Raw genomic sequence first — 576,716 nt, 5'->3', positions numbered from 1 at the left:
TAGACTGACGTGGCAAACCCACTGAAAGATGTATCTGGTGAATTGCTAGAACTTTAATTCAGTTGATGTGGACAATAATCCCTCAATAAATGTTTCTTCCATGAACAATTTTCATTTTCAAGTTACTTTATGTTTTGCAAGTTCCTTGTTTCTTTTCTTTACATCTAATCTCATTGACTTATATCTTTGCAACAATAGTGGTACATAGGTGTAACTACCTTAATTTAGAGTCATTGAATCTATGGTTCAGAACGATTTAAAAATACTTGGCGCCCTTCCCTCCCACCCCGCACCAGTGGCTCACACCTGTTATCCTAGCTACTCAGGCTGAGATCCAAGGATCAGGGTTTGGAGCTAGCCAGTGCAGGAAAGTCCGTGAGACTTTCAAATTAATCACAGAAAAAGCTGGAAGTGGAACTGTGGCTCAAGAGACAAGTACCCAAGTTCAGAGTTCAAGCCCAGGACCACAAAAAAGCACTTGCCCATAGTTTTCTCCTTCTTCTTCTTCTTCTTCTTCTTATCGTTAAGTAGTTGTACAAAGAAGTTGCCATTCCACAAAGCAGTTTATGAATACAATGCATCCTGCTCAGTGTCACCCCTTTCATACTTACCCATCCTTCAGAACCCATCCTTCCTTTGCTTTTCTTAATTTTGTAGACTATGTGTTTTATTATTGGCTGCATTCCACATCCCCCTACCCCCTTTCTCTTCATTCATCAGATATATTTATTATTGAAGCGGGATTTTTAAATCCTGGTCCTGGGACCATAATTCTAAATCCTTCTACTACTTTACAATGAATTGTTCTTTTAAGAGAGGTATTCTATTGGGACTTATACTCAAATTGTGATTTATGCCTAGAGCCACAAGCCTCTACCAGGGTATACACATACTCACAGCCAATTTCAGGAAAACTACTTCAGATACAACTCTTAGTTTATATATTGTCTATTGGATAAGTCACAGTACATTAAATAGTCTTTTTTGTAATTTATTTATTAATTAAAGAAAAGGGTTTTTTTTGACAAGGTGTTGCCACAAAAGGGTACAGTTACATAGTAGGGCAGTGTGTACATTACTTGTGATATCTTACATCCTGTTTTTCTTTCCCTTCCCTAGGTCAGGTAGACATATATACAATATACAATGTACCAAGAACATATACAATAGCCACATGGCCTACGCCGAAGAAAATTTGCCTAGGGCTTTAAGTATAATGTCAACAATAGACAATATGTTGACAATAGTCTTATATGAACGTACATACATAGCTTTTGAGCTATTGTGTTTCACTGAGAGGTCAATTTTTGACCTTTATATGTTGAGTAGTTGTTTGGTTTTAGTTACATAGTGTACGGTCGCTGGCCCAAACCTGTGGGAAATACCATTTGACAAGAAGTTTTGGGTTTCACAGACCTGGTTGCTACTCTCTCCCCCTCCCCCCACCTTAACAGTCATATATCAGGGAGATCATGCACCTTTGTTTTCTGTATTCTAGGCTTGTCTCGCTCAACATTATTTGTTCAAGTTCTGACCATTTCCCTGCGAATGCCAATATTTCATCATTTCTAATCGCTATGTAGTATTACATTGTGTAAAGGTACCATATTTTTTGGATCCATTCATCTGTGGAGTGGCATCTGGGTTGTTTCCATATTTTGGCTATTGTGAATTGTGCAGCGATAAACATGGAAGTGCAGATGTCTTTTTGATATCTTGGGACCTGTTGTTCAGGATAGATGCCTAGGAGTGGTATGGCTGGGTCGTAGGGAAGGTCTATGTTGAGCTTTTTGAGAAACCTCCATACTGTTCTCAAAAGTGGTTGTACTAATTTACACTCCCACCAACAATGGAGAAGGGTTCCTCTTTCCCCCCACCCCCTCCAGCATTTGTTGTTGCCTGAGTTCAGAGTATAGGCCTTTCTAACTGGAGTGAGGTGGTATCTCAGGGTTGTTTTTATTTGCATTTCCTTTACTGCCAGGGATGTTGAAAATTTCCTCATATGTTTCTTTGCCGTTTTATCTCTTCTCTTGTGAAGCCTCTCTTTAGCTCCTTTGCCCATTTCCTAATTGGTTTTCTGGGCTTGGAGGGACTTAGTTTTTTGAGTTCTCTGTAGATGACAGATATTAGGCCTTTGTCTGTTGCTGTGCTGGTAAAGATCCTTTCCCATATGGTTGGCTGTCTTTCTAGTTTGATGGCTATGTCCTTAGCTGTGCAGAAACTTTTTAATTTGTAGTAGTCCCATTTGTCGAGTCTCTCCCCTATTTGTTGTGTCCCTGGGACTCTATTCAGGAAGTTCCTTCCTGTGCCTACAAGTTCTAGCGTCTTTCCTACTCTATCCTTCAGTAGTTTCAAGGATTCAGGCCTTATATTGAGGTCCTTGATACATTTTGAGTTGATCTTGGTGCATGGTGATAGGCTTGGGTCTACTTCGAGTTTTCTGCATATGGCTGCCCAGTTCTCCCAGGACCAGTAGTTGAAGAGGCTATGTTTATTCCATTGTATGTCTTTAGCTCCTTTGTTGAATATCAGCTGACTGTAAGAGTGCGGTTTTATTTCTGGATCTTCAATTCTATTCAACTGGTCTTCAGGTCTGTTTTTATACCAATACTAGGCTGTTTTTGTTATGATGGCTCTATAGTAGAGCTTGAAGTCTGGTATTGTGATACCTCCTGCACTGCTTTTTTTGCCTAGAATTGCTTTGGCTATTCTAGGTCTTTTGCTGTTCCATATGAATTTATGGATTGCTTTCTCTATTTCAGTGAAGAATGTGGCTGGGATTTTGATGGGGATTGCATTGAATTTGTATAACAATTAGGGCAATATGGCCATTTTCACTATATTGATTCTGCCTACCCATGAGCATGGGAGGTCTTTCCATCTCCTTGTGTCTTCTTTGATTTCCCTTATTAGATTTTTATAGTTTTCATTAAATAGGTCCGTCATGTCCTTGGTTAGGTTGATCCCTAGGTACTTTATTCTTTTTTGGCTACGGTAAAAGGAATTATTTCCATAATTTCCTTTTCTGTTTGTATATTGCTGGTGTACAGAAAAGCTGCTGACTTTTGTGGATTGATTTTGTAGCCTGCTACTTTGCCAAAACGGTTTATTAGGTGTAGGAGTTTGGGGACTGAGTTTTTTGGGTCCTTCAGATATAAGATCAAGTCATCTGCGAATAGGGATAACTTGATTTCTTCCTTGCCGAAGTGGATCCCTTTGATGTCCTCCTCCTGTCTTATTGCTATGGCTAGGGATTCCATCACTATATTGAAAAGAAGTGGGGAGAATGGGCATCCTTGTCTTGTTCCTGAGTTTAGGGGGAATGATTTTAGTTTCTCTCCATTTAATACGATGTTAGCAGTTGGTCTGTTGTATATGGCTTTTATTGTTTTGAGGAATGTTCCATCTATTCCTGTTTTCTCCAGAGCTTTTAATAAGTATGTATGTTGTATTTTGTCAAAGGCTATTTGGGCATCGACTGAGATAACAATGTGATTCTTGATTTTAGTTCTGTTGATGTGGTGAATTACATTGATTGATTTATGGATGTTGAACCATCCTTGTGACTGTGGGATGAAGCCTTCTTGGTCATGATGTATAATTTTCTTGATCAGTTTCTGGATCCTGTTAGCTAATATTTTATTGAGGAGCTTTGCGTCTATGTTCATTAGTGATATTGGTCTGTAGTTCTCGTTTTTTTGTTGGGTCTTTGCCTTGTTTGGGAATGAGTATAATATTAGCTTCATAGAATGAGTTTGGGATTTCTCCCTCTGTTTCTATTTCACGGAAGAGTTTGAGGAGTATTGGTATTAGCGCCTCACTAAAGGTTTTATAGAATTCCTTGGTGAATCCATCTGTGCCTGGGCTTTCTTTGTTTGAGGCTCTTGATTACCCCCTGTATTTCACTGTAAGTTATTGGTTTATTTAGTTGATTTATTTCTTCTTGGTTCAGTTTGGGGAATTTATACTTCTCTAAGAATTGACCCATTTCTGTAAAATTATTGTTTTTTACTGAGTAGAGGTTCTGGAAATAGTTCCTTATGATTGTTTGAATATTGTGTGTATTTGTTGTAATTTTTCCGGTGGAGTTCCTGATTTTATGTATATGAGTCTCTTCTCTTTTTTTTTTTTTGTAAGTCTTGCGAGGGGTCTGTCAATTTTATTTATTTTCTCAGAGAACCAGCTTTTAGTCTTATTTATTTGTTGAATGGTCTTTCTATTTTCAATCGGACTTATCTCTTCTTTAATCTTTGTGAGCTCTCTCCTCCTAGTCATTTTAGATTCGATCATTTCTTGTTTCTCCAGTTGTTTTAGTTTCATCGTGAGGTTATTTACCTGCTCTGCTTCCATTCTTTTAATGTGAGTGCTGAGGGCATTGATCTTGACCCTCAGTACTGCTTTAGCTGTATCCCGTAGGTTCCTTTGTGATGTATTTTTATCGTCATTGTGGCTTATGAATTCGTTAATTTCATCTTTAATTTGGTCTGTGACCCAAGTGTTAGATAACAGTGAGGGGTTTAGTCTCCAAGTATTTGTATAGCCTCTGTGGTATCCTTTGTTATTGAGGGTTACCTTGATTCCACTGTGGTCAGATATAATACATGGGATGACGTCGATACTTTTGTATTTGTTGAGGTTCTTTGTGTGGGCTATGACATGGTCTATTTTGGAGTATGATCCATGGGCTGCTGAGAAGAAGGTGTATTGGGTCTCTGTAGGGTGGAAGATTCTGTATAGATCTGTCAGATCCATTTGGGATATGGTGTTACTTAGGTCCTCAGCTCCCTTGCTAATCCTCTGGGTGTTGGATCTGTCTCTTGGAGAGAGTGGGGTATTAAAGTCACCCACTATGATTGTGTTTGGGTGTATCTGTTCTGTAGTTCTGTGAGAATTTGCTTGACATATGTCGGGCCTCTTTTGTTCGGTGAGTATACATTTATCACTGTGATGTCTTGGTTCTGGATTTTTCCTTGTATTAAAATGTAGTGTCCTTCTTTGTCTTTTTTAGTTGATTTTAATGAGAAGTCCAGCTTGTCTGATATCAGGATGGCTACTTCTGCCGTTTTGGTACGTTACATAGTCTTACACCACTTCAATCCTTCTCAAATTCTGTTAGTATTAAGTTCTTTTAGGGAAGAGAGGTGTTGTGGCCTTTAGGAATCCAATTAAGATGCAAACATGGGGTTTTTGTTCCTCCTCTGCATACTTCCTAGCTTTCACTTCCAATCTGTTGAGAGTAAGGTGGTATGAAGACTATGCCAGCCACAGCCACCCATCCATTGCCTCTCCCACATGCAGGCCACACTGTGGATAAAATCACCTGCTGTTCCCTTACAAATCAGAGCATTCCCTGGAGAATGTCTCCCAACTATATTTGACAATAATTCTGCAAGTGCTATAGTAGATAGGAAACTATTGAATTTAGGCTCATGAGATAGAGCTCAATAAGATTATGATGAGGCGATTATAATAACTCTCTAGGCAGCCTTGGAGTACTAAGCATATAAACCTTTTTCACTGCTATTGATTGACAGTACTCAAAAGGAGAGCTGATTGGAATTGAAGTGTTTGAAAGTCCTTACATTTTCATAAAAGGAAGCTTTTAGTGTGTTTGAATTTGTGAGACTATGTATGTTCAGTTAAATTTCAAGAGTCATAACTAACAGAATAAAATTAGAGTGTGTACAAATATTGGTGGAAAGAGGATAAAATTTAAATGTATTACTGAAAGTCAAGAAACATAAGAAAACTATAAGGAGTAGAATAAGAATAGAAAGCATAAGTTAGGAAAGATCTTAGCCCTTAAATGATTCTACTAATTTATATATGTATGTCAATTAAAATATTTATATTATATTAAAGGTGGTAGGGAAATACAAGAAAAAATAATAGAGAAGTTAAATTTGATCAAGGTACAACATATGTATATATGGAAGAATCACAATGAAATTCCTTTTGGAAATTACTAGGAACTAATAATTATTTAGAGTCATTGTTATTACCACTTCAGAAATATCTCATATAGGTATTTTTAGAAGAAATAAATAAAATAGAACTACATGACAAAGTTAAAATAGAAGGGTAGGAAAAAATACAGGCAAAATTCAGAAGAAAACACATAGAGTAGGTAACAAACTGAGGACATAACTCAAGTGGCAGAGCACTTGTCATTAATCCACTGAAGAAAAAAAGATCCAAGGGGTGGGAATGTGGCTTAGTGGTAGAGTGCTAACCTAGCATGCATGAAACCCTGGGTTTGATTCCTCAGAATCATATAAACAGAAAAAGCCCAAAGTGGCATTGTGGCACAAGTGGTAGGGTGCTAGCTTTGAACAAAACAAGTACAGGGACAGTGCCTAGGACCTGAGTTCAAGCCTCAGGACTGGCAAGAAAGAAAGGAAGAAAGGATGGAGGGAAGAAAGGAGGGAGGGAAGGAGGAAGGGGGTGGGTGGAAAGAAGAAAGGAACAAAAGAAGGAAGGAAGGAAGGAAGGAAGGAAGGAAGGAAGGAAGGAAGGAAGGAAGGAAGGAAAGAAAGAAGGAAGGGAGAGAGAGAGAAAGAAATCAAGGGTGACATGGGATGTGACAAATACAGAATAAATGGGAATGTCCTGATAAAAAGCCTAATTTTCAAGAAAATACAAATTGTCAAAACTTCCTGGGGGAAAGGTAGAAAATCTAAATAAACAAGTAGAAAGAAGCTATTGAGAAAAATTGATTGTCAACAAATTGTCTCCAAGAAGAAGATCAGTCTGTAAAGTGTTCCCATAAGATATGCATACATAGCACGAATGGAGAGGTTCATACAAAATACCCCAGGAATTCCCTGGGACTGGATAAAGCGTCTCTCTCTCCTAAGTTACAAATTGTATACTCCCCCAAAGTTCAAAAGCTTTGTAAATCATTCTACAAAGCTAGCAGAATCCTTACATGAAAACTCAAAATAATTACCTAAAAAGGACCAATGACACATTTACTTACTGAATCAAGAAGATGCTGGCTCTTTTCCTTAGCCCCCTCCTCAGGCTTAACTTCTCTGCTAGAAAGTGCCCTTCATTCTTGGCACCTCTGTAGGAGTGTGAATGAGTGGTTTATCCCCAGGTGGTAAGTTCAAGAGATGCTTAACTTCATCATACTTCTTAGCAAACAAAACAATCATATGTTTATAGCTCAAAAAATTAAATAAAGGAAACTGACTGAGACTTCAGAGAATTCAGTCCAGATAAACTCAGGCTAAAAAGGATACTTGCCAAGAATCAATGTTTAATTCATTATTGGGAGAATGTATAATTACCCCTGGAACACAACACAGAATGAGAGAAAAGGAAGCTCTCTCCCATGTTAAACACTTCTGAGTGCTTTGGGTACTGTCCCTATTTTGGGACTAGGAAATGTATCTCTCCTAAGGAACAAGAATTATGCTTTCAATGCAGTGGAGGATCAAACAAAAACTAAGTGTATTCCCTCTGTTTTCAATTGGGAAAGTGAGAAGCTACTTTTCAGGTCATAAAACAGCCTTCTAAGGCCATGTTTTGAGCTGCTGGTGCTGCTCCTGTTTGTTTGTTGTTTGTTTCCATTAAGCATCATGAGAACATCAATATTCCCAGTACATGTGATGGGAGAAGTACATCTTCAGTCAGTGGTGCACAAATACATGTGAGTTTTCTTTTCAATCTTCCATGGCTTGCCAATCTTAAAAGAACAACTTACTATCTCTTACTAAAAAGACCTGCATTCTCCCACTAAAGGCTGCCTTACCAGTCTCATCAGCCCTATTTCTTGGTACACTCAGCCCCAAGTGTACACATTGCACACCAAGTGTATACACACTTGTTACACACTGTAGGCCCCAAGCTCACAGACTTTTATACTACTTGCTGTGGTTCATGCATTGGAAGCTTCATCCCCAAATTAACAACCATCAGAAGTGAGACATGAGGGAATGATTAGGTCATGAAGGCTCGGACTTCATGAATGGATTAATTTGGTTATCTTAAGAGTGGGCTACCTATCTATGAGAATGGGTTTAGTATACAAGTGAGTTCAGTCCTCTTTCTCTCATCATGCGGTGACTGTGGTCTGTCACATTGATCTGATGGTCCACTGGGATAGAAATTCTAAGAAAGCTTCCTGGATCTGTCTGGAATCTAATGCTTCTTAGTAATCTCGTTTTTTTTTCAGTCTTTCCCCTTCCTTTTCCTTCTACTTTTTTTTCATTATTTTATTTTTCCTCCACCTCCTCTTCCTCTCTCTCTCTCTCTGTCTCTCTGTCCCTCTCTGTCTCTGTCTCTCTCTGTTTGTCTCTGTCTCTCTCTGTGTGTGTCTCTCTCTTATAGCTCATGCTCTTGTCAGATTGCTCACACTTCTTATGGAAGTTTCCCAGTTGTTGCAAGTGGGAAGAGATCAGGAAGGTCCTGCTCTCTTGAGGTCCCAGCCTCAGATAGTTCATAAGTTCTATAACATTCCATTGGCCAAAGCAGCTTATAAGGCTTTTTAGGCAGAGAATTAGGCTCCATCAATAAGATGAAAAGCAAGGTATTTGTAGTTGGCTTTAATTCACTACACTAACTTTTTCTCAGTTCTGATACTCTTTGGAAAAACTGAACATCAAAGGTCTTGGCCTACTGAGATGAGAGAATAAATGAGGCCATTCTTCAGCAGGAATACATTTTTCATCTCTATGACATCTTATAGGGTGTGCTTTATTGGACATTTAGTGTCTCTTGCAGAAACATACTAAAAAAAATCATATTAGAATTTTGGAAAAATCAATCACATTTTAAATGAATCAAAGGAGTTGAAAAAGTAAGAGAAACATATTCTTTTGCAAGAATACTTAGCTTATTTATTTCCAAAATGGTTCCAATTCTGCTTATCTTTATTCATGTCATTGAATACCACTTGATAAATGTGATACCAAATACATTCACTCATAAATACTTGATTAAATCAGAACTAATTTTATAAATTGTAAGTATCTGACATGAATAAATACATGAAAGACAATGTTATTAGAATTTTCAGAAAGAAACTAGTATTTTTGCTGAGACCCTACCACACGCAGGCAGTCAAAACATTTTTAACAAAGTCTTAAGCATTTTTCAGCAGAATGTTAGGTGACAATTTTGACAGTGACTATTTTAAGAATTAGTAACAATAATTAGCATTTAATCTGTACTCTCTACCTATATAAGAGCTAAATGCTCAGTCTGAGCAGTCAAATGTTTGGGAATGTTTAACAGCCCATTCATTTACCTAGATCATATGAGAAAAAGCTAGAGTTTCCAGGTCAAGTTTCATCTTCTCAAAAGGATCAAGTCAGTTTTTCTTGGTAGCAGTGAAACCCACTTGTCTCCATAAATTTTTGTAGAATTAATTGGTGAGTGAATTCCCATTCCCTCAATATGCTCTCAAGAAATCCAAAGACACTAGAGATGCAATTTGAATACACAGGAGGTAGCCACAAGAATGAAAAAGAGGCAGAAACAAATTTTAAAAATGAGATTTGGGTGACCCGGTCAAGACAGAGTGATCCAGTTTGATGTGGTATATAAAGAAGTGGGAATGAAGTCGGGTTCCATCTTGGCTCTCTGGGAAGATGGTGCTGACATCAGATGAGTTCAGAGCAAAAGTTATAACTCCATCTCAGAGTACAAGAGAGTTCGCCAGCCAGGGATGGGTAGCACTTACGGGCCTCCAGGGGCCATGTCCAGCAAGAAATTGGTGCATCTATCTGATGCTTGGGATTGATGGGGTCAAAGTTAGATTAGGATCTATGACTCTTACTGGGATGCCTTGAAAATCAACATGATTGCCCAGAGAGACTGGTCAAGAACATTCCCCAACAAAACACCAGTACTCACCTGTCAGATAAAGGAGACAGAAAGGAAAAATTCAGAGTGGAGTATTTCAGGATCCAAAAGGCAAGAGTCCCCTAAAGAAAGGAATGACCAACTCACTATACTAACTACATGTGTGAAATGAGACTTAGATACCTCTCAGCTATGTAATATAGACCACTCACAACCCAAGCAGTTACAATGACCTAGGTTTATGCATTTTAGATAAGATGGATGTGTTTAGGGTAGTTTGGCCCTAGGCATAGAGTCTTATGCCAGAGAATTAGGTGTGTGAAAACCAGGGTAATGGCAATTAAGCCCCCTCTATGCACCTCTCACAGAGCTATTAGATTCTGATGATAAAACGCTTGTGAAAGCATTGGGAACTAAAATGCACAAACTGATGAATATATTATTTTAATTTTTATAGACTCATTAATAGTTATTAATACATGCCTGAAACTAGCAGTGTTTGATACAAGCATAAATCACAACTTCATTGCTGAAACTTTGAATTGTACAGATGAAAAACATTGAAATGTTGGTTTTCTCCAGAGTTCATGAGGTCCCTCTAAGCAGAGGTGCATAGGGGAGAGGAAGGAGAGAAAGAAAGAGATTACTGGGCATGAGCTCAGGGCCTCATTCTCACCCTGTTTTTTCCCTACCATTTGAGGCACACTTCCCCTTTTGACTGCTTGCTGATTAACTGAAGATAAGAATCTCTCAGATTAGTCTGCCCAGTCTGGCTTTGAACTGCTATCCTTAGTTCTCAGCCTCCTGAGTAGGTAGGATTATGGGTGTAACCCACTGGTGCCAGCCAGCTGTGGTTATTTGATCATAGGACAACCTCCGGACGGTGCACTATACAATGACACACCACACCTTCTCATTCTCCTTCTGCTTGAGTCTGTAACTCTCCATATGATAACTTGGAACATAGACACGGCTCCGTAAATATTCATCAAAAGAGAAAATCAATTACAGTGACCTCATGCAGTCATTTAATCACATCTTTATTATAAGAGAACAAACTTTGAATTTAAGTTTGCTCTTAAATCCTTGCACATTGATATTCTGAGACACATTAAGCAACACCAAGAAATACTTGAAATGTTATTTAGAATAAATAATTATAATCCCACAAAGAGCTACAAGATTGTAAGTATTTGTAACAAACTATCTTAATAGGAACAAACTCTTAAAAGAATGGTATTGGAATTATGTGGTTCTGGTGGCACAGCTGAATTTGTAAACAGCCTATGATGATAACAGCTTGGGAGGCAGATAAGAATCTAGTCTAATCCACTAGTTCTATGGTATTTGCCAGGAAATGGTGGGCAAGAATTAAATGGGATTTTTTATTAGAAAGTTAAGTGCTCATAAATTAAGGTCAATTAAACTAATTAAAGACAGGATTATGTTGAACATCTAGAAAGTTTCGAACACTTTAAAAGCTAGCGGTGATGGAGAATTATGAACAAAACAACGAAAGACTGGTCAGTCCTATGCACTCATGTGCCAGAAAGGAGGTGAATGTGCTCACATGAGAGCCAGCGTTTACTATTCAACAATGTCCACCAGGAAGTAGCAAATTTTTACTGTTGAGTTGTGATTGCCTGGTTGTAAATCAAAGCCTTGTGGCTTAAGGGAGTCCAGAGAAGCTTTGCAATCTTGATGACATCTTCTTATGCAGAGATTTCGTAGAAAGGGGGAATTAGGATGGGAGAGCTAGGAAAAATACCACAAAGTTGATTCCTTTTACAGACATCACAAATCCTGTTTTAGAATGTGTTAGTGTGAACTACAGAGAAACAAAGTACCTAATTAAATAGATTCATGAATATAAAACACTTAAAGGATCTTTTCAAGAAATTCAAGAAGACAATATATCTTATAGCAAATATTGCAATGTTAGTATTCTAGAGCATACTGTAGTTATAATTTTTTGGAAAAATTAAATTACTCATAAAGTAAATTACACTTGATCACTACACAGTAAATACAAACTTTGAGAATTCTTTTTTTTTTCAAATTTTTATTATCAAACTGATGTACAGAGAGGTTACAGTTTCATACGTTAGGCATTGGATACATTTCTTGTACTGTTTGTAAAGTAAATTACACTTGATCACTACACAGTAAATACAAACTTTGAGAATTCTTAAAAAATAAAAATAAAAAATAAATATAAAAGAATCCAGTCTAGCAAGGACTCTTACCTCCATGCCTTCCTCAGTTTCTCTGGCTGTTCCTAAGCCTCCTCCCTACCTTCCTTCATCAACCCTTTCATCCTCTACCATTAGATGAAAGTTATCCATTGGTTCTTACCCAAGATCACACGTGCCAGGTACCTTAAGAACAGGAGTGATTAGAGGGGTGGCGACACTGGCAGCTCAGGCTGGCACCTCTTTGACCTGAAACAGCTGAGCTGCAGCCAGCAAGTGACAGCAGAGCTACGGGAGGTGTGGCTGAAAGTCACTGTAGGACAAGCATATCCATCACTTTGTTCATTTGGTCGAGCAGCAAAAACTACACATAGCAGTCATAGGAATTTACTAGAAAATATGATACATTCATTGACTCCTATGACCTTAGGCTCAGTGATTATTTTAAAACTTATATTTGTACTGTTTTACCCCCAATGCTATTTACCACCCTTAGAAATTTGAAAATAAATTATGATAATTCAGTAATCCAATGTCACTTAAGTAATGAGTAAGGTCAGTGAGTAACAGGCATGACTTCCAAATAGAGTTATGTGACTTATGGCTGGCCTGCTGGCCAGATTCCGATATGCCTCACTTATTTGGTCATTTTTTTTGTTGTTGTTGCTGTTATTAATGTCTTTCTCATAAATTAGACACCATGGATGCCACTAAATAGTCAACTGAAAAATGTCCCTTAAAAATATGTGAGGAGCAGCTGGAGTTGTAGAAAGTTCCCATTTCAGTTCACCCAGTGGAGATGGGTAATCCTGGCCTCAACACTCAGACTCCTGGTAGAGGGAGGAGGCCTCCAATGTAACACTGCAATGTGCTTTTTACTCAAGATATTCTCATTGTAACCCTGACTCAACGGTCTGCCTCAATGCAGCAAAAGGGAAAGGGGGACAATAATTCTTCAGTACTATTGCCACTAAATCCTCAGTGGGGCTTCTAAATGTCATCTTCTTAAGAACTTAATCAATGACACCTCTTAATTCAGAGCACATGTCGAAGTAAAAGCTTCACCTACTAGATCCTTAGGTTTGCTGTGCTCCTGGAATGCATTTCATTATCTCACAGGTTTCAGATTGCATTTCATCAGAACACAGCTTCACGCTATGTCTCTTCTAAGGCATATTTTCATGTCATTTTTGGACCAACAGGGAGCATGTTTCTTGAATTATTGCCTTGATTTCTTTTCCACCAGTTACTGGATATGAACTGTGGAGCAGGAATACCAATTCATACCAATTCAAGACATGCCAATTCAACTGGATGGTTACAGCCCTGTGACTACAACAGTGCTCAAGTTCAAGGTCTTGCAGTATCTTCAAAGTCACACAGTATATTGCAACCTCATCTGTCTCTAAAAGTTAGTTTCTCTGTAGACCTCCCTAAAGTTAAATGTCATCTTCTCCATATGAAATGTCTTTTCTAGCCCACTTCCTCCAAATGCAGAAAGGAAGGAAAACAAATTCTACCACATACACTAGGGCCATGTTTCAAAGTTACTACTTTAGGAGCCCTTGCAGATTTCCTCCTGGATTTTCACAGAACAATTCATAAGGCTGGTCCAAGTTTCAGGTGGACAAGGGTCAATGAAGAGGTTAAGTTTACCTGCAAACATTTCTTGAAAGCAGAGAGTAAAGGATGATATGACTAAGGAAAAAAAGAAAGAAGTCCACTGGCAGCTCCTTTGGGGGAGCAAATAGCTCACCATGTGGTAGAAAAACTCAAAGGCAAGTCCCTCTGGGTTCTAGATCAGGTCCAGGCCAATCCCCTTACAGCCAGCTCAGGCTGCCTTCTCTCCTCCACACACAGTTGGAATGCTGGCCACAGGTTGAGTATTGACCATTATGTCCTGATTTCCCAAACACAATCTCCATACCCACTCATCTTGCAAAACAACATGATACTTGAAGTTAATATAGCTTAAAAAAATCTGAGAATAAAGTCCCCTATATTTACAGTTGTTTCCTGTGAGTTATTACTTGTGACCAACATATCTATAACTAAATATGTATCTGGCTAACCTTTTCTGAATTTTATTTTAGCACAATAGTAAACTCTATTTCTATAAATACAGGCTACATTATTTGTTCTCCCTTAACAAGGCACCAGCATTAAATGGTACCAGTATTAAAGTAAATTAAATAAGATATTGCCAGATAAGTGTATGACAAATGGTATATTCCTGTTGCTTGGCTTAAGATAATATTTACATGAATTTCCTAGTGGTACTAGCGTTCAAACTCAGACCCGTGTATTTGCTAAGCAAGTGTTCTACCACTTGAGTCATGCTTCCAGCCCTTTTTGCTTAGATTATTATTAAAATAGGATCTTGTTTTTGCTTAGGCCATCCTAACATTGTTATTCTCCAACCTATGCCTCTGGTGTAGCTAAGATTATAAATACACTCTATCATACCTGCTTGTTTTGATGAGATGCCCAACATTTTGCCCATGATGGCCTCAGAGAAACTCCCAGTCTTACTCTTCCTGAGTAGCTGAGATTACAGAGTTGAACCACAGCATCTGAGTTGGTAAATGAATATTTTTAAATAGAAGATGATAGCTCAAAGTCACTAATAAGAAATAACTTACCACTCCTCTCATCCATTTCAATTACTTAAGCAGGAGAGATACCAATCTATTTCATTTTCTCCTTTGTAAAGTGAGAAAAATAAGTCTAAATTTCTCGTGTATGAATTGTAAATATAAAAAAACACCTTTCTTTACTCTGCCCAGTCTACTCAACAATTTAACCCCAAATTGTTCCTAGACTTTAATGTTGTTGCTGTTCTAACTTCTTCCATGACAAAAAGATCCAGAGGTTGGAACATGGCCTATCAGAACTTGTTGGAATCCCAGTAACTCATTTGATCCCATTTCTTTGTCAGAGCCTGTTTCCTGATTGTGCTGATTGCTCAAACACAACATTCTTGTTATGCATGCACTGTTCCAAATAGTGGGGGTGTCCATTCTAGTGCTTCCAGCTGAAAGTAACAAAAAATACTATTAGACCATGAGAAAGATGTGTTGCCAGCTGTTTCAGGTATGAAACCATCAGTTTCTGAGAGCTGGTTCTTTTGCTTCTTTCCACTCTGCCAAGCTCAGTAGGTTGATAAAGCTCCCCTTGTGTTTACTAGCTTACTGTAGATTACTGTAGTGCATAGGATGTAACACCCAGCAAAGACATCCTTCTATGCTTCTCTTTATATATGTCCAAGGAAACATTTCCTTGAACACTTCCAACAAGTATATCACAATAAGCACTATTTGTATTTAGGGCCAGTAAGGCTTTTTTGACCCCTAGCAATCAATCCAATATCTAAACAAATTCAATGCTCTACTGGGAAGGTAGAAGTGGATAGATATCAGGGATTGGTGATCAATAGTTTCTGCCACAGAGGGTCTGCCAAAAAATCCATCCTGCTCACCTTACTTAGAATAATACTGTGTGCTCTCACTTCTAGATTCCAAGAAAATCTTCCTGAACTGTCAACATACTTCCCTTTTCCACCCTGAGCCATTTTTCTCCTAGCTATTCTGGAGAAAAATGACCAACTCTTGTGATATTTGTAGGCCTCTTTGGGAATCCCAGCTCACAATCATACCATTCTAAAAGAACAATTGACTCAGTTTTCACCCTTCAACAAGAAAACACATCAAGACACCCTCTCACAGCACCTGTTCAAGAACAAGGAAGCAGATGACCAACCTCCAACATTTTTCAGAATATGCAAACCCACCCTTATGAAGATGAATTTATTGCTCTGCCCATCATTTCCATGCTCACAAATTCCTGTGAAGGAGAACTTACCTCAAGCCTGCCTCCTGTCTACCTAAACTGACACCAGCCAGATCCAAGTGTGCACCAATCAACCACCTCTATCCAATTCATTTTAGTCCTAGCACTCTTGGGTCAACAGTTATTCTCATGGCCAACCCATGAGCCTTCTGTAGGATTTTCACCTTTTAGTTTTCCTTATTCTTGACTCTAGGTTAAAATGTAGAATTTGACTGGGGAGGCCATTACTGATTGCCAGGTGCTCACCAAAGGAGGAGGGGAAAAACTCATAGGAGAGAGCATAGTCATAATATATAATTTATAAACCCTGTCACTGTGTTAATTGCCCTTAGAAATTCATTATTGTCACCACCAGCCACATTCACTGATGAGACACAGGTCAGAGCTCTCTCCAGCTGCTAGAAGAGGGAAATGTGTGGGGAGAGGGGAGAGAGAAGGTGTCAGGAGACGATCCCAAGTGCAAGGCCTTGAACTTCATTAGCCCTTTCCCTGCGGTTGTTTATACATAACGTGAGGGCCAAGACTGCATTAGCCTCAGGAAATTTCCACCTGAATCTCAACTGAGAGGTCCACAAAGAAAGGGTAGAGATCCACATACTGTTAAAGAGTCCATGGAGAGCCTCTTCCTAGAGGCAACTCCTGCACCCCCATTCTAACAAGTAGATCCCATCACTGGTAGCCTCATAAGCACATGAAAATGTACAGCTGGCTCTGTTTGCTAGCATCTTCCTTTTCAAAGCATTTCTATTTTCATATTAACCTCATCCACAGATACACTAGAGGGCACTTGAACATTACATTCATTGCATAGCAAGTCTTCAATACAGACAACTGGTAGTGCTTTGGGGTGGAGTGGTGGGCAAGGGTTGGGGAAATTAATGGGGGATGATGGGAGGGGCACTTTTATTTTCACATGTCTTCAATAAACCCATCAGTATTTGTAGAGGCTTCTGAGTTGCACTTTAGGGATCAAAACCTTAATTATACAATATAATTGTTGTTAATAGAACGTGTACATTTCGACCCAGCAAGATCCGTGGTGTTTAATGCCAGCAGGACATATTTCCCAACTCGTTGTCTTTATTTGTATAAATAGCAAAGAAGCAAAAACCACATCCACTCTCTGCATAATGAAGAGGGGGGAGTGTGCTGCTTGTCCTATGGTGGCAGATGCTCTTTTATCTCTCTTCAAATCAACATGCAGAGCTGGTGGTCCTCAAATAGAAGGCGTCTTTCCTCAGGGATGGCAGCACCGAATGTTTGGAATGATAACATTCTATAAATAAATAAAAGAGATTATTAAGAACACTGTGTAAATCTCCTAGTCAAACACCCCTTCAAGCAACCATCAGCAGTGATTCAGTTTGGTCTCCTAATCCCACTGTGTACAAATACACAGCCTAAATACCATATTAAACAAGTGCTGGACAAGAAGCAGCACTCTTAGCAATAAAGACTTATTCTGGAAGAGTGAACATCCATTTTTGTTGGTCATCTCCAGATTTCAGTTCTTAGTTTGGCTCTCCTGCCTGAGTGAGACTTCCACCTCATGACGGAACGAATCTCAGGCATAGCCTCCTGCTTAAATAAAACATGAAATATTAACTTGCTTCTCAAATCCTTTCTCTTTCAGTTCAGTGAATTCACAGGGAATCCATTAGAAACCACATCACATTTGCAAACGTGCCTGGGCTTCCTTAAGCTCTGACATTCCAACAGGGTTTAAGCAGGATCAGAGGGGGAGATGAAGGCAGATCTGATGTGGGATCAGTGAAGACCTCTTGGGATCTGAGCTTTAGGGAGTCGCTGGCTTTCCTAGAGACTGTCTAGTTCATGCAGCTTCTGTCTCTGTCTCTGTCTCTGTCTTTGTCTTTCTCTCTCTCTCTCTCTCTATCTATCTATCTATCTATCTATCTCTCTATCTATCTCTACCTCTCTCTCTCTCTCTCTCGTCTTTCTCTGTGTGTATGTGTGTGTTTGTGTGTTCTGTATTTCTTCTTGAGTCTCCATCTCCCCTCCTGCCTCTCTGTCCTTGTAATTCTCCCTTGGCTTTATTCTTCATTATTCACCATTTGGATGAAGAACTTTGGTCTGCAGGCATGCTGAACTAACAGAGAAAGTGGTCACCACTTAAACATAATATCCTGGCTTCCTGTGCTGCCTTCTGTGCACTGTGGTAATATGCAACCTCCAGGTCTGGGGCTGCTAACCACTGGTCCCCAAAAGTTTTCTCAGCCTCATTGTTTCCTCATATGCAAGTACTTTTAGTATTTGGTAAAATGAATAAAGGACTTTGTCCTTTCTCCCTTGGACTGGATTCTAGAAATCAGTCATTCAGTGTCTGCCAGGAAGCCCACCAACTTAAGGATCTTCTCAGTGGGAGGCCATTTCTCAAGCTGCCCATCCAGCTCCACCACTTCCAGTTTGCTTCTGTCTAAGCTGATGGGTGTGTAAGAGGGGAGAACAGATTTCTCAGTTCATTTCCCTTCTGGGACACTCCCCACCAGAAAGACCCCAATGCACTCTTCTCTTCCCCACTAACATTTTCATGTTGGTCAAGCCCACTTCACAGGAGGGCTTCCTGGCACTCATATATGTACCCTTCCAGGATCAGGTAACACGACAGACTAAGAACAAGCCTCCAGAAACTTGGGGCATCTTAGGTCTTCAGCTCACAGGTGATGGTGCTGAACTGTCTCCATACATGGTAAGTTTCTCACTAAGGATCTAATGTCTAGTTTTTTATTGCAGAAGTTGGTGTTTGTCCATGTCTAGTTAATATTGATTATATGCTCTTTCTTATATTTAAATGTGTGTGTGTGTGTGTGTGTGTGTGTGTGTGTGTGTGCGTGTGCTCGCATGTATGCCAGTACTTGGACTTGAACTTGGGGCATCAACTCTCCCTCAGCTTTTTTAATCATGGCTGGTGCTCTCCCAGTTGAAACCTATTTCCAGTTCCAACTTCTTTATGGTTCATAGGAGTTAAAAGTTGCAGATTTCTCTGTGTGTAGTGGCTTTAAGTTGCAATTCTCAAACACCAGCCTTCTGAGTACCTAGAATTATACTTGTAAGCTATGGCACCCAGTTTATATATAAAAATATATAGCATATGAGCTATATTCGTTGGCTAGAGTCACGGTAACAAGAAACTACACAGGATAGTTTAAAAAGCAGAAACTGGCCAGGTGCCAGTGGCTTATGCCTGTAATCCTAACCACTCAGGAGGCTGAGATCTGAGGCTTGCAGTTTGAAGTCAGCCCAGGCAGAGAAGTCCCCATGAGACTCTTATCTCCAATTAATTACTCAAAAAACTGGAAATAGAACTGTGGCTCAACATGATAGAGTGCTAGCCTTGAGCAAAAGAGCTCAAAGACAGTGTCCAGCCCCAATTTCAAACCTCACAACTCACCGGAAGGAAGGAAGGAAGGAAGGAAGGAAGGAAGGAAGGAAGGAAGGAAGGAAGGAAGGAAGGAAGAAGGAAGGAAGGAAGAAGGAAGGAAGGAAGGAAGGAAGGAAGGAAGGAAGGAAGGAAGGAAGGAAGGAAGGAAGGAAAGGCAGAAACGGGTCTTTTTCACACACCTGACTGTAGATCAACATGTCAGTATATTTTGTTTCTCCTAAGATCCTTATTTCTCTCTCTGCTTTGCAGATGATCACCTTCTTGCCATTCCCTTTGGTGATTTGTCCTCTACAAGTGTGTCCTGGCATTTCCATGTGTGTCCATATTTCCTCTTACCAGTTAGATTGGATGAGAACACTTCATTGGATGAAGGCCCATCCCTATGACCTCATTAACCTTAAGGGCCTCTTTAAAGATCACATCATTAATTAGTGCATTATATTCTGAGACTCAGGATTTGAGGATATGAATATAGGGAATCTGGAACTGTAGCTTCGTATTTCCAATCCCACCAAAATTGCTGCCAGACTTTGCCTAACTTAAATGGAAACTTTTCTCTTAATTCTTTGCTAAGGCCATTTGTGTTTTTCTAGTGTGACAATGACATTGAGTGAATAGTACCATGTTTACAAAATAAAAAGAGTAAATTGTAGTCACAAACCAATTCCTAAAAATGCCTTACAAATCTTCAAAATTCATCTGCTAACACACAAAGATTTTTCACTCACTTTAAAAAAAGAAAAGAAAGTTTTATCTGTGGTGTTCTGTGGGTTTTTATTTTGAGGGATTGGCGTGCCTATTTGCTATAATATTTTTATATGGTATTTTTGTTTTTAAAAATATTGTAATTGAGCCATGTGCCTATGGCTCACACCTGTCTGTAATCCTAGCTACTCAGGAGGCAGAGATCCTGCCCAGGTAGGACAGTCCGTGAAACTCCTTATTTCCAATTAACCACCAAAGAGCTGAAAAGTGGAGCTGTGGCTTAAGTGCTGAACTGCTATCCTTGAATGAAAAAGCTAAGGGATAGTGCCTAGGCCCTGAGTTTAAGCCCCAGCACTAGCCCAAAAAGTAATAACAATAATAATTTGATTAATGGCTGGGCATGGTGTCTCATGCCTATAATGCCAGCTATTTGGCTATTGGGCTCTTGTGATCCTCTGCTGTGACTTGCCTAAACCTGTGCTAATTATTCCCTATGAGGAAGACCATAGAGTCCATGTTTCTTTGGGTCTGGCTCACTTCACTTAGTATAATTTTTTCCAAGTCCTTCCATTTCCTTACAAATGGGGCAATGTCATTCTTTCTGATAGAGGCATAAAATTCCATTGTGTATATGTACCACATTTTCCTGATCCATTCATCTATGGAGGGGCATCTGGGTTGGTTCCAGATTCTAGCTATGACAGATTGTGCTGCGATGAACATTGTTGTGCTGGTGGCTTTAGTGTGTTCTTGCTTGTGGTCTTTTGGGTAGATGCCCAAAAGTGGGGCTGCTAGGTCATAGGGGAGCTCTATGTTTAGCCTTCTGAGGAATCTCCATACCACTTTCCAGAGTGGCTGAACCAGTTTACATTCCCACCAACAATGAAGTAAGGGTTCCCTTTTGGCCACATCCCTCCAACATTTGTTATTGTTAGTTTTCTTGATATAGGACATTCTTACTGAGGTGAGATGGAATCTGAATGTTGTTTTGATTTGCATTTCTTTTATGGCCAGTGACGTAGAGCACTTTTTCATATGTGTCTTAGCCATTCTCATTTCCTAAGCCAGCTGGACAATTTGTCATAGCTAAAGTATGGAACCAACCCAGATGCCCCTCAGTAGACAAATGGATCGGGAAAATGTGGTACATATACACAATGGAATTTTCTGCCTCTATCAGAAAGAATGGCATTGCCCCCTTTGTAAAGAAATAGAAGAACTTGGAAAAAATTATACTAAGTGAAGTGAGCCAGGCCCAAAGAAACATGGAGTCTATTGTTTCCCTCATAGGGAATAATTAGCACAGGTTTAGGCTAGTCACAGCAGAGGATCACAAAAGCTCAATAGCTATACCCTTATGAACACATAAGATGATGCTAAGTGAAATGAACTCCATGTTATAGAAACGAGTGTTATATCACTGTTGTAATTACTTTCAACATGCCATGTGAAACCATAGCTTCTTTTGCTGATGATCCTCTTGTATCCCCTTCCTGTGGTGGTTCCAGCGCTATCACTGTATCTCATCTGAATACCTTGGATACTGTATATACTGGTATTAAAACTAGGGAAGGGAAAGGGAATACCAAAATCAAGAGACAAAGGATAAAAAAGACACAAGCGATTCCAAAAGCAATACTTGCAAAACCAGTTGGTGTAAGCCAACTGAATAACTCATAGGAGGAGAGGAAAAGGGGAAGGTGGAGTGGGGCGTGAGGGAGGAGGTAACAAATAGTACAAGAAATGTACCCATGGCCTTACATATGAAACTGTAACTCCTCTGTACATCACTTTGACAGTAAATAAGTATTATTTTTTTAAAAGCCATCTGGTCCTCTCACAATACCAACTGATGGACACACCAATGCCACAGTCCCTCATGAGCCTTTTAATCAGAAACTTTTGAGTAAAGAACACATTAAGACCATGAAACAAGAATAAGATTCAACTACAAAATATAATTAGAGGGGCAAATAACATATATATATATATATATACACACATATACATATATACACCCACATACATACACTGTGGCTATATAAATACTGTTAATATAAACATATATATAAAACCTAATGGGATACTTGGAAGATAAGAGTGAATAATTTTCATTTAATAACACAAAAGGGAGGAAATAGAAACTAGAGGATTAAACTAATGTGTTCAACACCTAAAATTCCAGAAAGAAAAAATACAATGAGTAGAAATAACTTGATTGTAGGTTAAATTTTCTAGAATGGAAAGATGTGGATTTCCAGGGAATATTTTTAAATAGCCAAACCAAATATTGTCAATTTCAAAGTACCAAACAGGGATGATCTTAGATTAACAGAGAAGAGTCCCTATCACAAAGAACAAGGGTCAGGGTTGGAGTGTGGCTCGAGTGGTACAGTACTTGCTAGTATATACAAGTCTATGAGCTCAATCTCCATGAATGGAGGGGTGAGAAGGAATAAAGATGATGTTGTATCTCTTAACAATGCTGAGACCAAATGACAATATAGCTCTGATATTCTGCAGGAAAAGAAAAACTGCAAATCTGGGTGCTAATGGCTCATGCCTATAATGTCAGGTACTTAAGAGACTGAGATTTGAGAATTGAGGTTCAATGCCAACCTGGGATAAGTCCATAAGATTCTATCTCCAATTAACTATCAGAAACAAGTGGACTAGAAGTGTTGCTCAAATGATCGAGAGTCGGCCATAAGGGCCAAAGATGAGTAAGAGTGTGAGGCCCTAAATTCAAGCTGTAGTTCCAGCACCAATAATAACAAATAACAACAACCACAATAATAAGTTGCAGTCTATCTCTACATCAATCCCAGCTATTACTCTAGTATAACAGTAGAATAAAGAATTTTTCAGATAAACAAAGACTAAGTGATCACATTTCCTCTTTTCCCTTTTCTTAAGAAGCTAACTAGAGGCAGTGCATCATCAAAATTCCTTCATAAAAAAATTCCTTCTTAGTTAAAAAGGTTTAAAAAAAAGCAGTATCAAAGAAATGAGAGAAGGGAAAATAAACCCCAAGATACAGCTAGACAAGGAATCCCCAAACAACTGATTCAGTGCTCATAAAGAGCAACCAATGCTAATAGGAGAAGTTTGGAGAGTTCCAGGAGCAAAATCTCCAAGCTGGCAGTAGGGACCACACAGCAGAGTCTAAATTATTTGAATATCTACCTTGTAGAAAACATTTTTTTGGTAGAAAACATTTGTAAGAGATTTTTTATAGAATTATCCTAGGGCGGCTGGAGAATTAGTGATAGGGTCACAGCATATGGGGCTGGGGGTGTCCACAATTACTTCTGGGGCAAAGTACAACCATAAATACAAGGATTCTTTGCCTCTTTACATAGGTTCAAAATGTAAACAATCCATACATAATAAGCTAGTATGCTATAAATATGTTGAAAGGATAGTGAAGGGGAAGAGAATGACAGAGAAAAGCTTCATTGTGAAGATACGCAGTAAATAGACATCTAAAATAGATAAATTGAGCAGTAGCATATTATCAAAATATTTATAACTTTTAGGTAATGTAAGAAGAGCTAGAATTCGTTTCTAATAGCTAAGGAATAGGTGTTTCTCTGAGTAAGCAAGGGATTCTACTGAGTTAGATTTAAGCATTTGTACAGTATTCTTTTTAGATTTAGAATTGCCTCTCCATGTTCATGGGGGGATGGGCTCCAGGACCTTCCAATAGATTATGCAATCTAGGATGCCCACATCCCTTCAATAAACCAGTGTTGTATTTGTATGTTACCTAGGTACATCTTCCATTTAAATCATTTCCACATTACTAATAATACAGAATGCACTGTAAAGGCTCTAAAAATAGTTATTATTCTGTCTCTTAGAGAATGGCAAGAAAAGTCTGTACATGTTCAGTACAGAAGGAATTTTTAAAAATATTTTCAGTCCACTTTTTGTAAATGGTAACCTAGGAAATATGAAGGGCTGACTGTACTTTAACACCTATAACACAATACTAGATAGATTAAATCTCGTAACACCATAGAAATAGATAAGAGCAGGAAAGACAGATTGGCAGGAGAATAGATAAGGGAAGGGGCTTGAATAGACAGGAACATTGTTTTGATGCTAGAAACTATGAGGGGAGGCCCAAGCTGAGCCAGGCACAGGTGCTATTTTGCTGGAAATGGAAGATGACATTGGGGAATGAGGCAGAAAGAAATTGCTTTTTAGATTATATAGGAACACTGGAACTAAGGAATATGCACTGACTTCTGGGAGAGTCTGGCAAAACATGAGTCTGAGATGGTTATGAGCCAATTCTCTATTGCCCAACTTCGGGGTGGGGGCGGGGGGACACAACTCACATGAGATCCAGGTGACCAAGGCTCCTCAGAGAGATGCAAGTGTATATACCAGCCCTGTGGGTAAGGTCCGTGATCTAACTTTCACTCCTGAAACTTACTCGACTCATTTAAATTATATTTGGTCATTGGAGGGACTACCTGCCAGTACATCACTGTATTTGATAACTCCAGCAGGGGAAATACACTTCCCAGTTCTCTGAATGTCGTGAGAAATCTGTTTCTCAGCCCCCAAGAGGAAGTTCTTAAGTCCCCAAGTAGTAGCACAAGGATCAACTCAGCACACAACTGGCCTTCTTGTGGATTCTCTCAGCCATTCTCTGGTAAAAGAAAAACAACAGATGACTTGCATGACTGGCTGTCAGGATGTTTCTTGGGAGAGGGAGTTCAGCTAAATAAAGTATGTGGTTCATTGTAGCTCTGAACTCTCAGTGATGTCTAAATCATACTCGATGCCTCCTGCAGAGAAATCCTGCGACACTCCACTCAGGCGGGTTCCCCAGAGGGTTGGGTGTCCATCTGTAACATTTCTGTTTCTGCTTACAGGACTCCATCTTCATGGCACAGAGACCATGCTACTGAACTTTCAACCTGTACCTTGTGTTGCTCCCAACACAGTTTCTTCTTGTATAATTTTATCCGATTTTTAGAAAAGTCCTTTGGGAAGGATTAGTCATATTCTTCTACTAGTTACTTCCTAGACACATGTCTCTGTGGCAAAGGTCATCACATGGCATTTGGGCTGTCCTTGATCATTTCCGAGGAAGAAGATGGCTATAGATTTGATCAAGCCATGATCAGCAAGTAAGAGAATCTTCCAAATAGCTGCTAAAAATGTTCTAGGTGGTTTAAAAACAAAAGAAAAGTGTTCATGAGTTGCCCTTAAATTTGAGCTGTCATACACTTGATCAACATCCCCTCTGCTGGTTCTGCTTGTTAAAACAAGTGTCCGGATGATCAGCTGGGATTAGGATAACCAAGATTTCTGCAATCTAGTTCCAGTTTTTCTTTTCAGACTTAGCTTCTGTGCTATGGAAATAGCATCATCTTTTTTCTCAAAATTCCAAATCCCTGGCCTGTTCTTCTTTTACTCGCTATCTAGAGTCCCGTATATCTTTTCAAATACATCCACATTCCTAACGCCTGTCTCAACACACTTTTCTGAAGCCTCACTAGCCAAAGGGTTGACTGTGCCATTAAGTTTCTGTCTTTCACATAGTATGCAAACCTTCATCTACAAATACTCTTTATTTTAATATTGTTGAATAAGAAGTGATTTAGCAGGGGACACACACCATGTATCATGATGCACAGGAACTAAACCCTACTTTTCTCCAACCCTAGGACCCTTTTTGTCTGACATAATTTTAAGCATTTAAGTTTGATGATGTTCACTACCCGAAACCTACAACTAGATTCATTCTGATGGAACCTGGCACAGTACTGGCAGTGAGAGGTAATATACCAAGAAACCAAGTGAAGTTTTGGTGGGTAACTGTGCAGAAGACCCGCATTTCCTACATCCACACACACACAAGAAGTAGAATAATAATAGTACCTATCTCATAATATTGTTATAAATAGTAATTAAGAGCTATAAACATTGCAAATTGTGAACATTGTCCAGCTTATAACTGGGCATTTAATTAGTATCAGTGATTATTATTATTATTATTATAAAGCCTTAGTCCAACTCTGTATTTGTTGGATTATTCTCTTAGGCATTTAAGTCTCTCAAAGAATAAATAAAAATGAATTAAAAAAAAAACCTTTTGGTCTTGGCCTCTTTTATGATTTTGTTACATTTCACACTTCTTGCTTCCTTAATGGTAGGGTACTTCAGGCATAGGACTCTGAAGGACAGCCAAAGATGTGACTTCAACCCTCATTTGGGTAAATAGACCACACTCTCATGTGTAGGAACATATGAAAGGTGTTGTCTCTTTGTCAAGATAAAATCACTTCAGTAATAAATGTGAGGTTTCTGCAACACCTAACTGTAGGAAAGTGATGGGTAAATAAGAGGAAACATTTTTACCTGTGAATGACCTCAAAAATTCAGTTTTTGTAGTGTTTTTCTTAGAAATTCCAAGTTTTATACATTACTTGTTTGTCAGGGTACTTGTGATTCTTGAATCTCAACATAAAAAGACACCCTTTCTTTCACCAAATGGTTCTTGTCAGCTTTTGCCAACATCATGGTACACTGATCACCACTGAGAGAAACTCCATCCTTGACCTTGGTAAGGGGTGCGACTTCCCCTGGGGTTGAGATGTCTCTATTGAAGCATCTCCTCATGAGGTTGCCCATCTGGCAACCAGGGAGTGAGAAGGGGACACTATTGAGGGCTGTGGTCTGTTTGTAAACTATAGCCCTCACCCAGGAACTGCTTTTACTGACTTACTAACTTCCACAGTCATGTAAGATAAGAAAAACACCACAGGAAAATAGGCACACACTCCAAAACTACAGTATTCATCCAAAAAGCTGAAGAACTTTTCACTACTATCAGCCCTTAAGAAGAAGGATGCAGTCTTCTTTCTCTTGAAGTTGGGGGAAGTCTGTGTGATTATTTTAACAAATAGAATATGGCAGACATAGCAAAACATGACTTTTTGTTTGTTTGTTTATTTTTGGACGTTGTAGGGTTTAAACTCAGGCCATCAAGTTTGCTAAATGGGCATTCTACCACTTGAGTAACTCTCTAGCCCTTTCACCTGGAATGGAAAGAAGTTTATATAGGAGAGACTGAGAAGGAGGAAAAGAGAGAGAAGTTCTGAGGTGTTCTCTCTCTATCTATCTCTCTCTATCTCTCTTTCTCAGACACAGACACATACACATCAAATCATCATATATAAGGTGAAGGAGAAAAAAGGAAGAAAGAAAAGATAGGAAGTAAGAGGATTTTAAGAGCTAGAAGGGGGTATGAAGCAGAATCCACCCTAGAAAGGACACACACACACACTATGCAGAGCCACATGGCTGCCATTGTGTGGAAAGGCTTTGATGACTTCATTCTCCAGCCAGACAGCCGCCTGGAGCTGAGGGTCTGGGTGTAGAGCAGCTGCACTCTGCCTCTACTTGCTGCAACCCGCTTTGGCCTTAAGGTGCCCATGAGGCTGCTTTTGCATGAACTGCCGGGGCAATTGATAAATCGTTGGAAGGGAAGTGGGGACGTTCACAGGTTCAGACCTGAAGCTTGGTCCTTAAAATGAATTGGAAGCATCTGGCTGTTTTGCTGTCGGTAGGTAATGATGCAGCCGCGTCACACACCCAGATGTGATTCTACATTGCCGCAGCTGTTCTGCTGGGACTTCCAACACCCAAAACATCTGCTGCTGGGACTCTGTGGTACCATTCTCACTCCATCTCTCTGGATTCTTATTCTTTTCCCAGAAAATGAGCCTTCTTTCCACTAGGTACTTTTTTTCTTTTTCCAAAGGAGTGTTTCCCAGCAAGGAAATACCTACCGAAATCCATGGAACATCAAAGAGAAATTCATATCAACTTCAAAATTCACAGCCCAACTGGGGGTGAGGGTGGCACTAATTAGTTTTATGAGGTTTGATGGGATAGAACATTATAACCAGGCAAGGAATTCATCGTTTATTGCACACTTAGAAAAAAGGGCTTTAATGAAGTCACTTTTGTATGTTAGACACATGGACAGGGGAACATCTTTAAATTCGAAAAATATTTATCTCTGGGATATTTGTCTACCTCATCAAACAGCATTATAAAACTCTCTCATACTGCATACTTAGTAGATTTTAAAAAAAACTTTTAAAGCAAGGCCCTTAAAAACATTTTAGGTGGTATATAATTCACACAATAGTTTTAAAGACCAATGGGAAATATGGAGTCATAAAATTTTCACATACTTTGACCCAGTAATTTCTGGGAATTAATTTTTTAATTAGTTGATATATGGAAATGATTTATGCAGAAAGATGCTTATCGTGGGATTAATTGCAGTGAAAAATGGTTTGATCTATTACCCCCAAATACGGAAATACTTTTGGTAATGGGGTGTCTCTACCTCCAAAGGAAACATGGAAAATCAATACAAGAGACTGAATTATTCCAGCTGCTCAGACAGCAATTAGAAAGATATTTACTGAAACTAAGAATAACATGGGAAAATATTTCTTACATATATATTAAATGAAAAATCAAAATGCAAACTTGTTTATGCATGAGGCTTTGAATCATACCAAAACTCAGCACTTGAAAATGAACCCAAAGTGATTACTCCAAAAACAATAAGAGCTAGTGAGTTCCAGTGATCCGTGGCAGGTAATCTTCCTCTTTTCTCTGTTTTTCTAATTATTTGTGAAGTGATTCTATTATTTGGATCAATCTTTTTAAAGACAAAGAAAAATGGGCCTTTATACCATCACCAACACATTGATCTGCCCAGGCAATGGAGTGTGAATATAAAACAAGACCAATTCAAATCAAATCTAGTGTCATCAAGCAGAAACTGGAGCACAGAGACTTCAGATAGAGGTCTGTCTCCCCATCAGAACCTCTGCTCTCTGTGTATTTTATGCAACGGTTTAAGGAATACATAATGAAATTAACCTAAGTTTCCCTCACCTGATAGAGAGGGAAATTCAGTGACAGATTATAAAAAGAAAAACCCAGCTCAGCTTCTCATGATTAAACAAGGAAACATTGTTTTACTTCATTTCAATGAGTGAAAAAATTTGAACCAAGGCTTATCTCTTTGGTTTTACCAGGTTAGTTCCAAGCCCTTGAAATTTAGGAAGGGTGAACATGGCCCTATGTCCCACTGTACCCAAATGTCTTTTGCCAACTTCATAGTAAAGCTGAAGGACAAAACAGACTCTGTCAATATTTTGTTGGACTGAGTTTTTTTCAAATAGGCCTCTCACATTTTTAAATAGTACAATTGATTTTTTAATACCCCCAAAAGATGTTACTATTTCTTATCATTTGGGAGGACAGCTTTAAATTAGGAGTGAAAAGGGTGATTGAGTGATCATAAACTGATTAATTTCAGGTTGTTGTGGGTTTTTTTCAAGGAATGCTGACCCAGCATCAGGGCCCTCAAGCTCACCATTATAATTCTTTGATTTCCTGTCACTACAGACGGTTAAAAAAAAAAAAAAAGAAAGTAAATAGGAGACATGGAAAATCAATGTGAGGTGCTGAATTGTTCCAGCTGCTGAGGTTCTGTTAATTACATCATATTTTCATGGAGACATGCTGCTCAGACTTGCCAAGTGCCCACATCTGGAGGCCTCGCCTGCCATTCCTGTTGGGGAAGCTCTTCTCCCCAGGCATGTCAGTTAACTGCAAAAGGACAAGCTACCCAGGAAAGCAGCTTGTTCAGACCAACTCTCTGAGGCACCATCCCGATGATCATTGTGTCTTTCGTTACCATAGAGATAAGAGGTAGAGGGAGCTGGAGAAGGGCCACTGGAGTGGCAGGAATTGAGTAGTCTGTATGCACAGCATGAACCTAAGGAAAATCAAAGTCTGTTCCATTTGAATGGCTAGGCCTTGGTGGGCTAAGAGGAAGCGAGTAAGAAGGGATGGGGGCCACAGGGAGCAGACAGAGAAACACAGTAGATGGACAGAGCCTAAGACTTTGTGAAGTGCCAGGCCAGCATTACCACACTGGATTTCCAAACAAAGTCTTCTGAGCAACTACTCTCTCACCAGAGCAATAAAAGGAAACTTCCAGGCCAACCTATACTTCTTGAACTGTTTCATTAAAAGCTTTACCCCCATTCCTTGTAATTCAGACTCTTACTAAGCCCTGTGGTTTCCCTTCCTCCTCTCCATTCCAGTTCCTTTTTCTGTTTCCTATCTCACATCCTTCCAGAAGTTTCTGAGGCCCTATTTTCTTTCTTTGTTTATGGGCACAAAGATGGGCCTTTCCAGCTAGACATCTCCATCTCATAGGGACTCATTCTCTTCCTCTTTGTTTTTCTCTTTACAATGTCTCCTTCTTTTTATTTACTTGTTACTATTTTTTCCCTCTTTGTAGCTTCTTGAACAAACAGCTGGGGGAAAAGGAAGATGGGTGATATGTGAGATGCTTTGAGACATTCCCAGTGAGCAATTCATGCCTCCCACCTCCTGCCTCTATGACAGGCTGTGTCTTAAGCTGAGTCTCAGCCCTTGCCTATCATTTTCCAATCTTACATTTCCCAGAGAGTCCCTAAGGCCTCTGCATACATTTTATTTTAATCTCCTTTAAGAATGTATTTTCAAATGTGTGAAACCTACCTCATATTCTTTTCTCCACCCATTACACATTTTAGTGAATACTAGATGTATATGACATTTAAACATACACACGAGTAATATGTAATAGTACATGGAAGTGAACTGTATACATATAAATGTACTGAAGTACATTAACATATACTATATTTATATACATATTTACATATACTATATTTATGTACATGCATAAATGCACATACAAATGTACTAATGCACAATATTTTAATATAAATTTAAGATCTTAGAGATTTTTATCACACTGTAAGTTATTTGTGACAACCAAGTATATGATTGTGTACATATTTTGTAATACTCGCAGATTCTGGGAAAGATGTCACTGGGTAGGAATGTTGTAGGAGTTCATGGATATTTTCATAAATTCAGGTCTGCAACTTTTATACAATTTTAAGATTATACTAAACACACTACTAATAGCATGTGATGGTTCAAACCTGTAATCCTAGTTAATTGGGAGGGGAAGAGAAGAGGATCAAGCCTTGAGGCAAGCCCAGGGAAAAAAGAAGTTCAGGAGACTCCATCTCACTCAATGACTGGGCACTGTGCTATGAATCAGTTAACTCTAGCTTCAGGGGAAGCAAAATGGCTGGGCCCCCTGGCCTGAACTTCTCATCCCCAAGTGACAAAGGAAAGCAAAAGTAGGAGAGGCATAGCCCACACCTCAATGGAGAACCTACCTCAAGAATAGCCAATGTAAAAGGGGCTAGAGGAATATAGCTCAAGTGGTAGAGCACCTAGGCAGTGTGAAACCCTAAGTTCCCACCTCCCCAAATTAATTCCTCAGTATTTCAAGGAAAACTTAAAAGCACACCATTAAAGCTCATGAGCAAAGGTCTCAAATCAATGCCAAGCAGAGGGTCCTTCCTGGGTGGGAAATGTCCTTTGGCTTCAGGGTAGCTGCATTAGTCGCATCATGAGTCAGGATGCCCCATCTCCAAGCAATCCAAGCTCTTGTTTCAATGACTTGGTAGCTTTCTGAGTAAAATTTTTAGCACTTATTGAATATCTTCAGTGATCCAGCCTTAACAATTCCTTATTCTTCCTAATGCAAAATTCCAAATCAGCTTGATTAAGGGGTTACCTACCATTGCAAAGCCAGCTATCAGCAAACTATCACCATTTACAGCTATTTATTTGAGCCCAAACTGCTGTTTCTAGAAGCTGATCTCCAACTCAAACCTTGTCTGTAATCCCTGAATCTGAGTTTTTGTATTTACTAAAGTTCCTTCCTTTTTTTGTAATTTACTGGCTCTGTGAAGATAATTTGTTATAAATTTGAAACTGAATGTATATCAGTAAATTATCTGAGGGAGAATGTTGAGAGGGGTAACATTGATCAAGATGCGTTGTATTTATAAACTACTTGATTGACTGGCAACTCCTTTGTACAAACTATTTAAAGATAATTTTTAAATAAGTTATCATTTAGTTGGCTTTATATAATGGGATGTCTCGTGAACTTTCAAGGGAAAAGAACTGCTTTGAAACACCAAGATAGTTGAGAACCCCTGGCCTTGCCACTGCCCCCTGGCTCCCTCCTACTTTCTGTCCCGATTTCAATTTTCAGCTCCAGAGGGACCAGAGTCTGTACCCTACTTCCTCACTGATGCCCTGATGATCCTTACTTTTCTAGGCAGTTCTTTTTTTAATAATTACTTATTTATTGTCAAAGTGATGTATAGAAGGGTTATAGTTTCATACGTAAGGCAGTGGGTATATATCTTGTACAATTTGTTACCTCCTCCCTCATTCCCCACTCCCTCTTCCCCTTTCCCTCTCCCCCCATGAGTTGTTCAGTTGGTTTATACCAAATGGTTTTGTAAGTATTGCTTTTGGAGTCCCTTGTCTTTTTATCCTTTGACTCTCAATTTTGACATTCCCTTTCCTTTCCCTAGTTCTAATACCAGTATATACAGTATCCAGGGTACTCAGATGAGATACAGTGGTAGCACGGTGACAACCACAGGAAGGGGATACAAGATACGAACACATAAGATGATGCTAAGTGAAATGAACTCCATGTTATGGAAACAAGTGATATATCACTATTGTAATTACTTTCAACGTGCTATGTGAAACCGTAGCTTTTTTTTGCTGATGATCCTCTAGGCAGTTCTTGTATCCTTGTCTTCTCTTTTCAAACTGATTGAAGGCCTCTTTGTCTAAAACCCCTCACTCTGCTCCACCCTGATAAACAGGCTCTGCTGTAGTGGTCCTATCTGAGAATGCCTTTAAGGATTATCTTGGTGTTGTGGGGGGAGGAAAAGCAAATTCACATCTTGTGCCGAACTTCTCAGGTCTTAGTAAAACAGTGAAAAGAAGAAAATCATCTACAGTGGAATTTCAGGCACTTGGACATGTGCAGAAGAGACCAGGCAAGTGGCAGTCAACATAGCCTTACAAAGTATTCTGAAGTCGCATGCCTAGCATCCAAACCACTTGTGAAGTGCTTTTTTTTTCTTCTTATGGCAAATTCTTACCTAATTCTAACCTAATCCAAAACCTCTGGAGGTGAAGTCCTGGCTCTGCCTTTTGAGCTTGCCTCTCAAATAATGCTGCGCTTTGAAGTCCATTGCTCACTGAGGCAGAACTCTGGCAGGTTAAGCAGGGACAGTACTTGTGTTCCTTTTGTCTGTATGGGCAGACACGGACTAAGAGGATTCCAGGAAATAGAACACAAGCAAACACAAACACCCAGAGAAAGGATAGAAATTTTGAAAGTAAGAAATTTTGAAAAGCTTAAGAAAAATAATTCAAATGTCCTTTTCTTCCACTTCAAATTAATTGGTCAACAGTAGCAACACACAGGCAGGTTAAGGACAGTCAGACCCAGGAGACTGGGCAGCTCGGGGCATGCCCTGGAGGAAAGGGAACAGCAAGGAGTGGATAGTGCAGGGCAATACATGGAGATGAAGTGACAGGCCATGGGGACCTCCTCTGCCTACACAGAAAGGACGACTACTGGAATGGCTTCCTTTTCTATCCTTTTTCCCAGGCAGGCCCAGAATTCTTGAATAGCCAGGAGAGAGCACTTGACAGAGCCAGCAGGTCCCCAGGCCTGGCATCTCCTCAGGCAGCCGTTGTTCCTTAATGAAAATCCACCATGCACTCCACGAGAGGAACGAGGACACTTCGTTTTTATTCCACATGCATCTCATTTGTCTTCAGTAGGTTCTTCCATAATCTCATCATTATTGCTATGGCCCTCGGAGGACAGCTGACTTGCATTAATCAGCCAAGCCCCTCATCGCTCACCAGATTCTTTACACTTTTACCATGCCCTGGGGCATCCTAACTTACTTGAAAAATTAATAAACCTCCCCCCTCTTATCTTACCTTATTAATGTCTGTCTTTGTAACCCATTATGCCTGCATATTATCAGAGATCACTGGAGGGTGCAGTGGTCACCAGCTTGCTCCCCTAATTCTATCCTAAAACTGGAACGCCCCCTCCTTGAGTGGCCAGAAAGAAAATGGCTTTCATGGGCCAGTAGGGGGTTTGTTTACCAGCTCAGATGGCATGGTGGACTGAAGGCGAGAGAATTCTTAGTCTTCAACGAAAGGCCATTAAGACCCATTAAGTTGTTCTCTCCTCCTCCACATCCCTCTCCCCCTCTCCTGTGCACCCTAGTAAATCTGACTCATTAGCTTTGGATGTTTTGAAATACTGGTACATTAATCACTTGTGTTTGCACACTGTTTATGTGGGTTGTTGGTCATGGTTTGTAGTTATACTGGCTGTCTCCCTTGCTTACTTAAAGGTACAATCCAATTGAAAATAAAGATTTTTGCAGGTTTGCTCATTACACACAGTGTCGGCAGCTGGTGAGTGTCTTTTGCAATTCATCAGAGGCCTCCCAGACCACCTGCTCTCGGCATCCTGCAAACAGCTGGCTCTGGGTAAGTACCATAAGCTATTACCTTATACAACAAATAAATAAATAAATGGGTGGACGGGTAGACAAATAAGTAAATAAACGGAATTGTCAGCCCTGAGTCATTGCTTCTTAAAAAAAAGAAAAGTCCATTTTTAAATGGTAAAACAGTACCCTAGCTCAATTTTTGTGGTTACTCTTAAATGAAAGGATAAAAGGAAGATAAACCTCCCAAAACTTTGGAAACATTTTGTCATCTGAGTAAGGACGTAGTTTAAAAAAAAAAAAAAAAAAAAAAAAAAAGCTCAGGCTGGCAATGTGGTTTGGTACAGAATGTGAGAGGCTTGGATTTAATTGCCTGCTGGGTTTTTTTTTTTTTTTTGCCTTTTTTTTTTTCTGAAAAAGCCATAGGGAGGGTTTGTGGAGCTTGAGCTAAGGCCACCAGATGTCCCAGGATTAAGAAGCCAATCTTTGTTTCCAGGGCTGTTAAAACTTTAGAGATGTTTTATTTGACCTTGAGAATGACCTTCCGGTGGCCATGCCCCACTCTAATGTCTTGTCTGAAACAAGGCTTAGGACAGTGGAACACAAGCTGACTGCTGACCAGCTGGCCCAAGCACTGTGGGGAAGGAGAGCTGGATGAGAAAGGAAACCTCTTTTTGACTGGGTTGTGGCAGAAGTTGATAATACAGAAACCAAAAACTGTAGAGGCTATTCAGGACAGATGTTATGCAGGGTATCCTGTCAAAAGACTTCTGTAATTTATCACAGCAAGCCTGAGTCTTCCTTGAGGTCTCCTTGTACATATCTTATAAGCTGGAACTGGATCTGGTAAACATCACCCAATAGAGATCTGATTCCCATTAAAGAGAAACTTGTTCTTAAAATGTGTTAAAGGAAAGATTCTATTCGAAGGAGGCTACCTTAATGGGATTTTGTAGTGAAGAAGAGAGAATACACTAAGGAAAGGAAAGGTGGGAAATGATAGACAAGAAGCAAGGTAGGAGTCAGAGAATAGAAATTTACAGAGGAAATATCAGGAATGTGAGAGAGTTCTGCCTAAACCAACCTAACAGAAGTCTTTCCTAAGAAAAGCCAGAGTGATCAGGCATCACCTGGTGGTGGGGATAGAGAGAGGATCAGGAACCAGTTGGGTTTCAAGGTTGTCAGAGGGTGGAAGATTCTATCAGAACTGACTTAACAAGTCAGCCTTACATCACTATAACAAAGAACCCACAGCAGGCTACTTATGAAAAAGTGAAATCTATTTAGCTCATGGTTTGGGGGGGGGGGGTCTGGCAAAGGCCCCCTTGGCTATATGAGGGGAAAACCATACCTAACCATAGCAACTAAGTTCTTGCTAAAACCGGATGCAGCATAGAATTGAATAAACACAGAAATTCATTCAGGGCCCTAGACTCAAAATAACAATAGAATTTGGTCAGTCAGAGAATCTTTGTTTTCTCCTAGAATGACCAGTATACGAAGATCTCCAAAGGTAGGTTGAAGTTTAGCTCTGTCTTTTGACTGTGCCCTTGTAAAACTGGCAAAAAAATTCTGGCATATGACAGGTATATACTCTACTCACTTAGTTGTAAGCTTCATTAACCAAATATTTGAATGAAGCTCTTCAAAATTATTTGTATCATATAGCTGATTAAATCTTGATATTTCTTGTGGCTTTTTCTTGTTATTATTTCAGCACTGGGGCTTGAATTAAGGGACTTGCACTCTCATTTGGCATTTTCTTCTCAAAGCTGGAGCTCTACTGCTTGAGCCATACCTCCACTTCTGGTTTTTGGCTGGTTAATTAGAGATGAGTCTCATGAACTTTCCTGCCCAGGCTAGCTGCAAACTTTGATCCTCAGATCTCAGCCTCCAGAGATAATCGTAATTATAGACATAAGCCAGTTCTCAGCTTGTACCTTTACTTTCGATTTTTTTTTTTTTTTTGCCAGTCCTGGGGCTTGAACTCAGGAGCTGGGCACTATCCCCGAGCTTCTTTTGCTCAAGGCTAGCATTCTACCACTTGAGCCACAGTGCCACTTCTGACCTTTTTGTTTATGTGGTACTGAGGAATTAAACCCAGGGCTTCATGACTGGTAGTCAAGCATTCCATCACTAAGCCACATTCCCAGCCCTTGATGATTTTTAAAAATGGTATTCATGGGTAAAATTCACATGGAAGTATGTTTTGCATTTTACCAAATTGAAAGGTTGGAAAATGTAGATACACCTGTATTCTTACATTTTTCTTGCTTTAATTCTTCAAGAATTTTGCTACCAAAAACCTTGCTGCAAGGTAGGTGCTGCTGGCTCATGCCTATAATCCTAGTTAATCAGGAGGCTATGATTTATGGATCAAGGTTTGAAGCCAGCCCAGGCAGGATACTCTATGAGACTCTTATTCACAGTTATCCATCAAAGAGCCAAAGTGAAGTTCTGACTCAAGTGTAAAGCACTAGCCTTGATGGGAAGAGAAGAAAAAAAAAAACCTCAAGGAAAATGCTCAGACTTGAGTTTGAGCTCTAGCACCTGCACAAAAATAAAAGAAAAAAGAAAAACAGCTTCCTGCTCTGAGTGAAAGGGATAGTGGGGGCAAAATCAGAATTCACATTTTCTGTATTTTAACATTTAAGATCCATGGGGACTTGCTTGTGCATTAAAAGCTGATAATGGGGCTAGGGATATGGCCTAGTGGCAAGAGTGCTTGCCTTGTATACATGAAACCCTGGGTTCTATTCCCCAGCACCACATATATAGAAAACGGCCAGAAGGGGAGCTGTGGCTCAAGTGGCTAGCCTTGAGCAAAAAGAAGCCAGGGACAGTACTCAGGCCCTGAGTCCAAGGCCCAGGACTGGCCAAAAAAAAAAAGCTGATAATGCCCTGCTGTTCTGTGCCCTTGAATCTTTTAGATCCAAAGGTTCTGATGAAAAAAAAACAAAAAAAAACTGCCACCAGCCCATCAATAGTGAAGTGATCGTATGAGTTTGAATAAGAAAATGCAGACCAGGCAGTTTCCTCACCCACTCTTTGGAGAGGAAACACTATGAGGTACAGAAGAAAGAATTCTCTTTTTAATTTTATTTTGAAAGTGATATACAGAGGGGTTACAATTACATAAGTAAGGTAATGAGTACATTTCTTGTCGAACAATGTTACCTCCTCCCTCATTCTTCTCCCACTTTCTCTCTTCCCCAACTCCCTGCCCCAGTTGTAAAGTTCATTTCCAACATAGTGTTTTGTGAGTATCACTGTTGCATTGGTTTACCCTTTGTCTTATGCCTCACCATTTTGTTATTCCTCTTCCTTTCCCCAAATCAGATACATGTATACACAAGACACAGGGTACCAAAATCAAAAATGGTGACAACGGGGATAAGCCAAAGGGGAGTGGGAGATCAAAGAAAAAAGAAATAAGAGCACATAGTACATTTTAAAAAAGCAAATCCCATTTCCATATCTTAGAGTTCATTTTGATTAGCATCATTTTATATGATCTTATATACATAGCTATTGAGCTATTATTATCCTCTACTAGGAGTTGAGGAAATCTGGGTTCAATGTTCGGCTCTGCTGCTGCTTAGAAGAAGCCTGACTTTGGGCTACCCACTGCTCTGAAGCTTGATTTCCTGATTTAAGGATGAAGATAACAGCAACTCCATAGGCCAACCTTCAGAGCAATTTTGAAAACAAAGATCTTGCATGCGATCATACAGAGACTGTTAAAAAGTAATACACATGTGTATACTGGTATTAGAACTAGAAAAGTGAGAGGGAATATCAAAATCAAGAGATATAGGATAAAAAGACAAATGACTACAAAAGCAATGCTTGCAAAACTGTTTGGTGTAAGCCAACTGAACAACTAACTCATGGCGGGAGAGGGAAAGGGGGAGGGGGAGCGGGGATGAGGGAGGAGGTAACAAACAGTATAAGAAATATATCCAATGCCTAACATATGAAATTGTAACCTCTCTGTACATCACTTTGACAATAAAAAAAATTTTTTAAAGTAATACACATGTAAGCTCATGTGGCTCATGCACTGTAATCCTAGCTACTCAGGAGGCTGAGATCTGAGAATCATGGTTCCAAAGCCAGCCCAGGCAGAAAAGTTCTAGAGATGGTTATTGCCAATAAACTACTAGAAGGAAAAAAAGCCAGCCAAAAGTGGAGACAGCACCTAGGCCCTGAATTCAAGCACCAGACCAGCAAAAATGTGTGTGTGTGTGTGTGTGTGTGTGTGTGTGTGTGTGTGAGCAGTAATTAATAATAGGCATGCTGAAGCTAGATCATTCCCCAGTTGGATCAGGAGAACCCAGTCCCCAGGGGAAGTGAAAAAGAGGTACACTCTGATATATTAGGGTACAATGCTTAGTATTTCCAGGGATGCCAGTGGAGGTATCAGCTGATAACCTTGGGAAGCATGAAAGAGGTGTTAAATTAAGGGACTGAGTAGCTGTTGCTGAGGGCCACTGGCTCAGTAAAACAAGATTATAATGTGTTTGGATGATTATTCAACAATTGAATCTGAGGAATTAGAGCCAGAAACCCAGAAAGCCTTCTAGGAAATGCTGATTTCTGGAAGCCAGTGGACAGGAAGAGAGACAGATCAGGCATAGAACATATCTGCTAAAATAGCAGAAATTCTGAGGTAGTTAAATTCTCATCCTAGAAGGGTTCAGGAGTTTTGGTTTGGGGGTTTTGGGTTTTTTTTGTTGTTGGTTGGTTGTTTTCTTTTCTTTTTATGCTGAGAGCAAAGACATATTTGGAATGTATAGGACTTGAGATTTGGAGTAGGGATTTCTGGGCAATGTATTTGGGTGTTTTGTTTTCCTCCTGAGCCTTTGGGTCTACAAAAAAGCCCACTCTCCTTCATTAGAAATAGTGAATTTCCCCCTCTCCTCAGCCCCAACTTGCCTGAAGATCACTTGGAAGCCTAAAATGAAGCAGGTGCCTGAATTTTTGTGTCAGGCATCCCCCAAGGCCACCCTCAAGTTTGATGATTCACTAGGAACACTCCCAGGACCCAGCATATGGTCGTACTCATGGCTGTGATTTATTGTAGCAAAAGGACACAAAGCAAAATCAGCACAGGGGAGAGGTGCATGGAGGGAAATCCAGAGAAAATCCAGCACAAGCTTCCAAGGGCCCTCTTCCCAGCGAAGTCACCAAGGACAACCTAATTCCCCAGCAGTGAACAGCAACAACACATGTGACATGTTCTTATCGAAGAAACTCAATAGAGATTCTGCGCCCATAGTTTTTACTGGGGACTGACCATATTAACATGCTATGTCCCCAAATCAAGAATCCCAGAAGGAAACAGGGTCTTCAGTCTAATCTGCACTGTTTATGCAAACAATTTAGGCACAATATGCATCATTTATTGCAGAAATAGTAGGAGCACTCTCAAAATAGAAGTTGCCTGGTTTCAAAGGAGAGCAGTCAACTCTGCTCTGCAGAATCACTCATCATTTGGGGCAGTGAATCACGTCCAAGACAGCAGCTTCAAATAAGTCATATTTCTTTGTTCCCACTTCTGTAAGTTAACATTAGGGGCTGGGATAAGCTAGTGAAGTTTATCTGGGCCCCTGCAATGTTAACTGTTTCTCTCCTGAACTTGGAGTCGGTTGGTAGTCTAGCTTGGGTTGGTAAAGATAATGTCTGATCTGAAAAGAGGAAATCAGTCAGTTGGTATTCACGTGGTACTCTAGCTGGGGTTGGCTATCCACACAAGCCTTCTCCACACATCTGACATCTGGCTGGGCCTATTTCCCAAGATGCCTCAGTGTTCCTCTGAGGGACCTCTCCATACTGCCAAACTCAGAACATGACCCCTGGATTCCAAAAGGAAGGCAAACAGAAGTTGCATGAATATTTGAGGCCTCAGTTCAGAAGTTGTAAGATGTCACTTCTAGCTCTCCACTATTAGTCAGTTACATAATCAGCCCAAGTTCAAAAGCAAATACTATCTCTTCATTGAGGGAAATGTCCACAAAGATAAGAAGCAGTTTGATGCATTTTTTTGCAAATTACCACAGTGTTCATGCCTGCCATCAATATGTTGCCTCTCATCTCCAATCTATCCTTTTTTTTCTCTGCTTTATGATCCTGAAGCACAACCTCATAATTCCTCTCTTATAGATAATATCTTACCAATTAAAAGGCACTGCAGCCAGGTTCTGTTGGCTCACACTTGTAATCCTAGCTACTCAAGAGGCTGAGATATGTGGATCACAGTTTGAAGCCAGCACAGACAGGAAAATCCATGAAGCTCTTATCTTCAGTTAACCACCAAAAAAAACAGAAGTGGAGCTGTGGCTCACCATCAAAATTTTTAAAGAATGTGCAATGTTGCTGGTTGTGCTATCTCATTTAAGTCACCACTCAACTCCTATACAAATATTGTTCATGATGGATGACAGTGGTGTGATGGTAAACATTTAACAACAAGCTCTCAAGAGGTCAGGGGACACTTGCTTCGTAGGCGCTGGCTAATTTCCTCAGTATCATATTCCCACTCCATGTTTAACAATAAGCTCACTGGGCTCCTGAAAATTTTACAGTCAATTCTTGTGGGCCAGTATGGGCTCCTTTTACATATCAACTGCCACAGATTTGAACAGAAGTCTCAATTACAAGTATTATGCCAGATGTGCAATTATTAAAAAGAATGATTGAAATCTGCCTCCTCCAAAATTGAACTGTTACCAATGTGATACAATTAAGACATAAAGCCTTTACCAGGTAATAAGGCCATGAGAGCCCCTCCTCTGTAAATGAGATTCAAGCCTTTTAAAAAAAAAAAAAAAAGGTAAGCTGTGAAAAAATTCAGGAGCCCTATATCAAAGAAGAGCTTTTACAGATCCACAACCTGGACCATGTTAGGATATGCCTTCCAAAGTAAAAGGCTAACTATTGTATCAAACACCTTTTTCAAAACATTACTATACAGGTACACTCATCACTGCACCATGGACCAAGAGATCCAGAGGAGGGGGAAAAACCTAAGGGGAAAAATAACTCACCATGCAAAGTTTGCAACAAATATGTCACTGAGAAGTGCCTCATCCAAGGTTATTCTCCCATTGGGCCAGGACAACCCAAAGCCAATGAGTGGTTAGCTGATAAAGGCTTAGTTAGCCTGAGCTTCAACTTGGAATGATTCTGAAGGGAACTTCACTCACATACACATACACATACACATACACATACACATACACATACACATACACATACACATACACATACACATACACATACACATACACATACACACAGAAATTCCCTGTAGAATTCTATGGAGAATCAAATGAGGCCTTGATGCAAATGCATAGTTTAGTCAACCTCCTCCTCTACCCATTCACTTCTTTGTAGATGTATATCAGGAGTACACTTCAATAAACAAATCTTCTGCACCCAACTTTCTATCTCCAAGCTAATTTCTAAGGAACCACACCTGAGACAATACCCAGTGGAAACCTGGCTCTCACTCTCTCTGCATTTTTCCTTTTTATTGTTTAATATTGGTGTTTTCATTACTGTTTTAATGCTTCCTTGTAAGATTTCCTCTGAAGAAAAACATGCAAAATAGAATCAACCGCCACCTCTAACTTGAAGGGACTCCTTGACTTCATGACCTTATGACAAACTATTATCTGATAACACGTAATCTGGCTTAGATGTTGCTATAAAGCTCAGGGAGGCAAACACCGTGTCTTTTTTCATGTTGCTGGCAGTGTCTTCTCTTAAGAGGAGCTCAGTGGTCATATTCATCCAAAGATGACCATAATCAAATAAATCACCTAAATCAATTTAATCAGCCCCCTATATCCATGAGCTTACATCCTTGAGAGTCAACCAAGCATATATCTAAAGTATATTTTTAGAATTGCATTTGTACAGAATTATTTCCTGTTATTAATCCCTAGGCAATACATAATGACAACTATTAACATAACATCTGCATTGTGTTAGGAATTACAAGTAATCTAGAGATGATGTAAAGCATAGCTATGTGCCACATAATGTTTGAGTCGATGAAAAACAGCAAATAAAATAGTGATCTCATGAGATTATATCACCTAGTGATATTGTAGCTGCCTTAGTTTTTGTTAAGTACACTTCATAGTGTTGACACAACAATGAAATGACCAAATGCCACATTTCAAAGGATATATACCAATGTTTAAACAATATGTGATAATGTGTAACAATATGGGAAGATGTGTGTCAATTAAATGCAAATGTTATGCCATTTTATACAAAGAATTTGAACCTTCATAGATGTTTTTGTATCCTTGGCAAGAAGGGTCTTAGAACCCTTCTCAGATATCAAGGTATCACTGTAATCAACTAAATAAATTTAATAAAATAAAAAGGTAAGGTTTCTGGGATCCAATGGCTCACACCTATAGTCCTAGCTACTCAAGAGACAAAGAAACAACAAACTCATTAATGAGTAGACTAAAGACTTAAAGAGAGACTTCTCTGAAGAAGAGCTAAGAAGGATCAATAGACACATGAAGCAATGCTCAACATCTCTGGCCATAAACGAAATGCAAATCAAAACAACATTGAAATTACACCTCACCCCAGTTAGAATGGCCATTATCAGAAAAATAATAATAATAACAGATGTTGGTGGGGATGTGGCCAAAAGGGAACACTACTACACTGTTGGCAGGAATGTAAACTTATTCAGCTGCTCAGGAAAACAGTATGGAGTTTGATCAAAAGACTAAACATAGAGCTTCCTTATGACCCAGCAATCCCACTCATGAGCATTTATCCAAATGACCACAAACAAGGACACACTAAAGTTATCAGGACAACCATGTTCACTGCAGCATTATTTACCATAGCTAAGATATGGAATCAACCTTGACACCCCTCAGTAGATGAATGGATCAAGAAAATGTGGTATATATACTCAATGGAATTCTATGCTTCCTTCAGAAAGAATAACATTGCCCCATTTGTAAGAAAGAGAAAGACTTGGAAAAAAATTATATTAAGCACAGCAAACCAGACCCAAAGAAACACAGGCTGCATGGTTTCCCTCATTCATAATAACTAGAATTCTTCTATGATATTCTTAGCAGAGGATCATAATAGCTCAATAGCTATTTGCTCAAAATTGGCCATTGTCCTTTTCATCCATACTTCACTCCTCAAAACAGTCCTAGAGCAAAGCCTAAAGTCAAGAGGGCACAAAAAAGAGTATCCTATATTCACTATAATCCATGACTGAGTAATGATAGGGTGGATAACTGAAGACAGGCCATGTGATCAACCACCAATGGAAACTGAGTCACAACAAATACAACCAAAATCTCAACTTCACATAAATGACAAAATCATCAGTGGGGAGGGGGGACCCCTCTCTTATTGAATTCAAAATTTAAACTGTACTCTGCATGTAAGAGATATACCCAAAACAAATAACTCAGGATGCTTAAAAGGAAACAAATAATTATAAAGAACAAAGGCTATGATTAACCTGAAAATTTGTCTCCACACCTATGTACAAAACTCAGTAAATTAAGCATTCGTTTTATCTAATAATCAGAGGTGTTCTCTAAGAAACCAAGTTCCAAACTTAAAACTAATCTTTTTAAAAAGTCCAAACTCATAACCTACCAGCAAAAGAAGCTAGACAAGAGAGAAGTCAGAGGGAGGTGAATACATTATGTAGAGAGTTTTCTCTTCTTGTTAACATTTACCAAAAAAAAGTATTTGCAAAAACTAAACCAGGTTATACTACAAGGAGAAATCTCAATATGGTCCACATAGTAAGTACTGTTCAGAACCTATCCACTGAATAGAGCAGTAAAAACCAGATATGAATACATTCATAAAGAAACATGGAAGAAGTCCCCCTCCTGAGAGGTTGTACCACTTCAAATTTCACTAGGAAGGGGAAAAATGAAATTTCAATTGCAGGATATTTTAGAGAACAACAATAATGAGAACACTACATATATATATATATAATATATATATATATGCTAAAGCTAGCATTTCTAATTAAAGGGAAAAAGATGTTGGAACAATTAGCAAGCCTTCTGGGAAGGAAGTAAATTTAGGTCCTCACTTCATAATTCCTTATGCCCGATGAATTCCAGATGGATTAAAAATTAAAAATATAAAGAAGGGAATCCGTAGTTAGCCATAGATTTTATGCACATGCACTCTCTCTCTCTCGCTCGCTCGCTTGCTCGCTCTCTCTCTCTCTCTCTCTCTCTCTCTCTCTCTCTCTCTCTCTCTCTCTCTCTCTCTGTCTCTCTTAAGGGGTGGCCAAGCCCTTTCTTTCATTGAGCCAAAGGCAAAAACTAAAAAGTTAATATTGGTATATTAGACTCCATTAAAATTTAACATTCAGAAAAGAAAATAATGACTAAATAAAATTAAATTCTCAGGGAGATATTGCTAAAGTTTAAAATGTTTACCAGATTTAATATGCTAAAGTGATCAAATAAGTTCATATGAAGAGTCGGAACCCAAGGAAAGAAAAATATTTTTACATTTCAGAAATGAAAATCACAACTGACCAGAAAGAGATTCGGGCCTGGCTAGCCATGTGCAGATGGGCATATGTGTCAGTCACACAGAAACATCCACAAGACCCTGTATGTACATGTTCCTGGTTTCCCCCTCACTCCTTAGAGTGAGATCTCAGGATGCTTTTTCTTTCCTTTTCTTTTTTTTCTTTTTTCTTTTCTTTTCTAATCTCCCTTTTGAAGTGACCTTAGTCTATCTTACCAATTATACATCCATTTCACAATTATAGGATACGATTAGCCATTGTACTAACACGATGCAACTCAAAACTGATTTTTTTGTCTCATGAAAATTCTTAAAATCTATTTGTAATTATGTAGTAGAAGAATACTACAGAAAAGAAAAACTGGTCTCTTTGTGCTTGGGAATAAGGAAAACAGACTGCAAATGGGTGGTTTAACTTTTCTATGAGGAGATATGCTAATAACAGTGATTTTTTTTCAGTGATGGAATTGTGGGTGGTTATATATTCTTCCAGGTTTTCCAACTGTCTATACTGATACTTAATGGAACAGATACTTGGTGTTTAAATCATGAACATTATACTGCTCCATGTTAAAATCCTAGATTAACTGCAGCTCCATACCCCTTGCAAAGGTTAGATTTTCCTTTCTTTCTTCAGGGACAAAAAAGGGTCTTGACAGAGATGTTAGGGACAGAGGGGTCTACGTATACCATGCACAGGAGGATAAATCCCATGCCATCTAATTGTTTTTAGTTTCAACAACAACAACAACAACAACAAAACCACCAAAAGTGAGCTCTAATAAACCAGAGTAGAATGGAGGTGCCAGCCTGAAGAGGGCTTGGGGATGGGTTGGGGATGAGGAGATGCTGGCCAAAAGTAGAAAGTTACTTATTGCACAGCTTGATACCCACCGTTAATAATGTCAATAATACATTGCGTATTTCAAAAACAATAAAGTTTGGGCCTTTGGGGTTTTTTGTTGTTGTTTGGGTTTTGTGTTGTTTTGTTTTGGGGGAGGTGATACAAGAATTCAAATTCGCCCACCATTGCAAGGCAAGGACACTACAATTTGCATCATCTACCCAGACCTTTCTGCTTTTAGTTTGTTTTGTAAGTTAGTCTTGTACTTTTGCTTGGGCTAGCCTCACACCATAACCTCTTATCTCTACCTCCTGAATAGCTGTGATTACAAGCATTTACCACCGTTTGGCTGGAATAGTAGATGTTAAGTGATCTCACTACAAAAGACAAGATCTGTGAGGTGCTGAATATGTTAATTAGTTTGATGTACTCATGTACTACATATACATATATCAAAACATCATATGATACCCCATAATATATAGTTATTGGCCAAATAATGTTTGCACAAAACAAAATGATGGATGAGACTACAATTGCTTATCGAGTATAATAAGCCTTGAGAAGCACTTCATGAAAAACAAGCTAGTCCCAGGGGATAATATTAAGAAGATGGAGGCCTTCTCTTCTTGGTACCCACAGTCTAGAAAGACCCAGAAGAATATAAAGCAAAGTACAGAAAAGGGGGAAGAAGGTATAAGGGAGAGCATCAATCATCCCGGTTAATCTGGGACCAACAGATTTCTGAAACCTTGTGACAAACCTTCCCAAACCAAGACAAGTTCATCACCCTAGAAAGGGTTTAGGGCAAGGTTCAAGTGGAGAATGTGACTAAGTAGTGCTCTAAAAAGATACCCAGACATTCTTGCAGGAGACAGAGTCTTTGTTCCTGGGCTTCTTCTTTCCAGGCCTCAGTGACAAAAGACTGTGCTAGAGGTCAGAAGTGGCTTGTAAGAAGGTCATTTTCTGCCTCAAAGACCTTCAAGAGCTAAAGTGAAAGAGATTATCCCACAGAGGTCCAAATCCCATGGTCCACTTCACAGGGATGAGGATACACTGACTCCTCCAGACAATGGAGGCTGCTCTCCAGGAGAACATGAGTTGGGGGACCACCATGATGCATCAATGCAGGGAGTGCCACTCATGTGGAAAGTGCCCATCCAGTTAGCATCAGATGCCCATCTGCTCCTGGAGGAGACAAAGGACTCCTTGTTGGTCACCATTTGGGTGTTTTGGAGGAGACCCCTAAGACACTAAATTGATGACCAGTTGTTTAATCATACTTGCCTGAAAAGGACTCTTCTATTTGTAGGAAGAGTAAAGACAAAGCAAGCTGATCCCCCATGCTATGCTGTAGGAGACAAGAACAGAATGATGGTGCACTGGCAGTGGTCTAAGCCTGAGCAAAACAAGGGAGGGATTAAGGCTCAACAGAGGGTGACCAGCTCAGCCCATGATCTGGCAGCAGAGTATGCATGGACACCAAGTCATAGGGAGGGCTTGACAGGAACTGAGCCACCAGACTACTGTACAGCAATAGAGAGAGAGAGTACCTGCCCCAGGTCATGGGAGCTCCAGCTGAATTCACAGGGCCTCCTTGTTCAGAGGGCCACCACTGATCTGTACTGGATCACCTCCCAATGCCTTAGGAAGGCTGCCGGCCACTGCCCATTACACTCTGAAAGAAAAGAACAAGTACCAATCTTTTCTATTTCTGCAAGTCAAATTCAGTGTTAAACCTGTAACCTCAATTACTAGGGAGGCAGAGACAGGAGGAAGGTGGGCCGACGAGCCCTGGCAAAATTAGTGAGACTTTATCTGGAAAACAAAATAAATTTAAAATGACAGGGGCCTCATATAAAAGGGACAGCACTTACCTAGCAAATGTAAGGCCCTGAGTACCATCTCCAGTACCACCACAACAACCAACCGAAACAAGAAGCAAACAAACAAATAACTTCTTTACCAAATGAATTACCAAGTCTACTCTCCCGACCTTTTCCCAAGGTTGTGGAGTCTGGCTATTTCTTGAAAGCCCATGTCACTATTTCCATACATTCCTCTGTGACTTGAACTTCGAGCAGAGAGAAGAGGTGAGCTGTGGGAAAGCAAACAGGCCTAAAACAAGGCTCCCCCAGGGAGATGTTGAAAAGGCATCCCCTCAAATCAAACACACATTTGCTAAGACAACACTGAGGAGAAATGAGGAGCAGTTTTACCGAGGTACATCATGAGCTTCTCCAAAATATACTGCTGCTACCTGCCAAGCCAGGTGGCTCCAGCTCTGCCCCAATCAGCCTCCTAAATACCTGCAGTCAGCAAACCATTGAAGCAGTACACATACACACACACACACACACACACACACACACACACACACAAAAAAAAACACACCACAGATCTGCCAAACAGGTTCTGTGGATACGAGTCCCCTAAAAGTAAGAAGGGATTCTGGAGCCAGCTAAAGTTGGACAGACCTCATCTGTCTGAATGGTGACAATAATAAACAATAACTGCTCTTGGATATTTTTTATGTCAGTAATATTGGATATTTTTATGTCAGTGGTACATACCTGTAATTCTAGCCTTTTGGGAAGTAGAGGCAAAATTATCACAATCAAAGAGTTCCAACCCTGGGTAAAAAAGCAGGAGATCCTACCTGAAAAAAATTACTGAAAAGGGCCAGGTATGTGGCTCAAGTGGTAGAGTGCTTATCTAGCAAACACAAGGCCTTGAGTTCAAACCCCAATAGTCAAAACAACTGTTACTTTCCTGAACACCTACTGTATTAGTCAGAGTCTAGTAAGAAACACAGTCTATCTTGGAAGAAACTGAGATCTAAATAGGAAGGTACTAGAGCCTTTAACAATTTAAAAGGAGTATTTGCCAAGCTGTGGGTAGATGGAGGGGTAAGCATAAAGGCAGCAGGAGCTTGGCCGCAGTGAGATGCTCTAAGCCTGCTAGACCAAGGCGCAGGGAGCACAAAGACAGGGGCAAGGGAGCAGAAAGTAGCCTTGAAAGTAGTCAGGGCCTCCACCATAGGCCCAAGCTGCAAGTGAGGGCCCAGACTGTTTCCACACACCGTCAAGAGACATGAAGACCAAGTAGGAGAGACCATCCAAATTTCTCTCCTCTACTTGGAAGGTAGAAAACCCTGTATATAGGAGTGAGGAGGGACCTGCAGCTCAGGGCTGTGAGCTGTTGACCACAACAGAGAGAAAACTCAGTTCAGATCTGGGTTTCAGTCACCAAGAAAGGAGTGCAGGAAATGGCTAGTGCTATTTCTGTACCAAGCCCCTCGGTCTTCAGAAGATATATTTGCTTTTTGTTGTTGTTGTTGCACATTTCACAAAGCAAGGGCTCGGAAAACAAGAGGAGATGAAGACAGAGAACAAAGTTTTGCTCTCACCAGTGGCTTGCAGTTTATTTCCTGGGGATGGCAGGGCAATCAGGTCGGTCAGGACGTCCAGACGGACAGTCAGGGCAGTGGCATTTGGAGCTGGCTGAGATCCACAGCAGGCAGAAGCCCTCCCTCTGCCCGGGACACTCATGAGAGCAAGAGCGAAGGCATTCACCTTCAGACAGAGGGCGAGGAATGCCCAGGTGGTATTTCACACCGTATTGTGTAGGAAATAAAAAGACAATCAAACCTCTTTTGGTCAGTTTCTACCTCTTGATGTTCTGAAATTTACATTTTATTGCAATAAAAAAGAAATCAAAGGAGGGCCTGACCCAGCCAGGAGAGCTATCCCTAATTCTGATGGGTCGTAAAACTCTCCTTCCTGGAGATCTATAACCTACATTAGGAAAAGCTCTAAGCGGCTCCAGGAAGAAGCCCAGTAACTGTTTAATCCGGGGTTGCCTATGCTTATGCAGAAATAGAACATTTTTCTTTCTTTGTCTTTTTTTTAAATTCAAGTGCCCTTGGGAAAGTACAGTCATCTATAAACCTTAATTTGGAGGTTGATCGGGAGACTTAGCTGTGTTGGGCAGTAATGCCTCCATACAATCAGAGAAACCAGAGCTGGAAGCATGGCTATAGCAGTAGAACACTTGCTCAACATGAGTAAGACTCTGAGTCCAATCATCAATGTCAGAGAGGGAGGGAGAAACAACAGTAGGAGAGGAAGATAAAGAAAAGATGGGAGGAGAACAAAGGAGAGGAGAGGAGACACTGATAGGACCTGGCTCCATTCATTAGGAGTGTATGAGAGGTATGCTTCTCTTAGGCAAACCACAAATGTTAAAAGTCTATCAAAAGTAAAGTGCCATATTCTAAGAACTTGCCTGCCTTATCCTAACAAGAGAGACAACTAAGAGAAAACCCCTGAGGTACATGTGGAAGAGAGAAAGATAAATGGTATGTTGGCAGGCCAGAGGTACCTGCATCTCTGTGGCCCCAGGGAGCTGCGTGGAATGCAGCAAGGTTGCTTTCCAACAAGAGCTAAAGGTGAGTAGACCACAACAGGTGATGAGAACACCTGGGAATATTAATGACCAAGAAGACATCTAAGGTCCAGGATGGGCATTTTTTAAAAAAAATTTCTTTAAGTAGTTGTACAAAGGGGTTTCAATTCAACATATCAATTTATAAGTATGGTACATCTTGATCAATGTCACTCCTTCCATCTTTCCTCTCAAAAATGGGAAATTTTTAATTTTGATCCCAGGAGCAACTAGATGCCATAGAGTCTTTGCTGAGTCCTGAAAATAAAAATACTGAACACTGCAGGCCAAGCAGAGTCCAGAGAGTGAGCTACAAGGTTCTACCAGTCATTAATTCAAAACTAGCCCTGGCCAACTGTAGCCCTGGACCAGGAGATCCAGGGAAGGGATGAATCTGAACAATAATGAAGCCAGAAACTTTATGCCCTGCTAGTAAAATGGTTACAAGGGACTCAGGAAACAAGGGAGTTAGAAATGAACTAAGTTTATGAGCCTAGGAAGGAATTCGAGGCCTCAGGCTATAACCTTCCCCAACTCAGATTTCATGGCAAGTCTTCATTTCCATGTTACTGCTTTGTCATGCTCTGAGTTAGCTTGCTTAAACACTTCAGGGCCGTCTGTGCCCATCAGTTCTGTTGCCAAAAGAAAAAGCAGTTGGGTACCAAAAAAAGTATAGCCAAAAATAATAGAAACCTCCACCCCACTCCCCAAAAAAGGAAAGCTAGAGCCAGGCATTGTGGCTCATGTCTGTAAGCTATTTGGAAGGTAGAAATAGGATTGCCATTAAAAGCCAGACAAAGCAAAATCAGTTAATGAAAGCCTAACCAAAATTACAAGTTGGGTGTGGTCTCACTTGCTTGTAATTCCAAGTATTCAGGAGACTGAGGTAGACAGACTGAGATCTGAGGCTGGGCTATGTAAAAGCATGCAGTCTTACCTGAAAAATAAGCTAAAGCCAAAAGTATTGGGGGTATGGTTCAAATGACAAAGAACTTGGTTAGCAGGCAAGAGCCAAGAGTTCAAGCCACAGTACTACCACAAGATAGGACAGAATCTTTTGGTACTAAAGAAAAACAAAGAAGAATCCTGAAGATAACCTTATTTTTTTTTTTAATTTAAGAACCATGGGAAAGAAAATTATCACCTAGTACATTAAAAATAACAACATCAATGAAAAAAATCTCGTTTCCATATCTTGTCACTATATTTGATTTCTGTACCCTGGGTATTGTATATACAATTATCTGAAATAGGAAAGGAAAGTGGAACATCGAAATGGTGGGACAAAGGATAAAGGGAGAAACAATGCAACAGTGATACTCATAAGACAACATGTTGGAAATTAACTGTACAACTGGGGGGTTGGGAAGGGAGGGAAGGTGGGAGAAAATGAGGGAGGAGGTAACAAGTATGACAAGAAATGTACTCACTACCTTATGTATCTAACTGTAACCCTCCGCACATCACCTTGACAATAAAATTAAATTTAAAATAAAATAAATAAAATAAAAACTTTAAGAGTCACAGAATCCTTCTGGCACTCAAGTTTGAGCTTAACTCAACACCACCTCCACTTAGGAGATAAAAAAAAATTGTCACAGTCAGCGCTGAAAGAAATAGGAAAGAAATAGTGTTTAAATAACCTGCACATGGCTGAGTACCTGGCTTATCTCACAAACACATCATGATAGCTCCCAAACTTTAGCATAGGCTCCAAGCCAGATTAAGTGGAGTTCAGTTTCATTCTGGAAGAGATGGAGGCTGATATTAGCTGGACACTGGAAATGGCCCTGTCCACATCATCTCTATTCAAGACATCTGCATTATTTCTCCGAAGTTCTCTTGTTCACCAAATTGTTAGCCTTCATCCATTCTCACTGCAACACAAACACAGAAGTCTGTGGTTACCATTGACTGTCTCCCTTCTTCATTCATGTTTTATTAGTTATATCTTCATGTCAATCAACTATTCTCTCTGTTTTATTTCCACAATCACCTGCTATAAGGTTAGGTGCTTGTATTCAGCCCATTTTTCTACTACCATAACAAAATACTGGAATGTAGGTAGCATAAAAAAGAGGGGTTAAACATTGAGATTCCATCTCACTCCAGTCAGTATGACCATTGTCAAGAACACAAACAATAGCAAACGCTAGAAGGGATGCAGGAAAAGTTGCCCGAATACGCTGTTGGTGGGAATGTAAACAAAGACTATGGAAGGAAGTACAGAGATTCTTCACAAAACTAGAAAATAGAACTACCATATGCTCCAGCACTACCAAACTTGCATACTTATCCAAAATCCTACACATCAGGACACAACAAGGACACCTGGACATCCATGTTCACTGTGTCACTATTCACAATGGCAAAGTTATGGGAATATTCCAGTTGTGTGTGTGTGTATATATGTGTGTGTGTGTGTGTGTGTGTGTGTGTGTATTTTATCCATCCATCAGAAAGAATATGATGTAATTTGCAGGGAAACATGTAGACCCAGAAATTTTATGTTGAATGAAATAAGTCAGGCTCAGAAAGACAAATGGCATATTTTCTCTCATATGAGAAAATAAGACATAAAATATAAACATATATGAAAACACATAGAGTCTTATGCATATATACACAACCAGACTGACTCAAGTATTGTATATGCAGAGGTAGATTCCCATGGTGTAACCACTTTGAACTATTCACAGTTTAACAACGTAAGAATCAGGAAACTAAAACATGAAAAGGGGATGTGGAAGTTAAGAGGAAGGAGGGCAGATGAATGAAGAGAGAAATAATGGGAGAATACAGTAATAATCTTCAGTGTGCATACATGAGTATAGAACTAGGAAATTCAAGGAGACAGGTGAGGATGGCATGGAGGGAAGGGGAGCGGATGGTGGAAAGAGTGGCAGGTGACAGTGATCAGGATATGTTGCACCCATAAATGGACATGTTGAACTGAAAACTTTTTACACAACTATTTGAAAATGATAAAAGTTTAAATTTTCATTTTATTTTTTCTCCTTTGTGAATATTTGTATTAACTTTAAGTAGCTATACCTAGGAGTTGCTGTTCAACAAAAGAGTTGAAGAATACAGTGCATCTTGATCAATGTCAACCCTTTAGACATCCTCATCCAACCCACTCCTTCCCTCACTTTTCTTAATTTTTAGGATAAATATTGAATGTTTTGTCATTTAATACAGTAATTAAAGGATGAGAGAAGATGAGAGGAGAAGGGAGGGGAAGGTAGGGGAGGGGATGTTTTTCAGCTCACAGTTCTAGAAGTTCTAGGGGATGGCATTGAGATCATAGTGATGGATTCAGGGTGATGGGAACAAAAACAGGAAGGGGAGATCATTTTAGTAGACAGGAGACAAGATTCCCACAAGGAGAACTGCAATGACCCCTCCAAGCAGTGCCACAATGCCGGATGCCTCCCTCTGAGCCCCACCTCTTAAGCTCCTACCACTACTTAGCATCTCACACAGAGGCCAGACTTCCAATGTTAAACCATGGGGGAATAATTATGCCTTATCCACCCCTAGCAGCCCCCCTTATTTCCACCAATTCCTAATGATGCAGCACCCCAGAGTTATTTTATGACCAACAGGCTTCTGTCCTCCAAATCCATGAGAGAGCCAGAATAACTTTCTAAAGTATAGTTAAGAGCCAGCATATCTGGCTAAATGTCTAGTTCAAAATTGTTCATACCCCTTTGTACAATATATATGATGACATTAAATACCTACATTCCTGTTTTAACTTTTAAGTCAGAGTAGCTATGTAACCTAGACTCTCGATCCTTCTGCCTCAGCCTCTTGAATGCTGGGATTACAAGCATGCACTGCCATATCCAGAAAATACTTTCTTTCAGTGTGACATCATAAATCTCCTACCATTGATCTGTGCTGTCCTTTATTTGCTTTGACAACACTTAGTTCCACAAATAGGCTCCCATTGTTTCCTACCATCTTTGGTGAACTCACAGTAGAACTCACAGTAGAAAATCTCTATGATTTCCACCTATGAAAATTTTACCATCATCCAAATCATCCAAATGTTATTTGTTCTCCAGTGTCTCTGCTTAATCCTTCTCACCAAAAGTAACTTCTCCCTCTTTCGATCTCTATGGAAGTTTGAACATAATCTGCATTGTACCAGAGTCAATTACATTGGTATCTTACCATCCCTGTGGGAACAGAAGTCTCTGGAGGGTTAAAAAAAATCAGTGTCTGGCTAGTGTCATCTGCTCCTAGCTCTTAGATTAGTGGCCTCCTCCGCCAATGCTTATGGATTATTGACAAACTGAACCCACAGTCCTATCTGGAACCTGCAACCGTTAGCAAACCAGAAACAAGTGGAGATTGCACTGTATCAACGAAAGAGATTGCTCCAGCTGCTGCTGCAACACTGTTAATTACACAATACTTTTATTGAGCAATTCGGCGGTAATTCTTGCTGCTATTCCCCCTTAATAAGATCCATTGTGCACCATAAAATAGTAACTGGGACACAGTTTGTATTCCACATGCGTCACATTTCTTTTTAGCAGGTTCTTACATATCCATAATCTCATCATTATTACTATTACCCTCAAAAGACAGTTGACTTGCATTAATCAGGCCTGCTGCCATTCCCTTGCCAGATTTTCTGCAGTTTTATTGTGCTTTTGGACATTTTAATTAACTTGAAAAATTAATTTTAAAATCTTACCTTATTAATGCTCTGCCCCCTTGGAAATCCTGTCTTCTTGTTTATTATCACTGACCATTTGAAAATGGGGTCATTAGCAATTAAGTCTCCAGAGATATTGCACGCCATCTTGCGTCAGACACTGTGCTGTCTTTAAATGAGATGAGAATAATAATCCAACAACTGAAGGGTGGTAGAGGAGAGGTGTCTGTTGTTCAGGGACTTACAAGACTTCTGATTTCAATTATGCCATAACATTTATTTCTCAACTACCTGCTCCCTACAGAAGCTCAGCAATGTTAGTTTATTAATGTCATATACAGAGGTGAGATTTATTTCACCTACTTGTCAAGCCAAAATGACTAGGGCAACAGATTTGATGACACCAGATTACTGACAGAGATAAAGAAATAGAACACTCTGATAAAACTAAATTTTGATCCTCATTGCTCTGACCCTTGGAAATATCACTATGATAGCTATTGACCTTAAGTTCTTTGTTTTCCAAACAGAATTGTGTGCATCAGTGTTCAATCACTTTAACAAAATGTCTGAGGTAGTTAACTTCTACAGAGAAAATGTTTATTTTTGGCTCACAGCTTAGAAGGTTGCAGTCTATAACCAATTGGCTCTGTTGTCTTGGGTGCATGGTGAGGTAGTACAGCACCAAGGGAGTGCATGGTGGAACAAAACCACTCATAGCACAGCTGGGAAGAAAAATAAGAGAACAGAGAGGGACCCAGAGTCCCTCAATGACTAAAATGACCTCTAATAGGCCTTATCTCTTAAAGACTCTACCACCTCTCAATCACAACACCTGGGCTCCAAGCCTTTAGCACATGGGTCTGGATGGACCATGTAGGCTACAAACCATAGCAAAGGTATAGCAGAGCACACCACAGGCTAAGTCCATTTGTTGGGTCCAGCTTTCTGTTTATGATAATGAGAGTATGAGCCTCCCTCCTCACGGTATCCTTCTCAGTAAGAGCTCCTTGCTGTGGGCATAGGATAAGGGAACGAGCAGCCTGTCTTCCTTGCCCATTATAAATACTCAATAGTCTTGATAGAGCTTATAACCATGATTCCCAACTTTTAATGATGGGAATCTACTTTCAAGTTCACAAAAAGGGCAAACCTTCCTGTCATTCCATAGTGTCAGATGACAAAGAAAATATATGATGGCAGGCTAGTGTAGATTTCCTATGTAAGGGGACTCCTTATTGTGTGAGTATTGAGTACCTCTACAACATCCCTGCATGTGCAGGAGATATTACTCAGGTTGTGACAATGCTTGCCATGCACAGGCACTCGTGCACTCTTTGTGTTCACTCTGTCATAAGCTCCATCCCCACCCTGATCCTCAAAGCTCAAATGCTCAAAAATGGAAACCATTCAGTCACACACCATTTGAATCAGACAGCAACCCAAGACATGCACATTCAAACCAAAACACACCCATGGATATCACTTTCCAGAAGGGGCTTGTTTTTGCTATGATTATGTTTCAAAAGCCTGTGTTTTGTAGACAAATAAAACAATGTATTGCTACTCTATCTAGCTGTCTCCAGTCTGAGCTACATTAACAAGCCCTCAAACGTCTCTGTGGAGTGTGAGGAACAGACACTCAGCAAGCTAACTCATTGCAAGGATATCTAAAAAATACAGTAATGCAATGGGGAAAAGGCCCAGCCTAACTCAAGAGCTGGGCTCTTAAGTAACTCACCTAACATTTCATAGCTTAGATTTCTTATAAATGGGAGATAATACTCATATATGTATCATAAGATTATTGATACTAATAAAGGCACATCAAGATATTAGTCTAAGCTGAGCAATGGAGGCTCACAGCCTGTAATCCTAGCTACTCAGGAGGCTGAAATCTGAGAATGGGGGTTGAAAGCCAGCCCAGGCAGGAAAGTCTGTAGGACTCTTACCGCCAATTAACCACTAGAAAACCAGAAGTAGAGCTGTTCCTCAAAGTGGTACAGCACTAGTCTTGAGCAAAAAAAGAGCTCAGGGACAGAGCTGAGGCCTGAGTTCAAGCCCCAGGACTGCCAGAGAGAGAGCTCTGAGCTCTAAATTTGTGAGGTTATGAAAGTCATGACAAATACCTGAACAAAACCACTTAAAGAGATGAAAGATTTTTCTTTTTGGCATCCAGTTACAGAGGCTTCAGCTCATGATTCCTTGGCTCCATTGCATCTAGATTGGAAGAGAGGCAGAAGATCAGGGTAGAGAGCATATTATGGGTAAAGAAGCTCACCTCGTAGTACATGGGAAGAAGAGGCATGATGGAAAGGAAGAGGCAGGGACAAGGTATCTCCTACAAGCCACACTCTCAGTGCTCTACTTCCTCCAATGAGGTCCCACCTCCTAGCTTTCACCTCTGTATATCATCATAGTATGAATCCACCAGGATGATTAAGGTAAAGCCCTCCAGATCCATCAACCTGTGGGGAGCATTTCATATTCAAACCATGGAGCCGGTTACCAAGTCCGCTTCTTTGAAGCCAATCAGCTCAATACTCTCTGCTGAGGATTGTTTTACTTTACTTCATCATTTCTATTTCCTATAATTCTGCTGAATATAGCTGAAAAGAAGCTGTGTCACTACAAGATGCCTGAAGACAGACATTTTGGTTGATGCTGTTATCTATTGTCTTTTACAAAGAGGGTCACAGGTTAGCCCTCTATCAATCTATTTTGAGTATGTTTGGGCTGCCATGGTTCCAATTCAAGACACAAGTCTGTATGATCTTATTATCATAGGTAATCTTGCATTCTATGAATAAGTCAATCTCTATATTTCATTACCTCTTCCAGGAGAAAGAATATGATTGACCCGAATGTGGGTCAAGTATCTACGCTAGTCCACTCAGCAGAAGGCAAAGAAGCAATCACATATGGCTTCTCATTCTACAATAAATTTTCTAAGAAGGACATGGAAATGAATAAAGCATTAGAGTATTTTAATGGAGTGTCAAAGTTCAGAGGAGAGACCATCCATTTAGGAATTAAAGACTCAGTGATGTTTCCAGTGGGTTTGGAAGGACAAGCAAGAAATTGCTTTTCCATTTTGTAATGTGTATTACATTTTGTTTAACATTCAATGGTAAGCATACTCCACCGCCATAACAGAGTTTGGGTTAATTTCTCTCTACTGAACACCAGACTCTATAGTAAACATTGCTACAGATGCAAACATACATAAGCATATCTGGCCTTCAGAATCTTTTTACTGAGGAGAGAAGACAGATGTGGGGAACTAGGGCTACCTAAGTTCAGAGAGTGAAGAGAGCCATTTGGGTACAGCAAAGGAAAATCTGGCATCCTGGAGGGAGGGAATCAGCACAGAATTAAGGACAGCTTGGGATGTTTTCTTCATGACTTACAGAAACAATCCATTGTCCCTTCTCCTGCTCCATAACCTACATTATGGAGACTGGAAAATCTATATTTCTGTTCACTTTTCCAGCTCTTTGGAGCTGAGAAGGACATAGTATTTCTGACTAATAAGAGCAAAATCAAAAATGAGATGGAGTTTGCCCTACTAGCAAGGAGGCAGGACTTGGCTCCTGGACCGAATGAGGATGGCATGCCTTGGACAGTGAAGGTGTCATTCGGCTGTAAAGGGCTCTGTGCTCTGCATAAGAGAAGGGGGCTCAGTGGCAGAGTGCTACCCTTAAGCAAAAAGAAGCCAGGGACAGTGCTCAGGCCCTGAGTCCAAGCCCCAGGACTGGCAAAAAAACAAAAACAAAACAAGAGAAGGGGGCTCTTGCAAACAAATTCATGACATCTCAAGACATACCCCTCTTTATAGTTTTCTTTTGAAAATTTCTTTTTAAAAAAAATATTCCTTATGATCTGAATGTTAAATTTCTTCATTTCTGAATTCAGATTATTAGAAATAACCTTTGGGATCAGAGATACAATGCAATAGTAAGACCAGAGATTCCAAAATGACTTGGCAAGGCAGTTTCACTTCTGCAGAAGGATGCACAACCAACAAGAGTCAAATTAGCAAGCACACTGAGTGGGCAGTCCTCCCAGGTTTTATCTCTGCCATATCTCCACCCCTCATTCTGATTGATCAGAACTTCAGTTGACAGTCTTACACAATTGGCTAGTTTGAAATGCAGTCAGGAGTTTATACAGTCAATCACCCAAGAGCAGACCACCTAACCAAAGCAGGAACCAGTTAGAAAAAAAGATATCCTTTGTTCATCATAGGAGATAACTCAATGAAAATAACTTTTTATTTCAGCAAAATTTCACATGGTTAGCAAAAAGAACATGCAGACAGTTTAAACCTCTGTGGTTTGTCTTGGGTCATATAACATTTTAGGAGATGGTGGCTGCCTAAGAAATGACAGTGTATATGTCAAGCAACCATTTTGATAGAAAAGATCTTAATTATTAAGATATGGGTCTTTCTATGCTTTCCTAAATAAATTAATATTATCCTGTAACTGTCACTTGGTATTCCTTTCATGATTTACTAGAAATAGGTTTAGTCCTCCCTACGTAGTTTCCTCACCAAGCTGACACCATCTAACCTAACTAAGCTTAGTCTCAAGTGCTCTTTGGGGATGAACACTTGGCTCAAGACATATTACCTTTTGTTCTGAGTATGAAAGATTTTTTTTAAAGAGAAATGAGTAGGTGGAAATGCTTTATTAACTTTGAAGCAGAGAGACAAGATCTGACTCATTGTATGGAAAATCATCCATGAGTTCAGTATTTGATGGAGAACTCATCATCTTGATAAGCTAACTTCAACTGTCTTTGGATTAATGGACTGAGAAGAGTGAGCCTTTTAATAGGAATAGGAAATGATCTCCTGAACTAGTAGCTCGATGCTTTTTAAGGTCCTGTAGTCTCTGTCTTCAGAGGCCAAGTATGCAAGATCCAACATAATTTCATAGGAAAAGATGGAGGGCCTAGGAAATAAAATAATCTCATCCGAAAACATTCACAAAGTCACTGCTGCTTTCCAAATCTATTACAACAGACAAACTATTTGGACCTCAAAATGCATGTGTTAAAATTTAGTCCCCAGTGTAATGGTATTCAAAGTTGGGGTCTTTGGGAGGCCATTAGGTCATGAAAGTAGAGCCCTCATAAATGGGATTAATGCCTTTGTAAAAGAGACTCTAAAGTACCCTCTCATCCATCCCTTGTGTGAGCCCACAAGGTCCAGTCTCATTGATACAAGGTGGCTCTGATTTGGTCTTATCACTGTGTGTTACATTGGTAGAAAGTAAGCATTCAGGAGCCAGGTACCAGTTCCAGCATATCCTAACTGTGTGAACTTGAATCATTTTATGCAACCTCTATGCAAGAATAAGGCTTCCCTTTCTATAATACGAAATTCGAAGTATAAATTCCTGTAATGTACCTAAAATGATTGGTGATGTGTCTGATACTAAGAAGTCAATAAATGTTGTCTTTTATATTACAATTTTTTCGATGATGATGATGATGATGATGATAATGATCTACAGTGGGTCCAGAAATTGTTTCTAAAGCTCAGAAGGTATTTGGCAGGTCCTGAACAAACTAATGGATAGATGGACAAATGGACAAACAAACAAAAATTAAAGTACACACAATAGGAGACATTCAAAGGCAGCATGTCATTAACTGGATTTAGCAGGCTCTGGAGTAAATTATTTCCTTGCAATCCCATTTATCTTTGAAAAATACATGTTGATTTTCACATCAGCCTCAATATTACAAGTCACAGATTTTTCTAATGTGTTGCTAGTACACAATTCCATTTAGTGGCTGAAATCCTACAACTGCTACTGTTTAACAAGTAAATAGCTCCTTAGCAATGGGAAATGGCACTTAGAAATCCTCATGGCAGGGAGATCTGTTTAAAATTCTAATTTGTTTTGTGGAAAGCTGAGAACTTGAGTTGTCACTTTCACCCAGAGAGGATGCATCTTAAGGAGTAAATTAGAAATTGAATGCACAGCTTTGAAAGGATGCTATGTGTCTCTTTTAGTATCTGCTGAAATCCACTCCAATAAAAGAAGAAAGAGGAGATCTGCAGGGCTTGGCCATGACAACAGGTCAAGGGTAGAAGAATCTACTGGGGAAAAAAAGAAGGTGCATAACTAAACAGATGTGAAGAAAAGGTAATTAACACCAGCATTCTAAATAGATATGAAAGTCAAGCTGTGGAAAGGACCAGACAGTGACAAAATTGACCAGGGACAACCTAGGAACAGAAGAATTACAGTTATCTCAGGTGCGTGTGTGTGTGTGTGTGTGTGTGTGTGTGTGTGTGTGTGTGTGTGTGTGTATACAGAGCTGTATCTGCTTTGTCTAAGGTTTAATGGGGATACACCTGTGTTTTCAGCCTGGCATCATTTCCTGAGACCTGAATCTCCTTATTCAGTTAACCACTGTGCCTGTCCTCTCAGCCAGTGCCCCCTCGTTCTCACCTAAACAGTTTTAGGATTTCATTTCTGCCTAGATCATTGTCTTAATCTTTTTTTCTATCAGTGTAACTGAACACCAGGATAATTCAACTCTGGTGTGTTTAGTTTTCCAAGGCTCTTAGGAAAATTAAGAGCCTGCAAATATCTATTCAGCTTTCAGGTGGGGGCCTTGTTTTGCTTAAACTCACATGAAAAGTAGAAGACACATAACATGTGCAGAAGAAGTAAGCCAGCACGGGCAGCTCACTTTCTAACAATATCCTGTGGAAACTACTAACCCAGAATAAACTCATTCTCACCAAAAGGCTTTAGTCATTCTTCTTAACCTAATCACCCCATAAAGGTCCCAGCACCCTTCAACACTATTACACCAGAAAGTAAACTTCACCAGGAGTTGTGTCCTGGATAAATCATACTCAACCTATAGCACTCATCTTCTAGAACACAAGGCATTTCATGTTCCAGAAAGGGAGATGAGTTGAGCATAAAGGGCTGAGAAAGGGAGAGCACATGGTAAGCCTGGAAAGGTTTGTATTGATAAAAAGCTCAGGATGCCATTTATCCACAGGTCACAGAAAAGGTGAAGCTGAATTTCTGCACACCTGAGTGATCTCTATGTGAGGAGGTACTTTCTAGAATATTGTAAACTTATAGCTTGCGTTCAAAGTATGGCATATGAAGGGTGCCAATGACTCACTCCTGTTATCCTTGCTACTTAGGATACTGAGATCTGGAAGACTACTTGTAGTTCAAGACCAGCCTGAGCAGAAAATTCTGCAAAACATCATCTCCAAAAATAACCAGCAAAAAGTAGGGCTGGAGATCTGATTCAAGTGGTACAATGCTAACTGAGAAAGCAAATGGAGCGGCAAGCCCTAAGTTCAAATCCTAGTCTCACAAAAATAAAATGAAATAATAATAATCAAAAGTTATTTTACCTAGTTTTATTAAATATTTTATTATAATTCCATATCTATCCATATGTTTACCCCTTAATAAAGACTTCCTTTTCACAGATTTGTTGTGAAGTTTGAATTTTTATGGTTTGAGTAGAATGTTTTTTTAATTCCACTCTGTTCCTCTCATGCACACAGATTCTTCTCTACTATGTGGCTGGAGAAGATCCTTTGATTTCTAGCACATGTCTTCATTGCGGCTTTTCTCTCTTAGCATATCTATCCCTGGGACTCTAAACCCTTCCATTCCCACCATAATCCCTGCCTGAAGCAGCTCTGAGTTTAATATTCAGTTAATGGAAAGAAAAAATATGATTGGTTCAGAGGAAACCAAAGATTTGCCTGCTGTCCAATCAGGTGAGAGGAACTAGGCCATAGGCCTTAACTTAGACCACAGAGGCCCCACTTCAAGTTAGCACCCAGGGACACGTCCAAAGTACCCAGTCCAAGCTGGTCACAAAGCACATCCCTGCTGCAGATCTTTATTTCAAACATGAGTGCTTCAAGGCAGCATTTACATGTGGGGACAGTTTTGTGAAGCTAAAGAACTAATAAAGCAAAAGAAACCCATTAACACAATTTGATTCTAACTACACTGTCACTGATTGCAGTTTAATTCTGGACGGGTTGTTATTCTTTAGTTAACTGGGAAGAACAGAAATTATCATTTTGAGGGTAAATGACTATATGGGCCATAATTCAGATTATTGTCTGATTAAAGTCTCTAGGCCTGAATTAAAGTAATGATACCAGAAAAACAGCATACTTTGAATAGAAATTCAGTTTATCACATGTGTATTCAAGATATTATTGGGGTTTTCATACTTTTTAAGATCCAGATGTGATGGCCTCAAACCTCATTTCACACTTATAAGAAGTCCAGTATTGCTGAGTGTCTGTGGTTCACAGTGACTCAGGAGGCTGAAATCTAAGGATCACAGTTCGAAGCCAGTCAGTTCAGGCAGGAAAGTCTGGGAGACTTTTATCTCCAATTAGCCACCAAAGAGCTGGAAGTAGAGGTGTGGCTAACATGGTAGAGCACTAGCCTTGAGTGAAAAAATCTAAGGGATAGCACCCAGGCCCTGAATTCAAGCATCAGTACCACAGGAAAAAGAAGAAAGGAGGAAGAAGAGGAAGAGGTGGAGGAAAACAAGAAGGGTGAAAAGAAGGGGATGAAGAGAGGGGAAGGAGGGGGAGGGGAAGGGGGAGGGGAGGGGAGGGGGAGGAGGAGGAGGAGGAGGAAGCACCCAGCATCCATTCTAGGACTCCAGGACCCCTGTGCTCTCAGTCACCTTTGTGTCTCAGTTTTGGCCTCCATCAATGAATTCTAATTAATGAATCAATCAACTACTTGTCTCTGTGGTCCACATCTCTCCTTTCCCGATTGCCCTGAAATCAGATATGGGCTCTGCTCCTTTCTGTCTTTCTTCCAAACAAAATCACTGCATTCAAGGAATCATGGACATCAAGAATCTATGAAGAGATAGAGACCATTGTCCCCAGTCTGGCCACTCTAACACTGGACCCCTTTAAGAGTGAGCTCAGGCCTAAGATCATCAGTCCCAGAAAAGCAGAAGCTGTAAAAGGAAAAGTAAAGACTGGAAAATCCAGACCTACAGATGACACTCAGCAGAAGCAGATCACAGATAAAAGTTTCAGAGAAAAGTATTAAAATCCAAAATGATTCAGAATGCACACTTCCTCTGGAGTTTTCAGTTGCCGTGCTAAGGTTTTAAGTTAGGACCTCCCCTGTCTAGGCAGATGCTCTACCACTTGATCCTGTGGACACCATCAGCACTTTTTTCCTTTGGTTATTTTCCCAGTAGGGATTCATAGTTTTGCCCTGCCCAGCCTGGGTCATGATTCTCCTCTTACGCTTTCTAAGTAGCTGGTACCACAAGCATGTGCTACCACACCCAGCCGTCACCTTCTTTAAAACCCTTAAACTGGAGGGTAGCTCATATCTATAATCCTAGCTACTCAGGAGGCTGAGATGTGAGGATCAAAGTTTGAAGCCAGCCAGGGCAGGAAACTTAGTGAGACTCTTTTCTCCAATAAACTACCCAAAAAAGAAAACCAGAAGTGGCACTGTGGCTCAAATGGTAGAGCACTCACCTTAAGCAAAAGAAGCTCAGGGACAGAGCCCAGGCCTAGAGTCCAAGCCCTAGAACAGAGAAACAAACAAAAGTAAAACCCTTAAATTCTCATCCCTAACAACTGCAAAACAGTTAAAAAAAAAAAAAAAAAGAAAGAAAGAAAGAAAGAAAGAAAGAAAGAAAACATGCACTGTATATATGCTGTATTAATGGTGTGATAGAGATAAAATAGATGCCCTGGGTTGGTTTCCCCAGCACCACATAAACAGAAAAAGCTGGAAGTTGCGCTGTGGCTCAAGAGGTAGAGTGCTAGCCTTGAGCAAAAAAGAAACCAGGGGCAGTGCTCAGGCCCTGAGTTCAAGCCCCAGGACTGGCAAAAAAAAAAAAAAGAAAGATGTCATTTCCCTTCATGATAAGAGTATACATTCTCTAAGTTTGCTTTAATTTTTTTATTTTCATTATTTTAATAGTTTTTGGCTTTTTTTAACAGAACTGGCATTTGAACTCAGGTCCTCATACTTTCCAGCTTGTTTGCTCAGTTAGTGCTCTGCCATTTAAACAATGCCTGTAGCACTGCTTTTTTGCTGGCTATTTTGGAGTCTTGAAGATTTTTCTTCATGATCTGTCTTCAAGCTGTGATTCCCTAGATCTCAGTCTCCTAAGTAGTTAGGATTACAGGTATGAGTCACTAGCACCAGACTTAGATACACAGACAGATAGATGGGTAGGTAGGTAGGTACATAGGTACATACGTAGGTACATAGGTATGTAGGTACATACATACATACATACATACATACATACATACATACACAGAAAACCAGACTCTGGCACAATGGCTTATGTCTGTAATCCCAACTACTTGGGAGATTGACTCAAGGCTGCAGAGCACAGAAGTTGCCACCTGTCTTGGATTCTCCCTTCTCTTGCTTCTGGTTTCAGAGGCTCCCTTGGTGCCCAGGAAGACTGCAGAATTCAAGCAGAACAGGAATTCAGAGTAACTTGGAATTCGCGTTCTGGACTTACATTCAAAGAAATTCTGTTGTTCTTGATTTGGCTCAACATGGGTGTGTCACATGCAGAATCACTATGCACAAAATAATCCAGTTTGAGAAAACTGAGAGCAGATTGTTGTGTGGTTGTCTTGTTAGGGCCAATGAGGCCAGTGATATCCCTGTGGTTGGGTCTGTGACTCTCCCTGAATGGAAGGAAGATTTGTGGGTATAATCATTTCTGAAAGAGGTCAAAGTGAAGCCAAGAAAATATCAAGGATCCAGGAGGAAACCCTTAAATAAGAGAGAAGTAAGCACTGATTTCTCTGAACCCAAGGTCCATTTGGATTATCAGTGATGGGTGGAGAGGTTGCACATGCAGAGAGATGAAGTCAAGCTGTCGCTAACATGTGGGAGGGAGTCACAGACACACCCCGCCCAGGACCCTGTACCGGGCTCAGCTCTGTATGGACATGTTGTATTAGTCAGAACAATAGGTGGTTCCTAATAGAATTCAAATCAGACTAGCTTAAAGCAAAAGACAGCATCCACTGAATCAAGATTCCAGAAACACATGAATATTCAAACCAAACTTCTAAGGATGCGGGTAGAGATCAGGAACATCTGAATTCTGAGACCCAAATGCCTTAATGTTTGTTTGTTATAACTTTCTTCTCTCTCTCCACTTAGGTCTTCAAGTAGAGATTAACACGGCCTAAAATTCCATATTTTTTTTCAGTCTGTCCTAACAGACAGCACAGGATGCACAAATTTATCAGTCGCCATCTTTAATGGACAACTGAAATTGCTAAGTATTCTTTTGATTCTATGAGATGTTTGCCTAATGATCTACCTCCAAAAAGATGGTGTGGGGATGGGGGAGAGTGATGGAGGGGTGACACTGATCAAGATGCACTGTATTCATACATTGGCATGTTGATTTGAAACTCCTTTGTACAGGTAGTTTGTTTTTTTTTCTTAACTCCAGTCAGGCATCAGAGACTCTGTCATCCTAGCTACTCAGAACAATCGCAGTTCAGAGCCAGCTTGGGCAGACAAATCCAAAAAGCCAGAAATGAAGATGTAGAGCATTAGACCATGAGTGAAAAAGTGGAACAAGAGTCCAAGTCCCTAAGTTCAAGCCCCAGTACTGGCATGAGTACACACACACACACACACACACACACACACACACACACACACACACACAGCCATACCTCCAAATTAAGGCTAGTTTTAAATTTTAAAAAGAAAAGATCTAAGGAAGAAAGTTCAGGTGGCCAGTCAGAAAAAGATGAGTACATTTCACCCAAGTAGAAGCAAGAAGGGACAGCATTCTAGGAAATTTGGATAGCAGCACAAGGGAAAAAAATATTTTAGACAGACAAAAATTCACCACAAAGAGCTGGAAAGCACTGTGCCCAAGAACACAGAAGGTGAGAAGACATTAAAGTGGGTAGTCTCTACAGGGTAAAAAAAAAAAAAAAAAAAGACAAACAACTACAAAAGCAATACTTGCAAAACTGTTTGGTGTAAGTGAACTGAACACCTCCGGGGGTGGGGGGAGGGAAAGAGGGAGGAGGGAGGGGGGTATGAGGGACAAGGTAACAAACAGTACAAGAAATGTATCCAATGCCTAACATATGAAACTGTAACCTCTCTGTACATCAGTTTGATAATAAAAATTTGAAAAAAAAATAAAGTGGGTAGTCTCCTCCACCACACCTGGGTGACCCCTGGATACTGCAGGCTCTCAAGTTCCCAGATGGGCTGATGCTACTGGCTGCAGGCCTCAGATTCCAACACTCCCTAGAAGGAGAGAGATAAACTGAAAAGATGTTTGGAGGGAGGAAGGAAGATAAAAGTCAGGGGCCTCTGCTGAATTCATGCAGAATAGAGCCTTGGAACCAAAACTCGAGCACTGGACTTGTGATAGATAAGTCATGACTTTCGAGGTGGCTGGGCAAGAAAACAACACAGGTGCTAGCAGGAAAGTGTTAGAAATATTGTCTGGCCAAGTTGATCAGGGTCTAGCTAGGGAGAGAACATTTGGAGTTTATAAATACAGAAGGCTAGAAAAATTTGAGTCTTGAGGAAAAGAATTGTTAGAGGGCAACATTTAAGGAGGTAGGAACAATAAAAGTAGCCCAGTTAAGATTTCTTTATAACTTAATGTTTAATCCCCTAAAACAGGTATTAGTATTTTCTCCTTGTGGTGATACTAGAGTTTGATCTCAAGGTCTTGTGGTTTGCTAAGCAGCTGATCTATCACTTGAGCCACATCTCCAGATCTTATGTCTTAATAAATATCTCTGAATGAACAATTATCACCTCTCCTATGTTTGAAAAACACATTCTATTTATATATTAGAAATATGACTTGGCATTTCAGAAAGCACTTCACAGAAACATCAGAATGGGTGCATATTTGTATATCAATATAATAAAACCAAAGCTCTCTCCCAAGAAAAAAGATAGTAGGTATAAAATTAAACACAATAGCAAAAGAAAAAAAAAACTCATGCCAAAGATAATTTTTATGCTATGGGCAGGAAGGTGGCATGCAAGACTGAGAGGCAGATGTTCATCATGATGTTGCTGCCATTGCTTGGCAGATCTGCTTTTGAAAAAGCTGATCGGTATTCTTTCAAGGTGCATCATTTGGGCCTGGCTCTAGATAGTGATAAACATTCAAGCTTCCAGGGACTAAAATCACAGGAGTGACTAGCAAAGTTCATAGGAGCTGAAAGACCCTGGTGCCAATTAAAACCCATACATCCCATCCCAGCGAGGAGGGAAGCTGCTGAATAATTGAATAATCTCAAGCCATTCCAAAGGAGAATAAGCAGATGATGGCTTGGTCCCGCAGAGACTGGATGGAGCGGTGTGCATTAGTGCGCCCTATATTCTCTTCCTACTTTGATTAATTACCCAGCTGTACAACTGTCATTAACAAGAATATCTCTGCATCATGTGGCTCGACAGTAACCAAATCTGGCTGCTCCTTTCATGTTCTTTTTTTTTCTTTTACTTTTTCCACAAGAGAAAGTACCTAGCTGTTTGGAAGAGAGTTGCCTGTTATGTCATTTGAAACAAAGCAATACTCCATTCACTGCAGATGACAACCGGTCACTCTCTAGATTATTTTCCTTGGTCCTTTTTACTAGGGTACACCTGAGGGGGGAAGAAAGAGTGGCACAAATATGTCTGCCTGCCTGGAACTTGATCTTCTACTGGAAAATGTCTGGAGACACCAAGCTTAGAATGATAATAGCTACGCTTTTTTTAGCTTATTTGTTTCTTTGCACTAGGAATCATCACCCATCCTATCACATCCAAAGGGCCTTGAACCTGTGGCTTAGGCTCAACATGGCATTTGTCTAAAGGATTATTTTAATTTTTAAGGCATCTGCAAGAAAATCATTTGAAATTGTAGAATTCCCCTCCCTTTGACCAATCATAGAGAGCAATAAAGACATGGGAGGGAAGGCTCCTGAAAAATTTCCTGTCCATAGCTGCCTAAGTCACCCCATCTGTGCCTGCTAGCTGTGACTAAGTCACCCCATCTGTTCTTGGTAGCTGTGATTAAGGGGAGTGTGGATTTTTGAGTGAGTCACATCTATTTCACCACTGGTTAAAAATCATCATTGGGCTAGGTACCAATGGCTCACACTCATAATCCCAGCTACTCAGGAAGCTGAGCTCTAAGAATATGAGAATTTGAGAACTGAGGGTCTCAGTTCAAAGCTAGCCTGGACATAAAATTCTGTGAGACTCTTATCTCCAATTAAGCAGCAAAAAATCCAAAAGTGGAGCTATGGATCATGTGGTAGAAAGCACTATCTTGGGCAAATAAAGCTCAGAGACAGTGCCCAAGTCTGAAGTTCAAGCCCAGGACTGGCAGAGAGGGGGGAGGGAGGGAGAGAGAGACAGAGACAGAGAGAGAGAGAGAGAGAGAGAGAGAAAAGAAGAAGAAGAAGAAGAAGAAGAAGAAGAAGAAGAAGAAGAAGAAGAAGAAGAAGAAGAAGAAGAAACAACATTGAGAAGAGCCCTAATGTGTCCACTAATCCTCCAACTCTTCCCCATATTTACCAGGACCATGTGACCATTTCTCACCAATGTAACCACAGCAGAGGGATGAGGCACTTTCTGACAGAGGCAGTGAAACCTCACCCATCTTTCTTCTGCTCATGTTCCAGAGTGCACAACGAAAAGCCCTTCAGCCCAGGCCCCGGAGTCAGTGCCTGGAACCAACACCCCTTGCTAGCCATCTTGTGAACATATCAGAAGCAAAACCTGCATCTCTGATGAGCCTACTTTCTCATCTCTACCAGGGGAAATTTTCCTCAACCATGAGAGCTAACCTCAAATGCCATCTCCCCGCTCAAACTAATGGATATGAGTTTCAATAAATTCAACTCCAAATCTCTGGAATTTTTCTCTTTTGGTGCTAGGGTTTTCAGGGTCTTTCTTGTGTGATACAGGTGCTGGACTACTTGAGCCACACCCCAGCCCTTTTTTGCTCTAGTTATTTTTCAGAGAAATCTCAAATTTTGCCAGAGTCCATCTTTGGAGCTTGATCCTCCTGTGCCAAGGCTCTGGAGCCTGTAGCTGGGGTTAGAAGTGGGCACCACCCTAGTCAGCATTGAACCTCTGTAACATTTACAACACTAGAATTAAAATTATTGAAAGTTTGTAAAGCAAAGCTCAGATTCTGTGACCAAATGTTCCAGGATTCAAATATCAGCTTGGACTTTTACAAGCCTCTAACAAATTATTAAACCTCAGTTTCCCCATCTGTAAAGTATGGTTGCCAATAGGGGCCATGACATTTAAGTGCAGTAACATATTATAAAAAAAAAAATTGTCAAAGCCAGGTGCTAGTGTCTCATGCTTGTAATTCTAGTTACTTAGGAAGCTGAGGTCTGAAAATCACAATTCAAAGAAGTCCATTCAGGAATGTCCTTGAGACTCTTATCTCCAATTAGCCACACAACAGCTGGAAATGAAGCTATACTCAAATGGTAGAGTGCTAACTTTGAGCAATCAAAGCTAAGGGGCAGTGCCCAGGCTCTGAGTTCCAGCCCTAGGGGTTAAAAAATTTTGTCATAGCATCTAGTATTCAGTGAAGGGACAGTTTATTATTTCGGTGCATTGGTCCTACTATCTTACAAAACTTAAAGAGCTTCATACACAGTAATGATGTGCTCAATTTTCTGTCTTTACTGTCTTATCTATCTCCTTATTTATCTATCTACCTATCTATATCTACCTGAAACCACCTGAAGGGGAGAAATCCAAGGTGATTCTAATCCTCTTATTAGCTATGTTGTCTTCTTCTGTTGGATTTTATGTTGTTTCAATGAAATATTTACATTTAATTTTTTTAAGGATATATAAGATTTGATGTAAGGATGCTTGGAATCCTTCAGACAAAATCACTGGGTTCCCAGTGATTGGATATTGCTGATAAAGTAACAATAGTCATAAATAAAGGTAAAGACAAAGGCTTTAGGGTGCAAGCCAGTTGTCATTGTGGTTAGACGTATATGAAAGTGTTGCTCTTGTTTCAACACTTTTCCAACCTTCTGACTTATTCCATAAGCCTCACAAAAGCTGGCTTTTGGGACCTCTGCATGTTTAAGCAACAGCGACATCATGTGGTAACTGTGGTAACTGGCTGGTTCTCCTGAGCAGTGTTTCCACAGAGAGATTTGGGCATCTTAGACACCGTTTTCCTTCCAAGTAGGAAAAGAGACATTCACTGTATGGAGTGTGGACTCCTTGCTTAAGATTGGTACAGTGAGCTTCATTTCTACTCCAACTTATCTAATGATCTTTTCCTACCCACTACACTCTTACAGAACCTCTTCAGAGACCACATTAGTCACCCCACAGCCAACGCCTTCACACATCACTGGATGAACATGCTCCTAGACACCTGATTCCCAAGTGACAACATGTGAGTGAGCATGGTAGCCATCTAGGACTCTCTGTTTTCCCAGAATTACCACAAACTCATGATGGTTGGTGGACCCCCTCCTCCACCAAGCAGAAGGCGCCCTGGAGAGCAAGAGTAGGAGTTTTGGACTTACCTAGTAAATGCTCAGCTACTCATTCAGCAAGCATTTATTGAGCATCTACTGTGTAACAGGCACTGTTGTAGATGTGCAGATTTTGCAATGAGCAAAACAAAAGCCTTTTCTTTCATGAAGCTTAGGTTCTACTTGAGATTGGGCAGTGCTTTGAAGGAGGGGTCCTAAGGGTGGGCTGCTATGTTCAGCTGTGTGCTCAAGGAGAGCTGAAACCAGAGGAAAATGAGAGATGCCATCACGTGGTTAGCAGAAGAATATATGCGCATAAGATACCATTCTGAAACCCCTTTGTCCAAGTAATATATATTTTTTTAAAAAAACAAGAAAGTAAAGGCTCTTTGAGGGATGGGTACCAGGTTAAAGGAAGAAGGCTCACAGACAAGATGAATGAGGGTGAATGTGGTCAAGGTACTTTATATACATATATGAAATTAGAACAATGAAATCTGTCGATGTTGTTTCAAAAGGTGGGAAGTGAAATGAAAGTGAGTGCTGCAAGGAGTGAGGTGAAGATGATATATTGTATGCATGTATGGAAATAAAACTCCCTTGTACAACAAATCTATGCTAATATAAACAGCTGGGCTCCAGTGGCCCACTTCTGAAATCCCAGTTACTCAAGAGGCTGAGATCCAAAGACTCATGGTTTGAAACCAGCCAAAGCAGAAAAAGTCTGGACTCTGTCTCCAAAACAGCTAGCAAAAAGGCATGCTGGAAATGTAGTTCAAGTAGTAGGGCACCAGTAAAGCAAGCAAGCCAAATACATCAAAGACACTGAGTTAAGCCCTAATAGTGGTAAAGTAAAATAATAATCTATTTAGAAGTTAATATGAAGAGTCAAGAGTTTTATAGATCTAGAGTCTGTGGAATTAGAGACTGCTCTAATGCTAAGATATATACCTATGGAGATTGTCACTCTGTACCCCACCACAATCATGGCTAAAGTATCAGCAAGGCTAAATATGATCAAGTATTGAATACAGGACACTTGCCAGCATCAGAATTCCCTAGTTTTCTGGGCTCACTTGCATTAAAGAAGCTTAAGTCTAAGCATCTCTGCTAACTAAGTGACAGAATCATACACAGCATAAACACAGTAACAGAAAGTGCCAAAACAGATTAAATGGACTCCGGTTTACAACAATAAGTTTCCCCAATTTTCGTCCACATTTTCACATGTAGACGCAACTGCACAACAGAATAATAGATCATATGTGTTGGAGCCATCACAGGATTTCAGAAATCAGTAAACATGTATTTGCTTCTTCACTGGATTATCATTTTGCCTGAAATGTCACTGATAGAGATCTATGCTAGCAGCTAAGTTGTTGTTTGTTTTTTTTTTCTGGGAAATATCCTTGCTAAGATAGAAAGATGTTCCCCGAAGGAGCTAACCATTCCACTTTTGGTTTAAAAAAAAAAAAGTCTTAAGAAGAATAATCAAGGTCAGAGGAGATGAGTGAGGCCCAAGCCGTGGACAGAAAAGCCAGCACAGAGAAGGATGGTCAAGGTTATGAAAAAATGAAAGCAGATTAAGGGAAGTAAAAGGAGGTCTCATTTGATGTGTTCTGCTATGTGCCAGGCTCTGCAGCTAAACTCCCCAGATGCCATTTTTGCCAACGAAGAAATGGGAGTCCCCTAAAATTTCCCAGTTTGGGTTCCACCCCATCAGGTCTGGTTGCTTCTTCATGCCAGGGCACTGGAAACCTCAAAGAGGAAGGAGTGTTGCAAAGGAAAAGGAGGGCAATGAAAAGGATGACGAGAAAATAAGTCTATCCATTGCCATCTTATCCTGGATTCACCCTGTTTTCTGCCCTGAGCCTGGGAAGTAGGGAATTGTGGGTACTGGAGAGCAGCAAGCACTCTGTGAGAGTGGTAAGCTGTGTTGAACAAGATGACTTGGGTGGCACATTAGGGTAGAGTTCTGTCACTAGTAGTCTTCCCCTACACAAGAAGCTGGACAGTGCTACAAGCAAGTGATGAGCTCTTAAGAGCCTGTCCCATCTGGACAGCCAAACCTTGAGCAAGTCAATGACATCCCAGAAATTCAGGGGAGCCTATAAAATGAGTATTAAAACAACTACCCATGATGGTTTGTTGAAGATGACATTCTATCAAGCCTACCTTCATCCATGGCCTCTGGTACCTGTGTATCTGTCCATGTGATTCAGTCCTTGTTTCTCTGACAGGTGCTGGTAAACTAAGGCAATCTGAGCCTATTACACCCAAGTCACCTCTGCTTTGCTTGTCCATAGGGAGTTGCACCTGCTTTCACCCTGAGGGTCCACAGTGGCAGAAGCCATCATGGCTAACACTTGTGCATTAAATGTCCCAAACAGAACTGGAGTCCACTGACCCTCCCATTGCAACTATTGATTTATACTCCCTCCAGGCAGAACTCAAGACTATATCTTGGGCCAGGAGCTGGTGACCTATGCCTGTAATCTGTAATCTTAGCTGCTCAAGAAGCTGAAACCTGAGGACTGTGATTTGTGAGACTAAATAAAACCAGAAAGTTGAAATGTGGCTCAAATGGTAGAGCAATAGCCTTGGGGAGGGGGGGAAGGGAAGAAGCACAAGGATAGCACCTAGGCCCTGAGTTCAAGCCTCAGGACCAGCACACACTCAAAAATCTTGTCACAGTGAAAGTTACCATCCCAAAGTCCTTATTGTGTCTATTCTAGATTGAGGGTGGAGTCAGGAGGGAGAATTGAAGAGCTGAGAATCTAGAAGACAAATCATTCCTAGCTAAGAAGTAGAATCTGGTCGGTTATGGGACATTTCTCATATCACTGAAGCAAGAAGCAAGAATATTTAAGTGGCATTCTTTGCTCCCCGCCCTCTCCCCCTCCCCCTCATCTTTTTCCTTTCACATCTGTTTGAGTGTTCAGGATATAGTAAGTCTTTGGTTGATGTATTAATGAATTATAACATCAAATATTAAATGAGTAGGAGGCTCTTGATCTCTATAAATGCTCTTCTGCCAACTTTGAAATCATTTTTAATTGCATTGCCAATAAGATTTGCAATGGTGCTGGGACATTGCTTACTAATATTTGCTTCACCAGGGGAAAAATGTATCCCATTCATTATTCACATACTGTAATACCTCCGAACCTGTCAACTAGCCCAGATAACATAGCTGTAGTAAAAGATAGTGTCCCAAAGAAAAAATAAGATTCCCCCTGGGGTTAACACGTTATCACTAGACAAGAGTGGGGTGGGGAGTATTTATTTCCTAAAGTTAGAGATTGGTCCACAGGTTGCTTGGTTGTTCTTTAAGTAGCCCATATTTAATGCATATACTCTCATGTACCTATGTATAAAAACATGTTGTTTTTTTGAAAGTCTCAAATGAAAGAAAGGCAAAGAGAGGGTTAATAGCTGCCGGAGCCTGTGTAGAAAAGAATAGATCTTGAAGCTCAGGCCTCATGCCTTCACTGTGGTCGGTAGCTCCTTGGATGGAGAAAGCACAGTGTGGTGTCCAGACGAACAAGTAGACAATGAAAGAAAGCCATCCTGTGATCTTTACATCCTTGGCTAGTCTTGAATCCCACGCAGCTGTTCCTGGACAAAGGCACATTCTGGAACTGGAGTCTTCTCTCTCGGGATTGATCTCCGTGTCCCTTATTACCAGTGAGTGGCGGGTCTTTGGTGCCAATGATGAAAGGCCAGTCCACAGGCCGCGGTGGACACAAAGGCTTTTGTGATCTCCAAGTGTGTGAGGAGGCACACAGGAGCAGGCACCTGGCACTCTTCCTGCAGCCCCACTCAGATCTCGGGGGGCACATGGAACCTACTCCTCCCCTCTGACCTGAGAAGGCCCCTGACAAGCCACTTCAAGGAGATTACCTCTTTTCTCTTTTGCAGCTTTGCCTGGCTTTCCACCAGGTGCTTGTCTGGACATAACACACACTGACGGCTCATCTTAATAAAGAGCAGAATGAAAACAGCTCCATCAAATCTTCACCTGAAGGAATTCACAGGGGCTGCTTACAGAGGGCCCAGGGCTCCTTGGCCAGATGTCCCCTTGAAAGTCCTGAGGCTGGGGCACCCCACGGAGTGAGAACCAAAGACCAAATAAATGCAAATTGCAGCCATAGAGACACCCTTTTCTCTTGGCTACCTCCAGCCATGCTTTAAGGACAAGGATATTCTAACTGGATTTATTTAAGAGTGAAAGTGACCTCATTTTAAATATGGACTAATTGCTATTTTTATATATTTGAAATAAATTGAACAGTCACTGCAATGACCCCAGATAGAATATGGTCATCAATTATCCTAACTCTCCTCCTAGCTGAGCCTCTATGGTATCCACTGACGTTGGGAGATTGAAATTTTGTGTCTCCCCGTCTCCATCCTCCACCTGCATTTTCTGACACTGTCTAGGTCTTTTTGAATAAGGTGTGATTCTTTACTAGGTATCACAGATTGTCATTTAAACAACAAAAATGTATAGGCTGAGAGGCTTCAGGTTCACCATGAAGGTGTCCACAAGGGTCATTTCTTTTGCAGGCTATCAGGGAAAACCCAGGCCTGTGTCCATGACTTGTAGCTAGCTGCCATAACACTCTGTCTCCTCATATCAGGTTCTCTGTATGTGGCTGCATTTCTTCTTCTTAGGATACCCCTGTCATATCGGATTAAGACTCAACCTAAGTACCTCATTTTAACTGTATGCTTCTCTAAAGACTCTCCCTACATATGGCTTTCTAAAGTACTGAGAGTGAGGATTTGCACATAGGAACTTCAGGGGAGTCACACAATTCAACTTGGAATATGAGCAGGATTTTACCAAAGTACCTTTTCTAGTGGCAACTGATGAATCTGGGATAGAAGCAACTTGCCCAAGCTTAGACAATGGAAGGCATAAGACAGCCACATGCTGAAGTGGACATCTCTACAAAGCCTCAGGGAAAGACATGAGTAACATAGAAACATGAAGCAAAATGGAAAAAATGCTTCCTCCAAGCAGGATACAAATTGCTTCACACTGGTGATCAACCCACAGAGGCTTTGTGAAATGTGTATGATCTTGAGATCATCTCCTTTGTGAGTTTCATTGAAGCACACTATTTTTCCTCTTTCTGTTATTTTTATGTTTGTTATGTTTGTAGTTATCTGCTCCTAGTGCAATCTCCACTTAATCCACACAGGGATTAGTCACATGCAAATGGCATGTTCTATATGCTGGAGAGGTTCAAAGACAGCTCCTTACAACCTCCCATCAGGGAGGGTGGGAATGCAGTATGGAGGATCTCTACAGGGCCTCTGTTTATCCTAGCTTTCCCTTGTCTCTTCTATAATTGGTGTAGTAAATATCTGGCTAATACATAACGGTCACCAATGAATAGCTGAGCCAACTCTATTGTGCAACTAAATCAGAGGTGGAAACCCACAGTTCGTGGCCCCATGGTTTTTGCACACACAGATGAGAGGCTGCCCACTGCTCCAAGCCAGAAAGTGGTCTTCTCTAAAAGCACTAAGAAGAAGCTGGGGGATTCTTCTGGCTCTGGACTCCTTGCCACCTAAGAAAAGCTAGAACTCATCTGAATGAAGAGGAGGAAAGTGACTAGAACTGAATACTCTGCCAAAGAAGTTGCTGAGTTATTTGCTTGAAGAAGGTGAAGAAGAAAATTGTTAAATACTGGCAGACACCAAGGTTGCTGAACAGTACTGGTAAAACTTATAGAGAGCCCAAAGTTCAGTACAAGGTCACTGTTAGAAACTTGAGGTCTTTGTGAAACCTGCCCTAGATAAGCAGTGAGCTTCCACTCACAGAAGTGTGGAAAGAAGCACCATTAAACCCCAGTACACTGTGATTTATTTCTAAGCCCACAGACCTTTGGAATTTGAGTCCTGGCTCATTTCTTCCTAACCATGAGACCTTAAAAAATAACGTTAAGTTTTCTGACCCAAGGTTCCCTTGAATACAAAATAACAGCCACAATTCCCAATGAACGACTGGTCCTAAATAAATATGAACACACTTTTACCTGCTCCCTTGCTTCTCTGGATCTTTTCCTTAGAGCAATGGTTTCCAGAACCATTGTTGTAATCCCAACTCTCAAGGGGCAGAATAGGTTGAGTACTAGCTGGAGGGCAGCCAGGGGTACCTAGTGAGAAAAAAGGAAAGAAGGAAGGAAGGGAGGGAGGGAGGGAGGGAGGGGAGGGAGAGAGGGGAGGGAGGGAGGGGAGGGAGGGAGGGAGGGAAAGGAGGGAAGGAGGGAGGGAGGGAGGGAGGGGAAGGAAGAAAGGAGGGAGGGAGGGGAAGGAGGGAAGGAGGGAGAGGAGAGAGAGAGAGAGAGAGAGAGAGAGAATGACTAACTTCCATTCCTTTTCTTGAACAAAGTAAGAGAAGCCAGCTGTCTGCGTGGCATCTGGCTTTGGGTATGATGGCAAATCCACCTTAAAAGGGTTTGGTATTCGAGATACCACTATGGCCCTTTCCTTCTCCCAAAAGGTATAAGGATTTGAGCACCAGTTATCACATAAAACATTCACCTCTATCTTCTGGTAGTTTTAAACATGTTTAAATATTTCATAGAGAACATTTTTCTTCGAAACACTCACTTGTCTTGCTTTTTAACAGAAGAGTGACTTGAATTAATGTGGAGATGCCAGAACTGGGAGCAGAAGAAACATTGCGATGGAGTGGTGCTTCAATAGTGGAACACTACTCAGAGCCCTATCTTCATGCTGACCCATATAGGTTAGATGTCAAAGCACCAGCTGGGTGCTAGTGGCAATGAGTGATCCAGCTACTCAGGAGGCTAAGAATAGGAAGATCATGGTTCAAAGACCAATCCAGGCAGAAAAGTTTGTGAGACCACCTTTCCAACCCATAAATGAGAGTGGTGACATATCCTTGTTTTCAGTATTCTGCCACTGACCCCATTAAGTTCCCACCTCTGGGTAACAATGTTCTTAGGCACTTTACCTGGGCCACCAACTTTTGTGAGTTCAGATGCCTTGATCGTGTAAGGATACCAATATACAGACACGCCAAGAAGGTAAGAGAGACAGACATGCTTAGAGTGAGTCTGTGAGGATCACTCAACACATGGATCATGCTTGCAACAAAGAAATCTTAAAGAACCAGAGAGAAGGACAGGTGCTATGAGCTGACTCCATAGAACTCAGACTTCTGGAAGTACCAGTATGATCTTTAGGGTCATCCCAAAAGGAACTAACTAGGACATGTGAGGCACAGTGACCTTGCAAGTCAAGAAAGCCACTGCTCAGGCATTGTGCATTTTCTAGTAGGATGGGGAAATGGAGAATGGCAGCCACTGTGATGAACAGCCAGCAAGGAGAGACCCTAGACTTTCTGCAGGCAGAGAGCAAGGAGGAAGGGAGAATTAGTCAACACACACCCCAAAAGCTATCACCTCTAATTATCCACTTCCCCCACTCTCTGGGGTTTGTCACAGACACACCATAAAGTTAATCTAACCAATTCTTGAATACAGAATAAAAATTTCTCCCAGCACCTACAGAAAAGTCCTGGGTGACATAGGGGAAAAGAATATCATCTCTCTGATACCCCAGGAAAAGCACATTCCCCAGCCCCTAGAGAAGCCCCCAGTCATGCTGGTGAGAGGCAGGGAGAGGTCAGTGCAAGCGGTTCTGCCTCCTCTGAACAACTTGATTTTCACTTCCCTATTTGTGACTGAGTGGGGAAAACAAACAAACAAACCAAGAAAATCCCAAAGTAGTCTTTGCTCTGTTCTTCAAGGCAATGAGAGAGCTGTGCTTATCAGGATGAAAAACGTTCCTTGTCTTTTTATTTTTCCCTCTATCTCAAGTCTTTCAAGATGGATTGCCTGAGCTATTTGTATACAAGGAGTTTTCTCTTGGAAAACTTGAATAAATCACCATAAGCAGACATCTATCATGCCTAAAAGAGCATGGCTGTTCTCATAAAAAGCATGGTAGCATCTTCGGGCATCTATTAAAATTTTATACAAATATTAATTTCTTTACCCTGCTGATTTTTGCATTCTCTTTCAAAGAAAAACATTAAGAAAGAAGTCTGCTCAGAAAACAGTTTTTCTAACTCAGCCATACTTAGAAATTGATGATGATACCAGAGACATATATTATAGAGTTAGAAATATGTTCTAAGAAATGATTCACAGTCTCATGACAACATAATTTACACAAGAAGAGATGTTAATTTCCATGCATCCTGATTTATTTTATTATTAATTCTTACAGGCAGTATATTCTGCTATTACTGAACTTATTTTAGATCAGTAAGTTTTCAAATTGGCTTATGATCAATTCATAAAAATACTGGAAGTAATCAGATACATAATAAATTGTTCCATAGAGCCAGATTGAACTACTATGTAACAGTATATTGAGATGATATTGGTTTTAATCAGCTATCCCCCAAAATGGAAAATTTATACCATTCTCTGTTTAATTTAGATTATAAAATTCACTAGGGAAATCAAGGAATCAGATCGTTGATAGGAGTTCTTAATAGCAATTGCAGTAAAACACATTTCACTGCTTGAAATTCGTGAGCCTCAATTAATCATGGACTCAAATAGTTTTCAAAAGTGTTTTATAATCCAAATATTACTATCTCAGTAAGGCACTCCAGCATGTTTATGAACCCATGTCTACTTGTACACTCTCCTTGACCTTCAGTCACACCTGACAGCTCAGCAGGCTTCCAGCAAGATGCCAAAACTCCTGCCCCATCCGATTGCCCTGTTTTCAGGTACTCCACAATTTCTTCCAGAAGAAACTTTTAAAATTCCCTTGGTAGAGTCATGGAAACAGCCCAGATGCCCTGCAATAGATGAGTGGATCAAAATACATGTGGCATCTATACACAGTGAAATTTTACACAGCCATTAGAAACAATAATATTATGTCATTTGCAGGAAGATAGATGGACCTAGAAGAAATCATGTTAAGTGAAGTAAGCCAAGCTCAGAGAGACAGACAGTACATATTTTCTCTCATGTGTGAAAGCTAAACCTAAAATACATTAGGACATAATAAATTATACCAAACTTTAGGCATTCACATACAGTGAGACCAAACGAGGATATTTTTAAGGGAGGAACACAAAGGTGCAATGTGCCTCTGATCATATGAAATAATATTTATCAAAATGAGCTCCAGGAAATGAAAACAAGAGGTTTTTAAAAAATGTTTTTGTTTGTTTATCTTGGGTAGGCCAAGATGGCACAGAAATGGAGAGACGAAGGGGGAACAAATGCAGCAGTAGTACTCACTAGACACTGTGTTGAAAAGGAACTATACAGGGCTGGGAATATGGCCTAGTGGCAAGAGTGCTTGCCTCATATACATGAATCCCTGGGCTCGATTCCTCAGCATCACATATATAGAAAATGGCCAGAAGTGGCGCTGTGGCTCAAGTGGCAGAGTGCTAGCCTTGAGCAAAAAAGAAGCCAGGGACAGTGCTCAGGCCCTGAGACCAAGGCCCAGGACTGGCCAAAAGAAGAAAAGGAACTGTACAACTTATGGGTGGGAACAGGAAGGAAAAACTGGGAGAGAGCAAAGAAAGGGGAGACATTGTCCAAAAAGAAATGGACTCATTAGCTGACTTATGAAACAGTACATCATCTTTATAATAACAATTTTAAATGTTTTGAAATTATATTTGAAAAAATACCATGCTAGTTTAATCTCCTCCTAGTGGCAATTGACAATGGTTCTGAGAATCATGGTTCTGAGAATTTGAGAGCTTTTTCCTAACTTTCACTTTTAAATTTTACCTTTCTAGTTTCTATTCCTTTTTTTTGTTTTTATTTCCCAATATGAGGCAATCTCACTATTAAACTCTTTTAAGATATCTGACAGTATGTGAAAATGAAATCAAGTAGCTTAGGGGGAGGACTGGGGTTGGGAGAAGGAAGAGAAAGATGGAAAGGATGATACTGATCAAGATGCATTATGCTCACAAATTGATATGTTGAATTGAAGCTCCTTTTTTTTCTTTTTTTAATTAAATTTTATTGACAAGGTGATGTGCAGCGGGGGTACAGTTACATAATAAGGTAGTGAGTACATTTCTTGTCATATTTGTTACACCCTTCCTCATTTTTCTTTCCCTTCCCTAGTTCAGGTAAGCATATATACAATATCCAGTGTACCAAAATCATATACAGTAACCACATAGGGTACACCAAAGGAAATTCACCTAGAACGTTAAATGTAATGACAACAATAGAATCCTCCTGTGTCCTTCTCTTGGAGTTCGTTTTGCTTATCCTCATATAATCATGGGTTCATAGCTGTTGAGCTATTGTGATCCTCTGATAGGTCTATCCTAGACCTTTTTATGTTTGTTTAGTAGTTGTTTGGTTTTAGATACATAATGTAAAGTTGCTGACCCAAACATGTAGAAATACCATTTGAAAAGAAGTTTGTTATTTTGCAGACCTGGTCTCTACTGTTCCCCACCACAACAGTCATTTATCAAGGCTTTTCTAGGCTTGTCTCATGAAGCTCCTTGTACAATAATTTAAAAAAAAATAGAGTGATAGAAAGATACACAACAATTTGGTCTCCAGAGAGAGAGAAGCTGTCCTCTCCTCATTTCCTGAACTATTCACTGACAAATTACCCTGTTCCTATAGAACCTTCACTGTGAAAGGACAGACATTTTCCCATAGCACAGTTACCCCCACATTTAGAATGATACATCAATCTTAGATGAGCAACTACTTTACCCAAACCTGTCCATCTGCCATTTTAGACTAGTTTATCTTATTCATCTTTTACAGAAACAGGAGAAAAATTCCCCAGAGTTATTCAGAAAAGCTCTTGAAAGTGATGTGACCATTTGTTAAAATGGTAATCAGTGGAACCAGAAAATCCAAGTGGCTCATCCTGGCATTCAAGGCCCTCTACCCCCAGCCTCCTCTCCCCCTTCTTCTGGCACTCAGCCCAGCCTTTCTGCAGTCAGGGTTGTCTATCTGGTTCTCAAACCACTTGGCAGTTGTCCTGTGCCCACCTCTCTCAACCTGGAAAGATAGCTCCCAAAACGCTACCTGTCACAAACCGTAAGAAGCCTATCTCTAAACCATCGTAGGAAAGGTCTCAAGAGACTTAAGGCTAAGACTATATCCTGTGTTTCTTTGTATTTCTCTAGAATAATGTCTAGAATCATATGCTTTCTTTGCATCTGTCTTTTCCCTCTCAACCTTGGCCTCCCAAGTAGCTAGATTATAGGTGTGCAATACCACACACAACGCACTATATCTTTCTTGAATTTAACCTTCGTTTTCCATGTGTTCTTTTAATGCTCTACCAAAATCCCAATGTTGCACTACTACTACTAAACCTCTGTTTGAAAAAAGAATCCCAGGCTGGGTAGGGGGGTTGATACCTATAGTCCCAGCTACATGGGAAGATCTGGGTCTGAAGCCAGGAAGAGGAAACACTCTCACTGTACCTGGAAAATAAAATAGCTAATGAATAAAGGACTAAACGTGTGGCTCTAGTGACAAAGGCCAGGTGCACAAGTGTGAAGTCCTGCATTTAAACCCCAGTACCTCAAGAATATAAAAAGGAAAAAGTGTGAGGTCCTGAGTTGAAACCCAATCTTGCTGAGAGAGAGAGGGGGATCCTCAACAACAAGAAAGGGTAAAGAGCTTGAAATCAGTGAAAGCCTAGAGTAAGGGGAACTTAACCACTAAATGGAGGGGATTCTCTTTCTCTGTGGAGGGTAGCCAGCAAGTGGAAAGTGGCAATATTTCCCTGAGAGTAGGAGAATGTGAACAGAGCCCACTAAGAGTTCTCAGTAAGCAACCCTGAGGCCTAGAACCTGGCACCCTGTCCAAAACTTCAGGAATGCTTTAGATTGGGTACCCTCTTCGTATCATTATATCACTGTTGTAATTACTTTCAACATGCCATGTGAAACCGTAGCTTCTATTGTTGATGATCCTCTTGTATCCCCTTCCTGTGGTTGTACCTGCACTATCACTGTATCTTATCTGAGTACACTGGAAACTGTATATACTGGTGTTAGAACTAGGGAAGTGAAAGGGAATATTAAAATGGAGAGACAAAGGATTAAAAGGCAAACAACTCATGGGGGGAAAGGGAGAGGGGGCAAGGGGAGAGGGGAATGAGGGAGGAGGAAACAAACAGTACAAGAAATGTACCCAAGGCCTAACATATGAAACTGTAACCTCTCTGTACATCACTTCGACAATAAATAATAAAAAGAAGAAAGAAAGAAAAAGAAAGAAAGAAAGAAAGAAAGAAAGAAAGAAAGAAAGAAAGAAAGAAAGAAAGAAAGAATGAAAAGCTGGGTATGTGCTTTCATGGATACAAATGCAAGGCCCACCTACCTGTCATGTGTATGCCAGGATGCAGGACCAGACAAAATGCAGCCCAACTAGGTGACAGACTTCTGGGGTGTGTCCTCTAAGTTGTCAAAGGTTAAAAAGTCACAGAAACTTTAACAACAAGAGAGACACTCTAAAACCATCCAATACCTCCTTTCCAAAGATGAGGTGACCCAAAGAAATAATCATTAACCCGAAGTTACAATTATGTTAGGAGCAGGCTCAGGCTACACAGCCCAGGGAAAAAAGGAAGGCTAGAACTCATGTGAGGCCACTTGGTCCAAGCCCAGTCACCTGCCTGGCACCCATCAGTTGGCTTCTGTTTTGTCAACAGAAGGCAGAGCTCAAGCTTTATCCACCATTCCTATGCAGTGTTGCCTAAGCCTTGGGCTTTCTCTACCTTCTTTGTAATATTTCTCTGCCACATCTGTGTATAGTAATATATGATTTGGTACTGATTAGATCTCTCTGGATTCACACTAACCTCTACAATCTGTATTACAGATTGTCAGCTCTCCCTAGTTTCTATTCTGCTCTTTCCAGGGCAGAGTAGATCATCTCCCATTAGTGAGTTCTGACTGTGGACAATGGCAGAGCAGGCAACCACAGAATGTGAGCAAAGGAAATATGCAACTCATACCTAAAGAATGCCTTGTGCCTAGAAATTCTTGACTCTCCCTTCTGACAGGGTGGAAACCAGCAATGCCCTAGGGCAGCCTCTATCCCTCCAGAGAAAGACAACACCTCACAATATGATAAGATGACACAATGGAAAGAAGCCTGGTCCCAAAATGAGTCTTTGGACCGGAGCTCCAGACAGCTACATCAAAGACAAATCAATTTCTCTTTTATTTGACATACTATAGCCAAGGGGCTCTTTTGTTATAGCAGCTTTTACACTCACCCTACCTAACACAACATCTTGTGCAACACTATCCACTAAAACTCAGGATTTTAATGGCTTTTCCTTTTGGTGGATAACTTTTATAACCCTTCAAATATATAACATCTGTTCCAATGCCAGCTACAAATCATCCATCTACTACAGAAGTATGAATGCTCAACTTAGGGAGAAAGTGCTATCAGGGAAACAAAAGCAGGCTTTGAGAAAAATAAATGGAGAGAGACCTTGAGAAAAGAGGAAGGAGCACATGAAAGCCAAGGCTGTGTACCCCAAAGGTAACCTTCATCTTGTTCATAATCTGACTGGGCGATCCTATAACTTGGCCTTACATGCCAAGAGAGAGGCCAAGGACTTACAGGACTGCCCATCCCGCTCTTTGTGTATAACAAGGACCCTGGCATTGGCAGAGATGCAACCCTCATTCACCACCTTCCACTGACTAGGCCAGGTAGGTGGGCTTGATGGCCAATTTCACCAATGTAGGAGGCAAGAGTAACACTGAACAATCTGTCTGGCTCTGGTCACCTGATCTTGTCTGGATGTCCTTTCTTGTGTACTGTGTTTAAGAAACCAAGCCACACCAGCAATCTGGTCAGCACTTAACAATAAATGCAATTGTGTGTGTGTGTGTGTGTGTGTGTGTGTGTGTGTTCTAACAGGAAGGGGGGGAAAGGGGTCCCTACTGCTCCTTCTCCCAGGTGATGGCCCAAGAGAATGCAAATTGGAAACACCTGTGCTAGAACCCCCCAAGACACACACACACACACACACACACACACACACACACACACACACACACACACACAACAGCCCACCTTGCCCAAGGTCTGGCTCCCATCTTCAATGATTTTCTAGCAACTAAAAATGCTATTTTGCCTGTGGCCAACTTGGAAGAACAGGAAAATGTGTTTTTAAATCAGTTTTCAGAAAGTGATACTCATTGTTTTAGCTTTCCATCTGGAATTATTTAAAACACACAAATTCTGGTATGTTTTGCCTTCATCTCTTGTCTCTACACTTGACTCCTGTTCTGAGAGGAAAAACTCTTGTCTTTTTCCTCAGAAGGTGGACAGCGCCAGCCAACAAAGGGCTTGCTGAAGTTTCCTTCAAGATAGTATAACTACAGAGAACCCAAACTGTCCTCCTTAGACCATAGCAGAGGCACCCATCAGAGTAAGTGCATTTTTATTTTTTCAGAGTAGTGAAGATTGAATTTAGGACCTTAGGCTTGTTAGGCAGACCAGTTATAGTTTAATTTAAATAATAGTTTAAACCATGCCTCCACCCCATTTTGCTTTTCAAATAGGACTCCTTTTTGTACCCAAATCAGACTGGACCTCGAGCTTCCTATTTATGTTTCCCACATAGCTAAGATGGCAGACACAGAAAGTACAAGTAGGAAGATTATAGCCCAGACATCAATGAAAGGATGTCAACAGTGACTCACACTTATAATCTAGCTACTCAGAAGGCTGAGATTGAGGTTTGTGGTTCAAAGCCAGACCAGACAGGAAACTCCATGTGATGGTTATTTCTAATTAATCACTGAAATGCAGCAAGTCACAATCTTCCATGGCTTTTTATGTTCTGTATTCTGATGCTACAACATTCTAAGGCCTTGCCACCCCTGTAGGGACTTCCCCCTCTGAGTAAGCCAGTACCTACAAGAGGAGAGAAGTTTCCTGAGAACCTGCCTTGCAAACTCAAAGCCAACCCAGAATTCATTCCCCTCCCCAACCAGTCACTCTGGGGGTCTCATCAGTCTGACTACCCTAATGGCCTAGGGCCAGGGATGTTCCTCTTAGGAACATGCTTGTCTTCCCATTAGCTCATGTCTCCTACCTTGGGGCCTAACTATACCTTAAATTTCCCATTGATCCACAGAGGCCAAAAGGGGACAGAAAGAGAAGCAAACAGGCTGAGAGCAGCAGAGCCCAACAGCAGAGTCCTCATATCAGCCTTATATGAACTCCCCTGGCTTCATTTCAAGAGCATGAGTTTTTTGGGGGGGGTTGGGGGGGACCCTGAAAGAACAAGAGTGGCTCTCCCTACCCTAGCCCTGCCAGGTGTGTTTGCTTTCCTCCTTCCTATGTAGCCTATGCTGGCCTCAGACTTGTACTCCTCCTGCCTCAACCTCCAGAGTGCCAGAATGACAGGCATGCACCACCACATCCAGCTCAGCCCTAACATTTTCACTGAGTTTCTTTCTTAGGCTAGGAAACAGAGCTGCCTCTGGCTCCAGGATCTTGGAGGAAGGAAAGCCTTTGTGCTGTGCTCCAGGCTGGGAAGAAGGCTCTGAATGACATACTCAGAACACTGCACTCCCCCTAAGCTACACCAGTGCTATTGATATCACAGATATTATTTGAACAATAGCTTTTGAGATAACTAAACCACTGAACATCTGTGTCTGGGGAACAATAGGGAGAGGATGGGACAAGGGTGACTGAATATGTCCACACTATTAAAAGAGGTGAGAATTAGCAGAGGCACTTAAAGGGAATGCCAAGAGTTGTTAAAGGTGATCAAAGCCTTTTCTTCCTCAATAAGACCTTAATTGTGCTGAGGGTTGCCACCGTTAAGCAGTGGGTTGCAAATAAAATGCCCTGGCTCTCTATGCAAAGTGAAGCAGGGAAACTGTGAAACTGGGTTTCAACAAGCGACACTTTCAAACTCCTGCCAGAAAACTACCCAGACTCAAAGGCACTGTGAGCATAGAGATTGGAACACCGCGACATGTGCAGGAAAGCATGAGGGCTGAGATACACAAGGCACGTTGTTTGACCTGGCTGAGGTCACACCTGAGAGACCCTGCCACAATCAACACTCAGTGGAAGAATGAGTCCAGATCCAGAGGCCTTTCTGAGTAAGGGGTGCATTTGATCGTGGACCCTGTTACAGTTTGGAGTTTGAATATCCTCCAAATGGCTTCTGTCTTAAAGGCTTAGAACTAGCCCATAACTGTATTATGAGACAGTGGAAACTTTAAGCAGTGGGGTTGTGTGGAAGAAAATTAGTTCACTGGGAACATCCTGTTGATGAGTATATTGAGACCTAGTGCCTTCCTTGTCCCTCTTCCCAGCTACAAACTATTCTCCTCTGCTTCATGTTCCCACCATGACATATGGTGCTACCACAGGCCCAAAATGACACGGCAAAAAAAACAAGGACTCAAATCTCTGAAATTATGAGTCCGAATTAAGCTTTTTTTTCCTTATTAAGCTCTCTGACAGAGATCCCCCTTTAAAAATGATTTGCTTAATAACAGTCTAATTTAAAAGAGTACTCAATCCAAAAGGACCTAGACAGTATCTGTATTGTTCCTATACTCTTCCTATTACCTAGTACAAATTTTGACACAAAGTGACCAATCACTTGCTTGAGGTAGGTCTACCCATCTCTGGACTACCTCCTCCTCATTTGAAGCCACAGAACAAACTTCTTGGGTTGTAATCAAGAATTTGAATATAGTTCTCTGGATGCTCATAGGAGGGTCCTTCCTAGGCTACCCTCCCCTCTTCCATGGTACCCAACTCCCATTTGTCATAAGCTATGCAGTTAAACAAGATCTATTCCTGACATAGGTGATGATTTACTTTCGCTCACCTGACCTCCACCATCTCCATTCTATATGCAGATGAACCAAGGAATCTGTGATTCCTCAGGCCCCGCTGGATGTGCTGGGGTTCTTATTTGGGAATCACACAGCTAAGCACACAGCTTGTAGGAGCACAAACCACCCCCACTGCTCAGTTCCATGCCTCAGACAAGTAACGGCCACGTGACAACATCCCTTTGGTGTAACTGCTGAAATGGCCCTCTTCCCCAGTGAGGAAACACATCCCAAATGAGTGCCAGGTTCCCTCCAGTGGTGTCATTTTCAATGAAGCTTGTCTGTGTCATTTGCAGTTAGGGGTTCATTGGTCAGAAGTGTTTTCTAGGGATGTACACAATGAAAACCATTAGAGAGATACTGAGAGCCGCCAGCTAGCCCAAAAGTTTAATCCACTGTATTAGCTGTAATGATAGTAGGCAGCTGCTAAGAAAGACACAAGGAAGGGAAGCAAGACAATCAACTTTATATTGACACAATCACAGAAGGTTTCAACAAGACAAACATATACACGCACCCAGTGTTGGATTTATCACAATCACAATCAATATTCATAATCTCCTCCAGATTAATAAAAATACTCTGATATAGATGATAAAAAATCTGAAAAGACTAGAGAGTGCTATGCCTCCAATGAAAGTTTCTACAGTGGAATTCTATCATCTCTTATATTGTTGGGGTGCTCGTTAGCTTTCAAATAACTTTCAGGGTCACTTCTCAGCTGGAGAGTTTCATAGAGGAATCCCAGAAAACGATGACATCCTTCGTTAGAAGGCATTGAGTAGTGTAGAAATTCTCATCTTTGCAACCAGAGTCATCAAAAATAAAGTAGGACTTGAAAAAAAAAAAGTGTTGTGAGCTTACTTCTTGGGGTCATGTTAAAGGCCCCCAGATTCATGCTCATCTATCTGATGAGTGATGAGAGCATGTCATTCTTGCCCACGAAGTCTGCAGTCGGAAGCAGCCAATACAACACTACAGTGCAAATTACACACTGTGATCCCAACTTGCCCGTTAGAACAGAGAACTAAGTTTGCTCTTTCCATTTTATACCTCCAAATGTTTCAGAGTAAAAAGATGAGAAAGCGTAGTGAATCCTTAGGTTCCCTCTTTAGCCATCTCTAAATGGGATCTTAGGAAATTCTGTGCTTACCTCGCCTTTTATCCAGCCTGCAGTGTGACTCATCTACAAGCACAAATTACCTCGCTAAAGTATTCTTAGGAGAAATAATTAGCCATGTGCCCCTCCTCCACACACCGTCCTGCAATCCTAGGGGGGCCCGGATGCCTGACATAAATCATTTAGTCCTGAGCCCTTGCACATACCTTTCCCACTGGATTCCATAATTGGCAAAGTAGTTGCCAACTGGGTTTAAAGTGATTTGAAATTGTTTCCCATCCAGTCTTGCTGATAGCAAAAGGTTTCCCCTTTACCTCAAGCATGAGTTACAGTAACATGATTGAATGTAACCAGTTATTCAGTTCAAGCTGTGATTCTGATACAGTATAGACAATAGGAATTCCCCCGAGCTCAGTCAGGCCATCTCAATGGTCCGTTTAAGTCCAATTCAATTAGACTCACTATGGTTCTTAGACTTTCTTAGGTATGTTTGTGGCAGCCCTCAGGGTTGAATGTGAGGCTGGTATTCATCTAGGACTTTTAAATTAGGTCTCAGGTGTCATCATTCTAAATGAATTATTACAGTGGTGTGTTCACACGGCTGTAGTTGAAGTTATGTTTCCGTCTCCTCTCAACCATTTTAATCCACTGTGGAACGCAACTTGTCATGTAAGGTCTCTGCCAGAGAGTGACTTTTTTCTTGAAATCCAGTTTGTAAAATAATTGGTCTACCAAGTAAACACCGTGATATACATTTTTTTATAGAGGGAAGGAAAAGACCAACTTAATTGATTTTTGGCCTTTTCTTGGTATGTATGTCTGCTTTACTTTGCAAATGCACACCATCTGAAAGGGTAATGGTTGTCCACTTAACAGTGTATATATTGAGTGCATCTTTCTTGGGGAAGGCAAGGGTTTAGACCAGAAGGGAAAATGTATAGATGGGCAAGCTTTCTTTTTTTTCAAAAATTTCTATTGTATGTCTCTACAATCTCTATCTTGAGGTCTCAACTAACATTTTTCTCCATTCTTTTAATTCTGCGGGCTTCCTATGAGCCACAGACATGACATCAGCAAGCATGTGAGAACATCTGTCAGTGTGTCGCTCTTTCAGACATAGTAAGACATCCATGTTTGTTTCCCAGTGCTGGAGTTGCCTAACAAACTACAGCTCCGAGCCTAGCGACAGTGACATTAATGCCATCTGTAGAGGCTCTGCTGGCCTAATGGAGAAAGCACCCTATGCATGTATCATCAGTAACAAACCACATGCTGGGGAGAAAATAAAATAATCACAGGACCTACTTTTCTTTATTTAGGCACTGTTCCAATTTTCCCCCAAACCAAGGGGTTAGTGCAATCAGACTCCCTCTGGAAATGCATGCAAGCAAGGGTTTAAAACAACAGAACCATGAAATTCAGAACAAAGCAACAACAGGTGAGAAGATTAAGTGGGGCACTAATTGGGTAGTATAGAAATCAGAAACACAGAATGTGGACAGATCCAAGGTTTGTTATTGTTCCTAATGAAAGAAAAGCTGAACAGGAAAATTGATTAATACTTCTCTATGCTATCTCTATGATTATACCTGTGATTTTTGTCTTTTAAGCATACAATGGAGGGAATATTTTGTACTTATATGGAAATTTTGATGGATATGTCCTCACTGGGAAGTTCAAGCCCTCTAACAACTCAAGAAATCTGAATTATGCACAGACCATAATCACACCATTTTAATTGTCACTATTACATCCTGAGCAAAACTATTACAGCCTTTATAGCTTATTTATTTACTATAGACACAGTAGATCAAGAAATAGAAGATGTATTATCCAATTTCTGGAAGTGGCCAAAAAGTAGGAAAGTTGGAAAAATGCCTTCTGATTTCCACATGGGAAGTAGTTGCTAGATCTAAATAGATGGCCAAGCTATTTTTATGTTATTTTTATGTATTCATTTTTTAAGAAGTGTTATGTAGGGGCTGGGAATATGGCCTAGTGGTAAGAGTGCTTGCCTCGAATACATGAAGCCCTGGGTTCGATTCCTCAGCACCACATATATAAAAAACAAACTCCATGTTATGGAAATGATTGTTATATCACAGTTGTAACTACTTTCAATGTGCCATATATAACTGTAGCCTCTATTATTGATGATCTTCTTGGATCACCTTCCTGTGGTTGTACCTACACTTTTTCTGTATCTTATCTGAGTATATTGGAAACCGGGTATACTGGTAGTAGAACTAGGAAATTGGAAGAGAATACAAAAATCGAGAGACAAAGGGTAAAAAAAAGACAAACAACTACAAAAGCAATACCTGCAAAACTGTTTGGTGTAAATGAACTGAACAACTCATGGTGGGGGGGGGGGAGGGAAAGGGGGAGGGGGGAGGGGGAAATGAGGGACGAGGTAACAAACAGTACAAGAAATGTATCCAATGCCTAATGTATGAAACTGTAACCTCTCTGTAATTCAGTTTGATAATAAAATATATATATATATACATATATATATATGGCCAGAAGTGGCCCTGTGGCTCAAGTGGCAGAATGCTAATAACCTTGAGCAAAAAGAAGCCAGACTGCCTCGGATACACGAGGCCCTAGGTTCGATTCCCCAGCACCACATATACAGAAAACAGCCAGAAGCGGCGCTGTGGCTCAAGTGGCAGAGTGCTAGCCTTGAGCGGGAAGAAGCCAGGGACAGTGCTTAGGCCCTGAGTTCAAGGCCCAGGACTGGCCAAAAAAAAAAAAAAGAAGCCAGAGACAGTGCTCAGGCTCTGATGAGTTCAAGCCCCAAGATTGGCAAAAAAGTAAAAGAAAAAGAAGAAAAGAAAGAAAGAGAGAAGGAAAGAGAGAAAGAAAGAAAGGAAGTGTTATGGATTTGGGGATCATATTTATCTAGTCACTCTTCACCTGCTTGGATTTAATTTTCTCTAATAGGATTTAGATAATAAAATTTATCTTAGATTCTTTGCCCCTGTCATTCTCCCTTCATGATGAGCTCTTTCCTAGGATATTTGCAGTTTCTCCATCATTAGCATCACTTGTCAGCCAAAGACCATCCCAAGAGACTTCTTTGCTAACCACCCTCACCAGCACAGCCCCCTACCAATTACATGTCTGTGTTTCATGTTCTTTGTAAACATGTTGCCTGAAGCCTCCTTATTTGTTTGCTGATATGGTACTGTTTCTTCTACATTAGAATTTGGGAAGGTAATTTGTCTCATCCATTCTGTACCTGCAATGTCACACAGGACCTAATACAAAATAGTATTTGAGTATTTGTACAATGAATGAGTGAAATATCTATATAGATACATGATGTTAAGAATCCAAGTCAAATTGTTATGCTACATAGTTTATTCTTATTTTTATATATAATGTAGATCTGTTCCTCAAAAGAAGAATTTGAGCATTGATACTATCAAAGATCACAACAAAACACTTAAATAATGCAACTGAGTTTAGGTTAATCCAAGAAGAGAAGAAACCACAGAGCCCCTCAGTGATTCAGGATGCTGAATTCTTAGATTGTCACATTAGTTGACCCACCATTGGGGTCTGCTGCTAAAGCTAAGTTCCCAATGGACACCACTGAGCAAGAAGTCAGTCCTATCAAGATTTTTAATGTACATGGAAGACCAGATGTCTCATAACAGGTACTGGAAAACATTGACTAAAAAATATCAATTAATATTTCTTGTAAAAATTGTAGAATACATATAAAATACAAGTTACCATTTTAGTCTTTGTTTAGTGTACCATTCTGTACCATGTACTGAATCCATACTGTACCATGGGCTTAAGTATATTCACAGTATTGTGTAACAATCACATCATCCATCTCTGGAGCATTTTCCATCTTTTAAAACTGTACCCATTCACTAATAACTTCTCATCACCCCATCTCCTCATATCCACCATCCTACTTTCACAGCCTATCAATTTAGCTATTCTGGGTACCTCACACACATGAACCATTCAATATTATTCCTTCTGGGAAGGTTTACTTCACTTATTGTGTTTTCAAGATTCATCCATCTCTCTCTCTATGTTTGTGTGTGTGTGTGTGTGTGTGTGTGTGTGTGTGTGTGTTTTGGAACTAGGGAAGAGAAAGGGAATAGCACAATCAAGAGACAATGGATAAAAAGACAAATCAATGCAAGAGAAATACTTAGAAAACTATATGCTTTAAACCAACTGTACAACTCTTGGGGGGAGATAGAAATAGGGAGGGGGAGGGGGGATAAAAATGAGGGAGGAGGTAACAAGTTGGATAAGAAATGTAAACTGCCTTACATATGAAACTGTACATTATTTTTACTACAAAGAAATGGAAAAAAAAATTCATGCATCTTGCCACTAGGCCATATCCCCAGCCCCAAGAATCCAGCAAACCCCAAAACCAGAAGCAACAGAGGAACTCAGGAAACAAAACAAAAAAAAAAAAAGAAGAGCCTGTAGCCTGCACAGAGCCAGAAAATCTCTGGGGTACCCCTCCCTCACCCGCTGACCCTGGCCTGAACAGAGCCAGGCTGGGAAAGGGGACCCAGCACCACAAACCAACTGCCGAAAAGTCACACCAGGAGCACAGAGTCCAGACAGCAGGAGCTCCACGGACCCCAGAACTGAGTACAGAGCTACAGGACCAAACGGTCGGGATCGGACATAGGCAGCAGGGGAACCGGGCGGTGCAGACGGGAGAGCCAGGGATGCCACCACCAAATGACCGATCGCCAAACCCCAGCACCACAGCCCGCGGCGGCGCAGGACACTCACACACTCCAGGACCAGTAAGTTCCCCATTACCACCCCCCATGGGAGACCAGCTCTAGCAGAGATCCAAAGCCAGCAAGGAGGCTAGAGCTCCCTCCCTCTCCCTCCCTCCCCCGAGGGAACAATGGAGCCAGCCACAAGTCAGGCGGCAAGGGACCCCTACAGACACTAGGAGGACACAGGAACTAGCAAGGGTGTAGCAGCACCAAGGCAGCAGAGGAACCTGAGCCGGGCCGCACAGGCCCCACCCCCTCCCCAACAGGGACCTGGGGACCGGTGGGCATTGGAAGCCTCACCTGAGGCTCCTGGTTCCCGCGGACTTTTTGAACAGCAGTCACAGACTCACTAGGCCTGAACACACGCCCCCCTCGAAGCTGAGGCACAGTGTCTGTGGGCACCAACCCACGCCCAGACACTTGGCCCAGCTGGGGCTCACGCATACCGCCCCCCCACAGCAGACTTGCAAGAGGGCACAAGCGCCCTCCGGCAGCTCGGGGCAGCACACCCCTGAAGGAAACACTGGAGTGCACACACGCGCCCACCCCCCCCCCCCGAGGGCAAGCATGGGCCAGCATGCTAGCACTCCAGCAAGAGGACCTCCTGCCCAAACCTCTGCAGGAGCTTCGCACAGGTGGGCGGGGCCCCGAGCGGAAGCACCAGCTCTGGTGGGTGCACTTCACACAGGTAGGCAGGGCCCCCAGCGGCAGCACCCACTCTGCTAGGCACATCTCTGCACACGTGGGTGGGCCACCCCTCAACAACACTGGCCCCGGAGCAACCCACACAAGTGGGCGAACCGCCTGAGAGGTGGGCTCTTCTGACCAAGATACCGAGTGGAAAAAAGAACCAAAGAAGAGAAAAGCATCCACGCCATGCTGAATCAGCGACCAGCAAACCCCCACCAGGGGCACGCTAAGGTCAGCACAACACAGCGGCAGGACACTGTTCTGCAGAGAAAGACACAGAACCTACCCACCCAGTGAGGGCGGGTGCAGTGAGGGTGACCACCTCAGCAACAACCGAGATGGTTATGCTCACCCATTGGGCAGTAAGGTTCAACAGCCAAACTCAAACCCAGAGCCAGGACACAAACAAGTCTCCCACTGATGGACCAGCAGGAACCAGCACAAAGCCAAACCAGGGAAGCCACCCACAGATCTCCAGATGCGAAAATCACAAAGAAATATAACAAATTTCATCAAAGGGCAAGCCAACTCGACAGCTCCAAAAAGCAGTACGCCTGAAGAGGAGATGGAGAATAAAAAATCAACTGAGACTATGATAGCAGAAATGATGGAAAACCTCAGAAATGAAATCAGAAAACAATTCCATTCCAGGAGTTTAGAGTGGAAGTCTTGAAGGACATCCAGGACGCCAAGGAAGAAATGGAAGCAAAAATGGATACAGTGCAAACCTTCGTTAAAGAAGACCTTAACATCCTGAGAAGTGAAATGCATGAAAAAATAGATTTAAAATACAACTCTTTAAAGGAAGAAATTTCCATGATAAGAGCTGATCTGACAACCATAAATAGCTCCCTGAGATCCATAAACTCCACATTTGAAACCTCAGCACAAAAATTGACCATATTGAAGCCAGAATCTCTCTCATGATGATGATGCAGCCGATAAGCACCAGAAAATCACCACAATCCAAGAAACGGTAAAGATCCAGGGCAGAGTAATCCAGGAGCTAGTGGACAAAGACAAGAGATATAATCTGCGCATAATTGGAATAGAAGAAGGAGCTGAATACCAGAGCAGAGGGCTTCAACATATTTTTAATAAAGTGATTGCAGAAAAGTTCCCGAATCTCACAAAGGACCTCATCCAGGTAACCGAAGCCTATAGGACACCTGGCAGACAAGAATCTAGAAAAGCCACATCCAGGCACATAATAATCATGACTTCAGATCTCAAGAATAAAGAGCAAATTCTGAATGCAGCCAAAGGGAAGAAAGAAATTTATTACAATGGGAAGAGGATCCGTATAACAGCAGACCTCTCCACACAAACCTACAAGGCACAAAGAGCTTGGAAAAACACAATCCAAGTCCTCCAGGCCAACAATTGCCAACCCAGAATTAGATATCCAGCAAAACTAGAATTCACCTTTGAGAGAAAAGCCAGATCTTTCCATAGCAAAGAGGATCTAAAGGAGTATGTGAATAAAAATCCATCCCTACAGCAAATTCTAAGAGGGGAACCCCACACAACAGAAATCGTACAGGACACACAGACAGAAACAGAAAGAAACTACAACAGCCAGAGCCCAACAGAAAGAGCAGCTTACTAAAGACAAGAAAAAAAAAAAAGAGGAAAAACAGCCTAAGAAGAAAATGGAAGGAGAAAAAACACTCTTATCCATGATCTCTTTGAATATAAATGGTATAAACTCTCCAATAAAGAGGAGCAGACTGGCAGAATGGATCCGCAAACAAAAAGTTGGCATCTGTTCTCTACAAGAGACCCACCTTACAGCAAGGGATAAAAACAGGCTCCGAATGAAAGGATGGAGCAAAATCTTCCAAGCAAATGCAACTACCAAAACGGCAGGAGTAGCCATCCTGATCTCAGACAAGCTGGACTTCTCATTAAAATCAACTCAAAAAGACAAAGAAGGACACTACAGTTTAATACAAGGAAAAATCCAGAATCAAGACATCATGGTGATAAATGTATACTCACCGAATAAAAGAGGCCCTACATATGTCAAGCAAATTCTCACAGAACTACAGAACAAGATAGACCCAAACACAATCATAGTGGGTGACTTTAATACCCCACTCTCTCCAAGAGACAGATCCAACACCCAGAGGATTAGCAAGGGAGCTGAGGACCTAAGTAACACCATATCCCAAATGGATCTGACAGATCTATACAGAATCTTCCACCCTACAGAGACCCAATACACCTTCTTCTCAGCAGCCCATGGATCATACTCCAAAATAGACCATGTCATAGCCCACACAAAGAACCTCAGCAAATACAAAAGTATTGACATCATCCCATGTATTATATCTGACCACAGTGGATTAAAGGTAACCCTCAATAACAACGGTTACCACAGAGGCTATACACATTCTTGGAGGCTAAACCCCACACTGTTATCCAACACGTGGGCCACAGACCAAATTAAAGATGAAATCAACGAATTCATAAGCCACAATGACAATGAAAATACATCACAAAGAAACCTATGGGACACAGCTAAGGCAATACTGAGGGGCAAGATCATTGCCCTCAGCACTCACATTAAAAGAATGGAAGCAAATCAGGTGAATAACCTCACGATGAAACTAAAACAACTGGAGAAATAAGAAATGATCAAATCTAAAATAACTAGGAGGAGAGAGATCACAAAGATTAAAGAAGAGATAAATCTGATTGAAAATAGAAAGACCATTCAAGAAATAAGCAAGACTAAAAGCTTGTTTTTTGAGAAAATAAATAAAATTGACAGACCCCTCGCAGACTTACAAAAAAAAAAAGAAGAGAAGAGACTCATATACGTAAAATCAGGGACTCCACCGGAAAAATTACAACAAGTACACACGATATTCAAACAATCATAAGGAACTATTTCCAGAACCTCTACTCAGTAAAAGCAATAATTTTACAGAAATACATCAATTTTTAGAGAAGTATAAACTGCCCAAACTGAACCAAGAGGAAATAAATCAACTAAATAAACCAATAACTTACAGCGAGATTCAGGAGGTAATCAAGAACCTCCCATAAAGAAAAGCCCAGGCCCAGATGGATTCACCAAGGAATTCAATACAACCTTTAGTGAGGAGCTAATACCAATACTCCTCAAACTCTTCTGCAAAATAGAAACAGAGGGAGAAATCCCAAACTCATTCTATGAAGCTAATATTATACTCATTCCCAAACAAGGCAAAGACCCAACAAAAAAAGAGAACTACAGACCAATATCACTAATGAACACAGATGCAAAGCTCCTCAATAAAATATTAGCTAACAGGATCCAGAAACTGATCAAGAAAATTATACATCATGACCAAATAGGCTTCATCCCACAGTGACAAGGATGGTTCAACATCCATAAATCAATCAATGTAATTCACCACATCAACAGAACTAAAATCAAGAATCACATTGTTATCTCAGTCGATGCCCAAAAAGCCTTTGACAAAATACAACATACATACTTATTAAAAGCTCTGGAGAAAACAAGAATAGATGGAACATTCCTCAAAACAATAAAAGCCATATACAACAGACCAACTGCTAATATCGTATTAAATGGAGAGAAACTAAAATCATTCTTCCTAAACTCAGGAACAAGACAAGGATGCCCACTCTCCCCACTTCTTTTCAATATAGTGATGGAATCCCTACCCATAGCAATAAGACAAGAGGAGGACATCAAAGGGATCCACATCGGCAAGGAAGAAATCAAGCTATCCCTATTCGCAGATGACTTGATCTTATATCTGAAGGACCCAAAAAACTCAGTCCCCACACTCCTACACCTAATAAACCATTTTGGCAAAGTAGCAGCCTACAAAATCAATCCACAAAAGTCAGCAGCTTTTCTGTACACCAGCAATGTACAAGCAGAAAAGGAAATTATAAAAACAATTCCATTTACAGAAGCCAAAAAAAAAAAAAAAAAGTACCTAGGGATCAACCTAACCAAGGACATGACGGACCTATTTAGTTAAAACTATAAAAATCTAATAAGGGAAATCAAAGAAGACACAAGGAGATGGAAAGACCTCCCATGCTCATGGGTAGGCAGAATCAATATAGTGAAAATGGCCATATTGCCCTAATTGTTATACAAATTCAATGCAATCCCTATCAAAATCCCAGTTACATTCTTCACTGAAATAGAGAAAGCAATCCATAAATTCATATGGAACAGCAAAAGACCTAGACTAGCCAAAGCAATTCTAGGCAAAAAAAGCAGTGCAGGAGGTATCACAATACCAGACTTCAAGCTCTACTATAGAGCCATCATAACAAAAACAGCCTGGTATTGGTATAAAAACAGACTGGAAGACCAATGGATTAGAACTGAAGATCAAGAAATAAAGCCGCACTCTTACAGTCAGCTGATATTCGACAAAGGAGCTAAAGACATACAATGGAATAAACATAGCCTCTTCAACTACTGGTCCTGGGAGAACTGGGCAGCCATATGCAGAAAATTCAAAGTAGACCCAAGCCTATCACCATGCACCAAGATCAACTCAAAATGGATCAAGGACCTCAATATCAGACCTGAATCCTTGAAACTACTGAAGGACAGAGTAGGAAAGATGCTAGAACTTATAGGCACAGGAAGGAACTTCCTGAATAGAGTCCCAGGGGCACAACAAATAGGGGAAAGACTCGACAAATGGGACTCCTACAAATTAAAAAGTTTCTGCACAGCTAAGGACATAGCCACCAAAACAGAAAGACAGCAAACCATGTGGGAAAGGATCTTTACCGGCACAGCAACAGACAAAGGCCTAATATCTGTCATCTACAGAGAACTCAAAAAACTAAGCCCCTCCAAGCCCAGAAAACCAACTAGGAAATGGGCAAAGGAGCTAAAGAGAGACTTCACAAGAGAGGAGATAAAAATGGCAAAGAAATATATGAGGAAATTTTCAACATTCCTGGTAGTAAAGGAAATGCAAATAAAAACAACCCTGAGATACCACCTCACTCCAGTTAGAATGGCCTATACTGTGAACTCAGGCAAATGCTGGAGGGGGTACGGAGAAAGAGGAACCCTTCTCCATTGTTGGTGGGAGTGCAAATTAGTACAACCACTTTGGAGAACAGTATGGAGGTTTCTCAAAAAGCTCAATATAGACCTACCCTATGATCCAGCCATATCACTTCTAGGCATCTATCCTGAACAGCAGGTCCCAAGATATCAAAAAGACATTTGTACTTCCATGTTTATCACTGCACAATTCACAATAACCAAAATATGGAATCAACCCAGATACCCCTCCGCAGATGAATGGATCCAAAAAATATGGTACTTATACACAATGGAATACTACATAGCGATTAGAAATGGTGAAATATTGGCATTCTCAGGGAAATGGTCAGAACTTGAACAAATAGTGTTGAGCGAGACAAGCCTAGAACACAGAAAACAAAAGTGCATGATCTCCCTGATATATGACTGTTAAGATGGGGTGACAGGGAGACAGTAGAGACCAGGTCTGTGAAACCATAAACTTCTTGTCAAATGGTATTTCCCACAGGATTGGGTCAGCGACCCAACATTATGTAACTAAAACCAAACAAACTACTCAACATATAAAGGTCAAAAATTGACCTCTCAGTGGAATACAATAGCTCAAAAGCTATGTATGTATGTTCATATAAGACTATTGTTGACATATTTTCTAATGTCGACATTACATTTAAAGCCCTAAGCGAATTTTCTTCGGTGTAGTCCACGTGGCTACTGTATATGTACTTGGTTCATTGTGTATTGTATATATGTCTACCTGACCTAGGGAAGGGAAAGAAAAACAGAGTGTAAGATATCACAAGAAATGTACACACTGCCCTACTATGTAACGGTACCCTTTTTGCACAACACCTTGTCAAAAAAAATTTGTTTAATTAATAAATAAATTACAAAAAAAGAACATGGTATTAAGGACATTTAAGAACATGGTATTTAAGAAGCTTTTACTTATATATACATCTGTTGATAGATACCTGTGTTGCTCCCAACTGTTGCATATTGTGAAGAATGCTACTATGATTGCAGGTGCACATGTGTCTGCTTGCAGCCTTGATAGCAAGTTTTTTGGTTACATATCCAGAAGTACAGCTGCTGGATAATAAAAAACATTCTACTTTAATTTTTTTGAAAACTTTCCATTTGATTTTTCACGGCTTCATCATTTTATGTTCCCAATAAAATAATTGTATAAAAAATAAAAATAAAATATCTAATCAGTGGACCTGAAAGCAATCAGGATAGAACTAAAAATATCAAACAGCCATACCATCTAACTTAGAAGAGGACATCACAGGACAGAAAATCTTTTTCCTTTCCTTTTTGTTTTATCTTGTCTGTACTGGGGTTTGAACTCCATGCCTTGTGCTTGCTAGGCAAGCACAGTACCACATGAGCCACATCTCCAGTGTTAAGGTATGTATAACTTACATTGTGAGGACGTAATCTTGCCCTCTCTTACTGCAAAGTTTATGGTTGAGATCCCATTATTGAGAAACAGATTGAAAGAGGAAGCATTACAGACACTAAGCAACAGCGTAAGATCTTCAAGGCACAGGAGCCTTCACAAATCAAGATCCAAAGAAACAGAGAAATGCATATTTTCCATAGGTTAAATGAGAAACAGGATGACTAAGCACAATGCAGTATGAGTTAATAAGAACAAATGGAAGGAAGCTGTCTTGAGACTGACTGTTCAATGGTCCCCAGAGGTGTCTCTGTGACTGGTTATAAGGAGAACATCTGTGGAATGAGGTCATGTTGAGGGAAGGTCAGAATCCTTTCCTGATCCGCTACAGTAGAAAATGGCTGAAGGTCAGAGAGACCTTGCAGCTTCCATTGTTTGCTCAGATGCTACAGTAGCATTCTAAAGCCCATATCACTTCAAAACCCAATGGGGGTGGAGCAAATGGAATAAGAAAATAAGAACAAAGTTGGCCACAAGAAAGACTTAAAGAGGAAAAAAAACTATTCTTTGAATGAAAGTAGGAGTAAAATAGTTACAATGGCAAGAGCAGAAAGAAACATGGTTTCCAAAATAGTTCACACACACACACACAAAATGAACCACTATGACATATGAGTTATATCATTCTAAACAGAATCAGATTGTATAAGTCACAGCACTTGCATGCCCCTGAATGAGTATACAGCTTATTCTTCTAAGGGGTTAAAAAGATCATGTTGGAATTTAAAAATATAAAAATGGGATGGTGGGGGGTGGGGTAGGAGAAAAAAATTGGGTGGGGTTGAGGGAGAACAACAGAAGGAATGACACTGATAAAGATATATTGTACTCATAAATTGACATGTTGAATTGAAATCTCTTTATATAACTATTTAAAGATAATAATTCAAAAAAGTAAAAGGAAAGGAAGTATATTAAAAAATAAAAGATAAAATGAGAGAGGGAGTAACAAGTTTGACAAAAAGTATACTCATTACCTCAGGAATGTAACTGTGACCTCTCTGAACATCACCTTGACAATAAAATTAAAGCTAAAAAGCTAAAATATAAACATGAACATACAGATCTGGTACAAAAATATATCAAGATCTATTAGTAAATTAAAAGGTCAAATGAAGAGAGAAAGAATGGGAGAATATAGTTATAATATTCAATGTACATATGTGGAAATGGAGCCAGGTGACTTCAGGAGATGGTGGGGTGGGAGCGATGAGGGAGGACAATTAAAGGGCTGAAGGGAATCAAGATGCATTGCAGGCATAAACTGAAATGTTAAACTGCAACTCCTTTGTGCAACTACTTAAACATAATAAAAATATTACAATAAAAAAGTTTACTTGTGGAATTGTTTAATTTTTTTCATTGTTAAAAATGTTTTAAATAGAAAGATGGCGCCGAGACAATAGGGAGGCACCCCGACTCGCACCAACTGAATAGCGAGCTGGGAACTCCAACACCCAACACTCCACCAAGAACCCAGCAAAACCAGCATCCAGAAGCAGTGGAGAAACGCAGGAAAACAAAAAGGAGCAAAAAAGAAGAACCGAAAACCTACACGGAGCCGGAGATTAATCGGGGCACCCTCCCCCCACCAGCCGGCCCTGGCCCAAACAGGGTCAGGCTGGGAAAGGGAAACCCGGCGATCGGCAGACAGGTTGCCAGGAGCGCAGAATCCATATAGCGGGAGACCCCACAGACACAAAGCAGGGTGCGGACCAAGACACACCCAGCAGCGACGAGAAGTTCGGGTCCACACCGGATTCGGACAAGGGAACCCAGCGCGGCAGAAAGAGGGAACGGGGGAGCCACCACGACACTTCGCCAACCCCTGAAGGGCCAACGGCGGTGCGGGACACGCACACAAAGCAGCAAAAGTGAGTCCCCCATAATCCCTTCCCCCAACGGGAGACCCAAGCCCGACAAAGACGATATATCTCCCTCCCTCCCCCTCCCCACTCCCGTGGGAACAAAGATTCCCCAAATCAGGCGGGAAGCTCCCAGCAGGCACTGGGAAGCCAGTCTAGCAGGGGAAGGGCGGAACAGCCCCAAGCCCCCAAAGGTTCCTGAACTGGCAGAACCGGCCCCGTCCCCTTCCCAACAGGGGCCAGGGACGGCCGGCAGGGCAAGCCCCACCCGAGGCGCCTAGACCTTGCGGACTCTTACAACTAAAATCACAGGCGCTGGTGGGCAATACCAGCCCAGCAGGGTCACCTGAGCCTGATCTCGTTCCCCCTCCTCGAAGCGGAGGCGAGGTCTGAGGGTGCCAAGCCACACCCGGACAGTCGATCCCACTGGGCCCCACACATACTGCTTCCCCCCCCAACGGACTCGCGGGAGGGCGCAAGCACAACCCAACAACCCAGGGCTCGCTCTGGGAGGCAGACCCCACTTAAGTGCCTGTTGTAGGGGACTCACAGTGCACAGGAGGGCGGGGCCCCGGCGAAAGCGCCCGCTCTGATAGGCGTGCCCTGCACTGGTGGGCGGGGCCACAGCGACAGCACCTGCTGACGCAGACACGCCTACACAGAAGGGAGGGAAGAACTACACAGACTTCCAGATGCGCAAATCACAAAGAAACATAACTCAGTTCATCAAAGGACAAGCCAACTCGCCAGCTCCAAAAAGCAGCACGACTGGAGAGGAGATGGAGAATAAAAAAGCAAATGAGGACATGTTAACAGGAATGATCGAAACCGTCAGAAATGAAATCAGAAAACAATTCCAGGAGTTTAGAGCGGAAATCTGGAAGGACACCCAGGAAGCCAAGAAAGAAATGGAAGCAAAACTGGATACAATGCAAGCCTCGTTTAAAGAAATGGAAGCAAAAATGGATACAATGCAAGCCGCCTTTAAAGAAAATCTCCACACCCTGAGAATTGAAATGCATGAAAAAATAGATTTAAAATACAACTCTTTAAAGGAAGAAATTTCCACGATCAGAGCTGATATGACAACCATGAATAGCTCTCTGACATCCATAAACTCCGCAATTGAAACCATAACACAAAGAGTGGACCATATGGAATCCAGAATCTCTCGCCTGGACGATGAAGCAGCTGACAACAACCAGAAAATGACCACACTCCAAGAAAAGGTGAAGCTTCAGGGAAGATTACTCCAGGAACTAATGGACAAAGACAAGAGATATAATCTGCGTATAATTGGAATAGAAGAAGGAGCCGAATATCAGAGCAGAGGGCTTAATCATGTTCTCAATAAAGTTATTGCAGAAAACTTCCCCAATCTCACAGGGGACCCCATCCAGGTAACCGAAGCCTATAGGACACCTGGCAGGCCAGACCCCAGGAAAACCACCCCAAGGCACATAATATTCAAGACTACAGACCTCAAGATTAAAGAGCAAATTCTGAATTCAGCCAAAGCGAAGAAGGAAACTTTTTTCAATGGGAAGAGGATTCGAATAACATCCGACTTATCCACACAAACTTACCAAGCTCGAAGTGAGTGGAAGAACACCATCCAAGTACTTCAGAATAACAATTTACAACCTCGGATCAAATATCCAGCGAAACTGGAGTTCACATTCGAAGGGAGAACCAGATCTTTCCACACCAAAGAGGAGCTAAAGGAGTATGTGAATAAAAAACCAGCCCTACAGCGAATATTAAGAGGGGAAGCCCACCCAACAGAGATCGTAAAAGACACACAGACAGATTCAGAAAGAAACTTCAATAGCCAAAGTCCAGCAGAAACACAAGCTCACTAAAGACAAGAAGAAAAAAAAAAAACAACAGGAAAAAACAGCCCAACAAGAAAATGGAAGGAGAAAAAACACCCTTATCCTTGATCTCTTTAAATATAAATGGCTTAAACTCCCCGATCAAGAGGAGCAGACTGGCAGAATGGATCCGCAAGCAAAAAGTTGACATCTGTTGTCTACAAGAGACCCACCTTACAGCAAGGGACAAAAACAGGCTTCGAATGAAAGGATGGAGCAAGATCTACCAAGCAAATGCACCCACCAAAACGGCAGGTGTAGCCATCCTGATCTCAGACAAGCTGGATTTCTCTTTAAAGTCCACTCAAAAAGACAAAGAAGGACACTACATATTGATACAAGGAAAAATCCAGAATCAAGACATCACGGTGATAAATGTATACTCACCGAACAAAAGAGGCCCGACATATGTCAAGCAAATTATCACAGAATTACAGAGCAAGATAGATGCAAACACAATCATAGTGGGTGACTTTAATACTCCTCTCTCTCCAAGAGACAGATCCAACACCCAGAGGATTAGTAAGGGAGCTGAGGACCTAAATAACACCATTGCCCAAATGGATCTAACAGACCTATATAGAACCTTCCACCCTACAGAGACCCAATACACCTTCTTTTCAGCAGCCCATGGATCATATTCCAAAATAGACCACGTCATAGCCCACACAAAGAACCTCAGCAAATACAAAAGAATTGACATCATCCCATGTATTATATCTGATCACAGTGGATTAAAGGTAACCCTCAACAACAAAGGATACCACAGAGCCTATACACACTCTTGGAGGCTAAACCCCACGCTGCTATCCAACACTTGGGCCACAGATCAAATTAAAGATGAAATCAACGAATTCATAAGCCACAATGACAAAGAAAACACATCACAAAGAAACCTATGGGACACAGCTAAGGCAGTACTGAGGGGCAAGATCATTGCACTCAGTACCCACATTAAAAGAATGGAAGCAGAGCAGGTGAATACCCTCACGATGAAACTAAAACAACTGGAGAAACAAGAAATGACAGAATCTAAAACGACTAGGAGGGGAGAGATTACAAAGATTAAAGAAGAGATAAATCTGATTGAAAATAGAAAGACCATTCAACAAATAAATAAGACTAAAAGCTGGTTCTTTGAGAAAATAAACAAAATTGACAGACCCCTTGCAAGACTCACAAAAAAAAGAAGAGAAGAGACTCATATACGTAAAATCAGGGACTCCACAGGAAAAATTACAACAAATACACACGATATTCAAACAATCATAAGGAGCTATTTCCAAAACCTCTACTCAACAAAAAACAATAATTTTACAGAAATGGATCAATTCTTAGAGAAGTACAAACTGCCCAAACTGAACCAAGAAGAAATAAATCAACTAAATAAACCAATAACTTACGGTGAGATACAGGAGGTAATCAAGAACCTCCCTACTAAGAAAAGCCCAGGCCCAGATGGATTCACCAATGAATTCTACAAAACCTTTAGTGAGGAGCTAATTCCAATACTCCTCAAACTCTTCCGCGAAATAGAAACGGAGGGAAAAATCCCGAACTCATTCTACGAAGCTAATATCATACTCATCCCCAAACCAGGCAAAGATCCAACAAAAAAAGAGAACTACAGACCAATATCACTAATGAACACAGATGCAAAGCTCCTCAATAAAATATTAGCTAACAGGATCCAGAAAGTGATCAAGAATATCATACATCATGACCAAGTAGGCTTCATCCCTCAGTCACAAGGATGGTTCAACATCCGTAAATCAATCAATGTAATTCACCACATAAACAGAACTAAAATCAAGAATCACATTGTTATCTCAGTCGATGCCCAAAAAGCCTTTGACAAAATACAACATCCATACCTATTAAAAGCTTTGGAGAGAACAGGAATAGATGGAACATTCCTCAAAACAATAAAAGCCATATACAACAGACCAACTGCTAATATCATATTAAATGGAGAGAAACTTAAATCATTCCCCCTAAACACAGGAACAAGACAAGGATGCCCACTCTCCCCACTTCTGTTCAACATAGTACTGGAATCCCTAGCCATAGCAATAAGGCAAGAGGAGGACATCAAAGGGATCCACATCGGCAAGGAAGAAATCAAGTTATCCCTATTCGCAGACGACATGATCTTATATCTCAAGGACCCAAAAAACTCAGTACCCAAACTCCTACATCTAATAAACCAATTTGGCAAAGTAGCAGGATACAAAATCAATCCACAAAAGTCAGCAGCTTTTCTGTACACCAGCAATAGACAAACAGAAAAGGAAATTATGGAAACGATTCCATTTACAGTAGCCAAAAAAAGAATAAAGTACCTAGGGATCAACTTAACCAAGGACGTGACGGACCTATTCAATGAAAACTACAAAAATCTAATAAGGGAAATCAAAGAAGACACAAGGAGATGGAAAGACCTCCCATGCTCATGGGTAGGCAGAATCAATATAGTGAAAATGGCCATACTGCCCAAATTGTTATACAAATTCAATGCAATACCTATCAAAATCCCAGCCACATTCTTCACTGAAATAGAGAAACCAATCCATAAGTTCATATGGAACAGCAAAAAACCTAGAATAGCCAAAGCAATTCTAGGCAAAAAACATAGTGCAGGAGGTATCACCATACCAGACTTCAAGCTCTACTACAAGGCCATCATAACAAAAACAGCATGGTATTGGTATAAAAACAGATCGGAAGACCAGTGGATTAGAATTGAAGACCCAGAAATAAAACCGCACTCTTACAGCCAACTGATATTCGACAAAGGAGCTAAAGACATACAATGGAATAAACATAGCCTCTTCAACTACTGGTGCTGGGAGAACTGGGCAGCCATATGCAGAAAACTCAAAGTAGACCCAAGCCTATCACCATGCACCAAGATCAACTCAAAATGGATCAAGGACCTCAACATCAGACCTGAATCCTTGAAACTACTGAAGGACAGAGTAGGAAAGACACTAGAACTTATAGGCACAGGAAGGAACTTCCTGAATAGAGTCCCAGGCGCACAACAAATAGGGGAAAGACTCAACAAATGGGACTACTACAAATTAAAAAGTTTCTGCACAGCTAAGGTCATAGCCACCAAAATAGAAAGACAGCCAACGATATGGGAAAGGATATTTACCAGCACAGCAACAGACAAAGGCCTGATATCTGTCATCTACAGAGAACTCAAAAAACTAAGCCCCTCCAAGCCCAATAAACCTATTAGGAAATGGGCAAAAGAGCTAAAGAGAGACTTCACAAGAGAAGATATAAAAATGGCAAAGAAACACATGAGGAAATGCTCAACATCCCTGCTAGTAAAGGAAATGCAAATAAAAACAACCCTGAGATACCACCTCACCCCAGTTAGAATGGCCTATACTCTGAACTCAGGAAACAACAAATGCTGGAGGGGCTGTGGGGAAAGAGGAACCCTTCTCCATTGTTGGTGGGAGTGCAAACTAGTACAGCCACTTTGGAGAACAGTATGGAGGTTTCTCAAAAAGCTCAATATAGACCTACCCTATGACCCAGCCATACCACTCCTAGGCATCTATCCTAAACAGCAAAACCCAAGATATCAAAAGGACATTTGTACTTCCATGTTTATCGCAGCACAATTCACAATAGCCAAAATTTGGAAACAACCCAGATGCCCCTCCACAGATGAATGGATCCAAAAAATATGGTACTTATACACAATGGAATACTACATAGCGATTAGGAATGGTGAAATATTGTTATTTGCAGGGAAATGGTCAGAACTCGAACAAATAATGTTGAGTGAGACAAGCCTAGAACACAGAAAACAAAGGGGCATGATCTCCCTGATATATGACTGTTAACAAAGGGAGATGGAGAGACAGTAGAGACCAAGTCTGTGAACACTGTATATGTGCTTGATACATTGTATACTGCATATGGGTCTACCTGACCTAGACAAGGGATGGGAAAACAGGTTGTAAGATATCACAAGAAATGTACACAATGCCCTACTATGTAACTGCACCCTCTTTGCACAGCACCTTGTAAAAAAAAAAAAAAATTTATGTTCAATTGATAATAAAAAAAAAAAAAAAAGAAAAAAAAAAAAAAAAAAAAAATGTTTTAAATACATCTACATGTTATTAGACACACATGTACACACATACATACACGCATAGAATGCATAGAAAAGAATCTGGATACTTAAGAGGCCTTTATAAGTTCATGCACTTTGCACTGTTTGAATTTATTTGTTTATTTATTTATAAGCAGCATACATTTTTCTTACAATAAAAATATGTAAAATGTCCCAACATGTATCTGAAGACTTTAAAGGACTATAAACAGATAAGAAAAACAAGAGAGAATAAATGAAGGTTGCAGAAGAGAATCACATATAAGATAATGTAGAAAGACCAAAAAATAAATAAATAAAGCAATCTATATAAGGAAGGAAATTGGCAGAAATGGAAATGTGAGATTAAAATAAAACAATTAACTAAAAAGTGAGCAATTAGAAAACAGAAACAACAAAAGGTTATATAAATTCGGTTCCTATTTAATTTTGGGGACAAAATATGGCTCTTTTACTTACTGGTATTTTTGTTTCTCTAATGTCTGCTGGTTTGTTGCCAAAGCTCTAGATTTCTCTGCAGCTAATTAAGACCCTTGTCTGGCTTTGGACCCTGGAGATAGAGGTCACAACTGCTGGGGGGAGGGAAGGAGGAGTGGAACTCTCTCAATGTTTTTAACTGTTTTGTTTTGTTTTTTTTTTTTTTTTGAGCTCCTAAAAGCTTAACTCCTCAATTACCAACCTGAAAAATGGTGTTGCTCTTTTCTGAGGAGACAAAAGCCCTATGTTTAAATCTTTGCCCATTTAACCCCTCATTAACTCATTGAACCCCTTTGACTGCATTTACATGTTTATTTCTTGCAGCTTGCTATTTTCCAGGGATAATGCAGCCTGGGAACATCCTTCTATCTCTCCAATGGCTATTTAACATCAGGACCCTGATCTCCCAAATTGCCACCACTTTTTCAGCATGAAAAGCCCTGGGAGGAAGGTGTTAATCAGAGCAACACCTAAAACAATTGGGCTCTGGGTACAATTGGGCTCAGTTCCTGAGGTACTGAGCAGACTGAAAATAGCCAATGGCTGCTAGGCATACTACAGAAAAAAAGGTTATGAAAACTGAACAAGGAAAACTGGCAGGAAAGGTGTGGGCAGGAAATGAGTTAATAAGTCATATAAATCCTCATGTCTACCAATGTGTGCTAAAAAGGAAATGGAAGAACATAAAGGTGCCCCTTCAGTATGACTTAATTTATGGTAGAATACAAAAACATTCTGCTAATGCAATTTTCAGGAGAGTCTGTTGTGCAGGTAGTTATTAAGTACTCAAAGGAACATGTGAACTTGTTGTATGGCTAATTAAAATATAGGCCTAAAAATATTATCAAAATCATTTTCTTAGCTACTATTTTTTAAAAATATGATCCCTTACTGAGATCCTCCTCAAAGGCTTCTCAGCTGTATAATTTTCTGTATTGTCTTAGTTTCTGAGCTATTTGACCCTTTTGTTCCAATACAATGGCATCCATGTAGCAGATGATCTCTATTGGCTTTAAGCTCTAGGACTACTGACTTCTCCTCCATGAGAATGTTTGTCTTTATGAAAGGCTTCACACCTAGGCAGACTAGAAAGCTGCCCAATATTGTGGCTATGGGCCATCCTTGATATCTCTTAATGTCCACCCACTCAGGTTCCCAATGTTGGAAAGAACACCATTGAAAACAGATTTTTAAAAAGATTTTTAAAATTAGGAGACTTCCTTTTGTTTGTGACTCTTTCAAAAAGAAAATACTAGAAGAGAAACAACATATAAGTCACTGACATTACACCAAGAATGAATGAATGCTCCAGGGAGACAGGGGACCTGAGGCCAAGAGAAAATCATTCATCACTTTGAATATCAACCGAGCCATAGGAGATGGTTGGGCTAGATCCAAAAGTCTTCATCAGGGGTAGGGATCTTGTGAGAGGAAGTTTAAAGAATACCCCAAGAGTTTGTTATAGCATCTCCATACATGTGTTTATGGTACCTCTTCCCCACGTCTTCACTCCCCTACCTCATCCATCAAATCTAGCATGCTACACACTCTGGCTACCTAGGCATATTAGCACTTACAATGCCAGCCACTCTGAAAGCCAAAGTAGGAGTATGAAAAGGACTGAGGCCAGTCTGGGAAATTTAGGAAGACCCTATCTCACAATTTTAAAGAGATGATGTGTCTATCACTCAGTGATTCAGTGTTTGCCTACAATGCACAACAGCCTAGATTCAATCTTCAATATTAAAGGGGGAAGAGGAAAGAAAGAAAATAAATAAATCTTAAGGCTGCTTCCTACAATAACATTCTACAATTTCTTTTTTTTTTTTTTTTTTTTTTTTTTGGCCACTCCTGGGGCTTGGACTCAGGGCCTGAGCACTGTCCTTGCCTTCTTTTTGCTCAAGGCTAGCACTCTGCTTCTTGAGCCACAACACCACTTCTGGCCTTTTTTTTTTTTTTGTATATATGTGGTGCTGAGGAGGCGAACCCAGGGCTTCATGTATACGAGGCAAGCACTCTTGCCACTAGGCCATATTCCCAGTCCCACATTCTCCAATTTCTATGCTTCTGGAATACTGATCAAGCCTTCCTAACATTTTCTAGTTATGAGCTCTTTGGTTGTCTTATAGATGCTACAAATCCTATCCTTAAGGAAACTTTACTTATTAGAAGAAAACCAGCCAAAATATATAGTAGCTCAGACACGAAATGGGTGATCCTGGATTAACAGGTGGTTCCCTTAAATGGTGATTCAGGAGGCCAGGCTCTTTCTGTTTGTGACTCTGCCAAGTAAACATCTCCAGGACCACCCTAACCTCAGGCAGAGAGCAAACAGAGGGAATATGGGGTGCAGATGGGATAAATCCAGGTCTGGGAGTTGCATACAGGCCACTCCACTGAAGTTCAAATCCATGTCAGGGTTACTCTTTCTCACCTGAGCCCTTAGCATGTTCTGTAAACAAAGTACTGCTATAGAACAAGTGGTTCAGACAAGGGAGGTGAGGAGGAACAGAAGCACATTCCAGCCTCCAGGACTGCAGCTAAGAGCCAGCTTTCCGTACTTCTATAGTCAATCATAGAACAAACACTCAGTCTTCAACTTCTCCACAAGAGCCCACAGGCCCTGTGTGTGTGTGTGTGTGTCTGTGTGTGTGTGTCTGTGTGTGTGTATGTATGTATGTGTGTGTAGGTACATAGTACTGGACATTCTGAGATTCATGTACAGATAATATATATTAGTCATATATTTATCAGATATGTAAATATATAACATTCATAAATTTCTGTGCATATATTATATTTATTATATAGTTACAATATATACATACTTAATATTTATGTACCTTGGAAGTAATTCATATAAATTGTCAGTATCTGGCAATGTATGTGCCTTAAGAAGGAAATGAAAGAATATAAAGTTGCCCTCTACACTGCATAATTTATAGCAGAATACACAACCAAATATATGTATATAGATATGATTTATATCTTCTGTTTAAACAGTCCTGGTTGGTACCAGCAATGATAACTCTTTCCATGACCTTGCTTGCTGTCTGTTTTAGGAAGTTCAACCACATCCACTCACTGTATTCAGTTCGTGCAGTAGATAATGTATCAGAAAACATTTGGCCAATAAAGAAATGTCATACAAAAGTTGTTCAAATGGCAATTTGAAAACTTCCTGTTTGTGTGCAATTGTGTGTGTGTGTGCATGTGTGTTTGTGTGTGTACATAATGTGGCTTAAACTCAGGGCCTTTTACTCAGCTTTTTCATTCACAGCTAGTGCTCTGCCACTTGAGCCATGGCTCCGGTCTAGTTTTTCCTCGTTAACTAAAGAAAGAATTTTGCAGACTTTTCTGCCCAAGCTGGCTTCAAACTGCCATCCTCCAGCTATATCTTCTGAATTACAAAGATCACAGGCATGAGCCGTTTGCACCTGGTAATGTGTGTGATTTTTTTAAAAGAATAGTTTGGCTAAGTTTATGCCCAAATACATGGTATGTCTGTGTACTTTAGTGTTACAGTGGAATCCAAGTCTTAGGAGAGATTTCTCAGATCTGCTGAAATGATTGCCCATGTTAGATGTGAATCAAGAATGAAATAATCCTAAGCAGAATACAAAAATAGCATCTGTAATATTCCTTTAACTAGGATTTTTTTAAAGAAGAAAGAAAATAAAACAAGGAGCAAAAAATTCACCTCTCTATCCCTGTGCTTTCTTGGATTCTCTTTTTTTTCCTCTGCCATTTTTTCCCCAAAGACAAAGAGACAAAGAGAAAGGAAGAAAATTCAAAATTCCTTCTTCTGAAGCTTTGGGGTCTCTCAAAGTTGGGTAGTGTGCAGCAGCCCTGAAGGAAAACAGGCTGAAAAGAGGCACGTCTTCTCTGTCCCCTGCTCTGCTCCACCAGAGACAATATGCCTTAGTGACTACCACAGGCCACTAGGTGCCAGAAGACTAGAACCTGCCCCCCCCCCCACCAACCCCGTTCCTCATCACACACAGTGGGAAAATAAGATTACATGCTTTGGAAAGTATGGGGGATGGGGGAGTGTAATAGGTCAAACTAAAAGATACTTCTTCTAGGAAGGAGTAATCATTAAATGTAGATAGACCTCTCTATTTTGTTTTGGTTTAGATTTCGGGGGCAGGGGCGGGGGGAGGGACATGAGACAAGGATGACCTCCATCTAGAAAGCCCACTGACTCTTCCTCAGGAGTGCTAGGATTGCAGGCATTCAACACTATGCCCAGTAAGATACATCAATTCTTAAAGACATATGATTTGGATATGTATGTTTTTATAAGACTTAGAAAATGAACTCCATCTTCCTATTTTCTCTCTCCTTTCTTCCACCCATCCTGCTTACATGTCATCCACTCCTAACAAGGTTTTTAAAAACTTTAAAAAAAAACCATCATTTTAAATTTATTTTTCAAGCAAAGAAATTTAGCTCCATGGCTCCAGACACTTTGCCCAAATATTTCCAGTGGCCTGTGTTTGTATATGAGATAATCTAATGGCTCATTAAAAAAAAAAAAACAGTAATCTATCCTCCCAAAAAGTCAAGTGGTTTCTTCATATCAATCCTTTTTCACTAAATAGGCTTATTAGGAGTTCAGAAATTGTTCCCACTTTTTAAAAAATACTACAGTTTGAATGTAGGGCTTCACACAAGGCAGATAGTCTACCATTGATCCTTGTAGCCAATGCTTTCTTTTGTACTGGTATTTTCTAAGTCACATCTTGTTTTCCATCTAGGCAAGTACCTGGGCCTCGATCTGCCTAGGTAAAGCTTCCCAGCACAGCTTAGATGACAGGCTGCTATCTCCATACCCACTTTCATCCATTGAGATAATCTCACACACTTTCCTGCCCATCTGGCCTTGAACCACAATCCTCCAGATCTCAAGCCTCCCTAATAGCTAGGATTACAGGCATGAGCCAACAGCACCTGGCCCACTTCTCTTTTTTGATGGGATTTTTTTTGGTATACATAATGTGAACATGAGTCCTTGCCATAGATAGCTGTTGTTCTTGTTTGCTTTATTGTTATTGAAAAACTAGGTTCTCACAAGTGTTCTTCTAAGAAACTTCCCTAAAGGCTGGTCTCCATAGCCGGCATTTCACACATCTGCAAACAGGTGCCATCCAACCAGCTGACATATCGAGTATGATGTTGATCTTTGCCAACTGATAAAAGTATCACATTCATGATTTCATATTTGACATGCCATGTACCTTGTAGTGACTTAGTAAAGCTGGTTAAGTTAATCATTGTAAAAAATGGTGCTAGTACATAAATCCTGAAGTCTTATCTGCAATTAACAGTTTAGATAAGGTAGACAGAAATGATAGCACGGCATTCAAAATTTGTCAAAAAGGATAGAGCCTGAGGGGCAGTGTCACCAGTGTGCAATCCAAGTAACACCACTACAATAATTAGCTGAACAAAAGGAAATTGAGTCTGCATAGTTTTTAAGCTACACAGTATGTCCTCCCATAAAACTGAGACTGGTTTAAACACTGGGGTGATTTATGTGAAAGCTGGGCAAGAATGACAGGAAGTACATTAGGACGGGAAAGGTAATGTCAACTGGAAATAAGAATGTGTTTGTGGCATCTTTCTGACACTCTTAATTTTATTGCTCTGAACATAAACATTTATATGATGATGGATCATAAAAGTCCCATTTGTGCAAAACGCTTTCACAGGTATATTGTAACAGAATAACTTTACATCCCACAATGGACTGGTAGACTAGAGATGTTACCTGGTATTATATATCATTAGCCCATAGGCCCAGATTTCGAGATAACAGAATCTAGCACCATTATTATAAAACAATTACATGTATCTTTACACTGAGTTTTGATCCATGCAAACTTGAGTCTCTATTCTTGCTACTAATTCTGTCTTCCCAATATAGAATGTCCTCTAAGGGCTCATGTGTTAAAGACTTGCTCCTCATCTTGGCAATCTTCAAAAGTAGTGGGACGCTTCCAGAGCTGAGACCCTCAAGGAGGTTTTCCAGTCTGCTTTCTTTTTCATTCCCCAGCTCCATGAAGCAAGTAGCACATTCACATTTCTATGTGTATAGTAACATTTGTGCATCTCTGTCTCAATTACCAGAGTTTAGATCTTCCTTCATATGTCATGTCTAGTGAAATAAAAGGCTTTCAAGAGTGCTTATTGCATGAATAAATACTGGGACCTAATTAGTCACCCTTTCTGGGCCTCTCTGAAATGTATACAGTATTGAGTTTCTTCTGCCTTCTCTTGAGTCAACTTAACCAACTCCAAGATAGCAGCTAGCATTTTGGAAGCATGTATAATATACAGGCATTGGGCTCCACACCCTAAATGCATCTATTGGATCCTCTGCACAACCCTAGAGGGTTGGCATTATGGTTCTAATTCTCTTCACTCTACAAAAGAGAAAAACCGAACTTGAAAGAAGCTAAGTGATTTGCCTCGGGTTACACGGTGAGAAAGGGGTCCAGCCAAGAGTTAAGTCTATATCTGTCAGATTCCAGAGCTAACATCTGATCTTAGACAGTTCACAAAAATTCTGAACCAGAAATAAACCAAAGGGAGAGGAGAAAAAAAAAAAAGCTAACTGCCTATTTGTAATGGACAAAAAAAGCATTTTGCTTCGAGGGCCGTGGGGCTTGTAAAAATGCAGGGATTCTCTACCTCTTCTGGCTCCAGTGACTCCAGATGGGGCCCCTCAGCTCTGCTGCTTGGATTCCTAAATGAGAGAGTGAGTCAGGAGAGTGAAGCCCAGAGAAGGGCACAGAGGTGTGCAAGGAAGGATGCAAGTAGGTAAGGAGCAGATCCAAGTGATGCTTCCTCCCGGCTTTGAACTGCAAAGCTATCTATACCAGTGGCCCTGCCATTATCCACCAGAAGACAATGCGAAAGTCATTCCTGATGATGATCCTTGTCACACACATAGAAAAGAACTCCATTAATGGAAAGCCACTGCCACTGAATTTTGTGACCTCCCTCTGATGCTTCCCAAGAGCATGATGTAAAGAGTTCAATGTCATCATGCACCCCAGCAAGGGTCTCATATTTTAGAAAATCTGAGGTGACCAAAAGACCTCACTCGGCAGTCTGCTTCAGGAACCTTCATGGTGGACCCTTCCCACACTCCCTGCGCTTAGCCATGCTCCAAACCCCCACATCATCCTTCACAGATGACTGTATTACATCACATGGTACCTTGGAAAGAGCAGCAAGCCTATGAGCCAAAGAAAGACTCTTCCCAGCTTTCTACCCTCTAGTTCCCTTCCAGTGGCCCTGGTTACCGTTTTCTGGGAATCAAACAGAGGTGAGCAGTCATTCATCTAGGTCCTTCAGTGGGGTGGGTCAGGAATGTGGTCCTGCATTGGTCATGATGTTAGAAATATAATGTGACTTCTCAGAGCTAGTAGCATGGTGCTAAGTCTTTGTGTGACATACTTGACAATCCAGGTCTCCAGACAAAGAGAAAAATGTGGCTTTCACTCAGGTTATCCTGAGGGTGATTTGCAAGTGCTCACACACCCCTTTCTCACCTAAATCAGATCATCAGCCAGGCTACTTATTCCTAGGTAAGACAAATTTTATTTCTTCAGTAAGGTTGCTTATTTATCATCCAACCTTGTTGCTTGGGGAGCTCTGGGGTTACCTACAATGCAAATCAGACAAAGCAGGAGTGTTTAAACACACACACACACACACACACACCCCTACACATGCTCCCAAACCCAGTGACCAATGGCTGTGTCCATTGTATTTCTATGGAGCAACAGTGACATCTAGTGGCCAATTGATCTAACTGGTCAAGAGGCTTGTCATTTCCCTCCAACCTAGAAATAATTATCCCAGAAAAAAATATTTTTTGAGTAACTCAATTTGAAGCTCTGGTGAATTTGGAGAGGCCTAAATGCAGGGTCCTCAATTTCAGGAAGATATTGTACAGTATCTCTCAGCTTTAGTATATGAAGACAGGCTTTGCTCAGCATAGGAAAAAAAAAGACTTTCATACCTCTTCATCTATAAAAATGCAGCAGGTAATAAACTACCTGCCAAATCAGAACCGGCAATGAGTTGCCACGGAATGCACAGTGGGTGAGAACAGCCATAAACTTGGACCACAGGGAACCAGGAAGGAAGGAACTACATAAGTCAAACTGAAAACAAAGAAAGGAACGCTGGAAGAGGCACTCAGAGTTGTGCTGTCAGGCAGAGAACCACACGAAGGCAGAGGGGTCCTGTTTTTGTGACCAAGTACAATGTCTGGCCCAGAGAGGTTCAGATGCTTTTGACTCCATAAATAAATGTACAGTTGGATGCTTTGAGGATTTCCTAGGCATTGTATCCCAAAGGATCTACCAGTTAAGATATGGCAGGTCTGGGCAGCCCATTTTTATTGTTGTTGATGATGATGATGATGATGATGATGATGATGATGACGACGACGACAACCATGATGATGATGATGATGATGATGACGACAATGATTTCCATTGTTATTGCAGTATTAGGGATTGAACCCAGGGCATCAAGTCTGTTAGACATTCGCCACCATGGAACCCCACCTCAAGCACCCAGCCCAGTTTGATGTAGAGGATATACCTTGAAATGACAGCTGGAGACCAGTAAGAAGGACAAAGCTTCCAAACATGCTACTGCTGAACTGAGAGACGTGGTCACAGGGGTTTAGCAGTATTAGGGATGTAATTGGCATAGCTTCCTCCCCTATCTTCCTCCACTTCAGACCTGAACGTATACATGATGTGCTATCTATTTTTCCAGGAGCTTTTGGCATTCATAGCTAACCTATACCCAGCAGTGACCAGCAGAGTAGAGCAAAGGAGGAGCTGTGGTACCAGCAGTCCCTAAGCTTGAGGGAACATTCTCTTGGGTGTGACAGCCACATGTAAGTTTATCTGATTTGGAGAGGGGAAGAGGAATCACAGAAATGGTAAGACAATTCAGCAGTGATGCCTACTAGACACTATGCTAGAAATGAACTATACAACTTGGGGGAGAGGGGAAATCTGGGAGAGAATGAGGGACAAGGTGACACTGTTAAAAAATAAATGTACCCAATACCTGAGTTAAGTAACTGTAACCCCTCAGTACATCACCTTTACAATAAACTTTTTTAAAAGAAAAGAAATTGAAAATAAAATGAAAAATAAATAAATTACAAAAAGTCTTTTAAAGGAAGCTGAGGTGTGGCTCAAGTGGTAGAGCACCAGCTTTGAGCAAAAATGTCTAGCAAGAGCATAAGGTCCTGAGTTCAAGCCCCAATACCAACACAAACACACAGCATGATCTGTAGATTACATCATTTTACTCCTTTTGAATAAAATTTGTAGCAATAAAATTGTATTCTACATAGGTATTTTTCTTTTATATCATCCTAGGGGTTGGTTACCACAAAAATATCTGTTGGGTTCCAAATTGCCGGGCTTTGCTCTACCCCTCCCAATCCACGTGGGGAGGGGTCCTGGGCTTATCTACCTCTTCCGTGTGGGATCCATACTCACTCTCTCACGTCCCCCCAGCCGGTAGGGTTTAGACGCGGGAGCAGGGTCCCGGTCGTGAGAACATGGGTGCTTGGGGTCTCAGAGACCGTCTCTGGGACGATTCCCCAGGACGATTCTGATTTATTCAAATGAGAAGCCACAAAGATATACCCCAAAGGCGGGCACAGGGAAGGGACAACAGATTGGCCACGAGAGCTGTCTGTCAAGTGATGTCAAGGAACTTCCCTTGTGGGCAGAGGCCCAGCCCCCCAAGGATTGGGTTTCTGGGGCACTCCCGCCATTGCACATGTGCTTGCCCCAGGAGCAGGGGCTTCTTTTCCTGTTAAAGGTGGAGGGAAGAGGGGAGGAGACAGGCCAAGGCCAGCTGTGGCCTCTTAAAGGCACAGCTGACCCCAACAAATATCTACTGGATTCTACTATACTTTTGATTATATTAATACAGTGTTGGCCATCAAGGCAAAATGCTTAAAGGTATGATGAATAATCTGTGCACATATCCTCTGGGTCCACCTCCAGAGGAGAAAAAAAGTGGAGAGTCCTTATCAGATGACACTCCTAAATAACACATTCAAATGTTGAGGAATGATCATTTTAATTTGTCCCTTACAACATTGTTTAAAATTAAAATTTAAAACATGATACTCTTGGCAAAAGTAATATGTCTGAGATCCTTGCCACAAGAAAATACAAAGCCTTGTTTCTCAAAACTACAATTAATACGAAAGAGCAGAAAATCTGAGGCAATGATAACATATCTTTATTAAGAAGATCATTCGTGGCTATTACTAGGACACTGTTTGTTCTTGAAAAGGCACAAATATACATAAATGGTTAGCATCATTAGTGTACTGTTCTCCCTATATGAGATATGATCATGTCAACATTCTAGCCAATAATAGTGGAAAGTGTGTGAGTGTGAATTCATTTAATGATTTTTGTACATCTGTGAAAATAGGCTGCCATCTATATTACAATAAAGACTAGTAAAACACAACACTATCTGAAATGATTGATCAGGGGTACAGAACCATCCCCCTACCCAGCGGAAACTCCTGGTAACTAAGTGTCTTTGCCTCTCCTGTGTTCCTAGTCCTCACAACCCCCAAGAGCCAGCAAGGCATCCTGGGAACCTGCCAGCCCTATGTTCTCACAAGTAATTCCTTTAAGGTCCAGAAGTTCAAATATCCAAGAACAAAGAGCAGCACAATGGAAGACAAAAGAATGGTGATTTTTGCATCCATTATAACAAATGCCAGCCAAACCCTGTTATTTAGTTCATTTTGTTCATTGCATGACATAAAAGGCACTAGAGAGAAATATACCTATTTTAAATGAAAACCGATTTAAATGCATTCCTATTTCTCAAGGACATCAGATTCCGGAAAACACTAGAAAGAAAACCATGGTGAGGGAAGTTTTATCTCAGGCAGTGCCCCAGTGTGATCAGACCAAGCAGAAGCAAAACTGAAGATGGACAAGGTGAACAGCAGCTTAGTTGATTTGAGCTCACCCAGAGGACATCAGGTTATGGGGTAACTGAGGGGTAAGAAACACCAGCACTTTGGTCCCTGGAGGGATCTAGGATTTCTGCCCTTTGGAAGAGAGCAGTTGGAAGAATTTACATCCACACAGACTTCTGGAGCAAGAGAAGTCTGACCAGGTCCTCTGCAGATAGAGGAAAGGGAAGACAAGGCTATGAAAGACTTGGTACCTGACTCTGGCTGTCAATCAAAATTTGTCATCAATGTAAGGAAGGGAGGTGGTGGCAATGTCTACAGTGAACAATGAATGGCACTGATCATTTTTCTCTAAGCTACCATTTCATGAGCTCTTACTTAGTCTCCATGACCACCTGAAACACATGACAGTATCCTTTTTGTAAATGAAGAGACCCAGGCTCAGATAAACTGAATAACTTGCTCAGTAACTGCATAGTCAGCCAGTATCAGAGCCTCAGTGTTAGAGGCAGTACTCTGGGTGTGTGTTTGTGTGTGTGTGTGTGTGTGTGTGTGTGTGTGTGTGTGCACCTGAGTGCTGTCCCTGAGCTTTTGTGCTCAAGACTAGCACTTTACCACTTTAGCCTCAGCTCCACTTCTAACTTTTTTGGTGCTCAGTTGGAGATAAAAGCCTCACAAACTTTTCTGCCAAGGCTGGCTTTGAAGCACAATCCTAGCTACTCAGGAGGCTGAGATCTGAGAATCATGGTTCCAAGCCAGAAACACAGAAAATCTATGAGACTTTTATATCCAATTAACCAGCAAAATAAGTCAGAAGTGAAGCTATGGCTCAAATTGTAGAGTGCCAGCCTTAAGCATAAAAAACTGAGAGCTTGAGGCCCTGAGTTCAAACCCCAATATTGGCACAAACACACACAAAAAATTGGAAATGGGGCTGAAGCTCAAAGTGGTAGAGCGCTAGCCTTGAGCAAAAGAGTTCAGGGACAGAGCCCAGGCCCTCAGTTCAAGCCCCATGACCAACAAATATATATATGAGTGGTACTACTGAGACTTGAACTCAAGGTTTCATACTTAGTAGTCAAACACTGTCCCATTTGAGCCACTCCAGAAGCCCTAACCCCAGAGGGGAAAGGGGGATTGCTAAAATTAATTGTATTGATATAAAGAACAAATCCAACCATTATATAAATGCTTACCTACTTGATACTACACAAGAAACAGAAATTATTCCTCCTAAAGCCAAAATTACAAGACAGGGAGGAGTGCAAAAAGGAAAAACTATTCTTCTTTGGAAGTCAGCTATTCAAGCTGACTGCCTATGGAGGGGGCTAATTTCTTTGTAACTATGACTAGAAGGCATTTGTGTTATTTTAACTCTTTGCTGTGCTGTGTAGGGGTTGTCCATGTCCAGCTGTGTCCACAGTAGAAGAGATTTGCAATGATACGCGCGTGGGTCTGCTGAGATGAGGGATAGTGGGAACCTGTCAACTGAAACATGGTGCACTGAATAAAAATATCTACCGCATCACTCTACAAAATGATCCATTTCTGAAACATCTCTTGCTTTATGTGATACGCCATCACGCTAAAAATGCTCCCTTCTGGGTCTCCATCGTTCTCATGAATATTGATATGCTTGGATCAAATATGTGTAGCTACACCTTAAAAACCTATTTCAAAGGGGCCCATCATTAGGGATGCTACAGATGAAAATTTTGGACATGTGAGTCTCGTATTGGGAACAGGACCTTCATTTGTTTTTTGCTTCCCCCCCCCCCCCGCCTCATTTCTTTCATGCCATTAAGAAGATGTGTGCGTTCCGCAATTTCAGGATCATGTTTTTGCTCTGTTGCTCAGTACTGTAATGGAAAGAGTGCACAGCTGAAAATTCTCTCTGCAGTGCATCTAGAATGTTAATATGCCAGTTACTATATCACTTGCATTTATTTATTTATTAAAAAAAAAACAAGACTTGTCACTCTTTTTTCATTCATTTAACACAATACATGATATAGGTTAAGGAAGGAAAAGCAGTCGAAGTGTTACTGTCTTCCATGGCTTGTCAAACATGACTTGATGGACTTGGTAGACCAGGTCGTTCTTGGTTGTGGAGACCAGACCAGTACTGTGCATTTGAGGATGAGTAGCAGCACCACTGGCCTCTGATTACCCCTCCCAAAATATCTCCAGATATGGTTGCCGCAGGTCAGAATAATGCTCTAGCCTCTTCCAGGTGTGCTCTCCAAAGCCAGAAGCCATTCTTAATTGAACCCTGACTTTCCTGAGGTGTGGCTAGCTGCAATTTTCTATGACAGAGTTCAGTGTGGCTCTGAATGAGCTCCTCCTTCATCTAAGTATCTCACATGCCCCAGTCTGGCGGTCTAGCTCTCCCACAGCTAAAAATAAGACCAAGGTCAGAGGTATGCAAAGAGCATTTTCCATCCTCCATTCAACACTTATGTTCTGTTTTCTGGTTTTTGGATTTGGAGTTTTGCTTTGGCATATGAGTGTGTGTATGTGTGTGTGTGTGTGTGCACATATGTGTGTATATGTAAGTACGTATGCGGGTGTGTGTAATTTCATTGTGGTTTTACTGGCATTTACATGATTACTAAGGAGGGCCAAACTACTTTGCTGTCTACTTGCCATCATTGTTGAGGAAATGACTTTACATTGGACTTTGCTTTCTTATTGTTGAAGCTTATGAGCTCTTTATAGCCTCTCAGTTTTAGTCATTACTGGTTTAAACAATTTTCTGTTCAGTTGTGGGTTGCATTTTTAATGTATTTATTTATTGTCAAAGTAATGTACAGAGGGGTAACAGTTTCATATGCAAGTCAGTGAGTACATTTCTTATCAAACTTATTACCTCCTCCTTTGCTTTTTGCCCACCTTCCCCCATCCCCAGTTCCCTCTCCACCCTCTCCACCCTCCACCCCTGAGTTGTATAGTTGCTTTACAGTCTACTGTCTTGTAAGTATCGCTGTTGCATTAGTTTACCCTTTACCCTTTGTCTCTCCATTTTGATGTTCCCCTTCCCTAGCTCCAATAAACATAGATACAATGCCCAGAATACCAAAGTCAGTTACAGTGACATTAGGGGTAAAACCATGAGGAAGAAAACCAAAAGAAAAAGGCATAATTTCATATGGTACGTTGAAAATAACAACAAAGATGAACCACTTATTTCCCAATCTTGTAGTTAATTTCACTTAGCATCATCGTCTATGATCATATGTACATTGCTATTGAGCTATTGTATTCCTCTGCTAGGACTATCCTAGGCAAATACTAATTGTTTCCAATGAGTGAAACCATAGACTTTATGTTTCTTTGGATCTGGCTCACTTCACTTAGTATGATTTTTTCCAAGCCTTTCCATTTCCTCACGAATGAGGCCAAGTTATTCTAATAGAAGCATAGAATTCCATTGTGTGTATGTACATTTTCTTGATCCATTCATCTGCTGAGGGGCACCTGGGTTGGTTCCATATTTTATCGATAGTAAATAGTGCTGCATTTTTATTCTCTTAGAAATATCAGCTTGTTAATTTGTTTTATTATCTCCAAGTAGTTGCACAAACAGGTTTTAATTCAACATGTGAGTTTATGAGTACCATGCCTCTTGATCAATGTCATTCCTTTCATCATTCTCTCCCATCTCACTCAACTTCACCCAACCCCTCAATTCTCCTAGTTTCATTTGTTTTTTAATTAACATCTGGCCCACAATCATTATTACATCTGGTAATGTCTAGGAGATAGCCATTCACCAACTTATAGATTATGGCCAGGCCAAGATAATGGTCCTTTATTCCTTTCTGTTATTTCTATATCCTGTCCTCCTTAAATCAGAATCCACAGGAAAAACTAGAAGATTCTAGTCTCCTCCTGTCACCTGGTTTAGAACCAACGAGACACATTTAATTTATTTCACCACATGGAATGGAGTGGGAGTTTGGCCATAGCAATAAAGCCCAGAGTTCTTCTAAGTGTTCAACTTGACATTTATATCAGCCTACACCTCCCAATCCCCAGAGAAGATTAGATGAACTGTATTTCAGATTGTATGTCATGTCCCAAAGGACTCATGGAAAAGGGTGGATTGTGACTAATACCATCAGTACTTTTAGCCCACTGTCTGGGTTGCCAATATGCTGCCTGAAGTGTTTCTGGGGCTGGAGGACTGTATTACAACAGAGTGCACACAGAGCTTTTCCAAAAGTTTCATGTTCTGAGGGTGTGGGCTCCAGCTTATGATTCTAGTAATAGGTGACTAGAAATGAGGATGCAAATAAACTAATCCATCAGGAAGAAGTGGCTGCTGAAGACATATGTCTAAGCTTCTCTCTGTCCCTCTCTCTGTCTCTATCTCTGTCTCTGTTCTCTCTCTCTCTCTCTCTGACTCTGTCACTCTCTCTCTTTCTCCTTCCCCCCTTTGCTTTCCCTCCTCCATCCTTTCTAGCTGCCATGAAGTGGGCAGCCTCTACCACACACTGCAACCACCATGATTTTCTGCCTCACCGAAGTCCTTAACAATGAAGCCAGTAGAACATGGACTGAAATATCTGAAACTATGGACTAAAATAAATCTTGCTTTTTTCACATTGTTTGTGTCAGATATTTTGTCACAGTTACAAAAACTGATTAGCACATGGTCTGTCTGTAGTCTCCAAGTGTTTGGCAAGGTATTGAAAATGCTTCCTCAACTCTATCCTGCTCTGTGATAAATAACCACTAAAAAAATGCAAATCAGAAATAGAATGGAAATGTGAGGCTGCCAACTGCAAGTCAAGACCTCTCATGAGTTTAAATTTTACTGACAGCAGCCAGAGGTATTGCCTTTGTCAATCAATGAAGCAATTCTTGAAGGGAGAATCATCAGATTTCAGAACTGCTAGTTAGGGGAATTGGTACAGAACAAATCTCAAGGGCACTGCTCATTAACATGGAAAAGAGGAATTAAGGTCACTATAATTTTCCAATAAACTATTAAAATCATCTAAATCTAAAGAATATGTCTTATTCTTAATTCTCAAGAGGCTGGAATCTGAAGGATTAAAGTTAGACGCCAGCTCAGGCAGAAAACCCCACAAAATTTCATCTCCAAAAGAACCAGCAAGAAAAGAAAAAACTGGGCTGAAGATGGGGTTCAAGTGGTTGAACACCAGCCAAGCAAGTATGAGGCCCTGAATTCAAATATGAGTACTAGAAAATATATTCTAGGTAGTGGTTTAAAGGTCAAGCAAAACTTAAGCCAGACAAATTTTTTGGCTTGTTTTCTTTTATGTTTTCTCAATATTGGGGATTGAACCTACAGCCTCATGAAAGCAAGGCAAACAATCTATCACTAAGCTATACCCTTAGCCCACATTGTGTGTGTGTGTGTGTGTGTGTGTGTGTGTGTGTGTGTGTGTGTGCCAATCCTGGGGCTTGAACCCAGGGCCTGGGCTCTGCCCCTGAGCTTCTTTTTTGCATAAGACCCATAGTACCACAAGCAGCTTTTTCTGAGTAGTTTACCGGAGATACAAGTCTCATGAACTTTCTTGCCTCAGCTGGCAGCATGTAACAATCCTCAGATCTCAGCCTCCTGAGTAGCTAGGATTACAGGTGTGAACCACAGGTGCTGGCTCAGCCCAAATTCTTTTAATTGCAGAAATCTATGTAGTTTCTCTTGGTTCGTACCCTCTCCTTTCTCTTTGTGCAGTACTTAACCTATAGATATGATGAGCATCTATTCTCTTTTAAGTGGAACCATTCCAATTTTAAGGTCCAATAATACCTACCAGTTCCTAATAAGCATAAGACACAAAATACCTTAGAAAGGCAACTTCCCATGTCCAAACCTGTACTATTCTGTGACACGGAACTGTCAGGCACAGTGGAAACTATCATTCATTTCCCTCTTTGCCTATATTTATCCTCACCTCAATCCACAACAGATTTCAGGCAACTTAGAAAAGTAAATACATCGCTGGAGAATAAAGCAGATGAGGGAATCGGGACAAAAACAAATGAGACTAGGGCATTAACAAAAGAAAGCCAGAAGTAAGAACAGAATGTAGACATGCATAGCATGAAGTCCCGTCCACTTGCAAGGAAGGAATCCAAAGGGTGACTTAAGCCACCTGTGGCCAAATGGATGACAGAACAGCAATCCATTAAGAGAGAGGAAGCAAACTGTTCAAGAGAAGTCCAGTTGGATGTCAAATCCAGAAAGGAATCCTTCTGGCAAGACCTCTGAAGGAAGCTATATCAGACAGGGACTCCAATGGCATCTGCACTCATTCATTGTTTTTCCATCTTCTTGACCATTATCAAGGCAACGCCTAAGCCCTCCCAAGTAGGACATGGGTGATTCTCATTAAAAAGAATCACTAGGGAGAGAAACTTGGAAACATCATCTGGTGATTCACATAGGCTTGCAAACATTTTTCCATCTTGCTCCCTGAATCTTACCACTTTATGATGTGCTTTCTTGTCCCCTTTAACTTCAGTGTGCTCCCTAATCTTCCCATCAGAGTAGATAAAACTTAGCCATACCACAAACACTGACTCTGTGGAAACTTGAAGTCCCCATATTCCACAAGTCTTCATACTAATCAGGACTCACAAAGCTGTGCAAAATTATTTATCTATAAAATATACTCCACCAATATCCATGGAACATAGTAGGCACAGATCAAGATGCAAAGTATTCATAGATAGATAGGTTGAATTGGAAACACTTTATACAACTACTTAAAGATTGTTTTCAAAAAGGAATAAAAAAAAGAAAACAGTGGGATAATCTAGAGTATTTTTGCTTACCACATTCTTTGATATGTATATCCTACCTAAAATAATTTGTCCTGTGCAAGTCTTTTTTTTGAAGGGGGAGTACATAAAGACAGGCAACAGAAAATTTTAATGAATATTGCATGGTCTCATAAAGAAATGTCTTCAAAGGAGAGGAGGCTTGCCAGCATTCCTGAGTAATGATCTTTGAACACAGCATTAAAGTCATGGCATGAAGGAAAGGAGATAAAATATTTAATGACATCTTAATATTCCCAGATCTTGCAAAGAGCCAAGATCTGGTCACAGTTTATCAGTAGCTGTACATTTTAATACCATTCGACAATTTTTTCCAACAGCAGTAATATAGTTACCAAAATCATAGGGAGGTTTAAAAAATGCTTGGAAATCCTGCCATTTCCAATGGACTTTTAATATGAATGTGGAAACTGGGCTCAACAATCACTTGGCTCACTTGGTTAACAGCTTAGCCAAAGCCACAATAAATATTATTGAAGATGTCTCTGCGAAATAATCTTTAGCCATATTCAGAAGTCCTCTAAAATCCCAGTTACCTCTTGGGACACAAGAAGGATCAGAGGCCTATAGTCACACTCGAGCCATTGTGTTTATATTCTGTTTGGGACATATGGTCTCTCTAACTTGGCCCCATCTGGTTTCAATCTCTTAATCCTCCATCTCTGCTTTCCAAGCAGCTGAGACTACAGGTGAGAACCAGCACACACAGGTGTGTGCATGGTATGTGTGTGAAAGAGAGAGTGTGTGCGCATATGCACACATACTACCCCCAGGGCTTGAACTCAGGGCATAGGCACTGTCTCTGAGTTTCTTTGGCTCAAGGCTAGAATTCTCCCACTTGAGCCACAGCTCCACTTCCAGATTTTTGGTGGTCAATTGAAGATAAGAGTCTCACTGACTTTTCTTTCCTTGCTGGCTTTGAATTGGAATCCCTACATCTCAGGATTTGGAGTAGCTAGGATTAGAGTCATGAGCCACCAGCAGCCAGGCCATAATTCTATTTTTTTTTGTCTTTTCTTTTCTGGTACTGGGGATAGAACCCAGAACATTGCACTTGCTAGACAAGCCCTTAGCCACTGAGCTACATCCCAGCCCCTATTTTTTAATCTGATTATGTTATTGTTTTCAAAACTTCCAATTCTTCCAATATGAATAATTTTGAGGAGCATTATACACAGTTGTCATTTGATAGCTCACAAGTGGTTTGTTCCAGAATCCAGGGGCATCATGGACCCCAAATCCACATATGTTCAACTATGTGATGTAAAATGGTATAGTATTTTCATATAAACTACCCAAATACTTTCATGTAGTTTAAACCATCTCCAGAGTACCTGTCTGTACCTAGTACAGATGATCTAACACAATATAGCACTATCTGAAGAGTTGCTATATTTTGAGAGGGATGACAAGCTAGAAGCCTGTTCTTGTCCACACAGATGCAGCTATCACAGCACTACCTACATTCCCAGTCCATCACTGTGGAACCCACAATGCTGCAGGGTCAACTATATGGAGAACTGAGCCCCTAGGGAGAGGAAGATCAATGATGAGAGGATAGAGTATTCGCTATGACAAGGAACCAGCTGTCAAAAGCAGGGGAGAAAGACAGAGGAAAATGTGAAAACAGAAGCCAATTTACAAAGACACCATGTAGCCTGGGTTCCACTCCCTTCCAAGGAACACCATGCTTGCTGTCTTCTTGCCTCAAGAAATGTGAGAGAGTAGAAGCTGCTGAAAGCCCATGCGTCTCCCTCCTTTTGTCAAATCCCAAGCTTATCCACCCAACCAAAGGATACCTCATATATTCATTTGCTATGAGTTTCCAAAACAGATTGCCACACAGTGAGAGGCTTAGACAACAGAGGCTGATATTTCACAGTTTTAGAGCCTAGAAGTGTGAGATCAAGGCATTGATAGGGTTGGTTTCTTCTAGAACACTCTTCTTGACTTGCAGATAATGGTTATCTCATTGAATGTTCATGTAGTCATCTCCCCGTGCATGAATGTCTGGTCTGTTTTCTAACCTTCCCTTCACTTAAAAACACCAGTCACACTGAATGAAGGCCCACCCTAATGAGCTTAATTATCTCTCTTCTATCTTTTTAAATGTTTATTTTTTGTTATTATAAAGGGGATGCATAAAGGGGTTACAGTTATATAAGTAGGTAATGAGTACACCTCATTTTAGACAATGTCATCCCTTCCTTCACTCTCTCCCAGTCTCTTTTATTTGTTATTGGCAGATATTAACAATATAAGAAGTTCTCACTGTAACAATTCCACAGATATATAGTGTGTGTGCTTTGAGCAGCTTCACTTCCTCTTTTGTTCTTTCAGGTTTTTGTTTTTTTTATTTTTTGGTTTTTTGGGGGTTTTTGGCTAGTCCTGGGCCTTGAACTCAGGGCCTGAGCACTGTCCCTGCCTTCTTTTTGCTCAAGGCTAGCACTCTGCCACTTGAACCACAGCACCACTTCTGGCCATTTTCTGTATATGTGGTGCTGGGAAATTGAACCCAGGGCCTCATGTATACGAGGCAAGCACTCTTGCCACTAGGCCATATCCCCAGCCCTTCACTCCCTCTTTTGTATTCCTTTATCCCCTTCCCTCCATTCCCTCTTTTTTCAAATGGTATATGTGTATGTGTATACACATATGTATATACATGTATACACATATGTATATATACATATATTCCAGAATATATACATATATTCCAGAAAGTGCCCAGGGAAGTGATAAGACATAAGAGGCGTTGCTGTGAAGGACACCTCCAGAGAATAGACTTTTAAGCTCAGTGATCCTTCAGCCCTCTCCAAGATTCCTGGACCCCAAATTCAGCACACAAGAAATAGTCTCTGAGTATACAGGCCAGCTCACTAAGAGTCTCTGTCGCTAGAGAGAGGACAGGGCTGGTAGCCAATAACAGATGGTTTTCCTGATACTTAGGCTCCAAAGACTCAAAACCCTTGCACAATTCAGGAGTGGGCACTCTCAGAGAGCTGTAGTGAGGAGCAATATTGAATTTCTAGACAGCTCTGTGGAATAAGGGCTCAGCAACAGTTTTACATTAATTTAAAGAAAATATCAAATGCAATGTTTGTTGTTGTCTATGAACTGAGTGTATACCTGCTGACATTGTGTCATAACAGATGTAAAGTATGGGAAAGAAAAAAAGAAAACCCAAACAAGGTACATATTTGTGGGACACTGGCTTGCAGCTTTAGGAGGGGGTCCTAATAGGCCCGCCTCTTCCCTAGCCCTGGGGCCACGTGGCTGCTAGCCCCTCCTGCCTTCTCCGGCCTGGAACCGGAAAGGCGGCTCTAACCAGTCCCGCCTCCTGCCTCCAACCACGTGTGGGCCAAGATGGCATCGGATGATGAACCCAGAGGCGGTCCTGGGGGCCGTGATTTGGGCCCTTAGGGGAAGTCCCATGATGTCACCTGTGAAGGATAGCCTGATCAGCCTATCGCCATGGCTAGCTAACCACTCCAAATCCCTCCCCTTCCTGCTGGTCATCACTGCTATATAAACCTCACCCCGGAATTAAAGCTTTGGATGTTTACACGACTGCTCCCCAAATTGCCCGTGTCCTGTGAACTGCTTTGAAGGTAAGGAGGGTGGGCGATTTCGGGGCTCACACATTTTCTCAGTTTCTACCCCGCAGGGCACGCCCTCACGCCTTCCCCCGCCAGTCAGAGGAAGCACGCAGGCCGAGAGCCCCAACACATGTTTATACAGAAAGTCAATCAAATTATAAGACTGGGCAAAAGGGCAAAGCTCAAGCTAAGTAATCTTAGGACACAAAGAAATTTATTTGGTTCCAAGAGGCAGGTGATATGCCAGGTCTCCTGACCTATTTCATCCCTGGCCAATATTTGTCTTTTCCAGGCATGGAGTTCTAAACCACATAAGAAATGAATAAAACAGTAAAGCAAATATGAGATCAAGATGCCCCTGATATGTCAAACAAGACTGCTATGACAGATACTAATGTAAACCTTTAGATAAGTAGACTTGCTCACATGAATTTGTCTGAGAAGCTAGTAGTGAGGAGCTATATTGTAGTAGACGGAAAGGAGTTAGGAACAACCGATTCCCTTCCTACAGGGGAGAGAGGGTCCCAGAGCAGAAGTATAAGCTGTGTGGTCGTTATCTCAGGGCCATAAAGGTTCTCCCCACAAGTCCCAAGTCATCATGAACCAAACTCTGTGGACCTTATATCTGTGTGTGTAGATGTTTTGGGAAAGAGATTTCTAGCTTTTATACAATCCAGTTGCCCAGTATAAAGAGATGATAAGAAAACAAGTACTAATTGCAGACAGGGAATGATTCTCAACCCTTACAAAGGTCAAGGTTACTGTGATTGTCTTAGCCCAGGGGACTAAGGTAGGTAGGAAGAGAAAAACCCAGTAAGCCAATTCTCCTAAAGGTATTTTATCTGTTCCTATCTAGGAGACACTTGAGGACCAAGAAGTCTTGATAGAATAAGAGAAACAAAAGCAAGCATAAGAGAGCCAGAAAAGTCAACCTGGCTGTAGATGTTAGTAGGAGTTGAGAAGGATGAGGGAGGGTAAGTGTAGAAAGGAAGGTTGGTTTTAGTCATTGTAAGCTACATGCATTTGTTTAAAAAAATTACACTAACCTCCATTAATATGTATAATTAATTTATGTTAACCAAGTATAATAAAAAATTTTAAGCATGAGAGAGCCAGAAGGCCAGAAATAGCACCCACTAATTTCCCACTTATTTTGATAAGGGCCTGCTGTATTTAGAAACAGGACAAAGTCTTCTAAGACTCCCATCATGGATCTCACCTTCTAAGCAGATTTGTGTTCAGCAGGTGAGAGACTGAAACTCAAAAACAGATCTTTCTCTAGTTCAAGCTCAGGTTCACTCATCTATTCCACTCCAAGTCACAATGGTCACAACTGGGGAAGGAAGAAAGAAAGAAAGAAAACCATGTGTGGTAATTTAACCCACCAGGCTGTCAACATTGATTTTCTATTCAGTGGTCTGAATCATGGGTAAAAAAAAGAATCCAGAAAAAAATGGGAGCAAATGAATATGTTAAAACTTTGCATTTCAACTTTGAGCTGACATTGTGGCCAGGCTCCTTCCAGCTGCTTTGTCTGGCCATGTCAAGAAGTGACCATGATTTATTGTGCCACCTCTGTAATTTCAATGCTCTTGATCTCCCACCGGAAGCAGTGACAAGTAAGGTTAACTGCTGTGTAAAGAGACAGTTTGAGTAATGCTCTGTGCACAGAGCTGGCGCTGATCTCCGGTGTGAGGCAGAACGGCAGGGATGTAACCAGTGGTTAAATTTCTTCCCAACAGCAACTTCCCAAATGTTCTCACACCTCTCGGAACACATGGAGCTTATGTGGAAAAATACCTCGAATTATACTAGAAACTCTTCCCTTGTCCTTGGTCTCTCGAAAACATGCCAATAGTCATCTTCACTCACATTTGCAATTTATGTTGTTAGCAGCAGCTAATGCTGCCTCCTGCAAGCTCTGTCTCCATGCTTCACCATCAATGCTTCACTTAATCCCCCCTATGACCACTCCCATTTACAGATGAGACGAATGAGACACAGAAGGTTAAATAACTAGTCCAGGAGTATAGGGCAAAATCTAGGCTCATCTGACTTCTGGGCCTGCTATCTTATCCCTCTATTAGCTCACTATTCTTCATTTAGTACAGCCACTCCTGATTTTTTCTTTAGCCAGCTTATCTATATTTTTAAAGGCTTATATAAGGTGTCATGTGTAAATAAGTTGAGATGAGATTCACCATGAAAAGTAATTCCTATACACCAGGCATGGTATCTCCTACCTGTAATCTTAGTGAGAGGCAGCGATCAGGAGGATCATGGCTCTGGGTTATTGCAGGCAAAAAAGTTAGCAAGATCTTATCTCAACAAATTGGGCTTGATGATGTGTGTCTGTAATCTCAGCTATGTGACAAAAGTAAGTAGTAGGATTGTAGTTCAAAGCCAGCCTTGACAAAAGTCTAAAACCCAATCTGAAAAGTACTAAAGCAAAGAAAGGCTGAAGGCATAACTCAAGCAGTGGAGCCCTTGCCAGGCAAGTATGAGATCCTGAGTTCAAACCCTAGTACCATCAGAAAAAAAAAAAAATTCTTTGGTCTTCTAAAGCCCCAGTTAAAGGGGTTGAGATCAGAACTGTTTGTAGGTATGCAAGTTTCCTATTTTTACTGATTTTTTTTATTGTGCATATGTCTAACTTTGCCCAAGTCAAGGAAAAAAGAGACAGGCAGAACAAACATTTTGCCAAGGGGCAGAAAGCTTCACAGTGACCCCATGAGGTAGACATCGGTCTTCCTTAAGCGGAGATCGTAGCAAGCTCAGCACTTTATCCAGTTCCAACTGCATAAGAAGTAGAACTGCATAAGCCATAGAAAGACCCTGACAGCTCCACTTCTCTGGAACTGGACACATACTACGTGTACTTCGACCTTTGGTAGCTCCTTGCACATTCCTCCATGTCTGTGGATTCTGCATTGGCAGAACCATCCAAGCACAGATTGGAAATAATTTTTCAGAAAAAAAATCTGAAGGCATGGCCTGCCTAGCAAACACAAGGCCCTGAGTTCAAATCCTAGTACCACCAAAAATAAAGAAATAATTGAGTCTGAATTGAATGTGGACAAATGTTTTCTTATCACTAGTCCCTAAACAATGCAGCATAACAGCTATTCACCTAACATTTACATTGTTTGGTATTAGAAGTCATCCAGAGATGGTTGTGTAATATACGCAAATGCTATGTATGCCCTTGATTGTATTCATTATGCGAGAGACTTAAAACACACATAGATTTTTTTTTCAAATATTTATTATCAAACTGATGTACAGAGAGGTTACAGTTTCATACGTTAGGCATTGGATACATTTCTTGTACTGTTTGTTACCTCGTCCCTCATTCCCCCCTCCCTCCTCCCCCTTTCCCTTTCCCTCCATGAGGTGTTCAGTTCACTTACACCAAACAGTTTTGCAAGTATTGCTTTTGTAGTTGTTTGTCTTTTTTACCCTGTGTCTCTCGATTTTGGTATTCCCTTTCAATTTCCTACTTCCAATACCAGTATACACGGTTTCCAATATACTCAGATAAGATTACAGAGATAGTGTAAATACAACCACAGGAAGGTGATACAAGACCATCATCAATAGTAGAAGCTACAGATACACATGGGATGTTGAAAGTAGTTACAACTGTGATATAACAATCGTTTCCATAACATGGAGTTCATTTCACTTAGCATCATCTTATGTGATCATAAGGGTATAGATAGCTATTGGGCTCTTGTGATCCTCTGCTGTGACTTGCCTAAACCTGTACTAATTATTTCCAGTAAGGGAGACCATAGAGTCCATGTTTCTTTGGGTCTGGCTCACTTCACTTAGTATAATTTTTTCCAAAAATATGGAATGCTTCACGAATTTGCGTGTCATCCTTGCGCAGGGGCCATGCTAATCTTCTCTGTATCGTTCCAATTTTAGTATATGTGCTGCCGAAGCAAGCACCACACATAGATTTTTGAGTGCTGGGGAGGTCCTGGAACTTAACACTGTGGATACTGAAAGACTACTAATAATACTTTATTTTGTTTACAGATGAAAAGAAGAGGGAAAAAAGGAGAAAGACAAGAAGAGGGTAAGAACTAGATTCAGCTTCCGAATCTCGGAAGGAGCACAGCAATGGCTTCTCCATTGTCCAGTTTCCTCTAGGGCTGTCCTAAAAATATTCTCCAGGACATTTGCTTATAATTGTCTGAACAACAACCTTGAGATGCTCCAACTTCATACTCTGGCAAGAAGCCAAATTCCCTCCTATTTCTGGCACATTCACAGTACCTATACATAGTCCTCTGCTTTCCAAAGGGCCAGAGAGTAAGTTCAAGATGTGCTGTGCCTCAGGTTTTTCTCTCCATAGTGACTCAGCTGACAGAGATTGGACTTCTGGAGGAGGAGGAGCGGGCCAGCTTCCTCCCTGCACACAAATATGGGCTTAATCATATCTTCCCAGCTCCTTGACTGTAAAGTTCCCAAAGTCAATTCAAATCTCACTGCGAACTCTTACGCTCGGCGAGAACAGGAAACTGTTGTTTTTGTCTAATGGAAGTACTGTGCTGTGACTGCCTTTGTAACAACAGTGTGTCAAAATGCCAAAAAAGTGTGTCAAAAATAACATTTAAGAGAACTCAGGGGAAGCATGTTATCGTCCTAAATGAGCACTTTTTTTATTTCTCTCTGTTGAAATTTGTTAAGGCTCTTCTCAAGGGTCTTAATAAACCTCAAAGAAACATACAACACTTAATGAACACAATTTAAGGGCCACTTCCGCCCCTGATGTGCCCATTACTGTCAAAACATCTCTCTCTTGCATTTGTGAGCTCTCCTCTTCCAAGTCTTTCTATTCCATTTCTTCTTCAACGGATGCTAATTTTCCCAACATCCTTAACCTCCAAAGTATATGCATATTGCCATGAAGTTAATCAACTAAAAAGAATTAATTTCAATTTTTTGTCTTCGTCAGCCTTGAGGAAAAATATCACAAATCATTTCCTGACACCTCATTGCTAACCGACAAGTTCGTGGCAATCCTGTGTTGAAAAGCTTTGTATGCTTAAACCAGTAGGCTTTCTAGTAATATTTAAGACAATCCATAGGCAGTTTGCTTACCTCTCATGGTGTGATCGAAAAAAGGTATTCATAGCTACATTTCAGAGACTGGATAAATTCAAAGTGTGGTGGCATCCTTTTGCAAAATTTAAGAAGGAAATATCGACTTGCTTCAAGCCCCAGAGGCTTCATGGCTGATACCAGGGGTGGCATGGTTCAAGTGGCAGAATGCCTGGCTAGCAAACCTAAGGTCCTGCGTTCAAATCCTAGTACCACCAAAAATAAATTAATAATTGGGTCTGCATTGAATGTGGACAAATGTTTTCTTATCACTAGTTCCTAAACAATACAGCATAGCAGCCATTCACCTAACATTTACACAGTTAGCTATGTTAAGTCAAGACCTAGCACTCTCACTCATATTTCTTGTTTATGGAAAGAGATCTCCCACTTGAACCATGGCTCCAGTCAGTCCTTTTGTTGGTTACTTGAAGATGCAGTCTGACTTGTCTTCTTGAGCTGGTTCTGAACCAAAATCCTCCAGGTCTCACCCTTCTGAGTAGTTTCTTTTATAAGCATGAGCCAATGGTGTCCAAATTGAAATAAACATTTTTTAAGACAGCATCTCACTATGTAGCACAGACTGGCCCTGAACTCACAACTCTCCAAATTCTAGGACTGCAGAAATGTGCCACCACACCAAGCTGAAATAACATCTTAACATCCCCTTGTGTCAGAGATCCAGTATTTGATAACATGTTTAATTATCAATATTTGGTAACATATTGCTTAGAAAGGAGTATAGGAAAAATCTTTCCCTTCTCAAATTACTGAGGAAATATAAATTGATATGTGAACCCTGTGGAAATAAATTGTTTACTATCTATCACAATACTGAAGACACACAACTTTAATTCCACTGTCAGGGTCTCATAGTGTGAAAATAAGATCCACAGTACTACTCATTACAGCATTGTTCATAGCTGGAAAGACCCAGGAACAATGAGTTATCCATTAATAGGAAACACACGCTGAAATATTACTCAGCCATTTCTGTGTTGACATAGCTTGATCTGCAGGTTGTATGAGTTCAAAATGTAAAGAGATTCTCTAAAAGGAAAAGCAACAGGTTAGACTCTTGGCAGGAATTAGAAAGGAGAGGAGACATAACCCCTGAGTAACCTTACATAGCTTCTGAATTTAAATCCTATACATATATGTTCCTTATTTAAAGTAACTTGAATTATTAAAAACTATTCAATTATTTTTAAAATATTAAAAACAATATATCCAAGTATATCCATACTTTAAAATGCAGAAACACTGTGTCTAGACTTTAATATTAAGAAAAATTCCAGGTGCCAGTTGGCTCACACCTGTAATCCTAGCTACTCAGGAGGCTGAAAGACAAGGATCAAGGTTTGAAGCTAGCCCAGGCAGGAAAGTCCATGAAAAACTTAACCACCAAAAAGTTGAAAATGGAGCTGTGGCTCAAGTGATAGAGTGCTAGACTTGAGCAAAAAAGCCTTTAGGACAGAGCCTGAGCTCAAGCCCTAGAAAAAAGAAAAGAATATAAAATGCAGAAAGTACATAAACAATGATATCTACCACCAGAATATTTGTCATTTGCTTTGTAGTATTTTAATAATTATGAGATGGCAATAACCTAAATATAGTAGTAAAGGAACAGTTAAGGAAATATTATTGTATTCATAAAATAAAATATTATACAATCATTAAAAATGGTGCTTATGAGCTAAGTGTGGTGGTTCACATCTGAAATCCTAGCTCCTCAGTCAGCTGAGACAGAAAGGATTTTGGCTGTAGGCCAGCCTAGACTGTAGATAAAAATTTGTTTAAAAATTCACAAGACCCCCACCATACTCAAAGAAAGTTGGGCATGATGATACATGCCTCTCATCCCTGCTACACAGGAAGTATAAGTAGAAAGACTATGGTCCCAGCCAGCAGAGAAAAACACAAGATACTATTTGAAAAATAACAAAACAAAAAGAGCTGGAGACGTGGTTCAAGTAGTAGAGAGCCTACCTAGCAAGCACAATGAATGCCCTGAGTTCTAACACCAGTACTACAAAAAAAAAAAAACAGTAGTAGTTATAAATGCCATTTAGCCACATGAGAATGTGCTTATATCAAAGTTTAGTGGAAAAAAATCAAACCAGAGAATTTTCATCCTCTGATCTCAACAGTACAAAAAGCATAGGAAACATATTAAAACATTAACAATTGTTGGTAATCAAATTACAGAATTATTTTTCCTTTATATTTTTCATAGTTTCTTATTTCTCCTAGTTGTTAATATGCCTTACTTAGTAATCAGAAAATGTGTCATAAAAAATAAAATCTATGTGCCTTTGATCACAAACCCCAGTCTCCTTACCTAACTAATGACAGACTCAGAAACATCCTTGTGGGATTCCATCCTACATTGTACAACCAATTACTTTCTTTTTCTCTAGTAGGATCATAACAGACGTGATTTGGTTTCCATCTCTGCTCTGCAGAAACAGAACCCATCCCCGCCTTATTACGCCCTCCACACAACTGGGAATCCAACAGTCAGACATTTCAAGAGTCAGTCTGCTGTGACACACACCCCACTCCATCATTTTCTGCTTCGTTTCTCTCCTTCCAAAGGGTTGCAGGGGACACTCCACAACAAGTCACCGTGGGCATTAAATGAGATATTTAACATGGTTTGCACAGCTCCTGGGCACACCTGCCACATGGACAATCTAATAAATATTAGTGATTTGGCACAAAAGAAATTTGCTTTCTGATCTAAGTCTGTGCTTCCAAAGCACGAAGATAGGGCTGGGGATACGGCCTAGTGGCAAGAGTGCTTGCCTTGTATACATGAAGCCCTGGGTTCGATTCCCCAGCACCACATATATAGAAAACAGCCAGAAGTGGCGCTGTGGCTCAAGTGGCAGAGTGCTAGCCTTGAGCAAAAAGAAGCCAGGGACAGTGCTCAGGCCCTGAGTCCAAGGCCCAGGACTGGCAAAAAAAAAAAAAAAACAAAGCACGAAGATAAACTCTCCTCATAACACACATTGCTCCATCAGTGCAACTTCCATGTTTTCCTAGCTGTTCCAGGTTCTGTCACATAGCTCTAGGTTTTCTTTCTCACCCTCCTTGTGCCAATTCCAACATTACCTGCCATTAGGATACCCTGCTGCCTTTGAAACAAACCCATAGCAGCAGGTGGACTTTGCAAAGATTTAATGGTAGTGCTTGGGAGTGGAAAACTTGCCTGTCCTAGACAAGAAGGGATGGCCTGAAGCATTAGCATGATGACTAGAATCCTTCAAGCAAAGAACAAATGGAAGATTTCTCATTGACTAGAAGTAGATGGATTTCCTGCCTTAACTGAAGATCTAGAGTCCCAGTCTTTACTCTGAGCATCAACCTCCATGAAGAGGAACCTGAAAAAGAAAAGGCTATCTCCCAGAGGAAATAAAAGATAATGCGAAAATATTTTGCAATGCCAGAAAATAAGACAATAATAGACAATGTCAAAGGAACCCAAAGACTGACTTTGTCTCCTAGTATGTGGAGTGATTTGAATATTAAGATAAGTAATAAGGATAGAAAGTCTTTAAAAACAAGATTTCAGAAATTTTGTATGAGAGAAAGAGAAAGAGAAGGGGAAAAAAGAAGAAGTAGAAAGAGGAGAGAAGAGCTAGACAGCTTCGATAATAAAGAGAAGGCCAACAATCAATAAAAATGTAGAAGGAATTATGAATTTAAAAGCCATTAATAATACAAAATACAGCAGATTATAACTTGAAGAGGAATCACACACTTATATGATCTCAAAATATCTACAAAAATATATTTGACTATAAAGGGACAATCATAGCATTAAAAATATCTTACTATTAAAGAAAACTACATCATCAAAGCCATCACTACTAATGGAAGTCTTTACTAAATTGCCAAACTCTTTACTAATAATGAGGCTTTCAGACTTAATTCATGGATAAGAATGCTCACTTCACTGGTATTTCTACAAAATATGTATAACCTGAATATAAACATGAAACTTCAGACAACCCAAAACTAAAGAACATTCCACAAAAGAGAATTCCTATCTTCACAAACATGAAAGCAAATGAGTAATCTTTCCTAATGATAGATCACTGAAGAGACACAACAATTAAATGTAACACCAAATGTCATATTAGATTCTGGTGGTGAAGAAGGGGCAGAGAAGGGGGATGAACATGACAGTATTAGCCATGGATAGAGTAAAATCCTGCACCAAAGATTTCAAGAAAGGCCATCAGGTCATAGTGTGACATTAGTAGGGAAAAGGTTCTTGTCCTGACGTATGTGTACACTTGTTGGAGCTTGACCCTCCCACTGGAGCTACAGCTCCACTTCCAGTTTTTTGCTAGTTAATTGTGGTTTAGGGGGATGCGGGGGGGGCGGGGGGTCCTCAGTCGTGGTACTTAAACTCAGGGCCTCAGCTCTCTCCCTGAGCTTTTGAGCTCAAGGCCAACACTCTCTACCAGTTGGGCAGTAGCTCTACTTCCTTGCTGGTTAATTGGAGATAAGAGTCTCATGGACTTTTATAGCTAGGCAGGCTTCAAACCTTGATCCTCAGATCTTAGCCTCCTGAGTAGGGTTATAGGCATAAGCCAGCAGTGTGCCCAATTTGTCCTGACATTTATTATTTAATTCTAGGCAATGAAGGAAACCCAACACACACTCCAGTCAGGCTCTCCACAACAGGATGAAAAAGTGGGAAAGAGGATAAATTTCTTCTCACCAGCTTAGCAGTTTTTTACATGAAAATTTGTCAGGGAGAGTGAGAGCTACATTTTTTAAATTCATGATTCACATCCTCATGACTTCCTGTCATCAACCAGTGACCAGAGGAAATTAAACCTAGATTAGAGGCTTGCATAGTTATCCTACTCCAATCTGTTCCAGGGACAGAAACCCTAGTACGCTAACCTGGGATTATAGAACAGAAAAACATTTTGAAGTCTGTTTCTTAGATAACATAAAGTTCAGGAACATATTGTCCAAATGAATTGAAAATCAAGCCCTCAAAAAGATTTATATACACATACTCAAAGCAACATTCTTTATAATAGCTCAAGGTGGAAACAAATTCAAGCACCATACAGAGGATGTATAAACAAATGTGGTCCACTCAGCCTTCGAAAGAGGAAATTCTGCCATTTATGATAACATTCATGAGCTTACCAAATGAAATAAACCAGTACTATATCAATATCCTATAATTTCAGTTATATGCACCAAGTGCAGAAAGAGACAGAAAGTGAAATGGAATCACCAGTGTCTGAAGGAAGTAGAGTATTGGAAGTCATTTAATGAGCGCATGTAGAGTCTCCATTTTGCAATGAAAAAAGTTCTAGACATTGGTCACACAACAAGGTAAATGTATATAGTACTACTGACCTGTACATGTTTAAATGGTGGCGTTCATGTAATGTGTATTTTCAACAATTAAAAATACTTTAAGCCATTGGGCACCAGTGACTCACTCCTATAATCCTAGTGACTCTGGAGGCTGAGCTCTGAGGATCACAGTTCAAAGCCAGATCAGGCAGGAAAGTCTATGAGACTCATATCTTCAGTTAACCACCCAAAAACTGGTAGTGAAGTTGTGGTTCAAAGTGGTAGAGCACTAGCCTTGAGTGAAACAGCTCCAGGACAGCACCAAAGCCCTGAGTTCAAGCACCATAACTGACAAAAAAAAAAAAAACAACAAACAAACTTTATTCCCGTGATTTGATTGATCAAAGATGAAAAGAAACTAAACAAAGTGATGAATTTGCTGTTTTCAGGGGCTGGCATCAATTCATCGTAGTGAGACTGGTCCATATATTGTTACTTACTGTAATCTGGTCAATACTGCCAAGCCATGGAACATTCTTGAACACAGACAGATTTACATAGTTTATGCTTGAATGTCCAACCTCCCTTTCAAACGATCTGGATCTCATTCTGCCCCAAGGAATAAGTTTCTGTTGTGAAATTTTCAAGTATGTAGAGAAATCCAAAAGAGAAAAAAGCTCCAGTCAAGGAAACCTTCCTAGACCTTCTCTGGCTCTGCCTGAGGGGTCCTGCCATCCCAAAGCCCCTTCCCAGTTAGTGTATGTGTGTGTGTGTGTGTGTGTGTGTGTGTGTGTGTGTGTGTGTGTATCTCTTCTCAGTTGTGCATGTGCCTCTCTATGCCTTAACTTCCTTATCTGAAACATAGGGCTAACTAAAGTAACTACCTCAACATTAGAATTAAATTATATAGTATCATGACTGGCATAATAGTATTTCTTGATATTGTCATTATCATCCCTACCAAAATATTCACTCTTGTCACACTTCACTTTTTTTGCCAGTCCTGGGGCTTGGATTCAAGACCTGAGCACTGTCCCTGACTTCTTTTTGCTCAAGGCCGGCACTCTACTACATCTTGAGCCACAGCGCCACTTCCGGCTTTTCTGTTTATGTGGTACTGAGGAACCGAACCCAGGGCTTCATATATGTGAGGCAAGCACTCTACATTCCCACCCCATACTTAACATTTTATAATCATGTTATGTCATCATGCCAAGCAGCTTCTCCCTCCTGTAACTCTTCTGCACACTTCATGGTATGATAGAACACCTAAGTTGTAGAAAATTGTAGGTTGACCGTCCTCCTAAAAGACGTGTTAAAGTATTAATCCCCATTGTCATGAACATAATGGAAATAATACTCTGGATGTAATCATATTGAAGTAGAGTAAAGACTAATTCAATGTTAACTAATGTCCTTATATACCAGGAGAACATGGCGGCTGGAAAAGTAGCTCTGTGGCAGAGCACATGTCAGCATTCATGAGGCCCTGGGTTCAACCTTTAAAAACATCAAACAAGCAAAGGAAAAGTATACACATACACACACACACACACACACACACACACACACACACAATAACACATGACAACAATGATGTTTCCAGAATATAAACAATGCCAAATATTACCAGCTACCACCAGAAGCTAGGAATAGGCAAGGGAGGATCTTCCTCAGAGCCTGCAGACACTGTGGCCCTACTGATACCATTATTTGAGAATTGCAGTTCTCAGGACTGTGAGAGAATACAATACAGTTCTGGTGTTTGGAAACACTCAGTTTACAGTACCTTATTATAGCATCCCTAGGATACATATACACTGATTTTCGCTTTTCTGTCATTTCCCTATCTGTCAGAGGATTCCCATTTATGAGTTTGTGCATGAACTTCCCTCATCTTAAAGGAATATCTGAAGGAATGTCCAATTACAAGAGTCTGTGTTAGAAATAGCTCCATTATCTAGAATTGGCTCCTTTTTTAAAATTTAGTGTATATTACTTTCTCCCTACTACAAAATACAACAAAAAGAAATGATACAAGGCCCTGAATTTTTTTAATGTAACTCTTTTAGTATTAGGGAACAATTAGAAGCCAACCTTGTCCTGCTGGGGTTATCTGAGTCCTTGCTCGGCCCTGACCATTCATCACCCTGATGCTCTAATCTTCTTCCAATTGGGAGATTGACAAAGAAACCACTGTCATTTCACCAATTGGTTACTCCACTCTATATTCCTAAATCTCATTTTTTCCAGCTTCTCCAAGTTAAGCATTACATTTTATTTCAGCTAAATCACCCCTGTAATAAGCTGAATCTTATTCCGTTAGAAATTTTGATGGCTTCTCCATTGAACATAAAACAGTGTCTAGCATAGATACATTTTTACAGTTTAATTCTGAGCTCCCAAAAGATAAATTGAGAACCAAATGGAGAAAGAGACATGAATAAATAATACCAGCCAAGCAGACTAAAATATGTAGGAAAAGTTAAGCCTTTCTCAGTAAATGTCAAGTATGAAATTGTTTTATATAATTTTATTCATTGGGCCAATCTGACTCCCACAAGATTTCATTTGATTTTCAGAGATTGATACCATTGCGTTCTGCAACCCAAGTGTGAGATCACAACATTTCCCATGTCAGACTAGACTGTCTGGCACTGTGCTACAGAACTCATTCAAGCACAGTGCCTTGCGTCAGACAGAGTGGAATCTAAGGCTCAGCACCCCACAGTGCTCCCTGGAGACTGGCATGTGTGGGCAATCAAAGGGGCCAGAGGATGGAGCAAGAAGTCTTCATGGCCATACGCAATTAGAGCAAGGAAGTTTAGTGGAAGAGCAGGGGAAATATTCCTAATTTTCAACAACTATCTTCCCAACCAGGGCCAATTAGAGGGACCACCATAGCTGAACCATACAAGGCAAATACAACAGAGATTGTTCAACAAAGCCTCCACCTCTCCCTTCCCCTAGCCCTAGAAAAGAGATTCAAAGGAGCCTGTGTGTCCCTTTTGGCTTTTCACCAAACAAGGACACAGCGTTTGTCCCCTTCTCCATGTGAAAAGATAATGTCAGGTGGCATTATCTTGGAAAATAAAAGCAAGCCCTCACCCAACATTGACTCTGCTGATGCCCTGATCTTGGAATACCCAGTTAGCAGAACTGACAGCAATGTATTTCTGTTCTTTATATTTCTGTTCTGTTATAATAGCAAGAAAAACCTAAAACACAGTCTCCAATATCCAACCTGATCTATCCTCTTCTGGCGTGCTATAAACCTCTGACTCTTTTTCTCTTGTGGATCTATGGACTGCAGAGCTATGTTGCATCTTCATGATGGTCTTCCAGACTGCAAACTTTGTGAGGCAAGCCTCTGCTTGGCTCAGTGTATATATGCTCCAGTACTAACTCACCACCAGTGTTTCACATTCGTGAAATCCCATGCAATCCAGCATCCAGATGTGTGTCAATTCTCACAAGCATTTCAACCATCATTCATACAACTCAAGATGGCCATTGCCTAACCTAGGTGTTGGGCTCAAGAGCTTTATTTTAGGAATAGGGATATGGCTCAAGTAATACAACACTTGCCTAGCAAGTGAGGCCCTGTTTCAATACCACCAGAAGCTTCACTTTCTTTTTTTTTTTTTTTTGGCCAGTCCTGTGGCTTGGACTCAGGGCCTGAGCACTGTCCCTGGCTTCTTTTTTTGCTCAAGGCTAGCACTCTGCCACTTGAACCACAGCGCCACTTCTGGCCTTTTTCTGTATATGTGGTGCTGGGGAATCGAACCCAGGGCCTCATGTATATGAGGCAGGCACTCTTGCCACTAGGCCATATCCCCAGCCCCTTCACTTTCTTATTACTCACTCTTTAATAGATTTTATACAATACTTTCGTTGAGAAAAAGCATGTACGCATGATTTATACACCTGAAGAACTATTAAAATGCAGAAAGTAGGCCTTTCCCTGACAGTAATTCTACTCTGGATCCCTTCAGGCTAGGTCACTGCTACCTTAAGAAATCACTAGTTGAAACTTGTTGCCAATAACTCTTAATTACAATTGCATTGCTGGCTTTCTGTGCATCTCTGCTCATTTAAACACAATGCTGACTGACAAATGGTGCTCGTCTGCCTGTTCGACAGTAATTTAGTCAAGCAACCTGCAGCTTTCACCAGACTGATGAGCAGCTGTTTGATCTGTTTGCGGGGATGTATTGTTGTTTGGTTGGTATAGGCTGCTTTGTGCTGCCGCTCAATGGATGAATAGTCTTGTCCTCTCCAATGATATTGTGGACAGTCTGGATGGCCACTCCTGGAACTGCAAATGCACATTAAAAAAAAAAAAATCAATCATCAATCACCATCCCAGACACAGCGTTGTGCAGAAGAATACAATAGAATGACACTTCAGACTCAACTCCCATTCACATAGTTGTTTTTCAGAGCAGCGAAACTTCACACTGAAATCCAAAATATGGCTATCCTTAATCCTCAAAGCAAAATGTATTTAATTTGTTACACGTGGTGACTTGCCTCTGAAGCACTTCAGGCTAGTAAATGTGGCCTCTGAATAGAATAACCCTTCCCACAACTCCAGAGGCTCACAATTCAAATCCAATCCATCTCCCTCTGCCATGTCCATGGCCTTCAGCATCTGAAGCCTGGTAAGTTTCTGAGTTAATTATCTGAATCCTGTCAGCTGTGCTTATCTTCCTTCCCTCTCTCCCAACAACTTGCATTTTATTATTTTTCCAGTTCGTGTTTTTCATGGTCCCTGTGGTCTGAATACAGTTAAGGAAAAGTATTCCCTAAGGTATATGGAATTACTTTATTGAGGCAGAATTCACATACCATGCAACTTACCCATTTTAAAATCTACAACCAAATAGCTGTTGTTATACTGCATTTTCAGTTGTGATTAAAAAATACATAACAAAATTTTCAATTTTAAGCATATAATTCAATGGCATTGTGTATATTCACAATGTTCATTGTTTATTTTTATTGTAAAGGTACAACCACCATTCTTATTCCCCAAACCACTTTATCATACAAACAGAAGCTATAACAATTAAGCAAGAACACTCCCTTTTCCTGCATCTCAGTCTTAGACAATCTCTAATTTCCTTTCTGTCTTTCTGAAGAGGCCTTCTCCAGGTGCCTCATGTAAGTGGAATCATACACATTTGATCATCTGTGACTGGCTTAACTCACTTAGCATAAAGTTTTCAAGATTCATCCTTCTGTAGCATGTTTCAGACTTTCAGCTCTTTTTAAGGCTGAATAATATCTCATGTGCATGGATCCTGTTTTGTGTATTCTTCATCTGTTGATGAACTCTTGGATTGTTGCCACCTTTTCTGGGAGGGGGTGTCGTGGGGCTTGAACTCGGCCTGGGTGCTGTCCTTGAGCTCTATTTGTTCAAGGCTAGTGTTCTACTACTTAGAGCCACAGTGCTACTTCCAGACTCTCAGACTTTTCTGCCCCAGAACTGTGAGCCTCAGACTTCAACCTCCAGATAGTTAGGATGACAGGCATGAGCCACTAGCCCACCCAGGGTGCCATCTTTTGGCTATTGTAAATACTCTTACCATGGTACACTGGCATTCAAGTGTCTCCATTTCTGTGGGTGTGTGTCTAAAAATGAAACTTCTGGTCATATAGTCATTCTAGGTTTGATTTTGGAGGAATTTCTGAAGAGTTTTCTATAACATCTGCACATTTTGTATATCTGCCAGTGAATTTCTCTATAGCCTCTCCAAAAAGTATTATTAGTCCAATTTTTCTTGTTTTTTGTAGCCATTCTGGTGATGGCTACCAGAAGTGTCTTGTGCTTTTTAGTCCTTGGAGTCTGGGAGTCTAGAACAGCAATATTCACAATGCAGTAGTGGTAAGAAAGCTAGATACTGACTTTAAGGAATTTAACCTAGGTCAGTTTTAAGTATTGGTAGTTTCCCGTGGTCTCATTGTATGTCCTTCAACATTCTGAGGGCTAAGTGAAATACTAAGGTCACAGAGATCTTCCTTTCTTGCAAATATAATTGGTTTCTGTTTAAGAACAATCAAGTGAATTGACAAGACTCCTGTAGGTCATAATGGTATACTGACAACTAACATTGTATCTTACATGTAAGGGAGTTTCCCAAAGTTGAAGACAAATATGGGGGGGGGGGGACAGAATTCAACCTCTGAGCTAGAGAATCAAATACCCTTTTCAAATTCTCAGTCTTCCTCTGAACCCGGTATCAAAGTCCCCCTTTCATTGAGAAAGCAAAAGCAATGACATTGAGCTCTTCAGATCGCTCGTGTCCATCAAAATGTGTCTTTATCTTTATTATCATTCTACATCTCTCCTACTGTCTGAAAGAGACCCAACTCTTCTTAAGAGCCCCTGCCCTACATTGCTTACCCCCACCCCTCCCAGTGGTGCCAGCCCCCTCAGCTTTGTCACCTTTTCTCTCCAACCTTCCTCAGTTCCTCTGAGGCCACAAACATCTTTGTTTCCTCAAACTCCTGCAACTCAGTGTCTCCACAAGGCAACCACTGGAAGTAGTAAACTACCTGGCACTCTGGGGACACAGAGAGGTCTGGGAAACAATATGACAGACCAATGAATGAAGGGGTAGATTCAGAAAGGCAGTGATGGAGTTAGAGGAAAAGATGCATCAGAATGGAGAAAGAAATTTAGACAGGCATATAGGCAACTGACAGGAGCCTTATCAATCATAGAGTCAGACCCTTTTCACAAGTCTTCTATCTTGTGTTCATGTGACAATGCAGTTGAAAGCATTGAGCTCACTGTGACACTAGTGAACTCACCAGTGGCATCCTTCAATTCGTCATACTGAGGTTGTTGGATTTCACAAACAAAAAATGCAAGACACGCAGGTAAATTTAAAATAACCCATTTCTGTTTGCTATGTCTTATTTTATTGATAAAGTATTTTTAACTTCATTTTTAAGTATGTCCCAAATATTGAACAGATTATACTTATACTAAAAGATTTTTTATTGTTTATCTGTGATAAACAAGCTCCCTGTAACTTAACCTGCCACCCCAAGTCACATTCTACCTCCTTAAGGGATTCTGACCAAACTCTTCTGGACTTGTCCCCCTCACTTCACCTCCAGTGCACTGTCCTTCCCCTGTCCTCAGCTTCTCTTCTTTATTTGGTCCTTGATTGTAAGCTTTCTACAAGGTTGGGACTATAGGCAGGTCCTGCCTTTCTCTGTGCCTTCTCATTGTTCAACTGTTCCTATATCTTTCTCACACTGAACTTATGGGTGATAGGTCCTTGCTCTCTATTTTCACACCTGATTGCTATGATTTTCAGAGTTAAATCATTTCCATCTTTCTTTAGATAGTTTCACTTCAACTTTCTGTCCCTGAGCTCAGACTAAACAACATATCCTAAAACTGAGTTCATGATTCCCCCATCAAAATTACCCCTCAGTTTCTCCATCTAAACTTGCCATTCTAACATCCTCTTGATCATCCATACAAGAAAATTCATACCTAAATTCAGGGCCTCCTACCTTATTGCTTACATCCAGTCTCCAATTCCTTTCTAATTCACCTTCAAATAGTTGTCACCTCTGTCATCATGGCCTTCTCTTACTCAAACAACTGTAACTGGTCTCCCAGACTCCTTAGCTCCCAAGTCTTTTCTTAGCTCCATGTCCTTCCTTCAAATGAGTATTATAAAATACCCAGAAATATTTTCCAATTAGAAACATAATTATCATCCTAGAGGGTCTACCTGGTTTCCATTGACTAAAATGAAACTTATCTCAATCATGAAGGAACCTTTTCTTCCTTGTTCTGAATGAAGGCCTGTGAACATAATGAGAATCGGATATTTAGTGTTTCCCAAATTACAATAGACAAAACATACTTGTTACTTTTCTTGCTACTTTCAAAGAATTTGAAAACACAGAAGAGTTTTTAAAAAATTCAAATCATGGTCATGATTAGTTTTGATTGTCCATTGATCAGATTGAGAAGTGCTTAGGAGATGAGTAAGGAGCACTCACTGTTAGGGTGTTTCCAGAGAGGATTAACTACGTACGAGGGGAAAGACCCTAAATTCCTAAATGTTGGAAGCACTACCCTAGTTGAAATAAAAGGAGAAAGATGAAGGAGGTCAACCCCATATTCAACCTGCATATTCTCAACCCCGCCACCCCCCACATCCTTTCTGCCATAAGTGCTGTTTCACCATGTCTTACCCCACCCCACACCGTGGTGACTAACATCTCTGAAAGCCTGAGTCAAAATGTATTGTCTGGGATGATAAAAGTAACTAATATGATCATACAACCATATGTTTTAAGAAAGAACTCTTCACCCATTAATATGTTGACTTTCCTTGAGCACAGTTCCATCTCCAAAGAAATCCTTCAGAAAGCTAAAGCCTCACTGTCTCCCACCCAGGCCCCATTCTGTTCCACCTATGTGCCTAGGCTGGGCCTTTTTTTTTCCTCCTCCAACTCAGCTTTCAAAAACAATTGTTCTGGAGGTATCCATGATTCCTCTCCTTTCTCCCACCTCTGATCAGAATTAATTTTTCTTTGAACTCCAATGCCATTTTTTCTCTTTATTTCACATTTATTTATTTTATACCTGCACTAAGTGGTGGACCAGTCACAGACTGATTGGGTCAGTTACTGGGACTGGCACTGGAAGAAGATCTGTTCAAGACAGCAAGACAGTGACAGGTTAGGCTGGAGGAATAAGACATAAAATGAGAACCCCTGGGCCTGTACTGGCCACAATGGATATATTTGATGTACTAACCAGATCCCCTAGCAGAGGCTCTTCCCTGTGGCCCTCCCAAGCTCCCCTCACTCTCACCTGTGTCCTTCTCTGAAACCCTGCTCTGGATGACAACAGCCTGGAGCCCAGAGTAGACACAATCCTCCGGTTGACATGCCCCTCTCCCTTAGCTAATGGCTGGAGCACAAAGGCATGGCTCCCTTACCTCTAGGAGATACGTTTTTTAGCTGGATTTAGGTTCCAGAGAAACTCTGCCTCCCAAGCCCTTCAAACTCAGCAGGCCACAATTAGACTTGACCTGAGACCACATACTGCTCAGCCATTTCTCTAACTCTCCGCTATCCTTGCTTTGTGTAGTTTTCCAGAAGGGCTTCCTTACTATGGTGTGGCTGTGTACCAAATCTGAACTCACTCTGAGACCTATCCTCCTCTCCAAACGAAGGGAAATTTAATTCCTAGAATTTTATTACTAGACTAAAGACCCAGGGAAACACTTAGTTGGGTCCCAGAATGAAAAGGGACTCATTAAAGTATTCCTAGACCCTTGAGGCCCTTGAGGAATGCAGGACTCTGATGGGAAACAATGACCAGGATGAATATCATGGTGGACATGAAGGTGAGGCCCTCTGTCTGAGAGGGGCGGAACAAATGCCAGTCACCTTCAGACAATGGGTGATTCACTCTGCCTCACCCCAGGAACTCTAATAATAATTAATTTTTCTGTCCTCATTGTTGACTGTGAGCATATCTTTCTTGATTCACTCATCAATTATTTCTACTTCTTCCTGCGTGACCTCTCAAGAAACTAGGACTTATAGGCATCCCACGGTTGGTTAATAAGTGCTGACTTAATACACACTGAAGTCCCCTGGTATGTGTCTGGTGTGTGCGATGGTGTGCATCTGATTAGACGGATGAGCTCTGGGGGTTCTGGGCCCAGAAAGAAAGAGATGGGGATGACTCAAATACGTCCACAGGATCCACTTTCCCATTTGTTTCATGCGATACTAATTACTGTGCAGCTGTGATTTATGGATGTAGCCAGGCTTGGCTATTTTGAATGTTTTCACTCTCAATCACCAAGGATTCTGCCACCATAATCCTGCCCACAGACTGTTTTTAAGTTTCAAGATAATAGCAGATTTCTAGATCAACCCAGGGTATCTCATCTTCTCTTCCCATGATTCCTGGTCCCAACACACACAATAGACCAGATGAAACAGACATCATAGTTGTGAAGTAGAACATAACCAGCTGGTTTTCCAGTTCTGGTGATCTAAATACCCTGTCATCTGCATTACATAATTCTTATAGAAAGCACACTACTTTAATTGTGCAGCCCGGATCATGACAGATTGCTCTGATTTTTGACATCAGTTTCTCCACTGTTTGCTCTGCTCTGAGCTCAGAGAAACTAATTATGTCCAGGTGGGAGCCAGGTGCAGCTATGTGTGCTAACTCCAGAGGGTCTGCTTACATAGGAAATGGTTTTGCTGGAGTATTCTACCTTTGAAAACTTGCTCTCTTGGCCCTTTTTAGTAATTGCTCATTTCTCCCTAAATATTCCCCCATCTTCATGCTGACTAATGAGTAATTGAGGTTCTAGGGGGATGGGACCAGCTCTGATAAGGAAGACAGCATTCCCAGGCTCCTTGGCAAACTGTGGACTGTCATTCTTAACAGTCTCTTAGGAAACCTATCTTTACAGCACATGGACTCATTCTTTAAATTATCATCATCATGTACAATGCTGAGATGATTTAGCTTTCCCTTCAGGTTTAGAATTGAAAAATTGTACTTGTTAAGAAGATATATTTCCTGTTAACAAAAGTAACTGAAGTCTGGGGATGGAGGGTGGTGATTGTTGTACAACAATATAAATGTGCTTAATGCCACTGAATTGTTCGCTTACACATGGGTAAGATGGTAAATTCCATGCGGTGGGTATTTGACCACATTTTATAAGAAAAGGAATTAGTACTGTTTCTAATTTCAGAAAGTGGAGTTTATTGAAATGAGTGGTGATTGTTGCCACTTTTTATCCAAACTATCAAATTCTGTATCCATATCACTGACAGTGCAGCAACATGACATGAAATATGCCACAGTCTCCAGCGAGGCAGAAGGAAGGACCCAGGACACACCAATGGAAACACTATTCTTGTCCAAACTGGTGATGCTTGTTGAGCCTTAGGCTCTATCTTTTTATTTATTTATTTATTTATTTATTTATTTATTTATTTTCAAAGGGATGTACAGAGAGGTTACAGTTTCATATGTAAGACAGTGAGTACATTTCTCATCAAACTTGTTACTTCCTCCCTCATTTTTCTCCTTCCTTCCCTCCTCCCCACTCCCTCCTCCATGAGTTATACAGTTGGTTTACAGCAAATAGTTTTATAAGTATTGCTGTCACATTGTTCATCTTTTATCCTTTGTCTCTCCATTTTGATCTATCTTTCAGTCAGCCTTTCTTACTGAACCCCAGAACCCCAGAAAATGTACTACATGATGGTTCACTCGATCGTCCCAAGAACAGAACATGACTGGTGCTATTCTAAATGTGGGAAAAGAAGTTTGTTCATGACATACAGCAGATGCCTTAGAACAAAAACACATCCATATTCTCATAGATTCCAAACTGGGAATGATCAAGTTAAACAAAACAATCAGATAAGTCCATAATGGGAAAGGTTCAAAACAATTCACCTAGTTGAATCTTCTTCAAAAAGAGTCATAGAGAAAAAAAGTGGCAAGTATTATTAAAAGGCAAAAACAACTTCTGTGCCCATTTTTGTTTTGTTTCTTGACCATCATTACAATGGCTTATATAACATACGCTTTCATCCTAAGCTTTCTTACTTCCACATGTCTGAGATTCCCTCCTGATACTGCATGATCCCCTACCTCTTTCCTTTTTATGTCTGGGCAGCATTTCTTGATATATATAAGGCACAGTTATTTATCTGACTTATTGTTGATAAACATTTCCTGTTTGGGGATCTTATGACTGAAACTGCTGTAAGTATTCTTGCACTGGTCTTCTAGTCACAAATGCAATTCTGGGATCTGTGTATTTGAAAGTAACTGTTGGGAATCATGGACTCAGTGCATGTTGAAATACAGTAGATGCTACCAATTTTTCCTAAGTGATTTAACCAATTTATATTCCCATTTGAAAGATCTGAGAATTCCAGACACTTCATTTTGTTGCCTCTTGTGGAGATGGGGAGAAGGCTCTAAGGACCAGGAAAGGTATGAGGAAAACCTCTGGGTGGTGGAAGTGTCCATATGTCAATCTGTTAAAGTCACATTGCAATATACTTCTGTAGAAATCCACTAAGTTCCACAGCTAAGGCTGTTCACTTTGTACGCAGGTTCTATCTCAGCCACAGAAGAGAGAACAAGACAGTAACCAGATATAATGAGTAAACCTTGGTTGGCTCTTAATTAAAAGACAAAAAAGGGCTAGGAATGTGGCATAGTGGTATGTTGGGATCCAGCTGATCAAAGAAAAAAAATAAAAAAATAAATGTAAAAGGGGCAGATGTTGGGATCCAGCCTTTGTACTTGACGGGGGACTTGACGCCCTTCCTCCAGCCCTAGGGGAATGCGGAAGCAGGCTACGGTTCTTCTGGTTCCGGACCCAGAGAACCGTAGCCTGCTTCCGCATTCCCCTAGGGCTGGGGGAAGGGCGTCAAGTCCAAAGGCTGGATCCCAACAGTGGTGGACTGCTTGCCTAGCATGCATGAAGCCCTGGGTTCCATTCCTCAGTATCACATAAGCAGAAAAAGGCAAAAGTGGTGCTGTGGTTCAAGTGGTAGAGTGCTAGCCTTGAGCAAAAGAAAAGCTCAGGGACAGTTCCCAGGCCCTGAGTTCAAGTGCCAGGTCTGACAAAAGGAAAAAAAAGACATTGGGGGGGATCAGTTGGAAAAGCTTAAGTATGTTAATAGAGTTTAGTATATTAATAGAGTTTTAACTATGTTAATAGATAATTCTTTTTTTATTATAACATCTCTCCTAAATTTATTCATGGGAAAGACTTCCCTTATCGTATTTTTTATTTATTGTGGCATGTAAGGGAGTGCCCTTAGTAGAAAGCATTTTGGAATATTTAGGTAGGAGTGAAGGACTGTGATGCCTGTAACAAACTTTCAAGGGTTTTGGTGTGTGTGTGTGTACACTTGCATGTACGTGTGTGTGTGTGTGTGTGTGTACACAGAGAAATAGAAGACATAGTCATTATGTATGTATTATATTATTTTCCAACTTTTCTGAATATTTCAACTTTAGTAATTACAAATATATGGTTAGGGAAAGAAATAGAGACCTGAAGTGACCAGTTTTTAAAATAACATATGAAAACCAAGTAAAGGACTAACATTACCATTCTGTACTTTGCTACTTCCTGATGTTAAAGTTTGATTGTTTGAATATGATTGTTAAATGTTTTTTTCTTCCGTAATGTGTCTCTATAGTTTAACTAAACAGTCCAAAGGCACCCTGAGAATTATCTTATAAATAAATTAGACTTCCATTCGATCTGGAAACTCACATATCCCTCTGTAAATTCTTTCTCCTTCCTTCTCTCTCACTTTCTCTCTGTTCTCTCTCTCTCTCTCTCTCTCTCTCTCTCTCTCTCTCTCTCTCTCTCCTTCTCTCTGCATCGCCTTTCAAAATCACTCCACAACCTCTTTACCCAAATCCATATACTCTTTTTCTAATGCAAAAGCTAAATTGAAAGCTAAGTGGCCCTGGCAGCCCACAAAGCCAGGCGCTTTCTGCCCAGAGCAGGAGGGGACCAGCCTCAATTCTGTTTGAGGTTCCTTTGCCCAGCTGCAGTACTCAGCAGAGCTTCTCAGGTGACTAGACCACTTTGAAGATTTACTTTCAATTAAAAAAAAAATAAAAAAGAAGCCAAATCAGCAGCTGTCAGAGATGCAGGGAAGATTTATTCAGAGTGGTCAAAGGGGAGCATGGCCAGCAGTGAAGGCCTGAAGGTAGACAGGAAGAAAATTCAAGCTGCAGAGAGAAATTCCTCCTGGCAAGGTCAGCCAGCACTGGGCTGAACCTTCTGGGTAAGGCTGCTGATACCTTTGCCCAGTGTGCTCAAAAGGGAGCGGAGGATGCTGTGGGCAGACACTTGAAGGGTGGGGGTGGGAGGGAGCCTTCCCAGGGGAGGCAAACGGGCAGGGCCTGGGAAGCATAGCTTATTAATCAGATGAAACCAGGCCTGAGGGATCAAACATGACGGATTTTTAAATTGCTTCCTGATTCAAAAGCTAGTGTCGCCCACCTCAAAATGTGATGAGGGGTGAGAGGGCAGGCCCCTGGGCGGCTCTGCATGTACAGAACTTCCCTTGAAGTCAGCCTGTATGGAAAAGCCCGCAGATGTGCCTAGCATAGCAGGAGAAGGGGGGTGTAGCTTTGTCACCTTTCATTTTCCTATCTTAGTTGTTGTGTGAATCAGACATGTTCTATGCCAACATGTAAACCAGTACACACCTTGCAGGAAGAGTAAGACAAGATAGGCCTATGAACCCTGCTCCAAGAAATATCCCAAAGCCAGAAAGAGAATGAGCTTCAGAAAATTCCTTCACCCTTCTCCCAGTGTCTTCACTCTTTCGTACCCAATCTACATGCAATTGGAATAGAGAGGCTGTTGTAGGATCCACACACACCCCAGCTGTGGCTCCTCTCCATACCCCACCTGTTCCCTCTGTTCCCTTCAGCTCCAGAGAAGCTGCTGCTCACACCAGTAGTTGATGCCCAAAGTAAATCCCAGATCTTTTTAGTCTGGATTACTTTAAACATATATAATACAGATACGTATGTATATGCATGTACATATAACCAAGGAATTTCACCAAGCGCAAAAAGTTAAGCTATATAGGTACACATTTATTATATATATACATATATATATCATAGATGAATTACACATGTGTGTTTATGTGTAGTCAAAATTATATACAAATCTAAGCCAGGCATTTGAGGTTTATATATTACATGTTTATATGTATGTATGTATAGATATATGGGGTTGTATATATACATGCACAGTCATGATAAACATGATGATATTTTGATTAATGACATATTGCATATACAACTATGGTCCAATAAGATTAAATTGCCTAATGACATCATTGCCATCTTAGTATAAGTACACTCAACAATGTTCCCACAATAATGAAAGCACCTAATAAGACATCTTTCAAAATGTATCTTACCATTACTTGACTCATGTCTATATATACACACATGTATGTATGGAGAGAGAAAGACACATGCACACACACACACACACACACACACACACAGAGCAAGAGAGAGAGAGATAGAGAGAGGAAAAGAAGGAAAGAGCATTGAGCCAACTTTCCATCACTGTGACAAATACCTAATATAATCAGCTTATAAAGAGGAAAGGTTTAAATATTTATTGGCTTTCAGTTCCAGCCTGTGATTCCTTGGCATGATTGCTTTGGTCCTGCAGTAGCACCATACATTATGGTGGTATCCATGCTAAAGGAAGAATATTTCATGGTGGCCGGGAGGCAGTGAGAGAGAGGAAGAGGCCACCATCCTCATATCCTCTTCAGGAGCACACCCCCACTAACCTAACTTCCTCCCGCTAGGCCTCACCTCCTAAGGGTTCCACCCCCTCCCAGTAGCACCACAAGATGAGAAAACATGAGCCTTTGAGGGATACTTGAAACCCGCATTTTAGCAGAGAGATATTGTAATTTTTTAACTAACAAAAACATTATAGATTAGGCTTTTTATATTTCCAGACACTGACGTTTTTGCTTCTTTTCTGTCATTTCTAACACTTTTGAAGAGATACCTTTGCACACACTCACATATCAATGTGTCTGCTCCAGTCTGCCTGAAGCAGTAACCCCTTATTTAGCCTCTCCTCTCCTTTGTCTTTCTCCACCACACATGCAGCTGCCTGAGCCAAGGAGCTCCCACACCACTGATGTCCATCAGGAATGGCCAGCCTACCACACTTGAGCCATGCTTCCACTTCTTGCTTTTTGGTGGTTAATTTTAGATTAGAGTCTTTGGGATTTGTCTTCCTGGGCGGGGCTTCACATCATGGTCTTTAGATCTCAGTCTCCGGAGTACCTAGGATTCTAAATGTAAGCCACCAGATCCTGGCTCAAATGAATGTTTTGATATGACGATGGGGAGGGGTGCCTCCGTACACAGGGATGCCAGCCGTTCCTTCATGGCTAAAGTTAATGACTTAATATGGCTAGACTCATGGCACATGTCTAATATGAACTTAGAAACTGCTTTAATAAAAAAAAAAATAGCTTCTCCTTTTAAACCCTGATTTTGTCATTACAAAAGAAGTCCTATTGTTTCTTTGGGAGGTATTAACTAGACCTGAGTTGCAATACTAAGTTTGCCCAGAAGAGGGTGATTCATTAATGAGAAAATATTTCAAGTTGAAGATGTTTTTTACATAGAGCTTCCCCTAAGACCCAGCAATCCCATTCCTGGGCATTTATCCAATTGACCACAAACCAGACCACAGTAAAGCCACCAGCACAACCACACTGAAGCAAGCCTTGTTTACCATAGCTAAGAAATGGAATCAACTCAGAAGCCCCTCAGTAAAATGAATCAAGAAAATGTGGTATATATACAATGCGATCCTATGCTTACATCAGTAAGAATAACACTGCCCCATTTGAAAGGAAATAGAAAGGCTTGGGAAATTTTATATTGAGAGAAGTAAACCAGACCCAAAGAAACACAGGCTGCATGGTTTCCCTCATTTGTAATAATTAGAATGTACCTATAAATCTACAAGTAAACCCAATGGATAGTAAAAGACAAAAAAGATTACACTTGGACATAATAAATTAAACAGGACTCTAAGAATTCCCAGTGAGACCAAAAGAGGATATTCTTGGGAAAGGATCACAAGGACTCAATAGCTATATGCATATTATCATATAAAATGATGCTTATCAATATGAACTCCAAGAAATGGAAATAAGAGGTTTTTATTTTACTTTTTGTACAGATTTTTTTCTTATTTTCCCTTTTTCCACTGTTTTTTATTTCTGTGCCTTTTGTAAGCTTATCTGATTTGAGGAGGGTAAGAGAGCACAGAAATGATGGGACACAAAGAGAACTAATTCAGTAGTGATAGTCACTAGATACTATGTTGGATGTGAACTATACAACTTGGGAGGGGTCAGTCGGGTGGGAAAAAAAACTGACAGAAAATGAGGAAGGGTAAGGGGGGCTGGGAATATGGCCTAGTAATAGAGTGTTTGCCTCGTATGCATGAAGCCCTGGGTTCAATTCCTCAGCACCATATACATAGAAAAAGCCAGAAGTGGCATTGTGGGGTTTAGGAGCTAGATTGCTAGCCTTGAGAAAAAAGAAGCCAGGGACAGGGCTCAGGCCCTGAGTTTAAACCCCAGGACTAGCAAAAAAAAAAAAAAAAAAAAGAAAAAAAAAAAAAAAAAGAAAGAAAGAAACAAAGAAAATGAGGAAGGGGTGACACTTCCAAAAGTAATGGTCTCAATACCTGACTTATATAACTGTAACTTCTCTGTACTTTGCCTTCACAATAAAAATTTAAAAATAAATAATTAAATAATTAATAATTAAATAATTAATATAATAATTATTAAATAATTAAAAGAAAATGGTTTTTATTGAAGACCCCTGAAGTTAGAAGATGATGAGTTTGCTGCTGCCAAAGTTTTTATGTTTGGGCATATGAATTTTACAATAAGAAATGGACAACTATTTTGAGGGGTTACTGGAAAAATATGGGTGGAAGTTTAGATATAAAAGAAATGTCAACAGAATAAGAAAGATAGCATAGATTTTTGTAATGTGTAAGAACATAACTACTCTTTAATTTTTCAGAGAATTTGGGGGAAGAAATATTGTTCAAAAGCTTTATAAGTCCTGGAATACAGTGATTTTTTTAAAATTTTATTGTCAAAGTAATGCACAGAGGGGTTACAGTTACATATGTAAGGCAGTGAGTACATTTCTTATCCAACTTGTTTCCCTTTTCTCCCACCATCCCCTCCCTGTTTTCTTAAACTAATAATTTGTTGTTGATTTAAAGGAATGTGTAGCAAATGACAGTAATGAAATCAATACAGAATAATGTATACTTCCCTAATAGTCTCACAAGACTTTAGGAAAACTTTAAAGAAGTAATTCTTCCCTTTGGAATATGTGTATATGTGGGTGTGGATGTGGGTGTGCATGTAGGAGATAGTTGGTATAAACATGTGTGTCTAATGCAGTGGGGAGGGGGTGAATTTGTGGTGCATGATATATGATGGGGGATATGTAGGGGAGAGTTAGGGTGTACACACATATGTGTGGAGAGTGTGCCTGTGTAGATGGGGATGCATGAGTGCCAGTGTAAAGGGAGGGCAGGAGTATATGTGGCTGTAGGCCAGAAAGTGTGTGCTCACATCAGATGTCCTATTGCAAGCACCTTGGGACAGCCTTGCATAATTGTAATTGACAGAAAAGGGGTGTGATCATTGTTCTTGTTTTAAAACAGTTCACATCACCTTAACCAATCATCTGTTTAATTCAATATAATATATTGAGATGTGAAGGGCTATTATCAAATTTCTTTAAATTGTAACAAAACAATCTTTCCTTTCTTCAACAGTTAATAAAAGGGAGATGACATGTGGAACTACTGCCATCTAGTGGAAAACAGACTGAATATATAGAAGGATTACAATGAGGTTTGGTATTTGTTGATTTGGATTGGGTGTTTTTTGTTGTTGTTTATTTTTGTTTGAATTTAATTGGGGGAGAGTGTTGTTGTTTTGTTTTGTGTCTGTCATGGGGCTTGAACTCTGGGCCTGGGCGCTGTCCCTGAACTCTTCAGCTCAAGGCTAGCGCTCTACCACTTGAGCCATAGTGCCACTTCCTGTTTTGGTGGTTAACTAGATATAAGAAGCTCACAGACTTTACTGTCCCTGCTAGCTTTGAACCACGATCCTCATATCTCAGCTTCCTGAGTAGCTAGGATTACAGGCATGAGCCACGGGCCGTCTGAATTGGTGGGTTTTTTAATCCATATATGGTGGTTGTCTAGTTCACTTAGCATCCACTTCCTTCTGAAAGCCATCACTTGGAAACTTCTATAAGTGGAAGATAGATGGCACCAAGCTCCCTCAGAATCGAGAGAGGTGTGGGATGAAGCTTAGCATCTGGACCCTAGTTTTACTCTGAGGTCAAGTGATAGCATTACTTACCTGCAGATCCTATCCTTCATGGCAAGTCATCTACTCTCTTCATTTCTTAGTTTGTAAGGACTGAGTTCATTGAGTATATGCTGGCTCAGTAAGCACCATACATAAATATCTGCATCTTTACCTATGAATTTTTTTCTAGGTTTCTCTGCATAGTTTTTCCATAGGAGAAGGCCTGGGCTATTTGAAAATACACAAGGCCACACAAGACAGCTTTTTAGCAGGACAGGTGCCAGCACCTTGCCCTCTCTTCTGGTCCTACAAATGACACTATCAATGGAAAAATTAATCAAGCTATAATCACTCCACTTCAGTAGAGCATTCCATGCCAAATGATATAAGGACTCCTTATAGTGCCCACTGCCTGGCAGGAACTTTAGGCTATTGCCTCAAAGGAGCAGGCCTCTGAGCCTCAATGAAGAGAATAGCATGATGTTCAGATTTAACCATCCAAATTAAGCCAAAGGGGGCTGGGAATATGGCCTAGTGGTAAAGTGCTCGCCTCATATACATGAAGCCCTGGGTTCGATTCCTCAGCACCACATATATAGAAAAAAAGCCGGAAGTGGCACTGTGGCTCAAGAGGTAGAGTGCTAGCCTTGAGCAAAATGAAGCCAGGGACAGTGCTCAGGCCCTGCGTCCACACCCCGGGACTGGCAACAAAAACAAAACAAACCAAATTAAGCCAAGGGAACAAAATCCTAAAAAAAAAAAAAAAAGAAAGAAAGAAATCATGGGCTGGGAATGTGGCTTAGCTGTAGAGTGTTTGCCTAGCATGCATGAAGCCCTGGGTTCCATTCCTCTGTACCACATAAACAGAAAAAGGCAGAAGTAGCCCTATGGCTCAAGTGGTAGAGTGCTAGCCTTTAACAAAAGAAGTTCAGGGACATTGGTTAGGCCCTAAATTCAAGTCCCAGGACTGGCAAAAAAAAAAAAATCAAGCTCAAACTGATTAGATTCTGGAAATGAGAGTCCAGAAAAGCAGAACTCCCAAGAAATCACCTGTTTTCTGAGCCATGACCCAGATGACCTTGACTAGAGTGAGGCAATAGGAAGGATGGGGTCGTAAGCTTAAAAGTACTTGTCTACCAGTTTCTAAAAAGCAGCTGGCTAGTACCTTTCTATGGAAAAGAAAGTATGCTTTTCCATCTTTATCTTCACTACCAGAAAGTTTAAGCAAGGCCATGCATCAGAAAAATGACTCAATAGTTACTCTAATTTTTTTGCAGGATATTTTCTTTTGCTATCAACCCTTTTCAACTTCTCCTCAGAAAGCAGTGAAGGCAATACTGAAATCTGAAATGGGAGATTAATTGAGCTACTTCCACAAATCATTTCACAGAGCTACAAACCATGAACCAGGCCTGCTCTTCAGCTCTTATTCTCTACTGAATGTATAACCACAAAAGGAAATGACAGCAGGAAAACAAAAGATATTCCAAAGAGAGAGACTATCTGATGATGTCATGTGCTGTTGTGCCAAGTCGCGAAACCACCACCAAGAAGACCACCAAGACTCAGACGTTCCGAAATGCAAAAGCAAGGCAAGGCTTTATTTAAGCAAGCTGCAACTCGGGCCTCGTCCTACCCACCGACACAGCGGAGGTTAGGAGGGAGCCCCGAGCTGTGATTACACAGGGCTTATAAAGGCAAAGAACAAAGTTACAACAATCAGGTGTTCAAGCAAGCAAGATTAGGATACAGGTACAAATCTGATTGGCTCAGGGTTCGATTCTAGGGGTGGTCAGAGTTAAGCATTCCCAGCGGTTAGAGTTCTAGACCGGCTGGGTCCTAATGGGCTTGTCCTGGGTTTGCTCACAGGGCCTGCTTATCTCAGGTTCGCATGTGTAAAGTGGGGTTCACGTGGTAAAGTGGGGCCTGACTTCAAAGTCTGGCACTTCATTTCCCCCTTTTCCTTTTTGGTACCTTGCGAGCCAATCATGGCTCCATTCTGTCCATTTCAATGGCTTGCATGTCTAGGGGATGGTACAGAAGGCGTGGGCCAATAGGGCCCAAAGTAGTATCCAAAAATAACTGTGGTCCCTCAGTTTTAAAGGGGGGCTGATGGGTGAAGATCATCCATCTTCTGTAACTTCTTCAGGCTGACTCAGAGGCGTTGACCTTACCTAGCCAGGAACCTATAACCTTACCAAGGTACTGCAGGATTACTGCAAACTGAAAATTAACTTTCAGCTATACAGACTTACCATTAGCTGTATAGTGTTTAATATCCAAATGTAAGCAACAAAGTAATATATAAACTTCTCGGCTGTGCTTTAAGGGTCAGGTGGCTATACCCGTATTCCTGAGCAAGCCCAAAACTACCTAAAATAAGGGGTCACCTCCCTTTGGAGTGAGCTGCCAAAATAACATCAACACTAGCCAGGGTAGTAAGGAAAGAAGGCAAAAAGAGAATTATAACAATGTTCAGTTTAACTTTCTTTTCTTGAGGCGAAGGCAAAGCGGCTGAGTCGGGTGCTTGGAGACCTCCCATGTTCCACCACGGTAGTTGTCGTCCAGGGCAAAGGGGTCAGCTGGCCTGGCATGGAAGCAATGAACCCAAGTGGCGATGCCATCTAGGGTTCCTTCTACCGTGGTTCTAAGGGTTTCAGTCCCCTGGTCTGAATAAATGGGGGGTAGGGACAGAAGCAGAATCATATAATGCCTTAAGTTGGGGTCACATATTCTTGTGCACGAGCTGCAAATAATCGAGTTTACACAAAAATTCAGCATCATCCAAATCAGCAAGCAATTCAGTCTGAAGGCTATGGATAATGGGCGGGGGGTACCCGTACATTATTTCAAAAGGAGTAAAGCCAAGCTGATAGGGAGAATTTCTTACTCTAAGCAGAGCAAAAGAAAGGAGTGACACCCAATCTGCCCCAGTCTCTAAGGCCAGTTTAGTTAAGGTTTCTTTTAGAGTCCGATTCATTTTCTCTACCTGTCCTGAACTCTGGGGTCTATAAGCACAATGCAATTTCCAATCCGTCCCCAGTGCAGCGGCTATTCCCTGACTTACTTTTGAGACGACCCAATGGTGGATGGGAAGCCATACCTGGGTAGGATTTCTTTCAGGATCTTCTTAGCCACTACATTCGCAGTCTCATGCTTTGTTGGATAGGCTTCAACCCATCCTGAAAAGGTGTCTACAAAAACTAGCAAATATTTGTAATTTCTGTGAAATCTGCTTCCCAATACACGCCTGGCCTATTCCCACAGAGGCGAGCTCCTTTAGTAATCTGTTGATTGGGGGCATTGGCAAGCTGACAGGCCTTGCAATTTTTAACAATATCTTCAATAAGTTGATCTCCTTGTCTAATTTTCACGTTGGAGTGTCAGAGCAAGTCCTGCATTTTTCAGGTTCCCATGTGAGAAGCTCAGTGGATTCTCTTAAGGATCTCCTTACCCAGCCCTTGTGGCAGGATAAGTTTCCCTTCACAAGTTTTCCACCAGTCATTGTTTTCTTCTCTGTCCAGGGGTTTTGTGGGCCATGGGAATTTTCTTTATCCACTCCAAGCCTTCTTGGAAATACTGGGGCACAGGAGGCAAAGCTCATGGCCCTGGATCTACTGAAGTCTGTTCCCAGGAACTCTCACTTGTCTGGCTGATTTAGGCACAGGGATTTTCAGCACAATCTACGTGCATCTGACAGCCAATGCTTTCTCTCTTTTAATGTGAAACCCAGATGGGTGACTTCAGGTTTACAAATTTGTGCCTTTTAACATTCTAGTTTGTAAAAGCATTTTCCTGACTGGCTGGGGAACTGATCTCTGATGACCTAAAAAGTTACCTTTTCAGGCCTTTAACAGATCTCAATAAGGACACAATCTCAGGTCTACGAGCTTTAAACAGATGTATCAGCTTAAAATTCTCACTGCCAGTCAGAGCTCTGAGTAAATGCAGGGGGTTGAGATTTTAATCTATCCTCTCATTTGACAAACTTACCCTTACTAACCACTACCACAGATGACTGGCAAGTTCCTGCCCAGTAGACAGACATGGGCATTGGAAAGGCATGCTTATGAACTATTCTTCTAGGACTTCCCGGCTTTGATTAACTTTTGAAAGGCCAAACAGGAGTGACTCTAGGATCTGACACCATCTCTGCAATCCAAGCAGTGGCTTACTGCCTCTGGATGCTCCATCACTTTTGTCCCAGGAGTGACTTTCCACTGGACTTGGACTCAGGGCCTGAGTGCTGTCCCCCAGCTCTCCAGCTCCACTTTGAGCTCCACACAACTCCGTTCCCAGCACTCTGCTGGCTGCTTAGAGACAAGTTTCTCACAGGGACCTTTCTCTGCCCAGGCTGGCTTCGAACCACAGATTCAGATCAGTGAGTCTTACAAGAGGCCACTTTACTCCAATTAGAAGCAACAAGGTGGTCCACACAGAAGTAGTTTTTAAGCATGCTCTCTTACCTGGAACTTATTAAGGGCCAGTATTAGATCTTGACAAACTTGTAGGAATCACCTGTGCTTCTCTGTGGGCCTGCTGGAAACTGTTACAAAAAACCTACAAAGAAGCTGGAATGGCAATTAAACATTTTGGTAGCCATAATTCTCCTTTTCTCACTTTGCAATAATTATTTAGGACAATTTTACTTCCAAATTTCTTATCTAGAAATGTATTCTTTATTTCCAAAGCCTTTTTAACACTAACACAACACTTTAGCTTTTATCTGCATCAGAAAAACTGAAGCTCACAGGCATTCTGAAACCAGGTGCCGCCCTTTGCCTATGGCTGCTTGTTTCAAAAGAGCCTCTTTTTTTTTTCCTTCAGTCCCAGTTACTGCATGGCATGAAGACCTTTGAATTTTTCCTTAATGCAAGAATTACAATTAGAAATACTTATTCATTCAGCTTTCCAATATATTAGTGAGAAACATTGGCCCATTTTGCCATTTCTTCCTACATACATAGAGTTAATGAGAGTTTACTTCTATCCCCATTAGTTTAGTATATATATATATATATATATATATATATCCTTTTAAATCCAAATTTCTGACACATAGCTCTGATTTTTTTAAACAATTTTTTTAACTACAGTTCCTCTTTAAAACAATGCACTAATCCTTTAAAGCATTTGGTAATGCCCAAACTTGATGACCATTTGAATTTAAACTTAAACTTAGTTTTGCATCATACTGCAGTCTTGAACATGTTCACACACACACATGCACACACACATACATTTTCAAAAGATCTTAAAGCACACAGAATAAGCATCAGCCGTACATCTTAAGACAAAAACCTTTAACAAATGATTTTAGCATTCTCCAGCCTCATTTTCCAGGGCTTGATAGTTTTAGTAAAACATTTTTAGTCTTAATAAAACATTTTAGCACACCAAATAATTTTCTGCTTAAGAAGGCTGGGTGAGGGCTGGGGATATAGCCTAGCGGCAAGAGTGCCTGCCTCGGATACACGAGGCCCTAGGTTCGATTCCCCAGCACCACATATACAGAAAACGGCCAGAAGCGGTGCTGTGGCTCAAGTGGCAGAGTGCTAGCCTTGAGCGGGAAGAAGCCAGGGACAGTGCTCAGGCCCTGAGCCCAAGGCCCAGGACTGGCAAAAAAAAAAAAAAAAAAAAAGAAGGCTGGGTGGGGCTTCCCCTAGAGTTCTTTTTTGCGGACACTCTCACTGATTGACTGATTGTGGGCTGTCACCTGTACATCTTTCCAGTGAGCTAAAGGCAAGTGCAGGGGAGTGGAAGAAACGTTCCCCATCATCCGTTTGTCAGTCAGGCACAGCGCAAGAAAGAAACACACAAAAATAATCAAGGCACAAAGACCAGACAACACTTACAGACAGACTTAGGGAGCCGCAGCTTACAGGTTTGACTGTGTCTCTCCTGCCCCTGTGAGGGGGCAGACCACACAGTCTCACTGTGTCTCTCCTGCCCCTGTGAGGGGGCAGACCACACAGTCTTGAGGCTCTCTCTCTCCCGTTCCTGTGTATGAGCGGATATAGAGTGGACTGGACGGGCGCCCATTAGAAGGGCCTCCCAGTCCAGTCCTTCAGGTTCAGGGTGGTAGTGGGAAGCCTGAGCCCCCTGTGGAGGGCTTGAGTCCTCCAGGACTGCCCATATGAGCGTGTCCACTCTGGCTGGTCCTTCACTACCTACAGGTTCAGATTCAGGCGGCTGGTCAAAACAGAAAACAAAACTACAAATCACACAGACAGAGACACACAGAATGAACAGCGCTATTTTCTTACCTTCGGAGTCTGGGGCCTCGGGGGTATCTGGGGCCATCCCGGACGAGCCCCCAAATGTTGTGCCAAGTCACGAAACCACCACCAAGAAGACCACCGAGACTCAGACATTCCGAAATGCAAAAGCAAGGCAAGGCTTTATTTAAGCAAGCTGCAACTCGGGCCTCGTCCTACCCACCGACACAGTGGAGGTTAGGAGGGAGCCCCGAGCTATGATTACACAGGGTTTATAAAGGCAAAGAACAAAGTTACAACAATCAGGTGTTCAAGCAAGCAAGATTAGGATACAGGTACAAATCTGATTGGTTCGATTCTAGGGGTGGTCAGAGTTAAGCATTCCCAGCGGTTAGAGTTCTAGACCGGCTGGGTCCTAATGGGCTTGTCCTGGGTTTGCTCACAGGGCCTGCTTATCTCAGTTTCGCGTGTGTAAAGTGGGGTTCATGTGGTAAAGTGGGGCCTGACTTCAAAGTCTGGCACTTCAGTGCAAAACTAGTCATTAGGCTGCAGTTTCTGACTTTAAGTGGCATCTTGTAGAGATTGAGATAAGACAGGTAGAGAGGCATGGAACTGAGCATAGCTTGTCTCCTCACTCTTCCATCTATAGGATACAACTTTTCCCCCATACATGTGCCTATCCCATTGCTAGGTTGTATAATTTATGCTATTGAAAAATCAATTATCTGGATGGCTAAATCATTTTGCAATGAATGTGTTTCTGTATAGTAGCCATGACCTTAAAGAAACCCCGTTTTCTAGCATACTAATGTCTATGCCTTCTGTCCTAGCTCTCTTACAAGAAGTCATGACAATGTCTCCTTCTCTATGACTTTATGTTGTCTGAGGTTATGTTTAATTCACATTGGGGTGCCTGCTCTACAGGTCACTTAGCTATTGCTGAATAACAAACACTCCCAAATGGAGTCATTACTCTCGAGGCTCTGAGTTAGCTGAGTAGTTCTTCTGGGGTAGCCATAGCTAAGATTGCTTGTACCTCCCTACAATGCTGCTGAGCCAGGCTAGCTAGTCTAAGACAGTCTTGGCCAAGACTGCCTCACTTTGCTCCCCATGGTCTCTCTCGTCTTCCAGTAGGATACCCTGGGGGCTTCACCTGAAAGCTGAGTAGCTCCCTAAAGAAGACTTTCACAGCTTCTTAAGGCCTAGGCTCAAAACTGATTAGCGGTCAGCTGACAGTAGTTTGTGGAACACAGCAAGTCACTCCTTCTGAAAGGAGCAACAAAGTAAGTTGCAATGTAAAGATGGGGATGCAGGAAGAAGTGGAGCTAATTGTGGCCATCTGAAGGAAAGTGCCCAGTGCATGCATTTTCTTTTTTTTTTTTTTTTTTTTTTTTGGCCAGTCCTGGGCCTTGGACTCAGGGCCTGAGCACTGTCCCTGGCTTCTTCCCGCTCAAGGCTAGCACTCTGCCACTTGAGCCACAGCGCCGCTTCTGGCCGTTTTCTGTATATGTGGTGCTGGGGAATCGAACCTAGGGCCTCGTGTATCCGAGGCAGGCACTCTTGCCACTAGGCTATATCCCCAGCCCCCAGTGCATGCATTTTCAAGAAGCTTCTACTAAGCATCTCTGACATATCTGCAATGCTGTTAAGAAAACCCCAAAGTAAAACTCCTATTCTTTAAATATCTAAGTCTTACTGACAAGGATCATAGGCACTTCTATTATAAATAACTAGTACATTAGTCACACTCAAAATTATTTTCTTGATTTACGGATTCATGGACCATTGAAGTATTTATATTCAAGTATCCATTTCATAGAGTAGCAGTCTTTATTTTATTTATCATGTGCGTGTCATATTTCATCACTCCTAAGACATACATTACTGTTTCCCACCAATTTGGAAATTAGAATAAAATTTAACATCAGTGTAAATTTTATTTTTGCTAGTACCAGGGCTTGAATTTAGGGACTTGTGCTCTCACTAAGCTTGCTTGCTAATGGCTGGTATTCTATCAGTGGAACCATGCCTCCAGGCTTGCGTTTTCACTAATTAACTGGAGATGGACTCATGCAGATTTTTCTGCCCAGACTGGCTTTGAACCTCAGTCCTCTAGATCTTAGTCTCTGGGTAGATAGGATTGTAGGCATGAGCTACCAGCATCTAGTACAAAGCAATTTTTCAAAGTATTCTATAATAGACAAATTGCTGCAATCTCTGTTTTATGGTGGCAAAAAATTATAAAATTATTGTAAGAATATATCTTATATTGATATTACCCTAGATTGAATGAAATACAGTATGTTTACTATATTTTATATAAATATTATAAAGTATGTATGAATATTTAGACATGGTTTCCCCAGGTTCAGTTTTAAAGTTTTCATGGAACCACCTGTTCAATAAACATTCGAGTTATCACATGTTTCCACAACTTCTGATGTATAAACATTAAAACTCACAGTAGACACACAAACACTAAATTCTATGTAATATCAATTACAATAAAATGTTAAACATGAGTCTCTTATGGAATACATTAGTGCATGGAAAAATTGTGTACATTTCTAAAAGATTTTCATATTTTAGTGTTGTAAATCAACCAGAATTTTAAAAAGTCTTAAAAATGTGAAAATTACTAAGCTGTATAAGAACTCTGGAAAACTACAGAAGAAATACTAATAAAACCTTAAGGAGAGATTAAATTAGCTATTAGAAAAATAAAATTATTATATGCAAACAAAATTATTTTAATTATTGGCATAGTACACTGAAAATAGCTAACAATGAAAAGAAGAAGAAGGCATAGCTTAAATAAAAGCATGCCTACCTAAAAATCTCAAAGCCTGAGTTCAAAATTCAGTACCATTGGGCTGGGAATATAGCCTAGTGGTAAAGTGCTCGCCTCATATACATGAAGCCCTGGGTTCCATTCCTCAACACCACATCTATAGAAAAAGCTAGAAGTGGCGCTGTGGCTCAAGTGTCAGAGTGCTAGCCTTGAGCAAAAAGAAGCCAGGGACAGTGCTCAGGCCCTTAGTTCAAGCCCCAGGACTGGCAAAAACAAAACAAACAAAAACAAAAACAACAAAATTCAGTACCACAAAAAAAAGACATAAACGAATGCACTTTGCTGAGGGTGTGGTTCAATTGATAAAGCTATCTGCATAGCAAGCACAATAACCTGAGTCAAACTCTAGTACTTCCAGAAGAAAAAAAAATAAAAGGCTAGATAAGACCTAGGAATGTGGCTTAGTAGTAGAGTGCTGCTTGCCTAGCATGCATGAAGCGCTGAGTTCCATTACTCAGTACCACATAAACAGAAAAGGCCAGAAGTGGTTCTGTGGCTCAAGTGGTAGAGTACCAGCCTTGAGCAAAAAGAAGCTCAGGGACAGGAAGGGAGGGGAGGGGAGGGGAGGGCAGGGGAGGGCAGGGGAGGGGAGGGGAGAGGGAAGGGGGAGGGGGAAGGAAGGGACAGGAAGGGAAGGGAAGGGAAGAAGGGAAGGGAGAGGGAGAGGGAGAGAGAGAGAGGAAAAAGAGAGGGAGAAAGGGAGAGAGAGAAAGAGAAAGAAAAAAGGATAGAATATAAACAACTAACTCTTGTCAGTAAGGCATAACCTATGCAAATTATATAATACAGGAATAGCTCAGTTTTATGATACAAAATATTGGGCATATAAGTCAAACACATTAAAGAAATACAACAATATTTTACTACTAATTCTCAACATGTTCAGTTGAGTGAACTTAATTGTAGAGTCCTTTCACCAGCTCTTAGCCTCCCACTTTACTCTCATCTTTTTTCACAAAGAGAAGTTTTAGCTAATATGGAAGAGGGGAGCTAAGGTCAGGAAGGAACAGGACAGGCTGTTCTTCCAACCACTGGTGACTATTGAGAGTCCCTCCCATCTCCTTGTATGACTGCCAGCCTTTCTCATACGACACCACTGCCCCTTCCTTCTGGGGCACATAAAAGGAATGGCTAGAAATACACCTGAGTTCATCTAGGTTCTCTCCTCTTGTCAAGTCTACCCCAAATCCAACTTCCAGCTGATCATAACTAATCTATCAATTGCCAGCAATGAGCCTCTTTCCTTTATTGCGTACTTTAGGGAATAGTGCAAAAAGCATTGAGCATAGTAAGAAAACAGAAACTTTGAACTTCCATAATCAATGATATTCAAGATCCACAAACAGAAAAGAGATGAAAATGTCTTAGATAAATATTAGCATTTTTGTGGCCATGAGAGTTACAAAAATACCACTTTGTTAAACTGTTATCCACTGGAGGCATTTCCCTTGACTTCCATATTCCTTTTTGTAACTTTACAAATGTTACTATTTTGTAGATTGTTTGGCAAAGTGCAAGGCCAAGATAAAAAAACAAGATCAAATTCATTTAAGAATGATTAAAGCTGGGTGCTGGTGGCTCATGCCTGTAATCCTAGCAACTCAGGAGGCTGAGGTCTGAAGATCACAGTTCAAAACCAGCCCAGTCCATGAAACTCTTATCTCCAGTTAACTAGCAGAAAACCAGAAATGGTACTGTGGGGCTCAAAATGGTAGAGCACTAACCTTGAGAAAAAGAACTCAGAGGCAGCACCGAGGCCCTGGGTACAAACAAGTCCATAGTCAACAGCAACAAAAAAAAAAAAGTGATTAAGACCAAAATTTCCAGAGGTGAAAAAATTATCTTCAAGAGGATGTTGACCGATTATGTGGTAGTACAGGTTGCTTCTTACCACAAAAAATTTTCAAGAATGCCTTCTGAAATCGCTTGTGACACAAGGGGTACAAAAAAGGATTGATGAAGGAATTGAACCACTGCAGCCAAAATGCAAATTTGAACCATTCAGATTTGGGTTGGTCCCCTTGGAGGGAAAAGGAACGTACAACTGTGGACAGAGAATATGGAGCCCAGCAAATAGCAAAAACACTTAAAAGAATGGCTAGTGACTTGGCTAATTTCCTGGCTCTGAGCAGTTCAAAATGGCCCCTTTGGTGAAGAGCTATGGAATCAAACTGGGAGAGGGAGCCCATTTTGGAAGCAATGAAACTGATATTTGTATGCCTTCTGAAGGAAACCAGGAGACTGTTCTTTTTTCCCCGTCTTTCTGAATGAAGGGATGCAGCTTCTTCCTTCCGGTCAGGAAGAGATGTCCTTGAACCTAGTTTATACCTGGAAGAGGGTCCAGAGTCACTGGAAGAGGCAGAGATGAATCCAGGATGGCTGGGGCACCTAGTAAGATTCCCACGTTTCCATAGGCTCCAGTAAATCTGTATATTAAAAAAAGCCACTAAGATGACCGGGACCAGGAACTCCAAGAATGATGTGATGATAATGACGTGCCATTCTGAAACAAATCCAGGTTCACATTCCTTATTAGTGCTATTTTTCTCCTTCCAAGACTCTGAAACTAGTATCATTGGCCCATTCACTAAGAAAGCCAACACCCAAACAGCCACCATCTGAGCCACAATCTTCAAGATCCCAGTGTGTTGAATCCTATACGATACCTGCAAGACACCAGATAAGTTTGTTTCCATATAATGAGCACATCTTGAATGTACAGAGCATCCCCTAAGCCCTCAGAAATAGCAACAATTTACAAAGGGTAGGACCTTTAACATGAGTATTGTGACATGCACTGGGAACGAGTTCAATGCCACGGAAACCTGAGTCAAGATGCAGACTTCCTTAATGATTTGAAAGGGGAAAACTGTAATCTCAAGATTAAGTTTCTGACACCATATCAAGTGTCAAAGTCAATATGTAAGACAGCAATTTTCAACACCCGCCCCATACACCCTACTCTGAATGTTAACTGAATTGGGTGTATCTGATCACAGTAGTCTTCAATGCGCAGGCTGAATAATGAAAGCTATTCTTTTCAATCAAATAGAATAGTCAGTGTCAGAATGCATCACATGTAGTGTAGGTATTGTTTGATGACATTTCATCGCCTAAAGCTATGTATCTTTGGGAGTACAGATATACAGATATAAATGAACACATATTATATCGCAACAGAAAATGTATTTCTCACAATGGTCCCAATCAAAATAAAGTTTGAAAATCATGCTTTATCTGATTCCAACATGCAGAAAGAACCTACTCTGCAGTTAATGCTAAGGTTTCAAAGTAGGGTCAAGACCACAAAGAACTCTTCTAGCACTCTCAAGAAGATCAAGCCCAACCAGAAAGACATTCAGGCCTGTGCGGAAACGTATGGTGTTAACGCAGCCTTGCCAAATCACATCTTTCTACAAGTGTTTCTATCTGTTTGCCAGAAAGCCAAAGCTGTAATGGCCAGTCACTTTGAGAAATATGACTACAGTAATTCACTCTCTTTTTCTAAGAGTGGAGAGTGGCCAGGTGCCAGTGGCTCACACCTATAATCTTAACTACTCAGGAGGCTGAGATCTGAGGATTGCCATTTAAAACCAGCCTGGGAAAAAAGTCTGTGAGACTCACATTTCCATGTAACCACCAAAAAAGCCAGAAGTAGAGCTGTAGCTCAAGTGATAGAGCACTAGCCTTGAGCACAAACACTTGGGAACAGTGCTCAGGCCTTGACTACAGCCCCAGGACCAGCACACATGCACAAAAAAAGAAAAGAATATCTTATAAATCTAAGCCTTCTTACATCTAGCCACTCTGTATTAGGGATAAATATCTGAACCAAGAACATTTTACAGACATCTGGAGTAGACAATCTCTCATTTAAATGTATATGTATATGTTTCCTTCCAGATCAAATGTTCCATATTTGATTTAATTCTCACAAGAAAATGAATAATCAACCCAGGAAATGGGAGTATACCTCCTTTCCACTATCTCTCAGGTACTACTCTCTGAATTTTAAAGTCTCCATCTACGGTGTTTTCACATCTTAAAGGGATGTGATACTATCTAGCACTGGGGGGAGGGCGTGTTCTATTTCAAGTTTGGTGGTGATGGTGGTGGTGGTGGTAGTAGTATGTATGTGCTGGGTCTAGGACTTGAACTCAGGACCTGGGAGTTGTCCCTGAGTTTGTTGCTCAAGGCTAGTATTCTACCAGTTGAACCACAGCTTCACTTAAGGCTTTTTGATAATTAATTGGAGATAAGAGTCTCAGGGATTTTCCTGTCCAAGGTGGCTTTGAACCATACTCCTCATAGCTCAGCTTCCTGAGTAGCTAAGATTACAGGTGTGAGTCACCAGCACCTGGCAACACTGTGGTTCTGGATGGAATATACTTATTGAAAAGGAATCACCAATGGCTGGAGATCAGACAAAATTGGTTAACAATATTTAAAAACTACTAAGCCAGGTGAGCACAAATGGCTCACATCTGCAATCCTAGCTACTTAGGAGGATGAGATCTAAGGATCATGGCTGGAAGGCAGCCTGAGCAGAAAAATTCATTCTTTATCTATAATTAACTAGCAAAAAGCAGAAGTAGAGGGCTGGGGATATAGCCTAGTGGCAAGAGTGCCTGCCTCGGATACACGAGGCCCTAGGTTCGATTCCCCAGCACCACATATACAGAAAACGGCCAGAAGCAGCGCTGTGGCTCAAGTGGCGGAGTGTAGCCTTGAGCAGGAAGAAGCCAGGGACAGTGCTCAGGCCCTGAGTCCAAGGCCCAGGACTGGCCAAAAAAAAAAAAAAAAGCAGAAGTAGAGCTGTTCCTCAAGTGGTAGAGTTCCAACCTTGAGCAAAAAAGCACCTAGGCCCTAAATTTGAGCAACATTAAAAAAAAAAAAAACAGCTGAGGATATGGCCTAGTGGCAAGAGTGCTCACTTTGTATACATGAAGCCCTGGGTTCAATTCCGCAGCACCACATATATAGAAAACAGCCAGAAGTGGCGCTGTGGCTTAAGTGGCAAGAGTGCTAGCCTTGAGCAAAAGAAGACAGTGCTCAGGCCCTGAGTCCAAGCCCCAGGACTGGCAAAAAATTAAAAAAAAAAAACACAATAAACACTGGCATTTCTCAAAATAAGATGAAGTTCAAGCTGACCACAAGTTCTCATATACAATACACTTTTTTTCCTTGTGTTTCTCTTTCCACTAATTAATATATCTCTTTCACTAAATCTAATGATCATGAAGATAGTAACAATACCCAGATGGTCATAAAACTGCCTTTAGTTTTTAATTGCTCAGTTCAGCCTCTGTAATGATATAATGTGATATGCCAGAAAATGATCTCTCTTTCATTATACATAAGGTCAATTGAGATAATGGACATTCAAGGGATTTGAAAATAAGCTCTGGATCTCTTCTTCTTTAGGGAGCATTTTTGACAGCTAGATAGCTCGAAATTACTTACCTCTACACCCAGCTGGTTGGAGTGGCCTCCCTGAAGTCAATCAGTGGCCAGGTTCTCACCCATTGCAAAGCATGTGCATTATTCAGGATACTGCCTCCTTCCCTCCCCAGTAAAATAGCCAAACACTCAGTCCGTCATATTCCTTTTGTGAGACAGAAAAGCCCATTGGAACTTACTGGTGTTAATAATGAGATTTGCATTTTAATTTTTCTATAGTGAGTTGAATTTTGAATTCCAAAATGGTTATGTCAAAAGCCTAACCACCACTTGTGGATGTAGCCATCTTTGGAAATATGTCATTGGCAGACATGCTCGATGAAGTCATATTGGATTAGGGTTTGTCATGATCCAATATGACTGGTATCCTTATAAGAAGAGGAAACAAGAGATACAGACACCCAGGGAAGAGACCAGATGATGACACAAGCAGAGATTGGAGTGACACATCTGTAAACCCAAAATTACCAGCATTGGAAGTTAAGACAGGCATGGAACAGGTCCTCCTAGCGCCTTCTGAGAGCAGATAGACCTGAAGACACATCAGTGTTGAACTTCTGGTTTCCAAACCCAAGAGAGAATAAGGTCCTGATGCTTTTAACCAGGCTGCAGTCCCTCTCCATAGTGGCCCTAGACAGCTAACCCAGCTCCCTCCTCAGTCCTCCTAGCAGCATTATTTTCATGCTCAAGTTTCTTTCTTCATCTGCAGGTAGAAAACTCTCCCTAGGGCTGGGAATATGGCCTAGAGTGCTTGCCTCACATACATGAAGCCCTAGGTTTGATTCCTCAGCACCACATATATAGAATAAGCCAGAAATGGAGCTGTGGCTCAAGTGGTAGAATGCTAAGCTTGAGCTAAAAGAAGCCAGGGACAGTGCTGGGGCCCTGAGTTTAAGCCCTAGGATTAGCCAAAAACAAAAACAAACACACACAAAAAAAAAAACTCAGAGGGAGGAGGGGGGAATAAGGGAGGAGGTAACAAACAGTACAAGAAATGTATCCAATGCCTAATGTATGAAACTGTAACCTCTCTGTACATCAGTTTGACAATAAAAAATTTTTTTAAACCTCTCCCTATCTTTATTCTATGTACATTTTAATTCATATTTCCTCTAGCTACAGTTACCCTACAATTCTCCTTTCTCACCACCCCTGCTCACCACCCAGCCAAATAGCATCTGCCCCTCCAGAAAACATCTGTGAGCCCTGTGATCAGTGCTTTCAGCTACACTTCACTTTCAGCTACACCATCACTTCCTGTGAGCACCCACAGTTCTTGGGAGACTTCCTTATTTTTCTAAGGGCTGCACATGAACTGTCAGCAAAAAGCAAGCACAGCCTGAGTAGCCCTGCCAGCATTTTTCCATTCATATGTGGGGACCTGTTCTATACACTAGGGAAAGGATCCAGCCAAGTTTACAGCCTGTGTTGCTAAGGCTGTTGCTCAGAACAAGGATAGTATAAACACATATGTAAAGACATATACACATGCACAAACACACATGTGCAGACAGATGTATACACACACATCTACTTTGTCTCTGGGCATTATTCCTCATCTTTCTGAAATCTATAATTTTGTTTTTGTTTTTGGTCAGTTGTAGGGCTTGAACTCTGGGCCTGGGCACTGTTCCTGAGCTCTTCAGTTCAAGGCTAGTGTTCTACCACTTGAGCCACAGCACCACTTCCAGTTTTCTGGTATTTAATTGGAGATAAGAGTCTCACAGACTTGCTTGCCTGAGCTGGTTTTGGACCATGATCCTCATATCTCTGCCTCCTGAGTAGCTAGAATTAAAAGCATGAGCCACCAGTGCCTGGCAGCAGTTGTTTTTTGTTTGTTTTTTGTTTTCTAATTGAGCAATCTGTAGGCTTTTTCTGCCCACAAACCTACAAGTAGACTCAGAAGCTTGGATAACCAATAAAGAAAGTTTTAGGAACCTCTAGTAAAGGTTAAAAAGATATGTGAATCCCTAAAATAAGAAAAATTCAAAAGTACAAATGAGAAAGAGTGATTTGAGGCACTCTTTTCACACATTTAATAGAACCTAAGTCAAGAAGTATACAACATCATAATCAAGTACACAGACAAGCATAAAACAGTAGGTTTTTATGATGTGCGAAACACTCAGATATTTCCTACTCTGATTTTTTTATTCTATTCTGCTCTAGTATATAGTTTTGATTTTTTTTAATCAACTGGTCACAACCCACTGAACTAATTTCATGACTGAACAGTGAGTCTGCAAGCTAATAACTAGAGATTGGCATATGAAGTGTGTGTGTGTGTGTGTGTGTGTGTGTGTGTGTGTGTGTGTGTGTGCCAGTACTGCAGCTTAGACTCAGGGCCTGGGAACAGTACCTTTGCTTTTTTGCTCAATTCTGGTGCACTAGCACTTGAACCACAGGCCCATTTTCAGCTTTTTAGTGGTTAGAGGTAAGAGTCTCATAGACTTTTCTGCCCAGACTGGTTTGGAACTGCAAGCCTGAGTGCTCAACCTCCTGAGTAGCTAGGATTATAGATGTGAGTTGCCAGCATAAAGTAGCATCTGAATTATTAATTCACACTGATCTGCATTTTGTCCATAGTTTGCATATCACAAACTATAGAGGACATAAGCACTAATGAAGTACTCAACACCAAATGATGTCAATAGCTAACTGTCCAGTCCTTTCTACTTACCCTTTCACCAGGCCATATGGAGTCCAGCTAGAGATCACATTTCCCAGCTTCCTTTGCAGTAAGATCAGATAACATGACTATGTTTCACCAATAAAATTGAGTGGAAATAATAATATGAATCTACACTATTGGTTGACAAGAAATCTCTTGTCTTAGACTTCTGTCCTTTCCCCTTCTTGTCTAGACCTGGAGGAACAATAACCAAACTTTAACCGTGCAGAGGACAATATCCTAGCACAGGGATCAGCCTATCACTGTCCATAAAAGAAATACCATTTCTGTAAATTAAGTTGTATTGGTACACAATCAAGTACATATTTTTCCATCTAGGGCTATTCTTCATGACAACAGCCAATTTGAACAGTTACAACCAAAACCATAGGCCCTACAAAGCTGAAAATGTTTTCTATTTGGCTCTAGATAGCAAAAAAAAAAAAACAAAAAAAACTTTCTAGTTGCTAATTTGGAAGGTGTAAAGCTACCCTGTTATTGGGTCCCTGGGTGAATTCTTGGAGCAGAGCATTCTGCCTTACCTATTCTATGAAGGAGAAAGAAACTTCTGCCTTGCCTGAGCCTTAGCATTTATGACCTCTCCCAGTCCTGTTGGCCTCCAGAGCACACAGTCCTCCCAGGCAAGAGCCATCCCTGTCCTCTCCACACAGCCATCAGCCATCACAGCACTTGTGCCACTTCTGCCTCTTCCTAGACTGTTAAACAGACTGTCAAGCCAGGTGCCAGTGGCTGTAATCTAACATCTCAGGAGGCTGAGATCTAAGGATCAAGGTTGTAAGCCAGCCCAAGCAGGAAAATCTGTGAAACTCTCATCTGCAACTAATCACCAAAAAAGCCAAAAGTGAAACTGTGGCTCACGTGGCAGAGTACTAGTCTTGAGGAAAAAAGCTCAAGGACAATGCCTAGGCCCTGAATTCAATCCCCAGGACCAGCATGCACGCATGTGCGCGCACACACACACACACACACACACACACACACACACACACACAGAGAGAGAGACTGTTGATTCATTTCTGTATCCCTATGAAACACAGTAGTTCCTGAATGGTTTGGACTCCTGAGTCTCACAGTAAGAGAATTTTTCATTGAGGCCTCAAAGATTTCAAATCACTGCCCCACCTTTATGTGACTCCTATCTACCCCTCAGCCTATGTCTTCCTTTGTTTTGAGAAATTCTGTTTGCTTAAGAATTGCTACTTGCCTAACGTATGAAACTGTAACCTCTCTGTACATCAGTTTGATAATAAAAATTTGAAGAAAAAAAAAGAATTGCTACTAACTCATTAATGAGGCTATCTGGTTAGATTTGGTAAAGGTCCTAAACTGTCACTGGCACTTGGTCTTTCTAGCAGGTTCCATTGTATAACTGGTCTTCCCTTCAGCCATTCAGAAGTGATTTTCTTATTCCATTCAAAAACCTGGGCTTCTTTTTCTGTGTTCACCATGTGCCATCCTAAATATTATATTCAGGTCTCCATTTGTCTATAGAGTAAAACTACTATAGCCCTCATGTGTATCCAACCTGCTAAGGGACTCAATAGTCTACTTCTGATCATTAATCTTGGTGTTCTTTGATGTCATAGGGGAATGACTTACCCAAATCACAAGAATCAAGGCCATGAGGACTTTCAGCAAAAAAATAAAAGCACTGAAAAAAGAGCTCAGGGACAATGCCCAGGACCTGAGTTCAAGCCCCAACACCAACAAAAAATTAGATGTTGTTTTTGTTGTTGGAATGAAAGTGTAGTTCAGCGATAACTCGTGTGCTTAGCACGTCAAAGTCTATGGGATCCATCCCCAGTACCTTTCTTTTACTTTGCTTGGGACCCAAAATTTACATCTATATAATCTTATAAGGAAAACAAATGGACATTTTACTTACAGCATTTAAGACTGACTGGTATCGATCATAGCTGATGAGAACAATATTATACACAGATGCCGTACACAAAAGATAGTCAATTATAAGCCAAAATATGCAGATACTTCCAAAATCCCAGTTGAACAGTGTGTGAGGGATGAACAAAGGAATAGAAATCATACCTGTACAAAGAATAAATAAGAATTAAAAAATGCCACACACCAATGAAACAATTAGGGTATTTTAATGTAGACATAATGACTTATCTGAATTTATTGGAAATGGCTTCAGTTGTTGCTATGATTAGATATGTGTCTTCCAAAGGTCTGTATATGAAGGCTTGGTCTCCAGGCTTGATGCTGTGGAATTTTAGGATGTAGGATCAAGTGGGAAGGTCTTCTGTCATTGGGCATGACCTTGAAAGGGATCATGGAACCCTTGTCTTCCAGTCTTTCTCTGCTTCCTATTTGTAGATGTGAGCACTCATTCTAGTGTGTGTTCTGAACCATTACCATCTCCCCCCAACTATTGCCATCTGCCACTCATCAGAAACCAAACAAATAGGCTTCCCAGCTTTGGGTTTGAACCTCCAAACTGTGATATAAATAAATGCTCTTTCTTTATAAGCTAATTGTCATTGATACTCTGCTATACTAATGGCATGCTATACAGAAATTCTTGGTTTTTTCATCCAGCAGATTAGGGCTGCTTTTCTATACCCCTCAAGTATGGTTTTTGTAATAGTTATCATAAATGTATGTATCTCCAATAATAATTAGTTATCCATTTAAGTTATTAAAAATAACCTATATTTCCAGCTATAGATTGTAAGGTCCACCTCCAGAAGGGCTCCATGCAGATGCCCCCACCTGTTTAAATCTCAATCCAGTTACCTAGGTAACTGGCACACCGGGAGGCAGTTACCTCTCCCCTCCTCTGAGGTCACTCCCTATCCCACCTGGACACATCCTAATCTACTTGGACACACCCTAATCCACCTGGACACACTTCCCACCACCTGCTCCAGATTAAGCACCAACCAGGAGTGACTTTCCAGTCTGCCGCATGTGCCTTGTATTTAGCAGCAGGCAAGCAGTTTGGCCAAAAAAAAGTTCTCTCTTCTGCCTCAAATATCACATGGAGTTCTCCATCATTGGTTGTCTACTTGAAAATCTCTTACATATACATCATAAATCACATTTTAATTCTTCATAATCCAACCCAAAGAGAAGGGGCCACCCTTCCATCAAATACATCTCATATTCTCACATCTCTTTTTTCCTTACCAACATTGTTTTTCCTTCCTAGAAAAGTCTCCCGTGTGTGTGTGTGTGTGTGTGTGTGTGTGTGTGTGTCTTCCCTAATACACTGTGCTAGCACTTTGCCCCTTTTATTCCTTTTTTGGGTCACTAATTATATTCTACTGTATATAATGATAGCTCTCTTTTACTTTATCTTTCCTGAGGGGCAGGACCTTGTTGTAGATCAAAGTTTGTGTATTTCCTACATGTAGGAACATGTATATGACTTATACAATGGCTTGCACGTGTAACTTAAGACTAAAAGGTATTGCACAGTAACTGTATGCATTACAGATACCATCTCATTTAAATTTCCTAGAAGCTTCTAGAAGTAGAAACAATGATGACCAAACAGTTTAAGAGCTTAACACTCACAAACATAATTTGACTAAGATCCAATCAGCTAGTAAGTGGAGATGACTGAATTTTGAAAACAGGCAATGTGATTGAAAAAGAACCACTGATTAACCATAAACATTCACTGTAAATGAACAGGTGAGCTCAGCCAGAGTCAGCCCATGTCAGGAACTGCTAATCAGAGGAAAATGACGACACTGGGCTCCCTGAACTCACTATGTAGTCAAGTCACTATATATATTTTGAACTTGAGAACCTCCTATCTCAGCCTCCCAAATTCTGGGATTCTAAGTATATACTACCATGCCTGGCTTCCATTGTTTTTTGTTATTTTGTTAATCCTGGGGCTTTGACTAGGTGCCTAGGCATTGTCCCTGAGCTTCTTTTGCTCAAGGCTAGTGCTCTACCACTTGAGCCACAGCGCCACTTCTAGCTTAATTGGGGATAGTCTCACAGCTTTTCCTGCCTGCACTGGCTTCCAATCATGATGTCACATCTTCTGAGTAAACAGGATTACAGGTATGAGTCCCTGGTGCTCAGATTCAATTGTGTTTTTATGAGAAGTTTCTATTTGGTGCCTTTCATCTTATCAAGGGGTGTGTGTGTGTGTGTGTGTGTGTGTGTGTGTGTGTGTGTGTGTGTGTGTGTAGGCATAGTCAGTTTGCCTACAGTTAATCAAAGTATCTCAAAAACAGAAACAAAGTCAAAGGTTGTGGCTTCCAATGTTCTCAACTTGAGTATTTTCCACACCTACACTCCTTTCTTCCACAGAGGTGTTAAAAGGAGGGTTCTGAGGTGAATATTCCTCTCTACACACTTTCTGAATTATGTGAAAGAGAAAGGGTATGCTCAAAACTCCAGTAACTGTTTAAGTCCAGTTTTCTGATAGAATGAATTCTAGTCTATTCTGTTGTCCCCCTGTGTTCTGTGTGATGTTTTAGTGCAAATGCCATATTCTCAGTTTCTCTGTCTGTAGAAAAACACACATTTGTGTTCCCTCCCAAGGAGTTTCAGAAAAGTGAATATAAACTATTTCTCCCATCTGCCTGCCTACTCCTGGGTGTTTCTACAACTTTTACTGTAGAATTGTGCTTCTGGGTCAAATAGACTTGCCAAGAAAAATAAAGAGCCAGTTCCTGAAGCAAAGGATGCTAAAGAAATGTCAGGTTAAGAAAATGAAAAGTGGGCTGGGGATATGGCCTAGTGGCAAGAGTGCTTGCCTTGTATACATGAGGCCCTGGGTTCGATTCCCCAGCACCACATATACAGAAAACGGCCAGAAGTGGCGCTGTGGCTCAAGTGGCAGAGTGCTAGCCTTGAGCAAAAAGAAGCCAGGGACAGTGCTCAGGCCCTGAGTTCAAGGCCCAGGACTGGCCAAAAAAAAAAAAAAAAAGAAAAGAAAAGTGGGCTGGGGATGTGCTTAGTGGTAGAGTGCTTACCTAGAGTTCATGAAGCCCTGGATTTGATACTTCAATACCACATAAACAGAAAAAGCCAGAAGTGTCACTGTTGCTCAAGAGATAAAGTGCTGGCTTTGAACAAAAGAAGCTCAGGGACAGTGCCCAGACCCTGTGTTGAAGCTTCAGGATTGGCAAAAAAAAAAAAAAAAAGGCAGAGGGAAGGAAAATAAAAAGCTCTTCCTGTAAAAAGCCTGAGGTGGCCTGTGAAAATGTTTCACTACTCTTTTGACTCAGGAAAACTTTCAAAATCATGCAAGTCAAGAAGTTCAAATCTTCATGGTCATTTTAAGAGTACCAGAGAAACAGCCCAGGCCATCAAGGGTATGCATATCTGAAAATCTACCAAGTATCTGAAAGATATCACTTTAAAGAAGCAATGTGTGCAGTTCCGGCATTACATGGCGGAATTGGCAAGTGTGCTCAGGTGACAGTGGGGCTGGACACAGGGCCAGAGGCCCAAAAAGAGTGTTGAATTTTTGCTGCACATGCTTAAGAATACAGAGTCACACTGACTGAAGGGTTTGGATGAGGACTCCCTGGTCATTAAACACATCCAGGTGAACAAAGCACCCAAAATGCACTGCTGAACATACCAAGCCCATGGTCAGATTAACCCATACATGAGCTCCCTATGCCACATTCTAATGATCCTTACTGGGAAGGAGCCAATTGTTCCTAAACCAGAATTGGAGGTAGCTCAGAAGAAAATAAAGAAACAAAAACTTATGGCATGGGAATAAATTTAGCATAAAATAAATGCAAATAAATGAATGTTGGTTATAATTTTAAAAAGAAAAGAAAAATGATGTAATCCCAACTACTCAAGAGGTAGAAATAGGGAGATTGAAGTTCAAGACCAGTCCAGGCACATAATAATAGTAAGGCCCTATCTCAAAGAACAAGCCCAGTATGGTAGTGTACATGTGTCATGAGAGGCAGAAGCAGAAGGATCACAGTTCAAAACCAGCTCAGGCAAAAAGCACAAATTGCTCTCTGAAAAACAACTAAAACAAAAAGGGCTGGTGACATGGTTTGTGGTGTACAGCAGTTGCCTACCAAGTACAAGGCTGTGAGTTCAAACCCCAGTACTGCCTAACCTCCCCCTCCAAAAAGTGAGAGAAAACAGACTATTAAAATAAGACAGTAAAAGGGGAGCCATCTATGGCCCAAATCTCCAGCACTTGGTTCTTGGTTATTTTGCCTTGCCGTTCTCTATGACCAAGTAAGTCAGGGCCTCGTTCTCATTGGGATAATCAAAATATATCATCTATTTTAATTACCAAATGTTACCTAAATGTCACAAAGTTTCATAAAGGAATAAGAGATATATTTGTAGCAGAAGGAATTCTATATTCACACCAACATACTTGTGTATTATGTATATTTTTATGTGAGAAGAATGATGGGGCAGAACATACATCAAACTGCAAATGATGGATACTTGGAGAGAGAAAATTCAAAAAAGAAAGGGGAATATTGTTGACTTTCTTTCAGTCCTGGTGATTGTACTCAGGGCTTGCGTACTATCCTTAATCTCCTTTTGCTCAAGGCCAGCACTCTACCATTTCGGCCACAGCTCCACTTTCGGCTTTTTCTATGGTTAATTGGAGACAAGAGTCTTATGGACTTTCCTGCCCAGTCTGGCTTTGAACCAGGAACCTCAGCTCTCAGCCTCCTGAGTAGCTAGTATAACAATTATGAACCACCAGAGCCAAGCGATTGTTGATTTTAAAAAGAAATCTGTGCTGGGGCTGGTGGAGTGGCTCAAGTGGGAGAGCTTGCCTAGCAAGCATAGCACTGTGAATTCTAACCTCAATAAAGAATAGAAAAAAGGGGGCTGGGAATATGGCCTAGTAGCAAGAGAAGCACATATACATGAAGCCCTGGATTCGATTCCTCAGCACCACATACATAGAAAACAGCCAGAAGTGGCGCTGTGGCTCAAGTGGCAGAGTGCTAGCCTTGAGCAAAAAGAAGCCAAGGACAGTGCTCAGGCCCTGGTTCAAGACCCAGGGCTGGCAAAAAAAAAAAAAGAATAGAAAAAAGAGAAGAATTATATGCTAGGATAGGCCTAGGGTAGAGGGCTTGCCTACTATGCATGAGAGTCTAGGATTTAATTCCAACAACACACACACACACACACTTTTACATTATTTTAATCTTTATCTGTCACTTTGTTGTTTCTACGTCATAGCACTGAAGGGGTTTCCTTCAGAACTTTCCTTCGGAACTTTTCCCTAAGTGTCCTTCCACACGCTCCTGACTTTGGTTGAAGGCTATACCTTTCCTAGTCCTAGAAACCCAATCTCCCATTCATCTCACTCTTTCTCTTGACCAACTCCACCTTCTGCAGCTCTGCCTAGTGCCCTTCTTTGCACCCTCACTGTAGCCCAGAGTCTTACTACTTGACATCTATCAGACCACAGCATTGCTGCCTGCCCCAGCTCTCCTGCCTCTGACAGGATGCCTCCAAGGGTGACATACTGATCTTTGGTCTATCCCCTCTCTACGGGTTTGAAAAAGTCTGACATCTCCTCAATGCCTGTTTAAAAAGTTCCAATCCAGAATGATGCTATTATTTCAAGGCCTTGACTCTAGAGATCCAAACTTGATTTCTTTCTCTTCCCTCTCAGCTGTTTACACACTAGCCTCAGGCTCACACCTAGGAAGAAAGAAATAGATTTTTCTACCAGCACACTATTGCTGGTTCTTGGAGTTCTCTCCTCCCCACCTCTGTCTATGGAAATTCTAGCTGTCCTTCAGTGGTGTACTTTGAATACGGTTTTCCACTAATTAAATGTGCTTTCTCCATTTTCTGAGTGCCCTTTCTTTGTGTGTGTTTCCATTGGGTCTCATATTACTCTGTATGTTACTGTCATTTGTGAATTGGAGGAAAAAAGGAGTCTACTCAACCATAAATCCGAATGATACTGTATACATCACAGTACATGTGTGCTGTGTACTACACCAACATTTGTGAACTTAGTTTGAGTTGAAACATGTCTGTAGACCAGTCAAAAGAGAAGATAACTAACATTTGTTGAGCAGCCATTGCATTTTAGCAACCAAGTATCCTATCCATTTCATTTAATTTTAATCTACATGAAATCTTTCTGAAGCTCGAAAGAACAATAATCTGAATATTCCATATTAAATTATGTATAAATTATAGGCATCAACCTGTTGACAGTTCTACATTTATGTTTATTATGATAAGCAGTGTTCAAAAGTGGTAGCAATTAGGGGCTGACAAGTTACAAACAATGTTTTCAAAGATTAATTTGATTTCTATTGCTTCTTTCAATGATATAGCAATATGACAATATATGCCAGATAATTTAGTGTTGAGTATATTTTATAATATTCTATGTCATAACTTTAAAAATGCTACTATTAGCCACACTATTTTGTTAACATGAATATCTCATTTTCTAAGTATTATTATCCCACCATTGTATTATTTCTGTGCCTCCAACTAAGGAAACTAGGACTTGCCTGAAGAGAAATACTTACAAATTTAAACATACAATGAAAACAACTGCTAAAATAAGAAATTCTTATATTAAAGCAATTTTAGGACTATCCTGGACTTAATTTTATTCTATAAAAAGAAATTATTTTCAGGTGAAAATTTCTCATTACACTGATTTGCTTAAAATGCCACATTTTCTTCCAAAATTTTAATACTTTAAATTTTTGTTTTTAATGCTCCTCCCCCTTATATAGTATACCTGAAATAACAAGAACTTATTTTAAGATTTTAGAATGAAATGATCATCCAAAAACTTAATTGAAATAAAGACATATAACTTACCCACAAAGAAGTCAGAAATGGCCAAGTTAAGAAAAAAATAACTACTTCGATGTCTAAGGTTTTTGTCCACCACAAAAGCTAAAATAACAACAGCATTTCCTAGCATTATAGCAAAAGCTAGTATAGACATAACAAATGCTAAAGTAACAACTTGAGTAGTTAATGGTAATGTACTATTAGGATCTGCCATTCCACCAAGTGTTAGAAGCTCTAGAGAGAAATTAATCTGAACAGACAATTCTGTCAAGTATGTTTTCCAACCAGATACCTAAAATATATAATCTTCTACTCAAAGCATTTTAAAAATCTGATGGCTGATCTCATTGTACTTCCGGTTTCTTGATAAAGCCAACTTGTGGTTAACAGTTTCCCTTTACCAACACTGAAAAACTATTTCCAAAGAACAGTAAAATGTTTTATTTTAAACAATAATGTGACTCATCAATTTCTCTGTAATAGAACAGTATTATATAATATCTATGAAATATAATTGAGATACTATTTGAATAACATGTTGGGTTCAAGTTAGATTTGTTTTTCTTTTTTATATTTTTTCTTTTTTATTTTTTTCCCAGTCCTGGGGCTTGGACTCAGTGCCTGAGTACTGTCCCTGGCTTCTTTTTGCTCAAGGCTAGCACTCTGCCACTTGAGCCACAGCACCACTTCTGGCCTTTCTGCATATGTGGTGCTGAGGAATCGAAGCCAGGGCTTCATACTAGGCAAGCACTCTTGCCACTAGGCCATATTCCCCGTCCCAGATTTGTTTTTTAAACTGATGTAAATCTGGTTACATATTCTGTTCTCACCTTAATGGGGTAAGAAAGGAGTTGTATTTCTTTGTCACTTCTAAAACAATTTTTTAAAAAACTGGATATCAATTTCAAGGCAATTGACATAAAGCAATGAAGGATACTGGTCCTGAGAAAAGTAAGGAGAAGGGAGAGTACTGAAGGCTCTCCAGTTTACCATCTTTAGAGAGTCCCCAGGGCCAGACAGGGAGGGAATCTCAAGGCCGAATCTGAGATGGGAGTACCAGAAGGGTTTCAGGACTGCAGAGCTGCCATAGAAAAACTCGAGTGAACATAAAAGTATCTAAAACCACCAGGCACTGGTGGCTTATGCTGGCAATCCTAGCTTCATAATAGGCTGAGAGCTGAGGATTGAAGTTCAAAGCCAACCTGGGTAGGAAAGTCCATGAGATTTTTTTTTTTTTTTTTTGGCCAGTCCTGGGCCTTGGACTCAGGGCCTGAGCACTGTCCCTGGCCTCTTCCTGCTCAAGGCTAGCACTCTGCCACCTGAGCCACAGCGCCCCTTCTGGCCGTTTTCCATATATGTGGTGCTGGGGAATCGAACCTATAGCTTCATGTGTAGGAAGCAAGCACTCTTGCCACTAGGCCATATTTCCAGCCCGATGAGATTCTTATATATAATTAAACACAAAGGAGAGAAGGGAGGGAGGAAGGAGGGGGAGGGAGGAGGAAGGGAGAGGGGGAGGGGGGAGAACGGGGGAAGGAGGGAGAGAGAGAGGAAGGAAGGAAGAAAGGGAGGGAGGGAGGGAGGGAAGAAGAGCTGTGGCTCAAGTGCTAGAGTACTAGCCTTGAGCAATATATATATATATATATATATATATATATATATATATATATATATATATATTCCAAAACCTAAAAGAAACAAAACTTATGATCCAATCAACAGACAGCTCAAGAAGCTGTCAGATACAAACTATTCAGAGAAAAATCCATCAATTTAAATCAGTAAAGTAAGCTGGGGCCTGATTGCTCACTCTTGCAATCCTAGCTACTTAGGAGGCTGAGATCTGAGGGTCATGGTTGGAAGCCAGCCTGGGCAGGCAAATCTGAGAGACTCCTATCTTCAATTAACCAGTAAGGAGCTAGAACTAGAAGCATGGCTCAAGTGGTGGAATAACAGCCTTAAGTGGGAAAAAGTCAAGTGAGAGCCTGAGGCCCTGATTTCAAGTCCCAGTACTGATACAAAAACAATCAATGTAACCCAGAGTGTACAACAGATAAAGAGATTAAGACAGTGGTTCTCTATCTGTGCCATATTTTCAAGAAGTATGAAAAGATATAAAAAGTGCTTTTTAAAAGCCAAAATAACATTTCTAGAAGTGAAAACTCAAATGTCTTAACTAAAAATACACACTGAAAGAATTAACAAGTCTGATGAAGAATAAAAGATTTGTCAATTTGAGTATGTAGCCATGTTAGCCACCACAAAGAAACATAGAATCAAAGCAAATTTTAGAAAAGAATTAACAGAATATCATTAAACTATGAGACAACTTAAGTGACCTAATACATGTCCATGCAGTGTTTCTAAAGGAGGAGGGAACATTTTTTAAAAATGAGCAATGTCCAAAATCTTTCAAACTTTGATATGAACCAAGTAGCTCAACAAATGCCAAACTCAATAAGCATAAAGAAAATGATACAGAGAAGACTATACAAAGTACAGCAATAAACTTGCTCAGAACCAATGTTAAGAAAAAACTGGGAATGGGAAGCACATAACACACAAATAAGAATAATAAGGGGCTGGGGATATAGCCTAGTGGCAAGAGTGCCTGCCTCGGATACACGAGGCCCTAGGTTCGATTCCCCAGCACCACATATACAGAAAACGGCCAGAAGCGGCGCTGTGGCTCAAGTGGCAGAGTGCTAGCCTTGAGCGGGAAGAAGCCAGGGACAGTGCTCAGGCCCTGAGTCCAAGGCCCAGGACTGGCCAAAAAAAAAAGAATAATAAGAACATCAGCAGATTGCTTGTCAGTGTGTAACGTAAGAATATAATGGCTTGAAGGGGGGAATGAAGAGTTAAAGTAAACCCCATTTTCAGGCAGCCCCCGTTTTGTTGTCTGCTTAAACTATGAGCAAACCCAGGGCAAGCTTATTAGGGCCCAGCCGGTCAAGAACTCTAACTGCCTGGGAATGCTTAACTCTTAACTGTCCCCAGAATGTCTTCAGCCCTAAGCCAATCAGATTTGTACCCGTGTCCTAATCTTGCTTGCTTGAACACCTGATTGCTGTAACTTTGTTTTTTGCCTTTATAAGCCCTGTGCAATCGCAGCTTGGGGCTTCCTCCTAACCTCCGCTGTGTCAGTGGGTAGGACGAGGCCCAGGACGAGGCCCGGGCCGCAGCCCACTTGAATAAAGCCTTGCCTTGCTTTTGCATTTCGGAATGTCTGAGTCTCGGTGGTCTTGGTGGTCGTTTCATGACTTGGCATAACAGGCTGTGACATCTTTTGAGTACTCAAAGGAAAAACGCTGTCAACCTAGATTTCTATACTTACTAAAAATATCTCTCAAACACCAAGCAAAACAAAAGCATTTCTGATATGAAAGCTGAAAGATTTTACCAGCAGCAGCAAACTTTTACACATGCAAGGTTCGACTGCTTCAGATACAAGGGCAGTGGGAGCCTGATTCTCTACAAAGAGAGGAAGGATAGTGGGAAGGGAAGCTTTCTTACTCCTCTCTCCTGACAGAATGTAAGTTACTGGAGAGTAAAGATTATATGTTGTTCCATTTTGTTTCTTTTCCTTTAAGTATGATGCACATTCAGAAAAGTATTCAAAATTCACTTCCAGAAAGATATAGTTTCCCAAGAGAAAGCCTGGTACAGCACCAGCAAGCTGAGGTTTTACCACTGTATCCCATCCCCTGCCCAAGACCCGAGAGAGACCCAAAGTAACTTTGTGGATTCCCTACCCACAACTCTTCACACACTTCACTGCTCTTGCAAGCCACAATAAATGAAACAACAGTATGTTATTCCTCATGACTTTCAAAGAAGTAGTAGAAAGTTCGAATGGTTAAGTAAAATACTTGCTTAAGAAAATGGACATGAAACTGGGTGCCCGTACACCTATAATCCTAGCTACTCAGGAGCCTGATATCTGAGGATTGTGGTTCAAAGTCAGCCCAGGCAGGAAAGTCTGTGAGACTATTACCTCCAATTAACCACCAAAAAGCCATAAGTGGCACTGTGGCTCAAAATGGTAGAATGCTAGCCCTGAGCAAAAAAAGCTCAGAGACAGTGCCCATGTCCTGAGTTCAAGCCCCATGAACAACAAAAGAAGGAAGGAAAGAGGAGGAAAGGAGGAAAAGAGGAAGGAAGGGAGGGAGGGAAATAGAAAGGAAAGGAAAGAAAATGGGCATGGCAAAGAATCAAAGATGTAGTCTACAAAGATTTCAGCATTTTCTTTTAGCCTGTCATGGTAGCTCCCTCATGCCTATAAACCTCCCCTTTCAGGAGGCTGAGATGGGAGGACCACAGTTGGAAGTCAGCCTGGGAAAAATGTTCACAAGACCAGAACTCAGTCAGCAAAAACTGGGCATCATAGTGTGTTCCTGCCATCCCAGCTAACTGAAAGGCATCAATAGTAGGATTACAGTCCAACCCTAGCACAAAGGTAAGATCTGCCCAGTTGGAAATGTCTGTGCAAGTATTTTTACCTTCTTCTAGAACGAGTGTTCCCATTTCTCAGTATATATTCACTCTGATCCCCTCCCATTGGACATAAACAAAAGTAGAATTCCTAGAATAACCTATCATGCTACCAACAATGTAGGCTAGCCCAGTGACTTAACCAGAGAGTTAGTTGAGGAGGAAGGTTTGGATCCAAGTTAACAATAAATGGATCATGATTAATGGGAATAAAATTATTGCTGAGGAGGCTATTATTGAAGATCTAAGTTGGGATACTAAGTGGAAATAAACATCCATTTGTATCTGAAAAATACTGGTCAAGATTGATCTGAATGGATAAATAGTGACAATGGAATGAAATTTGAGGGTGGAAGTTGGTCTTCTGCATGTCCATCTGTCAAAAAGTTATGTGTAAAAAGAGCTGTGTGTGCTGTTGTGGGTGGAAAGCCATAAAAAGGTACAGGGACAACTGGAACACAAGAGAAAGGAAAACAATTTAGCTTAACTTCATGAGACCACATTGCTGAGAATGAAAAGCTAGAAATTTTATGTGGAAGCACTATAGTGTAGCCAAATCAAAGTCCACGCAGCAGTGCCTCATACTCACTGGACCTTCACTTAAGGGTCTAGCTGCTTTGTTGAGTTCAAATCTATTTCAAAGTCAGAAGAAGGATATTAGTATTCAATATCAACAATGAGTCAGATAGATTGAACTGCAATGGTCTGCTTGAAATAGAAAGTGTTAGGAGAGCCAGGACCAGTTCATGCCTTTTACCCCAGCTACTCAGGAGGATGAGATTTGAGGATTATGATTCAAAGCCAGCCTAGTCAGGAAAATTCATAAGATTCTTAAAAGCAGAAAGTAGAGCTATGATACAAGTGATAGAGCACTTGCCTTGAGTGAAAAAAATCACCCAGGCTCCAAGCCCCAAGACCAGCACCAAAGAGAGAAAGTGAGAGAGCAAGAGCGAGAAAGGAGGGAGGGAGGGAAAAAGGGAGGGAGGGAGGAAAGAAGGAAGGATGGAAGGAAGGAAGGAAGGAAGGAAGGAAGGAAGGAAGGAAGGAAGGAAGGAAAGGAAGCTTAATCAAATATGGCAACGAATGGAAGGACCAGTCACACAATTTTGAAAAAGACTTGACATCTGTGAGTAAAGTTCAATAAATTCAAAGAGTACCTAGAATGCAATTTTTTTTAAAAAAAACAGCTTTAAAGAGACTCCTTACCTCTTTTTTTTTTTTTTTTTTTTTTTTTTTTTGGCCAGTCCTGGGGCTTGGACTCAGGGCCTGAGCACTGTCCCTGGCTTCCTTTTTTTTTTTTTTTTTGGCCAGTCCTGGGACTTGGACTCAGGACCTGAGCACTGTCCCTGGCTTCTTTTTGCTCAAGGCAACACTCTGCCACTTGACCCACAGCGCCACTTCTGGCCGTTTTCTATATATGTGGTGCTGGGGAATCGAACCCAGGGCTTCATGTGTACAAGGCAAGCACTCTTGCCACTAGGCCATATCCCCAGCCCCCTGGCTTCCTTTTTGCTCAAGGCCAGCACTCCGCCACTTGAGCCACAGCGTCATTTCTGGCCATTTCCTGTATATGTGGTGCTGGGGAATCGAACCCAGGGCCTCATGTATATGAAGCAGGCACTCTTGCCACTAGGCCATATCCTCAGCCCCCCCTAGAATGCAATTTTGAGTTTAGTACTTAACTAACTCTTATTTTCACATAAGGTAAATCAAGATTAAATCCGGTCCAATGAGATTCATCATTGTGCTGGGCAATGATGGCTCACGTCTGTAATCCTAGCTACTCAGGAGGCTAAGATCTAAGGATCAAACCCAGGCAGGGAAGTCCATGAGACTCTTATCTCCAAAAAGATACTCAGAAAAATCTGGGAATTGGGCTGTGATTCAAGTGGTAGCCTTGAGCAAAAGAAGCTCAGGGATAGCAAACTAGGTTATGAGTTCAAGCCCCAGGGATGGAAAAAACAAAAAAAAGATTCATTATTCTTTTACCAGAATGGTATCTATCCAGAAGACTACCACCTTAAAGGCAATTCCCACCACCAAAGGGCACATGGTGAGATACCCAGGGTTGTCATTTCTTTGCCTATGTAAAAATACTTACAAATTCTGCAGATTGCCATACACAGTGCATAGAACAAATACCTGTTTTAGTGTGGACCACTCAGAGTTCCTGTACGACCTTATCTACAGTGCTTGCAATCATCTTGTTCACATGTGCACCTTATCTTACACTACAGACAAAGCCAGCAAAATGTTTATCAGCCTTTCTTTCCTTCCCACTTCACACTGTATGTTCTACAGTCTCTAACTTTGCAGGCTACAATTTAAGAAATCATGTAAAACAATCACTACCATGTCTTTTTCTAAACAGGAAAACTTTAAAAGTTGGCTAATCTTATGCTGGTTAATTTTGAAAGACTTGGGGATAGTAAAGGAATTTAGAAATGCCCTAGAGTCTCTTATCACTGAACTGATAAATGAAGCAAGAAGAGTGAAGGTTGAGCACTGTCCAGACTCGACAGTGGTTGCAGTATTTTTTTGGTGGGGGGTATTTTTAAAAGATCATTAGTGACTGAGATGGAGCACAAAGGCAAAGTGCTGGCACAGCACATGCAAGCTGTGTGGCTCACCACGCACACACACACACACACACACACACACACGATCATTAGCAACAATTTGTATGCTATGAGTGAAAAACCAACCCACCTTTAAGTCATGCATGTCAATGTGACATGTAGTTATTTTTAATTGGCGTCAGTACTAGGGACTGAACTCCAGGCCTCATACTCTCAGTTCCCCTTCCCCACTCACAGTGCTTTACCATTTGAGCCACATCTCCACTTCCAGTCTTCTCCTGGTTAATGAAAATAAGTCTTTCAAAGTTGTCTGCCTGGGATGGTCAGAAGCATAATCATTAAGATCTAAGACTCCTGAGTAGATACAATTATAGATATGAGCCATAGATACTCAACTGTAACATATATTGAGACATTTTAAAAAAACTGTACCATGTTACACATGACTTCAAGGTGTATATCCTACACATAGCCATCAAGATTTTAAAAACAAATTACTGAAACTTATGACTAAGTTACTAGAAGTTGTCTGCTCATATGCATTTATATATTATTTTTTATCTTCTAGTTTAACACTTTATAAATAACAAAACCCTGGGATTAGTTTTTCATGCTTTTTTTTGTCATCTTGGGTCCTTTTGCAAACTGGTCTCCTACTCAAGTGCAATTATAAGTGCACACATTGTTCTTACTTACAGAGACATAGTAACAACTACTATACAAATGATACTGATAAGACAATGAAAAGACAAGCTACAAGCTGAGAACATATTTCCAAATCATGTAGCTCATCACACACACGCACACACACACACACACACACACACACACACACACACACACAACTAAGGATACAGTTTCTGGCTTGGAAAATGTAGATAGCTCTGTAAAATGTTACTCCTAGGAGAAGCTGACTTATGAGTATACAGGGACCACTCTACTATTTTTCCAACTTCTGTGAATCTATAACTTTTTAAAAACAAAGACTAATTTTTTAAACTGGGTACTCTATTTTTACATCTTTGATCAGATAGTAAGTATACTCTCACACAACACTGAGTATATAATTGACAAAACCTTTAGTGAGCAATTAGACTAAACCTATGAAGAGCTATTAGAATGTGTAAACCTCTACCCAAGGAATCCCATTTTTTGTTTTTCCTAAGCAACAGTAGAGATACATATAAAAACAGGTATAAAAATAGACATTCCTGTAAACTGTAAACTACTCAGAAGGCTGAGATCTGAGTGGCTTGAAGCCAGACTGGGCAGGAAAGTCCACAAGACTCATCTCCAATCATCAAAAATAGCTGGAGGTGGAGCTGTGGTTAAAGTGAATATATATGTATATGTATACATATATATACACACATAAATAGGTATCCAATAATGCAATTTTTCACACTTATTTATCAAAGTGACAAGACGGAAGAAAATCTTAAAAACTGGTAAAAAGAAATGGAAGACTAGTAATACTATGGTGCACCCAAAAAGAGAATACAACATAGCCATACAAAACTGAGCCATAGAAGAATATTTATTGACATGGGAAAATGTTAACAATATACTTCTATATGAAATATGCAGGATACAAAACACTATATACAGTTTAATATTTTTGTGGGAAAATAGCCATATATACAAAATCATGCATAAGAAAAAAATAATAAATGTCCATACCAAATGTTTATAATGATTATCCCTACAGTGGAAATTAGAGATGGTTACACAATTTCCCAATAAAGTTTATCAGCCCTACAAACAGTATCTGCTTTATCCCTTCTTTCCTGGTTGTGGTTAGTCTGATACAATTCTCTACTGCTAGGCTGCTTCATGATGCATACCTCCAGAGCCTGCATCTGCTGTTGCTGTTGCCATTTCCACTTAAAAGTAGATGCTACCTGCTTTCATATATGAGGCATGGAAAATATTTTTACTAACATAATATAATATAAAATACAGCATAGGCTAGATTTGGTTATAAAAATTATTTGAAGAATTGGAAAATCCTCTATATAATAGAAATTTTAACTAACTAATGGTAGTTAGTTTTCATTAATAGTAGTTTGTAAAATAATTCAGAGATTAGAACTAGAGGATTTTGAATCTCTCCTTTTACCAGCTGACTTACTTTTAGTAAAGCAGACTAGGGTTTTTATTCAGTAAAATATAGTTAGCAATCTTGTAAATAGAAGCAAAAATTAAGTTTTTATTAAAAAGGGAAATAAGATCATAGTATAAAAAAGTGTCTTCTGTAGAGACTCAAGTAAATGTTAGATAAAACAACCAGAAAGAGACTCAAACCGGGGACCAGTGGCTCATTCCTATAATCTCAGCTATTCAGAAACCTGAGATCTGAACATCAAGGTCTGAACCCAGCCGAAGCAGATGAATTCAAGAGACTCTTGATTCTAATTAACCAGCAAAAGTCCAGAAGTGGAGGTACAGCTCAAGTGGTAGAGCATTAGTCTTCAGCCAAAAAAGCTAAGTGTGTTCAAGTCCCAGTACCAGCACCCCCCCCCCAAAAAAAGAAAGAAAGACAGAAAGAAAAACAAGTGCAAATTCGATGTAGTAGAAAAAAATTATCTCATTTTTGGAAGCATTAAATTCTTACTGTTTACATCATCTCATAGATTTAATAAGTCAAAACCATGAAATTATTCAGCTATTAATAAATGCCTCTAATTTCTTTAATTACATTAACTGTTTATTAAAAGATATACTTAGCACTTCATGGAAACTGAGGTAAGCACTTGCATACATTATCTTATGACTTGATAATACACTACAGTAAATAATGTTGAAAATTTTATGACTCAGAACCCAGACTAGTATAGAGCTGTTTACGAGATTTTTGTTCAAAATGCCAAATAAAGGTGTTGGCTCTTTTAAAGGTGAAGCACTGGAAAGAGGAGAAAAAAAAAATGTCCCTAAACTTTGTTGCTCTAGTGCAAAAAAAATGTGTCTAAGCTTTGTTGCTCTAACGCCTCTCCAAAGCTGCCTCCTAATGTCTGTTCTCTTCCTTAGGAAAGAGCTCCTACACAAATCTATGGTCAGTTGATCACTTCTAATTGTCTGACAGCCTATCTGAAAGGAAACAATGTTGTTTGAAAGCCTACAGGCAACTTGCAGGTGAAATAAATTTGCTAAGAATTAGAGGAGTTGTTTCCAATCAAAATATCTGCTCTTCCTTCTCTCCACAAAAACCATGTATTTAAAAAGGAGCACAGAGAAATAAGTACCAAATTTATTACAGTTTTTGCCTCAGACTAGTACAGTTTTGTCATCCAGTCTATAAATGCCCCATGAGCCACAGTATAGCTCCTAGCATTGTTTAAGTACCTTAATGAAGACCAGAAGAAAGATACAACCAGGTTGTTAGACCAGAATATGACATGAGCACAGTTCAGAGGTGGAAGGAGCCTACTGACATTCCATATTCTTTGTTTTGCATTACAAGAATTAAACAACAAAAAGTAAAGACCACAAAATCACTTTTTGAAATTTCACTATCACCAATTTCTGACAGAAATTGAGGCGTAACACTTAAGCTAACAAATGTTTGATAAATTACCACCTCAGCACATAACTGTGGATAGATACTTCTGGATTTTCTCTTATTACTCAATGACAAAGACTCTAAAATGAAAAATGGCACATTTTGAACTGAAATCACAGGAAGAAATTCTCCAACATCAAACTTCAGTGACCTTCTATGTCAATAAGCCATAATGAGCAGAAAAGGCAATATTCATTTAACAGTACAAGAACCTCAATGACAAGAAACCAGGCATTTATAGTCCTTTGGAGACATTTCTTCCCCACCTAACAAAGGCACTTGACATGTACTTAAGTGAAGCAGTAATTCAGGCACTGGCCTGGGCAACTGTCACTTTCCTAAAATTTGATAGGTTAATGATTAAGCACAAATTAGTTCTTCTCAAAAAGCCAAAAACACACATGAATATAGTCTAAGTTCTCTATTTTTGGCAGATGATATACTAAAGAAGAAAAGATAATGCTGGTGTCCATGATGAATTGGCTGACTTGAGCAGTCAGGATCATATATTCCTGATGACTATAGAAGATGTTTGTCATTATAGGAAAATTACCCTTTCATATAGTTTCAAGTATTAATGTTCACTCCGCTTCTTGTCTTTTTTTACTTTTTTGTTCTTGCCCAAACCCTTAGATGATTCTTCCTGAAAAAGAAAAATCAAATGTCACATCTCTCCATTACAAACAGATGGAATCATAGTCTCTACAAACTGGTGAGGGTATAATTACTTTCATAAGTATCATCTTTGTGTCATACAGGTCACTTTCACTTATAGTCTACCACAGTAAGGCAATCAAGGATAATTAAGAAAAAATATTGTAGTGTTTTATAGTTCAATAATCTCAATATTTAATATATTTTTAGTTTCTTAGGTAAAGTAGTAAAGTTTAAGTAGATGTGAACATTCAGCAAAAATAAACTCAAATTATACAAAAAGAAAACTATCAACAAGCCAAAGGAAAAAGGGATGCCTTCACATTAACAGAAATTTTAAGGATTTTACAGATGCTTAGAAAACATCTAGTTGTTAGCTGGGCACTCATGGCTCATACCTGTAATCCTAGCTACTCAGAAGGCTGAGATCTGAGGATCACAGTTCAAAGCTAGCCTGGGAAGGAAAGTCCATGAGACTCTTCTGTCCAATTAATTACCAAAAAAGCTGGAAACAGATATGTGACTCAAGAGGTAGAGTGCTAGCCTTGAGTACAAAAGCTTGGGAACACACCCAGGCCCTAAGTTCAAGACCCAGGACACACAAACAAACCAATAAAAACACCTCCCACAAAAAATAACTACAACAAAAAACCCCATCTAATCCATGGTTCAAAGCTAGCTTAGTCAGATAAATCCAAGAGATTCTGCTCTCCAATTAACCACCAAAAAGCTGGAAGTAGAGATGAGTCTCAGTGGTAGAACTAGCCTTAAGCAAAAAATCTCAGGGACAATGCAGAGGCTCTGAGTTCAAGCCTCAGTTTTGGCACACTCACACACACACACACACATACATACACACACACACACAAATGACATCTAGTCTAGTGTGACATGAGCTACAATTTTGCTGGGCCTCAGTTTGAGGGGCAAGAGAGAGAATGAGTTGTGTTAATATGAAATCTATGAATCTATGAAGTAGAGGTTCAAGAGATAAAGTGATCTGCCCAAGGCCACACGACTATCCAGTCTCATTGTTCTGACCAGGGCCTCACTCCCTACTTTCACAGACAGTGATAAGAAACTCTTTAGATCAATAGCCACTTACAGGTGAACTTGTATAGTTCTTCTCCACTAGTATATTTCTGGCACAGTTGTTGATATGTTTAAAACGATCTGGTCCTAGCAGAATTCCTCCATACCAGCGTGATACTACCACCATGACATTTTTCACATTCAAAATCTGTTATATTTAGAAGCACGATTAGACATACAGCTAGACATGTACAAACACAAGTTTTAAAGAAGAATTAAATAGCCCACATTAAAAATTGCACATAAAATTTCCCACTGACTTTAATGGCAATACCAGATGAGTAATTCCTTGAGTAACTTACTAGTAATTCAGGGGTGAAATGTTAGAATAGAAAGCCATTTGGAAAAACCAACTCTATATTCTAGTATCCTCAAACTCCAAACTTTGGGGCTATCTGGCAGAGTGAAGAGAACATGCAGGTAGTGTTTGGGGACTTCTACCACAATAGCTCAGTGTAGGGAGTTTTTATCACTGCACTAAACAACAACAACAAAATCTGGAAAGAACAGGAGCTGTACAATAGTCACTGGAGCCTACCAGTAGGATCTTCATTAGTTTGACAGTTATTAAATGCTGCCCTTAAAGTGAAACTCAACAGTGTATGGGCCTGACCCACACCTAGAGTTCCTAGTCAAGGGAAAGGCCCAGTTTAGAAAACAAAGCTCCACATATAATATAGTAACTACCTTAGGAAAAAAATAATCCATTCTTAAAATTAATGGATAATCAATGATCACCAGACAGATGAAGAAAATCCAGCAGCATGAAAGAGAAAGGACAAGATAAATAAACTAAAATGGACCAGGAAAAGTTTAATGGTGAGGACATCTGAATAAAGAAATCCTAATTAATATGTGCAGAGGAATTTTAGAAAAGATATATCAATTAACCCGGAACAAAACTCTATGAAAAATAATGATTCTTAAAAACTACATACTCAGCAAAAAAAGAATACATGGTTGCTAAAAAAATTAAAAATTCAACAATTTTGGAAGACAATCAAGGAATGTCTGGTAACATAAAGACAATGAGATGAACAAGAAAGGAAGAAGGAGAGCGAGGAGAGAGGATGGGAAGATAAGGCAGGAAGGGTGGAAGATAAGGAGACAAAGGGAGGGGAAGCAAAGGGAAGAAAGGGAATAAGAGTAAGGAGAAAGAATTGATTCTGGACCTTCCCAGAAATTCTCATATTCAACTAAAAGAACTTCCACAAAGACAGAAGAAAAAAAAAGAGTAAATTGTCAAAAACTAAAGAGAAGTTGACCCAAAGCAGAAGACAATATTCAATGTCTTTAAAACACAGAACTTATTACTAATGATTTGCTTTCTGTTTATATCCAGTGGTTAAATTTCACACAACCTTAAAATTTTTACTATTAATTAAACCAAATGCACCTTATTGTATCATGTAACTTGCTAATTCCTAAATGGAGCTCTGTTTCGTTGAGAAATTTTATGGCTCATATAGAATAAGATTTCAATTTTAACTTACACCTACCTCCATGAGATGCAGAAGACGTCCACCAGCCGCTGTTTCCCCATCATCCTCACAGTCCTGCAAAAATGTCTGCTTATCTTCACAGTATATTCTAGAAATGAGTTTAATAGGGGTTATACTTTGAAACTTCAAAATAGTACAGTGAAAGTCACCCCTCAATACTTACTGCAGTTGTTTCCCAAATCAGCACAAAATTTTTTTTAAAAATCCTTCTAAACTCTACATAAGATATATTTCATGGATGATATACTAACCAGTTCTTTTTACCATTTTTTATACCTGGGAAAGCTAGGAATAAGCTTTATGCCAGAAATGATGCTGTAATGGAAGAAGGAATCTTAAAGCTATGAGGTAATAAAGAGAAGTCACTGAAAAATATCTATTGAGAATATACTTATTGAAACGCTATTTAAAAAAATAGGTACTATGAAATGATATAAATGAAATACATGGCATAGTCCTGTCTGAAAAGTGCATATGGGCAGAAGCACATGAAAAGGAAGGACAACATGTTTCACGCCTTCCCTCTCATTTTATTCCAGCCATCAAGCATTTCTTTATTTCCTCCATTAATTAAAAGACTTATCTTTTATAAAAAGATGTATCTCGGGGCTGGGGATATGGCCTAGTGGCAAAAGTGCTTACCTCGTATACATGAGGCCCTGGGTTCGATTCCCCAGCACCACATATACAGAAAATGGCCGGAAGGGGCGCTGTGGCTCAAGCGGCAGAGTGCTAGCCTTGAGCAAGAAGAAGCCAGGGACAGTGCTCAGGCCCTGAGTCCAAGCCCCAGGACTGGCCAAAAAAAAAAAAAAAAAAGATGTATCTCCCTAAGTGTTTATCAGTATTAGAAATACTGGGATTTTTATCCATTTAAATTCGAAATAATGTAAGGAACTCTTGTAGTAGAACAAGCTTGGCAAATTAAGTCCTAGAGATAAAAAGCAATCCATGTGTGGCACCACTTACATTACCCCCTAGAGTGAGTTTGTTAGGCCCCAACAATGACATCACATGTAACTGGCATCTGTGGTAAAGATATCCTCCCAACTAAGGCCATAAAAAACTATAAACGTTTTAAGTAAGCCTAAAGCGCTATACTCATCTACATGCTTAAGTCAATTACATTAATTGTATTACAGCCTATCCATCCACCCACTATCATTTTTCTACTCTATAAATAGTAACTCATATTTACTGAGGACACTATAATTACTCACAGTTGACTTAGTTAAAGGAAAATATGTTAGTACTATTAAATGAGGGTTAATACAATAAATTTAAGGCAAATAGGGCCAGGGATTGGTTTCGATCAGATTTATAATTATGACCTAATAAAATAATTTAATGGAACAAATGCAGAAAATTTGACTGTCAGTCAGTATTGTTAAATTAAGAAAAAGTATGAGCCCATGAAAATTTCACTAACCCTTTCCTTACATGCCAGGAAGATAATGATGTAGCATCCAATGGCGCTGTGTACCTGTGGCCTGAAGAGCACCCGGTTAAGTTCAAAGCAGGAAACACAGCCCAGTATCAAGGTGTAAGCTTAAAAGGACCCTAAGCATTCAAAACATATGACTGAAAGTCTATATACCAAATAAAGTTCCTTGGCTTTACTCCCAATAGGACCCCTTGGGCCTACATTTTGTGTTTAGTCTTATCTGATACATAATTCTGACAAGCTCAGTCTCTCCACTGCCAAGCATCAATTACTAAGGAAGATGGGGGGGGGGGGGAGAAGTTGCTGCTTGAAGTCATGCTGACAAACAGATATAAAAAGCAATTTATTAGTATGGAAGAAAACAAGAAAGACAATAAAACACTCAGAAAACTTTTTTAAAACTCAAAGCTTGGGGACCTGAAATAGAATAATTGGCACATTGTTGACCTTTTCTTTTTGTTAATTTAAGGTTAACATCATATACAAGATCCATATATTAGATTTTTTAAGTGAAATAGCCAATCAGGAATAAAATGAAGAGATAAATAAAATTGAATTATCAAATCAGATCTGTCATTTAATAATTGGATGTTTTTGAAAACTTTATCTTTTTACAAGGCAGGACTGCTGAAATAATCAGAATTAAACTGATTATTTAAATTGCTGACACAAAGTAATCACTCAGTAAACATGTGGCATCAAAGAGAGATAACTATTAGTATTTTTACTGCACATTTCATCACTGACAGCTTAGCCTAATCCCTCATTTTCACATTGATGACCAGCTTCAGCAACAATGGTCAGAAGAGAACTACAAATAGTTCTTTTGGTTTATTTGGTGGTTGAAGAGAGGTTAACTTACTAAAAACTCTCCTATACAAAGTAACAGACTTGGGCTGGGAATATGGCCTAGTGGTAAGAGCACTTGACTCGTATACGGGAAGCTCTGGGTTCAATTCCCCAGCACCACATATATAGAAAACGGCCAGAAGTGGCGCTGTGGCTCAAGTGGCAGAGTGCTAGCCTTGAGCAAAAAGAAGCCAGGGACAGTGCTCAGGCCCTGAGTTCAAGGCCCAGGACTGGCAAAAAAAAACAAAAAACAAAGTGACAGACTTTTGTGAATTTGAACTTAACATAGTCTAGATTTAGTAAATAGCCTGAAATGAATTTTAATTTGCACCAAATCCTTGCACCTGTATTGTTTCATTTTAGGCCTCAATAAGGTCCTTAAATCTTATTATTTTATGTGTTTAAAAAAATTGTCTTTTCACAGGGTAAAAAAAAGAGAAATAACTACAAAAGCAATACTTGCAAAACTGTTTGGTGTAAGTGAACTGAACACGGGGGGGGGGGGGAGGGAAAGGGGGGGAGGGAGGGGGGCATGAGGGACAAGGCAACAAACAGTACAAGAAATGTATCCAATGCCCAACGTATGATACTGTAACCTCTCTGTACGTCAGTTTGATAATAAAAATTTGAGAGAAAAAAAATTGTCTTTTGTATTTTCATTTACAATCATCAAAGATTTGTATAAAAATCTTAGTACTCAACACTAAATAGGTATAAGAAAAGAAGTATTTTTAATTCTTAAATGTTCTTTGTTTTGGTTTTGTTTCTATTTTTTGGCAGTAATTAGTTTGGACTCAGGGCCTCATCCTTGTCAGGCATTCTATCACTTGAGCCATGCTCCCACGCCTTTTTTGCCTTAGCTATTCTTCAGGGTCAGCCTAGAATCCTCCTATCAGTGACAAAGGTATCTAGGACTACAAGTTGATCAGCTTGTTTCTTGTGAGATGTGATCACTAACTTCTTGCCTAGATTTGTCTTGAATAGCAATCCTTCTAATCGCTACTTTTAGAGTAGGTGGGATTACAGGCATGTGGTAACATGCACAGCACATATAAATTAAGCTTCACTGGAAAAAAACCAAAACACCTTTGGAAAAATTCGGCCTTTGTTTACCCTTTGTCCCTCCATTTGTTTGTCTAGTTTTAGTGCCAGTATTGGAGGTTGAACTCAGGACCTTATGTTCTGGCTCAGCTTTTTTGCTCACAGTATTCTTGAGCCACACTTTCACTTTTTTTTGTTGATTAATTAAAGTTAAGAGTCTCACAGATGTATCTCCCTTGGCTGACTTCTTATCTCAGTTCTCAGTCTCAGCTTCCTAAGAAGTGAGCATTACAAGGCGTGAACCAGCTGTGTTTTTTTCTTTTCATGGAGTCTTTCTTACTTTACATGGGCTGGCTTAGAACTCACAATTCTCTTGCCTCAACTTCACAAGTGGCTGGAATCATAAGCATGAACCTGGGCTGGGAATATGGCCTAGTGGTAGAGTGCTTGTCTCGTATACATGAAGCCCTTGGCACCACATATATAGAAAAAGCCACATATATAGAAAAGTGGTACAGTGGCTCAAGTGATAGAGTGCTAGCCTTGAGCAAAAAGAAGCCAGGGACAGTGCTTAGGCCCTGAGTCCAAGCCCCAGGACTGGCAAAAACAAACAAAAAAACATAAGCATGAACCCTAGCTACTCAGGAGGGAGGCCGAGATTTAAAGATTATAGTTCAAAGCAGCTCAGGCACAAAAGTCCGTAAGAGTCTTATCTCCAATTATTCACCAAAAAGCCAGATGGCTCAAATGGTAGAGTGCTAGAGTGCTAGACCTGAGCAGAAAGGCTCAATGACAGCACTCAGGCTGAGTTCAAGCCTTAGGACTGGCACATACAAGAAAAAGGAAATGCTTAAATAAGTTTGGAATGGAACCTCAAATAGATATGTAACCACTAAAACAATATTTATCAGGTGGCTATGGGAAAACACTCGTTAAATTGTAAAAACTTAGGACACAAGAGTAAAGCATTGAGAAAAATAAACAGAAAATACATTAAAAATTAGTTATATTTAATAGAAGATGCTTTATTTTCTTTCCAATTACTTTTCTATTTTAGTTTCCAAATGTTATACACACCTATTTTATTACAATTTTATTTACAAATTAGCAAATTTCCTAATCATGGATAATTTCTCAATCCCTTATAAAGCACTTATAAACTGCATATTCCAAAAATAGTGATAATCACTTACCTATAGGCATAGATGTTGTGAGTGGCACTGGCTACCTTCTTATTCTCATACAATTTGGCAAGAACCATTTTCACCTTTAAAACAGCAATAATATAAATAATATTTGCTTTTTATTTGGTCTGCAAATGAATGCTTGAAATAATATTTTAGAGGACATTGTTAAAAGTGTTGAATTACAAGAAAAATTTAGCCAGGTGTCGGTGGCTCCTGTAATCCTAGCTAGATAGAAGGGTGAGATCTGAACACTGGGTTCAACATCAGCCAAGGAGAAAAGTCTGTGAGACTTCAATCTCCAAAACCCCATCACTGGGCTGGGAATATGGCCTAGTGGCAAAGAGTGCTTGCCTCATATACATGAGGCCCTGGGTTCGATTCCCCAGCACCACATATATAGAAAATGGCCAGAAGTGGCACTGTGGCTCAAGTGGCAGAGTGTTAGCCTTGAGCAAAAAGAAGCCAGGGACAGTGCTTAGGCCCTGAGTCCAAGGCCCAGGACTAGCCAAAAAAAAAAAAAAAACCATCACTGGAAAAGGAAGTATGACTCAAGTGCTCAAGTGGTAAGAGTAGCAGACTTGAGTTTAAAAAAAAAAAAAAAAAAGCCAAACAAGAACAAGATCTGAGTTCAAGCCCCAGGAGTAGCTCACACACACAAGAAACTTTCTGGCTCTGAAAAGGCTTATTTCCAGTCTCCTTCTCATTTTAGGGGCAGAAACTGAGTACTCTCCACTGGTATAAAAATGACAAACTTGGTTTTTGGTTGTTGTATATGTGTGTGTGTGTGTGTGTGTGTGTGTGTGTGTGTGTGTGTGTGTGTGTGTCTGGTGGTGGAATTGAGGTTTCAATTTAGGAGTCTTACCCTTGTAAGCAGACACTCTACCACTTGAGCCACACCTATAGCCCCTTTTTATGTTGGTTATATCCTCAGTATGGTTTTATTTTATGTCCAGCCTTGAGCAACTACACCTGGCAAAAGATCTAACCTAAACATTAATTATCAATAGTTTTTTAGGATATAAATATGTCTGAATTTGTTTCTTATATAGAGAAAATACTCTCATATAATCTATATGACTTTAACTGAAAATAGAAAAAGGATGAAGGATGAATAGATTGAATAGATAGAATGCCTAAGAAGACCCTGGCAAGATTATGAGCTTAGATGAAGGATAAAATGGGATTCCAGAAAGAAAAGATCAGAAAGCTGCTCCATAAGTTGTGATCCTGACTATAAGTCTATTTTGAAAACAGCTTCTTCTCCAGAGGCTAGAAAAGAATAAAAATCTTATTTCAAAGAACTGCACTCCTAAAAGCCAGGGCTTTAAAAGAGTACAGAGGACTTGGGATGTAACAGCTCAGTGGTAGAGCACTTGTCTAGATTTCCTAATTTTGATGTGCAACACTGTAAATGGGGGAAGGAGCCAGCAGGGAAGTGTTTAGAGAGTAGTGGCAGAGGCTAAAGGAAAGAGATTCATTTTTTAAAAGAGTAGTAAATAAGAATTTTAAATTATTTAGCTTTATGCAGAAAATTAGAACTACTTTGTACAACATAGAGTTTAACCTAGGCTAGATCTTAGAAATGGGAAAGAAGACTAGGATTCTATTGAAAAGAGCCTGAATGAGAAAATCAGTGACCTAGAACTTTAATGAAACAGTTTCCAGTTTATATCTTTTGGTAGGAAACAGAAAGGAAAGGAATTCAGGTAGGCCCAAGTTAGCACATGCTTCTGCTATGGTCTTGTTTAGTTTCATAGAACTTAAGAACAATCCTTTTCAACTAGCTAGTATCATAATTTTCCATAATAGCATCACGGGAATGTGGACTAGTGGCAGAGTGCTTGCCTAGCATGCATGAAGCCCTGGGTTCAATTCCTTAGTGCCCTATATACAGAAAAAGCTAAAAGTGGTGCTGTGGTTCAAGTGGTACAGTGCTAGCCTTGAACAAAAGAAAAGCTCAGGGACAGTGCCCAGGCCCTGAGTTCAAGCCCCAGGACTGGTAAAAAAAAAAAAAAAAAGTTCTTTAAATTTAGTCCCAATCATGGATTGGATACATTTTTTTTTCTGGTGGTACTAGGATTTGCTCTCAGGGCCTTGCATAAATAAAATTGTGAAAGTAAGAAAAAACAAGTCTTCCATGATTCACAGTTAATTTGAGAACAGAAAAAATGAGCAAATAATTTTTACCTTATGTGAAAATTAAGTGTAAGAGTAAAAAAATGAAGGTTTGTTGCAAAGTCATTTACTTATATTGTTTTGATTAAACATCACTAAAGTGAACCAGACATACCTGTTTAGTACAAACTACTGGAGCCAAGTGTGCCTGAAAGGTACTTCTTCGGTCTGTAATAGGAACTCCATGATCAATTGGAGGTAACTCTTCTATTTCTATAAATTTAAAGAATTAATTTATTTTAAAATAGACATTCAGGTATTAAAAAACTGACAACAGGGAAGGGAACAGAGAAATAAATATAAATTATATGACAAATCTAAATGAAAATATGCATGAGTAGTTGCCTAGCAAAATTAAATTTAAAGTAAAATGCTTTTACATGTGTTTCATGTTAAGATAAAAAGAAAAGATTTAGAAATGATTTTCATCTACCAGCATTTCTCAGGGGAAAAGAGAGACTCGGCACTCAAACCTGGACTGATATAATAATTTAAGCTGATACAATACCTTATTTCTAAGTGTAAGTGGGTCCTAAGACCAAAGACTGATGGCTGCTAATATACCATAATTCATTTCTTCCATTTCATTCTGGGTGGGGAAACCTATGACTTTATACTGCATAGCTATACTATAATGTCAGGGGACCAGGGAATAGAGGGGGAGGAGTGCTGGGAATCAAATCCAGAGTACTATAATTGTTAGGAAAGCACTCTTCCACAGAGTACATCCCCAACCTAATGTTTTCTTCTAAAGAAACTGTTTATGCACCATAGGATAGAACTAAACACATCAATCATATCTGATATTCCATTTTAAAGCATGATTTCCAGTTATTCTGCCTCTTTAAGAGGTTTAAGAATCACTAATTAGGGGGCTGGGAATGTGGCCTAGTGGCAAGAGTGCTCACCTCATATACATAAAGCCCTAGGTTCGATTCCTGAGCACCACATATATAGAAAAAGCCAGAAGTGGCACTGTGGCTCAAGATGGCAGAGTGCTAGCCTTGAGCAAAACAAAGCCAGGGACAATGCGCAGGCCCTGAGTCCAAGCCCCAGGACTGGGGGGAAAAAAATCACTAGTGAGAAACTTCAGTATCCTGGTGAATGTTACCTTATTTAGGATGAAAACTTATCTAAGATGACTGTTGATGTAAGATCTTGTACCTTCTCTCATCTATCACTCATTTCCTGAGTTGATTTTGACCACTATACTAATAAGCAAATTCCAGTATACATAGGTCAATTGATAAAATTTATTGAAACTGATTTTCATACACTTCTGAAAATAATGAATCCTGTTTCCTAAAAGAAGCCTTATGCTGAAGCCACAAATGTATAAATGATTAAAAGAACTATTTAGGGTAAGGCACTAGTAAGAGCCTAGATCCTCTCCTCTAGCTCCTCTTTATCTCCTTTCACTAGCTGCAGGGTGCTATTAACACACAAGATGTTTTTCCTTTTTTGCTGTTTTTGTTTTCCTTTCTTTTTGTTCTGTTCATTTGCTTACATGACTTTGAAAGTCTAAGGGGAGGCACAGAAATGGAAAAACAAAGAGTGAACAAATGTAGCAATGGTACTCACTGGATACTATGTTGAAAAGATGCATACAACTTGTAGAGAGGGATAAAAAGGGAAAACTGGCCAAGTGAGGGAAGAGGCAACATTGTTCAAAAGGAAATGCACTCTTTATCTAGCTTATGTAACTGTAACCTCTCTGTAAATCATCTTTATAATAACAAAATATTTTTAAAGCCTTAAGCTTTCAGAATACTATTTGAAAACTACTATGAAATAGTGTAAGAAAATGCTCACATTCAAATGGAATGAAATCTTCTTTCTTAAGTACATCACATTTTCATGAAAGACTCAGTAAAACTCACAATAACACTTAAAATTTTTTAAATATGAAAATTAATCCAAGGTCGTAGCATATGTCTGCAATACTAGTACATGGAGACTAAGTCAAGAGGATAAAGAATTTGAAACCAGCCTGGGCCATATACTAAAACTCTGTTTCAAAAAAAAAGTTAGGGGGCTGGGGATATAGCCTAGTGGCAAGAGTGCCTGCCTCGGATACACGAGGCCCTAGGTTCGATTCCCCAGCACCACATATACAGAAAACGGCCAGAAGCGGCACTGTGGCTCAAGTGGCAGAGTGCTAGCCTTGAGCGGGAAGAAGCCAGGGACAGTGCTCAGGCCCTGAGTCCAAGGCCCAGGACTGGCCAAAAAAAAAAAAAAAAAAAAGTTAGGCTGGGAATATGGCCTAGTGGTAAAGTGCCTGTCTCATATCCATGAAGCCCTGGGTTCAATTCCTCAGTACCACATATATAGAAAAAGCCAGAAGTGGCTCTGTGGCTCAAGTGGTAGAGTGCTAACCTTGAGCAAAAAGAAGCCAGGGACAGTGCTCAGGCCCTGAGTTCAAGCCCCAGAACTGGCAAAAAAAAAAAAAAGTTAACGAGGGAGGGGGTAACAAGTTGGATAAGAAATGTACCCACTGAGAGCTGGGAATGTGGCTTAACTATAGATTGCTTGCCTAGCATACGTGAAACCAGGGGTTTGATTCCTCAGCACCACATAAACAGAAAATTCCAGAAGTGGCACTGTGGCTCAAGAGGTAGAGTGCTAGCCTTGAGCAAAAAGAAGCCAGGGACAGTGCTCAGGCACTGAGACCAAGCCCCAGCACTGGCAACAAAACAAAACTTAAAAAATTAAATACTAAAATGGACCTATTTTCTTATAAAAATAGAAAGCTAACTATCATATCTATTTTCAAATTGAATACTACTCAAAAATTAAGTTCTTCAAGGACTATTATTAGCTCTAATTTCAGTAGCTATACTTTCAATGCCATTTTACCCATGTTGTCAGCCTAGACTATAAAATTTAAACCTGAGAAATCAGGAGATCACTTGAAATTTCAAAACAGAAATGGAAAAACAGGAAACTAAAAACATTAATAGACTTCCTTAGCATCAATTTCTCTTTCTTAGCATCAATTTACAAGTAAATATTACTTTCTTCACTATGCTGCTAGAATTGGTGGATAAGTAAACAACAAACAGGCAGGGGGGAAAAATCTCAACTGTTTACAAATTAATAACTATTTCTAATATTTGAAAGTTTATTAAATTTCTATACCACGCCCAAAATAATAACTATATATCATCATGCCACTCTTCTCAAAAGAAACTAATTAGTTACAATATACCTGGCTGATTTTCAGTGATATCAAAATCCAATGCCTTAACTGGATTTTCTGGCTGACATGCTAAAATGAGATCATCTTCACACTGAATATCTTCCTCTTCAGTTTTCTTCTTTACATCTGGGCCTACATGGATATGGGATATTATGATTGGTCCGTGAAGCCAACAGAAAATTGCACTTTGAAAAAAGTGTTGAGTCTTGATTTCCAAACACCATTTTCAATAGAACAACCCAGAATTTCTCTTCCTCATAATAGAATTCCAGCAAATAAGTAAAGAATATAAGAAAGGAATCTCCCATAAGATACAAAGGGAAAGCTAGTACTATTGTGGTTAATTTTACATGTCAGCTTGGCAAATCAGTTGACTCAGTTAACCAGTATACTAGACATTTCTGTAAAAGTTATTTTGGGATGAGATTAATTTTAAAAATAGTTGACTTTGAGTAAAGCAGATTGTCTTCCATAATAAGCCTATCAGTTGGAGGCCTAATTGAGTAAGAATGAACTCCCCAGAAGGACCTTTCCCAGAAGATTACCTTTGGACCAAAACACATTTATCAACTCTTTGCTGGGTCTTCAGCTTGCTGGCCTATCCTTACAAATGTTACACTTACCAGTACCCATAATTGTGCAAGTCAGTTCCTTAAAATAAACATACATACATACATATATACAAAAAAATCTCCAAGCAATTACAGTGAAGACTTCTGCCAGAGATGACCTTAACCAAAGCAGCAAGGTAAACATCACCAATAATAAAACATATTGATTGGGGCTGGGAATATGGCCTAGTGGTAAAGTGCTCACCTCATAAAACATACTGATTTCATGAACTCCCTGATATAAATTACTGTAAGGATAAAATATTTTTGTGGTATTCTCACTCCATAAAAAAATAGGTAAATAGAAACTAAGTATAATTCTACAATGAAGTGATCAGTATTTTTAAAAGTGTCAAGATAAGGAAAGTCATTAAAAAACCAAAGTCCCAATTACATATTATAAGAAATTATTTTTAAAGGCAACGTAGAATACTGGACCCAAAGTCCTATAGTAGCAGAAAGAGAATTTGAAAAAAATGGTGACATTTGAATAAGCTACTTAGTGTACTTGATAGTACTGTACACTGTTAGTTATTACTCTTGATAATTATACCATGTTACATAAGCTGTTAATAGGTCATCAACATGAGTGTGAAAGAGCTCTTCATCATATTTTGCAACTTTTTTGTAAGTTTAAAACTAATTCAACTTTTAAAATTATAAATTTTTGTGTACAAACATTTCAGAATTCAAAATTTCTGGGCTGGGAACATGGCCTAGTGGCAAGAGTGCTTGCCTCATATACATGAAGCCCTGGATTCAATTCCTCAGTACCACATATACAGAAAAAGCTGGAAGTGGTGCTGTGGCTCAAGTGGCAGAGTGCTAGCCTTTAACAAAAAGAAGCCAGAGACAGTGCTCAGGCCGAGTTCAAGCCCCAGGACTAGCAAAAAAAAAAAAAAAAAAAAAGAATTCAAAATTTCTATTCTAAACAATACAAAGACTAAAACATGAATTTATACCAAAAGTTAACAAGCTAAAAATAAATTACTTGACATGTAGATGTCCTGACAATGATTCTCATGTGAAATACCTGATCATAATTCTCACCCTTATCAGTTCTTCAGTTATTAATACATGTGAATGTGAAGTCAAGAAAATATTTTGGGTTTTATTTTGAATAGAGCTCAGGATAAAATCCAGGTCCTTGGTGCATGCAAGGAAAGCACACTACCACACTCTACTACTCAGCCACAGTCCCTAGCCCCAACAAAAGATATTTAATAAAAAAAATTCTAAACACTTAAAAATTTTATTGTCATTACTAATCAATAACTCCAGAATTTGAAAGGTGGCTAGACAATCTATGGTTAGGGGGAGAAAAGGGATAATATCAGTTTGTAAGTTAACTTTTAAAACTTCCTAAGAGTTGAATGACTCTAAACTTTTCAGTCTTGAATTTTTATAACTATTCCAACTCTACAAAGGGAAGATGGCAAAAATTAATTTTGCTTTAAGAGTTTCCAGACTAGTATTCTCACAGATGCTTTGAAATAGTGCAAACTCAGAATATAGGTCATAGAAAGATTAGGAAAGTACTTCCAGATATTACACAGATACTTTATCTTTGCATTACATATTTCTTAGATTTCAACAGAATAACATTGTTTGCTTATATATATATATATATATATAAAATGGTGAAATACACTGAAAAATACATTATTATCAACTTAAAAAATATACAAATATTGTGAAGGGGGTCCTAAATAGTTCTCTGTAAATAAAAAAATAGTAAGTAAACTACTGGGCTCTTTCTTAACCCTCTTTTCCCCAAATTAAAACTAATTTTACCAGCAGTAACAATAAAACACCATTTGCAAAGAACATCAAATTTAAATGATGTAGTTTTCTCTCCAAAAAGACTTTAAGTGAAACAAAGACTAATAAGTGAAGTAATAGCAAGAATTAGAAATTTTACTGTTGTTAGATGCTTAATAGATCATTGAGAGATTAATAACAGAAAAAAATATTAGTTTTCAAGTGTTCTGCAAGTAGATAGTGATGATGTTTGAACAACTGAAAATATACTAAAAACCAGAGTTGTACACTAGTTTTAAAGGGTAAATAATTATGGCATATGAATTATATTTCACTTACAAAGTATCATTTCATTTGGGTGCCAGGAGCTCATGCTTGCAATTCTAGCTAATCAGGAGGGCGAGATATGAGAATAGGGGTTCAAAGTCAGCGTGGGCAGGAAAACTTGTGAGATTCTTATCTCTGCTGGAAATAGAGCGGTGGCTCAAGTGGTAGAGCCAGTGACCTAGAGCACAAAATTTCAAGGACATAGCCCAGGCCCTGAGTTCAAGACCCAGGCCAGCACAAAAAGTAAATAAAATTTCATTAGTGATCAATGAAGAATATTACAAAGGTTATGGCCTAGTGGCAAGAAGAGCACTTGCCTCGTATACTTGAAGCCCTGGGTTCGATTCCCCAGCATCACATATACAGAAAATGGCCAGAAGTGGCGCTGTGACTCAAGTGGCAGAGTGCTAGCCTTGAGCAAAGAGAAGCCAAGGGACAGTACTCAGACCCTGAGTCCAAGGCCCAGGACTGGCAAAAAAAAAAAAAAAAAAGAATATTACAAAGGTCATATTATTTTAAAGATAGTCAAACAGAACAGATTTGGGACCAAAATTCTTTCACCATAAAAACTTTTACAATGAGGGCTGGGGATATGGCCTAGTGGCAAGAGTGCTTGCCTCATATACATGAGGCCCTGGGTTCAATTCCCCAGCACCACATATACAGAAAATGGCCAGAAGTGGCGCTGTGGCTCAAGTGGCAGAGTGCCAGCCTTGAGCAAAAGGAAGCCAGGGACAGTGCTCAGGCCCTGAGTCTAAGCCCCAGGACTGGCCAAAAAAAAAAAAAAAAAACTTTTACAATGAGAATATAGCATGAATCCAAAAAGGCTAAGCCTTATAGAAAGAAATTATCATAAGTACACATAGTAAATGAGAAATATTCATGATATAGAAACCATAAACCAGGATATATTTTCATATAAAGTTTCAACTAGAAAATATACATGAAAACTTAATTATTATAGGCTAAAAGAGCATTGAGAATATTTGTCACACCTACCTGGTGGTTCTGTCAACTGAGATTTCTGTATCAGAATATCTCTTATTTTCTCCACCCACAGATAAAGAATGCTTTCACCAATATTCTGTCTAAACAAAATTTAGGGGGGGGAAATGATTATTTCAAAAAATTATCTTCTCAAGTTCAAAGAAAACAGATAATTTTTAAATGTACACATTTTTTAAACCTAACAATGTCTTTTCTAAAAGTATTTGTAAAAAGATAGGTCTTACAACCTTGATGTCTGCTTTATATACATTATATGCTAAAAATTCCAATTAGCTTCACAACAACCTTACCTTACTTAAAATAAGCAGAAGAGATACGATGAGAAAATTTCTTAACTTGTACTAGATGAACCATGTTTCATTTCTATTAATGGAAACAATTTCAATATTCATGTTCAATCACTGCTTACTTTTCTAAACTTTTTAAACATGTATTTGGTATGCATATTTGGAATATACTTTTAGTATTTACTTATTTCAACAAAGAAAAATGAAAAGGATAGAGTGAACTCCTTCAGGGACTTAATTTATAAGACCTAAAACACAATACTAAAATTTTGTATTTATACCTTATTTCTGATAAAATATTCTCAATCCTCATTACTGCAAAGAAAAAAGAAAATGCTGAGTACATATTAATTGATTCATACTGCTTCCAAATGTCTGGCTACCTCATACAATTAAATTTTTCTCAAAAGATCACTGAGAAAAAGTAATGCATCATGGGTAAAACCAAGTCATGACCATGGTTATGTTAAATAATGACAACAGCAATAAACTAAAGTCCAGTGGTATCTACTCTTTAAAGAAAGACACTAATTTTAGAACTAGCATTGGTTTAAAGAACTAGTATTGTTTAAAGAAACCATCATACCTTATCGTCTACCTCCTTCCTTTAAAAGTTACCCTTAAGCCAGGCTCTGGTTGCTCACACCTGTAGTCCTAGCTATTCAGAAGGCTGAGATATGAGTACCAAGGTTTGAAGCCAGCCCAAGCAAAGCTGTGAGATTCTTATCTCTAATTAACCACCCCAAAACTGGAAGTGCAGCGGTGGCTCAAAATGGTAGAGCCTTGAGCACAGGCTCAGCCAGGCCCTGAGTTCAAGCCTTTTGACCAACAAGAAAAAAAAGTTCGACTTAAAACCTTATCAGAAAAAATTTTTTTTTCCACTCAAAACCTTATCTCTCTTTATCACCACTTGTCAGCACCCCACCAGCGGAAACTTTCAAAACAGCTTCAAAGAAAATAACACTTTTAAACAACACACTTTAAAACAACACTATACCTTCAAACCCTACCTGTCTCATTGGAGCATAACTCCTAGCACTAAAATGATCTTTCACATCCTTCCTTTTCTAAGCTGTCTTTTAAGACAGATCCAAAATCACTTGAAAAGTTTTTTAAAGATAGAGAATGCTGGTGAATTGCCTTTAAACGGTTCCTAATCTTAACTTCACAATAAAAGACAATAACTTAAAAAAGAATAAGACAGTAACTGAAACACTGTGGAAATATTAAGTATAGGACCTGGGTGTATTATTCCCCATTATATAAATAAGAAAACAAATGACAGAGTTCAATTAACTGGCCAAGACAATCTTACAAGCAGTAAAAAGTCCGTAGCTAGAATGAAAACCCAAAATGAAGGTGCAAAGCTCAAACCATTTTGCTGCATTTTGTTCTCCTAACAAACAGATATGACTTTAAGTAACTACTAGAACTCTGAGTTGTAGTTGCCTCATTTTATAGGTAAGGAAACTCAAAAAGTCTACAATCCTAATTAAAAAAAAAAAACAAATACTTTAAGACTGGGCTTTGCAGCTCACACGTGTAATCTCAGCTAGTAGGCAGAGATTGGGAGGAGTATGGCTCAAGGTCACCTACATACACAAAAATTAGTTAAGATCTCATATCAATCAATAAGCTGAATGCAGTGGCACGTGTAGTTTTGTGAAAGGCCACAAATAAGATCAGTCCTGTCCATGGACTGCCCTTCTTACTTTTATTTTGCTCCACACTCCTAATAAAAATGATTTTTTTCTCCCATGTGTTCTCACATGGATGTCATTTAATTCCTAAAATTTTGTCCTAATTTTACAGATAGGAACATAGACATAAGGAAGTTATACTATTCAAACACTGACTCCAGAACTATGACTAAAACAGACTTAACCTCACCCTAGCTAAGTTTTACAGGCTACATCTTACCTAGACCTTTACCTTCCTTTTTCCTTAGAAAAATTTCTTTGGAAAAACTGTTCTTATAGGGGCTGGGAATATGGCCTAGTGGCAAGAGTGCTTGCCTCCTACACATGAAGCTCTCGGTTTGATTCCCCAGCACCACATATATGGAAAACGGCCAGAAGGGGCGCTGTGGCTCAGGTGGCAGAGTGCTAGCCTTGAGCGGGAAGAGGCCAGGGATGATGCTCAGGCCCTGAGTCCAAGGCCCAGGACTGGCCAAAAAAAAAAAAAAAAAAACTGTTCTTATAAATTTTTTCTCTGCCCTTTTGAGATATATGTAAATCTTTTTATAGAAGCCTGATGGCCAGTTTTGCAACTCAGGAATATCCTGAGATCCTGAGCCCAAAGCCCTCAATAAAGAGTACCCTTATTTGCCTCTCAGTCTGAGCCTAACTTATGGGCACACTGAATTAGTAAATGCAGATGGCCTAAAAAGAGAAAACAATTTGCAAAGTGAGTAATAACTCAGTATGCCAAAGGGTTCATCCATTAACGACCCCTAGTATCTAGTAGTGTTCTATTAGCTTACCCCAGCCCTTAAAATCCCTTCTGCCCTTTGCCTCAGAGAAGCTGGGTTCAAACTTGGTATTAGCTTCTCTCCTTCATCCTAGTAGCTTGAGCAAAGTTTTCCTAGCCTGCTTAACTTTTTCTGGTAAAATTTCAGCTCTGACAAGCTCACTAGATGCATTAAAGTCTAAAACTCTGCAATATATCAAAATGTGAAAAGCTGGGCTGGGATGTAGTTCAGTGGGGTACAGAACTTGCCTAGAAAACACAAAACCCTGGGTTTCAATCCTAGCACTGAAAAAACTGAAAAACATTAGTAAATTAAAAATGGTAATTTTTAAATTAATTACTATTACAATGAACCACCATATATTCAAATACCACAATTTTTTCATCCCTATCATTTCCTGTTACTAGTATCACTGTAAACATTTCAAATATGTGTTAAGGTAATTATTCTTGTCTACCCAAAAAGCCAAATATAAAATGTTTAAATAAAAATTAGATATAATAACCAAGCTAATGTGTGTATAGATAATCAATCATCAAATCCTAGTTCACATTCTTAAATAGCCAGCTATTCTTTTCCATTTACATTGTGAGTGCCTTAATAAACCCTTCCTGAGTTACCAACTGCTCTCCCTAAAGTGGCCTTTCTTCATTTTAAGCCTTTCTACACACTCTTTAACCCCAACTCCTAATAGCCATACTACCGTACAAATAGAATTATATTATGTCCCCACCTAAAATGCCCAGAACGTACAAAACAGTATCATAGTCCTTATTCCAGCTTAGAGGGTCTTTTGTCTCAAGCCTGACTCAATTTACACACCAGGAACATAAACTTTATGCCATGGTGTGGATCTGGAATAACCCTCAAGTGTTTATCCATTTGGCACTTAACTAGTTCCCAGTCTAGCACTTTTCAAAGGTGGGGCCCACTGAGAGGTCTTCAGGGCACTAGGAACACACTGTTGACAGAGAGAGTGGGACTCCAGCCTGGTTCCTCTCTACTGCCCATCATGAGGTTAGCAGTTTTGCTCCACCACACTCTCTTATTATGTGTTACCACATGCCCAGTGCAATGGGACAAAATGATCATCAATCTCTAAAACTTTGAGCTAAAATAAACCTTTTCTCCTGTTATCTAGTAATAGTTTATTATTTCAGCCATATATTTTACTAATGGAAAGCTAATCCTAAAGACGGTAGGTTATTTTCCATCTTCATAATTTTGCTTACAATGTCCCCCTACCAGAGTCGTCTTTGTTTGATTACCTAGCAAATCCTGTGCACAAAGTCCCTTTCACAGTGAAACCCACCCTTATAACCTATTCACACTCTCAAAGATGCTTTGGTGCTAACTTGAAAAAGTGCTACATTAAGCCAAGTGCTGGTGCCTCATGCTTGCAATTCTAGCTTCTTAGAACACTGGTATTTGAAAACAGAGTTCCAAAGCCAGCCTAGGCAGAAAAGTCTTTGGATTCTTATTACCAATTAACCAGCAAAAAAAGCTGGAAGTATATGCGTAGCTCAACAGTATAGTGCCAACCTTAAGGCCAACAGCGAGGTGAGAGTACAAGGTTCTGAGTACCAATATGAAAAAAATGCTTACTGGAAGGAAGGGAGGGAGAGAGGGAAGGAATGAGGGAGGGAAAGAGGAAAGAAAGAAGGGAGGGGGGAAAGCTACCCTTAGACTTGGTTCAAATGGCTCAGTAAACCCTCTCAGTCTCACACTGATACACATTCTCGTGTGTGTGTGTGTGTGTGTGTGTGTGTGTGTGTGTGTGTATCAAATTCAGGGTTTCTTGCAAATTAGGCAAGTGCTTTATTACTGAACTATACCTTAAAGATTTTCATTCTAATTTTAAAATTCAAAATTCCTAATGATATGAGTATGTTAATGTGTTCAATAAATATTTACTAAAAAATCTGTTAAATTTCCTTTATACCCTATCTTAGTAGTCAATTATAAAGGGAAAAATAAAATTTACTAATCAGAATGAAGCTAACTGTACTAATTTCAATAGTGTTGTATGGGGAATCAAAAAGACTAAGAACTGGGTACCAGTGGCTCATGCCTGTAACCTTAGCTAAGATCTGAGGATCATGGTTTGAAACCAACCCAGGAATTAAAGTCTGTGAGGCCCAGAAAGCTCAAGTGGTAGAGTGCTGGCCTTGAGCCAGAAAGCTCAAGGACAGCACCAGGCCCTGAGTTCAAACCCCAGAACCAGCACACACACAAAAAAAGACTATGAACTTTAAAAACTATATTGGTTGGGACATATGAGGAGAATGATGACAGAATGACACTGATCAAAACACATTGTACTCATAAAGTGATATATTAAATTAAAACCCCTTTGCATAATTACTTAAATATCATTAAAAACTATATTAGTATATGTATTTATGTTTAATTTTTGAAGTTCAATAATATATTTCACTTGCTGCCCCCTTCTGGAAGTATTTGAAAATATAATTAAAATGTTAGACAAAACTTTAAAAAATATCATGTAATACCTATTTCTATTTCAACTACATGAATAAAAATAATACATTCAGACTGAGTTGCTCACACACCTTGAATAACTAAGACTATAAGTAAGAACTATATGTCATCTTTAGACAATAAACCACTTTGTAATCTCTAACCCTTCTAATTCTCAAATAGCTAGTTAAGGAGAAGAGTCAAGTTGTATCAATGGGAGAGTATCACTTAAGCCAGAAGTGAAGCTATGACTCAAGTAGCAGAGCACTAGCTTTGAGCCAAAAAGCTCAGGGACAACACCCAGGCCCTAAGTTCAGGCCCCAGAATGGGGACATGCATGTGCGCATACACACACACACACACACAAACACACACAAACACGTACGAATGCACACGCGCATGCGTGCGCACACACACACACACACACACACACACACAAAAGAAGGACTTTGGAACAATGAAAGGGTGGTTGGGAAGCCATTTCCAAATGCATGACATAGTGCATAAAATAGAGAAAAATCTAACTGATGAATACAATTAACATGATAGAAGTCAAGGTAAAAGATTTTCAAGAAAGAAGTGGTGAATATGAAAGTTACAGAGATCAAGTAAAATAAGAGCTGAAAAATGACCATCAGATGTATAACTAAGACATCAATGATAAGCAAATTTTAAGTGTACTTATCTTACTCTATATTAAGGTAGAGAAAAGTTGGCAAAAAAAAAATCTAGATTATTCCAAGAAGTTTGTTGGGAACACAAAAGTTGAAGTGACCAGTAAGGTTAGGGACAGATATAAAAATAATCTAATTGAGAAAATACCATCTATATGCTAAAGATAACCGAGTCACTAAATGGGGACCCAAGAAGGCCACACTTCCTTTAAGAAGAAAACAAGTAGAATGGATTCCATGGTGACTTACCATTTTCTAATTAAATATTTTGGGAGGAAAAGAAACCTGCCTGGATCCCAAGGACACAAAGGGGGTACTCTCACTGTACCAAATGGGATGGCCACCTAGAAATATAATAGAATCTTTACTAGTTCCTGAATTGGAAAAAACTGATATTCCAGAATATTATTTATTTTAATAAATTAATATATCTCATTAAAATTACGCCAAAGCATCATATCTTTCTAGGCTAATGTATCAGCCTCCAAACTGGTTTCCCACATCTGTTTTTGCTACTTTCCAATCAGTCTCCACATAGCAACAGGATGACTTTTTTCAAAATGAAAATCTTATTATTGGTACCCCATTAAAACTGCTTCAATGTTTATTAGGATACAGATAAAGCTCCTGAATATAGCCTTCAAAACTCCAATGGACCTTCCCTGCCTACTTGGTCCAGGTCATTCCTTCACGATATAACTCCCTCACTGGCCCTCTTCCCACCTCTATCACCATTACTGACTCCTTAATGGTGTCGTTTCCCCAACATAAAGCCTTCATACACACCATGGCCTCTAACTGGATTTGGCTTCACCAAACTAACTCAGTTCTAGCTGAAGAAGATGCTCCCCTTTCTACACTAAGAAGGGTCTTTTTTTTTTTCCAACCCAATTAGTACCATATTGCTGATCTTTCTTTTACAGAAATTACCACAAGCTATAATTTTACATTCATTTTTATGAGGCTTTAAGGAATATCCTTCCCCTGCTCAGCTAGTAAATTCTAAATGCCATGAAAAAAATATTTAAAGCTTATTTCTCTTTATGCTAACCATGTGTATCTAGGATCTCAAGTAGTGTTCATCATGTAGCATTTGTTGAATGAATAAATGAATGAGCAAAGTATTTAGACATTTAACAAATAACTGTTGTTAGAATTCACCTGCTGTCAGATCCCATGAAAATAAATACACAAGAAATACTCTGAATTTACTTCACAAGTCAGTTAAATGTTTTTATAGCTACTAGCTCTAAATGTTACTGTGTTTTTATATCAAATGAATATGTGTAATTACATAAATAACCTTTCAAAGGCTCTTCAAGTAAACTCTGTTCAATTTTTAAAATTTGTGTTATATAGGTGATACACAGAGGGGTTTCAAGTAATCTTTTTATTAATAAAAAGGTAGTATGACAAAAGGTATAAAGGTACTAAGATAATAAGTTTCAAGAACAGTCCAAGTACAATCACTAACAAAAATTTTAAAAATCACCTGTTACTTACATGTATATTTCCTCAAGGCTGTTCGATAAATCTACCCGTTCTTGCCCTTTTAGCCAAGGAGCACTAAGAGTGAATAAAACACAATAAAAGATTATTCAAGGATTATGTTTATATTTCAAACAGAAATTAGTGATTAGTACACAAACTATTTTAATTTTTAAGTACCTGTTTTCATGTAAATTGTGTCTATATTTGCACGCTATGCAGATTTGAAATTATTTCATCAGCATTAATTTATTTAATCTTCCTCACAAACCATGACAAAATCAACACCAATATCAGCCAGTTTTAAGTGTTTAAAAAATAAAGGTGAGGGGCTGGGGATATAGCCTAGTGGCAAGAATGCCTGCCTCGGATACACGAGGCCCTAGGTTCGATTCCCCAGCACCACATATACAGAAAACGGCCAGAAGCGGCGCTGTGGCTCAAGTGGCAGAGTGCTAGCCTTGAGCGGGAAGAAGCCAGGGACGGTGCTCGGGCCCTGAGTCCAAGGCCCAGGACTGGCCAAAAATAAATAAATAAATAAAGGTGAAAGCCAGGTGCTAGTAATCCTAGACACTCAAGATGCTGAGATGTGAGGATAGGGGTTCAAAGCAAGCCAGGGCAGGGAAGTCTACAAGACTCTTATCTCCAATTAAAAGTCAAAAATGCAGAAATAGAGCTATGGCTCAAGTGGCAGAGCACTAGCCTTAGCTCAAAAGGCTCAGGAACAACACCCAGGCTCTGAGTTCAAGCCACAGGAAAGGTAGGTACTATATAAATAAATAAACAAATGAACAAATAAATAGGAGTTTATAGTATCTCATAAACTTTCCAAGTTTACTTAAGTGACAGCACTGATTGTAACTCTAAATACCCATATTAACAATATGTGCCACAATACTAGGAGTTCCCAATTTTATTAACTGGTCTCTCAAAAGTAACTCTTACAAGAAAGGTAGTTCCCAGATGATCATGAAAAACATCCAGCTTTTATTTATAGATATTTTATATTTATCATTTTCAATAAATAAAAATGAGCCAGGCACAGGTGGCTTACACCTGTAATCATATGTACTCAGGAGGCTGAGATCTAAGTTTCATGGTTCCAAGCCAACCTAGGCAGGAAAGTCTATGAGACTCTTACCTCCAACTAACCACCAGAAAATCTGAAGTAGAGTTGTGGCTCAAAGTAGTAGAGTGCTAGCCTAGAGTGAAAGAGCTCAGGGACAGGCTGAGTTCAAGCCCTATGACTAACACACACACACACACACACACACACACACCACTTTACTAGTACGTCTTATTACAATAGATTTATTTATTTATTGTGTGTATATCCAAGTGGTAGGGCTTGAACTCAGGGCCTCCCACTCTTACTCTTGCCTGGCTTTCTCTGCTCAAGGCTAGCACTTGAGCCACATCTCCACTTCTGGCTTTTTCCTGGTTAACTGTCTGTCCAATCCTTGACCTCAGACTCCTGAGCAGCTAGGATTGTAGGCATGAGCCATTGGTTTTAAAGTATACACACAAAAAAAAATAATCCCACTACTAGATAAAAGGGGTTTTTTTTTGTTTTTTTTTTTTTTTGGCAAATCTATTCTCTTGGTGTATACATACTATGAGGCCAAAATCGACTAAGGGGATCACAGGTCACTTGCATCATGAGGAATAAAGGTTAACTGTAGATTACTAAAACAATAAAAATAAAAATAAAAGGTTCCTCAATAACAAAAGAGGAAAGGGGCAAGCAGAATCACCAGAAGCATGCTGGGTTACTCCTAGAAGACTGGCAGTCTTAAGTAAAGATCAACAAGGAACTGTGACTAAGGTCAGCAGAACTAGGTTAGGAAAAATAAACAAGGGCCAGTTTCTAGATTACTAACTGGAAGAGAAGGTTTTCTAATAACTATTCTAATTATTTTACCCCTTTCTACCCTGTGATTCGTTTTTACTAAGATGCAAATGCCATTGGGGGGGGGTGGTATTTGTTAAGGTACTGGGATTTGAATTCAAGGCCTCACACTGTTCATGGCTGATGATCTACATCTTCAGCTATATCTCAAGTTTTGCATTATGGGTAAGGTTTTGGTTTATTCTGGTCCTGGAGCTCAAATTCAGGACCTGGGTGCTATCCCTAAGCTTTTCCATCCAAGGCTAGCACTCTATCCCTTGAATCTTTACTTTCTGGGCCCAGCTGGCTTCAAACCACAATCCTCACATCTCAGTGTCCTGATTAGCGAGGATTACAGGCATGAGCTAGTGAAGCACAGCTTTCAATGTGTTTTGGGGTTTTCTTTTTCTGTTTACATGCTCTATGCCAAATCAGAGGTGTTTTTAATTTCTACATACATTTCAAAGTATTTCACATAAACGCAATGTACAGTATAGAAAATATATTTTACAGTACAATCTTTGTAAAAATACAAATGGAGAAATATAGCTTACTTCAACTGATAAATAGGTGGAGCTGTACCTGGGTATTCACTGGGAAGCATCACCTACAATGCAGTTTAAAACAAATCTGTTTACATTTCCTTCATCATGCATCAAAAATAATCAAACTAGTCAATAAACAAATTTCTAACCCTCCAAACCAAAACCAAACCATTTTTATATTAGACCTCAGAAGAGAATTCCTTCCTCATATTTATACTTCCACACTGAATATATTGTGACTACCAATGTCAGCTCCTTCAAAAGAGGAGCAAAGTCTTTGCACAGAAAATATAAAAATCAGAGCAAATGAGGATGAAGAAAATGAAAGGAAAAGGAACGCTAAAACAGCCATAACACCATAACCTCAATGAGTAGAGTAATTTTGTATCATTTTCCATAAACATTTCTGGATACAAAAAAAAAAACTCCTGTGAAATCCATTAAATGCACTATATAGAAAAGGCTGTTACTTAATGCAGAAAATACACATTCTTTTCTAATTAGTATTATAATAACAAATACTGACACTCAATTTAGCATACTTTATGTTGAAAGTATAGGTACTAATCAAATAAGCACTGGGCCATGCTGATTTTTCCATTTATTTTATTCTAATAGAGATAAGAAAGATTCAATCAACCGATAAAAGCAGGATTTGAGTGTGATCCCATTCATATCTAGATAATCCTGACAAAACTTAACGAAGACTACTTAGAAAATAACTCATGCAAGAATATGTTTAACCACATATTAACTACTGTGACAGGAAAATGGCGGTAGAGAAAAAGAAAAAGAAAAATACCTGCAAGCAAAGTGTCCATTTGGGGTCGTCTATATCGTCGCTAATTCTAATACAAAATATTTTGGCACAGTCATCAATGACACACCATTCCTCGCCATAAATGGCCGCCATTGCTTCAATTTCCTCATTCTGGAAGTTGATTAAAAACAAAAAGAATCAGCAAATGTACAAATCCATCACTAGCCTGGGTTAAGTCAAAAGTCCTTAGCAGTAGGAACACCATGCTCTACTCTTGACTAGTTTCCTGACTTAATGCCATGACTTGAACCAGCATTGCTACTGCATTACCAAGGCATTGGCCTTTTCCATAACCTGAAGTGAGTGACGGGTTCAAAAATAAAGAAGACAGAAATCTAGCCCCCAGGACCATTCCTGATCATTTTGCCACTCTGTCTACATTCTAGCTGAGTTGTTTTCCATTTTTTCTTTCTTCTGAAAACAGGCCTTGATTTTAGGTTTCGTTTTGGTAATCAAACCTTGAAACATTTCAGAAAGTATTTTTTGCTTTTCAAGAAAATGGGAAGCTACATAGGCATTCAACTTTGGATAATTTCATTGTATCCAACATGGCCCGATAAGAATTGCCTTATGGAGCACCCATGTGAACCCCGAATAGAAGAAAACTCAAGACCAAGATCTAAGATGTAAGATCCTGACGGCTCTCGAGGAACTGCTGGGTCTGTGTCATTGCACGTTTTTCCCCCAAAGGAAAAAAAAATGGATTTGAGAACCTGGACCTAGGTGACCCAGTGAGGAACAGAACCCAGGTTCCATCCTTGGGCCCAGCGTTGCTTAGGCGCGTGCCAATGGTAAACAGCGGCCTTGCTCGGAGCGTGCAGCCGCCGAGAAGCAGCCGGCCCGGGAGAGCTGGGCTGAGGGGAAGTGCTGGCAAATGGACCGCGGTGGAGCAATCGACCAGGCCGGGGGTCCGGGCAGTACGGGCGGGACCCAGCGTGGCCCCGGGCGGAGGAGGCCTGGGAAGATGATGCCAGGCCAGGCTGAGCCGGGAAGGTCGGCGCTCCGCTGGGGCCTCACCTGCCTCTGGTCGCTCCCTGTGTCCCCCTCGGCCATGAGGCCCCGGGAGCGGCCCCCGTAGCCGCGACTGCCCAGATCCGGAGAGCCGGGGACCGGGGACCGGCGCAGCGAGCAGAGCGCGGGGCTGCAGTTCAGCCCGACCCGGAACCGTAAACCGGGAGCAATGCACTCCCGCTTCTACTTCCGGGTTGCGGGCCGGCTGTGGGGCGAGGGGCGCCGTGGTCGCTGGGCTTGCTGGACAACTGCCGATCGGGCTCTCTTATTCGCGCCCCGCGCTCCCTCCCAGAGACCCCGAAAGCCCTGGGAAGTGGCAGCCCCGAGGAGCCTCCGGGGGCCTTCTCGCCGGTGCCTGTTGCAGACTGCCTATGGCTGGGGGCTTCGGCTTGGCCTGGGCCCCATTTGAATCCCCCCCCCCTCCCACCGCGGAGACCTTGGGAGCTCCAGTCCACCGGCAAGTCCCGGGGAGAGAGTCACCCGCAGCTTCCAGTTCCGGTGGGGGGGCGGGGGGCGGGAGTTGTTTGTTTAAACGTGTACTAAGGCTTTTGTCTTGGAAAACATAGTTTTGATGTACCAAACAAAACGAAGCTGGAGAGGGCCAGAGATTTCGAAAACATAAGGGGGAAAACCTTGTCCTTGTATTGCCCTTAAACATTTTCTCTAAGAATAACTTTTACATTTATTTATTTTTATTTTTATTTTTTTGCCAGTCCTGGGGCTTTGACTCAGGGCCTGGGCGCTGTCCCTGGCCTCTTTTCGCTCAAGGCTAGCACTCTACCTCTACAGCCACAGCACCACTTCCGGTTTTTCGTATATATGTGGTGCTCAGGAAACCAACCCAGGGCCTTATGTATGCAAGGCAAGCACTCTACCACTAGGCCACATTCCCAGCCTAAGCATAACTTTTGTAGGAGACCTCAAATTAGGCCAACTAACAAAAAGATCATTATCTTCCCTCCCTCTCCAAATTTGAGCCAATTTCTTGTCATTTCTCCTGCCACCCCCAACATAATTCAATGTCACATTCCAATATATTTACAAATTATATTATTACTCCATACAAGGTACCTCAACCAAGATATTTATTCTGTTGTTTAGAAGCGTATTTTTCATAGTCTCACTCCAGTGTCTGCAAAGACTCATAAATACAAATAACCAAAATAGTGCATCTTGCTGCTTTTCCTTGTAGACATTTTTTTCTGGTTCTCTTTCAAGCTTTTCTTAGGTTAAGGATGCACTGCAAAATACCTGAAATTAGCTCAACAACATATATGAGACATTGGCAAACATTAGAGACACAAAACTTAATGCCATGTGTTGCCTTTAGGAATCTAATAGGAACAAAAGTAAACCAACAATTAAAAGTGGGCTACAAGTGTATCCCATTGTCTACTAGGAAGAGTAGACATAAAGCTTACAGTAGTGATCTGTTGTTCAAATAACTTTTTTTTTTGCCAGTCCTGGGGCTTGAACTCAGAGCCTGAGCACTGTCCCTGGCTTCTTTTTGCTCAAGGCTAGCACTCCACCACTTGAGCCACAGCGCCACTTCTGGCTTTTTCTGTATATGTGGTGCTAAAGAATCGAACCCAGGGCTTCATGCATGCTAGGCAAGCACTCGACCACTAGCCCACATTCCCAGCCCCATCAAATACCTTTATTTCCTTCCTTCACTGGAATCTTCACTGACCTCTTATTTTGTCTTACAGTTTTTTAATTTTTTTTTTTTTTTTGCCGGTCCTGGGGCTTGAACTCAGGAGCACTGTCCCTGGCTTCCTTTTGCTCAAGCCTAACACTCTACTACTTGAGCCACAGCACCACTTCCGGCTTTTTCTTTTTATGTGGTGCTGAGGAATCGAACCCAGGACTTCATGCATGCTAGACAAGCACTCTACCGCTAAACCACATTCCCAGCCCCTTTTCTTACAATTTTTATTGCCCCAAATAGTAATCATGCCAGGCACACCAGTGACTGAATCCTGTAATCCTAGCTACTCAGGAGGCTGAGATCTGAGGCTGGCAGTTGAAAACCAGCCCTGGCAGGAAAGTTTGTGAGACTCTTTTTTTTTTTTTTTTTGGCCAGTCCTGGGCCTTGGACTCAGGGCCTGAGCACTGTCCCTGGCTTCTTTTTGCTCAAGGCCAGCACTCTACCACTTGAGCCACAGTGCCACTTCTGGCTTTTTCTATATATATGGTGCTAGGGAATTGAACCCAGGGCTTCATGTATAGGAGGCAAGCACTCTTGCCACTAGGCCATATTCCCAGCCCTTATGAGATTCTTTTTTTTTTTCACACACAAACACTTTATTAGTTTTCTCTACAACAGACAATAATATCAGTCTCTTGAAAATAGTCTCAGTTCACTTGAGGCCAAACGGATCCAAGGAAATTAAATACTTATTAGTTAAAAGGCACTATGTAAGATATCACCTAAAACCTACAACCACAGTGGTAGCAGGCTGACAGATTAAACTACAGCAAATTATCTAACATGAACATTAACAATTACCCAGCAGGAAGCAAGTCTGTATTGCAGAAGACAAGAGTACAATGACTAGTTGGGCCCCAAATGATATTTGGCCAGGTCAAGATGGCTGAATGTAATGCCAAATAAAAAGGATTAGGTACAAAGGAGTATCCAAGCTACACAGTCAAGCAGATGATGATGATAGATCAGGCTTCTTCCTCCCAAGACACATTTGCTACACTGAGCTACCCTCCATCCCCACTTGAAGATCCTGCTTAAGCTGAACTGCTTACTCCTGCCTTACAGGGGCTGTTCAGACCTACTGTAATGTAGTAGGCCTTGGAGAATTTGTTTCATATATGCAGGCTTTGTTGCTAGTTACTTGGAACAAAGGGAAAAAAACCCAAAGCATTCTCATGCAAAGGAATCCAAACTTTTTCAATCACATTTAAAACAGCTTTGCAGAACATGCTCAAAAGTCTGCAAATCTTATAGCAGCTGAGCTCTAGTGAATGCTGCAGGGGTCATAAAATGACCAAGGAAGCCAGGATAAGATAATGCAGGTAGAAAATCCCAGCAGTTATCTCAATTTGTCTTTCCCCAAATTAGGATCCACTAATTCTAATATACAGTGTGGGATGTAGAAAGCTACACTGGAGCAAGCTAGGTCTTCTGCTAAATTTGTCAAATACTAGAAAAACCAAGGGAGAACAAGGGGGTGGGGTTAAGTTCATTTTTTAAAAGCCTCTGAAGTTATTCTATTATAAAGGGACATGGCTGAACAAGTAAGAAACAGATTCTCCATTGTGAGTTCTCCTGATGGCTTCTGCAAGGATGATGGAGATGTCAATCACCTCTATTTTGGAGCAATGCTTCATCTTGTCCTCCTGAGGTATAGTGTTAGTAACTACAACTGCTTCAAAGCAGGCATTGTTGATGTGAGAAATAGCTGGGCCAGAAAAGATCTCATGAGTCAAGATTGCATAAACTCTGGTAGCTCCAGCTGAGAGAAGTTTGTCAGCTGCATGACAGATCGTACAAGTGTCAGCCATGTCATCCACAAGGATGGCCACTCGGTCCTTCACATCTCCTACTAGCACCATGCGGTCCACTTCATTGGCCTTCTTCCGGTCTTTGTGAATCAATGCAAAGTCCACATTCAACCGATCTGCAATGGAGGTCACTCTCTTAGCTCCGCCCGCATCAGGTGAAACAATGGTATAGTTCCTCCATTCCGAGATGTTCTCCCTAATCCACTTCAGGACAGCAGGCTCTGCATACAAATTGTCCACTGAGATATCAAAAAAGCCCTGGATCTGAGAAGCATGTAGATCCATGGTGATGATATGATCTGCACCAGCTACAGACAGCATATTTGCAACCATCTTGGCTGAGATTGGAGCCCGGCTCTTATCCTTCTTATCCTGCAGAGCATATGGGAAGCATGGGATGACTGCAGTAACTCAGCTGGCTGAAGCAATCTTGCAGGCATTAATCATGATCAAAAGCTCCATTAGATTGTCATTAATTTCACCACAACCACTCTGAACAATGTAGACATCTTCTCCACGTACACTTTCACCAATTTCCACACAGGTCTCTTGATTGCTGAATTTCTTAGTCACCACCTTGCCCAGCTCTAGGCCCAGGAGGTCGGCAATTTTCTGGGATAAGTCTTGGTGAGAGCTTCCGCTGAAGATTTTGATATTCGGCATCTTGGACAGTTAGCCTAGGAGTTTTTCCTTCAGAGGCCACGGGTGCTGCGAAGACCAGAAACGAGGTCAGCGCAGACAGAGACTGAATACTAACAGCCTCCCGGTACTACTCCGCCATCTTCCCTTGTGAGATTCCTAACTCCAATAAGCTACCAAAATAAGAGAAATGGAGCTGTGGCTCAAGTGGCAGAATGCTAGCCTTGAGCCAAAAACAAAAAAAGCCCAGGGACACTGCCAAGGCCCTGATTTCAAGCCCTAAGATGGCATAAACCAGAAAAATCTTCAGTGTTTCATTCAGAAAACAGTATGTAGCCAGATGCTGATGATTGGTGCCTGCAGTCCTACCTACTTAGGAGGCTGAGATCTGAGGATCAAAATTTGAAGCCAGCCCAAGCAGAAAAGTCCAATGAAACCCTTTTCACCAATTATCCACTCAAAACCTGGAAGTGGCACTGTGGTTCAAAGTGGTAGGGTGTTATCCTTGAACAAAAGAGCTCATGGACAGCACCCAGTTCAAGCCACACACTGTCAGGAAAAGAAAAAGAAAGAAAAGAGAAAAACACTATGAAGTTTCACCACCTAACTTAGTAACTCAGGGACTGCTGTATAGTAGAAACAAAACTCCTGGTTTCTTATCTGTTTTTCTAAATTTATGTGAGGAAACCAATCATTCCTTTTTCTCACCTCCTGTCACCAGTTTAATTATCTAAAGTTCATTTTCACTCCTTCCAGTCTAGAGCTTAATATACTAAGCCCTTTTCACTGTCAAAAAAAGCAAGTCTCATGGCTGGGAATATAGCATAGTGGCATGAAGCCCTGGGTTCGATTCCTCAGCACCACATATATAGAAAATGGCCAGAAGTGGCACTGTGGCTCAAGTGGCAGAGTACCAGCCTTGAGCAAAAACAAGCCAGGGACAGTGCTCAGGCCGAGTTCAAGGCCAAGGACTGGCCAAAAAAAAAAAGAAGAAAAGAAAAGCAAGTCTCTCTCATACCTATTCATAACTAATCCCCATTCACACTGTCTTCAAACTATTGCTAAATTACTCACTATTTATTTCTTGTGGTTTTTGTTGTTTTGTTGTTGTGGGGCCTGGTCCCTGTCCCTCAGCTCCTCAGCTCAAGGCTATTGCTCCACCATTTGAGCCACAGTGTCACTTCTGATTTTCTGGAAGTTAATTGGAGATAGGAGTCTCATGGACTTTGCTGCCTGGGTTGGCTTTAAACCACAATCCTTAGATCTCAGCCTCCTGAGTAGATAGGATTAGAGGCATGAGCCACCCGTGCCTGGCACCCACTGTTTATTTCCAAGCTCATAGTCCAGTTCAGGGGTATTTGGGCTGTAGCATTAGAGCATAGAGGGTAAGAACATCCACTTGAAAAATATACTATTTAATTTATTTCTCCACATATGCTATCTATCCAAACTTCAGCAAGTAACTTAGTCTCTTTGAGACTTGCTTTCCTTATCTATAAAATGAAAAGGTTAGGCCAACTGCTGTGGCTCACGCCTGTAATCCTAACTACTTAGGAGGCTGAGATCTGAGGATCATGGCTCAAAGCCAGCCTGGGCAGGAAAGTCAAAGCCAGCCAGGCAGGAAAGTCTTATGTCCAGTTAACCACTAGAAAACTGGAATTGGTGCTGTGGCTCAAGTGGTAAAGAGCTAGCCTTGTGATGAAGAGCTCAGCGACAGCGTCCAGGCCCAGAGTTCAAGCCCCATGACTGACCAAAAAAAGAAAAGAAAAGAAATGTTTATGGTGAGAGTTCTTAAAAAAAAACAAACAAATAAAAGTAAGGAAACTGCTAAAATTATTAACAGCAGGGGCTGGGGATATGGCCTAGTGGCAAGAGTGCGTGCCTCATATACATGAGGCCCTGGGTTCGATTCCCCAGCACCACATATACAGAAAATGGCCAGAAGTGGCGCTGTGGCTCAAGTGGCAGAGTGCTAGCCTTGAGCAAAAAAAAGCCAGGGACAGTGCTCAGGCCCTGAGTCCAAGCCCCAGGACTGGCAAAAAAAAAAAAAAAAAATTATTAGCAGCAGGAAGCTGTTAAAACTCCCAGTATTGAGTGGAATATATATATACATATATATATATATATATATATATGATTACCAAAAATCTGTAACCACAGAACAGTAACTACTTATGAGAATCTGTGACTGTAACAATATGTAGCCACTGCCAGAAATTATTGACAAAAATAACTACAGGGGTTAGGTGAGGAAGAAACAAAATGTCAGAGGACAAGTAACATTATTGCTACTCCCATACCACTCTCCTTTTTGTTTAAACTCTTTCTTCTGCTGATTACTTCACATCTTCTGAATTCATTATTGAAATTTCCTTTGCCAAAGGAGAAGAAAGACAGTCCGTCATCTACAGAGGCCAGCCTCCCGACAGAGAGAACTGTGAAGGAAGAAAATAAATCTGGATGTGATATAGGCTACATTCAGCCACATTCAGATCCTTCCTTCAATATCTGGAGAACATTCTCCCTGAGCTGTCTCTCGAGTCCAGCCCATGCATTGATGATGTTGTTACCCCGTACAGGAAGAGCCAGGACCTGAATGAAGGGCTATGAAGCAGAACCTGCTCAGAGGTTTCAATCTTGTTTTAGCTGTCTATGAACAGTCAACATTGATGGCTCCCTACTGTGCTTTTCTGAAGGTTTCCTCTCTTCTGAGCTTCTGAGTACTTGTTCTGTAAGCGCCTAGAAGACATTTGCAAACAAATATTTAAGATTATCTCTCATTTTACTCATTGAATAGTTCATTCAAATGTATTTTTTGCAGATTCTTTAACTTCCATAACCTACAGAAGGAGCAGGAAATTCCTTTCTCTCCTTTTCTAGTTCTCCCTTCTTTCACCTTACATTAAAATAAATTCTTACTAAAAGTTACATTGCTCAGCCACGTATCCTATTCATCAAAGCCAGACAGGGTGTTGGGCTTAACAGGCAAGGTTGTAAAATCATCAAGTGTTCTTATCAGGTAAGTTTTATAGTTTCTTTAAGTTACAACATGACAGCCAGCACCAGATGTCCTAATCAGTTAAGTTTTATAGTTTCTATATGTTATAACTTGACAGCCATTTGGCTCCCAGCATCTCCTCCCTTTTTATTATAAATAAAAAGCCAATTATTACTTTGGTGGGGATGGAAGGCCCAGAACATAGCCAGAGCTTTAGAAGACAGTTTTTGTACAGTTATTTCAGGAATGGGGGCATTAACCCATGGAAGGAAGTAGGGACCCATTACCCTAAAGTGGTTTAATGATCCTTTTTGAGGGGAGAGGATTTTTTTTTTTTTTTTTTTATTATCAATTGAACATAAATTTTTTTTTTTTTTACAAGGTGCTGTGCAAAGAGGGTGCAGTTACATAGTAGGGCATTGTGTACATTTCTTGTGATATCTTACAACCTGTTTTCCCATCCCTTGTCTAGGTCAGGTAGACCCATATGCAGTATACAATGTATCAAGCACATATACAGTGTTCACAGACTTGGTCTCTACTGTCTCTCCATCTCCCTTTGTTAACAGTCATATATCAGGGAGATCATGCCCCTTTGTTTTCTGTGTTCTAGGCTTGTCTCACTCAACATTATTTGTTCGAGTTCTGACCATTTCCCTGCAAATAACAATATTTCACCATTCCTAATCGCTATGTAGTATTCCATTGTGTATAAGTACCATATTTTTTGGATCCATTCATCTGTGGAGGGGCATCTGGGTTGTTTCCAAATTTTGGCTATTGTGAATTGTGCTGCGATAAACATGGAAGTACAAATGTCCTTTTGATATCTTGGGTTTTGCTGTTTAGGATAGATGCCTAGGAGTGGTATGGCTGGGTCATAGGGTAGGTCTATATTGAGCTTTTTGAGAAACCTCCATACTGTTCTCCAAAGTGGCTGTACTAATTTGCACTCCCACCAACAATGGAGAAGGGTTCCTCTTTCCCCACAGCCCCTCCAGCATTTGTTGTTTCCTGAGTTCAGAGTATAGGCCATTCTAACTGGGGTGAGGTGGTATCTCAGGGTTGTTTTTATTTGCATTTCCTTTACTAGCAGGGATGTTGAGCATTTCCTCATGTGTTTCTTTGCCATTTTTATATCTTCTCTTGTGAAGTCTCTCTTTAGCTCTTTTGCCCATTTCCTAATAGGTTTATTGGGCTTGGAGGGGCTTAGTTTTTTGAGTTCTCTGTAGATGACAGATATCAGGCCTTTGTCTGTTGCTGTGCTGGTAAATATCCTTTCCCATATCGTTGGCTGTCTTTCTATTTTGGTGGCTATGACCTTAGCTGTGCAGAAACTTTTTAATTTGTAGTAGTCCCATTTGTTGAGTCTTTCCCCTATTTGTTGTGCGAGGGGGGGGGAGAGGATTTTGAACGGATCCAACCTCTATGCAGATGGGCATGCTTCCACAAGCCCAAACGGCAATTGTTTGCAGCCCTCACGTCGGTAGATACCGCTAGGTTCTACCCTTCCATAGGTGCCCATGGCATATGTGTCTAGCTGGCCCGGGTTCTGGCCACCTTGGAGGCACAAGGCCACACATGTAGCAGGACACAGTGACCGCACCGCTGTTGTCCTGTCCTTGGCTGGCCAAATCCAGTCTATGATAGTGAATTTGTAAGGGCTTTGATGCAAGGGAGTCAATTTGTCGTTTTACAAAGCCCATAATTCTATTAAAAATACAGGGGCCAGCAGCCACAACAATTAAAATTCCAAACAGAGGGCCTAGTAAAGGGAGAAGATAGGGAAGGCGTCTGTTTAGTCCGGTCCACAATGGGCTGTCAAATAGTTCTTGCCTCCGTTTGATCAGGTCTTCCTGGAGCCTTTTGACCTTGTCTCTAACAATCCCAGATTTGTTGGCATAGAAGCAGCAGCATTCCTGTAAAGCTAAGCAAATCCCTCCCTGTTGGGCAGTAAGTAAATCCAGTCCCCTCCTATTTTGTAGGACTACCTCAGCCAGGGAGTCAATTTGATCTTTTATGGTGCTGGATCGTTTGTGGTGCTGGATAGTACCTGAACATCCTCTATTAGTTGATTAGACAGTTTTGCATAAGAATGGATAGCTACCCCCAGGCCTGCAGTTCCTGAGCCCAGGCAGCAGTTATGCCTAGTCCTGCCAAAAGGGGTATAAGTTGAATCGCTCTTTTCTTTCTTCCTCCTATCATATCAAAACTAGGAATGGGTAACGGTTCACTACCTGGAACAATGTCTATGTCTGGAAGTAACAAGGCAACCACACACAATCCTGTCCAGTTATCAGGGAGCATGGAGAAAGCCAAGTTTCCTCCACATACAAAGATCCCTCCTTTTGGGGGGCAAAGGGGGCTTGTGGGAGAGGAATAATTAGTTACTTGTAAGCATTTGCCAAATGAGATCAAGCCCACGTCTATATCTCGGCTATTATTTTGGAAATCACCATATATGCAAATAGAAAAGTTACCAACAGGTTGTATTTTAAAGGGCAGACTAAGACTGCAAGTAAAATTGTTACCTGTAAAATTAATTAAGTTATCAGAGGGAATAGCAAGGGGCATGGGCATTCCTAAAGACATGCATAACCAGCAATAATTAGCCAATTTGGGGTTTGTAGTATTTAGGATGTTAAGTGTGGCCTTTAGGATATCTGAGGTATGGACATCTAGATCCGTTCCCTTGGGCCTCGGAAGGGCCAAGGGTGGTAATCAATTTTGGGGTAAATTTGTCTTTCTAGTTCCTCAAGCCTTTTTTGTACTTCAACTTCTCTAATTGTATCTGTAGGTCCTCCTCCATCAGAGATATGAATAGGGGCTTTAATGGACCAACAGGCATCAGCACCTGGCGTGCCTTTACAGGAGGCTTGAGTATATTTATTGTTGCCTACTACTTGAGGAGTATTGGACCAATCGCCTCCCTGAACTGCCAGTTGCTTTTTTTGTAATATAGTGGTAAAATATCTTTTGCCATCCATGCCAGTGCATTCCTGTACAGTGGAATAACAAAAGGAGTGCATTTGGTCAGTGTAGCTACATCCCTTGGGACACTCTCCAGATTTACCACTTTTAGATGGAATAATTTTTGGTTTACTAACACATATCCATTCTTGTTTTTTATAGCCTCCCGTGTTACTAGTTTCCATCTGAAGGTATGCGGTGCTAGTGTCACAGTCAACAACATTAGTATATTGTTTGGTGATGGTCTTAAGTCGTCCCCCCCCCCGACACTTGCATGGGGGGCCAAAAAGGGCTTTGAGCAATTCTTGTTTGTTTATCGGGGCCCCCAATCCAGCATGAGTTGTGAAGGGCAGAGTCAACAGGATTGTTGTTATAAAGGTCCACGTTGTCATTGTTGTTCCTGAAAAAGAAAAAGGTGTTCTCAGGGGTCATGTTTCCCTGGAGGATAGGTTATGATCAACAGTTTTAATCAAGCATTCAGGAAGCCAGTGTGCTGCACCTTCTTTGTTGTCAAATATATAGGCGGACCCTCGACCCCAGATTAACACGGCATCCTGGGCCTTTCCATTGAAAGGTCAGTGGATCTTTCCACATAACAGTAGCATAATTATGGATTGTTTGTGGGTGCCAAAGACAATCGGCTGCAGATTTTCCATTAACATCCAGAGTTAAAAAATTAATGACAAACAAGGCATGATGGAGAATATTTTTGGGGGATCCTTTCATGGGGTAAAGATCCCCCATTTTTAATTTCTGAAGGGTATTTTTAAGGGTTTGGTGAGCTCGTTCAACAATTCCTTGGCCTTGAGGGTTGTAGGGGATGCCAGTAATACCTTTGATTTGCATTTGGCGGCAGAATTGTTGAAAGTTTTTCCCTGTATACCCAGGGCGATTATCAGTCTTAATAATTTTGGGCTTTCCCATGACTGTTAGACAAGTACATGGGCAATAACATTTTTAGAGGCCTCTCCAGTGTGGAGGCTGGCAAAAATAAAGCCACTAAAAGTGTCAATGGTAACTTGAAGATATTTAAGATTACCAAAGGAAGGGACGTGGGTAATGTCCATTTGCCAAATTTCATTAGGGACCCATCCTCTGGGGTTGACACCTAAGTGAGAGGTCGGCAAAAAGGTGACACAATTGTGGCATTGTTTGACAATTTGTCGTGCCTGCTCCCTGGTAATATTATAGAGGAGGCGCAAGGTTTGAGCATTAAGGTGATGTAGAGAGTGAGCTTCTTTTGCTCGAGCTATAGGATCACATTCAGCCAAAAGGGTAAGTTGAGTTGCTTGATCAGTTACTTTATTGCCTGCTGCCAAAGGCCCAGGGAGACCAGAGTGAGCACAAATATGCCCTATATAAAAGGGGCAATATCTAATTAAAATATGTTGTTGGATTGAGGAAAACAAGGGAGTGGCATTTGTAGTTGGTTTAATATAGGGTACAGTTTCAAGTAAGGGGATGGAGTGGGCAATATAAGAGCTGTCTGTATACAATTTAAAGGGAGTATTAGGTAACTGAGTAAACACTTGTAAAACAGCAAAAAGCTCAACCATTTGTGCAGAGCGATAGGGGGATTGTAGGGAAGTGGTGTGGTTGTCAATAGTAAAGGCTGCCATTCCATTTGAGGAACCATCAGTAAACACCAGGGAAGCATGGGAAAGAGGTTGACAAGAAGTTTGAGTGGGGAAAACAAGGGATTGATATTTTAAAAATTGGAGGAGTTTATCGGCAAGGTAATGATTATCAAAGATTCCTTGAAAGGAAATACAAGATACCATCCAAGCGTCATCATTTTGCATTAGCCACTGAATTTGAGTGGGAGAATATGGCAATATTATTTTATCAGGGTCTCTGCCAAACATTTTTCTGCTATGATCCCTTCCAATTTTAATTAGTTCCGCCACCCAGGTGGTATAAGGAGTGAGAACTTTAAGCGGGGAGGCAGGTAAATGTACCCAAAAGAGGGGTCCCTCTTGCCAGAAGACTCCAGTAGGTGTAAAGCTGGTGGCACAAATAATAAATTGGAGGGGCTTACTGTAAGAAATAAAAGTTACTTGTTGATTTGTGATGGCAGTTTCCACTATCTTTAAGGCCTCTTGGGCTGGGGCAGTTAGTGATCGACTGGAGGTTGGATTTGGGTCTCCTTTAAAGATGTCAAATAAAGGCTTAAGTTCGCCAGTGGTTAGTTTAAGGTACAGCCGAAGCCAATTAATGTCTCCCAGAAATTTTTGAAAATCATGCAAGGTACGCAAATTAGAAGTAATCTGTAATTTTTGACTAGTAAAAAAAATAAGGACCTAAAATATGACCAACAAATACTTGCCAGAGTTCTGCTGTAACACTTAGAGAACAGCAGACTGAATGAGATCCATGTGCCATTAAATCAAATCATATTATTTAACCTTACCTTACCAGCAGGTGGAAGAGAACACAAATGAATAACAATCAAGAGGGCAAAGGGTCAGGACAGTGTAAAAGTCTCAGCTTCAGTGGATCCGAAGTGGCTTATGTCTTACATCCCGAATCAGTAGGCCAGCAGAAGAGATGGGTTGGATCTGGGCAAGGCTGTAGTGGCATCTCTCAGAGTCCCCTGGATATATTGTCACACCTCCTGCTGGGTTGCCTGCAAATTTCTACACAGACTGGTTAAAGACATTCGAAACCTCCCCATATTCCTTGGTTGTTTACTCTGAGTACTCTGGCTTTTGTAGGCTGGTGCCCTACTGGTTTGAGCAGGGTGACAACTTTAAAAGATTTTAGAAGGCTTGGGCCTTAACCATCTTCTTAATCACAAAATCCACAAAGACCAAAGGCCAACAAAGTCTGCTTTCTGCAGCAGCCACGACAGTTTCTGAGACATAGAGAAGACACCAATGCTTCCCCAATGCAACCCTGTGGCCACCAAACACAACTCTGATGCTTTTAACCTTGGAGTAAGCCTCGGTTGCAACTCTGTCATGATAGGCCTGCTATAAACCCAACTCTAATCTTGGGAGGGGGTGGGGCAGACCTGGGCCTGTCAAAATCTTCACAGGACTCCTAGATTCCCTGAGCAGTTTTCTATGAAAGAGAGAGAGAATAAGGAATCAGTGAAACCAGGCAGTTTGGGAGCAGACTGTGGAGGCAGCTTCCTGTAGCCACGGACTGCCACAGTCCACACAGCTAGCACATATGTCCACAGTCCACGCAACTAGCACATATGTCAACCTGAATCCTATAAAGCAAAATATTAATTCTGGATCAGGAAAATATAGGTTAGAAGCCACATTTGCATACTTGTTTTAAAATGACTCTGGTCCCTTGATCTTAAAGAGTTTATGAGAGCACAGGAAAAAAAAAAATGGAGAAGCAAAATCTTAATCTATACCAAAGAATTGTCAGGATTAGATGTACACTTGACTTTTAGCATAGATAGAAATAAAGAATAACACACTGGTTTTACATCATTGTACTTATATCACGTGCTGTATATTAGAACCTTTCGGAGTTTTTCTTTGACACATTTGCCTGCACCCAAACATGGGTTTAAAACCTGTTTTGTTTTTAGTTTTACCAACAGACAGACAGACATACAGACAGTTGTGCACAAGCTTTTTTTTTTTTTTTTTGGCCAGTCCTGGGGCTTGGACTCAGGACCTGAGCACTGTCTCTGGCTTCTTCTTGCTCAAGGCTAGCACTCTACCACTTGAGCCACAGCGCCACTTCTGGCCATTTTCTGTATATGTGGTGCTGGGGAATTGAACCCAGGGCCTCATGTATATGAGGCAAGCACTCTTGCCACTAGGCCATATCCCTAGCCCCTGTGCACAAGCTTTGGGGCGCACTTAGAATTGTTCTTTAATTGGCCATGTAAGTTTTCTGGAATTCCAGTGGCAAAATGATATTATTTTGCCCATATTTTAGAACCACGTGGTTAGAAAACAAAAAACTTTTTCAGCAAACAAAAATTTTCACAGATTATCTGAGAAGCCACATTTTGAGAAATCAGTTTAGCTCCAATGGGGAGGTGATGTGGGATGCTATGACCAGAGAAGGTCCAGGAGATGGGAGCCAGGACATGAACAGAAAGAACACAGACATGTGGCAAGGCATAATGGCGGCAGAGCTGGTCAGAGCCTTAGCAGGCTCACAGCAAGACAACTTCACCTCCCATCATTTGAATTGCAAAGCACCTTTGAATTGCAAGGCCACAGTTACAGAGTTCAGGGTGGGGGGGCAGGGTTACTGGGAGTTGAGACTACACTTCCCTGCCCAGCCTCCAGGAATTTGGCACGCCCATTACCTGGGGGATGGGTGGGCTTCCACCTCCAACCAATTCTATTGTCCACCATGTGCTAAATGCTAGAGAAAACAGGATTTAGCCAAACAAGCAGAATTTAACTGAATCTCCAGACTTAACAGATATCAATAACAAAAATAGAAAACATTTCTTGTGTCTTTCAAAGCAGATGTTAAACAAACATTGGTTCCTTTGGAATCTAGTACCAGCCCATCCTATGACACAGGCAGGCAGGCAGGCAGGCAGGCAGGCAGACTTTAGAGAGAGGCAGAAAAAGAGACAGAGAGAACTTTGTCTGCCCGGACGCTTATAGAAGTTATGTAGGTCCTGTAAAATATTCCAAATTTGTAAGACTGGGCTCAAACTTGAGCAGCTTTTAGATTGTGCCCCTCCCATTGTACAGCACTCGGTCAGGAGAAGTTACCTCAGTGGTGTTAGCATTTCCCTAGCCTCAGGTCCCTCCCCTCTGTGAGCAGCCTGCACCTAGGAGAGCTGTAAGTCTGCCAGGACTGTCGGTGGGGGCTCACCAGTATCTACCTTTAAAGGAGTTTGTTGTTCTGGATGAAGCTGTGACAATAAGACTATAACCGATTTCAACATATTCTTAAAATGAGTCAATCTATCTTTAATAGGCTCATCGTATGTTTTTTCCTCAGAGTCTGAGCCATCTGAGTCTTCCTTATAATCTAGCCCAGTGGGTTCAGATGTTATTAATTCTCTCAGCTCTTCACGGGCAGCTACATAAGCTCCTGGAGCTGGCCGACGCTCATCAGGCCCCTGTCTAGTCTCTCTGATTGAATGATTGAATTTATTCTGTTCATGTCTAGGATCCAAACAATCTTGGACCAGATTCCAAAGAGTAATAGCGTCCACTGGGGTTTTCTCAGGGCCATTTGCATCATAATGTTCCTGAATCTTTTTTTCCAATTTTCTGCCAAGTTTCTAAGTTAATGGTTCCTTCCTCCGGGAACCAGGGGCAAAGATCTCCCAAGAATATAAAAAATTTTACCAAATCCTTTTTCTTGACCCGTGTTCCTTGTGCTTTGAGAGAGGCTTTAAGCCCCCGGAGAAATAGTTCATGTTTGCTAAGTGTTTGTCCCGTAGTTGCGTGCCTCTCTTACCTTACGGATTTGTATCGCAGACAGCGTTTCTGCGGTGATCTCAGTGTGGATCTTCACTCACCGTCTGGGTGGCGATCCAAGGGGGAGGGAGCAGCTACTCGAATGGGTGATGTTCAGAACAAACTCTGTTCCTGGAGCCCCACATTGGGCACCACTCTGCCCTGGCCCTCGGGGTTTTGTCAACAGGAGCCCGAGGCGGAATTGACCCGAATGAGAGACAAACCAGACACAAGGAAGGAAATCAAGACAGGGTTCTGATCAAGGTCTCGAATTTTATTTTTGCACGGCAGCTTATATAGTAATCAGCAAAAGGTAACTAACGTAAACAGGGTCATTAGGTTGCTAGTTACAGAACTGTGGGATGCTCTTTCCCGGGACAGGGACTGGGTGGAAAGTTCACAAGGTTATGTTCAGCCATGTATCCTATTCATCAAAGCCAGACAGGGTGTTGGGCTTAACAGGCAAGGTTGTAAAAGCATCAAGTGTTCTTATCAGTTAAGTTTTATAGTTTCTATATGTTATAACATGACAGCCATTTGGCTCCCGGCACATATGATCACTTATCTGCAGGCCTTCTCATCTTTCTATCTCTGTCTCTCCTTCTCTCCCTTTCTCCCCTCCCCCTCTTTCTTTCTCTGGAATACTCTTGAATATTCTTTCCTTCCACCTCTCACTCTATGTATTTTTGGACTCAGTTTCCGTGATAGCAGTTAGTTGGTCTTTCATCAACCTTGGACTGCCACCTCCTAGTTAAGTGCTCAAGAAATCAAGAGGCATTTGTAGCACAACATGTTAGATGCTTTTGTGGAGTAAATCAGACATAATAGGAAAGCTCATAGAAGGGGCACTTAACTGGTCATAAGGAGTTAGAGAGGCCTTTTGGAGAGGAGTGCTTTATAAGCTCAGACTTCTTGAAGGATAAACATTAGCAAGATGAAGAAGCTGAGAAGAGAGTTCAAGGCACAGAGGGAAACGTAAGAAAGTTTATAAAGCAATATAGGGAACGGAAAGCTTTTTGTGATTTCTGAGTGAAAGTGTGTGAAGTTGCTGAGAATTGAATTTGGACATACACAGAGCTTCATGACTGTAAGGAGTTAGACTATAATCCAATGGAAATTCAAAAAGAATTACAATTTTGAGAAAATTAGTTCCTCAGATTTAAATTTTGGACACATCTGGCCTTGAAGTGTAGAATAGGGTTGAGGATAGTCATAGGAAAAGCAGAATAAGGAGAACAGAAAAGCATTCAGATTAAGTGGTGGTGTTTCAGGCCTGTAATATTAGCTACTCAGGAGGCTGAGATATGAGGATCTAAGTTCAAAGTCAGCCAGGCAGACAAATCCAAGAGATTTATCTCCAATTTAGCAAGAAAAAAAACTAGAAGTGGAGCTATGACAACTGGCAGAAAAGCAGCTCTGAGATTACAAAACTTAAGGGAGAGCATCAATCCTTGAGTTCAAGTCCCAGTACTAGTACACACACACACACACACACACACACACACACATACACACACATCAAGAATGCTTACTTCAGCACAAGTGGCACAAGTGGCTCACACCTATAATCCTAGATAATCAGGAAGCTGAGATCTGAGGATTTTCGCTTGAAGCCATATGGAGCAGAAAAGTCCCCATGAGACTCTTATCTTCAAATAACCACTCAAAAATTGGAAGTCATGCTGTAGGCTCAAAGTGGCAGAGCACTACCCTTGAGTAGAAGAGCTTAGGGTTGGTGCCCAGGACCTGAATTCAAGCCCCTTGACCAGCAAAAAATAAAAAAAAAAATACTTACTTCCAAGACAGAGAATATAAAGGCAAAAGAAGTTTAGAGGAAGAGAAAAATTGTCCTTTTAGTTGTTTGGGGTTTAATTAATTACTGTGTGGGTCAGAAACTCAAGAATAATATAGAAAGAGTGGGAAATCTGAGCATAGAGAGAGCTCAGCTATGGAAGCATAGAAGCTTATCTAAGAAGCCTATTAGGAGGGGTAAAGTTTAAGTCAGAGCATGTGACATATAAAGGAAAGGCCCAGAACAAGAAACTCAGAGAAACATGGAAGAGCATTCTCAGAAATAGGGAAGGGCACCAATGTCAGTTGCTGTTGAAAAGTCAAATAAGAGAAGATTTGTAAAAAGTCTACTGAGTTTTGCAAGAAGGAGGCCTTTCATGTCCTAAGAAAAAGGATGGCACAGTGGCAACAGAAGCCAAGTTGGAAAAAAAATTGTAGAATAAGAGACCTAAAAAAAAACAAACATGTTTGTATGTTTGTCTAACCATTCCCACATGTGTAGCTCCTGCTAATTTTAGTCATTTAACTTTCAGACTCACCTTTTCTCTAAAGCATTCACTCAACCTCCACAGAGGGGACCTCAAATTTTCACTTTTATCTGTTCTCTTTTTATGTTTTTAAAAATTATTTTATATATCTTTTCTTCCCTCCCAAACTTATTCATGTGATACCCAGGAATTGAACCCAGGGCCTCATAGATGCTAGGGAAGCCACATTCCTAGCCCCTATTTTCTATGTGTTAATATACCTCTTGATTTATAAACCCTACATGCATTCACTTAGGCATGTGAAGTCAAAGTCTATTTTCTCACATTATATGTATGTATTTATGTATGTATGTATGTATGTGTATGTTTCTTACTCTGTCTCTTTTACTCTCTCCTTGTGATTCTATTTGTCTCTGTCCCAGTACTAGGGTTGAACACAGGGCCTGGGTGATGTCCCTTAGTTTTTTGGGTTTTTTTTTCAAGTTTTTGCTCAAGGGTGACACTGTACCACTTTGAGCCACAGCTCGACTTCCAGTTTCCTGGTGATTAATCGATGATAAGAGTCTCATAGCCTTTCTTACCTGGGCTGGCTTCAAGCCATGATCCTCAGATCTCAACCTCCTGAGAAGCTAGGATTACAGGCATTAGCCACCAGCACCCAGATTGGCCTTGACTTCTTACCCAATGTATATTCCATATTTTCAGTTTTTTGCTGCATCACTCCAATTTACTATTGAAGCTACTCATTTTGTATTCAAAGCTAAGGCTAAGTATAAATTCTATCACTTCTAAATATCCACTCTATTCTAGTTTTCACTGATATAGTCCTCCAAAACCCAATAGAATTTATTCACTACTTTTGGGTATTGTTATTCATTTTTGTTGTTAAATTTTCTTTGTATACTTTGCCTCCCAAATTGGGTTATATACCTCATGAGTCTAGGAACTTACATATAAATATGTAATTCCTTTGTAATATCCTTTCCCTTCCTTTCTCTAATGTGCTTCCATCTCTCTCCTTCCTTCCTTCCCTCTGCTCTCCTCTTTACCACCTGATCTTCCCCATCCTCTCATTTTCTATTACTTAAGAAAATATCTACCACCAGAGGGCAGTAGGGAGATTGGAGATACTACACATGGAAAACCACAGGTTTAAGTTACTGTTGTAACAGAACAGGACTTAAAAATTCTCTGCACTTTTTAGTTCCATGGAATTGACTGTGATTTAAAAAAAAATCTTGCAGGTAAATTTTAAGAGAGAATAGTGCTAGCTGCATATCAGAATGCCTTTGCCTAACTGATGGACAAGATTGATATCACTGGCCCAGTGATATCTGGGAAGATAAACTGAGAAAAATCAAGTTAGCTCAAGCTAATTGTGTGTGAGACACACACACACACACACGCATGTACGTGCACACATGCCTTATGTGCTGGGTGCTGTCCCTGATCTTTTTTGCTCGACATTAGTGCTCTAACACTGGAGCCACAGCTCTATCCAGCTGGGAGGTTAATTGGAGATTAGAGTCTCAGACGTTTCTGCCAAGGTTGGCTTTGACTGTGATGCTCTGATCAAGGATTATAGTCATGAGCTACTGATAGCTGGCTGCTAGTCATCTTAAAATGTTTAGATGAATGGTCTAAAGGTGGAGAACCATGCTTATTCTTTTCAGCTTTCTGCTGTGTAATGAGAACTCACAGGAAAAGTTGTATAGAGCTAGCCTTTCCCTCAGTAAGAGGAAATTCTAACGTCAATGATGAGGGGGCAGGGCAGTGGTTTGGACATACTGTGAAGGAGTAACCTGTTGGTTCAGAGGTTTCCAAACCCTTCTTGGAGAAAAATCTATTCAGAATGTGGTTGGGGACAAGCTGGTTCTCAGTTTACGGTTGGGCTAAATAATTTCTGATCATATTCCCAAATTTAAAAACTAGAGATTTGAGATTTGACCCATATTTCCAATTCAGGCCCAAAGACCCTCTCCCTTAGATCTTTGTAACATAAGCAGTTCAAGTACATTATGATAGTTCAGCACAAGCCCTGTGACCTGGCTGAATCAGGCGCTGACAGGAATAGACAGTTGAGTTTGCAGGTATCTGGAAAAGAAGTATTTTGGAAGCCAAGGGAGCAAAAAACATCAGAGACACCCAAAAGTGGGGCTGCTGGATCAGAGGGGAGCTCTATGTTTAGCTTTTTGAGGAAACTCCATACTGCTTTCTAGAGTAGTTGAACAAGTTTATACTCCCACCAACAGTGTAGTAGGGTTCCCTTTTGGTCACATTTCCTCTAGCATCTGTTATTAGTTTTCCTGATAATGGACATTCTTACTGGGGTGAGGTGGAATCTCAGTGTTGTTTTGATTTGCATTTCTTTTTTTTTTTTTTTTTTTTTTTGCCAGTCCTGGGGCTTGGACTCAGGGCCTGAGCACTGTCCCTGGCTTCTTTTTGCTCAAGTCTAGCACTCTGCCACTTGAGCCACAGCGCCACTTCTGGCCGTTTTCTGTATATGTGGTGCTGGGGAATTGAACCCAGGGCCTCATGTATACGAGGCAAGCACTCTTGACACTAGGCCATATCCCCAGCCCATGATTTGCATTTCTTTTATGGCCACTTCTTCATGTGCCTTGTGCCTATTCTCATTTCCTTGTCAGGAAAGGCACTTTTTAAGTTTTAGCCCATTTGTTGAGGGGGCAGTTGGCTCTTTGAGGATTTGTTTTGGAGGAATTTAATTTTTTGAGTTCTGCATATATTTTGCATATGTGGCCTTTGTTGATGATGCGCACCTAGAGGACATCAGCCAACTGAAAGGCAAGGGAAAGCACTACTCTTCCTCTCAGATGGACTCTGGGCAAAGGGACCTATCCAAGGGGAGTGGAGCTGAGCCTCTGATGCTCTGCCCCTTTTGCACTTCCAGGCCCCCTTAGTAGTGTCGCCTTGACCATGGAGCTGCCCTGTGGTGGGACTTCCTAGGACGCCCCTCCCACACTCCGAACACAGTCTAATGCTACGCCCTCTCCTATGGATCCATGGGAGTGACGCAGGCACAGGGCAGGATTTCCCGGCCCTGCTGGTTATTACAAGGAGCCCCAGTGTTTCATGCAAAAACTTATTAAACATTATGAATCTTTTATCATGGGACCAGGGTATAGCTCAGTGGCAAAGAATTTGCCATGCATGTACAAGACCCTGGGTTCCATCCCAGTACCATACACTAAAAGAAACCCAATAATCTTTTAGGTTGAAAGGACATTTTAGATACACTGACTTAAGTGAAGATTTATTTAGAGCAGTTTTATTGTGGCTTTTCTTTAAAAATGGCAGGTCAAAAATTGTCTCAAGTTCCTGCCATACCAAAATTTCAACTGCTTGTTTTGTTTGTGTATTTGTGCAGTACCTTCCCTATTTGCTTAAGTTAGCCTATGCTGGTTGATCACAACCAAGAAACTCTATGAACTTAGAGGGTCTTCCTAAACTTTTTGTGTGGAGAGACAGTAAAATCAGTCCTTGGTGAAAGGCAGTTGCTTAAACATTAGTGTGTTTCAAGCCTGGGAAAGAAAATTAAGCCTAGAATTTAATATGTGGAAATACAACAACTCCTTTCAGTTATTAAATGAACTGAGGCTAATGGCACAAATAATATATAAGCAAATAAATAAGAGTAAATAAATTAGACAGCTTTTAAGAGAGAAAACCTTCCAATGAACTCATAGCTTTGATGATCTGGAGTGAATAATAAGGACAATATGTTTATATGTAGTTGTAGGGATGGTTAATTTCCCCCAGAGCAACTTTATCTGGATTTGCCTCATGACAACTGACCTACTTTTCAGTAATTACCCCACAACTCAGTCCATAAAATGCTTCTTTAATAAGATATAAGAAGCCTCCACCATGCTCCTGCGGCACTTCAAAGCCACATTGGCATCAGGGGAGTGTCTGTAAAGCATGTAACACATAAAGTAGAGTCTGGGGTGTTTCAGGTTTAACACAAAACTGTTGGGACAAACATTTGGTATTGTATTCTAAAATAGCTTAAACTTTGGAGGGACACTGGGATGTGGGGAGTGAGACAGTTGTGGAGACCTATGGTCTCCTAAGGGATTCTAAGCCAAACAAAAGAATACCAGATAAATCCTGCATGAACCAAGGCAATGGGAAATTTTGATGAAGCTCATCCCAGTTGAATTCACTTGGTGAAGTTTTCAGTCTGCATCAGATAAGCACTAGAATGGCAGGGCCTAGCATTACTCTGAAGTTCATTTTCCATCACTCTAAAGCTTCTATTTCTATTCCTGCACATGTAGATCAGTATTACAATTACTTTAATGTGATCCAACTGCAAAGTTAAAGTGTACCTGCTTTTATGCTCAGAAGGGACTGTGGAGGGAAACGGTCATTGCTACCAGAGGTCCATATCTGCCAAATGTTTTTCAGAACAGAGAAGGATGATCAGGGACAGTATAGTAATTCTAGAATGGTACTGTTCAACAGGACAACTGCTAGCTTTGTGTGTCTATTTAAGTTGAAATTATTTAAAATTAAAATCTTTAGTCACATAAGTTACATTTCAAGCACTCAGCAGCATCATGTGACTGGCTAGTTGCTCCTGAGTGGACAATCTAGAATTATAGAACATTTCCATCTTTGTAAAAAGTTCTACAGAATAGCAGTGTTCTAGAATAATGAAATCTATTATATCTTTCTTGTGGTGGTTTAAAAAAATCTGTATTAGTCCTGTAAAAACACAGTATAATTAAAAATCTTATTAAGCCTAAAACTTCTTATGGATAATCATAATGATTAGTATTCCATCTTTGTGTGTGTGTGTTTGTGTGTGTTGGTAGTAGGACTTGAATTCAAGACCTCATGGTAGCTCAGCTTTTCACTCTACTTGAGCCATGTCTTCAACCTAGGATTTTTGCTGGTTCAAAGGACACAGAGTATCTCAGACTTTGCTGCTGGAGCTCACTTCACAGATCTTCAGATCCTTTGCCTCCTGCATAGGTAGGATTACCAGTGCCCCAGTTTCTTTCTTTTTATATTGGCTAGGAAGTATCTTTCATTTATAAATTGAATAAAAGAGTTGTAAAGTAAAACTCATGAATTTAGGCAGTTAAATAACCACATAGTAAATACTTTCATGCAATTCTGTGGAACATTATTTTAATAGTTGATTTTTATTGCAAGGAGAGTTCATTATCCTTAGAAAATAAGCACTGAGATTTTTTCTTTCTGAATCAAATTCTATTTGGCTGCCTTAGTTACCACACATTTCACAATTGAAATATCCCTGAAGTAGTGCTTTTTTTTTTTTTTTTTGGCCAGTCCAGGACCTGAGCACTGTCCCTTGGCTTCTTTTTGCTCAAGGCTAGCACTGTGCCACTAGAGCCACAGCACCACTTCTGGCCGTTTTCTATATATGTGGTTCTGAGGAATCGAACACAGGGCTTCATCAGTCCAGGACCTGAGCACTGTCACTTGGCTTCTTTTTGCTCAAGGCTAGCACTGTGCCACTAGAGCCACAGCACCACTTCTGGCCGTTTTCTATATATGTGGTTCTGAGGAATCGAACACAGGGCTTCATGTATATGAGGCAAGCTCTCTTGCCACTAGGCCATATTCCCAGACCTAGTGCTCATTTTTATTAATAAATGATCCTGCCAACTTGTCATACACAGCAAGGTTGCTGATGTTCTTCAAAGACATTGTAAAAGATGTGTCACATGATGTATCACATGTAGCCCAATGAGTAACTGGCCCATCATAGGTTTTCAGCATATTTCTAGACTTCATTTGACTTAAAAGAACTATACTCCTTAATGATACCTATTTATTAATTCATTATAAAAACTTAATACACTTATGAAATTAAAAAAGCAGAGAAACTTTTCTTATAATTTTCTGTCGTTTTAGTTATGCTTCATATTTCTTTACTGAAATCGCACATGGGTTTGAACCTTCACATCATAGGGGTGGACATCTAATCTGAAAAGGTGGGCTGTTCTTGAAAGATTATTTAGAGGAAGAAGACATGAAAGAAATTTCATAAATCTTTGTTTCTATGTATGTCTCTCTGATACGTATTTCCTAATAGTTACATTATTACACTTTAAGGCCGTCTTTTGACTTGTGAAAGAAAAAGGCGTACCTCATTTACACTGCCAAATAAGTTCCCCAAACAAAGGCGGCAAAATATCTGGAAAGCTGGATGATAGGTTAGTTTAGTATACAATTTGCAGAGTATTACCCATTATTTATATTTTGCTTTCTTTCAGAGATTTCCCTGATGGTCTGTTAGCTCTGGGTAGGGTGGGCCCCTAGTTTCCAGGAGGAATTCGGTGGGCGGGAGTGCGAAGGCTCCGCCCCTGGCTCCGCACGGAGGTGAACTCCACGCTCGCCCCCTCCCACCCAGGAGCGGGCCGGGGGCGTGGCGTGATTCCGCCCCCGGTCACGTGTCTGGCGTGGCGCCAGCTGTTCAGGCGCGCGCGCTCTCTCGGCGAGCCGCGGGAAGCGGCCGCGTCACTCGCGAAGCCGCGCCGTCCCCAGCTCCTCCAGGCACCACGCGCTGGGAGGCCAGCACCAGCCAGAGTCGGTGACGCCGCTTCACCGACGTGGGGCGGGCAAGAGAGAAGGCCTGTGGTCCTGGCCCCCGCCTCCGGAGCCCGGGTGACCGCAGAGGTCAGTTTCTCGCGGCCGACTCCGCCTGGGTCCGAAGCGGCTCCGGCGCCGGCGGGTCCCGGGCCGCCGGTGGCCTGGCGGTCCGGGGTGGGTTGCCCGCGCCTGGCGTCCGGGCAGTCGGTCGGGGTCGTGGCGGGATCGTCGCCGAGCGTGGCCTCCCGGCCGCTCCTGGCTTCTCTAGCACTTCGGGAAGTTCGTTGTTAAGAGTGACAAGCCGTGGGCACTTGTTGCTCTTCCTCGTCGGGTGCTGCGTCTTTGCGCCGCCGCCGCCCGAGTCACCTAGGAGTCTTCCCGAGCACGTTTTCTCGGTGGCGCCCTGTGGCCAGCCTAACCTCAGTTTCTTTCCATCCCGCGGCGGACTGAGCCACCGTATAAGTCATGCGTAGTTCATGTGACCTTCCGACGAGGTACCGCGTGGCCTGGAAGAATCAAAGGCGATTTCAAAACCGTGTGAAAGGCCCAGCTGTAGACCCATTCCTTCCCCGCCCCCGTTGATTGGCAGGAGGCAGTGGGAAGGGCTAACCCATTTCATTCTCAGGTGTAGGTTTCCAGGCAAATGATGTTGTGAATTGAAATGTCTGTAAGGTGATAATAAGGCTGCTTCTGTGCTGCCGGTGCGTCTGTGAGAGTTTAGGGATGGTTGATAATTAAGACAATGATTTTTGTTTTGTTTTGGAAATTGTTCTTCTACGTTAGATGGCATTCTGGATATAGTTTGGAAACATCCTCTACTTGGCATTTGAAAAATAGTTTGATTTCTTTTGATGTCTATTGTTTGCATTCTAGTCCTGGTACTTTGTTATTATTATTGTGGTAAGTGTAACTTATAAATCCCTCAGATGAGATTGTCAAGATCTCTATATTAACTACAGAATAGCTACCAACTCTCTGCTAGTTCTAAATTGCTAGGGAGGATGTATCTACAACCTTCAGAGAGAGAGAACATTAACATTATTAGTATTAGTATTTGCTATATCTTTCAGGCTGAGCAATTTATGGTGCACCGAACAGTAGACGTTCAGCGTAGGTAACTGTTTTAGTTTTATCAGAAATAGTTGTCGCTCTGGGTAAGATTTTGAAAGAGTCCTTTATCAGATGACACTTGATAAGTATTTCATTGTGAAACTGCAGAAATTTGTCACTGGTGGTTAATCCCTGTCTTTGGAGGCTGCCTATTTTTTTTTTATTTTTTTATTTTTTGCCAGTCCTGGGGCTTGGACTCAGGGCCAGAGCACTGTCCCTGGCTTCTTTTTTTTGCTCAAGGCTAGCACTCTGCCACTTGAGCCACAGCACCACTTCTGGCCGTTTTCTGTATATGTGGTGCTGGGGAATTGAACCCAGGGCCTCATGTATACAAGGTAAGCACTCTTGCCACTAGGCCATATCCCCAACCCCAAGGCTGCCTATTTTTGCAGATACTCTTCAAACAGTGCTTACTTAGACTTCCTTAGGTAGTAGTTCTATAATAATAGTACTGCTCTGATATCTCTTAAAGGCAAATGATACCATGACCAAACCAACAACTTAAGAAAAAACAAAACAACAAAAACCATAGTCTTTTCTTTTTTCTTTTTAAAATAATTTTTATTTAACCTTTTGAAGAATAACATGGTTTGATGTCTAATAAATGTTACAAATTTTCTCCTGCTGGCTTTAGAGAGATATCTGGGTATTGGTTACATTTTTTTTTTCAAATATACAGTTTGAATTTTGTTGTGGCAAATTCTTACCTTTTTTTTCTTTTTTTTGGGGCCAGTCCTGGAGCTTGAACTCAGGGCCTGAGCACTGTCCTTAACTTCTTTTTGCTCAAGGCTAGCACTCTGCCACTTGAGCCACAGTGCCACTTCTGGCCTTTTCTATATATGTGGTGCTGAGGAATCGAACCCATGTATATGAGGCATGCACTCTTGCGCCTAGGCCATATTCCCAGCCCAAATTCCTAACTATTGATATTTCTAGACGCTAAGCTTCCTAAGTACTGAAAAAAGGAAGTTCACTGAAAACAAGATTTTTGAAAGTAGTATGTTCTTGAGAGAGAATTAGGTAGCACAAGCACGTGAGATGCTTGAAATGGTTTGGTATTTGGCCAGTTCATTTCCGTTGGGTTTGATGGCAATCAGAACTTTGTTGATGATCTTGTACATTCCCTCAGTTCCTAGAAAGTGTATAGATTTTTATCAGTATAGACAACAGTCAGTGCCAACAATTCATTAGTACAGTTTCAGAAAAGACTGCACTTTGTGCAGAATATATTTATGGTTCTGGTGTCAGTAAATTACATGAGTTCCCTAGAAATGTCTACTTTCTTCCTCACATGATTTCTCCCACTGATACTGTATTAGTACTGCCAGTTTTAAGGTGGATAGGAAGTGGGTAAGTGTAAGACATGACACACTAGGTCACTTGGCTATCTTGCCTTTATATATCTACCTATAAGTAGGAAACTATTGTATAGTGAAAGCAGTCCTTAATTGTATGTTTCTCTGTCATGTGTCAATGGAAAGTAAACCACTTGTGTACTTCCCATTTAGCTTCCGTTTTTAAGCTGGTATAGGGTATATGGTAGTCGTCCTGGCTTCTAGTCCCAGCTGTCTAGGAGGCTGAGGGAAGAGGATCCCTGAAGTCACAGATGTTGGAGGCCAGCCTGGACAACATAGTCATAGCCAGACCCTGCCTTTTATTTTTCTTTATTTTGTTTTTTAAAGGCATAGGAGTAACTGTGTAACTGTGGTACAGTGGAAAATGCTTGTTAGCTTTTATCACCAGCATTGAGGAAAAAAATTCTTTTAAAAGAAAAACTTCCGGTGGGGAAGCTGGTGGTTTAAGTTTGTAATTCTAGCTACTCCAGAGGTCAACATCTGAGAATCACATTTCGAAACCAACCCAGGCAGGAAAGTCCATGAGATTCTTTATCTTCAACAAATTACCAAAAGGCAGGAAGGGGAACTGTGGCTCAAGTGGTAGAATGCTAGCCTTGAGCAAAAGAAGCTCAGGGACAGTGCCCAGGCCCTGAGTTCAAGCCTCAGGATTGGCAACAACAACAAAAAGAGCCAACTCTTCCAAATCCCCAAAACTTTCCATTGTGCATAAACTGGTCAGTATTATACAGTGAGTTTAAATTTAGGTTTCAAGATGATTTTCAATTGTGAAATAAAGTTGGAAAACCTTAAAATCACTTTGTCTGAAGCTTAAGGAATTTTATCATTAAAAGGTAATATTCTGTGAGCCTTTTTTTTTTTCTGCCAGTCATGGGGCTTGAACTCAAGGCCTGAGCACTGTCCTTAGCTTCTTTTGCTCAAGGCTAACACTCTACCCCTTCAGCCACAGCGCCACTTCTGGCTTTTCCTGCTTATGTGGTCCTGAGGAATCAAACCTAGGGCTTCATGCATGCTAGGCAATCACTCTACCACTAAGCTACATTCCCAGCCCCTCCTTGTATTTTTATTTCCAAAACATTTCTTTCTTGGACTTCTGTTCTCTTTGTTCTGTAGACTCAGTTTTGTTTTGTTCAGTCCTGGGTCTTGAACTAAGGGCATGGGCACTTGGGTACTGTTCTGTTCCTGATGTTTTTTTTTGTTTTGTTTTTTTGTTTTTGTTTTTTTTGGTCAAGGCTAGTGCTCTACCACTTCAGCCACAGCTCCACTTCTGGATTTTTGGGGGGTGGTTAATTGGACGTATCTCACTGACTTTCCTGCCTGATATGGCTTCAAACTTTCATCCTCAGATCTCAGCCGAGAGTAGCTAGAATTGCTGGTACAAGCTACCAGTGCCCCAGCAAGTCAGTTGTTTTGAAGCAGGAAGTTAAAATTCAAGCAGAGGTACAGCTAGGATTACTTTCTGATATCTGGAACAAATGAAAAATTATAGCACCTGAAAAATTTAAAAATCAAAACAGTGAAGCTTATTTTCACCAGTTTTAACACTATATACATGTATGTATGTGTATATACATTATATATAGAGAGAGAGAGAGAAGAGAGATACATATAGGTATTTATACATATACAACCTATTTAGGTAAGCCTTCCAGTTGAAAATAGATACAATAATAAATATCAAATAAATAGGGTTGGTGTTCCCATATCTTTATGGTATATGATAATTAATAGAATGAACAAAAGACAATGTAAATTATATCAAATACTATTAGTGTAAATAATATCAAATATTATTAGTGTTAACTTGCTATGAACATTTTTATAGTGATTTCAGTGGTTTATAAACTTAAATGACAACTTTAGCCAACTCTCATTTCTCCCCCAGAAGAGTGATTTAAAAAATAATCAGGGGCTGGTGATATGACCGAGTGGTAAGAGTGCTTGCCTCATATACCTGAAGCCCTGGGTTCAATTCCCCAGCACCACATATACAGAAAATGGCCAGAAGTGGCGCTGTGGCTCAAGTGGCTGAGTGCTAGCCTTGAGCAAAAAGAAGCTCAGGCCCTGAGTCCAAGCCCCAGGATTGGCAAAAACAACAACAACAACAAAACAAAAACAGCACACAGACTTACTGAAGATGAAAATTTCAGAGTTAGAAATTGATTTATAACTGAAAACAGATCCTAGGGTTTGAACTCAGGGCCTGGGGGTTGTCCCTGAGCTTAAGGCTGGTACTCTACCACATGAGCTACAGTTCAATTTCTGGGTTTTTGTGGTTAATTGGAGATAAGAGTCTCACAGACTTTCCTGCCCAAGCTGGTTTTGAATTGTGATCCTCAGATCTCAGTCTCTGGAGTCGCTAAGATTACAAGCATGAGCCACCCGCACCTGGCTTAGCTTGTCACTTTTTAAAAATTGTTGGTTGTGAAGCAGGAACTCAGAGTCTGAGCCACAGTTGAACTACAGCTCCGTTTCCAGTTTTCTGGTGATTAATTGGAGATAAGAGTCTCAGAGTTTTTCCTGTCCCTATGATTTAGCCCCTGTTGTCTCTGTGTTTGATTTTGGTACCCTGGGTATTTTATTTATGTCTGCCTGAATTAGGGAAGGGAAGGGGAACATTAAAATGGTGAGACAAATGGTAAAAGGCAAACCGATGCAACAGTGATACTTACCAGAAAATATGTTGTAAAGTAACTGTACATCTTGGGGGAGGGGACCTGGGGAGGAGGAAAGGTGGGAGAAAAATGAGGGAGAGGGTAACAAGTTGGACAAGAACTATACTCACATATGTAACTGTAACCCCTCCGTACTTGACCTTGACAATAAAAATAAATAAAAGTAAATTGTTTCCCCTTCCAGTACTGAGGCAGTATTCAGGGCCTCTCACTTCGTTGGTTTGTTTATTCAACTGACTACCACTTAAACTACTCTTTGCTGGTTATTTTGAGATGAAGTCTAGTGGACTTTTCTGCCTGTGCTGGCTTCAAAACATGATCCTCCAGAGTAGCTAGGATCATAACTGTGAGCCACTGATACCTGGTGGTATGTGTATATTTTGAAGCTTATTTGATAGTGCAAAATCATTGCCTTTTCTTTTTTTTTTTTTTTTTCTGTCACGGAGCTTTAACTCAGAGCCTGAGTACTGTCCCTGAGCTTTTCTGCTCAAGCCTAGTGCTCTACTACTTTGACCCACAGCACCACTTCCAGTTTTCTAGGGGTTAATTGGAGAGAAGAGTCTCATGGACTTTCTTGCCTGGGCTAGCTTTGAACTGTGATCTTCAGATCTTAGCCTCTCAAGTAGCTAGGATTACAGCTTTCTTTCTTCTATTATTATAAAGATTAAATACAGTGGGATTATAGTTCGATAAGTCAGGCAATGAGTATATTTCTTTTTGGACAATGTTACCCCTTCCCTTATTCCCGTTTTTCCCTCCCTTCCACACCCACAAGTTATATAGTTAATTTTCAACAGAGTTTCTAGTGACTAACCCTGCTTCATTTATTCACTCTTTATCATTATCTTTTCTATGTAACATATGAATCATTGTATGCATTTAATATTTATTAGCAGGTTATTGGAGTGTACATTTCCTGTTCATGCTGATGCTACCTGTGCTCAATCTTTTTTTACTTTTGCTTATCTAATGGGTGAACATTTGTGTTTGATTTGACTTGATTATTAATCTAAAGTATATACTTCTGGTATATATAATATAAAAGATAATTAGCAATTTGTATTTGCATGTGTTGACATAAATCAAATTTGGTTATGATTTTTAGCATTTAGTTTGTGCTTAGTAAGAACATAAGAGAAAAATATACAAGTCTCTCTGGGGTCTGTCTAAAATTTATTTTTCTATTCATATTTTTGGATAGTTTTTGAATGTGTTAACTTACATTTTTATTGTCATAACATTTCATATAACCAGTCACCTTTTAATTTTATTTGCATAATGCTATGTGCTTGACAGAATAATAGAATCTTACAAGAGCTCAGGAGATTTTTTTTTTCTAGGTATTGTAGTTTGTACCCATGGCCTTATTCTTGCTTGTTTTCGCCCTGCTGCTAAGTCACACATCCAACCTTATTTGTACTTCTTATGTTTAAGATACAGTCTCACTTCCTGCTCAGGCACATGCTTGGACTTTGGTCACCTACTATAGGCTTCCCATCACAGCTGGGTTAATAAGCATACATCAAAATGTCTATTTTCCTTCATAGAGATGAAGTCTTGTAGAGTTTACTGCCTGGGCTGGACTAGTAGCTAGCATTACAGGTATGAGCCCCTTGTTCTTGGAGGTTGGTTGTATTTTGTAAATGAAGAAAATAAATTTGTACTTATGTTTAATGTACTTCCTTCAGTAACATTACAAAAAGCAAGGGGTCTCATTTGAGTTTTGGCTTTGCAAAACAATTTCCTGTGTCTGTCTTATTAGTTGCTAAAAAATGTTTTGTTTTCCTTTCTGTGTTAGCAGGTAGTATCTAAAAGTCAATTACATTTCTAGATAATAACAATATTATTATTAATATAGAAATGAACACAGAAACAGAGCAACAGCTTCTTCATCATGCCAGAAATGGCAATGTTGAAGAGGTAAGACAGCTATTAGAAACCATGGACAAGAATGAAGTAATTGCTGACATTAATTGCAAAGGTAAGCTTTGAACTTTTTTTTTAATATATCTGAATTACTCTAGACTATTCAACCTTAATCTTGCATGCAATAATTTTTTTTCTGTCATTGGTAAGGGTTTGAATACAGGGTCTTGCACTTGCTTTCTTGTTCTACTGGTATTCAACGACTTGAACCATGGTTCTAGCTGGTTATTTTGGGGATGGAGACTATGGTTTTTTCTGCTTGGCTGACTTCAAAGTGCAGCCTCTGGATCTCAGGATTATAGGTGTGAGATATCAGTGCCAGCACAAATCTCTGTCTTCTATCCCTGGTAAAAAGAGAATGCTGTTAAGTCTGATGCTCATGTGTGGCATGGCAAAGTAGGTGAATAATGGAGCAGTCTGTTGTGAACTGGGGAATGGATGGTTTTTTAGTGAATATACATACATACATGCATGCATGCATATATACATAGAATGAAGGAGCAGTTAAACCTTGTACTTCTGGAGTACAACGTTACCCTGTGACACTTACATGGAAGGTGTGTAGTAAAATTGAAAGTAGAAATTTGGACTTTGAAGTCAGCAGTGTGTAAACAACATTAAAATAGTAGGAATGGCCAGAATATATGACTTTAAATTGCCAATAATAAATGAAATCTTTGAGGATAGTTAATTGAAACCAAAATGCAAGGCAGTAGAGGCCAGTGAGGAATATGAACTGTGCTGTCCAGTACTACTGGCAGGTGGTAAAGTGAGTTGGCCCTGAAAAGTGTCATTGGGATTTAATGAGCATTTTTGGCAAAAGTTGAGGGTCATGTTAATTACATGGTAGGAGATGAAGCTAGGCTGTAGTAGGTGGGTAGTTGTTACAGCAGGAGTGAGATGGAAAGAGCAAGTAAAGAGTGGACGTGGGAAGGGAGGGTGAAGAAGAAGGGAAATTGGTAGGGAAGGTTGGTTGGCTGGTATGTTATTGCTGATTAGATGGTAAAAACCGCTTTTCTCTTTCATATGAGCAACTGGAGAGGGGGAATGTTAAGATAGGAGGAAAAGAAGTGCTTGAATAGACAGAAAAGCTGAAATCTTCTCCATGGTTTCTAATAGCTGTCTTACCTCTTCAACATTGCCATTTCTGGCATGATGAAGAGGCTGTTACTGTTTCTGTGTTCATTTCTACATTAATAATAATAATATCATTGTAATTATCTAGGAATATAATTGACTTTTAGATACTACCTGCTAACACAGAAAGAAAAATGAAACATCTTTTAGCATCTAGTAAGACAGATAGAGAGGAAAAGATGACAGAAAGCATGTACATACATGTAACAAGGATGGTAGATTGATTTCCAGGAAACTTGGGGATTATAGGAAAGCTTTTGCTTCTGTGGTGAAGCTGAAAGATTGATTTTGAGGAAACTTGGGGATTATAGGAAAGCTTTTGCTTCTATGGTGAAGCTGAAAGGCATGGTGATTGCTAAGGGGTAAAGTGTCTCAGTAAGAAGCTTGAGGAGAATAGGGATGGTTTGAAATACCTGTTGAGGGATGTAGGAGAATCACCGCAACCTGGCATTGTAACAGGCCTGCTCAGTTAAAGAGTGTAATCCTGATTTCATGGTGCCATCGCTCTCCACAGTTCTGGCATTTTTCTTCACTATTAACCTGCTTGTGATTATGGAGAAACTGAGCTATTTATCCTTCTTTGGGAGTCTTCTAAGCTGTTCTGACAAAGATAGTGATGCAAGGATATTGATTACAAAATGTTGGCACAAGGGCCAGGAGTTTGGCCTAGTGGTAGAAGAGTGCTTGACTAGCATGCAGGAAGCCCTGGGTTCCATTCCTCAGTACCACATACACAGGAAAAGCTGGAAGTGGTGTTGTGGCTCAAGTGATAGAGTGCTAGCCTTGAGCAAAAAGAGCTCAAGGATAGTGCCCAGGCTCTGAGTTCAAGCCCCAGGACTGGCAAAACAAACAAAACCCCAAAAATGTTGGCCCAAGGCCTCAAGGAATAACAGATTTATTGAAGGAGGTAAAGGACTATTTATATACACAAAACAAAGTGATCAAAGAGCTAAGTCTGGGGCATACTTGTATGCAAAAGCTAGAATGTTGGGAGTTTGGTGGAGACTGGCTGAGTTCACAGTGGCACTCAAGTTTGGGCACTGTCAGTGGGCACCTCACATTAGGCAGAAGCACAATTTTCGAGAAACAAGGGAATATAAGAAACTGAGACTGGGAACACCAATAGACAGTGAGTTCTTGAATGGTGGCTGGATTTGTTGTGGGGAGAGTGTGTTACTTATAGTTATTTGGTGAGTGGTCAGCTACTAGGAGCTGCCAGAGGCAGGCAGAGGTTATGTATGTGGGAGCTTTGGCTCAAAGGAAAAACAATTGACCAAAACAGTTTTGATATAGAGGTTCTTCAAATAGCCTCTGCTTATTTAGTAGCTGTGTGGGAATGGAGGCAGGGTTGATTATCAGGGAAACTAGGTTTCATTTCAGAACAAAAGATGAAAGTAACATTTAGTGAAATAGATGTGAAATAGAGCTACTGGGATTTATTAACTGTTAATTAGGGGCTCTGTAGGACACTCCTGAGAAGAAACAGATGTAGTGGTTTGGGTAAATTATTGGCAGCTGTGGTATCATGTGGATTTCTGAGGCAGATTTTCTAAACCAGTGGTTGATTCTCAGAGGTGGGTAGCCTGAAAAATTTTGTTCAGAACCCGAAATCTAGGGGCTGAGGGCTATGCATAATGCCAAGTCCTATAGTCCGTTTTAGCCATTAAGCTTCTCCTGATGAATGAGCTCCTGGGCTTTGATAGACCCTACAGGATGGTGAGATTGGGTATTTAATAGAGATGTACTGTCATTCATTGCAGCTTGATTAAAATTTTTGAGGGCTGGGAATGTGGCTTAGTGGTAGAGTGCTTGCCTGGCATGCATGACGCCCTGGGTTTGATTCCTCAGTCCCACATATGCAGAAAAAGGCAGAAGTGGTGCTGTGGCTCAATTGGTAGAGTGCTAGTCTTGAGCAAAAGGAAACCAGGGACAGTGCTCAGGCCCTGAGTTCAAGCTCCAAAGACTGGAAAAAAAATGATTTGATAGACTGAAGCTTTTGGAGCTTCATTCTGTAGTATAGGATCCTTTATCTTTTTTAAAAAATTGAATTATGTAGCTTTTTCTTTTCATACAGTCAATTTTCCTTAGCTCTTTTTCTAAGATCTGACATTTCATTGTATTTTATTGTTTCAGGTTATGTAGTTACCACTCCAGTAAGCCAATATCCTCATTAGCTGAGATTTTTATCTAAGTCAAAGACTCAATTTTCAGTCACTGTCTGTAGAGCTAACCGGGTTCTAATGCTGCAGGAAATACTTTACTGATTGCTTACAAGTTTTTGTTTCCTTGTACCTCAGTTCACCCTTCTTAAGTCGTACAGGTTTTCAAAGAGAGTTGGTAGGGTTGAGGGTGTAGTAGAGTATTTGCCTAGCCCTGGGTTTGATCCTTAATACTACAAGAGTTGCTTCTCATTAAAGGTTACTACAAGAGAATGGCAACCTTTTACTAGATGATGGTAAAATAGTAAAAGATTCAGAAGTTTAGAGTCAGCAAACTGCTAGAAATCATATAGTTTGGTGTAACCCATTCTGCTTTTTAGTGATGAGGATGTTGTGTCAAAAAGATAGCCCTTTGTTCAAACCCTAGTACAGCCAAAATGGGGCAGCATCAAAGTTGTATGTAATCCATTGTACTAATCCCAGATTCACTATATTTGTTATACTTCTTACTGTGGTGTCTCTTGCCTCTCATTAGTAGTGGAGTGTGAAGAGCCATTGGCTAATTATTCATGTGGCTTATAGGGAGAAGTTCAGTTTATTGTAAAGCTTTACAAAGTGTCTAAAGACTCTTTATCTTTTTTCATTTTTAGGAAGAAGTAAGTCTAACTTGGGCTGGACACCTCTTCATCTGGCATCCTATTTTGGACATAAACAAGTTGTCCATGATCTGTTGAAGGTCTGTTTTTGGCTTTAATTTTTTAACAGATACTATGAAAATTGAAGATTTAAGTCTTAGAAAAGCCAACTGAGCTATTATAGCTTATTTTTATTTAAAGCAATAACTCATGAAAACACAATTTTTCTTCAATAACCACATGAACTATGTTAGCTTAATTAAAGTTCTGGATTTTTTTTTGGCATTTTACTTTTTACATCATTGGCTTTTTGTTCATCTTTTGTTTTTGTGTGTTTGCTGGTGTTGGGGCTTGAACTCAGGGCCTGGACACTGTCCCTAAGCTTTCTTTGCTTAAAGCTAGTACTTTACCACCTGAGCCCCTGCCCCACTTCTGGCTTTTTTTGGTGCTTAGTTGGAACTAAGAGTCTCACAAACTTTCTTGCCTGGGCTGGCTTTGAACCATGACCTTTAGATGTCAGATTCCTGAGTAGGATTATAGATTGATGTTATTGGCTTTTTAAAATGCCCAGGTAGGCATATTAGTTAATGAAGACATACACAGCAAGTGCAAAAACTTAAGCACATCCTACATAATTTTAAAAAGTGAAAATCTTAGCACTACACTTAATGAGAATGGTGACCTTGTATTTCTGAATATTTTTATTATAGTATTATTTTTCCCATATGAAACTTTTTTTTTTTGCCAGTCCTGGGGCTTGAACTCAGGGCCTGAGCACTGTCCCTGGCTTCTTTTTGCTCAATGCTAGCACTCTTACCACTTGAGCCACAGCGCCTCTTCTGGCTTTTTTTGTATATGTGGTGCTGAGGAATCGAATCCAGGGTTTCATATATATGAGGCAAGCACTCTACCACTAGGCCATATTCCCAGCCCTCCTACAATTTATCTGTACAATTAAATGGTGTTAGTATTTGTTTTTAACCTGAAAACTTACTAACTTCATGGTAGAGGAAATAGTATTCAGACAGTTTTTTTTTGAGGATGTATACATTTTAAAGAAAAGCAGGCGTTGGGAATATGGCCTAGTAGTAGAATGTTTGCCTTGGGATCGATCCCTCAGTACCATATATATAGAAAAAGCCAGAAGTGGCGCTGTGGCTCAAATGCTAGAGTGCTAGCCTTGAGCAAAAAGAAGCCAGGGACAGTGCTCAGACTCTGACTTCAAGCCCCAGGACTGACAAAAAAAAAAAAAGCAAAAAAAAAAGCAGCTGTTTATTTCACTTATCTGGTAATATATATATATATTTATTTTTTTTTTTTACCTATCAGGAAACCTACTTACTTAATACCACGAATTAAATTTATTCTTAGTAGTGACAGCTAAGCAACATTGATACTAACTTTTGAAGCACTTAATATCTTTGTAAGGAAGTCTGTTCACTTTTTAATATTTCTTGATCTGTGGAGGATATGTAATATTTTTATGTTTACTAGGCTGGCGCAGATGTGAATGTGTTAAATGACATGGGCGATACACCACTTCATCGAGCTGCCTTCACAGGACGAAAGGTGAAGCATATTTTTGTTATTTGTGATTGAAACATTTAGAAGAGAAATCATAAGAGCTGTATAAAACAGACCCTTGGGTCAAAAGTGCACAAGATCCTAGGATTGCACAATGATGCCAAGTATTAATTTTCTGAGATTTTTCTACACATCTTAGTTTCTGCTTATGTGACCCATCAATAAGGAATCATACTGCTTTTTGAAAAAGTACATTTATTGTGGTATAATTAACATTTCATAAAATTTACCTGCTGTACATTTACATTGCAGTAATTTGTAGTATGTTTCCATGTTTTATGTGACCATTACTATAATGTAGTTTTTGAACATTTCTATTGTCCTAGAAAGTTTTCTGCACCCTGTTTAACTTCATTGCTCATGTCTATCCTAGGTCCTAGGCAACTGTCTGTTTGTGGCCTGAGGGTTGTCTTTTTGAGATTTTTTTTCTTCATGGGACTTGAACCTCAGGGTCTGGGTGCTGTCCCTGAGCTCTTTTGCTTAAGGTTAATTCTCTACCACTTTGAACCACAGTGCCACTTCTAGTTTTCTGGTGGTTAACTGGAGATAATAGTCTCACAGACTTCCCTGCCTGTGCTGGCTTTGAATCATGATCCTCATATCTCAGCCTCCTGAATAGCTAGGATTAAAGGTGTAAGGTACCAGTCCCCAGGTAGATCTTATAATAGAATTTTACCAACATTTGTGTCTGGCTTCTTTAATTGAGCATAATGTTATTGAGGTTCATCTGTATTGTAACATGTCAATAATTTGTTCCTCATTATGGCTATTGAGTAGGTAGGCCTAAGTAAGCCACATTTTATTACCTGTTGAACATTTGTTGAAAATACCCCCCACCCTCCAGTCCTGGGGCTTGAACTCACGGCCTGGGTTCTGTCCCTGAGCTTCTTTTGCTCAAGGCTAGCTACTCTACCACTTGAGTCACAGCACCAATTCCAGCTTTTTCTGTTTATGTTGTACTGAGGAATTGTATCCAAGGCTTCATACATGCTAGGCAGGCACTCTACCACTAAGCAAGCCACATTCCCAGCCCTTGAAAAGACTTTTAACATTATAATTCCTTTGTTGAAATCAGTTGATCCTAAATATAAGGGTTTGTTTCTGGGCCTGCAATTCTCTTCCTTTGTAATATTATATTTAACTTTTGATGTTGGGCAGTGTAAGTTCTCTATTCACGGTCTTTAAACATTTCTTTATATGCCCATCCTGGGGCTTGAGCCCAGGGACTAGATGCTGTCTCTGAGCTTCTTATAGCTTAAGGCTAGTGCTCTACCCCTTTGATCCATAGCTCCACTTCTAGCTTTTTGGTGGTTAATTGTAGATAATAGTCTCAAGGACTTTCCTGACTTGGCTGGCTTCCATCCTTAGATCTCAGTCACCTGAGTAGCTAGGATTATAGATGTGAGCCACGGGGCCCCAGCTATCCATGGTCTTTAAAAAATAATTTGAGTAGTCTCAGCACTTTGTATTTTCATATAATTTTTTTTGCCAGTCCTGGGACTTGAACTATGAGCTTGGGCTCTGTCCCTGAGCTGCTTTTGCTCAAGGCAAGTACTCTACGGCTTGAGCCACCATGCCACTTTGACTCTTTTGAGTTTATTGGAGATAAGAGTCTCACAGGAACTTTTCTCCTTGAACTAGCTTCGAACTGCAATCTTCAGATCTCAGCCTCCTGAGTAGCTAGGATTAGGCACCCAACTCATATAAATTTTAAAGTCATTCTGTTAACTTCTATGAAAATGCCTATTTGTGTGTGTGTGTGTGTGTGTGTGTGCATATGTGCACATGTGCATGTGTGTGTGTTTATGTCTGTATATAATGGGGATTAAATCCAGGGCCTTATACATGTTGGGCAAGTACTTTACCTCTGAGCTACATCCCCAATGCCTATTGGAATTTTAATACAGTTCGTGTGGTCTTGTATCTGTGAATCAGTTTGGGAAGAATTGCTGTATTAGGAATTTTGAATCTTCCAATTTATGAACATGAGATGCATCTTTATATATATGCCAATATATAAAAAATTATATATATAAAGATACACACATATATAGTATTCCTAGTCCTGGGAATAAATTTGGCTTGGACACTGTCCCTGAGCTTTTTGAAATTTTATGGGAGGTTGTATTTCAGATCTAAGATCCATGCACAAGAGAAAGTGTGTTCTCTGTCCCCGAGCTTCTTTTGATCAAAGGTAGTGCTGTACCACTTGTGCCGCAGCTCTGCTTCTAGCTTTTTTTGGTAATTTATTGGAGATAAGACTCTTATAGTCTTCCCTGCTTGGGCTGACTTCCAACTGTGATCCTTATATTTCAACCTCTTGACTAGCTAGGATTACAGGGGTAAGCCACTGGTGCCTGGCTCTTAGATGTATTATGTGGATGTTTTCAGTGTGTAAATGAACTTTTTGTACTTATTTTGTTAAATTCCTTTGTCTGGCCTTAACGTGTAGAATCTTGAATGAGGCTGGCCAGCTGATATCTCTGCTCAGTTAAAAAATATGTACATATTAAGCATATATGCATACTTTTCTAGCAAGCCTGAATCAATATAGCTTAGTAGTCAGCCAGTATTTGGGTAGCATTGGGCTACAAATCACATAGGCTTTGTATGTCTGCCTGGGGAGCTTAGTAGTCCACCAGTATTTGGGTAGCATAGGGCTACAAATCACATAGGCTTTGTATGTCTGCCTGGGGACCTGTGTTTAGGTTGGAGAGTGCTTTGAGAGTTCTGGTATTTCTCACGTCTATCTCTGCTCTTTCTCAAGGGCCTTCTCTTAATTTTTCCTGTCCATCAGTGATGTTTCCTAGCAGCTGGAGATGCATGGGAATCTAACCTATTCCTCTTTTGTTTCATTTTTAGGATGTTAAGTATCCAGCTGTTTTGTCATTTGCCTTATGTAGTAGGCAGAATAGTGGTCCCCAAAGTTGACCACATCCTAATCTCTGAAATTTGTGACTATCTTTGGTTTCATAACAAGTGGAAATGAAAAGTTGCAGATGGACTTGAGGTTGGTAGTCAGCTGAGTATAGATAAGCAAATAGTTTGGGGGTATCTAGTATAATCACAACAGTGTCTAGATGAATGAGAGGAAGAAGGGGGTCAGAATCAGAGGGAGATTTGCCTAGTTAGATCCAGTGCTTCTGGCTTGGAAATTGAAGGAAATGCCATAAGCCAAGAAACAGTGATGGCTCTAGAATCTAGAAAAGTAAGGAAATATCCTCCCACAGAATGTCTGGAAGGAACTAGCCTTACAACATCATGATTTTATTCAGCGAGACATATTTCACACTTCTGAAATACAAAACTGTCAGATGATAAATTCATGTGGAAGGCCACAAAATTTGTGATAATTTGTTAACATTTGCAGCCATATCTTGCTAATAGGTATATGGATTTTCCCATTTCTTTGCCCACTTTACTGGCCTGAGTTTTCCCTTTTGTTCCAAATTAAATCGGTTCCCTCTGGTAGCATAGCTATTGGCTGTCATTGCGAGCTTTGCCCTGGCCAATCTTCTTTGGGGGTGTAGGGAAATGTAACTGTGTATAGCTAGAAGGCTAAAGTCACCTGATGGATGTGTTACTTGATGTTTGGGTATCTCCTATTGAATGTTTCTTTTGATTTGTTGTTTCTTTAGTGGATGTCTACCAAGAAATGGTTACAGTGTTGACAATATTGTCCAGTTTTACATTTCCTTTTTGTTTTGATGCCAGTCCTTGCTTGAACTCAGCTTAGGTGCTGTCCCTGAGCTTTTTTTTTTTTTTTTCTTCTCAAGATTAGTGCTCTACCACAGCTCCATTTCCAGCTTTTTAGTGGTTAATCAGAGGTAAGAGTCTCATGGATTTTCATGCCTGAGCTGTCTTTGAACTGTGATTTTCAGATCTCAGCCTCCTGAGTAGCTAGAATTACAGATGTAAGCCACTGGTGCCTGGCTTACATTCACTTTTAAGGATTGCAGTCCTTTGAGTGTGTAATGCCACAACAGCTAAAACTTGTTCCACCCGTTTTCATGATGTTTTGTTTTGAAACAGAGTCTCCTTATGTATATAGCCCCAGGCTGGCCTCAAACTTTTGAATCTTCTGCCTTGGTTTCCTAAGTGCTGGGATTGCAGGTATATACCTGGCCTTAGAGTATATTTTCGATTTACTGTTATTATTGGTTGCTGTCCAACATCACCTACAAAGGTTATTTTGAAATTATGTAATATGGAAGGTTTAAAAATTATGTTCACCCTTTTTATTGTTCTAATGACTATATTTTATATAAATTACCATAAATTAATCCAGTATGTGCAAAATAAGCCTGTTTGAATGAATATGTTTTACATTCTTGCTGCTTATTTGTTCCTAAGTTGTGATCCAGATATAAAGTCTCATTAAAGTATCTTTTATAGTAAAACCATGAACAGTAAACATAGTGGATTAGTTCTTTGTTGGACTGGGTTTCAAAAATGAACAGTTGGTGGTGGCTCACATCTGTAATCCTAGCTAGTCAGATGTCTGAGATCTAAGGATCATGATTCGAAACCAACCAGGGCAGAAAAGTCCATGAGACTCTTATCTCCAATTATCCACAAAAATTTGGAAATGGAGCTGTGGCTCAAATGATAGAGCACTAGTCGTGAGCACAAAAGTTTAGGGACAGCACCCAAGTCCAGAGTTCAAGCCCCAGAATCAGCCAAAAACAACAAGAACAAGAAAAACTGCAAGTAGTTTGCATTGGCTGAGTCATATATGAACTACTTACCACTGTTCCCCTTATAGTCCTGCACTTTTCATCCTTTCTGTGGAACTCAGAAAATTCTGTTGCCATCTGTTTTCTCATAGCCCACATCTACCCACTCTTGAAAGTGTAGCTCAAGCGCAGTCTCTTAAGTTTTTTTCTTGAATTCTTGTAGGTGGAAGGAAGCTGTCTTCAGGCACATTGCAGCATTCCCTTCATCCTATTTATACTTTGTATTACTGTTACTGTTGCATGTATCTTAACTGTCCTGCAAGATTTCATTGTTCTTACTCTCAAGGAATTAACACATTTCATGTTTTGTATTGTATTGTACACAAGCACAACACAGACTTTACTGTCTGTCTCTGATTACCTGTATCAAATCAGTTTATTACATTTATTCAGCTCTTTACATATTTTTTTTTTTTTTTGGCCAGTCCTGGGCCTTGGGCTCAGGGCCTGAGCACTGTCCCTGGCTTCCTTTTTGCTCAAGGCTAGCACTCTGCCACTTGAGCCACAGTGCCACTTCTGGCCGTTTTCTGTATATGTGGTGCTGGGGAATCAAACCCAGGGCCTCATGTATACGAGGCAAGCTCTCTTGCCGCTAGGCCATATCCCCAGCCCCTCTTTACATATTTGGATATTGTTATTTTCTTGAACTGTGAACTTGTGATTAGTTGGGCTTTGGTTTGATTTTGATACTTTGCATATATATATATAATGTATATGTATGTTTCTGTTGTATCACAAAATAACATTTAGCTGAAGTTACATGAATGTATCACATAAACATAGTTCTTGTGATTAAAAATAAGCCAGGTGTCTGTGATTCATGTCTATAATCCTAGCTACTCAGGAGACTGAGATCTGAGGATCCCAGTTCAAAGCCAGCCTGGGCAGGAAACTTCTAGAGATTTATCTCCAATAAACTACTCAAAAGAAAAAAAAAAAAAGCCAGAATTGGTGCAGTGACTCAAGTGGTAGAGTGCTTGCCTTGAGCAAAAGAAGCTTAGGGATAGCTCCCAGATCCAGAGTTCAAGCCCCAGGACTAGCAAAAAAAAAAAGAAAGAAAGAAAGAAAGAAAGAAACTCAAAACACCTCTCAAACAAGTATATTTATGCGAAAGAGTTTTTTTTGTGTGTGTGTGGGCGGATAGTTAAGATAGAGTCTCAGTATGTTGTTGCTCAGGCTGGTTCATACTGACTGTGTAGCCAAGGTGGACCTTGATTCTGCCATCCTCCTTCCTTAGCTTCCCTAGTACTTGGATTGTAGGAGGTGTAGGTCACATGCTCATCTGCAAGAAGTGTAATTTCTAATCATTGTCATGAAAGGTAGTCTTTTACCATGAAGATCATTTTAAATACCTGATTGTTAGGTTTTTTTAAAGTAGGTAGCTGGTAAAGGAGAACGCCACGCAGTATTCAGGCAGGAGAGAAAGTTTATTACCGAACTGCTGGCCTGTGGCCAAGATGATCCATGGCCCGAGAGAAAGGAGAGAGAGAGAGCGACCTCCACCCAGCCCTGCCTTATATTTAGGGCAGGGGCAAGGGGTGTGGCCAGGTGGATTAGGATGTGACCTCAGAGAAAGGGGAGGTAACTGCCTCCAGGTCTGCAGGTTACCCAGGTAACTGGGTGGAGACTTAATGAGGTGGGGGCAGCTACGTGGAGCCCTCAGGGAGAGGACCTAACATTCCAGCCTTTTAATAGTTATGAAAAAGGGCGAAGACTCTCTCTGGCTGCTTCCTGCTGGCAAGGGGCGTCGGCATTGGGGGTAAAAGGCAGAAATGTGGCCCCTCCTGGAGAAGGCGAGCAGCAGGGTCCCTTGGTGGTAGATGCCAGTCCTTGAATGAAGCCTGGAAGAAGTCTCATGAGGCAGGGGCTGGACAAAAAAAAAATATTAAGGCAAAAGCAAGACTTTATGATGTAACAAATGCCTTGGAGTTGAAAGGAATTTGTAAAAAAAAAAAATAAAAAGGAGGATTTACTACAAAGCATTTCAAATTTTGTTCTTTGAAATATGTAAAATGCAGTTCCCAAATGTTTGAGGGGAGCTTTGGGTTTTTCTTGGTACATTAGCGACCCCTTGTGTTCTTGCTGAAAATTAGTATACCAGAAGTTTAAAATGTTACACTTAGTATTTATTCATTTTTCAGAATTTTGAAGTTTCTGTTATTCATAATCAAATTGAAAGAGGAGTAAATATATACACTTCAGCACTGACCTTTTTATCTCACCTAAAATACAGAAGTGATGCATAATCCTGAATTTCACACAGTTTTTTAGGATTTTTACTATGTGTCCTATATTGTCTAAGTAACTTGACACTTGTCATATTATTTGCTGATAAACAGTTGCCCTATAATAAGACAGATAGGGACATTGCTTATCTGTAAAGAATTCTGCAGAAGAGACGACTTTCAAAGCTGTCCCCTATGTGGAATGAGAGACTAGGTCCCCCATCCCCCCTTTTTTCCTTATCTCTTCAGGAGACCATCTGTTGGGGTTCTGGACACCCCCTTTCTCCCCCCACGGGGAGAATGGTAACCACAAACTCTATGAAAGAGCACTCAGCCTGGCCCTCCGCCAGCGGAAGGCCAAAGGCGTGCTCACATGGGCAAACGCTAAGTTGAGGACGGGTTGCTGAAGCTTCCCCTCCCCCCAGTCCCCCCCACATGTTACCGAGGGCGGAGGCGAAAAGGAAGGCATCAGGGACACGCTGCGGTGGTGGAATGCGTCTCAAAGACTTTAATATGGAAGGGCACTTATATAGAAGTAATGGCGGGAAAGAAAGGGGGCTGGCCAAAGGGTCAGTCATAGGCTAGGGGTCACGTTCATCAAGTGACATCACGAAACTTCCCTTTGTGGGCGGGACAATCCCATCATGGTGGCACACATGTGTTCACCTCCCAAGGGGTAGAGGTCAAAAGGTGGGAGGGGCTTCTATTGTCCCAAGGCTGGTGGAGGGGCAGTCTTTCCCAGGCCATAATAATCCCCAACATCTCCCCCTTTTTGTTTTTTTTCAATAAGCAGGGGATGCTGTAAACACATGGCATGTGTGGGCACAAGGCAAATGCTGACATAAGATCTGTGGGGCCCCTTCCACAAAACTGGGGTGAGGGGTAGGTAAGGGTCCATCCATCTGGCTATGTCCAGAAGTCAGAATCCTCAGCTGGTTTCTGCCAAGTGCAGGAAGGTGCAGACAGCAGCCCTCTTTTGTTGGTGAGGTAGAAGCTGAAACTCTGGCATTCCCGGCAGTTCACAGTAGCTGATAACTCAAACATAAGTGATTAGTAAAACATTCTTTTATATAAACATTGAAGCCAAGGTGTTAAACCTTTGCATTTTACCCTTTTAAACATTTCTATCATAAAACATTGGGGTTGAGTGTCAATACCCTCAGCTTCTATTTTCTTTCCAACGGGACTCCCCAAGTCTAGCAGCAGGGGGAGAGGAAAGGAAGAAGCATGGTGCAAAATTCCTTTGGTTTCTTTGTGTGACGCTGTAGGCAGTATTGCCACAGCAAAACATTGAGCCATGAGATGCTCAAGAAGGAATCTAGAAAGCAAACAAGGAAAGGAAGCTTGGTTGCCTCCTACCGTAGGCAGTCCTACTTTCCATATTTTCATGGGAGAGCAGAAGTCCAACATGGTCCTCCTTTTCCTGGAGAAAACAAGAAAACATTTCTCCAGAGTGGGTGCTCTGGGTTTAATTTTCCAATCTGGAAAAACACATATACTGTACTCCATCCCACACTGATTCGGGATGATTTAAAATTTCTGGATAATTGACATAAGCATAACTAATCCTTAATTAATCCTGGGGAATACCTCCCCCTTTTGTTTTTTAAAATTATGACACCGGCGGCCACCAGGCAGGGAGTATGGATGGAGGTCTCGTCTTCTGTAGCTACTTCCTGCTGTCAAGGGGGCGACGTAAATCAAGGGCCCCTGGTCAGCCTGGCAGTCCGGTGTGGCTGGCAAAAAGTCCCCATCATTACCATGAGTATGGTCACTAGGGCCAGAGAGCGCTATGGTTTTCTCCAGCCCCCCCTGAGTCTTTGGGCATACCCAGAAGTTTCCAAGGCTGGTGCCTCCAGGGTTCAGGCCTGTGTTAGGGTGACGACTGTGAACGGCAAATTCCCCATTGGTGATCTCAGCAAGAGATGTTATTCTGTCAAAAGACACTTTTGAAAAGGTCAGGCAAAGTATCGACAAGTTCTCAGAGCTGGTTGGCATGAATGGCATAGAACATACCCTGGGCATAAGCCAGGAACAGTTCCCTTTTGGAGCATAAACCCAATTGTAAAGTGAACGAGTAAGGAGAAACGACTGAAAGAAGTGGTTAATGATAGAAAACTGGTTTGGCATAGCCAGTCAGAGGCAAAATAAATAAATATATATATACACCTATATACAACTGGCAAAAAAGAAGAAAATGGACAGGAATTATCTCTCTCGATTTCCCGGCTCTGATCCATTTTGAAAGGGTGAAACAAGGCAGCTCCCTTTAGGATAATATGGCACCATTCTCCTCTCACTCCACTCCACCTTTCCGTCTCCTGGACTGGCTAAGTCCCAGGAATTTTAATGTTTGTGGCTGGAATTGCATTTTCCCATCCGCGTTTGAACTCGGGGCCTGAGCACTGTCCATGAGCACTTTCGCTCAAGGCTAGTGCTCTACCACTTGAGTCACGGTGCTGCTTCAGCCTTTTGCTCGCTCTCTGTGGTTGAGCTCTCAATCTGGCTCTTTGCTGTTTAACTGGGAGGTGGGATTTTGGAGAAATTTTTCCTTTTGCCCGGGCTGGCTTTGAACTATCCAGGGAGTCATAGTCCTACAAGCCCTTTTTATTCCCAATTGAGCAACAAGGAAAAAACACAGAGATAATCCATTTGTAACCCGTTGAGAACTGACCAAAAACTGCTTGTGAAGGTTTGGCTATAACACTTAGAAAACATGAGATTTACATGCCATCAACTTGAATCACGCCATTGAATCCCACTGGCAAGTGAAAGAGAACACAGATAAATGACAACCAAGGGCAAAGGGTTAAAGCATTGTGGAATCCTCAGTCTCGGAAGTGGCTGCGTCCCTCATCCCCATTTGGCAAGTTCCATGCCATGCGATGGGGAACTCGAGGCAAGGCTGTAGTGGCTTCTCTTGCTCACATCTTGCTCTGGGTTGCCTGCAAAATTTCTATATAGATTGGTTAGGGTGTTCAAAATTTTTTCAGCACTTCTGGCTCTGGTATATCGATGCCCTTCTGGTTTAAGCAGGGTGAAAAGACTTTCTTAATCACAAAATTCAAAGACTTTCTTAATCCCAAAATTTTACCTGGCTAGCTGTGACCACTAACATAACTATGGTGATTTAACCTGGAGTAACTGTTAAGATGGAACTATTCACATCCTACTCAAGGCTCATAAATCATTCGAGCAGCTTCCAATGGGAGAGAGAGCAAAGAATCATTAGTAGTGAAACAAGGCAGTTTGGGAACAGAATGTGGTGGCATCTTCCTATATCCAGGAGCTGCGGCTAGCACATCTGTCCACCTGTATCCTATAAAGCAATATATTAATCCTGGGTCAGGAAAGTTGAGGTTAATAGTCACATTTGTATGAAGCAATCTCAATTTCTTGATCTTGAGAGTTTATGAGAACACAGGAGAGAAAATGGGAAGGTAAAATCTTAATTTATGCCAAAGAGTTGTTAAGGCTACATGCACACTTAACTTTTAACACACTGAGTATAAAATAACATGCTGATTTTATACCATTGTGCTTTTACTACATGCTGCATATTTGAACCTTATGGAAACACACTGAATATAAAATAACATACTGGTGAACTTTTACCACATGTTGCATATTTGAACCTTATGGAAATTTTTATAGGCACCTTTATCTCCATCGAACACCGGGATGGAAACCTATTGTTATGCCTTTAAATCTTACCAACAACCACACGCGTGCGCGCGCACACACACACACACACAAAAATACCTGAGCGCTCTTTAAAATTGCTTTGATTGGCCATTTAAATTTTCTGGAATTCCAGCGGCAAATGATATTAATTTGCCCATAATAGAACCACGTGGTTGAATAAAAAACAAAAGGGAAACCTGTTAATTACACACTCCCAACATGACAATTTTTAAATCACAGTGGACAAGCAAACCCTTTTATCCATCTAGAAAACTCCAGTTGATTTTATCTCTTTGAACTGGTAAACATGGAAGTTCAATCAAATTACCTATTGCTGTATCAAAACTCTTTGTTTTCCTTTCAATATTCCATTTTAGTTTATAACTTCAGACTTTCCTGGCTCCAACCCCATCTGCAGCTGTGAGTCTGATACAGAGAAAACGTGCAGGCAAGCACAGCGGGGTGCTTGCCTCTCTCAGCTGCAGCGCAATCGGCCAGCCCAGGCGAGCCTGGCACGCCCCTCACCTGGGGGGAATGGGTGGGGCCCCGCCTCCAATATGGCGTGCCCCATTGTGCTCCACGTGTGTGTTAAGTCAGAGAAATCAGGATTCAACCAACTCACCCGAATTTCTGAGCTTAACGACCATTGGCGGGCATAAAGCAGTTTGCCGGGCTGCAGCCACTCCGGGGCTGCTGCCGCCGCTGCTGCCGCCCGCGCACCCCAGCGGGACACCGTCCCATGGTCTAAACTGCACGCCACGCCCTTTTTTCTTCTTCTTTTTTTTTTTTTTTCCATCCGCGGGCTGGGGCCGCACTGGCTCCAGCCCAGCCATTGTAAATACAAGTCTGGCCAAAGCAGCAGCCATCCCTAACGCTCTGCCGCCGCCATGCCACAGCTTCCCACATGGTGGAACCGCGCTTCCGCCACGCCGTGCAATGCTACCGCAAAAGACGCCTGGTGCCGCCTGGGGCCACACGAGCCCCAGCCCACGCACCTCGCAAACCCGGGGTGGCGCGGAGCACAGTGTACTCACGCTCAGCCCGCGCAAGCCAAACCGCTCCGGCGCTCGGCCACCCACTGCTTCTCAAGCGCCACTGCGGGTGCCGGGACCGCCGTCTGGCCCGGGGCGCGCAGAGCAGAACTAACCGACCCCAGCCCGGGGTCGCATTCCTCTTGCTCCGGCCCCACTGCTCCACTGACATGCTTCCGCGGGAAGCGCGCCCCGCTCCCTCCGCCGCCCGGCGCCAAATCGCCACGGCGGGGCAACTCTCTGGCGCCGCGTCCCGCGAGCCTGTGTCTCCATGCTTCTGCCCCGTCTGGATGGGCAGGACCCTCCTCTAAAACCCTACTTAGCAATCTGTGGGGATACTGTACCCCGAACTTCTCGGCCGTACAATTCGGTCCCCGTTCGGGCGCCATTTATGTTGGGGTTCTGGACACCCCCTTTCTCCCCCCACGGGGAGAATGGTAACCACAAACTCTATGAAAGAGCACTCAGCCTGGCCCTCTGCCAGCGGAAGGCCAAAGGCGTGCTCACATGGGCAAACGCTAAGTTGAGGACGGGTTGCTGAAGCTTCCCCTCCCCCCAGTCCCCCCCACATGTTACCGAGGGCGGAGGCGAAAAGGAAGGCATCAGGGACACGCTGCGGTGGTGGAATGCGTCTCAAAGACTTTAATATGGAAGGGCACTTATATAGAAGTAATGGCGGGAAAGAAAGGGGGCTGGCCAAAGGGTCAGTCATAGGCTAGGGGTCACGTTCATCAAGTGACATCACGAAACTTCCCTTTGTGGGCGGGACAATCCCATCATGGTGGCACACATGTGTTCACCTCCCAAGGGGTAGAGGTCAAAAGGTGGGAGGGGCTTCTATTGTCCCAAGGCTGGTGGAGGGGCAGTCTTTCCCAGGCCATAATAATCCCCAACAACCATCTTTGAAATTGCTCCCAGCTCAAGGCTGCCTCTTGGCCACTGTCGGCACCTGCAGTAATAAATATTTAATTCTTACAGTGGTGTCTGGGCAGTATATCACATCTTGTAATATGGAGGTCAGATCTGGCCAGCGCCATCATTGGCTGTTGAAGGGTGTCTGATTGACTCCATCTCAGATTAGTTAAAGAGCAGAAGCTGACTCCATCTTCCCAAAGATCTCCCCCACCCTATCCAGGGAAGTTCCCCTTCTCTGTGATAAGATTATGTAAACTGCTTGACCACCTGAGTAGTGGAACTTCAAGGTTAAACCTGTGCCCTCCTATGAGTAGGCATATCTGCCTGCATCAAGTGAGCCCTGCCAAATCCGTGTGCCAAGTCTAACTAAAATGATAGGTTGGTTCAAACAGTTGCTATGAGGCAGATTGTAACTCCATTGGCGTGTGACCTGGCATGCTCTCCTATAACCTGACCCCGAGTGTTGCCTGGGGTGTTCGGTCCCAGCTCCTGAGTCTGGGCTGTGTCCCCGGCCAGCCAGCTTGCGTTCTATGGTTGTGGTTGTGGTCTCAGCTCCCGAGTCTGGGCTGTGACCCTGGCCAGTCAGTATACTTTTTACTTCCCCAATAAATCCATCTTTTTACTTGAGACTCTCTCTGAGAGGTGGACTCTTGGAGGGATGGGGGATTTCTCCCCCCTCTCCCCGACCCCATTACGCTTCTATCATAGCCCAACCTTTGTTACAGTCACATTCCCTTCTAAATTCATTCCTAGGAGCAGGTCTTAGGATACTAGTGTCTCCTTGGAAAAGTTTAGATGAGAGCATTTGGTGCAATAAGCCCCTGTTGCTGCAACCAAACCATTTTCTCCTTACTCTTCTGTCCATTTCTAGATTCTCCTTATTCTTAGCTAGTGTACTTTGGCTTGCTATGACTTTCCTTGAACTCTGAGCCCCTATTTTGCGATGTACCCCTTAAGTTGGAGATGCTATAAATGTCCATTTATTGTCAAAATTTGGAAATGTAGCTGTATTTTTAATTACCTTTGCCAGTATGCTCTTTCTTGCTTGCTGGTTGTTTGGCACAATGAGCCTAGTATTCAGGCAACCTTTGTGTCTTCTAATATATGACTTAATATTATCTTTACTTTAGTTGGGGAACAGACTTTTCCAGAACCTCATGAAACCATCTAAACATTGTGTTCCATTCTCTTTCCTGAAATCTTTGCTTTTTATTTTGTTTCTTGACGGTGCTAAGAGATTGAACCTACAGCTTCACACATGCTAGACAAGCACTTCACCACTGACCTTAAAACCCCAACTGTCTCTGCTTTTGAGAAAATGTTCTGACACTACTCAGGCCACTGAATTGAAAATTTATTGACCTGGCTTTAATCCTTCCTAATCTTTACTTCCCACACCCTGTTTTCATGTGTCCTAATGAGACTTTCAACATTCTAGCCTCTTCTGGCTCACCTGGTTCTGCTAACAAGTCATCGATAAAGTGGGTAGTGTGATGTTCTGTAGGATGGCCAAATGGTATGAGGCAAAATTGTAGATGATTACTGTTGTCCATGTAAATGCAAACTGTCCTTGACCTTTTTTCCACACAGGATACAAAGGAGTATGTTTATCACATCATTTGTTGTATACCATGTACTTAGAATAAAGCCACTGCATTTGACACTGCTTTCCATCTGGTTTTCACACCAATGGGTGAATTGTATGGAAATCGGATAGGAACTTTCTTTTTTTGGTGGTGGTACTGTGTATTAAATTAAGGGCCTGTATATGCTAGGCCGAATGAACCACAGACACTCCACTAAGTTATTTTTTTTTTTTTTAACATTCTTTTTTTTTTTTTTTTTTTTGGCCAGTCCTGGGCCTTGGACTCAGGGCCCGAGCACCGTCCCTGGCTTCTTCCCGCTCAAGGCCAGCACTCCGCCACTTGAGCCACAGCGCCGCTTCTGGCCGTTTTCTGTATATGTGGTGCTGGGGAATCGAACCTAGGGCCTCGTGTATCCGAGGCAGGCACTCTTGCCACTAGGCTATATCCCCAGCCCCCACTAAGTTATTTTTTTCTTTTAACTTTTGCAGGACTGGGCTTGAACTTAGTACCTCGTGCTCTTATTTAGATTTTTTTCTCCTCAATGCTGGCACTCTACCAGTGGAGCCATACCTATGCTTACAGTGTTTTTGCTCACAGATTTGTTTGCCCTGGCTGGCTGACTTTGAACTGTGATAGACCTCAGGCTTCTGTGTTGCCAGGATTATAGTTGTGAGCAACTCTTGCCCAGCTTGCTCTGGTTACTTTTTAGATAAACTTTTTTTCCCTGATGATTTCAAACTTCAGGTTTTTTTTTTTTTTTGTCACTCTCAACCTTGCTAGCTCTTACTAATCTTACCTTAATCATAGTGAGAACAACTGTGAATGACTTTAGTGGTAAGCTTTTTGGTGGCACTCTACCACTTGAGCCATGTCCTTAGACGCCTAAGAATTATTATTTTTATTAGGATCTAGGAATTGGCAGGACCAATCTCATCCCCCTCAAACTGCCACAGGTGAGCTAGTACTCACTGGAGCACTTTGCTTATGTTACAGCCTCTATGGTTGCCATTAGTTCTCCAAAGGGCTCAAGAAGTTATTGTTACTATCTTTTCTTATTAGAGAGGACATGGTTTAGTTTTCTAAATCCAAGGTAGAGCTTAGAAATCAGAACATAGGAAATAGGCTTTTCTTGTGGCAACTTCAGAGACATTACTAAGTGTATAGTTAAGTTGATCATGTATCTACATGCACATGCACCAGTTATTATTTAGCAATGTCAGGAATCGTGAATATTTCTTTGTGAGTTGTCTCTTAAAAAATAAAATTTGTGTGGGAGCATGTGTATTTAAAATGTCAGATGATTATGAAGCTTTGAAATGAAAAATTGATGACCCTTGTTTTGTGTCTATTCATTCTTGTTCACATTTCCTAGCAACAACCACTTTGTAATATTTTTTTCAGTGCTGGGGATTAAACTCAGAAGTTGTGTATGCTACACAAGTACTCTAGCACTGAGAAATATCCCCAGCTCTCAGGTTTTTTTTCTTTTTAACCTGCATATTTATAAATAACATTTATGTCCCGATTCTTGGTTCTCTATTTTAAATTGAGGTTGTTTTTTTCTTCTTTTTTGGCGGTACTGGAGTTTGGACTTAAGGGATTGCTTAGGCAAGTCCTCTACCACAAAGAGGAATAGTCCTCTTTCCCTTGCCCTAAATGTAGATTTTTCTATTGATTTATCTGTAGCAGGTAAGCATTTTGCTGTCTTTGTTGTCACTCTCTGTCTCAATCCCTTACTGGATGGAAATCCATTTCCCTGAACTCAATTTGCAAATAATGAGATACAAGGTTTTAAAGAAAAGGAAATACAGATTTATTAATTTTGCCAGGCAAAATGAGACTGCTTGAGCTAAAATATCAAACAGAAGCACGGTTGTAGTTAGTTGAAGGAGGGAGAATGACAGTTTTTATAGAAGAGCTGGGAAGCGTGGGCTCCCGGATGTATGTGCTGAGGCATGACTTGGCAGGCACAGCCTTGGGCTCACTTATTAATGTGTTGGCCTTAATCCCAGAGTTGTATTCTTTGTTGTCCTGAATGATCCCTCACTCCTGTGGTGAGTAAAATTAGGACAGAAGTGTGATAACCTTGCCTGGAGCTGTAAAGTTATTCTTGAATTCTTACTTGAGGAATGGGGCAATGGTAGAGATAGAACACAAAAGGAAAAATTCAAAACTGTCTTTAAGACTTCTGTAACTGAAGCTGGAAATATGGCCTAGTGGCAAGAGTGCTTGCCTTGTATACATGAAGTCCTGAGTTCGGTTCCACAGCACCACGCACCACATATATAGGAAATTGCCAGAAGTGGCGACGTGGCTCAAGTGGCAGAGTGCTAGCCTTGAGCACAAAGAAACCAGGGACAGTGTTCAGGCCCTGAGTCCAAGCCCCAGGACTGGCAAAAAAAAAAAAAAAAAAAAAGACTTCTGTAACTGAAAGCCTGCTGGTTAGTTATTGAGCTAAAACTATAGTTGTGAGCATCTTAGAGGTGTCCCTGTTTCCAAACTTTGCTTTTTCTTTTTTTTAAACTCATCTATAGCTGGAGCTTGGTTGAGTTAATGTTTTTCTATTACTCTATCTATACTAGCATGAGATATACTGAGTCCTGAATCTGTTTTCTTTTTTGTATACCTCTTTTTATGGATTTAGTAATTTCATGGGCTTTAATTAGTTTAATTCTTTTCCTTTTGACTTAACTAATAGTGAACTCCTTTACAAAGAGTTATATATAGAAAGAGTTATATATATATGCATACATATATAAAACGAATACAAAGTTAATATAAAGCTCCCAAGTTCTTAAACTGTAGACAAATATAACATGTAAGGATCACTTCTTGGAGCCTCTCTCATGGTCCCCTATGTCTTCTTGCTATCATTTGTTTTCTACTAAAGCTGTGCATATGGTTGTCTTTTTGGAGCTATGATGCTGTTCACTTTGCTACATTGGATTTTCTGTTTCCTGAATCCCACATCTGTCTTGCACAGTCTTCAGGAGCTTCCTGGAAAGGTTGCCTTCAAAATCAATTTGTTGATGGCTGGGGATATAGCCTAGTGGCAAGAGTGCCTGCCTTGGATACGCGAGGCCCTAGGTTCGATTCCCCAGCACCACATATACAGAAAACGGCCAGAAGCGGCGCTGTGGCTCAAGTGGCAGAGTGCTAGCCTTGAGCAAGAAAAGGCCAGGGACAGTGCTCAGGCCCTGAGTCCAAGGCCCAGGACTGGCCAAAAAAAAAAATCAATTTGTTTTGAGAATTCATGTATCTGAAAAGACCTCTTTGTGTTTGAGTAATAGTATGGAAGCATAAAGATTTTGAGTTTGGAAATTAATTTGCTTCAGAATTTTGAAGACATTTTGTCGGCTATTTTTCTAGCTTTCATTGTTGTGGAGAAGTCTGGGGTTATTCTGGTCCCTGGCCCCATGTGTGTAAACAGATTGTTTTTTTTGATCACTAGAAATATTTCTGTTGAAATTGGAATGACAGCAACTTCAGAAATGATATTGTGTTTCTGTTCTGTGAAAGGACAGGTATGTATTTCAGAGCAGCTGGCACATCCTTGAAATTCTCATGTGTTGTTTTATGTGTGGTTTTTACTGTGTCATCTAGTATGAGAGTTTCCAAATTCTAGGAATCAGGCTAGAGGGCAAAAAGGAACAACGACGTCTAAAAGAAAAAATTCTCTTCTAGAAGGTTCTTAGGAGTAATGACACTTTTGCTAAACCCCATTGCTAGAATAGTTACTTGTCTATCCTAACTAAAAGTGGTTGGCAGGAGGCCATATGCTCAGTTAAAACTGTTATTCTGTTCTTGGGCTGAGAAATGTGGCCTAGTGGTAGAATGCTTGCCTCGCATACATGAAGCCCTGGGTTGGATTCCCCAGCACCACATATGTAGAAAAAGGCAGAAGTGGCACTGTGGGGCTTAGGAGCTAGATTGCTAGCCTTGAGCAAAAAGAAGCCAGGGACAGTGCTCAGGCCCTGAGTCCCAAACCCCAGGACTGGCAAAAACAAAAAAATGTTATTCTATTCTAATAGTGGTAAGATGAATCTTCCCTTGCCATTAGTGTCATAAAATTTACTTTAAAATCTGAACTGGTTTTCTAATAATATAATAAATTACCATTAAGAATTAGTGAATCTACCCAGCAACTACAAAGCCCCAAGTTCAAACTCTAGTACCTCTCCCAAAGACTCAGTAGCTAAAGTCAACAATCCTTTATTTCTAGAGTCAGCATTCTGTGCTCAGTTCACACCAGACTGAAATCAAGTCAGCTGGGCTGTGTTCTCTTCTAGAGCTTGGTAACCAGTTGCCAGCACACACAGGATGTTGGCAGAGTCTGTAGCAGTGGGACTGAGGTCCTGTTTTTGGGAATTGTTTTCAGCTTGAATAAGCTATCCTCAGGTGGACTCTGACACATCCATCTCTTTGTCAGGAAGTATCCCATCCCTTTAGGGGGTTCAATCAATAGCTTCTGTCCAATTAGTAAAATATCCTTTTGTTAAAATCAGTTGTTCATGATAATGTGACCTGATGACTGAAGAAAAATCCATCATGTTTCTAATTTTGAGGATCATGTAGGATGAATACTAGAACTGGGGATCTTGGAGACTATTTAGGATTCTGTCTTTTTAACCTAGAAATTTCTATCCTTTGGTTTTGGAATAGTTTCTTTTTAAAAATCATTGGTTTTCTCTTTATGAAGTTCTGCGTACTCAGATAATTATTCTCTAGGCTCTCTGCTTTGCCTCTCTTTTTTCCCTTTTAATACTTCTTTTTGGGAGTATTTCTCCCATTTTTAAAAGATTTTTTAATTTATCTTCTAATATTTCTTTGATTGTCTTATTTCTGCTTTGAAATTTTTTTACACTGTGTCTTGCTACAATGGCCAGGCTGGCCTTGAACTTGTGATCCTTCTGCTATCTGCCTAGAGCTGGGATTATAGAAATGTGCCACCATGCCAAACTTATTCTGTTATTTTAAAGAACTTTCTAGTTTTAGTTGGGAGCAGTGGTGCAAGTCTATATTCCTAGCTACTTGGGAAGTAGAGATCAGGGGTTCAAGGCATGCCCAGGCAAAAAGAAGTTTGTGAGATTATCTCTCAAAGACTCATGGCAGCACCTGTTTATTATCCCAGTTATAGGGAAAGCATAATGGTTAGGCCCAGTGGAGTGTGCATCTATCTCATTCCTATTGACAAGTAGGTAGATTATTGCCAGGCCAGCTTGGGCACAAAGTGAAACCTTATTGTGAAAATAACCAATGTATAAAGGGGCTGGAGTTACAGCTCAAATAGTAGAATACCCAGCCTAGCAAGCATGAAGTCCTGAGTTCACTTCTCAGAACCACCAAATAAAGTGTTTTTGTTTTTAGTTTTAGTTTTGTTTGTATGTCCCTTTTTTTGGAGCATTCAATGGATTAATGAAGAAATCTTTTATTGAATTTGTTACGTTACAGTAATGTTAATAGGACAAGAACTATACTTTTTATGTTCTAGTTTCTTTCCAGTCTGTCTTGGTAGTTGTCTTTTATGCAAGTCACACCTCAAATCTCATATAAGAATGACACTTTTTTAAGCTTTTAGAAGGTCTATGAGAATTTATTGACTCTTTAAGATTCCATGTAGTGTTACTTTGTGTTATGGATTGTGACATACAATTGCGCCTTTTCTAGGTGTTTATTTTTTATTTTTATTTTTGTGCTGGCACTGGGACTTGAACTCAGAGCCTCTCACTCTTGATCAACTTTTTCCTTATAGCAGGTGGTCCACTACTTGAGCTGCACCTCGGTCCAACATTTTACTGGTTACGTAAAGATAAGTGTCTTGTGAATTTGTCCAGGTTAGCTCTGAACTGCAGTCCTCAGATCTCAGTCTTCTGAGTAGCTAGGATTACAGGCAGGATGCACTAGTTGTTGGTACCCCCAAGCCCCCATACTGAGGCTTGAATTCAGGCCTGAGCACTGTCGCTTAGCTTTTCCCCTTAAGGTTACTTACTACCACTTGTGCCACAGCTCTACATCTGGCTCTTTGGTGGTTAATTGGAGATAAGAGTTATAGACTTTTCTTTCCTGGGCTGGCTTTGAACTATAATCCTCAGATCTTAGCTTCTTGAGTGGCGAGGCTTACCAGGTGTGAGCTACTGATACATTGCTTTTTAAAAATATTTTTCATACAGTTGTTATTAATATGTATGTACTAGTTGTACAGGAGGAAGTTTGATTTTGTTATTTCCGTACATGTATATGATGTATCCTGATCCATTTAGTAAAGCTCCTCTATCACTTTTATCTCTCCTTTCCCTTTCTTTTTTTTTGCCAGTCCTGGGGCTTGGACTCAGGACCTGAGCACTGTCCTGGCTTCTTTTTGCTCAAGGCTAGCACTCTGTCACTTGAGCCAGTGACACTTCTGGCCATTTTCTATATATGTGGTGCTGGGGAGTTGAACACAGGGCTTCTTGTATACAAGGCAAGCACTCTTGCCACTAGGCCATATTCCCAGCCTCTCCTTCCCTTTCTTAAAACAATTTCAACAGGTTTTATTATGCTGTTTTCATGTATATGAAGCACTTTGAGCATATTCTCCCTTCTTTACCCTTTCTATTCTCCTTCTCCATTCCAATTGGTATCTACCTCTCAACAGAACCTTTTACATTCCTGCCATTCACTTTTTAAAGTTTATATGAACTGTGAAAAGGGTTTATATTGTGGTAAGTCACATTATACATTATCAGATTAAGTCCTGCTTAAATTTTAAATTTAAATTTTAAATTTAAAGTCTTACCTGAATATTATTATTGAATAGCTTTCTGTATTTCTTATGCCATCTTCCTACATAGATGCAGTGTATTTTGATATTCTGTGTCTATTGGTCTCTTTTCTTTTCCCCTTTCCCCTATCTTCCTAGTTTTACATATGCAGTCCTGATCTCTATACGTATGATGTATATGCGTCTGTATTTCCCTCCCTCCCTTCCCCCCTACCCACTCCCCTCCCTCCCTCCCTCCCTCCCTCCCTCCCTCCCTCCCTCCCTCCCTCCCTCCCTCCCTCCCTCCCTCCCTCCCTCCTTCCCTCCCTTCCTTCTTGCCAGTCCTGGGCTTGGAGTCAGGGCCTGAGAACTGTCCCTGGCTTCTTTTTGATCAAGCACTCTACCACTTGAGCCACAGTGCCACTTCTGGCTTTTTCTATATATGTGGTGCCGAGGAATTCAACCCAGGGCTTCATGCATGCTAGGCAAGCACTCTACCACTAGGCCATATTCCCAGCCCTAAATCTGTGGGATTCTTCTTTTTTTTTTTTTTTTTGCTAATCCTGGGGCTTGAACTCTTTTTGCCAGTCCTAGGCTTGGATTTAGGGCCCGGGCACTGTTCCTGAGCGTCATTTTGCTCAAGCTAGCACTCTACCACTTGAACCACAACACCACTTCTGGCCTTTTCTGTTTATGTGGTACTGAGGAATTGAACCCAGGGCTTCGTGCATGCTAGGCAAGCCCTCTACCACTGAGCCATATTCCCAGTCCAGTGTGTCTATATTTCTGTGTACATGTGTATCTTTTACATTTAGATTCTGTGAAAATGCATGAACCTGGCTTGTTCTGCTCACCATAATGTTCAGTTCTATCCATTTTTCTGCAACTGACATAATTTTTTTCTTTTTTTGGCCAGTCCTGGGGCTTGGACTCAGGGCCTGAGCACTGTCCCTGGCTTTCTTTTTGCTCAAGGCTAGCACTCTGCCGCTTGAGCCACAGCGCCACTTCTGGCCATTTTCTATATATGTGGTGCTGGGGAATTGAACCCAGGGTCTCATGTATACGAGGCAAGCTCTCTTGCCACTAGGCCATATCCCCAGTCCACAACTCACATAATTTTAATTCTTTATCCTTTCATCAGTTGAAGAACATCTAGACTGTGTCCATTGTTTAGCTATTGTAAATAGTGCTGCAGAAAATAGTGCTGTACAAGTGTCCCTCTTGTATCCTCACATATTCCTTGGCTATTAACCAAGAGTAGAGTAGTATCAGTGGATCACGTAGTAGTTCTATTTTTATTTTTTTGATAAACTTACATATTGCTTTCCATAATGATTTATACTAATTTACATTGCCACCAACAGTATCTAAAGAGTAAATATGCTGATTGGAATCAGAGTCAGGAGTATAATAAAAATAGAAACCAGGGTCTGTTCAGCCAAAATGCCAACACTTTTTCTATATAACAAGATGCTGCAGCTGTGTGGCTTAAGCAGAATCAAGCACAGAGGAAGGTATCCAGGAAGTATTCTGGGCTTAGAATATAAGCTCAAAGTAAAGCAGGTTTTGTTTCAAATCAGAAAATTAGCTGTAGCCACCAGTGTTTTCTGAGCAAGAGAGTTAAAAAAGCAAAGAGATAGTCCTTTTCCTGTATGTTTGCCAGTATTTTTTGTTTATGTTCTTGTTAACAGCCAGTGTTGTTGGAGAGTAAGTCTTAATGTTGTTTTCACTTCCATTTCCTTTATGGCCAGGGTTGTTGATCAGTTCTTCATGCATTTATTGTCCGTTTGTACTTTGAAAAATTGTCTGTTCAGTTACTTTGTCCATTCATTAATTAGTTTGTTGATTTTTTTCTTCTATATATTCTAGTTGTTAATCCTTTGTCTGATGTATATAAATGGCTACAGTTTTATCCCATTCTTTTGGCTGTCATTCTGAATGACTGCTTTGCTATTCAGAAGTTACATTTTTAGTTTGATACAATTCCATTTGTCAATTGTGCTCTATTGGCATTCTATTCAAGAAGTTACTGCCTGTGCCTACATGTTCTAGTATTTCCCCTATTTTCTTGTGGTAGTTTCAAAATTTCAAGTTTTACATTAAGGACTTAGATCCACTTTGAATTGATATTAGTACAGTGTGAAAGGGATCTAGTTTCAGTTTAAAAAAATTGATTATGGGGCTTGAATTCAGGGTCTGGGCTCTTGTCACTGAGCCTCTTTGTACTCAAGGCTACTGCTTTACCACTTGAGCCACAGCTCCATTTCCATTGTTTTTCTTTTTGACAGTCCTGGGGCTTGAACTCAGGGCCTGAGCACCGTCCTTGGCTTCTTTTTGCTCAGGAATAGCACTCTGCCACTTGAGCCACAGCGCCACTTGTGGTCATTTCATGTATATATGGTACTGGGGAATCTAACCCAGGGCTTTATCTATAGGAGGCAAGCACTCTTGCCACTAGGCCTTATCCCCAGCCCCTATTCTTAGATTCTTAAAAAATACTTTTGCCAAAAATCAGCTGGCTGTAACTGTGTGGGCTTACTTCCAGATATTTTATTCCATTGTTCTGCAGATCTGTTTTGATGTTGTATCATGCTGTTTTTGTTATTAATCTGTAGTATAGTTTGAAGTCAGGTATTGTGATATTTCCAGTGTTCTTTTAGCTCAGAATAGCTTTGGTATTTGAGGTCTTTTGTGCTTCCAGATGAACTTCAGGATTGAGCTTTTTTTTTTTTCCCCTACCTTCCTCATCCCTAAGTCCCTTGGTAACTACTCTTCTGCTCATAGAGTCTATGAGTATGCATTTGCCTAATGTGTGGTCTTCTGTGTTTTGCTTATTTCTCTCAGTATTATCTCAAAATATAAGATGTTTACATTTTGGCATACAGTAGTATAGTACTTCTATGTATGGGCATGATAGGGATTACATTTAACATATAGATTGTTTTTGGTAGAACCATTTTCATAATACTGATTCTGCTAATCCATGAACAACAGGAGACTTTCTATGTGTTTTCTTTTTCATTTCTTTCTTTAGTTTTCTATAAAACTGTATTTGTACCTTTTTCAGAATGTTTTCTTATATGTGTATATAACACATATTTTTTTTTAACCTCTTGGCCGCAGTTTCTGTATCATTAAAAATGGTATAATAGTTTATATCTTGGACTCTTTGTAAAGATATAGATGAGTGAAACTCCTAGAACAGTGTTGATTCATAGTAACATTAATTAAATACTGGATAAAAAACTGGATAATATGTTTCATTTGTTTATTAAATTTTAGGTGTTGTGTATTTCATTTGTTTAGAAATTGTTTTAAGTATTGAATCTGTCCTTTGATTTGGCTGTAACTGATTTTTCTCAGGAAATTGATCAGTATTTTTAAAGTAGACACAGTTCTGTTGGCATTTCTCAACAAATTTTGAATGTCAGAGAGGACTGTATTTGCCAACATTGAGGAATTATATTTCTATGTATGAGGATAGTGAATAGAATATGCTTTTTTGTTTGTTTGTTTGTTTTGCCCGTCCTGTGGCTTGAACTCAGGGCCTGAGCACTGCCCCTGGCTTCTTCCCGCTCAAGGCTAGCACTCTACCTCTTGAGCCATAGAACCACTTTTGGCTTTTTCTAGATATGCCGTGCTGAAGAATCTAACTCAGGGCTTCATGTATATGAGGCAAGCACTCTATCACTAGGCCATATTCCCAGCTCCCGAGAATATGCTTTTAAATAACTAGTTTTTTGAAAAAGTAACCATTTTGGTAAGTGTATTTTAAATACACTTTTTGTAGCATATTTGCCTAATTAAATAAAAATTGATATTCTTAGAATTGTGTTAAACATACAACTCATTTAGTTTTTTTTCAGTATCTCCTTATGTTCTCTGCGTTCAAAAAGTATAATTTGCAGAATTTTTTTTAACTTTGAAACTTGTATTATTAAATTAAAAGAATTAGAACTTAATGTAGCAGTTTTTGTTAATGTAGTTGTTAGGGAAAATCCTTAAAAATGAACATGGGAATGGTCATGCATTATTCAAAACAGCCCAAAGGAGAGACAGCCTAAATGTTTTATTAATAAGTGAATAAGTAAAATGTGGTGTATCTATACAATGGAATATTATTCAGCCATATAAAAGAAAGATGTACTGTATGATGTAGGCTAAAATGTAAACAAATGTTGAGCATGCTGAGTAAAGGAAATCACACAAGCCCACATATTGTATAGTTCCCTTGTACAAATGTCCAGAATAGGAACATCCATAGGGACTGACAGTTGCTAGGAATAATAAGTGGTTGCTAAAGCACTTGCAGACAAGGGAAGGAATAGAGAATGATTGTGAATAGATCTGGTTTCTTCCCAGGGCTGATGAAAATACCCTAAAATTAGATAATGGTGATTATTGTATTATTCTGTACTGGAAGCCACAGAAATGTATACTTTACCAAGCTGAAATTTATGTTAATGAATTATATCTTAATAAAGTTGCTTAAAAAGGGACTTTCCACCTTTTAACCTAAGATGAATTGTGTGCTAATGGCAGTAGCATAATGGTACAATAAAGGAATGATTTGACAGCTTACTCAGCAGAAGGCCTTAGTGCATTTTGAGGGCATGACTCATGGCTGTATGAACTTTCCTCTAACGATTGTGTGTGTGTTAACCTTACTTGGTGGCATCTACTTAACAAAAGAAAAAATAGTGTCTTTATCAAACATGTCTTTCTAGTGACAAATTGGTCAAAATGCTGTCTTGGACAGGAGTATTTTAAGCAAGTTATATTTAGGAATACTAAAAAATAAGTACTGTTGCAAATGCATTGGGTCAGCAGCAAGCCAAACAGACTATATCTCTTCCTTCACAAGTGGGAATCTAAACACTCACCAAAGTATTGCGGGGGTGGTATCTAAATGCTACTTTACATTGAGTAGTTAAGTCTTCTCTAAGACAAGTAGGAGCTTGTTTCATTTGTTTCTGGAAAGAGGTCATGGAGTGTGTCTACATGCCCTCCTTTCCTTTAGCTATTTATTTGTCCATCTCTGTGTTGTAGTTTGAACCTAGGGTCTCCACATGTTAGGCACATATTAATCACTCTTGTACTTGCACCATGCTCCCAGTCCTTTTGTTCTTGTATTTTACTTTTTTTTTTTTTTTTTGGCCAGTCCTGGGCCTTGGAATCAGGGTCTGAGCACTGTCCCTGGCTTCCTTTTGCTCAAGGCTAGCACTCTGCCACTTGAGCCACAGCACCACTTCTGGCCGTTTTCTGTATATGTGGTGCTGGGGAATCGAACCCAGGGCCTCATGTATACGAGGCAAGCTCTCTTGCCACTGGGCCATATCCCCAGCCCCTTGTATTTTACTTTTGAGACAAGGTCTCATCTCTTATTTTTCCTGGCTGGGCTTCAACTTGAGATCCTCCTGCATTTGCCTCAAATATTGGAGATTGTAGGCATTTACTACCATACCCTACTCATTCTTTAGCTTCCTTGGAACCACTTGTCAACTGGTTCTTAGCTCCACCAGTTAACTGGATTTTTTTTTTCCCCAGGGGAGAAGGGCAGTGGGACAATTATAGTTGGTTTACTAAGTATGAATTTCTTTTTTCATATTCTATTATAACTACCCTTTTTATTGTTATTAAATAGTTGTATACAAGGGTCACAATTCTATATGTCATTACGAGTGTAATGCTTCTTACACTTACACTTTTTTTTCTGGGAGGAGGCTCTGCACATTTTTTTTCCCTTTTATTCTTTTTTTACTTTTTTTCTCTCAACCTGCACTGTAAGTGTTTCTCTAATTTGTTTGTTTGTTTTCTTGCTTGTGGGGCTTGAACTCAGGGCCTAGGCACTGTCCCTGAGCTCTTTGCTCAGGGCTGGTGCTCTAACACTTTGAGCCACAGCCCCACTTCTGGATTTTGAGTGGCTAATTGGAGGTAAGAGTCTCGGACTTCCTTGCCTGGGCTGGCTTTGAACCCCAATTTAGGATTTCAGCCTCTTTAGTAGCTAGAATTACAGGCTACACTTACCTCTTCAGTAGCTAGGATTCCAGGTTTTTGTTTGTTTTTAACCTTCTTTTATGTCTGGAAACTTTTTCTTCAATGTACTCCTATGGCTTTGTTTTTTCTTCTAGAGGGTTATTTGGAATTTATAATCTCACAGATAACAGATACTTGTTCATATTTTCTGTAGTCATCCAGACCCCTGTTTACCTGCATGTTGGATGACTAGCTGCCTCCCATTTCTTTTCAATCCCATGTATGTATGTATCTGTTTCCTGTGAGCTGCTCTTTGAAAATTTTCACTGTAAATCTTTCTACTGTCTTCACTTGGGAACATAGCCATCGTTTTTTACCTAGACTTCGGTGTAACTCAGTTGGCTTCTGGAGTCAGTTCTGTTTTATACATAGTGTTCCAGTGAGCATCCTAATGCAGCTCCTACTTTATGAGAACCTTCTCTTTTTCAAATCTCTCACTTCCCTTTGTTGTTAGGGATGGAATCTATTCCCACTCTCACTTCAGTATTTGATCTCTAGGAGTGTACGCTCTATAGGGCCTTTTAATACCACGCACACACACACACACACACACATATACACACGTATGTTAAATGAATTATTAATGAAAAGAATACGGAAAGATACTGGCAGATATCAGTGAATGGCAGGAGATCCTGATGAGGGAAGAGTACATGAAGTTAGACTTTCTTAAAGCACCAGAGACCCTTCAAGATTAGATAACAACTCCAGACTTTTGTGGGCACAGTGACTTATACCTATAATCCTAGGTACTCAAGAGATCAAGAGGATCATGGTTCAAAAATTTTGGGAAACCCTATCTCAACCCTATAGTCTGTCAACCCAGCTACATGTGATGCTTAGATAGGATCTTGTTCAGGCCAGCTGGTACAAGTGCAGGATTCCCCAAATAACAAAGCAAAAAGGGATGGAGACATGGCTTAAGTGGCAGAGCTCACATCTAGCAAATATAGACCCTGAGTTCAAACCTTCAATACTGCAATAAACAAAGTAAAACCAAACCTAAAACCAAACAAACAAAAACTGTGCAGCTCTTGGGGGATAATGATGGGAAAGATGATATCTGTTTTGTATCTATACAAGTGTTAAAGAATTTAGGATGGCTATTTATTGGGTGTAGAGAAACTCCACTGGACTGAAAGGAAACATTTTTTAAAACTTACAGTGGCTAGTTGGGTTTTTTTTAAACAATCTGAATATCTTCTATCAATGGAGACATTAAAAAATAGGCAGTAACCTATCTCTCCTGGGCATCTCACTGATGTTTTGGGGATAGATATCCATGTACCAGTCCCTTAAAGTGCTTTCTGATTTTCTAATTCTGATTCCGTGCATAACAGCCTATTCAAATTCCACTACTCCATTTTGAGAGCTTGCAATCCTCACTACTTGGGATTAAAAAAAAAATTTCCTGCTCTTGGGGCTTGAACTCAGGGCCTGGATACTGTCCCTGAGATTAATTTTGCTCAACACTGGCACTCTACTACTCGAGCCACAGCTCTACTTCTGCTTTTTGGTTGTTAAGTGGAGATAGAGTTTCATGGACTTTCCTGCCCAGGCTGGCTTTAAGCCTTGATCCCTGTATCTGTTTTCTGAGTAGCTAGGATTACAGATATGAGGCACTGGTGCCTAGTTTACTCCTTGGGATTCCTTTTTTTTTTTTTTCTTTGGCCAGTCCTGGGCCTTGGACTCAGGGCCTGAGCACCATCCCTGGCTTCTTCCCGCTCAAGGCTAGCACTCTGCCACCTGAGCCACAGCACCCCTTCTGGCCGTTTTCCATATATGTGGTGCTGGGGAATCGAACCGAGAGCTTCATGTGTAGGAGGCAAGCACTCTTGCCACTAGGCCATATTCCCAGCCCCTCCTTGGGATTCTTAAATCAGGTGTGGCTGGACTGTACTCCTATAGTTTCTGGTGCAGTCAGTCTGAGATGGACCTCAGGACCCATTTCCTTTTCAGATTGTCAGTTGTTATCTTTACCAGTTATATAAAACTGGGTCGGCTTTTTATTGTTGAATTAATATTTTTATATAATTGATATAAATCTCTTATGGGATGCATTTTTTATTGTTTTTTAACCATTTTGTTGTCTGACATGAAATATTTTACAAAGTCTGAAAATACTTTTGGCAGAACTGTTACCTTTAAAATCATGGGAAATGCTAAGGCAGTTTATAAGTTTATTAAAATATTAGATTTTTTAAATCACTTCTCTGCTTTAAAATTGTGGTATTATGGGGGCTTGGATATAGCTTAGTAGTGCTTGTTTTGTGTTTTACTAGACCCTGAGTTTATTTAGCAGAAATGCAAGGAAAAAGCTGGTCGTACATATTATTGAATACTATTCAGCCATAAAATGTGTTTGCAAACATTAATTATATTAGAAGGTATGTAGTAGGTGAATTTAGAGCAATTATATCATATAGGTAAAATTATGTTCAAAAGAATCTTAAACTTGAACTAGTACAGTGGCAAGTCCCTGTTGTCCCAGCCACTCAATAGGCTGAGGCGGAACAGTAACTTGAGCCTAGGATTTTGGGGCCAACCTGACGATTATAGGAAGACTCTCTTAAAACACAAAAATTCAAACTTACATCGCCAGGTGCTGGTGGCTCATACTTGTAATTGTCTGGTTATTCAGGAGGCTGAGATCTGGAGGATTTTGGCTCAAAACCAGCCCATGAAGAAAAGTTTGTGGAACTACATATCCAAAACTAGCAACAGAAATGCAGGTTGGGCATGTAGTTTAAATACTAGTGTGCCAGTCATTGAGTAAAGCAGCTAGTCAAACAGGCTAAAGCCCTGTGTTCAAATCCCCATACCCAACCTCCCCATCAAAAAAAGTAAAAATAAAAGTAATACTCCAAAATACATATGGTTAAGACTAGGTTAATTAGGATATTTATCCCTTCCTCCCTTTTTGTATGTATAGGTCTTTTTGTTATTGTTCTGGTCCTGGGGGCTTGAGTTCAGGGCTTAAGTACTACTCTTGAGCTTTTGTGCTTAAGGCTAGAGCACTTGAGCCACAGCTCGACTTCCATCTTTTTGGTGGTTAATTGGAGATTAGAGTCTCATAGATTTTCCTGCCTGGGCTGGCTTCAAACTGTGATCTTCAGATCTCACCACTTGAGTAGTGAGGATTACAGGTGTAAGCCACCAGCACCCATAGGGGTTTGTACTTTATAGATGCCATTTATGAATTTTAACTGATACTATTTGTAAAAGAGTACAGAAAATTGTATGGCCTAAAGAAGCACTAAAACTACGGAGACAGCCTGACAGGACATTACTTTTGTATCACAGATACCATCAGCACTTACTATAAAGCTAAAAAACAAGTGCTGGCATCTTTCCCCTCCAACTGAGCAGCGTACATTTCTGATAAAATAACATCAAATTTCTATCATCTATTTTTTCTTCCATTTTTACTGTCTTAAAGTTGTGTAACTGAGCCAGTAGAACAGGGTGAGTGATAATGGACTTAGGCACATTACCCGTCATTTAGAAGTTTGTAAAGGAGCAATTAGTCACTTAAAAGATTAAGGATATTTTTGTTTGGCTGGGCATCTATGGCTCACATCTGTAATTGCAACTACTCTGGAGGCTGGGATATGAGAATAGTGGTTTGAAGCCACCCAGGCAGGAAAGTTAAACATTTAATTCCAGTTAACCACCAAAAAGCCAGGAGTGAAGCTGTGGCTCAAGTCAGAGACATATACCAAACCCTGAGTTTAACCCTAGGACCAGCATATAAAAAACTATTCTTTGAATATTGACTTTAGGAGATTGTTTCATTGAATTCTTTCTATAGTGGTATATCCCATCCAGCTTTTTTTTTTTTTTTTTTTTTTTTTTTTTTTTGCTATACCCAGTTTGAACTCAGGACCTCAAGTTTGCCTTAGCTGATGCTGTACCACTTGAGCCACACCTCCAGCCCTGATTTTTGCTGGTTATTTTAGAGATGGAGTCTAGTGAACTTTTCTGCCCAGATGGCCTTGAGCTGTGATCTTCTAGACCTCATCCTCCCAAGTAGCTAGAATCACAAGTTTATGAACCCCTGGTGCCAAATAACTTAAAAGCCAACTACAGAAGTTGGCTGTGGACTGGTCACGAATTGGCTATTGTTTTGGCTGTTATTAGTTACTAGTCAAATGAGTTGAATCGTATATTGTAGTGTTGTAGGGAGTACAGCTGGCTCCATCTTGATTAGGGAAACATAGTAGGAATTGTTGGGGGGAGTAGAGCTCACTCCATCTTGATTATTAGGTCAACCTGACCCCAAAATTCTGATTCTGTAAGTGGCTTGCTTAACTTGTTTGTTGCTTGCTCTACCCCCTGCGTCAACCCCCTACATCTGTGCTACACTTTTTCCTTTATAAATCCCAGCTTAGTTAGTTGTCACAGTGTCAGTGCCGAGTCTGCACTGTGTCCCTGGCTGGTGGTCAGCCCGCTTTTCACTGTTGCAGTTTCATCTCCCGAGTTTTCAGCTCCTGAGTCTGTGCTGCATCCGTGGGAGGTCACTTTGCTTCCCCAATAAATCCATCTTTTTGCTTGAGACTGTCTCTGAGTGGTGGACTCTTGGAGGGATGTGGAATCTCCTCCCTTGAACCCTGTAACAGTAGCATAATGGACATGATATACTCTTACATAGTTCTTTTTTCTGTTGTAGACACTAGCAATTAGTTATATTGAAAAGAGTATCATACAATAAATCTTAACCTAACAATAGCTAAAAATAATTTGTCTTTTTGTTTAGGAGTTGGTAATGCTTCTCTTAGAATATAATGCTGATACTACCGTGGTAAATGGGAATGGACAGACAGCAAAAGAAGTTTCTCATGACAAAGAAATCAGAAACATGCTTGAAGGTAAATATTATGGATCTTAATGTAAATACTGTTTAATTATATCCAAGGTCCAGTAGAAATTTAAAGACATGAGGAAATGTGGCTAAACTGATAAGCATGACATTGCAGGAATACACAGAAATGCAAGACCAGAGAATATTTAAAAGATGTAGCTATTGAGGCATCATTTGATATCTGGCTGACTCCATTGAAGACTTCATCATAGTATAACAGGCAGCAGCAATTTCTGGATCCATGGATTTCACTGTTGTGAATGTAATGGAGTTCCCCCCCACGGGAGGGGACCACAATGTATGTGAGGGGGAATCCCCCATCCCTTCAAGAGTCCACTACTCAGAGACAGTCTCAAGTAAAAAGATGAATTTATTGGGGAAGTAAAAAGTAAACTGACGGGCCAGGGCCGCAGCCCAGACTCGGGATCTGGAACTGTGACTAAAAGCAGGCTGGCTGGCTGGCTGGCCAGGGTTGCAGCCCAGACTCAGGAGCTGGGACCGTGTGCTCCAGGCCACACTTGGGGTCAGGTTATAAAGGCAAATACCACATGGTCAAGTCTGCCACACACAGGTGGCCAAGGAGGTTACAACACTTACAGAGCATGCCATGTCACACACAGGTGGCCAATGGAGTTACAATCTACCTCATGGCAACTGTTTGACCCAACCTATCATTTTAGTTAGACTTGGTGCACGGATTTGGCGGGGCTCACATGATGCAGGCGGATATGCCTACTTGTGGGAGGGCACAGGTTTAACCTTGAAGTTCCACTACTCAAGTGGTCAAGCAGTGTACACAGTCTTATCACAGTGAAGCGTAACTTCCCTGGATAGGGTGGGGAGATCTTGTGATGATGGTCAGCTTCTACTCTCTTTAACAAATTTGGGATGGAGTAATTCTGACACTCCTCAGCAGCCAATGATGATGCTGGCCAGATCTGACCTCCATTTTACAGATTTTATTGATATTGATATGTTAACTTTATTGATATTGGTATGTCGGTTTTATTGATGTGATTATATGTTGATTTTATGATGTTTATTATATTTAATTTCCTGTTGATTATGACAATGTAGTTTTATATTTAAAGGGTGTTGATTTTGTTATTTTAACTAGTACTTTTATTTATGTAAAAACTAAGGTCCTCTTTTTGACTATTTTCCAAATGATCTTCAGAACTGAACATTTAAAAAAAATTTTTTTGTTTTTGGTAGCCCTGGAGCTTGAACTCAGGGCTTGGATGCTGTCCTGAGCTCTTTTGCCCAAGGGTAGGGATTTACATTTTGCATTCAGACATTTCAAAAGGGGAGTTAATTTGAGGTAAATTCTTTGTCAAGGGAACAAGCAAATCACATAATATCTTTTATCGGGCACTCATGTTTTAAGACACATAGAACTTATTAGTGGTGGTCTCTGTCTCTCAATATGTTGTAGTCTAATTAAGAGTATGAAGTAATTTTTTTATTCTATCCTATCTTTTAAATTTATTTTTTTTTTGCCAGTTTTGAGGCTTGAACTCTGGGCCTAGGAATTGTCCTTTAGCTCCTTTTGCCCAAGGCTAGCACTCTACCACTACAGCCACAGGACCACTTCTGCCTTTTTCTGTGATTTAATTGGAAATAGAGTCTCACAGACTTTCCTGCCCCAGACTGAGAACCAGGATTATCAGTTCTCAGTCTCCTCAGTAGATGGGATTACAGGCATGAGCCACTGTCACCTGGATTGCCCTGTCTTTTAATGTATTGAAATGAGAACTCAGAACTGAGGTGTTGTGACAGACTGGAATGTTAGGCTAGTCTGACAAGTTGACATTTAATAAGGGCAATTGCAAAGAAATGCTCTGAGCTCTTGCAAAACCTAAGGTGTATAAGGTTAGGCTTATTTTATGGCTAATGCAATTTGTCAGCTCGTGATTTTGGTCTGGGAAACAGACTCTATTGAGTGATTCTTTCTGATGAGATCACCTTATCCCAATGCAGTACTGTTGCAACCTGCCACATGCCCCTTAATCTACTGAGACCAGGAGCAACACAATAACGGAAACCTGGCCGTGGACCTGAGGTTTGGGGTGCCAAGGGACCTGTAGTCTTCCTTCAGCTTCAGATCCCAAGGTTCCATTAACCAAGGTTTTTATTGCTCTTGTGCAAGGAACTAAGGTACAAACTAAAACATGTGACAATATTTTGTATACAAGTGGTAGGTGACCTTCTTATTCTTGGAAGGCATGCTAAACTGTTAGCATCTTACCATTTGCATAAACCTAAGTCTACCCTCAGGCACCCACACAGTTTGGGGTAGAGTTAGCCCACACCCATGATAAAAGTCTCAGCTCCCTTTAAGCCTGGACTCAATGACCTTTCCAGGAAACTTTCAGTGTTCTCAGAGTTCTGGAAGGAAGCCGTCCATCCTCCCAATCCTTGGATTGTGTGTGTGTGTGGCAGGGGGAGGGGGTGGGGGGTGGTACGTGTGTCTCATAGCTTAGATTTTCTGACTCTCACGGTACCTACCATTTGTGGATAGAGCATTAACTTGTTGGTGGATTATAGGAAGTTCATTTAACAGCCCACCAAGACCACAGATAGTTCAAAAATAAGATCATAGGGACAATGCACAAAGAAGTAGGTATAGTTACCTACAAAGAGATTACTCATATCTGGAGAAATGGTATTTGGGATGGTTTTATTTGGGGTACAATTGCAGCAATCAGTGGTTTAGTCTGTGGAGTACCATGGGCTTGATTTTTGAGTACAATGTGCTGACACAATGGTAACTTAAAGGGTATATTGAGTCTCTTGATTGGTATTCTCAGGTACTAGAAAGGAATACTTACTTTCTTTTTTTTTTTTTTTTGGCCAGGCCTGGTCTTGGACTCAGGGCCTGAGCACTGTCCCTGGCTTTCTTTTTGCTCAAGGCTAGTACTCTGCCACTTGAGCCACAGCGCCACTTCTGGCCGTTTTCTATATATGTGGTGCTGGGGAATTGAACTCAGGGCTTCATGTATATGAGGCAAGCATTCTTGCCACTAGGCCATATTCCCAGCCCTGGAATACTTTCTTTCTGTGCATCATATTTGCTTTTCACTGGCTGGTCAGCAGTCTTTTTTCAGTGTCCTAAATGACATGCAGGAAGGGCTCAAGAGTATATGCAGGATTTTCAAGAATCTCTGTCCATTTTCCTCATTTCATGAGCATGGAAGCTCTAAGTGATACCTTTTATTTCCCTTCCATGAAGTCTGGTACAAATACTGTTGTGTATTATTTGATTATCTTTTTTAAAATCAAATATACTTTGTGTTGGACATTGTCATAAGTGCCGGTGATAAGGACACCTGACTTCAAGAATGGTATGGGAGTAAATTACAGCTTAATACATACATAGGGGTGAGTATAATAGGGTAAGAGTGTAATAGTTCAGTGGCCATAGCCAGCGAAAGGACAAATTGAAGAGAGTGATTCCTAGCAACAGAAGTAGTACACTGAGCCTATCTAGAGGAGAGACTGTGTCTGTGTATGGAAATAAAATGTGAGAACAGAAGATTAAATGTAGCAAGATTAGTCATTTCTTAAGATAAACTAGTTCCAGCCATTCCTATATTCAGTGGATAGGCATCCTATAGTTGAAATGTGATGGCTTGCATAATGTTTCCATTGATTTGGCACACAGTAATTACTAACTATAGTTACTGTTCATCTGCTTCCTCACTAGCTTGGCTCCCCACCCTGCTTCTCTTATCATTATTTGACTTAGGCCAGAGAGAACATTAGATGAATGTGTTTCTTTGTAGCCTTTTCATAGGATATTGTACACGTGTACTAAGTTGGATTACCAAGACCTTGTATAAAAATTGCATCTTTTTTTTAAAAAAACTAAATCAGAATTCAAGTCTAGCAGAGGTGAAATTTTATTGATGTATTCCACTCTTAAGTAAGATTGCAAGCTGTTCTTAACAAGATTTTTAGAAGCAGTGGTAGTGATAAAAGCTCTGGCTCTCAATGGGCTTTGGAAACAGCCTGCTCCAGTTCAAATCCCTTCACTTTTTGAATTTGGTTATGTTCTTTAACCTCCTGATGCCATAGCTGTCTTTGTTTAGAAAATGAGGATAATACCTACCTCAGAATATAGAATAGTTAATACTTAAAAAAAAGATATTTTCAATAGCACTAGGCACATGTACATGCCACACTATTTGTTAAATGTGGTATTAGAGTGTGAGCTCTATGACTTGTGCTTGCTGGATAAGCCTTTTGCCTTTTGAGCCACACCTTTTGCCTTTCTGCTTTTTAGATTTTTTTATTAGATGGTGTTATGTTTATGCCAGACACAGGCTGGACCTCAGTTCATTAGCCTACTGTCTTGTACATAGTTAGGACCACAGGCATGTGCCACCATGTATAGCTTATTAGTTGAGATAGTCTTGCCATCTTTTGCCTAGGATGGCCAAACTTTGTCATGATCTCTGCCTCTTCAGTACTTTGTATCACATGCGTGAGCTTAAATATATTTTATATTCTTATGTTGGTATATGTAAGTATATTGATATCTATCTGCATATATTTACATGGTTTGTTCATCTTCCTACTAGTTGCTGTTTCTTTTTTTTCTTTTTGGCCAGTCCTGGGGCTTGGACTCAGGGCCTGAGCACTGTCCCTGGCTTCTCTTTGCTCAAGGCTAGCACTCTGCCACTTGAGCCACAGTGCCACTTCTGGCCGTTTTCTGTATATGTGGTGCTGGGGAATCGAACCCAGGGCCTCATGCATATGAGGCAAGCACTCTTGCCACTTGGCCATATCCCCAGCCCCTAGTTGCTGTTTCTTATTGATATTTGCTTCCCATTATAAGGTTCTGAAATATATGAACCATGTTTATCTTCCTTTCCAGGGCATATACGTAATAGTATTTTACTATTTAAAAGTAATTTATGATTATTTTGATTATTATTATGGTAAGTAAAATACCTAATGCTCTCTGAATTGAAAACATAATTTTTACCAAACTGAAAGGAAATTGAACTCTTTTGAAATGGAAAGCAATGTAAATTAGAAACTCTAATTGCATTTGAGTTACAGTTCAAAGCACTTTAATTTTTTTTTACTGAGATCATCTTTTTCTTTATATGTCTTGTGTATGTAATTTTTGTGTACAGTATGTCTTAATGTCTTAAGATCCTGGCTAGCAGTAGAACTTTTTTTTTTTCAGCTGTTGAAAGGACTCAACAAAGAAAGCTTGAAGAATTACTTTTAGCAGCAGCAAGAGAAGGCAAAACAGCAGAAATCACAGCTCTGGTAAAAACACAAGTACTATTGTTATTTTTTGGTTGTGTATGCATTTTTATTTTATATGCTGGTAATGGACTTGAACTTAGAGCCTCTTGTTCTTGCATTTATTTTTTATTTTTAAATTTTCATTGTCAAACTGATGTACAGAGAGGTTACAGTTTCATACGTTAGGCATTGGATACATTTCTTGTACTGTTTGTTACCTCCTCCCTCATTTCCCCCTCCCCCGCTTTGATTTTTCTTTTTTATTCACATTTTCTGCTCTACCATTTGAGCCTTACCTCCACTTCCCACTTTTTTGGTGGTTAATTGGGTATAAGACTGGATTTGTCTGCTGATGGTTTCAAAGAGCAATCCTCAGATCTCAGCCTCCTGAGTAGTTTGGCTCACAAGAATGAGCCAGTAGGGGCTGGCAATGTGGCTTAGCGATAGAGTGCTTGCTTAGCATTCATGAAGCCCTGGGTTCAGTTCCACAGCACCACATAAACAGAAAAAGCTAGAAGTGGTTCTGTGGCTCAAGTGGTAGAGTGCTAGTCTTGCACAAAAGAAGCCAGGGACAGTGATCAGACCGTCAGTCCAAGCCCCAGGACTGGCAAAAAAAAAAAAAAAAGAATGAGCTAATAGTATCCATTAAGTATATATATTTTAATACATCAGGGAGCTTGAACTCAGAGATGGAGTGAGCACTGTCCCTTAGCTTTTTCACTGACAGCTAGCACTCTACCACAGGTCCACTTCTGGCTTTTTGGTGGTTAATTGGAGATAAAAGTCCCATGGACTTTCTTACTTGGGCTGGCTTCAAACCATGATCCTCTGGTCTCCATCTCTCAAGTAGCTGGAGAGTGGGAAGATTGAGTTTTCAGGCCCAGCCCAGGTATATATAAGACTTCTCAACCAATAGCTGCTTTTGCTGTCATGCTCCTGTCATCTCGGCTATGTAGGAGGCCAGTCTGGGGAGAAGAGTCCATGAGGTACCATTTTACCACAAAAAAAATGTGATTTGTGGTAGCACAAGGTTGTCATCCCAACTATAATCAGAAAAGTAAAATAGGCACATCTTAGTTTAAGTTTGTGCCCAGGCAGGCATTGAGACTACTTCAAAAACAACCAGCTCAAAAAAGTGATGGAAGTATGACATGACAATAGGTAGCCTGCTTAGCAAGTGGAGGGCCCTAAGTTCAAGCTCCAGTATTGAAAAAAAAAAAAAAAGAAAGAAAGAAAAAGAGAAAAGGCCTTAGCAAATAATTTGTTTATGCAGGATGCATTTTAAATGGTGCTGTTTTCCTGGCTGATTTATGTCCCCTTCCTCTATGGAAAACTTGAGTAAGAACCCAATTTTACATATCAAATAGTTGCTGTAAGGGTAAATTTTAAGATCTTTTTTCAGTGTAAGCCAATTTAAAATGTAAACATATAAGACCCTATACAGGAGCACATTTGTCTTTTTTTTTTTTTTTTTTTTTTTTTGCCAGTCCTGGAGCTTGGACTCAGGGCCTAAGCACTGTCCCTGGCTTCTTTTTGCTCAAGACTAGCACTCTGCATCTTGAGCCACAGCACCACTTCTGGCTTATTCTGTTTATATGATACTGAGGAATCGAACCCAGGGCTTCATGCATGCAAGGCAAGCACTCTACCATTAAGCCACATTTCCAGTCTACATTTGTCTAATTTTAATGAGCAATTTCTGACAGGAGTGCTGTCCTAAAAAGTAACAAGAAGGGCCAGTATTTTGAAGCATTTACATCTTGTTAGAGCAGACTGAAAGCCCACTTTTCTTTTTCTTCCTAGATTTACTTTCCAGTTTCCATTTCCTACAAAATCTCATTAAATAAAACTTTGAATTTGTTCTGAATTCAACAGTGAAGCATTGCCATTTGCTTTAAAGTTCTTTTAGCTCATTTTAAAATCTTCTTTAATTTCTAAGTATAGACCCTGCAGCATCTTTTAAATTTTGTGAAATGGAGACTATATAAAGAAGTTTCTAAAGCAGTTAGTGGCAACAACAAACTCAGTAGAACTTTGACATTTATACATTTAACATCTCTTTATAACTCTCCTTAGGGACTCTTTGTGGGAGTTTGATTTGTAGTTTTGCTGTCATGAGTGTGAAATGCAAAGCTTAGTGAAATCTTCATGTCAGGGGTAGATGAGGTTTTGCTGGCACAGTGTAGTGTTTGTTATCAGACAAGTTTGGGGCACAGTCCCTTGGGACCTGAGGATAAGCATGAGAATACTGCCAATGTGGATTGGTTTGGTGAGCAAGAAGCCACAGATACTCTAAAGGCCAAAAAACCTACCTGTTATTTATGCTCTGCCTCAAACATCATGGGAGAAAGTCTGTCTTAGGCATATAACTGCATTGTGTTTCTTTGTTAGCTCAGCAGACCCAATCCTCCTGATGTTAACTGTTTGGATCAGTTAGGGAATACACCTTTGCATTGTGCAGCTTACCGGGCCCATAAGCAGTGTGCCATAAAGCTTCTGAAAAGTGGAGCTGACCCTAACCTAAGGAACAAAAATGGTGAGCATATTTATGAAAACCATTGTTGGTCTTTCTTTTTGAGGTGTGTGTGTTGGGGGGGGAGGTTAGTTGTGGGGCTTGAACTCAGGGCAGGGGTACTGTCCTTGCCCAAGGCTAACACTCTTACCAGTTTGAGCCATAGCCCTACTTCCAGTTTTTTGAGTGGTTAATTGGAGATAAGAGTTTTATAGGGACTTTTCTGCCTGGGCTGATTTTGAACCATGACCCTTAGATTTCAGTCTCCTGAATAGCTAGGATTACAGGTATGAGCCACTGGTGCCTAACTCATTGTTGGTGTTTTGATGCTATAAATGGGTGCTATATTGAAGAAATGTTTTAATATGCAACCTTTGTTAGACTGTGTAGTCTCTAATTTTGAAGTCAAAGTATTCACAAAAGAAAAAGTAGTTGAGTACTGGTGGCTCATACCTTTACTCCTAGCTACTCAGAAGCCTGAGATCTGAAGATTGAGGTTTGAAGGTAGCTCAGGCAGACAAGTGGGAGAGAGTTTTATTGCCAATTAACCAGCAATAGGCTAGAGTGGAGCTGTGGCTCAAGTGGTAGAGAACCAATCCTGAGTGAAAAAACCAAGACAGAACAAGGTCCTGAGTTCGAGCTCTGGTACCAGCATACACATACATACATATATATGTCCATACCCACACAAACCACATACACATGCACAAAAAGTAAATTTATTAGTTTTCTTGTAAGTTACACTTAACTATTTAGTGATGCCTCTTTACTCTATAGGAGGTAAAAATGAAGGTTAAGAAAGCCATCAAGGGAACCATAGTATGATTACACTTTTTTTTTTTTTTTTTTTGGTGCTGGTATTGGGGCTTGAACTAAGGGCTAGGTTCTTTAGAATTAAGTTCATGTGAGTCTCAATATTGTAGCATTTTCATCCATTTATCAATATATAACCTTGTTTTATAGGTTTATAGGTTTATATGTATCGTCACTAACAGCCATAGCCCGCAAATTTTGCCTGAATAAAGTTTCTCTATTGTCTGTAAGGCACCTCCCAGTCTTTCACTTAGGAACACTAGGTCACACTTCTGCACTGTACTTTTTATCATCATTTTTTTAAACAGTGAAATCATCAACAAAAGGAGCACAGGTAACAATAAGTAAAACCACCAAAAGAACATAAATGTGAAGATAAATAGACTGCAGTAGGGACATTTGTTACCAAGAATGGTGAGTATTACTTTGTTCTGCCTTAGTTTATAGAATGCATTGGGAAAGTATATGGCAGGCTGCTCTTACTTTTTCTCACTCTCAGAAAGTCTATGGATGATAAGAAATTTCCACATGGTTAATTTTAGAGTTAGAAATAAATTTTACTAATAGGAAAATTTGCAGTTTGGCGCCCACAAAAACAGTATCAACTGTAAAAGCAGAATATCACAGACAATTGAATAATCACAAGAGAAGCTGCAAAAGTGTCCTGACGATTTAAAGGGAGAGCATCCCAATAGGGCTTTGTGTATCCCTTTTCAGAATGTTTCCTGATGCTTACCAATAGCCTGGATTAGGATTTATAGCATTCACACAGGCCTTGTGTTCATTGCCATTAGACTTTAATCACACTCTGTTAATTGTTTCTCCAGTGCCTAGAGTAGTAATATAACACATAACACCTTGTAAAGATTTTGTATTAGTTAAGGTTTAGTTTAACTAGAAATAGTTCCATAAAGGAACAGATCTTTGACATTCACCCTAAAATCTAAGTTGAATTTTCATTAGGTAAATTTTATTTATTTATTTATTTATTTATTTATTTATTTATTTATTTATTTATTTATTTATTTTTTGCCAGTCGTGGGCCTTGGACTCAGGGCCTGAGCACTGTCCCTGGCTTCTTCCGGCTCAAGGCTCGCACTCTGCCACTTGAGCCACAGCGCCGCTTCTGGCCGTTTTCTGTATATGTGGTGCTGGGGAATCGAACCTAGGGCCTCGTGTATCCGAGGCAGGCACTCTTGCCGCTAGGCTATATCCCCAGCCCCGGTAAATTTTATTTTTAAAGGCTTCAATTTGTATCTCTAAAAGGCTCCCTTTATAAGCTTTACATTTTTCATTTTTCCAGTAAAAACAGTTATCAGCCAGGTGCTGGTGGCTGACACCTGTACTCCTAGTTAGTTGGGAGGCTGAGGACAGATTGTAGTTCAAGGTTAGCCCAGGCAGAAAAGTTTGTGAGATTCCCTTCTCAACCCATGTCTGGGCACAGTGTTGCATGTTTGTCATCTCAGGTAGTGGGAGGCCAAGATTGAGAGATTCCAGGAGAGCCTTCATAGGAATGTTTATAAGACTTGTGTCTCAACAAAAGATTCTTACTGATTTAATGCAAGTCTGTCATCTTACTGACCTTTACTTCTCAAGTAGCTGTGATTGTAGGCACAAAGCACTATAATTGGGTCACACAGCTGTTTTCATTTAAGACATCAACAGGAGTGGAAATAAGGAAGTACATATTCTAGCTAGGTCCCAGTGGGCTCACACCTATAATCCTAGCTACTCAGGAGGCTGAGATCTGAGGGTCACAATTTGAAGCCAGCATGGGCAAGAAAGCCCCTAAGACTCTCAACTCCAATTAATCACCAACAAGCTAGAAGTGGAGGAGCTATGACTCAAGTGATAGAGCACCAGCCTTGTGTGGAAAAAAAAGCTAAGGGACAGTGCCCAAGCCCTGAGTTCAAGCCCCAGGACCAGCATAAAAATCCCTACAAAACGTACAGATTTTTCCTTTCCTTTGACGGACCCTTATACCCTGGATTGTTACTGTTCAATAGAAATGTAGTAAAAGTCACATATGAAATTGTAAAAATTTCATAGTGAAAACAGATAAGATTAATTTTCTTACATTGTATTGTATGTAATATATCCACATTACCATTTCAACAATGTAATAAGTGAAAAATACAAGTGAGATTTTGGTGCTTAGTTTTTGAAATCTAGTGACTATTTTATACTTAGAGCATATCTCCATGTTGACTAGCCACATTTTGAGTACTGAATAGCCACATGTAATTAGTGTTTGCCATGTTGGACAGTGAACCTTTAGATGTATTAATCTGTTCAGGACTCTCTGGTTAACAACACTGTCCTTACTTTGCATATCTCTTGTTTCTACCAGAAATACCTCTTTCCTGCTTGTCCGTCTGCTAAATACTCAACTCACTTCGAGAGCTGGCTCAAATTCTGCTTCCCCACAGAGGCTTTCTCTATATCCCTGAGACAGATTCAGATTCTTCCTGGAATAAAAGTTAGAAGAGAAATTGGAGGATGGAGAAGGGAAACATTCAGGAGAAGGGAGCGAAACATCAGTTTCATGGAAGCCAAAAGAAGAGAGAAAATACAGAGTAAAGGGGTAGGATATTATTGGTATCATATGTAACTCAGGTTGGACAACCTAACACTGAGAAAGGGCTGTGGAATTAATTTGGTGGCTCAGTGCCCAGTGGTCATTCTGAAAGAGTAGCTTCCACTGAGTAATTGGATTGGGATAAGGATTGTGTAGGAAATGAAGAAGCTGAGATCACACAACTATTTTCATTTAGGAACTGAAAGCAAGTTGGCTCCAGAGTCAAAGGGAGAAGGGAAGGTTCTTTTTTAAAAAATTTAATTTATTTATTAATTGAACACAAATTTTTTTGACAAGGTGTTGTGCAAAAAGGGTAGTTACATAGTAGGGCAGTGTGTACATTTCTTGTGATATCTTATGCCCTATTTTTCTTTCCCTTCTCTAGGTCAGGTAGACATATATACAATATATAATGTATCAAGAACACATACAGTAGCCATGTGGCCAAGCCCAAGAAAATTCGCCTAGGGCTTTAAATGTAATGTCGATATTAGACATTATGTCAACAGTAATCTTATATGAACGTACATACATAGCTTTTGAGCTATTGTATTCCACTGAGAGGTCGATTTTTGACCTTTATATGTTGAGTAGTTGTTTGGTTTTAGTTACATACTGTTGGGTCGCTGCCCCAATCCGGTGGGAAATACCATTTGACAAGCAGTTTTTGGTTTCACAGACCTGGTCTCTACTGTCTCTCCGTCTCCCTTTCTTAACAGTCATATATCAGGGAGATCATGCCCCTTTGTTTTCTGTGTTCTAGGCTTGTCTCGCTCAACATTATTTGTTCGAGTTCTGACCATTTCCCTGCGAATAACAATATTTCACCATTCCTAATCGCTATGTAGTATTCCATTGTGTAAAGGTACCATATTTTTTGGATCCATTCATCTGTGGAGGGGCATCTGGGTTGTTTCCATATTTTGGCTATTGTGAATTGTGCCGCGATAAACATGGAAGTACAAATGTCTTTTTGATATCTTGGGACTTGCTGTTTAGGATAGATGCCTAGGAGTGGTATGGCTGGGTCATAGGGTAGGTATTGAGCTTTTTGAGAAACCTCCATACTGTTCTCCAAAGTGGTTGTACTAATTTGCACTCCCACCAACAATGGAGAAGGGTTCCTCTTTCCCCACAGCCCCTCCAGCATTTGTTGTTGCCTGAGTTCAGAATATAGGCCATTCTAACTGGGGTGAGGTGGTATCTCAGGGTTGTTTTTATTTGCATTTCCTTTACTACCAGGGATGTTGAAAATTTCCTCATATGTTTCATTGCCATTTTTATTTCTTCTCTTGTAAAGTCTCTCTTTAGCTCCTTTGCCCATTTCCTAATTGGTTTATAGGGCTTGGAGGGGCTTAGTTTTTGAGTTCTCTGTACCTGACAGATATTAGGCCTTTGTCTGTTGCTGTACTGGTAAAGATCCTTTCCCATATCGTTGGCTGTCTTTCTGTTTTGGTGGCTATGTCCTTAGCTGTGCAGAAACTTTTAAATTTGTAGTAGTCCCATTTGTCGAGTCTCTCCCCTATTTGTTGAGTCTCTCCCCTATTTGTTGTGCTCCTGGGACTATATTCAGGAAGTTCCTTCCTGTGCCTATTCGTTCTAGTGTCTTTCCTACTCTGTCCTTGAGTAGTTTCATTGAGGTCCTTGATCCATTTTGAGTTGATCTAGGGGCATGGTGATAGGCTTGGGTCTACTTTGAGTTTTCTGCATATGGCTGCCCAGTTCTCCCAGCACCAGTAGTTGAAGAGGCTATGTTTATTCCATTGTATGTCTTTAGCTCCTTTGTCGAATATCAGCTGACTGTAAGAGTGCGGTTTTATTTCTGGATCTTCAGTTCTAATCCATTGGTCTTCTGATCTGTTTTTATACCAATACCAGGCTGTTTTTGTTATGATGGCCCTGTAGTAGAGCTTGAAGTCTGGTATTGTGATACCTCTTACTGCTTTTTTTGCCTAGAATTACTTTGGCTATTTTAGGTCTTTTGCTGTTCCATATGAATTTATGGATTGCTTTCTCTATTTCAGTGAAGAATGTGACTGGGATTTTGATAGGGATTGCATTGAATTTGTATAACAGTTTGTGCAATATGGCCATTTTCACTATATTGATTCTGCCTACCCATGAGCATGGGAGGTCTTTCCATCTCCTTGTGTCTTCTTTGATTTCCCTTATTAGATTTTTATAGTTTTCATTAAATAGGTCTGTCACGTCCTTGGTTAGGTTGATCCCTAGGTACTTTATTCTTTTTTTGGCTACTGTAAATGGAATTGTTTCCATAATTTCCTTTTCTGTTTGTCTATTGCTGGTGTACAGAAAAGTTGCTGACTTTTGTGGATTGATTTTGTATCCTGCTACTTTGCCAAAATGGTTTATTAGGTGTAGGAGTTTGGGTACTGAGTTTTTTGGGTCCTTCAGATATAAGATCATGTTGTCTCCAAATAGGGATAACTTGATTTCTTCCTTGCCGATCTGGATCCCTTTGATGTCCTCCTCTTGTCTTATTGCTATGGCTAGGGATTCCAGCACTATGTTGAAAAGAAGTGGGGAGAGTGGGCATCCTTGTCTTGTTCCTGAGTTTAGGGGGAATGATTTAAGTTTCTCTCCATTTAATATGATTTTAGCAGTTGGTCTGTTGTATATGGCTTTTATTGTTTTGAGGAATGTTCCATCTATTCCTGTTCTCTCCAAAGTTATTTATTTATTTATTTTTTTGCCATTCCTGGACCTTGGACTCAGGGCCTGAGCACTGTCCCTGGCTTCTTTTTGCTCAAGGCTAGCACTCTGCCACTTGAGCCACAGTGCCACTTCTGGCCATTTTCTATATATGTGGTGCTGGGGAATCGAACCCAGGGCTTCATGTATACGAGACAAGCACTCTTGCCACTAGGCCATATTCCCAGCCCTCTCCAAAGCTTTTAATAAGTATGGATGTTGTATTTTGTCAAAGGCTTTTTGGGCATCGACTGATATAACAATGTGATTCTTGATTTTAGTTCTGTTTATGTGGTGAATTACGTTGATTGATTTAGGGATGTTGAACCGTCCTTGTGACTGTGGGATGAAGCCGACTTGGTCATGATGTATAATTTTCTTGATCAGTTTCTGGATCCTGTTAGCTAATATTTTATTGAGGAGCTTTGTGTCTGTGTTCATTAGTGATATTGGTCTGTAGTTCTCTTTTTTTGTTGGGTCTTTGCCTGGTTTGGGAATGAGTATGATATTGGCTTCGTAGAATGAGTTTGGGATTTCTCCCTCTGTTTCTATTTCGCGGAAGAGTTTGAGGAGTATTGGTATTAGCTCCTCACTAAAGGTTTTATATAATTCCTTGGTGAATCCATCTGGGCCTGGGCTTTTCTTTGTTGGGAGGTTCTTGATTACCCCCTGTATCTCACCGTAAGTTATTGGTTTATTTAGTTGATTTATTTCTTCTTGGTTCAGTTTGGGCAGTTTATACTTCTCTAAGAATTGATCCATTTCTGTAAAATTATTGTTTTTTACTGAGTAGAGGTTCTGGAAATAGTTCCTTATGATTGTTTGAATATCGTGTGTACTTGTTGTAATTTTTCCGGTGGAGTCCCTGATTTTACGTATATGAGTCTCTTCTCTTCTTTTTTTTTGTATGTCTTGCGAGGGGTCTGTCAATTTTATTTATTTTCTCAAAGAACCAGATTTTAGTCTTATTTATTTGTTGAATGGTCTTTCTATTTTCAATCAGATTTATCTCTTCTTTAATCTTTGTGATCTCTCTCCTCCTAGTCATTTTAGATTCAATCATTTCTTGTTTCTCCAGTTGTTTTCGTTTCATCGTGAGGTTATTCACCTGCTCTGCTTCCATCCTTTTAATGTGAGTGCTGAGGGCAATGATCTTGCCCCTCAGTACTGCCTTAGCTGTGTCCCATAGGTTTCTTTGTGATGTATTTTCATTACCATTGTAGCTTATGAATTTGTTGATTTCATCTTTAATTTGGTCTGTGGCCCAAGTGTTGGATAATAGTGTGGGGTTTGGCCTCCAAGAATGTGTATAGCCTCTGTGGTAACCATTGTTATTGAGGGTTACCTTTAATCCACTGTGGTCAGATATAATACATGGGATGACATCAATACTTTTATATTTGCTGAGGTTCTTTTTGTGGGCTATGACATGGTCTATTTTGGAGTATGATCCATGGGCTGCTGAGAAGAAGGTGTATTGGGTCTCTGTAGGGTGGAAGATTCTGTATAGATCTGTCAGATCCATTTGGGATATGGTGTTACTTAGGTCTTCAGCTCCTTTGCTGATCCTCTGGATGTTGGATCTGTCTCTTGGAGAGAGTGGGGTATTAAAGTCTCCCACTATGATTGTGTTTGGGTCTATCTTGTTCTGTAGTTCTGTGAGAATTTGCTTGACATATGTAGGGCCTCTTTTGTTCGGTGAGTATACATTTATCACCGTAATGTCTTGATTCTGGATTTTTCCTTGTATTAAACTGTAGTGTCCTTCTTTGTCTTTTTGAGTTGATTTTAATGAAAAGTCCAGCTTGTCTGAGATCAGGATGGCTACACCTGCCGTTTTGGTAGGTGCATTTGCTTGGAAGATCTTGCTCCATCCTTTCATTTGGAGCCTGTTTTTGTCCCTTGCTCTAAGGTGGGTCTCTTGTAGAGAACAGATGCCAACTCTTTGTTTGAGGATCCATTCTGCCAGTCTGCTCCTCTTTATTGGAGAGTTTTTACCGTTTATATTCAAAGAGATCAAGGATGAGTGTTTTTTTCTCCTTCTATTTTCTTGTTGGGCTGTTTTTTCCTTTTTTTTTTTTTTTTTGTCTTTAGTGAGCTCCTCTTTCTGTTTCTGTTTCTGTCTGTATGTCCTGTACGATTTTTGTTGGGTGGGATTCCCCTCTTAGAATTCGCTGTAGGGCTGTTTTATTTATTTATTTATTTATTTTGGCTGGGGCTTGGACTCGGGGCCTGAGCACTGCCCCTGGCTTCTTTTTGCTCAAGGCTAGCACTCTGCCACTTGAGCCACAGTGCCACCTCTGGCCATTTTCTGTATATGTGGTGCTAGGGACTTGAACCCAGGGCCTCATATATACGCGGCAAGCACTCTTGCCACTAGGCCATAATCCCAGCCCAGGGCTGGTGTTTTATTCACATACTCCTTTAGATCCTCTTTGCTATGGAAAGATCTGGTTTTCCCTTTGAATGTGAACTCCAATTTCACTGGATATTTAATTCTAGGTTGCATATTGTTGGCCTGTAGAACTTGGATGGTGTTCTTCCACTCACTTCGCGCTTGCTAGGTTTGTGTGGAGAGGTCTGCTGTTATTCGGATCCTCTTCCCATTGCAGAAAATTTCTTTCTTCGTTTTGGCTGCATTTAGAATTTGCTCTTTATTCTTGAGATCTGAAGTCTTGAATATTATGTGCCTTGGGGTGGCTTTTCTGGGGTCTGGCCTACCAGGTGTCCTATAGGCTTCATTTACCTGGATGGGGTCCCTTGTGAGATTGGGGAAGTTTTCTGCAATAACTTTATTGAAAATATGATGAAGCCCTCTGCTCTGGTACTCGGCTCCTTCTTCTATTCCAATTATGCGCAGATTATATCTCCTGTCTTTGTCCATTAGTTCCTGGATTAGTCTGCCCTGAAGCTTCACTGTTTCTTGGAGTGTGGTAATTTTCTGGTTGTTGTCGGCTGCTTCATCGTCCAAGAGAGAGATTCTGGATTCCATATGGTCAATTCTTTGTGCTGTGGATTCAATTGCGGAGTTTATGGATGTCAGAGAGCTAATTATGGTTGTCAGATCAGCTCTGATCGTGTAAATTTCTTCCTTTAAATAGTTGTATTTTAAATCTATTTTTTCATGCATTTCACTTCTCAGGATGTTAAGGTCTTCGTTAACGGAAGTTTGCATTGTATCCATTTTTGCTTCCATTTCTTTCTTGGCATCCTGGATGTCCTTCAAGACTTCCACTCTAAACTCCTGGAATTGTTTTCTGATTTCGTTTCTGACGCTTTCCATCATTTCTGTTAACATGGCCTCATTTGCTTTTTTATTCTCCATCTCCTCTTCAGTCGTGCTGCTTTTTGGAGTTGGTGAGTTGGCTTGCCCTTTGATGAACTGTGTTATATTTCTTTGTGATTTGCTCAAGTGGAGATCTGTGGGTGGCTTCCCTGGTTTGGCTTTGTGCTGATTCCTGCTGGTCTGTCAGTGGGAGCCTTGTGTCCTGGTGTCCTGGCTCTGGGTTTGGGTTTGGCTTTGAACCTTGCTTCCCAATGGGTGAGCGTGACCTTCTCGGTTGTTGCTGAGGTGGTCACTCTCCCTGCTCTTGGGGGCCAGTAGGTTCTGTGTTTTTCTCTGCAGGACAGTGTCCTGGTGCTGTGCTGTGCTGTGCTGACCCTAGCGTGTCCCTGTTGGGGGTTTGTTGGTCGCTGATTCAGTGTGGCGTGGAGGCTTATCTCTTCTTTGGCTCTTTTTTCCACTCTGTGTCTTGGTCAGAGGAGCTCACCTCTCAGGCAGTTCATCTTCCTGTTTGGACCGCTTTGGGGCGGTGTTGTTGAGGTGTGGCCCACCCACTTGTGTGAAATGCGCCAAACTGAGTGGGCACGGGCAGATGGAGAGCTCTGCCCTACTATGTAGGTGCGCCTACCAGAGTGGGTGCTGCCGCTGTGGTCCCGCTCACCTGAGCGGGGTAAGCCTACCAGAGCAGGCGCTGTTGCCGGGGGCCCTGCCCACCTGTGCGCTGTACGCCCACTACAACGGGTGCTTCTGCTGTGGCCCCGTCCACCTGAGCGGGGTACCCCTACCAGAGCGAGTCCCGGGTTGCTGGGTTGTGCTTGCACCTTCCAGCGAGTCCGCTGTGGGGGGCGGTATGTGTGGGGCCCAGTGGGATCCACTGTCCAGGCGTGGGTTAGCGCCCTCAGACTGCACCTCCGCTGCGAGGGGGGGGAGCGTGATAAGGTCCAGGTGTCCCTGCTGTGCTGGTATTGCCCACCAGCGCCTGTGATTGTAGTTGTAAAAGTCCGCAAGGTCCAGGCGCCTCGGGTGGGGCTTGCACTGTCGGCCGTCCCCCTGCCCCTGTTGGGTAGGGGGCAGGGCCGGATCGGCCAGTTCCGGCTACTGGGCGGCCTTGGCGCTGCTCTTCCCTTCCCCTGCTAAACTCCTGTGACTTCCCAGCGCCTGAGGGGAGCTTCCTGCCTGATTCGGGGGTTCTTTGTTCCCTCGGGGTGGGGAGCGGGAGGGAGATCTAGCTTCTTTGTAGGGTTTGGGTCTCTGATAGCTGGTCTCCCGTTGGGGGAGGGGGTAATGGGGGACTCACTGGTTCTGGATTGTGTGTCCCGCGCCCTGTTGGTCCTTCGGGTGTGGCGAAAGGTCGTGGTGGCGTCCCCGGCTCTCCCCTTCTGCACCGCTGGGTTCCCCAGTCGCTTACGTCCGTTCCAGGTGTGGACCTGAACTTCCCGCTGTCGCCGTGTGTCTTGGTCCCGTACTCTCCCTGGTGTCTGTGGAGTCCTGCTGTCTGGACTCTGTGCTCCCAGCAGTCAGTCTGCCTATCGCCGGGTCCCCTTTCCCAGCCTGGCTCTGTTCCGGCCAGGGTCGGTTGGTGGGGGGAGGGTGCCCCGTAGATTCTCTGGCTCCTTGTAGGTTTTCGGCTCTTCTTTTTGGCTCCTTTTTGTTTTCCTGCATTTCTCCACTGCTTCTGGCTGCTGGTTTTGCTGGGTTCTTGATGGGGTGTTGGGTCGGGAAGGTTCTTTTTTATGTTTTTTTTTTTTTTAATTCTCCCATTCATGGTACTAGAGACTGACCTAGTTCATGCCTCATACATGCTAGGCAAGTACTCTACCACTGGGTCACATCCCAGCTCTGGAGTGGAGTATTTTTAGGCAGAGGGAAATTCAAGCATTTAAAGTTACTGAGGAGCAAGGTAATAGTAAGACTTTGATGCTTTCATTGTAAAAAAAAAAAATTAAAATGGACAAAGTTTATAGTAATAGAACAAAGTAATTTTCTAACAAAACAAATAATATTTGATAAACAATGCTAGATTTTTTAGAGGAACTGGAGAACATAAATGGAGACCTGAAGCCAGATGCTGGTGGCTCACACCTATAATCCTAGCTACTTGGGAAACTGAGACCTGAGGATCATGGTTTGAAGCCAACCCAGGCAGAAAAGTCCCTGTGAAACTCTTAACTCCAATTAACCATTCAAAAACTGGAAGTGGGGCAGTGGCTCAAAGTGTTAGAGCTCTAACCTTGAGCAAAAGAGCTCAGGGACAGCACCCAGGCCCCAAGTTCAAGCTCCACAACCAAAAATAAAAACAAAAAACAACAACAAAAAAAGCCCCGCAAAGTAGAGAAAGCTCACATGTTTGTTTCGGAAGAAATAAATCATTGACTAATAACAGGTCTTCTCAATTGTTTTGTAAATACAAACCTTTCCAAGCTGAAATATTTGGAGTCTCCAGAGAACTTGGCTAGCTGATTGTACATTTAGCTAGGAAAGTCAAGTGTCAGAATTTTAAAGAAGAGAACTTGAGATCTTCTTCTGCTAAATGAAAGGACTTATGAACCTGTGGCAATTAAGGAATTCATTCAATCCAACAAATACTATTTATATACTGATCTAGCAAATCCACCAAATACTATTTATGTTACAGGGACCAGGGACTAGAAGAATGAAGAAAACAAAGCAGACACATATCCCCTGTTTTATAGAGCTTATGTTTATGTGAAGGGAGAATTGAGAACACAGCTCTGATATCACCTAGCTTCAGTTACAGAATTCTATCTCTGGGTTAGGCAGAACAGACCACAGGAGGGCAGGGAAGAAGGAACAATAACAATAAAGAGGGTGTTTGAATAAGTGAGAGACAATATTAACTTGGGTCAAGATGGTGGCAGTAAAGATGATAATTAAATCAGTGCTTTAAATTTTTTTAAATTTCTAGGGTAGAGTAGTGTGAGGAATTTTTTTTTTTTTTTTTTTTTTTTTGGCCATTCCTGGGCCTTGGACTCAGGGCCTGAGCACTGTCCCTGGCTTCTTCCTGCTCAAGGCTAGCACTCTGCCACTTGAGCCACAGCGCCGCTTCTGGCTGTTTTCTGTATATGTGGTGCTGGGGAATCGAACCTAGGGCCTCGTGTATCCGAGGCAGGCACTCTTGCCACTAGGCTATATCCCCAGCCCCGTGTGAGGAATTTTTGGTGGTTTGGATGTGAGATAGTCAAGGATGACAGTGTTTGACTAGAACATCTGGAACAGTTTTTAGTTCCTGATAAGGGGAAGGTATCTGAGTGGCAGTTGCTGAGAATGTTTGTTAAGACATTTTGAATTTGCAATATCTATTGTACAAATCTAGTGAGGCAATCAGGAATAGAAGTTTGAGGCTAATGGAAAACTAAGTGGACAAAGAAATTTGGAAATTAGCACAGAGTCAAAATTATGACGAATAAGATCTGTCATCAAGATCTTATTGTTGGTGATCAGAGTACATGAGCAGGCTAGAATTAAACCCTGTATGCATGGGCTTCATAAATGGCAAAAACATTGAGTAAGTTATTCTGGGACCATTCGAAATGGGTAATTTTAGTCCCTCCTTTTTATTGGTGCCAGTCCTAGGGCTTGAACTCAGGGCCCTGGCACTTTCCCTGAACTTTTTGCTCAGGGAGACACTTGAGTCACACCAGAACTTCTGGCTTTTTTTTTCTTTTTTGGTGCTTAATTGAAAATAAAAGTCTCTAGGACTTTTCTGCCTGGCTGAAATCACAATCTTCAGATCTCAGCTGCTGAGTAGCTAGGATTGCCAATGAGAACCACACCTGTGGCACCCAGCTTAGTACCCTTTTTCGTAGTTACTAAATTACAGGTACTTCAAAGTCCTAACTATGCAATACAAACCTTAACAGTGGAATTACAGGAATTAGATTTATCTTTACTATTGTGTTGGAAGTCCAAGCCAGTAAAAGACAGAAAGATAAAAGTAATAAAAGATATTGCAAAAACATTTTATTCGCTGTTCTGGATTTTTTTTTTTTTTGTCAGTTGTAGTGTTTGAACTCAGTGCCTGGGCACTGTCCCTGAGCTTATTTTGCTCAAGGCTAGCGTTCTACCATTTTGTTTTGTTACCACAGTGCTACTTCTGGCTTTTTGGTGGTTAATTGGTGATAAGAGTCTCAAAGACTTTCCTGCCCTGGCTGGCTTCAAACCATGATCCTTAGATATCAGCCTCCTGAGTAGCTATTACAGATGTGAGCTACTGTTGTCCAGCTTGTACTACTGAGATTTGAACTCAGGGCTTTGCACTTTCTAGGCAGGTGCTTGAGCCACAACCCTTAACCTTTTTTGTTTTGCTTATTTTGGGGATAAGGCCAGCCTGGATAGCAATCCTTCTGTTTGTTTCTTTCATAGTTGGAGTGATAGGCACATGCCACCACATGTAGTTCTTACTGATTGAGACAGGGTCTCGTGAATTTTTTGCATAGTCTTGAACTATACTCTTCCTGATCTCCATCTTCTGAGTAGCTAGGATTACAGGCAAACTAGGATCACTGCTTGTTACAGTATTCTTAATAAGGTTAAGATGACACTTTTTTTTCTTTCAAATTTTTATTATCAAACTGATGTACAGAGAGGTTACAGTTTCATACGTTAGGCATTGGATACATTTCTTGTACTGTTTGTTACATCATCCCTCATTCCCCCCTCTCTCCTCCCCCTTTCCCTTTCCCCCCATGAGGTGTTCAGTTCACTTATACCAAACAGTTTTGCAAGTATTGCTTTTGTAGCTGTTTGTCTTTTTTTACCCTGTGTCTCTCGATTTTGGTATTCCCTTTCAATTTCCTAGTTCTAAAACCAGTATAGACAGTTTCTGATATACTCAGATAAGATTACAGAGATAGTGTAGATACAGCCACAGGAAGGTGATACAAGAACAGCACCAATAGTCCCTCAAAAATCAACGGCCTTTCTCTATGCTAACATCCCAAAGACCAAGGCTGAAATCAGGAAAGCAACTCCTTTTGCAATAGCCCCCCAAAACATAAAATACCTAGGAATAACGTTAACCAAAGAAGTGAAAGACCTCTTTGATGAGAACTTTAAAAGCTTGAAAAACGAAATTAAGTCAGAACTAAGGAAATGGAAAAACCTCCCATGCTCCTGGATTGGGAGGATTAATATAATCAAAATGGCAATATTGTCAAAGGCTATCTACAAATTCAATGCAATACCCATTAATTTCCCAACACCATTTTTTAATGAAATACAGGACGCAGTCCAGAAATTCATATGGAACAATAAAAGACCTAGAATAGCAAAATCAATCCTAAGCAGAAAGAACAGTGCTGGAGGAATTACAATACCAAACTTCAAGCTGTATTATAAGGCTATAGTAATAAAAACAGCTTGGTATTGGCACCGGAACAAGGCTGAAGAGCAATGGAACAGAATTGAAGACCCAGAAATGAACCCACAGACTACACCTACTTAATCTTTTTTTTTTTTTTTTTTTTTTTTTTGGCCAGTCCTGGGCCTTGGACTCAGGGCCTGAGCACTGTCCCTGGCTTCTTCCCGCTCAAGGCTAGCACTCTGCCACTTGAGCCACAGCGCGGCTTCTGGCCATTTTCTGTATATGTGGTGCTGGGGAATCGAACCTAGGGCCTCGTGTATCCGAGGCAGGCACTCTTGCCACTAGGCTATATCCCCAGCCCCTACTTAATCTTTGATAAAGCAGCTAAAACAATAGTTTGGAAAAAAGATAGCCTCTTTAACAAATGGTGCTGGCAAAACTGGTTCAACACATGCAACAAACTAAAACTAGATCCTTATATATCATTCTGCACCAAAATCAATTCCAAATGGATTAAAGACCTCGAAATCAAAATAGACACCCTGAAAACACTAAAGGAAGGAGTAGGAGAAACACTTGGGCTCCTTGGTGCAGGACGGAACTTCCTTAACAAAGACCCAAAAAGGCTACAAATCAAAGAAAGGTTGGACAAATGGGACTGCATCAAACTGCAGAGCTTCTGCATGGCAAAAGACATAGCTCGCAAGATAAACAGAAAGCCCACAGACTGAGAGAAGATCTTTACCGGCCATTCAACAGACAAAGGCCTAATATCTAAAATATATGCAGAACTAAAAAAATTACCTTCCTCCAAAACAAAACCGCAAAGAACCAATAGCCCCCTCATCAAGTGGGCTAAAGACTTACAAAGAGACTTCTCTGATGAGGAAATGAGAATGGCCAAGAGACATATGAAAAAGTGCTCTACATGACTGGCCATAAAAGAAATGCAAATCAAAACAACATTGAGATTCCATCTCAGCCCAGTAAGAATGTCATATATCAAGAAAACTAACAATAACAATTGTTGGAGGGGATGTGGCCAAAAGGGAACCCTACTTCATTGTTGGTGGGAATGTAAACTGGTTCAGCCACTCTGGCAAGCAGTATGGAGATTCCTCAGAAGGCTAAATATAGAACTCCCCTATGACCCAGCAACCCCACTTTTGGGTATCTATCCAAAAAACCACAAACAGAATCACAGTAAAGCCACCAGCACAACAATGTTCATCGCAGCACAATTTGTCATAGCGAGAATCTGGAACCAACCCAGATGCCCCTCAGTAGACGAATGGATCAGGAAAATGTGGTATATATACACAATGGAATTTTATGCCTCTATCAGAAAGAATGACATTGCCCCATTTGTAAGGAAATGGAAGGACTTGGAAAAAATTATACTAAGTGAAGTGAGCCAGACCCAAAGAAACATGGACTCTATGGTCTCCCTTATTGGGAATAATTAGCACAGGTTTAGGCAAGTCACAGCAGAGGATCACAAGAGCCCAATAGCTATAACTTTATGATCACATAAGATGATGCTAAGTGAAATGAACTCCATGTAATGGAAACGATTGTTATATCACAGTTGTAACTACTTTCAATACATCAATAGTAGAAGCTACAGATACAGTTTTGGATCAGCTTTAGTAGCTTAGGGGTAGAGTCTATGGGGTTCTTTAGGTATAGGATCATGTAGATGACACTTTCTGAAAAGGCATAATTAAAAAGGATTATAACAGTAAAACCTGTATTATAGAAAGTTTTAAAAATAGAAAAAAAAATCCCACAGATTACCCTAACATAACCACTGTTATTCTGGAGCATTGTAGTAAAAACAAAGACCTGTGTTCAAACCCCAGTACTGCCAAAAAATAAAAAAATAAAGCTGAAATATAAAAATAAATTATAGAGGTAGAGATGTTAGCTCAGTGGTGGAGTGCTTACCTAGCATATGTGAGGCAGTGGGTATCATCCACAACAAATGAGAAAAAAAATATGGATGTCTCATGATACTCCAAACCAGGAAATGGTAGGAAATCAAATGGGAGGGATTTATGAACCAAGATATCTGCCCCTCATTCAACTTGTAACTTGAAATAAATCTTAGAACAGACCATATCTCTTAACATACCAGTGTTTTTTTTTGCCACATATAATGTAAGATGGGTATCTTATAACTCTACTAAATAGACCACAGTCTCCTAACCTCTGTATTAAATTTCAGCAGAAGGTACTGACAGCATTCACTTGTATTTGTATCTGTCCCTGGTATAGTCACTAGGTTCTTTGGGGGCTAGAACATGAGAGACAAACGTTTCTACTGGGACTTCCTGAGAAAGGGAGAGGAAATGCTCAGGGAATTGTGAGTGAGGTATGGGCTAGCACTTTAAAAGTGTGAACTTCTTTTAGTTTGTAAGTTGTAAAGAGAGTCAACATATTAAATCCTACTTTTTATCAAGCACCAGTTTTTTCTATGTTGCTCCCTAATGTGTAGTTTTCATGGCTTCTTCATCTTCTGTATACTTCATATAAAAAGATATTTTTCTCACTCAGAAAATGACTTGGTGATAAGACTGTCTTCCTCTTTTGATTTTTTTTCTAGTTTTAGGTAGAAGATCAGCCTATTTCATTTCCTGCTATTAGCTTACCTCTAATCACATTTGTTCAGCAGATACTAAGCTTCTGCTCTGTTAGGATAACTGTCTTAAAAGTGGGAGACTTAACAGCTAACAGACCAACAGGCCCCATGCTCTTGTAGCTTATATATGTATATGTACGTACATAGGTATGTATGTTTATATGTTCAGGTAAGAGTCTTACTACATTGCCTATTCTGAGTTCAGCTGATCCTCCTAACCTAGTCTTATGAGCACCTAGTTCAAGTGCATTGAGAAGGATATAAGGGAAAGGCTTCCCGAAGTGGCTTTGAATAAAAAACTGAATTGAGTGAAGAACTAAGCCCTGAAGAACCTGGCTAAAGAACATTCACGAAAAGCTAGTTGAAAGTGCTTTTCATGTTTGAGAAAGAAAAAAGCTCTGCCTACATAGAGTAAGGCAAGTACGGAGAGAGATGAGTTGTTTGCTCTATTGTCACTATAGCTGGACTGTTTTGAACAGGAAAATTGATGAGTTCCAAATTGATACTGTTTAGACATTTAATCCAGGAGGTGTTCCTTTTGTCTGTTATGACTCTCATATATTCTAATAACTTATTTTTTTTGTTCCCATGCTTTTTAATTGCCTCATCTGTTTCTTTCATTTCTAGTATTGCATTTTAATATCTGATAAAGTTTTTGTAGCTCCTTTTCTTTTTAGGATTTTCTTTGACATCTTATGTGCTTGTTCTTCCAGATAGCATTTAAGATAATTTTCTTACGTTCTTAGAAAAGTTCTTTTGGGATTTAATTGAAATCACACCATATATAAATTAACTTCAAGAGAAATGACACTCTTGTTAATGAGTTTTTTTCATTAAGCAGAAAATAAGTATCATGTACAGTTTAACATATTTCATTATTCCCATCTTTTTACTTTATTTTGTTGTGGTTGACAAGAAATGTAGGACAGTTTTAAAATCATAATAAAGCTTTTGTAGAAAGAGGGGCTATTTACTTCCAAGTATTTTACTGAATTCTTTTTTGTTTGTTTGTTTGCCAGTTCTGGGGCTTGGATTCAGGGCCTGAGCACTTCCCCGGCCTTCTTTTTGCTCAAGGTTAGCACTTTACTTCTTGAGCCATAGTGCCACTTCTGGCCTTCTGTGTTTATGTGGTGCTGAGGAATCAAACCCAGGGTTTCATGCATGCTAGGCAAGCATTTTACCGCTAAGCCACATTCCCAGCCCTTATGGAATTCCTAATGTATGCCAGACACTAGACATTGAGTCCAGAAATGAAGCTGTCTTCTTAGATTTCATCAAGTTGGCAAGAGCTCAGAATTTATTTTTGGTATTAGGGCAGAATTCTGTGAAACAAATCACATTATCATCTTTCTCTCTCGCTTAAAGAAATTGTTTGTCACCAGTACTCTGCAAAATAGAATTAAAAAAAAAAACACAGTTGGCAGATCTTTATGTCATCTGGTGTGCTAGGTTAAAAAAAAAAACCAACAAGAAAAAGCACCTCAACTGCTTAGAAATTTATCAGTTAACATTTAAAATAGTTTTATTCTCTCACTAAATAACTAATGATCACATAGCACTTCTGTAAATCTAAATCTTAACCCCATGTGCCTCTTTCCATATTAAAAACTGGCTTTTGTTTTTACTACTGAGCCTTTAAGTTACCATTGTTTTTGACCTACATTGTTGCTGCCACTTAGTAACTAATGTCTGCTTTCTTCTGCCCACATTTACAAGCCATTTTTCACCACCAGCCACAATGAGCTTTTAAAAAAGATATCATAACGAAAATTATCAAAGCTTGAAAAATAGAATAAACTAGTACAAGTAGTTTGAGTTTTATTCTAATCATGACAGAAAGCCACTGAAGGGTTTGAAATAGAAGAATAAGGCCTGACTTATAATTAAGTTTGTTAAAGTGATTAAAAAAAGATCTATAACTGGCCAAATTAGCAACTTCATGATTTTGAGAAATTACTACAACAAGATAATACCACTTTGCTTTTATTTTTTAATTGTGTACAAATTCACATACCATGCAATTTGCTAGTTTAACTCGCACAGTCAGTTTTGAGTATGTTCACAGAGATGTACAACTATCACATTGTTCATCTGTAAATAACTGAGTTTATGAATCAGAGATAAAGAGCTCCTTAGTGTGTGTGTATGTGTGCCAGTCTTAGGCCTTGAGATCGGGACTTGGGCACTGTCACTCAGTGATTTTTGCTCAAGGCTAGTATGTGACACCTGACCTGTAGCTCCTCTTCTGGCCTTTTGGGTAATTTTTTTTGGAGGTAAGAGTCTTATGAACTTTCCTGCATGGGCTAGTTTTGAACCATGATCCTCAGATTTCATCCTTCTAAGTAGGATTACAGATGTGAACCACTGGTGCCTGGCTTACATGATCATTTTTTAAGAAGCTTTTAGCTAAGCATCAGTGGCTCATGCCTGTCATCCTAGCTACTTAGGAGGCTAAGATCTGAGGATCATAGTTCAAAACCGGCAGGAAAGTCCCTGTGAGACTCTTATCTCCAAATAACCAATCAAAAACTAGAAGTGGCACTGTGGTTCAAGTGGTAGAGTGCTAGAGGCTCAGGGACAGTACTCAGGCCCTGAGTTCAAGCCCCACAACTGACAACAACAACAAAACTCAACCAACCATGTGATACTCATACAACTCTGTGAACATACTCAAAACTAATTGTGCAAGTTAGTGAATTGCATGGTATGTGACTTTGTATCTCAGTTGAGCAATTAAAAGACATAAGTACAGTGGTATTATTTTTTTAATATTGTAAAGTTGCTTATTTGGCCAATTATGGAATTTTTTATAATCACTTCAAGAGACTTAATTATAATTCAGGTTTTACTCTTCTAGTCAAACCCTTCATGGGCTTTCTGGCATGTTTAGAATAAGATCCAAGCTCCTTGTATTAGTGTTACACACATCTGGCTCTTATAAAGAAAGTGCTTACTAGTATGTCCTCCCTGACTTTATGTCTTGCCTATTAACTTGTTCTACCCCAGGACTTTGTGTTAGCTGTTCTCTGCTGTAATGCCCTTCCCCTTTATGTCAATGTTCCTTGCTTTCCATATCAGTTCCTATTCATGTTTTGTGTAATCTTTCATATAAAGACTCTCAGCATACCATGATTTATTATTTGCTATGTATGTATGGTCTGGGGCTTGAACTCAGTGCATGGGCATTCATTATTCCTTAGCTTTTTTGCCCAATCTGGCATTATATCACTTGAGCCACAGCTCTACTTCTTGCTTTTTGATGGTTTATTGGAAATAAGATACTCATAAACTTCTCTGCCTGTGCTGGCTTTGAGCCATGATCCTCAGATCTAAGCTTCCTGAGTAGCTAGGATTGCAGGCATCCACCACTGGTGCCTGCTGCTGTGCCTTTATTTTTCACTCTTTCCTCCCTTCCACAATTTGGTCTGTCTTCTTCATCACTGAATCTATAGTGTCTAAATGGTGACAACCTAGGAAGATAAAAAATTTACTAGTATATACCAGTTATTATGTTCCAGGTAATTAACCTTTTTATTAGTATTAGATAAAAGGGTATCAGATAAAAGGGTAATTACCTGGAATATAAAGAATTAAAGTTTAAATAACATGAACTACAAGTTTAGATTGTTTTAAACTGCAAAGTTTGTGGCAATTTCTTTTATTAGTCATGGAAAACTAGTAGAGAGAACTAAAGTAGTGACTTTGTTCTGAAGTTAAACTGGGTTGCTGGCTTAAAGCTACGAAAAGGAGAACATAAAAATGGAATGGCAGCTTCTGATAAGCAGTTTGTTTGTTTTTTATGGGGTGATGGGGGGAAAGAGTAGTTGGTAGAAGAATGAAGGGTTGTAATATGGTCCATTTGCAGCATCAGTTGTATAAGACAGTTAAATCATTATGCTTTTTCTCTTATATCTCACATAGATCAAAAACCTCTTGATCTTGCCCAGGGTGCTGAAATGAAACATGTTCTTATTGGTAATAAGGTATGTAGTAATAGATTAAACATAAAGTATTTTCTAGAAAAAAATTTAAATGATTGAAATGTATTCCTATGTTCTTCATGAAACATATTTCAATAGGTCATCTACAAAACCCTGAAACGGTATGAAGGCCCTCTCTGGAAGGTAGGTTGGCATAATTTTTTTTCTTTAATCATTATCTTTAAGTAGTGGTACAAAGAACTTGTCATTTTAAAAAGTAGTCTACAAATACCGTATATCTTGATCAACCCCTTTCAACATTCTCACCCATCCCTTCCCTCTCCACCCCCTCTCTTATTCTTCTTAATTTTGTTGGATATACATTGGATTCTTGACTGCATTCTCCCCTCTTCTGTTGTTCATTCCTGAACTTCTTTCCCCTTGGCCCCACTCCATACCTTTCTAGTACCTGCTTCCTGGTATTTTATTTTGCTGAACTCTCATTTTGGCTTTCTAAGTAATTACACTATTTGAGATCTACCATATATCAGTTAATACATTTGTATATACTTGCATACCACCCAATGTATTTAAAGTTTATAAGCTAAATCTAGCTTCCACATATAAGGGAAAGCATGGATCCTTTGTCTCTCTGAGCCTCACTTATTTCACTTAACATAATTGTTTCTAGGCCTTTCTACTTTTTTTTTTGCCAGTCTTGGGGCTTGAACTTAGGGCCTATGCACTATCCCAGAGCTTCTTTTGATCAAAGCAAGCACTCTACCACTTGAGCCACAGTGCTACTTCTGGCCTTTTCTATGTATGTACTGAGGAATCGAACCCAGGGCTTCATGCATGCTAGGCAAGCACTGTACCACTAAGCCACCTTCCCAGTCCTCCCCCCACTTTTTAACCAAATGTTACAATATCGTTCTTTCTAACAGATCAGTAAAATTCAGTTGTGTATATATACCACATATTGTTGTTCCATTCAACCATTTAATAGGTCTAAGTTTATAATAGTTGAAAAGGACATGGATTCAGTGGAAACACACTTTGAATTCTGAATTATGATCTTTTTGTGGGCTAATGATAAATGATGCGATAACATTTTGTGATACTGGACAGTGGTGGTGAGCTGCAGCTCCCAGTCATCTTTATCTGTGTGATCACAAGGTAAATAACCGAGACTATATAGGCTATGAATTGCCACCATTTTTTGGATAATGTGTTTTATGTTTTCAACTTTGTATTGTTATGGTGCTGGGGATTTAATCCAAGGCCTTGCACATACTAAGCAGACACTCTCCCACTCCGTGTTTTTGCATCCCTTTGTGACTTCATGTAGATATATATGTATGAGATACTTTACACTACATTGCAAAATAGACTTTATAAAATAGCTCTTCCAAGGCTAATGCAAGGGTTCTAATCAGATTTAAGATAGGTAAGGCTAAGCCATGTATAATTGCTTTTTCTGTGCCCCTCCCCTATCCAGTTACTGGAATTAAACATAGGCCTCCATACATGCTAGGCAAATGTTCTACCAGTAAGCTACATCTTTGGCTCTTGTGTTTTTTTTAACTTATATTTTCAATTTATAATGGGTTTACGAGGATATAACCCAATGATATGCTAAAGAAATTTTTTTTTTTTTTGCCAGTCCTGGGCCTTGGACTCAGGGCCTGAGCACTGTCCCTGGCTTCTGTTTTGCTCAAAGCTAGCACTCTGCCACTTGAGCCACAGCGCCACTTCTGGCCCTTTTCTGTATATGTGGTGCTGGGGAATTGAACCCAGGGCCTCATGTATACAAGGCAAGCACTCTTGCCACTAGGCCATTATCTCCAGCCCCAAGAAATTTTGAGCTTGTATTATTTTTTAGAATTAGCTGTCTTACATAAAATGGAATAAACATAGCCTCTTCAACTACTGGTGCTGGGAGAACTGGGCAGCCATATGCAGAAAACTCAAAGTAGACCCAAGCCTATCACCATGCACCAAGATCAACTCAAAATGGATCAAGGACCTCAATATCAGACCTGAGTCCTTGAAACTACTGAAGGACAGAGTAGGAAAGACACTAGAACTTATAGGCACAGGAAGGAACTTCCTGAATATAGTCCCAGGGGCACAACAAATAGGGGAAAGACTCAACAAATGGGACTACTACAAATTAAAAAGTTTCTGCACAGCTAAGGTCATAGCCACCAAAATAGAAAGACAGCCAATGATATGGGAAAGGATATTTACCAGCACAGCAACAGACAAAGGCCTGATATCTGTCATCAACAGAGAACTCAAAAAACTAAGCCCCTCCAAGCCCAATAAACCTATTAGGAAATGGGCAAAAGAGCTAAAGAGAGACTTCACAAGAGAAGATATAAAAATGGCAAAGAAACACATGAGGAAATGCTCAACATCCCTGGTAGTAAAGGAAATGCAAATAAAAACAACCCTGAGATACCACCTCACCCCAGTTAGAATGGCCTATACTCTGAACTCAGGAAACAACAAATGCTGGAGGGGCTGTGGGGAAAGAGGAACCCTTCTCCATTGTTGGTGGGAGTGCAAATTAGTACAACCACTTTGGAGAACAGTATGGAGGTTTCTCAAAAAGCTCAATATAGACCTACCCTATGACCCAGCCATACCACTCCTAGGCATCTATCCTAAACAGCAAGTCCCAAGATATCAAAAAGACATTTGTACTTCCATGTTTATCGCGGCACAATTCACAATAGCCAAAATATGGAAACAACCCAGATGCCCCTCCACAGACGAATGGATCCAAAAAATATGGTACTTATACACAATGGAATACTACATAGCGATTAGGAATGGTGAAATATTGTTATTCGCAGGGAAATGGTCAGAACTCGAACAAATAATGTTGAGCGAGACAAGCCTAGAACACAGAAAACAAAGGGGCATGATCTCCCTGATATATGACTGTTAACAAAGGGAGACGGAGAGACAGTAGAGACCAAGTCTGTGAACACTGTATATGTGCTTGATACATTGTATATTGCATATGGGTCTACCTGACCTAGACAAGGGATGGAAAAACAGGTTGTAAGATATCACAAGAAATGTACACACTGCCCTACTATGTAACTGCACCCTCTTTGCACAACACCTTGTAAAAAAATTTATGTTCAATTAATAATAAAAAAATATATATATATAAAAAAAGACTTAGCTGTCTTAGAAAACTTGATTTGCATTTGCAAGCAATCCCTCTGTATATTTGTGACACATACGTTTGTATTGTATAAATTTTTTTTTTCCAGTCTTGGACCTTGGACTCAGGGTCTGAGCACTGTCCCTGGCTTATTTTTGCTCAAGGCTAGCACTCGGTGACTTGAGCCACAGCGTCACTTCTGGCTTTTTCTATGTATGTGGGGCTGAGGAATCAAACCCAGGGCTTCATGTATACGAGACGGGCACTTTACCACTAGGCCATATTCCCAGCCCCTACTGTATAAAATTTAGAGCATGTTTCTTTCATTCCTTAGAGGAAATTAGATTTGAAGCCCACAACCGCTATATTTATAAATATTTCTGAGCAGTATTGTTGATATGCATTCGTCACTGATTTTATCAGTATGACATTTCTCTCTAGTGAGTGATGTGATTTTATTACTTTACCTTTTACCAAATCTTATGTCTGGACATTTGCTACTGCTGACTAGATGAAGGACTCAGACGTAACTTTCAGAACTTATTTTTTTATTGGTCATTGGAATTTAGTTGGGTCAGCTTGGGAAATCATTTTTCTTTTAGAGTTCAAGATTTTTTGGCTGGAGATTGTTCTGGGTAGTGTTAGAACATGGAGTCCTTTCATGGTATAGGAAACAGTAAGTATTATCCTTACTAAATTTCAGTATCTTAATTTTGAAATATTAAAAAAATTTTACTTACCTCATTTCTTTTGTCTTGATAACTTACTATTTAACTTAAAGGCCTGACGCAGTCCATAATGTTTATCGCCAGGGATGCAAACACCTGACTCAAGCAGTGTGCACGGTAAGATGAGTACATGTCTTTATGCAAACTGGGAAATCAGTTGCACAATTGATTACCCCAAATCACATGTAAAAACATTCTAATATTTTTTGGGATGGTATAGAAAGCACCTTTGTATATTTAATATTCAAGAACAAATACAGAATATCCATCTTATATATGTATGTATGTATATATACACACATACTATATTTAAATAAACTGTTATCTCCACATATTGTGGTATGAGAAATGAGTGATTCCAAAAACATATATACAGATCTTTTAACATTCTAGAGGTGTGTGCGTGTGTATACATATACCAAGATATGTATAGTGTTTATGTGTGTCTGTGTCTGTCTGTCTGTATGTGTCTGTGTGGTGGAGGGGAAAGACAAAGAGGGAGAGGAAAACAGAGAATTAGAATAAGAGAATGTTTTTATGAATAGAATGAATAGAATAGAATGAATGAATAGAATAGAATTGAATGTTTTTATGAATTAGAATAAGAGAATGTTTGGCCATTTGTATATCATCCTTTTATATTTAGTGCTTTTATTTCAGCCCAAGGTATTTTGTGATTTTCTTTTATTTTTCTTTTACCTTTGGACTTGGAGGGATGTCATTTCATTGTAAACTATTTATTAATTTCACATTTTCTTTGTTGGTTTCTAATTTAATTCACTAGCAGTTTATCTGGTCATTTTTAAGTGTTATGAATACTTGTTTTGATTTAGATTGTCTTAAATCTGTAAGTCCAATTGTGGTGGGTTTTCTTGCTAATGAAGCAATATTGACATCTCTAAATTTGTGTATGTATGCCTTCATTTGTTGAAGTCTCTTTTAATTTCTTTTTACAGTCTTTTTCTTAGTATTTTATAAAATTTAGTCTTACTATTTTTTTTTTTTTTTGCCAGTCCTCATTCTTGAACTCAGGGTCTGAACACTGTCCCTGGCTTCCTTTTGCTCAAGGCTAGCACTCAACCACTTGAACCACAGCACCACTTCCAACTTTTTCTGTTTATCTGGTGCTGAGCAATCAAACCTAGGGCTTCATGTGTGCTAGGCAAGCACTCTACCGCTAATTCCCAGCCCCTAATCTTACTATTTTAGTAAATTATTTTAATAAATTATTTTTTGAAATTATTATAAATGGATGTAGACATTTTTATTTTCTATAGTTTTCTTACAGCTAGTATATATAATTTTTTCTCTCTCTCTCTGTGTGTGTGTGTGTGTGTGTGTGTGTGTGTTCTAGTCTAGAGGCTTGAACTCAAGGCCTGGGTACTGTCTCTGAGATTCTTTGCTGAAGGTTCGTGCTCTACCATTTCAGCCACACTCTACTTCTGGCTTTTTGCTGATTAATTGGAAATAAAGAATGTCACAGACTTTCCTACCCAGTCCTCATATCTCAGTTTCCTGAGTAGCTATGTTTACAAGTGTGAGTAACTGGCGCCTGACAATATGTTTTAAATATAATTCACCTAATGCTCTTCATTTTTGCTAAATTTACTTATTAGTTCTATTTTATACAGTCCTCAGAGTCTTCTATAATCATGTCTGCAAATAAGATTGTAATATTTCTTTGTAATTGATATGCCTTTTCTTATTCTTGCTTTATAGTTTGAATGTGACTTACAGTATAACTTTAAATATCATTGGGGAGAGTCAGCCTTTTTATGTGAATGAATTTATGTTTTACTGGCTTTATATCTAAGGTGAAATCCACTGATAGCTGCCTCTTCTTTATCAAATGCTTTGATGACACCATCCATGGATTTCGAGTTCCTAAGAATGCACTTCAACAGTCAAGAGAGGTAATCTTATGGATTAATTTATCTTTCATCAAACTTTAAAACATAGGTTCAGTAAGACCTTCTAGATTGTGCTTTTTAAATAGGGCAATGGTATGAAGCTTTTCAAAGTTAGCTTATGAATTAGTCCAAGTTCAACTTTATCAACATGTGTCTGTAGTTATTTTCTTTTTACAATTTGTTTTTCCTTTTGGTTCTTTGAATGTGAGGGACCCATTTTGGCTTTAGAAAAAAAGTATAAAGAATGATTTATTTTACCCTTTATTTTGTAAACAAGAAAACTGTAGAGCTGACTTTTCAAGACAGGTAGTTTATAAATCACAGAACATTTACTACCATCTAGCTATTCTGATACTAGTTACTTTTGTAATCCATTGAACAACAGAAATAAGCCAGAAAGCTGAGATGAAATCCATGGTTATAGTGATTTCATGGAGAATCCTATTATTTTAAATCAAAGCAGTATTCATAGACCTGGATTCTGTTTGTTTTAAAAGGGGTTATAAAATAATCTGTTTCCCAAAGTGGCTGACTTTTCAGCAAAGAACCTTAAGCAACCCAAATGACCAGCGAAATTGTAAAATAGCCAAGTTTTGGAAACATCCCAGATGCCCTACAACAGATGAATGGATCAATAAAATATGATACACACACACACACACACACAAAATAGAATTTTACTTAGAAAAAAATAAGATTATGTCATTTGCAGTGAAATTGATGGACCTAGAACAAATCATGCTAAGTGAGGTAAGCCAAACTCAGAGAAACAAATAATGCATGGTTTCTCTCACATGTGGAAGCTAGAACGAAAACATAGCATGATAACCTATACAGAACTCTAACCATTCACACACAGCTAAACTAAAAGAGGATACCCATTAGAAGAGGAATGCAAAGGTGTAGCTTCTTTGAACCTTTAAAATACTATTTATTGAAATGAACTCCAGGAAATGTGTTTTGTTTTTGTTTTGCCAGTCCTGGGGCTTGAACTCAGGGCCTGAGCACTGTCCTTGGCTTGCTTTTGCTCAAGGCTAGTACTCTACCACTTGAGCCACAGTGCCACTTCTGGCTTTTTCTGTATATGTGGTGCTGAGGAATCTAACCCAGGGCTTCATGTATATGACGCAAGCACTCTACCACTAGGCCACATTCCCAGCCCTGAAATGTGTTTTTGTTGTTGTGGTTATTGTTGTTCATGGTAGTTGTGTTTGTTTTTACTGTTTTTATTTATTTATTGGGTAGGGGGTAAAATGGTGTGCAGAAAGGGAGGAAGGAAGGATGAATAAATTCATTGCTGTTATTCAGTATACATTGTGTGGAAAATGACCAATGTTACTTGTGGGTGATGGGAGAGGCAAACTGGATGAAAACAAAGGAAGAGGTAATGTCTAAAAGAAATAAAATTACTCATTACCTGACTTTTGAAATGGTAACCCCTCTGTACAACACCTTAACAATAACAAATTATTTTTTTAATGAGGGAAAAGACAATTATACTCTTTTCATGAAAGCACAGATTTTATTTTTCAACCAGAACAAAGAGCCAGGCTCTATTTGCTCACATCTACAATCCTAGAAACTCAGGAGGCTAAGATCTGATGATTGGGGTTTGAAGCCAGCCTATCCAGGAAAATCTGTGATACTCTTATCTCCAGTTAACCAGCAAAAAGTCAGAAGTAGAGCTATGGCTTAAGTAGTAGAGTGCCAACCTTGAGCTAAAAATTCAGGGATAGCACTCAGGCCCTAAATTCAAGCCCTAGGACTGGTACAGAAAAAAAAAACAAAAAATTGAGCAAGTTAAAGGGACTTGATTTAAATTTTTGTGCATATCATTTGATTTTAAGTTAGTAAAATTATATGTCTGGATCCATTACTATATAATAAATTGTTCAACAGTTTTGAGAATTTTAAGTAAAATCTTTTTCATGCATATTTGATTTTTATAATGTGTTTGAGTATTAATATGTATACTCATAAATGACATTTTTAAAAGTACTGAGAATTTTATGTCATATATTATAGATAAGAGCCTGGCATTCTTTCACTATGGTTGCTTGCTTTTTTTGTGGGGGAGGATAGATAATATTTATTCCATATAAATAGTATGCCTTACAGTTATTGACATATTAATCTTTCTTTTTTTTTGTCAGTCGTGGGGCTTGAACTCTTGGCCTGGACTCTGTCCCTGAGCTCTTCAGCTCATGGCTAGCATTCTACCACTTGAGTGACAGTGGTTTTCTGGCGGTTAATTGGAGATGAGTATCCCAGACTTTCCTATCCAGGTTGGCTTTGAACCATGATTCTCAGATCTCAGACTCCTGAGAATTACAGGCATGAGCCACTGGTGCCAGTTTTAATCTTTAAAAAAAAACACAACAAAATAACCGGTTCACTTTGGTATAAATCCTTGGATTATTTCAGAACTGGCTGGAAGCAATTGAAGAACATTCTGCATATAGTACTCATTACTGCTCCCAAGACCAGTTGACTGATGACGAAGAAGATGATACGGTTTCTGCTATAGACTTGAAGCAATCCTTACAGGTAAATAACACATAATCTGACCCTCATAGTTAATTCTGCAGTGTAGAGTTTAATCAACAGTTATTACAAGGTGAAGTTTTGAATTTGAGTCTGATAATATTGGAAATAATGTTACTGTTTGCCCAGCACATTTCTCTTTGCAGATGTACTTTAAGGATACAGACCTAGATTTTGTGTGTATCATTTTATGATACTCTACAAGGCTTTAATGAGATTGTCATTCTGTTTGTAAGCTGCCTCCAGTAGGGGGAGCGTGCATAGCTTGATGCTGCCCTTTATGACTTCACTGCATATTTCAGAGTTTAAATAATGCAACCATAGTGACACATTACGTGGCCAGTAGTTTCATTTAAAGCCACTTGTACTCTACTTCATTGCTTAGAGGTAAGGTAAAACGTCAGTAATGAATGGAGACACCCTCATCTGAAGTGACATCAATGCCTTATCCATAATTGACATGAAATAGGTATTTTTTGGGGCGGGGGGGGCATCAGTTTTCTGACTCTTTGTCTTTTCCTGTTTTCCTCTGGCTCTATCTTTTAAATACACCTTGTTTACCAAAGAATGGGAACTGGGTTTGGAAGAATTAAAACTACAAAAGAGTGATGAGTTTTATTCTAAATAAAACATTGTTTTCTGCTAAATTCTAGCCTATATCTATCCAGTAATCTATCTATCTGTCTATTTACCTACCTACCTACCTGTAAATTTAAATGGATTATTGTGGGATTTGATAAATGTACGATAAGTTTGCCATTACAATGTTATTTCATAAAGACCTATATTCTTCAGAAGAACCTGTAATCTTTTTTTCTGGGGCTAGTCCTGAGGCTTGGACTTAGGGCCTGAGCACTGTCCCTGGCTTCGCTTCTTTTTGCTCAAGGCTAGCATTCTCTTGAGCTATAGCACTACTTCCCGCCTTTTCTGTTTATGTGGTACTGAGGAATCAGACACAAGCTAGGCAAGCACTCTACTGTTAAGCCACATTCCCAGCCTAGGACCTGTAATCTTAAATATGAAATTTTGACTTTTCAATTCCTAATCTTAATTTTTGATGGATCGTTAGAGAATCTGAGTTCTTCCATGTTTTATTGAAGACTTTCTCCAGAATTTGTTTAGAATTGTTTTTAGTAGTACTATTAAAGCCTAATGTGAAATGTGAGAACCATACAGTCAAAGTTAACATTAAATAAGAAAAAGGAAAACTATGCTAAATACTTTAAAATCTACTTATTCTTTAAGTAGAAAAATTTTATCTTCTTTCAGTAGGAGATGAATGTTAAAAGCTGGAAGGATTTACCAGTACCTTTTCTAGGATTATGCTAATTTTAAGGTAAAAACATACTAACAAACTTACATAACAAGCTTTTTTTTGGGTGCTGGGGATTGAAACCATGACCTCACAAATGCTAAGCAAGTATTCTACTGCTAAGCCTTATCACATACCACCAGCCCCTCAAACACTTTTAAATAGAGATTTGTTTGGAATAATTTTCGAATTTTCAAGTAAAGTGTAAAATTCAACTAAACCTTGCTTTTATTATCTCTTGACACTTTGTTCCTATGTTAACTTTAAAACCTTGAAGTTTTTTCCTTGTACTCAGAGTTTTAGTGGTATTCAGCTTATTCAGCTCTTTCCGGTTTGTAGGCTGTAGACATTATCTCTGTCCAGTGTTTCAATGATGAGAGTTTGATTCTGTCTTAACAACTGAAAACAGAATCTGATTCAAAAGAAGTGAACTATGTTGGATCCCACAGCTTGTGGCAGGCTAGTTCTAGGATGTCCTAGATCATTGAATTAAATTATCATTGAATTAAGGAAAACTTGGAGTTTACTTGTGGCACAAATTCTTGGTGTTTCTAGACACTCTAAAGGAAACTATGCATTCTAATTCTGACATAGTCTATAGTCTGGAATTACTATAATCTGATCTATTTCCTCAACATGCATTTGGGTCAGTTAATACAGACTTTTTTAGAAGTGTGTGTGTGTGTGTGTGTGTGTGTGTGTGTGTGTGTGTGTGTACATACTGAAAAGAGTATGGACCTTGTATGATACTTTCTTTTTTTTTTTTTGGCCAGTCCTGGGGCTTGGACTCAGGGCCTGAGCACTGCCCCTGGCTTCTTTTTGCTTAAGGCTAGCACTCTATCACTTAAACCACAGTGCCACTTCTGGCCATTTTCTATATATATGGTGCTGGGGAATCTAACCTAGTGCTTCATGTATATGAGGCAAGCACTCTTGTCACTAGGCCATATTCCCAGCCCCATTTTATGATACTTTTGATCTCATTTTATTTCCTCTCCAAACTGAGGATCTTTATAAATTTAAAGCCCTTTTTATGGCCCTCTGTCATTGCCTTGAGATTAGGCCTCGGGAGAAAAATGATGAATCAGAGAAATACTGGCCTCATTGTATTCCCTTAGTCACTTTGAAAATATTTTAGAAAAAACATTGGAAGCTAAAGTTAAGCATAGTGTTGAAACGCCGCTATTCAGTGTGATTGCTGCTTTTCACATGTGGTTGTTCATATTTCAATTAAGATTAAAGTTCCTTATATTTATTTATTTTTTGTATGTTTTGAACTTGGCTCTTGGTCATCAGGGCTGGCCTTGGACTCATAATATTTTTGCCCGAGATTTTTGAGTGCTGGGGTTCGAGGTGTGCGCCAGTTCACCAGGCTCAGTTACTTACTGTACTACCTACATTTCTGGTGCCCTGTGATAGCCTCATGTGGCTACCACAGAAAACACACAATGAATGTTTTTGTCATCAGAGCTCTAGTTGACAGCATTGGAGTAGGCTCTCACTTTGGGTGGTACTAGCAAAGTTGAGGCTTTTATTTCTTAAGAATGCTTTCATTCTGTAGAATCTGTACTATATGTGCATTATGAGGAGTCATGAGTGAATGATGTTAGATTTTCACCAAAAAAGTAACATAAACTTTTTATTTATTTTATTTTTTTGCCAGTCTTGGGGACTGGACTCAGGGCCTGAGCACTGTCCCTGGCTTCTTTTTCCTCAAGGGTAGCACTCTGCCACTTGAGCCACAGTGCCACTTCTGGCTGTTTTCTGTATATGTGGTGCTGGGGAATTGAACCCAGGGCTTCATGTATATGAGGCAAGCACTCTTGCCTCTAGGCCATATCCCCAGCCCTAACATAAGCTTTTTAAAGAGTGATTCCTAGCTAAAATGAGTTTGCAGAAAGACACATGTGCATCAGCACATGACTGATTACAGGTGCATCTAAACAAGTTCCTGGTATGTTCAAGGTGAAAGTACAAAGGATAAAGGATGCATCAAATATGCTGCTACTTGGGATAATACAGACAGATGCACACCCATACATTTACGTTGATGTTGAGCATTCCTGGAAAGATGAAAGATTAGCAGTTTGGGTCTCAGAGCAGGGAAAATTGAGAGTCAGGTATGTGAAAGAATTTTCTCTTCAAATCTCTTATTTTTGTGTAAACTTCTATTGCAAAATAAAACATTAAGAAAATTGCAAAGAAGGGTCACAGTAATCACCAGGTACCCCAAAGAGTAAACATCTTAAGCTTGAATTAGAGCAAAGGAAGATGAAATAAGTGGGTTTGGCTGGAGTTGGGAGAACTTAGAAAAGAGTATGAGAAACCAATGTTGGCCATATCGACTACTTTCTACAAAGAGGAAACTTGCCAGGCTCTATGGTCTATTGTTTTAAAAGCTAGAAGTAATTTTTTTTTTTTTTTTGCCAGTCCTGGGGCTTGGACTCGGGCCTGAGTACTGTCCCTGGCTTCTTTCTGCTCAAGGCTAGCACTCTGCCACTTGAGCCACAGCGCCACTTCTGGCCATTTTCTGTATATGTGGTGCTGGGGAATTGAACCCAGGGCTTCAGATATACGAGGCAAGCACTCTTTGCCAGTAGGCCATATCCCCAGCCCCAGAAGTAATATTTTGAGGTGTAATTATTATATAATAAAATTTATTTTCATTTCAATTTGATGTATTTTGGCAATTAACATATGTGCATACACACACATACACATAGACACACACACACACACATCAAGATACAGAACATCTTTATCACCTCAAAAAAGTTCCTTAGCCCCTGTTCTCTGACAGCGCCTCCCTCCTCTGTGTCTAGCAACCACTGATCTATGACATTGTCAGTTTTCCTGTTCTAGAATTCTGTGGCAATGGAATCATCTCCTATATGATTCCACTTTTCAGACTTTCTTTTTCCACTCTCTATAATGATGTTGTATGTATTATTAGTTCATTTTCTATTGCTGAATTCACTTTAATCTGCTTCTTTTTTTTTTTTTTTTTTGGCCAGTCCTGGGCCTTGGACTCAGGACCTGAGCACTGTCCCTGGCTTCTTCCCGCTCAAGGCTAGCACTCTGCCACCTGAGCCACAGCGCCCCTTCTGGCTGTTTTCCATATATGTGGTGCTGGGGAATCTAACCGAGAGCTTCATGTGTAGGAGGCAAGCACTCTTGCCGCTAGGCCATATTCCCAGCCCTCTGCTTCTGTTTTTAATTAATAATATGGTGATTTTTCCAATAGCTTGGTATTAATTACCTCTCCCCTGTCTATTCTCATTTAGCTGTATACTCTCCAAAACAGTTTTGAGCTGCACTGCAGCTCAGGACATCATACTAGCATCTTTTCAAGTCAGAAGTTTGTTGGGGCACAAGACTGTCTAGTGCTTGCTTGTGGTTTCTTCTGATACTGAGGGTCTTCGGTATTAGTAGTAGCAGCCTTGCTGTGTGTTTTGCCTGGATAAGTTAGACATTTAAAATACTGTCAGACATCAGTAATAGAACATTGTATATAGTGGGATCCCATTTATAGAGAAGGAAAAAAACTTCAGAGGTCCTGACAATATGAACAGCATAGACGTCCAGAATGAAATACCATGTGGAGTCTACCAAGAATCTTTCCTTTATTCCTCCCTTCCCTTTTCCTTCTTTTCCTTTCTCTTTCATTTTCCTTTTTCTCTTTCCCTCCTTCTGTCCCTCCCCTCCTTTTCTCCCTCCCTCCCTCCTTTTCTTTTCTTCATTGCTTTGTTTGTTCTTTTTTGGCTAATCAGGCACTCATCACTGAGCTATGCCACTAGCCTTTTTTTGCCTTTGGCTTTTTTGTTCTCCCAGATAAGCTTCTTGCATTATTGCTCCAGGCTGGCCATGGATTGTTATCTTGCTATCTAAGACTCCAGAATAACTGGTATTATAAGGCATTTGCCAACAATCTGGGCTTGATTGCTGAGATAAGGTTTCCTTAACTTATAGTCCAGACTGATCATAAATCTTTATCTTCCTGATCTCCACCTACCAAGTAACACAGATTATAGGCCTGTGCTACCATAGCCAGTCTTGTCTTTTTTTTTTTTTTTTTTTTTTGCCAGTGCTGGGGCTTGGACTCAGGGCCTAAGCACTGTCCCTGGCTTCTTTTTGCTCAAGACTAGCACTCTGCATCTTGAGCCACAGCACCACTTCTGGCTTATTCTGTTTATATGATACTGAGGAATCGAACCCAGGGCTTCATGCATGCAAGGCAAGCACTCTACCATTAAGCCATATTCCCAGCGCAGTCTTTTCTTTTTTTTTGTTAACTGGAGATTGAATTTGGTTATATTGCTCAAGCTAGTCTGAAATACAAGATCCTTCTGCCTCAGCTTGAATGATGGGATAGAATCAAGAACCACCATGTCGAACCCACCATTACCTTTATAAGTAGATGTTTAGGTTTTCATAATATTTCTAGTAACCACTAAGGGGCTAGTGTAGCCAATTGAGACAGTGTTCTGTTTTACTGTATTCATGACCTCTGTTCTTTTCCCCCCTTTATTTTTTTTTACAATTCCATAAGTCAGTTTAGAATTATAGTGTGTCTTGATTATTGTCAACCTCTTTCATTGTTCTTTCTCATTTTTTTTCCTCACCCATCCCTATTTTCAACTTACATAGTCAACATTGACATAAAGTATATTGAATGTAATGGTAACAATTTTCTCATCCTTCCTATTTCCATTTTTGTGCCTGTCCCATTGTCCCTCCTTGCCTCCTAAAATGTGGTTAAGCTGAGCTTCATAAGTATTAAAAATTTATAAGTTGAAATAAGAAAAAAAGAGTGCTTTCCTATGCAGCCTTGGTGCATTTGGGCTTAAAAAGGCTTAATTTAGGATGAGCAAAACATATTTCTGTTCTTTTTAGAGACAGTTAAATGGTACTATATGTTTAGTGCCACATGTTGTACCCAACTTAAAGCTGTGTGTAGATTGACTCTTCTCCAGCTGACATTACAGGTAACTTAAAAATATATTTTGGTGGCATTGGGATTTGATTTTTAGTTTTGTTTTTTTTTCAGGTGGTGTCTTTTTGCCCAGTTTGGCCTCCCTTGTAGTTAGGATTATAAGTACATACCATTATGGTGGGCTTACTGATTGAAATGAGATCTTGCTAACTTTTTGTTTAGTTTGGCATTGAATGGTGGTCCTCTTTTTTTTTAATTTTTTTTTTTTGGCCAGTCCTGGGCCTTGGACTCAGGGCCTGAGCACTGTCCCTGGCTTCCTTTTGCTCAAGGCTAGCACTCTGCCACTTGAGCCACAGTGCCACTTCTGGCCGTTTTCTATATATGTGGTGCTGGGGAATTGAACCCAGGGCTTTATGTATACGAGGCAAGCACTCTTGCCACTAGGCCATATCCCCAGCCCCTCGTGTCTGCTTCCCCAAGTAGCTGAACTTACAAGTTTCCATCAGCTCAGGTTCCATGCCATTTGTCACTGCACCTGGATTGTTAAGTACCTTTAGAAACCATTGATCAGGGAAGCTTTTTTTTTTTCTGTAAGATGAACATGCTACAAGAAGATGAGTGTGATTTGAGTATTTGAGAATGATCATTAAGATGTTTGTTGCCTTTAATGATAACTGCAGGAGCCTTTCTCTGTATTTCAGATCCAAGGTCTGTGAATGAAGTCAGCTTGCTTTTATATCTAGTGGACTTCTATTCTAGGAATGCAGAGCGAGAACAGTAATTTTGCTTTGTACATGAGTAGGAATACTAAGTATGTATGGAGTGGCAATGATAATTTCCTATTAATAAGTCATGAATGATGCATTTGGTTAGGTTACAGTGCACATTTCCAGATAGGATTTTTTCCTGCCTTCTATCAGTATTCACAGGCTCTATCTTAAAAAAAAAAAAAAGACCAAGCATCAGTTCTCTTTATGGTGTTTCCAATGCATGGTATAGGTGTTCCGCTTCCAATAAATAAGCATGGATTAGATTTTTATGTTATCAACTCTCAAAAAGTTTGGCAAAATTAAAAGAGAACAATGTTTGTCACAAATGTGGTACCATGAATAATTCTGCTGGTTGAGCTGAGCTTTATAAGTACTAAAAAATGTATAAGGTGAAATAGGAGAAAAGATTGCTTGCTTGTGCTACCTTGGTATATGTAGTGGGGCAGAAGTAGATTTAATTTAAAAAATGGGCAGATGTTTTCTGATGGACTGAGAGGTTAAGAATAAAAACTAGAAAGCATCATAGGACTAAATCTATTACTCTACCTATAACAATGTATTTCTAACATTTATCAGGTCATGGTTCTCAGAATAAATAATTTCAAATGTCATACTCCAGAATATTCACAATTAGGTATTCTTGTTTATGCTTTCCATTTCCTTTGAAGTGAAACTATATAAAAGTAACCGCAGGATGACATTCATTGATTTTCATCATATTCTTCTATATCTTCACTAAGCTACTATGCAGCTTGCATCATCAAATTCTTTGCTTTTAGGAATCTACCTGTAGAACTTTGCAAGGAAAAATACTTATAGTTGACTTTTGTCTTACTTTCATAAGCTTTGACTTATAAAGACAGTGTCTCTCTAGCCAGACATGATAGCTAACACCTGTAATTTGAGAATCAAAAATACTTATAATTTCTTAAAAGAATTTAATCTGATCAAATACTAGAAATTTTAACTCTTCATGAACATATGGCATACAGGATACTGGTGTTGATCAGTGCATTTGTGTGATAGCTACATGACAGATAATGGATGTGTTCAGAGTTAAATGCTTTCATTAATGTATTTTATTAATTAAATATTAAATTTCTAATGAAATTCTTATATCTTTTATCTCTGTGAGGAATTAGTATTATGTGTATCAGTCTTTCAATTCAGAGTTTTGTAATGTACATTATAGCATAAATACTATAAAAGTCCTATATTGGTTTTTCTTAATTTTCTCTTTTTCCTTCCAGAAAGCACAAACATGTCAACAGAGACTCGATAGGGAAATTTCCAGCTTTCTTAAAATGATTAAGGAGTGTGACATGGCTAAAGGTAAAGGAAAACAAAACCTACTCTTTTAACATAATCCTTCTTTGTGGGTGATGGACCTTATATCATTTTGTTTGACTGTATATCCGAGATACTTTTTGGTTTTTGTTCATTATTATTTGTTGAGACAGGGTCTTACTATGTTGCCCAAGCTAGCCTCAAACTCCTCAGGCTCAAGCCTTCTGTCTTAGCTTTCTAAGATCTATTACTACAAGAATGTGCCTTTGTGTTTGGCTCATAACTTATTGCTTCTGTCGAAAAATCTTCATTCTTACAAGCTATTTAATAAAGTATGCATTTGGAGACTTTCATGGTCTGATTCTCTGTTGAAATACTACTTTTATTGTCAGACTTTTATATTTTTCTGTTCAATAAATGCCAAATTTTATTTGGCAATCAACACATAATTCAAAGTTCAGATAACACTGTTCCTGATATCTCATCTTTATGAGATGCTAGATTGCAGTGAAACTTTTTTAATCAAGCCCTGGTAGTGGGGCTTGAACTCAGAGCCTTGTACTCTTGCTTTTTTGCTCAAGGCTGGCACTCTACCACTGAACCATACTTCCACTTCTGGGTTTTTGCTGTCTCATCAATTTTTCTGCCTACCTTCAAACAATCCTAAGATCTCAGTCTTCTGAGTAGCTAGAATTACAAGCATGAGCCATCAGCGGTCTGCCTCAGTGAAAGACCATGCGGTCCACTCTCCCACATATCCCTAAATTTACACTTATATAGTATTCAGGTTTTGAGCATTATAAACAATATTGTATTGTGCATATATATACACATATGCATATATATATATATACATATATATTTTTAACCTCCTTTTTTTATTGGTTGTGGGGCTTGAACTTAGGGCCTGGGCATTATCCCTGAGCGCCTTTTGCTTAAGGCTAGCACTCTACTACTTTGAACCACAGTGCCACTTCTGATTTTCTGATGATTAATTGGAGATAAGAGTCTCATAGACTTTCCTGCTTGGTCTGGCTTTGAACTGCACTCCTCATATTTCATCCTTCTGAATAGTTAGGATTACAGGCTTGATCCACCAGAGCACCCAGCTGTGCATTTATATTTGATCACATTATTGCATTAGGATTCTTGATGAGAAATAATGGATACATATAGCTAAATTGCTTTCCAAAAAGATGTTAACTGTACATGTCAGTTATGTGTGTTTCTGTATGGTAGTGGCATTTGAATTCAGGGCCTTGAACTTGGTGGGCAAGGCACTCTTCCACTTGAGCTATGCCTCCAGCCCTTTTTTGCTTTATTGTTCAAGTAGTGTTTTGAGTTTTTGCCTAAGGCTGGCCTCATACCACAGTCTTACTTAAAACCTCTTATAGCTGGAACTACATATACCTACCACTATGTCTGGTTCATTATGATGAGGCTTTTTTTTTTTTTTTGCCTATGTTAGCCTTTCCTTTTGATCTCTGCCACCTGAGTAACAAGTGATAGGCATGAGCCATTGCTTCTGTCTACATGATAATTTATATATGTTTCATTATATGTTTTTAGATGTCTATTGTAAATATCTAGTTAAAGAAATTAGGAAAAATTGTTGCTAGGTCTGTTAGTACACAGCTGTAATTTCAGTTTTCTGGAGGATGAAGTGAAAGAATCTCAGATTTTTTATGGCCATTCTGTACTACAAAATGAGACCTTGTCTCAAAAAACAAAGAGAAAAAAACAAATGACCAAGAAAGAAAAATACCTAATAGAGAACTTTTTTTTTTTTTTTCTTTTTTTGGCCAGTCCTGGGGCTTGGACTCAGGGCCTGAGCACTGTCCTTGGCTTCTTTTTGCTCAAGGCTAGCACTCTGCCACTTGAGCCACAGCGCCACTTCTGGCCATTTTCTGTATATGTGGTGCTGGGGAATTGAACCTAGGGCCTCATGTATACGAGGCAAGCACTCTTGCCACTAGGCCATATCCCCAGCCCCAAAATGAAGAACTTTTAACTCTAAACTCTTTCTTCAAAAGCCTGGACTTTGAGTGAACAAATTTATCAACACCTTTATTTTTCCATCCTGGTTCAAGCCACCATAGTCTCCCACATAGACTAGTAAGGAACATCTCACCTAGGTGTCAGAATCCACTCTTGCTCTATACCTTGCCCCAGAGCCTTCTGAGACATCTGTGATTGTTGACCTGTGCTTAAACTATTCAAGAGTTTCCAGATCATCTCACTTCCCCTTGTAAAGATAAAGTACTTATGACTTGCAGAAGCTCCCAACCCCTGGACCTCTTTTCTCATTTCCTAGTTACCCTGGCTTGCTCTTCTCCAGCCCCTCAAGGCCTTCCTGCTATTTTCCAAACATAATGGAATCCTCTGCTTCAGGTCCCTATTACATTGATCACTCTTCCTGGAGTTTTCTTTCCCCAGTAGTCTCTCACTTCCTTACTTGCCTAAGATCTTTCTCAGAAGGTCCCTTGGGACAGAGGCTATCTTTTTCCATGTAAACTGATTTGCTCTCTGTTGTGCTTTGTGTACTACAGACTACATTACTAGGAAATTCTCTACCTTTGGACTTCTGGTGGATTTTAAACCAGTTTTAAGACCCCAGGTCCAAACTGTAGGAGCAAATGATCTTGTTGCAGGACTTGTGGGAGGGAGGACTGGAGAAATAAATACCTCTGAAAAGATAGGGGTTCACATCTTGGTGAGTGAAAAGCCACTAGGCACAACCAGGAGATAAAAGAGTGGTGAGAGGATTTATCTTTTGCAATAAGTAAAGAACTGGAGTTGCTTGTGAAGCAGTGCTTTCCTTCAACTAAGAATCGTAAGGAAGCAGAGGGCAGGCATATTCCTGGGCCTGCCCAGTTTAAGGTAAACATTTCTGGGCAAGCCCAATTCAAGGTCACAGATCACATGTTCAAAAAGGAAAAGTGACAGTCTGGTGCCTAGTTGCTCACACCTATAATCCTAGAAACTTGGGTGGTTGAGAATGAGTTGATAATAGATCCAGACCAACCTTCCCAGAAAAGTGTTAAGATTCAATTTCAACAGATAAAATATTCACAGAGAGGTATATGTGCCTGTCATCCCAGCTATAGCAGTAAGTGTAAATAGGAATATTGTAGTCCAAGCCAGCCCCAGAAAAAAGTAAGACTCTATCTTAAAAATAAGCAGAGCAAGTCTTGTAAGGTAAATCTCAGCCATGAGAAAGAGAAGCCACATTTTGAGAGGTTGAATTGGGAGTCTTTATTGGAGGGCTGGCGGCTGCAGGTGGACTCTTGTCACAAAGAACTGCAGCCCCTTGAATACACTTAACACTGTCAGAAAGCTGAGCCATGAGGGCAGGAGAGGAAAGAAAGAGCAGAAAATTGATACCAGCAAACCGGATCAACCCCAGTGGAGAGCTGAAGTGGGACGCCATTGTGATCCAAGGAGAGACAAGAGACACAGGAACATGGGGAATGGCATAATGGCGCCTGAGCTGGTTTAGGCCTAAATAGAGTCAGGTCAGGGGGCCCCGGGTCCCAGGGTGCCTGAGAGTTTATGACCCACGACTGGCAGGTCCAATAACCTATTGTCCGAGTCCCTGCCCCTACCTTTAGGAATTCAAGGATGCCCATTACCTGGGAGCAAGGGGGTGGGGAGTGGGGAGATGGGATGAAGATGGTGAAGACTTCACCTTCCTCTACCATGAGGACAAGATGGCAACAGAATTTTTTGTCATCCACTACATAGCCAAGATACTTCTGGCTAGACCTAGCCTCCCCATTTCAGAAGGGATTGATAGGAGTATGTCTGAAACAGTAGAGAGTCTGCCTAGCAAGAATGAAGCCTTGAGTTAGAATTCTTGTACCATCATAACAAAAACAAAAGATAAAGATGTTGCAGGCACATTTCTGCTCCAACTAGAGAATTTAGCATGATTTAGTTTTGCTCACCTAAGAAAAATAAGGTGTATTGTCTTCCTAATTTCATCTGGTTCCTGTTTCTCCAAAAAATCTTAGCTGAAGAAAAAAAGAAAAAAAAAAACAAGTTCCAAGTCAAGTTACCATTCTTTAGTAGAATATCAAGATTTTCCTGTCTTTAAAGGTGACTATTACAACTAATGCTAACTCCTCTGTGCTGTGGTTTAACCATGTAGCCTATTGACTTGCTCCATCTGGCCAATTCTTTGTCTCCAGTTCTTGCAGACCCTAGCAACATTGTACCCTCCCCTTTTCCCTGCTGAAGACCCTGGGTGATAACCATCCTGTCTGCCATTCAGTTTCCTGTTTAAATTCTCAGCCTTTGAACACAAGCAAGCCAGCTTTTCCTTCTCAGGTTCTTTACTGATACCTTTCCTCTCTAAAATTTCAGCCTTCCTCAATTCAGGCTGTCCCTCTACCTTCATTTTTTTTTTTTGTCACTTATTAGGTTTCCTGTGTATATGTGTGTATAGTTGATTGTGTGTCTCCCACACTAGAATATAAGTGTTACCAGAGCATGACATGAATGACCTACTTACCTAGCTTAATAAGTTTTTAACTTACTAAGGAGAAAGTAGTCCTGTCAAGTTAGTAAATATATATAATACAATGAGACATTTTAGAAACAAAATAAGAAATCAAAAACCATGGAAAGACATAAGAATTTTGGAATATTTTGCATGTTTTTTTTTCTTCTTGTAAATAGGGATCCCCTAGTTAATGCCCTAGATCTTTATCTTTTCTTCTCTGGATTCACTTTTCTCTAACTGGGCAAAACTGTAATTCCTTTATTGAGGGTGTATCAGCTGCACCTTTTTATCTAAACATTTTGCTTAATTGGGTTATAGTTATATTATTGTTTTGAAAGACAATCCGCATTCCTCTGACATCTGATATTCTGAATATGTTGTTTTTGTAGGCAAACTGGTTTTTTGATCCCTTCTGTTGACACAAAGATGCCCCATGTTCTTGGTTACAAATGCATTGACTGTGTTGGAATATAGGACAGTGGCCATATCCCACAGTGATATTTAAAGAAGTCTTCCTAGGAAGTATGAAACTGAACCTAGGTTTGCCTTGAAAGTAAATAGATATTTTTTTAAATGAGAGAAACTTTTATAATTATTCCAGTACCTAGGGAAGAAGGAGCATTTTGAACAAATATTTAAAAGAAGCAAAGTAGGAGGCTATTCCTAGGTAAACAAATATATCCAGGGAAAATGTCTGGCTGAAACTGATGCCATTTTATTTTAGGCTGAGAATTATGGACTTTTTCTGTGTTAGGACAACAGAGGTGGTCGATGTTAAGGTTTAGTTTGTTGGCATGAAAAGTGGCTGGGCGCAAGGTGGCTCATACCTGTAATTCTAGCTAAGGAGGCCGAGTTCTCAGGGTCATGGTTTGAAGCCACTTCCATTAGGAAAAGTCCACAAGACATATCTCCAAAAAGCCAGAAGTGGAGCTGTAGCTCAAGTGGTAGAACACTAGCCTTGAGGGAAGAAGTACCGAGGCCCTGAGTTGAAGCCTCCCACTATTGGCATGTGTGCACATGCGCACACACACACACTTTTCCACTGTTCTAAACTTACCCAATTAAAAATTCTACTGTGTAATCATGAAAAATGACAGATTGTGAGCTTTTTATATATCTCTAAAGTTAAACTTTCCAATATGATCTAGCAGCTTTCATGACTTCAAAAATATTTTTAGTACAAAAAAGAACTTTTTTTCCTCAAAATTAAAGATTTTTATAGTAAGCCAAGTAAGGTAACATACTGGCCTTCTTGCATTTATTCATACAAGCTTAGTCTCAAGTATTAACTGGCTAACCATATTTTGGGCATTCGTCTATACTTTTAGCAGTTTTATTCCTTTTTACATAACGGTATGCAAATCTGATTGTATGAAAGCATGGCATTGTGAACTGAGTGGCCTTGCCTTGCTGTGCTGTGCCAAGAGTCATCAGTTCCTAAGCCATGCAAGTGTTAACATTTATTTCAAAGATCTTGTTTTTGCCAGTCCTGGGGGTTGAACTCAGGGCTTGAGCACTGTTCCTGGCTTCTTTTTGCTCAAAGCTAGCACTCTACCTCTTGAACCACAACACCACTTCTGGCTTTTTCTATGTATGTGGTGTTGAGGAATCAAACCCAGGGTTTCGTATATATGAGGCAAGCAGTCTACCACTAGGCCATATTCCCAGCCCTTCAAAGCTCTTGTTTTAACATTCTATTGTCATAGAAATTAAAGCTTACAAAATTAAACATATACATGCACATATATTGAAAGCTTATAGAATCAGTTTTGATTTAGCATATTTAACTATTCCTAATGATGTACACGGACAGTTACTATTTATTTTATGTTCAATGAAGTATAACTTATCTAAAATACAAATATACAAATATAATATTTAATATACAAATATAATATTTAATAAAAGGAATATATCTTCTTATCTAGTGGAAAATTACTAGATTACTCAGAAAAATTATGGAAGACAGAGGCTGTGTTTTTTCTTTCTTGTAAACTTCCTCACAGCACTCAGTCCACAGCTCTGTGTGACATCTGTTGAGGTACTATTTAAGTCACATGGCATCTACCATATGGTACTTTCTTCTCCAAGTTAGCAACCAAGGAGAGAACAAATTTTCATAATGTGTATCAAAAACTCAGAAGATAAAGTATACAAAGTCAAATTTATAGCAAAGTAGTTTTCAATTATTTCTGTTTATTTGTAATTACATCGGCACTGTCTTCATATCCTGATATTGAGGAAAAAGCATTGATTCCTTCAATCATTGACTTTTTTCTTTTCTTGCTTTCTTTAATAAGGTTTTTTGTTTGTTTGTTTGTTTTGCAGGTCCTGAGGCTAGAACTCAGGGCCTGGGCACAGTCTCTGAGCCTCTTTGTGCTGGAGTCTAGAGCTCTACCACTTGAGCCACAGCACACTTCTAGGTTTTCTGAGTAGTTTATTGGTGATAAGAGTCTGACAGACTTTCCTGCCCTTGAAGGCTTTGAACCCTGATCCTCAGATTTTAGCCTCCCGAGGCTAGGATTACAGATGTGAGCCACCAGCACCCAGCACGTTTTGAAAAATAACTTTTCCCAAGAGGACTTTTGTTTACTTAACCACATTAATAAAGAAACTTTGAAAAAAAACTAAAAGCTAATACTTATTTATTTAGCCAGTCCTGGGGCTTGAACTTAGGGCCTAAGCCCTGTCCCTGGCTTCTTTTTGCTCAAGGCTAGCACTCTACCTCTTAAGCCATGGTGCTATTTCTGACTTTTTCTGTTTGTGTTGTGCTGAGGAATCAAACCCAGGGACTCATGCATGCTAGGCAAGCACTGTACTGCTAAGCCACATTCCCAGCCCGAATATTTATTATTTTATCTCTTCAAAAGAATGAAGATAAATCATTTGGAATGTGTTTTTGGTAGATTTGCTTTGGGATCTTGTGTTAGAATGACAATCATACACTTTATTCTCCATTTAATCATTATTCCCTTTCTCACCTGAAAATCTTTATGTCTTGATGGGATCCTGTGTATTGTGGCCAAATATTTGCAAATTATTGGTATTTGGTTGCCTGTATTTATTGATTTTGCTTAATGTTATAAAAACATTGTTTTAAGTAAATCAAGATTATTTGAAATACAAGAGTAGTATAGATTTCTCTTGCTCCTTTGCGGTTATATTTTGAAGGAGTGCTTTCTTTTATTTTATTTTTTTTGGCCAGTCCTGGGCCTTGGACTCAGGGCCTGAGCACTGTCCCTGGCTTCTTCCCGCTCAAGGCTAGCACTCTGCCACTTGAGCCACAGGGCCGCTTCTGGCCGTTTTTCTGTATATGTGGTGCTGGGGAATCGAACCTAGGGCCTCGTGTATCCGAGGCAGGCACTCTTGCCACTAGGCTATATCCCCAGCCCCCTGAAGGAGTGCTTTCTTGAATGTTAAGATTTTTGTTTGATGGAGGGATAAATTAAATGATCTTAATGTGGAACTAGCAAGTCAAGCCATTGAATCAAGTACATTTCTCTTATTAATCTTTTGTTTTTGTTGTTTTTGAGTGATACATATGCATTTAGTGTTTTGTTCTGTTTTGGTAGTACAAGGATTTGAACTCAGGGCCTTTGTGCTTGTTAGACACTCATCATGTCCCGTGAGCCATCAGCCCCAGCCCTTTTTGCTTTAATTTGTTTTACTTTTTTTTTTCGGCCAGTCCTGGGCCTTGGACTCAGGGCCTGAGCACTGTCCCTGGCTTCCTTTTGCTCAAGGCTAGCACTCTGCCACTTGAGCCACAGCGCCACTTCTGGCCATTTTCTGTATATGTGGTGCTGGGGAATCGAACCCAGGACCTCATGTATACGAGGCAAGCTCTCTTGCCACTAGGCCATATCCCCAGCCCCTTTAATTTGTTTTTCAAGGGTCTTCTACTTCTGCCTGGGTTGGCCTTGAGCAGCAATCCTACTTTTACCTCCTAGGTAGCTGGGATAGCAGGCCTAAACAAAATTTCCTTGTCCTTTTTTTTTTTTTTTCCTAATGTAAATTTTATTTTATTTTTTATTTTTATTTTTGCCAGTCCTGGGGCTTGGACTCAGGATTTGAACACTGTTCCTGGCCCTAGCTTCTTTTTGCTCAAGGATAGCACTCTGCCACTTGAGTCACAGCGCCACTTCTGGCTGTTTTCTATATATGTGGTGCTGAGGAATCGAACCCAGGGCTTCATGTATACGAGGCAAGCACTCTTGCCACTAGGGCATATTCCCAGCCCCTAATTTAAATTTTATTGTAAAGGTGATGTGTAGAGAGGTTACAGTTATGTAAGTAATGCAATTGAGTACATTTTTTTTGAACAGTATTACTCCCTCCCTCATTTTCTCCCCCTTTCCTCTCCCCAGGTTGTAAAGTTTATTTCCAACATAATATCTACTGAATATCACTGCTGAATTTTTTCACCTTTTGTCCCATCATTTCTATGATTCCCCTTCCATTCCCCAAATCAGATAAACTTATAAACAATAGTACAGAAATCAAAAACAGTGACAATAGGGAATAAACTAAAGGAAAAGAGAGAGAGAGAGAGAGAACTACAAATAGCATAATAGAAAGACCTCATTTCCATTTCTTGGAGTTCATTTCGATAATCATCATTTTATATGGTCATAGGCACATAGCTTTTGAGCCATTGTTATCTTTTCCTAAGAATATCCTCCTTTGTTCTCACTGTGGAGTGCTTAGAGTGCTGTTTAATCATGTCCAAGTGTAATTATTTGTCTTTTACTATTCATTGAGTAACTTGTAGATTTATAGACATATTCTAGTTATTACAAATGAGGGAAGCCATGCAGTCTATGTTTCATTGGGTCTGGCTTATTTCATTTAATATAATTTTTTCCAAGTCTTTCCATTTCCTTATGAATGGGCAATGCCATTCTTTCTGATGGAAGCATACAAATCCCTTGTTTATACAAACCACATTTTCTTGATCCATTCATCCATTGAGGGGCATCTGGGTTAATTCAGTATCTTAGCTATGGTAGACAATTCTGCAGCAAACATGGTTGTACTGGTAGCATTAGTGTGGCCTAGTCATTTGGATAAATGCCCAGGAATGGGATTGCTGGGTCATGTGGAAGCTCTTTGTTTAGGATTTTGAGGAATCTCATACTGCTTCTAAGTAGGGAAAGAAGTAACTCCCCCTCTTAGCAGATGGCATGATCCTGTATTTAAAGAACCCCATATACTCCTCTCAAGTTCCTTGAGCTGATCCAAAACTTTGACAATGTGACAGTGTCTAAAATTAACCCACAAATATCAATAGCTTTTCTGTATGCCAACAATGAGAAGAGCAAGACTGAAATCAGGAAAGCAATTCCTTTTATAATAGCCTCAAAAAAAATGCCTGAGAATTAACCAAAGATGTGAAAAAACTTGAAATGGAAATAAAAGTTGATTTAGGGAAGGTGAAAATCTCCCATGCTCCTAGATTGGGAAGATTAACATTGTGAAAATGGCAGTATTTCCCAAAGGCATCTACAAATTCAATACCAATCAATATCCCAACCACATTCTTCAATGATATAGAAGAAGCAATATGAAAATTGGAATAATAGAAGACCCCAAATAGCAAGATAAATTCTTAGCAGGAAGAACAATACTGGAGGAATGTCAATATAGTACCAAACTTCAAATTCTATTACAAAGAAATAGTAACAAAAACAGCTTGGGACTGGCACAAGAACAGACCTGAGGAACAATGGAATAGAATTGAAGATCCAGAAATGAACCTACAGACCTATAGCCACCTATTCCTTGATAAAGGAGCCAAAAACACAGGATGGAAGAAGCACAGCCTCTTCGACATATGAAGTTAGATCTTCATATATCACCCTGCACCAGAATCCATTTCAAATGGATCAAAGACCTCAGTGTAAGACTAGATACCCTGAAGATATTACTGGAAGAGGTAAGGGAAACACTAGAGTTTTGTGGCATAGGTTGAAACTTCCTAAAGATCCAGAAACATAGCAAATCAAAGAAAGGCTTTATAAATGGGATTGAAGAATTTCTGCATGGCAAAGGATATAGTTAGCAGGATAAATAGAAAGCCAACAGATTAGAAGAACATCTTTACTAGCTATGTATCAGACAAAGGCCTTATATCTAAAATATACTTGGAACTCAAACAACTAACCTCCCAAAAAACAAATCTTTAAAGAATCAACAACTCTATGAATAAGTGAGCTAAAGACTTAAAGAGAGGCTTCTCTGAAGAAGAGATAAGAATGGCCAATAGACACATGAAGAAATGTTCAACATCCCTGGCCATAAAGGAAATGCAAATCAAAACAACATTGAGATTCCACCTCAAACCAGTTAGAATGGCCATTATCAAGAAAACTAATAATAACATCCTGGCAGGGATGTGGCCAAAGGGAATGCTACAATGTACTTTTGATGCGAATGAAACCTTTTTTTTTTTAATCTGTAAGTGACCTAAGACTTTCATTTTGAGGGAGCATTTATGAATGCTACTTTTCTTCTCAATTTAAGTGTACACAAAAGATCATGTGCCTCCCCGGGGTGCAGATTTGAAAGTGAAAAGAACAGCCTGTGTCAAAATAAAAAAAGGTTGAATTAATGCCACTTTCAAATATGTTAGTCCTATATCAACTTTAGAATTTTTTTCTCCTTTTAGTAGTTTGTTTTTGAGTAAGTTTACTTAGGTCCTGTAGAACATCAAGAAAGGAAATGTTAATATCTTAAGTAGGACTGTCAGTTGTCCTTAACTGCTTTTCTCAAACATCACAATTGATCAATTGCTACAAACTGCTTTTAGTATTAGTTCCTGTCACTGTAGGGTGGAATCTGTTGTAGGAACAAGCTTCATCTGTTGTCCTGCCTCTTGTGCCCTCATTGTGCTTCTAAAGAAGCATAACTATTTATACCCTTTGCCCGAGACAACATGAAATTAACAGATTTAAAAGTATTTTTGGTGTCAGGATTGTGGCTCAAAGTGATGCAGAACATTTTTAAATTTATTTTTATTTTTAGTTTTTAGTTTTATATTTAGCGCTCTACCACTAAACCACATTCCCAGCCTCTAGAGCCCTTAAGCAAAAAAAGCTAAAGGACAGTTGCCAGGCCCTGAGTTCAAGCCTCAGTACTGGAAAACATGCAAAAGAAATATCAGTCTATCACTCTTAATTATGCCTTAGGATTTTCTTTTTGTATTCCATATAGAAGTCTATGTCCATGAAGATCTACAGAGAACAGTGAATTAATGGCCTTGAGCCTTCCCTACAGTCCTGTTAGCTTTTCTGTTCTCTCAAGATTCATTTGCTCATCATTACCCTGATTGCTGAGGATCTTATGCTGTACCCCTTCACTAAGCCATCCACAGACAACCTTGCAAATTCCCTTTCCCTCACTCCACCTTCAGAACATTTTTTTTTAACACTGTAAGGTCTGGCAGTTTGAACCACTGTACCACATAAATACATACATATATGCATAAATACATCAATAATTACATATGAATAAAATGTTCTTGTGGTCTTTAAAATGTATTAAAATCACACTTATTATATGTTTTGCTCTTATTTATAGAAATGCTTCCATCATTTCTTCAGAAAGTTGAAGTTGTCTCTGAAGCTTCTAGAGAAAGTTGTGTTGCTTTGAGTGATTGCCTTAATGTCTTCAATAAGCAAGAAGGGGTAGGTCATTCCCAATTCATTTTAGCTGTTTGGATGTTACATGCTTGTTCATATGTCATTCGTTTTCAGTTGTTATAAGTAGAAAAATATGAATAAAGGAAATCTTTATCTCTTGAACAGATTTATTTTTATTAAGTAAATGACTACAAAATAGCCTGTATTCACCTCTTTCAGATTATTGATGCAACCATATTAACAAGTACATCTAACAAATTACCATTGAATTACTCAGGGTAGTTGTGACAGAGAGTTTTATGTGAAAAATATCTAATACATTTAGAAAGTAAAGCATTTTTATACTTACCTGTGTATCTTGAACTTATTGGAAGAAATGTTCTATTATTTTACCTTTAATTCTCCCTTTGTTTGATAATGTAACATTTGCTTTTCCAAATTTGAGTAAGAGAAGTATGGATACATATTAGGAATTTCTTTTCTAAGGACTACAAGGTTGTAAAATATATGTTTTGCCTGCCTGACAGTGTTTTACTTGTCATCTCTTTTATTTTCTCCTTTCTCTTTCATTTTCATGATTTTAATGCAAGCCAAATGGCAATAGACATTCTTTTCAATTGTGAATATGTTTAATCTTCATTTTCATTTTTTGATTAAGATATCATTTCTTTTCCTTACTTGATTTTTTTCTCTCTCACTCTGTGTTTTGTGCGTGCATGCGTGTGTGTGTGTGTGTGTGTGTGTGTGTGTGTGTGTGTGTGTGTGTGTGTTTTCCTGTTAGTTAGTTGGGGCTTGAATGCAAGGCCTGGGTGCTATCCCTGAGTGTTTTGCTCAAGGCTATTGCTCTACCTCTTGAGATATAGCTCCACTTCTGGCTTTTAGTGCTTAGATGGAGATGAGTCTTACAGATTTTCCTGCCAGGGCTAGTTTTGAACTGTGATACTCAGATCACAGCCTCCTAAACAGTTTTAGAGGTATGAGCAACTGATGCTTGGAGGTTTTTGTATGTAAAGATCTAAAACTTTATTTTTTCAAGATTAACATGGAAGCCTTGTAGATTCATACAGAATTTTTGAAATGCTAAATTTGAAATTTATACCACAAATTCAATATATAAATTTATTTGAAAGACAAGAAAAATATGGAAATATTAAACTATACTCATTTAAAACAAACTTTGAGAAAGTTTTCAGATTTCTATTGCTGTTATAGGAAAACATTGTTCATTAAGCATTTTAAGTGCTTAATTCTTCTAAGACTGTTTAAAATCCTCTAGCATTTCTAGTTTTGGTGGCTAGTGTGTTTAAGTGGTGGATGATTTAGTATTGTAAATACATCTGAATAATATGGCAGTATTGTAGGACAATTTTGTAATTAATAAATTATGATATCATTGGAGTCACATAATTAGCACATTGTTAAAAATAAATCTCTCATTTCTTCTTGGTACTGATAGATGTATCAATACCTTTTTTGTTCCAGGGATATATGATTTTAAGGCTGAATAATAGATTATACTGAAAGTGTTAAACTGGTATGTTTAATTTTAAGAGATGTAAAACTATTTAAAGCTGTGTACAAACCATTTAAAATTTCTCTCCATGGAAAACTAGATCTGCAAGACTATTAGCCCTAAAGTTAAGACTACTAACCTTATTTAGTTAGTCTTTGTTTTGTTTTGGGTCATGGGGCTTGAACTCTGGGCCAGGGCGCTGTCTCTGAGCTCTCAGCTCAAGGCTAGTGCTCTACCACTTGAACCACATCGCTACTTCCTCTAATCTCATATACTGTCTTGGTCATGAGGATTAAATTCAATAATGTAGCCAAAATGATCTACTGTGTAACATATAGTACCATTGGATAAAAGTTAATAGTTATTACTGTAGGATCTTATGTAATTAAGGTATAGTCCCTCCCCTCTGATGCTGTCTTAGAACTTTTGTATCCTTATCATTGTATTTATCTTGTTTGATGAGATAGTGTTGTCTAATCCTTATTATTTTAGCAACAATGGAACATTGGCATTGCTTCATTTTTCAAATAAAAGAGACAATAGAAAATGTTAGAATCAGTGGTCTCAAAGTCTACTCAGGGACAAATTTCTATAAAATGAAAGTATAAAAGCTTCAGAGTCGAATGTGAGAATACATTGTACACAGATGAATAATGTGTATATAACATACTGCATGTGTATATAATGTGTATATAACATACTGCATAGAGCACAGTGTTCATTTAGAAACTGGCATTTCATGTTTCCAACTTTAAGAATCTTTTTCTTGATATTGCCATTCTAAATAACTAAGGTGAGGTGAAATCTGTGTCGTTTTGATTGAAGTTTCCTTTATGGCCAGAGGTGTTGAGCATTTTTCATGTGTGATTAGCCATTATTACTACTTTTTCTGAGAAGACTCTTTAGCTCATTAATCCATTTATTAATTGGGTTGTTGTTTTTTAATTTTATTGTTAATGAGGTGATGTACAGAGGGCTTATCATATCATAAGTGAGGTAATGAATACATTTATTATTAGTCTTTTTGACAGTCATCTCTACCTTTGCTTTCCCCTTCTAGGTTGTTGGTTTTTTGAGGGTTTAATTTTTTTATAAGTTCTCTGTATATTCTGGATATTAGGCCATTGTCTGATATATAGCTGGCCAAAGTCTTCCATTCTGTAGACTATCTTTTAGTTTGTTGGCTATGTCCTTTGCTTTGCAGAAATTTTTTAGTTTGATAACAGTCCTATATATCAAGACTTTCTTTGTATTTTTTTTGTCTTTATTCAGAAAGTTTCAGCCTGTGCCCAGCAGCCCTAATGTTCCTCCTATTTTTTCCTGTAATAGTTTCATGGTTTAAGACCATACATTGACATCTTTAATAATCCGTTTTGAATTGATTCTGTTGCAAGGTGATATATAAGGATCTTGTTTGTTTTCTGCATGTGGATATCTAGTTTTGCAAACACCATTTCTTGAAAAGACTTTCTTCCAGCCTATGTTTTTTGATCCCCTATTAAATATTAAATGGCTGTATGTCTGGGTTTATTTGGAATCTTCTATTCCATTGGTCTCAAGCCTAATAACAAATACTGGTGAGGATGCAGCCAAAAGGGAACCCTCTTATACCATTGGTAGGAATGTAAACTTGTTCAACCACTATGGAAAGCAGTGCAGAAGTTCCTCAAAAAATTAAACATACTGCTGGGCACCAGTGGCTCACACCTGTAATCCTAACTACTCATTAGGCTGAGATCTGAGGGTCACAGTTCAGAGCCAGCCTGGGCAGGGAAGTCTGTGAGACTTAAATCTCCAATTAACCACCAGAAAACTGAAAGTGGCAATGTGGTTCAAAGAGGTAGAGTGCTAGCTTTGAGTGAAAAACCTCAGGGACAGTGCCCAGGCCCTGAGTTCAAGCCCATGACTGACCCCTTCACCCCAAAATATATATAAATAAATAATAAATAATAAATATATTATACTACATAATATATACAAATATATTTTTATAACTTATATAAATATATCATATAATAAGTATAAATATATTTTATGTATATTGACTACATTCTCCCCATCTTCTTCCTTCCTCAACTCCTTTCCACTTCATCCCATTCCACCCCTTTCTGGTACCTGCTTCTTGGTGTTTTATTTTGCTGAACTATCATTTTAGTTTTCTAAGGAATTATACTATTTGAGATCTCCATTGAACTTACCATATATCAGTTAACATATTTGTATATACTTCCATTCCACCCAGTGTGTTCACTTATAAGTTCATAAGCTAGATCTAGCTTCCCTGCGCTTTCTCAGGGCTTGATTTATTTAGAAAGAAAAGTATCCTCCTGGAAGTTGTCCTGCCTCCCTTCCTCCTTCCCTATCCCCCTCCCTTCTTCTTTTCCATCTTGCTATATAAGCCTCAGCTGGCCTGGAATTCACAATGATCCTACCTCAGTGTCATGAGTGCTGTGATTATAGGCATGCACCACCACACCCAGATTGAAGTTTGTCTTTCAGATGCCCAAGTATTACAACATAGGAATGAATAGTTTAATTGAGGTCAGAATGGCCTAATTACCTGTAATGCCTTATTTATCTGGCATTATCAGCTACATTTGCAATATCTAGAACTTTTATTAAGTGTAGTCCTAACCCTTGAAATCATACTATCACAACTATTGATTCTTGGCTCTAAATCTTAATTTTTTTAAAAATCACTAAGTTTTTGAATACTATCCCCTTTAAATAGTGGGACAAAAATGATTAAAAATTGCTTTGAAGAGTAAATGAAATCATACTAGCCAAGCCCCCTTGTTGCACCTGCTACAAGATATGGATTAGAAAGGTGTAAATCATGTAAGTGACCTTACTTCCAATGGCAGTAAACCTGTATTTATTCTGATTACTTTTCTTGGCATTTTTTTTTTTTTAGTGGTACTGAGGTTTGTACCTAGGACTTTATATTTTCTAGGAAAGTATTCTACCACTGAGCCATATCTCTTGCCTTTTTTATTCCAGTTATTTTTCAGATAGGGTCTTGTGCTTTTTGTCTAGGACAGTGTAGGACCTTGGGTCCTCCTAGTTGTATCTCCCATGTAACTGAGGTTGCAAGCCTGTGCCACCATACCTGCTTGCTTGTGGAGATAGGATCTAGCTAACTTTTTGCCTGGGCTGGCCTTGGACCTCATTCCTTATTCCCTTCTGTGGCTTGTGAGTAGGTGGGATTATAGGTTTGACCCACAGCACTCCTCTGTTTTGTATTTATTTAGAATGTAAACATTCACTTTCCTTTTTCTCTTTTGGTAATACTGGGCATGGAACTTAGGGCCCTATACTTACCATTGAGCTAAACTGCATCATAATTCATAATTACTCTGTGGCACAGTTCATCAGATAAACCAGAGAGTAAAGTGAATAGATCTGTATGTTTTTCAATAAGTGGTCTTGATCTATTACTCTTTGAATTCTTGATTCTATCTATAGGCCTTTAAATATTCTTGATTTTTAGATTAACTGTGCTTGCTATAAGTGAAATACTGGTACCTTCTGATTTACTGTTTTTAATCCCCTGCTTACCAATCAGAAAACCAAACAGTGAAACTTGGTGTAATTCTCCACAAGAAGAATAAGCTGGCTCTGCATGAAAAACTTAGGGGTTTCAGTGGGTGTGGGTATTTATGCCTCAGTCTTGTGCCTGCTTTTTCTATGATTTGTGGGTGTTTTCTGCTTTTGGGGGAGGGTGCTCTGATAGAATCTACATAGAGTTAATTGCTTATTATGACCTATAGGTGAGTGAAATGAGCTTAGAGGTAGATTTTATTTATAAATAGAGCTACTTCATAGTTGAGAAAAGTGAAGTGTATAAAATAAGCTGAAAACTTTGTAGACTATTTTTAGGGCAGGAAACTTGGAAGTGTAGTAGCACAGTATATTACTGCTATGTGTTTTCTTTAACCTTGTCTGAGAGTTTTATTCAAAAGGCTATAAAATGGCTTCGTGAGTTATCTTTTGTATCATTTATCTTCCTCAATATAGGCAGAAGGATGATCTCTTATGTGGCTAAAATGCATGTGGAAGCCATCACTGGTGTTTTCTTTTTCTTTGTATCATAGAGTTCCTCATGGTCTTAGCCAAACCAGTTTTTCTAACTTAGGAACTTGTCTATTTGAAGTTGGCGTAAGCTTACTTATAAAATGTATTATGCTTTGATGTTAAACTCCCTGCCTGCTGAAGAGATGTGACCCAGATATATGAGTGGATAATGATGGTGCTGTGTGTGGTTGAATGGAAACATCCAGACTGTAAACTGGAGCCACCTGAATTTGTACTGCTTCCCTGGACAGAACACTGTTCTCTTTTGAAGGGAAGTCATTTGTGGACTCATGACTATACAGTCATGGTCTTGGTGTTTAGCTTCCTGTGCTGGAATATTTTAATCCCTCCGTTCTTATTTCCTGTTGTATACAGTGGTCCCCTCGCCTTCATTCTTTCAAAGCTTTCAACTTTACTGTGTTTCCTTCTCAGAAAAGCAGTAGACCGCCATTGATAAACCATCAACTCCCTAAAATGCCCGCACCACAATTTGTATCTGTTTCACTCCCTATCCTTCTTTTGTTGGAAGTTTCTGTCTTCTATTTTGGTTTTTGAAAAAACGGCTCCTTTCTTCTCTTTAATTCTCTACTCCTTTATAACTTTTATCTATCTTCATACAGGCTTTTCTAGTTCCATGTTATGTTTTTAATATAATGCTTTTGTTTAATTTCCTATCTAGCCTACTGAAATTATTGCTGCTAGTATCTTCTTATTGCTAAGTCACGGGTTGCTTTTCAGTTATGTTGCTTGGCCTTTAAATGACTTGACACTTGACTGTTTTCTGCCTTTTGGGTTTCTCTGTCATTTCCATAGTACCTTCTTTCATCTTCTCTATCTTTTAGTGTTTCTCAGTTCTTTGTACAGTCACCTTCTCTAGCATATTTTCTTCAACCTATGCCTTAAATGTCAGCATTCCCTAGGTTTCTGTAGGAGATGTCTCTTAGACCTTCTCATCTTCCTAAATGATCTTACCCATTTCTTTAACTGGAAATATGATTATTTAGACCTCTCCTTGTGCTAAACCATTATACCTAGCTGCTTTTTGCACAATTTATTTATGGTTATATCAGAAGGATTTCAAAAGCAGTGTTTCTTCTGAGATCAGAGAGGATAGACAGTTTTCTTTCGTTTCTTTTTTTTCCCTTTTGTTTATCCCCTGTTGTCACTGTTTTTGATTTTGGTACCCTGTGTCTTGTATATACTTCTATCTGATTTGGGGAAGGGAATGGGAATAACAAAATGGTGAGACAAAGGACAAAGGGTAAACCAGTGTAACAGCAATAGTCACAAGACAATATGTTGGAAATGAACTTTACAACTTGAGGGGCCAAGTTAGGGGGAGGGAAAATGGGAGAAGACAAGGGAGGGGGTAACAACGTTCAACAAGAAATGTACTCATTACTTACGTAGCTGTAACCCCTCTGTATATACCATTACAATTAAATTAAATTTTAAAAAACATAGTGTTTCTAAAACTGAGATACCCATTTAACTCATAGAAGTACTGCCTGGTAAGTAACTCAAGCCTGGATCATGGCAGTTGTCTTTGGTTACCCTTTTTTATCATCCAACCTTTGATCAAGTACTTTCAATCTGGTGTCCTGTGTCTCATTTGCCTCAGTCTCTTGCCTTCCCTTCCCTCCCCCCATCCCAGTAGACACATTCTTCATTGATGCTCCTCAGATAAAGTTCCCTGGATTGCACTGACAAAGACTGCCACCATTTCCTAATTCCAGGCTCCACCCTTCAAAACTAGGTTAGATGTCCCATCTGTTGTTCTAAGAGTTCCTTGTTATCATAGCATTGGTCATGTTGTATCAATAAATATTCACTAAACTAGAACTCCTTAAGGAAACAAGAATTTTTGTATTCTTGGCATATAGTAGCTTGTTAATAAGTATTTGAGGGAATGAATAAATGAATGTACAAAGGAAAGAACACAAACTTTGGAGTTAGATGAGTCTGGATCTAAACTCAGAGAGTTCAACCAAGAGCAAATTAATACATGTTTAGGAATGCCATTTCCAAGTCTGAAAATGAGAATACAAATCAGTTATTTCAAGTGAAGTGTCTATAGTGCCTGGCAAGTTTTAGGTAGTCTGTAAACTAAAAATCTTGTTTTTTGCTGTATTGTCAGCAAACTGAATTCATTTTTCAGTTCTCTGGGCCTAGAGAAAGATTCTGTAGCAGGAACTCTCCTTTGGTGATAAATGTGACTTTTCCAAGCACAAGAATGCTTAGTTATCAATTTAGAATGGGAGTGGGAGAGGGAACAAAGTGCCTTTTCAGAAGACACAGTGAAACTTCAAATTTCACAGACATTCCACATTTCCCCAGTATGCTTTGAATGTCCTGCATACATTTTACAATTGTAGTATAAATCTAGCTGTCCCTGATTGTACAGCACCTCAGTAACATTAAGATGTAGTTGTTTATTATCTGAGATTCACTAAGAGAACAGATGTATATGTTTTTGAAAGGTTGAAAAAACTTTATATTGGAACAACTCTTAAGCCTTATAGTTAACTAGAAGTCTCATTAGCCTGACTTGAATATATATTAGCATATTTATATTTTCATATTTTTATGCAATTTTTATTTGATGGGATTTCCTTTCCTTGGAGTCCTGTATACCCTCCAAGTCTGGCTGTTAATAGGAAATCATCTCTTTCACTTTACTGCTCAAATTGCCTGTAACTAGGATACAAAATAAATTGATGAAGAGTGATCCATAGTGAAATCTTCAGTAAAGACTTCAGTGTTGCAGGCAGGGTTGGAGAGATGAGTCCTTTGCCTCCGGGTGTTTCCTGAGGGGTGGGTTGCCCTTTAAAAATTATCAGGCCTCGATTCTCTAGGAGGGGTTGAGCACTGGACTAAGCTAGGATCTTGCAGAGCCAAGAGCAAGTAGCTGTTTCCTTGCTTCCCTTAGAGAATTCCAGCTCAGTTCCCTGGGCTCAGCTCTGCTTGCTCCTCTGCTTTCCAGGCTGGGGCTGGATCTCCCCGCCCGCCCGCGAGTCCATTCCTACCTGACAGGGAAGGAAGGAGGGATTCTAGGACGACTGTGGCTGCGGGGGAGCCAGGGAGAGCGTCTGGCTCCTGCTGCAGGCCACACTGCGCTGCTCCAGGCTGCACTGCACTTTGCTAGGGGAGCCCCCGGGAGGGTGGCCGTGCGGCTGCAATTGGAGGCGGGCGCTGCACAGACCTCTGCGGCCAGGGCGGGGCAAGGCTAGGAGTCTTTGCTGTGGACAGCCGCACCTCCACCGGATCTCCCCGGAGGGAGGAGGCAGACGCTGCTGCCTTGCTGGAGCCAGGGGCGGGCCCCGAAGGTGACTTCAGGAGACCTTGCAGTGCCTCCCAGGATATAACCTCCAGGATCAGCCTGGCGGAAGGGGAGGACAAGGAGGAACAGGCCGAACACATTGGTGCTGGAGCTTGCAGTGGAACCAGGAGTGGAGTGTTTCTGCCAGGGGCTTCTCGACCCACCCAGGTGTGTGTGCGTTGTCTGTGTCTGTGTGTTTGTGTGTCTGTGTGTGTGTGTCTGTCTCCGTGTCTCTCCGTGTCCTTGTTCCTCCTTTGGCTTTGTGGGGCAGTCTCAGGGGCAGCTGAGGACATGGGGGAATGACATGGGGGGAGGGTGTCCAGATGTGAATCAAGGCTGTGAATACATCCAAGAATAGTTGGACATGTATGCTGAATCCAATGTAGCCATGGGTGCTTAGGGAGGTGCGTGCCAGGCAAAGACCCAGCTCCCCCTTTCCACTTCGGGTATAGTTTTGCCTTGGGTTCCTGGAAGAGCCCCTGAGGAAATTCCTGTTGGCTGATTTTTTTTTTTCCCCCAGCTAAGTATTAGTATTAGGTCAAGCTGAGCTGGAGTGGGAGGAGTAAGACAGTAAAAGACATTATTGTCCTAAATAACCTTCCAAGTTACTGATTCTTTGCATGCTTCTGCTCTGGCTGACATTGAGATGAACTTAGCACCACTGAAACAACAAAAATCCCAGGGGGAAAAGCATGACTGGACTGAGGAGACCTGGAAATAACAATGGGGGGGGTGGCTTTCAACTTTCATGTTTTCATTAAGGATTTTTGATTACTCATAGGCTTTCTTTGTAGCCTATGCCAGTGGGGAATCAAGTTTCCCTATCATTCAGAGCATGTGTCTGGTTGTTTCTTGTTTTTAATCTATGCTGTTGTTGTTTTCCCCTCGGTGTAGAAGGAGAGTGGTCAGGAGAGAAAAGAGAGAAAGATGGCCTGGATGGAGATCTTCAGAGTTACTAAAGTTAGGAAAAGTTTCTTAAATTTAATTAGGTCTAAGGACAAAATTAAGGCATTTGATTTGGAAGTCTAGGCATTGCATCACCAGGAAGCTTTTTCAAAGAAGGAAAATACTTGAAGTGAGCTGATGTGCAGGCTAGAGTATTAGGAACTAAATGTGAACTTTAGTTTCCTTTTGATACAAAGGCACTCTCTCCTCCACAAAATGTTTGATAGTAGCACTGAAACTGATGACTTGGCACATTGGCTAGATTTATATTTATTAGATAATTAATATGAACAGGAATGCCTGAGTGCTATTTTTACTGCTTTTCCAAGACTGGAGTTGAAACTGTTATCATTGTGAATAAGTTGTTGGACTTTGGTCTCCAGGAATTACTGAAAGTGTGTGTGTGTGTACGTGTGTATATACTTTTTTATGTTGGTGGTGATAAATGTGACTCCTGTCACTAAACCTACAGTTAGTTGTGCATTTTGTAGAACAGGGGGAAAGTAAGAAAGCTTTTAAAGGTTTCCATACTAAAAGCAAATGTGTTCATGTTCATAGTAGTTTATAAATACAGTACAGCATACTTTTAAGTATTGGGTAAAAATAACAGATTGCATCGCAATCTAAGCTCCTTATTTTCTTTTGAAAGGTTTTGATAAATTTATTATTTGTCATTCAAATGCATCACCATTTACCTGGTTCAAGGATTCTAAGAAAATTTTAATTCCTTTAAAAAGAAGTTTAGAATGTATTTGCTTCTTGTTAGATATATATCAAACGTTAATGTTAACTTGATTTAAAAGCTAAAAATCTACAGATTAAATTTTGAAACACTAGGTCATATATATAAAGAAAATGAAGTTTAAGCTATTTATTTTGGTAACTTTGGGGAGTTTTCTGTGGAATACAAAGTTTTAATTAATAGCATGGTGTGTGTGTATATGTATATATGTATGTGTATGAGGCTTGCCATGTGTAACATGAACTAAGGTCTATTCTATTAGTTTTCCTGTCTTATTGTAGTTCACATTAACCTGCATGCAGTTTTGTTTTTTTCCCCTACTATATTTCTAGTATACAATTTAATGTTGGGCTTAGAACTGATAAGTTTCAATGAGTTGTGTAGTCAGGTTTAATTTTTCTTGCACTTTTATTTCAAACAGATATAACCTCTATTCATTGTTACAGTGATCCGTTGCAGATTTGACACTTAGTACTCTGTATTGTTTTTTCCCTTAACTAACTCAATAGATATTTATAGAATGTCTACTTTGTCAGACCTATCTTGTCTTCCTAAAACATGGTGTTTGCTCTAGGGGCTCTATGACTATATAGATTTTTGTAGAAGGTACAATCCAAAAGCAACAGAAGGATACCTTCTAGAAATCTTAAGACAAGATGGTAGAGAAGTCAAATCTAAATGAATAGGAGGGTCTTTTTGCAGGATTTTTATAAATTATGCTTTAAAGTGTTTGAAACTTAGCTTTTGTTTTTTTGGCCAGCCCTGGGGCTTGGTCTCAGGGTCTGAGCACTGTCCCTGGCTTCTTTTTGCTCAAGGCTAGCACTCTGCCACTTGAGCCACAGCGCCACTTCTGGCCATTTTCTGTATATGTGGTGCTGGGGAATTGAACCCAGGGCTTCATGTATACCAGGTGAGCACTCTTGCCACTAGGCCATATCCCCAGCCCTGAAACTTAGCTTTGGCAGTTGAAAGTCACTGAAAGATTTTAATCTGGAGAGATTTAGTTAGATTTTCTCCTTAAGAGAAAGATTACAGGACAAGCCTGAAAACAGGACAACTAGGTATAGGAATTCAGGAGAGATTATTTACCCGGGACCAAGTCAGCGATTGAGGGAAAAGTAAGAACAAAGAGCTACTTCCAAAATAAACTATAGGTAGGATCTGATAATAGATTGAAGGGAGAATTATAGCTGACTCTCAGCTTTCTGGCATGAATCATTGATAGAAGGTAACTATGGTAAGGAATACTTTGGATGTGGGAAGATGAGTTTTCTGTTCAGCATGTTGACTTGTACTTACTTGTCTGGAGAATTTGGTAACCATTAGTATTACAAAGTCACCTAAATAAAAGTGGTAATCACAGTTGAAGGAGTGAATAATTCCAGGTAGGAGTATAGATTGAAATAAAAGGAATAACTGCTGATACTTGGAAGTATGAGTGAGGAAGGGTCCAGCAAAGAACATGGAGAAATAGCAAAGAGACAGAAGCTTTAGAATGAGGAAGGCAAAGGTGATTTGAGCATTCTATGAAGTACAGATGTGAACTGAAGTGTGCACACAGTATTTAGAGTTACGGAGTCTTTGATATGTTTTAGAAGTATGAACTAGCAAGAAGTGAGATTGCAGTTAGCAGAGGGGGACATGTGAGAGAGGAAGTAGAATTAATAAAAGTAGACTGTGATTTAGTCTCTGTGAACCTTCATAATCTATGCATAATTACAATTTTGTTCTCTTCCAATCCTAACAGTTTTCTTTGTTATTCCTTGTTTATTTACTGGCAAGAACAATACTGAGTTGATACCAAGATGACAGTAATCCAAATTAATCCCTGATTTTTTTGTTGTTGGGTTTTTTTGCCAGTCCTATGGCTTGGGACTCAGGGCCTGAGCACTGTCCCTGGCTTCTTTTTGCTCAAAGCTAACACTCTACCTCTTGTGCTACAGTGCCACTTCTAGCTTTTTCTGTTTATGTGGTGCTGAGTAATTGAACCCAGAGCTTTATGTGTACTAGGCAAGCACTCTACTGCTAAGCCACATTCCCAGCCCGCCCTGATTTTTTTTAAGGTAGGCGTGTTTATATTTTTTCTGGAGTTGGAACTCAGAACTTTTGTGCCTGTTAGGCAAATGATATGTTATTGAACTATATCCTTACCCCACTTACTCTGAAAGATGCATTTTAAAATTCTACTGATTCACGGTTTGGAATGACATTTAAAACTACTACTTACCAGATTTTCACTGTTTGGAATGACATTTAAAACTACTCTTTACCAGATCAATGATCATTCTTATATTGTATTTTTTCAAATAATGTAAATATTGGATTTTACCAAATGGTCTTTCTGTATTTATTAACAGGATTAATGTTTGTAAATTATATTTTTAAAACTTTTTCACATAGGCTATTCTTATATATTTAAAACAAGCCTCGTTTGATCAAGCTTTTTTTGATATTCTAATACTCTGAGTTTCTTTTGCATATTTGCGTGTCTGTTCATAAGTGAGATTGGCTTGTAATATCTCTTTTTGTTCTCTCTCCATTTGCATTTTCATATCAAGGTTATACTGACCTCATAAAGTGAATTTGAGAGTATCTTCTCTCTTGTTCTCTGGAAGAACTTGTATAAAATTGAAATGATCTGTTCCTTTGAAACTTAATAGAACTTTTCTTTTATAAAGCTATTCTTGTGAGTTTTCAAAAACTAATGATTAGGAGACTTGTTTCAGTTCTCCTTCTTTCTCTCCCTCCTTTCTTTCCCAGTACTGGTGCTTTAACTCAGAACTTCACACTCATTCAGTTTGTTTGCTTATAGGTGCCACTCCTAACTTTTCACTAGTTTGATTGGAGATGGAATCTTGTGGACTTTTCTGCTCTGAGGGCCTTTGAACCACACTCTTCTAGGTCTTAGTTGCTAGGATTACAAGTATGATCCACTGGCACCTGGCTCTTTTGGAGAAGGGGTGTCAGTTTTGACCTTTATAAAGGTCCATGGCAGTCTTTTATTTACACACATACACCCATGTGTGTATGTGTGTGTGTACACTGGTACTGGGGCTTAAACTCAGGGCCTGGGCACTATCCTTTATCCTCTTCTGATCAATGCCAGTGCTCTACCACTTGAGCCATGCTTCCTTCAACTTTAGCTTTTTCTCGGTTAATTGGAGATAAGAATCTCATAGACTTTTCCTGCCTGACTTGGCTTTGAACTGCAATCCTCAGATCTCAGCATTCTACTATGATTAAGAGTACAAGTGTGAGTCACTGGTGTCTGGTTTATCTTTTTAACTTATGATGTTGGATCTACGATTTCATATTGAGTTTCCTACTTTTTTTTCCATTTTCTTTTTCCTAATATTCATTTGGGTATCTCTGAATGCTTTCCTCTCTTCAAATGAATCCTTGACCCTGTTAAATAACTCTTAATAGAACTACCTGTAAGCTTTTATATCTATCAGATTATTCTTTTTTTGCGGGGGGGGGGGGGGAGGGAGGGTCAGTTGTAGGACTTGACCTTAGGGCCTGGGTGCTGTCTCTGAGCTTTTTTCTTTCTTTTTTTTTTTTTTTTTTGGCCAGTCCTGGGCCTTGGACTCAGGGCCTGAGCACTGTCCCTGGCTTCTTCCCGCTCAAGGCTAGCACTCCGCCACTTGAGCCACAGCGCCGCTTCTGGCCGTTTTCTGTATATGTGGTGCTGGGGAATCGAACCTAGGGCCTCGTGTATCGGAGGCAGGCACTCTTGCCACTAGGCTATATCCCCAGCCCCTCTCTGAGCTTTTTTCACTCAAGGATTAGTGCTCTACAACTTTCAGCCACAGTTCCACCTTCAGTTTTCTGGTGGTTGATTAGAGGTAAGAGTCTTACAGACTTTCCTGTCTGGGCTGGCTTTGAACTGCAGTCCTCCTGAGTAGCTAGGATTGCAGGCATGAGCCACACACAACTGGCCTCAAGTCTTTTTTTTTCTTTTTTTCCTAGTCCTGGGGCTTGGCCTCAGGGCCTGAACACTGCCCCTGGCTTCTTCCCGCTCAAGGCTAGCACTCCGCCACTTGAGCCACAGCGCCGCTTCTGGCCGTTTTCTGTATATGTGGTGCTGGGGAATCGAACCTAGGGCCTCGTGTATCGGAGGCAGGCACTCTTGCCACTAGGCTATATCCCCAGCCCCTCTCTGAGCTTTTTTCACTCAAGGATTAGTGCTCTACAACTTTCAGCCACAGTTCCACCTTCAGTTTTCTGGTGGTTGATTAGAGGTAAGAGTCTTACAGACTTTCCTGTCTGGGCTGGCTTTGAACTGCAGTCCTCCTGAGTAGCTAGGATTGCAGGCATGAGCCACACACAACTGGCCTCAAGTCTTTTTTTTTCTTTTTTTCCTAGTCCTGGGGCTTGGCCTCAGGGCCTGAACACTGCCCCTGGCTTCTTGCTCAAGTCTAGCCAACATTCTACCACTTGAGCCACAGTGCTACTTCTTGCCTTTTCTGTTTATGTGGTGTTGAGGAGTCAAACCCAGGGCTTCATGCATGCAAGGCAAGCACTCTACCACTAAGCCATATTCCTAGCCCCAAATCTTACTTTTCTGATGTCATTTTTCTTGCAGTGATTATCTGTATACCTCTGAGTTCATTTTCCCTTGCCATTTATTTTCTGTCCCTAGAAAGTTAGGCAATATAAATTCTAAGTTACAGGTTTCTTTCTAGATTTTAAGTTATATATTTTGTAATTTAGTAAATAGGTCACTGTGACTGCATTCATTACTTTATTGTATATGCTGTAATATTTTTATATCACCTTGCAAGACCAGACTTGAAAATGAGTCTAAGTACTACTACCCTCTTAATACTTAAATCAACTGACATCTCTAAGAGATCTTGTCTCTTTCAATTACCCACTTCTTATTTCTGTTATTTAGCATTCTCTTTTCTTTTTCCCTCACTTTATACTTTCTTTTCTATTTCTTGATACTTAGTGGTGAAAGATGAATGATTATTTTCTTATTCTTTATGGCATTGTGTGTGCATGCACACATGTGCGTGCATGCGTGTTTGTGTGTGTGCATGCTGGCACTGGGGCTGGAACCAAGGACTCATACTTGCTAAACAGCTATCACTTGAGCCATTCTCCAGTTCTTCTTTTCCTCACATTTACCCCTCTCGTTTCTATCTTGCTATACTTGTGTGTTTTTGATCAGCTGCCTCAATCCCAGCATCAAAGGGTCAGTCAGGATGATATGTGTCTTTTTTTCTCTGAATCTCAAAGGTTTACCATTATTATTTATCATACAATCTTTGTTATTTCTTCCACAATCCAATGTGCCTGAGGAGACAGCATCAATGATAGAAAGTGCACCAGATTATCTTTGGAGTCTGGAAGCATGAGTTTTAGTAGTATTATTCCAGTGGTAACATTCTTCTGTGCAACACAGATTTTTGTTTGTTTGGTTTTGTTTGTCCTAGGGTTTGAAGTCAGGGCATAGTGCTTGCTTAGCAGTCCTTGTACCTCATAAACTATTCTGCTAGCCCTTTTTTGCATTTTTTTTTTTGCCAGTCCTGGGTCTTGAACTCAGGGCCTGAGCACTGTCCCTGGCTTCTTTTTGCTCAAGGCTAACACTCTACCACCTGAGCCACAGTGCCACTTCTGACTTTTTCTGTATATGTGGTGCTAAGGAATTGAACCCAGAGCTTCATGCATGCTAGCCAAGCACTCTACTCCTAAGCCACATTCCCAGCCCTTTTGCATTGTTTATTTTGTTTTACTTTTTTTTTTTTTTTTTTTTTGCCAGTCCTGGGCCTTGGACTCAGGACCTGAGCACTGTCCCTAGCTTTTTTTTTTTTTTTTTGCCAGTCCTGGGCCTTGGACTCAGGGCCTGAGCACTGTCCCTGGCTTCTTCCTGCTCAAGGCTAGCACTCTGCCACTTGAGCCACAGCGCCGCTTCTGGCCGTTTTCTGTATATGTGGTGCTGGGGAATCGAACCTAGGGCCTCGTGTATCCGAGGCAGGCACTCTTGCCGCTAGGCTATATCCCCAGCCCCTGTCCCTAGCTTCTTTTTGCTCAAGGCTAGCACTCTACCACTTGAGCCACACAGCACCACTTCTGGCCTTTTTCTATATATGTGGTGCTGGGGAATTGAACCCAGGACTTCAGGTATATGAGGCAAGCACTCTTGCCACTAGGCCATATTCCCAGCCCCTTTTGCATTGTTTTTAAAGCAAGGTCTCACATTATGTGTATGCTGGCCCAAACTGAGTCCTCCTATTTGTGCCACTCTTTGTCACTGGGATGACAAGTGTGTGCCATTTTACTTAGCCACTGGTTGAGATGGACTCTTGTGTGAATTTTTATACCCAGGCCTGCTGAAATCCATGATCTGCAGATCTCTGCCTCCCAAGTTCCTAGAGTTACACCATTGTCTAGGAGCTTGAACAGAAATCCTTTCTTCTACTTCACAGTTGTGAGATGCAAAGAAGATAAGGGTAAACACACTGGATTTATATTAAGGCAGTCTTTGTATGCTGTACAATTAAGAGTGAGAATGGGGTGACTTGTAGTGTTTTGAATGAGAAGAACCCTGATAGGAAGCAGTATGTGGTTACAGGAATGACAGGAAGCATGAGATTTGTGCTTAATGATTGAGAGAGAAACCTCTCTCCTGGGGGAAGGGAGCTCAGACCCTCCCAGGCCACAGACACAGAGTACCTCCAAGCTACCCTTCAGTTTACAGAGTTAGTATGTGCTGTATTTTCCACGCCGGGCTTTTTTGAGCTTCCTTTCTTTGAGATATCAAATTTCACTTTGTATCATGATCTTATAATGGAGATTCTATTGTTATTCTGAGTTCTAAACAGCTGAATTAGAATTGATATTTGTAACTATAATTTTTAGTAGAATTGCAATGGTGGAAATGATTTAATTTGAAGTGTGTGTGTGTGTGTGTGTGTGTGTGTGTGTGTGTGTATGTGTGTGTATGTTAAGGAATTGCTTAAAATGCTAAAGTTAAAGAATTAAATCTGTACAGCATCTAGTCTGGTTTCCCAAGTCTTTATTTGGGAAGTATGCCAGTACAGGGAATATATAAAAATAGAAACACTCTTTCATCAGCTAAAGCAGTTCCATGGACCATAGTTTGAAAATTTTGAATCTATTCTTTATTTTACAGAGGAGGACACTAGGATCCGGTCCCAGGATCATTTACTTGCCCACGCTCACCTAGGTCGGAGGGCAAAACAGAGCTAGTTTCTGCCTCCAGATTTATTGCTAAAGAACATCCTAACTGTAACAAAGCATGGCTTGACTTGGGAAAACTTCATCCATTAGATAAGACAGTTTACCTGTTATTGAAAGCTGATTTGACTGTTTATTTAAGCTAAATTCACAATTTGACAAAAGAATAACAAGTTTAGAAATAAGATAAACAGATGGCTTAGAATACTGACATCTCAACAAATTTTGCATAGAATACTTAGCTTCCAAATTCTCCAGAGGAAATTTCCATCCATTGGGGGAAGAGGAGGGAGTTGGTCGGTTAAAGTTTCATTCTGAAAGAAAATAGAATATATCCATTTTTCTACCTATTTAAAATGTTTTCCCAAGAAAACACTCTGCTATTGATGCTTATAGACTAGACTGGATTTTCCAGAAATGGCTGCAGCTGAGTTGCAAGTTGGAGTTATACCCTTGATTTCTACTAAGGCACTTAAAAAGTTGGTTTGAATGATATGATTTTTTTCTTTTGCTCTATGATATTGCCCTACATATATTACCCTGGATGAGAAAATTAGAGCTAAGAGCAAAGAGGGATTTTGTTTTCCCCAAAGAACTGTGTTTTGCATTTTTTTTCCTTGTGGACAATTAAAAAGGCATAATTGATTATATTTCTCTTTTCATTTTGGCCTTAAGAGAATTTAGAGCCATATTTGAGGCATGTCCAAAATATCTCCATAGGCCCTATCACTTAGCGGCCCTACCCCAAATTCTTGACTATTTTCATAACCTCACAGATTGGCAGTCACTGGATTCTAATTACACCATTCTCTCATGAATTAGTTACTGTGCCCCAGAGTACATTTATGTATGGTGAGTATATTTTTGGACTTTTCTGCAAGCAGTATTAAGCATTACTAAGTATAAGCTGTTAGACATTCATTTTTACTTTATACTATGGTTCCATTTTTTTGTCAAGAATATATGCTTTCTGGGAAACAGGAATGGAAGGAAATGGGGTGTGCATATGTAGTCACTATATTTGGTGTATATTTTGTAAAAAACTGAACTGTGTAACGAGAGTAGGGACAGGAAAGGGAAAGTGGAGGAGAACAAAGGAAGTGGTGACACTGACCAAGAAGAATTGTACTTATAATCTGAATTATGGAATTGTAACCCCTTTGTATAGCTATTAGTAACAACAAAAATATGTATTTTGTGTGTGTCACACATGCTAGTCTGGGGATTTGAACTCCAGGACTCTGCTCTAACTTAGCTTTTGTTTTTTTCTTACTCATGGTTGGTGCTCTATCACTTGAGTGATGCCTCCAGTTCTCACTTTTTGCTGGTTAGAGAAAAGTGTCTCACATACTTGGCTGCCCAGATTGTCCTTGATCATCAGGTCTTAGCATCCCAAATACCTAGTATTATAGGTATGAATCATTGGCACCTAAAATGCATTCATTTTGACATTAATTTATTATCAATAAATTCAAGAACCCATGTTAAAATACATAGGAGGAGTCTAATTATGTTGTATTTTAGCGTTTAGAGAAATACATTTTAAAATATTTAAATTTACATTTTAAGTTTTACATGTCTTTGTTGATTGATTGATTGTGCTGGGATCAAACCAGAAGAACTTCACACATGCTAGGCCCAATTTTATCCATTTTAACTGCACAGTTCAGTGCCACCAAATATGTTTGCAGTATATATACTCACCATCTCTCCCTGGAAACCTTTTCAACTTGTAAAAGTAAATTGATGTACATAATGAACCATAACTTTCTATCCTCTACCCTTTCCCAAGCACCCCCAAACCATCATTCTTCCCTCAATGTAAAATTGGCTACTTTCTGTACCTCATGTAAGTGGAATCATCTTATATTTGTTTTTTTCTGTCATACAATATGTCAGAATTTCCTCCTATTTAAGAATAATAATTCTATAATGGGATACTGTTCTTTGTTTATCCATCTGTCCATGGACACGGATTGCTTTGTCCTGTAACTGTTACAAAGAAAACTTGGGAATGTGGATGTACAAACACATCTTTTAATCTCATTTTACATTTTTCTTTAGAATATGCTCAGAAATGGTATTGCTGGTTTGTGTCCCACTTTTTTTTTTTTTTTTTTTTTTGGCCAGTCCTGGGCCTTGTACTCAGGGCCTGAGCACTGTCCCTGGCTTCTTCCCGCTCAAGGCTAGCACTCTGCCACTTGAGCCACAGCGCCGCTTCTGGCCGTTTTCTGTATATGTGGTGCTGGGGAATCGAACCTAGGGCCTCGTGTATCCGAGGCAGGCACTCTTGCCACTAGGCTATATCCCCAGCCCTGTGTCCCACTTTTTAATTTTTTGAGAAAACATCATATTTTCTATAGCAGCTTCACTATTTTTATTCCTATCATTGATGCACAGAGTTGTAACTACTTTACTACATCCCTACCAACTTTATTATATTTGTATTTCTTATTCTATTTGTATTTGTTTTTATTTTTGATAATAGCCATACTAAAGAGTGTGAAGTATAGGGAGTAATTTTGTAAGTAGAATCTCTACATTTTCTATGCAAATATTAACGCCTAGATTGCCAGACTGTTCCTCCTCATATTGACCCATAATTGCTCTGCAGAATAGTGATCTTGTTACAATTTTACAAATGATTTGCCATTTTCCTTGCTGGAAGTGTGGTGGGAGCTACCCTTTTTCAGTTAACTGAAAAATTATGAACAGGAATATTATTAGAATTTTCCTAGATTTCAGACTGAATTATAATTATATCTTCTACTTTTGTCATTCGTCGGGCTTGTGTGCCCTGTGAACAGTTTCTCCCTATTCCACAAAATCTTGTGACCCCCTTCCTACTTCAGACCTTTTGCTGTTCCTCTGCCTGCCTGGTTCTCTCCCCTTTAGCAGCCTTTGTTCTAGTGCTGTATTCTCAGTGCCTCCTCTGGGACTCCTCAGTAACATCCCTGCCTCCCAGGACTCCTTTTCCCCTTAGTCGATTTGTTTTTATCTTTATTGTTTTCCACCATCTAGAACACTAAATATCCTACAGATATACCTTCTTTCTTTCCACATGGTGGATATAACGTACTGAGTGCAGGAATGATCAAATGTTTTATTTATTAGGGATTTCTTGGCATCTGGAATATCTGGCATAGTGTGGGTTTTGTTAGGTGTAGAGCACAATGCAATGAGTCGCTTTCTGGTTTATAAGTTGCATAATAATACTTTGATTGGTATGGACACTTGAGTACCAGTTTAGTTATTGGTCAACTTGCTTTTCTTTTGAAATGATAGCAAAAAATTAAGTCTACCTGAAGATGGGAAAATAAAAAGCCATGTTCATTGTTTAGAACTTTGGGTATTTTCTAATCATTTTGGTTGGTTAATATTTTCTTTCACAAACATTTTATTTGCTCACAAAATTTGTTTTATAAAAATATCAGTCATTAAAACAAGATTACACTTTCAACTTGTCGGAACAGAATTTTCTAAGTAGGAGGCCTAAGCTAAATGGTCTTGGAGTGGCCAGAGTCCAAAGTTAATTGCTTAGTGTCCCCAGTGTAGCATTAAATACTATCTATATGTATCATTACTGGCAAAACTTGATATAACCACTGATTGTAATGTTCCTTCAGAAGGAGTTTTATGTATTGAGTTGTGACTGCAACATAATTTTAATTATTTTTCTCTTAGTTTGAGAAACTCGAAAATACATTTCTTGAACAGAATAAAAAATAAATATTTTATGTAAGGAAAGCTAGTCTTTGAGTACTAAACAGTAGTCACCATGTGGAAAGACCTTTTTTTCTGAGTTAGAGATGAAGGTATTGAAAAACAAATTGGGGAGACATGGTATAGCAATACTGTGAAATAGTCCTTCTAGTTCATATTCTTGCAACAACATGGATAATCTGAAAAAATATCTTCCACCGAGTGAAAGAAGTCAGGCACAATTAGCGCAAAAGTAAGCTAAACATAATCAAAGGTTGTGGTTGCCTGGGCTGGAGGGAAGGAGGAGAGTACTGTGACTGAGCACATGAGTGTAGGAAAGCTGGGCAGGATCATAGGAATGTGCTGTGTGTGGGTGGTGATGCCAGTTCATGGAGAACATGTAAAACTACACTGAACTCCACACTCAAATGGATGCTATACATTATTATAGTAAATTCATTAAAAAATTAAAGACAGTTGCTATGGAGGTACTTGTTATAAATTTTTCTAGTTTATTTTTTTGGTTTTATTTTTTTTTTTAGTAGAATTGTAACTGTAATTGGAGCTGGAGCCTGAATAACTTCTGAAAACAGGATTTATTTAGATTATGATTAAGTGTCTGTGCCTTTAAAAATGATTTTTCTTCCATTGTGGCATATTTCTAAAGAGATTTTTAATGTCAATGATATATAAAACGCACAAATCTGTGGTTATATAATAGCAAACTATTTTTAGCCATAGCTTTGCAATTGTTGGAAGACAGGAGTATGCTTAACAAATTCTCAGATTGAGCTCCTATACCAGACATCTGAGAAAGCCATGCACTCTTCATTACTAGAGGACCTTATCAACATCACTTCAATTTACTGCATTGAGAAGTTGAGGCAAAAATTTGATGATGCAAATATCAATCCTTGAAGTAGACATTTTAAAATATTTTGCTAAATATGAAATTATGAGAGAATTACATAGAAGACATTTGAATATACAGAAAACTATTTTGTACAAAGTATAAAGAATATAAAAATTAGTACCCTGGACCTGCTGGTAAGATCTTCTTATGTCTTACGTCTTCTTATGTATTGTGTTTTTGAAGTTCATGTGCATTATAATGTGTATCAGTATTTTGTTCCTTTTATGGCTGAGTAGTCTGGGATAAGTACGTGTAACACACACAAACACACACACAGCACGTTTATGGCTGAGTAGTGTTCTGGGATAAGTATGTGTACACACACACACACAGCATGTTTTGTTTTTATGTACTCACACACATTCTACCTTTTGGCTATTGTGAACAATGCTGCTATAAGTGTTCTTTTACAAGTACGAACATTTGCTTCAATTATTTTGGATGTATCGCAGTGGCTTTTTGGGATCGTAAGCGAATTCTATGTTTAACGTTCTAAAAACCTACTAAATTGTTTTCTATGATGGGTAAAACATTTTACATTCTGGTAAATCAGAGACAAAGTTTCCAATTTCATAATAATTGTAAACAATTATTACTTTACCTTTTTAGGAATTGAACCTCATTGTAATTAGGATTTTCATTCATCTGAATACTAAAGATATTGAATAACTTCTCATGTGCTGGCTACTTGTTTATCTTATTTGGAGAAAAGTCTCTTTGAAGCTTTTGTTCATCTTTAATTGAGTGGTTATGCTCAAGTTGTAGGAGTTCTTTATGTAATTGTGTATTCTATATATAGAATTCTTATCAGATACACGATTCACACATGTATTCACATATATTATCTTTTTAGTTTGTTGGTAATGTTCTTTGAGGCACCAAAGTTTTAAATTTTTGTTGCTGTGCTTTTGGTGTATTTTTTGTACTTGGCTCACAATAATTGTACATACTTGGTTCACAATAATTGTACATATTTATAGGTTACAGTATGGTAGCTCCATATACACACATATATATATATATATGTGTGTGAATACATATGTATATATGTGATATGCAGTGATCAAATGAGGTTGCTTGTAGTATTCATTGCCCCAAGTATTTATCAGCTCTTTGTGTTGGAACATTTGAAATCCTCTCTAGTAGTTATGTTGAAGTATGTAATCGTTGTCAACTATACTTGTACCTTACTGTGATCTAGAATGTTTGGAAGGGTTCTTCTTGTGTAATGGAACCCTTTAAAAAAATTAAGCAGATTCTTCAAAGTCAGTAGTTATGGAGGAGTCACATCAGAATAGTCTGTGGTACTTTATAAACATTACATGTATCAGTGTTAGGGTTAGCATGTTACAAATAATCCCCAAAGAATATTAGCTTAAATTAGTTAGGAAATTTTGTGTTCCTTTCACCTTAAAAAAGGCTGGAGAGTGGGCAGTTATGGACCTGGAATGACACTTGTAGGAGTTTGGAGTTGTTCTAAGTATTAAATTCTAGATATCAGAAAGGAGGAAGGCAAGTGGAAAATTGTGTCGTTCTTTGCGTAGATGTAGTAAATTCTGCACACCAGTCATTTTTCTTGGCTAGAACTTATTCATCCAGCTGTAGTTGCCAGAATCTGAGAAGTAATAGGCTTAGGTGATATGGCCCTGCAATAAATAGAGACTCTAAGCAAGGAAAAAAAGGGGAGGATATATATATCTCGACAGAAATGAATAATCTGACACAATACTCAGGCATTGTTCATTCTTAGAAATCCTAATTCAATAATGTTGGAACTGAGCCTTTTGATTTAGACAACAATGAACCAAATATATGGCTGATTGCATTAGACTCTTCATTATTGGAACCTCTTCTCTAAGCCAGGTTTTCAATAGCACATCTGCCAGTCCTTGGAAGGAGAAACTTCTCTTAGGGGTATGGATTCAGACAGGCTCCTAATATATCTAAAGAACCTGTCATTTTAGAGCAGTGTGATCCAAGATGGGAGTTCTAAATGGTTTTAGTGAATCTTTACTCTAGTCCCCTCCATCTCATTTGCCTGGCCTGGGAACTCCTGTCCACTAAGAGCTGATATAAGACTCTGGTTTCTTTTGTTTGTTTGTCTGTTTGAGAGAGAGAGAGAGGGGGGGGGGAGATGAATATTTTAAGGAAATGAGTTATGTGGTGATAGATACATGTCCAAAATCTGCAGAGAAGTCTGGAGAATAGCTGCAGTTCAAGTCCCAAAATTGGGAGAATTTGTTGTTCTAAGGCCTTTGACTGATTGGATGAGGCCTACCTATACTGAGTAGACTGGGTACTTTACTTTCCTGAAAACTCACAATTTAGACACTAATCTCATCTAAAAATTATTTTACAGAAATACCTAGAATAATATTTAATTGCAGATCAGGATACCATTAAGCATATTAAAGACCCCATGCTCTTAAAACACTCATGTTTTTCCCTCAGCATTGTTACTGGACTGTATAACTGATTATTGATAATACCGTGGCTTGGAAAACTTGTAATCAAAGATGTTAGTGATTTGGGTCAACTATCTTGAATTCTTTTTGCTAGAACAGGGCTTGAATTCAGGCCTTTTGCCCTCATTTGGCTTTTTCACTCAAGGATGATGTTCTACCACTTGACCACCTCTACTTACTGTTTTCTGCTTGTTAATTGCAAATAAGAGTCACACAGACTTTTCTGCCTGGGCTGGCTTCAAACCTTGAACCTCAGACCTCAGCCTCCTGAGTAACTGGAATTACAGACATGAGTCACCAACACCCATTTCTTAAACATTTTGTTCTTTTGTTTTTACACATATATTCATCACAGAGTTGTTAAAAGGATTTAATGAACTAATAGTACGTTAAAGTTCTTTTTGAACAGTAAGATGCTGTGCATCTACCTTAGTGATAGAAGCTACAGAAATAGTTTTGGGTATGTAGAGCCATTTTTAGACAGTGCTCATAAAATATATTCCTCTCCTTCCCCTTTCTCTTCTCCTCCTTCTCATGTTCCTTTTTTGTTGTCTTTATAAATAAACTCTCATATTGATGTTAGGAATAATAATAATTGTAGAAGTATTTATGCTAAAGGGCCAGCATTTATATTACATTTTCTTTGTAGATTTGGAAATACTTATATGGGTTAAAGAGCTTTACTAAGAAAATAGTATTGCTTTCCTCCTGTTTCTGGGCATTCCTGATAGTGTGTATCTTGCATTCATTAAAAATACAAATACTCAATATTTACCTCTGTGTGCACTGCATTCCAGACACTATTCCAGGAACTAATGATACAATTTGGACAATTAGCAAGTATTATTTCAAAAAACTTAAAAATTTAGAATCCTTATTGACTAGATAATTTACAATTTTACATGTTTTATATAATCAGCCATGATTTACTACATTACATTGTGCAGTATTATATGTCTGAGAATTCGCTTTGGAAGTAATCAAATTAGCAGATTACTAGCAGAAACATCTGTTTAACAAGCCCCATTGAGTTCAGTGGGGGAGACTGTATGGAGGTCACTCAGAGTGGTGTTTCCTTTTCTCTTGGTTTGACTCAAATTGAGGAAGATGACAGTATCTGTAGCAAAAAGTTGATCAAGTTAGTGTACATGAGGCTTTGTAGGGTCATGAGTCCCATTTTAATTTTATTCTGAGACCATACTTCTTTTATGTTGTATATCAATGTCAAGAGGCATCTTACTACATAATTTGCTGGGACCAGTAATTAGTTGGAGGACTGTTGAGACTTGTTTCTTTTCTCTATATTTTTTATTTGTACTGAGACAACTAAAGCAATTACAAGACAACTTGAAATTGTACATATCTACCTATCTTAATCTGTACAAATATATGTCAGGACCATCCAACAGTATACCTGGGGGTTAGATTCCATCCTTTTGCAGATTCAAGAGCATCATTCCAGTGATTTTTTTTTTTTTTTGCCAGTCTTGGGCTTGAACTCAGGGCCTCGGCACTATTCCTGAGCTTTTCTTTTGCTCAAGGCTGGCACTGTATCACTTGAGCCACAGCACCACTTCAGGATTTTCTCTTTATGTTATGCTGAGGAATTGAACCCAGGGCTTCATGCCTTCTAGGCAAGCACTCTACCACCAAGCCACATTCCCAGCCCCTCCAGTGACTGACCAGTCAGTCTTTCTCCTCACCCTATTAGCATACCTTAGTTATATTAGGAGAGGATTCATTGTAATATTCACACACGGATACAATGTTTTCTAGTCAATCTCTATTTCCAATTTTTTAATGAACCTTCTCCATCAGTTGAAAAGTAGGCCTGTATTCTTCAATAGAAAAACCTTGTTGAGCTATTAAAGGCAGCAGCCCAGTTCTTTACTTGCCTTTTTAGCAGGAACTTAGGGTAGCCATAGTTGCTCTCTCTGTTGACTCATCAGGAAACTACCCTTTTCAAATTCATTATCAATCCTTAAAAGCCCAGTGCTTATTTTCATATTATTTGATCTTCCATGAGACTTTGACATTAAGTTTTATCAGTTTTTCCTCCTTGACATAACCTTTCTAGGCTTCTACTCCTAGTTTTCCCTTACTGCTGTTCTCCACCCTGTCTCATACCCCCTTTCCTTTGTCATTGTGTTGTTTCTTTTGCTAGTATTTTCACCTTTACCACTGGGCTTTATCTTTGGGTTTCTTCTCATTTCTATCTCACATTCATCTTAGTCTATCTAGTCTTATGGCTTACAGGGTAAGCTATATAACATATAATCTCTTCTTCCTTGTACGCCTGATTTGATATCTAATTGCTCATGCAAATATGCATTTACTTCATTACTTGAGTGTGTAGTAGTATCTTACATTTACTGACCCACTGTCCTTAGCCTTCTACTGTCTTTCTCATGTTAGCTAAGTGCAACTTTGTCCTTGTTGCCCATCCTCAAACCATGGAGTCATCACTGTCCTTCCTTACTTGTACATCACATAGTCTGTCAGCAATTTATAAGATCATCCATCAAGATCTTCAAGAATCTGATTACTTCTCAATACTTCCATTGCCAGTACTCATCTCTTTTTCTAGCTGCTATAGACACATCTTAAAGGGTCTTTTTTGTTTTACTTTTGCTTTCTTCTAGTATCTCTGCTTCAGCAAGAGCATAAGGAAGTTTATCTTCCTTGAAAGAGTTGTGAATGATAGCATAGAAGAAAGGCATTAGAGTTAATGACTGACAACCCTGAATTTAATGTGACAGTTGTGCTTCATAAAATGCAAAACAAATTGTGTATTATACTATTATGAGGATGTCTTAACACTTCATCCTTCATTTGGCATAGGATCAAAGTATAATAGCCTTGGCTCCTAGAAGTGAGCATGTGATTGGGTGTGTATTTAGAAGCATGGTGACTATTTGCATTTTATGCAGGCATCTCTTTCTTAGGCTATTTTTCTGTTACCATAACTCAATACCATAGACTGGGTAATTTATAAAGAATAAAGATTTATGTATTCCTATGATTCTGGAGGCTAGAATTTTTTTTGTTGTTGTTGTCAGTCACGGGGCTTGAACTCGACCTGAGCACTGTCCCTAAGCTCGTCAACTCAAGGCTAGCACTCTACTTGAGCCACAGCGCCACTTCTCTCTGCCTTTGTCATGTGCAAGGCAAGTGAGGGCAGAGAAAGGATCAGCTCATCTTTTTCAGGTTGTAGGAAAGGACACCAAAAGAGCTAGTGCAGTATTTATTTATTTATTTAGTCTGTCATGGTGCTTGAACTCTGGGCCTGGGCGCTGTCCCTAAGCTCTTCAGATCAAGGCTAGCACTCTACCACTTGAAATACAGCACCACTTTCAGTTTTCTGATGGTTAATTGTAGATACAAGTCTCAGGGACTTTCCTGCCTGGGCTGGCTTTGAACCGAAATTCTCAGATCTCAGCTTGCTGAGTAGTTAGAATTATAGGCACGAGCCACTGGCACCTGGATGGAAAGTCTTAATTACATGACATTGCCATCTGCTTAGTATCTGCTGAAGACCTTCCTGCTAGAGCATAGCATGGTAGAAGAAAATAGAGCAAAATTGCTAGCTGGTATACATCTCCCTCTTCATACATAGCTACAAATGTCATCATGTAGACCCCACTCACATGATTTCATCTGATCTTAATTCTCCAAAGTACCACTTCTAAATACCATTGTCATACATTGGAGATTAAGACATCTGGGTACACTTTCAAGCTATAGAAGGGTGGTAGTCAGGCTTGTGAGCAAAAGAGCTCTTATTAGCTGTAATTGATCAGATTCATGGTTTTTATCAGCTACCTGTATGAGAAAAGTTTGAGAATGAAAATACACAGATAGGTATGTTCCTTCACAGAGAAAATTAGGCAGGGTTTTAATTGGAGATCTAGTATTACAGTTTCCAATAGATCTTTGTTATTGTAGCTACCCAAGTAAGAACAAAGAAGAAATGTGTAAGTCTGGTGTTGTTTAACAAACCACAGTGTGGCCAGTTGAAAGAGCAGACAGAAATGGTCAAAATTTCACTTGTCTTATATTTGGTAATTGTATACCATGTTCTCTGAATACCAAACACCAAGTCCTTCCCTACTTATTATTCTATCTTTGCCAAATAATTTATTACACTGCCCCATTTAACGGTAAGGGATTTACCTATGAAAGAAAGCATAGGTAAGTAATACAGCACTTTCCAGAATGACAGAGCAGATGAAATTTGTCTACGAGGACTAGGTGTAAGACTATTTTTAAAACTCTGGATTCTTTTCCTGATACCCATTACGTTTGCAAACATTTACTGTGAATTTCACCTTCTAGCATGAAAATGAAATGAAATCAAGGTGGTTTGAGGAGGCCGGTCTACCAGAAAAGCTTAAATTAATCTTTAAAATGCTGTAGAGAATTGAGAGCTTTAGTCTAGAATGTGTTGATATAATTATAAACCCGCTGAGATCTAGTGCTGTAAAGAAAGTTTTCTATTCCATTAACAATAGGTAGAATAATTATTGCTTTTGAGAATTTAAAAGGTACTATAATCAATATGAATATGTTGATACAAAATGTAAATGAAGCAAACATTCCATCTAGAATTAAAGAGATATTGTATGGGAAGAAGAGTTTTCTGTTACAATATCATTTCTTGTTTTTTAAATAGGAAAAATATCCAGTTGGGTGTCCGTGGCTCGCCCTTGGTGTCACATTAAATTCAGGGTTATCAGTCATTAACTCTAATGCCTTTCTTCTATGCTATCATTCACAACTCTTTCAAGGAAGATAAACTTCCTTATGCTCTTGCTAAAGCAGAGATACTAGAAGAAATCAAAAGTAAAACAAAAAGGACCCTTTAAGATGTGTCTATAACAGCTAGAAAAAGAGATGAGTACTGGCAATGGAAGTAATGAGTCCCTGGCTCATACTAGGTTTTAAGTGCAATATTTCCCTTAAGTATTTCTGAAATATTGTGCTTAGAGTGGATTTGAAATGACATTTTTCTAGCATTCCCTCTAACTGACTAGACAATAGTAATGAGCAGTTAAGTGTTCTCTTAGAGGCTTCTGTAAAGCAAGGAGAGAGCTCATTACTAATATATAGCTCATTTCTGGGCTATATATTGCTTTCTTAGGTATATCACTTATATAATGGGAGAGACTGCCATTTTGTGGGTAGCTTTTATAGTAAAGCTTTTTCAGTGCAGTAAATATTCATAGAGTTGAAACTAATAAAAGTACCCTAAGATCTACAGAAAGACTAAAAAGGTTAGAAATAGAAGGCTAGAGCTCTTCCTCCCTTACTTCCCACATTGCTTCACACCCTGCTCACTCTCTATAACAAGTGAGAACAGATGTAAATGTGGCAGAGTGATTTTAATTGGTAAGGTGATTTCTAAATGGGTAAAGGAGAGATTTGTTATGAATTAGGAGACTGGGTATTTGAGAGCCTTGATGGTTTATTTGCCACTTGGATGAAATTTGTTATATAAATGTAGTCATTAAAATGTGTACATTTGTCAGATACAGTTCACTTGACTTATGCCTTAAGTTATTGTACAGAGGGATTTCAATGCAACATGTCAGTTTGAGTACAGTGCATCTTGAGGTCCCCTTTCATCATCTCCTCCCATTTTCCCCAACCCTGTGAATCCCCTAAATTTTCCTACTTTCATTTGATATTTATATTTAAATATAGAATGTCTACAGCATATTTGCATTTTGATGTTTGAAAAGTTAAAAAGATAAATCTGAAAGGAGAGAGTAGGCAGAGATGAAAGAAGTTAAATCTTCCTGCAGTGTTGTTTTTGGACTCTACAGATAGAATACTGGTAAGTTTTTTTCCATTTAAAGAAAGGATCATTTTAGACATTGTGTCTAATTTGTCTTTATAGACAAATGAACAGTTTAACCCATCAGATGGAGAAAAGATAGGTTTTTAATTACTTTTGGAGATGCCTTTGTTATAAGAATATTTGCAAGTATTGCAATTATGTGTTTAGTTTTTTTATTTCCATGTCTTATTTGTTATTGCTTACCGTTTATTGATATTATAGTATCACTACTCCAATAATTATAATCTTATTATTATAATGATGAATACTAAGGTGCCTGAGGACTGGAGGTATTCCCAGGATAATAAAGATTTAATTAACCCTGTTGTGCCATGCATGGAGCCTTTCAGTAAAACTGTATTTGAAGTTGTATCTCAGAGCACTGTGCCTAATGTGTGGCTATGGGACTACAAAAAAGCCCCGAGTGTGTGTGTATGGGGGGAGTTGCTTTATCCTAGGAGGCCATTGAGAGACAAATGAGAGTGGAATGTCAGGGAGTAAAGGGGTAGATTCACCACAAAGGAGCCATTATGAAAAAGTATGGCAGCTGACAGGATCTAGAGTGGGAAGATTTGACCCAGTGGAGAAGTAGGAGTTACATGTATAGTGCTTCTCAATTTGTTAGAGTACCCTGGGTTTGGGGCCTCGGGTTTATAAGGAAGGAAGAAGATAATGAAAGAAGTAAGGCCTCACCAGAATGGTTCTGTTTTCTAATGTATCTGTTTCATGCTTTAGAGTTATAGTTGAGAAACAGATTTAGCTGGTAAATTGGGAAAACAAAATTGAAGGCCACTAAGCTGTACATACTACTAAATTAGAATTATATGGTAGTAGAAACTATAAGAGAGAAACTAATGGAGAAAAGACTTCTGAGAATACACAGTGGCCACTCTGGTTTCCCAGTTTATCTGATCCCCGTATACAGTGCCTCTTTGGCTAGTAATCGAACAAGATAAAAGGACTGCTAGAGATTTCTGGAATCTTGATATAAAAATAGATGAAACTGTCCATACCAAATTCAGTGTATCTTATAAGGACAAGGTAACTTGAATTTAAAGGGTTTTAGTTAGCTGTAAAAGTTCAGAAACTCTTGAAGAATCATATGCTTGAAATAGCTGGTGTCTTTGAAGGGTGAAAAAAATCAAATAAGGCTTTAGCTTATCTATAACATTTGTTGGCATGTACTAAATTTAAGATTAAATATGTTACTGAAGCCTGCTACTTTGAGAACTATAAAATGTCTAGTTATTTTTAGGGAATTCATTCCCTTTTATATATACCAATTGCTTTGAAAGTAGTAAACTAGGAGGTTATATCTTAAGCTTTTATCTGGTATACATTTTATACTTAGGATAGTTTTAATTTTGTTAAGCAGCTTATTTAAGGTGGTTCTTTGGTTTCACGATTAGTGTTGGGAGAGAAATATTCTCTAAATTTAAAAAAAGTATAATTTCTGTATTGACTAACCATTTCTTATGCCAAGATCCTAATCGTTTGAACTGAGTTTGGTAGTTTTTAGTCTGTTTTCATTATAGCTAAGCTGTTATGAGAAAAGACCCTGTGGGAAGAACAAAATTAGCTTGGTAATTTTGCTCATTCATCCATGTGTATATAACACTACTGTTTTCATTTCTGGTGCTGCAGTACAATTAGATCAAAAGCTAGTAACTTTTACATCCTCTTAAGTCTGTATCTCCTGTCATTCTGAACTTTGGAATATGCCTTTTCTTTTAGGTGAGGAATTTAAAATTGGAACAGGAACAAGAAAAAAACAAAATTTTGTCAGAAGCACTGGAAACTCTAGCCACTGAGCATCATGAATTAGAGCAATCTCTGGTTGAAGGATCCCCACCTCCCAGCATCCTGAGTGAAGACGAGTTCTATGATGCACTGTCAGGTAACTCTAGAAACCTTCTCTCTGTATTGAGAATGTAGAATGTACCATCTGAATGTTTTAAAGAGTAGATTTTCCCAAGTGTGTGTGTGTCTGTGTGTGTGTCTGTGCGTCTGTGTGTCTGTATCTGTCAAGGCTGGAGTTTGGAGGTTTGGGATGAAAATTCTTCACTCAGTCTGTCTATTTTGAGTATGTAAGCTGTGCTAGAATTAGAATACTTGTAAAATTGCACACATTTTTTTGTCATTCACTTTTCCACATACTTTTATTTGGTACATACAATTTTTAAAATATAGACTAAAACTCCATTTGCAAAAGTCTGCTATTGTAAGGAGTGCACACCAGCCGGAAGGATTCTTAATTTTTTCTATGAGTTTTCTGTCAGTTTTGCCACTTAGTCATAAATACAGGACCTGCCATTTTACAGACCTGTCTGAAGCTTCTGGTTGTTTTCACATTGCTCTTTTGAAGCAGCCCTGCTTGTCTTGAAATTGTTCAGAATCTGAGCTTTAACCTACAGGCAGTGAGATCAACAGCCTGTCTGGACTCTGCTTTTGAACGGTTTTCAGGAAGTGTGATTTCTGGATGGGTACTGTACTTCACAGATTTGTTTGAATTGCCCATGCAGCTCTATGTTAAAGTACATTCTTCTTTTCAAAAATAAGCAAGAGAAATATTCTTTTTACTCTTTAATTAACCAAACTTCAAAAAATGAAGTTTTTGGTCTCAGCAGATATTCTCAAAAAATTGCACACATTTGATTTATTTCTTCATTCAGTAACCATTTATTAACTAACTTGTGGTGCCAGGTGCTAGTATATGTTCTAAAGAAAGAGAGGTGCATAGTTTCTGCCTGCAAAGGATCTTAGAGTGAAGGACATTGATGAATAATACTTGCTTACAGCTCAATATGTTTAGTGCCTAAGTAGAAGAGAAATCAGGGTGTAACTGAATCAGAGAAAAGGAAGTATATAATTTTGTCTGAGAAATGTGTGCTAAAGAACATGGACTTCAGAGCCTAACACACAGAGCCATGTGACCTGGCTCATGACCTCTGTGATCCTTAATTTCTGCATATTTAAAAATAGGATAATTATTCATTTTAGCAGTAGGTTGCATGAGATGCAATTGAGGTAGTATGTTTAAATAGTGCTTAGGATAGTGCCTGGGAGTATCCAGCACTAAAAACTGGGAGAGGTAGGTGAAACTGCTAAGGAATCTTATCTTTTTTTTTTTTTTTTTGAGATACAGTCTCACTGTATAGCCCTAACTGGTCTTTTTTTTTTTTTTTCCTGTTTATGTGGTGCTGAGGAATCGAACCCAGGTCTTCGTGCATGCTAGTCAAGCACTCTACCACTAAGCCACATTCCCAAGCCTAAATATTTTTTTTTCATTTTTTGTCTTTTTGCCAGTCCTAGGACTTGAACTCAGGGCCCGAGCTCTGTCCCTGAGCTTCTTTTGCTCAAGGCTAGCACTCTACCACTTGAGCCAGAGCACCACTTTTGGATTTTTCTATATATGTGGTACTGAGGAATCGAACCCAGGGCTTCATGTATGGGAGGCAAGCACTTAAGCACTAAGCCATATTTCTAGCCCCTTTTTTCATTTCTTTATTGTCAAAGTGATATACAGAGGAATTACAGTTTCATATGTAAGGCAGTGAGTACATTTCTTATCCAACTTGTTACCTCCTCCCCCTAACTAGTCTTTTTAAAAAAATTTTTTATTGTCAAACTGATGTACAGAGAGGTTACAGTTTCATACATTAAGCATTGGATACATTTCTTGTACTGTTTGTTACTTCCTCCCTCATTCCCCGAACTCATGAACTTCTTGCCTTTGCCTTTCAAGTGCTGAAATTATAAGTCTGTGCCTGGCTGACTTTTGAGGGTTTATTTTTATTTTTTTGTGGTGGGGTGGGGGGTTGAATTGTTCTACTGGAGTTCTACTGGGGTTTGAACTGAGGACCACACATTTGCTTGGCCTTGCTTACTTAGCTAGTACTCTACCACTTGAGCCACATCTCCAGTCCCTTTCGGAAGTTTTTAATTGCCTGATATATTCACATCCACATCCTTTATAGCATACACACACACATACTTTTTAATGTAAGTTTTAAACTGGCGGTGTAGCTCAAGTTTGAGTTTCAGCTATGAGTGAAAAGGCTAGCGAGAAGTTTAGGCCCTGAGTTCAAGCACCAGTATTATATACTCCTCAACCCGCACAAAGTACCATTGTAACCATTATATACCAGATTTTTCACTAAACAACTTCTCTTACAAATATTTTCCTTCATTATTAGAACTCTAGCTTACTCTTTTTAAATATTGTGTGAAAAGTTTTGATTCAGTAAATTTGAGCCACAGTTAACCAGCTCTAGTCAACTTTCTGCTAGTCAGTTACATTTTTGTTTTAAGGTGTGAACTCAGGGACATATTCAAGTACTCTTCTGGTGAATGGTTAAGTAAACTGATTCATACCACCTTAGCAGGTTGCCCTCAAGGCTCTGCTATGACCCAGATCCTGCTTGTCTCTTCACACCTGCCTGCCCACCTTTCTACACCTATCTTGTCACCTAATCCCCACCCCCACCCCTGCCACTCACTGCATCCTGGCCACAGTAGTGTTTTTATCTAGGTCTCAAATGCAGTCATGCATTGGATAGTTAAACACACGGCTACATTAGAACAAGTAGCAGTCTACAAACCTATGTCTTGTTTAAAGTTTAATTTTAATTTCTAAATCATAATAACATTTTAAACTAAGCCTATTCTATATCCAGATGAGAAAGACATTTTTAAAGATTATTTTTTAAGCATTTTAAAGTTATTTTCACTAAATGTTTAACATTTTTTTTAGAAAGTTGCTAGGTTATATCACTTCCTTTAAGGTAACTTGGATGGAAATTGAATCTAGGGATTTCCTGTGGAAGTCTGTGTGATTTCCTGTGTCCCTTTATCATGTCCTCTTAAGCTTTTGCAGATAAGCAGGATCAGTGGAAATCTACTGCAATGGTGGGCCAGACAAACCTTGATGCAGATCCAGCAGTGTAGTATAATAATTTTTCTATCCCCAAGGGTTCCCTGGAGAAAATTATTTTTCTAGTGTACTTAGTGACTATAAAGATTTCATAAAATTCCATAAAGCAGACATCTTCTTTTCTCAGAATTTGGATGAACTTCATAGGTTAGCTTATTTAAAAGGAGATAAATTGAATGAATATCACCTTTTGTCTTGTCTGTTGAGTATAGGTGTGGGTGAAGTGGTTATATAAAGTAAAATATACAGCTAAGATGAACACTTCTGGATAAAGGGTTAAACAAGTACATATTGAAGCAAAAGATTTACTGAGATATTAAACCCAACTAGTTTTGTGAGAAAACTTCACCCTGTTAGCAAAGTTGTAGAAATACTGTATGGAAAAAGAAAATGATTTTATATTTTTCAATTTACTCCGTTTTATTTGTTTATTTATTTACTTTGTTGTAGGGCTTTAACTCAGGGCCTGAGTGCTGTCCCTGAGCTCTTTTGCTCAAGGCTAGTTCTCTACCATTTTGAGCCATAGCCCTCCTTCCATTAAGTCTTGAGTGCTTAATTGTAGATAAGAGTCTTGTGGGGACTTTTTTGTGTCAGTTGTCTCAGTATCCTGAGTAACTATGATTACAGGCATGAGCCACTGCACCCAGTGCAGTTTTTTATTTTAATTTACCTTTATATCCGTCAAAATTCTTACAAATTTTTCAATTATTGACTCTTTTGGTATTCTCTATTGTTCTTCTAGGCAAAATTAATCTGTTACTTTCTTCCTTCAGTTTATGTACTTCTTTTATAAGTTTGTTTGTCCTCTTTTGGACTTTTATAAGTTTGTTTTGTCCTTGTCTCTTTTGGATGGGGAAGAGTCATAACTACTTGCATTTCTGAAGTGCTTAGCACAGAATCGTCATCGTCTAAAAGCTTGATGAGCACAGGTTGTTAAATGAATGTTATTTGTATTTAAAGATACATTGGTAATCACTATAGAGCCTAAGATTATTAGTTGTACTTACTGATCTCATGCATCTGTCTTTGGTTTCCATGGGGGAGAGGATAACGTGTTGTAGAGGAGGAAGAAAGGATCAGATAGTGTCAAAGAAATAAAACTTGTACTCATGGAACTTGAAATAAAGTTTGATCTATGGGACCTGCACAGAGAGATCTGGGGAAAAAATACCTAAGGGTGAAAAAACTAAAGGTATATGATTCCTTGAGCATTTTTTGTTCACGGCTAGTTCTTTTCCACTTGAGCCACAGCTCTATTCCTGGCTGTTAGATAGTTAACTGGAGATAAGACTCAGACTTTCCCACCCAAGTTGGCTTAGAACTTCAACCCTCAGATCTCAGTCTCAGAAGTAGCTAGGATTACAAGTGTGAGCTTCCGGCACCCAACTCTAGGAAATTATTTTTTAAGTGTTTATTACCAGTTAAATGTCATTGTTATTCTTTGCTACTAGTATTAGTCAGATATCCATTTCATGGAAAATTCCTGCCCTGTATTATGTTAAAATGTTTTTCTTAATGTGTTCGCTTTCTTTTTTAGAAACATTTTGAGAAAAATTGCTCAAGAAAGGCTTTCTTGCTACATTTTCTTAATGCTATTTTGGTTGATGTTCATGAATAATGCATAAAACCCAATACTGTAGATTGACAAAACCAATAGATGGTTATATAATGAGACTGAAGTAAGTTTTAGCATTTTTCAACAGTTGAAAGAGTAGGACATTGTTAAATCATTTCTTTTCAAGTCAGACCTTTGAAAACAGAAGATGGTAATGTAATAACTTTGATTGTATTTGGAAAATAGTAGTATGGAATTAGTAATGATCTATGTCAAATAAAACTTAACTCAGTAAATACAACAGACAATAGTTGATAAAACTAATAACATCCACAGTATAAAATTTTACATACAGAAGATAGAGGATTTGATGAAGATCATCAGTATTTTAATAAGATCTCTAAAGTGCATTATCATCCCAGTCACCTCTGTATTCATACTGCTTGATTCCCTTCTATCTCTTTATTTGATAATTTTTATTTCCCCAAATAACACTTTATATTGCTAAGGGCAGAGACATTTTGCTAATTTAAATTTTTTTCCTATTCCATAGCACAAAACAGGTTATTTGACTGATACTGCATGTATAACAGATTTTATATTGGAGACTATTACCATTACTAAATATCCTCTATTTGCAGTCTGTGTTACAACATTCTGGAAGATATGAAAGTAGAAAAGGCTCCTAATCTATTTTTAGGATTACAGCATTAAAACAAATACAGCGGCTTATTCATGCTATATATGTTATAGGTCCATATGGATGGATGGTATTTATCATTTAAGTTCTGGGTTGACTTTCTGGATTTTTAAAATAAGTGTTTTTAATTGACTAGTGTCTCCATTAGTGTTTTTAGTATTTATTAGAAAACCATGTACGTTTTGTACTATACTAAGTCTTGAGAGGATTTTGTTAATCAAACATAGTAAATACTTCTTACATACTAATTGATTTGTTAGGCATAGAGATGCCAATATATGAAAGATCCAGACTGGATGTGGTGGTATGTGCCTATAATCCCAGCTCTATGGGTATCGAATGTAGAAAGTTTATAGTCTCAGGCTGGCCCTGGGCAAAAGTGCAAGGCACTATTTGAAAGATAACTAAAGCAAAAAGGACTGAGGCATGGCTCTAGTGGTAGAGCTCTTGTCTAGCAAGCATAAATCCCTGAGTTCAAACCCTAGTACTCCTGCCCCTTAACCCAGCCAAAAGAAAGATCCAGTCCCTGAAACCAGTGGGTTTCTAAGAAAGACTTAAATATGAGACAGTGATATATGGTTCTCAGTGCACTACTGCCATTTACTCCCACTTGAATCTAAAAGTTTGCTTTCTCAGTAACTGTCTTCTCCACAGTCAGTTTCATAAATTCCACAATCAAGCTACTGTCTTGTTTTCTTTTGACTCAGCTTCTCTCTGAAACCTGTATCTGACATTTTTCTGATCACACCAAAATATTTGTTCATTTGTTTGTTGTCCCTGTGTTCTCTCTTCCTTCCTAACCAGGCTTAGAGTGCATGGAATATTTTATGGGTCATATTCCTGCTATTCCTTGGTTGTACTTGGCTGATCAAAGTCCAAACCATTTGTTTCCCATTTCCCCATTTCAGTCCCCAAGTAACAAGTGAAAGTTCATGTTGATGGTCTTTTTGCATTAAATCTGTAGCTGTTCACTTCTTCCCTGCTGTTTTTCCCAGTAATCCTTTTACACATTTCTAATGTTATCTCTACATGCTCATCTCATGCTTTCACTCTCCTAAAGTACCTTCATTCTACTCTATATTAAAATATTGTTCATATCATTGAGAAATTCTTCATTTCTACTACCAAAGCCATCAACACACTAGCATCTTACTATGAAGAAAGTTATGTCCCTAGTTGGAACTGCTAACTCTTCTATTTGCTTCTGAGATCTCAGGCCCTGTCATTTACATAAAGATCATACCCATTTCTCCTTGGTAATCCATTATTCTGCATCCTCATCGTATCTTGAAACAACAAAAACTTCTTGATTCCATTCTACTTTCCTGTCCTGTCATTCTTCTTCTTTTTTTTTTTTTTTTTTTTTGGCCAGTCCTGGGCCTTGGACTCAGGGCCCGAGCACTGTCCCTGGCTTCTTCCCGCTCAAGGCTAGCACTCTGCCACTTGAGCCACAGCGCCGCTTCTGGCCGTTTTCTGTATATGTGGTGCTGGGGAATCGAACCTAGGGCCTCGTGTATCCGAGGCAGGCACTCTTGTCACTAGGCTATATCCCCAGCCCCTTGTCATTCTTCTTGAACATCTTTATTTATACACCTGCTCCTACCATGGAACTGTAGCTGCTTTTAACTAGGCCATCATTGTTCTCTGCCTAAAAGTGGTCCTTTCTCAGTACTGTTCTTGGGCTCAGGGTGTAGTCACCAAACCTTTTCTCTCTGTGCTTTCCAGATTCTTTGTACTCACATTGTTATCTCTGCATCAGTAATACAGATTTCAACTGAGAGCTTACTGTATCTAAGGGACTATGAACCTGAAGTTTTATACCCTAGGAGATTCATATGCATATCAAAGCCTGAGCAATGCTGCCTTAGATGACCTCAGGTAGTTGAATACCTCATATGTTGTCCATATTCTGTTAACTCCAGAGTTTCATATCTCCAGCATCCATCTTCTAGACCTGCCTTTGTCTCTCTCTTACCTGCTCTCCAGTCACACTGACTTTAGTACTAGTTCACGAGCTTGCCAAACATGCCTTCTCTTAGGCATTTGTTCATTATATCCTCTACCTGCAATGGTGTTAGAACTCTTATTTCCTTCATTTGTCTGTTCAGAGAAATTCTTAACAGTCATTTTCTATTTTCTTACCTTCTGCTCCCCTCTCCAATGGCACCTTTCACATAATAAGCATTTACTTATTGATCTGCCACAACTAGAATTGTAACTATTCAATGTGTGTCAGGTGGGAGGAGGAGGTTCTTTTAGGGGCTCAATAAGTACTGGTTGGTCAAGTAAGTGAATCAGTACTCTGATTAAAGCAATCCAGAGGGGAAGCATTTAAGTGGGAAAGTTGGAGAAGGCATCTCGAAATAACATTTGAGGACTGTATTAAAAGATCAGTAAGAGGTCTCCAGACAGATGAGAGGGAGAATATTCTCTATGAGGTAGCAAAAATATATGCAAAGGTAGAAGGAAGTTTTCACAGCAATCATAAAAGGTTTCAGGCTGAACTAGGGCCAAGACTATTATTATAGACGCTAAGGGATAGTGACAAAAGATAAAACCAAGATGCCATTTATGAACAGCTTGTTATTAACTCTTGTTATAATATTTCCTGAAGAATTTCAATTATATCTTAGGCGGTCGGGAGCCAATAGATAATTATGAAGAATAATGTCAGATTAGTGTCTTAGGAAGTTTCATCCTTTTTGTAACCATTGTAGAATCTTATAATATGATTGCTTTATATTAAAAATTAGATGTTCAAAGAAAAGGGGGCATGGCCCCCTAGTTGTGTTCATGTTCTAATAAAATACTTGTATTTTAGGAAAGATTGATTTGAGATCCTAGGATCCTAGATGAAAGATAGCAAATGCTCTGAATACTAGCAATGTCCTGGAAAATGAAATGTTTCTATTCTCTATCAATTTAGTGGACAGTATCCTTCTGACCTTTGCTCAGGGGTCCCAGAAGCCTAGCTAAATTTTTGCATATGTTTATATAATTGATTTTTTCATTGTTTCCCTCAGCCAAAATTCCAGTTTTGCATCCCTAACTACTAGCAATAATTCAGGGCATATGCTCCAGCCTCCAGTGTTTGAGCAAGTGAAATTCCAAGATACCTTTTCTAGGCTAAATTGGGTAGAGTTGAAGACTGTTACTTGATAAAAGATAACCATAAACTTTTCTCCCCCCTCTCCTTCCTATTTGCTTAGAATTTCCTTATAGCCCATCGTAGCTCATATTCTATGCTCTGTGATAAGAACTGGAGTGTCATCTTCTTGTCTCCTGTAGTCAGGGACTTCACACTGTGATTTGTATATGTTCCTTTCACTCGTCCCCTCCTGAAAATCTAGTTGTCTAATATTTCTTTCTCCCTGATTCCTGCCCCAGGCCAGCCTCCCCTTTCTTTTGACTCTAGGAGTATGATGCTGCCTTGCTGTCCTTTCTAACCTTGCTAGGTAATTGGATCTACATACCTTGTAGACCTTCTGGCTCTGACATGGCCACTCATCTTCTGTTTTTATCTATCCAAATTGCAAATCAGCTTCCACATTGGGTGTCAATAGGTATGCTGGCAAACTGTGCCCCAGACAGAGGTTCATGTTCTAATCTCTGGAACTTGCATTAACTTTATTTGCTAAGTGAGAGTATTGCAGATTTAAAGATTTTACAGAGATGACTGCAAGTTATCCATTTTGTGTCTAAATCATAACAAGTATCCTTAGAGAGATAGAAAAAGATTAGATAAGAGTTGGTATGAAGATGGCAGTAAAGATTGGAGTGATGTGGCCACATGTCCAGGAAAACTGACAGCCACCAGAGCTGAAAGAGGCAAAAGAGACTGTCTTCCGTAGATCAGAGTGTAGTCCTGTCAACACTTTTGTTTTGACCCGTGATACTGACTTTTAAGCCATCAAACCTATGGACATTACATTACAGTGGCAATGGGAAATGATACACCAAGGCTATGTATAAGTCTAAAATAAGTCATAATCACTCCACAAACATCCACTGACTTCCTGTCACCAACAGATTAAAATCCAGTCTATCTGATATGACCCAGTTTAATGTGCAACCTCTAACTGTGCTTTTTCCCTCTGACTCTTCTCCTTTGTAGCTGTGCAGGTTATCTGGCCCACACACCTGTAAGGTCCACCCCTGGGAGGGCTCCATGCAGAGATGCCCTCCCCCACCTGTTTAAGTATGCGCCCAGTACCTGCCTTAACTAAGAAACTGCCACACCTGGAAGCAGTTACCTCCTCCTTCTCTGAGGTCACATCCAATGGCCCTTCCGTGGTTCAGCCCTTCTCTCCAGCCATGCATCTTCTTGGCCACAGGCCAGCAGTCCAGGAATAAACTTTTTTCTCCTGCCCAAATACCATGTGGTGCTTTTCTGTATCGGCTACCTACTTTAATAAACCTTACAACACCTCTTCTTTCCAGCCTTGGGATAGCCAGTTTCATCTGTTTCAGGTTCCTGTCTCTTCCTTGGTAAATTATTATGGTAGTCTCTTTAGCTCATCTTGATTTTTAAATGTATAATTTATTTTGTGAAAAGTTTTCTTTGGGCTCCTTATATTTGGTCATTTGATGTTTTAAATTAATTAATTAATTAATTTATTTATTTTGGTGTCCTGGACCTTGAACTCAGGGCCTGGCCACTATCGCTGAGCTTTTGTGCTCAAGGCTATTACTTCTTGAGCCACAGCTCTGTTTCTGGCTTTTCGGTGGTTATTTGAAGGTAAGGAGTTTCATGGACTTTCCTACCTGGCTGAATTTGAACTGTGATCTTCAGCTCTTAGCCTCTTGAGTAGCTAAGATAAAAAATGTGAGCTACCAGTGTCCAGCTGCTATATTACTTTTTAAATTTATGCACTTAACTACAAAGCTAAATAAAAAATTGACAGTGACATTTTAAACTGTACTATGGGTTGCTCTGGGCATTTTTAGAACATACCTTGTTCATGGAAAACCATAAACAATAAAGGCATTAAATTGAGCCTGTGAGGTTTCTGGAAATTTCCCATTATCTTAAGTAATTTCCTGTTATCTTAAGGAAGAAGCATAATTTGGACAATATCCATAGTTCCTCTACATTTTACTCTATTGTACTATTTGTTCTCAGGCTACTTTTGAAAGGTCATACTAGGAAAAAAGGGCTTATAAGAACTGTTGGTATGTTTATATTGTAAAGTTTCTGACCTCTTCCAGCCTTTTAATATAGTAGGAAAAATTAAAATCAGCACCTGAAAACTTCTTTACTCTGAAAGGTACAGTGGAGACAAGGATCTTCTTAATTCACAGAAAATAGTCATGGCCACCAATTTCAGTGCCATTTTGATGATAATTGGGACTTTGTTAATTGCTTTTTGTTACTGTGGTAAAATGCCTTAGTAAATGGCCTCTGGTTTCAGAGGTTTCAATTCATAGTTGGATGGCCATATTGCAATGGCTCTGTTGTGAGACAGAGCATCATGGTGGCAAGGGCATTGGACAGAGGAGGCTGCTTACCCCATGTTAGGCAAAAGCAGAGAGAAAGGAAGAGACTAGGGACAAGATAAATCCTGTAGAGGCAGGTTCCCAACCACCCACTTATTATTTAAGTTATTTGAATTCTTTTTTTTTTTTTTGGCCAGTCCTGGGCCTTGGACTCAGGGCCTGAGCACTGTCCCTGGCTTCCTTTTTGCTCAAGGCTAGCACTCTGCCACTTGAGCCACAGCGCCACTTCTGGCCGTTTTCTGTATATGTGGTGCTGGGGAATCGAACCCAGGGCCTCATGTATACGAGGCAAGCTCTCTTGCCACTAGGCCATATCCCCAGCCCCATTTGAATTCTTTTTGAACTAACTGTATACCACAGTTTCCATTTTCCAGCCTTAGAGCTTTCCATTTGTCTATTGTCTAGCATTAGGGCTGGAACATCCTAATGCTGGAAAATGAAAAATTCCTCATCAAAAGTTCAGTAAGAAATGCCAGTCTGTTTCATATAATCTCTTACTCAGGGATCAACAAAGTGTCCTGAAGTTTTTTGACTTGACTTTGCTTATTTTAGAAACATATATGCTTATAAGGGGAAGTACAGTGGGAAATAATGAGAGGTTAACATATGTTGTCAAGCTACATAGATTATTAAAATAAGTTTCTGCTGCCTCATTTAAAAATAGGCAGAAAAATCAAACCATTTCGATTCTGTGAGATTATCCTTTTTTTTCTCCCCTCTTTGGTGGTATTGAAGTTTGAACTTGGCCTCAAGCTTATGGGGCTGCTGCTCTGCCACTTGAGTCACATCTCCAACTGCTTTTTGCTGGTTATTTTGGAGATGAGCTCTAGCTCATTCTTTTTCTGCCCAATCTGGCTACAAACCATGATCCTTCAGATGAGTAGGTAGGATTAGAGGTATAACTTCTTGCCACTCACCTATCTTAATGTCACTCACCTATCTTAATCATTTTCACACATTGTGTATAACCATCATCACCAAGTGTATTAGTCAGCGTTCTGTCACTATAACAAAGATTTGAGTTAATCAACTTACCCAGAAAAGATTCATTTGGCTTACAATTTTGGAGATTTTATCAGTTGACCCCATGACTTTTAGGCTTATGGCAAAATGGTACAACATGGCAGGAACATGTAGCAAAGCCAATTCATGGCCAGAAAGTGGAAGGAGCTAGAGTTCCACAATCTCCTTCCCAGAAGACCACCCACTAGGCCCCACCTCTTAGTTTCCTCTACTTCTCATTAGTAGAGCCAAAGACTAGGCCTGTAATACTTGAGCCTTTCTAGACATTTGAGTCAAGCCCAAGCTCTAGCACCACCTAGCTCTAAGACTGTTTCACCATCCCACAGTGAAACACCATAAGAATTAAGCACTAATTCCCCTTGTTCCCACCTCTTTGGTTTGTTGTTATTTTTATTTTTGTTTTTGGTTTGTGTTACTAAAGCATAGATGTTGTATGTTAGACTGCTATAACTGTTGCTAGCACATTTGAGGCATGAACCATACACTTCTCTGTACTTTGTTTTCTTCTAAAGTATGACTATATTAGCCAGTAACAGTGGATAATAAATAAGATATGGCCAATTTGATAATTGTATGCCTGCTGCTTTTTTCATGTGTGTGTTTTGTTTGTTTTTAATGCTAGTCCTTGGGCTCCAATTGAGGGCCTGGGCTCTGTCCCTGAGCTTTATTGCTCAAGGCTAGTGCTCTACTATTTCAGGCACATTTCTACTTCTAGCTTTCTGTGGTTAATTGGAGGTAAAAGTCTTATGGACTTTACTACTGAAGCTGGCTTTAATCCGTGATCTTCAGATCCCAGCCTCCTGAGGAGCTAGGACTACAGGCATAAACTGCTGGCAAACTGGCTAAGTCTGCTATTTTAAGAATGACCATGGAATAGTGCCATACTGGAAATAGATGGGTGTGATTGATGCTAAGAAGGTAGAATCTATTGCCAATAAAATAAGTTTCTAGTCTGTTTCAAACTGTTCCATATCTCTCTTCATTATAACAAATAACTGAACTTTTGTTTTTAAACTACTGGCTTTTATCTCATTTTTATTTTTAAGCTGCTAGCTTTTATCTCGTGCTTCCTTTGCTGTTGAGATTTGAAAGCTCATATTGACTTAACTTCTAGCAAGTATAGAACCTAATGGCATGTTGTAATATACTGCTTTATCCTTAGCTTCATTTTATATTCTTGTCACTACCTATCCACCCCAACTCTATTCTGTGTTGTCTGCTAACTTACTGAGTATTTCATTGATCCCTGCACTGGATCATGCTGTTCCCTTTGCCTGAAGAAGTTCCTGTGTTGTAACTCTGTCCTCCTTCTCCATTCCTTGTCAATTTCCTTAGCTCAGTCTGCAGCCACTACCCTTTCCTCACACTTTTCCACTGTAAAATTAACTGATTCCTCCCTTGTGGCCCACTGGCCCTATTCATACTTCCGTGATTGTTCCTAGAAATATTTGTTGCTAAGTTCAGTTTGCTTCAGTTTACTTCTGCTGGACCATGGGCAGGGACCAAGATATTATAGTTCTTTCAATCTCACTTGCCTTGCACACGACCCAAGGAAGGGAGAAATGAATTAAGCATTGTCAGATTTGGTAGGTGGGTGAAAATGAAGGATGGGTAAATGCATTTATAATATTCAGTCTATGTATGTGAAAGTAGAACCAAGTAACTTGAAGGAATAGGTAGAGTCGAGAGAGAAGTGGTAAAATTGATCAAGATGCATTGTGCTTATAAAGTGACATATTGAATTGAAGCCTCTTTATGCAACTATTTAAAGATAATGAAAACTATAAACAGAATTACAATTGAAAAACAGTTCAGGGCCTGGGCACTGTCCATGAGCTTTTTCTCTCAAGGCTAGCACTCTACCACTTTGAGCCACAGAGCCACTTCTGTTTTTTTGGTGGTTAATTGGAGATAAAAGTCTCACAGACTTTCATGGCTGGCTCCAAACCACAATCATCAGACCTCAGCCTCCTAAGTAGCTAGGATTACAGGAGTGAGTCACCTGTGTCTTGCTCTTAATAATCTTTAGGTATACAAATGAGTTGCCATTTAACAAGGCAGTTTATGAATACAGTGCATTTTCATCAGTGTCACCCCTTTCAACAGTCTCACCTCCCCCTACCCCTTCTCTTACTCTTTTGAATTTTTCAGTATATACTTTGGATTCTTGACTGCCCATCTTTTCCTCTTCATTTCTGTACCCCTTGGCTCTACACCTTCTTTAGCAAGTACCCATTTCATGGTGTTTATTATGGGACTTTTACTCTGCCTTTCTAAGGAATTACACTATTTGAGTTGTTCCTTGACTCTACCATATTTCAGTTAATATATTTGTAACCATTTTCATGCCACCCAAATAGGCTAATTCTAGCTTATTTGGGGAAAAGTCTGTCCTTGCTTCATAGAAACTCTTATAGCCTCTTTTTGTTGACTGTATATCTGCTTTTTGGTTGAACACACACACAAGAAAATCTCTTTTTAGATGGGCTCATCATTGCCTTATTTGTATCTCATAAGCAATATCCCGTGCATAGCAATGTTACATAAATGCTTGTTTTTTTGCTTGATTGCCTTTTGATTTTCTGACATCTAAATTATAAACTAAGATGGTATCTTAATACTAATTTAGATAAAGTTAAGTCTTAATGTTTTCCAGTGAAACAAGTTTTAAAATGTGAGTATGAAAAATTGTGCATGGCTACTTCCCAAGAATGCTGTTACCATCTTCAGGATTAGGTTTTGCCTTCGTCATTCTCTTGTATTCAATGAGAATTCCCCCCTCCCCCTCTCTATCCCTCTTTCTTTTTCCTTCCCTCCCTTCCTTTCTTCCTTCTTGTGGCAGTACTTGGGTTTGAACTCAGGGTTTCACACTTGATAGGCAGACATTCTGTTGCTTGAGCCATAGTCCCAAACCTTTCTTCTCAGGTTATTGTTGAGAATAGTATCTGGATTTTTACTATGCTCACCTGGATCGTGATTCTTATTTACGCTTCATGCCAAAGCTGAGGTAATAGATGGATTCCACCATGCCCAGCCTTTTCTGTTAAGATGGGGGTCTGGTGTACTAATTTTCTTGAACTGGCTTAGATCTGAAATTTCCTGATTTCAGCCTTCTGTGGAGTACACCTTTAGGTGTAAGCCACTGAGCCTGATGGTACCTGGCCTGCTATTAGGTTTTTTGTTTTGTTTTATATTAAATACTGCAGTACCAGTTGAGGGCCAGTGGCTTATACCTGTAATCCTAGCTCCTGAGAAGGCTAAGATCTGAGGATTGTGGTTCAAATCCAGCAATGGCAGGAAAGTCCATGAGACTCTTACCTCCAATTAACCACAAGAATACTGGAAGTGGCGATGTGGGTCAAGTGGTAGAGTGCTAGCTGAAGAGCTGAAGAGCTCAGGGATAGTACCCAGGTCCAGAGTTCATACTCCATGGCTGACAAAATGCACGCACACATACATTCATACACACACACATACATACATACATACTGCACTAGTTCTTTAGGTGTCCTTTCCTACAACCTGAAGAAGATAAACTGATCCTTTCTCTGCCCTCACTTGCCTTGTACATGACACAAGGATTTGGTTGATGAATTGAAATGAAGGATGTGTGAATATAGGACAGGATAGACAAAGGCAGATCTTATGCTACTCAGAATAGTTAACGGTTTAAAACTTGCAAATTATTTCTTCCTGAAATTTTGAACTTAATGTTTTTTAATTTAATGTTGCTTTCTAGAGGCAACTGAAATCACCACAGAAAGCAAAATTGGATAAAGGGGTATTACTAGTGTGTTTCTTTATTATGGGGAATCTGGGAGAACAAAGCTGCAATCTTTCTGCAAGTAACTTACATCATTCAGAGGGTCTAACATCAGAATTCAAGGTGTACTATGTTGTCCAACCTATGGCTGCACAACCAACACTATGATTCACCAGTTTTTCTGAACCAACTTAATGGGCTAACAATAAAGCTCCATGCTTTTCCCCTGAATTAAGAAACAAAGGAGGGGAAAAAATCCCCAAATATGTGCTTAGCAGATTATTAGCAAATTCATTTAAGGAAGTTTGCTTGAATGGGTGTATGTCTTTCCTAGGGTTGAAGTCAGATGAGTAGATGTTCCAAATGGGAAATTGTAGGTTATCTTGAATTTCTGTTTTAATAAAAACTGAGGCTGAATCTCTAGGGAGATTCGGCAATTACAGTTTTGAGCTGAAACAAAGTGTTAAACAAGGAGTCAAAAACTGAGTTTAGATACTAGCTTGCCAACTCACAAGCTATGAGACCATTAGCACACTTGTTAATACCTCATTGTCCTGCTTCAGCTTACACAGAAGCATCTCAGGGTGCTCAAAGGAGATGAAGAAAGCGAAAGTGCTTGAAATCTATCACGAATTATAGAAAAATGAGTCACTTTATTATTCTCCAACAGGCAGATGGCTCCACTCTGAATACATAGCCAACTGGGAATGTGGCATTTTCTCCTAAGAATGCCTGCCTGATTATTGATACATAGTTGATTCAATCTTTGGCTCTTAAAGATTTGAATATCATACTAGAAAAATGCTTTTATTTAATTTATTTATTTATTAATTGAACACATTTTTTGGCAAGGTGTTGTGCAAAAAGGGTACAGTTACATAGTAGGGCAGTGTGTACATTTCTTGTGATATCTTACACCCTGTTTTTCTATCCCTTCTCTAGGTCAGGTAGACATATATACAATATACAATGTATCAAGAACATATACATATCCACGTGGCCACGCCCAAAAAAGAAAAATGCTTTTAAACATATTGAGTTACTTTTACTTTTGTTTCTACAGCTTTGAATATAATTTAACCTTAAATATAAAATTGCTTCAGCTTTTCTATTATACATGACTTTTAAATTTTTTGGAAGTTATTTTTTGAGAGGGACAATAATAGAAAATTTGAGAAAACAACTAAACATTCTTATTTCTCCTTCTCAGTCTCTTTCTCTCTTCCTCTTTCCTTCTCCTCCTCTTTCCTCCTCCTCCTCCTCCTCCTCCTCCTCCTCCTCCTCCTCCTCCTCTTCCTCCTCCTCCTCCTCTTCCTCTTCCTCCTCTTCTTCCTTCTCTCCCTCCTCCCCCTCCCCCCTTCCTTTTTTTTGGGGGGGGGGTGCCAGTCCTAGGGCTTGAACTCAGTGCCTGGGTGCTGTCCCTGAGCTTGTCTGCTCAAGGCTAGTGCACTACCACTTGAGCTATAGCCCCACTTTCAGCTTTTTGTTGGTTAATTGGAGATAAGGATCTTAACAGATGTCTCCTGCCTGGGCTGGTTTGGAGCCCCTATCCTCAGATCTTAGCCTCTTAGTAGCTGGTATTATAGACATAAGCCTCCATCCCCCAGTATGATTTCTTAATGAATTATATAGTCTTTGTAAACATATTTTAGTAAATTAAATTGATTTAATTGTAACTCTATATAGCATACATCTGTCTCAAAAATCCACTTGAGCCTTCCTTGGTACAGGTTTTCTAAAATTCCTGAAGAAGTGTGTAATAGATGGATTGTTGAAGGACAAAGCAGGCTACTAGAGTTTCAAAGCTTAATACATTAAGGGAGATAACCGTTGTTGTAGAAGCCTCATACCAATGTTTAGTTTATTTACCATGAACCTGCTCTTTCACAGATTCTGAGTCCGAGCGGTCCCTGAGTCGATTGGAGGCAGTGACAGCCCAATCCTTTGAAGAGGAAGAAGAACACTTGAACAGGGGAAAACACAGAATGTCTGAAGGAAAAGATTGTGGTGGTGGAGATGCACTCTCCAATGGCATCAAAAAGCACAGGTAGGATGGCCTTTAATAGTGTTTGTTAAATGTGTGCCTTCTTTCTACTTTTCTTCCTTGGTTGAGTATTTGCATTGGTATACTACTTCCTAGATGAGATTTAATTTAAGTACTTGTTTCTTTGTGCACTTGAGAGAATGTCATTTGTAAGTGTAGGAATGGATCATGCAGCCTGGATTTAGTAGCTATGTCTTCAGGGGATGTATATATTCTTCTGATGGCAATGTAGAAAGGTTATTCAGAACTACCTATTGAAACTGATGCTATGTTCCCTTTTCATCATGCATCTTTCATGAGTGGCTCCCAATGCTATTTTAGTTCCTGGTCATTTGATCTTGTTGGTTTAAGAATTAATGGTAATATTTCCAGCCTGTTGACATAATTTAGTTAAATTTAAACAAAGACTCTTAAGACCCATGCCTTGCTGAACATGTTTATTTTATACCATATAATAACATTAGCAGGTTTTTATTCCTTTGACAGCTTAGCATGCTAGAGATTGTCCCAAATGAAGGAGATGTAACAGACACCACAGTTCTTTGGTTTCAGCACAAGTTTAAAGACACAGTAGCCTATATAATGATGGTATTAATGTAGAAATATATTTTATAAAATGATAACCATTATGTTCTCTTTGTAAAAAATCACATAACATGTTTTAAAGGGTTAGTTTCTATAAAAGTCTTTTTGTCTCATATTTGTAAATTGTCTAACACCATGTTCCTCACCACACTGATCACAAGCATTTTGGGGAAAAAAGCATAACAATCACTTCTGATAAGTGTGTACTTCATCTTGTTAACAAAAATGTCTTAGTTTGCTTTTTTTCTTAGATTAGTGAATTTTAGGAACTACTTAAATAAAGTTCTTGCATTAGAAGTTATCTTCTTGCTTGCTTGATAAAATTTACTATTACAAATGATTCTGCTATTACCATCAATTTCTTTGAGTCCAGGATGTGAAATACTTAACAGTAAATTGGGCAGGATCACCAATCTGTAAAGAGAAGACAACCTTTAACTATTTCGCACACATTTTGTCTTCCAATGAGAACATGGATGAGATCCTGAACACAGGAAAGCTAAAAGAAGTGAACAAAGTTTTTATGAAATTTTAGAACTATCAAAATGTGCACTGTGGCTGGAACAAAAACTGTCATAGGCTCTGGCTGAGATTTCTTTGTAACTGGGCCTGGAATTCCTTTTGCTTGCATGCTGTACTCATAGTAGTAACTATTTTTCATTTGACATAGTTATACCATAGTTATGTATTATATTTTGTCTTAGTCAAACATATAAATGTTGTACTTGAAATTGTTTTATGCATAAAATCAAGACAAGTCACTGAGAAAGACCACAAAGAAATACAATTGGATAGTGACCTGCCCAGGAAAGTTAAGTTTCTAAAGTGAGATACTCTGGGTACAGTGGCTCACATCTGTAATACCAGATACTCAGGTGGCAGAGATCAGGAGAAACAAAGCCAGCCAAATCAAAAAGCTGGAAGGCAAAAATGAAGGGATTGAAATTGAGGCCATTCTTAAAACACAAAAATATTTTCAAGATTCCATGTACCCATCAACCCATCAATCTGGGGAAGCACAAATAGGAGGATCACAGTTGTGGTTAGTCTAGGAATAAAATCACCAATAAATTGTTGCCTTCCACAAATGTTTGTTTATGTAGAAAGCCTATGATATCCATAGAAAAATTAGTGGACTTAGAATGTTTGGCAAACTTTGAACAAAATTACACTTTATTTTTATTTTTTTTTGCCAGTCCTGGGGCTTGGACTCAGGGCCCTGAGCATTGCCCCTGGCTTCCTTTTTGCTCAAGGCTAGGACTCTACCACTGGAGCTACAGTTTCACTTCCCGCCTTTTCTGTTTACATGGTGCTGAGGAATAGGACCGGGCTTCATGCATGCAAGGCAAGCACTCTACCACCAAGCCATATTCCCAGCCCCAAAATTACATATCTATGTGCCATCAACATATAGAAATTGTAATTTAAACTGGAAAAGGAACTGTTAGAATACTATTAAAACCATACACTTGGAAACAAATCTTAGCAAAAAAAGTACAGCAAAATAAAGAAAACTAAAACCAAATACAGAGGGAAAGGGTAATAATAAAATTTATTATAAAGGGAAACTCATCATCATAAAGGCATTCTTGTCACATTAATCAGTAGATTCAATGTAATTTTAGTTAAAATCACAACATCTTTCTCCTTAGAGATTGAGAAGGGGATTTTGAAGTACAAAGGGCTTGGAAGAGCTGAGACCAGGAATGAGATCAGATGAAAGGGTGATGTTTTTCCTACCAAATGTCAAGGTTGATGACAAATCTTTACTTAAAAATTTTCTTGGAGATTAACTCATACAATAGATTTTTTTAAAAGCCCTCAAATACTCATACATAAAAGGAAAACCTTGTATATGCAATAAACTAAATAGCAGATTACAGTTTGGTAAATGATGCTTAAATAATTTTTTTACTATGCCAAGCAGAGATGGAAGTGGATGACCATTTCATATACAGTGCTTCCTCCATATTTGTACATGTGAACCCTTGGATTCAGGCCATACAAATTGAAAGTAATTGACAAAAAATTCAGCATTGTTTACATGGTATTTGCATTGTACCAGGTAATATAGGCAATAACAGATCATTTAAAGTTAGTAGGAAAATTTGTATAGTTTATATGCAAATGCTTCACTGTTTTATATAAGTGACTCAAGCATTCTAGATATTGGTATCCAATGAGGGTCTTAGACAAGTCTACTGAAGATACTAGTGGACAGATAAGTGTGCATAGTTGTCAAATCAGGATGAATCAAACACCACCTACGTATGAAAGGGTAAGACCTTAATTTTTTTAGAAGAAAGTATATCTTTATAATTTTGATAGGGAAAGAATTCTTACAACAGAACTAAGACAGGAACTGTTTTATTATCTGATTTGAATTAATTTGCATTGATATAGTGACTTCAATAAGGTCTTCTACAGTAAATGTGGCTGCGAATTTCATTAAGTTTCTTAGGCTAAAATGGTAGATTATAGTTGATTGCTTTGCTTTATTTACTCCTAACTTTTAGATTTGAATTCTTAGATATCTGAAAGGAATGTAGTAATAGTTGTATTCTATATAAAATTAATGCAAGGAATATATAGAAAAATCATAGAGCTTGAAAATAGAAGCTAAGTTAGTATCTTTGATGAATGATGAACATATTGTTGAAGTGTTATTAGTGATAAATAAAAATGATTCAACTTTGTGTATATTTAATCACTAAAATAAAACCACTTTGGTTTTGAAATTTCCCTCTCTATACATGAGGGCAAACGATCTGAACTTAGACTTCTAAGATCAGGAAATAGAGTTGTAACACTCCACCAGAGAGCCTCTTGTCTGTCAGAAGATATTCAGTGGCTCCCTGTCTTGTAGTGACCCAGTACACTGATTGCTGGGTGGGGTGGGGGGGAGCTCAGGTGTTATGAGGGCTCACAATAAGCCAGCTTTGAGTGCTTCCAAAGACACCAAGTCTGTGTTCTCATGCAGCCCCAATCCCTTCCCCAAAGTATTTAACATGCTTTGAAGGCAGAAGGTTGCAATGAAAAGAAAAACTATATCTAGAAGCTCACCCAGCTGAGACTTAGGGTCTGCCTCTAACAAGCTGGACAAAATCCTATCTCACCAGCCCAAGAGAGGAGCACTAGAAATAGGCAGAGTGAAGAGGACCAGCAGAGAAAGTAGATCCTTTAACAGATGTGGAGGTTGGAACAGGGGTGTAAGGCATATAGTTGCCAGTCAGGAAACTGGAGTCTATCCTCAAAGACCAGTGCAGATTGGATACCTGCAAGAGACTGGCAAATTGGATGGCAATAGCTGTGGCAGAGGACTAAAATGTAGAAGGCTACTCAAATTATAAGACACTCATGTTTCCATCTTTGAAATATATTCAAAGAGCTTTCACAAATATGAGGTTTCACATGACAGAAGAGGCTATTCATCTATTAAAGATAATTCAGATTTAATGACTGCTGGAATTCTGTGACACATGTCTTTAATCTTACCTACTCAAGAGGCAGATCTGGAGGATTGAGTTTCAAACGAAGCATGGGAAGAAAATTTTGTGAATCTCTGTCTCTAGAATAACCAGAAAAAAGCCAGGAGGTATGGCTCAAATGGTCGAGTACCAGCTTATAAGCAAGTTAAGAAAGTATAATACTAATACAACCAAGTACTGTTAAAATAAAACAAAAAAAAACTGCCTTGTAACAAACTGAGAGTCCATGGTATCACCTTGAGTATTTTGGGAAGAAGCAAACATAAAGATAGTTCATTTTTTTTAATAACTGTAAGAAAACTGGGATGCTTTCCCATAGAACTAGACTCCTATGACAGAAAAGGAATTGCTCCCCTTGGAAGCAAGAGCTCAGGATCCCACAGCCTCCCCCAAGATAAACTCTCATCAGCCCTGAGGCTCTTTAAAACATTATTTTTTAAGATTATTATGGAAAAATTTAAACTTTTCTATATGTAGATAAAATAAGTTCACTGAGCTTCAGCAGTTACTATCTGACCAACTTTATATATATATATGAACCGCCTCATCTCTATCTCCTTTAATTTCAAAGCAGATGTATTTATGTGTTTTTTAAGACATAGCTGTCTCTCCTCCCACCCTGCCCTCCACCATTCCTTAGTAACCAAGGTTTGAATGTAGGGTTTCATACTTGCCTGGCTTGCTTGTTTGTTTAGCCTTTTGCAGTTATTTTAGAGATGAATGTTTTAGACTTTTTGGCCTTGACTGGCTTAGAACCATGCTCCTCCAGATCTCAGCCTCCGGAATAGCAAGGGTTCGAAGTATGAGCCACTGCATCTGAGTGAAAGCTTTTTATTTTTTTGTGCCAGTATTGGGGCTTGAATTCAGGGTCTGGGAGCTGACTCTGAGCTTTTTTTGCTTAAGGCTAGTACTCTACCCCTTGAGCCACAGCTCCATTTCCAGCTTTTTGGTGGTTAGTTGCCAGGCTAGCTTCCAACTATGATCCTTAGATCTCAGCCTCTTGAGTAGCTAGGATTACAGGCATGAGCTACCAGCACCCTGCTGGATTCAAAGCTTTTTGACAAATATATATATGTGTTTGTGTATGTGTGTGTGTGTGTGTGTGTATGTGTGTGTATGTACACAAAAATATATGTGAGGTAATATATAGGCTATTATTAAATAGAGATAATGATCATATACATTACCTCACATACTTATATTCCTGTCCTGAAAGCACTGAAAATCTGCTTAGTAATTTTTCAAACATGCAGCATATTACAATATACTGTTGTCATCATGTTGTACAATAGATCTCTTCAACTTAGTCCTCCTAAAATGCAAAGTTCTTCATGAATTTGTATGTCATCCATATACAGATTAGAACTATACTAATTTTTAAATTATTCTAGTTATTTTTGCCAAATGAGTGCATCAAGTCTTACCCCTAATTTTCCTTAAATTTAGTGTGTATTTCTAAAACAGTGATGTTCTCCAAAATAAATAATAGTTTGCTGGGTACTTCAAATATTTAGTATTGAAAATTTTTGTTTGTCTTATAAATGTCTCTCCGTAATTAGAACTAAAATGTCTTTTAATAATTAGGAATTAGAAGTTTTATTTATTCTATTTGGCTTATATTCTATTTGACATTCTGGGTTTCCTCTTTTTTTTTCCTTGCCAGTCCTGGGGCTTGAACTCAGCCTGAGCACTGTCCCTGGCTTCTTTTTGCTCAAGGCTAGCACTCTACCATTTGAGCCATGGTGCCACTTTTGGCTTTTTCTGTATATGTGGTGCTGAGGAATTGAACCCAGGGCTTCATGAATGAGGCAAGCACTCTACCAGTAGGCCATATTCCCAGCCCCTGGGCATCCTCTTTCTTACTACACTTTTTCTTGTCTTTTTTGAAGAAACCTGGCTATTTGTCCTGTAGAATTTTCCACAGTCTAGATATGGCTACCTGAATTCCTAAATGCCACTTAACATCATCTTTTACCTTTAATATACTTTAAACTTAAGGCTATACATTAGAAGCTTGGTCAGGTTTAGGTTTGAATTCTTTTGGCCTATTAGACTTAGTAGATAGACAAATCATAAGTGTATCTTTGGCTTCACCTTCTGCCTTCTGGCAGTTGCTCTCTGTTTTGTATTTCTTTCTTGTGTTGAAATTGATTCCTAGATGTAGGTGTCTTACATTTCCAGGGAAGAGTTGTCTGACAGCATTTCACTTAATAACTTAGCAGCTTTATATCCTTACTCTTTAGAAACTACAAAGTCATGATACTTCATTGAATTCTCTTAAACTTCTATATTAATTATCTGGAATTCTTCTATAAAGAAGAACCTCTGGTTTCTCTCTACAAAACAATATGTGTATTGAAAGGTCAAGTTGTTTAAATCTCGTAATGCTTATTCTTCCCTTTGGTCACAGAGAATCCTTTCCCCCCTCTGTTAGGATAAGATCTGAATTGGTTTTTGGTTTTTGGTTTTTGTTTTAAGGGTAATTTGTGTATAGTATTCTTGTACTGCCCTAGACAGCTATCTTAGTTTCTGATAGGAAGAGATGTTTTAGGTTGACCTTGTTTCCTGCCTCAGATCTAGAAACAGCTGTGTCTATAAAGAACCCCATTTTATTTTATTTTATTTTATTATTTTTGTTTTGTTTTGTTTTTGTTGCCAGTCCTGGGGTGTAGACTCAGGGCCTGAGCACTGTCCCTGGCTTCTTTTTGCTCAAGGCTAGCACTCTACCACTTGAGCCACAGCGCCACTTCTGGCTTTTTTCTCTATATGTGGTGCTGAGGAATCGAACCCAGGGAGGGCTTCGTGTATACGAGGCAAGCACTTTACCACTAAGCCATATTCCCAGCCCCCCCATTTTATTTTAATGGGAATGTATTTAGAAGTAAAAATATGAGTGGTGAGTATGCTCAGTACCATGGTATTGGCCACAGTTATTTAGTTTTTCATATGAAAGACAACTTATCCTTTCCCAACTGTTGTTTTATTTTATTTTTTTAAAACATACTGTGTAGGGGCTGGGAATATGACCTACTGGTAGAGTGCTTGCCTCACATATATAAAGCCACGGTGCTCAGGCCCTGAGTTCAAGCCACAAGACTGGCAAAAATTAAATAAATAAAACATACTGTATAAAACATACTTTGCAATTTTGCTTGCTTTTTTATATAACAATAGAGGTAATCCCAAATTTAGGTCTTTTTTGATGCATATAGCTTATAATTGTATTATTATTATTCTTATTTTTCTACAATTCTTTTGTTGTTGTTCCAGTCCTGGGGTTTGTATTCAGGGTGACAACTGTCTCTGAGCTTTTTTGCCTAGGGGTAGTTCTCTATAGCTTGGCCCACAAATCCACTTCTGAGTTCTTGGAATTTTATTAGAAGTAAGAGTCTCACAGACTTATTGGAGATAAGACTTTCACAAACTCTTTAAGCGTCTCAGCCTGCCCAGGATGACTTCAAAGTGCCATCCTCAGATTTCTGCCTCTTGATTAGCTAGGCTTACAAGGCATGAGCCAACAACACCTGGCCTATTATACAGTTCTTAAAAAAACAATGGCCTTGGTGGTTTATGCCTGTAATCCCAGCTATTCAGGAAACACATTGGGAGGGTCATAATTCAAGAACAGACCAGGCAAAAAGTTAGCAAGACCTCATCTCAACTAATTTTCTAGGCCTGATGGCATGTAACTGTCATCTTACCAATATGAGAAGCCATCACAGTGAAAGTCATAGTCTAGGCCAGCCTTCACATAAACAGAACAAAACCCAACCCAGAAGACTATATAAAAAGTAACTTAAGCAAAAAAGCCTGAGGGTATCGTTCATGTGGCAGCGTACCTGTCTAACAAGTTTGAGGTCCTGAGTTAAAACTCTAATATGGCAAAAAAAAAAAAATCAAACAAAAAAGGAGCTATTTGTTCTCTCTCTCTCTCTCTCTCTCTCTCTCTCTCTCTCTCTCTCTCTCTGTGTGTGTGTGTGTCTGTGTATGAGAGAGAGAGAGAACAGAATAGATTTTGGAAGGTACTCTTGTCCTTTGAAATTGGAATTTGGGAACGGTAGCAGAAGTGAAATTATTGATCTTAGAATAACACTGTTTTTTGTATATGCAAAATAAAATTTGTCTCAGTATTTAGAAATCTATAGTTCTTATTTTTCACTGTATTTTTAAGGCTGTTTCATAGTATGGTTAAATTGGTTTTCTTTCTGTTGAGAGTATAAGTGTGGCTGGGATCCAAAGGCTGGTTGTAAAGTTACTCTGTCAGAAGTGTAAACAAGAGGTGATGAGAGGCGAGGCATTAAGCTCTGTTACTCATTCCGTAGTCCCTTGACATTACTTTGCTTTGTGCTGAGGTCTCATTATTTTCACCTTTTTATTCTTAGACTTTGTTGATCTTTTAGGTAAATATCCAATTTCTATTTCAAGTTTGCTTTATAAACACTTAAAAATCCTCAGAGTGTCAAATTTATTCTTAGTATCTTTTCCATTTTTAAAGATATCCCCCCCCCCAGCTTTCACAGGCCAGGAGTTTTTAAAATCTATGAGCACAAGAGTTTGAACTCTAGGAAATACCTTTCAGTGTAACATAGTCTTTTAGTGGTTTGCCTTACTTGCCTACTTTGACCCCATTTTATAACAAGTCATGGACTCCAGATGATCTCTGGGATTTGGCCTTCACAAATGCATTGAAGTGTCTTGTCTCTTTCCTTTTGGAACTGTGCCAATCTAAATTTTGCCTCCAGGAGAAGGCTGCCTCAAGGGACCCACTTTTCTTTGGTATTGTTTTCTTTGCTTGTTATCTCTGGTAGAATTTTTTCTTTCTGAAAACATCATAATGTAAATAACTTAGAGAGTGATTGTTTAGAAAAAAAAGCCCAGAGGTCCTTAAAACATTTATTAACTTGTTTTGGCCTGTGCTTTTAAAAATCATAGAAAAATTTTGCTTAGTACATAGCTCTTTTCAAAATACATAGTTATAAAAGGTGATACATCTCTACTGTCTGGGATTCAATGTGCTAGTGTCACACATAGCACATTGTGAAGCCATGTTATGTATTCTCAAAGGCTTTCCCTGTTAAATGTGGCAGAACTGTACATTATAAATACATACTGCTTTTCAACAAGGAGGAAGTGTTAGCACCTGGGAGAAATGCAAAAAATAAAAAACGATTTGATCCCAGAAAGAATACCATAATTGTATATGATGGAGTATTTGCCTAAACAGATGATGTGGTTTAGGTGGAATGGGATTCAAACAGCTTTTACTAAGAGATAAGAGATAGAGTGTAATGTCTTGCCAGTGTCAAAATGGCCCCAGGGTAGAGAACACCAGGAACCATCCACAGTTCTCAGCAAAACACATTTCTGTAGGCAAACCAAGTAGGTAGTGAGTAAATGTAGGTTCTGTTGGTTTACTTCTGTGCTTTGGTGTGTTGAGTTACTGGACCTAAGCCCAGTGCCAAAACAGTTAAGATGAAATGTACCCTGATGGTGAGATCTATTGGCTTAATATACTTCTTCAAACTCAGTTTGGGTTCTGTGGGTTATGATAGTTAATTGACTTTGGTAAGCATTTATCAAACCCATGGCTGCTTCTGCTTCAGCTGAATAGGATCCCATAATGGAGAGATCATACGAAGATATTGTCTATTTCAAAGCCTGGTATATTATTACCCTATAGACACAGGGTTCTTTGCAAGCAAGTGTGTGGTAATGATGTCTCAGGCTGACTGGGATATATTTTGGTGTTTTTGAAGTACTTTTACAAACTGTTACTTTCTGATTATCAAAATATCTCTTGAGTTGCAGCTAGGTTAGGCATTACTGTACATCCTCAGTTGTACAAAGTGTCTCAGTCAGTACATCCATAGCAGGGTGTATATTCAAAGCAGATTTTCTGACTTCAGGGACCATTCTACATTTTAAATGTAGATTTTTAATAGGTATTTCAAGTAATAAAAGATATAAGAAAAAGTTACATACTCTGAAATTTAAAGTAATTTGCCTGGTCTTTACTATAACTCTTGTTTGCTGTTTTTGTGTAATAACTCAAAGAGAATTAGAATCACAGTACTAAAATGGTCATTATGCCCCCATTTGTTAGTGTTGAGTACGACAAATTAAAGTGCCCATGTAATTTATCATCTAGACCTTTTAAAGTTTCCCTTTGAGTTAATTTGAATAAATAATACATAAACCCACTGAAAATTGTACTACTTTTAAAGTTGCTCTGAAATAATATGTGTGTGTGCCTGTGTATGTATGTGTGTGTGTATATATATGTACATCTATATATATTCTCCATAACCATCTTAAAAATATTCCATCTTTTTGCTAAAGCAGAATACTCCAGAGAATACAAAAATAATTAATGTTATAGTATTTTCATGGAAATTAGGGTGTTGTTTTTTTTCCCACTTTTTGCAGTACCAGTGGGTTCTGTTAGTACCAGTGAATCTTTCTGGCTGTTTCCCTTCAGGATGTAGTTGACATAACCTGTCTTAATGGAAATAATGAAGAACATTTAAAAAAAACAAACAGATAGTTGTACCACTTGGACCTCATTATGTATTTTAGGCAGAAGAAGCTTATTTAAGAAGGAATACTATCTTTTGTAGCACAGGTATTTCACTGTGCCCAGAGGATTCAGAAAGGAAATACAGGGAAACTAAAGTAGCACAATGGTTAGAGATCACTGGGACATAATATGTCATAGCACAGGGAGGAACAGAAATTTAGCGCTCTCCCTAGAAATCCTATCTCTACTGGTTAGCATCCCACTTCATTTAAAAAGGGAAGAAAAGGAGGTTAAATCAAGATATTGAACTAGCTAAAGAACAGATCACAAGCATTGCTAATTTTTATTCTGAGGCTATGACTTAAAGGAAAGTTAGTGTAGAGTCACAAGAAGAGGCACAGGATGTTTACAGAGAAGTCTTCTATTACATAGTCCATCTCTATTTCAGTTCATTTCTTTTCTGGCCATAAATGATTTCTGTGTGTTCCTCAAATCTTTATTCAGGGTATCTGAAATTTTTGTTTGCACTAGTCTGGGAAACACACAGTTCATTAAAAAAAAAAATCTTGGCCCAGAGCTGCATTCAGATCAACCATTTCTGTCAATCACTTACCCTCCTTGCCATACCTCACTGCTGTAAGACTAGTGATGTAATGGGAGCATATTCAGGACTTATTATGGAGCCAAAGACATTTTTAGATAGTCAGGAAGAGTTTCCTTCTCCTTCCACACCATTAAGATTACTATAATAAAACAGACACTGCTCTTCTTTGGAACACAGAGAAGGAACTATTGGAAATCTGTGCTGTACATCTTGTTCCTTGTCTGGATCTTAGCAGTGCATGTTCAGGAAGCCTAGGTAAGTCTTTATGTGAAGTAGGAAGGCTGTGATCTGCATATCACACATCATGCATGTCACCAGCATTCTCTGATCCTATAACTACTTCATGTTCCAGTGATCATGAAATATTCTCTTCATTTCAGTGAAGTCATATCTGTTCCAGCACCCATTGCATAATGCTGTAATTATCTCAGAGAAAAGGGTGAGCAGATTAGTCACTCTTGGTCCCTCCTTTATGTGGCATCCTTCCTTTCTCCAGCTCTGCTGAGCATGATGTAGTAGGCCTACAGTGAGGCAGTCAAGCTCCACAAAGTTGTGTCTCTTCCGTTAACAAACAAAATAAAACAAAAACCCCATAGGTTCAGAGGTGTCTTTCTTCAGTACGTTTTGGCTTTAGAATATGATAGCCTTCCTGTCAATGCAGTCATGATAAACTAACAGTGAAAGAGGTCAATTTACTGTGTTTTTGAAGTTTGACGATGAATGAACATATAGGTTTTACATATGCAGTTTTAACTTACCAAAATCAAAACAAGTAAAACTTTCTATAAATGAATAATATAATCCAATCTTTGCTTTATGGAACAGTGCATGCACACACAGGAACACACACATACATATCAGATTATATATAACTTAAAAGATCAAAAATGAAGAATCATCTCAAATTATCAAAATACTTAGTGAAATCAAATAGTAAAGGCATATGAATAGTTTTAGGCTCCCGTCTTGGACGTGTGCTAACTTACTTCAAAGTCACCAGGCTAATTTTAGTTGAAGATTTCTAGGAGCAGGTTAAATACTTACCTGGTGAGCTCACTCTTTTCCCTTCATGTCTGGCTCAGCCTTGTTAGAATACTGGTTTGTGTTAGATTTCAATGTGCCTGTATTCAGAGAGAATTTTTCTAAATTCAAACCTGCAACAATGTACTTACTTATACTCCCACCCTTGATGGACATTGGATGGAAACAATCTGTAATTGTCCCCCAAAATGTTAGAAATGTAGTCATCTTTTAAAGAGTACTACTTAAGTTTAAATTTTATATTGGAGAGCACTTTCAGAGGTGCCAGTGAGTCATCTCAGAGAGGAGTCAAGAGCTATCCTCACACTTACCTCAGCAAGTGTTTTTAGAAAAGACTTGGAATGTTGAGTTCCCTGCCCAAGATCAGCCTACAGGGAGTGATTGGTATGAAATTTGTGAAAAAGTTATGATCTGGCTCAAGAATCACTGCATGTGCAATTATCCATGACCATCTAAGAAGAACAAATGGTAAAGAGAGATAATTTAAAAGTATAATGAGCTTACAATGACATGGTAATAGACTTTTCACCAAAGTAGCCTTAAATGGATTATCCCAGAACTTTTTTTTTTCATTTGGAATCTGGTATACAGGGCCATAACTGATGTCAGTGCATTCCAGACCTTACAAATTCCCACCAGACTTCTTTCCTATCAGTCACATGGAGTTCCATTATGTTTCCCAGGTGTTTTTTTTTTTTTTTATAAGAATGTGGAGCTAGAAGCTTAAGTCTAGAATTGTTTAGCTTATAGCATGTAAGTTAGCAGGCTATGAGAAATGTGGGCTGGACACTTTTATCATGAACTGACTGAAGAAATGATTCTCCATTTTAGATTCTCTTTGCATAACCTCATACTGGGAACCTATTGAGTAGAAAAGGAACTGATACAAGGTTTTTTGTTGTTATTGTTTTATTTATGTCGGTTGCAGGGCTTGAATTCAGGTCACTGTTCCTGAGCTCTTTTGCACTCTACCACTTTGAGCCACAGTTTCACTTCCAGTTTTTGAGTGTTTAATTGGAGATATGAGTTTCACTGGGACTTTTCTGCCTTGGCTGGCTTCGAACCATGGTCCTCAAATCACAACCTCCTGAGTAGCTAGGATTACAGGCATGAGCCATTGGCACCCAGCCTGATATACCAGCCTTACATATACTATTATGTTCCTCTGATTCACTGCAGGTTTAACAGAGCTTAGAATCTAGTAGTAGTTAAAAGTTCAGTAGATAGGTTCACCTGTGTGTGAGAGGTAAATAAATGTTTTAGAAGCTTTCATCTGGAGAGAGAAGATGCATTCTAATGGCAAATTTCTAACATTTGAACTTAATAGTTTTCAAATGGCTTGGTAGTAATAATACATTTCTCCAATAATGAGCTTAGTAGGCTTTTCCGTGCTTGATTTCCTTTTCAGTCTTTCTTTAAAAGAATACATTTGTGCTTTATATTCCAAATGAGCCATATAGATTATTATTTTATTTTATTTATTTTTTTTTGGCCAGTCCTGGGCCTTGGACTCAGGGCCTGAGCACTGTCCCTGGCTTCTTCCCGCTCAAGGCTAGCACTCTGCCACTTGAGCCACAGCGCCGCTTCTGGCCGTTTTCTGTATATGTGGTGCTGGGGAATCGAACCTAGGGCCTTGTGTATCCGAGGCAGGCACTCTTGCCACTAGGCTATATCCCCAGCCCCATATAGATTATTTTTCAAGCAACATTTTACATTATTTGTAACATATAAATGAAATAAGACTTTTACTATAATAATTTACTCTGAAAAAAAATCTCATCTATTTTGTGACTAAATTTGCCTATTATTTCTTAATTTGAAAGACTTTCATTTGGGTACTTATTAAACATCAACAGGGCAATAGAAATTAAGATGCAAGCTATGTTCATTAAGGTTATATTTTGCTAGAAGAGCTAGTATTTTTAGAACAGAGGAAAATTCTGATAGAAAATGAAAAGTAGGAGCTATGTAAGTGTATATACACATAAATACAAAACATGACATACATACATAAAATTTTAGTATAAAATCTGTTTCTCTGTAAAGTTACTTCTTAGATTTTTTAAATTTAATTGTCAATGTACAGAGGGGTTACAGTTACATAATAAGGTAGTGAATACATTTCTTTTCATACTTGTTACACCCTCCCTCATTTTTCTCTCACCTTCCCTCCCTCCCAGCCTGCTAGTTGTATGGTTCCTTTCCAACACATTGTCTGTCTTATGAGTATCACTATTGCATTGGTTTGCCCTTTATTCTTTGTCTCACCATTCTGATGTTCCCATTCCCTTCCATAATTCAGATAAACATATATACAATACCCAGTGTACCAAAATCATATACAGTAACAACAGGGGATATGCCGTAGGAGATTCACGTAGTACAATAAAAATAACAACAATAAAATCCTTTTGTTTTCATATCTTGGAGTTCATTTTGCTTAGCCTCATCTTATCTGATCATATGTACATAGCTGTTGAGCTGTTGTGATCCTCTGCTAGGACTATCCTAGACATTTTTATGTTTATTTAGTAATTGTTTGGTTTTAGAGACATGATGTAAAGTCATTGACCAAAATACGTAGGAATACCATTTGAAAAGATGTTATTTTACAGACATGTTCTCTGCTTTCTAATTTTTCCCCCTAACATCCACATATCAGGGAGACCATGCACCTTTGTTCTCTGTGTTCTAGGCTTGTTCAAGATCATTATTTGTTCAAGATCTATCCATTGGGCTGGGAATATGGCCTAGTGGCATGAGTGTTTGCCTCATATACATGAAGCCCTGGGTTCGATTCCTCAGCACCACATGTATACAAAAGGCCAGAAGTGGCGCTGTGGCTCAAGAGGCAGAGTGCTACCCCTGAGCAAAAAGAAGCCAGGGATAGTGCTTAGGCCCTGATTCCCAAACCCTAGGACTGGAAAAACAAACACAAGATCTGTCCATTTCCCTGCAAATGCCATTATTTTATCATTTCTGATCGCTGTGTAGAATTCCATTGTATATAGGTACTATATTTTTTGGATCCATTCATCTGCAGTGGGGCATCTGGGTTGTTTCCATATCTTGGCTATTGTGAATTGTACAGCGATAAACATGGATGTGCAGGTGTCCTTGTGGTATCCTGGATCCTTTTGTTCTGGATAGATGCCTAGGAGTCGTATGTCTGGCTGGGCCATAGGGTATGTCTATGCTGAGTTTTTTGAGGAGCCTCCATACTATTCTCCAGAGTGGTTGAACTAGTTTACATTTCTACCAGCAGTGCAGGAGGGTTCCTCTTTCTCCATATTCCCTCCAGCATTTGATGTTGCCTGAGTTCAGAGTATAGACCATTCTAACTGGGGTGAGGTGGTATGTCAGGGTTGTTTTTATTTACATTTCCTTTACTGCCAAGGATGCTGAACATTTCCTCATATGTTTCTTTGCCATTTTTATGTCTTCTTCTGCGAAGTCTCTCTTTAGCACCCTTGCCCATTTAATAACTGGTTATTGGGTTTAGAAAGAGGTTAGTTTCTTGAGTTCTCTGTAGATGACAGATACTAGAACTTTGTCTGTTGCTTTGCTGGTGAAGATCTTTTCCCATATGGTTGGCTGTCTTTCTAGTTTAGTGGCTATGTCTTTAGCTGTGCAGAAACTTTATTTTGTAGTAGTCCCATTTATTAAGTCTCCCTATCTGTACTTCTTAGATTTTTAATTCATTCCTTTGATTTTTACATAGAAACAAGAATTGTGTTTTTTATTTTTCTAAATACCCAAGTGGGTATGCTGCTGCTTAAAATTATGATTCTTGCAGGGTATTTATTATCGTGAACAAGTGTTTACTTAAGTACAAGTGAAAATGTGTCTTGGTTTTGAAAACATTTCTCAAAAAGTTGCTGAGAAACAGAAAATGATTAGTGTTCTTATCTTCTTAGATTTTCTTTGTCTCCTCTACTAACAGATATTTAATATTGAGTATCTGTCATGCCGAATTCTATATCATGAGTGATGTTGAGGAGGCTAAAACATACACTCTTAACTTCTGGGCAGGAGGTTACATTCTTGTAACTGGTATGCGCAAAAATAACAGGATGATTCAAGATAGGGAAGATGAAGAATTGTAATATAAGCAGAGTGTAGAACTAGACAACCTTACTGTCTTAAATTAGAACGCTGAGTTGCTTATAAAATCCCATTGCTGCAGAGCTTCTGCACAGCAAGGACATAGCTCACAAGATAAACAGAAAGCCCACAGACTGGGAGAAGATCTTTACCGGCCATTCAACGGACAAAAGCCTCATATCTAAAATATATGCAGAACTAAAAAAATTACCCTCTTCCAAAACAAAACCGCAAAGAACCAATAGCCCCCTCATCTAGTGGGCTAAAGACTTATAAAGAGACTTCTCTGATGAGGAAATGAGAATGGCCAGGAGACATATGAAAAAATGCTCTACCTCACTGGCCATAAAAGAAATGTAAATCAAAACAACATTGAGATTCCATCTCACCCCAGTAAGAATGTCATATATCAAGAAAACTAACAATAACAGTTGTTGGAGGGGATGTGGCCAAAAGGGAACCCTACTTCATTGTTGGTGGGAATGTAAACTGGTTCAGCCACTCTGGCAAGCAGTATGGAGATTCCTCAGAAGGCTAAATATAGAACTCCCATATGACCCAGCAACCCCACTTTTGGGTATCTATCCAAAAGACCACAAACAAACTCACAGTAATGCCACCAGCACAACAATGTTCATCGCAGCACAATTTGTCATAGCGAGAATCTGGAACCAACCCAGATGCCCCTCAGTAGACGAATGGATCAGGAAAATGTGGTACATATACACAATGGAATTTTATGCCTCTATCAGAAAGAATGACATTGCCCCATTTGTAAGGAAATGGAAAGACTTGGAAAAAATTATACTAAGTGAAGTGAGCCAGACCCAAAGAAACATGGACTCTATGGTCTCCCTTATTGGGAATAATTAGTACAGGTTTAGGCAAGTCACAGCAGAGCATCACAAGAGCCCAATAGCTATACCCTTATGAACACATACGATGATGCTAAGTGAAATGAACTCCATGTTATGGAGACAATTGTTATCTCACAGTTGTAACTACTTTCAACATCCCATGTGTATCTGTAGCTTCTATTATTGATGATGTTCTTGTATCACCTTCCTGTGGTTGTACCTAAACTATCTCTGTAATCTTATCTGAGTATATTGGAAACCGTGTATACTGGTATTGGAACTAGGAAATTGAAAGGGAATACCAAAATTGAGAGACACAGGGTAAAAAAAGACAAACAACTACAAAAGCAATACTTGCAAAACTGTTTGGTGTAAGTAAACTGAACACCTGGTTGGGGGGGAAGGGTAAGGGGGAGGGGGGAGGGGGTATGAGGGACAAGGTAACAAACAGTACAAGAAATGTATCCAATGCCTAACGTATGAAACTGTAACCTCTCTGTACATCAGTTTGATAATAAAAATTTGAAAAGAAAAAAAAAAGAAAATAAAATCCCATTGCTTGCTAGGCACTTTTGGCTCACACTTGTAATCCTAGCTACTTAGAAGACTGAGATCTTAGGACTGAAGTTCAAAGCCAGCAGGCAGGAAAGTCTATGAGATTCTTATTTCCAGCAAGCCTACTTCAAGAATCCAGAAGTAGGAACAGTGGCTCAAGTGGTAGAATGCTCACTTTGAGCAAAACATCTAGGTTCTGACTTTAAGCTCCAGGACTGGCATAGAATGAAAATCGTGACAATGTGGTAGAATTCAAGATTGTTCCCCTTTCTTCAGACTAGTCCTTTCCTCAGAAGAGAAGTCTGAGCAGAGGAGCCATGCTTACAATCTTCTCCTAGTGCTGTATTTGGTAGAGGAGTATCTGAGCTCTGAAGACAAGAGTCAGTTTTAATAACATTTAATAATGTCAGTAAGATGTTTAAAACTCAGTAAAATTGTTAGGGATTGATTAGTATATTTCCTTTCATCATTTCAATTAAATGAAAAATGTTATTTGGACATAATTGGCATAATTCTTTAACCAAGATCATATGATAGTAAAACAAAGAATACCAGTGAATTATTAGGTGATAGGAAAGAAAGGGATTTTACCAAATCATAATCCTTCCCAAGTTGTTCCTTTGTACCTTAACTACAGTCTCTGTTTAAAGAACCTTCTTTTATTATCTCCGAGCTTCTAGCTGCAGTTTCTCATAGGGAGTAGCCTACTAATATGGAAAATCTTCTCCCAGCTGTACTGATAGGAGAACAAGGTTCTGAATAAGGTTCCTGAATAAGGTTCATTCACTAGAGCATTCATCCTCCAAGTGTAAAGCCCACTATAGACATAGCATAATTGTGTTTTGTCTTGTCTGTCTCTCTTTGCGAAAATCTTCTATAGTTAAGAACATTATTTAGTCAGTATGTATATGCATACATATGCACACATAATCATATAGTATGCCCATAAAGTGTGTTAGTGGAACAAAATTTCCATGACCAATACCTATACTTAGATATTCTGATCATTTTTTAAATTAACCATTAAATTAAGTATATAGACCATAATGAATGAGACTCAAAAGCTAAAAAATACTGCTGGGTGTGCAGTCTCATTGGAACACTAATCACGGCCATATGAATTACTGATATTCTCATTTTTTTTAATGGAAACACTGAGACTTGATGAATAGTTACTAGTTCAAGTTCATATAAACTTTAAGTGGAAATCAAAGCACTGAAAATTGGGAGCTAAAGTTCTGATGGAAAGAATCATAGTTCTATTGAGAGAGGAAAGCAGGCAATGAAAGGATTCTCCACAGTTCCCCTGTCTTCCTGGAAAGGCTTTATACCAAGAAGATGAATGCTGTAGTTGGTGAGTCTCATCCAGGGTCTTAGTGTAGCACAGAAGATTTTTCAAGTTAGTAATTTCTGTTCCCCTTACATATAGAGCACCCACCATATTCAGTGAGTGCTCAACATACACAACTGTTCTGAGAATTAAATCCTAGGATTCATGGTAATGGATTAACTCCCGGTCTAGAATGGAGCAAGCACTCACTCACTGAGCATTAGACATTAGTATTCAAATACTTCATCCTGGTTGGATTCAGTTATAGTTCAGGAAGATTTTGGTGTTGCAGCTTTTGTGAAAGTACTGCTTTTAAAAACTCAACTTTTCTTATTCACCTCAAGGCAGGGAATCGATGATCAATTGTCTTGTGAAGTAAGATAGAAGTTAAATAAAAATAGAGACTTTTAGATTCCTGGAAGCATGGATTAAAGAAATTTGGGGGGTAAGAGTTCTCCTGATTTATAAGAAGGATGCCAGGAAAGGCACAGAGGGCCTGAGAACCTACAGTCACAGAGTCCCAGACAGAATTGAGACAAGTTTCTCAAAGGAAACTTGGCATTTTATGTGGAGTTGTGGGCTTTGCATACATGTATGCAGTTAGATTATTAAAGAATTAGAACATAGGTTTTTTTTTTAGAATTAGGGTGGGAGAAGGCTTAACCACCATATAAAACATAAAACCTTTTTTTTTTTTTTTTGGCCAGTCCTGGACCTTGGACTCAGGGCCTGAGCACTGTCCCTGGCTTCTTCCCGCTCAAGGCTAGCACTCTGCCACTTGAGCCACAGCGCCGCTTCTGGCCATTTTCTGCATATGTGGTGCTGGGGAATCGAACCTAGGGCCTCGTGTATCTGAGGCAGGCACTCTTGCCACTAGGCTATATCCCCAGCCCACATAAAACCTATTTAAAAAAATTACTTTAATCAGTGGCTTGAGCCTGTAATCCTAGCTATTCAGGATGCTGAGATCTGAGGATCATATTTGAAGCCAGCTGAGACATGAAAGTCCACAAGACTTTTTTCTCCACGTAACCAACCAAGAAGCCCTGAGTTCAAATTCCAGCACCAATACATTAAAAAAAAAAAGAGCAATATGGGCTGCAGGGTAATTGTTCAGGAAGAACATTTATACTTGTCCACTCCTCTTTATGCATAGGAAGTGGAAATGAGCCACAGGCTATTACTGTTGGTATTACAAGGGACAGTGAATAACCACACTACTTTATCTGTAGGTTATTTCATTTGTTATAAAATATGTTTACTAATTTGAAAAATAGCATCATTACTTTGCTCATTTACTTATGTTTACTACAAATTGGTATATATTTGAGATTGTTTTGTTGTATATCTTTTTGATATAGAACTTGAATTCCTTTAAAAATATAAGAATGGAATCACCAAAGTCTATAAAATATAAGAGATTTAGTTTTCTTCTGGAGTGGCCATCATTGCAGTGATGTTCATTTTTCTTGTCCATTGGGACAGTACAGAAATAGCTCATTATGTTTCAAGTACAGATTGTGGTGCTGCCATGTGCAGTCAATTTGGTTTGGTGAACCATACTTTCAGTAGAATCACAAGACCATAGCTAGACTTTGGGGGGGGGGGGAAACTATCTTCCATTTAGGTAGTGAACAATATTTACAAAGAAAGTACTGGAGTGATTTTGTGGGCAGATGAAACTAATGACTGTGAATATTTTTGTCCTAGTATGTACTTTATAAAAATAACAAAGATTTTTAAAACTTCATATAGGTCAGAAGCTTAGGCTTCTTTTTTTAAGAGATTCTGTTTGTTTTGAGCATTAACACAGATCTCTCTAGCTGCCAGTAGGTAAGTGTAGCTTTGACTAGGCAGATTTGTCCCAGGCTCTGTAAGACATAGCAAGATGACACTGTTGCTAGGATTTACATCCCACTTTTTAAAAAAATGTCTTTCATGAAAAGACCTTCACCCCAGTACAATGAAACTTGGGTAAAAGTATTTCAAGATCTAGAGACTTCACATGCTCCTCCTGAGAATTGACTGGCAAACTTGAATAGCATGGTAACACCTGGTAACTAGGTCCAGCCAAAGCTTAGTTTTGCCTACCTGTGTTTTATCCATCCACTCGTTTTCCAGTGGACTTTGTGAGCCAGCAATGTTGTGTTCAATTTAGTGCAGAAATAGGATGAGTAATCCTATACAATTTATGTGAATTTTCAAATTTCGTCCAGATAAGCCTTTCATAGGGTTTCTGCTACACTTATCACTTATCACTTAAAACCTGAGATGGAAGGGAGGGTAGTGATCTGGCCTAAGCCAACTTTTCTCTTAAGGAGAATTTGAGTCCTACATTAGTTTGTTACACTTCATACACTGATTTGGCTCCATTTGGATTTTGTTTTCCACAGTGGAGCTGAGAAATAATGGTGGGATAACAACTGCATCCATTTCCATCGCAAAGATAAAACAAATGTGAAGAGAATTCTCACTTTAAAAATGAACTACTGTGCTGAGGATATGGCCTAGTGGTTAGAGTGCTTGCCTCAGATACATGAAGCCCTGGGTTTGATTCCCCAGCACCACATATATAGAAAACAGCCAGAAGTGGTGCTGTGGCTCAAGTGGCAGAGTGCTAGCCTTGAGCAAAAAGAAGCCAGGGATAGTGCTCAGGCCCTGAGTCCAAGCCCCAGGACTGGCAAAAAAAAAAAAATAAATAAAAATAAATAAGCTACTGTGTTGTGTAGATAGTCATAATGTCATCTGTATGGGAAAAAATAGAACCAGGCCTAGCACTGTCAGTCCCTGGTACAGGGTGTTTTCTTTCTGTGTGAAGGAAAAAGGAAGCATAGAACACAGGATAATGGCCCTCAGATCCACTCCAAAGGAAGAGAGTCACTGATCTATGCTTTCAGCTCTAGAATTCTGTTCTGATCTCTGCTTGGAGTAACACTGCCTCCATCCTTATTATGGACTTCTATAGTTTTTGCTAGTGGAAAGGCTGAAAATGTAAAGTGTAGGAAAACATCATTTGCAATGCAAATTAAGAAATTTAATCTTTCTTATTTAAAATTACTCTTGTCCTACAGTATTGCAGAAGATACAGATTTCTTGATTAGGTTGTAAGCGATTTTTGTCTCATTGACTTTGAACTCCTGTAATTTTGTGCATTTTGCTACTTCCTTCACAATCTTCAGCCAGTCTACTCCACTTCTGTCTACATACTGCTTTAGAGTACTAGAATGCTGCTAGGATGACTGAGAAACTGAAGTTTTGTTGTGTTTGCTTTTCTGTGCCAATAATGAGGCTTGAACTCATCCTCTTAGCTTTTATGTTCAAAGCTCGTACTCTACCACTCAAACCATACCTACAACTTCTAGCTTTTTGCTGGAGTCTCAATGACTTTTTATTACCAGGCTAGCTTTGAATGTCTAGGCTGGCTTTTTGAACAGCAAGCCTCAGATCTCATTCTCCTAAGTAGCTAGGATTACAGGTATGAGCCACCAGTGTCTGACCTGTAAACTGAATATTTAAATTCATACAAGTTGTAAAGTGAAGTATAAAATGTACTTCCACTAAACACAGCTTTGTTTTGCTATCACTAAATTTCACTTTAACTGGTGGAAATAAACAAATTAAGATATGCTCCAGGGTAAAATACATAAGGAATTTTGAAGACTGTGGGGAAAAAGGTTAAATTTTAGATAACATGTTAAATACTAATGTTCTAAATATATTGGATTAAACAAAATTGCTAAAGTTAGCTTTTTTTACCTTTTAATATGACTGCTACAGCTTTTGTAACAATAGCTTGTTAACATTTGCGTTGAAAAACTCTTCATTGTGAGTCTATATTGTTCTCCAGAAGATGTCTAATAACATAGCTTCCTGGCTTGTCCAGACCAGCTTTCTACCCCGTGTGGGAATATCTTTCCATGACATGCCTGATGCAGCCTCTGCCTGCAACTCTTCCTAAGAAACTCTCTTGGCCATTAGTGGAATTACTTGTAAGACAAGCCTGTGTGCCAGCCACACCACCAAACTACCGCCAACTATCAGGAGTAGTACTTGTCCTACTCTCTTGGGTATCGCCGAGTAAACCAAATTCTTTATGAAAGAGATATTGTCTGCTAACAAGACTCATCAATTTCAAAGCTTATTCACAAATACTTGAACTTCTATTCTCTGTTAGACATGGTACCTGCCAGCCAGGCTGCAGCAGTAAATAAAATGTGCATAAGCATGTCATATGATAATTAGTGCTGGAAAAAGAGGCATTCAGAGATGCATAGACAGGAGAGGCACTGGGAGTGCTAGAAAGATATTGCTCTTCCTGTCACCCAAGCCCCAAGGGCCTCTGTCACATCTACGGTTCCCAGGCCTCTAGTTCAATGTAATTGTCCTATGTATTTTCTTTGCATGGCAATTTTCTAGGTGCTTTTGCCTAGCTTCTCTCTGCTAAGTCCTCCTTAGTGGAGGTGTTAAGATTCCTCCTAAAAATGGCTCTTGGTGGATCTTAATCCCAGTTTGAGTTACTTTTGGTACTGCTTTGGCTGCTCTCCTCCTATTTGGCAGTCTGCAATGGCACCTGTCTTTCTGGTGGCTGCATCAGGCTGTTAACTTAGGATCATGGTCATTAACCCTGAGGTCATTGAATATTGAAACCACAATTTCTGCACGGTGTACATATCCCATATACAAAGTGTGTCCAATTACAGAGTATAATGTGGTCTGAAGGTTTATGCTTAACTCTGCATGTCCTACACAAGAAAATCACTTGAGCTTTATAATAGCCACTTTCAAAATCTCATCTCTGCTTTCTGGTTATGTTTAAAAAAGATTATGCTAAAGATTAACTGGCCTCAAAAATGAGTAATTACTACATTTTCATGAAATAGCATAAAAATGATGTGCATAAGTATGAGGACAAGACATTTAAAGAGTATTCTTGGTGACAATACAGTGACAGTTTCTAAACTAGCTACAAAGCCAGTGGTGTCGTTTGCTTTCAAGAAATGTCTCCCAAGATAATTGTTGTTTTTCTAGTCTTGTCTTCTTGTTTTTAATCAGAATTGTTTAGGACATGCATGAAATATGTGTGTGTGTGTGTGTGTGTGTGTGTGTGTGTGTGTAATGTAAACACTTGTTGGAAATTGCAGCCCTCATTCAGATTCTGTGAAGCTCAGTTTGGCTTCACAAATACTGAGTTGTAGTACATTTCTGAGTTACTTTTTTTCTGATCATATTTTTATTATGTTATGGACTGTATATCTTAGATATCTTTGCAGATCCTTAAAAATAAATGCGTGTCATCTTTTAGCACTCTATTATGTTGCATTTCATATGTATCTGAGCTATTTTTATCATGGCTAAGAATAAATTTTAGCTTGCTTTTTCTTCCCACCCACCATCTATCTTGCCCTCCCTCCTTCTCCTCTCAAACTGGACACAGTAGATGGTGGCAGGGATTCATATTGTGGCATCTATTGTTCATGTCAAAAGATCAATAGTCTGGGAGAATGGGGATTTAAATACCATCTGTGGCCACTTATCCAGCAGATTGGTTAAATAACAAATCTGCCAAAAGAGCAGTGTATGTTCCTAACAAGGAACAAGGATTTTTATCATGGATGACTTAAAATAATATTTCTTTCAAAGTCCCAAAATTTACTAACTCCTATAACTGAAATTAAGTTCAAGGTAAAAGTTCTTTAGAAGATAAGTCTTTTTATTTTAATATTTTAGTTATGTGGATTATTTTAGAAAGCAGTCAGATTACTGGCATCCCTTGCTGTAACCTCAGATAACTGTGAAGAGTGAATTACTATTATCACAGTGCTTTAGAAAGTTGCCCAGTTGCCCCCCTCCTCCTCCCCTTCCATAGTGCTGTTAATTCTGACCTGTGGGAACAGGCTTGGCTTCCTACCCACCCAGCTTGTCATCAGAATGCTGGACTCTGGACAAACTGCTTATCCAAGCCACAAACCCTCTATCACTGACAGCTACCATTGTGCTGGCTGCTTCCAGGCCTCTGCAGAGGCTTTGAAGATGCTTTTCCTGTGGAGATTTTATCTGTAAAGAGTTTCTGAATATATCTAGAGTTTGCTGAATATCAGTCTTAGGGAAGTACTGATGTGTGGCACAGAGCCTAAAATTTACTGTGGCTTGGGCAGTTTGTCTGCATTTTCCTATTTAATTCACAAAAACTTTAGGCTCTGTGATAACATTTGTTTCCAGCATTTAGCAGCCCAAGTATAATTATTTGGTAGATACCAGCATTTGGCAGGTATGTTTTGAATCAGACAACAGAGTTAGAAACAACCTCATGATAGGACATGGGCTAAGGACTGGGAAAGATTAGGGGGATTGTACTCACCTCAGTCAGTCCTGAAGGCAGAGGGCTTATTGCTTTGCTATGAAAAATTTCAGGGGCCATAGTAGCAATTAACAAGAGCTAACCACCTCTTGCCCTATCTCTTTCTTTTCTTTTCTCCTTCCTTCCTTCCTTCCTTCCTTCCTTCCTTCCTTCCTTCCTTCCTTCCTTCCTTCCTTCCTTCCTTCCTTCCTTCCTTCCTTCCTTCCTTCCTTCCTTCCTTCCTTCCTTCCTTCCTTCCTTCCTTCCTTTCTTTCTTTCTTTCTTTCTTTCTTTCTTTCTTTCTTTCTTTCTTTCTTTCTTTCTTTCTCTCTTTCTCTCTCTTTCTCTTTCTCTCTCTTCGGTCTCTCTTGCCCTCTCTCCCTCCCCCCTCTCTCCCTCCCCCTCCCTCCCTCCCTCCCTCCCTCCCTCCCTCCCTCTCTCCCTCCCTCCCTCCCTTCCTTCCTTTTGTCCTGTCCTGTCCTGTCTTTTTTTCTGTCTGTCTCCTGGCACTTGGACTCAGGGCCTGAGCACTGTCCCTAGCTTCTTTTTGCTCAAGGCTAGCACTCTGCAACTTGAGCCACAGTGCCTCTTTTGGCCTTTTCTATATATGTGGTGCTGAGGAATCGAACCCAGTGCTTCATGTATAATGAGGCAAGCACTCTTGCCACTAGGACATATTCCCAGCCCCGCCCTGTGTGTTTCAGTGCACATTTTTAAAAATGTCCTTCTATATGTGTCTGTACTTGCATATTAATGACAAGTTTTCCTTTCCAGTGTCAATGACATGAAAATGAACTTAATTTTTCTTTTTTTCTTTTTCTTTTTTCAGAACAAGCTTGCCCTCTCCTATGTTTTCCAGAAATGACTTCAGTATCTGGAGCATCCTCAGGAAATGTATTGGAATGGTAAGTTAATTATCTTTTGTGGTATCAGCAGAGTGGTGTTTTAATTGCACATCCTTTTGAAGGGAATCTTCAACAGTTTGCTTGAATGTGATGCAGAGAGGAAAGAGAAAGCATGACCTGTCATACAGCTCCCAGGATTCCCTTTAAGGTGGTGGTCAACCCTACTGCCCAGTGTCAGTCAGGCTAGTATTCTGAATACAATCCTCTAAACTTTTCCTAGCATAATTTCTGACTACCAAGAAAGATGAGAATTTGCAGTGTGAGCCCTGAGGTACCAAGAAATCTGCCTGAACATTGCCTTGTTAAATGTTGAGCTTCAGAGTGCAACTTAGGAATTGGCCCTTCACTGCACAGTCACCTTCTGAACATGTCCTTACCATTTGAACTTCAGCACTTTCCTACTATCTCTGTTCTGAGAGTAATGTCATCCAATACTTTTAAGTGTTGTTTCACAGGAACTGATTCCAGAAACACTCAGTTTAGACAAATGTTTTCTGAGTCTGGCATGGATAACATTACAGCTCAATGTTGTAGACTAATGTGGTATTATTTAGTCTCGGCTCTGCCACTTTCTCGCTGGAGACCCTGGCAAGGTGTTGTGCCTGCCTGAGTAAAAATCTGGACAATAATTGGTATCTTAGAGCTGTATTGAGGGACAATTTATTATATAAGATATCTAGGATGATTTCTAGTTTAACATAGTCCTCAGAAAATAGTAGTTCTTACTATCATCGATAACCATAAATGAGTGTCAGAAGTTGGGCTCTAAATCTACTTTAATTATACTAGGATGTAAGGCAAACTAAATGTACATAGACAAATGTATACCTAAATAAGTTGTTAATTATGTAGTCTCTTATTATTCTGTCTTTCATTAGGTCTTAATAGTAAGGCTTATTATAGATTTCATTAGTTTGCTTACAACTGGAAATGTTAAGACAAAATATATTTGTGTTATTCAGCCTTTTGGAAACATGTTTGCCCTTGTGACACCGCATGAAGTTAGGTATACATATGTGTGTCTAAAATTAAAAGCAGATTCATAAAAGGATTTACATCAGTTCTGAAGTGGTATTTTCTGTTATGTTAAAGTAATGCTATTTCCATACTCTTAATTATCTCATAACTTGCTAATGAACCCAAACCAATGATCTGAAAATCATTGTGCCAAGTTCCTGTAGAATTGGTGACATCTGTCTAAGTCTGTGGGCAAAGGAGTTTGTCATTATAGAAAATATAGTTTTCTGCATATCTCTTATCCAAGTCTGTCTTTTGCTATTTCTTCTCATTAGTTATCAGCTTTATTGGTGGTGTTATGAATTTGTTCTTCAGGTTACTCATAGACTGTCTAGCTTATGTCTGTAGCAAGCATTCTGCCTTGGTTGAAACTAACCGTGTGTGTGTGCATGTGCGTGTGTGTGTGCGCGCACATGCTAGTACTGGAACTTGAACCCAGAGCTTGGGTGCTTCCCTTTAGCTTTTTTATTCAAGGCTCTCATATGCTACTTGAGTCACAGTTCCATGTCTAGTTTTTTTATTGGTTAATTGAAGAGAAGAATCTCATGGAATTTACTGCTCTTGCTGGCTTGGCACTGTGATCCTCAGATTTCAGCCTCCTGAGTAGATAGAATTATAGGTATAAGCCTTCAACACCTGGTTTTAACCACTTAAAAATTAAGAAATAATGTTACATTGTATTACACCTTGAAAGATACTTATTTTACAGTGGTGAGGATCATCTGGCCCCAGGATGAAATCATTTGGTACATGACAGATGCAATTGCTTCTTGTGTGCTTCTCTGGAATGCCTGGGTCTATCTGCCTGTATCGAGAATTTTGTGTGACCTCAAAAATGATATTATAAATATCCCAAATTGTCCTTGGCAGAAAAAAAAATTCCCCACCCCTGCTAGGATATGGTTGGGTTTTTAGGTACAGAACTACTTGTACAAATAAGCACTATGGCAAATCATAAATAAGATAAATTAAATAAAAACAGCTGCGGAGTTGAAAGGGCTCAGTGGAATGTTTTGAAAATCTCTAGAACTTACTGATTTAAAAAGTGTTGAGAGGGAGCTGCAGGGGAAATAGCTGTCTGCCAACGTTGTAAAGTTCTAGAAGGAAACTCAGCATCTAGAAGTATTGTTCTTTGGTTATTGTCTATGATACAATTACCTCTTTAGGTACCAGAAACAACCAATATTCTTGACTTAACATGAAGGGATTTATTTTCAAATTCTCAATTTCGTGTTTGTGATTCTATTAAAGTCAGTAATCGGGATTTTTTCTTTTAGTCTTTTCTATAGGAGTTAGTCTCCATTACAGAAACATTCCAGAAATATGCTGCTATCATTTCTTCCCTCCGCTTTGTCCTATTTTCTCCATTTGGCAATAGACTTAAACGTAGCAGAGGAAGTGTGATTTTTTTAATTCATTGTGTTTGCACTGTGCCTGTTAGAAAGGAGTGTGCCAGGTCAGAGAAGAGGTGAGAACATCCCTCAGGTGGCAGTCTCATCATTCAACATTGAATTAAAGCTCAGTCCCAGCTGTTTCTAAAACATGCCCCTGGTTTATTGTATACTCTCATAGTTTATCCTTCAATACATATAATATTTATTCATTCACTTATGTGCTGATCCTGGAGCTTGAACTTAGGACCTAGGCACTGTCCCTTAGCGTTCTCTCTAAAGGTTGGCAATCACTTGAGTGACACATGCACTTTTGAATTTTTTTTGGCTGGTTGATTGGAGATAACGGTCTCAGGGACTTTCCTGACAGAGAGAGCTTCAAACCCCAGTCTTCAGATCTCAGCCGCCTGAACAGTTAGGATTACAGATATAAGTTGCTAACACCCTACAATATATGCCATTTTTCTTTTTTTCTTTTTTCTTTTGGTTGGTCATGGAGCTTGAACTCAGGGCCTGGGCACTGTCTCTGAGCTCTCTTTTGCTCAAGGCTAGCACTCTACCACTTTGAGCCACAGCTCTATTTCTGGTTTTCTGGTGCTTAATTGGAGATAGGAGTCTCACAGACTTTCCTGCCCAGGCAGGCTTTGAACCTGGGTTAACTGGAGATGAGAGTCTCACAGACTTTCCTGCCAATGCTGGCTTTGAATGGTGATCCTCAGAGCTCAGCCTCCTGAGTAGCTAGGCTTACAGATGTGAGCCACCAGCACCTGGCTAATATATAACTTTTAAAACTCACAGTAAGTGCTTATCTGCTAGGTATAATCTAGGTCTGATTTTATCCTCATGAAGGAGGAAAGTCTTTATTTCTTCAGATATTTGTTGCCCTGGACCCTCTACCTCCTGTGACCCCCTCTCTACACAGACTCCTGCAGCTAGGCTCTGTGTTTCCTCCTCTTCCAATATACATTTTGCTTTACTTGTTCCAAAAGGCATATGGAATGTTAGATTTCCAGACTGAATGATATCACTTCTTTTCTTCTCTAATCTGTTTTGCCTTAGGTCATGTTACCAAAATGCTTCACAAAACAATACTTTATGTAACTGAAACTCAATTGTAAATCTCCCTGTGATTAAAGCTTTTAGTAAACACATTCCCAGCCTCTCAACTAATACTGACATTCTCGTTGTTTAAAACTTTGTTCCTCATTTCCCACTGTTCCTTCTCCCACATTCCTTATTTTCTTCTTTCTCAATGTACTTTTTTCTAAGGCTTTTCCAGCAGGAATCCATCCAGATGGGCATTCATGCTCACTAATATGGAAACCAACAGCAGGGCTGAGGCACAGCATTTGAGATATGCTTATACACAGAACAAGCCAGCACCAAGTTTCTTTGCATCATTATTCTTATGAGTATATAACTGATAGAAATTGTCAGCATATATTACTGAAAACTTTTCAATTAGGTTTAGATATCTGGGAAGACTACTGTTAGAATAAGACAGGATTTTCAGTACCAATTTTGTTTTCTTTAATAGATTGAGAAACTGCTCACATAGATTGACATATGGGTGTAGGAGTTTTGTGGCTTTCTTTTAAATATTCAATTGTGCCATTCAATTCCTTGACCCCCTTTTCTAACTACATGCCAAAAATAGGATAATATTAATTAGCAGATAAATCAATTAGGATTTTACAAATTTTTGTTTCTAGTAACAGTGAAAGAAGTTCTAACTTGCAGAAGATTTTATTTCCTTTCAGGCATGGACTTCATGGTCTCTAGGAACTATACAATATACTCTCCTAGAACTGTCAAAGCTTAACTTATGCTACTGTTTCCTTTCACTTATATATGGAAGGATTGAAAAGAAGCTGAGAAAACTGAAATTTCTTGGCTAGTGCACAATTTTGCCAACTTAATGTTCTTGGTAAAATGCTTTTATGGTAACCATGAGATCTGAAACCTGTATTAGTCACTTATTTTTCACTGTGACAAAGTACTTGGCGTAAACAGCTAAAGAATAAAAATTCATTTTAGTTCACAGTTTCAGAGATTTCAGTCCAAGGTCAACTGGACTCATTACTGTGGGCCTAAAATAAAATATCATGGCAGTGGGAATGTGTGAAGGGGGAAGCCTAGGGACATAAGTTTTGGAGGAACTTCATATCAAAACCATGACATAATATTTCCCTCAAAACTGCAGTGTAAGCTCATTTGCTTACTGCAGAATGAACTAACCACCTCCCCACAGACCCGGACCTCATGCTTAGACATACCCCCAACTCAGAGTGAGTGTTAGAGTAGTGCAATGCTATCTTTAGAATTCCTGAATTCTAGCTCTAGAATCCTAGGTAATTAGCTAAATAAGATTTGAAGCTTTACCAAATCTGATAGTGAGAAACAGGATGGAAGAAACAAGATAATAAAAATTTGGCATCTCTACCACATCACTATATAGTGATTTGAAATTGGAATACTCAAACTGGGGAGTATAGGCCAGAAGCTGTTTGTAATACTGCATTTCTCCTTAGCTGAAACTCTCCATGAGAGAGTTGTGGTGCTGCAGTGCAGGTGCTCTGCTGACACAATACTATTTCTCAAGCTGTGCTTCTGGGCAAGAAAACTTTACAGTAGTTCAGAACAAGTAGCAGTGGGCAAAGAAGCACCGCATGGGACTCCAGCTCACACATAGCCCCTGACCAGTAGGTGCTAAAAAAAGTGTGTATATAAGGAGTAGACACAGGAAAGGCTTGTAGTACAGGTTTCCAGGTAGGGTATCCATGGTCCCTCCATTATTTCTTTCAGGTAGTTATCCAACCTTTACTTAATTGCCCTCAGCTTGGGCTTATACTACTTCCGATCTCTGTACCCACATAGCTACTGGGCAATAAGGATAGGCCAAAATAGCTTTACATTTATTGTATATTTTCCTCATTGCTTTTCTTGTATCTTCTGGCCAGTTTTTCTATTGGTTACATCACAGTACTCAGATGACACACTACTCAATTGACACACAAACACGTGTCTTTTCTGTCTTCCTTGGTGCATATCCTCCAATTACAGCCAAGTCATAAACCCTCAGACTGGTCTGTGCGGACTCAGCAACAAAAAGATATTAGGGAAAGATGCCTTTTTTTCTTTCTTTTTAAAAAAATTGTTCATTCTAGAATGAAGCAGTGTCTTAGATTGACTGCTTGAATGTAATCAAGTATTCAGATGACATGAACTCTTAACCCATGATAAACTACTAAATAGATGATTGATACTTTGAGGGAGTAGATACTTTGAGGGAGGTGAAGTACTATGTAGAACAGGATGGAGAAAAGACAATTGAACTTTCAAGGTTCTTAGTGTAATAAATAGCTGTGGGAGGAAAAGGTGGGTAGAAGAAGGGTCCAGCGGCAACTTATGTCTTGGAAAAGCACAACATTTTCTAAGGAACAGAAAAGATCTCTGTTGCATTTACGTGTGGAAAGCCCAGAAGCAGAGTGCTTGATTCAGACCCCTGCCTGAAAGAATGTGCCTAGGCAACAAGGCAGACTGAGCCTGATACCAGTTGACTCTTGACAACCCATACCCCATACCCTGTTTTCTGGTTGTTTGTATAGTGCGTGAGGAAAGACTTTTTCTTTTCTTTTTTCTTTTTTTGGTAGTTTGATAGAGTTAAGAGTCACATAGATAGACCTCCTTCCTGAGCTAGGTTTGAACTGAGATCTCTAAATCTCAGCCTCCTGAGTAGCTAAGATTATAGGCTGGAGACACCAGCACCCAGCTATATGGCTTTTTTAATACTGATTTTTGAAAATGTTTCTTTGTCATGTTTCTCTCAGATTTGAAAGGTTGTCTAGAACAGAAAAAAATAGATTTTGAAGTCTAAATAACCTGGTAAATACCAGGAACAATATAGAATCTTGATAGCAAAACTCTATTATTATAATTTTCTTCTTTTTTTTTTCTTAACGTTTTTAGGTTGTACCCTCTTACCTGACAATGGTATGATTAATAAAAAATCTTCAGATTTTGTTTCTCAAAACATTTTTCTTTTTATGTTGTTTATGGGTACCTGTGACTCATGCTTGCCATACTAGCTATGTGTGAAATTGAGGGAATCTTTGATTTAGGTCAGCCCTAGTAGAAAAGTCCAAAAGACTCCCATCTCAGCAGAAAAAATTTTGTGTAGTGGTATATACCTGTCAGTCGGGGCAGGAAAGTTCATGGGACTCTTCAATTAACCAGCAAAAAGTTAACCAGCAAAAAGGTAGAAGTGGAGCTGTGACTCACTCAAATGGCAAAGAACCACTTTGAGCAAAAAGCTTAGGAATAGTGCCCAGGCCCTGAGTCCATGCCTGGAAGCAGCAGAGAGAGGAGAAGGGAGAAGGAGTGGGAGATTATGAGAATTTTTTAATTTAAAAAATGAAAATGCTTTTTAAGTATCAAAGAGAGAGACTGGGCATCTTAATTAAGACAAAACTTGATGGTACCAGCTTTCTTGTTTCCATCAGTGAATCTCTTGGTTTAATAAGATCTTGAGATGAATATAATTGAGCCTTCTTTTCATTCTGTTTATATGTACCCTTTTCTATTTCATCTCGCTAGTGAGGAAGCAGTAAGTTTATTTTAATTAGGTTGAAACTGCCAGTTTGTATTCTGCAATATTCTATGGTAATGAATGAGGGTTTGTTTTTGTTTTATTAATGCCTTAGTTGAAATCTTTTGAAGGCCACATTGTTTTTAGTTGTTCAGATCATAAAGAATGTGGACATTTGTGTGTGGGGAGTAGTCCAAGCTAAATTCAGTGACATTCAACCAGAATTGTACCTTAGTGCTATTTACCTAACCAGATGACTTTAGCCACCCGGCCAAAGAAAAACTGGGTAATGGTGGACATTTGGAAAGATGGTGAGGACATTCCTCCAGAGATACACATTTTTAAATTTAGTGACCATTTTAAAAGACCTCATGATGCTGACCTCATGCATGCTGGTGCTATGTAATGAACTTTGGGCCCCCTTTAGCACAACCTTTAACTGGCAGACAATTTTAAAACATTCTGTAATATTTATCCTCAGCCTACAATTTGTACTAGAGTGATTATGTTCAGAAAGGCCCACTGTTGTCAGCTCAGAACAATCTCAAATTTCTTGTGAAGATGGTATATGTGGTTAAGCCTTAGTGCCTAGTTGTTACAAGATGAACTTAGACACACTGAAATTTTATAGATTTGTTTGGTCAAACATTCATGAATTAAGCAGACACAGTCTTCAAATGATTCAAGCACTTCTGGATGGTAGAGGAGGGAAAACTTTTGTGAGATGTTCTCTGAAGGGACCAAACCAAGAAAATACCTTATTGGTGCAGAACATTGTCAAATAGAAGTAGTTTGGCTGTTTGTGATTGGTGATTAGTTAAATTGGGTTTCAGTTTGTTCTGTAGGAACCCAAGGCATAGAACCCTTGCAGCTTCATATTTTGACATCATTATGAAAACTTTGGCCTTATGTATCATCATCAGCTTTCCATAACATATTTCCAAAGCCTGACCTAAGGAAAATTTACTAGCAAGTCATCAGCTCATGGTCACCATTACATTGTGTGCTTGGTGAAACCAGGGAGAATATTTGAATAATTTTGTATGCCCTTACATAGTTTATATATGTCCTGGCAAGATTTGTAAATTGAGCTGATATTAAATTTTATGAGTTGGATTGTCTGTTATTTTTTAGGAATGTAACCATATATTAGATGTAACATTTATTTTCTTCTTAAATAGGAACTCTCCAAGATCACCATGCCAGTTATATTTAATGAGCCTTTGAGCTTCTTACAGCGGCTAACTGAGTACATGGAGCATACTTACCTCATCCACAAGGCCAGTTCATTATCTGATCCTGTGGAAAGGATGCAGGTAGGTGTCAAGTGTGGGGGCAAGGGATAAATCTTAGAGATTGTCTCACTGTTTTCTGAATTTCACTGTCAGTCACACACAGTAAATCACTCTGAAATCCTTTGTGAGTATAGGAAAAGTTTTCAAAGCACTTAACCAGTATGTGTGAAGAGTCCTTTGTGTACCTTGCTCCCATACCATAGTGCAGAACTGATGTGAAATTTAATAGAAGCATAAAGTGGTTATAGCCACACTTTTTCACTTCTTTATTTTAGAAGGTACCTTTGTGTTAAGGGGAAAATCCAGTATGACTTCTTTCAAATTTAAGTTTCTAAAAAGAAGAAAATATATACTTGCGAAATACTTGTTTATGCTCATATACATGTACACCTATGTATCCACACTGCTGAATGTTCAAACAAAAGACAAAGAATTGAACTTTTACATTTCCTTTTTAAATAGCTGTTTACATGACACTATTCTCCATCAAACAAAGCAATAGGATTTATGTATCAAAAATCGGAATATTCCTACGCTTTTATTTGTATGAATACGTCTTATCTTTCTGGCTTTGACACTAGTTTTTAGTTTTATATCTCTTTTCCACAATTCTAAATGTGAGTATAGGCACTCTGTATCCTGGGCTCCACATTCACAGAAGCAACCAACCTTAGATCCAAAGTAGAAAAAAAACACACATCTGTACTGAATATTAATACATTTTTTTGTTATTACTCCATATACAATAGAGTAACAGCTATTCACATTGTTTTAGATATTATAAATAATCTAGAGATGTTTTAATGTGTCAGAAGGCTGTGGGTAGGTTATTTCCAAATATCCCGTCATTTAAAAATTATTTATTTATTGTCAAAGTAATGTACAGAGAGGTTACAGTTTCATATGTAAGGCAGTGTGTACATTTTTTATCCAACTTGTTACCTCCTCCCTCATTCCCCCCTACCTACCTCTCCCTCGCCATAAGTTGTAAAGTTGGTTTACAGCATATAGTTTTGTAAGTATTGCTGTGGTATTGGTTTGTCTTTTTATCCTTTGTCTCTCCATTTTGATATTCCCCTTCCCTTCCCTAGTTCCAACACACATATATACAATATCCAAGGTACCAAAGTCAGTTACAGTGACATCAGGGGTAAAACCATGTATCCCATCATTTTTATATGAAATTTGAGTATCCACAGATTTTGGCATTGGGAAGGAAAGGCCTGAAATTAATCTTTCAGATACTGAGGGGTGATTGTACTTAATTTTTTTTAATGTATTAGAAGTAGCTGGGTTTAAGAACTTCTAAAGATTTTTTGAACGAATTCATCGCACTCTTAAGGATAATATAAAAAGCTATGCTGGAGGGGGGCTGGGAATATGGCCTAGTGGTAAAGTGCTCGTCTCATATACATGAAGCCCTGGGTTTGATTCCTCGGCACCACATATATAGAAAATGGCCAGAAGTGGCGCTGTGGCTCAAGTGGCAGAGTGCTAGCCTTGAGCAAAAAGAAGCCAGGGACAGTGCTCAGGCCCTGATTTTAAGACCCTGAACTGGCAAATAAATGAATAAATGAATGAATAAATAAATAAATTCACTTTAAAACTCAAAAGTAACTCAGCTATTCAGAATAATTTTGTCAGTTACTGTTTTAGCCTAGTTTCTTCTCTGGAGAGAATGAGGAATAAGCTGGGCTATTATTGATTTGTACAATGCTGTGTCCCAGTGTGTAGCTGCGTTTGCTGTGTCTGCAGTTGCTTCTCAGTGGGAACGCACAGGAAAGCCATTCAACCCGCTCCTTGGAGAAACTTACGAACTGGTCAGGTGAGATCTTTCACTCTTTTCCCCATTCCAGATGGATAGTTGAATTTGCATGATTGGCATAATAGCGGGGAGGAAAAATACATATTTTTAGTCTCACCATATAGCAGTTATTGTGATGGTTTGATATTTTATGAAACTTACTATTTTAAAATAGAAACTATGTCAAAAATACTGAAACAGACATAAAATGTATTTGGAATATTTAAGTGTGTCTGATCATGTGGGATTAATTAATCTCCTTTTTATGTAGATCATGTCACAAGATCAGGGTTTTATATATAACTAGCTAGCTAGATTTCTGTTAAGTTTTTTTTTTTTTTTTTGGCCAGTCCTGGGCCTTGGACTCAGGGCCTGAGCACTGTCCCTGGCTTCTTCCCGCTCAAGGCTAGCACTCTGCCACTTGAGCCACGGCGCCGCTTCTGGCCGTTTTCTGTATATGTGGTGCTGGGGAATCGAACCTAGGGCCTCGTGTATCCGAGGCAGGCACTCTTGCCACTAGGCTATATCCCCAGCCCTCTGTTAAGTTTTGACCATATCCTCTGCCTGTTGGACTGTGGACACGTTTTATCTTCCTTCCCCCTCTTTCTCTCTCCTTTAAATAGTACTATGGGTTGAACCCAGTGCCTCATGTGTTAGGCAAGTGCTGTTCTACTGAGCTTTACTCTTATCATCTTTTAAAAAAAAAACCTTATTTTGAGATAGGATCTTCCTATTGTCCAAGCAAGCCTTGAACTCCCTAATCTATCTGCCTCTTCCTTTTCCCCTTCCTGCATTTGGGATTGCAGGTATGAGCCAGTGTGCCTAGCCTCTATCTTGATACAAAACAAAAGTTGTTTAAAATTTACACAATATTATTTCATGAAAATCACCCAAATTCATATGTGTTGTTTTAATACATTAAAATAGCTACATTATAGTTATACTGAAGCAAGTACTTTGAATTGCATTTGAACTGTTTCTTATATATTATTCTGTTGAGATTATAATAAATAATTGCTTACTTTGTTGTACCTGTTTATACTCTTTTTTACTGAAATGACAATCAGTGGCAGAGTTAATTGCAACATTTCTTCTTTTTTAATATTAAGAGATGACCTCGGATTCAGACTCATTTCGGAACAGGTCAGCCATCACCCACCAATCAGTGCATTTCATGCAGAAGGACTAAATAATGACTTTATCTTTCATGGCTCAATCTATCCAAAACTGAAGTTTTGGGGGAAGAGCGTAGAAGCAGAACCCAAAGGAACCATCACCTTGGAGCTCCTTGAGTAAGTTACAGTTAATCCATTCAGCTCTTTTCATACATACTTACCAGTGTGCCACATGTACATAGACTTGCGAGCACAAAAAAAAAAGCCTTTATCAAGTGTAGATTACCTACCTATGTGTAAAAGAATTTGAGAAAGATGGCAGTAGCAACTGTTGATCAGTCCAGCTTCATGTAAAAAGTTGATGTTTGATTACATGACAATCGTGTGGCATATGTTAGACATGTGGGTAAGTTCTTTCACAAGATTAGTTATAAATTCAAAGGCAGTTCCAGTTAAGACAGAATACTGCACTCCTCTTTCACCTACTGATTTCACTTTGAAATCCTAGGCAATAAATAAAGATAGGCAAAACTGGGGAAGAGATCAGTTCCTAAAGGTCACCTCGGCAGTGAGATTTCTAGTTTGATTTCCCCCCCTCTTTTCTCCTGGCTTAGCCAGCTGCAGAACTGACAATAGAAGAAGCAGACTGAAGTTGTTCCAAGAGAAACTTCCTCCTTCTGAATAGAGGAGCTGGAAAGGTCCCCTTGCAGAAGAAAAGAGTAGCAGAAATCCTGCTTTGGATTTTTCCCCTCCTTATTCTGGCAGTGGCAGTAGCAGTGGCAGCAGCCACACAAGGACCTGAAACTCAGAAAAGTTTCTTCTCCTTGCCTAGAAGAACTGAACAAAGAGATCATAGTTGCCCAAATAATTTTTTTTAAATCTCTGTTAACCTATTTTCTCTTAACTTTGCACCCCTGAGCAAAGGCTCAGCCCTAGATTGCTAGAAAGAGGGCAGTAAAGGGGACGCAACTCTGTTATCTAAGAGTGGAAGATGATCCACAGGAAGTTAGGAGTTCCCATTTCCTGTGCATGGTTTCTAAGCCTACCTCACTCATCTAAATGACCCCAAATGGTACCCAAAGGCTTTGAGATTGGACCATGGTATAACGTCATGCCCAAGACCCTGCATGGCTATTGAGGTAGATCTAAGTATCATTACAAGGCTTTGAAAATTAATCTGATTGGAATCTCAGGCTATAGAAGAATTAGAAGAATGCCAAGACCTGTGCCCTGTATCTACCTAGACCAAAGTCAATACTAAAATTTTTTTCAACTTTTTTTTCCAGTCCTGGGGCTTGACTCAGGGTCTGAGCACTGCTCCTGAGCTTCTTTTGCTCAAAGCTGGTGCTCTACCATTTGAGCCACAGTGCCACTTCCTCAAAAAAAATTTTTGAGAGAGCATATAGTCTCATAAAAGTTCAAGTGTCACTGGGCACAGTGTCTTCTGTCTTTAATCCTAGCTACTCAGGGCCAAGATCTGAATATTGCAGTTCGAAGACACCCTAGACAGGAAAGTGCCTGAGACTCTTATCTCCAAATAACCACAACAGGCAAAAGTGGAGCTGTGGCTCAAGTGGTAGAGCTCTAGCCTTAAGCACAAAAGGTCAGGGAAAGCACCTAGAAAAGCTCAGGGACAGCACCCAGACCCTAAGTTCAAGCTACAGGACACACACACACACACACACACACACACACACACACACACACACACTTCAAGTGTCAAAGATGCAATCCATAATTACTTGCTGTATACTAAGAAGCAGAAAATTTGACTCACAGTAAGAAAAGGCAATCACCAGATGCTAACCCCAGGATGACCCAGATACTGAAATTTGTATCAAAGATATTAGAGCAGCTGTACTGACTTGTGCTCTGAGAAATACCCTTACATGAGTAAGAAAGACACAAAGATGGAAATTTTAGTGCTAAAAAGTGTAGTAATACATTAAACCAGCATAAGTGTAACAGAATGAAGGTGATGTAACTGCATGAGATCTATATGCTGAAATGCAAAATACTGAGGAAAGCAATTAAAGATAACATATGTCTTAGTTGTGTAACTATATTTATAAGTCTTAATATAGTCAAGACATTGATTCCCACTGTATTTGTAAGCAATCTGTATTAATACAAAAATCTCCAGGTGATTTGTTTTGGGGAAAGGAGGGGGCAATACTGGTGTTTGACAAGGCTGTGTGCTTGCTAGGCAGGTACCCTACTGTTGAGTCATTGTTCTGTTTTTGTTACTTTTCTTGAAGGATCTTGCTGTTTCCCCAGGCCACTTTCCATGTAGTTGGGATGGTGGGTGCATACCCTTATGCTACTTCTTTTATTTTTTATTTTTGCGAGTCCTGGGCCTTGGACTCAGGGCCTGAGCACTGTCCCTGGCTTCTTTTTGCTCAAGGCTAGTACTCTGCCACTTGAGTCACAGTGCCACTTCTGGCCATTTTCTGTATATGTGGTGCTGAGGAATCGAACCCAGGGCTTCAAGTATACGAGACAAGCGCTCTTGCCACTAGGCCATATCCCCAGCCCTCCTTATGCTACTTTTTATTGATTGAGAAAGGGTCTCATAAACTTTTCACCCAAGTTGGCCTCAAACCATGATGCTCTTGATCTAAACCTCCTGAGTAATTAGGATTGCAGGTACGAACAACCATGCCTAACTCTAGTGATATTTGATAGAGAAGTTGATTCTAAGTACATCTGAAAAGGAAAATTAAGTAGAACAATAAAATTCTATTCATTTTTAAATGAGCACAGTTAATGTATTGTGTGTACCTACTTTGAAGACTTATCTCTAAATCTCTTGTAATATAAGCAGTGTGGTATTGGCAAAGGGCAGGCACATATATTGTTGGAATAGCAGGGACTCTAGAAATTGACCCCATGGAAATAGTCTGTTTGTTTGTTTGTTTGACAAAAGCACAGAGACGATACACTAAGAAAGATAGTCTTTTCCACAAATGGTTTGGAGACAAGTTGCCAAAGTACACACTTATGACACTGGATGAGGCAAAGACCTCTTATGTTTACAATATGAAAGCAGGATACATCAAAGACTAAATAAAGTGGGGGTTTTGTTAAATTGATTTCATGGTGTTGAAGATTGAAACCAGGACCTGGATGACATGCTAGGCAATTATTGCTCTACCATTGAGCATCAAAGTAGGTTTTATTGAAATTGAAAACATTTGCATTGTTCATGTATAAGAAGATAAACTATAACTAGCAAAAGTTATGTACAAATCATTTATCCAACAAAGAACTGATAGGCTCTTGAAACTTGTAAGAAAAACTTGATAGGAAATCGAGCAAAAGATACTTTACTAATAACTATGGATGGCAAGTAAGTACATGAAAACATACTCCATGGCACTAGTTATTAGAGAAATAAAAATTAAACCCATAACAAGAGACCATTATATAGCTGTTAGAATGGCTAAAAACATTTTTAAAAATGCTCATGCTGCCAAGCTAAAGAAATAAAAGCATGGGTCACACAAAAATGTCTGCACAAATGTTTATAGTAGTATTTTTCCATAATTAAACATTAAAAAATCCAGTGACCTTCATTGAGTGAATTGTTAAATTATGGTATAAAAAAGCCATGAAAAGAATGAGTTATACATAGAAGAATACAGATCATGAGTGAATTTCAAGCTCCTATGTAAATTGAAGAAGCGTATCTCATTGCATTTATATGACATTCTGGGAAAAGGTAAAAGATAGGGATAAAAATGGGTTGACTAGGGGAAGCAGATGAAAAATTTTGAGGTTGAGAATATTGTCAATTCTGATTATGTCAGTGGAGCTTACACAGATCTATATGCATTAAAACTAAAAGAACAGAATGCTAGCAAAAGTGAATTTTTTCACTTCTAAGTCAATACTGTTAAAACACGAATCTAAGGATAAATATGCAAATAAATAATTTTTCAAAACACAGGATGTATAAGATTGGAATTTATTCACATGCACTCATTTTTTAAATTGGTTAATGGGAGGAAACCAAGAGATTATACTAAATAGACTTTTCATTTTTATTTTTTACTTTTAATTTTTTTTCATATGTTTCACTGGACTTTTGAAGCTTATAATAATCATATGCAAGTTGAGTATCTCTTGTGACTAGTATGCGGAACCAGAGTGCTTGATTTCAGAATGTTTGAATAGACTACCAATTGAGCCTAGTGAATCTGAAAGTCCAAGATCTCAAATACTTCAAAATCTGAAACTTATTGAGTGCTATATCAGCACTCAAGAATTTTGGATTTCAGATTTTGTTTGGATTAGTGATAACCAACATGTATATAGTTTACTTGGAATTCTGTGAAGCTTTTTTCTTAAGCTTTTGTTTTTGTTTTCAAACGATAAGGATGTATCTGGCTGCCTGTCTGTAATCCCATGGACTCAGGAGGCTGAGATCTGAGGATTGCAGTTTGAAGCTAGCCCAGGGAGAAAAGTCCATGAGACTCTTACCTTGAATTAGCTACCAAAAAGCTGGAGGTGGATATATGCCTGGGTGGTAGAGCACCAGCCTTAGGTGAAAAAGCTATGGGACTGTGGCCAGGCCCTGCCTCCACCAGCACCAAAAGTGAAACAAAACATCATAAGAACAGAACTTGATGCCTAACTCTGATGAGGTTTTTAATGTCTTGAATCAAATAGCATTTTCAACTAAAATGACTTCTCACTTCTGTGGGTTTGGGGTTTGCTTTTAGACACAGCGAAGCATATACATGGACCAACCCTACCTGCTGTGTGCATAATATCATCGTGGGTAAACTCTGGATCGAGCAGTATGGCAATGTGGAAATCACAAACCACAGGTAAGAATTCTTAGCATTTTGTCAGTTTTATCAGTTACAGTACACTTCATTGAAAAGAAAAATAAGCTGTAGTAGAACCTGATGACAATTTAAGAATTGGGCACCAAAATTCTAGAATGAATAGAAGGTCATCCTTTTAATGAATAGTAACATTAACATTTCTAATTAATGAAGACTAGGTGAACTCTGAGCTTCCCCAGCTTATGTGCATTTTAATTCTAGCTTCATCCCATTTCTAGTGATAATTGTCTACTTTGTGTTATTAACATGGGGCTTGGGTAGATGAGGTAGGAGGATGGTAAGAGTTAATAAAAAGGGTAAAGTCATGGGGGGGGTGAGACTGATTGTGATGCATTGTGTACATGTATGGAAATGTCACAGTGAAACTTCCCTTGTACAACTAATACATGCTAATTAAAGAAGTTCAAATCCTGATGAGCTTAGGCAGGTCACTTACTCCTTGTCAGCACCCCATATCTTTTCTTTAAGGTTGGCACATCGCTGTTAGAAGATGAGTATTGCCAGTGCCTGTGTGGACCCTGGCATGTAAAGAAAATCAATGAATAGCAGCTGCTAGCAGAAAGCTTATCATAGTTTCACATATCTTCCATATCTTGCTTACACTAATATGAACTTACTATTTCCTTTATAGGACTGGGGACAAATGCGTGTTAAATTTTAAGCCATGTGGCCTTTTTGGTAAGGAATTACACAAAGTTGAAGGCTACATACAAGATAAAAGGTAAAGTTGCCATTTAAATGTTGAGTAGTACAGATGTTCACTAAGATGTCAGTATGAAACCTGTCATAACCTAATAAAGTTAGCATTTTGATTAATAGGAAACCTGTTTCTGTAAGAAAGTATCTGTTTTTGTAAAGAATTTGACTTGTGAAATTCTTCATATTAGTATTTGATTAGAGCAAAACAATGGTTTGATTTTTGGCTAAACATCAGTTTCTCTTGACAGCAAAAAGAAGCTATGTGCTCTCTATGGGAAGTGGACTGAGTGTTTATATAGTGTTGACCCTGCCACTTTTGAGGCTTACAAAAAAAATGATAAGAGAAACACTGAAGAGAAGAAGAACAGCAAACAGGTGAATGTTCTGTATGGTGGTACAAGGAATAATTGGGCTTTTGCATTTATACAAATGCTTTTATAAATGACCTGTTCCTGGGTCATGACACTTTTTTGGTTTTGTTAAACACATGTAATTCTTGTATCTTTTAAGTAAGCAGATATCTTTCTGCCTTAGTGTAAAAAAACAAGTGACAATTTTCTATAGGATGTAGCTGTGGAGCAATTCTAGGTGGAGCTTTTTATTGAATTCACATATCTTTTGAACAGAATTCATCTTAGGCAAATTTCCTACTGTTTTATGTTGAAATGATTTGAGTAGGTAAAATTGCTCCAGAATTGTCTCTCACATTTTCATGGTTATCTGTCCTGTTGGCTTGTTCCTAACCATGAACATAAAGATGTTGTCCCTGGAATTTTCTTTTGATGGCAAACATTCTTCTTTGTGGGACAGTTACACAGCTTGCTTTCTGGCTACAGGAAGGCAGGAAGGCTCTGATACTCAGCAGCCTCCTATCCTTTCCCTTTGGCAGAACTGCTGAGAGCTAAAAAAAGATTGCACCTGTTGACATAGACTGACTCTGTCTAGTAGCTAGCAAAATGACAGGATTACAAATTCTAGGTTCGACTCCTGTCTCCACCATTTGTGAGTAGTACAAGCTAGAGCTGGATCCCCAGCCCTCAGCCTCAGTGCCATCATTTGTAAAATGAGGTTTTCAGTAGCACCCACTTGTTTGATGAATTACAACATATAAAAGGTTCAGAGTCGTTTCTCTCTCTTAGACTAACAAATTATTTTCTGCAAGTATGCCCTCTTGGCTGGTAATTCATCTATTGTTGAGCATTTATTTGTTAAAAGGCAGGTTCCTAACCCTCACCTCAGACCTACTGAATTAGTCTTTTGTGCTCTAAAGTGTGTCTTATGCATGCAAAACTTTAAGCTCTCATTTTCCTCAAAAGCCCGTTATTTTCATAAATGACCTTCTTTGTAAATTGTGCCACTCTTCACTTTTCTGAGGTAAAGAGTGCTAAATGGCCAGAGCATGCAGCTTTCCTGCGGATTTAGCCTCTTCTTTATTTCTATTTCTCTTCAACTTCATTTGTTTAATTCAGCTTTGCTTCTTACAGCCCCACACTCTTGCCTGCTTTCCCTCATTCTATGAGGTGTACCGACTGTTTTCTACAGCAGTCCAGAAACTGGTGGAGCTAGAGAAGGAATGTCCTAGAATCCTGGGACCCCACCCCCACCCCAACATAGATTTCATGAGGCTGTAGCTCCTGCCAGAAGAAGGCAACTTGGCAAAAGCTACCAATAAGCACATTTGTCATCCCACCCTCTTATACTGAGTAGGGACAGCAAAGGACATTGGCAGAATTCCAGGAGCTGTTCATTATGTTCTCTAAATCCCTCAGTCTTTGCAGTAAAATAGTCCTCCCATCAACACTTAAGCCTTTTCTGCCTCTCATCCCTGTGTGCAGCTCCCTCAAAAGGATTTCTGGTGTTCCTGAGCATATTCATCTACTGTGGAAGCTTTTATTATCCATGTTGTTTCCTCGTGTTTGTTAAACTGTCCATTCACTGACAGTGTCTCAGTGGTTCTAGATTTGTTAATTTTCAATGCCTTGGATTTTAAATATACATAGCTATGATAAAACCATCAGCTTCTCACAGTTCTATGCTAATTCCTAGGAGCACCTACTAGAGCCTGGCAAGTGTGGAAGTAGCTCCAGCTACTTCCTTTCTAGTCCAACATCTTTTTAAATTCTTTTTATGTCCGGTGCATTGGGGAACTCTGCTGGTTCTTTCTCATTGATGTATTTAAGTAATGTGCTCCAAGAAGTAACCTTTTGTTGTTCTTTGAATGTCACTGTTATATGTGGCTGTCCTCTTGAGTTGGGCAGTTTCTGTCCTTCTCTGGTACTGAGCATTTAGGACTTTTCCCAGTGAATACCCAAGGGAGTTATTTTTTTTCAAATTTTTATTATCAAACTGATGTACAGAGAGGTTGCAGTTTCATACATTAGGCATTGGATACATTTCTTGTACTGTTTGTTACCTTGTCCCTCATACCCCCCTCCCTCCTCCCCCTTTCCCTTTCCCCCCCTGAGGTGTTCAGTTCACTTACACCAAACAGTTTTGCAAGTACAAGGGAGTTATTTTTAACAACCAAAAGCTTAACAAAAACACTAGAGTGTACTGCTAGATAGTGATGAAGATGCTGCTGCATTGAATACAAATGATTGTATCTTATCCAACATGCTCTAGAGACTCCAGCATGTATTCTGTCATTCTATAATTGTGAGAAGGAAAGGATATAAGAATTAGAAAGTTATTTGTGTGCACAACCTTCAGTCATGTTTGGACAGAACAAGCCTGGTGTACCCCCTCTCTTCCAGCTTCTAAGCTCCTTCCAGTCTGCCAGCACCATCTTCTCACCTAGCTTCTGCTTCCAGAAACCAGTAAGCACTGGTTTTTGTGATAAGCTGTTAATTGTCAATGAACCATGACCTCCCAGGTTCCTCAGAATTATCCCACCAAGATAGAGGCTTCAACAGCCTGATCAGTTTGCATCTGCTGGCCTCCTACACTTGCCTTTCTCTGACTTCTGGTCTGAAGATGTGGATCTGAAGGGCAGAGGGTTGACTTCTCTCGTGAATGGCCAATGAAGACTTCTGGGGTGTCTTTTGAATCTTTTGATGATTCACAGCAAGTGTGGTAGCCACCCCCTCCTCTGGGACATGCAGAAGCCATCTCAGGATGTATGGGGCAGAACCCAGAGTGCAATGGGAGCTACAGGCTCTAAAAGTTCTTACTCTTTAGGCTCTGTCTCCACATACCCCTGACCCTCCACTTCCTGGAAGACAGGAAGTAAAGACAGGATGTGTAGCTAGACAGGAAGTGCAGTTCACTAGGAGGATGAGTGGGCCCCTGCCTGACCTGTGCGGCTGTCAGTCTCAGGCTCTTCTAAAGACCCTCAAGCAGGACTAAGAGAACCTTTGAGGGCCTCTGAACATCTGGCCTCTCTGGAACCCTAGGCTCCTTTGGAGCTCTTGCTCAAACTTGAGAGAATGTGAAAAGAACACTTTCTGTGGGGAATAAAAGTTTATAGTGTCTTTGCCCTCATACAATGTGCTTACTTTGCAAATTGTAAGCATTTCACTTAAATTATTTTTCATTTTTCTGTTGATCTTCTAGATGAGCAACTCTGAAGAGTCTGATGAAATGCCAATGCCAGATTCTGAAAGTGTGTTTGTTATCCCTGGAAGTGTTCTCCTGTGGCGAATAGCACCACGGCCTCCCAACTCTGCCCAGGTAAGCTTGGCCTGCTGAATTTGACAACACTGCATTCTTTCCCCGGTGGCATGGGGGGGGGGGGGGCATCGCCGGCCTCTGTTGGCTTGGGTGTGCTGCTTTCCTAGAGACCCAGGCTGTCATCTGTCTTTTCTGATGTCTGGATGGGAGACATGCTAGATGGGACTTCACTAGGGCTTAAAAGTTACCTGGGGGTCAGATCAGCCCTGTGTATGGTACAGCTGAATCAAAAGCAGCCCTCCATGCTGGGTGCTGGTGGATCATGCCGGTAATCCTAGCTACTCAGGAGGTTGAGATCTGAGCATCAAGGTTCAAAGGCAGCCTGGGCAGGAAAGTCCGTGAGACTCTTATCTCCAACTAACCACCAGAAAACTAGAAGTGGCACTGTGGCTCAAGTGGTAACTTTGAGCTGAAGAGCTCAGGGACAGTGCCCAGGCCCAGAGTTCAAGCCCCGTGATGGATTAGAAAAAAAAAGGAGGGGAGGGAGGAGTAAGCATAGGGGAAGGCTGGGAAAAATGAGGGAGGAGGTAACAAGTTGGATAAGAACTGTATGCACTGTCTTACATATGAAATTGTAACCCCTCGATACATCACTTGGACAATAAAGAAATATATTTTTTTTAAAGTAGCAGTCCTCCAGACATAGGAAGAAAACAAGAAACAGTATATATTTTCCTTTTACTTCTGGAGTTGTCAAGAATGTTTTTTGATGGCTGCTTTCAGATTATTCTGAGAAGAGTAGACACAGACCATTTGTTAGACATGTGTCTTGAAAAAGGCTATTACTGTCATGAACACAAGGCCCAATGACGAACTACTGCTTGAATTCAGGGCTTCCATTTTATGATTAAAAACATCAGTTATCCATGCTCATCAAGTATTCATCTGGTCACTTTTACTCTTTTCAGATGTATAATTTTACTAGCTTTGCAATGGTTTTGAATGAAGTAGACAAGGAAATGGAAAGTGTGATTCCTAAGACAGACTGCAGATTGCGGCCAGACATCAGAGCCATGGAGAATGGGGAGATAGGTGAGTAGCGGCTGTGCCTGCCTGGTTCTTTTTGGGATGATGGTTTGTTTCATTCCAGGTCTTTGCTAGGATCACTGGGGTACTGGCAGTTTTGATCCATTGTAGAGGTTTTTAAGTTTAGATTAATAAAATTTGTTCTAAACTTGGTAAAACAAAGTTGACCTTATTTAACTTAATTTACTACTTCAATAGTACTCTGATAATTTACCATTCTGCATATGGCCAGAGGCACACCTTAAATGTCAGAGGAATAGAGCATCTTTGTCAACTTTAAGCCACATTCTGCTGACCTTGCTATATGAATTTCAGAATTCATATGTCACCTTGTGAGCCTCACAGAAAATGAGACTTCCTCTTAACTATAACATTTTTAATCTTAAAGTTTACATTTCTTTTAACTCAGTGATTCTCAAGTAGGGGTCGACTTTTCCTTCTAGGAAATACGTGATATAATCTGAAGAATTTGGATGCCACATCTCAGGGTAGGGGCACTTTAGAGGCCATTACTGCTGCTTAAATGTCCTGTCATGCACTAATAACAGAACAGCCTGCACTAATAATCAGCTTATTCAGCATGTCAGCAGTACCAAAGTTGGAATATAGGGCTAGGAATATGGCCTAGTGGTAGAGTGCTTGCCTCACATACATGAAGTCCTGGGTTTGATCCCTCAGTACCACATATACAGAAAAAGCCAGAAGTGTCACTGTGGCTCAAGTGGTAGAGTGCTAGCCTTGAGCAAAAAGAAGCCAGGGACAGTGCTCAGGCCCTGAGTTCAAGCCCCAGGACTGCCCCCCAAAGTTGAAAGACTCTGTCTTAAAAAATACTCTGATTCTCTCCTGTGAAACAGTACTACAGTATTTTAGAAGATGGTTTGAATTTCTTGTGCTTAGCACTGGAAGTAGTTCAGTGAGGTATATGCAGGAATTTAGAATAATTTAGGCAATAGTTCCAACTGATTTTTTCACTGGAGCATTTTAACCTTTTTTAAAGAATTTTATTAATAAAAAGGTTTTTTTCAGTATATGTTAAGAACATCAGCTGCCACAGAGATGGTATCTCAAGTACCAGCACCAAGTGTTAGAACTTGATGCTTGACTGGTGTTTGTGTAATAGCACAGTGGAGATGACACTGATACATATGGACATTGGTTCTCCATAAAGTTACTGTGCTTAGTATTGTTCCTGGCATTCTCTGCATAAAGAGTAAATGTTTTCTTTTGATGTTGATGTTTTATCTAGATCAAGCTAGTGAAGAAAAAAAACGACTTGAGGAAAAACAAAGAGCAGCTCGCAAAAACAGATCCAAGTCAGAAGAGGACTGGAAGACGAGGTACGTGACCTTCAGTGTATGGCTGAGCTGTAAGACCCACCTTACAGCCAAGGCCAAGATGTCAGACACGGAATGGCAGAGTCAGAGCTTCTCTAACATAAACCTGCCGAGTTGTGACCCTTAGTTTTGAAGCTGAAAGAATTGTGTACATGACTGGAAAATGACTACTGAGAAATTGAGGCTAAAATACTTTCACATAGTTTTTACAAGTCATTTAAGCAAGGTTTTTTTTTTTTAACCCAGGAAATCTTACCCTTTAAAGAGAGAACTTAAAACCTAGAATTAAGATTTGAGCCTGCTTTAGGTGGCCCGTGTGTGTAATCCTAACTATACAGGAGCCTGAGATCTAAGATCACAGTTTAAAGCCAGAGCCAGCCCAGGCAGAAAAATCCATGAGATTTTTTTTTTTTCTTTTGGTTAGTCATGGAACTCAGAGCCTGCGCACTACCCCTGAGCTCTTTCATTCAAGCATCGTAGCTGCCATTTTGAGCCATAGCTCCACTTCCAGTTTTCTGGTGCCTAATTGGAGATAAGAGTCTCATAGACTTTCCTGCCTAGGCTAGCTTTGATCCAGGATTCTCACCTCTCAGCCTCTTGATTAGGATTACAGGTATGAGCCACCAGGCCCTGGCCATGAGACTCTTATCACCAGTTAACTACCAAAAAGCCAGAAGTGGAGTTGTGGTTCAAGTGGTAGAGCACTAGTCTTAAGCAAAATATGTTTATAGACTGCACCCAGGGCCTAACTTCAAGTCCCAAGACCCACACACACACACACACACACACAGATGTGAACATTAAAATACATTTAGGCTCCTGCATGCACATACATGTGCATACACATACATGAGTAAATTATGGAGTCATTTGCATATATATCATTATTATTGATATTTAAGGAATGCTTTTATTTTTCCAGACACAGGGAGTTAGTTGACTTGTAATAGAAGGATTGCAAAGTTAATGTCTTGGATTCCATTGGTCAGTAGAAAGTAACCTTTGAAAGTTTTCTTTCAGAAGTTACTTAGTACTGTTTTGCAATTGATTATATTAACACAAACAAAAGCATTTTTACATTTATTACATGTTAGAAATCACCGTTACAGTTTATTAAATTTTAAAGCCAATATGAGCATGATTCTGCAAGCTTTCCAGTACTTTATTTGGTAGTCCTTTTTTTAACATCTGGAAAAAGATGATTAGAACTAGAAATTATCTTTACATATACATATCATCTAACCTGCTTGGTTTTGTTTGTACTCATGGAGAGTCCATGAATAGAAAAACCCAGGCCTGGGCTTGCTGTGATTGGATAGGAGTGAGGGGAAAGTCCAAGCCATGACTTCCCCACCTGCACATATCCAAAGTCCTGAATTCTGTGGAATGCGATGTGAAAACTGCTGCTCTAGAAATCCCTTGCTACCAGAACAAAGAAATGATGGTGCATCTCATTTTATTTGAGGTCCCTGCTCATGGGTACATGTAAATAGCAGATCCCACCTTCATTAAACTCAGTCAAAACCACTTTTACAATGACCCTTTTTGGTTCTGGGACTTAAAACTCATGTCCCTGAGTTTTTTTGCTCAAGGCTCCAATCCAGGAGTTTTTCTTTTTCTATCATCTCAAAAAATTAACCACACACAACCACAGAATCTCATGGACTGCTCTGCCCTGGCCTGGCTTGGAATGGTGATCCTCAGATCACAGCCTCCTGAGTAGCTAACATTAGACACATGCGCCACCAGCGTCTAGCTGATACATTTTTATCATTTGTTCTAGTTTCTTCGGCAGAAAACCCTGCCTTTGTGCCATGCCTTTAATTTTTAGCTCGTTTATTTTTCTGGTCGAATTCTCAAGTCTTTAAGTAAAACGTTCACTGGGAATTTTTACTATGATATAAATATTTTAACATCCAGGAAATAAAAGATCTTTGGCCAGCCCAAACTGAAAAGAAAAGCTAGAGCAGTTTGTGAACTGTCCTTCTGGGGGCTACACCTGCTTGCTGCAAAGCAACTCAGCTTCCCAGCTCCTCTGTAAATGGGGACTGTTTGTGTGATCCTGCTGGCACCTTGTCCAAAGATCCTGTGCTTTGAGCTCCTTTCCCATTGTGGTAATAAGCTGCACCTTGACTTTGTTTTCAGGACCGACCCATTTCTTAACAATTTGGTTGTTTGAGTAAGAGTTGGAGGTGGTCAGTTTTGCCCAAGGGCATTTCTGTGTAAGGCTCACCAGTCCTCATAGAAATCAAATTCAGAAATTGAATATGGCCCTGGTTTCTCCATACTAAAAGCTTGTGTTCCTGCTTAATGCTTTTACTCACTTGAGAATTTAGGCTGCGAAGCTTTTCAGACTACATATGAGTTTCTGCTTAGGAGGATAGCTGTTGTGATCTTGACCTGTTTCCTTAGAGGAGCCTATAGACATAAGGAAGCAGAGCATAGGAGAAGGTGGGAGACAGGGTTGGAATTGAGAGGGGGGGCAGTTAGTCTTTCCATACCTTGAGTCTGGTACAGAAATATTTTTAGAAAATGTTATTTTGTTATAGATCTCTGGACTGAATAGACTAAAGCACTAAATCACTAAATGAAAGGTTCACACACCACACACACACCCTCTTTGCTATGTTTAAGATTTTAGAAAGATAAATGAACTGGATTCTCATGTGGGGGAAAGTATCATAATAGCATAACTCTTTCCTGACATGATTGCTCATAATGAGAGGTGGGGGTTGGAAGACCTCCTGACCCTGTAGTTAACAGCCATCACTTAGCAGATTCACATCTGGTGCATTTGATGTTCTGGCTCAACTGTGTCCCAAAACAGGTCTTCTTCAAAGGCAGATTAGCAGACAGACCTCAGAGAATTTTTTTAGAAGTGTATAAGTAAGAACATTATTTGCTGTTAATATAGCATTCTATGAAATGTTTACTACCAATTTTGACAGCCCTTCCCCCCATTTTCTGTGCAAGAAATAAAATGGCACAGAGCCTAAGACTAGATAACTTCTTGATTTGCTTAGTTCTCTAATGTGCTTGAGTTTGCCAAACAAATTTTACTTCAGTTACGGTAAAAAGTATAACTGTGTATTTCTCATTAGACTTGCAAAGAATTTGTGATTTTGATTATATTCCTGAGACTTTCTACTGATATATGCAAACTCTGAATGACCCATACATTCCTCATTTAAAGTAGATTTGTTTGAAAAATAGTTCCAAAAGTATTATTGATGATAATCGGGAAAATGTTGGTCTAATGGGAATAATCCTTTAAGGAACCTAATAATAAAGCATTTTCTCTTAGGGTTTTTATTGGAATAAGATTTGCTACACAAATCTAACTTCATTTTTGTTAAATATTTTAGAAGCAATTTATTTGGACAGAATGGCAAGCATAGAAACTAAATCCTATTTGGAAAATGTTACAAATTTAACAGCGCCTCTTGAGCAAGTAATTTTACATTACTATTACCTACAGCAAGCTAGCACTATGGAAAATGGGTGTCATTTTAAAGGGCAAGAAAATGATTTAGTGCAGCTCTTCTGGAGAAGGACATTAGTGGAAGACAAGGAAGGCCTAAGTCAGATTTGGTTGTTCCTAAGAACTCTATTAAGCCCTTTCAAGTGGCACTGTGTTGATAAGTGCTATGGATGTTTTTTTTTTTTTATGGTATCATCATTCCTTTTAGAATATTGCTCTATGTACACTTTTACCAAGCAGTGAAAGTTTCATTCAGGGTCTTTTTGGAATTTCCTGACTCAAAGTACATCAAGTGGTGAATTGTCACTACTGAGAAGTGCATACTAGTGAAGCAGCAGTTACCTTGTGATTTTGCACTATTTCCCTCTTTTAGTGTATACTAATTGTACATACCAAGGAGTTAGTAGGGCATTTCTCTACATTCATACAATTGACTCCTTCCATTGATGTTTCAACAGGTGGTTCCATCAAGGTCCCAATCCCTACAATGGAGCCCAAGACTGGCTTTACTCTGGCAGCTACTGGGACAGAAACTACTTCAATTTGCCTGACATTTATTAAAACGCAGACAAGCCAGGGTGTTTGGCTAATCTACAAATAAGTCTTAAATTTGTTCAAAATTTTCCCTTAGTTTCTCATCTTAAAAAAATTGTTCACAAGTTATCTTGCGTTTCCCCCATAAGATAGGATTATACAGTGATTTTGATCATGAAAGTCTCAGGAAAAGTCTAATTTTGCTGTCAACATACATTTAGAATACTGTTTTACAGAGAGGTAAGAGAAAAAGGTCCCTTTTCTGGTTGCAGCTGCCATGTTTACTGCAGGTTTATATGTAAATTTAACATTAGCTTTATAGAATTACATAGAACTCTTAAACGAAGTTATTTTCAACTATTTTATGCTGTCATGCTTATATGTTTTAGAAGTAACTTTGAAATGTTTCTAGTTCTCCTATATGATGTATGCTCAAATGTTAAAGGTTGTCATTTGTAAAGACTAAATTGATAAGATGGCTTTATTCATATTAATCTCAACTTTACCCACTTGAATATTCAGGTTTCACCAACTTGAAAATCCTCAAAAATTAAACTGGAAAAGGTATTTTGTTTTCATGCTCTGAAGAATTTACTATAACAATTTTCTGCAGTTGTCATTAGAATTAAAATGTTTATTTTTAAGTGAAAATATGTATAAAATCTAGCAGTTCACAAATATGTCCTAGAAATATTTTAGTCACTATCATTATTACATAATGACAGACCTTTTAAAATGTGTCAGCTTACAGTGGCAAATGCCAGAGAAATTAAGCTAACTCATGTATTATATCACAAGGAGGTCTTATGCATTTCAAGGTACCTGGGTACTTAAAAATATATATGGAGACCTACTGTACAGTAGCTTTGCCCCTATACTTGGGGTTCATTAATCTTTTAGTATTTATCCACCCAGACAGACAGTGCTCAAGGAGCCTCACTTAGGTAGCTGCCAGTAAATTGCTATCTTGAAGTTAACTGCTCAAGGAGCCTCACTTAGGTAGCTGCCAGTAAATTGCTATCTTGAAGTTAACAAGTGTTATAATGAAATAATCTACCTGATGCTAAATAAAGGCTTTAGAATGTTCCCCCAGAGTGTGATTTCTTTTCACATATACTAATGATGTCATTTAGTTAGTATCCTTTCAAGTCCTTGTAAGCTGCTGCCTAGAACATGCAGTTAAGAAGGGAGTTTATTTAGCACTCAATCTCTAACACTGGGAAAGAGTATTCAACAAGTCTGAACAGATTTCAAATAAGAATACAAAGTTCTATGCTTGCAGGAAGTTTATTGATATATTACACTTGGTGGTAGACTCTACCTTGAATGTTGACTCAAACAGCTTGAATGTTGACTGTCATTTTCATCATCTGATGGAAATAACAAATATTGAATTATTAAATATGAACTGATTTGGAGATCAGAAATTCAGTTAGCTATCTTTGCTTTTTAAAACACTCTAGCAGTTCTTGTACTCTAATCTGGCTACTTTCAAGCCTGAGCATCCTACTTAACAGCCACTATGAAAAGAGCCCGGATCAGTTTTCTTGCCTGCTAGGGCTTAAACCTATGACCTTATGCATGCTAGGCACTATACTAGCACTTGTGTCTGTCTCCCCACTAGGCCCATATTTTACTTACCCCGCTGTCCACAACATTTAGGGGCTTACCTTTAAATACTAGTCAAGTTTGCAAGTGCTAAAAAGCTCTTTAGCTTGAGTGCTCCATCGTGAGTCCTTTCCTCACTCGTTCTGTAGCAGTTCACAGCTCATCTCCTCCTCCCCATTCCTTAAACATGCTGCCTGGATCATCCTTTCCTTGAAACAATCTAATAACCCCCTCTTCTATACTATTGTGTGTTCAAAGGTGGCTTGGGTTGACTGGTTCATGTATACTGGGCATTCATTAGTGGTATACTTCTACTCATATCACTTTGAAAAAAAAATCCCAATCTCTAGGTCAAATCAAAATGCTAAAAAAACAAAAAACAAAAACAAGCGATTAAGGTCCACATATGGCAGGTAAGGTTTACCTACCATTTTAAGTTTCTGCTCTGTGAACATGGGCAGTAGTCACAGTAATCTCTCCAGCAATACCATAACTTCCAAAGGGAGTACGTTTGTCACCAGATCCTGAACTTTTTTTAGCTACATCTTCTACTGGGAAAGCAACAGAAAGAAAAACTGGACTTTGTGGTCGGGGGCCATCTTGTCCACTTGTAGGAGGACTAACATTCTGGGAATTTAAGGTATGTTTCTGGAACTTTTGATCTGCAGGAACAGCAATGGGTACTTGTACTGCAGCGTATCTCTTCAAGGCATCTGACTGTGAGACAACAGCATGTCCAGGAATAGGTTTCCAATCCTGGCTTTCCTGAACATTTGATCCTACTAAAATGAAAGGTGGGGCACTGGCCTTCTTGTTGTCATCCATCATCACATAAGTTGGAGAAGTAACTTTCGGTGGACTCTGCAGAAACTGTGGATCCTTAGGATTAGATAGATAGAGGGTTGCTTGGGGAAAAGGCCCAGATGCAGGTGGCGGTGATGGGCGGCTTTGTTGATTCATATCAGTTAGACAGTAAAGGGTCCACATGTTAGAATATGGTGGTGGTTGTCCTGCTTCACTTGTTGCTAGGGCTATAAACAAAACAAAACAAAAATTGCATGCATGAAATGTTTGGTCTCCATGTCAGGGGCTATGCAAAGTAATGTTTGTAAATCTAACAAAACAGTTTTGCAGTAAACGTACCAGAAAGCATGCTGTAGAGAGGGCTAGATAATTGTGCCTGCTAATGTGAGAGAGCAATTTTGTACAGGTGAAAAAAACTGAATGATACCAAGTGGAAGGACACTAGAGTTGTGGCTGAAAAGCAATCATTTTAAAGTGGCTGTTTTCAGATTCTTAAACTTTAGACATGCCTTCTACAGGATGCCCAGAGAAAGAGGGCATCAGAACTTTTGGCTTTACAGAAACCAGCTTGAGTGTGAAGCCATTCACAAAGTAGAGAAAACAAGTCAGGCATTAGCTGTCATCTTGATCAGTCAAATGTCCTGGCCCTTTCCTAGGCAACATCCACACAAAAATCACCTTACCTACATCTCAACTCCAGAGTGCAACACCTTCTATGGCAAGGCTTAAAATCCTATGCCCTAAACAGCAGTGGACTAGTTGGTAATCTTGAGATATGCTAGCTATCAACATACACTAAGAAATCTATAATGCCTGTGTGACTTGCCAAATGAATCTGGTACTCACCTTGGAGAGGCAAGTACCAGAGGATGGGACCTACAAGCACAAATGTGCCAAGTTTACCTTCTGCCCTTGCACAGCCTCTAGGAAAGAATACTATGTGCATATGTGATAAAGCAGATTTGTTTTCAATAGCTTCAACAAGTTTCAATTGATCTTTGAGCTTATTTAAAAAATACCTATAAGCCAAAGCTTCAGTCCTGTAAAATAGCTGAGTTTGGGAACTCAATCTTACTTGTCAGTGTTATCTGTAATAGTGATTAGAATATAGCTGTTTTACTTGAGCAACAGTTAAGCACCTGAAAACAGTGACTTGTTCTAAAGTGCTTGCTGCTTTAGCCACAATTATAATGCCAGCTCCACATTCTGCCCTCTGCCTATTGAGCTATGCCAAATGTGTCACACTACCAAACAAAATTTGATCTTTGCTAAGCACCTGCTTTGGTAACAATTCTGTATCCTAGTTTGAGTCAGAATTGAGAGTTTCTGCAAAAGGAATGGGAGGGCTTGGTTCATGCATATAACCCTTTTACCTCTAAAGAATGAAGGACTCCTGCAAGTGTCCAGATGGAGCAAGGAGGATAGGCAGACCAAATGCCATAATTAAATTGAGATGGAGGTCAGGTCTGTGTCACAGGAAAACATGAGTGGCAGGTCAGTCAAGAAACAGCTTGCATTTGGCACTTTACTTATCATGCAAACTGCATCCACTTGTTCAATAGCCATCCCTCCCACCACTGCCACCGCCCTGCTCCCGTGTGACAGTTCAACCTTGGCCTTTCCTCTCTCCATCCAGCTGAGTAACCTGCTTTCAGGCAGGAATCCGGGCTGTGAGCCAGCACCCAACTTCTACTGCAGAGCTCTCCTGACTCAGTGAGAAAGCAGTCAAGCACACCACCATTTCCTTTGCATTTTAAATGCCAGGCCCATGAAAATGCAATGCTGCAGTCCAATTTTACATCCACAGGAAGTTCCAGAGTGGCACCCTCTAATAATTGTGCAGTAGTATTCAGATTACAAAAAGTGACAGGCTGTTAATACTGTCCATAGTAACACTTCTGTGCTATTATGACCAAAGATTGAACCTGTGTTTTAAAAAATTACTCCTAAAAGTGAAGTTTCATACAACAAAGCTTTTAAATAGGCTTGGCATTTAAAAAGACTATTGAACACCAAGATCAACCCATCACCATTGAGACTACCTACATATTTACCTGAAATACAGATGTCACCTGAAATACAGTGTATACATGTGTAATTATCTGAGTTTAAACCTGCACAGGTGCTGCTTCCCCTTCTGCTCTCATTTGTTTTAGCAAGGCCTTCTGATGCAGGAGGGAGGGGGGCATGCGATGACCGTAGACTCCCCTGGACATTATGTTGCACATATACCCTATGCTTCCTGGAGTAGAGGCTCCTCCTGCCCAGAATTGCCAGGGTCTATAGTAAGGACCGCCATATGCAGATTGTTCAGAGGCTCCTTTGGTCAAGTCCTCTGTATTCAGGGGTTCCACAGGTACCTCAGACTGACTATCAATAGCATTATTAGAGAGCAGAACTTTAGCTTCTGCTTCCATGTGTACTGAGGCTATGTATTCTGCATTATCCTCCGCTATAAGTTATAGACTCTACATATTTCCTATACATGCCTGAGGCTGTTGGGTGTACTACAGGCTTGGGAATAACTGGTGGTGACTGCTCATTTTCTTTAAGACAAGCAACTTCATCAGTAAAAGGGAGAACTATGTATTCTGGTACCTGCTCAACATAGACAACTCCTTCAATGACAGGCGCATCATTATATATAGATGATACATGGACAGCCTGCAAAGGGGCATCATGAGCTTGATCATAAGCAGGAGGTTCTTGTTCAACCTGCAAGGGAGCTGAGGAAGCCGTTGTTGGTTCAGCCATTTGGTCTTTAGAACACACATCTACCTGCACAGATGTTTGGCTCATAAACTGCACTTCTACCACCTCTCCAGCGCACACATAATGAGGGGGCACCTCAACTTCTTCAGCCATCTCTGAGCTCAGCACCTCCTTGATAACAGTAGGCATACTTGTTGCCACGTCCACCATTAAAACTTCAGATGAATCAGAATGAGGACATGGAATATTACCTAACATCTGAGCGGCAAACTGAGCTGGGTCAGCTGGGACATAGGCATACTCTGCTGAGACAGGTGCTGGCGGTGGTGATGAGGATGGGGTAGTAGTCTTAGGTGTGGTTGGTTTGGAAGGAGGACACCAAACTCCTTCAGTTGTCTCCTCAGGCTGTGGGGTCTCAGCATGAACTGCTGGAAATTGAGTGGTCTTGTTGCTAAATTGTTGTCCAGCTATATTGTCCTCCTCTGTGTCTGTAGATTTTTCCATCCGTGTAGGTTCTTGGGAAATAGATGTTACTTCTGGTTGTTTTACACATTCTGGTTTCTCATCCAATGCCATTCCTTCTGACCATTTCTCTACTAAAGAGAGCCAGATGGATCAATCAGCATAAAGTCCTTAAAGTATTTTAAAGAAAGCATTCAAATCCCAATATACAAAGATGTGATTTATTTTCCAAAGTCTTTGATTTAGTGTGGGTACTAAATTCCTGTTCTTTTTTGCTTAAGACACTCAGTTCATTTACCTTTGGAAAACATGACCATGAAAGATTGAGAAGATGCACAGGAAAGTTTTGGAGTAGTGTTGAAGCCTTGAAAATTTTAGTATGGATAGCCTAAAATATATACCTTGGTCATGAATGGATAGTTGCCAGTGTGTATAATTAACTCTAAAAGTAAGGCATCAAACAATATAATTTTTTATGTGGTGAATTCAGTATTGTGAACATTCAGTGTGAATACATAGTTTAAGATAGTACTTAATAACATGTTATAACTGCTATGGTGCTACAAAGAAATTGAAATTGGGCCTACTGATCAGCAGCAGTTCACAGCTGTGAATGCTGTTATATATCCAAGTCAGTCATCCAAAAATATTCCGGATCAGTTAGAAAAGTTAACAGAGTAACTCAGTGGAGGATCCAGATGGGCTTGTCTGTGTTTTTATTTTTATTACTTATTTTTGGTGGTTCTGGGGACAGAACATAGGGCCTTATATATGTTAAGCGGATGCTTCACCAATGAACTAAATATACCTAGCCATGGGACCTTCTTATCTTGATTGTCTGTTGAAAGCTGACACTGGAAACTGAGTGCAATTAAGCTTTGGGCGGGGAGGGTGATAAGTGGTGGTAAGATATCAGTTGCCACCCTAAAGGAGACAGCTCTTCACCAAGAGATGAAAGAAGAATTAGTAAGTTCTGGGCCAAAACTTCCACTGTAGATCACAAAGGAGAAAGTGAAGCAGTAGTGTCAGATATGGGAAAGAGAGCTAAGCAATCCTATCTACTAAGTTCAAGAATCATAGAATGTTATCTTATAATGTAAAAAAAATAGGAGGTGTGCTAGTAGGGAGATCTAAATGCAGATTCTAACTTTATCAACTTAATATTTAGAAACTTAGAAGTTAGTCATTCCCCAGCCTCAGATTTATGTTGTAATGATGTCTACCTCAAAGTCTGAATGACAAAATATCTAGAACAAAATAGTTGATAAAATATCCTATTCCATCATCCCTTTTCCTAGCACATACTAAGAGGTAGATTTAAAGAGCCATGACTCTTGATTTAAAATATCATCTGTTGGAATTGAACCTGTAGCGCAGGTGCTAACCTGGATCAAAAATGCTAAGGGACAACTCCTAAATCCTAAGTTTAAGCCCCAGTGCACGTGTGTGCGCGCACACACACACACCTATCATCCATACAGTGCATCAATTAATCAAGTAATGAAATTCTCCTGAGAAGACAAGAAAGCCAGGGTCTGTTTAAGCAAGCTGAAGAGCTGGTTTGGAAATGAGCATATGTGGGCGAGATGGCACAATGATGGCCCTAGAGAGACCAGGGAGCACTGAAAGAGAGCAGGCTCTGGGAAAAATGGGATGACATGGTTCACTCCCATGTCTAGATCTTTTTCTACTCTATCACCTGATCATCCATGAAGTTTAAAGCTACTGAGAAGTTAAACATTTCAGTTTCTGTATAGAGAACTAGCAAAAATGCTATTTCTAGGGGAGAAAATGCCAGAAAGAAGTATGCAACTGAAACAAAATGACGTGTGTGTGCAGCCATGTTCTTATATCCATATTTCCCATGCTGCTGGGTAGAAAACTAACCAATAGCAAAAGCTTTGGAGATCCTGACTTAGCATTCTTATTAATACAGGCTTATATCTGGAATGGGTACTGCTGCAGTAGGGGAGGTCGACTCTTGAGCACCTCACCAGCTTCTAATAACTGGTACTGTACTGTATTTTTGGTGGTTCTGGGGACAGATCATAGGGCCTCATATATGTTAAGCAGGTGCTCTACCTCCTACCTATACCTCCTGAATACTAGGTATGCAACCCTATGTTGTCCTGCTTGTTCTTTGAGATAGTCTTGCTAAATTTTTGACAGATATCCTTGAATCATGCATAATCTTCTGATCTCCACCTCTCAAGCAAGCATCATTTTAAAGTGTGAATGTAGGTTAGCAATTATGCTGTACCTTAAAACCAATGATAACAAGACTATAACCACTTATGGCCCTTACCTTTAATCTGATGAAATTGTTTAACCAGATCTCTTATATCCAGAGAAGTATTCCCTGAAGGAACAAAGATAGAAAATCACATACAGAAACATAAAATTCCCAATTTAAAATGCCTTTTCAAATATGTATACATGTGTACATGTATATATGTGCATGTACATATCTTTGAATGTGCATGTAACACCTATACATGTAGATGTGTGTATATGTATATAATGTAAAACAGTAACAAACCTTCTCTAAACACGATAAGTTCTTTAAAATAAATTGCTGCAAACTGGGTGATGTTCGATGGGTTGGTTTTGAGAATGGCTCTGCTAACTCCTTCCAGCAGAGTCTTGAGGCCATAGGGTACGACAAGTCTGGGCTTTGAAGAAATCATTCTGGCAGGATGTCTGTAATTTCAACTAGAATGAAGAAAAAGTCATCCACAGTATATTTTGTACTGAAATACTTATGACTTAACTTTTTCCAAGGAGAAGTCTATATTATATTTAAATTACTAGTGTTAAGTTAAATTCTGTTTTAGTAAAACTGGATGATTACTGATAATCCTATGAACCCACTAACAGTTTTATGTGAGGATGAGCAATCTAGTATTTTTTTTAAATACAAGGGGATGATATTGTCCATAAAGAAATGTACTCTTTGCCTGACTTATGTAACTGTAACCCTTCTATATATCACCTTTATAATAAAAAAAAGTAAAAAATACTTAGGAAAAATCCTGCCAGGACTCTCAGGAGATTAAAAATAAAGAAGCAAACTACCAAACAAAAACTTGCTTCTATAAGATCCAGTGATTATAACATTTCATGAAATACAAGATAAGCTATGATGTTTCCCAGAGAACAACCACACGTTCAGAGTGAGTGTTTCAGCCAGGAAATGACAGTTTTCCCTAAACATATCCCCTGACATATTGCTCATCCTTAAGTATGATCTTTGTGCCTATTCATTTTGTCTTTAACATTAAATATAATTTACTTGCAGCATTATGGCAGATATCATACACAGCTTTTTCTTTTTCATAGCCTTCCTTTCTCTCTGCCCTAATTTCCACCTCTTCCCCCTCCTGTTGTCTGACTTAGAAGTGGTACCAAAGATATTATATACTGTTGAGCTCATAAGTCAAAGGCACAGAGGTTTTCAATCCTGTGTGGCAGTATGTTTCTCTGATTCTTACGTGTTTTAAAGGGCTTATGAATGAACATAACGAAGTCAGTTCATGAGTAAGGGAAATTTTATGGTAGGAAAAAATGAAGTTATAGGCGAGGTTAGCACCCCAGCACAAACCATAGGTCCTTCACTTTGTGATACAGGTATTCAAATCCATTCCTAAACACCTAGACACCACAAAATAGGAACGAGGTGGGTAAATGGTTTGTTGAGGTAAACAAATGGGTTGCTTGAGGGAATCACAGCTGTTCTGGACACTGAGACCCAGGAGAAATTTTCTCCCATAGGTTCTTCTGAAGAGCAGAATAGGACATAATGAACCCTAACTACATCCCTCCAACACAGTTTCATGGGGCTAAGTGGGCACGGTTTGGTTACAGTAATTATACCAGTGGCCAAGTTTGAATGTCATAGCAAAAAAGAGGAATATCTTAAAGCACATTTCACCTTACCAGAGGTCAGAACAAATGAGTCTGTATTGGCTGAAGTGAACCCTTTGAGAACATCATCAGTTGTACGAATCCCTTAATGAAAAGACTACGATAGTGTTGTTCTCAACACCACACACAACAATGCAGCTTTGGCAGGCCCACGTGCTTAAATGCTAAAGGACACAGGCATCGATATGTATGGGTAGTATACAGGTCTCACATCCATCTAGGTATTACCTATAAAACGTGTTAAGTCTTTAGTGTGAGCTCACAAAGCTCCCTTTCTGTGGGTGTGCCAGTTTGCTCGTGACAGTTCTCTATGGAAAATGCGGTAATATCGAGGGCTGTTTAGGGGTGACAGCTGAGCTAACAGCGCTGTGGTCTGGTTTCCGGGGTGTCCATCAAGCCACCGCGCGAAGCCCCGCCTCCCGCCCGTTGGGAACCCTGCCAGTCCCCGCCCACGGGTGCAACGCTCCACCCCGGCCGGCGGCCAGTGGGGCACCCGAGAGCCCGCCGTGACCTCGCAAAGTCCCTGGGCCGGGACTGAGGGCACCCTCGAGTCTCCGCTCGTTTCGCCCCTGGTTTTGTGCGCTACAACAGTGAAATCCGAGGGGAGATGCGTGCCAATCGGCTTCGACTCTGGGCGGCCTGGGGCGGCTTTGTCCGCCCTGGAGCTCCGCCTTCCAGCCTCCGCCCCAGCTCCCTACGTGCCCGCTGCTCACAGTGGACCCTCCGCCTCCCCCACACTAAAGAGTCCACCCGCCCCAGGCCTAACTGCAGGGCAGCTGCCGGCCGCGCCCACTTCCGGCTCTCCAGCTACCTCTAAAAGGGCTTCCTCGTTGCCCCCTCACTGGCGGCTCCTGTGAGACCCCAACACCGGCAGGGCTATTTATACCTTCGGATGCATCACTGCATGCGTCACAAAGCTCCGCCCTCTTGCGTAGAAGGCAGAGCGATAGCAGCCCCAGCCAATCGCGAAAGGGACAAAGGCCCGCACTCGGAGGGAGGAACGAGCTACGCTGGGCCTTTTCCGCGAGTGGGCGAACTGGCGCGCGGGGAAACTGGCATTTCCAAACGGCTAGGGTGGGTCTGGCGACTGCCCTGCCACCGGAACACAAGCTGGTGTGGGAGGAGAGAGTAGCGTGTTTATGGCGGTTTTATTTTGACATCCGTGCTTCTCATTTCACTTAAGACCCCTTGCCCCTAAATTACTATCGTGGGTCACTTTTGGAAAAATCAGTTCTGCCGCGTACGCACAGGGCGCAGGGCGAATGCCCGTGTCACAGGACACTCCTGCTGGCGAAGCACGCCTGTGGGCTGACTAGCGTGGCACGCAGACTGAGCCTTAGGATTCGCCGCAATTAGCACTGGACACAGCCTCCCCTCTCCCCGTGGTAACTGTCAACAACAGGTGGCAAGTCCAGGAATATTCCGCTCACGTTACCAAATCATTGTTGCCCTTAAAAAATATATATACCCGCGCTGCTTGCTCAGGCTCATTTGTGCCAAGCATTAAATCATCTCTTAATCATGACTATCTGATTGCAAGCAGTCTTCCACCGTTAAATAGCATCATGGGGCATATTATCTGTCCAAAAACACCTCCTAGAATTCAGGAACAAATAAGACCTCCATCCACACCCAGGCTACAGATAGCATTTTCTGATTTTTTTCTGGTGAAATTCACTCATCGACTTTCTCACTGAGTTATCCCTTCTTGTGAAATTTCCCCCCCTCTTGTGATGATTACCTAAAGGAGAAATTCTGACAGGTTTGAAGATGGTATACTTTTTCATCTTTCATCACTTACCTCTGCCCAGCTGTCAAAGCGTTAAATGAAACCTGAGCTACTGTGACTGCTGATAGGTTTGGCTTGTCTTCATCAAAGGCGTAATACACTGAGCTGCTGAAGACCCTAAATACAAACACTAGAGCTGTGTAACCTAAACAGTGTTAACTTATCCTGAACACCCAATAAATGTTAGGGACCAAATAAAAATACCTGTAAGGAGAAGGGTAGCCTTTACTTCTTCACTTCTTCAAGGACTGTTCTGAGTCATTCTGAAATGCAAATTGTTACAGTGAAAACATATGACCAAGAACTTTCAAACCACTGCCCAATTTACTGCTTTACTTTCTTGGCCTTGTAATGATGTGATGTGGCTTCAGTCTTCCTGCCACTGTGTGTCTCTTTGTCACCAGTGATTTAACTAAGATGCAAATCTACCTTCTTAACCACTTCCTCCACACCAGATCCCAAATTCTCATTCTGTGGAACCCAGAGGAACTTGGTGTGCTCCTCTCCCACCTCCTGGTTCCCTGGCTTCCACAAGACTCCCAAATGCGAATTAAGTCCCCCAACCACCAGGTGACCACAACCACCTTATCCTTTCAAACTAAGCTCAGCCATCTTCCTTAGAAGCCAATGGGTTAGAAGCACTTCCTTAGTGCTGTTTCTTATTACAAAGCTTATACTTTCCAAAGCTTTTATAAAGCTAAATTCCTCTAGGTTTTGATTCTTCTCCCCAGTTTACTAAGAATATAACAAAAAGATAATGGTTAGGGATTATTTCTCTGATCAGACTACCTGCATTGGAATCATCCAGAAGCTTGTTTACAATGCATTTCTTACACTTAGAACTCGCTGCTTCTGGTCACCACAGAGGATTAATCTGCAAAAATAAAAATTCAGAACCACTAGCCTGTGGAAGAGCAACTGAGTGTGACCCGAAGGTCACTGGCATTACAAGTGTCTCTACCTCATTCTCAAGACAACTAGGGGATAGAGCTCAGCTCCTTCCTGTGGTCCATGAGTGCCCCATGCTGCTTGTGATGTCTGCACATCTGTCCAGAGGGTCCCACATGTGTCCTGAGCCCATTTCCATTCTTGCTTCCTTTTTGTTTCTGAATTTCCTCTTCCCAGCTTTTCTCCCTACTGCCTAGTTTCTTGTGATTAAAATTTTTTCCCTTCTACAAAATACAGAAACCCAAACAACACATCATGACAGCACAAATGCATATCTTCCTACATATCAAGCCATATTTGAATATATGCCATCACAATTCCAGAAATCAGCTAGAAGAGTTCACACAGCAACAAAAATGTGTGTTTTAAAATATCTGATATGCGTTGTCCTTTAATCTTAGTTGGCAGAAATATAAAAGAAAATTCAGTAAATAATTAACATATAATCCACAACATATTCCAATGTGCTGTGACACCTGAATGTTTTAATTCTTTACTCAGAAGGCAGCTTAGCTATCATGCACTAAAGCAATGATAGCTTCATAAATGTAAAATCTTAAATGTATTAACCAGCAAGGAACATATTATTAGACCATGCCTTCAAGTCTGCTAAACTATAAAAACGTGTTCAGCATACATACACACTACAGAGCCCTCTCACCATAGGTACAATCTAATACAAAAATGGATTTGACATTTATAAATGAGAAGACCCAGGTGATACCCCCCACCGAGGTAAAGGGGAAAGAGTAATAATGACATGAGGGAAAAAAAGCACACATAGATGCAATTTTCTTCATCAGCAAGGGGACAAGAAGAGTTTACCCCAAACCAAGGACCAGGCAGGTCACAAGTCAGTTCACAGGTTGGGTGAGCCACAGCACACAGGCCAGACAGCTGTCAGCACGTACTCCATTTGAATCGGGCCAGGTTTCAACCAGCCTTGGGGTGTCCAGTGCTCGCAGTGTGGTTTTGTGATGTTGGAGACTAAGAATCTCCATCTCCCTCTTGATGGGCTACCACCACGCTAACCCAGACACACCACAGCTAAGGCTGAGGGAGACTTTCCCCACAGACCAAGGCTTGATGAGTAAAGGAAACTTATGCAATGGTGTGTGACGCTGCCCCTGGGTGTGAGCTGAACTCATAATTATTTGAAATCCTGACATCTCTATGGAGAAATAAAAGCAATTTTAAAGCAACTAAGCACACAAACCTGTTTTCAGATTCTTAAAAATCTGTCAGTTTTAAAAAGAGTTATAATTTTAAAATAGTAACATACATACTCTATAAAGATTTGTCATGTTCTTTAGTCATTGGGCTACAGATATGTTTACACACAAACCTCTCTTTTCTTGGCTTCTGATGCGCATCATGGGTAGAAATGTGCTCTCTCTCTCTCTCTCTCTCTCTCTCTCTCTCTCTCTCTCTCTCTCTCTCTCTCTCTCTCTTTTGCCAGTCCTGGGGCTTGGACTCAGGGATAAGGCACTGACCCTGAGCTTCTTTTTGCCCAAGGCTAACACTCTACCACTTGAGCCACAGCGCCACTTCTGGCTTTTTCTGTTTATGTAGTGCTGAGGAATCGAACCCAGGGCTTCATGCATGCTAGGCAAGCACTCTACCGCTAAGCCACATTCCCAGCCATATATTCTCTTTTGTTAGTGCTAAAAATCGACATGGAATTCACATCATGAAGCCAATATGACAACACTGGCTCTACAAACAGTCCACTCAAAAACAGTACCAGTAACAGAGATGAGGAAAGACAAAGGTGGCTTGATCAAAGTCAGCACAGAGCGGCTTCTTCCAAAGAAATGATTTCCTCAAAACAAGGTTAGAAAATGCTTCTGGGTTTGGGGAGATTAGGCAAGCAATCTAACAGTGAGTGACACTCTGTCCCTCAAAACAAAGTCAAATCAGTTTAAATTTGTGTATTCCAGGTCCCACATTTTATTTTATAAATATTAAAACACATGAGATCGTGCTTCAGGAAATAGGATATGTAAGTGAGTATTACCCTAAACAATGGCATTTAGTTGAATTTAAAAAAAAAAACACCTAAAGATTGAGCCAAGTGATGGCAAAGATTCTTAAAAAGTGACTGAGGTATTTATTCAAAACCACAGGTGTGAGGTACTGGGTATAGAGGTAAATGAAATCAGTAACATTTAGCAATGAAGGATTAAAAAATACCTTTGAATTCCTTTTAGAATAGTTAATAACCTGAGCCAAGGGAAATATGATTAAATCCTGACAATATATAGCCCAGAAAATACTTGATCATCAAATATTTTGAGGCACAAATCTACATTCCTTCAAGAATAACTTTTTTCATGTAATTTGTCAAAAGAGTCCCAGACATTGGGTCATCAGACAGATTATTTTTTGTACAAAGAAAGAAACTCCTAAACTCTAGGTGGCATTCTCTATCTAAAGAGTAGGCTTTCTAGTAGATTAGCAGCACAGCTCACCCACGGCCTACCTACTCCTATATGTCTGGCTTTCAGGGGGAAAAAGGTGTTCATCACTCTGAAACCTTCCGGGGAAACCCGGCGATGCACCACCTCAGCCAAAGTGCATCTGTCCTAATAAGGAAAGCACAGAATTCTGAGTGATTATCACATACTTTAAAACAAACCAAAGAGGGGCTGGGAATATGGCCTAGTGTCAGAGTGCTTACCTAGTATGCATAAAGCCCTGGGTTCGATTCCTTAGCACCACGTACACAGAAAAAGCCAGAAGTGGTGCTGTGGCTCAAGTGGAAGAGTGCTAGCCTTGAGCAAAAGGAAGCCAGGGACAGTGCTCAGGCCCTGAGTTCAAGGCCCAGGACTGGCCAAAAGAAAAAAAAGAAACCAACAACAACAGAAGATTGGGCAATCTTGTTTCTAATTTATGGCTAAATGGATAACACAAAGATCTAAGCAGAATAAATAATTTTTTGTTTTTTTTTAATGCCTGAGTGTCATTGCCTTGCAAATGGGGATAGGAATATGTGTGCTACATTATTCATAGGAATATTTTGAGGCTAAAGTAAAACAATAGAAAGCACTTTTATTATTATTATTATTATTATTGTTTTTCAAAACACAATATAAACGTTCTGTCACGGTATACCGGTCACCTTTTACAGGTTACAGCATCAGGTCTGCCATTCAATCTGTGCTTCAGGTATGTGTTCCTGCGAGGACTCCAGGATTAATAGGGACTTTGACTTTATTTTAAAAATAATAAGTCACCAAACCAAAATAAACAAGGCCACTTAACCTCTCCCCCCCACCCAGTGGTGGTTCATTATCATCATCATCATCATCATCATCATCATCATCATCATCATCACCACCACCACCACCACCACACATCACCAGCTGAAAAGAGGAGATTGTCAATGTGTTGGTGTCACCGGAAGAATATGTCTCTGCACAGGCGGCTTGTCAGAAGAAAAGCCGATCCTCACAACAGGTTGGTCCTCAGCTTTTATTTGAAGGTGTGAACCCTGGTTGGGGGGAGACAGCGCGGCCTGGGCAGGGCCTGTCACTGGGGAACCAGTTCCCTCAGGGAGGCCAGGGCGGCGTGGATGCGGACATGCAATCTGTTCTCAAAGTCATAGCCAGAGAAATCCTCCTGTAGGACGGGGAGAGGGGTGTGCATGGTGAGGTCCCCTTGCACAGATAAAGCACGCAGCATTTTACACTCCTACCGCGAAATACCCTACGCAGCTCTATGTCGACTCTGTTTTCTTACTCCCCAAACGTCAGGCTTGGTTTTCTTAAGTGAAGCTGGGCATAGTGGCTCATGCTTGGAACCCCGGTACTGAGGAGGCAGAGATAGGAGGGCGGCAAGGTAGTGAAGGCCTGGAGCTCCATCTACCTGGGAGGCTAAGGCAGGGCTTCATATGAAGCCAGGAGACTGAGGCTTCCCTGGGCAACTTAATTTTCCTCCTTAAACACTAATATGAGAGCACTTATAAAACACCTGACCATTTTCATAGACATTTTTTAAGAGCTTTGAAATTCCACTTGAAAATTCTGTGCTGGAACACTTTATAAATTTTCCAGAATCCGGATGGACAGGATAAGCAAGCCCACAAGGGAGAATTCCATGGGGAGACTGTTACCTTGGCTTGAAGCAATAGAGTTCTTCCTCTTCCTACAGTCTACGAATATAAGAAAAACACATCATCTCATGTTTCCTACATTCACAGAGGCTCATGCAGAACATGTCATGCAAGGACGTGTCCCCAGAAACATCCACAACAGAGACGGCAGAGTCCATGTCCATGTACAATGACTCCATTTTTCTTTACTACCAATATTTTTACTAGTTTACACCAAGGCATTACTTGATAATTTTTCAGTCTTCACTATTTGTAAGGTACCATACTGTAGATTAAAATCTCATGAAATAGCCTAAAATTAATGAGGACAAACACATCTCCTTTTGAAGGCACTTCTAGGTGGGAGAGTATCAAGTTCATTGTTCAGAAAACAGGCCAGGGCTGGGGATATGGCCTAGTGGCAAGAGTGCTTGCCTCGTATACATGAGACCCTGGGTTCAATTCCCCAGCACCACATATACAGAAAATGGCCAGAAGTGGCGCTGTGGCTCAAGTGGCAGAGTGCTAGCCTTGAGCAAAAAGAAGCCAGGGACAGTGCTCAGGCCCTGAGTCCAAGCCCCAGGACTGGCCAAAAAAAAAAGAAAACAGGCCAGTCTTGTTCAACTATATATGCTTACATTAACACAGCAGGAAGAGCACTTATTTCCTTCAAATAAGGGCATACAGGTCTCTATCTGAATGTGTAAAAGTTACATTTTATCCTTTGTTAAAAATAGAGCTTCAAATTAGAAGACTTTCAAATGAAAAGCCTGTTTTAGGCAAGGTAGGCTATCCATTCAAAATTAGAGTTATATTTTTATTGACTAAGCTGAATGTTTAGAAAGACCATATATTTAAAAGCTGAGTTGAATTTATAAAAACCAACATATAAAATTCTTACAATAAAGTTTATCAAAGAAGGCTTATCAACTAAATTTAGGCACCACTGAAACCCCATTAAAGAAAACAAAACACATGACACTGACCCATTTCACTATCTTAAATATACATCTAAATAGAACCTGCCAACATACATTTGTATGGTATTCTAAAATTTCAGAAGTAGTGATATACATGACCTTCATTTCTTCTCACTAACATCTTTATTAAACTGCCAAGGAAGGTCATTTTTAAAAATCCTGTTTCATACATCAAGAAGCTTGATGATTAAGTAACTTAACCAGTGGCAGACAGCTAAGTAAATGGAAGAGCTGGAACCATAACAATTTTCTTCTCCATGTTCTACAACATATCACACCATCTGTGAAAAAGGCAATGATTTTGCCTTGAATGAATCTTTGAGACTTTATATGTGTAATTCATGCCTGAGAAGACAGGAATACTAGCTTTTTGGCCCCATCCCATACACAGTGAAGGAAAACAAAGTGACTAACACCATGTTTGGTAAATTGACTTCAAGTGAAGGATGCTTCACATCTGCTCATAAATACCATTGTGCTACTAATGTACATTATAAAGGTAGGTGTGTGTGTATGTATGTGTTTATATTGTGTATAAACATCAAACCTTACCTCTGGTTTGTCTAGTAGAAGACAACCAAGTTCATAGCAAGCATATGGCTGAACATACAAGTTATTCTGACGACATAACTCATCTTTAGCCGCTCGCTGAAAGAACTGAAAGACAAACATCGGAATGAATTCATTTACCTAACTTGGTATCAGGCAAAAAAGACGACATATTTCCTTTTTTTTTCTTGATCAGACTATTCTCTTCTCCTCTCTGTTCCTTCCTGTCCAGCTCTATCAACATTTCTGAAGTCCTCTGTACTCCTGCTTGGAGCAGTTCTTCCAGGTGCGTTATCTACCAGCCTAACTTGTGTGTCCTGTTTTCCCAGTGGACACTCTACTGCTAATCATACTGCTGAAAAAAAACCTAGCTACACCCCCCATTCTAATATTTAAACAGAAAATGCCGATATAGTCAGGTGAATTGGTGAAAATTTATAATCCCAGCTACTGGAAAAGGAGGAGGCTGGAGGATTGTGACCTGGAGGCCAGCCCGTACTGAATTATCAAAGTGCTACCTCAAATACAGCATGGAAAGTCAAGTGTTAAAGTGCTGCCTATCATGCAGGGGTCAATCCCCCGTACTGTCAAAAACCAACCAATCAACCCATACCACACACAAGTCAAGAACCGTCTTTCCACATGGCTGTATCTTAGTGTCTTGCCTATAACTAATTATGCTTTCTAATCTATTAGAGCTATGTAACAATTATAACATCACACTAAAAGATTTAAAATTTCAATACAAATGTATCATATTAGCATATATGAACTGTTTGGAAAAGTAGCTAAAGCAATGCTGAGATATCCTTCTTCTAAAACTAACCAGGCTGCATTTGGGAGTAGGGTGCTTGCCTAGCATGAGGCTCTGAGTTTGATCACCAGTGTGCACACAAACACACGTGTAAATTGGCAAAAAACAAGAACAATGCAATTCTTCCACCTACATCAGAAAATAATAAATGATTCTTTCTCATCTACTATTTACACATACTAGCTGTCATGGCTTGAATATGAAATGTCTCCCAAGGGCTGCAGTGGTAGGATGGAGAGGGGGGTTGGGACCTGAGGATGATCATCCACCCATGAACTCATAAGAGAAAGGACTGTTAGGACACAAGGCCTGGCTGGAGGGGGAAGGTGACTGTGGTGCTCACAAGGGCCTGTCTGCTTCCTGGCCCCTTCCTGTCATTCTCTCTGCTTCCTGGCCCCTGTGAAGTGAGCGGCTCTGCTGTGCTCAGCCATGCCATGCTCTCTCCCCAATGATGCTCTACTTCACCACAGCCCCAAAGCAATGGAGCCAGCTAACCGCCTACAGAAACCTCTGAGACGAGGAATCAAAATAAACCTTTCTTCTAAATTATTTCCTCAAGGTATTCTGTCACAGTGGTGAACTGCTAGCTGACCCACTGTCTAAGCCAACAACCTTCCAGACCTCAGCTCCAGTTCTGCATGGTAACCTATACTGTGGAGAGAGGAGGAATAGAGGCCCAATGACATGTTCAATCACTTGTTTTGGTCTGAGGCCCAGCTCTATCACGTGAAATGCTCTCCCATCTCTGGTAAAAAGGCTGCCATATTTGATAAACAGCTAGCTCCAGAACAAAAGCTCAGATATAAAAAAGGAGGTGTTTCAAGACTCTGCAGTCAGGTTAAAAACATCACATCAACCACCATCAACTTCCAGCATCTGAAAAGAATGGCATTCACCAAACCAAGCAGATAAAGCTCCTATCAAAGTGGGAGGCTTGGTTTTCTTCAGCGTCCTTTCTTTTTCTCAATCACAGGCACAGATGTAGGTGGTCACGATTTGTTTTCTTCACACAACATTAACAGTTTACCTGAAGAGCATCTTCTGAGTTTCCTAGACATTTGTGTATGGCACCAAGAAGCAGATACTTTAAGCCAGCAACAGATGAATCATCCACTCCATGGCAAGCTTAGAGAGAAGGGGAGTGAAAAGAAGGAAATACATCCACTTAATTGTCTAGATAGTATCAAGTTAAGTGACTACTGCACACATATCACATATACTTGCACACCTAGGAAGTACAAGGACCAGCAAAGCTCATCTATGGACATAGAAACCAGGAGAGCATGCCTTGAGGGGAGATCATCTGGGAAGGGGTACCAGGGAAAGGCTGGTGGTGGAAATGTTTTCATGTCTTGACCGTTGTAATGGATGCTGGAGAATGTCTATCATAACTCATTAAATCAAAGTTTTCTATGCATACAAATCACATCTGCAGGAAACAAAGTGATTTCACTGCTGTAGGATGAATCACATTTATAAGGGCATCCATGCCCAAGTACTTATCCTAAGAAGGCCATTGTGCCTGTCTGTACCAGCTATGTGACAGCTGCCTGCACCTCTCCTCTCGACTCCACTAGGACACGCCCATGCTCTCTGAATCCAGTGATATGAGAAACTGGGGTGGGGGGCACCCTGAAGCAAGCCTATGGCACGGTCCTTGATTTACCTTGACTCATCCTCTGCAGGTTGGGGAGGGAGCAGTTGGGAAGGGCTTTCCACAGGTACAGCACCTCGATGGATGCCAGTACACACAGCACTTTTGTTGGCACTTGTTTCCGAAACCGCTCTGCCTGTAAGCAGATAGGACAATGAAGCTATGTGCTCTAAGGACAAGTTCAAATACAAAAATAGGCTTTGGAGACATATAAAGTACACAGCACATATTCAGTGTGAAGGATAAACCCACTTGACCAAATTAACAATGGCCATTTATCTATGTTTTCCTGTATAGTTTCCTATATGCTCATACTCTTACACACACTATTCAACTCAGCCTCTTCTCGCTGTTATAGGAGTTCTGAAAATGGGGAGAGACTCATTTTTATCTAAGTCAATGACAAACACCATGTGACACAGGGTCCCCATAGGCCTTCGAGCTGTAATGCTCAAAGCACCTGAGTTCCAGCACTCTTGATTTAAAATTCTTCTACTTAGCTCCAGGGTTCTCAGCTGCCTTTCACAATACAATCTAATCTACAGCTAAATTCACTCACACCATGTCCATCCAATAAAACTTTACACAAAACCTGCTTGCAGGAGAAAAGAAAACTAAGTTTTAGCTATATATATAGCTGTAAGTTTAGTTCTAGAAAAACTAAAATCATGGAAAGTTCAAACTAAGATTACCTAAGTAAATAAAGGGTACTCAGCAAAATCTTATTCTCTGGGATGCCGAATACATTTGGAACATGGTCCCTATGGCTTTCTGAGCTTTCTACAGAGAAACCTGATGCATCATGTTAGCTTTTTCCTTGTCAGAATATGAGCACCAGGGGGTTGGGGATGGCACTTAGTGGTACAGTGCTTTTCTAGCACACATGAAGCCCTGGGTCCAATTCCTCAGCACCACATAAACAGAAAAAACCAGAAGTGGCGCCGTGGCTCAAGTGTTAGAGTGCTAGCCTTGAGCAAAAAGAAGCCCAGGGACAGTGCCCAGGCCCTGAGTTCAAGTCCAAAGACTGAAAAAAAAAGAAAAAGAGAATATGAGCATCAGACTCATTTGCACCTTGTCCTGGGCTCTCCTAATTTGTATTCCTCCTGGTCTTCAGACAAATGTTTCCCCTTTCCAAAAATGCTCATTATCTCTGCACAGTCTATAATCTGTAGTCAATTTTTAAAGCGTCTTTATTTATAGTAGCACAGCACATTTTATTCAGAGCAAAAGTGTGATCATAGGAGGAAATTCTCTCCACAGCAGTGGCTTGCATTTTAGGTGGCAAGAAAGTCACCTGGTGGAGATGATGGCCAAAGCCTGCCCAAGGCTGTGTGCACTACAAATGACCCCACAAACAATCCCCCTGATCAACAGGCTTCGACATACCTTTTTCACTGAAAACTGTTCAATCTGATTGTTCTTCCTTTTAAAGAGTTTCTGAACTTCTTTAAAGACAATCTGTGCTCCCTCCACATCGCCAGTGGCTCCCTGACAAACTGTAAGAAATCAGAATAGTATTTCTAGAGTGTGTGGGGAAATGTCACTGACAGACACGTCACAAGAAGGGTGTCACAGAAGAACAGGAGCCAGGTCAGTACACTGAGGACCACACCACAGACTCAACTACTACCCAGATGTCTCTGGCTCCTGAGCTGTGGGGTCACAGAGAAAGTACAGTTTTCTGGTCCCCCAATGCCCATTCTCTGTTGGCTGCCTATCAACCTGTACTTTCACATGGGCAGCTGCTACAGGGACCTTCCTCGATGGCTGCACAGATTCTTTCCCTCCTCCCACGTGCTGTCCGTGCAGCTACTCACACACAACTTGTCTCCAATATACTACCAAAAATGATGGAAGTAGAACTGTGGCTCAAGTGGTCGAGTGCTAGCCTTGAGTAAAAAAGCTCAAAGACAGAACCCAGGCTCTGAGTTCAAGTGCCAGGACCAGATCACACATACAAAAAAAAATCTTATTCAAATATTAGATACGGGAGGCCTGAGGGAATGGGTGCCTTAGACACTGTAGTGAGGAGGCATAGGCACAGATACATAGATATTGTTTCATACGGGCCTGTCTGATGCAATTTTGTAAGAATTTCAAGATATCTAGGATATACACATATTAGCTAGTGGCTAGTGTTAATTCTACCTTACCTTTTCTGTTTTTTTTAGTTGGACCTGGGGCTTGATCTCAGGGCCTAGGCACTATCCCTGAGCTTTTTCTGCTCAAGGCTAGTGCTCTACCACTTTGACCACAACTCCACTTCCAGTTTTAGAGTGGTTAATTGGAGATAAGCATCTCATAGACTTCCCTGCCAAGCTGACTTTGGGCTGCAATCCTCAGCTCTTGGCCTCCTGTGTAGCTAGGACTATAGGTGTGAGCTACCAGCACTTGGCTCACATCTCTACAATTTTAAACTATGTGATCCTACGTATATTACAGAGGCAGGAAACACTTTTGTCCACCAGGTAGAATCACTTGTGATTTCCCAATTCCACTTAAACTTCACTTTCAACTTAAAAAATTATCTTTAAGTAGTTGTCATTTAACAACGCAGTTTATGAATACAATATATCTTGATCAATGTCACCCCACAGTGCTGCAATTTAAAACCACATGGTATATGTACCACATTTTCCTGATCCATTCATCTATGGAGGGGCATCTGGGTACATATACACAATGGAATTTTATGCCTCTATCAGAAAGAATGACATTGTTCCATTTGTAAGGAAATGGAAGGACTTGGAAAAAGTTATACTAAGTGAAGTGAGCCAGACCCAAAGAAACATGGACTCTATGACCTCCCTTATTGGGAATAATTAGTACAGGTTTAGGCAAGCCATAGCAGAGCATCACAAGGCCCAATAGCTATACCCTTAGGAACACATAAGATGATGCTAAGTGAAATGAACTCCATGTTATGGAAACAATTGATATATCACAGTTGTAACATCCTATGTGTATGTGTAGTTTCTATTATTGATGATGTTCTTGTATCACCTTCCTATGGTTGTACCTACACTATATCTGTAATCTTATCTGAGTATATTGGAAACCGTGTTTACTGGTATTGGAAGTAGGAAATTCAAAGGGAATACCAAATTTGAGAGACACAGGGTAAAAAAAGAGAAATAACTACAAAAGCAATACTTGCAAAACTGTTTGGTGTAAGTGAACTGAACACCTGGGGGGGGAGAGAAAGGGGGGGAGGGCATGAGGGACAAGGCAACAAACAGTACAAGAAATGTATCCAATGCCCAACGTATGATACTGTAACCTCTCTGTACATCAGTTTGATAATAAAAATTTGAGAAAAAAAAATAAAAAAATAAAACCACATGGTACTGCATACCACACAAGAGCAGGGAACACTTCTGCCCACCAGGTGGCAGCACATTGCCAATTATCTCAAACAAGGGCAAATGTACAAACCACATTTTTTCTGTGATAATACTGAAATGTTGCATCTTAAATTCTATAACACCACACTGTAGGATTCAAAGTTTGAGCAGACTTGTCAAACTATGCAACTTTTTATAATCCAATGTATTAACATAATGGAAAAGATAGGTTTGTTTCCTTAAAAAAAAATTAAAATCCTAACAAAAATGTAAGAAAGGAAGGCAGTTCGAGTTTGTAAAGGGCAAATGTGTAAAACTGCAAAAGCCTTCCGGTCAGTATTTCCAAGACAGAGAAGGATCTGACAGGTCCTGGCGGGGAGTGTTGGTAAATGGGCATTGGTGGGGTACACTGCTGACTTTCTGGGCACTAGCTGGGTTAAGTGTTAGCATGCTGGGAATGTTGGAGGGACATTGACTCCCCATTGGGCAGAGCACGGCAGCTGACTGACCACAAAGATGCCCATCATGGCCTCCCAGACGTCAATTCACCTGCTGTCAAATACGCATAGTAGCACTGCGACCACCTGGATTCATTTTTCAGCCTCTCGAAGGAATCAAATGCATCCTTGAAGTTGAGCTCAATCATGCTGCACCAACCTGCAAAAGAAATATGACCCTAAGGTAGAGGGCTCCACAGTACACATTTGATGGCTGACTACTCTCCATAAATCTAGCAAACACTGAAAAATTATAATCTGAAAACTCAATGATTTTTCCCCTTAGATTTTGTTAGTACTGTAAAGTGTGAGCAAGAAAAGGTAATTTGGATTTCACAACCAATTGATCAGTAGAGAACAGTGTAGAGATTTCCAAAAAGATAATCCAATTTGCCTTATCCCACAGTGAGATTAACCCAAATCCAGTAGTACTTCTTCAAGAGTAGGCACAGACAGAAAAAGCAACAGGGGAGTCAACTATTAGATTATATATGTAGCGACTGCCTCTGAGAGCTTTAAGCCTGTGCCAGTTACCCAGTTACCACTGAGAATTCTCAGACCCCTAGGAGAAGTAGTGAGCCAGTGGGGCAGAAATTAAGCACTGCCCACTGCTTCTGAGTGACAGCAATGAAGCTGAGGGTGGGCTCCATCCTTCCTGTCCAAACACTGTCAGTCTGGTATACTGGTATGGAATAGCAACCACAAAAATGCAAGAACTTTATTCTCATTGGTTACAATGGTACTCCCTTCTATTAACTGAGTCCTTAATTCTTCCTCATCCTTACTGCAACCTTGCAAAGGTAATGACCCTGGGTTAGCAAGGAGACGACCCAACATAGCAACAAGTTGGTGACTTGCTTAAGGCCAGCTATTAAGGGGGAAGCCGTGTGGACCTAAGTCCAACTTTCATTCCTTTACACAACACTCCCTCTGAGCAGAAAAATTCTAGAGTTATCAGGTGTGCCACTAAGAAAGTGCATAATTTTGGATTGGTTTGTTAGATTAGTGGCAGTGGTGAATAAATACTTTCACAAAATTCAAATCCTATGAAATATGATCATAACCTAGTGCAGAGTAAAATGTGGACTAATTACTTTCTTCCAGTTACAAATATCAAGGTAAGGAGAGACTTGAATATAAAACAGAGGCTAAAGGCTGTGCTCTGCCATAAGCAGTAGCCGAGTGGCGATTTGTTCCTGAACCCATCTTCCTAAGGCCTCTGTTCGCTGACTCCTGCGCTCAGTTTGGCCTCTCTGCTGTCTCTTACCAGAGGCCTGGGAATCACTGCCAGAGGACGGTTGTGAAGTTCAAATTGTTTGAAACACATCTCACTCTAATTATGGCTACCATGCAAACCCCTAGAATTCAGATGATACAGAATAACAGGTTTCTGCTAAATTATATGTCACCTCTTCCTACACCATGGCAGGCACTCCAAATGCCATGGCCCTGCTCCTTATTGTTGGGTAGTTCCCAATCTTTTCACTGGCACTTTTCCTGAGTCCTCAGGAAGACAATTTACATCCACAGCAGGTGGAGCCAGTGGCAAGCACAGCAGGACCTGGAGACCGCTTCCCCAAGCCTCCCCTATGTCCCTTTGGTCCTCAGTAGAGGGCCTAGAGAACCCCCATTTCCCTCTGGAAGTGGGGCCATTTCTCCTTTCTTCACCCCTTCTTCATTCCTTCTCCATGCACTGCATAGTGTAACCTGGCACTACGAAGCAGACACTTGAAAAACTAGGAATCTCTTATTCAAACTCAAAGCTGTTTCAAGCCCTAAATAGTGTTTGCTCTTCTCTGCATAGTGGAGGAAGTGTTCCAATAAAGGATTTTGAAGGAACATACAAAGGTCAGAGAGCTGTGTGCATGCAATCTGCAAAGACTTAGCACCAACTACAAAGGAGAGGGGTTGGGCCAATCCACGCCTGCAGATGTACATTTTAACTCCCCCACAAGTGTGGGAAGCAGATGGAAGTGTGTGCCCACTTGGCATGCTGGGCATTGGGCTTGGGCACAGCTGTACTTCACAGCCGCTATGTGTGGAGGCCTAGTTATGCCAGCAGCTCCGAAGGCTTAAGAAGCCAGGCTCGGATCAAGGCTGGCCAGGGGGACAAAGGCTCGAGACCCTATTAAAAAAGAAACTAAACCAAAAAGAGCTGGGGACAAGGCTCATATGAAGAGCTCCTGCCTACAAAGTGCAAGGCTCCAAGTTCAAATCCCAGTAGTACAAAAACCCTAAGGTCTCAGGGAACATTGGTAGAAGTAGATAGTACATACTTAGTAGATCTCTGCTTTTTTTTTTTCTTCAAATAAGCATTAGTTGGAAAGGAGGAGCTTTGAGTTATGATATGCAGTCCAATAATGTACTGACAGTTACACAGTTAGTTCAGTCCACATTACTCTTTGCTCCAAATCAAAACATTAACTGGAAAGCAACAAGAGCTACATATCACAAGTGCTAGGGTAACGAACTCCAAATGAAGTAAAGCAGCATTGTGCAAGACAAATTGAACATCAAAACTGATCAAACTGGGGCTGGGGATATAGCCTCGTGGCAAGAGTGCCTGCCTCGGATACACGAGGCCCTAGGTTCGATTCCCCAGCACCACATATACAGAAAACGGCCAGAAGCGGCGCTGTGGCTCAAGAGGCAGAGTGCTAGCCTTGAGCGGGAAGAAGCCAGGGACAGTGCTCAGGCCCTGAGTCCAAGGCCCAGGACTGGCCAAAAAAAAAAAAAAACTGATCAAACTGAACATCATTACAAATGAAGAAATGCACCCCTAGAGTATAAATTCTACTTCAAAACAAAAATGCTCTGGACAGACACTTCATATTTACCGATCTCATACAGACAGACATGCTGAATCTCTCTCTGATCCACCGCAAGCTCCAGAGCCGTGTGGAAGGAAGTCAAGGCACTGTTGATTTGACACTGAGGAAAAAATAGGGACAGTTACTGGCTAAGAGCTGCTATCTTTTTCCTAGTTATCTTAATACATGTACATGTATAGTTATCTAGTTTATATATAGTTATATCACTTAGGTATATGTATATATAGTTACATAGTTTGAGTTTTGAAATGGGACCTCACATGTTCTTAACAGTTTTCAAACCACTGGGTTCTGACAATCTCCTGCCTCAGCCCCCCACATAGCTGGGATTACAGGAATAAATTAGTATGCATGGCTAGAAAATTTCTTTTGTTTGGCAGTAGATTCTGCCAGCGAGGGCTCCATTCACTGAGAGAACTTGTGTTGTTATATGTTTGCTGAATTGAGCTCTTGCTTACTAGACACATTTGACAATCACAGGAACCATGTTCCATCCTTGAGTGAATCCAACCTGGCCAGAGAGCCTCTCCATCAGCACTGAATGAACATGGAGCTACCCCTCCCCCTCCCACACCACCCCCCCCAAGCCCATCCTCAAGGACTTGTCCCCACACAGCCCTTTCACTCTCTGCCCCGCAGTGGCCATTTAATTCTGAACCCCAGAATGCTACTTTCCAGTTGCTTCGGGTCATCAAATCTCCACTCTCAGTTTTCAGAAATTCCTCCAGGACCCAGATGTCATTGGCAACCTTTGCATTCCTCCCAGTAGGCCCCCTCCCCTCGCCCCCTCATCTGCAGCTCCACTTTCTCTGCTTATCGTTTCCTGTGGCCAGCACAGCAGAGCCCAGTGGTGGGGGAAGACCACAGTCACAGGATGTAAATCACGGTCCACTCTTATGACTGTCCTATTATTGTCATTACTCTCTTATCGTGTCTAATTTACTCACTAAACTTGATCGAAAACATATATGTGGGGAAAACTTGGTTCACACAGCATTTGGTACCGTAGTGGCCTCGGGCATTGCTGTGGTCTTGAGGTATGTTCTCCATGGGTGGGAATGATGACTGTAAACTTAGTTTTTCTTTCCACTAAAGATGTTTTTCCAAGTTGGAAATGCAGATGCCTTGGCCTTAAGCACCTGATAAGAGCACTTCAAAAGATCACTGGAATAAAAAGGGATTGCTGGCTCAGAGAAAAAAGGCTTTGACAAGTGTTTGATATCACATATCTAAGCAATAAAAGCCCCTCACAGCCAGACAACTTGACCCCATGTGACCTCAGTGGGGTCTGTGACTGAGCTGGACAAGCCCTCTCTTTGCCCAGTTTTCCCATGGCCCCCAACAGCATCCGTGTGTGTGTGTGTGGTGTGTGTGTGTGTGTGTGTGTGTGTGTGTCCCCTTCTTCGCTCTCTCCTGTTTTCTTCTTCCTGTCCACCCACAAGTTGTATAGTTCATTTTCAACCTAGTGTCTAGCAAGTGAGTACCACTGCTGCATTTGTCTGCTTCTCTGCACAGCCAGATGGGCAGAGGGGGAGGGGCTGCAGGCTGCAGAGCCCGGGGCCTTGAAACATTACACAGGCACCACTGTGACTAAGTCGAGGTCATCTTCAGGCCGGCTGTGACTCAGAACTGACGTTTGAGGCCAAATGATTCATTAACCAAGTCCAAGGGCAGATCAATGAATGCCCCCAAGTACAACAGAGCTCTGGGTCAGGAAGGTTCAAACTTCAGCCTACACCCCTCTATGATCAGACATGAGTGCAGGCTAGGTAGCTACCAAGAGATTCGCAGAAGGCCACTAACTCCCATTCAAGCAGGTGTCAGGCAACTGCAGGGGGGCACTTCCATGTCAAGATGGTCCCCCCACGCATTGTGAGACATGTCTACTGTACCGCCTCCATGTCAAGATGCTCACACCAGCTATAAGGACCCAGCCAAGATGCCAAAGATGTGCGAAATCAACCTTTGACAAAGTACAGCTGCAGGAGGGTGCAGACATCTGACATCACCACCCATGTCTGGCACCTCACTCTCTGCATCATGGAAGCTTCTTCCCCCATCAGGCACACTCCCTGGGTGGCGTATTTATCACACGTAGTATTTAACCACCATCTTGAGGCTTTGCCCTCACGCGCCCCGGGTGTCAGGTTAATGACACTGGGGTTCCTGCACACAGTACTTTGGACGGGTCCTGGGCACCGCTGGCCTCAGCTGTGGGTTCAAGGCATGATGCTGCAGTGCCACACTGCCCTTCAGGGGGCAGAAAAGTGCCCGGCCTGGCACTTACTGTACAACAACAGGTACTAGGAGAGGTTAGGCTCTGGAGACAGGAAAATAAGTCCAGACAAGGTTCTGAATTCACATAAAGAAAACAACAACTATTGGAAGGGACATCATTTCTTTTAAGCCTTTCAAACACTCTCTGGACAGGCATGCAGGAATCCCATCTTCACATAAAGTTCCATGAGGCTGAGGAACTTGGTCATGGCCAATATGCTAATGGACAAACTGCTCTGTCTCCAAAGTGTACTTTCCTTAGGGAGCATAGGCAGATGGGATCCAGTTAAAGATCTTAAGGTAAAGGAGATTGGCTGGGTGAGCTGCAAATGTAATCCCCTATGTCCTTACAAAATGAAGAGACTCAGGAAGGAGGAGAGGCACAGTGACTAAAGGAAGAGAATGGCATGATTCAACCACAAATACAGAGAAACCACCAGAAGCTGCGAGAAGAAAGGAAGGAGTGCAGCCCTGGTGATGTGAGTGCTTGGGAAAATACATGTATGAGAACCGGCCAGCAGAGGCTAAAAGCTGAAGGAAGAAGTACACAGATTCAGAAATGCATAACACGTTCTTTAAAAGACTTGTGGAACTCCAAGAAATGGAAAAAGAGGTGTTTTTTTCTTCTGTTTTTCCCCTCTCATTGCTGTCTTTTTTAAAAAATTTCTGATTTGGAGAGGGGAAGAGGAAGCACAGAAATGGTGGGACAAAGGGTGAACAAATGCAGCAGTGATAGTCACTAGACACTATGTTGAAAATGAACTTTACAACTTGTTAGGGAGAAGGGTTCAGGAGGGAAAACCTGGGATCAAATGAAGGAAGAGGTGACACCGTTCAAAAAGAAATGCACTTATCACCTGACTTATGTAACTGTAATCCCTCTATATATCACCTTTTCAATGAAAATTTAAAAAATAAAAAAAGATGTGTAGGCAGAGGTGTGTCTTAGGCATCAACAGTATAGAAGGGTTCCTGTGCTCTAAGGTGAAAGAAAGAGGTTTCTATGCTGAGTTAGACAAAAGTGACCTTTGGCCAATGAGAACACACCTGGACTGATTTTAAAAAATGAAAAACAAGAGGATCAAAGTACATTACTGACATGTATGAAAATGACATAATGACTGCATCAGTTTGTTCTGTTAATATGTACTAATGAACTACTATCAAGTGTCAGTTAGGAAATGCTCCACTCTGTTAATATATCCTATAATGTTTGGGGAGTGCACCAGGACCCCTGGGAAGGCAAGATAGCTGTTACGGATCTGTTCTGCTTGTGACAAATTGTTATGTAACCTTAGGAAAAGAATCAGTTTATTTCTTTAAAAACTAAAGTGTGAGGTTAGGCACTGGTGGCTAACACCTGTAATTCTAGCTACTCAAGGAGCTGAGATCTGAGGATTGTAGTGAAAAGCCAGACTGAGCAGGATAAGTCCATGAGACTATTATCTCCAATTAACCACTGAAAAGCTGGAAGTGGAGCTGTAGGCTCAACTGGTAGAGCATCAGCCTTGAGCAAAAGAGTTCAGGGACAATACCTAAGGTCTGAAGTTCAAGCCCTCATACTGGCACACACACACTCAAAATTAAAGTATAAGCAAAGTACCAAGGCAGTATTATGGTGCTGAATGACTTTATCCCATGAGTAACCACAAAATTAATTCTAACTCTATTCTAATCATTGCTTGAGTAATTACCATAAATGGCCATTAATTTAAATGGTGGAAACATTTTTCCTTATCTTCCATCAAAATAATCTGAGATGAAAAAATAACCTATTGGAGTTTTTAACGGTTACAAATGAAATACCCACCAAAGAAAAGAAAGGCTTATTTCCAATAGGACACTTGATTTACAATTTGATGTTTAGAGAAATACGTATAATCTGGCCTGAAGAGAGAACACACACACACACACACACACACACACACACACACACACACACACACACACACACACACACACACACAGTGAAGAAATCTTTAAGTCATGAGTTGGTACCACAGTGGCTTTCATCTTGTGACAAATCCTGTCACAAAACCAGTGGAAGCCTCACAGGTAAACACAGCAAATGTTGGCTAGCTTTCCTTGCTTCTAAAACAAGCCATGAAGAACAAAAAGCACAAGTCTTGGCCAAACTAAATGGAGCATATTTATTGCCAAGTTGAAATGAGCATAATCTCAAGTTACTGCACATGCCTATGGCTATGGAGCGGGTTTTTCCAGTTAGTCAGGCCTTCCTCCTTAATAGGAAAACTCCAGATTTTTGTCTAGCAGGCATAATTAAAAGCTGTTTATTCTATCTGAAATGTAAAATGACACATTCTCATCTAAAATCCAAACAAACACATGGGGTATCCTTTAGGAAGACAGAAAACAAGGAGAAACAAAATATGAAAGGTTGAGTGATCACAGGCAATATTTCCCAGTGTATGATAATTTTATCAAAATCTTTCCACATAACTATCTGCATCCACATTACTACCTGCAATCCTAGCTACCCAAGAGGTTGAGATCTGAGAATCAAGGTTCAAAGGCACAAGCTTCAGCTGGGATAGACAAATCCAATTAAGTCTGCCTGGAAAGAATGATATCTCCAATTACCCAGTGAAAATACAGTGGTGGCTCAAGTGATTGAGTACCAGCCTTGTGTAGAAAATAAAGTGAGTATAGGTGTTGATATGCAACAAACTAAAACTAGATCCTTATATATCACCCTGCACCAAAATCAATTCCAAATGGATTAAAGACCTCGAAATCAAAACAGACACCCTGAAAACACTAAAGGAAGGAGTAGGAGAAACACTTGGGCTCCTTGGCGCAGGACGGAACTTCCTTAACAATGACCCAGAAAGGCTACAAATCAAAGAAAGTTTGGACAAATGGGACTGCATCAAACTGCAGACCTTCTGCACGGCAAAGGACATAGCTCGCAAGATAAACAGAAAGCCCACAGACTGGGAGAAGATCTTTACCGGCCATTCAACGGACAAAGGCCTCATCTCTAAAATATATGCAGAACTAAAAAAATTACATTCCTCCAAAACAAAACCACAAAGGACCAACAGCCCCCTCAACAAGTAGGCTAAAGACTTACAAAGAGACTTCTCTGATGAGGAAATAAGAATGGCCAGGAGACATATGAAAAAGTGCTCTACATCACTGGCCATAAAAGAAATGCAAATTAAAACAACACTGAGATTCCATCTCACCCCAGTAAGAATGTCCTATATCAAGAAAACTAACAACAATTGTTGGAGGGGATGTGGCCAAAAGGGAACCCTACTTCATTGTTGGTGGGAATGTAAACTGGTTCAGCCACTCTGGCAAGCAGTTATGGAGATTCCTCAGAAGGCTAAATATAGAACTCCCCTATGACCCAGCAGCTTCACTTTTGGGTATCTATCCAAAAGACCACAAACAAAATCACAGTAATGCCACCAGCACAACAATGTTCATCGCAGCACAATTTGTCATAGCTAGAATCTGGAACCAACCCAGATGCCCCTCAGTAGACGAATGGAAAGAAAATGTGGTACATTTACACAATGGAATTTTATGCCTCTATCACAAAGAATGACATTGCCCCATTCGTAAGGAAATGGAAGGACTTGGAAAAAATTATACTAAGTGAAGTGAGCCAGATCCAAAGAAACATGGACTCTGTGGTCTCCCTTATTGGGAATAATTAGTACAGGTTTAGCCAAGTCATAGCAGAGCATCACAAGAGCCCAATAGCTATACCCTTATGAACACATAAGTTGATGCTAAGTGAAATGAACTCCATGTTATGGAAACGATTGTTATATCACAGCTGTAACTACTTTCAATGTCCCATGTGTATCTGTAGCTTCTATTATTGATGATGTTCTTGTATCACCTTCCTGTGGTTGTACCTTCACTATCTCTGTAATCTTATCTGAGTATATTAGAAACCGTGTATACTGGTATTAGAAGTAGTAAATTGAAAGGGGATACCAAAATTGAGAGACACAGGGTAAAAAAAAGACAAACAACTACAAAAGCAATACTTGCAAAACTGTTTGGTGTAAGTGAACTGAACACCTGGTGGGGGAGGGAAAGGGGGAGGAGGGAGGGGGTATGAGGGACAAGGTAACAAACAGTACAAGAAATGTATCCAATGCCTAACGTACTAAACTGTAACCTCTCTGTACATCAGTTTGATAATAAAAATTTGAAAACAAACAAAAAAAAAAGAAATTAAAGTGAGAACATCCTGGCCTTCAGTTCAGGCCACAGTACCAGGGCCTTGGAAAATAAAGACAAAAACCGAAAAAGGGGAACATCAAAGGATAAAGGGTGAACCAATGCAATAGCAATACTCACAAAATTAACTGTACAACTGGGGAAGGAGGGAAGAAGGGAGGGGGTAACAAATATGACAAGAAATATATTCACTACTTTACGTATGTAACCGTAACCCCTCTGTACGTCACCTTGACAATAAAATTAATTTAAAAAATCTGAATAATATTCAGTGTCAGTATGGCTGAAGCCTGCTAATGTTATACTTTGTTCCACTCAAAAATTTTCCCTCTTAGCTACCAGGCTGAGAGGACTCACTGCCTGCAGCTACCTCCAAAAGGTTCCACCACTGGAACTGCAAGGAAAAAAAGTAGAAACAGAAGCAAGGCCAAGTCTTGTAGGACTTAGTCTAGGCTGAATCTGTAAAGGCAAGGCGCCACTCCCTGAAGCAAGCAGTCTCCACCTCCACATTGCACTGAATTCGAACTGATGAGAACGCACAGAGCTCTGTGAGGAGCGAACCTGTGCGCATTATCAGGCTCTGTCTCATCTGGCTGGCCTTGAGGGAGAGAGCCCCATTTGGGACCTCCCTGTCCCCAGGGCTGCTGGGGAGGCCTTGAACCCCAGTCCTTCTCTTGCCCATCTCCTCCCAGGAAGTGTGGTCCTGCTACAGGAGGAGTGGGTGGCATGGAAACACAGGCTGATTTTTTAAAAGAAATTTTAAGTAGTTAACAAGTACACCAAAACTTTGTGAGAAACAGCAGAATTTATGAGTTATTAAGAACAAAATAAAGCCAATATAGTGGTATGCACTGGTTATTCTGGTACTTGAAAAGCAGAGATAGAAAGATCACCTTTCAGACCAGCCTGGATAAGAGTGTGAAAGAGCAAGAGAGTACACAGGAGAAAGGGGGGGGGGAAGAAGAGATGGAGGGAGGGAAGGAAGGAGGGAGGGAGGGAAGAGAGAAAAGAAAGGGAAGGAGGGAGGGAGAGAAACAGCTACTTAGCAAGTAGACAGTGTGTATGTGTGTGCTGCAGAGAATAAAAAGATCAAGTGATTCCTAATATCACGAGGCCCTCAAGTACCAAGTAGAAATGAGACTAAATATTCACCATGTTAAATCCACAGGAGAACTTCATAGATGAGCTTTTGACCAGTTTGTGACGTCCACTCTGGCACCCAGTACCCAGGAACACTAGGAAAACCTCTGCCTTCACATAGTGTAGCCACAGCCAGGCTTTTCCTTCCAGTTGTTCTGACACACTGGGCTTTACCCGGGCCTCCTCTCTCAAACCTCGTCTGTCTCTTCACTGCTTCAGAGGAAGGGTCACACGTGGGGGGGGGGGAGGAGGAGACTGCACTCCATGCGCCCAGGACTCAGCTCATGTTGCCCTTTACCCTAATGCACCCTCTCCTAAGTGCCCAGCCCCTTTCCCCTTGTCCCCCACTGTATGTTCCACACTGATTTAGTAACCTGTGTGATTCAAGTGCATTTTCTTCAGGGCTGGGATGGGAGTCTTTTGCTCTGGGGCCTCTGGGAGAATCTGCAAGTCGTGTCTGTAGACCACCAGGGCATCAATGGTACCCACATGAAAAGGGAGGGAAGGGAAGGGAGGAGGGGAGAGGGACCCATACACTGGAGGAAAGACTCCCTGGCACTGACTCTTATGGGTCCATTCATGTGCACAGGTTCAAGTCCTCATCCCCCTCCCCCATACCTCAGAACATGACCATCTGAAACATGACTGCTGTAGGTGTGGTCATATAAGTTTAGATGAGGTCTTAATGGGCCCTAATTCGTTATGGCCTGTGTCCTCATGAAACAGAGACTCTGGACTCTGAGGCAGGCATACAGAGGGCATGCGAAGATGAAGGCAGAGGTCAGAGAGATGACTGCATGCCAAGGAATGGCAAAGGGGCGCAGCAAACCACTCATCTAGGACAGAAGCCAGGAGCAGACGTGAGCCCCCAGCCTCAGAAGGAACCAGCATGTCAGCTTCTTGGGCATGGACTTGCTGCCCAGGACCGTCTGTGGATTAAGATGCACCATTTGTGGTACTCTGTGGTGGCTACCCAAGGAAACCAATACACCAACCACGAGGGGCATCCTTTCCAGAAGCTAATGCCTATCCCACAGAAGCAATGGGTTTTTTGGTGGTGGTGGTACTGGGGATCATAAAGGCAAATATGCCATCCTGGCCACATTGCCAGCTCTGAAGTATCCTGCTTTGGTGTAAGTGGTGAGGACCCAATCTGAGCAAAGCACATTTATAGCAGGGCCCATAAGGCTCCAAACCCACCCCAGGGTTCTTTCAGGCAGCAAAGATAGGCAGGTGCAGTGTCTGCTGCACACCTGTATGTACTTATTTCTAGGTGTATATATGTGTCTATAGGATCCAGCTGAGCCACTCAGATGGTACAGAAAACCATACAGTAGTAATTTGTATAGACTGGATCTCAGGCCACAAAGGTTTGATCCAATTACATATGAGCCAGCAGTTTCAAAGGGCTGATTTTCCTATGCCTTTTTAATACAAAATGCTTTTAATATGAACCAATCATTTTTACATGTTGTTTTAGTTTGCATTTCCTTTATTACTGTGAGGTTGGTGCTATTGACCACGTGTGCATCTTAGGTTGCTGCTTGCCTGTTTAAGTGATTTGATCAATTCTGCCTTCCTGAATATGCTTAGGTTTAAAGTTATGTTTAGAACATCCTTGAGAGAGAGTTTTTAATACTTCTATGGATGTGGAATCCTTTGAGTTTTAGATAATTAGAGAAACATTCAATATGCCACAAATGGCTAGAATCCTGTAACTATAGAGATGTGATAATTACTGCACACCTGTAAAAAGGACGAGAATGAATTTTTCATTCTTCCTCTGACACACACACGTGTGCACACACACACACGCATGTTTGTACATGGCCAGGCACAGGCATTTGCAAAAGGATGATTTATAGGCTCTGAAGAAAAGCCAAAGTTGGTCTCCCAGAATTTACATCTCATTCTAATGAGGACAGAGAGTGAACAATAAGGATTTCACACAGGTGTATCCCACAAGGATTAAGTCTGGACAGAAATGAGGTGGATTTGGTCATGCAAGTGGAACAACAATCCAGGGAGCAATTAGACTGACCAGGCTCAAGGGAAGGCTCAGGAGAGGTTTCCCTAAAGATGACTTCTAACACCTGAAGAAGTTGAGGCAGTAACTGAAGCAGATGAAAGAGGAAAAAATAGCCTAGGCAGGGGACCCAGAAGGTGCAAAGGTCCAGAGGCAGTAGTGTGCCCTGTGTATTTGAGGAAAGACAGCAGCTGTGAGGCTGGAGTGTGGTAGAGGGGCACACAAGGGTGGACAATGATTGCAGAGGTAGCACGGGTCAGTTCTTATAGGGTCTTGGAGGCCACTATAAGAATTGGGGCTTTCACAATGAGACTTAAACTTTATTTAAATTTTGCTGACAAGGCCACCTCAGAAAAGTGGCAAGAACAGAGGCTAAGACACAAAGAGCAAAACCAGAAGTTCACTAGGAGACATAGTATTATTTGGGAGATTTGTGGTTGTAGGTTCAGACAGGGGAGGGAACACAATGTGTTGACAATTCACCTATAATCCCAGCTACATGGGAGGTGGAGACTAGAAAGTCCGTGGCTCTGAGCCTCTCAGGCAAAAAGTTAGTGAGATCCCATCTTGACCAATAGCTGTGTGTGGTGAGTGTGCCTAGCATCCTAGTTACTCAGGACACAAAGTGGGCGGTGGCGGTGGGCTATGCCAGCAAGGATAAAAATGCGATGCCCTACTGGAAAAATAGAGCAAAAAACATTTTTTAAAGGCCTGGAGGTGTGGCTCAAGGGATAGAGTGCTTGTCATGCAAGGGTAAGGCCCTGAGTTCAATATTCTAGTAGCAAAGGAAAAACAAAAGAGAAGCAAAGGTGACTATCAATGTGAGCATGAAACATGAAAGAGACCCAGCAGATACTGATGGTGTCACTGACTTTGAGATCTTTGTTCTAGGAAACACAGCAGCGCATTTCAGTGCACATCAAAGCAGACTGTGCCTACAGCTTGTTGCTGCTGACTACACACACAAATGCAGATTAGTGAATTACACACATTCATGTCACAGGGAAAATCTGGGAGTCACCACTTGCTTTTCCTAGTCTGTGCAAATTTCTGATATAAGGACTTTCTGAGTCTGTTACATTGCCTGTTAGAAGATGCAGAGTTCCTATTGACGATTCTAGTAATACTCTGCTATGTAGCCGCAGGTAAGCAGTTATTTCTGTAAGTAGTTTCTCTGTCTTGTTCTAATTTGAGTAGCAACTACTTCAATTTGACACTGCCATTGAAAGTTCACATCCTGATAGGGAGCATGGGATGGGAAGGAAACAGCTTGGGAACAGCCTGCTTCTTCACCTGGCTGGTCTTCTCTCCTTGGCATGGTGAAAACGACAGTGTGTGCTGCTCTTAGCAGTCATCCCTACACACAATGGCCATTCCTTTGAATGGGCTGGTAACGCTTAACTTTTCATGCATTCATACTGATAATTCAACTTGTGGTGGACTTCTCTGGTTTTTGTGGTGCCCCCACCCCAATCTTCCCCTTTCTGGGAGGGGCATGTGCAGACATGGACTATGGCAGTTATGTTCTCCACATCTCTGGGTGGATGAGCAGCAATCCATGTTGTTAACTGGTTATACCAGTTATACCAGTTATACAAACCAGTTATACAAACGAGACATGAGCTGAGGCAGCGGTTACAAGACTCCTTCTGGATCTCCAGAGTTATGGTTGGAACATGGGTTGTCCCAAGACCCAGAACACAGACATAGGTTCTGTTTCTGTGCCCTTCATGGTTTTAAAGTCTTAGGTTTCATGGTTGAAAGCTAGCTTCTACTTTGAATGGCAAACAGTGGCCTCTTTCCACAGAAGAGGGTGCAAGCTCACAAGCTCAACACAGCTAGAAAGAAGAAGACCTCCTTCCTCTTTTTCTCTTTTTAGTGCTAGGAATCAAACCTAGGGCCTTGATACTGGCAGACAAATGGTCTCCCTTTGAGCTATACCTATAGCCCAAGAGTCAGTGTTAAGGTAAGCCTAATCAATGCTGACCCACTGCACCAGAATGCCTTTTAACATAACACAGGAATTTGTATAGGAAAACAAATAGGAAATTTAAAAGAAATGTACTCATGCTAAAGATGTAAAAAAAAATTGAAAACAACATTGAAGAGGCTAATAAAAAGAATGAGCTCAGAAAAACTAAAGTCCAGAGAAATAGTGAATATGGTAGTCTATGAACAAGCCCACATTACTCAAAAGGAGACTGCAATTCAAAGGGAACAGACAAACTTGGGATGGAGACAGAGATAATCGAATATGCACAGAGCATCACAGGAGAGAAACAAACAGAAGCCATAATCAACCTGTCAGGAGTTTTTTTGTTTTTTTTGTTTTTTTTTTTACAGTAAAGGTAAGTGTGCATGTGTGTGCACATACATGGGTACTCTTAAAAAGAACCAGAAATTCCTTGGTAACAGATTGAGATATAATTTACAGACTAGAAAATATATCCTTTTCAATTACTCAATTTAGCAGTCTTGCATGTATTTATAAAGCTATACCATTGGAAGGCTAGAAAAATAAAAATTGATCTACCATTTCCTAAAGCATGTTCTATTAGTTTCACAGACTGTGGAATAAGACTTTCCTTAGACTGATAAATAGGTTGAACATGGTATGCCTACACAATGTTAGCTTCCCTCAACATGCCCACTAAGCAGATACGGAGCCTCTCTCCATCAAATCAGGGGTCCAGGGAAGATAATTCAGAAAAAGCTGCTTCACCGCAATCTCCAATGACTCAGGTCCAGAGAAGACATTATTGAAGAAGCCTGACAGTTGTGATTTAAGTCTCACAGGTCTAATTTTTTTACATGAAAGCAACCATTTGGAGGTATATAATTAAAAAAATTTGCAACAAAGCTAAAACCAGATTTACAGAGTTCTATTCCAATATTCTTGCTACAATACACATTAAAAATAAAAACTCTGAAGCCATATGTCAGCAAGTTCTCACAACAAACAAGGTTTCTACAAAAAAAAATCAGAAAGGTGGGGAATGGTGGTTTTGTATCTGTAATCCCAACTACTACTTGGGAGGTAGGTGAATAGGTGAATGTAGGAGGATGGTGGCCCACGGCAAGCCCCAGGAAGAAGTGTAAGACACCATCTGAAAAAAGAAAAAAACAGATGACAAGCAAAAAAGACTGGGGCATGGTTCAAGTGTCTAGCAAACATAAGGACCTAGTTCAAAATACCTAAAAGTCACCACTACCTCTAATCTCAAAAATGAGAGAGGAAAAAAAATCCAGAGTAATGAGGACTTATCATAGTAACAAAAGTGAAATGCACAGAATTCAGGAATGATGTGCTTGGCATGAAAAATCCAAAATCCTAAGGGAAAAAAGAAAGGAGGATACAATGAAAATGGTCATATTTCACAGAAACACTAGCAACAGAGGAGATGAGTGGGAAGAAAACAATTTCATCAAACCAAATCAGGTATCACATGCCTCTAATTCTAGCTAGTCAGGAGGCTGAGCTGGGAGGATTGCAGTTCTTAAGCTATCATGGAAAGGAAAGTCCATGAGTCTATGTCCAATTAACCAGTAAAAAGTAGAGCTGTGGCTCAAGTGGAAGAGCACTAGCCTTGAGCCAAACAGCTCAGGGAGAGAGCCCAGGCCCTAAGTTCAAGCCTCAGTACCAGAAAAGAAAACAACCCAAACTAGATGCCACTCCTCCAGAACAAGAACAAAACACAACTGTGTGATGTGTGAGACCAACATCCATAACAGAAAAGCAGATGGAACAGTAAGACAATCTGATGTAGGAGAATGTGTAGCCCAAAATGTGAGTGCAGAATGGCAGGAACAATTCATGTGCATCACACCCACAGTCAAACATGAAGAAAGCTCAAGCCCTAAGAGAAAGGAAATACATTGATCAGACTGAGGACCCGAACAGTCTAATAGTTCAGTTGTTCCATGTCACCCTATTTCACTTGAGCTCCCCAGCCAATGGGCCATACCCAGTGAGCTCACTCAGTGGGCTCAGGGCTCCTGGCATGGGTAACTTTTCTTTCATCTCCCAAGAACTCATGAAAATACCCTCACTCCTAGGTGGCCTTGTCTAGCTTTGGGAGTTGAACCACTGGGCTAAAGATGACATTATTACATTCTGATAGCCCTATTTCTATGCTTTTGCAAAGCCCAGTAACAGCTACATATGCTTCAGTCTGTCCAGCTGCTGTCCACTCTCCCCCAGTGCCCATGTGCTGGGTCATGGTCATCGGCAACTCTTAATATCAACCAACTGGTATTAACTGCCCACCATCATTACAAGCAACAACTGAGCACTGGCTCTGAGCAACACAAGCTGGACATGGGGATTTGCAAGGAGTAATAAGTGCTGGATCAATTAGTTTAAGAGAATCATTTAAGAGTACCAGAGTGTTTTCCAAGAATCTACACCACTTTATCTTCTCACCAGCATGAATGAGGGTTGCAATTTCTCTGCATTTTGGCCTGTACTTGTTATTGGCTATATTGCTATTGTTACAGCCAGACTCGTGATTGTGGAGCAATATCTCACATGCTTTTTTGTTCGGTTCCTAGGGCTTGAACTTGGGGCCTGAGTGCTGTCTCTGAGCAATTTTGCTCAAGATTCAGGCCCTACCACATGAGCTATAGCTCTACTTATAGCTTTTTGGTGGTTAATGGAGTTAATAGACTTTCTTGCCCCAGCTGGCTTCTAACCTCAGTCTTCAGATCTCAGCCACCTGAATAGCTAGGATGACAAGCTGGAGCCAAGAGGGCCAGCTTTTCACATGGTTTGAAGATGCATTTAAAAAAACGATTTATGATGATGAGTATCATGGGCCTATTGGCCATTAGTGTATTTTCTCTGGAGAAATATATACTCAGATCTTTTGTTCACTTTGAAATGGCACTGTCTTTTTATTAGTATATTGTTACAGTTGTTTACATAGTCTGTCTACAAGTCCTTTATCAGCTATAACACTAGCAAATAACCTCACCTACTCTGAGTTGTCTTTTTAGTCTTTAAATGGTATTACTTAAAGCTAGTGCTCCATTTTGATGCATGTAAGAGTCGTGTAGGATACTACTGCCTAATCCAAGAGTTCTATAGTGTTAGATTCTACATATAGTTAGAGCTGTGCTCTATGAGTTTTCTGTATAAGACATGAAACAAAGGATCCAACTACGTTAGTTTTCATGTAGATATTTAGCCATTTCAGTACTATTTGTCTATCTGTCGAGAAGATTTTTTTTTTAATCACTGATTTGTCTTGGTGCCCTTGCTCAAAGTCATCCAGCCGCAAGTATAAGGTTTCTTTCTTGGCTCTCATTGATCTATGCTTATTCTTGTGCCAGTACCACACTATCTTGATTATTCTGCAGTAAGTTTTAAGACTAGAGGCATGAGTCTTCCAACTTTGCTTTTTCAATACTATTTTTAAACTATTCTGGGTCTCTTGAAATGGCTAGATTCTGCAAAGTAAACTGTGTTTTTGTTTTGTTTTGTTTTTTGGCAGTCCTTGGGATCAAACACAGGGCCTCATGCATGCTAGGTAAGTGCTCTACCACTGAGCTACATCTCCATCTTCCAAGCTGCAATTTTCTGTGTGTGTGTTTGTGTGTGTGTATGTGTGTGTGTGTGTGCGCGCACACAGGCGCACGCGCCTGTACTAGGGCTTATACTCAATGCCTTAAACTTTTCACTCAAAGCTGATGCTCTACCACTTGAGCCACTCTTCCACTTATGGCTTTCTTGGTGGCTAACTGCAGATCAGAGTCTCTCAGTTATGTCTGCCCAGGCTGGCTTTTAAGCATGATTGCAGCCTCAGGTCTCAGCTTCCTGAGTTACTGGGATTATAGGCTTGAGCCACCAGCATCTGGCATTGAAACTTGACAGGGGTATGTAACTCAGTGAGGGAAGTATTACCATCTTAATATCAAGTCTTTTGATATATGAACTTGAGTGTTTTAGTAGTATTTTAGAAACTATCTTTAGACTGTTTTAATCCATGTTATTATCTGCACAAAAATAAGGAGAAATAAAAATGATTAGGAAAAACATTGACGCCAATGTTATGTACAAAACACTGAATTGTAATACTCTGGCCTACTATTTTTTAGTATAGTCACTTAACATTTAAGAAGCACTACAGGGTTATTCATACTCTTTTGATTTTATTATATGGGGGTTATAAGCCCAGCTATATCATTATGAAAGATATTACAGATCTCACTGCTACCACAGTGCCTATATACCTGTTATTGATAGAAAAGAACTATTTAAATGCATGTGAACATTCAATTTGAAAACAAAACGCATACACACATAGAAGAAAGGTCTCAAAATAATTTGAAGTAAAACAAAGCTTAGGATGTAATAACTGTGTTATTTTTATGAGGCTGCTTAAAAATATACTGTCACGCATGTGTATTTAAGTGAGAGGGTCTGCTTGTCACCTGTAATAGTGGGTAATGAATGGAAGTGGGTAATATCCACTTCCACACACTAGTGCATAACACACTGCTGAGCTGCAAAATGGCTTCAGCAATGCTGCCCCCAAGGGCATCTGGCAATGGATTATACACTTGACCTTCACCCTTAAGACCACAGCTGATGGAGGGAAAAGAAAGCTCATCCGCTTAGGGATGTGGGAAGCTTGGGGATGGAAATCAATATCAGCCTTTCACTTGCTTTTCAACCCCACAGCCTGAAAGATGGGCTGGGAGGAGAACAGGGCATTTTCCTCATCAATTTGGGTTGCTATTACCCTCTCATTCCAGTGAACAGTCATTAAACCACACAAAGCAGGATTTATCTCACTAGAAAATGGAGACAAATACACCCTCCATCTTCCCCTACAGCAGATGAAATCAATCTCTCATTCTCTGTACTTCTAAGAATAAATGGTAACCCTCCCTATTTGGGGGGGGTTGCTTAAAGTAATTAAGAAAACTGTGTAGGCTGAAGGAAGAGATGACTACAATTAACAGAACCTCAGAGAGTGATTTCTCTTTCTGCACTGCCTCTTTCCTGATCCTATAAATAACAACATTACGTCATACTGACAAGGCAGGTCAGAGTTGCTCGGCCACCAGACAGCACTGACAATGGCAGCATGTCCAGAGCTGGGGCCAGCCCTTCTGTGTGTGGTCCTGCACTGGGCCCTGCTAGCTAAGACCCTTAGAAGCCTGCTCCCCTTTCTCCATCTGAAAAATCAATATCCTCAGGGAGCAACACCCATTTTTCTGTCCCTCCAGAACCATGAGCGAGCAGGCTAAAGGGCAACACAGACATCTCACACATTTTGGGAGGAACTGATGAAAAAGCATAGAGTGTTTTCTTTTTGCTGTGCTGAGGACTGAAGATAGGGCCTCAGTATTTGCTAGGAAACTGCTCTACCATTTGAGCTATACCCTCAGTCCTTTTTGAGTCTGCATTTTGTCTAAGATCTTGAGACTTTCGTTGGGGCTAGCCTTAAACTCAATCCTCCTGCCACTGCCTCCCAAATCTGAGGCATGCACCATCATGCCTGGACAAAATTATAATTTTACTTGAAATGATATTATTTTGGAGGGCCAGTCCTGGGACTTAGACTCAGGGCCTGAGCACTATCCCTGGCTTCTTTTTGTTCAAAGCCAGCACGCTACCGCTGGAACAACAGTGCCATTTCTGGTACTGAGGAATCAAACCCAGGGCTTCATGCATGGTAGGCAAGCACTATACTGCTAAGCCACATTCCCAAAATTATAATTTTATCTCAACAAGAATACAACATGAAAGCACTACAGCTAGTTTTAAAAGGACCTCTCTCAGCAAACCACAAAAAGAATAATGGGAGGATGCAGAGTTCTGTTAGGGCACTCTGGGCCTTCCATGCAGGGCTTCGTGGGGTCAGAAGACTCCCCTGGAAGGAAATGGTACACCAGGTGACATCAAGTAAAGGTCAGCCTTCTAAGGTGCCCATCTATAGGCCCTGTTCATGGGGTGGAGGTGGGGGGAAGGAGTGATCTCCCTCACCGTGTCCTGCTCAGGAGGAAAGGCCAGGCAGAGCACAGAACAACAGCAGGCCAACCAGAGAATGACACATCATTTAAGAAAAAGAGACATATGAGGCAGGTGCCAACAAGAGGACAATAATGGGGGTGAGGGTTCCAGATACAGGGCCACATCTATCATTTCAAATAGGGGGAGGCACCCATCTTTACTGATCCTTGAATTCTCCATTCCTAACAGCCTGAATGGCCTGTGTATTGGGGCTCAATGCTGTGAGCTGCAAGACTGCAGACAGGAAGAGTAGCATGTGTGTGCACGTGCACATGCACACACATATGTGCACACACGCACACATATACACATATTTCTCTGTGGCCACTAGGCCCTATGGCATAAGTAGCATGGGGCCTGTGAGCAGATGAGTCAAGGGCCTTGCCACAAGCAGCTGTGGGAAGGGCTCTTGGGAGTTCCCACCCAAGTCCACCCAGACACCAGAGCAGAGCTCTGTGTTGATGCACTCGTTTGACCTCATTTACATGTATTTTGACCTCATTTATATGTATTTAAGTCAGTTCCTTAGAATCACATCTCTGAAATAAAATGTAACTCTAAATAAATTAAGTTTCTTTAGCCAGCACCTTGGAATTTAAACACAAATGGTCACTGCTGGGCCCCTGGGGTTCTTACCTCTGGTTTTCCATCTGCAGGGTCAATCATATGCAGATTAAAATTTTTTTCAGTGCATTGTACAGACTTTTTTTTGGTCATATCTTAAATAGCCACAAACAAGAATCTCACTATTTACACAGCACTTAAACCAGGTAATATAAGTAATCTAGAGACTGAGATTTAAATTATATGTAAGAATGTGTGGGTATAGATCATATGCAAAGCCTACCCTATTTTATATAGAGGCCTTGAGCATCCACAGATTTTGGGGCCTGCAAAGGTTCCTGGAATTGGCCACCCACAGATACTGAAGGAACACTGTATCTGATTCAGAACCTCCTAAGAAGGATATCTTCTCATCCCAACTGTCAAGGCATTTTTTGAGCTGGGATCATAGCTCAAAGGATAGAGTGCTTGCCTGACAAGCATAAGGTCCTCAATACCTAGTACTGAGAAAAATTACACACACACACACACTCCTTTGGAATTGGCCTCAGGACAGGCTTAAGTACCCCACAAGAGACAAAGATGGCCCCTGATAACCAACTTCTCTTCTTCTTTTTTTTTTTTTTTTGGCCAGTCCTGGGCCTTGGACTCAGGGCCTGAGCACTGTCCCTGGCTTCTTCCCGCTCAAGGCTAGCACTCTGCCACTTGAGCCACAGCGCCGCTTCTGGCCGTTTTCTGTATATGTGGTGCTGGGGAATCGAACCTAGGGCCTCGTGTATCCGAGGCAGGCACTCTTGCCACTAGGCTATATCCCCAGCCCCCAACTTCTCTTCTTAAAGAAGTAACACTCACAGTAAGCAATGACAACACTCACAGTTCAACAGATCGGCTCCCAAGAGATGACTCTTGTTTAGCAAATATACATTTCTGGGCTAGGCTCAGACCTGTTTCCAAAACCAATCACAAGGTTTCAAAATGTCCTGGGCCCAAACTCAGAAAACAGTTTCAAAATAAGTGTTCTCAAAATCTTTGCATAATAGCAACCTCATTAAAGTACTTTCATTAAAAAATGTATATATGTATATATATGTACATTCTCATCCATTCAAATATTTGAGCATTCAAAGATAAACTAATACTAAAAATTAGTTATATTTGCTAGTCACATCCTATAAGGTATGAAACTGTATACACAGAACCAAATACATGCATATATACATATGTATATACATATATATGTTACAAAGTAGATTAAAACTGAAGAAAATAAAATATGAGCAAGTCAAAACTGATTACAGGAAAAAGAGAAATTATGATAGATGTGGCCCCCCTCAAAGGGCTCTTGCCTTCACTGAATAAATGCTCACGGACAAGAAAAAGGCTGTTCTGCAAGCAATTCAATGAGCCTGTACCTTCCATGAAGATTTGGGACATCTACAGATGTACCCCACTTTGGCAAGTATAGTACTTGGGGGAGTCATGAAATGTACAGTGTCTGGGCACTTTGAAGATAACAATTATCCTATTTCAAGAAAGCCTCAAGATTCTTCAATCCTCTGAGCCTTTACAAAGAACCAAACAAAATTACTCCTCATTAGCTGGATGACAATGGCTCACACCTGTAATCTGAGCTACTTAGGAGGATAAGATCTAAGGATATGGTTCAAAGCCAGCCAGAGGAAGACAAATACTGGAGGTTCTTATGTTCAGTTAACCCCCCAAAACCAGAAGTAGAGGTGTGGCTCAAGTGGAAGAGTGCTAACCTTGAGCACAAATACTCAGAGACAGTGCCTAAGCCCTGAGTTTAAGCTCCAGGAACAACAGCAAAACAAAAAACACTTAACAATCTGCTTGTATGAAGCAAAAATAAGAACAGCAATAGATCTTATGTCCTTTGTCTTCACACCAAATGCCAGGGGCCCCATCATGAAGGGTCTACCACCTGCCACCTGCACTCTAATCACAAAAACCCACTGTGCAGTGGGGACTAGCCATAAGCCATCTATAGGAGAATCTTTTGTAGTTATTGCTCCCTTATTTCTAGAACCATCCAATCACAAATGACCACTTGCCTTTAACATTGCTTTGTGCATTAAGTTTTCCCCAGTTTTTTTTTTCTGGGGGGAGGGGAGGTTTTAGTGAAGCTAGCATTTCCATTTTAAAAAGAAAAATTAACTTAGTGTCAAGCGTAACAAACTATAAATCTGACTTCATATTTCTGCTCAACAGTTTCAAAACACAATTTTAGAGTGCACATTCATTCATCAAAGAAGGCAGGGATAAGAATTCAAACACTGGTACTTGTGGCTTGTCTGCACACGAATATTAAATTTCAGATACTCATACTCCCCAGTTAGCCTATCACTACTGAGCACTGAACCTAATACAGGCTAAGTATTCCTTTCTAAAGTGTTTGGAGCCAGAATAATTTTGATTTTTTAAACCAGATTTGGGAATACTGACATATCTATAGTGAGATATCTTGGTTACAGAACCCAAATCTAATCATAAAATTCATCACCGTTTCATATATATGTGATCCAAAGGTAATTTATTTCTAGGTTGTGGGGCTTGGACTCAGGGCCTGGGTGCTGTCCCTGAGCTTTTTCACGTAAGGCTAGCACTTTGAGCCACAGCACCCCTTCCAGTTTTCAAGGCAAGCACTCTTGCCACTAGGCCATATCCCCAGCCCTCACTTCCAGTTTTCTGGTGGTTAATTGCAGATTAAAAGTCGCATAGACTTTTCTGCCTGGGCTGGCTTTGAGCTTAGATCCTCAGACCTCAGCCTCCTGAGTAGGATTATAGCACCTGGCTCATCCAAAGGTAATTCTAAACAACATTTTACAGCATCTTTGGTATGACTACAACCCATTCTATGAGGTCAGATATGGAATTTGATAGTTCTGGCATCATGGTGGTATTCAAAAAGTTTCACATTTTAGAATATCTCAGATACTTGATTAGGGTTATGGGCATCAGATGCATCATATGTTCAGAAATATCTGACATGCAATACTCACCCTTCAAGAAAGCTAGTTAAATCTAAGAAACAACTCATCCTGTACCAACTTTCATTTTAGTTTTATTTCCTACTGCACAAACCCAGGATAGGAGAAAAACTTTGGCAGTCCGAACATCTTTTCCTATAAGTAGGTCAAGACCCCAACTTTGAAAAAAAAGAACACTAACTGCCCTGACTGAATGAGAGGTGATCAGAGCTGTATTGTTGTTGTTGTTGTTGTTAGTCCTGGGGCTTGAACTCAGGGCCTGAGCACTGTCCCTGGCTTCTTTTGGCTCAAGGCTAGCACTCTGCCACTTGAGCCACAGCGCCGCTTCTGGCCGTTTTCTGTATATGTGGTGCTGGGGAATCGAACCTAGGGCCTCGTGTATCCGAGGCAGGCACTCTTGCCACTAGGCTATATCCCCAGCCCCCCACATCTGTATTTTTAAGAGTCACATATAAAAGGGAGAAATGAAACCAAATTCTCATGAGTCCAAGGACAAAGGAAACAGTTCAAGCTGAAACAAGCAAAATAATAACTTGAACATGAATCTAAGCAAGTCAGATCCTGATGAACTTTATGAACTGTGTTGTACTTATAAACTCACCAGTTTACACGCTAAAATAAATCTTCACTGTTACATATCTTAGAGAATTCAAGGTATACCTTGAATCTGTATACATACATTCAAGGTATACATGCCTGTAATCTTCATTGAGAAGGGGTCTCCCAAACTTTTCTGGCTAGGCTGGCCTTGAACTGCCATCCCAACAATCACAGCCTCGCAAGTAGGTAGAATTATAAGGCTGAGCCACCAGTGTCTGGCTGTTTTGGTTTGTTTTTCCTATACTCTGCAGGAAACCTTTTGTGTGTGTGTATCTGCGCTGGTCCTGGGACTTCAACTCAGGGCCAAGGTGCTATCCCTGGGATTCTTTTGCTCAAGTCTATCTCTCTACCACTTGAGTTGCAGCTCTACTGGTGCCTTTTTTTTTTTTTTTTGTAGCTTAGTGGAGATTAGAGTTTCACAGGCTTTCCTACCTGGGCTGGCTTCTGACTGTGATCCTCAGATCTCAGCCTACTAAGCAGCTAGAATTATAGGTGAGAGCCACTGGCAACTGGCAGAAGACCATTTTATATCTAATCAAATGGGATTGTATGTGTCAATTTCTTACACAGCATCTATCCCAATTAAGTACATGCAAATGTGGATAGAAAAAAGATACTATTATTTTGAAGCTAATGCTGTCCTGACATTTATAACAACTTTTGTATGAATCAGCTGCTAGCTCAGATCAAAATTTAGTGATGGATTATTAGCAACTGTGAGAAGGGTAAGCTGTATTTTTGTTCTTCATCTAAGAGCTTTAGTAATGCTCCCATGCCTTAAGTACGCCAATCATTCTCCTTCTGAATGAGGACTCTCACCCAGTTTCGCCCACGTTCCTGAACAGAAGGTAACTGACTAATATCCTGGCTTCCTGGAAGAGTCTTTCTCAGTAATGATGCAATGACAGGCACAAGAACAGAGTGTTGAGCATGGAGCAAAACATTCTGGCTCATCGACACTAGCCCCCAAGCAGCCATCAGAGATTCGATCACCACAGGCTTTACTCGGGGGATTGGGGGAAGGGTGTGGTATAAAGGAAGGTGCCTTACCTCTAGTCGCTGGATCCGTCCCTTGAAAAACATAAAGAGGGAAGAATTTGGATAAGCAGCCTCTTTCTTGAGAAGAATTTCCTTAGCTTCATCAAGCCCTGCTTTGTTATCACTGCCATCCAAGGCAAAAAACGGGCGGACAACGGTATGATACCAGAGTAGAGCTAACCTGCAGGAAGAGAGAGACATGGAGCCAGTGAGTTCCAGGGGTTGTCCTTCTATGTGCCATTCCACTCCATACCCTTTCCAGAAACTGTATTATGAAGGCTTCAAAGAAGTCAAGTCAGAGCATGTTTCCCTGCTTTAATTTTGTCAATGCTGAAAACTGCTACTTGAGCACAAGGAATAAATCAACATACTCCTTTCCATCAGAGAAGAGGCTAGAGCAATGGAAGCATTTAGCTTTCTGAAGCTTCTAGATGGACTGCTGGGAACATGTCTGATCTCACAAATTAGGAACAGTATCCAGGCATTGCAATTTTATCAGCCCCTCATAATAAAAGCTTTCACTTTTCATGAAACAAAAAGCCAAATTTAAAATATGAAATTCACAGCCATAAATTATATTAAAATAAGTTAAAATAAATGAACAGAACATAGTAGGGGCATCCTCTCTAGCCTTGGAAGATGCTCAACTTCAAAAAACAGCCAGGGATAGTGGCTCACACCTGTAATCCTAGCCACTCAGGAGGCTGAGATCTGAGGATCGTAGTTCAAAGCCAGCCTGGGCAGAAAAATACCCCCATGCTACTCTTATTTTCAACTAACCACATAAACTGGAAGTGGAGCTATGGCTCAAAGTGGTAGGGCACTAGGCTTGAGCAAAAGAGCTTAGGGACAGCACCCAAGCCCTGAGTTCAAGCCCATAACTGATACAAAAAACCAAAAACCAGGAAGGCGTAACTCAAGTGGTAGATAACCAGCCTTGAGTGAAAAAGCCAAGTGAGAGCTCTGAGTTCAAGCCCCAGTACTGGTCCAGAAACAAACTAAATAAATATGTTACTTAAAATTTCTTTACTTGAAACTCACTGAAGAAAAATGTCAAGATTAACTTAGGTGAACAGAGCAAAGTCACTGAGATCTGCTTTAATGAACAGATAAAACTACTTAGACAGTCAATAGTTTTGTGTAAATGTTTATGTCTAGCATAAATTTGATTCTTTTATGGAGATTGTACTAATTTACATATCAATTCCCATTCATTCCTTTATTAGAGGCAAACACAAAATAATATTAAGGTACAAACAGAAAACGATCAGAAATTACAAACCTATTAATGAAAAATAAAGGATCACTGTTGGTATTAGCTTAATGAGTTGAGGCACAAATATTTTCCAAATGAAAGTTAATGATGTTTACTGATTAAGAATCAATATCTAAACTCCTCAATACTAACAGGCATAGAAGTATATGTCACAAAGACCTATGTAATAGCAAACTTTTTTCAGAACACTTTACAAGTGGTGTGAGACAAAGACAACCTGCTGTCTGATAAAACAAATCACAAATGGTAGATCCTTTTCAGAGGGAATTATTTAAAAATCACATCACTGAACTGATGTGCAATAGGCGAGTCCCTGTTCTGAAGAATTACACCAGCTTCACTACACTGGTCTAGTTAGGTAACTATTGTTTAATTTTACATTGAGAATGGTATCATGACTCTAGGCAGTGTACTATCAGGAGACAGCCAAGCCACATGCGATCAAGGAAAATTATCCAACATGGGGATTATATATATGAATAAAAACCAGAACCACCAAGAAGGTTTAGCAAATGTCTGTAAGTCTAAGAATCAAGATCAAGCATCTTGTTGACTGTGATCAAAGTCACAAAAACTGCTTATAAAACCACTAAAAGGTGAATGATGAGGTCATCTTACCTGTTTAACATACGGGACTCATAAATCTTAACAACACACAGTGCCTTGTTCTCTGATTAGAGTCAGCTTATATCTCCCTCCTCTACCACAGAACATAGTCCTTGGTGTTCCATTAAAGGCACAGCATTGCGCCAGCTAACCAAGCATTTTCCCGAAGCTTCTTTAAAGTCTGATTGCCGTTTACTTACTTTCAACACTATATTATCTACCAAAGCATTGCAATATAGCTACTCACGTAGCTAAAGGGGCCTTCATGTCCTTACTTTCGCTCGCATACGTCAGTGAAGAAAGCCCCTGTAGGCGGTCTCCAGGAAACCCCAGCAGGTTGATGATTTTGAGCAGGTTTGGGGGTACCATGGATATGCAAAGGTGAAAAAGGCCATATCCAAAGCTAACAGCACCTTTCAGTCTGTTTAGGGACTCCTCAGTCACCCCTTCAGCCGCAATGTGATTATCATTTGCAGCGTCAGAAGTCAAGGGCTCTTCAGTTAACGTCTTCTGATACAGTTCCTGAAGGGTGTTGATGTCCACATAGCACTTATTGTAAATCTTCCAGGCCTTCCTAAGAATCCACCCACCTTTTATGTATGCTAGGAAGAGAAGGGAGAGAAGCAGTCAAGAGCAGGATTTCAATGTAAGTCTTTGCATTTGAGTAAGAGAAAATATTAGAAAACCTGAAAAGCAGAGGAAAAAAAATCAAAACATCAACATTATTTGCTATCATTGCATCTTTCTTTCTTCATAGTGCTTAATTTTCTTGTTTGTTGCTGATGTCCCTCCTCTATATTGATGACCACATTGACAAGAAGCATGTGGGCTTTTGCTAATTGGTCATTGTAGCAAGTGTCTCTCTCCTGCAGTAGCTAAGGCCTGGCATATAATGTAGTGAGGAATGAAAGAAGAGATGCATAACTTAGGGCCAAATGTTTCAGGTCTTCTGAAAATTCCTTCACCCCCACTTAAAAAAAATAACTTGCATTTGTCTATTCTGTATTTTCAGTCCTCCAGAGAAAATTCTCCACTGCTAAGTTTACTCCTAACCACCAAGTAAGGCAACTTGCCAAAAAATAATACAAGCAAATAAAGATTTCACTTTGACTTGGTAAACAATGGCCAGTTTATTATCAAAACAGTCCTTCATGCTAAGTGCAAATATACAAAGAAACTTGGGTGACTTACCCACACCTGACTGGGATGGCCCTGTTTGGTCTGCTCATTTACTGCCCTCAGCTAGAGGCAGCCAGGGTGAGGAGAGGACAAGGAATCCATGGATGGACACAGTAGCCTACCTTTGTGAATTACATGGGAGGCTGAGACTGGGAAGACAGACATTCCAGGGCATCCTGGAAAGAAAACTCTACAAGACTCCATCTCCAGAAAGGGAAGCAAAACACAATGGCACATGCCTGTGACTCCAGCAACTAGCCTAGAGTAGGCGGACTGAAGCTTAGACATGTAGGAAGCAACACTTTATCTCAAAAATAACCAGAGCAGGAGGTGCAAGGCAATATGTTTTACTCCAGCACTGCCAAAAGTTATTGAAACACATAAATCAAATTATTAATAAGGCATGATCTAGTCCAATAACTTGTCCCAAAAATTTCCAGAATATTTAATGATTTACAATTGGAATCGTTTTAGAAGTAACAGTCTTATGACAACACAACTGGGGCTTGAACTCAGGGCCTGCGAACTTTTACTGTGCTTTTCTGATCAAGGCTAGTGTTCTACCACTGGACACACAGCATCACTTCTGTTTTCTTGGGTCGTTAACTGGAGATGAGAGTCTCACATTTCCTATATAGGCTGGCTTCAAACTGTGATCCTCAGATATCAGTTTCCTGAGTACCTAAGATTACAGTTGTGAGCCACTAGGGCCTGACTCATTAAAAACAAAACAAAAAAACAAAAAAAACTTTGATGTACTTCAACATTTCCTTACATTTGCTTCATCTTCTTCTTAAAAAAAAAATAAAATTAGCCAGGTACCAGTTGGTCATACCTGTAATCCTAGCTACCCAAAAAGCTGAAATTTGAGGACTGAGGTTCAAAATTAATTAATCTGGGCAGGGAAGTCTGTGAGACTCATTTATCTTCAATTAACCACCACAAAGCCAGAAGTAGAGTTGTGGCCCAAAGGTTGAACCAAAGGACAGCACCCATACTCTGAGTTCAAGTCCTAGTACCAGCACAAAATATAAAATAAAATAAAATAATAAAATGAAACGAAAATAGGGAAGGCATCTCCCAATATTGTGCAGATTGGCTTTGAACTTCTGTGTTCAAGGGATCCTTCTGCCTCAGCCTTCCAAGTCACTGAGATTCAGGCATGTCCCATTACAACAGGCTAGACTTCTCAAGGTTTTCTTAGCAGCTAAAATTAGAGTCTTTGAGCACCAGGAAAAGATTGCATAAAAAATGACAGAATACCCAGAGCTCCCGCTTGACCAAAGAACTCTGTGTCTTCTGTGATTAGCTCAGCTTGCCTAGCTTCTCCAAAGCTTACACAGGGCCAGTGTGAGCTCCAATCAGGGATTTCACACCATTGCATTATAGGGAATTCACACCATGAGGAACTCTTAGTCAGGTAAGGAGATGGTAATTTAAAAAACATTAAAGGAAGGAAATGAATTGGAGAAAATGGTATAAGTACATCACAGGACATATTTTAGAAGAACAGGGGCCAAAAATCATGTTAAGTGAAGTTAGTCCCACAGAGTCAAAGATGACATTTTTTTCCCTCACATGGAAGCTAGAATTAGTTTATAAGTAAATATTTTGGGTTGTATGCAAGTATATACAAATGTATTAACTAAAATACAGTAGATTCAGGGGAAAACTCAATGTAATTCCTTAGAAAGGCAAAGTCAAAGTCCAACAAAAAAATATCAGGAAATGGGTACCTGAAAAAAGTGGGATGGTGGGGCTGAGAATATGGCCTAGTGGCAAGAGTGCTTGCCTAGCTTACATGAAGCCTGGGTTTGATTCCTCAGCACCACATACACAGAAAAAGCCAGAAGTGGTGCTGTGGCTCAAGTGACAGAGTGCTAGCCTTGAGCAAAAAGAAGCCAGGGACAGTGCTCAGGCCCTGAGTTTAAGGCCCAGGACTGGCAAAAAAAAAAAAAAATGGGATGGGGTCAAGGGGAGAGGGGTAGACAAATGAAGAAAAGAAGGCAGTCCAAGTTCAATATATATCCTATAAAATTAAGAAAGGAAGGAAGAAGTGAGTTCGGAGGGGCAGGTGAGAATATTGAAAGGAGTGACATTGATCAAGATGCATTGTATTCAGGAACAGTTTTGTTGACTGGAGACTCCTGTGTATTACTAAAGATATAAAAATATTTTTAAAAGAAATAGATCTATCACTATTGTCAATAGATTCTCCAGGAACAGCATCAAAATAAAATGTATATACTAACTGATGTCACTGTTACTGATTTTAGTACCCTGAATATTGGGAAGGGAAGGGAAGGGGAACATCAAAATGAAGAGACAAAGGGTAAAAGGCAAACCAATGCAACAGTGATACTTACAAAACTATATGCTGTAAACCAACTGTACAAATCATGGTGGGGGGGGGAGAAAAATAGGGAGGGTGAAGGTGGGAGAAAAATGAGAGAGGAGGTAACAAGTTTGATAAGAAATGTATTCACGTATGAATCTGTAACCCCTCTGTACCACACTTTGACAATAAAGAAAAAAGTTTAATTTTTTAAAAAAAGAAAGAAATGTACTCACTGCCTTATGTATGAAACTGTAACCCCATCTGTACATCACTTTGACAATAAATAATATTTTTAATGTTTATACTAAGCCAAAAAAATGGGGGGTGCAACTATGGTGGTGCACATCTACAATTCCAGCTACTGGAAGGTAGAGATGAGAAAGATTCCTAGAGCACAAAATTAGTGAAACCCCCATTTTAACAAATAAGCAAAGAAGAGTTGGATCACATATACAATCCCAGCTATATGAGAGGCATAGGTAAGAGGATGAAGATCAGCCTTAGGCAAAGTGGGAGAGCCTATCTGAAAAATAAATGAAAGCAAAAGGACTGGAGGCATACACGGTTCAAGTCGTAGAATATTTGCCTAGCAAGCATAGGAGACCTTGTGTTCAAACTCCAGTACCACCAAAAAAAAGTAAAAATAAGTAAGAAGGTCAAAATAAAGTTAAATTCTACGTTTGACTTGATCCGGATAAAAACAAAGCATTCTCAAGTATGAGTCAGAGGGAGAAGGATATAAGAGGGAGACAGAAGAAAAAGCACCTGTGGCTTACCCCTGTAATCATAGCTCCTCAGGAGGCTGAGAAATAGGATTGTGCTTGAGCATGAAAATCTGTGAGACTCTTATCTCCAATTAACAGCCAAAAAGACAGAAATGGGGCTCTGTCTCAAGTGTTAGAACACCAGCCTTGAATGAAAAGACTCAGGGACAAGCCCTGAGTTCAAGCCCTAGAATGACCACACAGAAAGAAAGAAAAAAGGAGAGAGAGAGAGAGAGAGAGAGAGAGAGAGAGAGAGAGAAGGATGGAGGGAGGGAGGGAGCAAGGAAGGGAGGGAGGGAGGAAAGGAGGTAGAAAGAGGGGAGCAAAGGGTCCTGGCTTCTGGCCTGTGAAAAAAGAACTAGTTCTTATTCGGCAAAAATATAATCTTCTTCACTTAATAGTTGGAGAAAATGCTTTGCTGAATTCAAATTGAGTGATTTCCACTCTGAATTTTCATTTTTTTTCCAAGTAAATTCTGTCTAGTGAAGTGGTGGGCTGAGAAACAGCCACATGGGGACACAATTGGGTAGAGTCTACTCTTACTCACTGCAGCTCAGCTGAGAGTCATTTCACTCAAGCAATGAAAGCTATGAGAGCCTGGAAAACAGCTTGGATGAACCATGAAATCAGTTGACATTCCTCTCTCTAAAGGTTGTTCCAGTACCAGTCATACAAGCCCATTAGGAAATACTTAATGATCTTTAAAGATTCCCTAATATATTTTGGAAACAGTTACTGAAGGGGCTCGGCATTTCAGTAACAATTTCCTGAAAAGCTTAAACTTGAGCCACTCAGATTTTACTTTGAAGATGGATGTCTAAGCTTGATTCTCATGAAGAATAAGTATTATACATCTACCTATATATAAAAAGCACTAGTAATTTTCTATATTAAGACAGAATTATCATCATGAAACAAGAGGATTAACTACTTTGCTAAATACACTAAGCTCTTGAATTTTCAACTTCCCAAGTTATAATTTAGTATCATGCCCCAATACATGAGAACTTTTTTGAAAATGGGGGAAAAAGTATATTACTGATGTGTCCACTGACTGGCAAATATCATTAAAAATAAAACTCTGGCATACCTGACAATTCTTGTTTCACAAACGACAGCACAGCTAGGTAAACTTGACAGTCAGCTATGATTATCTGCCTCTGCAGTCGGTCAACCATAGAGGGGGCAGATTTCCGAGCATCAACCTGTGTAGTGGGAAGTAAATATTACACAACAATCCACACACCCTCCAAACAATCACTACTTCACGATGCAAAATGGTTTCCCAAAGGACATGAGAACTGTGGCAATCACTGAACACCAAGACCAAACTGGGTAACCATATTCTTTTCAGCTCTAGGTTGCCTGACAGTACAATGCTAAAAGACACTATCATTCAAAAATAATATTCTGATAAAACTGAATGTATAGGCAACATAAACTTTAGAGCGTTATAGATAACTTAGGTTCTTATTGATCCAGGGTGTATGTCATCAAAGATACAGTATATTCTTGCACAGCTCTATGGCTTCGGGCATGTTATGAACATGCTTTCATGTATGTGACTGCGAGGTGAGAGCTGGAAACTGATGACATGTACACTAAAGAGAAAATACTTTGGAATGAAAGTTTACCTTTGAATAAATCACAAGTCAGACTTGAAATTTAACTCATAACTCATAAGCAGAAAGTCATTATCATCATCTTAAAATGTTTGCCTTTGTCTTGAATAAAGAATGTTTTCAAGATGAACAAAAATATCACTTTGGCAGAGAGCACTCCATTTTTTAAATTGTCATTTTGGTTTGTTCTCTTGGCATACTGGGGTTTGAACTCATGGCCTCATACTTACTTTCAGGCACTCTACCACTAGAACCACTTGTTTTGTTTTTAAGATAGGGCCTTGCTATATAGCCTGGACCTTAAGCTCTCAATCCTGTCCATGCCTAGTAAGTGCTGGAATTACAGGGGTGCTCCATCAAAACTGGCCACTGCATTCTTATTACAAAGTAAACTTCTCCATGGGGGGGAAAGGGAGCCAGCAACAGAGCCATGAGCAAAAGAGGGGAGGCCATCTGTGGCTATTTCACAGGAAGGGGGGACAGGAAGGAGAACAGCTTGATGACTGCACCTAACCCACTGGTTTGTCAGTCACATCTGTGAGACCCCTGGGAATCCCAAGAAATGTCAAGGCAAGACTGTGTCTTCTCTGTCTAGAAGCTTTGAACAGGAAGGTGAAGGCAAAATTCCTAAGGGCTGGATGATGATCTTACTGAGATGTTCTCTTTGATAATTAGGTCAACAATTAGTTCCAAAAGTATGGTAAAACGTGACTGTTTTAATTGTTCTTCAGCTGCCATCACAGCAGGTTAATTATATATATGAAGCTCTCATGACAATACCCCTGCCACAGGGACCATGATGGAATGTCAACTCTAAAACACCAGAAGAATGCCCACCTAACATCTCGGCTTCTGCTGCTTTGAGAGAAACATTTAATTTCTTGTCATATTGTACATACCAAAACCCAAGCAAATGAATGGCACAGCAAGTCCAAGGCCAATCTACTTACATTCTTCTTAATCTTATTTTTGATCGTTTCAATGACCCCAGCCTCCTCACTTTCACACAGCTTCTCCGTAGTTTTTAAGTCATCACATGCCAACTGCATTTTTTCTTCTTCAAATGTCATCATGGCATTCTTCCAAGAAACAAGGAAAGCATGAATGAATCAGTAGGTGACTGGAACCTCTGACCAATTATTGCAACAAAATTCCCAACTGGAAAGCAACTTCAATGATGTGTTAAAAGTCAAAAGTATCAAAATGTTATAGTATATGCAAGGAAACTACCATCTCAATATGAAACAAGAATATACTTCTATTACATCAGCAAGTAAAACACAGTAACAAGTGTTGTATGATTCTAAAGAATTTTGTTGCTATTAAGGTTAAAAAAATCTGTATCAATTCTGATAGGTCTGCTCAATTCAGTTTTCTATTTAACAGTGTCTTAATCCAAAGTTCACCCATAGGCAGATCCCTGGCTCCATCAAATACTGCTAGAGTAGAGGCTCCAGGAAAACCACGAGTCTTCCCGGGTGGGCAATTCCCAGGGATTGCTTTTACGGGACTCATTTTCTATTGTCATAAATTAAAAATTCCATGAACAGCTTGTTTCTAGGCACTGAAACCTGGTGGCTTTTGTCCTGGTTGCTGGGTAAACATCTTTAAGTTGTACCTACTACAACTGAGGTTTCTTGAAACTTGAACCCTTCTATAACCTCTCTTTCTACTCTTCCTCACTACCCAGACACCCTTTGTCTTTCCTCCTGACAAGCAGTAGTCACTTAGGCATTAATGTTATAAATCCTTACCAAGAACCATTTTTCCTGGTATGTAGAACTATACACAGTGTTGGGGAAGAAAGTGGGCCTTAAAATTTTTGTTGCCTTATCTAAGAATAAATAAGCAGCTTCAAGGAAAATGTACCACACTTCAGATTGGCCTGGTGTGAGGCTGGGGACAGCATGTCCATTGACTGGTTTCATTTTAAATCTCAAATCTAAATGCTTTCTCCCTTTTGGTCTCTACTCATATTTTTTCCCAGTTGTTTATTTATATAATCATTTTTTAAATGATGTGCTTGAAAGTACTTTGTATGGTAAATACTTCTGGAAAATGAAAGCATGCAATTTTCTACATTCCCACTTGACTTTAAAACACAACTGAACCCTAGCCCTCAATTATCAAATACTAGTATTTAGAAATGAAATACTAACCAGACAGCTTTTGCTTGTCTTGTCTTCTAGTATATACAGTTACTTAGTAATTTTCAAGCAAGTCTTTATAAACAATAGTTTTATCTTTTAATATAAATTTATTGTTATTATTAAGATGTTACACAGAGGAATTAACATTTCAAAAGTCAGCTAGTAAGTATAATTCTTTTTGGACAATGTCACCCCTTTCTTCACTTTCCCCCAGTCTCTCCCTTCTGTCCCTGCCCACAGTTACATAGTTCATTTTCCACATATTGTCTAACAGTTGTAACTTTTTAAAAGTTCTTTCAGCATATGTTATTTCAAAAACATAAGTTATAACTGTCTTATTTGTAAAGCTTAGAAAAACAGTTTATCTCATAGCACTGCCTAATGGTTTACTTCATTTCCATTTAAAGCACTAAAACATTTTTTTCTACAATAATGTTCTTATAAGCTGGTAGCCAAGAACAGGTATTTTCTTCTTGTTTGATATATACTTACCAAGAAACTGACAAAGCTGGCTCCAAAACTCATTAAAGGGCTATGATTTCTGTTAAGAAAATAAAATTATTTTAAATATAAAATTTCATTTTAAACACATTAATTATATCAGGATATCAACATAATCCCATTAATTAGGTCATCAGGGGAATTAAATTACCATAAGAAAAATTTTAAAGAACCCAAAGAAATATGGACTCTATGGTCTCCCTCAAAGGGAATAATTAGCACAGGTTTAGGCTAGTCACAGCAGAGGATCACAAGAGCCTAATAGCTATGCCCTTATGAATGCATAAGATGATGCTAAGTGAAGTGAATGTTATGGAAATGACTGTTATATCACTATTGTAATTACTTTCAACATGCCATGTGAAACCATAGCTTCTATTGTTGATGATCCTCTTGTATCCCCTTCCTGTGCTTGCACCCGCACTATCACTGTATCTCATCTGAGTACACTGCATACTGTATATACTGGTATTAGAACTAGGGAAGTGAAAGGGAATATCAAAATCGAGAGACAAAGGATAAAAAGACAAACGACCCCAAAAGCAAAACCATTTGGTGTAAACCAACTGAACAACTCATGGGGGAGAGAGAAAAGGGGAGGGAGAAGGGAGGAATGAGGGAGGAGGTAAACAGTACAAGAAATGTACCCAAGGCCTAACATATGAAACTGTAACCGCTCTGTACATCATTTTGACAATGAATAAGAAAAAAAAGAAAGAAAAAAGTTAAGGAAACAAGATGGTTCACGCTTCAACCTGCCAGGTTGAGTGTTGCCCCTGATTCTTCAAAGTGAAGCAGAACACAGGTCAAATAGAACAAAGACTGCCTTAGTAAACTCTGAGTGGGTATGTATGTGTGTGCATATGTGTATATGAGTGTGCATGCTTGCCGGGGGCTGGAACTAAGGGCCTGGGCACTATTTCTGAGGCTATTTCAAAGCCAGCACTCTATCACTTGAGTCAAAGGGTAGAGTGACTTGGTTAACTCAGATAAGAGTCTCACAGACTTTCCTGTCTGGGTAGCTTTGAACCCCAATCCTCAGATCTTAGCCTCCTGTGTAGCTAGAATTATAGGCATGAGCCATTAGCACCTGGCATAAACTTTGTAATTGTAGCTCTTTAATTTAAAAAGTTGGCAGTAAATATAAATATGGTAGAAACAATCTGATATCCTCAAAGTTAGCCAAAAGCAGGTGGTTTGTATTATTCTATTCTATGCTATCCCAATCACACTGTCTTCATACTCAAGGCCTTGCAGTTACTAGACAAGTGATCATCATTTGAGCCATGCTCCCAGCCCTTTTGCTTTTAGCTTATCTTTCAGACAGAGTCTTGTGCTTTTTCCTGGGCCAGCCTCAAACTCCAATCCTTGTAGGTAGCTGAAAGGATATGTAAATACCACCAGGCCCCACTTATTTTCTTCAGATAGGATCTCATTTTTGTCTGGGTTGGTCTCAAACCATGTTCCATCTCAGTTTCCTGAGTATCTAGGATAACAGCTGTGTACTACCATGTTTGGACTTAGTCAATTTTACAAAACTTATTTAAAACTTTACATAAATAAAATTAGTATTGTTTCCAGAGTATGTCATAGGGTTTCACCACTAAGCTCCATCTCATAAGCCACCAAGAATGAAATGAATGCTTCCCTAAAAGCCAGTCATTCCCACCACAGCACAGTCACTACCCAGTTTTGTAGTCAATCAAAGATCAGACCAGACCAAACCAACACCAAGTGAGTTTACAGTATATTAGAATACAAACTTTGAAAGGGTGAGCAAATGCAGCAGTGGGACTCACTAGACACTATGTTGAAAATGAACTGTACAACTTGTGAGTAGGGATGGGAGGGAAACACTGAGAAATTGAGGGAAAGGGTGACATTGTCCAAAAAGAAATGTGCTCATTATCTGATGACTTGTCTAACTGTAATCCCTCTGCATAGCACCTTTTAAAAACAATTTAAATTTTATTGTGATGTACAAAAAGGTTACAGTTACCTAAGTCAGGTGATAAGTACACTTCTTTTTTTAATAGAAGGAGGGTACTCCTCCCTCATTTTCTCCCATTTTTTTGTAAGGAGGAGAAAGAACATGCTCCTCTGCAAACACACATACACACATATATAATATAGGCTCGATGAACATATCAAAGAGAGATTTTTTTTTTTGCAGGCAATACCAAATCAATTGCTGAGGTAAACCACAGAGTCGTAGGTGAGCACATCTTTTGCTCCTGGGAATCATGGAGGAGGGGTGGGGCTGGGTTAAATCCTAATGCTAACCTTAATGCTACCACCTTTTTTCACCAACATTGAGTAGGTTAGTACCTACTCAAATTCTATAGTTATTAATAGTATTTTTGCCTTACATAAGATACTTAAAGCAACAAGAAAAAAATAGAAGGGTCTAGTCAATGGTGAAGAATCCCAAACTAACATGAAATCCCTAGTCTCCAGTGGACAGCACACTGCTGCAGAGTCTGTCATCACCACTCCACCTTTCAACAAGGCAGTGACAGACCCACCATCCGGACTAGAACTTCTCCTGGCCCGCAGGGGCAAGGAGAGAAGCCAAGCCTTGGGCCTATTGCTGCTACTTTTGCAAGCCTGTGGCCTACTGCTTCTACTTTTGCTTCTGGTTCTTGACTAAAATTAGCTTGCTGAGAGGATGGCACTTAATTATTCATGGTTCCTAACCTTGTCCTTATTATTTCACATGCCATCTTATCATTTCATTGTAGAGCCCAGTGTGCATGGTTGGTTCTGGCTGCTTGCAGGACTGGGAATGCTTTGCATTCGCTCACTTGGTTCACTTGGGGTTTTCACTGAACATATTTCAGGTGATTGTAGGTTAAGTCACTGCACCTTAAGTGTTGGCACACACATGTATCTCTACGTGAAACTTTAGGTTTTGGAGATTTGAAAAGGTTCCCAAAGAGTACAAGGAAGATTATTGAAAACCAGCTAGGGAAGGAGAAAGAGCCTGGCTTATCTCAGGAGCCTACAATGAAGTACAACCCACAGCATTTGTGTAAATGGTTGATACCTGTAAGATGAGGGAAGGAAGGAGCAGGAAAGAAACAAAAGGCACAACTTTTGTAGATGGGACTTTGAAGATCTTTGTAGATTTGACTTTGTAACCATGTATTATACATACTCTGGTGATACCAAATAAAGTTTTAATACACAACCCCTAAAAACCAGGAGTAAAACAAATTCAATAGAGCTATTCTAAGTGATTTCAAAATGTCCTGACAGAACCCTAGTATGAGATGCCCGGCCAATCTTGATCTGTCTTCAGTAACCATACTCTTACTGGACACACAAGTATTGTTATATTGCTGAGTGTGTAGATCGTAATATGGATACTGAGACCCAAGACTGTGGGCAGAGGAAATAGGATGAAATTAATTCTAAAATATTATAGTCCAGAATACAAGAATAGGTGCAAACATACTGTACTTGTATTTATTTATTTTTTGGTGCCAGTCCTATGGCTTCAACTTGGGTCCTGGGTATTGTCCCTGATTTTTTTGCTCAAGGCTAGTGCTTTATCACTTGAACCACAGCTCTGCGTCTGGCTTTTTAATGGCTAATTGGAGATAAAGAGTCTCAGTGGACTTTTCTCCCTAGTCTGGCTTCAAACCAAATCCTCAGATCTCAGCGTCTTTATTAGCTAGAATTAACAGGTATGAGCCACCAGCATCCAGCTTAACACATTATACTTTTAATCTTAACCTTAAAAAATATATATATAATGTATAAATATATTAATCATATTATACATAATATATGTTAGATTATAAATATATTATATATTAGTATATATAATATGTTATATATTTATATATATTTCCTAGCCAGTTCACTGAAAAGGCTTAGAAACAGGGCTGGGAATACGGTCTAATGGTAGAGTGCTTGCCTCATACAGATGAAGCCCTGTGTTAAGATTCCTCAGTACCACAAATATAGAAAAAGCCAGAAGTGGCATTACGGCTCAAGTGCCTTGAGCAAAAAGAAGCCAGGGACAGTGCTCAGGCCCTGGGTTCAAGCGCCAGGACTGTCCAAAAAAAAAAAAGGCTTAGAAACAGTGACCATAGCACTGTACTTGCCTAACAATCCCTCCCTAAATACATTAAAGAAGGGACACCAGCTCCCCCAAGAAATGGCCAAGCCAGGGACAAGAAACACTCAGGAAGAGCCTGAAATATTGTTACATGACAAAGAAAAAAAAATTAATTAGGGTCTTAAAGAAGTTCACATTATCCAAAAGTGGAATCATTTGATTACCCTGAGGGCAAAAACTGCAATGGAATGAAAGACCAACTAAGCTTAAACCAAGCATTCATAGCAATACTTTTAGTTGAAAAACCTCACCAGTTGCCAGTGGACAACCCTAGGAAACCCAACCATCATGTAGAAAACAGATTCTAAAAGGGAAGAGAACAAGCACTTAACCTGCCTTTATATATGTACTCAGAAGAACCAACAGGTTGGGGGGAGAGAAGGGTTTCTCTACAGAAGCAGGAAATGACAGGACTGGAGTTACCATCATTTTGCAGCTCCTGATGAATTGATGGGTAACAGAAATTATTATAGAGACATGAATGGGGACACTCATCAAATGGCCACCACAGTGACAATCAACAGAGTCCATGTATGGGAAATTCTATGGAACAAAGTTCTGAGTTAAAGGGAATAAAAGAAACTGAAGGAGGACCTCTAAAATAAGACATATCAAACTACAGAAACAGAAACATCAATAACAAACAGCAGCACATACGTATACATAACACCTGTGTATATGTATGCATACATGCAATAATTAGAGAACTAGACTTACAAGTTAGCACCAAAGTACATACTGCTAATAATTATTATTATTGTAACAGTAATAGTAACAATAATGCTTTGTTGTGGGGCTGCTAAGATTGACTATGACTTATTTTTGAGGGTTCTCTGACTGGAACACTGGAATTCATTAAGCTATTTTTTTATCTTTTCTAGAAGCCATGCCATGGTGGATGTGGCTGGTCTTCAAAAGTCCTTGTGTTTTGAGCTTGATCCTCTATGTGAAGTAGAGTCTAGGCCTCTGGGAGGTTGGGCCTAGGTCAACGGCATGCTTGTTCTTGAGAAGTATTAGGGTATTTCTCTTGCAATCTGGATTGTTTTTGCAAAGAATTATTTTAGAAGCCTGACCCAGCCCACACCGTTGCACACTGCTTCCTGCCTTGTCAAACAATCCCATGGCCATCTCCATAGCATGATGATGTCAAGACGACCTCACCAACCTGAGCTTCTGCCACTGGGGGCCCTTGAGCCCCCAGAACTGTAAGCTTTATTCTATGAGTTAGCTTGTCTTGGTTATTTCAAGAGAAATAAAAATTTCCAAAATAGGGACTGGGAGTGTGGTTTAGCCGTAGAGTGCTTGCCTAGCATGCATGAAGACCTAGGTTCGATTCCTCAGTACCACATACACAGAAAAATCCGGAAATGGTGCAGTGGCTCAAATTGTAGAACACTAGCCATGAGCAAAAAAGAAGCTCAGGGACAGGGCACAGGCTCTGAGTTCAAGGTCAGGACTGGCAAAAAAAAATTCCAAAATAAACATATTCTCCAAGAGAATGATAGAAGAGATGATATTGGTCAAAATACATTGTTCTCATAAATTAACAAGTTGAAATGAAACTCCTTTGTATAACTACTTAAAGAGATATTTTTAAAATGTTCCCCAAGAGATAAGGTATTCCTTGGAAATCTGTTAATGAACGTGTGTGTGTGTGTGTGTGTGTGTGTGTGTGTGTGTGTGTGTGTGTCAGTACTGAGGCTTGAACACAGGGCTGGGTGCTACCTCAGCCTTTTCATTCAAGACTGGTGCTCTACCACTTGATCTACACCTCCACTTTAGGCTTTTTGATGGATAACTGGAGATTAAAATCTCAAAAACTTTCCAGTCCAGGCTGTCTTCACACAGCAATCCTAAAATCTCAGCCCCCTGAGTCGCTGGAGTTACAGGCATGAGTCACTGGCATCTGTCCAGGAGGCTTATCAGCAGTACCGTATTTGCTTTTTGAAAATGAACCACAGTAACACAGTGACTCTACATTTTGTTCACTCTGTAAAAGTCACTCAAATATAGAAAACCTGTTGAGAATATAAGGAATTTATCACTTATTCCTAAGTTTATACCAACATTACTGTGGAAAAATTTTAAGTTTCTCCAAGATAGTCTAAATTAGACAGGTGAAGATTTGCTCTGCTGAAATACAGTAGAAAGGAATATATACCTTAAATTTTTAGGGAACAATATTTCTCCACCAGGTAGCTGAGGATAATTATAAGACAGTCCTTAATTGAAGACATGTTCATCAAATGCAATTCTATCACAAGTGATAATGAATGGCTAGAAATTTGAGCTTTTATTTTCTTCTTCTGAAAACATTTTGGGTCTATATAATGTTGAGTTTTTAGAAAAGGGATTCTCCAAAATGATTTTTCTCTCCTTCAAATGCATGGAGAGTATCCACCCTGTGAGTGATATCCAGGGGTCACCTGACCTCTTCTGCTGATGAACATTATGTGTCTCTTTCCCTCTAAGTGTGAGAGCTCACATCTGAAGACTGAAGGGAAAAAAGTCAAATGAATTCACCCCTGCTGCTCTTAACAGAAGCTCTGTCTTTTCTGTGACCCATGTTTTAAAACTCATAGCCACAAAGAACCACTGGAGTTGACATCATATAATTAACAAAAAAGGCAGTATGGCACACTTTTCCAGGTGGCCTGACCCGGCCTTCAGAAACACAACTTCTGCCAGCAGGACAAGAGGGGGCCTCTGCTCTGCCTGGTACCATCAACATTGACCTTCGATAAAATGGTTCAGTCTTTCACTTTTCTTTCTTAAAGCAGAGTAAGAAAGCTATGTGCAAGAAGCCATCTATTGCAACATTATCCAGAAGAGAAACACTGGGTCTTAATAAACTACACAGGGGAAAAGCTTCATGATTTTGGACTTACCAACCTCAAGGCTATGACACCAAAAGTACAGATGATAAAAGTACAAACAGATAAGCTGTACGTTCTAATTTAAAACATCTATGTATCACAGACACAATCCATGCAAGGCAACTGGCCTATAGAACAGGAGAAATTATTTGCAAATCTGGTAAAATGTTGATATCCAACATAGATTAAGAATTCCCCCAAATCCTGCAACAACAACAACAACAACAAATTTTAAAATGGGTAACACTGACGTTTTCCCAAAGATACACAAATAACCAATTAGCACTTGAGCAGATGCTATCATCAAGAATCACAGGAAATGCAAATCAAGACCACAATGGGCCAGCACTAGGGTGGCCACTAACAAACTAACCAAAAGTAATAAGTATTGGAGAGGATGAAGACATGAGAACCTTTTAAAAAATATATATATATAAAATATATATATAAATATATATTTATAATTATCAAACTGAATTACAGAGAGGTTACAGTTTCATACATTAGGCATTGGATACATTTCTTGTACTGTTTGTTACCTCATCCCTCACCTTTTTGTTTTTTATAATAAAACCATACGGTACCATACGAAAGTCATAATGGCCAAAAGAGCATTTATATCCAGGCAAAGGACTATTGTTCTGCTTTAAAAAGGAAGGAAACAGATGAATTTCAAGGACATAAGTGAAATATGCCAGTTTTAAAAAGACAAATACACTATGATTCCATTTATATAAGATAAAAAATTCCCAGATGCAAAACATCGAAGAGCTGAAGCTGGGGGAAGGGAAGGACTGGGGAGTGGCTGCTTAGTGAGAATAAAAGTTGAGTTTCACAAGATGAAGTATGCTGGAGGTTGCTTGCAGAACACTGTAAATGTTCTTACCACCAGAATATATACTTAACAAACAGCTAAGACAAATTTTATGCTATAAAAACATAATGACATAGTTATATGTTTATAGCAGGAGTTTAAAATTTTCTTCACAGAAAAAAACAAAAACCAAACTTTCTGCAATGGGATAAATGCTTCATAAAATAACCAGATGGGATACTGAGAATTAAAAGTATTTTTAGGTAGACTATGATATACAAACACAGTTCTGTGAATACTACTGCAACATACAGGTGGTAATGAAAACCGACAATAAGATGAAGGATGTTTTCTCCAATGAAATGTGCATGGGGTGGATAAAGATCTATGACTAACCTGCTTTCATACCTCTGGCTTTGCACCCTCAGTGTGGACATTCCCCCTTCATTTATCACCCTTTAATGCACCACGTGAGTCAAGCCTTGTTCCAAACACCCCCATTGACTCAGCTGTTATTACCACACAATTTCCCAGCAGAATATATCATCCAGTCAGCCATGCTGGATAAGAGCAGATTCGGGAGCTGAAGCCCAATGTACCCAGAGAAGCAGAGAACTGGACACAAAAGAAGAGAAAAGGCACAATGTCAGGTTACTCCCTATATTTCCTCCAAAAACTAAAGGAAATGATTTGTGGATGGCTTCTTATATTGTCCATGTACATAGTATAAATAAGATTTGGGGCTGAGGATCGTGTTGCATGCCTGTAATTTCAGCTCCTTGGAAGGACGAGGAAAAAGAATTACAATCCAAGACCAGCCCAGGCAAAAGCATGAAACTCTATCTGAAAAAGTAAAAGTACATGTACTGGGTGGGAGGGTATGTGGTTCCCCTGGTAGAGTGCTTGACCAGCAATCTTGAGGTCCAGGCATCATCTCTCATACCCCCCAAAATAATGGACTTCATATGCCCTCCTCAAGATAAAAAGGCAGTTAGGTCATCAAACAGAAACACACATTTTCTTGTCATTGAAGTAATATTCCCTCTTCCCCTCTCTTCCCTTCTCCCCCTCTCTTTGGTAGTACTCAGGTTTCAGTGTCTCACTCAGGCAAGCACTCTACTGCTGAATCATGCCTCCAGCCCACCAATTCTCTTCTTAAATACATTTTTTCCATTTCTAATAGTGAAATCTTCCCTCCACCTGGCAGACTCTATCCTACTCTGTTAAGAAAAAATAATGAAGGGCTTTATAATAAATTTGCTGAAGTCAGAGTTAAAAGCTAATTATGCACATGTTCTCTGACCATGTGTGTGCAAATCCAGACTAAACAAAGCCCTGAAACTGCTCAATTTCACAGGACTCTGCAGGCCTGAGTGACTGCAGCCCTACTTAGCTGGCACTGTGTTTTCTGGCCTGTATATTTATTGTTCTGTACTTCAAGTTCTCCAACTTCAGTATATTACAGTGACAATTGATAGACAAGATTACTTGGGCACTGTATGGTTACAGATATACTGGAGTTACTTTCTGGCACCACTGGGTTATAGGAAAATGTTATGGTGAGCTGGTTGGAGTCTTCAATCCTAACCTGAGAAGGTACTACACCAATGAGGAGGAATACTTGGGGCTACTTGTGACAATGAGCAAAGATGCTCTTACGACCACACACTGATGGGTTTATCTCTATTTGTATTATGATAACATGAAAAACAGCACCCTCTTTAGACAGTGCTCATCCAATGAACAATTAGTTTAAAAAAAAAAAAAGAAGCGTTTACCATAGTCAATAAAGGAAAAGGAACATGGTGCCTTGGGAGGCATTAAAAAAAAAAAAACCTCAAGGGCCAAAAGTCTGGGAAGACTACCCCATCCTCTTTCAAGATGGTCAGGAAAAATAAACTGTGATTAGGTTTACTTAAAAGAAATTTTCTTAATGATAAGCAAGAGTTAAGAAAATTTCCTCAAAGGGGTAAACCTCATTTATTCTGAAAGCACCATCTTTGAAAAGTATTCCAATACCTCCTTTACATATTACACGTGATATCCTTAGAGGCTCAGATGTGCCTGTCGAGTGCCAAGAACACTTCCTTTTGAATATGACTATAGAAAAGGAAGCCACTGTCGTTTGTTAACTGTCTCAGAAAAAATGTCTCAGTGGATCTCGTCCATTCATTAGGTCCACCTTCTCAACAACTCAGAAAGATGGATTCAGCCCAGCCCAGCTCCAAAGCCCATATAATACACTGCCAATTTTTGAAGCACCCATGATCATTTCTAATGAAGGAGGAAAAAGTCAACTCTTTCAAAGCCAAATGATTCATGGGAAGGGGCGATTAAGAAATTGGTACAAAACCAAAGCAACACATTTCACTGTCAAGGAAACAATTATGGTTCTCTAGGCTGCTCCTTGCCTCCACCAAAAAAAAATATGTAAGAGAAGCGTGTATGTGTGTGTGTATGTGTGTGTGTGTTCTCAAAAACAGAAGCACATTTGAAAACAGGGCTTTTAATTTTAAAAACACACATCCAAGTGGTAACTAGATAATGTTCCTCAGTTTAAACTAAACAGTAAGTGACTTCTTCTAGCCAGAGGACTAGAAAAAGAAGTTGCAGTGAATCTAGTTTTGTTGCATTGCTCCATCTACACCTTTGCTGAACAGCACACATAGAGAGCAGGCACTGTGCGGTGCACTGGAGAGGCAAGGACGGGGAGAACACTTCTGTTCTTCAGGGGCCTACCCCGCATGGTTTAATAACCAGAAAGCAACATTCCAAAGGACCCTTCTCATGAACAAGGCTGGGGGGGGGGTCACATGGCTGTCACTTTGACAAGTATCATCCCTTCATCACTATATTTTTCATAGATGAAGGGCCCCTCTGATAAAGATATTCTCTATCTTTAATATTCTCTCTATTTAAAGGACATTTTTAAATGACACCTTCTGTCACTCTGTCATGTCTACATTCCATTTCTAGTGTACTAACTATACTTGATAATAAAGGGAAGGTCCCCTCAAAGAGCAGCCCTCATCTCTGCTATGATTGCTGGGAGCCCAACATATGGCTGTCTAATGAACCTACCAGCCTTGTGCTATGAAACTTCAGTTGGTAAACTGTCCTCCACAGGGTCAAAGGAAAAGCTCAGATGTGAACTCTTCATCTAGATGCATTCACTAAGAGAAGAGTTCTTCATGGGGGAGAGGAGAATCCATGCAAAAGCTCCATTAACATTTCAGACACAACTCAAAACATGATCCTTGGGGAACCTTTATCTAAAGGAAAATCCGCCTCTAAAATAATTGATCTTCACAGTCATTGACTTTGTGAGCTATTTGGCTTACAAGTGTTTGAATCGGATCCAGCCTTCCCTTAAGGCTCGTTTGTACCCAGCACCTGTCTTTTTTAGGGAATTTACAGTCTCCACCCATTTTCCCAGGGCCCCAGTAGATCAGGAAACACTAGGCAGGAGAGGTGCCAGTCCCCAGAGCAAGAGCCCTGCATGTAAGGCCCTGTCTTACCATTTATTTACTTTTCCTACAGGAACTGCCTGGTTCATGGCCTTGCATCAGAAAAATGACATTATAATTCACCAGTTGGTGCCAAAAAGCCAGGAAAGCCAGGAAATGGTCACACTGAAAACAAGGAAGCAGTCAGCTTGTAGCAGACTGCACATGGAGGACTTAAGGGATAGGACAGGATGGGCCTCCAGATCTCTTCCCCAAAGAGGGGAAAAACAAATAGAAGACTCCATGGTCCACTCCTACAGTCTAGTGGTGATTTCTACACACTTTATTGAATTGTCATGATACAGATACACACCCACTGAAAAAAACTAAAGAACATTAAAAGTAACACTTATTTTTGTATCCCTGACTGTGGCAGGATTACTCCTCAAAGCCACTGAGAGTTTTCTAAAAGACAAGTTCTAGAACTGGATCACCAAGACACTCCCTTTTAGCTTGTCTCCTATCCAGCAAAGGAAAAGCCTTCAAAACTTGAAAGGTCAGGACCCTAGATGAGGACCTCCGCCTGTAAAGGTTCCAGGATGTGAGGCAGCCCGGAGCTGAGCACTGCCCCTTCTGAATCCCAAAGACTCAGAGAATCAAAGTGAGCTAGGAAGAACTGACTGACCCTGAGTCTCCCATCTTTCAGCTGCCAAATAACTTCTCAAGTGAAAACTAAGTGTCTAAATTTTTTGATTATTTGGGGGAGAACACATTTAGGAATTTGAATAATTAGGATATAAAATAGCTCTATACAAATTAAGTTTGTCTTCCAGGTAAGAACAGGGAAAGTATACAATGTTTCCATTTTCTTTCCTTTCCCATTGTTACTTTGATCTTGTCAATTTGCAAAATCTCTGAAGAGAAGCTCTGGGAAGGGAAAGTCCTGTTCTTTTGCCTGGGGCTTCTGCACCCAGGGCTCACCTGCCAGGGCCACTAACCTATCACTTTCTTGCCTGAGGTTATAGCTCAGCCTCCAGGTCTCTGTCCAAATGAGGTTCATTCCAGAGCTTCCCTAGGCCTTTGAGTCAGATGGTGCAGGGAGCTTTTCTTCCTCCGCCTTCATGATCAGAACACTACTCCAACATGGTGCCTAGAATCTAATTGTCTTCAATGGGAGGAGGGGAGATGGATGAATGGATATATAGATGAGTGAATGAATGGCTTAACAAATGAGCATTGTATGTTGAGTTATTTGTGGTGGTTCTGTGATGGGTATACTTGTTTATATTTATTTCTATGTTGCAAATCTACTTTACAATCTAAAAGAATTAACTAAAACAGTGCCTGGCATATAGCAGTTTCAATGTAAGTATTTACTGAATGAAGATAATGAATAATGAATTGCCCTAAATAAGGAAAAGTCTTTTCATGCCTAAGAAGCTCCTCCTGACGAGATTAATACTTGGCGGGTCCCTGGAGTACACAAAATGCTTAAAGTGATTTCCTGCCTTTGCTAATAGCTCTCTGTCAGCCAGCACTTTGCACATTCAGTTCTTAAACTGTTCACCTGTTGGGTTCTGGGAATTATTTACAGTGGCATTATAAAAGCAGTTTCATGAAACAAGATTCCTTTTATGGGATAATTGTAAACTTTTCTTCAGTTAAGCAAACATTTCTTAAGAACTATTATTATGGATTGATGCCTTCATTCTATAACTATATTTTTCTATTTTAATGACTTACAATGTAAAGCAATATGCAGTTTCACAAAAAATGTAACCCACAATGGAAAACAATGGCTCTAGGACCAAGCACGATGCCATGCACACACCTGTAATCCCAGCTACTCAGGAGATGGAGAACAGGAGGATCATAATTTAAGGTCAGTCAGCACTAAAAGTTAACAAGTTTCCCATTTCAACAAACAAGATGAGCCCAGTAGTTCCTGCTTGTAGTTCCAGAAATGTAGGAAGTATAAATAGGATAGCTGTGGCCCAGGCTTGCCTGGGAAACAAAACCCACAAGAATCCATGTAAAAATATAAAGGAAAAAGGACATGGCTTAATAACAGCACTTACCTCATAAGAATAAAGCCATCAGTTCAAACCCTAGTACTAAAAAAAAAAAAAGTCATTTTCTACCTATCTTCAGGTAGTCAACCCTAACAAAGGGAGCTCCTGCATTTGGAAAACCCACTTTAAAAAAAAAAAAAAAAGGAAAACAGGACAATCTCAAAACAGATACTTCCTATGAAAGCAGCAACCTTGAGATATCCCATCAAAATTGAATCATAAACTAGAGCATAGTACAGAAAAAGAAATTTTACTCTGAAGTTATTTTAACACTAATTCTATTCTAGCTCCTACTGCTAATAGATCTTAATCAGGTATTCAAAAATTTGTAATACATCTTGGCATGCACATATCCGTGTTTTCCAAGGTTTGCTGGTTAACTAGTGTCCACAGAATCATTAAAGAGGAGTATTCTTTTCTAACTCAGTAGGTACATTATCAGACCACAACATGTAAAAATAAAACCTACCAAGACATTTCATTTGTTAACAGAAAAAAAAACATTTTGCCAGAAAAAAAGGGCTGCTATGATAGTTTGCAAAAGCTTCAGTACAGATCAAAACAAACAAAAGTATTTGACAAGCATGGCTGAGCAAGATGGTGGGTATGTCACCTTCCATCTACTTTCCTTATCTCACTCCACCAGCTCCATGTTCACTGAAGTGGGAACTCTAAATACTAGCAGCCAGGGGTGGGAGGCTTCTTTCTAGCAATTTTATTGAGGTATCAAATTAAGCTACCTCTATGCAAGGGCTGGTTTCACTGCTTTGAAAACACCTGGGCTTTCCTCTCTCTGTACCATCAATAATACGGATATAAGAATTTTTGAGACTAAGTAATGACATATCATATATATTCAAGTTGAATAACATGTACATCCATTTGAACACTTTAGAATTTGTGAAGAACTCTAAAATTAAGACAATACTTTTGTAAGATGTAGATCTTAACGGCATTTTATTAAACTCCAGTTTTAAACTGGGCAACATGAATGCCATGTTAAAAATCAGTGTATTATTGAAGCTAATATTCAGAGTCAGCTCAATGGTGCAGTAAAAATAGATTATATAAAATTTTTGAAGCAAAAAGAAAACACATTTAATGGGCTTTTATTTTTCTGCCAACGCACATTACTTAATCTCATGCACTAAATACATTCTATAACATTTACAGTGACTGCTGAGAACAAGAAAAAACATCCATCCATCTCTTCAAGAAACTTAAAATTTTTCTAAGAATTGATCCTAAGAAAAATGAAATGCAGAAAAAACTAAATAAAAATGTTCACTGTTACATCTAGTATCAAGAAACAGTAAAAGAGGTGACACTGTTCAAAAAGAAATGTGCTCTTTACCTGACTTACGTAACTATAACTCTTCTGTACATCACTTCTATAATAACAATAAAAATTTTTACCAAAAGAAACAATAAGACTAGCCAGGCATGGTTGCACATGCCTGGAATCCCAGCACTGAGGAGGCTAAGGCAGAAGGATTTCAAGTTCCAGGCCAGCCTACACTACATAGCAAAGTCTGTCTCAGGAAGGAAGGGAAGAAGGAAGGAAGGGAGGGAGGAAGGGAGGGAGGAAGGGAGGGAGAGAGGGAGGGAAATGTACTCAAAATACCAAGATTTCATCTATTCACTTATTCAAAATATCACTAATGCATTCTGAGCACATATAGGTAGGTGTCAACTGCTTTTGGGCCTTTTACTGTGGAGTTGTTTTTATATTTATACAGTGTTTAAACCTACAATGTACTAACAAAGGCACAACAATATTTACTGCCAATCTCTGTTCCAATACCCCTAATCAGTTTGAATTAAATATTAAAATTGCCTCTATGTGCAATAAAACCAACAGCCCAGTGCATCCTCTCCTTGTGATGACACAATAATGGTCGTACATCCAGAGGACAGACTGTTCCATTCTCAGCAGTGAGTCAGTCCAGTGGGAAAACGTCCATACTTCAGCTAAGACAGCTGAGCTACCTCATTATCATAGTGAATGGTTCTCAAATAGGAGCAGACCCATCACCAGTGTATTAAATGGATTTGTGACAGGTGCCCAGAATCTTTGACAAGCACAGTGATTGTTCTTATCTGTTGGCCAGATCTTAGAGCAAGAGAGCAGGCACCCGATTTGAAGGCATTAACCAGTTTGGTTATTGTTACCTTTGTATTAGGCAGCAATGCACAGGGCAGCGTTCAAGGAAGAGGAGCTCAATCCCAGATCCTGTCCCAGGGTGCTATTGTCCTGTAATCTTCTTCACCAGTTCACCAATCCATATGCTCACCTTCCCACTTTTTATGTTCTAGCATTAAGTACTGACAGTAACAATATGTATTTATTGCAAAAGCATCAGTTCTATAACTGATCCTGTGAGCACCTCCCGAAGGACATTGTTGTCATTTATTACAGTTTTCTATAAAACAACACTTAATACACCCCAAAAGACCTTTGGTAGGAAATTCTCTGTTAAAGTCACAAGAAGGCAATGTGACAACAGAGCTGCTTATACTTTTCTATGCATACAAAGATCTCCTGGTTAAACTGAAACTTTGCCAGATGCCAACTCACATCGGTCATCCTGGCTACTTGTGAAGTTGAGATGGGAAGGATCACAGGTCCAGGCCATCCCAGGAACACATGATATCTTTTAACAACTGGATGAGGTGATGTGTGCCTGTCATCCTAGCTACATGGGAGGTTGGAACTGGGTGGATGATAGCTCCAGACCAGCCTGGATAGGAAAATCTGCTAGACTGTCTGCTCAATGGAAGAAGCTGAGTGTGGTGGCACGCAGCTGTCACCCAAACTACCACTGGATATCTAAAATAGGCAGGTAACAGTCCAGGAGCATGCCAGGCAAGAAAATCCTATCTCACAAATGACCAGTACAAAGAAAGGACTGGAGGTGGCAGTCAGAAGATCCCTGCCTTTGCTTTGCAGTGTCCCTGTTTCATGTCCTTCTCTTGCTTTGCTCTTGTCACACCAGCCTCTGCTTCCCTCTTATGTTTACATTGCTGCACAGTGCTTCCCCCATACTCTGGTCCCTGGCAATTGACAAAAAAGCAGTGTCTGCTGGCAGCAGGATGCCAGACCTCTAAGTCCCCGGCCTGGCTGTACTTCTCACTGCTTCTAAGAAGCTCTTTGGCTCAGCTCAATACACTTCACAACCCTTAACTACTTTTCCTCCAGCCTAGGCATACACTCCCTTCTCTTCTATTCCTACTCAAATCCTGGGTGAATCAAACTTCTTCTGTGAGGCTCACTTAGTATCCAGTACCTATGCTGTGTCCACAGAAAGAACAGAACATCCTTGGACTCTTTCACAGAAAAACTGGTTAGACATTAAACACACCTGACACACACACACACACACACACACACACACACACACACACACTTTACCAGTCACTGTGACTGAATAGAATTTCATCCCAATGGTGGAAAATCCAATCACTAGAAATTAAAGAACTTTGGTAGTTCCAATGTAGCCCTGACCTATGAAATACCCCATATTAGAGGCAGTGGCAACAAGGAACCTTAGTTTTGGAATTCCCTGAAACTCTGTGCACTTTGAATGCCTCTTCTTTAATCTGGAGCCTGCTGGGGTCTAATTTACATTTGAGACTTTTCTAGTCCTCAAAACTCCCTAGTAGCCCTCTTAAATCTCTCTCCAGCTGCTTTTGCTGAGCACTTTCTAGATGCAAGAGTTGTGGCACAGCAACAGGCTTTGGTGAATTTAGAAGACGAGGCAGCATGAGGCTCTGAGAATGCAGAACATGAGACAGCAGGAGAAACATGGGGCTTTAAGTTGAGGATCCAGTCTCCCAGCACCAAAGTACAGATGTATATATTCATGTACACATCTATATGAATACACATGTGTATATGCATGTGTTCATGTATGTATAGATATATATGTATGTGAGTATACACATATATGTGTGTATATATATATGATCAAGTATAGTACACATAGCAGTGAAATTCCACAGAGTAAACCCGAGTTTAACAAAATAAATATCAGAAAACAGTTTGAATGGGAGGAGTGTTAGTGGGGAGGGAGAAGATGAATAGAAATGAAATGGGACCAATATTCATAATACTCAATGGACATACATAAAAAGGAAACGTGACATAACTCTGGGAATGGGGGAAGGATAGGGAGATCAGATCAAGATACCCTCACCACAAATGAACATGTTAAGATGTAACCCCCTTGTAAAACTATTTGAAGACTTAAAAAGAAAAATATCTGGATTCCACATGAGAGAAACTATGTTATATATGATGTGTTTATGTGTTTGTATGTGTATGTCTGTATCTGGACATATGCATTTTCTACAAGTTGTAAAAATATGCACAAAGATGTTCAATAAAGAAAATGGTTCCGAAGAAAATGGAACCTACTTACTTACTACTAGAGTAATAAGTTTATCTCACACAAATATGGCAAGACACCTCATCCAACAACTGAAATGACTATACTCAACTTATATGAGTTACTTTAATTTTCTAATAAGTGAAAAAATCCAAGTTTCAAAGGACATCCACATGTTTTTTAAAGAACAGAAACCTCTATGTTGTTTTTAGTTGGAAACATCCAATGAAAGTACAAAATACTGATAAAAAAGGCACATGGAATTTGAAGACAGTAGTGCCTGTGAGAAGGGAAAAAGAGAAGTGACATTGGACTTGGCTGTGAAAGAAAACAACTGTATCTGCAGTGTTTAGCATTTGTTCATTCTGAGTATGGAGGATCTCCACTGGTTTACATGGACTATACTCTTTCTATGCTTCAGATAACTTAAAAATGTTTAAACAATATCATGTGCCTAAAGTATTAACAATCTCAGTTTTCTATTATTAAAATAACAAAAAGCAAATAAGGAAATGGAAGGAAAAGGTCCCTATGGCATTCCATCTCTGCTACCTATTCCTAACAACCCTAATGACCAAGGCCAACTTACCTGCCAGGCCACACACTAGAGAACTTGCTGCATCAGCTCAATCTTTGAACTGTGGAATTTCTCTCTTGAGCCTCCTTTGGTGCCATGAACATGCCACTGGCTGGGTGTGGTCCCCACTGCCAGGCATCCACCACAGCTGTCAGACACATGCTCATTGCAAATGGAGCCAACTATTCTCAAAATCCACCAGCCCTCTTTCCTGTGCTAGCTGATCAATACTAATCCCATCACCAAGGGAAAATAACTGAGTTTCTCCTATAATGGACTATGTGTGCATGCTATTTCCAAAGCTCTAATTAGCTGTGCTTTTAGCATAGTCTGCAGTTGGTGGCTCACTTTGAAGCAATGATCATCTTAACTGATGCCATTAAGAAGTCATAAATTATGAAATGGTATATGCAAATCTTTCAAGAGAAAATACTTGTATTTATCTGTGTCTAGTAACCCAACAGATGCTCAGATCTCCCACTTGGTCTTGAATTTAATCCATTTCATGATTACATCTAAAGCGAAATTTCACTAATACCAGTTTCACTTAAAATTATCGTTGCTTAATGTTTCCTCCTACATCCTATATTTTCTCTTTGTATAACTGTCATAATCAGGAACTTAGAATGTAACCCTGAAAAATATAGTACAATTTCACACAGATGTCTATAATTGTCTTTTGTTTATACACACATACATATCCCACCCTCCCCCACCCTATACACACAGTAGAAATTCACTTAGCCAATCTCCACACAAATCTCCAGATTAACCAATATTAGAGGGAGAGAAATAGATGCCCTTCACCTTCTGAATACTCAGCTAGCGGGCTTTCCTCCTGCACTTACTAGGGAAGCCTAGTGATTATTCCCAATTACATAACCTTTGTTTATTATGTACATGTATGGCATTAGAGCGCAAAGAGTGTAAGTTATATGAAAAAAATTAAATGATTTAGGAAAGATCTGAAGAAAGCAGATGACCTTTTAAAGTTTCTTTGCAAAGAAATTGACCCTTTTGCTGAACCTCAAGAAGTGCAATGCTAAGCACCATGGGAATGTTATTTTAGGCCTGGCATATGACACAAGGCCAACTTGAAATCTATCAGCCAACTCAGAGTGAACAAGAAGGCACATCAAAAGTACAACTAAACGTTTCCTGGATCTCAGTTCATTTGGGTAACCTTTTGCTTTAACCGATATTTGAAATTAATCACTAATGATGTGCAATCATGGTAGCTAAAAGGCCTCTCGTGCACTCTACTACTTCAGTCCTTTTCCAAAACTCAGTGTGGTATACATTTCTCTTTCTTGACAGTAAAAACAAAAAACACTTGAGATAGCATTCCCCAGTTGATGACAAAAATGGCAAAGCTGCTACAGTTATTAACTCTTCGCATTTGTGAATACTTCCTATATTTTTTCTCTTTCTCTGAATGGCCAGCACCATCTAGCAAGTGACCCAGAATCCTCTATCCTTCTTCCTCCCCTGACAACCCCGAATCAACCAAAAATCAAAGAGAAGTCCTGTTGATTCCACCACCTGGGACCTCAGTTGTCTCCTCTCCCCTCCTAGGTGCCCACCTGGGCTATGACAATTGCTCTATAACATGTTCTCTTGTCTTCATACTCTATACTGCCCCCAGAATAATCTTTCTAAAACAAGAGTCTTATGCTATGCATCTGCTCAAGAACCACTTATGAGTCCTTAACTACCCACAGGTGCAAGGCTAAAACTCTTGTGGTTCTGTATATAACGAAATCCCAATTCCTAAAACCTATGCAGCCTGAAAAAATTAAAATTTCCTTCTCTCCTGACAAGACCTATAGCACTGTCCCCTTCAGCTAATGTGCCAAGTTCCTTTCTGTTGTCCTTGAATCACTGAGCTCACAACAGGAACCTGTCATTAACCACCTCCCACTTTACATGCATAATGACATTTGTTTCTCAAGTGGGATTGCATCCAGTGTTGAAATAATAGTGGTAACACTGAAGTGCTACAATAACCACTTACTATAGAGGCACATGCATGCATGCAAGGATGCAAACACACATGCACATGCATGCACATGCTTGCGCGCGCACACACACACACACACACAAAATCAGGAAAGCCATTCATTTGTAGTAGCATCCAGAAAGAATACACAGGAATTAATTTAACCAAAGTAGTAAAAAGCACACATGCTGAAAGTTATAAAACACTTCTGGAAGAAATTAAAGGAGGCACCAATAAATGGAAAGATACCCCACAATCATAGACTGCAGGATTTGATGCTAAGATGCCAATGCTTCCCAATGTGATCCATGGATTTTACACAATCCCTCTCAAAATACCAATAATATTTTTTCTATTGCTGTAAAAGGATGTCTTAAAGTTCAAAGGGGCTCAAGTGATCCAAATCTTAAAAAAGAAAAAAGTATACCTCCAGATTTTCTTGTTTCAAAACTTACTATAATGCAAATCAAAACAACATTGAGATTCCATCTCACCCCAGCAAGAATGTCATATATCAAGAAAACTAATAATAACAATTTTTGGAGGGGATGTGGCCAAAAGGGAACCCTACTTCATTGTTGGTGGGAATGTAAACTGGTTCAGCCACTATGGCAAGCAGTATGGAGATTCCTCAGAAGGCTAAATATAGAACTCCCATATGACCCAGCAGCCCCACTTTTGGGTATCTATCCAAAAGACCACAAACAAACTCACAGTAATGCCACCAGCACAACAATGTTCATCGCAGCACAATTTGTCATAGCGAGAATCTGGAACCAACCCAGATGCCCCTCAGTAGACGAATGGATCAGTAAAATATGGTACATATACACAATGGAATTTTATGCCTCTATCAGAAAGAATGACATTGTTCCATTTGTAAGGAAATGGAAAGACTTGGAAAAAGTTATACTAAGTGAAGTGAGCCAGACCCAAAGAAACATGGACTCTATGGCCTCCCTTATAGGGAATAATTAGTACAGGTTTAGGCAAGTCATAGCAGAGCATCACAAGGCCCAATAGCTATACCCTTATGAACACATAAGATGATGCTAACTGAAATGAACTCCATGTTATGGACACAATTGTTATATCACAGTTGTAACTACTTTCAACGTCCTATGTGTATCTGTAGCTTCTATTATTGATGATGTTCTTGTATCACCATCCTGTGGTTGTACCTACACTATCTCTGTAATCTTATCTGAATATATTGGAAACCGTGTTTACTGGTATTGGAAGTAGGAAATTCAAAGGGAATACCAAATTTGAGAGACACATGGTAAAAAAAAGAGAAACAACTACAAAAGCAATACTTGCAAAACTGTTTGGTGTAAGTGAACTGAACACCTGGGGGGGGGGAAGGGAAAGGGGAGGAGGGAGGGGGGTATGAGGGACAAGGTAACAAACAGTACAAGAAATGTATCCAATGCCTAACGTATGAAACTGTAACCTCTCTGTACATCAGTTTGATAATAAAAATTTGAATAAAAAAAAACTTACTATAAGTCTATAGCAGTAAAACGTGTGCCAGCATAAAGACAGGTATAAAAAAAGGAGAATGAACAGAGAGTCCAAAAATAAACTTTCACATACATTGTCAAATGACGCTCACTTAGCAAGAGACTCAAGAGCATGCAATGGAGACAGGTACATCTTTTCAACAAACGCTGAAGGCCTAGAAGTGTGGCTCAAAGGAAAGAGTGCTTGCCATCATTCTCAAGGCCCTAGGTTCAATCCCTAGTACTGCAAAACACAAACAAACATGAGTTTTGAGAAAAGTGGATATTGGTATAGGAATAACTGGATCCTCACCATACCCCACAGACAAAAATAATAACTCAAAATGGATCAAAGAGCCAGGCGACAGTACCTCATGCCTATAATCTTAGCTACTCAGGAGGCAGAGAATCACAAGACTGAGGTTCAAACGTAGCTAAGACAAAACTCCATGAGATTCCTTCCCCAAAAATAACCAGCAAAGGAGGAGGAGGAGGAGGAGGAGGAGGGGGAGGAGGGGGAGGAGGAGGAGGAGATGATGAATGACCTAAATGTAAGAGTTAAAGTTACAACAATCAGTCAGGAGCTGGTGGCTCATGCCTGTAATCCTAGCTCCTCAGGAGGCTGAGATCTGAGGATCATGGTTTGAAGCCAGGCTGGGCAGAAATGTCCCTGTTAGCCTCTTATCTCTAATTAACTACTCAAAAATTGGAAAGGGGGATGGGGGATTGGGAATGTGGTCTAGTAGTAAAGTGTTTGCCTAGCATGCATGAAGCCCTGGGTTCCATTCTCGTACCACATACACAGAAAAGGCTGGAAGTGGCACTTGGGCTCAAGTGGTAGAGTGCTAGCCTTGAGCAAAAAGAAGCCACGGACAGTGCTCAGGTCCTCAGTTGAACCATGTAATTAGGGGACCGATGTGACTAAGTAACTTCTAAAATCCATACATATTAGAATCAAACAAAGCTTATGCTGCTTATGCTTGGTTACAAATTAAAGAAAAATTCCAAATGGAAGACACATGATTCTTTGAAAGTATATAGGCCTCTGAAAGTCCAAAGATGGCCTCTCCTACAAGGGAAAGTGGAGCTAAAGTTAAAGGAAAAGCATAAATTGAGTTAGCTCAGTGGGAAGATTCCATAGGCAATGAAAGTCAAGTCCGGAGGAAGCAAAGAAAAGTAAGGAATCTGAAAGAAGACTAGCTGTAGCTCAAACAGTACGGGGAAAAGCAACCAATGTATTACTGGACAAAGCATCCATATTGTAAATGAAGGTGAAAATACAGCCTAGAGTGGTTAAAACAAAAATCATTGTCCATTCAAAGCCATTTCAATTTTGCATTTTTGTGTAAACCACTGTATTAAAAGGAGTCATGAACCTACTTTATAAAAAGTTGCCATGACTGTTATATCACTGTTGTAATTATTTTCAACATGCCATGTGAAACTGTAGCTTCTATTGTTGATGATCCTCTTGTATCCCCTTCCTGTGGTTGTACATGCACTGTCACTGAATCTCATCTGAGTACATTGTAAACTGTATATACTGATATTAGAACTAGGAAAGTGAAAGGGAATATCAAAATCAAGAGACAAAGGATAAAAAGACAAATGACTACAAAAGCAATACTTGCAAAACCATTTGGTGTAAACCAACTGAACAATTCATGAAGGGAGAGGGGAAGGGGGAGAGGGAGGGGGAATGAGGGAGGAGGTAACAAACAGTACAAGAAATGTACCCAAGGCCTAACGTATGAAACTGTAACCTCTCTGTACATCACTTTGACAATAAATAAGAAAAAAAAAGTTGCCATGGGGGCTGGAAATGTGGCCTAGTGGTACAGTGCTTGCCTCGCATACATGAAGCCCTGGGTTTGATTCCTCAGCACCACTTAGATATAGAAAAAGTCAGAAGTGTACATCACTTTGACAATAAAGAAGTAATTATTTAAAAAAAAGTCAGAAAGGGCACTGTGGCTCAAGTGGTACAGTGTTAGCCTTGAACAAAAAGCAGCCAGGGACAGTGCTAAAGCCCTGAGTTCAAGCCCCAGGACTGGAAAAAAAAAGTTGCCATGAACTTATTTTATAACCTGAGATTACTTGGTTTTGTTTGCAGAGCCTAGTAAGAAGACTAAGGGAACAATCACATCCATTCTATACTACTGGCACATGAAGACAGGACTGAAAAGCAACTTACAAAGAGAATATCCAAAGCACATTTGATCAACTTACTGGAAAGTCCTTCTAACCTACCTTTCAACAAGGAATTTTTTAAACAAAGCTGATGCAGATATTTTCGCTGTTTTCTTATCTTTAGGAGATAAAGTGGGGGGCTGGGGATATAGCCTAGTGGCAAGAGTGCATGCCTCGGATACACGAGGCCCTAGGTTCGATTCCCCAGCACCACATATACAGAAAACGGCCAGAAGCGGCGCTGTGGCTCAAGTGGCAGAGTGCTAGCCTTGAGCGGGAAGAAGCCAGGGACGGTGCTCCGGCCCTGAGTCCAAGGCCCAGGACTGGCCAAAAAAAAAAAAAGAGATAAAGTGGCTCCCTATTATAGGAGGCAATGATCAGCAAAGTGCATGAATACAAGAATTAAACCTATTCATCTATTAATAAAAGCAATCCAAACACTAATTTAAGTAATTTTTTCAAACCTTTAAGCAATTTCACTATTTTAGAGTTAAAACATATTTCAAAGTAAAGTTTAAATGTAGCTTTGTGATAAAAAAATAGTTAACTAAATTTGGTTACTAGTAACTAATGAAATTTCATTGGTGTTTGCTATCCCCTAAGACAGCTAGTCTTTTTTGCATTTTTAGTATAGTGAGCTCAAGAACTTTTCATTTCAGTGTACTTCATTTTTTGTAAACTTCCTAAACTATCAAAGTGGAGACTTTGATAGCTCTTTGATGGTATTTTGTTGTTTCACAATTCAATCCTCCCTCTATCAAGAGAAAAGCTTCCAGGTGTGTGTGTGTGTCGTGTGTGTGTGTGTGTCGTGTGTGTGTGTGTGGTGTGTGTGTGTCGTGTGTGTCGTGTGTGTGTCGTGTGTGTGTGGCGTGTGTGTGTCGTGTGTGTGTGGCGTGTGTGTGTGTCGTGTGTGTGTGTGTGTGTGTGTGTGTGTGTGTGTGTGTGTGTGTACCCTGGGGCTTGAACTCAGAACCTGGGCCCTATCCCTGAGCTTTTTTGCTCAAGGCTAGCACTCTACCATTTCAGTCACAGTACCACTTTGGGCTTTTTCTGTTTATGTGGTGCTGAGGAAACAAACCCACGGCTTCATGCATGCTAGGCAAGCATTCTACCACTAAGCCACATTCTCAGCCAAAGCTCCCAGTTTTCAGCTCAACTTCACTTGGACTTCTAGAAGCCCAAAATTTAGATCAGGCTGCTGAACAGTACTACAGTAAAACAACCAAGCATCCTCTCCTTTCTTTCTTTTTTTTTTTTTGGCCAGTCCTGGGGCTTGGACTCAGGGCCTGAGCACTGTCCCTGGTTTGTTTTGTTTTGTTTGCTCAAGTCGAGCACTCTGCCACTTGAGCCACAGCGCCATGTCTGGCCGTTTTCTGTATATGTGGTGCTGGGGACAAACCCAGGGCTTCATGTATGCGAGACAAGCACTCTTGCCACTAGGCCATATCCCCAGCCCCCCTCTCCTTTCTTATCCTTTCTGCAATTATAATCAGTAATTTCTCCAGAACAAGACTTTCTGAGAAGTTCATCATCACACATCCACACACTTCTGCCCGTTGCTGTAGATAGCCATTTCCCCCTTCCACGACATAACCTCTGTCCCAATCCCACTGCTTCCCTGTGGTATTCTAAAAGGAGTCATTTCTAGCTGCGTTTGTAATTCTGACAATTCAAACTAACAAATCATCAGTACAGAAATAACCAAAACATATTTGAATCCACATGGTTGACAGCTGAAGCAAATAGCATTTCCAATGTAAACAAAACTCTTTACTGAGCAATTAAACAGATGCAAATCTGGCTATTATGTGGAAAAAAGCCAGAAGCCCAAAAACATTTCAACCACCTCAGGCTTCCAAAATACTTCATTCTAGCCTAGGAGGGTTCAAGAATCACATCTGACCATTCCACTGACCAAGCCACTGCAGGCGAACTCAGCCTGCTTAATTTAGACTTTAAAAAAGAAGCTTGATTTTCAAGATACCAGGGCATCAAGTTCTTTCTTGTTCCACAGATACGCTGGCAATATATATAACTTGAGGTTTTGTAATTCACTGCTCAACCTGAGATAGCAGAAAAGCACTCAAAGCTGACAATGATTCATCCTGTTGGGAACAATCCTGAAGAGGTGATACAGCATGGATTTTAGTTTGATCCAATTGCTTCTTAATGAATCTGTCATTTCACAAATACAACTTGGATTTGGATGTAAAATGTCATCTTCCCCACACCCCAACTTTGACGTGTTCTTTTAGAACAGTACCAAAAAGCTTTATGGTGATGGAGATAAAGTGATACAAATGTTTACAAATTTCTTTCTCTTTTGAGGGTTGATCTACAGATGAGTAATTTACATAAAGTAAAACTCAATGGATACTGCTTCAGAGATAAGACAAGAAATTACAATTCTAAAGCAAAGGATGGCTGTCTGTATCATAAGTAAACTGGCATGGGACAAGAAGCAAATAACACTCAACCATGAAGAAAGAGTTTTTCTAGAAAAGCCCCACCCAACAAGGAATACTCTGTTGCAATCAGCATGTAAGAGCAGGTTGAGCTAGCATACCATGGCTTACTGCAGATGTTATGTTTGAGGGCAGAACTGGGTGGTTGCATTGAAAATAATTGTAGGTGTATTACGCAGTATGTGAATGTGGTTAAAATTAAAGTTAAAAAAAATAAGAACCAGACAGGAATTAAGTAATTCTAATATGTAATTTTCATGACGAAAATTTCAGTACGGCACAAATTTTTCAAATCACAAGTTGGGCACTGGCGGTTTGTGCCTGTAATCCTAACTACTCAGTGGCTGAGGTCTGAAGATCAAAGTTTAAAGCCAGCCCAAGTAGGAAAGTCCTTGAGACTCATCTCCACTTAACTACACACAGGAAAACTAGAAGTGGAAGTGTAGCTCCTGCCTTGAGTGAAAAAGCTAAAGGGCAGTGTCCAGGCTCTGAGTTCAAGCCCCCCAGTATCAGCACCAAAAAAAAAAAAAAAATTAAGGCAACATCTCTGAAGTCCTCAGTTTGTGGAAGACTTCAAAATGTAAGCTATGTTTTCTGAGATACTTTGTCACTATGTATCCAGTGTCCTAATATAGAACAGCCTGAAGAAGGTGGCCTGGCTCACAGCAAACAAACCAGAGTTCTCATTTCCTTCACTTCAACGGTCAGTGTTTGTCCTTGCCAGCTACTACTGCTCTTCAGTAAGGGTTCCCCCTTACCCTGAACATACACAGATTTGCTCTTGCTTCTTTTATATTAAAGTACACAGCCCTTCTCATCTTCAATTCAAACTTATTCATTACACAGTTACAAGTGTCTATGCTCTCTTTTATGATGAAGACTTGCTGAACATTTACATTTAAAAACTATGCAACTTGTAGTATGAGTTTTTTACTTCTCTATACTATTTAGGCATCTTACGGATTTCAGGCATTTATGTGGGAGGTTCTTTCACCTATCGATTTCATGTTAGGATCACAAAGGAGTTACAAAATGTTTGTCACCAAAACAAGGCATTAGCGTCTGACAAATAATTACTGCTCAAGAAAGTGCTACCTCCCAGCCATCAGGCATCTTCCAGAAACCAGTTCTTCCTGAGACTCAGGACAATCCTTTGCAGTCTTGGAGTTACACTTCTGCCTTCTTGTGTCAGAGAGGCAAAGCACCTTGGAATCTGTTGTAATAACAGGAAGAATGAGCCACCACAGAAGCTAGATGGAAAAGTAAAAGCCCACCTGTGACACCAAGTTCCTTGTGGCTGGATACAACACCAAGCAAAGGATAGTTATGATCCCCACGTGCACCTGCCTGGCTTGGCACAGCTGATGCTCATAACTGCCTCAAGAGCAGCAGGCCATCTTCATGGGAGGAAGAGCCTCACTACAGTCTCAGTCACCCCCGTGGCAGCCCCTGTCCAGGCCCAGGAATTCTCAGCAGTGGCTTTGTTCTCCACAGCCCTCTCCTCAGCATAGGGAAGCCTGGGATCCACCATGAGAACGAGAGGTGGGTCCAGATGGAAGCTCTATGGTCTGCTGCTGAGAGTATGAACATCGTTTTTAGGGCCTCTGTGGAACACGTCTAGTTTAGTTATGAGGCACATCCATGAGTTCATAAGAAATACAAGGACTTCAGAGCTCCTAGAGGTATTGTTTCCTGAGCTGTCCTTACTGACTAGAAAATAAGGGGGAGCTGCTCTTTTAATTCATCACACACTCCACCCAACTCCAGCAACCTCCCTCAGGAGGGGGAGACCAGGTATTATTACCTGATCGGATGGAATTGGTGTCACTGCGCACACACGGTCCCAGGGAAAGGTACGGATGGGATGACGCAGGAGCACAGGGGAGTCTACAGCCTTTTCTCAGCAACTTGAGTGGCGTCTTGAAGGATAAGAGATAATTGGCTGAATGATCCCAAAGGGACAAGAGCAGCAGCAAGATGGAGGCTAGGAAGACAGGGCCACAAGAAGACTGCAAGCCACAAAGATTGATAGATCTCGCTGGTGGCTTAATGGGAGAGTCTCTTGGTGTGTTTTGTTTGCATACTGCCAGAGAACTTGCCTTAAAATAGCTTTAACAGCACCCAAGTAAGGTCCTCCTATTGCAAAAGTTAGAACACTTGTTTTCCACTCAGAACTCCCACAGTGCTGTGTAACCTTGGACAGTCCCTTCAGGTCACTGTGCTTCTTTCCTAGCTTCGTGTTGAGAGAACTGGGGCACCCTCAAACAGAGCTGGGGAAACAAGACTATGTGTAGCACAAAATGGCCAAAGACATGGCCTGGTACCCAGTAAGCCCCATCTAGACTTATCATTCTATTTATTTTGATGTACATGAAGGAAAGTCACCTCAACCAGTGGCTTCACAGATTGACAGCTTAGGACAACAGCAAGTACTGAAGTGATTCTTTCGGAGTGAATCTGAGTATGGAAGATAGTGAGTGAACAACAGCCCTTGAAAGAAAAACCAGCTGCTCACCTCTGTCCTGTCTACCCTACTGACTGGTCATAAATACCTGTGTCCTTCCTGACAAACAGAAATGTCCTTCCTATTTCCTAGACTCTTCCTGGTGATAAACTGGCCATCTTTCTGCAAGGCAGGAGTAACCACCTGTTGTTAACCTGTGTATATTTCTGATATTCTGAAGTTGTTGAGCAAGAAGAGGAGGTGGAGCAAGCAACCATAGCCGGGGGGAGGGAAAGACTGACAAACCACCAACTATCTTTACACAAGAAGAGAAGCTGCATCTTAAGCTGAAAATCGCTGTTGTGACTTGCTCTCCTTACGCAGCAAATTTATGTGTATCTTTTTGCAAAAATGCCTTCACTGTCACTTGTTCAGTGACAGGAATGCGTTTTCCCATAGTTTGGTGCACAAAGGCCTATTCAGTCTCAAACTGGACTCAAACAGAGAATTGAAAATTTAGGGTGTAAAGAGGTTCAGCAGTACCCCTTTACCTGAGAATACATTTCTTTAAGAGCCACAGTGGATGCCTGCAACACAGACAGAACTGAACCCTGTGTATAGTCTGGTTTTCCTGCATATACACACCTGTCTAAGGTTATTAACTAGGCACAGTAAGAGATTAACATCAATAAATATAAGGATTAAACTATTAAAACAATATTTTGCGAACTATTTTTCTAGAACTTTCCACATAGTATTTCCAAGTCATATATGACTGTGGGTAACTGAAACTGTGAAAAGTGAAACCACAGAGAAGGAAGGGCTACCACATACAGAGAAACTAGTCCACCCACTCCCAACAACCCCTTTCTCAGGGCAGACAGAGCACCCGGCAGAGTTTTGAAATTGTAGGCAAATTCATCTTGGCTTCCCTGCCGCCAGTGTTCTGTGCTGCTTTTACACTCTTCTTAAAGCCTTCTGAGCATTAGCCTCTTCAAAATCGCACTGCTGCTGCCTAGTAAGTGGGAGGGTTACCTTGGCAAAGGAGACTGGGTGTGAAAATCGCATTTTAAGATCTGAAACAGCCTATATGAAAGGTACAGACTCCTGAAATAACATGAGATGTTTGGCATCTACAAGTGATTTTATTTATCTAGAAGAGAAATTGTTCCAGTATTACTTGTCCTCTTAAAAAATATCCCTTAGCCTCATTGAAACTTTATTTCACTTTGTATTATTACTCTCAACAAGTTTCAAGAAAGGAAATCTCACTCAACTAACTATTAACACAAACGTGACTCACCACACAGCCTCTTTCAACTTTGGCTCTCTTCTTATACAAGAGTACATATACATATATACACATGCCATGGCATAAGTATTCCTTTTGTGCTTATTATTTTCTCCAAGGCCTCCAATTCTTCTGCAGGCAGCTGCATTTTTCAAAGAATCCCAGTTAGGCTACATGAATATTTAATAGCTATTTAATTGGGACCTTTTCATATAGTGCAATTGTTGGGAGTCAAAAGATGAGTCTTAGCTGGGTACTGGTGGCTCACACCTGTAACCATAGCTACTCAAGAGACTGAGGCCTGGGGATTGCAGTTCAAAGCCAGCCTGAGGAAGGAAAGTCTGTGACTCTCATCTCCAATTAACTTCCAAAGAAAGAAAGGTATGGCTCAAGTCCCAGAGCACCAGCCTTAGCTGTTTTGCTCAACAGACAGCACCCAGGCCAGAGTTCAAGCCCCAGTATCAGCTATCAGCACCGATGGTGATGATGACGATGATAATAATAATAAATAGTCTTTTAGAAACATTGTGTTGAGGCTGGAAAAAGTGAATAGATGAGTTTCGTGTCTTTCCTACCAGTTCCTTCCAACCATTTCTGCTTTTCACTGCTTCTCCTTTTCTTGCGTTCTCCATCTACAGAATCACCCAGAGTCCAGCAGCAAGACAGCCACATTGCTGTCTGTGAGGATCAGCCAAAGCATCCAAAAAGCACCTGAAAGTGCTTCCATTTTTCCAAGTATCTGACGTGGCTGGGAGGAGGAAGAAGCTTAAATGCTACTGCCCCCCCCATGCCTTCCTCATGCCTTTGAGGTTTGTCACAGGAAGGTCCATAGTTTGTGCTATGGGCCAAAAAACTTGCAAAAGACCAAGGAGGAAATATTTCAAGCTGTGCAGGTCATAATGGTGTCACCACCACTTATTTCAGCAGGTGCAAAAGCCCAAAGATCCACCAGCCAGATATAATCAAACAAGTGTGGCTGTGTCCCAATAAATTATTTACAAAAACAGTAGCAGGCTAGATTTGACTTGTGTATCACTGATGACTAACCCCTGAACTATACTGCAACTTTCTCCACAGAAATATTGGCTCCACACTGAGCATGATGATAAAATAAGGCCACAGTTATATGGCTTTGCTATATGTTATCTGTAATCAACAATCTAGGATCCTTCAATCTATCCATCCATCCATCCATCCATCCATCCACTTGTTCTCTCATTCTCTCTGTCTCTCTCATTCACTCTCTCTCTCACACACACACTCTTACCATGAATTAGTCTTCCTTTAAATTTTTAATACAATTTGCCATTTATGATTTAAAACAAAATGGGAAAAATAGAATTTGTTATACCAACCATGTATTACTCTCATATCAAATCCTTACTAACTATATGTATCATCAGTGAGTATTTCATAAATAGTCACTCTATACTTCTTTTGTTTTACAGCATGGGAATTGAATTCAAGGTTTCACCTACTTGAAGCACATGTTTTAACATAAAATGACATCTTGATGATGTTTTTAATAACATCCACAACCAAAAATCAGTAGTGGGATTTGCAGGGTAAGAACTACTACTACTGTTTTAGGATCAAAAAAGATACCAAGAGTGAAAGCCAGGACCTCCAAACATCTCGGGTCTTCCTCAGAGTTCCACGTGCTTTCCCTCTTCTACCAATCTGATTTAAAAACAAAGTACTATGTCAAGTCACAAAGAGAAAATCATAGTGACAACTGGACCCAGAGACCCTCAAAGAGTCAACTGTTATGGATGTGACAGCCATACTCTGGCCAATGACATGGGGCAAAATAAGTTAACTAGATTCCTAACAGCCAAATAATCCTAAAAATAACAGTACTGTCTCACAGGGAGCATGGGCCAACCAATGGTGAGAAGAAAATAACAGGTATAGAATACACTTTGCAGAGCAACAACCTCGTACTACTGGTCAACCTGCAGTCCTTACCTCTCCTCTCTCTTTGCCAGCTCATATCACTGTGTGACTTTTCTACCACTTTCTCACCTAAGTGGCTTGAGCCTCACCACCTCTCCTCCTCTCCTTCTTCCTCCACACCTCTCACGCCTCCATCAACTGACTCACGCTACTCTATCATGAAGCTCAGGCATCACTTTCTCTGAAAAATGTCCTACATGAGCTAGATGTTGCTTTTCTCTGAACCTCTAGGCTACGGGGACGAGCACATGTGTCTCCCAGGCTTCCTAACAGTATTAATCTCACTTACAGTACAACAATGAAAATCTAATAGCTGTGCACATTACCCACAGTCTACCTTATTGTTTGCCTCAGTTCATAAAGCACCACGGGGCAGCCTTGTCACTGTGCCATCATCACAGTCACAAGTGGCCACTCCACTTGGAAATCCCAACTGCACATCTGAATGTCTCAGAAGATCTCTCCTGTGCACATACTTCTAATTCATCTAGGGATAATATCTCAATTATACAATTCAGACTTCATAATGACCTCTATGACAAGCTCTCCTACAAAAGGACCATTTCTCACTAGGGAGCTGTTAGGGAAACTTCTTATCCCAATAAAGGGCATGAGAAAATGACCTTCTTGCTTTAATACAAATGTTCCTGTTATACTAGATACAAAAATGTTTCTTTGTTCAACTTTGGAAGGTTCACCCTAAGGAGAGAGAGGCACCATATAACAAAACATCACTGAAGGAGACAGCTGGTAACTGGGTTATCCCTCTTTGTAGATAACCAGATCTAGAGTGTTCCTCAAACACTTTTCATGAAGTCTGGTGCTGAGCTTCCAGCAGGTCACTCACACCTAAGACAAGAGGAAATATTTTCCATTGGAGAACAGGATCTCCAACCTTTTCAAAGTAATACACAAGGTCAGCTTTAAAGATAAAAGTACAGGACAATTTGTCTTGTACTAAAACAATGCATTCACAAACACAACCCAGTATTAGTGGTAAAGGCAACAACATAAAGTTGGCTGGCATGTGGTGAGTGTTTATACTGTGCCCCAAACCATGGATTCTTCCATCTAGCAACCGCCCTTGGATATCAGCACTATTGTCTTACATTACAGGCAAATGATCTTGAGCAAAGTCAGCAACTACAAAAGGGGCAAAACTGGAACCCTGGTGGCTGGACACCAGTTCCTGATTGTCCCTCTATAAAACTGAACGTCCCAAATGTAGATGGGAAGCACAGTTTAGAGGTGGGAAGGAATCACTTTCCGTGCCACAAACAGCAGATGGAGCAAATGAAAGCTGACAGGACCATGCTGTTGCCATCAGTCTGTCTCCTTTCCTACCACTCCTAAAAAAGCTTTTAAGCAGTGTTAAAAGATGACAGGATGATTATACATATTTAATAAACTTAGTGAAGAAGGAAGAACTGTAAAATGCAAGTATTTTAGAATTACAAGTCTTCTATACAAGTCCATACTAAAAAATGAGTTTAGAAAGTCCTTCATTAAAAACTGCCATGATCTGATAGGCCTCATTCTTCTGTTGTCTTAAAAACAGAATATGCAAAGGAATGTATCTAGCACTTGTACTTGACAGAGAACAGTATTTTTCTTCTTCACCTTCAATGCCCATTTCAAAATACAAGACTCTTTAGCCATACAGAGTAAATCCTGCCTGGGCATGCACCTCCCCCTCCTTCCCTCCTTCCCCAACAGACAAATACCATGCAAGGTACATCTCTCTCCTGTAGGTACCAGGGCATTTGATCTACCCTCTATTGACCAAAACTATCTAGCTGAGGCAAAATTTTCATGCTTTCAATGCAATGGCAGTAGGCCCATGAGGCAATATTCAGTACATTAATGCAGTAAAGAAGTGGGAATAAGAGTGTTGTTTGTTTTTTAAAGTACTGCATAAGATTTCAAAGCAATAACTAAAATATGAAAGTACTTTGCTCCTGGGCAACAAAAAAAGTAAATGTGACTAAGACTTTCTCAACCCTCTTCTCATAGGACACAAACTGGCAGCCTAAAAAGTACCACCGAGATGATTCATGATTTGGAGATGATTCATGATTTGGAGAGGGGAGAGAAAGGGAGACAGAGACACAGAAAAATTTAATGAGGCTATAGCTTGAAACCAGACTTGTATGTTTAAAAATAAAAGGGTTTGAGTAACACTAAGGCATTTTCATTTTCAGATTGGGGGGGGGAGTGGGGGAGAGGAGAGGAGAGGAAGCTGACTTTAGAGCTAGATGTGGTGCCCCTGGTGTAGATAGTAGAATGTCAAGAGTTTGAAGGCAACCTCCTGTACTCCATACTGTCTCAAAACCACAAACCAAAAAGAAGTACAATGTCTCTAGTGAAAAGGTCACAGTTTTGAGAATGTAACAGCTAAGCAGCATGGAAACCAGGATTCTTGGCAGTATATCCAGCATCTTTCCCGTGTCTTCTTACACTGGGTGGTTGTCCACCACAGTGCACTGGGTTCACTCATTTCATCCCAGCTATGCGGGTATGAAAAATGTGAAGCCCTTGACCCCTACCAGCATCCTCATGGCCTGTCCAAATGCACAAACTTGCTTCCTAGACCAGAACATGGACCATTTGAATCCCTAATGAAACGAAGGCTCCTCCCACACGAAAGCTACCGGGACTTCAGTTCTTTCACTTTATTTTTTACAATACACACAAATAACGGAACACGCGTGCTTCCTTTTCCTTTATTACATATCCCTCCATTTTCTCCCTCCTTCCTTTACACGAGAGAATAAATCCTAATAAATACCCCTTGCTTGGAAAGCATTAACACAAAACGAGAGGTCTGAGGGGTTTGGGGGTGCCCAGTAGTGAGATGGGCCGGCAGAGTTGGGCTGAAATTTAAATGCCTACAGGGCTCATCTGTCTTCGAACAATAAAAGCGTCCGGAAAGCACAAGTCTGCGAAGCCATGCGAGGCTGAAGAACCCTGCGTGGTGCGGCTGGCGAGCTCCGTGTCACAAAGGCCACCGGGCCGCACCGGAGCCAGAGTCCCAGCCGCGGCAAGTCCCCGGCTCGCAGCCGCCTCAAGCACATCCTTCCCCAAGGAAGCTGGCTGAGGACAGGGCGTCCGCGGGGAGAGGAGCAAACACTGGGGGACACCTAGGAGGGTGAGGCTGGGGAGAAAGTGAGGGGAGACCCCTGGAGCCTGGGAGTCGCGCGGCCGGGGACGGGCAGAGGGAAAGGACAATTGTGGCTAAGGCTCAGAAGCACCGGCTGCGGATTAACCAGGGTTGGCGAGCCGGCGGGCATCTCGGGGAGAAGAGCGGGCTTCCGAGGGCCAGGGCGCGTGAACCGGCCACGCGGCGCGCCTGCGGTGGGGGAAGAGGGGCGCGCCGGTACCTGTATTGTTTGAAAAGCTGGTCCGACTCCCGAAAACCGTTGTTGAGCAGCATGTTGATGCCCGCCAGGGCCAGCTCCGCGTCCTGCAGGGGCGCGGCTGCCGCGTCCGAGTCTCGGTCGTCCCGCCGCCGTGGCCGCTGCTGCTCGGAGCCGGCCATGGGCGCGCGAGGCCCCGCGCTGGGCCGAGGCGAGGTCCGGGAGGCAGCTGTGGCGTCCTCCCGCGCGCGCGCCCTGAGCCCGACTCTATCTGCGCTGAGCCCCGCCGAGCCGGCCGAGCAAAGCGGCGGGGGCGGGAGGGACGGCGGCGAGGGAGGAGCCGCGGCCCGGCTGCAGCGCGCAAGGAGGGTGGGGGGAGGTGGGCGCCTGGCCGCCGCCCGCCTGGCCGCCGCCGCGGGGAATCACTCGGCCCCACCCGCACGCCGGCTCCGCTCGCTCCGAGACTCCGGCTCGCGCGCGGACACTGAAGCCGAATGCGTTTCCGGGTGTCGCCAAGCTGGTCCCCAAGCCACTGCCGCCTCTGCCTGGGTCCTCACACCGTGCCCCTCAAGGGCACGCCGCGGCTGTTCCCACGCACCGGAGGCGCGCCCTCCACCCACCCCAGACAGGGACCCGAGAGGCGCGGCGGGAGGGCAGGCCGGCTTGGCCGGGAGACCGGGAGCTCCACCTGGCCCGCAGCGAGGGCGCGCGGCTGGAGACCAGGTGATTTGGCTTTGACCTTAGAGTGCCTTAAATCCCGGGCAGCAGGCGCGCGCGACCCGGACCTCATCCCGACCCCAGAGCCGCCCACTAGGACCAAAGCAGCCAATCCCGGAGGAGGAAGGAGGCGGGGGCGTGGCCTCCGTGCACCTGCCAGACCCACTTCCCCAGAGCCCTGCACCCGGGACTGTGGAGAGTGCTTCCAGATCGCTTTCTCATTTTTACGCAAAAGAGAAACAGGCCCATGTGCCGCACCTAAATATTTTTAAAGTTATGAATTAAGCTGTTAAGTTGTGCTCTATTTTTCCCATATAATTATTCTCCCATACCAGTCAATCTTTAAAGGTGTAGTTTGTATAAAGATCAAATGTCAGTAAAATGTCAGTGATCATTTAGTCATCATTCAGAGGTCTCACTGTTTTGGTGATGGGCTGGTAATGCCTGAATGTGTTATATAGAGACAATAGATAGGTCATCTTTATGATTTTTGCATAAATATTTCTCTTGGTTTAGCAAAACCACTAAATATATTCTTACAAGAGATTGCAATGGCAAATTAGATCACTTTCCCCGACCAATTACAGAGTTGGAGAAATTTTTCTCTGTTATTTCCAAAGAGTTGTTCTTGAACATTAAATATTTGGGTTTAGATAGCCCATGAAGTTTACATGTCATATCCACGATTATAATGAGATACTTACGATAAATGATCACAGAAAATACTGCAAAATAACAAGTCCATCAAAAACATTGTGTTGTATTCCATTCCTCACAAGATTATATAAATCAATATAGTATTTCTAACATTAATTTATACATATTTTTGAGCAATAAGAACAGATGTCATCCCTCAGCTCTTGGTTTTTGGTTTACTTTATGATATAAGGACTTCCTGTTTCCCAGGACGGTTTCAAACTCCTGGACTAAGCTGTCCTCCAGCTTTAGCCTTCCAAGTATCGAGGAACACAGACCCACACCACTGCAGAAGCTGCAATATGCAACGATGAGAAAACCATGCTAATTCTTGAGGACATCTAAAGCCACAAATTGAAACCGCAAAAGAAGAAAATGATTGCCTCTTCCACTTGGGAAAAAGAAAACAATAGCTTGGAAGGCAGGAATCATGCGTTCCACAAATTGACCCTCTGTTTTTAAAATCTAAACACTCTTGGATTTAATGTAGTGTATCTTCCAACATGAGCAGGGTTGACCAGCCTAAATGACATTCCGAAACTGTAACCTTTTTAAGATATTGCGGTACAGAAAAACAAATGTTTCCCTAGGACCTGGGTTGCATTCACCATGATGATGGGTACTGAAGGTTATTGATACGCACTACTGAGCCACATCCCTCGTGATAAAGGTGTGCAAGGATAACTTATGTGTATACATTTTGATGGGTGGAATCTTCTAAAGCTTGTCCTAAGGACTATACTGTCTGTTGAGTCCCAAATGACACTGCTGGCCTCACTACATTGGTATTGGGTCCTGCCAACCTGACCAACTTGCTTTCTTTTTGTTTCCAGTCCTGGGGCTTGAACTCGGGGCCTGAGCACTGTCGCTGTCTTCTTTTTGCTCAAGGCTAACACTCTACCACTTGAGCCACAGCACCACTTCTGGCTTTTTCTATATACGTGGTGCTGAGGAATCGAACCCAGGGCTTCATGTATACAAGGCGAGCACTTTACCACTAGGCCATATTCCCACGCCCCCAACTTGCTTTGGATCTGTGGACTTTGGATCTGTGGACTCAACCTCCCCAAATCGCTGCAACAATCTAGTCAACAACGGAGGAAAGCCTTGAACTTAGGATGTTACCCACCTGACTCAGATGGGGAAGACAGCCAAGCACAGTCCTCTATTTTCCTGTTTCTGGGGAGAGGAAGAAAGAGAGAAGGAATTGGTAACACTATGGACATTGTTAACAAGTTGTAATTGGGGCCTACAGCTGAGAGTTAGGGTGAGCAAAGTCAAAGCAATCTTTATGGGACTGGTTCTGTGTCAAGGATCCACCATAACTGAGTTATATAGACGTTGGGAAATGTAACTGCTAAATGGCGGGCACAAGATCCAGTGCAGATGCCCAGCTCCTTCTAACTGGCAGGGAAGTTGGTGTTGGTAGAGAGATAACTCTACTGTGTGATATGCACTAGATCTATGCAAAGATAAATTTACTCACATACAAAATATGTAGGTTAGTTTCAGTATCAGGAATTTAAAACATTTAAAAACATTTGCTCCTTGAGGAGTATTTTAAATGGGCCCCAAAGCCCTAAAGGGAAAGTAAGCATAGCTGATGCTTGTTGTGATTATAGTTAACACTGACACCTGCCCAAAGTTTACCTAGCAGGTGGAGAATTATGGCTGATTGTGTTTTCTTCAATAGATGATATATACCATGGTGTTTATTACATAGGAAAGGAAAGGAAGGGAAATCTCTAGATTACTTACTGATACTCTCACAGGGGTGGGGCCCCTTTTCTCTGCCAGAGCCATTTAGATATTTATAACTGCATTTGTGCACCATATAAAATTATGCAGGGCAGCCAGTGAGAAAAGCACTATGTTTCCCCCATCATGTACCAAATGATTTTGTGTGCCTTATCAGGCTGGTTGTTCTCCATCCCTAATAGAGCATCATATACTGACACTGAGATCCTCAGCAACTTGCTGCAAAACTAATAGCAATTTTCAGTGCACTTCATCCAGATAGGGTTTTTCTATGTACTTCCTTTAGAATTTGGAGACAGGTGTTGGGGGAGCTAGCAAATGGAGGAAAAAAAGTACATTTTCATTCTACCATAGCCTTGTGGCTATTGAAGTATATTGCGGTTCTTGATCTGATTTCATTATGAAAATGAAACTGCAAGTTCAAATGCACAGGAAAAATTTTTTAAACCTATTTGTTACTATTCACATTAGAGTTTCTTACTTTGTTTTAGTTCTAAGCAACAGAAAAACCTGACCCACCTGTCTCAGAAAAGCACATTTAAGCTAGGTATAGGTGGTCCACACCCATAATCCTCCTACTCAGGAGGCTGAGGTTTGAAGCCAGCCAAGCCAGAAATTTCATGAGACTCTGATCTCCACCAAAACACTGGAGATGGAGCTGTGCTCAAGTGGTAGAGAACCAGCCTAAAGCAAAAAAGCTAAGAGACATTGCCCAGACCCTGACTTCAAGCAATAGCAGCACAATTTACAAAAAGAAAAGCAGACTCATTTGATTCTTTTTCTAAAATGAGGCTATCTCCAACTAGAACCATGTTCTTCTCTCTTCTTACCTTGGCCATATAAGTGCTTAATGTCTCACTTGATCCCAAAATATCTTGCAGAAGCTTCCGGGTTTACATGATTGTAGGTCACCTCGCAGAAAGGTGGCTCTTCAAAGTCACCTGCTTGAAACTCATCGACTTTGATTGGCCTACGTAAGGTCAGACATCCATTCTTGACCCCATCACTGTGGCCAGGAAGGGTGGATCATTTTGATGGGCTCCAGCCAATCAGAGCCTCCAAGATTGGAACAAGTGAATTCACTTTCATCAATTTCACTTTTTAAAAGTCAAGTCATGATAACAACCCAGATACATGCCTTCTTCTATTTGCTCATAAATCTGTCCCCTCAGTAGAAATAAATACAAATTCACAGAATGTCTAGAATTCTAAGAGATAGAGTACAAAAATTCTACTGGTGGTGAGGTAAAATGAGTTAACTGCTCTTTAAATGCAAAGTAGTCAGGCCAAGGTTCCATTATTTTCTACTCACAGGTGGATCTTTCTTGTCTCTGAGAGGAGGAAAGCCTAGGCTTCTATTTGGCCTGATTACTCGTCTTTACTATATGTTTAAGAAGTGCTGCATGAATATATGATTGAATATGTAAATGAATGTGAGATTTTTATGATAACTCATTTTTATATCCTTGCATGGAGATAGTAGTGTTATTCTGACCTTAAGTTTAAAAAAATTCACGTAATGTTTTAGGAAATTCTATGCATTCTGGAGCAGAATGGAGATCCGTAGAGGATCATATGCTTAGCATATGGGAGACGCTGGGTTTGATCCTTAACACCAGTAACAGGAATAAAAGAAGAAAAAAAAAGTCTGTGCATCCAGTAAACTAGTGGTTTACATACCCTGTGTGAGAATGAGAGTCAGTGGACAGTAACCAGGGCAGAAAAAGAGAGGCCATGCAATGGAAGGGAAGGGGATATGGACACTGAGAAATCACTTGGTTCCTAATTCTTGACATTTATTTTTAAATGTGGCTATAAAAGAAGATTCAGAGCTTTCTGCTATGCTAGAGCTAAAAATACACATTTCTTCACTTCTCCTCACCCTTGTCACCCTGCCTTCCTCTGAGAAGCAAACAGGAAAAACAAAGGTGTAAGATGATCAAGAAGAATGAAAAAGCAGTTCATTCTTAGCCAGACAGTACCCAGAAGAGCTGTTTCCTTCGTTCCCCAAACTAGGCCACAGGACATTAGCCTTCTGGCCTCAGCAGCAGTCTAATGTTCTTTAGTATTTGCAAAGGAGACCCTCTAGAACATTAGCCTGCCACCTCCACCTAGACAGTGCTGTTGCTTGTCTCCACATCCTCATACTTGTCTGGGCAACTAAAATGGTCTTTAACAAATAACCCAGGCATTCCTTCCTCTCCCCTCCGGATATCATTTCTATTGATTTCCTTTGTTCAACTAAGTAGCTCATTAATTTTGAAACTTTGTTTGAAAAAGTTCTTTTCCTACAAGTGACCTGCCATAGTCATGAGACAATGGGACACTAGCCATTCTCTTAAAGAATGGTGTGAGACATAAATAAATGGCAGGTTATCCCAGGTATTGTTCAAGATGAATTAGTGACATAATGTATCAGAAAGATGATCAGATTTGACCTATTATAAAGGCTAATTCCATTCAGACGTCTGTGTTGGGCTAGTGTACTGAATTAGGCATTGTACAAGTCAAATAAGGTCCAACCCTTGAATCTCAGAATCTCCTAGTCTAGTGAGACAGATCTCAACATAAAATGCCATATGGTAGAGGTCTATGCTGTGTGCTTCAGTACCACTGATGAGGGGCATTAGTCCAAAAAGATGCTCATAGAAGGCTTCATAAGAGCCACCTAATGGTTGAGCTAGAAGTAGAAAATGTACCATAGTCTGAACACAGCATGAGCAATGCCATGAAAACAGTAGAAATCTCAGCCACTTGCACTGAGGACTTTTTGTACCTTGCTCTGAAGCATCTAGGCAAAAAACCAAAAACGACCGGAGAAGAAACTGAGGCAAGGGAATGGCATGGTCAGATCTGTGAAGATCTGTGTGTAGATGAAGGCTCACCTGATGTAATGCAAAGGGCTAAGGAAATGTGAAAAGACTTATGGGAAGTAGCTGCAAAAGATCAGAGCACTTCTTGCTCCCTTTGTGAGTGCAACTGTTAATTCCTTTCTTTCTTTCTTTCTTTTTTTTTTTTTGGCCAGTCCTGGGCCTTGGACTCAGGGCCTGAGCACTGTCCCTGGCTTCTTCCCGCTCAAGGCTAGCACTCTGCCACTTGAGCCACAGCGCCGCTTCTGGCTGTTTTCTGTATATGTGGTGCTGGGGAATCGAACCCAGGGCCTCGTGAATCCGAGGCAGGCACTCTTGCCACTAGGCCATATCCCCAGCCCTGTTAATTCCTTTCTTGTTGCAAGCAAAAAGATAACAGTCTGAGTGAGAGCACTTATGCATCCGCAGGACTAGATTGACATGTTCACTCAGTCACACAGCATTGTGCTTCTAGCTAGAGTTGGGCCTTTCTCTATCCTGCAGTAAAACAGCAGGTAACAGGACAATTCTTAATTCTGAAGATCTCCAGAACATTGCTATCACACAGCACACAGCACTCCTACCCCCCTCCAAATACACAATGCTCTCAAACCACAAATCCGTATATATTAAAAAATGAAAGAAAAATGAGTCCTGAGCGACATGGAAGTCATTGCTCTAGCTAGTCAAGGCATCTACTCCCCACACTTGAATTTTGTCTGAAGAGTACCAGCACCTCAATATCTAAAAAGCTGTTGGTCAATCTGGATTGATTGACTCTGAATTAGTAAGCACCAGTAGAGATCTTTCCAAATTTTACTCTTTAAATCTGGATACCATTCTCCACTGGTTTTAATTTGGTTTTCTTTTTTTCTCCTTATCATTGGTTTCCATGTTTTCTTAGATGAAAGCAGTTTCTAGTTACCTATTCTTAAAGATGATTCTGATTGGTTCTGCTTGGGACATCACATGGTAATCCCTGATCCAATCACTGACAGGCCATGCCAGACATTGGAGGAGACATAGAGAAGGCTGATCACTTCCCCCAACTCACAAAGAATGAGGGAGAAGTTGTTTCCAAAGAAAATATGTGCATATAACAAGCACACACCTTAATGGGTGGATGAGCAACAGCAAAATATAATTACTACACTCCTAGCTCTGATTATTACATTCCATGTTAAACAAAATGTAAAATCTCCAAACCGCCTCTTGCCTCTTTAAAACATTTTTATGCATTTGGATAATAATTTGTTTCAATGGCTGGTCCTGAAAGTAAAGGGAACTTAAATTTGTTAGATGTTTCTTCAAGGCACTCAAATGATAGGGTGTGTTTATGATGCTGGGGACAGGGCTGTGAAGAAATGAGAAGCTACTAGAAAACTGTGGTAGAATGGGCTGTGATAAAGGTAGAAAAGTCAAGGGAAAAGGACACCAGCATCAGTAAAGCAAGGACAGAAGAAAGAACCAAGAAGAGAGAAAGGAATTAGTCTGTAAGAGACAATGAGATTCTACAACAGACAGGAGGGTTACTTTATCCTAAAAAAAAAAATAAGAAATTGAATGACATATTCCAAAAAGAAATGTACACTTTACCTGACTTATATAACTGTAACCTCTCTGTACACCACTTTTATAATAACATTTAGAAAAACAGAAGAGAAAAAAATTTTAAAAAGAGGTTGAACATTAGAACTAAAGTAGAGGTTAATGGATTCCTAACAGTGTTTCTCAACAACTTTGGTCAACAAAACAGATGCAGGGACCTGAAGTCAGCAGTTCTTATCTAAATGCAAACCAGGGTGGCCTGGCCTCCAGGTAGGCAAGAATCTTGCTTCTCTAGAGAGCTGGTGTCTAATGGAAACACTGATCAAAGTAGGCTAGGAGGGATCCACAATAATGGCAGTACTGTTAGCAGAGACAGGTACAGGAACTGCATGACAAAGCGGCCAGGGACAAGGGCCATCCAGAAGACCCTAAGCCTGTGTTCACCTTTTAGTCTTAACAGCCAAGATAACTGAGTGAGAGAATGTGGTGAAGTCAAGGTTTGACCTCCGAATTTGTCACAATTTCTCCTTCTAGATAGGTTCTAGAATCATAGACTCTATAACTGGATGGGGAACAAAGGTCTTTGTATCTGAGAGATCAGTTCCAGAACCAACTCTGGGTAGTTCTGTTGACCTTGCTCAAGTTGCTTAATGTCTTTTAGCTTTGCTTTCATCATTAGTAAATACAAATAATTATAAAGCCTCCACTTAACCTCACTGGATTTCTCTGGTAATTAGGTGAAAGGATCCACTACATAATCTATGGGGACCAGTGCAAAGTGAAATATGGGATCCTTTATTAATATATATGTGTGTGTGTACGTGCGCACAGACACACGTGTGAGTGTGTATGTATGTATATATGTGTATGTGTGTATACGTCTATCTATCTATGTGAAGAATGTTGAGGTGGTAAGAGCAGAGGTTAAAGCAAAGCATGGGTATACTGAGAACAGAGCCCTGGATGGCTGCTCAGGCCTCGTGTTAGCCTGCCAGGCAAGATAGAGTACATCAGTATACTTTATCAAAAACATATTTGCAGGCTGTGAATATATGGCCTAGTGGCAAGAGTGCTTGCCTCCTACACATGAAGCGCTCGGTTCGATTCCCCAGCACCACATATATGGAAAACGGCCAGAAGAGGTGCTGTGGCTCAGGTGGCAGAGTGCTAGCCTTGAGCAGGAAGAGGCCAGGGATGGTGCTCAGGCCCTGAGTCCAAGGCCCAGGACTGGCCAAAAAAAAAAAAAAAATATATATATATATATATATATATATGTATATATATACATATATATATTTGCAGAGATTTCTTCTTTTACCTTTCCTTTTCTCTCTCCTTCCTTCCTTCCTTCCTTCCTTCCTTCCTTCCTTCTTTCCTTCCTCTCTCCCCTTTTTCCTCTCTCCTCTCCCCCGCCACCCCCCCCACACACACTTGTACCAGGGTTGAACTAAGGGTTTCAAGCTCTTACTTGTCTTTCTTACTTATGGTTGGTACTCTACCACTTGAGCTATGCTTCCAGCCATACATTTTAATCATTACTTGGAGATGGAATCTCATGGACTTTTCTCATTATCCTCCAGGCTACAGCTTCCTGAGTAGTTCAGATGACAAATATGAGCCAATAGTTTGTTTCCAATTTCTTGAGGCCAAAATTCCAAACTAAAGGTATTGTCTGGGTTAATTCCAGTTAGGGCCAGGAGGAAAGAATCTGTTCCAGCCTCTCTCCTTGGTATATGGCCCTCTTTCCACACTACCTCTTTTTTGTCACATTGGTGTCCAAAAGACCCCTTCTTGCAAGGATTCCTGTCATATTGGTTCTGGGCCCATCCTAATGCCTTCATTTTACCTTTGTAAAGACCCTGTCTCCCGACATGATCTTATATCTGAAGGACCCAAAAAACTCAGTACCCAAACTCCTACACCTAATAAACCAGTTTGGCAAAGTAGCAGGATACAAAATCAATCCACAAAAGTCAGCAGCTTTTCTGTACACCAGCAATATACAAACAGAAAAGGAAATTATGGAAATAATTCCATTTACAGTAGCCAAAAAAAGAATAAAGTACCTAGGGATCAACTTAACCAAGAATGTGATGGACCTATTTAATGAAAATTATAAAAATATAATAAGGGAAATCAAAGAAGACACAAGGAGATGGAAAGACCTCCCATGCTCATGGGTAGGCAGAATCAATATAGTGAAAATGGCCATATTGCCCAAATTGTTATACAAATTCAATGCAATACCTATCAAAATCCCAGCCACATTCTTCAATGAAATAGAGAAACCAATCCATAAATTCATATGGAACAGCAAAAAACCTAGAATAGCCAAAGCAAATCTAGGCAAAAAAAAGCAGTGCAGGAGGTATCACAATACCAGACTTCAAGCTCTACTACAAGACCATCATAACAAAAACAGCATGGTATTGGTATAAAAACAGATCAGAAGACCAATGGATTAGAATGGAAGACCCAGAAATAAAACCGCACTCTTACAGCCAACTGATATTCGACAAAGGAGCTAAAGACATACAATGGAATAAACATAGCCTCTTTTTTTTTTTCAAATTTTTATTATCAAACTGATGTACAGAGAGGTTACAGTTTCATATGTTAGGCAATGGATACATTTCTTGTACTGTTTGCTACCTTGTCCCTCATACCCCCCTAAACATAGCCTCTTCAACTACTGGTGCTGGGAGAACTGGGCAGCCATATGCAGAAAACTCAAAGTAGACCCAAGCCTATCACCATGCACCAAGATCAACTCAAAATGGATCAAGGACCTCAATATCAGACCTGAATCCTTGAAACTACTGAAGGACAGAGTAGGAAAGACGCTAGAACTTATAGGCACAGGAAGGAACTTCCTGAATATAGTCCCAGGGGCACAACAAATAGGGGAAAGACTCGACAAATGGGACTACTACAAATTAAAAAGTTTCTGCACAGCTAAGGACATAGTCACCAAAACAGAAAGACAGCCAACGATATGGGAAAGGATATTTACCAGCACAGCAACACAGACAAAGGCCTGATATCGGTCATCTACAGAGAACTCAAAAGATTAAGCCCCTCCAAGCCCAATAAACCTATTAGGAAATGGGCAAAGGAGCTAAAGAGAGACTTCACAAGAGAAGATATAAAAATGGCAAAGAAACACATGAGGAAATGCTCAACATCCCTGGTGGTAAAGGAAATGCAAATAAAAACAACCCTGAGATACCACCTCACCCCAGTTAGAACGGCCTATACTCTGAACTCAGGCAACAACAAATGCTGGAGGGGGTATGGAGAAAGAGGAACCCTTCTCCATTGTTGGTGGGAGTGCAAATTAGTACAACCACTTTGGAGAACAGTATGGAGGATTCTCAAAAAGCTCAATATAGACCTACCCTATGACCCGGCCATACCACTCCTAGGCATCTATCCTAAACAGCAAACCCCAAGATATCAAAAAGACATTTGTACTTCCATGTTTATCGTGGCACAATTCACAATAGCCAAAATATGGAAACAACCCAGATGCCCCTCCACAGATGAATGGATCCAAAAAATATGGTACTTATACACAATGGAATACTACATAGCGATTAGGAATGGTGAAATATTGTTATTCGCAGGGAAATGGTCAGAACTCGAACAAATAATGTTGAGCGAGACAAGCCTAGAACACAGAAAACAAAGGGGCATGATCTCCCTGATATATGACTGTTAACAAAGGGAGAAGGAGAGACAGTAGAAACCAAGTCTGTGAATACTGTATATGTTCTTGATACATTGTATATTGTATATATGTCTAGCTGACCTAGAGAAGGGATAGAAAAACAGGACATAAGATATCACAAGAAATGTACACACTGCCCTACTATGTAACTGTACCCTTTTTGCACAACACCTTGTAAAAAATTTGTGTTCAATTAATAAACAAACAAAAAAAAAAACAGAAAAAAAAGACCCTGTCTCCAAAGAAGAGCACATTCTGAAGTAGGGCACTGGGATTTCAACATATGGAGGAAGGGGGCAGTCAAGCCCATAACAAAGCCCAGCACCCTATCTATTTTGGAGGCATGCTAGATGGTATGTTGTTTCATGGGAATTCCGGGAATTGGGGCTGTGGTAGAGGTAGAGTTCTGGGTTCTGTCACCTTGACAGTGGTAATGGAACACAATTTCTGCTGCCTGATCTTACAGTGCTCATGACTTGTTCTGTATGCCCATTTTCTGGTCTCTGAAAGCTCTTTAATGTACACTCAATCTTGCTTTGGCAGAAGGAAGCCAAGGTATGGCCCTGTGGCTTGTGGGCAAGCATTCTAACTGATCACTCAAATATTACATCAGAGTTGGAGAGGACACTGCACAGAGCCTGCATTTTAGAGCCCAGATTTACTTGGCCCCATTTGTCTGCTGTGCCCTGGTTGCCTGTTCAACAGGGAACCATGGCTTCCCACTGTCACCTCATCTCTGCCACCATCTGTAGATGCGGCCTCCTCCATGCTCTCAGATCAGCTGTTCCTGTGCCCACCCCCCAAAAAAGATGCAATTCAGGACCCAGACCCTAGCTCAGGGGCACTAGCCCTCCCCCACCCTCAGACTCAGTATAGCACCTTCCTAAGTCTTACTGGAAATAGATGATGATTGATCTGATACTGCTTGAATGCTAGGTGACAAGCTGCATTGAGATGTAGCTGACTCCCACAAGGACCAGTGAGCATCAGAAGATGGAAGCAGTAGACAACTTCCTGTCCTCCTCCCTTGTGACTGATGTTTTTGTTGATGAGGCCTCCCCATAGCCCACTTGGAGAATCTGGCCTGGCTGGCAACAGGCAGGTTTGTGAGTCAACCTGGCCAGCTTGGCAAACATTGCACTACATTTGCCCCAGCTCCTGCTTCTCTGGAACGGAGCCGTGCACCTCTGAAGCTTGCCTTGCACTCTGCTTTCCATGGATATCTGGTGAATGTCCAGAGACATGAGCCCCTTCTGGTCCCCAAAGGATAGGAGCCCTGAAAAAAGACTTTGGCTTAGAATATAGGAGGAAACAGGAAGAAACTATTTTATCATATTTGTGTGTCCATGGCTCTCAACATGGTACAGACAGAAATTGGTACAGAGCCAGAGATTAGGAACAATGAGGCTGGACATATAATGAAAATATCAGTTATGTCAAAGCTCTGAGAGAATCAAGGCAACCATCCAAGGTGACTGAAGACAGGAGGAAGAAGACAAAAAGGCTTTCATCAGAATGATTCTGTAAAGGTGGATGAGGAAACTGACACAGGACCCCATATGTACTTAAAGGGCAGACTTCTGGTAGCAGGATGGAAATAATTTTTAATACTATACATAGTTTCCTATGTCAGAGAGATTTTCTCTCTGTGTAAAACCAATTCAGGTTATAGTACTCTACCAGAGAAAGAACTAGAAATACCACTTTCCATCAACCATGGGTTATAATTGCTCCAATGGTGACAAACGGTTAAGCTATACAGAGCTATCTAAATATATTTATAAATTCTTACAGCTTTTCTCTTAAAATAAGGTTCAAATTGACCTTGAAAAAAATTAAACCCAAGTTCCAGTAGCTCAAATCTATAATCCTAGGCACCCAGGTTGATGAAATCTGAGTGAGGATCATCGTTTGGAGCCAGCCAATTAGGAAAATCTGTGAGACTCTTATCTCCAATTAGCTATCAAAAAGCTGGAAGTGGAGGTGTAGCTCAAGTGATAAGAGTGCTAGCTTTGAGCAGGGACAGTGCTCAGGACCTGAATTCAATCCCCAAGACTGGCAAAGGAAAAAAATAAAGGAGAGAGAGGGGGGGGAGAATATTTAAAAAGAAAAACAAGTTTGAGACAGCTGAGGACAGTCACAGGGATTTAAGAAGGAAAAACTGTTCTGCCATTGTCTAGTCTTATAACCTTGAGGAAATAAATGATTAGGCCTCTTGGAACCTCATTTTTCTTATTTTTGTATAAAGCAGAGAATGGAATACTCCATCACTTTGAGTTATTTTAAAAATTAAGAGAGTATGTGGGAAATGACTAGCATATAATTAGTGCTTCATAAGTGATAGTTATTATTACCATTATTAATGACTACAAATCGTTATTTCTCAACACAGAGGCATGATTTTACATAAGCACTACTTTTGTAAAAGACCAGTGTGACAGTATTTAGATGCTCATAACACACAATTCTGCCCCTCTGTCTTCCTCAAATCTCTGCAACAGAATACATGTTTCTACATCCTAAATTGGTTCTCTCTCTCTCTCTCTCTCTCTCTCTTCTTTCTTTTTCTTTGTTTGGTTTTGTTGCCAGTGCTGGGGCTTCAATTCAAGGCCTGAGCACTATCCCTGGCTTCTTTTTGCTCAAGGTCAGCACTCTGCCACTTGAGCCACAGCAACACTTCCGGCTTTTTCTATACATGGGGTTCTAAGGAATTGAACCCAGGGCTTCATGTATAGGAGGTAAGCACTTTACCACTAGGTCATATTCCTAGCCCCTCTTCTTTCTTTTTCCTTCTTTCCTTTTGACCTCTTTTAAAAAAAGATTTTTATTTTCTTTAGAAAGTTGTACGAGAGTTGTCATTTAACAGAGAAATTTATAACTAGAGTGCCTCATGACCAGTGTCATGCATCCTTTCTTTCTTTTGTCCTCCCTTTTTCTTCTTCATTCCTTCTTTCCTGCTTTATTTACTTTGTGTGCTTCTTTCCCTCCATCCCTGCCTCTCTTTTCTTTCCCTTCCCTCCTTCCTTTTTCTTTCTTCGTTTCTTTCTCTTTCCTTTTCTTTCTTTCCTTCTTCATGTTTTTCTTTTCTTTCTTTGTCTGTCTCTCTTTCCCTTCCTCTGTCTCTCCCTTTCTTTCCCTTCCCTCCCCTCCCCTTTCTTTCTTGCCCTCTTTCTCTTTATTTCTTTCTCACTTTTTCTTTCTTTCTGCCAGTACTTGGAGTTTAAGCTTAGGAGTTTGTGCTTGGTAGGCTGACATTATACCCCTGAGCGACAGCTCCAGTGGATGCAATTTCTTTAAGGCCAATTCTTCATAGAGGGCCTTTATGCTCTGAAGTACAGACTGGGTTTCCAGTCTTCATAGAAATCATCTGGTATATGAGGTCCTAAATAGCTCTTAGTCTCCAAAGCTCTAATTCAGGCACGGGGAACAGGGAACCACTATTTTACCCACAGGTACGCAGACACATACATACAAACAGACACATATTGTGATTCTGAAGCAAAAGATATTTGGTTCACATTTCTAGAATTATACTTGTCAGGTCTCAGACACTTCCAACTCCTTGGTGAGAATATGTAAACAATCAAAGGTCATTGAAAACATCTTTAGTTTCCTTTCCCTCAGACTGCAGCCACATTTGATTAGCCAGGACCCATACAAACCTAACATTAGCACAGGTGCTGCAGCTGAGGTTTAGAGTATCAATCAGGCAGGGCTAGTGCTGGGATGTAGCCCAGTGGCAAAGTGCTTGCCTAGCAAGCGCAGCATCCCAGGTTTGATCCTCAGTACTAAAAAAGAAAAGACAAAAAAAAAAAAAAAAAAAAAAAGAAAGAAACAGTTAAAAAAAAAAAACCCTCCAAACAAATATGGCAGAGCTGCATACAGCTGCATGTTAGAAATATCAGGTAACTTTTGGCCTACTGTCTCCCTGGCCCATGCTTAAATCCAGTTAGAAAATAGGCAAAAGACAAAAAGGACATTTCACTAAGAAGGCTATGTTGATGAAAAGATGCTCAACCCCACTAGTCATGGAGGGAGGAAAACTAAACCACAGCCAAGTTTCATGAACCAGCTAGTGAAATAGCTTACTTCAAACATAGCAATAGCAAACCTTGGCCACACTGTGGGGAAAAAAATGAGGTACCTCATACATTGCTGGCTGGAATGTATACTAGTATAACCAGCTCTGGGAAACTGGAAATTTCTTTAAAAACTAGACTTACAAGTAATATATCTAATCCAGCAATGAAAACTTTTGTTCTGGCATGAATTGTTGAGAACATTGTGTTCACGTTCATGGCAACTTCATGTGCAGCACCACACACTTGAATACATTTATCTCTACGAGTAATGAAAGAGAATGAAGTATGGATACATAAAGCAATGTAGATGGATCTCAAGTGCATTTCACTGATGAAAAAAAGACAATCTCCAAAGGGCACAGGCTGTATTCACGTAATATACTCTTGAAATGACAAGTGGAGAGGAAAGCAGATTAGTAAGTACTGATGTCAGGGGTTAGGGATGGTGGAGAGGAGGGGTGTGGTGACACTATGAAGCAGTATCTTTGTAAGGATGGGTAGCTCTGGACCGCATGTGATCAAATAGCAGGGAACTCTACACACACATTGTGTCAATGTCAGCTTCCTACGGGAAACTGCAGCCTCCTCTGAATCTATAATTATTATTTTTAAAAAGATCCTGATGTTTGGGGAACTCCCAGAACAATAGAATTCTCCAAGCCCAGGTATCAGGGCATCACCTAGCTCCTAAGTGGCCGAGGCTGAGGTCTACTGTCAAAAATCAATCAGAGCTTTGTTGCCATTGGTACAGCACAGCAGGCGGAGCTTATAGTGATGAAGCTTTTGTTTTAAACTTTGAAACTGAGCCAGCTGGTAACATTTCCTAAGTCCTAAGTACCTTTCAATCAGTGAGTCAGCAAAGGCCCTGGTATGGAGGGTGTGTGTGTGTGTGTGTGTGTGTGTGTGTGTGTGTGTGTGTGTGTGAGAGAGAGAGAGAGAGAGGAAGGAGAAGGAAGAGGAGGAGGAGGAGGAGAAGAAGAAGGAGGAATGTGATGTTAGATTAGGCCCTTGGTTTAAATCTCTTTGTTTCTCAAGACTTCTAAACAAAACACAAAAAACTATCTTGACTTTCTATTCAAAGTTCATAAAAGATTCCCCCAGTAGTCGTAAAATATCTGCCAGCTGCAATGATGGGCTCCCATACAACATTTTACAGTCTGATGGCATTTGTTCACAGTGGTCTCATTTCTATATCATTCTTTTTCTTCTTCCAACAAATGAAAACTATGGCATAAATATAAGATGACCCTTACTGAGGAAAACTTGTTCTCTTTGTATCTTTAGAAAAAGTAAGCAAGGACTGAGCACTCAAAAATGCCTTGGGCACTGAAAGACTGCTTTCCTTTTTTTTTTTTTTTTTGGCTTTTATTTATTTCTCAGTTTGCTCACTAGAGTTTTGGATCTTTTCAGAGACTCATGTGCCTAATAGCTTTAAATGCTATTTCTCCAGCCAAATTGCAGATACAAAAGCTTGGTTAAATGTAACACTGATTTCAGATTAATTGGAAGCTTTTTGTTTGACTGTTGGTAATGTCACACAAAAAATCAAATGTCAATGAGTATAAAATGAGGACTGTTTGGGTAGGGGAGTAGGGGGAGGGTAAAAGGGGAGGGTGATGGGGGAATTATGATCAAAGTGCTTTATATGTATGTATAGAAAAATGAAACACATTAAAATTGGTTTCAAATTGGGGGAGGGGAACAAGAAAGCAATAGAGGTGGTGAACTTAATTAAAGCATATTATATGCAAGGATCGAAATGTCACAACAAAATTCCTATGTACAGTTAATATATCCTAAAAAGCAAAAAAATATATAATGTTAAATTGTGTTGCACCTGCAATATGTTTCTCATGGCAATTAAATTGGATCATTTAATTTTTAGAGCTTTTTTATGCTATGTAGTACATTGAAATAACTATCTGAGATAGCTTTGCTAATTGTGACATTATTTAAATATTTATGGAACATTAACTTTGATCTGCCATTTCACTCACAGCAAACAGAGGAGAATGGAAGCTGACATTCGAAGCCTCACAGCTGGATAGCCACATTACGTACTATATAGAACCCTGAACAGAATTCACAATGACTTTGTTATATGTCATCTTCATATATCCTTAACCCCAAGGAAGAATTAAGGGTCCATAGTGAGAGTTTCCTAAAACATTTGATGTCAAAAGGGGAGCAATGGGGGCTTGGAATGTGGCTTAGTGGTAGAGTGCTTGCCTAGCATGCACGAAGCCCTGAGTTTGATTCCTCAGCACCATATATATGGAAAAAGCTAGAAGTGGCACTGTGGCTCAAGAGGTAGAGTGATAGCCTTGAGCAAAAAGAAGCTAGGGACAGTGCTTAGTCCCTCAGTTCAAGCCCCAGGACTGGCAAAAGGAAAAATAAAGGGAGCAATGGGCAGGGACTTGTGACTCATTCCTGTAATCCTAACTATTCAGGAGGATGAGATCTGAGGTTTACTATTAAAAGTCAGCCTAGGATTCCATTGTTTATATATACCACATTTTCTTGATCTACTGAGGGATACTTGGGTTGGTTCCAAGTTTTAGAAATTTAGCAATTTTAGCAATTTAGCAGCAAATTGTGCTGCAATGAACGTAGTTGTGCTGGTGGCTTTAGTGTGGTCTTGCTTGTCATCTTTTGGGTAGATGTCCAAAAGTGGGGCTACTACGTCATAGGGGAGCTTTATGTTTAGCCTTCAGAGGAATCTCCATATCGCTTTCCAGAGTTGTTGAACAAGTTTGCACTTCCACCAACAATGTCGTAAGGTTCCCTTTTGGCCACATACCCTTCTATGCCTCTATCAGAAAGAATGATGCTGCCCCATTTGTAAGGAAATGGAAGGACTTGGAAAAAAATCATACTAAGTGAAGTGAGCCAGACCCAAATAGACATGGACTCTATGGTTTCCCTTATAGGGAATAATTAATACACATCTAGGATAGTCCTCACAGAAGTTCATAATAGCTCAATAGCTATGTATGTATGAACACATAAGATGATGCTAAGCAAAATGAACTTCAAGTTATGGAAATAAGTGGTATATCACTGTTGTAGTTATTTTCAACATGCCATGTGAAACTGTATCTTTTTTTCCCTTTTTCCTTATAGTCCCTTCTGTAGGGGATAGCTATACCTTTAAGACCTGGGACTGTTGACTGCTAGCCACTCCCACCTTCTCCCTGGGTCTGGAACCAGCCCTGCTTCTCCTCTGCGAGCACATGTGCCACCATGGCGTCGGCTGAGCCAAGAGGCCGGTCCTGGGGGGACTGTAATCTCCCCACTCTATGGGAAGTTCCCTGACATCACCGTGATGGACAGTTCATTAGCCAATCGTTAATACCCAATTAGTCCCTCCTCTTCCTGCCGCCATTACTGTTATATAAACCCCTCCCCTGAATAAAACTTTGGGAAGCTCCTGAAGCTGACTCCAAGGTGTCCATGCATACCCAGCCTCCTTGGAGAGTATGGGGGGGAGGGCATTCTCGCAGCCACAAGCCACCGAGGCTATCCGTGGCCCTCGCTCCCACATTACTTCCTACTGGCCAGAGGATATGCGTTGAGAGTGAAAGGGGAACACATAAGGGGATAAAAGGCTTAACGTCTCCACAAAGGAGACGTGGAAATTTAGCCCAGCACCCTTCCTGGGGTTTTACCCATAATATCACTCTATCTGATTTTAGTACCCTGGATATTATATATATGTATTAGATGTAGGGTAGGGAAAGGGAATACCAAAATTGAGAGACAGAGGATAAAATGACAAACCAATGCAACAGCAATACCTACAAAACCATATGGTGTAAACAACTGTACAACTCATGGAGGGTAGAGGGAAATGAGGAGGGGGAAGCAGGGGAAAAGGAGGGAGGAGGTAACAAATTGGATAAGAAATGTACTCATTACCTTACATATGAAACTGTAACCCCTCTGTATTTCACTTTGACAAAAAAGAAAAAAGTCAGCATAGGCAGGAAAATCCATGCTTATCTTCAATTAACTATCAAAAATCTGGAAGTAGAGCTGTGGTAGAGCATTAGCCTTGAACATAAAGCTCAGGACAGTGCCCTGACACCGAGTTCAAGCCCCAGGATCAACACATACACACACACACACACACACACACACACACACACACACACACAGAGAGAGAGAGAGAGAGAGAAAGAAAGCTATAAACTTCATAAATATTTACTGTTTCAAAAGCTGCATGTGTTTCTTGAACATCTGTGTGTGGAAAGTTTGCTGTAGTAGATATATTTTCTGTTAGCTTGACATTAATGGGTCATTTTCACACCCAACCCTCCATGGGCTACCTTGGAAATGATTTAATGTCTGGTACTTATTCCAACATTGAGAATTTTTTTTGCTAATCCTAGGGCTTGAACTCAGGGCCAGGGCACTGTCCTTGAGATTCTTTTGCTCAAGGCTACCACTCTACCACTTGAGCCATAGTGCCATTTGTGATTTTTTTTTCTGTTTATGTGGTTCTCAGGCATCAAACCCAGGGCTTCGTGCATAGTAGGCAAGCACTCTACCACTAAGCCATATTCCCAGCCCCAACATTGAGAACATTTAAGAATAGCATAAAGTTTTGTTGTGCCTTACAAAAATAATTCTGAAAGCATTTATTTCTTTCTATTACAGCTGTCATCATTTCATCATTCCTAGCAAAGGGCCTTTGTTTTGTGGTACCAGTACTGTGGTTTGAGCTCAGTGTCTCACACTCTCACATGGCCTTTGTGTTCAAGGCTGGTGCTCTACTAATTGAACCACAGCTCTGCTTTCTGGCCATTTGCTGGTCACTGAAAATAACAGTCTCTGATTTTTCTGCCCAGGCTGGCTTTGAACTGTGATCCTTAGGTCTCAGCATCCTGGGTAGTTTTATAGGTGTGAGTACCAGTGCCTTCAATTTGATTTAGTATGTTAACATCAAAAGTGAACTTATCAGTACAATGACAATCACAATTTTAAAAAACAACACAGGCATAATATAAAGTGTCAGTCATTTCCCTTGCTTATGCTCAAACTGTTGCATTAAGCCACTTGACACAAAAGAAGAACAAGATAGGCAATTTCTTAGGACATGGCCTCTTTGTACTAGTGGCAGGATTATTCATCCCAAAGACTCAGAGTGTGTTGCTATGGAGGACTTAGAAAGGACCTGGAAATAACTCCAGAGTTCTGCTGCTTTTGCAGCAAAACTCTCTTCTCCCTAGCCTGCTTAGACTCTATTTCATTAGCTTGTAGCTAACATAGATTTGGATGAGAACAGCTTCCATGGCATCTAGCTCTCTGTGCTGTTGCCCCAAGAGAACAGCCCTCCAGCATGAAGCATTTGGCTGTGGCCTTCAGGCAGCACATGAATCTGCCATGTCTGCCAGTGACTCAGTAGCTATGAAGTGAGAGACACAGGCTTGTTAGGCAGGTTGCTGCACTCAGAGTACAACAATGTCAAGTGCACATAATTGCCACTAAGGCACAAAAACAGAAAAACAGCTACAATTAGGAGGCAGTGGAGCAATGCCTTTCTTGTTTCTGGAGAGCACTAAAATTATAGCATGGGGAGCCTTCTCTGACACCTTGTATACACCATCTTTTCAACTTATAATGATGTGTAATTGCAGCCTTATTTTTGAATCTACTCTCTATACAGGCTTTGTGAGGACAGAGCCCACATGTCTAATTTGTTTGCATATGCCAAGGACAATGTAGAAACTTAGTGTGACTACAGCTGCTCCTCAGCTTGGGATGTAGATTGCAAAAGCATCAAAAAGTCATATAAAAGCCATGTGCCTGTGGCTCACACACCTTCATTCCTAGCTACTAAAGAGACTGAGATCTGAGGACTGTGGTTCGAAGCCAGCCTGGGCAGAAAATTCCCTATGAGACTCTTATCTCCAATTAACCACTCAAAACCCAGAAGTGGTGCTGTGGCTTAACCTGGTAGAGTGCTAGCTTTGAGCAAAAGAACTCAGGGACAGTGCCTAGCCCCTGAGTTCAAGTCCTATGACTAACAAAAATGTCATTTATAAGCTTGGCACTGGTGGTTTATGCCTATAATCCTAGCTACTCAGGAGGCTGATCTAAGGATCATGGTTCAAAGCCAGTCTGAGCAGGAAAAGTCTGTGAAATGTTTGTCTCTACCAAAAAGCTGGAAGTGGAACTATGGCTCAAGTGGTAGAGCACTAGCTTTGAGCTAAAAACCTAAGAGCCAACATCCAGGCTCTGAGTTCAAACCCTAGAACCAGTGCAGCATGCATGCACACGTGCGCGCGCACACACAAACACACACACATTTTACTTTCTCTAACCTACCAAGCATCTTAACTTTGACACAAAGCCCACTGTAAACTGTAGAGATGGGTTGTTTTCCTTTATGACCCCATAGCTAACAGAGCTGCAGCCTGCTCATGTCTTATATCACAGAGAGTAACCTTATAGCTCTCACCCAGTTCACGAAAAGGTCAAAAGGCAAAATTCATGATGTGGAGCTTACTGGATATGTATGTACCACTTCTGTACCATCATAAAGCGTCAGCTTTGTGTTTCATTATTGCAAGTGGAGCCATCTCTACTTGTTTCACAAATAATGATCATAGTATTTTAGTTGTATAACAGAATTTTCAAGGCATGACCCTACCCTTTGCTGAGACCTTATTCAACCAAGTTAACTAAACACATTGTTCACATTGAATTCCTGGGCCTGACCAGGGGGAAATGATACAATGAGCTACGTCATGAAGACATGATGGCCAGGGGCTCGAGTATAACAGGTCACAGAGAAGCAGCTCATTATCTGGTAATCTCACCCATTCCCTAGTCTCTCAGAAGATCTGTGTGGATATCAATCTGTAAATACATTCTGAATCCAAATGATGAAGTTTTCTGGAAAGGAGGTCTCTTTGCCTCCAGTAATTTATTCTAATGTTCAACAGCCTTAAACATGACAACCATACTGTTGACACATAACAGATATTGAATACACACTATTGCTTTTTTTGTGAATTGAACTTAGCAGGGAAAATGGAAATTGCAGTTACTATTTGGTGGGAGTTACAGCAGCCCTCTTGAGTTTGTCAGAGGTCCTTGCTTTCCTAGGAGTACTCAATACAAATTGAGCTTTTCTCGCAGAGGCAAGCATTCCCTTGGCTGATTTGCTTTTGCTTCTGCTCAGCATTTTAAGGTACATGGCTCCCCAAGTAGGGTGAGATTCAAAATCTGTAGCTGGTTCATGGTTCTTAAAACCAAATGAAAAATTGCCTCTCTGCGTGTTTCTGTCTATCAAAAGGGCTATTTGCTCTTGCCATGTGTAGCATTTTATAGGCATGGTCTCTCAGTAAAGCTTATGGGGAATCACATCTTTATAGTTTTTTAGTGAACTTGCAATGCACAGAACTTCTTGGCATGAAGTATTATTGTCATACATAACTTATTCTGTGGGTAAAGGGCTAGAGTTCAGCTGTCATACCAGTGATGAAAGCGCTGGGCACCACTTGGCTCCTCAGCAAAAGTGAAGGAGACTTGTCCTCACAGTGATGGAGGAGACATCACCTTGACCAAAGTCAAGGGATAAAGGTTAAGAGGATTACTCATTTCAGATAATTTTTAATTTGAAAAACATGAAAATGAAGCTTGATGGACACACACCTTAAGGCACAGGTTGAAAGGGAACTTTCTGTTGCATTGTTTTGTTTGCAGTTCTAGGGTTCGAACTCAGTGATTCATACTTGCTAAGCAGGTGCTCTACCACTTATGCCATTCCACCAGTGTCTTTTGCCTTGAAAAACTTTTGAGGTAAAGTAAGGTCTCTTGCTGTATGCTCAGGCTGACCCGGATTAAGATCTTCCTATTTTTTTTATTCCCTTTATTGCTGGCATGGCAGATGCATGCCACTGTGCCCTGCCATGGTGCTTCCTCCATACCTGGCATGACACATGTGCAGTACCACACTCTTTCCTTCTCATGAGTTATTATTCCCAGGCTGGCCCTGAACTTTGATTTTCCCATTTCTGCCCCTCCTTAAGTAGCTAGGATTATAGGCTTGAGCCACTGTGCCAAGCTTGCTTTTGACACATGTATAAACTGGTGAAACCATCACCATAATGAAGATTGTGTGCATATCCATGACCCCACAAAGTTTCCTCATGTAGCCTTGTCATTCCTTCCTCCCATCTCTCCATGTCCCAATCCATCCCTAGGCAACCAAATGTCTGCTTCCTATCAATATAGATTGGTTTGCCTTTCTACACTTGTATATAAATGGAATCTTATGGGATGCACACTTTGTACCCTGGCTTCTTTCTGTAGAATGAGCATCCAACTTGAAGCACATATTTAATAGCCCATTCCTTTTTATTGCTGAGTAGTACTCCATTAAATGGATATACTAGAGTATATTGTGTGAGATATGGACGGAAATTTGGATTCCTCCCAGTTTTTCTCTTACAAATAAAGCTATACAAGCATTTAATCATTTTTGTAGATATACATTGTTGGGCTTAGTTAAACATCTAGAAGCACAGTGAATAGATCACATGAATCTGTCAATTGTCTTTGCCAATGTTTTAAATCATTTTCCATTCAGAACAGCAGTATGTGAGACTTCTAATTCTTTCACATCCTCATCAACATTTGGCGAACTGGCACGGTCAAGGTTTAATTTCACCCATTCTAAATTTTGTATATTGGTCACTCCTTGCAGTTTTAATTTGTAGTTTACTCTTGGATGATGATAATTGAACATAGTTTTATGTGTTTAATTTACTTAGTCTATCTTCTTCTGTGTAGCATCTGTTCAAATCTTTTGACAATGTTCTTATTGGGCTATTTGTTTTCTTATAATAAAGCTTTGAGAGTTTCATGATATACTTTGGATACAATTCCATCATCAGACATATTATATGCATATTTCCCCTTCTGTGTCTGTCTTTTTATCCTTTGAAAGAGCTAAATTTTGGGGGTGTCACTTTGTTCTTTTTAGGGTAATAATTTTAGTGCTGCAGCTATGAAATCTTTGCCTAATCCAAATTCAGAAAGTTTTGTGTTTTCTTACTGGTTTTACATTTATATCAATGACCCATTTTATACATAGTATAAAAACCAAACTTCAGTCCATATCACAGACATTAAAAATATTATATTGTTCAATAGTGGATTTTTTTTATTCCAGCAAGTATTTTTGTGCTTTGTTCTGGAATACAACAGAGAATGAATCGATTCTTCCTGGTCTTGTCTGTAAGATGTGCTGGGCCTGGTACGGTGCTCAGGCTCAGGGCCTACCATCCCTCGCTGCTTGGCAAGGCCTCATGCACCTGTGCTTTCCTGTCTGGCTAGTAGAAGCAGACACTGCTTTTAGATGGGTTTGAGCACTAGACACTCTTCCTACTTATTTGGATGGTTCTTTCCTCAGTGTCACAGAACTGTTTCATATTCATATTCCAATGAAAACTCAGTTGAAACCCTGAGGGTCCCCCGCTCCCCACCCAGGTTTTCTCCTCAAGCAGCTCTCGACAGCATTCTGCCCTGTGAACTACTTAGTGCTGCCTCCCCGACCTTAGCCTCATCTGCACCCCCAGCATCATCTACCAGTGTCTAC

General features: G+C 40.1%; 5 protein-coding genes, 1 long non-coding RNA gene, 1 other non-coding gene and 1 pseudogene across 21 annotated transcripts; 1 reads left to right on the top strand and 7 right to left on the bottom strand.

Moving 5' to 3' along the window:
* Positions 1-135,158: 135,158 nt before the first annotated feature.
* Positions 135,159-135,265, bottom strand: LOC125364309. Its single transcript, XR_007213470.1, has one exon. It is a non-coding gene; the product is annotated as a U6 spliceosomal RNA (small nuclear RNA).
* A 36,398-nt stretch (positions 135,266-171,663) lies between these two features.
* Hrh4 (histamine receptor H4) lies at positions 171,664-187,022 on the bottom strand. The gene is made up of 3 exons (XM_048363321.1): positions 186,768-187,022; positions 179,857-180,017; positions 171,664-172,485 (listed from the first exon to the last, which is right to left on the bottom strand). Exons 1-3 carry the CDS (start codon positions 186,955-186,957, stop codon positions 171,664-171,666), a joined length of 1,173 nt encoding a protein of 390 aa, XP_048219278.1. The 5' UTR covers positions 186,958-187,022.
* Positions 187,023-196,784: 9,762 nt separating this feature from the next.
* On the bottom strand, positions 196,785-226,036 carry Impact (impact RWD domain protein). 3 transcript variants are annotated; one of them, XM_048363322.1, is made up of 11 exons: positions 225,890-226,036; positions 224,855-224,983; positions 224,062-224,114; positions 221,635-221,697; positions 214,211-214,299; positions 210,522-210,644; positions 207,429-207,526; positions 205,145-205,218; positions 200,618-200,708; positions 199,132-199,266; positions 196,785-198,015 (listed from the first exon to the last, which is right to left on the bottom strand). In XM_048363322.1, exons 1-11 carry the CDS (start codon positions 225,923-225,925, stop codon positions 197,947-197,949), a joined length of 960 nt encoding a protein of 319 aa, XP_048219279.1. In that variant the 5' UTR covers positions 225,926-226,036; the 3' UTR covers positions 196,785-197,946. The 3 variants fall into 3 exon arrangements, with proteins under 3 accessions (XP_048219279.1, XP_048219281.1, XP_048219280.1); XM_048363324.1 differs by lacking the exon at positions 199,132-199,266; XM_048363323.1 differs by lacking the exon at positions 224,855-224,983.
* Positions 226,037-228,167: 2,131 nt separating this feature from the next.
* LOC125363972 lies at positions 228,168-230,107 on the bottom strand (annotated as a pseudogene).
* Positions 230,108-250,174: 20,067 nt separating this feature from the next.
* On the top strand, positions 250,175-456,970 carry Osbpl1a (oxysterol binding protein like 1A). 6 transcript variants are annotated; one of them, XR_007213389.1, is made up of 29 exons: positions 250,175-250,365; positions 257,277-257,399; positions 261,291-261,376; positions 262,770-262,844; positions 294,568-294,679; positions 299,870-299,955; positions 302,326-302,470; positions 323,718-323,779; positions 323,876-323,920; positions 327,500-327,573; positions 327,679-327,742; positions 329,440-329,538; positions 331,960-332,082; positions 340,345-340,426; positions 352,461-352,567; positions 384,975-385,137; positions 402,601-402,757; positions 429,002-429,077; positions 437,255-437,389; positions 439,096-439,193; positions 440,282-440,464; positions 445,012-445,119; positions 445,772-445,861; positions 446,088-446,214; positions 449,392-449,508; positions 450,417-450,540; positions 451,781-451,871; positions 455,808-456,827; positions 456,883-456,970. XR_007213389.1 is itself a non-coding variant. In XM_048363309.1 (28 exons), exons 2-28 carry the CDS (start codon positions 257,279-257,281, stop codon positions 455,908-455,910), a joined length of 2,853 nt encoding a protein of 950 aa, XP_048219266.1. In that variant the 5' UTR covers positions 250,175-250,365; positions 257,277-257,278; the 3' UTR covers positions 455,911-456,855. The 6 variants fall into 6 exon arrangements, 5 of the variants coding, with proteins under 5 accessions (XP_048219266.1, XP_048219267.1, XP_048219269.1 ...); XM_048363309.1 differs by lacking the exon at positions 456,883-456,970 and having other exon boundaries at positions 455,808-456,855; XM_048363310.1 differs by lacking the exons at positions 250,175-250,365; positions 456,883-456,970 and adding an exon at positions 257,010-257,020 and having other exon boundaries at positions 455,808-456,855.
* LOC125363974 lies at positions 392,503-394,703 on the bottom strand. The gene is made up of 3 exons (XR_007213391.1): positions 393,977-394,703; positions 393,725-393,730; positions 392,503-393,544 (listed from the first exon to the last, which is right to left on the bottom strand). It is a non-coding gene; the product is annotated as an uncharacterized LOC125363974 (long non-coding RNA).
* A 118-nt stretch (positions 456,971-457,088) lies between the features above and the next one.
* Positions 457,089-470,876, bottom strand: Cabyr (calcium binding tyrosine phosphorylation regulated). 7 transcript variants are annotated; one of them, XM_048363317.1, is made up of 5 exons: positions 470,613-470,876; positions 464,009-464,181; positions 463,775-463,828; positions 461,259-461,603; positions 457,089-458,522 (listed from the first exon to the last, which is right to left on the bottom strand). In XM_048363317.1, the coding sequence occupies exons 2-5, from the start codon at positions 464,154-464,156 to the stop codon at positions 457,924-457,926; spliced, it is 1,146 nt and encodes a 381-aa protein (XP_048219274.1). In that variant the 5' UTR covers positions 464,157-464,181; positions 470,613-470,876; the 3' UTR covers positions 457,089-457,923. The 7 variants fall into 7 exon arrangements, 6 of the variants coding, with proteins under 6 accessions (XP_048219274.1, XP_048219272.1, XP_048219271.1 ...); XM_048363315.1 differs by lacking the exon at positions 470,613-470,876 and adding an exon at positions 466,205-468,879; XM_048363314.1 differs by lacking the exon at positions 470,613-470,876 and having other exon boundaries at positions 457,089-457,253; positions 457,920-458,522; positions 464,009-464,314.
* A 285-nt stretch (positions 470,877-471,161) lies between these two features.
* On the bottom strand, positions 471,162-551,989 carry Ttc39c (tetratricopeptide repeat domain 39C). 2 transcript variants are annotated; one of them, XM_048363071.1, is made up of 14 exons: positions 551,751-551,989; positions 516,217-516,265; positions 514,525-514,653; positions 513,043-513,157; positions 507,919-508,273; positions 505,802-505,970; positions 482,899-482,992; positions 480,114-480,221; positions 477,607-477,716; positions 476,233-476,356; positions 475,594-475,691; positions 473,756-473,860; positions 472,245-472,283; positions 471,162-471,751 (listed from the first exon to the last, which is right to left on the bottom strand). In XM_048363071.1, exons 1-14 carry the CDS (start codon positions 551,906-551,908, stop codon positions 471,662-471,664), a joined length of 1,743 nt encoding a protein of 580 aa, XP_048219028.1. In that variant the 5' UTR covers positions 551,909-551,989; the 3' UTR covers positions 471,162-471,661. The 2 variants fall into 2 exon arrangements, with proteins under 2 accessions (XP_048219028.1, XP_048219029.1); XM_048363072.1 differs by lacking the exon at positions 551,751-551,989 and adding an exon at positions 528,469-528,677.
* Between the last annotated feature and the right edge of the window lie 24,727 nt (positions 551,990-576,716).

This window comes from Perognathus longimembris, chromosome 15, assembly GCF_023159225.1.
Source record: "Perognathus longimembris pacificus isolate PPM17 chromosome 15, ASM2315922v1, whole genome shotgun sequence".
Taxonomy (NCBI): Eukaryota; Metazoa; Chordata; class Mammalia; order Rodentia; family Heteromyidae; genus Perognathus; species Perognathus longimembris.
The sequence above is the reverse complement of the archived record's forward strand: the minus strand, read 5'-3'. Positions and strand labels throughout refer to the sequence as shown.

Coding starts and splice junctions, on each gene's coding strand:
- Hrh4 (XM_048363321.1), bottom strand. CDS start 186,957: ATGGCAGATCCTAATAGTACATTACCATTAACTACTCAAGTTGTTACT. Junction 180,018..186,767: donor CATTTCTGACTTCTTTGTGG/GTAAGTTATATG, acceptor TTCTTTGTACAG/GTATGATTTCTATTCCTTTG. Junction 172,486..179,856: donor ACCAGTCAGTCTTAAATGCT/GTAAGTAAAATG, acceptor GGTGTCTTGCAG/GTATCGTATAGGATTCAACA.
- Impact (XM_048363322.1), bottom strand. CDS start 225,925: ATGGCCGAGGGGGACACAGGGAGCGACCAGAGGCAG. Junction 214,300..221,634: donor AGCCTTGAGGAAATATACAT/GTAAGTAACAGG, acceptor AATTTTGTTTAG/ACAGAATATTGGTGAAAGCA. Junction 198,016..199,131: donor AGAACTATACAAGTTCACCT/GTAAGTGGCTAT, acceptor TTTCTTTTTCAG/GAAGAATCATCTAAGGGTTT.
- Ttc39c (XM_048363071.1), bottom strand. CDS start 551,908: ATGGCCGGCTCCGAGCAGCAGCGGCCACGGCGGCGGGACGACCGAGAC. Junction 508,274..513,042: donor TGTGAAACAAGAATTGTCAG/GTATGCCAGAGT, acceptor TTCTCTTCCTAG/CATACATAAAAGGTGGGTGG. Junction 482,993..505,801: donor GACGGATCCAGCGACTAGAG/GTAAGGCACCTT, acceptor TTTTTTCCTCAG/TGTCAAATCAACAGTGCCTT.
- Cabyr (XM_048363317.1), bottom strand. CDS start 464,156: ATGATTTCTTCAAAGCCCAGACTTGTCGTACCCTATGGCCTCAAGACT. Junction 461,604..463,774: donor ACAATTTCATCAGATTAAAG/GTAAGGGCCATA, acceptor GGCTCTCTTTAG/TAGAGAAATGGTCAGAAGGA. Junction 458,523..461,258: donor GTTTGCCGCTCAGATGTTAG/GTAATATTCCAT, acceptor TTTTGTTTATAG/CCCTAGCAACAAGTGAAGCA.
- Osbpl1a (XM_048363309.1), top strand. CDS start 257,279: ATGAACACAGAAACAGAGCAACAGCTTCTTCATCATGCCAGAAATGGC. Junction 332,083..340,344: donor ACTTGAAGCAATCCTTACAG/GTAAATAACACA, acceptor TTTTCCTTCCAG/AAAGCACAAACATGTCAACA. Junction 437,390..439,095: donor ATCCTGTGGAAAGGATGCAG/GTAGGTGTCAAG, acceptor GCTGTGTCCCAG/TGTGTAGCTGCGTTTGCTGT.